Below are 576,716 nucleotides of genomic sequence, written 5' to 3'. Positions count from 1 at the left end.
AATTAAATTTTGTCTCCAGATACAGAAAATTCACATCAGAGAAAGAAAGGAGGGGGTTATATACAGGGGGAATATAATATTCTAAAAGGTCATCTTTTTTAAGCATATTTTTAGGAGAAAAAGAAAGGAAGGAAGGAAGGAAGGAAGGAAGGCAGGCAGGCAGGAAGGAAGGAAGGAAGGAAGGAAGGAAGGAAGAAAGAAAGAAAGAAAGAAAGAAAGAAAGAAAGAAAGAAAGAAAGAAAGAAGGAAAGAAAAAGAAGAAAGAAAGAAAAAGAAAGAAAGAAAGAAAGAAAGAAAGGAAAGAGAGAGAGAGAGAGAGAAAGAAAGAAAGAAAGAAAAAGAAAGAAAGAAAGAAAGAAAGAAAGAAAGAAAGAAAGAAAGAAAGAAAGAAACTGAGGTAACTGTGGTCCAGAAGCAGATGATCCTCTTTCTGACATGTCATCCGAGAGTCGACAGTGGCCTAACACTACGTCACAGGGCCTACATCATTCACTTCACTTCATCTCATCATGTAGGCATTCCATCATTTCACATCATCACGGGAAGAAGGGTGAGTACAGTAAGGGTAAGATACTTTGAGAGAGAGACCACAGTCACGTAACTGTTATGGTGGCATATAGTTACAACCATCTTATTTTATTTTAGTTATTGTTAATTTCTTTTGTGCCTAATTTATAAATTAAACTTTATCATAGGTTATGTATGTATAGGAGAAAAATTATAGAGGATTTATGGGGTTCTGTACAATCTGCAGTTTCAGGCATCCACTGGGGGTTTTGGAACATATTCCTTTTGGATAAGGGAGGAGCTCCTGTACTGAAAATCTCTTTAAACCTCTCCCCCACCAGGAATATCTTGCTTTGTCCTTTTTGCTTTTCCTGCAGTTTCTGACCTCTTCTTACTAACTCTTGACTCTGCCTTTCTTACTGGGTTTTCTCAGGAGCTCCAAGTTTCTCTTCTTTTAACCAGAACAAGTGAGTTCAATCCAGCTTGTGTTTTTAAACTTGCACCCCCAAACCTAAGAAGCTGTTTTATTTATTTTGCCAACATTAGTTCCTAACTCCTCCATGATATAGAGAGTAGACTTGGGCAAGTTCCTTAAACTCTCTCGGTATTTTGGTTTCCTTATCTGTGTAATAGAGATAATAGTAATAATTACCACATGTGTTTATCTTCCTGATTAAACTACTTAATACATGTAAATGGAAACAATGCTAGCAGTTATACGCTTATTCAGTGTTAATCATTGTAATTGCTGTGGTTGTTTGTACCTCCTTGGAAACCTCTATGGTTATACAGACTTTTTTTCTTGCTATTATTATATCCTTCTCTTTCTCCCTCCCTTTCTCTCCCTAACTGCCTTTCCCTCGCCCTTTTTTGCTGTTAAATAAAACTAGTATGGAATCTCACAGAAAATTATAGCTAGAAAAGCTGGGTCGTATCAGAGCAAGAAAACAGCAAGCGATGCATTTTTTTTTTCTTTCTGCTCTTGTAATGACTTTGACCTCTGCTTCTCTCTCTCTCTCTATCTGGTATGCTTTATTAATCTTTTTGCACATGACACATGACACAAACATAATGCCACTCCAAAATAGTGGTCTAGAATCCCAAATCTGTATATCCCTATCTACTCACTTTAGGTATCTGGGAAAGAAAATCTAATTGGCCCATGTTATGTCAAGGGACCACCCCTACTCCAGTTACCTGTTGTTTTTTTTTTTAATTTTTTATTGTTATGTTAATCACCATATATTACATAATTTGTTTTGGTGTAGTGTTCCATGATTCGTTGTTTGTGCATAACACCCAGTGCTCCATGCAGAACGTGCCCTCTTTAATACCCATCACCAGGCTAACCCATCCCCCCACCCCCTCCCCTCTAGAACCCTCAGTTTGTTTTTCAGAGTCCATCATCTCTCCTGGTTCGTCTCCCCCTCTGACTTACTCCCCTTCATTCTTCCTCTCCTGCTATTGAGATGAGTAAGTTCTCTAAACAAAAACAGAACCATTGGCTTCTTTAAAAAACACTCCTTGTACATACTTATGCACCTGGCCTTTAGGAAATGTCTCTTGTTTATCTTGTTGATTGGGAGAATCAGGTATTTGCTTTGTGGTGAATTTCACTCGCTAGCAAATTTTGTTGAAGTAATTCTAGGGTTTATGTTATTAATAAACTTACATATTTCAGTGACTTTAATAAAAAAAATAGATGTGGTTGATGGGGAAGATTGAAAAAGCAATCAAGAATGAAGTAAGTTAATAGAGAATGAGAGGGAAATAAAGGAAAAGATAGAATATTCCAACAGAAGGGGCGCCTGGCTGGCTCAGTCAGTTGAGCGTCCAACTCTTGGTTTCACCTCAGGTCTGATCTCAGGGTCACGGAATTGAGCCCCACGTAGGAATTAGCGCTGGACATGGAAACTGCTTAAGATTCTCTCTCTCCATCTCCCTCTGCCCCTGTGTGGGTTTTCTCTCTCTGTCTCTCAAATAACAGTAGTCCCATCAATTGTTCTCAGTTATCCAAAGAATTATGAGAATGAGAATTATAAACATTTCTTTTTTTATATGTAATTAATCTTAAAAGTAATTTTTAGATAGTATTCAAAACATACATATTTCTTTCTCTTAGCCATATCCAAATTTCTAGGAGTGTGTTTCATTTTACCTATTTGTCTAAATATTTTAGAAATTTCATTTTTCTGAGATTTTATAAATTTCATTTTATTTGAAGCGATCGTGCAACATGACCAGTATTAATTTAGAAAAATTCATTTATAAGGTCTACAACTGAACACAATTTGTTGCAATTCAAGGTACTTAATTTTACAATCCTCTGAATAGTGAGTAGAATAATAACCAGAAGAAATAGGCAGAAGAGAATCTTTAAATATACACGTAAATAATTTTTTAAAATTTTAGTCCCAATTCTTAGTCACGCTTGTTACCTACCAGAAGACAAGCCAGGTCTTAATTATTAGTGTATTGGTAAGAAAAAAAAAAAAAAAACTAAACTAAATAGCAGCAGTGGAATAGGAAAAAAAGTGATTGGCAGCTTCTAGGGCAACAAAACCTTCACTACAGGAAATGAATGCCATTCCGTTTTGATTTTACAAACAAATAGCTTAATTGAAAAATTCTTAGTGTGTTGGAAAACCTGATCTCCTATTACATATTTCTAGTTCCATATACCATTCCTAAAAGATTTATTGATCCAAACCTGGTTAATAATACTGAAGTTCATCTGCCTTCAGAAATGTTTACAGATTCTCAGGGAAGTGGCTTAAATATTGGTTTTTAAACAAATACTTCTGCTCTTCTACATTTTTCTTTTCCAAAGAGACTCCCTGAAATTTTCCAGGGGAATTATCACTTGTTGTGTTGAAAAATATGTGAAAACCAAAGAACTAGTTAACTTGTGTCTAACAAATTTTGGTTAAAATTTATGTTTTACATAAGTTATTTAGCATTAACACTGAAACTGTCCATGGACAAGCAAGTGTTGTGATAAGCAAGTTTGCAAAACAAGTCATATTTGTCTTGCAATAGTCAAAATACTTGTTGTTTGTTCTTCCTTCCCTCTGATGTCAGAATCCAAAATTTCCTAGAGTCCACATGAAGGACTTTCTGATAAATGCCCCACAGTTGACACCTCATCTCTAGCATACTCTTCTCATCAAAATATATCTTACCAGTTTCTTGATGCCACTTTCTCTGCACTCTAAGATTATTTTCTTGTTAAAATATTCTGCTTTTACATTTCTAGAAAAAAAAAAAGAGATAAAAATACGTTAGCCATAGAGTGGTGTATATTCCAGAATCACCGTTTGGTCACCCAAAAGAAATACAAAGCAATTCCATACTTTGTTTAGGACACTTGAAAGACATGGCAGCAAATCCAGCATCATTTATAGCAATAACTTACTATCTTACTTTTCTCTCCTTTTTCCTCATCCACCTCCAATGGGTGAGGCTTTCTTCTTTGGCCACTCCTCCCCATACATACTGTTATCACCTCCCTGTCACTTCCCTCACTCTTAATATTTAACTGATGGTTCTCCTTTCCTCCCCTATTTTGCTTTTCTCTCTCCCCCATGGATACTTTTTCCTAAAAAACTATTCTCAATCTCTTATCTCAATCGAAATTTCCATTGGCTTACAATTCTATTTAGATGACCATATAATCTTTCTCTCTAGACTGGAGTTTGATACTAAATTCTACACTCTGTATTTTAAGTGCATACTTTGGTTGGCTCTGGCATCTGTCCATAAAGTCTCCAGGCTATATTAGTTAAATTATCATTTTCCAAACACCTGTACTTTGACTTCTCCTCTAATAATGACTTGCTAATTTACCTCCTAATAATGACTTGCTAATTTCTATAGTTATAGCTTACTAAAGCTTACATTTGCTCCATCTCTTCCATTGATATATGTACCAATTTATTAAAGTTTTAATCACTGCCACCTACATGTTTATAGTTCCTTCTTAAATCCTCTGTCAGTTTTCACACTCTTACCACTTCAAGTAAGACTCAGAGTGTCTCAGATAGATATTATTACGCACACAGTATTAGCCCACTGAAAACAGAGAGCGAGAGTGAGAGAATTTGCTCATAATAGCCAATTACATTTGAATAATACCAAAATCTTCAGAATATCATTCACTACTCCCATACCAATAATCTCTGTCAACCTGGCCTATTTATGGTATCAAATTTGTCTTTGCTTATAATATTGATATCATTTAGAATGCTCTCTTTATCTTGGTCTTTTAAAATCCTGTCCATTAGTTTAAAATGATTTGAATTGGCAATTACATTATGGAACTTTTTTTTTTAACTCTATCTATTTAGAAAATTTTATCCCAAAAGCATTTTTCAATTTATTTTTTTTACTTTGTGCAATTCATTTAAATTTTATTCCATGACTGCCTGTATGGTTATTAAAGTACTTCTGAAACAAATAATGCAACATATTTTAAGAAAAAAGAAAAAGAAGAAGATAGCAGGAGAGGAAGAATGAAGGGGAGTAAGTCAGAGGGGGAGACGAATCATGAGAGATGATGGACTCTGAAAAACAAACTGAGGGTTCTAGAGGGGAGGAGGGTAGGGGGATGGGTTAGCCTGGTGATGGGTATTAAAGAGGGCACATACTGCATGGAGCACTGGGTGTTATGAACAAACAATGAATCATGGAACACTACATCAAAAACAAATGATGTAATATATGGTGATTAACGTAACAATAAAAAAATTTAAAAAAATAATAAATAGTGCCATTACCAATGCAAGATCTTACTTGGCTCAGTATATTTTTTCTTATTATTATCTCTAAATAGGTGAATGGGAGAGAGGGATATGAGGATTGAACTGATGAGAAGTGTCTGATAACTGTATTCCAGTTACCCCAAATTTCAAAATTCTATTTCATATAATGTTAACAGTTTATTTCACATAAATATAGCACCTAAAACACCTCAACTTATTTATTCTAATATTATGAAACTAAGTATTTAGTTTATGACCTTGGGCAATTTTTCCATATGGATTTTTTATATCATACATCATAAATTTAATAGGAAACAGTACATAAAACCTACAAAATATTTTCCCAGGTAACATTTTAGCTGAAAACATCATATCTTGCTATTGTGCTTTTAGTCTCCAAGAAGCCATAGCTGTAAAATGAGAAAGGAACAATGCTTATTTTGTTGCTTGGTAAGATCAAAATACTGTGAGTTTATGTATACTAATTCGTTGATTTTGCACAGTTGGAATGTAGTTATCTTCAATTTTATGCTAGAAGAACTTGAGTGTGAGAGAGATTAAGTAACTTATTCAATATTACATAGCTTCTAAGAATCCCAAGTGACATCTCTAAGTCTATGATTTTTCACTCTACTGTTGTCTTATCTAGACAAGGGCACTACACATTTTGAAGGTGAATACCTAGTAACAGAATGCAAAGGCTTTTGTTGTTTTAGGTTGTTATTGCTACTGTCTTATACTATAATTATATAAAATTAATTATGGGATTTGGGTAGTTAAAATATCAAGATTTCCATTCATTTACATAATGGATAGCTACTTTGTAGATACTTCCATGTTAGTGGATATGAACTTCTGTTCATTTTTCACTTGATGCCACTGTGGTCAGAAAACACACTCTGTATGACTTTAGTTCTTTAAATGATTGAGATGTGTCTTATGGTCCAGGATATAGTCTGTATTGGGTCAGTTAGATGCTGTTGAATAATGGTATTGCTGAGTTCTCCTATATCCCTGATGATCTTTTTAGTTGTTCTATTGATTATTGAGGGAAGGGTGTTGAATCCTCAAACTCTATTTGTGGATTTCTGTATTTCTCCTCTCAGTTCTATCAGTTTTGCCTCACGTATTTTGGACCTTTATGTTTGATGCATACATGTTTATGATTACTATGACTTCTCTATGGATTGCTCTTTTATCATTATGTAATGTCTCTCGTCATCTCTGGTAAATTTCTTCACTCTTAAGTCTCATTCATCAGATATTAATATGCTGCTTTTACTGTTCTTAAAACTGTACAATGTCAGAGAAGGACAAATACCATATGATTTCACTCATATGTGAAATTTGAGAAACAAAACAGATGACATAGGGGAAGGAAAGGAAAAATAAAATAAGATGAAAACAGAGAGGGAGGCAAACATAAAAGACTCTTCACTATAGAAAACAAACTGAGGGTTGTTCGAGGGGAGGTGGGTGGGAGGATGGGGTGACTTGATGATGGGCATTAAGGAGGGCACTTGATGTAATGAGCACTGGGTGTTATATGCAACTGATGAGTCACTAAATTCTACCCCTGAAACTAATAATACATTATATGTTAACTAAACTGAATTTAAATAAAAATTTTTTTAAAAAAGAAGAGAAAAACTGTACAGTGCAATTGTTTTTCTTATAGAGTATATAACTATCACCATAATCAATTATTAATAATGTATTATATGTAACAATTATTATATTACTATAAATATTAAAATGGAATAGATGCTATACTGATTATAGTAATAAATCATCAACCTCCTCCTCCTCCTCCTCCTCCTCCTCCTCCTCCTCCTCCTCCTCCTCCTCCTCCTTCTTCTTCTTCTTCTTCTTCTTCTTCTTCTTCTTCTTTTCCTTTTTGTAATTAGGGTGGCACCTCTGTATTTCTATCAGTATTCCTCAGCTGGGTGTGGATGACTCATTAGTCTTCTTTGCTGCTGCATACTGTGCTGCTGTCGCCAGAAAATATACTCTCCATGGAGACCAGTGGTCTAATGTCTAATTTTAAGAGGATAAGGGAATGAATACCATATCTTGCTCCTCCCAAAACATCAGCCAAAGGGACTCAGTTACTACAATGAACAACTTCTCAGTCAATATGCTTGAGCCTTGTTATGGGCCACATTGTATCAACATGTGAAGGGACTGATACTTCTGCAAGGGGGTTGAGAGTCCCAAGGATAAGCTGCTATAGATCTCTTAAAAGCAGACCTGGATCCCTCCAAGATGGACTGGGAAGCCTTGGAAGGAGATGGTTGATTGTGAGTCAAGACCTGGAGACTCCCTGCCCCCTTTCCCTGTAGCCACCCAAAGAGTCATGCTAAGAGTTATTGAAGAAGATAAGAAGTGAGAATAGTGACTAGAATCCCGAAACAGGAAAGGAAAAAGGGAGGTTGTTAGGAAAAGACTGCCAGCCTGGAGGGAGAGGCAGAGTCATGTCAGAAGAAAATTCAGATCTGTGTTAGACAGTGGTTTCAATCTGAGCATCTCTGGGTTGTGGGCCTGGTGCTCTTCCACTGCCCCACACTGTTACTTATGGCTCTGTTTCAACAAAAGCCTAATCCTTAGGGTTATAGGGAAAAACACCCATAGTGCCCTCATGGCACAGCAAAGGGGCTAATTCAAACCCAACTTAAGCCGGGTTTGGAGGCCATAAAACATACATTTGTCCCTAACCCTGACAATATTGATTTGAAAACTCTGGGGGGAAAATTTATCAATACGATCAATGTAAAAGCCATCGCCCCTCTTCAAGTATAACCAGTGTGCTGCGCCCCCCCCACCCCCAGGAATTAAAGAAACCTGGTTACAGAGGGAGGACATTAACAACAACAACAACAATAACAAACCACTATCTGTATATGTGTGTATATATATAACTCATCCCAGTATTCAACAAAACCACAAAAGCATGACCCACATCACTCAAGTGGGCATCCACTTGGGAAGGATACCCTAATTCTACAGTCGAGATGATATCCCCCACCCCTGGTCCAGGAGCTCACTACAGGAGAGGAATTCACGCTGCACAGTGAGACCACTGCCGTAGCAATGCTCAAACGCGGCCTCTCCTAAGACTCTGAAATTTTGGACATCGGACATTTGTTTTTCTTCCTTTGGTGTTAGGGATTGTATCATATTTCCTTAGCTCACTGTTTCCTTAGCCATGATAGCTGTTCTCTGTCAAAACATACTACCCTACACTCCCATGTCTGAAAGAAAATCTTATAGAGGTTACTTCTATTTGTGCCATTCTAAAAATGGAGATTACTGCTTTTCTCAGGAGCAAACTGCCTCATATGGGTCCAGGCCTTGACTCTGTGGGAGAGGACCTTCCCAGAGTCTTCTTCTTCTTCTTCTTTTTTTTAAAGATTTTATTTGTTTGACAGAGAGAGACACAGTGAGAGAGGGAACACAAGCAGGGGGAGAGGAGAGGGAGAAGCAGACTCCCTGCTGAGCAGAGAGCCCGATGCAGGTCTCAGTCCCAGGACCCTGGGATCATGACCTGAGCCAAAGGCAGACGCTTAGCGACTGACCCACCCAGGAGCCCCTTCCCAGAGTCTTCTTTCTCTCCCCACCTCAGCTTTTCACCACAGCTTCTGGCACTGCATCTCTGACCATGACCACCACAACTGTCCCTTTCCCCTTGGCTACACCCAAATTTTACATAGACTTTACTAAACTATCAGTTCATACTCTTCAAAAATCTAACTGCTGGACCTGACTCTCTGCCTCAAAGAATACACCAAGATATTGTCACCATGGGAACATAACGTTTTGTAATGCCACCAAGACATTGTTAGAAACCTCAGACATTTCAGATCTGGTTTTCTTGGCTAATGCCATATAAATGGGGAACTTGGTTATGGGCTGAACTATAAGGATTCCTTATGCTTCTGCTTACTGTCTTCCTTTTCACTCTTATAATAAAATATTTTCTAGAAAGATAAGGGCAACTTATGCCCTACTTTCTGGAATCTCTTTTACTATTTGAGCCCCTCGAACAACCCAATAATTGCACTCAGAACTGATGTCAAGACATCAAAGAGTCAGTTGAAATATTGTTTTATTTTGTTTTGTTTTTGAGAACTTGGCGAGGGCCAGGTCAGTTCTTCCTCTTGAGCAACTGATTATGTCCACATCACTAACTCTTCAGTTATTGGGCTCTCATAATTTCAGTCCACCGTGCACCCACCCTAAATGCCCAGGACTTGGGTACCGTAGCTATGTACAGATCCTATTCCCCAGAACTTGTGAAATTATTCAAATTAGATAATCCACAGAGAGCTCACAAAACATACCTAACTCCATCCCATTTACCATATATAAGCTGCCCTCTACAACTTCAGCGTGCTGCTACAGTGACTCCAGGTCCAACCCCCCTGTGTGGCAGCTTTCTCTTGTTTAGAAATATAAGTACCAGACAGTTCTGCTTTCATCAGTGTTATGTACTGCTATCAAAAAAGTCCTTAAATCTTGTAAAACAGTTGTGTATACCTCAAGTCTGATATACTATGCTCTTAATTTTGACTCTTTTATTAAAATCATAAAAATAATAAAAGGTAACCTCTGTGAACATTAGAAAATTCCTTCTTTTATTTACCAGTCATTATTCTTGTCACATAAATTACATGTTTAGGGACACCTGGGTGGTTCAGTTGGTTAAACGTCTGCCTTCGGCTCAGGTCATGATCCCAGGATCCTGGGTTCAAGTCTAGCATGAGGCTCCTTGCTCACTGGCGAGCCTGCCTCTCCCTCTGCCTGCTGCTCCCCCTGCTTATAATCTCTCTCTGACAAATAAATAAATAAAATCTTTAAAAAAAATTACATGTTTAGATTTCTTCATATTTTTGCACATTTACTGCACAAAGTATCAAAGGTATCTGCATTAATATAACAATTAGAACATAGAAAGGGAAATTATGTTTCAGAAATGGAATGTTTCAGATCGTATTTTTCTTTTTCTATGATCTTTCCACTCTAACCATTAAACTATTATATATAGCCTAAAAATCATTATCTATCTGAAGTTGCCACCTAATTAACAATATTACTTTAATTATGAAAGATTATGGAAGTCCACAGATTAAAAGTTAACTCACAAATTTTAGTAAGGGAAATAAATTTGGCATTGAAATTTTTCTTAATTGTTTACAAATTAAACAAAATAGTTAACAAAAAATACTCTATCTGTATGTATTGTATATAGTTCCATATGAGAACTAGTAGAATGAGCAAGAGAGAAAGAATATATAAAACTAAAAAATATGAAACTACAGAATTATATTATCATTGATTTCACTGTCTAATCAAATAAATTAAACTTTCTACGTTTTTTTAAGTTGACACTTAAAATAGGGTGTGCTTCCATTTTTAGAGAGGCAGAGAGATGAGAGAAAACAGCTTAAACCCAGGGAGAAAGTCTCACCCTGTAAATATACACCACAAAAACACTGCAAAGCCCTGAAAATTATAGAGCTTTGGAGGGGCCCAATATTCTGTGTAGTGGGGTTTTAATAGACAGTGAGGCATTCTGGCAGAATGACAATTCCATCGGAATAGTGGCTAAAAAGGCCTCCACTTCCAGTAACATTTTATTTGTAAACTCCTGTCTTTCAGAGTTAAGCAGATGCCGTTTTGTTTAAATTTGACAAAAACAAGCCAAAATTGAAATAGAGAGATGTAGATTTTAACATGTACTATGTTACTTTCTTACAGGAAACTAAAAAAAAAAAAAATCTGATCATTACAGAATATGTTTAAAAATAAAGTTGGATACTTTACAGAATATGTTTAAAAATAAAGTTGGATACTTTAGAGGGAAAATTTAAAAGAAGTAAACAGAAAGAAAGTATCAACTATTGCATCTGTATGTTGATTTAAAGTGTTCTAGTTATGTGCAAAACAGTTTCCTTCATGTCAATACAATTTATTCTGTTACATCAGTATCTTATTAATTTTTCTCTTGAAATATCTCTTTTCCTTCATTTGCTACATATGCCAGATATTTCTAAGTAATATGTACATTTGGGTAAATGAATCTTATTTATATAAAAGTGGTCTAGACCAGAAGAAGCAAGCAAACTACAGCCCTCATGCCAAATCTAACCTGCTGTTTTTGTAAATAAAGTTTTATTGGAACATAGTCATCCCCATTCATTTATGAAATGTCTATAGCTGCTTGCCCATTGTAACAGCCGAGCTGTGTAGTTGTAGCAGAGACTGGACAACAAAGACTAAAATATTTATCTCTGATCCATTACAGAAAAAGTTTGCCAATCCCTGCTCTAGACCAAGTCTGTTCAATAGAATGTTCTGTGATGATAGAAATTTTATATCTGCGCTAATCAAAAAGATAGCTACTAGCCACATTTAGTTATTGAGCAAATATGGCTACAGTGATTTAGGAGTTTAATGTTTTTGATATATTTCTAATGCCCACATTTTATTTTGGCAAATCAACCCTAGTGACTCTGAGAAGTTTCTACCAGTATAAATCTGTGCATATAAAAAACTTTTAGCACTAATACTGAAATGATTATTGGTGCTGCGATGGAAAGCATGTAGTAATTATAACTCTGCTTGTTAATATTAGATTTATCTAGTGAATTTTCTTTATTTCTTTTTCTGAAGACTAATTTATACCTTTCTCTTTCCTCAAACCTCCAAATTGCTGTTCCTTCCTTCACCATATCTCAATTTCAGATCTCACCTTTTAATTCATTGAAAAATAAAATAAAAGGATGGAAGCATCACTATCTTCCACTCTCAAATCTGCAAAACAAGTCTTCCCTCTGCACTCAAATTTTTATATTCCTTCTTGTTACACTCTATATCAGTTCATATAGTTTGTTCATTCATTTTAATCTCTCCAGAACACTCTTATAACAATAACACAGTTTATCTGTTTTACTACTAATATGCATTTTGAATTTTTTTTTATACTAAGCTATGTACATCTAGGTAAGCTGACAAGAGTTTTTCTAAGATACATTCCTAGAAGTGAGATTTCTGTATTGTAGGATTTAGACCCTTTTAAGTTTGCTTGATATTGCCAAAGTGGTCTCCAGAATGACTGTGCCTATTTACATTTCTCCTACCAGTGAATGAGAGTTATTCCCAAACCCTTGCAAAACTTGATATTGTGGCATTTTTAAACAAATTTCAAGGTATAAAATGCTACCCTAGTGTTATCATTTACATTTAAAAAAATTATTAGTAAAAGCAAATGTCTTCCCATCTGTACAGCACTAGTTCTTTCAGCATATCGCATTGCTACATTAAGAATATCTATATGCTTATTGATAACATTTATTCTCTTTCCAATAGTGCCTTATTACAAACACTGCTCTAGTGAAAGTACAGGAATGTCTTACTATCTGTACTTTCACTATCCAAGTATTTGCTATAACTTAGAAACTTTCTATTCCAAAGTCATTATTTTTTTTTAAAGGGGGGCATGCAGAGGGAGAGGGAGAGAGAAATCTCAAGTGGACTCCCCACTGTGCACAGAGCTTTACACAGGCTCAATCTCACCACAGCGAGATCATGACCTGAGCGGAAATCAAGAGTCAGACACTCAACCAACTAAGCCACCCAGGTGTCTCTCTTCCAAAGTCATTATTGAATCAAGAACCTGCACCTTAGTCTGGGATATAGAATGCACTGCAAACATACCCCGGTTGTTTATTAGATGGGATCCAGGTTATGCCTTATGAGTGTTGTTTGAACATATCATGAATCAACACTCATCTTCTCATCACTTTTTTAGAGCGTGTAGCCTTCCCTAGGCCCTAGCGTGAACCTTCCAGTTTCCTGAACTACTTGACACCTTCTCTTCTCTCTTCAAATTGTCAATAACTTTGTCCAGCCTGTAGTCTCAGTAATGACCTTCTTTATAATACCACTGAGAAAAAAGAAGGAAATCTCCAAAATCACTTGCATGTGTACTTATATATTAGGTCTTTTTTTTTCCTGTTCTTATGTACGAAACATCACTGCTGATATTGAAGATCAGTCCCTCCACAGCTTTGTTAGATCTTGTCATTAAACTCCTCAGAGCTTTGTTTCCAAAATCTCCATTTTGTTTCTACTACATAATCAAATTTTCACTCTTTCCTAGATTATTTCCATCAGCATATAGCCATATTCTAAAAAGCTTTCCTGGAACCCACATTCTTCAGTTACCACCCTATTATTGTACTTCTCTATAGCAACACTCTTGGAAGACATTTTCAATTCTCTTTGTCTATTTCCTCAGCTTTCATTCTTTTTTATCTTAATAACTGCATTAATAATCACCAAATTTCCAAGTCATCAGTCCTCATCTTACTTAACTTCTCAGTAGCTATTAATTTCCTTGCATCACCTTGAAATTCTTTCTCCAGTTGGCCCCTAAATTGTATTCCTACTTCATTAGCTACTTTTTCATGATCTTTGTAGCTGACTTCTCCTCTCTGGTATTTCTAAACTATCAGGTGCCTCAGAGCTTACCCTTGGCCCTTCCTTCTGTAATTTCACACACTCCCTACAAAACTTTATCCAGTCTTATGACTTTTAGATACCATCTATCTATTTTTGACTTCCAAATGTGTATCTCCAGGCCTAACTACTTTCTTGATTATGATGACCACTAAATAACATATTGAATTATTAAATTATTATATTGTGCACCTGAACCTAACGTAACACTGTATGTTAGTTATACTTGAATTAAAAAAAAAAAAGTAGAATTTTTTCCCCACATATCACCGCAGTCTGCTTTTTCTCCCCATCTCAGGGGAAGGCATCACCTTTCTCTTGTTGTGTTAGATCAAAGGCCTAGAAGTCATAATTAATTTCTCTTTTCTTCATATCCTATATGCCAACAACAGTTTTTAAAACTATTTAATATGTACAGCGAGATACACACTTTGTCTATCTGCAAAAGCAAGAACAGTGGTTTACAGTATAGGTGCTCATCAAATATCTGTTGATTAATGAATGAAGGCAGCAATAAAATTGTTTTTATGTGAAATATGCAAATCTTTTCTTAAACCATAGTTAGCTTTCAGAACCAAAGGAATGAGGTGTAGCATTGCTTTTATATGCTTATGTAAAAAATGCTCTAGAGATAGTCAATCGAGATTGTGATTATTTATGTTTTAAATTGATATTCCACTGGCATAATGGTTACGTTCTCTACTTCTTCAGGTGTGTTGTTTTTGGCTTTCCTTCTTGGGTGGATTTCCTGATATTGTATGCTATTTCCACATCTTTCAGTCTAAATATATAATTTAAGAAAAATTAGCCATTTGTGGAGAAAAGATAGTCCCTGGTGACGTTCCTGGGTATCTAGCAAAAGAAAAAGGCACACACAATTATCCAAGATGGATTTATAGTACTTCTGACAGCACAGGTTAAACAAATAGTTAAGAAATTCAAAACAGAGCAATTCCAATTCTTCATTAGAACTCTTGAGTTCTGGTGATGAAACATACAGTAGTAGTTAATTATTCTGATTTAGACTATGAACTACTCTAAGCAGTCGTAGGAAGGAAAGGACACTCTACATTGTTATATGAATAAAAAACATACTTTGATGGGTCACAAAATCTTTCAAATATTGAAGTTTGAGCCTTTTAGCTAATCTACACTTGAATAGTATAGTGAGTATCTGTTATTTTTATCTTGCTGGCATCCTTTTCTTTGCTGCTTTTCCTTTGAGAAGGACAGCTCCTTCTTTCTCTGGGTGGAATCTATAATTACCTGGCTTCACTTCCTCAATTTCATTGTACATATGAAAGAAAAAGATCTAATTTCCTTTTTAAATATTGATATAAATCTTGGGAATGGGATGCTATGCACTTTCCTCTGGCATTGCTGAGTGTAAGTATAATCCAAACTATATCTGATGATGGCAAGGAGACAAACTACTTGAGCATGAAACCATCAGAGAGTAAAATTGAGCATAGAGAGGGTACAAAAAAGAGGCATATTTTACAATATTTGATTACATTATTTGTATTCCTGGATCTAGCCATGGCTAAATGATCCCTGAATTTTTATGTTTCTGAGCCAGTATATTCTAGTACTTACTGATTTTTTTGTCACTTGTAACCAAAGTGTCCTTACAAGCACAAGTAAAGATAAGGTTTCTATGTAAATATTTATGTAATTTTTTAATAATTTGTAATTAAAATGTATTAAAGTCATTTTCAAAGTACTCAATATCACTAGAAACAGAAAATATAAGCATTTAGAACATTTGAGTTTTATTTGAAATGGCAACATAGCAAAGTTTTTCCAAAAAATCAACTAATAATTCACAGTCTAAATGTAATTCTCGCATTGCGGATGTACTAAGAAGGGCAGGATTATATTAAGTGATTGGATTGTTAAATGCATGTGATTTTCTTTATTCTGTCACTGTTACTTCTTAGGCTTCTTTCTGCATCCCTTTCTCTTAATTGTTTTTATTACCCTTTAAACTGCGTGTTATTTCATCCACCTATATGATTTCACCCCTGACCAATATGCTGACTTCCAAATTTGTATCTTCTCCCTGATTTTCAAGTTTCTATATTCAACTGTTGCTGGATATTCTTTCTTACAAAAAAAAAAAAGAGAGTATAATTTATTTCTGTTATTTCTTAGTCTCATGTGAAACCATTATTAAAATTACCGGGTAAATATCGAGATAGGAAATATGAGGAAGTAACAGCTTTAAAATCTGTTAGTGTACAAGCTTTGCGCAGTGGCAATATCATAGCCAATGAGGTTTATCTGAGGCACAATTATTGCTAATTAAAATCTGTTAGTGTACAAAATGATATAGCTAAATAGCAAGTCAGAAGAGGCTGAGCATGTACATTAACTCCTTCTCCCCTGGGTCCCTTGCTGATCTACTTATTCTGGATAATTAAATCTAACATTAATGGAACAGGTGTTGGGTGGCATGCCCAACTCATTTCCCACCTTCTCTTCTCAATGCTTTTCTAGTCCTGTAGGGGCCATTTAAATTAACAGCCACCATATTCAAATTCTGGGAGTGGTTATTGATTTCTCCCTTTCCCCAAGTCCTGAGAGCTAATCAAAGAATTTCCCATTTCAGTGTTTCTCCAGTCATTTCTCTGTTCTTCAGCCTGGATCCTACTATCCTCATATTTTGTCTAAAAACTACAGCAGCCTCACATTTAGCACATATCACTTTATGTGTCTGTCTATTCCTCTTGATGAAGAGCAATCTCCCTTATTATTATTATTCAGTGTGGAAGAGGTAAGGGATCTTAAGTCCTTTCAAAATATGACAAATAGCATTTACCAGGTTTTATTTCAATTTTTATTTAAAAGTACCATTGCCTGGCAACTGACCAATGAAACATCTAAGGAATTCATCTAAGTTGTTAATTTTTTTTGTGTATTTTCAGCATCATACCTAGGATTAATAATTTGCTTCATGATCCTCAGCCTTTTATACACTTACTCTTCAACTGATGGCTGTGAGATGGTATTCCTCAGATTCTGTGACTTTGTAACATACTCAAAGTCATGTTTAATCCTCTGGATTATGAGATCTGTAATAAACCTAAATGAATTTGAGCCTTACGTAATTTCAGATTTTAGAACCTGAGTACAAGTTGAGACATTCCCTTTGATGGAGATTTCCTTTCCAAGGTCATCTCCTTTTCCTCATTTCACTCTTTTCTCAAATATCACACCTTCAGAAAGACCCTCCTAAACCATAATTGCAAAATAGCTGTCAGGCGGCTGGGTGGCTCAGTCTGTTAAGCATCTGACTCTTGGTTTCAGCTCAAGTCATGATCTCAGGGTCCTGGGATCAGCCCCACGATGGGCTCCCTGCTCAGCGCAGTCTGCTTGTCCCTCTCCCTCCCACTCTGCTCCTTCTGCTCATGCTGTCTCTCTCAAATAAATAAATAATTAGAAAAACCTAGCTGTCAACGTTCTCTGTGCTGAAAATCTTCTGCAAATTGCTGTGTCTTCTTACCTTATTGTAAGAATTGCATAAAATTATATTTGTTTCATTTCTCCCTCTGTATTGTTCATTTTTTGTTTGCATTATTAATCAGTAAATTTATTTCTGCTTCCCAATTTCAACCATATTATTGAGGTAATCATTTCTCCATTTAATATAAGCATAATATATAAACATAATCATTTTGCCTTTTGCCTTACCATTTTGTTTTCCTTGTTTTTAGCTCAGCATCTTTGGTGATATCCTTCTCTCCCAGTACATTAACTAAGTGTTCTTCCTTTACTTATTCATCTTATTTTTGATGCATTTAATTTTTATGTATCTTTATTAAAATATCTCTTTTCTTACTTTATTTCTTGGCTAAATTGCAGAGGATGTGAAAAAACTATTTCTTGGTTAGTTGTAAGAGAACATTTGTATTTGGGAAAACTGTTTTCTCTTGGTTTCATCTCCTAAATTTAGTCTTATGGGGCAAAAAGGAAAAATATGAACCATCAGTTTCACATCTTAAATTACACTGTCTAAGAATGACAAGTAAAAATACAGCAAAGGATTTGTATAATGGCTGTGGAATGACACCCACAGTCCATTCATTCCTAAACAAAAGCGAACTCTGTATAGTGACTAGAAATGAGCAGGGTACTTTCAAATTATTGGTTAACCACATTAAAGGTGATGAACTGTAAAAACGTAGTCACCAATGTACCACAGTTTACACTGCGTGGACATTGCATCCATCAGTCACTCTTTATGACTGTTGTCATGCTTCCATTTTCTAAATCTCAGGGGAGTTTGAGGTATAGGTGTTGGAAAAACAAGTAAACTCAGGAAACATTTTCTGCTCAAGTTCTTGGTACCTGTCACACTTGTGTACTTTGATTCATGTCAGGATTTAAAAGCAAATCTTAAAATCTGCCAACTATTAAATCTTTCTTGAACTATGATTTTTTGTGTTTGGGTTCATCTATTTCCTAACTAGTAGAAAAATACATATGCCTATTTTAGCCTTTTGAGAGGAAAACATGAAGGTGCTGTGGTATTTGGAATGGATATTTTACAAATTGGAATTCGATTCTAATTTGACTTGGTTTAACACTCTCTCTCTCTCTCTCCCTCTCTCTGGATTTGGAATGAAGCTCTCTTGAAAATTAAGTATTTTTGCGTAGGTGAAGTTGGTTAAGGGCATGGATTCTAGAAAAAATTGCCTGTGTAAAAATCCTTTCTTTGTTCTACTGCCTACTGATTACATGACTTTCAGCAAGCTATGTTGTCTCATTCTTTTTAACTATAAAATGATTATAATGTTGGTACTTAAATAATAGTGTTGTTGAAGGACTTAAATATGTTAAGAGGTGAGAGTAGGGAATGACATATTAGGTGCAATGCAAGTATTTGGTGTTATAATTACTTCTCAGATTTGCATTAGAGAATATTAGCTGTTATTTAGAAAAAAATAAAAGCAAATCAAAATATTGGTGTTGTTTAGGAAAAAAATAAAAGCAAATCAAAACATGTATAAAAGAAAATTAAATCACTCATTTAATATGGTCAATAATTGGGTGGGTAAGGAAGTTTTTAAATTTATACCAGTTGGAAGCCAAAATGAGTTACAGGCTATTAGACCTACTTATGGAATATGCATTTTTATGCAGTTCATAACATTTAAAATATTCCATACAGTTTAAAGTAATTATTCTACAGAAAATGGCATAATTAATATCTACATATTCCCATATTCCTATTTCTCTGCAATTTGGAAGCTTGTCTAAAAATAGAGGTGAATATGCCAATTTGTAAAAATATGATCAAGTAGGACAAAGGATGCCAGCTGACTTGAACTCTTGAAAGGAGATTAGTGGCTCCCTATCTTATAAATAAATTCAAAGTAATATTTGGTTTTGATAGGGGAGGAAATTTCTTGTCTTAATGTTAATTTGTTAAATCAAATATTGGTAATAATACTCAGCAACTGAAATTAAATTTTTTAAATTGTTTTTATTTAAAATACTGAAATCACTTTTTAGAAAGAGCACTATCTTAGAAAGAGATATCTAATATCTCAGGGTACTCTGAAATACCTTTCTCAAATACATATCTTTAACTTAGTGCCTATTGATTTAATTGGAAAATTCTATTAAAAAATGTGTAGTAAATGTTAGAGAATAAACCTGGATCTCAAGAGAGGTTTGTTCTAGGGACACAGTGGAAGATATCTTTACTGTAAAATGCCTGGCAAATCTTGGGAGATTTTAAATATTTCCTTCAATAGTATTACTTTGAACAAAGGAGGGGATCCAAGTTTTGTGGAGCCTAAGGCCTAAACAACCTTGGGATTCTTCTTTAAGAGGAAAAAAAAAAAAAAACAAGGACAAAATTATAAATACAACAGTGGATGCTAAGGGATATCTTGAAGAGAAAAAAAATACAACAAAATATAAATACTTAAAAGCTTCAGGTCTATAAGGATCACATTCATCATCAATAGAATTCATCATAATCAATTATAATTTTTTGTCATTAAAATAGGGATGTTTATTTCAGTTTACAGTATTTTTATTCAATGATGAGATGGTCACGGTTGTTTGGAGGTGTTTCATGAATTTAATAGTATCTTCATCAATGTATTTTATATCTAATTGCCAATAAAATATTTTTCAGATATTTTCATGTATTTCTCTCCTCTTCATTAGATTATCAAAACTCAAATGGCTTGTTTGTTACTTTCTTTTGAAATGAATATCTTCTTAAAGAATTACTACATCTAGTATTATCTTTAAAAAAGTACTTTTATCATTCATCTTTACTACCTTTACTTCATATCTCATTAATATTTCCTCTACATTTTTCTCAGTTCTTCAATAAATAAATTTTAAAATGACAAAAGAAAACAAACTACAAGAAAAAAATGTGACACAAATGACTAAAGTCTTAATGTTAAACTGGAGCCAGTAAGCCTTCACAAAAACACGAATAATATGTGAATTATGAAACCAGTGATATAGTCTCAAACTGACCCTCATTTTTTAGAATCTAAGTTTAAACGTTACTCATTCATGAAGGTTTAGAATAAAGAACTGTTCATTTTAGACTGATTGTATATTTATATGGGTTAGATGATGCAATATTCAATATACTCAACTATTTCATGCCAAAAATTCCTTCATTTTATAAATGTTACTGAAATAAAAATATAATAAAACTCAGATCAAAAAGTAATGCTGCAGTGAAATAAATATTTAACCAGTGAGTAAATTTCATATAGCAACTCCAGGAAAACATAACAAAATGGTTACCTTGAAAAAAAAAGTATAATCTTCATTAAATCCTAAAAGTACCTTCGTTCCCAAATTGAATAGGAAAGAATATTAGCATGCACTGCATCCTCTATAGTCCTCTTTATAACCTAGGTAAACATTAAAAGGTTGATTCTAATCTAAACAGGGAAGTGTTATTTTGAAATGAAGGTTGACGAACATGTTGATAATCCCATTAAACTCAAATGATATAATTAACTTAAATTCAGAAAATTAAAAAGGTTTGTTGGCTCAGGGGAGTTGGTTTTTAAAAATCAGACCTTTCACCTCTATGTTACCATTTTGAATCCAAACCAGATAAAAAGAGACTGAAAATTGCTAACATATGATGTTAAGTGATGGCTTATAGGAAATGGGTTGGTGGTCTCAACCTAATCCCATGGACAGGTATTCACATCATTAAAAAGACCATCAGAGTTTGCAGTAATTTATCTCTTTACATTCAGGCTTAAAAGAAACAAAGGAATTACTTGTAAAAAATCTGTCAAGGGCGAAAAGCAATTGGTTGAAATACATTCAGAAAAAAAAAAGTTTCAAAATAAAACTTATTTTTACAAATGATATCTGAACAATAAAAACTCTAAGATTAATAGTTCAATTATTTTGGTAAATAATCTATACATTTCATAGATCCTTCGGATTTGTCCATATTAGAGGACAATGAGGGAAAACAGATCAAAAGATATTAGAGCAGAATTAACACAAAATTCAGTGCACGTGGGTGTGTGTGCCTGAGAATGAATAGCTTTTCATAAAATGTATTTAAATTTTCTCAAAATATCCAATGTAGAGTTAAATATACTCCTATATCTTTTAAATATAATAATTTTAAGTTCAAGAGAACTATTTTATAATGTTCATCTGTGTGATGAAAACGTTTCACATTCAGTAAACCAAACTCTGTTTCTGTAAATTAAAATAGTCCTGAAATTCAATATAAAATGCACTTGAACTAGGATTTACTTTAAGTCAGTTCAATTAAACTCAAACTACAGAAGCTGAAAATCTTGAACTAGAAACATCCTTCACTATTTCCTCATGCAACTTTCCTTTTTTCCCATTTGACATTTGAATTTCCTTCTTTAATTTGTGGTCATTTATTTTTCCTCTACTTCAATGCATTTAGGAATGGAGAAATTATTTTTCATAAAACATCAAGTTCTATTCTGACGTTGCTTGAGTGAATATTCTTAAATGTATTGCATTGAAAATGTATATCCCAGTCATATCCATCAACGGGTCCTAATTCTGCCTTCTGTGGTGACATCTAAAAAGTATTTTGTCTTTTCCCAAAAATGGTATTTCAAATTGATCCTACCTTTCAGGCATATTCATTTACTGTCTAAAACTACACAGCTAGCAACAGTTAAAGTAGCAATAGAAACTTTGGCTTGCCACCTTCACTAAGTCCTGTGCTTTTAGCCATGATGCTATCCTGCTTTCACACTGCTGATGAGGAGGAGAACAATGGTTTCATGAATGAGAAAGAAATAATTAAACACATGTTGCATAAATACCACTCTGACGACATTTGATAAGGCTTTAAAGGGACAAGGCTTGGACAAATGGCTGTTTACAAAACTGCAGAATATTGGGCAGGACCAGGCATGAGTAATTTACAAATCGCATGACTGGTTGCGTATCTCAGGGTCCAGGAGGGAGAGGAGGTAAACAAACTCCAAAATTCTACTTTATTATATTAAGAGATGTGGCACAATCAGCCAAATAAAGTTCTCAAGAGAAAGTACAGATTGCCCATCTCGGTGGAGGTAAGTTTTCCTTTTAGGCTTCCATTACCTAAGATTGGGGAAAGAGAGGACTTCTTTTTTCAACTTTATTGAGGTGTAACTGACCAACAAAATTGTAAGATATTTAGAGAGTACAGAGTGATAATTGATACACATATACACTGTGAAAGAATGCCCCTCATTGTGTTCATTAACACATCCATCAACTTACATATTTACTCCCTATCTTTTTTTCTTCTTTTTTTGATGAGAACATTTATGTTGTTCTTTCTTTGTGAATTTCAATAATGTAATACAGTGTTATCAATTTTAGTCTTCATGTTCTACATTAGACCCTCAGACCTTATTCATCTTATAACTGAAAGTTTGTACCCTTTTACCAGCCTCTCCTTATTTTCCCACCAGCCATTGCCAACCACTTTTCTACTCTGTTTCTGTGGTTGGCTTTTTCTTTTTCTTTTTTTTTAGATTCACATATAAGTGAGGTATCAGACAGATTGCATTTTAATAAGTCTAAAATTTTAGATAATTGGAATAAGGATTCTAAGATGAAATTCCAAGTGAAATTGAACATATTTTGGTGAATATGTATTTTTTAAAAAATAATTTAATATTCCACCTGTGAAACAACAATGGATTTAACAGTTTTCAATTCTTTCACTAAACAATTCTATTGTAAATATTTGAGTTGTGGCCAGGAATTTCAAATGTGTTAATTACGGAGACTCAAGTTTTTAAAGACTTTAGTGGATCTTTAGAGATGTTATGGAACTTTAAGAAAATGTAAAAATTTAAGAAATTGAGGTCCATAGAGATTGATTCATCCACACATCATAGCTAATAAATGGAAACTCTAGAAATTAAATTCAGAAAGGTAAAGTGGATCAAATCTGAAACATTTTATACCAATGGTTTTATGCCAGTAAGTCACAGATCACAGACGCTTGAGGTTTTCATATAAAACCTCATGTCTGTCAGAGGACTCTCACCCTGCTTTCCTTTGTAATAAATACCCTTAAAAAGATCAAAGCATTTTTGGTACCAAACAACATAATGTAATTGATGGTTTTCTTTATTGAACAAAAAGCCTATATCCATAGGGTCAAAGTTCTGCACTTTAGGAAAGCCTACAACCTGGTACATATGTAACTACTGAGCAGGTCAGTTCATGTGGAAGTTATACTTGACAATAAGCAGGATTCTGCTATTGAAGAAATTTTTTTTCAGTAGGATGTAGGATTTAAAGCTTAAAACCATTTGCATGACACATCAAGATATCATGCTAATGCATACAAGAGCCAGCAGCTATCTCAGATGAGTGAAATGAGCTTGGTAGGTAATAGGGACTGGTGAGGACTGTGGCAAACTAAACAAACCACATCACAGCTCAATTCCTGCCATGTGGAAATGTAAACATAATGTTGCCAGATTTTTGGTTTTCTTTCAAGATCATTTGGAAATTCATGGTTTGGGGTTTTGGCTTTGTTTTAGGTGGGGGAAGGTGGACTAGAAAATATACTGGCTTTGCACCTTAACAACAAATAGACTTCAAAAACATTTTATTAACCCAACAAACTACAACTCTAAATTGCATTTAATCTAGAGTTCTTTAATTTTCTATCTCCATTGTAGCTATATCAAATATTTTTGAGATGATGGAAAATAGTGACAGTGAAAGCAAAGTATGCAGATTTTTTCTCAATTATCTTAAATCCTATGGAAAATTGTGAAAAAACACTAAGCATCTACAAGAAATAGCTATATAAGTAATGCATATTCAGGTCTACTATATGAATATACTCAGTATATGTTATATACTAATGAGATTGAGAAATATTTTGTTTATAAATGCTTTATTTCCATCCATTTGGTTGATATACAAGAACCTGCCAATAGTAATTCATGTCAATAGCACAGCTACTGGGGGAAGGCATCTTCTTGGATGAAATGTGGGGCCTGGGCACAGAGAGCAAGTATCTGTGCTTCCACACTGCTAGTGAACTGCTGTGTCTTGATTAACTGGAGGTAGGTTAAGAGCTGGAGACAGAAAAATAAAACTGAGTTATCTGTCAGGGACAGGAGACAAGATGCTTGGAAACACAGAAATCAGGGTTATATTGTGAAACAGATGCAGCAAAATGAAAGTGAGACTGAACCCTAGTAGCTTATGTCAGATTGCACAAGGCAGATGAGATACAGGGAAGGTCAGAGGGAGGAGGAGGGGCAGAAGAAACTTGGGCTGAGGCTCAGAGACTGAAAGAATTTATAGGCAGATCATCAAAAGACAGCAGAGTATCTGGAAGGCTTGGATACCTGGCAGGATATAGTGGTGAATCCCCCACCAAGTCTGGTTCACATTAAGATGTGTGTTTCAACTTGTACACTTCCATTCTTGGCCAGGCAGGACAACCTGGACCTAGAATAGAGGTGAACACATGGCAATATTTTTATACCTTCTCCTAATGCTAGGTTCTGAAAAACAGACAACAAATCTACAAATAGCAGTAAGGTCAGAGACCAGGGACTGTTTTCTGTCTTTTCACTTTAACTGCTCAGTCCACTTTATTGTCAGTATATTTGATCTCTAAGGACCCTTTTTAACAGACAACACATCTCTTGGTTTTAGTTACGGCATTGAGAAAAGATATGGTTGGAGTCCAGTACATTGAACTGTTTCATGTGTCTTGGTTAAGGACTAATAACTACTTTGAATGAAAACTTTTATTTAACAGAATGATCTGGTTAACATTCTACAATATTGTAGCAAATCTAGTTTCATCATTTTTTGAAGACATTTTATGAACATGTAGTATGTGTCATGTATCATTATTGCATTCTGAAATGAAGAAGCTATGCACGGTCCTAGCCCTCTGAGATTTCAGGTTCAAGAGAGAAACATATCTGCAGACAAATGATCATAATAGCATGATAAAGCACTGTTAATGTAGATATTAACAAATGCTATGGAAATACTGAGGAGCAAGCTGATATTTACCTAAGATTTAGGAAAATATACTGCACTAAAAATAATAATCTTCAAAATCTTCCTATAAATTTCTCTTTTCTCTGCCCACCTGATTATTTGATATTGATGAATTAATTATTGATTGATACTGAATTTTGTTGCAGTAATTTGTTGGGAAGGTCATAATATGGCATTACAAACTGAGTGGCTTCAACTCTGGAAATTTATTTTCATTGTCTCACAGTTCTGGAGGCTAGACTTCTGAGATGAGGGTGTTCCACAGGGCCATGTTCCCTCTGAAGGTACTAGGGAAAGATCTGTTCCAGGCCTCTTTGCTAGATTTTGGTAGTTTCTTGGCTTGTGATAGCATAACTCCGGTCTTTGCATGGTGCTCTCCCTGTATATGTGACTCTGTGTCCAAATTTCTCCTTTTTATAAAGATACCAGTTGTGTTTAATTAGGGTCCCACCATACTCTAGTATGACCTCATCTTAACTAATTACGTCTGCACAATCCTATTTCCTAATAAAGCTACATTTTGAAGTACTAGGCATTACAATTTCTGAATTTGGAGGGGTCAATTCTACCCATAACATTTATCTCAACCTTGTTTATTTGATAAAAGGCCTGAGTTCCCTGCAAAGGTAGGATACTCTGAATCTGAACTTAGATGCTAACATTACCAGATGCATACAGACCCAGGTGTGCTTTCTGTACACTCTGGGCACTTGGGAAATATTGATAATAGGGTCTGCAAGTGACCTGGTGATTTGAATGATTTGTGTAAGAGAAATAGATGATTACAAGGTGTTCTAAGATCTAAGTCTAGAAAAAATTTCCCTACTAACAGCAAAGTTTGTATTGGATTTATACATTTTTTTATAAGGTCATTTTCATATTTTGCTGGAAGTTTTGTATGTTTTTCAGTTATACTAGGAATTGAGCAGATCTTCCATGGTTTCTTGCAAAAGAGAATCTGTGGTAATACAAAACTATTTGGTTAGATGTATTCAATCTGGAAGGAGTAAGAATAGGTTCACCACGGCTCTGTTTGGTTTGTCTGCCAGTAGGTGTTATATTGAAATGGTTAGAAAAGTGAGAGAGACAGATTGTTTTATTTATATAAAGAAGGATAAACTATGGTTACTCTACATAAGTGTTGGTAGATTACCAAAGAGTGATTGGCATATGCTAATAAGAAACCTATGTTTCATTGTGATTGATTTATCATATTAAAATATAGGGCATAAGCTTTGCATTACAGCAGAAGCCTGTTATACAGAACCTGGGAGGGGTCAGGGTTGATAAATAGGAAACTTGTAATTCTCACCACTTGACACAAGTGACACATTTTAAGAGGTGGCATAACCAATACTGAGATTAGTGTGTTGTTAAAAATTGAAGTCATGAAGTTTGTCTCACTGTTGGATAATGAAGTTTGTTGTTGTTGTTTTTTAAAAACAGAATTTGGGTACTTGGTGTTGGTATAGCTTCTGTCATTTCGGACTCATTGGTCTGAGAGTAAAAGATGAGAAATTTAAAATTAGCAGTAGCGATGACATAATCAAATTTGACATTTTCACAGAGAACATTACATCAAAGGAACACCTGTGGATACTCAAATCTTTAAAAGAAAAGTTTAAGAAAAAAGAGAGAGAGAGAGAGAGATTAGCCAGAAGAGAAGAGGTATAGGAAATTAAAATCCAGAGAAACAGCATAGATCCTGCTTAAGGATACACTATTAAGGATTCATGAACACTTGAGGAAAGTAAACTTAAAATGAAAGTAAGATGTTAGGGTTTGGGAAAAATGAAAGGCAAGTGATAAAAGCCTGAAAAAATGACTTTTAAGGATAATGTTTGGAACCAAAAAAAAAAAAAAAGCCAAAGTGATCCCCAAATGCATAATAAAACAACTCCCTTGAGATCAGCATATCAGAAATGCAAAATCCATTGGAGATTGAGTTGATCTATTAGACCACTTTGTTGGGAATGAAGCAATCCAAAGAGACTGCAAAGAATGCAAAGGAATTGAATGGGTGCTTTGTGCCTGGCCTTTCCTCCAGGATGATAAAGAAGTGTCTACCCCGGAGTTACTTTGTACAGAGAAGGAAGGTGAAGAACTGTCAGAGAAATCAAAACAAAGACCTGATTGAAAAAATATGAGAAATTAAGTGACCATAAATCACTAAGTTCAAATGGTCTTCATCTAAAACTTCTGAAGAAGTTAAAGAACGATGTAGCTAAGCTACCACCAAAAATGTATCAACACCTTCCATCAAAGAGGAGGGTGATGAATGCCCATCCATCCCTAAGAATAGTCCAGTGTTACTTGTAAGGTTAGGTTTTAATAAAAACCATGGTGTTGTCTAGAATTATTCATGCCTTAACAAAAAGAGTTTACTTTTTCCCCTGTGGAAAATATATATTTTAACAATTAGTTTAGTGTTTTTGGAGGATATTTCTCCACACATAGGCTTTCTTCCATTTTTATTTTGTTTTGTGTTGGTGGTGGTTGTTTATTTCTGAATGTGTTTCTGTACAAGTTTGCAACCTTGAACATTATTGAACATTACTTACTAGACACACGCTGATGGGTTTCCAAGGAGAGGATTGTAATCCAGTCTGAAATAACTCATGGCAACATTTGTTGGTTGTCAACTTGGTCTGGTTGATAAGCAATAACTTTATTGTTACAACATGTGGTGGGGTTTTAAATACTAAGCACCATGCTGAGAAGAGTACAATAAAACCTGTTTGGCAAACTTGATTACCCAAAGTAATGCATGCATCGACTTTGCTTGAGAATTTTCTCACATATTGGGAGAATTGTTATGTTTAAGTTAGAGCAATTCCATAATGCCCAAATTAACTCAAATTAATAAATGGCTTGTGAACATGTCAGAGTTTCTGGTGACAAATTTAGGGCCTCTCCTTAAAGACCAGGCATTGATTGCACAAGAGACTGCAGCTCTCTGTTTAATTCTTAGCAGGTGGGCACAGGCCAGGCCTTCCCAGCTTGCATCGCCAGTGAACCTCGAACATGACCTCTCTAAGGGAAGGAGGAGAATTCATTCGCCCTGTTTACTTTATACTAAAACTCTTTTTAGATAAAGGCTCCTAACTGTGCAGAATTGTTCTTAGTTAAGAGTGTGAGATGTGTGGCTTGACTGGTGTTTTTGACAGTCTCAGGAACAACTACAAAGCCTGATCACCATACCTAAGGAATAGGTTCATGTGATACACCTATTAAATCAAATGAGCTTCTTAATGGACTTTCCTAAAGAATGTGATATCTAAAAGGCAATTCACTTTGTTTTGCTAAAAGAGATTCAAGGCACACTCTCTTTACTCCCCCATTCTTGGAATTGCCAGTATAAGCCAGGATTATCTCTGTTTCAAAATTATGGCATGGTTCCTTAAAATATACATCTGTCCTCCAAAAGAAAAAAAATAAAACTTAACAAGGATAGAATATTGCATTAGGTGGTGGACAGGAGCACTGGTTCAGAGGATAGTCAGGTATTTGAAGACAGCATTGGATCTCAATCTTTTTTAGATCACTGACAACTTTGAGAGTCTAACAAAAAAAATATGGACACATTCATCAGAAAAATGTACATGGTATACATTTAGCAATGCAATTTCCAGTGGCTCATAGACCTGCCATAGCTGTGTTCAGATTAAGGACCCTGTTCAGATTAAGGACCATGGATCGGTTGATACATTGAGTACAATAAATTACTACTTATAACCCTCATTCTGTACAATGCCCTGTAATCCTCTTTGCTTCAGGGATGTTGCCTAGCCACACTGAAACATGTTGCCTACTTTTTCATCAAATGAAAGTAGAAGATGGTCTACATGTATGAGATGTATTGGAACCATTGTTACATTGATCATTAGGAAAACTAAATCTAACTCCCATTCTAACTGTAATTGCTGTAATGTACAGTTTTCTTAATTCTCTGAGCAATACTTTCTTTATCAATGAATTAAAGAGATTGGATTAGGTTTCCTCTAAGGTCCATTCCTGCTTAGAAAAGATATGACTACCTATATTTTTCAGGAAAAATTTCCTACTCTTATTGACTGCTCACTTAATAATAACAGAAGTCTTCTATCAGTTGAGAAAAATTCAGAAATGGTAGAATTATATGAAATTGGACATCTGGATGTTTAAAAAGAAAAATTTTAAGTTGTTTTTAAATTTATATTTTTACAAGTTTATGTATGTCTCTGTTTATGTCTGCCATTGGATTTTGTCTCTTTTTATTTCCTGTACGTAATCACAACACACACATATGTATATACAATATGTATATTATATGTATAATTTATTTTTGTGTGCATTAGTTTTTGAAATGTTACCTATTACGTGCTTAGTAGCAAATATAGAAAATATATCTTGGAAACTGAGTAAAATTTTCCAAAATTTTATAATTTGATCTTTATGATTTTTAGAAAAAATGAATTTCCTTCTTTTAAATTTATATTTAGTTAAGGAGGCAGAACATCCTGACCAGGAAAAGCCAAGCACTGATTTAAGCTGCCTAGTTCAAATGCTGAGTCTGTCCTCACTAACTCTATGACCTTGAGCCTTCTCCCCTGTAAACTGGCACAGGTAATAATAGTGCCTACTTTGTAGGGTGTTGGCAGAATTAGATGAGAGACGTACATCTTGGTAAAATCTTAGCTCACCAAATGTGGTCTATAAATGTTAACTGTTAAACAAACAAAAAAAGTCACAAAAAATAAAAAAATAAATAAATGTTAGTTATTAATCTACTTGATTTTTTTATTTACCAAAAGATATTTTAAAATGGGGGGTGTAAAACTAAAACTGTATTCACTTTAATTTCTTGGTTCCAAATAATATAAAAACTCCAATATACACATATACTTATGCCTCGGATAAAGAAAGTCCAAATCACTAATCTAAGGGTAGTGTGATCTTCTGGGTGTCAGGAACCTGGGCTCCCTCTGTGTTTTTCTCTAGTATTTTCAGCTTGCAGTTTTTACTACATTGTCCAAGGAGACTTCTCTAGCTCTGACCACCATGTCTGTATTTCTGCCACATGGGAGGAGGAAAGAATGGAGAAGGGTATCTTGCTGTTTTTTTAAGGACATTTCTCCTGCTTGTATCCTATGGGCCACAATGTAATCACAGGCCAGTCTTAGCTGCAGGTTTTATGCTAGGTGTTGTGTGCCTGTCTACACGTTGGGGTTCCAGGGCGTCTGGGTGGCTCAGTCAGTTCAGTATCCGACCCTTGGGTTCAGCTCGAGTCATGATCTCAGGGTCGTGAGATTGAGCCCCCTGTCAGCCTCCCTGCTGGGCACAGAGTCTGCTTGGGATTCTTTCCCTCTTCCTCTCCCCCGTGCTTTGTCCCTCCTCCTATCCCTCCCCTTGCTCGCGTGCTCTCTCTCTCTCTCCAAAATAAATAAATAAAATTTTAAAAATAGACACATCAATAAATAAAATTGGAGTTCCATTAATAAGGAAAAAGACAATGTATATTTGGAAACAATTTAGTGTTTTTGCCACAAAAAAACTAAATAGATTATTTTTAATAACCAAGATTGAACTAAATCCACATAAAATACAATATAGTTACTTCATGGTTTAGTGATAAGTAAGAACAGTCCTTAGTTTCCTCAACAGTCATTAATCCCTCTAATTATTTAATAACGTGAATTTTTTATTACTCCTTCCTCATTATTCCCTGCACTTACTGTATATAACTGAAATATTTCATCTCTTCAGGAAAATTTTCTTGTATCTCTTATCTTATTTATACACTTCTTCCCTGTAATTCGGTATCTTTCACATCATGCTCTAATCTTAGCACTTATGACACTGTAATCATTAGTTACATGCCTATATCCCTTATTAGAATATTCCTTGAGGGCAAACTCTACATCTGACATGTTTTTGTAACCTCAGCCCCTAGCACATTCCTGAAACATGGTACATTCAATCACTGCCTGTTGAAAAAAAATGAGTGGACTATGTGAGGTAATTTATGTGCCGCCACATGTAGAACACTAGTAATTGCTTGATGCACGCAAACTAGAAATCATCTATTAAGTATGCCACGTATATTTGCTTAAGCTACACTAGTAATGTAAGGGCCCTTTGAATTATTACTCTTATCTAATGTAACAAAAAAGATGAGCAGAGTAAAAATATCCCCCTTCCCTCCTCCTCTGCCCATCGGTCAGGAAGTGAGGAATATGAGAAGCCAGAGCCATGATTTCAATTTAGCGTGTGTGAAGACTAATGTCAAAATTCTGGCCCCATCTTTTGTAGCTGAAAGAGTGGACAAACAACTTCTTAGTTTTCAGCTTCTTTCTTATTCTGGACAGACCTGAGAGGTTCACTCTGAAATCATTGGTAAAGGAAAGGTATTGACACTCTTTTGACTTGACAGCCAAAATGAAGTACTGTCCCAGAAAAGAGCAGTTAAAAAAAAATATTTCTTACTCTTCTGGGTTCAAACTGTACTGTTTCTGAGAATGGAGTTTTGTCTTTAGAAGGGGTATGTGTGTGTGTGTGTGTGTGTGTCTTGGTTCTGCCATTACTACTTAGGTAAGTCTTGCCCTGGGTGCATGACATGAATTACCCATAATGTGCTAGAGAACTGAGTTGTCACAGGGACTGCACATCCAGGTCAACTCACTAAACACCGAACACATGACATTGACCGTCTAGTCTCAGGAAACAACATGCACAGAATGGTCTGGTGAAAACTCATGCCATGAACACACTTTTCTCTGCCCATTTACCCTTTTCTTTCTGTTCTTTTGGAGACCTTGAGCTCACATTACAAAACTGTCTCTCTAACGTCTCCCCAGTTTCCACACTCTTCTTTTTTAATTTTTTTTTTCTTTTAGAGCTTTTCCTTCCTCTCAAAACCATGGATCCTTCCTGTGTTGCAGCCCCACCTTACCCACAATCCCTCATCCTCATATGCGTAGTTCAGTCTTTGATGGCTGAACTGTGGGCCAACTTTCTGTCAGTGATGTAGTATTTCCTTTTAGGTGGGATGACGGACATCGCATGTTGCTCCACCATTCTTGTTGTCAGTCTCTTGCAACCTGAAGTACCAGGCCCAGACCTGCTATGGAACTCAGGCTTCACCAGCTCATAATGGCTCTGATGCTTTGATCTTGGAATCTTCCATTTTCCTTTGTTCCTTCCTCCACCACCAGATTTATTTTAAAAGCAAACCTCTTCGTGTCACATACTCATTGACAGTCAGCCCTATTCTGCCCTTCTAAGCTTTTCCTGGACCACAGAGAAGGAAAGCTGGGAATTACATTTCCCCCGCCTCTCTTGCCGGTCCGTTTCTGGTTCAGCTCCAAGAATGAGAAGAACTCATACAAAATTTGGAAGGCAAAGAAGGAGAAGACATTGTCCTCTGACAGTATTTGCAGACTGGGTCATAGGAATAAGTTTACAGCCAACTGGGGATTTGCCAAAAACTTTTCAGGAATCCCCCACCATAGGCAGTCCAGCCACTGGTTCTAGCTTTTTTGTGACTCCTGCACTCCCTGATTTCTTGGAGGGAGTCTTCTCGACTTTCATTTTTCCAGTCTTTCCCCCTTGTATAAGTCTCAATTTTGACTCCATAAAACTTGATCCTTTCAAAAATGCCTAAAATGTCCTTGACATTCCTGAAAAAAAGCCTTGATCCACAACTTGCTTAAGTTAAAAAATGTACAAGTGCTACTTGGACATATCAGAAACGGCAAAGGTAGTACATAGTTTACTAACATTTAGGAAACGCCATTTTGGGAATAGGGAAAATAAACAGGCAAAATTACTTTGGCTGTTGGGTAGATTTCAATGTGGATCAGACTTGAAGAGTTTATCACAATTCATGGACTGTTTGGGGTCTCAACCATCTGATGGCACCTGGAGCATTTCTCTGCTCTAACAAAAGAACAAAAACTCACATGCTTTCAGGGGGCAGCAAGTGGGAAAAATAAATAAAACCAGCAGGATATGACCAATGGAGAATAGCAGTTCTATGACAGTCTAGAGATTGCATACACACTTCTCTTCTTCTGAGGGATGAAGCCACTCCATGGTATCTAATTCTTTCCATGTAGAAATATGGATCCTGGATTTCTAACTTTTTCAATTTATTAGAAGACAAGAATTGAACTTTTTATCCAAAATCTCCAAAATTTAATTATTTGGCAATAAATTAAAAAAAAAAATTTCTGACCATTGTGTTTGCCCCCAAAGTACAGTTTGCCAGCCGTTTCCATAGGCTGACATTTTGTGACCTCTTGTCTAATTCAAATATGGAGAACTGGAGGAAAGGGAAAGGTCCTTAGTCAAAGTCAGTTTATATTAAAAAAGGATTAGGGGGGCGGAGCAAGATGCGGAGGAGTAGGAGACCTGGATTTCATCTGGTCTCAGGAATTCAGCTGAATAGGGATCAAACCATTCTGAACACCTACGAACTCAACAGGAGATCGAAGAAAAGAATAGCAACAACTCTCTGAACAGAAAAGTGATGACTTTCTGGAAGGTAGGACGTGCGGAGAAGTGAATCCGAGGCGATATTCGGGAGGATAGATGACGGGGGAGGGGGCCTCCGTCGGCCGCTTCTGGCAAGTGAGAGAGCCGCGGAGCACAAAATCGGAACTTTTAGAAGTCGGCTCCACTGAGGGACGTCGCTCCAGTGGCTAAGCTGGGGGTGGAAGCCTCGCAAGACAGTGTGGTCTCAGGACCCTCGGGGTCAGAGAGACCGGGGGTGCCTGAGTGTGGCAGAGCTCCCAGTTATTGGAGCAGGGAAGCTGGCTGCAGAGACGGAGCCGAGGTGTGGGCTCTCAGCTCGGGGTTGCCATAAACTGTGATCCACTGCACAGTCGGGCCACTGCTCCTCCAGTAGGGACCCAACAAGCGGCAGATCCGGGCAGACTCCCCTTCCTCCCCCAGGAGGAGCGGCGCGGGAGCACACCGCAGGGATCTGCTGGGTTTGGAGACTCCCCACGGGGTCGGGTGCCAGAGATAGAAACGCTCGGTCACAGGCCGGGTGAGCACAGAGTGCGGCCGGAGACTGGGGAGACGGGAGTGACTGCTTTTCTCTCGGGGCGCACTGAGGAGCGGGGCATCAAGGGCGGGGCAATTCCGCCTCTGGCAAAGACATTTGGGAACCACGGCAACAGGCCCCTCCCCCAGAAGGCCAGCACGAACAGCCAGCCAAGACCAAGTTTACCGATCAATGAGAACGGCAGAACTCCAGCGCTAGGTGAATACTGCACATAGAATTCATGGCTTTTTAACCATGATTCATTAGTCTTTCAAAGTTAATTTTTTTAACTGTTTTCTTTATTTTACTTTTTCTCTTTTTCAACCAACATCTTATCAATCCCTTTTTTAAAAAAAAACATTTCTTTTTTTCATTTTTAGAGTCATATTCTATCCCTTTATAGTAGTTACCCTTATTTTTGGCAGATATATATATGTTGTTCTCTCTTTAAAATTTTGAGAAACAGTTTCTTCTAACATATCAAAATATGCTCTAAATCTCTAGTGTATGGCTTTGTTCTAGTCTCCTGCCTGATCACATTCTCTCCCCCCCCTTTTTTTCTTTCTTTCTTTCCTTTTTTTTTAATCCTCTTCTTTCTTTTTTCAAACATCTTCTTATCAATTCCTTTTTTAAAATTTTTTATATTTTTCATCTTTACAGTCATCTTCCATCCCTTCATTATATCAACCCTTATTTTGTACCTATATAAGTCTTTCTTTCTTTAAAATTTTAGGAGGCACTTTTCTAACAGGCTAAAATACACCCAAAACTAGTATGTCGTACTGATCTATGCACCAGCCTGATCATATTTGATCACATTCTGTTTTTTTCTTTTGTTCTGTTTTTGTTTATTTTTATCTTTTTCTTTTTTTTTTTCCTCTTTCTTTTTTCTTTCTTTCCCTTTCTTTTCCCCTGGTTTCAGGTCTTTTCTGATTTGATTAAAATATATTTTCTGGGGTCATTCATAACCTGTTAGCTTTTTGTTCTCTCATTCATCTGTTATCCTCTGGACAAAATGACAAGATGAAAAAAATCACCTCAACAAAAAGAACAAGAGGTAGTACCATCTGCCAGGGACCTACTCAATAAGGACATTAGTGCAATGTTGGACCTAGAGTTCAGAATCATGACTTTAAAGATACCAGCTGGGCTTAAAAAAGCATGGAAGTTATTAGAGAAACCCTTTCTAGAGAAATAAAAGAACTAAAATCTAACCAAGTCAAAATCAAAAAGGCTATTAATGAGGTGCAATCAAAAATGGGGGCACTAACTGCTAGGATAAATGAGGCAGAAGAGAGAATCAGCGATGTAGAAGACCAAATGATGGAAAATAAAGAAGCTGAGAAAAAGAGAGATAAACAGCTACTGGATCACGAGGGCAGAATTTGAGAGATAAGCGATACGATAAGATGAAACAACATTAGAATAATTGGGATCCCAGAAGAAGAAGAAAGAGAGAGAGGGGCAGAAGGTATATTGGAGCAAATTATAGCAGAGAACTTCCCTAATGTGGGGAAGGAAACGGACATCAAAATCCAGGAGGCAGAGAACCCCTCCCAAAATCAATAAAAATAGGTCAACACCCCAACATCTAATAGTAAAACTTACAAGTCTCAGAGACAAAGAGAAAATCCTGAAAGCAGCTCGGGAGAAGAGATATGTAACCTATAATGGTAGAAACATTAGATTGGCAACAGACCTATCCACAGAGACCTGAAAGGACTGGCATGATATCTTCAGAGCACTAAACGAGAAAAATATGTAGCCAAGAATACTATATCCAGCTAGGCTGTCATTGAAAATAGAAGGAGATATAAAATCTATATAAAAATCTTCCAGGACAAACAAAAACTAAAGGAATTTCCCTCCAAGAAATATTGAAAGGGGTCCTCTAAGCAAAGAAAGAGCCTAAAACCAGCATTGACCAGAAAGGAATACAGACATATACAGTAACAGTCACTTTACAGGCAATACAATGGCACTAAATTCGTATCTTTCAATAGTTACCCTGAATGTAAATGGGCTAAATGCCCCAATCAAAAGACACAGGCTATCAGATTGGATTAAAAAACAAGACCCATCGATATGCTGTCTGCAAGAAACTCATTTTAGACCCAGAGACACCCCCACATTGAAAGTGAAGGGGTGGAAAACCATTTACCATGCTAATGGACACCAAAAGAAAGCTGGGGTGGCAATCCTTATATCAGACAAATTAGATTTTAAATCAAAGACTGTAATAAGAAATGAGGAAGGACACTATATCCTACTTAAAGGGTCTATCCAACAAGAAGATCTAACAATAGTAAATATCTATGCCCCTAACATGGGAGCAGCCAATTTTATAAGGCAATCAATACCAAAAGCAAAAAACACATTGACAACAATACAATAATACTGGGGGACTTTAACAACCCCCTGACTGAAATGGACAGATCATCTAAGCAAAAGATCAACAAGGAAATAAAGACTTTAAATGACACACTGGACCAAATGGTCTTCACAGACATATTCAGAACATTCCATCCCAAAGCAACGGAATACACATTCTTCTCTAGTGCCCATGGAACATTCTCCAGAATTGATCACATCCTAGGTCAAAAATCAGGTCTCAACCAGTACCAAAAGATTGGGATTATTCCCTGCATATTTTCAGACCACAATGCTTTGAAACTAGAACTCAATCACAAGAGGAAAGTCAGCAAGAACTCAAATACATTGAGGTAGCTAAAGAGCATCCTATAAAGAATGAATGGGTCAACCAGGAAATTAAAGAAGAATTAAAAAAATTCATGGAAACCAATGAAAATGAAAACACAACGGTTCAAAATCTTGGAGATGCAGCAAAGGCAGTCCTGAGGGGAAAGTATATAGCAATACAAGCCTTTCTCAAGAAACAAGAAAGGTCTCAAATACACAACCTAACCGTACACCTAAAGGAGCTAGAGAAAAAACAGCAAATAAAGCCTAAATCAAGCAGGAGAAGAGAAATAATCAAGATCAGAGCAGAAATCAATGAAATAGAAACCAAAAGAACAGTAAAACAGATCAACAAAACTAGGAGCTGATTCTTTGAAAGAATTAACAAGATTGATAAACCCCTGGCCAGACTTATCAAAAAGAAAAGAGAAACGACCCAAATCAACAAAATCATGAATGAAAGAGGAGAAATCACAACCAACACCAAAGAAATACAAACAATTATAAGAACGTATTATGAGCAACTCTATGCCAGCAAATTAGATAACCTGGAAGAAATGGATGCACTCCTAGAGATGTATCAACTACCAAAATTGACCCAGGAAGAAATAGAAAACCTGAACAGACCTATAACCACTAAGGAAATTGAAGCAGTCATCAAAAATCTCCCAAGAAACAAAAGCCCAGGGCCAGATGGCTTCCCAGGGGAATTCTACCAAACATTTCAAGAAGAATTAATACCTATTCTCCTGAAACTGTTCCAAAAAATAGAAATGGAAGGAAAACTTCCAAACTCATTTTATGAGACCACCATTACCTTGATCCCAAAACCAGAGAAAGACCCCATCAAAAAGGAGAATTACAGACCAATATCTTTGATGAACATGGACGCAAAAACTCTCACCAAAATCCTAGCCAATAGGATCCAACAGTACATGAAAAGGATTATTCACCATGACCAAGTGGGATTTATCCCTGGGCTGCAAGGTTGGTTCACCATCCACAAATCAATCAACGTGATAGAATACATTAACAAAAGAAAGAAGAAGAATCATATGATCCTCTCAATAGATGCAGAGAAAGCATTTGACAAAGTACAGCATCCTTTCTTGATCAAAACTCTTCAGAGTACAGGGATAGAGGGTACCTACCTCAATATCATGAAAGCCATCTATGAAAAACCTACAGCGAATATCATTCTCAATGGGGAAAAGCTGAGAGCTTTTCCCCTAAGGTCAGGAACGCGGCAGGGATGTCCACTAACACCACTGCTATTCAACATAGTATTAGAAGTCCTAGCCACAGCAATCAGACAACAAAAAGAAATCAAAAGCATCCAAATTGGCAAGGAAGAAGTCAAATTCTCACTCTTTGCAGATGATATGATACTTTATGTGGAAAACCCAAAAGACTCCACCCCAAAACTGCTAGAACTCATACAGGAAATCAGTAAAGTGGCAGGATATAAAATCAATGCACAGAAATCAGTGGCATTCCTATATACCAACAACAAGACAGAAGAGAGACAAATCAAGGAGTCGATCCCATTTACAATTGCACCCAAAACCATAAGATACCTAGGAATAAATCTAACCGAAGAGGCAAGGGATCTGTACTCAGAAAGCTGTAAAATACTCATGAAAGAAACGTTCCATGCTCATGGATTGGAAGAACAAACATTGTGAAGATGTCAATGCTACCTAGAGCAATATACACATTCAATGCAATCCCCATCAAAATACCATCCACTTTTTTCAAAGAAATGGAACCAATAATCCTAAAATTTGTATGGAACCAGAAGAGACCCCGAATACCCAGAGAAATTTTGAAAAAGAAAAGTAAAGCTGGCGGCATCACAATTCCGGACTTCCAGCTCTATTTCAAAGCTGTCATCATCAAGACAGTATGGTACTGGCACAAAAACAGACACATAGATCAGTGGAACAAAATAGAGAGCCCAGAAATGGACCCTCAACTCTATGGTCAACTAATCTTTGACAAAGCAGAAGAGAATGTCCAATGGAAAAAAGACAATCTCTTCCACAAATGGTTTTGGGAAAATTGGACAGCCACATGCAGAAGAATGAAACTGGAGCATTTTCTTACACCACACACAAAAATAGACTCCAAATGGTTGAAAGACCTAAACGTGAGACAGGAGTCCATCAAAATCCTAAAGGAGAACACAGGTAGCAACCTCTTCGACCTCAGCCGCAGCAACGTCTTACTAGAAACTTCACCAAAGGCAAGGGAAGCAAGGGCAAAAATGAACTCTTGGGACTTCATCAAGATAAAAAGCTTTTGCACAGCAAAAGAAACAGTCCACAAAACCAAAAGACAATCGAGAGAATGGGAGAAAATATTTGCAAATGACATATCAGATAAAGGGCTAGTATCCAAAATCTATAAAGAACTTCTCAAACTCAACACCCAAAGAACAAATAATGCAATCAAGAAATGGGCAGAAGACATGAACAGACATTTTTCCAAAGAAGACATCCAAATGGCCAACAGACACATGAAAAACTGCTCAACATCGCTCGGCCTCAGGGAACTCCAAATCAAAACCTCAAATAGATACCACCTCACACCAGTCAGAATGGCTAAAATTAACAAGTCAGGAAATGACAGATGTTGGCAGGGATGTGGAGAAAGGGGAACCCTCCTACACTGTTGGTGGGAATGCAAGCTGGTGCAGCCACTCTGGAAAACAGTATGGAGGTTCCTCAAACAGTTGAACATAGAGCTACCATATGATCCAGCAATTGCTCTACTGGGTATTTACCACAAAGATACAAATGTACGGATCCGAAGGGGTATGTGCACCCCAATGTTTATAGCAGCAATATCTACAATAGCCAAACTGTGGAAATAGCCAAGATGTCCATCGACAGATGAATGGATAAAGAAGATGTGGTTTATATACACAATGGAATGTTATGCAGCCATCAAAAGGAATAAGATCTTACCATTTGCAACGACGTGGATGGAACTGGAGGGTGTTATGCTGAGTGAAATAAGTCAATCAGAGAAAGACATGTATCATATGACCTCACTGATATGAGGAATTCTTAATCTCAGGAAACAAACTGAGTGTTGCTGGAGTGGTGGGAGAGTGGGAGGGTTGGGGTGGCTGGGTGATAGACATTGGGGAGGGTATGTGCTATGGTGAGCGCTGTGAATTGTGCAAGACTGTTGAATCACAGATCTGTACCTCTGAAACAAATAATGCAACATATGTTGAAGAAAAGAAAACGAAGAAGATAGCAGGAGGGGAAGAATGAAGGGGTGTAAGTCGGAGGGGGAGACAAACCATGAGAGACGATGGACTCTGAAAAACAAACTGAGGTTTCTAGAGGGGAGGAGGGTAGGGGGATGGGTTAGCCTGGTGATGGGTATTAAAGAGGGCACATTCTCCGTGGAGCACTGGGTGTTATGCACAAACAATTAATCATGGAACACTACATCAAAAACTAATGATGTAATGTATGGTGATTAACATAACAATAAAAAACTTTAAAAAAAAGCAAATATTAAAGAAATTCACTTTCAAAAATGATGAAAAAAGATAAATATCTCCAAGTTCAAGAAGTTGAAAAGAATTGGATAAAATAATCAGAATTGAATCTGATGGCCTATTGGATTCTAAATCTGGAAGCAGTCAGAAGCTTCTAGAGTCTAACTTCTGTGGAGCAGGAAAGACTGAATGTATTTGGGGTAAATACTGGGAAAAGAGCCAAACTCTGCTGGAAACCAGTTGCCAGAGTGGGGCTTTCCATCCTGCACATAAAGGAGGGAAAAAATATCTGGTATGGGGGCTCTGCCTAGCATGAAGCAATTTGCTTGGGGAGGCACGAGGATACAGAGCCAACCTCCCAACCAGAAACTGAGACAAACTCTCCATGCTTGGATTCCTGGGTTTTGGAACTATTCCCATGGTGTAAATTCCTCATACTTCTAAAATAAGACCTGATTATAGACCAGAGTCCCAGGGACCAGGTAGAAGCAATCCCAATACCACTAAAAAATGAGAGATAGAGAAATAGAGAGAAACAGAGTTTGTGTGAGTGTGCACCTGGAGCTTAAAAAATACCAAAACACTTGAATAAATAGAATTCTACCAAAAAAAAAAAAAAAAACCCCTAAGAACAGCAATAATCACAAGATTTCAGAGGAGACTAAAATAACACAATAGTCTAGACTTATTTAACACCACTACTCTTGGAATCCTCAGAAAATATAACCCAAGGAAAAATAGTCTAGAAATATATTTGAAACAAAATGAAGCAAAATAAAACAAATGTAGGTGAATATAAACAATTTAGAAAACTTGGAAATAAAATATTACTTGTTGAAAGAAAAAGAAATCATAATATATAAAGTCTATGAGGACTCCAAAGGGGTATAGCAAACTGTAACTAAATTGTGCTGAGGAAGTAACACAAAATGAAGCGTAAAAGAGATAAAATATATTAAAGAGTCATAAAAACAGAGATTAAGATGCCTCAATACAAATTTAAAACCAATTTAAGAAAAACAAATACTGGAAATAATACGGAACAAATATTTAATAAGACAATGGCTGAGAAGTTTCCAAAACTGAACATAACATAAATCCATTAAATTAAAAACTAACACCAAGTATTGCTCAGGATAAATAAAAACAAATCCACATTTAGAAAAACAAAAGCAAGGCGCCTGGGTGTCTCAGTCTGTTAAGCGTCTGCTTTTGGCTCAGGTCATGATCTCAGGGTCCTGAGATCGAGTCCCATGTCTGGCTCTCTGCTCAGTGGGGAGTCTGCTTCTCCCTCTGCTCCTGCTCCTGCTTTCTCTCTCTCTCTCTCTCTCTCTCTCTCTCTCTCAAATAAAGAAATAAAATATTTAAACAAAATAGCATCAAGGATAAAGGATAAATATAAAACCTTCAGTTGCACCATAAGTAAAAGACAATTTTTCCTCAGTGGTCTTACAGCAGACTTCTTATCCACAATAATGTCCAGACACAATGGAGTAATATATTAAAAATACTAAGAGACAGATAACTGCCAATGAAAATTTTTTGTATCCTCCTGAACAATTATCCAAATGCAAATGACCACATAAAAGCATTTCTAGATAATCAAGGAATAAGAGATTGTACCATCTTCAAATCATAACATATAAGTCAGAGGGAAGGTAAAATGAGAAGAAATCAATGGGATGCAAAAGCAGTGGTAAGCCCAAAATATTTTAACATGTATTGACTTATTTCATTAACTGCTTCTGCATATAAAATGATACAAAATTTTATTTTTAAGAATATAGAACTAAGTTCTAGAGAATTATGTCAAGGAAGATGGAAGAAATTTAGTGTGCTGGTTAATTAAGATGTACTCAAGCCTTATTTTGTATGGAGAGGTTGGTAGAGATACTGAATGGTCTAAGACGTTGTAAGAAAGACAGTGAGAGATTGAACAGATCAACAGACAGTAACCAGGGCATATATGATGCAAGAGCACAGACCTACATTTCTACAACATTAACGTAGTACCAATTCACAACCTTTCAGCAATTGGCCCAGAATTGTCGTGACTTAATCAGTGACTACCAGTTTCCTATATTTTGTCCACCAACTCAGGGATCCACCAGCAAAAACCAAATATGCCTTCCAAACCATTCACGCAACTCATTTTTAGTCAGATTCTCTTCTAGCTTCCCCATGCGAGCAACCTCTAATCAGAGCATACCTGAAACTTTCGTTTTCATTATAAAACTTTTCCTCTCCACTGCTTGGCTTTAAATCTTGGCCAAAAGCAAATGATGGGGCAATTCCCCTGCTAATACATGCTCTCAGTAAATAGCCTCGCTTTGTTATCATTTGTATTGTTTTGTTTATTTTCCCAAAAGCTAAATATGCACGGCTAAAACCATTAAGGATAACCATTAAAAAAACAGACATAGAAATTATAGGTGGTAAATAAACAAAGTTAAAAAAAAAAGAAAAAGAAGAGGGAGAGCATAGACAGCTTTGTCAAATTAACAAATGTCAAGAAAAGGTAAGTTAGGCCAAAAGAAAATAATTTAAAAATTTAAAAAAGAGCACCAAATAACAATAATAATAACAAGTCAATCTAAATATATCAATAATAGGAGGATTAAATTCATCAATTAAAAGAATACTAGATTGTATAAAATTGTATCCATGTAAAAGACCATAGCCAATATAGAGAGACACACAGATAATAAAGCTATCTAGAAAGTTTGAGATGAATTTTCATGTAAAAGATATATCAAATACTAAATATGTGAAAACAGATAATATTAATCTTATTCACAGAATTAAAAATAATCAAAAGCATTAATTGGAATAGAGACAAGAGTTGCCCAATAACAAAAGCAAAAGTCTGCCAACTTAATAGAAAACTTATGACTGTCCATGCTTTAAATAAAATAACCTTGAAATATACAATGAAAAATTGATAGAAATCTAAAGAAAAATTAACGAAGTCCCCATCATAGTTAGATATTTAAATTATGGGTGGGTAATAGATTATACAAATAGAAATTGATGCATAAAACAAAAACAAAGTTGGGTTAAGTAAGGGGAATGGAATATTTGAACAAAACAAAAGGCTTGATGTAAAAGATACAGAACTATTAAATTATAATACAAATATTATATATAATACATGACATAACAACATAATATGAAATAGAATTAACAAATCCAATACATTTAAAAACTTGAATCAAATAGACAGTGTTCGAAAATATATAGTTACTACCAAAATTATCTTCTGGTGAAAAAATTTGCATAGGCCAGTGAGCTTTTTAAAAGTATACTAATTAGGTAAATGTCTACCCTTCAAAAAGTATCTTAGGCACAGATGATTTTAAAAAGTAATTTTTAGGGCGCCTGGGTGGCTCAGTTGGTTAAGCGACTGCCTTCGGCTCAGGTCATGATCCTGGAGTCCCGGGATCGAGTCCCACATCGGGCTCCCTGCTCAGCAGGGAGTCTGCTTCTCCCTCTGACCCTCTTCCCTCTCGTGCTCTCTATCCCTTATTCTCTCTCTCTCAAATAAATAAAAATAAAAAATAAAAAAAAATAAAGAGTAATTTTTAAATGAAAAAATAAATCATGGCTAACTTCAAGAGGCCATTTCAGATAATAGAAAAATAAGGAAATCTATTATGAAAATTTCATTTAAATGGAATCATACACTATTTGCTTGTGTCTGGCTTCTTTCACATAGCCTAATATTTTAAAGAATCATCCATGTTGTATCATGTAGCAGAACTTCATTTGTTTTCATGTCTGAGTAATATTTAATTGTATGGCTATACTACATTTTGTTTATCCATTCATAGGTTGATGGATGTTTAGGTTGTTTCTGCGTTTGGACAGCCCAAGACATTTATTAAGGCATTTACAAAGGTTATATAAGAAAATGATATTATATACCTATCTCACTTATAACTATAAATAAAAAATCTTAATAAAAGAATTTCAAATGAAATTCAGTAAGGTAATAAAAATATATCTTGATCATGTAGAATTTAATTCTAAGAATACATGCATATACAGCTACATGTCCCCTATCAATACTATACACTGCATTAGAAGGAAAAGATGGTAATCTCAACAATGCAAAGCCTATTTTGTTCAGTCCTTTTAGGGAAGAATTAAGTGAAACAAATCCTTTAGATTTGTTAAAGGGTGCTTGCTAATGACATACAATAAACTTGATACTTAATATGAAAATATATAAATATCTCTATTAAATCATGCTTACTATTTAATCTTATCCTGGAGGTCTTACACAGTGCAGTATAATGAGGAAATAAGAAGTATGAAAATTGGAAAGAATAAATACATTTGGTGTTTCTGTGTACATATTATTTTCTACAAATAAAATACTAAAATAATTTTACTCTTTATAATGAAATTATTAGGAATGATGAGAGAATTCGGTACGGCTTTTGAATATAGGATTCGGTACAAACAAAATTCTGTATACCCCAAGATGTAATAGATTAATATATAGTAGAATATATATATATATACACATATATATACACATTATACATATGTGTAGTGTATATTAGAGAACATACCGTCACAGTAGTTAAAAACAAAAACAAAACAAACAAAAAAACTATAAAGACTAAAGCCATCTAAAGTTGTACAAGGCTTTTATTAAATATATTACATTATAAAATTTTATTACAGTACATTTAAAAACCTTCTAAAATGGAGAAATAATATATATATATATATTTAATCAAAAACCTTGATATTACCAGTAATCTTCTTAAATTTTTCCTAGGATAGTTTCTGTCACAATCCTTTCTGGGGTTTTTATGGACCTTGTCAGGGAAAGACAGAATTTATATGGAAGACTAAATAATCAGGATATCAAATACAGGGTTAAGACATAAGAACTGAAATGACAATGGGTAGGAAAAGATTATTTTTAAAGACACTAAAACAATTTATAAATTTTTCAAAACTGATGATCTCATTTCACTAACATTAATCATTTCTATGAAACAAAAGACACTGTAAAGCAAACTAAAAGTAAAATGAATTTAAAATCACAGACTAGGAGAAAATATTTTCAACATATATTACATACAAAGAATTAATATTCTGAACTTATAAAAACACTTCCCAGAAGTCAATAATAAAAAACATGACCAAAAACAACTCAAAAATAAAATCATTAAATGTTATGAAAGCAAGTCACAAAAGAAAAATAAGGACATCTTTGGGGGCAATAAAAATGGGAAAAAAAGTTGCCTAAGAAACTAACAATCAGTGAGAACAGGTGCAAGGAGACTCCATACACATCAGGAGGATCCGGAGAATGGAATAGCCTTATACGCTGTTAGATGGGGTGAAAACATGCACACTTCTAGGAAGGCAGACATTGGTAATATTTTTCTCCTCTCACAACATATTCAAGAAAATTGGGCAGTATGTTCTAGTCAATAGCAAGTGTCACTAGACTGTTGTGTACTTTCTTATCTCTTGTATTTTTCTGGGTTTGTTTTTTGACCAATATCATTGTAAAATAAAGAAGAAAAACAAAGCAATAAGTGCTACAAAGAAAAAGAAAATGGGTCTGTGAGACAGAGTTACAGAAAAGATACCATTTACATACATTGTTTGGTTAGGACAAGTCCTCTTGAAGGTCCTAGCTTGTAAAACTGAGGTTTAAGAATTTAAATAGTGATTTCCTGAGGCACGGTTGGGAGGAGATCCTACCAGATACAGAAAAGGGCAGATATTAAAGCTCTGAGAAAAGAGGGAGTTAGAACATTTCTAGGGAGAGAAAGAAAGCCAGGTTGGCTTGAGTCAAGTAGATGATGAAATGGACCTGATGAAGGTGATCCTGGCAAGACTATTGGCGTTCTTTACGAGCAGAAGGGAACCAATCAAATGATGGTAAGCAGGGGCATCGTGCCATCAGTTCTGTTTTATGATTTTGTCCTATTTGGAGAAAACTAGATTAAAAGAGTCAAGAAGAAACTAGGAAATACTAAATTGAAGATTGTTGCTATTGCCCATGCAAGAAAGGATGGTAGTGTAGACAGAGGGAAGTGAAACAATTTGAGAAATAGTTTGAACCAGAATCAGCAGGACTTCGTGATAGACAACATGTGGGGGGAGGAGGAGGGTTCTTTGCAGTATGGCTTTCAGACTAGCTCAAGGCCAGTGCTGTTTAGACTACAAAAAGAGCAAAAAGTTAGAGAAGAAACAGGTTAGAGAAAGGGGTGGAAGAATACGGAGAGATCAAGAATTCAGACACCAAAGTGGAGATTTTTAAATGCCCACACAGATACAAAACCAAGCAAGGATCAACCTATATCTTTTAGTCCAATAGAATGCACTGCTGACTTCCGTTTTAGTACTCTTTAAATTGGGTGTGTTTACTTCTTACTTTTAAAAATTGCCTCTTACTTTTCCAAATCATCCTCTTAAAATATTTGAGTGCTTTTATGTATAGCGTTTCAAATAAATTTGATTTTTTATTGAGTTGTAATTTTTTAAATCCACTTATAGAAATTCTAACAATATATATGTTACTAATTGGATATCCTATAAGCTATTGTGAATTTGATTCTTTTGGACAATAATTTGTTACTTATGATAATATACATCTTCATAGGGCTTTGAAAATTTAAGATGTTTTTGTATAGAGAAAAGAGAAAGATTTGTAATTGATGTGTGGCAGCCAAGGGGAAAAATACCATGATGTTTAAAGACCTTTAATCATATGTTTTTTATAACACTTCCATTTGACAATTGATTGATTTTAAATTGAATAATTTGCTCATTTAACATCATGACAAGGGCTCTGAGCCCTAAAAAAATGGATAAAAACAATAACAGTCTTAAAATTAGCTAACATTTCTTGAGGACTTACCATGTGCCAGACATTGTACAAAGCAATTTATAACCCTCCCAATAATCCATATGCTAAGTATTATTATTCCCTTTGAGCAGATGGGGAAATAGAAGCAAAGCAGAAACAATTATATACTTGGAAAATAAAAAATTAAATATCCTTATTAAGATGAGATTATCTGCTGTAGTTATATACGACAGACAGCCAGATCTTTAATGAACCTCAAATTTGGAGGAAAAGTGTCAACTGAGGCAAGCTTCCAAACCTGAATTAGGAAGTGATTATTATCTGGCTCCATATTATTATAAGGGAAATTACATTTTATCCACTATGCTTATTGAATAGTGCCTTTTGATTCAGGGAAAAAAATCTATTTTAAGTGTCATCATGTAGTTTACCATAATCATAGTTTTATTTCCAAAACCCAGACCATCGGTCTTAACTCAAGAGGGTACTAACCATATTAAAACAGTTTAACGTTATTTCAGAAATCTTGCAAAAGAAAATGTGGGGGGAAATATTTAACATGCCTTTGTTCTAAAGGAAGGTTGATTTGTATTTATAGAAGATGCCCACCTTTCAGAGCAGTATATAATTGCCAAACTGTACATTTTTAGCTAATATACTAAAACCAAACTAGATATGTCCTATTGAATAAGTCCATTTCTACTCTATTCATATTAGATACATACTGACAAAAATATCCAGAAGGAAAAAATGGTGATTCTAATATGAATAGCTAAAAACAAAAGAAAAATTAAATGCTGTATTAGTACTTTGGCAAATTACCAAGTCTGTTTCCGTGGGCTTTTTAATAAAAGAATATGGCACTACTTTATCATAGTAAAAGATTACAAGGTTTCATTTTCCTTAGGATATCACAACCTTTTTATTTCAAAGTTTAACCTATAGATTACTGATTATTTACTTCCACTTCATAAAAATCTCCATACACAGAGCACTGTACACAGAGAAGTCAGCATTTTTATCTTTTCTGTGTAAGACTCACTTCAGAATCTAAGTACAGTTTTTTTTTTTTCTGTCAAAGAGAGGTGTGCTTATCAATACAACCATTTTAAATTTGATTTTCTAATAACTACAGTCAGTATCCATGGAGTCTTAAATTCACCATAGTTGTTGTTGCCTTTTTGTTTTTAGTATAAGCTGTATTTTTAAATAAGAAATTACTGACTTATCTTATGTGCAGCAATGCCCAGATAATACAAATATTTCTTGTTAACTTGTTGTTTGGCAACACCCACAAGCTTGATCAGCTTCAATGTGTTGTTGCATCACTATGTATATAAGATACAACTGCTATCCTAAGACTACAGTGCTAGGAACAAAATCGGTGTATTTCCAAATGTAGAAATTCAAACCTCTTCCACCAATAGCATGAATTGAAATGTTTGGTTATCTTCAAACAAATCTTCTGAATTCCTTTTTGGTGGTATGAAGTTTCTACTGTTTTTCTTCCGGGTCTCTTTCAGTCTTCATTTTACCTGTTAGTTTTTACATCTAAATAATTTTTCATTTGCACAAGAAGGGTCTAGAGACCACACAGAGCTAGCATATTTTTCTGCATTGGTATTCCTTTTCATCTTTACCTTGTAGCTCGTATCAAAGCTGTAATTGTTTGCTAGCCAGCAAAATCTAATGGCTCCCTCTGGTCAAAAGCTGTCAACAGCAATCTATCCAGCAGTGGGGGCATTGCCTGAAATAGAAAAGCATCGCATATGGTCCTATTCCTTGGTGAGCTACAAACAAGGAAGGGCTTAACATTTTCAAATACAAAACCATTACTAACTCTACATAGTAAGACCAGGATCCTAACATCATTAATAGATGTATTATTAGAGTCTAGCATATCATTACTAGAGAATATCACTTCTTGATTCATTAATGTCCTATAGGTGAAAGATAAACCAGTCATTTATTCTGCTTTTTTTTTTCACTTTGATTTAGCAATGTGGCAATAAGTCTGTTTCTTAGATGTTAGATCATGATTTATTAGGTGTCCAAAAGTAAACCCGTACTCCACAATGGATAAAGAAAACAGGCCTCAAATGATCAGTCCAGATTTCCTGCTAAGTATAAAGACTGCTAAATTCATTAGGGAATCCAACAAAGAAAAAAACACTACAATATTTAAAAACAAAAATTCTCTAAAGGTTGTAAAGCACTGTTTAGGAAATTCTGAGATGGGTGATTTGTTTCACATTTGTGTTATCACAATGGTATTGTGTAATCCTACGGACACAGTCCAGTATAACGACTCTAAACATCAAACCAACTATTTAGCCTCATGCTGAGTTTCCCATCCAGGCTAATTAGAATTCTTGTCTTCTTAAAACATTTGCACTCATGGCTTTCCAATGGTTTTTCCACTTGTGGCCCAGCCTTTTGGATATTTCTAAATCAGAATGCACTGCATGCTGCTTGCTTTACTTGCCTCTTTATTCCTTCTGTCCTCCACTGGATTGCCAGAATTCTGTTAGTAATTCCTCAGAAGAACCCCAAGAAAGAGTTTCTATTATCTCAGTTTAGAGGCATCCAAATTTAAGCAGACTAAAAACAAAATATTCATCAGGTAATTTTCATATGTTCTGGAGTCCCCTGTAGCTTTATATAATGTATAATATATGATGGAGTGTGTGGATTGTTCTCGAGTTAAAAGTAAAATTTCTCATATACACATAAGCTATATAGGGCTTGAGGTAGTGTTTGAAATATATGTCTAATCTTAATTCATCTGAAAGAATGAATGTCTAGGTATAGGCTTTAGGTAATAAATTGAAGGAGAAAATAGTCTCTGGCCAGGTAGAAGAGGAATTATTACTCATGTTCACATTTAGTATCATGAACAGCAGGATACTATGTAAAAGCAGGAGAGTTGCACAGCCCTGTGGTCCATTACAAGGAACGCATTGGTAAGGTTCAAATATATATAGATAGTTAGATAGAGATATGCATATACATATATATGTATATGGCATGTGTTTGTACTAATTTCTTCCTAATTAAGAAACTTCCATGAATCACTGGTGGGAAATTCATCCCCTACTGTAAATTTTAGACAACTCATCAAATGCTACCTTATCCTTTTATGGAAACCTTCAAAAAATTCCTCAAAGATCATTATAAGCAACGGATGGCAAGTCCTACTGGAACTTGCCAGTGGTTTAATCGCGCTAATACATCCCACAGCTGAACTAAAAAATGGAAGAAGCCCTCAGTCTAAATTCAAACGCATGAGAATGGCTTTGGTTTAGTGAAAGCATGACAACATATTTGTTATTTTGTCTACTTTCCTGACACATAACTCCAAGGTTCAGTGAACTGGTAGTATGTTTTGTTCATTATAACATCTTCAGGCATTTCTAAGATGTCTGGGGTTTGGCAAGCTCCAAAATTAACTTGCCAAGAACATTTTCCATTAGTATTTACACCCATACGTATTTTCAAGGAAACGGTCTGAGTGTTTCTGACTTAATAAGAGCTATTAAATGTACAAATGGCCCCTTCAATACACTATGATAACTTCTTTTCAAGGGAAAAATGAAAAATTAAAAAAAGAATTAATATTTGCCAATGAGCCTCAATTTTAAAAGATTTGAATTTTGTCTAAGCCTTAAATCAAAATATTATTAAATCCTAGAATTGAATCAAAAACATTCTTACCATGCATAACATCTATGCAGTTTTCTATTCATTTTTCCACCTCTGTTTAATTTATCATACCTCACCTAACACCAAAGCGTTTTAAATACTTTGACACGTGTATGTCGATTTACTACCAATGCTTTCTGGATTGCCTTTTACTTTAAGTAATCTAAGTTGGTAGTGATAGTAGTTGTTCATAGAGAAAGGCATAATTCAGCTTGCTAAAACAAATAACAAAAATTAGGTGGAACTGTATAGAGTCTTTCCCTAAACACTAATGTATAACATGTCAAATAATAGTTTATATACAATACATAACAATGTGTAAATATGCATAAACATACTATTGTATTTCGAACACTATAATAAGGCATTAATATCTAGTATATTAAGGCACTAATACCTACTATAATAATACTGAAGACAATATTTACTAAATTATATCGTCTATCTCCTGCTTCATGAGGACTATGTGTCACTGTTGTAATAAGCTAAATGCCAGATCTCTGAAGTTTCTGACCCTTAAACTTGAGAATCTTTTCATGTGGAAGGGGGCTGCTATTTGGATCAAACTATGTTCATCTGAGGAACAGCAGATTTCAACCAACTCAATTTAAGTCTTTTCAGGAGAGAAAACATACAGGTTTCCAGAAGATCAAGGAGAGAAGTGAAGATAGACAATGTTGACATGTTAGCTGCTAAATTCGTTTCTTGAAACTTTTTAGCATCTCTTCTATCAACATTTTTCTTTTATACTTTAAGAAGCACTGTACGTGACTTTTTTATGACCTATGGCCATGCTCTTCAAACTGAGAGGTATTTTCCCCTGGAAAACTTACTTTCTGAGGGAGAAGCAAGTATGAACAGTGTTAAGGAAGTCACTTTCCTGCTCCACTTCTCAACTTTCATGAATACTCTCTGCTAAAATGTGTGTGTCTGAGAACATACTTGTAGTCAATATATTACACTGTTTCCCCCCTTTTATTTTAATTGAAGTATAGTTGGCATACAATATTATATTAGTGTCAGGTACACAACATAGTGATTCAATAATTGTATATATTATGAAATGCTCACGTGATGTGTAGTTACCATCTGTTACCAAAATTATTGCAATATTATTGACTATATACTCCCTATGTGATACTTTACATCTCTATTACTAATCTTAATCCTCTTCACTCATTTTGCCCATTCCCCACAATCTCCCCTCTAGCAACAACCAGTTTGTTTTCTATAATTCTATTTTAGTTTTTGTTTATTTGTTCATTTGTTATGTTTTTTTAGACTCCACATGTAAGTGAAATCATATGGTATTTGATCTGACTGATCTCACTTAGCATAATACCCTCTAGGTCCATCCATGTTTGTCGCAAATGGCAAGATCTCATTATTTTTTATGGCTGAGTAATATTCCATATTCTATGTGCTATTACATGGTTTATGTCTTGTGTGTGTGTGTTGTATGTGTGGTATGTATGGTTATGTGTTGTGAGTGCTCTATGTGTGATGTGTATGCATGATGTATCGATGATGTATGTAGTGTATATGTTCTGTGTGAGCTGTGTATATGTAGGGTGTGTGTTTGGTGTATGTGATGTGTGTGTGGTATAAGCTTGGTATATGTGTACTCTGTGTGGTGTGTGTGTCTTGGTGAGTGTGACTTCTCTGTGCTGTGTATGTGTGTGTGTGGTATGTGTTTGGTGTATGTGTGTTATATGTGGTGCATATGTGTTGTTTAGAGATACAGGTCAGTTGTGTCTGTGGTGTATGTGTGGTGTGGGTGTCAAGAAACATCTTCCTTTCATTAACTTTTAAATGATTTTGAATATATGTATACAAGCACGTGGGAAAAGCCATATGTTTTCATCCATGAAACTACACTATACTTAGAATAACCCTCAAATAACATCTTCCTTTCATTATAATAAAATTATTTTTAAATTATGTGTGTAAGCACTAGGAAAAATGATGTGCTTAACTCCTTGAAATTATACTGTCCTTAAATTACATTTTCTTTTTCCATTCACCTATTGATGGACACTTTTGTTGTTTCATATCTTGGCTATTGTAAATAATGCTGCAATAAACATAGAGTTGTGTGTATCTTTTCAAATATGTGTTTCAATATTCTTTGGGTAAATACCCCCTAGTGGTGTTATTGGATCATATGGTATTTCTACTACTATTCATAGTGGTAGCGCCAGTTTACATTCCCACCAATAGTGCATGAAGGTTCTCTTTTCTCTACATCCTCACCAGCCCTTGTTGTTTTTTATCTTTTTAATACTAGCTGTTTTGATTGGTGTGAGTTGATATCTCACTGTAGTTTTGATTTGCATTTCCCTGATGATTAGTGATGTCATCTTTTCATTTGTCTGTTGACCATCCGTAAATTTCTTTGGACCTAGAAAAGACTCTAGATACCAAAGCAGTCCTGAGAAAGGAGAACAAAGCTGGAGGTATTCCAATCCCAGATTTCAAATTCTATTACAAATCTATAGTAATCAAAACAATATAGTGCTGGCACAAAAATAGGCACATAGGTCAATGGAACAGGATAGGGAGCCCAGAAGTTACAATTAATCTATGACAAATAAGGCAAGGATATACAATGGAGAATAAACAGTCTCTTCAATAAATGGTTCTAGAAAATCTGGACAGCTACATGAAAAAAAAGAGATTGAACTACCTTGTATACCATACATAAAAGTAAACTCAAAATGGATTAACGACCTAAATGTAAGACCTGAAACCATAAAACTCCTAGAAGAAAACTCTTAGACATCAACCTTAGCAACATTTTTCTGGATCTGTCTCAGGGAAGTAAAACAAAAGCAAAAATAAACAATTGGGACTACTACTAGTTTGATAACTAAAAAGTTTTTGCACAGTGAAGGAAGCTATCAACAAAAAAAAGGCAACCTACTGAATGGGAGAAGATATTTGTAAATGACATATCTGATAAGAATTAATATCAAAAATATATAAAGAACTCATACAACTCAACACCACAAAACAAATAATCCAATTTTAAAATGGACAGAGGACCGGAATAGATATTTTCTGCAGATGTTATGCCAGTTCTCTTTTCTGACCCCATCTCCCTCTTCCACTTATTCTCACATATCTTGGATCTCTCCATGGTGCATTTGGCATTATATGTAAAAATCCCCAGTGTCCAAACAAACAGTGAAAAAAAACCATTGCCTAAGAAACCTCCTTTAACTTCAGACACTTATATGAAAACCTAGAAACTTGATAGGTCTTGGTATAGCTTGTTTTTAAACTTCCCAAGAGTTGAAGATGTGGGTGCCTGGGTGGCTCAGATGGTTTAGCGTCTGCCTTCGGCTCAGGTTATGATTCCCAGGGTCCTGGGATCGAGTCCCGCATCAGGCTCCCTGCTCCTTGGGAGCCTGCTTCTCCCTCTGCCTCTCCCTCTCTCTCTCTCTCTCTCTGTCTTTCATGGATAAATAAATAAAATCTTTAAAAAAAAAGTTGAAGATGTGCATGACTTCGATGACTGGGTAACAAATGCTTTTACAATTCAAGTGGTTTCCAGTGTTTGCTTTCAACAAAATTAAAGAAGGACCTAATTGAGTTGTCAGCTAATAAATCATTAAAAGTAATTTGGTTAAAAGATCACAATATAATTTTGGCATACAACACAGAAAAAGTTTAAATAATTGAGTGATATATCTCTGCTAGAATAATTTTCATCTCCATTTATTTATTTTTTTTTAAATATGAAATATGTTGCTTACTGCTGGCATTTGTAACCATGAAAAAGAGGAGTAAATTTGAGGATGAATCCTGGATGATTCTAGAAATAAGTTATATTAATCCATGTCTACATAAATGAATAAAATTTGTTTAATAATTAGCTGCCAAATCTTGGTTGTATTGATTGTGTATTAGTAATAATTCTATAAAACTGAAAACAGTGCTTTCTTTGGCAGCATGTAAACTAAAATTGGAATGATACAGAGGAGATTATGGACTCTGCAAGGAACGCATTCAAATTCATGAAAAACGAATTCATAAAAAACAAACAAAAAAATTGAAAATACATTTTTTAAATCAGAATTTACAATCATCAATTTTTTTAAATTGTTGTTTAATATGGATCTATTCTTCCATTTCCTTTGCTTGGAATAAGGGAATAAGTAAAAAGAGAAAAAAATGTTCGAATGATACATATGTCATTAAAATATCTACTGATGAGGGACCTGGGTGGCTCAGTCAGTAGAATGTCTGTCTCTTGATTTCGTCTCAGGTCATGATCTCTGGGTCCTGAGATCTAGCCTCGTGACGGGCTCTGTGCTGGGCATGGAGACTGCTTAAGATTCTCTTTTCCTCTCCCTCTGCCCCTCCCCCAGTCCCTTACTTTGTTCACTCTATCTCTCTCTCAAAACAAAACAAAACAACAACAAAACAACAACAAAACAACAAAGAAAAAACCCAAAACCAATTAAAATATCTACTGCTGATATGATTTGGGTGAGATAGTTTAGACCCTTGTTTTAATAATGATACAAATAAGTTTTTAAAAGTAGAAGTACATGAAAATACAACATTAAGGATAATTTTGAAAAGAAAATACCTATAACTCTAACAACCTTAACAAACACATTTTCAATTATTTTTGTCCTCTAGTCTGTGTATTATTTTTATAAACTATATCAATCTATTTTAAAGAAACTTAATCCTAATTTTTGTTATTAGACATATCTCAAGGGAAAAATGTACAACAAAGAGATCATTTTTGTAAACAAATGTGGTGGATAATTTTAGCATCATTGAGGGTAGGTCAACCAGATATTATGTAATTTCTGCTGTGATATAATATGAGGTATATAATTTCACCAATGATTATTCTAGTCAAAAATGTCTCATTTGAATCCATCAAGCTTTTGCATTTAACTTACAGTTTACTGAGAATATGGCAGAAAGAGCAGTAAGCTAAAGGACATCCAGAGGAAGCAAGCAGACAAAATCAGAAGGTAGGATGTTCTTTTGGACAAATGTCCCATTCATGTCAACAAATCAGTGTTAATTAAAAACATACCTCATTAATAAAAATCTGAAAATATTCCAAATTGAGGATGCAATGCCAGTGTAAGATAAAAATGACATCTCAAATCAGGGAGGAAAAGATACAACTTGGTAATAAATAAGTTTGTGTAATGAGAGCTACATAGAGAAAATAAATGTAGGTCCAGTCCTCCTATCCTGTGCTGGATAACTTCTAAATGGCTTAGACATTAAAAAAAAAAAAAAATTAAAAGTACTAGAAGAGAACATCAGTGGTAGGTTTAACTAAAAATCCAAAATGGAGAAAATTGTCCATATTAGGACACAATTTATAAACAAAATAATGGAAAATATCAGTAAATTGATAAATTCACCACTGAAAAATAGAAAATGACAAACTGCAAAAAAAGTAATTTGTACAATAGATAAGGGTAATCTGTTAAATCTATTAACATATAAAAACAAACAAAAGTCCCAGTGCTATAGAAAAATGAAAAAAATATTCAGGTAGCTCAAAGAAAACAGGAATAGAAATGCTCTGGAAAATATGGAAAGATGTTCTGCTTTGCTCATAATAAGAAATTGCAAATTAAAACCACCCTGAGATCCCATTTCTCACATATTGTATTGGCTAACATCCAAAAGTTTGGCAATACCCTCTGTGGATGAAAATGAATAAAACATTCTCCTATATTGGTAATGGAAATGTAAAATGTTAAAACCACTTTGGAAGGAAATTTAGTAATTACCAGCAACATTTTTGCATTTGTTTTGTGACCCAGTAATACTACTTCTAAGAACATATCCCAAGATACACTGAGGAAAAATATGAAAAATAAAGTGATGTGTAAGAGGCTATTTATGGTAGCAGTACCTGAAAAATAAAGCCTGGGGAAAAAAACCCAAATGTACATCAGTAAGGGACATGGGTTGGTTAAATACACACAGTAAAGTAAACCAATAGAATTCTAGGCAATACGAATCCTAACACAACAAAAGGAATATGTTTATAAACTACTAAGGATTTTTCTCCAGTGTATATTGTTAAAGAAAGAAAGCTAGATGGAGAGAGTGGTGTAAAATGCTATTGTGTGCTTAAGAAGGGGACAGTATATGCAACCTGTTAAGTATAAATAGGAATACATTAAATACAAGCAACCAGGGGTGCCTGGATGGCACATTGGTTAGACATCCGACTCTGGTTTTGGCTCAGGCTGTGATCTGAGAGTCATGAGATCGAGCCCCGTGTAGGGCTCCGCTCAGTGCAAAGTCCGCTTAAGATTCTCTCTCCCTCTGCGCCTGCTTCTCTCTCTCTCAAATAAATAAATAACTCTTAAAAAATTTTTTACAAGCAAACATATTAACTGTTTGTATATACATATGTATATAGCTTATTGTAAGAGCTGGAAAAATAATTTTGAAATTAGAAAACATACGGATATTTTTGGAAATTAAAGAGAAGAGGATGAAGACGACAGAAATAACAGCTAGACTTCTTGGAATATTCTGTTTCATAGGTTTTTTCCTAGAACCATCTAAATATTCTGCATAACTGTAAAACAAAACATATTTAAAAGGGGAAAAAATAGCATTCCTAAAACCTGAAAGCAAATTGAAACAAATGAAACTATGTATTGAATTGATGGTAACAAATAAAAACAAAACAGAAATAAAAAAACACACCCAAAGTGGAATTAGTCCAAGTGCCTTTAAAACACATTAATTTAACTGGACACCCCTAAGCATATAGAGCAAGGACAAAAGCATTTTTAAAAATAGAACTGTTTTCAGTATATATTTTGTTAGTAGTTAAGGATACTGTTAGTCTCACATATAAATACACACAGTTATTCTCTTTCCTATTTCATAAGTGTTAAATGTTTTGGTTGTAAAAACTTTTGAAACAGGTGGAGGCATAAGCAAATGTGATAGATGAAGTTTTCAAGAACATCGCATAGGGGTGCCTGGGTGGCTCATTTGGTTAAGCGTCTGCCTTCAGCTCAAGTCATGATCCAAGGGTCCTGGGATCAAGTCCCACATCATCATGCCTCTCTCTCTTTCTCTCTCTGTCTTGCATGAATAAGTAAAATCTTAAAAAAAAATCAAGTAGTAGTGAAAAGAAGTTTTAGAGACATCAAAGCCAAAAACAATTCTTAGGTACTGATTGGAACAACTTTAGGTTTAATGAAGATAATTTAAATATAATCTGTGCATTAAAGAGTCAAAAAGTGCAATGGAAATAGAAGAAATGGAGACATAGGTACAATACAGAAATGGTGAAATGAAGACAAATGATGACAAAAAGAGGTCAAAAAAGAGGATGTACTGTAAGATCACATTTAATAAAAAAAAGGTCTTTATCCTTAGAAAAAGTCTGGAAGTATGTTTGGGGTTGGGGGACTGTTCATACTGTTCTTGCTCCCTTTATTTTCTAATTTTCTACACTGGATATTTACTGCCTCAATAAGAACATGTAATCTCATCTAAGAAATAAAACATATATTCATTTTTTCTACCCTTAGGCCATGATCTCAGGGTCCTGGGATCGAGTCCCACATGGGGCTCCCTGCTCAGCGGGCGTCTGCTTCTCCCTCTCCCTCTGTGTGCTTGCTCTCTCTCTCAAATAAATAAATAAATAAATCTTTAAAATCTGAATCTTTAAAACAGGATTACAATTTTTTAAATTATTCCCCATTTCTTTTGTTATATTTGAGAATGTTAATACTCTGTATGTTTTAAAAGAGTCATTTAAATGGAACAGTGTAAATCTAACTAAATTAAAACTAAAGTCTTTATCATTTATTTCTTTACAGATTGAAAGGTCTAACATTTCTCAAACCACTCCTCATTCAAAGACTGATTTTCCTGAAGTTTAGTTTTTCTTCTACCACTCGCCACTTAAAAGCTATACTTGATTTTGGTCATGCAATTTTTCCTAAGGCACACACCTAGTGATTAAAATAGATTTTATTTCTGCCTGTACTTTCTTTACCAAAGAGAAAATACATTTTATTATTTTTTATGTCATTACTGAAAAGTCTTCCATCATTGCTAATTGATTTTTTTCAGTATTTTTATGCAGTTGTTACTATGAAGACATATTCAGGGTTCCAGAACATGCATTATCTTACTAGCCCAACACGGTCAGTTACCATAGTCTATACTCTATATTATAAGCTAAATGACAAAGTATGAGAATAATTGATGGGAATTTTACATGGTCCAGTGATGTAAGTATCAAAACAGGCATGCTTTCTCTGCAGAGAGGGTATGCTTTTCTTTTATACAATTCCTTCTTTCAATATTTTTAGATTACTGTTATTTACTAATTTGCTTTATGCCTATAATTTTTTACCCCTCTCTTTAATAGCCTGCTTCTTGAGTCTTCCCTTCAAATGATAGTCAAAATTGAAAAAAATAGATATATTTATTATAGGTGATACTCATGTCCCCAGAAGTATAATTTTTAGAAGAATTTTAACTACCATTCCTTTGGCAGACTGACAATATAGCTTTAGTCAAGAAGAGTAATAATTCTTTCTTATCCCATTTCTCACCCTGGTAAACAACAGCTCGGTTTTTTTAGGACTGGCAGCATTCATGGTCAGCAGTCGTAACTTCAGCATATGTTACTGGAATGTCATTCTGTTTAGGGCTCCTGCATGTTTGGGAAACTATTAGGTTTGGGTATTGTGATTAAGATGAAGGTCAGTTTGGCCATAACATTTTTATGGAGACTTTGAGAGTACAGGTTTACTACTTACTAAACTGTTCTAAAATGAAGTGTGTATCCTTTATAAGCATCACATCTTAGAAAAAAGTGTGATCCTTATAAAAATAATGCAAGTGATTTTAATAAAGGGGCTACAGAAAAGGGAAGCTATAACCTGCTCCCCCCTTTCACTCTGGTCCCATCTGTTGTAAATGAATAAAGGCACAAATTGGGTTTTATGCTGAACACTTTAAAGTCAGTAGTGGCTTAAGGTTATAAGCAAATGAAAACCAGAAGGAGACTTGGAAGTTCCTCAAACCTATGTGCTTGAAGATACAAGTTTCTACCAGGTGACTATAGTGAGAAAAATGACAAGGATAAAGCTGGCAAGTTCGAGAAAGGATAGTCCCATATTCCCAGTCACTTTGTACTCTGGAGTCAGTTTGTGAAAAGAATCTTCTTGAGTCTGGGCCAAATTAAAACTAGAGGATGTTAGAAAAAAATGTATAAAGTAAATTATTTCACTTAATGACTTCATTCTTTGCTTAAGAAACCTTTCTATGATTTTTGTTGTTAAAATGACCTTTCTTTAGTGAAATGATTATACTTAGAGGTCATATTTTGCTGTTGTTTTTATTTTTCCTTTTAACTCCTTATTTATCCAAAATACATTGTTAGTAACTCTATACAGATTAATAGTTATTTTTGAAATTGTACTGACAAGTGAAATGGAAAAGTAGAAGAACCACAGAACTGGTCCAATTTACTCACATAAAATGCTTTACACAACATGACATCGTGCTCTGGCCATTCTAACATACCCGGTTGAGGAAATAGACTAAGATATGAAATATAAGGCATGAAGGATTGAATGGCTTAGCATTGAGAAACTCAAGAACAGTAAAGGAAATGCATTTAAGGGTACTGTTCCCTCAGCCTGGAAGCCTCTACTTTATAAATCCCCACACTTTTGAAAGGCCTTACTCATTTAATATTTGTCTCCTTTGTTAAGTCTTCTGGGCTACCCCCTTTTAGGCTAAGATCTGCCTCTCTATTTCACCAGAATATCTCCATAGGGAGTACATACTCTTTAAAAACTGCCTGGCTCAAAATGGACATTTATCAACTCAAATGTTAGCTGAGCTGGACGGAGTTTATCTTACTTATTCTGCTTATTTGGCTTTTGATTACAATTGCCATAGGTTTTTCCTATATCTCATCTCATTTGGGAAGAAGAAGCTGGTGCCATGTAGTAATTCTGGGCTTTCTTTGTTTGGCCTGTCTGCCAGGATAGAAGCAGGGCCTCCAAGTTCAGAAGGTGAACTAGCATCAGATTACTAAATTCTGACCTAATGCTTTTTTCCTACTGACTTAGGATAATGAAAAAAAATGCACTCACTTTGTATTATGAAGATTCATGTAGCATCCCAGCCCTTAAAGAAGCTCCTATCAAATACATTGAATGATTTTAACAACTAGAGAGAGAGAAACAGAGAGAGAGAGAGTGCTATAGGACAGAAAAAAGTATTACGTTAAGAACTGACTGGTAGATTCCTATGAGAACGTGTTCTTAGTGTTTAGCAAATTTCCCTAAGGTGTGGAGATAGAAGGAACATCTACAGAAATATTTCCATTTATAATGAATTTGCATCCCAATAAAATAATTTTTGCCGAAACCTTTATTACTGGTAGTTCAAGTAACACAGTGGTTAAGCTCTAAATGCGGCCTTTCTCTCTTCTTTTGGATTCTTGGTATCTTCTTCCTCTCTAGCTCCAGGCCCTCAAGCCATGTTTGCTGATCAGGCCTCTCCCTGCAACCTTCTTTGATGCTCTTTCTTATCTGTGTCTAAATCCAAGACCTCTTGGAAAGTACAGAGGCTGAAAGGCAACATAGTAGTTTTCTCATTTTTTTTTTTTTTAAGAAGGTGATCTTAGCTGTGTTAATCCAGCTCTGATAGGGTGAGACCTTATATTTTCATAATTACTAGGGAGACTTAGTAAAGGAATTTTGTAAGTACATAAATTAATCAAGGAATTAACCTAAATATATAAAGACCAAGTGGAATGAGAATCTGTCTGATATGTTGGGAAGACTTTCTGATTGAGATCAATTTTGGATTAGCACCAGAGGGATGTTGATACAGAATGGGATAGTCCAGAGCTTCGAGGAGTCAGAGAAACACTGGGCCATGTCATCTGCATAAGGAATGGAGTAGGCAATTATGAAGAGCGAGTGGGAACATGGTAGAGTCCATGTAGTGCTTCTCAGCATTCTTTAAATATAATGGCACATAGAAAATAATGTCCACTGTTTGTACTACAACTGGGGTAAATAGAAGAGGATTGTCATGATGGTAAACATCCTCCTTAGACGTCTAAGGGCTCCATTCAACAGCTCCCAGACCTAAATGATGAATGCTTGGATAATCTAAAACCCATTTTTGGTGTATGAGTTGAAAAAAAGTGGATAAACTCCTTTGAGCAGTTTTAACAGATTCTCAAGGTCGACACATCTAGGATTTCATATCCTGGAGAAACCACATTTCTACCTGCAGTATAGCCTTGGATTCCTGTGTTTGCTCCTTAAGAAATGCCTTTACCCAACAGCAAAACACACACTAATGAACTGATGTTTAAAATCAGGACAGAATGCCCTTCTTTAAAAAAAAAGTTATTGCTTTTCAAGTTAAAATTTTAAGCTAAGTTATTAACTTATTAACATAAATTAAATTATCTCAGTCCTATGAAGACAGAAGCACCTGCTTTTGTGATTCTGACAAACTATACATAAAATCATTTCTGAGGATGCCAAATCCTTGGAAAAAAATAAAGCAGAGCAAGGAATTCAAATGTGCCGGGGGTTGGGAAGTTGCTTCCTATTGGAACATCATGACAAGCCCACCTCAAGGTCAGCTGAGCCCCACAATATGTGAAGAAGCCATGTGTCTCTCTGGAAGTTAGTTACTTTCCAGCTCAGGACACGGCAAGCTCTGAAAGCAGAGACAAGTTCGGAATACTTGATGAACAGAAAGAAGGATAATGTGGCTAGCTAGCTCTTAGTGAGATGAGAAACATATGCTGGAGGCATATCACCTACAGGCATAGTAAAATTTTGAGTTTTAGCCCCAACTTCAAAGGTTTGAAATTGGTAAATCATCATGATATGGTTTACATTTTTTGTTTGTTTGTTTTTTAAGTTTTTATTTAAATTCCAGTTAGTTCACATGCAGTATAATATTTATGTCAGGTGTATAATATAGTGATTCAACACTTCCATACATCACCCAGTGCTCGTCACAACAATTGCCCTCCTTCATCCCCATCACCTGCTAAATCCATCCCCACCCCCCTGCCTGCCCACCTTCCCCCTGGTAACCTATGATCTCTGTAGTTAAGAGTGTTTCTTGGTTTGCCTCTCTCTCTTTTTTCTCCTTTGCTCATTTGTTTTGTTACTTAAATTCCACATATGAGTGAAATCATATAGTATTTGTCTTTCAGTGACTGACGTTTTGCCTAGCATAATACTTTCTAGCAACACCCATGTTGCAAATGGCAAGATTTCATTCTTTTTTATGGCTGAGTAATATCCCTATATATATATATATATATATGTATATATATATATATATATGTATATATATATACATACACACACAGGTATGTGTGTGTGTGTGTGTGTGTGTGTGTATACACACCACTTCTTTATCCATGCATCAGTCAAGGGACATTTGGGCTTTTTCCATAATTTGGCTATTGTTAGATAGTCCTGCTATACACATCGTGGTGCATATATCCCCTTGAATTGGTCTTTTTGTATTCTTTAGGTAAATACCTAGTAGTGCAATTGCTGGATTGTGTTCTGTTTTTAACTTTTTTTTCCTTTTTTTTATTGTTATGTTAGTCACCGTACATTACATCATTAGTTTTTGATGTAGTGTTCCATGATTCATTGTTTGCCTATAACATCCAGTGCTCCATGCAGAACGTGGCCTCTTTAATACCCATCACCAGGCTAACCCATCTCCCCACCCACCTCCCCTCTAAAACCCTCAGGTTGTTTCTCAGTGTCCATAGTCTCTCATGGAGAAACTTTTTATTCTGATGTAGTCCCAATAGTTTGTTTTTGCTTTTATTTCCCTAGCCTCAGGAAACATATCTAGAAAAATGTTGCTACAGCCAATGTCAGAGAGATTACTGCCTGTGCCCTCTTTAAGGATTTTTATGTTCTCAGGTCTCACATTTATGTCTTTAATCCATTTCAAGTTTATTTTTGTGTGTGGTGGAACAAAGTGGTACACTTACACTTTCATTCTTTTGCATGTGGCTGTCCAGTTTTCCCAATACCATTTGATGAAGAGACTGTCTTTTTTCCATTGGACATTCTTTCCTGCTTTGTCAAAGATGGGGAGATGTATTGCAGAGAAGCAAGAGTGGAATCTTAGAGACTGATTGGAATACTCTTGTGGCAAATTAGACAAAAAATGTTGGCTTGAAGTGGAATGGTAGTAGTGAAAATGAAACAAATTGACTAAATTCTAGCTATAATTTGGAGAAAGCATCTTCCAGAATCAGAAATTCAAAATTGTTAGAGTCCCAGAGATTATTACATTAACTTACTTCAGAAGAGACTGATATATAAAATCAGAATGCTAAATTTTTAAGAAAGAAGATAGCCTAAATCTAACCTGTCAAAATAGTCTGTCTCTGTATGGGGAAAACAAAACAACTTGGAAAGCAAAAAATATTTACTTGGGTTGAATGGAAGGCAGATTAGTCCTGCATAGACTTTGCCAATATTATCCTTTAATTTTTTTTTTTTTTTAATGATTTAAAGGCACACAAGTCCATTTTGGTGGATGTAAAATATACAATCTGGTCACAATAGTCATCTGTTTATTTGAGAATCATTCTTTCTCTGTTGGAGAACATGTTTCTCTCTGACCCATTTATAATATGAGTCATGATGCCCCAGTAATAGCTCAACTTTCAGAATATAATATTTTCATTATAGACATGCCCCATAGAATATATTCCTGGTTAATATATCCCAGTAGAACACTCCTTGTTTTTAATAAACCTCTAGCTCTCATTTAATATTTTCACCTGAAAATAAAAATTGGGAAAAGTAGTTTTCATGCTCCCCAATAATACATGGTAACCAACAACATTAACAACAAAAAAAGTATTTGGGAAAACTCTTTGGTTATATTTCTTATTTTTTTTTAAGATTTATTTATTTTAGAGAGAGAGAGAGAGCATGAGCAGGAGGGGCAGAGGGAGAGAGAGAGAATCTCAAGCCGACTCTGTGCTGAGCACAGAGCCCTACGTAGGGCTCAGTCTCAGGACCCTGAGATCACCTGACCCGGAACCAAGAGTCAGAGGTTTAACTGACTGCGCCACCCAGGTGCACTTCTTCAGTTACATTTCAAATACAATGGGCAGAACTCAGAATCTCATGTCGATGCCTTAAAGATTACTCTAAATGTCAGTACAGGGAATGTTGCTGGAACCAAGAGTAACCATGTTAATGGAATATAAAGCAACTATTTTTCAAAAACTATATGAATTGCTTAGTGATCAGGAAGTAATGTTTTTGGTTTATATCCTAACATGGAAGTATACTTAGACAAAAAGTGTTTTACTGTGTTACAATTAAAAGATATTGAATGTGAATTTTAGTTTATCATGTGGTTCATTATAGTTTTTCCAATTTAAATAATAGAAAATGGATCCTATAATAGGCAGAACAATAGCTCCCAAATATATAAGGTTCTAATAGCTGGACCCTGTAAATGCCACCTTATTTGTAAAAAAAAAAAAAAAAGGATCTTTGCAAATGTGATTAAGTTAAAGATTTTGAGATGAGGGGATTATCCTGGATTATTTGGGTGGATCCTAAGTGAAATCACATGTATCCTTATAGAAAGGATACAGAAGGAAGTTAGATACACAGGAGAGACAAAGGCTGTGAATGCTGACAGCTCTCAGAAGCCAGAAGAGGCAAGAAACAGATTCTCCCCTAGAGCCTCTGGAGAGATTCAGACTCTGCCAACACCTTGTTTTGGGCCCAGAAATACTGATTCAGGCTTCTAGCCTCCAGAACTGTGAGAGAACAAATTCTGTTGTTTCAGGCCACCCAGTTGGTGGTAATTTGTTATAGCAGCCACAGGAAACTAATACAGGTCCCCAGTCAGCATTTTATAAAGAATCTCTGAATTTTCAGAAATGGATTTCTGATGTTAAGTAAATGATGTGATGTGTGCATTTCCCAGTTTCTTGGATGAAAGCCTACTTTTGAAACACGGTTACCTTTTGTGTACCCTTTATTGTGACAAATTTTAACCACAGTTGCTTGCTCCACATCCAAAAATGAACTGACACTATGCTCTCTCCTGTCACGACCACTTGCTTAAACATTTGATCCAGTGTTTCTCCAGGCTTCTGTTTCTGCTCCTATGCCAGTATCATCTACTACCTAAAACTACCTGGTGGGGGGTAGAGGATGTTGTATATCGAAAGTCAGAGTTTTAAGCTATTTTGAAAGAGAAATCTAGTCACAAAGCACCTATGCCTTGACAGTAATAAAGCACCTGTATTATTGATTATTTTTTGTAAAACCAAAGCATCGATGACGGAGAATAGTCCCATTTTGCTGAAATGTAGAGGAAAAATATAATTTTCAAAAAGCTAAAAACATGATTCTCATACAAATATAGAATGGTTGCATATCAAAAATGTTGTTTGAGTTGCCCCGGGGTGGCTTAGTCATGTAAGCATCCAACTCTTGATTTCAGCTCAGATAATAATCTCAGGGTCATGGGATCTAGCCCAGAATAGGGCTCCATGCTCAGCATGGAGTCTTCTTCTCTCCCTCTGCCCTCCCTCCCCCCCCCCCCCCCCCCGGTTCTCTGTCTCTGTCTCTTTCTCTCTCAGATAAATAAGTCTTTTAAAAAATGTTGAGTCTCAGTGTTTTCACCCTCAGCTCATGGCTGACTTGGATCCTTCTTGGCGCTTGCTGATCTGGAATAGTTCTGAAGCTCAGCTGTCTCCCATCTGGTTTTGGCCTATCCACATGTAACCTCTGCTATTGGCTCCTCTCACTCTGGTCATAATTCATAGAAGTCTCGCTACATTTGAAGTTATCTTTTCTACCTGGTAAAGATCAGCTGTATCTCAAATAAATAAAATTAATTTGTGTTGCTATGGATAGGATTCATCTGCATTGCTTTCAGTTAAGAATCCTTTACAGTGCTATCAATGTTCTACCGGTTAATCTCACCCCACAGAGCTGTAAAACAATCTAATCAATAGAAAGGCACTCCCCTATAGGATCAGATAATCTCTGGAAGGTCACTTAGACAACACCCAGTACTTAATGGAAGGAATACTCAGTAATCTCTTTGGTAAATAGTCGAAGCAGTATTGATTTATTGTGCTGCCATCTCTGATTAAATATTGATTTTGGGTATTACCACTCATTCTTATCATCCCTCCTGGTCTATTTGTTTCTGGCTAATTATGCTTGCTACCCCCATTTTTGGAAGAGATCCAGGATTTTCCTACCTCAAAGTGTGAGCCCAGCCAGAGTATATCTGGATCCAGACAGAGTATATCTCTCCTCACCTCAAATCAGAGATCTGTGGCATTCCTGACAAAAATGAAACTCTTCCAAAGATAATAGACAAGAGGCAAATCCCAACCCTCAGCATTATGGTATGGTCTTTCCCCAGGGACCTGACAAGGCAATTACCATTAGCATGGTAGTCTGAGTAGCATCAGCAGGACAGCAGGGCAGTATGCACAAGGCAGCCCCTTTCTGGGGATGTTAGCATGTGATTCAGTGGCTGTAGAACATTCCATTATCAAGGGAGCCCTTCTGAGTTCCATCTTCATTAGAAAGTGGCAGAGGAAGCCAAGGTGGATATTTTGGATGACAGGAGAGCAGCAGCCAACTCTCCTCAGGTCAGGCAGAATACTACATTGAAATACTATAGGTTAAAAGAAAAAGGCCAGGATATATATATATATATATATATATTATACACTAACAGGAAAAGAATATATTTAATAATAGTTCCCAAAAGAGGTTGCTTTTGCTAGTCAAGTGAATGATTCCCCCAACTAAATCACAGAATCAAAAAGAAAAATAAAATTAGTTTATATATCTTAATGAGTAACAATATTAATATCCAAATTGACATTACCACTTACTTGCTAGGTGATGTTGGGCAAGTTTTGTAATCTTTCTAAGCTTCAGTTGCTTTATCCTTAAAATGGGCATTACTCATAGGATTAGATGGTATACATGAGGTAGATAGAACAGACTCTAGAGTATTGCAAACAAATAATGTTAGTCACTGCTGCTATTACTCCTTCTCCTCCTACTACTACTGTAATAAATATTGTTTTATATTCCCATGGTGTTTATTAGTCACATTTACTGAGATAATGGAATTAATTAAAGAATGAAACCTACTTAAGCCAAGCCAAGCCATTAAAGCATGTTTATCTTATCCAAAATAAGGTGTCAGATGGGGTGCCTTGGTGGCGCTATCAGTTAAGCATCTGACTCTTGGTTTTGGCTCAGGTCATAACTCAGGGTTGTGAGATGGAGCCCTGCGTTGGGCTCCACACTCAGTGCGGGGTCTACTTAAGACTCTCACTCCCTCTCCGTCATCTCTCCCTGCCACTCTCTCTCTAAAATAACTAAATCTTTGGGGAAAAAAAATAAGGTGTCAGAGCTATTAAAAAATGATAAGACTTCATTATACCACAAACAATTAAATGACAAAATTGAAATTTCAATTATAATAATGGAGCTGCCAAATAATTCATGCTTTGGAGGCAACGCTACTAGTACATAAACAAACTCATGTTAAGAAGTCTGTTGAAAACCATACTTGATTTTCTTCTACTGTAAGCACTTACAAAGAAAGCACTTCTCTTGCCTGACGCACAGTACATAATAGATAGCTGTAGAATTAGTTATCTAGGGGCGCCTGGGTGGCTCAGTCGTTAAGCGGCTTCCTTCGGCTCAGGTCATGATCCCGGGGTCCTGGGATCGAGCCCCGCATCGGGCTCCCTGCTCAGCGGGAAGCCTGCTCCTCCCTCTCCCACTCCCCCTGCTTGGGTTCCCTCTCTCGCTGTGTCTCTCTCTGTCAAATAAATAAATAAATAAAATCTTTAAAAAAAAAAAAAAAGAATTAGTTATCTAAATTTCTAGAATACCATAGAAAGAATGATTATTAATGAAAGAAAAAGATTATTTCATTTGTTTTTGATTTTCTTTAAAAATATCTTCAATGTATGTTCTAGTACTGTTATGCGAGGCAGAAAAAAATGTGTCAAGGGAGAAAATAGATGTAAAAATTATTAAAGTAATTAGACCATTTAATAGTTCCAATTAATAATTAGGTAGTATTTGAGATAATTCATCATCTGGCTTCTAACCCATTAGTAATGACCTAGTTTTGTTACTCCCTCTTGCCCTTCTGTTTCATTCACTTTTTTTCCTCACATGGGCTTATGCTTGCAACACTGGCAAAGTATCTTCTTTTCATAATTTTCATGCTACCTACATGGAAAAATTATCTGAATTTGATCACTCATATTTGCCATGTTTTGACATTTAGTACAGAGTTACACCATTTAATTTTTTAAAGATTTCTTTTTTTTCTTTTTCCTTTTCTTTTCTTCCTTTCTTTCTTTCTTTTTTTTTTTTTTGGTTAATGTTTTGAAAGTTTTCTGAGCTCCCACAACTGCCTCTGACTTGCACATGTGTCATTGATTTCATCATAGTAGTTTCAGAATTTTAATTTTTACCTAAATCATTGGAATAGGTAAAAACCCAGAATGAATACACAAATGTGATATGATTTCTTATGTTGATACAACTTTTCAGATTCAATTTGAATTTGAACTTCAGTTGTGTTAACTACTTGCCATTTAAAATGATCCAGACTTGCTTTTTTCCTTTTACCAGGTTCCTAGTGATAAGTAATATTAAGTATGTACCACAGCCAAACTGTACCATTCAAAGCTTGGATAGAACAGATTATCATTGCTTTCTGGAAGAGATTTTCTGGTGGCCTACCCAATAAAGGGGTCTAATTTGTAGTATTCATATTGCTAGGGACTTTATATACATGATTTCTTTTCCATTTTCAAAGTAATTCTCTAAATTATATAACTATGCTTATTTTAGAAATAAGTAATTTCATTGCTATGGCTAAATCTGAATTTAGAGTCTGCGTTGGTTTCACTCCACCAAGATATTCCCTATCATGCAATGAGGAATAAGGAAGTACAAGTAGATCAAAAAGAACATCTGTCAAAAGGCAAATTATTAGGAATATGTGAGTACAGCAAAATACCTACTGGATAATGACTAGTATTATAATTGAGTGGTAATTGATCCAGCAATTTGAATAAAATAAAAATTTAAATAGAATGCCAAACCCCACCAATAATTCCTGCCATGTCTAACCAAAACAGTACCAAGGACAAATATGTTCCCTTAAATCAAATGGTACAAAAAGAGTTACATGTTTGATTCATTCCTTTCTTCATTATTTATACAAGCTTTTCAGTCTTCTGTATAAAAACATCACAATTATAAGCCCTAAAAAAAACAGGTAAACTGGGAGATCCAAATTTTCTTGAAAATCTCAAAAGGATTCAATGCACACACCCACACACACATACCCTTAATTAGTTATACCTTATACTCAGGTTATCCCTGAGTATTTGAAACCTCATCTTTTTGTACATGCTATTAATATCCCCTCTTCCTGAGAAAAATTCAGAGCATCAGTTCATTGAAGTCTCAACTTTAGCATTTATTGAATGAATCATGCTTGCGTGTATTTGGTTACTATGAGTCAATTATACTACATGGTGACTGAAAACTGTTTCCAAACTGCTGTACTGAGAAGCAGAATTTCATTTTGCTTTTGAACACTGTGCTCTTTTCAACTATTTTTCTACATTTGTTTGGAGCTTTTCATAAGCTCATGCATTCATTAGATATATATGTTTATTATGTCTTTATGACGTGCGAGTCATTTATTGTTTTAATGTTCTAGGTGTTGGCAAAATGTTAGTTTAAATATAAATTCTGTTTCTCTAAATTACACAAGGAATATATTTCTTTTTTTAACTTTTTAAAATATTTTTATTTAGTTTCAATTTAGTTAACATATAGCGTATCACTAGTTTCAGGGGTAGAATTTAGTGATTCATCAGTTGCATATAACACCCAGTGCTCATTACATCAAGTGCTCTCCTTAATGCCCATCACCCAGTTACCCCAGCCCCCCACCAACTTCCCTTCCAGCAACCCTTAGTTTGTTCCTTACAGTTAAGAGTCTCTTAAGGAATATATTTCTTAAGATGTTTTAGTCTATATGTAAAATCACCTCAATCCAACAGAAGAAGAGGGCTTGAGTGTGTACCTCATATGCAGTCACATGGGAAGAAAGTTGCCAGAAAACAGGCTTTGGGTCGTATCATTAGATAATGTCAAATTGTGCAGTGGTGAATATAATAAAAAATACAGGAGAAATTGCATATCTAAGCAGGCATCATTGCAAGGTAGAAATGACAGACATAGGAAAAGGCATAAGGGTAATAGCAATATAATAGCATTTATCAGTTCACATTAAGAGGTAGAAATGTTTATATGCAGTTGTTTTGTTTTGTTTTTTAATTTGTATATTGTCCTGAGGGAAATCTGTAAAGAGATTTTATGGGCAAGGTTTCCTCAGTGATGTTCATGAGGGTATCCTCTAAATTTTCAAAGAACGTGATTTAAATAATTTGATTATATTGCAAGAAGCTTACAGCATCTGGTTTAAACTCATCTACCCTGCATAGTAACATGAATAAATGGAGACATTCATCACTACGCACACAACAGAAATTGTGTTCTCCTATTGATATAATTAAATACTCATAGAAGTCTAAATGCATAATAGCTTCCAGACCCTTTGTTTAATGCCAAAAATCAATGGCTCCGCTTCCAATGAACTCGATAGGCATATGTTCCTAGTCAGAACCATTGTGAACCCTCTCCAGTTTCTAAACATTTATTGCTGGTACTGTAATAATAAACATCTTGCATTTATAAAATGTAATGTTGCCTAGAATTTTTCATTTTTCAAGAATGCTGAGCACACTATCTAATGGCTCTCATATGTCCAGTGTGCCCACGAACAATTTGTCTTCTGAGTGCAGTGTTAATCTGACACCTCAAGGACAGACCTGTTTTCAGAGGGACTCAAAGAAAAGCTAGAAACATTCATAGGCTTAATAACTACTGAAAATCCTAGTGAACTGTGGCTGGGATTACTCAGATTTCTGGATCGCATTACTTCTTCATGCCATATTTTGCTTAAATAAGAGTTATTAAAAATGCTAGGAGATTATTTTTTGACTTATTGCCAAATATGTACACTAAACACACATTTAATATATGGGCATATATATAAAATCAAGCTAATGATGACATTTATGGTTCAATTGTTTTGTTTCTCAACTGGCTCAGAGATGGGTGTGTAACAGTAATGTGCTTTCCATTTGTTTAAGCCAGTTGCAAGTGATAACCCCACAGCAGTGATGAAGGAAGCAAATATATTCTTTGGTCATAAACACTGTGGGGCAGAGACAAATCCCACTTTTAAAGACAAAGCCAAGATTTTGATCTCAGGTCAAGGGTAGCACATTAAACATGAAGCTTTTCTGTGTTTTTGTTGTTGTTGTTGTTGTTTTATTTTGTTTTGTTTTGTTTTTTGTTTTTTTATCTATTTCTCAAAAACACACACACACACAAAAAAAATGGGGATTTTTTAATAGTGCTATTCTGTTTGGAGTCAAAAATTAGAAACTCAATCACCATAAAATAATGGAATAAAAGATTGCTTCCTATAAAAAAGTAATAATTGACAGAGAAGAAAAATACTGAACTAAAGCTAGAAACAAGGCAAAGATATTCACACCTGGATCCATAATGTTTGTTTCTCTTAGTTGACATGCATTATTAATCTTAACATTCCCGGGTGGCTTGACTGAGACTTGAATATTCACACCAACACCTTGAATTCAAACAATGTTTTATACAGGTGTGAGGGTGAAATCAAATGAAAATGATATCCATCAGGCCCACATACAAATTTTGCTCATTTCTTTGTCGTGCTTTGTATTTATGAGTAAGGTATTTCCCCACCAAAATTGTGCCTTCACAGTGATTTTTAATGCTCTCTCCATATTTCTTATTCCAAAGAAATACTTAACTCAGAGCTTTGAAATAACAGCAATAGCTCAAATGGAAAAAACAACCATGCCCCTCATCTATGTTGGTCATAACCATTTCCCTTACTGATCTCCTAGGTTATTTTTTTTTTTCTACCCAAAAGCATATAGGGAACAATTATGGCCTGTATTTGATATTCAAAAGGCCAAAAGAATGTTTAAGGTAGAAACCATTTTTCATTTGAGTTTAGTATTTTAGACCACTTGACTTTTTACTTAGATTTTAGCTACCAATATTTCCACTTGGGCTAAAATGATTCACCTAACTTCCAAAGTTCACCTATCTGTTCAAACTCTAATATTGAGAATTTGGTGTTCATACTCTATAGGCTGGGAGTATCTCTAGAACAGAGATCTGGAGTTTGGCATAAGTTCTGTGGTCCCATGATGAGAACAACAATCCTGTCTCCTGCCTCCTTTTTTAAAATTTTTATTGAAAAGAGTTTTATTGAGATGTGATTGACGTATAACATGATACTGGCTTCAGGCATATGACATAATGGTTCAGTATTTGTATATATTGCAAAATGATCACAGCAGTAAGTCTAGTTAACACCCATCACCACAAATAGATACAAATATTTTTCTTGTGATGAGAACCTTTAAGATTTACTTTCTTAGTAACTTTCAGATATACAGTATTATTAACTGTAGTCACCATGGTGTACGTTACATCCATGACTTATTTGTTTTACAACTGGAAGTATGTACCTTTTGATCATCTTCACCCATTGCACACTGCCACCACCCACCCTGCCTTTGGCAACCACCAGTCTGTTCTCTGTATCTATGATTTCGGTCGTTTCTTGTTTGCTTTTTAGATTCCACATATAAGTGAGATCATACAGTATTTGTTTTTCTCTAACTTATTTCACTTAGCAAAATGCCCTCAAGGGCCATCCATGTTGTTGCAAATGGCAGATTTCCTTCTTTGTTTTCCTTTTTTTTCTTCATAGTCTGCCTGTTCCATCACTTTAAAACCACTAACATTATCTCGTGTCTATTAAATAGAACCAACAATGCTGGGCCTGTTTAAAATACAAGGGGAGGGAAAAAGCACCATGCGCCAACCCAGGGTGATAGAAAACCAGCCAGCAGGCTGGCCACAAGGGTGGAGAGGTGGGAGAGGAGGGGGCACTCCTGGACAGGTGGCTGGGTGCCAGGAGGGGTTGGGGGAGAGAAAGAAAGGAGGATAGGAGGGGGGGTGATTGTCCTAATGGAGGGGTGCAAAGGTCACGTCAGGAGAAGAGGTTTGGGGATCAGGGTGGATCAGGGATCTCCCCACCAGGGAGGAGCTTGATACCACTGTCTTTCCCAGGACCTGCCTAGCCTGCATCCCTCTTCAGGACTTGGGGTTCAGATACTTCTCACTCTATACAAGAGAGGGGACTCTTCAAAGGTTCATTTCCAGTTTTTAAATCTTTCAAAAACATCCCCCCCCAAACTAATCTGATTAGCATGACAAAATTGAAGGCGACTCCAAACACAACTTCCTATGTTTAAAAAGGAAACTGTGGTTAATGGAGCAAAACTGAGAAAGAGGTATTCTTTGAGCTAAATATAACTTCAACATTCTTCTCATAGTTTTTTTTTTTTTTTAATCTTGGCAGAAAGTTTTCTAATCAAATGAACAAATCCAGAGTGATGTAAAAGAGCCCATATGAGTAGATGTTTATTCTGAAGAGGTTTTCAATGCTGTGCATGACCTCTTTGCTGAGTTTCTGATTTTATTTATTGCTCTTTACATGCCAAGAACTGCTTACTTAAAGCTACATTTATCTGCAATCTTTCTACTGGCGTCATGCAATCTTTTCTGTTAGTAAAGTGATAAAGGCTGTGGCTTGTGAACACGTATAAATGTTTTTTTTAATTCAACCTTAATACTCAATAGAAGTTAAAACACTTTGCATTTAACTGCCAGCATTCCTCCTCGAAAAAGAGAATTTAGAAAAGAGGTGAAACACTTATACAATACCCTCTATTTATATTTTATAACTGAAGTGTCATCTCTAGTATAGATAGCTGACTATTCTTTAAGTAACAGGTTTAATATCTTTCTAGAAATTCTTATATTCACATACGTATATTTTATAAAAAGTATGATTATACCCCACATTCTATTTTATAATGTTTTATTTGCTTAATATCACAAGAACATCTTGGCATGTAAATAAATACGTACAATATCATTTTAGTGACCAAGTAATACTTTACTGATTATTTAATAGCTGTTCACATTTAAGCTGTTTCCAACTTTCTCCTGTCATGAATAATACTGTGATAAAATCCTTACAGCTATTGCTTTGAATCTCTACCACTCACATAGTTTCTTTATATTCATTCTTAGGTGTAAAAATTCCAAGTCAAAGGGAAATATATATTTTTCCAATGTCCCTAGTAAATAGCATACCAAGTTATGTACATATAGGCAATGTGATTCAGTTTTTCTTTGGAAGGGTGGTTGTTCATCGTATTGGAAAAGGTAAGAGGAGTATTTAAAATTTTATTATGATAGGGGCGCCTGGGTGGCTCAGTCTGTTAGGCACCTGCCTTTGCCTCAAGTCATGGTCCCAGGGTCCTGGAATCGAGCCGCACGATGGGCTCTCTGCTCAGCCAAGAGTCAGCTTCTCCTTCTTCCCCTCACCCCGACTTGTGCTCTTTCTTGCTCTTTCTCAAATAAATAAATAAAATCCTAAGAATATTTATTGTGATAAATTAAAAGTCATAAGGCTGCTAGTATTGAATTAAGTCTACAATTACTTTTTATATATTAAAAGACATTTAAATATTTCTTTTTGTCTACGTGTTCTTTCTCAATCTTCGGACTTAGGTCATAAGCTTTTATATTTAGAAAAGGATGAAATAACTTCAGAGAATTGAAACACATTAAAGAAAAGATATAGTCCTTTGAGAAGAGGTTGGGTATCCTTTATTCAGCCATCTGTATGAAAGTGGCATCTCAGTCTCCAACCACTCAGACTGAATTTTCACTTCTTAACCTCTACAAAGACTGTAAGCTTACCCTAATTATGGATCCTTCAAAAAACTGTGATACTATTTTCCAGAGCTAATATATGACATATAAGATTAACTCCTAAAAATTTAATAATTCTAATGTAAGGCAGTACCTCAAAAGTAATGCAAAGGAATCCTAATCTGTTTTTATAGCAAACTACCTTATAGAAGTCAATCTCCATTTTTCCTTTGCAGCTATTGTGTATAAAGGAAACATTTTAAAAAGTGATGTAAAGGAAACATTTTAAAAAGTGAGTAACTTAAAGTGGAAATGTGTCTCTCTTCCCCAAAAAAAATCATTCTTGCAAGTTGGAGTAAATCCAAGGGCAATGTATATTGCTGAATATGCTTTCCCTATGAATGGGAAAAAACCTGTAGAATGAACACCCTAACAATGATGATAAACAGTCAATAGAACAATAATGTCAACTATTCTACTCTGGTGTTTTCCTATGGCTGTAGAAATTAAATAGTAACAGAACATAAATAGTAGTAAAGCAATATGCAAAGCGTGTTACTTAAAGTACATAATGTTATTCATGGCTTATAGAGAGCAACAGGAAATAAGAATGTTATATAAGTAGAGTAAATGACAAGAATACCATAGTTCCTGATTCTCAGGTTATGCAGGCATTTTTGCATCACCTATATGTAAACAAGGCATTCTCATCTCAAATTCCACACAAACTTCCCCCAAAGAGAGTCCCATCCATTACTGTAGACTTACTGTCTTCAGTTAAATGGCATGAGACCAAGATTCAAGGACAGAATATCTAAGATTGTGGTAGGTAATGTATAGATTTTCCATTAACTTTAGCAAGAATTGCTAGCAAAACTTCAGGTGCTGAAAAGTACTTCAGAAAAACTAATGTCCCTCCTCTTCGATTTTTTTTTTTTTCTAGTAAGGGAGGGAGATAGATTGCTAGAAAGAATTCTTGGCATCTGAATGTTTGAATGTTTGGCAAACTGTCTAGTTCCTTCTTGTCTGTTTCTTTTCTAATTTTGTTGATTTGTTTTTTAAGACATCACTATGTGTGTTCTGCCATTTGATTCAACAGGATGCCAAAACAGATATTGAAAATGACTCAGCAAAATAACAAGTTTGCTCTAAGTTACTATGTTCATATAAGTGATTAATATTATTAATAACCCCAAATGTAGTGCATGGTGACATAGCGAAAGAACTCCTCAGAATTATTGTTCATTTATTTATAGTTACAATATGCTAGGTGGTGTTTGATTATATAAGCATGTTTCTAATTGTGGCCTTAAAACAAGTAAAAAATGAAAGATGTAAGCCACTAATAAAGTCAGTATTTTGGGGACAAATACACATTATTCAGTTTATTTTCCAAAATGTATTCACTTAATTAGGGTTTAACCACATAAAAAGTAACAACAAATATGGTACTGTTCTCTCCAGGTAGTAATTACTAATACCAGTGGAGAACTACTTTATAAAAAATAACAAAGATATTAAGAACAATATTGGGTCTTTTTTCACTGCATGTTCAATGATTCGTGAAATGTCATTATTTTTAATGATGTTGTTAAGCTGGTTCATTTATAAATACACTTTTCTTTCCATTATATTTGCATTCAAAGTCTGTGCTTGCCTATTATACCACTTATGTTGCCTAAATAGAAATTACTTGATGCCTATTCAATTTATTTAGAACTATGATATTCTTCAAGTAGCTTATTTTTTAAAATATTGTGTTGAGAAGGTAAGAATTTAAAAAAATATTTTTTTAAAGATTTTATTTATTTATTTGAGAGAGAGAGAATGAGACAGAGAGCACAAGTGGAAAGAGGGTCAGAGGGAGAAGCAGACTCCCCGCTGAGCGGGGAGCCCAATGTGGGACTCGATCCCAGGACTCCAGGATCATGACCTGAGCCAAAGGCAGTCTCTTAACCAACTGAGCCACCCAGGCGCCCAGAATTTAAAAATTTATTATACTGATATAATATGGTTCACAATTAATTTTGTTTCAGTTCAGTGATGATGAACCATTATAAAGTAATTTAAAATAACACAATATGTGGTGATTATTAGGACTCACACTTAGTACTTTTGTACCTCTTGCTTTAACTAGTAAGGGAAAAAACAAATCTTAAATACCTCAAAGTGACTCCAGGATAAATTAATGTCATGATGAGTTCTCAAAAATCATTAGTATCTTCATTTCCAAGAGAGAAAAAAAGGAAAGACATTAAAATTATGCATTTTTATTTTAATGCCTGAGATGAATGTGATTATCTTTTTACTTATGATAACATTACAGACAAAAACCTATAAATATGTTAGCAGGGAATCATGGCAGAAAAATAAAAGTTCTCAACTCTATCTAATAGTCACCTGTTACAAACCTGCCATGTGCCTACAATATATCAGGTGGAATGGACCAATATAAAACATACATGATATGGCCCTGTTTTCAGTTTTATGGTTTCTGTGTGAGGGAAGAACTTCACACAAAACAAGTATAAAATAAAATAAAAAGTAATGACAGAAAAATTAGCCACCATACCATATGTTTAATATTCTCAGGGAAGTAGCCAAAAAAGAAATATAAAAGCAGTTAGCATATGTGGAGGTTATACACAAATTAAAATTTCTACGTTCCTAATTGTTTAAAAGATTTGTCTAATTCTTGCCTTCTCAATGAAAAATCAAAACATTTACGGGCTGAAATTTTGCACAAAGATTCCAATGTATTAACTTGCTTCTGTAATAGTTAGGACAAGCTTTGCTGCAGTCACAACCAGTTTCTCAAATGATTAATGATACAAACACAGTAGTTTATTCTTTGTCCACATTATGATCTGAAATAGGCATTCCTGATTGGAAGGCTGTCTTTCATGTGGTGATTCAGTGACTCAGGCTCTGCCTTTTCCTAGGACCTTGTCACCTGCCACCTCCAACCAGCCAAAGGGGAAAATCAGAGTAAAGGAACTTAGTAATGTGGCCACATCTACCTTCAAAAAGACTGGGAAAGGTAGTCCAGTCACATGCCTGGCTCTCATTCGTTTATGATGAAAGGGAATAAATGGAATTTGGTGGACAACTAATGGTATTTTTAGCTCTCATTAAAATGTTTGATTGATAAAAACAAGAAAAGTACTGATTTTCTTGACTTTCAGTTTCTGATATTACTGGTATAATTTTGTATTTTCTTTTCATTCTATCTATAAAAAAGCCTATACCTCTTTTCAAGATCATTTTAGTGAGTGTAGCAAGAACTATGTGTTTAATAAAGTGAATAAAGGTGGTTATATAGAGTCCATAGGTTAGTATTTGAATTATTTTTTCATAAGCACTTTGTTAATGAAAAGTATATATAGACTTATACTATAAATCCTCTCTCCAGTTAAAACTTTTCTGATAGAACAATACCTAGTTTTTAATATCAAAATTCCTTAAAATATAACTATATCTCAGTGATATACTTTTCTACTGATGTTTATTGAGAAAAACGTTACATGTATACACTTTACATACATGATATATATATATAATGTTATGTATCATATATGTCACATATATATCATACATCTCCAAACTTAAAGATTTTTATAAAATTATATGGAAGGAAAGTTTCATGTTACATTCCAGATACAACTATAGATTAGCAAAATCACAGGTAGATGGATGTTTGTAAAGTATGTGAGTGCTAATACAGGAGATATGACCATCACATATGGCTAGCATCAAGAGGATCATCACAGGATCACACTTAGTGCCCTTGTGGTCTCTCCTTATATAAATATCCTGAATTTGTTTCCTTGATGTCTATCTTATACTTAGCCAAGATTTTCACCTCATGTTATAAATCGTCTTAAAAGTGTGAGAAAGCTTTAAAGAAAAATGTGGGGAAGTAAATAAAACATATGAGAAGAGTATGTACAAGAGCAGAGAAAATAAAAATAATCTTGTTTGGTAACATAGAACCACTAGAGACTTCAAGAGCATCCCGTGCACTTCAGTCAGTGCTTTGTGTGCTGTAATAACAAGTAATGACAAGAAGAAGCAGAAAGTCAGAGAGCATTTAGGTAGTTATACATATAGCGGGACAAAATATACACCATTTTATTTTGGAAAAGCTTTGGATAAGCCTGGAAAAGGAGATATTAAGCCAGAGTGATCAAGACACTCCGTTCTGGATTATCTCGATTTAGGACAAAGTGAATGACACATTTGGAAAGGTGACAGTGAAGGCTATGATGGAGGATGGTGGGCTATTAAAGGAGCAGACTTTGAATTTTGCTACATATTCAAGCCATACTCCTTATTATAAAAACAGTAGGAAAAGGAGCTGCAGCTGATGGTGAGGGAGATGTCATATTTCTGTTTCACTTACACAAAAAAATTATTAATGAGACTATACCACTGAGCAATTGTTCAGTGTAAAAAAAAAAAAAGTTTTGTTTTGGAGTGCATGCTTTCCTCAGCATTTATCTTGCTTAGAGTAAAAGAAGAAAGCATCTGATTACAAAGCCTTGGAGGGGGCTGACTTAACTGCTCAGGTTTAAATTCAAACCCATTTTACTTTTCATTCTATAAACCTCTATACCCTCAAGAAATGCTCAGAAGAACATCACCAGCTGTCTAATTTTCACATCCACACTGACTGATGAGAAGGTTTTCATAAATTATATACAATTCTAATTGATATGCTTCACAAAGGAGAATATGGCCAAAGAAAATTTCACAAAGAAGGCTTCACATATCGGTGATGCTCCTGCACATCCACAGTGTTCTAACATGGTGACGACATTCAAGGTTTTCCTCCTTCTAACGTTCACTATTTCAACCCTTGCACTAGGTATTACTGCATTTTTATGGACTTTTAAGTTCATTTGCCTATGCAACATGCAGTCTAGGGTATGAATGCCAACCAAGCTTCACCAAAAGACCTTCGGAAAAACTTCTACATAAAAAGGCTTTAGAATTTATTGGCTATAGAGTCACGGCTGAGAGTTTCTCTACAAATGGTGAACGGTATATGCAAGAGATAAATTCTGCAGCTTGTGGTCAATTTCAAAAACTTAGAAAACATGGTTGATGCTAGGGATAGAATTGAATTTGCAATAGCAACTGGCTTGGAGTCAATGAAGAAGATATCAAGACCTTTTAGGGAAATAAGTAACAATAGTATTGAAAGAAGGCCACAGTGATAAAAGCTCGAAAGAGCAGTCAGTGGGGAAAAAAACAAATGAGACATCAACTTAAAGAAGTATAGGTTAAACAACAGTAGACATCATAATTGAATGTATGATGAGTAGCTATTCTTTGAAAATGGTCTGATGTCTCTTATAACACCATTCAAATGTCTTCAGACATAAAAACAAAACAAATGAACAAACAAAAACCAGGAGTGTGAGCGAAGTTCCATTTTGCATTGATTTTAAAATTCCAAAGCCTCTGTTAAATCCTCCCAAAATGTTTCAAGACCTTCTTGTTCAGTAATGCCAACAAGCAGCACAAAAATCATGAAAAATCTGTTATATCCTCTGAGTCTAGTAGTTCACCTGAAATTGTCCCTCTATCATTCCACTCATCCACACTATCATCTTCCACCTGGAGTGAAAATTACTGTTTTACCCCTTTCCCAACTGGAATGATAGTTTATTCCTGGAAATTGCTGTGGAAGAAACTTTGATAGCAAATACCTTAGAAAGTAAGTATGTTCTCTGTTGCAATTACCTAACTCTGCCCTAGTAAAGCGGGGAAAGCATCACTGACAATATGGAAATTAATGGATGTGGCCATGTTGAAATAAAACTTTCCTTAAGAACTCAGGTAACGAGATGGGTTTTATCTGAAAGCTAAAAATTTGCTAAATTCTGTGATCGACAATATCCAAATATGGTCAGCATTACTTCACTTCCTCTATGTGCGTACTGCACCTGATACCAAGAAGTAGACTCCAATCCCCCTCTCCTATAATTGGAGTTGGTTTTAGTAATTCACTTGTAGGTAAGAGAATACAACAAATATAATGTCTTGGGATTTCTGAGTCTGAATTATAAGAAGCCTTACAGCTTCTTCCTGGGCCTTTTAGAATTCTTGCTCTTGTAATGTTTCATGTCTAAAGTGAGCCACTATTCCATGAGAAGTCCATGGAGAGACCACAAGTAGGTGTTCTAGTGAACAGGTCCATCTACCTCCTAGCCAGCAGTAGCATTAACTGCCAGCTATGTGCATAAACAATCTGGAAATCCAGGCCAAGTTCACCTTTTGAGAACTGCCACGACTCCTGTCATTTAACTGCAATCATATGAGAAACCCTAAGCTAAAACTACCCAGCTGAACCCAATGAACTAACAGTATTGTGAATGATAATATCATTATTGTTTTAAGCCACTTGTTAGGCTGTAAGAAATAACCAAAATAATCATGTAGTTTCTTCTTTTTTTAATTGAAGTACAGTTGACACACAATGTTACTTTAACTTCAGATATATAATACAGTGATTCCACAACCTTATATTTCACGTTATGTTCGTGAAAGTGTAGCTACCATCTGTCACCATACAGTGCTATTACAGTACCATGGACTATATTCCCTATGTTGGACCTTTCATTTCATTCCCATGATTTATTCATTCTGTAACTAGAAGCCTATATACCCTCCTCCCCTTCACTCATTTTGCCCATCCCCTCCCAACCCCTGCTCTCTGAAAACCACCCATTTGTACTCTGTATTTATAGCTGTTTCTCTTTTTTTCTTTTTGTTGTTTTGTTGTGTTTTTCAGATTCCACATACAAGTGAAATCATATAATATGTGTCCTTTTCTGTCTGACTTATTTCACATAGGATAATACACTCTAGGTCCAGCCATGTTGTCACAAATGGAAAGATCTCATTCTTTTGTATGGCTGAGTAATATTCCATTTTTTATATATATGCCACTTCTTTATCCATTCTCTTCTTTAAATGTTTGGTAGAGGGGGTGCCTGGGTGGCTCAGATGGTTAAGCATCTGCCTTCGGCTCAGGTCATGATCCCAGGGTCCTGGGACCGAGTCCTGCATCGGGCTGCCTGCTAGGTGGGGAGCCTGCTTCTCCCTCTGCCTCTCTCTCTCTCTCTCTCTCTCTCTGACTCTCATGAATAAATAAATAAAACATTTTAAAAAATTAAATGTTTGGTAGAATTCACCTGTGAAGTCTTCTGGGCCTGAACTTTTGTTTGTTGGGAGGTTTTTTGATTACTGATTCAGTTTCATTGCTGATAATCAGTCTGTTCAAATTTTCTATTTCTTCCCGATTCGGTTTTGATAGGTTATATGTTTCTAGGAATTTAGTCAGTTTTTTAGGTTGTCTAATTTGTTGGCATATAATTTTTCATAATATTCTCTAATAATCCTTTGTATTTCTGTGGTGTTGGTGGTTGTTTCTCCTCTTTCATGTCTGGTTTTATTTGATTCCTCTCTCTCTCTCTCTCTCTCTCTCTCTCTCTTTCTCTGTCTCTCTTTCTCTTTCTCTCATGAGTCTGGCTAAAGGTTTTTTCTTTTTTAAGTAGGCTCCATACCCAGCATGGAGCACAACATGGGGCTTGAACTCATGACCCTGAGTTCAAGACCTGAACTGAGATCAAGAGTTGGCTGCTTGACTGACTGAGCCACCCAGGTGCCCCTTAAAGGTTTATCATTTTTGTTGATCTTTTCAAAGAACCAGCTCCTGGTCTCATTGATTTGTTCTATTGTTTCTTTTTAGTACCTATTTCATTTATTTCTGCTCTAAGCTTTAGTATTTCCTTCCTTCTACTGGTTTTGGATTTTGTCTGTTCTTTTTCTACCTTCCTTAGGTGTTAAGATTAGCTTATTTAAGCTTTTTCTTGCTTCTTGAGGTCGGCCTCTGTTGCTACAGTATTCCATCTTAGAACAGCTTCTGCTGCATCCCAAAGATTTTGAACTGTTTCGTTTTCATTTTCATTTGTCTCCATGTATTTTTTTTTTTATTTCCTCCTTGATTTCTTGGTTGACTCATTTGGTATTTAGCAGCGTGTGATTTAAGCTCCATATATTTGTGTTCCTTCCAGATTTTTTCTTGTGCTTGATTTCTAGTTTCATAGTGTTGTGGTCAGTAAAGATCATGGTATGACTTCAATCTTTCTGAATTTGTTGAGACTTGTTTTATAGCCTAAAATGGGATCTATTCTAGAGAATGCCCCATGTGCATTTGAGAAGAATGTGTATTCTGCTGTTTTAGGATGAAGTGTTCTGAATATATCTGTTAAATCCATCTGATCTGGTGTGTCATTCAAAGCCACCATTTCCTTGTTGATTTTCTGTTTGTATGATCTGTCCATTGATGTAAGTGGGGTGTTAAAGTCCCCTTCTTTTATTGTATTCTTATTGATTACTTCCTGTATGTTTGTTAGTAGTTGCTTCATGTATTTGAGTGCTCCCATGTTGGGTGCATAAATGTTTACAATTGTTATATCTTCCTGTCGGATAGTTCCTTTTATTATTATATTGTGCCCTTCTTTGTTCCCTGTTATAGTCTTTGTTTTAAAGCCTGTTCTGTCCAATATAAGTATTGCTACCCTGGCTTTGTTTTCACTTCCATTTTTATTAAATGCTTTTCCATCCCTTCACTTTTAATCTGTATGTGTTTTAAGTCTGAAATGAGTCTCTTATAGGCAGCATATAAATGCATCTTGCTTTTTTTTTTCATTCTGTCACCCTATGTCTTTTGATTGGAGTATTTATCTATTTACATTCAAAGTAATTATTGATAGGTATGTATTTTTGTGATTTTGTTACCTGTTTTGTGTTTGTTTTGTAGTTCTTCACTGTTCCTTTCACTCTTGCTCTCATCTCTCATGGTTTCCTTTCTTTAGTGATAAACTTGGGTTTTTTTTTTTCTCTTTATTCTTTGCATATCTATTACCAGTTTTTGATTTCTGGTTACGATTAGGTGTATATATAATATCTCATGCGAATAGCAGTCTATATTAAGTTGATGGTTGCTTAAGTTTGAACCTATTCTTTACCCCTCTCCCCCGTTTTAGATATATGGTGTCATAGTTTACATCTTTTTATTTTGTGAATCCCTTGACTGATTTTTATAGATATCTTTAATTTTACTGCTTTTGTGTGTCCTACTTTTCTTACCCCTACTTACGATCTTTCCTTTCCACTCAAAGAGTTCCCTTTAGCATTTCTTGTAGGGCTGGTTTAGTGGTAATGAATTTCTTTAACTTTTGTTTGTCTAGGAAATTCTTTCTCTCTCCTTCTATTCTGAATGATACCCTTGCTGTTTAGAGTGTTCTTGGAAGGAGGTTTTATGTTTGTTTGTGTGTTTGTTTTTTGTTTTTCTTCTAGCACTTCGAATATATCCTGCCACTCCTTTCTGGCCTACAAAGTTTCTGCTGAAAAATCACCCGATAGCCTTATGGAGTTTCCCTTGTAAGTAACTGTTTTGTTTTCTCTTGCTGCTTTTAAAAGTCTCTTTATCACTACTCTTTGCCATTTTAATTATGTGTGTCTTGGTGTGGACCTCCTTAGATTGATTTTGTTGGGGGCTCTCTTTACCTCCTGGATCTGGATTTCTGTCTCCTTCCCCAGATTTGGGAAGTTTTCAGCTATTGTTTCTTCAAATACATTTTCTTCCCCCTTTCCTATCTCTTCTTCCAGGATCCCTATAATGTGAATGTTATTATGCTTGATGGTGTCACTGGGTTCCATAAATCTATTTTCATTTATTATTCTTATTTTTTCTCTCTCATGTTCATTTTCATTTTCCCATCACACTGTCCTCCAGGTCACTGATCCAGCCTTTTACTTTCTCTAGTCTATTATTTATTCCATCTAGTATATTTTTAATTTCAATATTTGAGTTCTTCATCTCTGATTGGTTCTTTTTTTTCTGTTTTTTGTTGTTGTTGTTGTTCTTGTTGTCTTTTTGTTGAGGGTCTTACTGAGGTTTTCCTCTCTTTTTTCAAGTCCAGTGAGTATCTGTATACCCATTACTTTAAATTTTCCATCAGCCATATTACTTATCTCCATTTTGTTTAGCTCTCTTGATGTGCTTTTGTCCTCTTCTTTCATTTGGAACATATTCCTGTGTATCCTCATTTTGTCTAACTCTCTGTGTCTGTTTCTGTGTGTTAGGAAAGTCAGCTATGTCTCCTACTCTTGAAAGTAGTGGCCTTATGAAGAAGAAGTCCTGTAGTGCCCTGCAGTGCAATGCCCCCTGTTCACCAGAACCTGGTGCTTCGTGGGTGTCTCCTATGTGTGTTGTATGCACCCTGCTGTTGTGGCTGAGCCACATTTGCCTTTAGTCCAGTTGTTTGCAATGGCTCTCTTTGCCTGCTGTGGGCAGGATTTGTTCCCTGTGTCGTTAGTAGGCCAGTCTGGGACTACCTTGAGCTTGAGTTGAGTCAGGCCAAGCGTTTGCCAGAGCTGCATAGCACTGAACTGCTGGTTGCTCTCCCAGTGTTGTCCCCTTAGAGGTTTTTGTTGGTGGGTGGGTCCTGCAGTCAAATCAGATGTCTGCCCCCAGCCCACAGAAGTTGAACTGGTGTGTGTGGTTATCTTCCCCTCTTCTCAGGGCAGGAGTCACTCTAGAGTGGTGCTGGACCCTATTGATGCTGCTTGCATGCTGCCAGACTTGTCGCACTGCTTTGGATGGACTCCTGCCAACGACATATTGGAGCATGGGGATTTGAAGGAGAATGTAGGGGCAGGGCGAGTATGGCTGCAAGGTCTATTCTTGTCTACTGGGGGAGGGGACCTGCAGCTGTCCGGGAAAACTCCTGCTGAGAGTGTCTTGGAGGGAGTGGGTCCAAGGAAAGGGGCAGGGACAGGGTGTGTAGCAACCTGGCTGGAGAGTATTGTTTCCCTCAGGTGTCCTTGTATTTAGTCTGTAGGGCAGGGGAGGGAAATGGTGCCAGTGAGCTGTTTTGTTCTTGGAGAAATCTCCCAAAGATCCCTGCCCCTCTAGCACATGCTCTGAGATTAGAAAATAAACTCCTTCCTATATACCCGAGGCATTTTTCAAACTGCTGTTTCCATTTTGTATCTCAGCAGGATGTTTGTTGTGCTGTCTCTTTAAGGGCAGGGATTCAGTTTCCTGTTGCCCCCTGGCTTTCTGAGAGCTGAGCCCACTGACTTTTAAAGTTTCAGTGATTATGAGCCCCAGTGATTATGAGAACTCATGATTAGGCCAAATATTATGGGGATTCATCTTCCCTGTGTGGTTCCCCCATGCCTGAGGTGCCTGGCATGGGGTCTTCTCCCCTCCCCTCTATGTGCCGAAGGCATCCCTCCCTCCTGTGGATAGTATCATGAGTCAGATTGGCTACCAACCATATCTCCTCCTTCCTACCCTCTTGGATCTGGCCTCTTCTCTACATTTAGCTGTGGAGAATCTGTTCTGCTGGTCTTTGGGTTGTTTTCTGTGTTATTTACACTGATGTAGGTGTATTCATGGGACAAGCTGAGCCTAGGATCCTCCTATTCCACTATTTTCCCTAGAAGTCTATCTCTTGACTTTTTGATACTAGTTCTTTTAACAGATGTGAGGTGATATTGTGCTTTTGATTTGCATTTCCCTGATGATTAGTAATGTTGAGCATCTTTTCATATGTCTGTTAACCATCTGTTTGTCTTCTTTGGAAAAAATGTCTATTCAGGTCCTCTGCCCATTTTTGGATTTTGGTGTAGAGTTGTGTAAGTTCTTTATATATTTTAGGGATTAACACCTTATCAGATATATCATTTGCAAATATCTTCCCCCAAATGGTAAGTTGCTTTTTCATTTTGTTCATGTTTCCCTTCACTGTGCCAGAGCTTTTTATTTTGATATAGTTCCAATAGTTTATTTTTCCTTTTGCATCCCTTGCCTGGGGAGATATATCTAGAAAAATGTTAAGTCCATTATCAAAGAGATTACTACTTACATTTTCTTCTAGGATTCTTATGGTTTCAGGTTTCACATGTAGGTCTTTAATCCATTTTGAGTTTATTTTTGTGTATGGAGTAATAAAGTAGTCCAGTTTCATTGTTTTGCATGTAGATGTCCATTTTTCTCAGCACCATTTATTAAAAAGATTGTTTTTCCCCATTGTATATTCTTGCCTCCTTTGTCATGTAGTTTCTTTTTGTGTATTAACATCTGCATTTTTTTCTAAATATATTTAGTACATTTGATAGGCTGAGTCATAACTGAATGCTTGTAAGGTGTGTAAACAATATATTGTATTGCATTCACTGCTTAATTTTTAAACAATCCATATCATTCTTTTGTTCATCAGAAACTGTTTTTAAAACATATCACATTCCTAACATGGTGTTTTGTTACTTATATAGAGTCATTTTAGAAAATCTGTTGAAGATTTGAGGTCACTGTGCAAAACATCATAATTTATCCATTGAAATAATAGAAAATGGGCTTCCAGTAATCAGTAATCATTTCACACAGAACTTCTGATTTGCAGAAGTAAATTGATGACATTAATAGGTACTGCCTAGATAACATATTTTAGTTGTAACTGTGAGTGAGGCAAAGAATATTGAATTTGCTATTATTCAGTCTACAGATATAGCTTTGTTTAAATACCATATTATTTGATATATATGAATAGTTGTGTGAATGACTTCTGGTATGCTTCTGACGAAATTACATCCAATATATTTGAATTAAAAGTATTTGTTTTATTAGATTTGGGTTGAGAAGGAATTTATGTTATGAATATGAGAAAAATCTTTGTATCTTTTTATAATAAGTGACAAATTTGGGAAATATTATTTCCTGAAATGGTTATTTATCTCTTTCAAGCTTAGAGATAAACTAAAGACGTTATCTGTCTATCTATAATAGATAGATAAAAAGCAATCTATTGTAGCTTTCTATAAAAAGCTATCTATAGTTTTCTTTCTGTCAGTTCCTTCTGATCTCATTAGCAGTGAAATGAGAAATAAAACAAAAAAATTTGCACATCATTTGCCTTTTCATAAGGGTTACATTGACCTAGGTTGCTCCCATGTTCACAATTATTCAGATATAAAGATAAAGACAAATATGTGATTTACTGGTAGTAATAATCAACACCCTGATCAAGAACAACACAAAATAAAACCTTGATATCGACCCTAGAGCATCAGGTGTAATACTAATTTAGTGAACACACTTGCTCTTCCCCTGAGCATTGCTTTGACCTAAATATGAACAACTTTCCTTACTCCATTCTAGAGTTCTGAAAAAAACATATGTCAAGGCTTGGCTTGTAAAATCAACGGACACCTCTCTATGCTTGGGCCAAAAATCCCTGAAACAGATCCAGAGAAAGCAACAGTTCTGATGGGAGATTACAATATGTTTGACATTTTATATTTCACTGTGTATAAAAAGCATTCAACTTAAAAAAAAAAAAAAGTGTACCTGTGTTTGAAAAAGTTCAAACACCTAACATAACAGATGTCATATGTATTTGATACACTATAAACAAAAGAAAATACCCCAACATAGTAAACACATAATTTAACATTATCACTAAAAAGTAAACAGACATTTACTATCACATGAAATTTCAAGCTTAATCATCAAATAGAGTCACAAATACTCTAACATATATTTAAATTGGCATATGTATAAAATGTGGAGAAAAATTAAGCCACCTATCAGTTCAAAATATTGGAAGTATTCTATCCTCAGACTCTATTATCACTGAACTTCACAGAGTGTATTTTGGCAGCATTATTGGATTGATGTCCCAAGGGTTGAATTAAAACAAGACTTGCACCATATGTAGACATACAAAATCTTGCTTGTTGGATACTGCCATAAACAATATGCTACAGGCCATCTCAATCTCTTGCTTCTTTCTGTGGGACTCCCAGCGGTAGAACAGTATTTTTCATAAAATAGACTTTCTTCCTAAGTGGCAAGACATAGGAAAGAAATAAATGGAACTGTGATAGAAGCAGATACCAAATCCCAGATACCAGAAGCTATAAGAATGCTATGCCCACAGCACTGAGGCAATGTTTAATTGGGGGAAACTTTATAGGCAACAGGGAAAGGCTCTTTAAAAAGGCTACAACTATGTCTTACGGAATTTCCCTGAACAATGTGACTAGGTGAATTCCTAATTCATACTTCATTGATTCTATTTTTTAGCAGCAAAAAGAGATAAACTGCGAAATTCTAAAATGACTGCCTGATAAACGTTAAAAAATAAGCCCAGAAGTCTGTTCATAGAAAAATATAAACTTAAGATACAATTAGCTATCTGTATGTATCGTCATATAATGAAAAACATCTGGATTAGTTTAATTGCTAGTACAATTGTAGATTGAATTGTCAGAATTAATTAGCTAGTATGCTATAGAGATTTAGTGTGCTGTAAGGAATGAAGTTTGCTAGAGGGGAATTTATCTGCGTCTTATTTACAATGTCAAATATGTTCTTAAGCAGGAAACAGAAAGAAGAAAGTAAAAACAGTCCTTCAACACTGCATATTATCCCCCTGAAACTTGTGTTTGACCACTAACTAATATGTTCTAAGTAAGAGGAAGGGCACAATAAAACTGCTATTTCATTGCTCACAAGACAGATTGTATCACACAGACTAATTTCTTCATTTGAGGTCAGCTGGTATTTATGGTGGTATTTTCAAGATTCTGAATAAGCTATTTTTAATATTACTAGAAAACATTTTCACCCATTTCTGTTAATTTTTTCCTTATAACACATGTATCAGGTACAGAAACACATGAACATTCTAGATCAGATTACATAATTTTTGGGACGCCTGGGTGGCTCAGTCGGTTAAGTGTCTGCCTTCCGCTCAGGTCATGATCCCGGGGAGCCTGCTTCTCCCTCTCCTTCTGCCTGCCATTCTGTCCTTCTTGCTTGTGCTCTCTCTCTCTCTCTCTCTCTCTCTGTCAAATGAATAAATAAAATAAAATAAAAAAACAGATTACATAATTTTTACTAATTTCCAGGTTCTAAGAGTATATTGACTAGAATTCCTGATATCATATCCCCTTCCCATTTTTCCACTTAAAAACTGCTTAATTGATGTTTTATTTATTTTAGACAGGTAAATATATTACTGAAAGATTTTGTATTTTAAAAATGACTTAAAAAATCTTAGATTAATTTAGCCCAGTTTGCAATATTTTTTCATTTTTAAAATAGAAAAAATAATATATAGGTTAGAATTTTGAAGGTACATTGACAAAATATGTATTTTTTTCTTTTAATAGGAAAATGTACCAATGATATATTGTCAGTTGAAGTTCACTTTTGAGAACTTTCAAACAGCTTGTGTATACTTACATGTGGAAAGCTATAGCAACAGGGCAGTAAAATGTTACTGCAGATCACTTGAGACTTAGCAAGAGCCTTTTAACATATTAGGTAACCTCCTGGAAATGTGATTCTATCCTACCTTCTCTGAGTCTAAGATATACTGCAAAGATTCAAATCCCTGGAGATCCATGTGCTGCCATAAACAAAAACCACAATTGTTTTTTGAAACTTGTTCCATCATTCTTGAAGTAAGAGGAAAGATGCATCCTCTCTCTCATATATATATATATACATGGATATTCTCCCTTTCTCTCTCTCCATATTCTCATATATATATGGATATTCTCTCTCTCTCTCTCTCTCATATATATATATATATATATATATATATATATATATTCCATGTGATGGAGTGACATTCTTTGAGTAATATTGGGAAATGTAGTATTAAGGTACTATATGCAGTATGAATCTTTCTACTTAACATGAAAAATCAAAAGGAGTTGCTTGAACTAAATGTGTTCTGTGATAATTTATAACTCAAGTATTGATTCATATTTTTAGAGAAGTATATAAAGTATTTACAGAATACTGCATTGATTAAAAGCATTTGGCTTTGGAATCAGACCAAAAAAATTCAATTTCTACTATCCTATGTTACTGGGGCAAGTTATTTAACTTCCCGGAGACTTAATTAACTCATTTTTATTGTGGAGGTGATATATCATGGGGTTGTTTAACCTTTCAACAGTTAATTACTAAGTACCTACTATGGGCTTAGGCACTCAGCTAGGTTCAACACCACTTGACTGAAAAACAAACAAAAATAATGTTAACAGTGGCACCCGTAGACAAAGGAGAGATGCTGTTCTTGGGACTTACAGAAGAGTATTCCAGAGAGTAGGGGGGATAATGCTAAATAAATTAATATAAAATTGAATATATAATGATGAATTTTTGTAAGTGTTTTTGAAATAGAAACAAGAGGATTCTCTGAAAGAAAAAAACTGGCTGAAGAATGGAATGGGGGTCAAGTGTGCCTCTTGAGATACCACCCCTGCTCCCCTTCTTTACAGTGCTAACCCAGTTGCTGTGGTAGTATGGTTTAAATGTAAGTCAGAACATCAGATTCAGAGCCAATGGTCGGCCACAGTCTGCGGCCCAGTCGCGTGCCTGACCACACCTATGCTTGACCTTCCAAGGTAGGCTGCAGCCATTTGAAACTCCCCGCTGTTTTTTCCTCAAGGGCTTTGGATTTAACACTCCCTCAGCATGTTGTACTCTAGATTTTCACATGACACGTTCTTTCACATTCTTTAGGTCTTCTCTCAGATAGTATTTCCCACAGGCCTTCCCTAAATAACATTTTTAAATTTGCAACCCCCAAGCCCAAATCCACCTGTCGTTCTTAAACTCCTTCCCTTTCTGATTTTTCCCTACAGCTCTGAACTTCTAAGATAACATGAATTTACTTCTTATTTACTGTCTGTCTTCCCACGCAGTTGTAAACTCCATGAGGTCCGAGGTTTTTGTCCATTTTCCTCACTGCTATAGTCCCATTGCCTAAGACGAAGTCTGTAGCATCATAAGCAATCCATAAATATTTCTTGATCTTGGTCTAGTCAGGGAAGATCTGCCTGAAGAAGTGATATTTAAGCAGAGAAATAAATAATGACTAGGAGTAAAAAAACTCTAGGGAAAGGCATTCAAAGAGAAGGGCATTGGGAATAGACAACTTCTGAAGCCAACAGAATCTGAGTCTAGAGAGGAACTGAACGAAGGCTTTTGTGGCTGCAGATTAGGGGAGAGTGGCCTTAGATGCAGCAGGAGAGGTGGAAACAGCTAGCCCACACATAGACTGTCTTCCACTTAATACAGAAATCCCTTCCTTCCTTCCTTCCTTCCTTCCTTCCTTCCTTCCTTCCTCCCTCCCTCCTTCCCTCCCTCTCTTCTTTTTCTTTTTTCTTCTTTTCTTTCTTTCTTTCTTTCTTTCTTTCTTTCTTTCTTTCTTTCTTTCTTTCTACAACTAACTTAAAATTTGGAAGAAAAGAAAAAGAAACAAAAATATTTTATTTTAGCTAACTGAAACAAAGAAAGAGCAAGTGAGGCAGCTGGAAGAGGAAGATGGAGAGGAAGAAAGGAGATGGAAATAAACACTTGTGAGCTCAAGTTTTGAAGGTTACATTCCTAAAATAATGGATATCATGAAGGAAAAGCAGGGGATAGAGAGCAGGAAATAAAGAAAAATAAAGAAAAAGCAAGAAATAAAGAGAATTAGAGAAATGGAGAAAGAATGAAACCAACATTCTGTGCTTACATTTCCTTAATCCCTCTGTTTCCATTTTATCACTAAGACCGCATTTTTTCCACCTTTTTTTAAAATGCTTTTCACCCATTGCAATTTGCTAACTTTCTCTAAGGCTGACTTGATGCAGCCTTTTCTTACTTCCTTTCCTTCATGGTACCATTGTGAACACAGGCCCTCTGCTCCGTCACTCCCAATACCACCCTCCCGAAGGTTCTGACAACTTCTAGCACTCCCCAACTCTTACCTCTCTCTTTGACCCTAATGTCAGTTACCACCTACCTGGTTCCTTTTTTGGATACACTAGCCTAGAACACCCCCCAGTCCCTCACACCTTTGCCTAACTCTCATTCTAAAACTAAGTGGCTGCTGCTTCACCACTAAATCCATAATTTCTATTTTTATTTACAAAATATCTCTGGGTAGCATGAGCATATAATTTATTATACTAACCAAGGGCCACCAACAGAATGGGACACTGGCTGGAACCACAGGCGTGGGCAGAGAATGTCCTGCGTCACAGTTAATTTTAGGGAACATATCCTGGTTAATCTGCTTGCTATCTCTGTTCCTTGGGAATATCATGTCAGGGCTGAAATAGGGCATTTCTAAACAGAGTACTGAGAACAGGAGCAGCAGTGGCTAACATTTATTGGAGCAAGGATTATTTGTCACACGCTGTGCTAAGCACTTGCCTTTATCACACATGCACATAATTGTATTTGTTGATTTCAAGGCCATAGTAGAGAAAGCCAACTGAAACTTCACTTTACATTTTATGTAATGACAAATAAAATAAACCAACTGCTCTATATAATGTATAGGCAAAGGTTTCTCCATTACTGGTTGAAATGTATATATATATATACACACACATATATACATACATACATACATATATATACATACATATATATATGTATGTATATATATATCATTTGAAAAAGAAATTACTTTTTTTTCCTAAGGAAACTCTGCCAATGTTTTATACAACTATAGGAAAAGCTTCCTTATAATAAACAAAACTGTCTCGTGATGTAATTCACTGCAGTCTTTTTGAGACAGTCAATTCTCGTTATCCATGGTAGTTATGTTTGATAAATTCACTGCAAATACTGAATTAATGAATACTGAACCTAGGGGAAATACAGGGTTAGGTGCCTATGAACTTCTGGTCACAAAATTGTCATCAACTGATCAATACATAATCTTGTTTTAGGTGCATTTCTGTTAAAAACACCTTATATAATGTATTTTATTGATTCATTAACATGGAACTCACAGCAAACAGCACTCTAACTTCCTGAACTAAGCTTAACTAACACATGTATTTTCCTCATAAGGCACACAACAGCCTTTTTGAGCTTAGGATCACTAGACAACACTTTGGCATTATGCCCAAGGACCGTTTTAAACAGCAAACTCAACAGCAAAATGGACAAAAATATGAAAAATGTGGCACTGAATAGACCACAAAAACAACACTTAACAGTACAAGAGCTGAAACAAGAAGAAATAAGAAGTGTCACCTTGTGCAACCTCAATGGGAAACATGAACGTCTGAGGTTCAAATTTTTGCTGCTTTGTGCATGTGTGCAAGGACCATGAAAATACCATAATATTGACTTGGCAGTTTCAAATACGTTATAGTGAGTAGACAAATCTGCATATACAGAATCTGCAAATAATGAGGAAGCCACAAATGATGAGGCTTGATTGTGATTTAAATGATGGCACTACCCTGCTTAAAGATCTTGTGATGGCTTTGCGTTACATTTGGAATAAGATAGCCTGCTTAACATGGGCTGCAAGACCCTGCATCATGTCCCTCTATCTACCTTTCTAATTTCTTCCTGTCTACTACACACCCAGCACACTGGTTTTATACATGTTAATGACACCCTCTCAAATCTATTCTTCCAGGTCTAGCTTCTTCCTTAGCTTTGAGCCACAAATTCATATATCCAACTCTGTATTGGAAATCTTGGTTCAGATTCCTAAGGAGAAACTTAAACTTAATACAACCACAGTAGAACTCATGACACTTCCTCCCACTTCTGCTCCTCCCTCATCACAGTTAATGTCTCCACCATTCATGAGAGACTCTGGCCACCTCAGCCATCCTTCTGGCTCTTATTTGTGCCAGCCTTATTTCTACCTCTGAGACGTGGCATTGTTTTGTCCTAGGATAGAACTCTGTTCCTTCCCATGTTTCCAAGGCTGTCTCCGTCTTTACAATCAGATCAAATGCCACATAGTCACTGACCCCTTCCATGACTACTCTTCCCTCTAGATCATTCCATCATATCAACTTGGTTCATTTTCTTCATAGCACTTCTCACTCTCTGGAATTCTTTTATATATTTAAAATAAACTGCCTCATTGCAATGGAATATATTACCCTGTAGGGCAGTGTATTCTTTCGCCTTTACCATCTCATTTCTCTCACTTAGAACAGGCCAAGTACACAGAAGTCCCTCTGGTATGTGTTGCTACCTGGTCTTTTTCTAGGGCATCGCCTGCATAAACACTTTTATACCCCAGAGCCATTGCTGTCACTCTGTCCTAGGTGTGGGCAGGCCAACCATGAATCATTCTCCAGATCTCATCTGAAAATTTCACTTTCTCCATGAAACCTTCCCATACAACCCATTCTAAACTAGTCTTCTTGGAGAAGGGGAAAAAAAAAAAAAGAGAGAGAGAGAGAGAGTGATGCAAAGCATAAGAGATTCTTAAATATAGAGAACAAACTAAGGGTTGCTGGAAGGGAGGTGGGTGGAGGATGGGTATTAAGGAGGGCACTTGTAATGAGCCCAGGATGTTATATTTAAGTGATGAATCACTAAATTCTACTCCTGAAACCAATACTACAGTATGTGTTAAGTAACTAGAATTTAAATTAAAGCTTGAAACAAAAAAATAATAACTAAATAAATAAATAAAGTAGTCTTCTTGCTCACCTCTGGGTGTTGTGGTGCTTGGTATCATATTTCTATTTATATCCCATTTTTACTTGTTTAACATCTATCTTATCCATTAGCACAAGGGTTGGCAAACTGTGGCTCATGGTTCAGCCTGTTGTTTGTTTTGTAAATAAACCTTTACAGGAACATAGCTACACCTGTTTGTTTATGTGTTAACTATGGCCGCTTTTATGCTACAATAGCAGAATTAAGTCCTTGCAACAGAGACCATAGGATATTTAAAGCCTACACGATTTAGTATCTGGACCTTTATAGAAAGTTTGCTGACCCCTGCCTTATATTACAGGCTTTTTTTTTTTTAAGATTTTATTTATCTATTTGAGAGAGAGAGTGAGAGAGAGAGAGAGAGAGCACATGAGAGGGGGGAGGGTCAGAGGGAGAAGCAGACTCCCCGCTGAGCAGGGAGCCTGATGCGGGACTCGATCCTGGGACTCCGGGATCATGACCTGAGCCGAAAGCAGTCGCTCAACCAACTGAGCCACCCAGGCAACTTTTTTTTTTTTTTTTTAATATTACAGGCTTCTTGAGGTCAGTCAGTGATTCTCTTTTAGACACCACTGTATTCCAGATACTTAACATAGTACCATGCATAGTTGGTACTTAGCTATTATTTCTTCAATGAATGTTGAATGATTTAATATTGGAAATAATGTGATTAAAAACTTTTTTCATATTAAAAAATAAACAAAATCTTCCTTTTTAAAGACTTACTTATTTGAGAGAGAGAGAGCGCACATGTGCACACACAAGCTGGCGGGAGGGCAGAGGGAGAGGCAGACAAGCAGACTTTCCCTTTCTGCTGAGCGGGGAACCCTTGCAGGACTCATCCCAGGACCCTGAGATCATGACCTGAGCCGAAATCAAGAGTCAGACATTCAACAGACTGAATCACCCAGGTGCCCCTAAACACAGTCTTTTTTGTGAGTGCAGTTGTTTTTTTCTTCTAAATTGCTTGATTTTAATTATTTGAGTTAGACTTGTTTCCCATTTTTTCCATTTGTTATGCAAATTTAAAGCGACACAGAGAATTCTGTCTAGTAAGTCTCTAACGCTGAAGTAATAAATAAAAAATAGTTCCGTGTGTTTTGGGCCCCTCGATTAAATTCACAGAAAACCCTAGAATGTGGTGAGTTTAGTTCTCCTGTGTCCTGCTGGCATAGAGGTATTGCTCCCCACTCTTTCTTGGCATGGCACCACTGTAGAGAGTATTTCCAATACTATTCCAAATCACCTTTCCTCCCATTATTATAGATACAGTATTGTGTGTCCTTTGAGGTTGGGTCTCCATCTTCTGTTGTACTACCTTGAATGTGACCCATGTGAACTCTGTTCAGTTCATTTCTCACGGCTTTTCTAATGTGCCAAGTTCATTTTGAATACTGAATCTATCTTCTGTGAGTAGCCCTGTCTTTATTCTCTTCAGAAGATTGAACTCATCTACACATTTGATGAGTCTATTCTAGATTCCATTTTCCAGGTCATTGAAAAAACACTTAAGCATCCCTGGAACCAAAGGTGACCCCTTCAAAATATCGCTTGTTATGTCACCCCAGGCTGACACTTATTCATCAGTAATCTTTCTCTGGGTATGGAGGGCCTTTCAGTCCACTGACTATTGTTGGCACAAAGTAACAGAGTAGCAAAAAGTGTTCAGGAAAAGTGTTTTGCTATGGGCTTCACTAAAATCATGCAGAAAAGTGGATGATGTTGTTTAGAAATGGAATCTCTTTTGTAAATGGAGAATTATATTTTTTGTTTGTACAGTCAACTCTGCAGTGTCCCAAGTCTCCTTTATATGTGTATTCTCTGTTCTCTGTGTCTGAGTAATTACCAAGTCCTGTTCATCATACTCTTTCTTGGAATTTTCCTTTTCTCTGAGCCTCAGAGCTCAAGCCATCACTACCTCTAACCAACTTACTGGGAAAAAATTCTTACCTGATAATAATCTTACTTCTAAACTCTTGGTATGCTCGCAGAGGGAAATATCTTATCAAAGATTTTGTTGTTTCATGCTTCCCATTCTAAGGAATTGTTTTTTTTTTTTTTTTTTTTTTTTTTAAAGATTTTATTTATTTATTTGAGAGAGAGAGGGAGAATGAGAGAGAGCACGAGAGGGAAGAGGGTCAGAGGGAGAAGCAGACTCCCCGCCGAGCAGGGAGCCCGATGCGGGACTCGATCCCAGGACTCCAGGATCATGACCTGAGCCGAAGGCAGTTGCTTAACCAACTGAGCCACCCAGGCGCCCCATTCTAAGGAATTGTAAGTGGCTTCTAATTGTCCCTCAAAATAAAATAAACCTCATAATAGGCCATTTAAGGCCTTCTTTCTCCTTGTTAGCTTTTGCTTCCAGTGCGTAAAGCTCAGTTCATGCTTAGTGTCCTGATAAGCAAGCAACATAATCACCAACATTATTTTATAATAACATTTGCTGGTAACAAAATATGCTTTTGTTAGCGGCACTCTTATTTTACAAATCTGTTCATCTTTACCAATGTAATATTCTCATTTACTACCTTTTAAAAGTATTCCTATGAAGAGCAATCTTATTGGCGCTTGTAACTGGCTATATACATTCTTTATAATATTATAATCATCTCTTGATCTTCACTACTGATGAATTTGTGCGTTTGTGAATTCTTATTAATTTATTTGGACCCTTTGGAACAACAACAAAAACAGAGCCTTGAATACAACATATAATTATGCATGGGCTTTACTAACTAAAAATAAAAAGGTAATACTACTGTTAGCATCATTAATAATCAGTACCACTAAGAGAAAAAGAAAGGACACTTAAAGATATTACCTAATATAGTTACAAATTCAGAAAACCAATTAACTAAAAGACAATTTTTTAAAAACTATCAATAATTTAAGTGCAATTTAATTGTCTTTTAAGAATGACATTAATAATATTCAACTTATATTTACCTAACTGCACATAGTAGACTTAAATATAGTAGAAACTTAATAAAAAATTGTTAACTGGAGAACTATTTGTCAGTATAAGTATATATACTCATTTCTAACTCCACTTTGCTATGTTATGTGTGTGTGCAGGGAACTGAGCGAGGAGAGAGAAAAAGGGAAACTTACAACAATGCTGTATTTACATAGCACCCATTAAATACTGAATTTTGGCAATGCAGTGATAGTTTTTTAATTTTTAATTTAGCTAATAATTTAATAATTAATAATAATTATTTAGTTAATAATTGTTAGTACCAAGATTTGTTAATGAGGAAAAGTAGGATACATAAATGTATGCATAGTGATTTCTAAGTTTGAAGAACCACTTTGTTGGAAAAAGTTACTTTCATTTCCTAAGCAACAACAGAAGATAAGACAAAATTTACATGGACTTTGATGCCAAAATATTTAGCATGTACTCAATATTCAGTCAATGTTTAAAGTGCTGAAAATTATAAGAAACGGAATTGTGAGGAAAGACTTGGCAAGAGAAAATGAAAAAGACCAAAACACTCCCTCATATTTGTAGGTAATCGAAGGTGTTGACAAACAACCGATTTTTTAATAATCATGTTATTGGTAAAATAAAGACATGAGGAAACAGATGAGTTTCCTAAAAATCTTATTAGAAACACTTTACTAATTTATGATTGGATCAAAATACATATTATAATAGAGGTTTCATTCTTGATTATTGCTCTACAAAAATCTGGATTTACTAACTAGGTTGCACTGCCCGTACTTTCCCATCACATAAATAAAACGGCATATGTAACATGCCACTGTGAAATGTTAAAGTATTGTAGAATGATTATTTGAACAATGAAAACCAGCTTTCACTCTTCTGATACTTCCTGCCTAAAGGATTTTTAGCATTTGCTTTAGTTTTTTTTTTCTCCAGATTCTTTCAGTGTTCTTTAAAAAGCAATGTCTAAATATGTATAATCAAAATGTGCTGTAGTAAACTTCCACTCAATTATGTGACAAGTTTTAAATCTTGGTGAGAGAAAAACAGTTTCTTTTACATAAGCTTGTGGAAATATTTCTGAAGTATGGCAGTATAGTTAGCCATCTTTTTCTAATACGAGTAAGGTGAAAAAGGAAAGAGCTATCATTCTGAGGGTAGACGTTGCTGGCAAGTCAAGCTAGGATGCATTTGAATGTGTATAATTACTAAATTAGCCCAGATTAAGAGGCAATGTAACATGTTTCTAATGACTTGGAATGTTACCATCTATCTCTATCACCTACCAACTCTGGGACTTTGGGTAAATTATTTAATATCTTGTAGCCTCAGTTTCCTCGTTTATAATATTGAGTAAGAGTAGTAACTAATCCATAGAGTTATTATAAAGAATAAATGAGTAAACACCTGTTAAGTAATGTTATTAATTTCCTAGGGCTGCTATAACAAATTATAATCTAAAAAAAAAAACAAAAATTTTCTCGCAGTTGTGAGAAATTATTTATTTTCTCACAATTCTAGAGGCCAGAAGTCTAAAATTAAGGTGTCGGTAGGATTGGTTCCTTTTGGAGGCTCTGAAGGAGAATCTGTTTCATACCTTTCTCCTAGGTTCTCATGGTTTTCACCACGAAAACCACGTGTCCTTGGGCATGTAAAAACATCACCAATCTTCGCCTCTGTCTTTACATGGCATTTTCCTCTAGGTCTCTCTGTATCCTTTTCTTCTTCTTATAAGAATAACAGTTAGTAGATTTAAGGATGACCCTAAATCCAGGATTATCTCATTTCAAGATCCTTAGCTTAATTACACCTGCAAAGGCAGGACATCCAAATAAATTCACATTCTGAGGTTCCTGGTGAGCATAAACTTTGGGAAGACCCTATTCAACCCATTGCAAGTACTAAGAACAGGGCTGGCACAGAATAAGTACTCTGTCAGTTTATAAGAATGAAAAATTGGAATAAGTAAAATAAAAGCTAGTAAGAAAATGAATATATAAATTATGTGAGTCACATGCTAACCTTTGTAACAGTGATTAAATAATGAGCTCAATCTCTTTGTATTAGCATAAATAAATATGGAAATAATAATGTTGAGTTTTAACAAGTAATCTTCAAAACTCAAGGTGTATTATTAGTGCAAATTAATTTTATTGCATTTTAAAGCTGTACATACCAAATTCTTGATAAGCATTAATTTTGATGACAGAGGAGGACTAGAAGACTGGGAAAAAGAGAGATCAGGGGCCCCTGGGTGGCTCAGTCATTGGGCATCTACCTTCGGCTCGGGTCATGATCCCAGGGTCCTGGGATCCAGCCCTGCATCAGTCTCCCTGCTCAGTGGGAAGCCTGCTTCACTTCTCCCTCTCCCACTCCCCCTGCTTCTGTTCCCTCTCTCACTGTGTCTCTCTCTGTCAAATAAATAAATAAAATCTTTAAAAAAGAGAGAGAGAGAGAACATCAGAGTCTTCAACAACTTCTGTAATAATTACTCTTAAAATATTTTTTCAATTTAATTTACAATAGCATCAAAATAACAAAATACTTGAGAATACAACTAAGAAGGAAGACAAAAGATTTATACACTGAAAACTACAACACATTGCTGAAAGAAATTTTACACCAATAAATGTAAAGATACCCCATGTTTATGGATTGGAAGACAATATTGTTAATATCTAAATACTACTCAAAGACATTATCGATCTAATGTAATCTCTATCAAAATCCTAATGATGTCTTTTGCAGAACTAGAAAAATCAATCCTAAACTTCATATGGACTCTCAAGAGGGTCCAGTAAACCAAAACAATCTTGCAAAGGAACAAAGTTGGTGGTTGCACACTTCCTGCCTTCAAAACTTACTACAAAGTTCCAGTAAATAAAAGTGTATAGTGGCATAACGACAGACATATAGACCAATAGCCCAGAAATAAACCCTTACATATATCATCAAATGATTTTCAACAAGGATGCCAAAATCCCTATTCAATGGGAAAAGTGCAGTGTTTTAGCAAATGGTATTGGGAAAACTGATTACCTATTGTAACGGAATGAAGTTGGACCTTTACCTAACACCATATCCAAAAACTAACCCAAAATGGATCAAAAACCTGGAGTAAGAACTGAATCTATAAAACTTCCACAAAAAAGCATGGGAGAAAAGCTTTATTACATTGATTTCTTGACTATAACACCAAAAGCACAGGCAAGGAGAGAAAAAAAATAGATGAATTAAATCAAAATGTAAAACTTGTGCATCAAAGGACAGAATCATTAAAATGAAAAAATGACCCACGGAATAGAAGAAAGTATTCACAAGTCATATAATACAACCATTCAGCTCACCCCTATGTTACAAAAATACTTGAGTGGAGCATTTTAATAAAGTATCGTGGTAAATATTGTATTCTTCAAAAATATGTGTCCGGTTGTGTAATAGAAATTTTTAACTTTGTTTTGATAGAATTGATCAATACAGTCAAATGAATATCATATAGATGACTTTTGACAAAATCGTAAAATTTTAAAAAATTTAACCTGATCCATATTTGGTTTAATGACAGGCAGATACATATATGTATCTATATGTATTTGTCTATATATATATATATGTGTCTGTATATTAAGACATATCTAATTATTAAAAAGGTCTCACATTATAGAATCCCTGGATAGTATAATGGAAAAAGTAGGTCTAAATTGAGTTTGGAAGTTTATTGACTTGACTGACATAATTTCATTGATTTTGATGCTCCTAATTTGCTTTATTACTTCCTCACTACATAGATCAGCATCGCTTCTTTTTCAGCCATCTCATGGACATAACATCCTGATTCTAATTCATCATTCATTCATTCATTCATTCATTCATCATTGAAGTTAATACTTTACAGAATCCACCTTTAAAATGTTTTTTACCCCAAGTATTTGTTTCTTCAAAATACCATTATTTAATTCAGTTTAAGGAAGAGACTTTTAGTTTCCTAACCAAAGCATGCACCTATCTTTTTCAGCAATAAACTTCTTATTTATATTCTAGGTAGTTAAAATGTCTACCTCAACCTTCCTTACATTTGCGAAGCCAGTATATAAGCAAGGATTGCTGGATAAACCCTTCTGGATTTACCCTTTAAGAGGGGCTGAACAAAAGTATCAGCCCCTTTTACCTTTCCAATCTTCCTTCTGGTCAACACAAAAACAATGACCAGAATTCGAGCAGGAATTTTGGACCTTAAAAATGACATCTATTATTAGTCAAGAATGGCACAGCAGAAAGAAAGATGCTAGATCTCTATTTGAAAAATGATTCTATACAAAACTTGGAAAGCTATTTCTGAATTTCTCTTAGTTGAACAAAGAAGAAACATTGAATAAATATTGATCTTGCTTGTTCCACTAGTGTTTTTTTTTTCCTGTTACTTGTAGAGTTCATTTTTGCTCAACCTCTTCATGCATCTCTAAATAGTTATGAAGTTTTGTTGCTTCTAACTCTGGAATTTCTTTTGAATCCAAATTTTTGTTTGTTTCTTTGTTTGTTTAGTACTTTTATCATTAACTAAATCCATCTGACCATTCTAAAGAATTAAGTTCAGTAAGTTTTCTGTGTTTCTGATAAATACTTTGAGAAATATTAAGATATATAAACATTTAAAAATATTTATGACATCTGTTCTAGACTATGATCGTGGGGTTAGATATCAGAGATCCAGAGAAAGACACTGATTATCCAACCACAAGCTTCTATTCATTCCATTGTATAAATACAGTTCCAGTTCAGTGATCTCATCATACGTAAACTTCACAAATACAGATTGGAATCCCATTTTTTAAAATTGAGGTTTGGGGAAGTTAAATTACTATTAAGTGATGGAATAAGGATTTAAATCAAAGACTTCTTAAATCTCAAACTTTCCAGTGAACCACAAGCACATGGCATGAACAGAGGGGTAGAAATGGGAATGGAATGTAAGGAGGTCTTAGGGTATAGAAGTCTGCAGGGATAGTCCTAAACAGCAAAAACTGATGATCAAATGAGAAATGTAGGTCAGTGCCTGAGTTATTGCAGCAGACTCAAAGGCTGTCTTGCCTTTTTCTAATCCCTTCCAATTAATCTTTCCAAAATATATTTATCATGCCAGACACTTACCAGAAAACTTCCAACAATGTTTCTTTGTTCTATATAATCTTGCCCCTCCCAAACTTTCCCCATGATTCCCCAATTCAAGCCCTTTATTTGATATAGTCTGTTTTTGTCATCATTCCTGAACCACACGATGTCCTTGCATACCTCTGAATTTATGCAACCCATGCTGATCTCTCATTTTTCTGACCTCTTATTAAATTTATTGTCTGTATCATTCTTTTTGATCATAAAATCTCATTTAATTTATTGTGTGTGTATATTTTCACTTCAAGTAGTTTGTAAAATGTCTTGGGGTAAGACACTAGGTCATGCTTTGCTTCTTTATGAAGTCTACATCAGTGATAACTTATAAGTAGCTATCATCTCACGCAGTTTGTAAAGTGTCTTGGGGTAAGACACTAGGTCATGCTTTGCTTCTTTATGAAGTCTACATCAGTGATAACTTATAAGTAGCTATTACTAATTGAGCTGAATTAAAAATTGCCTGACATTATCTTGAAGGATGGTAAAAATAATTTGTTTTATATTTTTAGCATTTGGATTAATTGGCTCACAAATATTCCCCAATTAATTTGCATGTATTCTAGCGTTGGCCTAAGTAAAATTCTAAAGTTGGTAGAACTATTTTTTAGATCTCTTTGCTTTCATTTAAATTCCCCTGTGTCCTCTACCTCCAACCTTTGCCTAATTTTTCCCTCACACAGATCTATCTTTTTCCAGGCATATACTTTTCTGGCTTCACCTCTTCATGGGGATTTATGGTATTAAGACTCTCAACCAACCTGGAGCCTTTTTGAAGGTGTGTGTTCCATTTTTGACACGCCCAAACTATTTATATTCCCCAAGAAAACTTTCTTCTGTAATACAACTGGTCCTTTGAAAGGTATACTATGCTAGCCTTCCAGGGATCGCTAGCTTGTCTTAAACTAATTCAGAGGATAAAGAACAATTTAAGAAAATATTCTAGGTAGCAACTTTTATCTGTCTCCTAGATCATTAACATTTTCACCACAATAAAAATTTTGGTAAGAATGTTCTTGATGTTGGACAGAAGGGCATTTTCAAGAAAATATTTAAGATCTAATAGAGTAAGAAATTGACTAGGGTTGGTAATATTTTGTCTTAGAATTCTATCATGCCTAGTCTCATAAAAAATATTGCTCCTAAGTGTTTGTTGAATTCTTGGTTCTTCACACTCAATTGACAAACCTCTGTATACTTTTTTCAGATCTGCTCATAGAAATATTTCCTCTGCTCTAATTCTATGCATTCTGTCTTACTGATATTTTATCCTGTGCTATTAAAATAGTATGATCAAGTTAATGGAATCCTAATGGTTTAGAATATACACTTTTTTTTTCTGCCAATGCATGATGTATTTTAGAACTGATGACTACACAACAACCAAAAAATAACACTTTTCCCATCTTCTAGAACCGGTGAATTGCAGAAGCACAACTTTCTGTCCCATAAATTCACCTTACATAAAATTGTACCCACCTAAATCACACTAGATAAAAACACTTCTCTGTAGAAGAGACAGTTGATCCCATGCTTTAATGAACTTTGTGTGTTTTATTTATTACATTAACAAGGCCCAATATCGAAATCATGGGGAAGAAAAATGGAAGGATATGGAGTATTTTTGAAGATATTCATACAAAGGGCATTTACATTTAAGAGTTGAAGCAGTTTTTTTCAGAAGTGCTGACTTGCTACCAGGGATCAACACAAGGGGCTCTTATTGCCTTACACTCAAAAGTAAGCAGTTTGGAACTCAAATTATTCACCATTTGGGCTTTTAAATCTTGGCCCAAGTGAAACACATGTTTTTTAAAAAGAATCAAATCTTGAACCAGATAATTTAAAAACACCATGAATTTTGGTTTCAATTACATAGTATCTTAAATATTTGAACAAATACATAAGACAAATATTTATACATTGTTTTTAACAAAATATTTTGATAATGAATTGGAAATGGCAGATCACATTTGGAATTTATTGGAACAATCTGATTAATAACACATCACATCCACATACCATAGCCACAGTGACCATAGTCACTATCAGTAAAACTAAGGGGGATATTGTGTGTAGATAGGATGGTGATAGGTGATAGACCCAATGGAAAGGAGTAGAAATCAGTGACAAGATGGTTTGTGTTGGGAAAATTCTGATTTTTACCTTCCTAAAGGAAAAAACAAACAAACCAGCAAGCATTAGATCATTAGTTCATAAACTAGATAACATTTAGTATCAAAAAGACTCTCTTGAGAATAGGCTTATATGATTGGTTGTGAATAAACCTAGAAATAAATCATAGTAAAATTTATGTTTCTCCATATCTTAACCAAACTTGGTATATAAGTTAGACTGGAAACTCCCCCAGGATATTGTTTCTTGGGATGTTTCCAATATGTCCCATTTTTAGCCAAGATTTAAAAAAAAAAATCACAATTAAAGTATTCTTGGCATTTTATGTAAAACTGGGAAAATGTAGAGTTTTTTTTTTTTTCCAATGAAAATTTTTGAAATCTGAAAATGCTAAAGTTTGGCTGAGGTTCATAAAAGAGATTTCAGATAGTCACAGATAAACTTTAACTTAATTTACTTAAATCCAATTAAAGAAAATTAAGATTGATTGCTCTCTTATATAGTATTTCTACAGGTACATCTGTATTCTCTCAGTAGCATATTTTCTATAACTTGAATGGCAATGTATGCTTGTAATGTCTTTAGGATATCCAAATCTTCACACATACATACACTCTAAAATAACCAGACATTGTTTAAAAAGGCCCTCTCCTTAATGGTGGCTATGTACAAACAGTAGTTGTTAACCATTTAGGTCTCTTCAAGTTGCATTGGCCCCTTGGGTTGCATTTAAATCACAACCTGCTTTTTCTCTACTCTGTGTTTCTTTTTCTTGGTACTCTATCCCCATTTTTGATACCTTATATTTCTCCTTCATCATCTTTCAATACTTTCCTTAAGTGTGTTCCTTGCATGTTAAAGCATATTTATTCTCATTCTCTTATTTTGGGTAGAAATATAGAGAGAACATTTTTGCTAATATTTAGCATGATTGCTATAAACACCCAAAGTCAGAGGACTATAAATATGTATGTCAGTACACTCTGGCATATAGCATAAGACCACGCTGTTATTCAAGACCAGAGTTTTATTTTGTTTATCTTTGGCAAAACTTTTAAATAAATGAAAGTCTCATTATTTAAATAAAATTTTCATGGAAGCATAACTTACTTTGTTTTCAGATTTATTTTCTCTGTCTTTTTGTCTCTAGAAATAAAATGAGAGGGTTTTTTTCTTTCTTTTTCTTTTTTTTTTCCTTATACTGAGTAATATGATTTTACTGCTGAGTAAAAATAAACTTCTATTAGAGGAAGTAAAACATTTATTCATAGGGAAATGGTAAAATATAAAAGGGAGGATAAGAAATTATTACTCAAACAATAGATTTGAACTGATTTAGGGAAACATGTAAAATGAATTAAAAATTCAGAATTTATTTATTAATTGAAATCCTTAGTTTTGGGGGTGCCTGGGTGGCTCAATGGGTTAAGCGTCTGCCTTCGGCTCAGGTCATGATCCCAGGATCATGGGATCGAGCCCTGAGTCAGGCTCCTGCTCAGTGGAGAACCTGCTTCTCCCTTTCCTCCCCACTTGTGCTCTCTGTCACTATCTCTGTCTCTCTCTCAAATAAATAAAATCTTAAAAAAAAAAGAAATCCTTAGTTTTCAGTCCTATCCTTCCTTCTTCCATTGATTTGCTGCAAACCAGTTAGAGATAATAAGAAATATTTGCTGAAGTGATTTAATTATAAGAAATTGTGCCCATGAATTATTTTTAAAATATATGTCCTTTAGCAATTCTTACCATTATTGATCCTTAGAGTCCTTAATGGAACTTTCATCAGTGGGCTGTAAAATATTTCTACTACCTGTTTGGATTCACAAAGCTTGAGTATTTAATTCTAAATTATAACTACCCAGAGAAATAAAAGAAGATATCATTTTCAATTTTTCTATAAAAGAAATCAATGGTAATCATTTTATCTTGTGCAGGACAAAAATTATTTTGCATAGAGTCTGTATGACATGGTGAAGAGTGAAGATTCTAGGGTCAGTCCAATGGAATTGTGCTTCTAAATCATAACAAATATGTGACCAACTCCAGCTCTCCCTCAGATGAGAAAACAATGATAATAATAATAATATTGACCTTATGGTGTCCATGTGGGACTTAAAAGAGATAACACATGTAGGGCTCTTTGCATAGTGTCTGGCATGTAGCAACTGTTCAGTTATCATCATTATTAATAATAGGAGTTGCGCACTATTTAACAAAGGAAGATAGCTCTCAACAACATAGAAAAATCGAACGGTTCTGACTTGTGAAAGTTAATTATATTCATTATGATTACTTATATATTTTGACTGTCAGAGCGGTGACATAGAAAGCCGTGAAGTTTCTGTGGGTTAAGGTGCTTGAGATCATGTGGTATGCAGAAATACGTACAAGACAATTTTTTATTTTACAATTGGCCTCAACCACATTTAAAAAAAAAAATGCCCAATTGCAGAATGTCAATCTCCCTGACAGTGTAAATCTCCTTAAAGCAATTTAATTCAGATTAAAAAGGTAACCATGGCTTATATAGCAGAATGAGGGATCTGTTTCAAATCCATCACATTAACACTATCAATAACCCACGATGACCCATGATTGAGTAGTTTTAATTAAGTTCAGTTGGAGTAGTGGGGGGGGAAAGGTGCTTCATTTACTCCTTCATTAATAGTTAAAGTGAATATTATAAAGATCTCTATAACTTCTGTAGCTTGAACATCTTTCCTTTTTATTGAATTTATTGTTTTTCTTTCTATAGAGTAGTACCATTTGGGGAACTCTGATTCCCAGGAGCTTGAATGCTACCCCACTTCCAGCACTATAAAACAGAGGCCTGCTGTTTTAATCACGCCTCTCTCTCTCTCAATGTTGTTTGCGCCCTGGTACAACCCATCTGCCTTGAATCTAGTGCTCCGCTGGGGCTGCACACATCTGCCAGCCAGACTACCTTCGTACACAATTACTCAATCCACCGTAAGGCTCTTTAATAGGAAACAAGTGTGACAACGGCAAGCCTCCTTTTTTTTTTTTTTTTTTTCCCCTCCTCCTCCCTCTTAAACCACAGAGTCAAATAGCTCTAATAGAGATGAAGCTTGATAGATCCGCCCAGGTGTAGGTGAAATGGTAGAGCCTCAGGGGTAATAGATGCTGTGCTCTCATGCTGAAGTTTAGCACTTTGTCCTGACCGGCTCTCTAGCAGCAGAGTGCGAGGGGCTGCTCCTTGTACAGTTAACAAAGTCGGCACGCTTCTTGCCGCTCACATTTATGCCTAATCCGGAGGGCAACCTGGAGCTAGGTAAGAACAACAGAACAGCCCTTTTACTTCAACGTGTGGACAAAGGACAGCAAATGCAGTAAGTGGAAAATTTCTTCTTCCTTCTTTACTTGGGAATTAATTAAGGATGTTTACTCTCAGCGAATCCTCTAAAGACTGCAAAAGTGAACTAGCAAAAAGCCTGTGTTCATAACCCTGTGGATTTCCTCCGGTTTCGTTTTGCACAGTGCCTTGGCACTGTCACTGAAGCTTAAATACCCTGCAAGTGACTTCCTCATTCAGAAGGTCTCGGAACTAAAATGTGGTGCTAATAATATTGCTAATTCAATCCTGCAGCCTGGCATATTACTATTTCTGGGTGAAACGTCCGTTCTTGCTGTCAGAAATGATGGTAGCAAGTGTTTGGTCACAGTTCTGAGAATAAAAAAAGAATACGTAAGAAGCACATACTTTTCTTGAAAATAGACTGCAACTTTTATGCATAACTGTATTGTTGTATCACCGTTCATTAACGTGCGGAATTTGCTTGCCATTTTTGCTTTACAAATCCATTTTACAGCACAATCTCTTACCAAAGAAAGGATGCTGAAAACTAAAAGCCGTATTAAGTTGTAGCAGTAATGACAATGATAATCAATTTTTAAACAAACAAAACAAAAGGTCATTTGTCTAATAGCATAGGAAAAGATATTAAAGCCAGATGTAGGAAATCTCAACTTTGACTTTTTGGTCTTTCATGCTTGGTTTAAAACAGCCTTCACTTTGCGTTTACTTTGCATTTACAACTTTAGATTCACCATTTAACTATATTTGAACTTCAAGTTCAGATTTGATCTAAATACAGCCCTGTTCCTTGAGCCCCCTACCCTGATTTTTACTTGGCTATGGGGAATCTTTTTACTACTATACCATATATCCTGAATTGTGTTAACAAGCTAACTGTGGTGAACTTTTTTCAGGTGGAATGTCAGCCAATGTGAAAGAATGTGTTTGCTGTTCAAATGTATGATGTTCCATGTAAGAAATAAACACATGGGACATATGCCCTGACAAAGATTCCAGTTATGGTTCCTAAATTCAGTCCATCAGATATCCCCCAAAAATAATCATTTTTAAAGGGGTGTGGTTAAAAACTGTCAGCACGTTATAATAACTATTTATAGTCGTTTGAGGATTTTTTTTAATTTAGGCATTTTTTAAAAATTAGTCTGGAAGGCTTTGTTGTCTCAAAAGACAATGCGCATATATAGGGTACATAGACAGGTAAAATGAGATAAAACACTGTTGCATTGTTTAAATAATTCCCTACTGGCCAGTGTTTTGTTTTTGTTTTCTAACTAGTATAGATGGACATCATTGAAATTGATGGGTTAAAAGCCATGACGGTAGAATCCTGATGACTCCTTTGTGTATATTCAGAAATGATTTAGCTTGGATAAAGTTGCTGCTATGAGAGGTTTAATTAATTACCGCTAGTTAAATATATTTCTTTAAGAATTGCATTTGACATTACTGATGGTGGAGTAAATGCAGTTTAAAAGTCATTCTTCATGAAATACTTTAACCGACAATTGTTGGCATTGAATAGCGGTCAATGTCTACCCCCTACAGGGAGAGAATCTAATTTCACTATGCCTTCCCCAGTACATGAATACCATGGAGTACAGTTCACACATATGAATGCTGTAACCGTGTCAATGACTCCAACAAGTGCCCCTTAATGAAAAGGTCAGGTCTATGATTAATAGGAAGCCTTTTTCAAAGGCTGGACTTCACTTCAGCACTGCCATTAGATTTGTTTCTTCTTGATTTACTTCATTTGCCTTTCAAAGTATAATAAAAATCAAGTGGTGCTGTGCCGCACTTTTTAAATACTTCATGGTTAGTTTTTTGTGATGATAGCACATTGGTTAGTATATTTGGTTCAGTAAACAAATAAGTGAAGAAATTATTCAAGCCAATTATTGATGGCATAGGTTGATGAATGAGAATTTTACACTTTATCCGAATAGTTAAAATAAATGTAGCCTTTGCTTAAATTTCAGTTAACTTAATAAGCTTTAAGAGGCACTGTGGGGGTAAAGATGGAGTGACAGAGGAAGGGTTTGATATTTTACATAAGATTTATTATGCTTAAATGGTAGCTATATGCCAGCAAGTAAATATACACAAGTAACTCATGCAAATAATGATTTTTCACTAATGGTGAAATTCATTTAAGGGTATATAGCTAAGTGGAGATAAAGAGAGTAATTATGTATAGTGATAGTCTCACAGAAGCCATTTAGTCATCTATAATTATAATGGTGGTTTTGTTACAACCATCCCAGTTAAAACTTATGCTGGAAGCATTATGGTTAAGTCCAACTTAAAATTAAAAAAAAAAAAAAACTTTCAACTAGAATTATATTTTGCTAATAAATATCATGTTGAAATTTAAGCAATTTACAAATTACATGGTCCTTAAATAAATTATTTTGTCTTTTCATTCATGTAAATGTTCTGTGTCTTTGTGACTTTATCTGTACATATTTTCAAGTAAGATTGCAATAGGAGTGATTAGTACAAATAATGGTACGTAAATGTAAAATATATGTGCTCTGTTTGTCCATGCAAATTCTCATATGCTTGGAAGAAATTTTTTTAGAACTCACCAGGGCATACAGGGATACTCTCTCTTAAATAATTTGTAATTTTTAAACCTAAATCAACATTTATAGGATTTAATAACTCCATTTTCACTTACAGCAAAGAAACTATATTATATGTCAAGTTAGCAAGTGTGGGTAAAAATACAGTCAAATTTCAATGGCCACTCAAGGAGGAGACAGTGTAGGCAACTATACAATGGGCACAGTGCATCCCAGATGTGCTCCCTCCTTATCCGTGCCCAACAGCTGTGTTTTCCAGGTGCTCTTCTATTCAGGCTTCCATTTTTGCTCTGAATTGGAAGCCAACTACTTCCAGATAGGGGGCTAATGAATAACATTAGTTGGGCACTTGCAAGGAACCAAACACTGCCCTGAGCATTTTGTACCCATGATTTATTTAATCCTTAGAGCCCAATGAAGTAGGTACTATTGCTGTTCCATTTATAAATGTAAAAACAGAGTGGTTGAGGAACTTGAGGAGCGTTGCATGGTTAGTAAATTGTGGAACTTGGATTCAAATTAAATTTGCCTGAAAACAGATAAATCTTCTAAACACTGGAATGCTGCCTCCCTAAAGGGTGACTTCATTATCAATGCAAAGTTGACTTTATTTCTGACCACCTTATTGGAACTACTTGAATTCTGAAAGAGATTCATAAATAGAAATAACTAGAACACCCAGTGAAACAAAGCATAAATGTTAAATGCCAGTAAGTATGAGCACGCTTCAAGTTACCTCATCATTCAGCATGTACAGCCCCTACTACTTTTCAGAGGTTTGATTGCTGGCACAGAAGGGGTTACAGTTATATTGCAGACATTTAGAGAAGAACTGGTCCTTCTACCCTCACTCAGTTGCTAATTTTCCATTCCTATTAAGTCTCTGAGAAGAGTTTGTCATCTGAGGGTATTTCCAACCAAGCCACTGTTGAAGTTAACAGGGGTGACTGTAATCACGATGGCCTCTCAATGAAAGTCACCTCAACACATTCCCACCACTAAGGCAATGAAGAGAATGAGCTATCAGTTATTCACTCTGAAAGATTTTCAGGCCTCAGTTATTCAGTAGGACCATCTGGATTGTTTAAATAGAATGCTAATTGAATTTTCCCTTTGTCTGTGGATATTTTTGTCTTGTAGGCATAGCCTGGAAAACACCTGCTTGAAATACTGCATTTCAAATACAGATTTTCCTAGGAACTGTATCTGTGGTATGTCTTCCTGCTGGAACACTTTTTCCCCAAGACAGGCATTTATCCATATAAGTGAGAATTTTCTTTGTAGAGAAGTCAAAACCAAAATATTTATGATTAAAAAAAAACCCTTCGATTTCATAATAGAACTTTTATCATGATGGGCTTGTGTATCCTCTCCTAGATAAAGACAAGAATATTCAGTTTAAAGGGAGTTTTTTTTTAATTTCTAAAAGCATATCATAATTATTAAGCCAAGACATCCAGTTGCTTTTATACAAACAAGCAGATATATGCATGGCAAATGTAATGAACATGTGGAAATTGTTTCAAATCTTTAGCAACCCAACCCACTTTTTTTTTTAAAGTGGATAGATAAAATGTTTAGCAACCCCAGCCCACTTATTTTTAAGTGGGTAAATATAAATGTTCTTTTAATTCTTATAAATTTTGTGTTGATAAATATATCTGATGAAAATAGTTAAATATATCTGATGAAAATAGTTAAATGTGGTTGGCATTTATAAAACCAGAGACTGTTTTTATGCAAAAGAAGACAGAGAAGAAAATAAGTAATTTTTTTCAAACTAACCTCAAGCTCCTGGAAAAGTTAATCTATAGTGACAGGATCTGAAAGCTCTAAATACCTTGAGGATTGATGATTACTTAAAAAACTTTGGTGAAAGACTTCCTCTATCACTGTCATTACTCAAAGAGATCAACAGCCTAGCTTCTTGAAGTTAATCTTATCCTCATAAATCCTTTTTGAATTATCCAGAAAATATTTCATTTTCATTTGTAGGTTCATCTTCAGTGGGAGAGTCTCCTCACCCCTCACCCTCCCTTTTTTACCTGATTCATCCCAAGCCTTCCACCAGGGCCCCAGTCTACAGTTAATTCTGATGTTGGCTCATACTGGCTTGCCTCCTACTGGCTCATGTTCCAGGGAAATATTGAGGACACTGTAGGCTTAGCTATTGTGCTGATGGACAGTTCCATTCATATCTGGTGGTCAGAACAGTCTCATACACCCAGAAGCCCAAACCAACAGTCAACCACAACTCAACTCATAGTTGGTTCTTCCTTTGTATGGAAGGTTCTCAGTTCCCTACACAAATCAGACTTCTAGCTACCTTGGGTATATTTCTGCAACTAATATTCAAAAGTTCTTCTTTTCTATCCCTGCTTAATATTAAATATTCTCTTCATTTTAGATTTATTAACACCTATAGCCTATTTTGAGCATGATACAAATTTTTAATTTTGTTGTGAAGTACACTTTATCATTGCTGTGTGTTCAGAGTTAAAGTTGCAGGTGCCACAAACTCAAGGTTTCAAAGAGGCATCTAATAGCTGTCAACTTCATTTTGTTTTATTCCTTAATATTGCGCATTCAAATTGAGATGAATAGCAGAGAAGGGTGATTAGTGTTCCATTTGTACCTGTATTAAAAGTTTGAGGTTTGGACCTTGTTTCTGGCCAGATGTGCCGATAAGCATGAATTCCACATGCTACATAATCATTTTCCTGATACACTGTACTTCCAGTTACTCTAGAATTTATTTTCCCTAGATAAACCATATACTATTAATTATGCACATACCTGTTCTTCTATTTGACTGAATTACAAATCTAAAATTCTCCATAAGTAGAGCACTGAATGTGAGGTAAAACACTGGGGTTCAGGTCCTCTTTTTGACAATTATTAGCTCATTTTCATAATGTACTTTCATTTTTTCACTTCAAATATTAGAAGTATATTTTAACATGACCAATTTTGTGACCAAATATTTAATTTATACAAAATGAAAATTTGAGTAAAAGTAGCTTATGTGCAAGCCTTTTCATTTCCTTGAAGATATTAAAGCAAATATATGTGGGTGAATATAGAGAAGAAACATAAATTAACTACTATTATGTCCTGAGGTTTACATTATCTTATTTAATCTTCGTATTGACAGGCAAAGAGATTTGTCATTTGCATTCAATAGGTGAGCAAAGTGTTTTACTTTCTCAATTTTATGAATAACATTAAACTATAAAAATATTTTCAAGTGATACGTGCAATATGATATTTGAAAGAAGCGAATGTGCACAAACATGCCAAGATGCCCAATATGCAGGGTAGGTTGGGACAGAAACTGTTTTTATAATTTTTTTAATTTAATTAACATATAATATTGGTTTCAGAGGTAGAGGTCATTGATTCATCAGTCTTATATAATACCCAGTGCTCATTACATCCCATGCCCTCCTTAATGTCCATCACCCAGTTACCCCATCCTTCCACCCCGCCCCCCCTCCAGCAACCCTCAGTTTGGTTCCTATGATTAAGAGTCTCTTATAGTTTGTCTCCTTCTTTGATTTTGTCTTGTTTTATTTTTTCCTCTCTTCCCCTATGATCCTCTGTTTTGAGAAACTGTTTTTATTATAGTTCCAGTCCTTTGGACTGGAATTTAGAGACTCAAACTATTTCAATACATTATGAACCTCAGGGATGCACATATATACTGTATATATGGTGAATGTCATACCTGACAAAAGCCTTAGTATTGCCATAATATTTTGATTCAAGAAAATACAAGAAATGAGTATGATATCGATGCCACATCTTTCAAGAAGGCATTTTACTTTGGTACCTTTAAGAGAATACAAATGTCACAGATTATTTTGTCATGTAGGAAATGATGTATATTTTATATCAGACCTTGTCTTTACATCATATTTTTAGGTTATTCATTAATTTGTGTTACAATAATGTGATAAATAACTTCTGTGTGTATGTAATTTATGTGTGAAAGCAAATATATGCATGTGTGAATAAATCCTCTATTAGCATGATTTCTATTATATATTCTACAGTAATAACTCAAATAAATAAAAATGATTTTCTTCTGTTTAAGGAACTATTGTCCATAATTTAAAAAACAAATTTTATCACAGATTTTTGCATGCACCAACAGGAAAAAAAATCTATGAATTTAAAATATTTGTTTCCCAGCTTACCTTGGCTGTTTTAGAGTTTTGCATATTTATAGTAATCATTTGCTATTCTCTGCTGCTATAGAAACACTGTATTTTTATATTTAGTCTGTTACTTTAAACGATGACTATGGCTACCAACAGCATTACACAGAGGTCTTGTAAGTGAAATACGAGTTTTTTAAATAATATTATTAACCTTTTTTTATTTGTTCATTTTGGAAATTGTGAACTTTGCTTTTTTATTATAAGACCCAAATGTTTATTTTATGACTTGGTTGTATATTGCCCACTTGGACACTTTTTAGACTCTCCAAAACAACTAGACTCACAAAACTACCGTTGGCTAAAGCTGACACCAGCCTACTTAGAAGGAGATAGAACAAGAAGGGACAATAGACTGCCAGTGGGCAGCAACAGGGGCTCCTCTTGGGGCAGCCCAATAGCTGAGGTGCAGCAGAGATCAAAATGGCACAGGTGGAGAAGACAGCAGCTTAAAAGTGCCCCCTTCCCTGTGGAAACCAGTATCTTTTTTTACAATAGGGGTACAGCTTCTAAAGTCTGTCCAGTGGGCATAGTCACCATAGTCAGAAAACCTGACATTAGGCTTCCTGTCAGGTATCTACCATTCTCCCAGTCCTGATTCAGGGTAGTAGTCAAGGTCATTTTTGCCTCAGGTAAATTTTCCCTAGTCATACCGTTGGCATTCTAATTTTTATCGTATTTCTAAGGAAATAGAGCTTAAACAGTTCATAAAAGATCAAATAGTCATGACAAAGGGGCAGGTGTGTTGTAGTTCTCTATCCACAGGCAGTTAACATGAAGTTTGAGAAGATTCATTTGGGGGGCTGGTGTGGCATATTTCCATTCAGTCTACAAAAGCGGACTGCGCTTACATTTACAGTTGTACTTACTACATGGAGACCTACTGTCATTTGTTGTTTTGATGTTGCTCCCAAAATATTTTAAGCATTTCTGCCCCTCTCTAAGCTTTAAAAACTTTATATACCTGCACACCAACATTTTGAAGGGCTGAAAAAATCTAGATCCATTAATTAAAATTCCCAAGGGGATTTTGTATCCTTTATATGAGATTAGACTAAGGAAGGTTAAGACTGTGTTTTCTAAGACTAAAGCTCAGAATCAATTATGTAACTGCTTAAATGAATAAGACTTCCCATAAGATAAGCCTGGAATTGCTTCCAAAGCTCAGGATGATAGTTCCGGAAGACCACCTTTGACATGAGAACAGGCTAATAGGACCTATCCATGGTATATCACATGTGGCTACAGCAATAATGTTATATGTCAGCATGTCTCTGGGGAAGAAAGTGAATGTGGCAGGAACTCTGGCTTTTCTGGAGGGAAGCAGTGTCGTGGGCAGATGGCTCATTAGGAGTTCCTACCTACTGTGACCACCCAAGTTTAAGGATTGACTCGAGCTATTTTTTCAGAAAGTACTGAGGGCTGGGCAGGTTAAAAGCATTTTGAGTGCATTTACTATTGTGGTTGCCAATCCTAACTACTGGACTTGAAAAGCATTGCTAAGAATTTATAATAGTTCTATTTAAAAAGGTGAACACTAGAAAACTATATGCAATTCAGGTTGAGTCTACTAGTTTACTTTCTAGGAATAGGTATCAGCTCTACAATAATTATAAAATGTATGTGCATTTATATACATAGTCTTATAATGAGTAGAGAATTTACCAAAATTTCAAAGATTGTACTTGCATAAGGTCAAAATTAGTTGTATGACCATGGACAGGTCATTTAATAACACTGCCTCAATATTTTTACCTGAGAACTTTTAAATAATATATGGTATATAGTTTCTTTTATTTCTAATTTAAAATATGTGTATGCATATTATTTCATTTGTGATAATATTAATGAACAGCAGTACATAAAACAGAATTTAAAAAAAATACTTGGGTAAGATAACAATGATGTATCACTCATAAAGATGTATGCTGATATTTTAAAGAATTTTATTTTTTATGATACATTTAAATGACTTAAAGTCAATCTTGACAATTAATAAACTCCTGAGTAATTAAATATCCTCAAGTTATTTGAATATTGAAAAATGAGGACATTGATTCTTTTAGTTAATTTTGCTGGCTTCTGTTAAGTGCTTATCATGAATTAAGGAATTCAAAAGCATTTCTTGCACTTTAAATAGATAATAATTTGCCTTTTTTCTATTCCAGATAATTTTTTATTCTGTCAAACTATAGACACCATAATGAAATGGAGATGATGCAATGTAATTAGCTGAAAATAGTGAACTTAATTTATCTTAAATTATGGGTAATAAAAGAAAAAAATAGGAAACCATATTAAGAATGATATTACTTAAAGAAATAGAAAAACATATTGCAATTATTTCATATCCCATCTTGAAATTAGAGCTATAAATCTTTGGAAAATTTGTCAGAGATATATGAAGTTTCTATTAGATCTTTTTTGTTGTTGTTATATACACTGCATTTCTTATTTAGTAGATAATGAGTTTTAACATCAGCTGGGGCTGGCTCTGTTCATTTGGATGAACAATATATTTAAAGCATTTTTTAATTTCTTTTAACAAAGGCATGTCACAGTTACAAGATCTTTGAAATAATGTGTAGGGTTTAGATTTGATCCCAATCTGTGCTGCAGAAGCCATTAATAATTAAGACACAAGCAAAAGAAGGTAGAGGTAATGCGTATTTGAAAGACTGGTGGGTCACTGAAGATTTAGACTGACCCTAGTGTGTTTTCATTGGTCAACCCCACAATGAAAGGGTGCACCTTTTTCTACTTAGAAGCCTAAAAAACCAGGAAATACAGAGAACAGGACTGACCTTTAGCAAATTTTGAGTGTTACGAACTTTATCTTTGACACCTCCATTCTCTTCACAACGTTTTCAATTCAGGGAGCAATTTCTCTTTCCTTCTCTCAACAGTTGAGTCACCCTCCTGCTCATAGTCTTCATACTGACTTCCGATTACCCCCAAACTTGAACTTCTGCCAACAGCAGAGTGTTGTCAGTTCAGAAAGCTCCATGCTCTTAAATAGTCTTTATTCTCTGGCATTGTCACCCTCTTCCCCAGTAATTCCTAAATCAAAACACTCATTCTTTGGGTGTAGTAATTACTGCTAGGCCCTGGACGGGAAGCCAATTCAGCAAAGACACAGCATGTTGAAAAATACAGTGTGATGGGTATCTTTTAATTACTAGTTTTAACCCTTTGGGGCGTGTTTATATTTTAGTAAGGGCAATCTTTTGATTCGAAAGGTGTTTCTAATGTTACAAGCTTCCAAAAAAAAATTAAAAGAGTTAAGTTTCAGGCCGAGGGCCGAGCTCGCTTCCTTTCCACCTCCGAGCTGAGATCAGTCTGTGGCCACCTCTGACCCAGGAAGGGGCCCCCTGGCCAGCAGTCTCAGTCAGGAGATGAGGATCTGTTACAACTCAGTGTCACTTTCTGCTGTCCGGTCACTTTTGCCTGTTTCATTCTCATGCTTGAAAGATTTTGAAACCAGCCAATGGAAGAACCTTACTGAATGAAAATAATCTTAAGTTTTGAAGTTTACTTTTGATGATTATGTGTTACAAGTCCATTTTTCACCTTCTCTGCCATTCCTGCTGTTCCTCCTTAGCCCCTAACCCCTACATCCTCCATCCCTAGCATACTTTCCTTCTGAAATCAGCTGGAAATTCAGAGGGAGTGAAAAAAGGAAAAAGAGAAATACAAAAAGCCCTGCCTGACTGTTGCTAATTGAGGGAGGGTGAAGCTGCTCCACGTATGGAGTATTGTTCCCAGTGGCTGCTGCCAAGATGAACATTAATCTTGTTTTAGTAAAACTTCATTTATATAATTAATCATGTTGTCATTGGGGGGTTAGTGATGCAGTTTGCCTTGGACAACTGCCGGAGACTTCAGACCCTACACTAGCCTAAACTTTTCTGACTTGCCTAATCCAAGTAAGTTTAAACGGAATTCAAAGTTAGTGTGCTAATGTCATTTTGCTCTGGCTGTTTTTGTGGTTATCGTTGTCCTTGTTTTAAATTGACCTTGAGATTTTACATGTGAAAAAGAAAAGCAATTGGATATTTCTAACCCTTGAACTTCTTCGTGATATGATCGATAAACCGTGGGCATAGTTTTAATGGTCAAACTCCGGCAGAACAGTATGGATAGCACACAGTGTCGTTGGCATAGGTTCACACTGTTTGAGGTTGTGTACTTTTTTAAAGAATGAAATATAGCTCTTTGAAAACCATTAATTTTATGGCGTAATGGAAACATCCTTCCCTAGTCTATGAAATCTTGAGTGAGGCAGGATCTTTTCCTGCCCTGAATTCTGTAACCTGTATTACCTGTGTCATTTTTGATAGCTGCCTGTCCTGAGGCATTTCCATAACCTGCTAGAGGCTAAGCTTCTTGGGCACAGAGACCAGGGCTCCCACTGTCTTTGTGCCACATGGCCGTGACAAAATAGGTGTTCAGTAAATACTTCTTGACTGAGAAATGACAATCCCACCCTGTATATGCAGATTGAGGGGTCTTTAACTTCTGCCTCTATACCCCATTTGCTATTTAATTGGCTATTAGCTGGAGCTGATTGATAGACATGAACACTTTTTTTTTTTAATAAGAGAATTGGCAGCTATGTAAATACAGCACTTAACCTTAAGCACTCAGCCATTAACCTTAATCACTGTCCATTAACCTTAAAGCACCCCAGGTTTCTCCCCTTACAATCCCCCAAAGTAGACCCCACGGAATGCATTCTTCACCATGAAAAAGAATCTTAGTGGAATGTTTTTATTGTTCTGTGAGTGGCTGTAAGAAAAATGTATTTTGAAAGGGAACATTTGACTCTATTTCTTTAGGTAGATACTAATTAATTTTCCAGGTGTTCAAAGAAAGATACAAAATTGGAAAAATTATTTTGAAGAGCATGTTCGGATATATTTGGTAAGGAAAAAACTGAACAATGCTTTTTTAAAGTGCCATTTATAAGGTTGATAATCACGAGTGTGTCGCATATCATTTTCTAATTAACCCCATAAATATATGAAAAATAACCTTTTCCTATAACTGCTGCTAGTCATATTTAATATTAACTCCAGACATGCAGGAACAACTGCTTACTTTAAGAACAGTGACTTCCTGAAATATTTTCTGTCAGAAAATCACAAAGAGAAGGATAAAAGAAATATCCTCTTTTAAATACAACATTTTAGATTTATTCTTGAAATATTCTCACCCATAGATATAACCCATTTTATTGAAATAATAGCACCCAGTTCCATAATCCTTTGTAGGCTACAAAATCTATATTTTCTATTTGGGGGGGTTCACAAAAACTATATAGTAATGTTAATGGAAAGATACAAAATGTCAACCATTAGTTAATGCATTCCAATTTATTGTGTATGTTTTACATCCCAGTTTTGTTTTTACCAAGATCTGCATTCACCACCTAGAGTTGCAGTAAAATAACATTACAAAATTGGAAAAGATTTTGTGTGTAAGTTTATATGCAATTATGTTTTACAACCTCAATCTTTGCGGGGAGAGCAGTAAGTCAATGAAGTTCCCGTTGTATTTTGAACATAATGCATCTTAGGGTGAGGTGGAAAAGAATGTGGGAAGATGGCTGGGGTTTGGGGAGGCAGAAGGAGCACCTTGCTGTAGTCAGGAAAGCAACTTGATACTAATGGACTGATTATTTTTAGATTTGCCAAAGTGCTCAGTTTTGCTCCGAATCCCAGAAGGAACTGACACTAGAAGGTGTGAGCAACTGAGGGTCTCCCTTACAACTGCATTTCAAGGTATATTTTAACAAATGTGAAATCTCCCTGGAAAAACAAATCATTGTAACACGATGACTTCAACTCCAGAAAGATGTTACCTCGACGCTGGCTGGTTAGCTGTTCCCTTGAAATTTTCAGTTACCTAACTGAGGAAGAAGGTGATAATGAGTGGGGGACTTGACAAAAGAGAGTTCAGGCAGAATGAGCTCCACAAAGGCATCAAATCTAATACTAACCTTCTGTCTTGAGATTTAATCAATAGCTTCACAGCAATTACTCTCCATATGCTTAGTTGACTCTCTAAGCACTTCTGTCATTCCTTCATTCATGGCCCCAAGGATGGTCTTGAAGGTACCAGGATACTAAGACTGATACTGATTATCTGTTTCACTTATTATTTAGTATATTCCATACCCTCACATCACTGTATATACAGATGAATAGTTTAGACATGACCATATACACTGACATTCTTTTCACACAAGGTGGGGGAAAATAATTGCAGATTTAACTCAGAATTTGAGCAAATAAATGGAAATAAATTTCTGTCATTCATCTTTGCAGAATGTCTTCTGCAATACATACATTTATGCATTTGAGTAATGTTGCTTAAGGAACCATGTCACTTCAAGAATACTTGAGGTCATTGCTGTTATTGAAACAATGATATAAACATATAAAGGTTGTATTATGATTTATTATTTTATTTTGAAAAAATTTGGCAGGTACTCTTCTATCATGCTTTTTACTTGCAAAGGAACAACTAGGAATAAGACAAGTTTTGGGGTTTTTTTTCCCCCTAAATATAACTGTTAGGTGCTATTATGGAGAACAGGTAATGGAAAACTGATTACAATGTTATCTTAATTTTTTTTTTTACAGAACTTGGCTAGGATAATTAATAATTGTAGCCAGGTCTCCAAGTTACAAGAGGTGGTTATTTAATGATAACACGATTAAGAGCAAAGTAAACCCTATTGCAATTGTACAAGTTAGTGTCTTATGTTAGGTTCTTAGGCAATTTAAAGAGTTTGGACTGCATAAAATTCTTTTCTAATGTTTTTTCATTTTTACTCTTATCAGTTTTTTGGTTATTCACCAGTTTGAATGTTGATACATGTAAAATACAAGATTCTAGTAACTTTATTAAATACTTACATAGCAGAACAATATACTCAGTATTTGTAAAAGAGAATTTTTATCTTTGTTTAGTATTTTTACCTTTTCACTTGGTCACCTAAACGCCTACCATATATTAGACTTTCATGTCACTTATTGAATAAAATAATTTAACTCATCAAATTAAGCGCTGTCAGTCTAATTTAATACAACTGACTTTAAATCCTACTACTCTACTGCATTATTTTGCAGACCCCCACCTGGTTGGTGGCTCCATATTTGGATGGCTGAGACTTATTTAAAAGATTTTTAAACTAACTTTCTTCCCATTATCCCTAGGTTCTAAAGAAATAAAAAAAATTTCATGGGAATCAAAAACTGCTACCATGAATATTGTTTCAAGTGAGAACAGGAATGGGTGTCATAGATTAACTAGGAGTTTTGTAAGTAAATCCCATTCACATCACCTATCAGTTAACAAAATATTTGCTGAGCAGTAATTTACTTAGAAAAGATTGGAGAAAAAAATAAAGAAAATAAGGATACCTCCTACTTCCCAACAAAAGCACTGGGTTGCACATTATGTGAATTTTTTTCTTAAAGGCTGTTCTTGAAATTCATTTCAGTCTTATTTTATCTGTGAAAGAGTTAGGTCAGAGTGTCCAGCCCAACCCAATAAAGTCAGCTGCAACATCTGTATGACTGCAGTTTCTCACTTGATACTTTTTTTCAAATGTTAAGTAGAAAGGAGTTTAAGAAAATGATATCTGTTTCATGTGTTTTTTTTTAACCTTAACACAGCCAGTCAGCACACCACAACTACCCCAAAACCAACACAAGAAACAGCCAACCACTCATCACATTCACACACACTGTCACACCAAATGAACAAACAAACACATAAGCAGACATAAAAGAAACACAAGCCAACTACAAAACCAGAGTCTGCCTTTCTAACATTTCATCATTGCAAGGACATTTCAGATTGAATGTGTCTAGTAAAATACACTTTCACTAGGGAATGTGAGGGGGGCTGTTCCTGCCCCAGCTGCAACACTCCTGGGACCCAGCACGCACTCCTGAGGGCGGGGGTGAGAACCCTGGCGCCTGTAGCCCATCTGAGGCCTTCTGGAAGAAAAATGATGTCACAGATGTTTCACTGTTTCTTCCTCATCCTCTCTGTTTCCTTCTCTTTCCTTGTACCTTTAAAGATTTTCTCCTCCCTCCAATTTCTCTTTGCCTTTTACAACCTCTGTCATCTGTCCAAAGCTCTCGTGTCCCTTAACTAGGCGGGCAATTTTTCTGACCAAATACAAACATTCATTCCCACTGACGCTTTGTATTCTCTCTCAATTTTTACTAGGGATGGACCTTCCTTTTTTCCCAGGGTAGAAGTGAGGGTGTGAGGATCCTCACCTGCATTTGCCCTCTCTAGGGATGCACTGAAGAATACTGGCTATTAATTAACATAATGTGCTTCACACTCTTCAGAGGAAATACACTATATAAATGCCAGAGTCAGAGTTCAGTTCTCCTTTGGGTTCTGGATGTACCAGCTCTCACCCGCCTAATGCGGGGGAGAAAAGTCATATTCCTTTTTATACCTACCTAAAGGATAAAATGTCCAGAGTTAAAGCTCGTACAAGGAGGAATAGGTGTACTAATATCAAAATGTTTCTCTGGAAAAAAAGAGCAGTCCTTGGCATTAACTATTGAATGAGAAAACCCACTCCCCTGGAATTCTATACGATATAAATAGGGAGCAGAATTTCTCACCTGTGCTTCCTGTAGTCCTGTTATTGGGGAACAGCCTACCTTTTTGAGAGGCACAAGCTTTGGGTTCACTTGTCTCAAAGACCAACTTCACCACCCAGGAAGGTCCTGTTCTAGGTGAAGTTCCTATGTGATGCTATTTGTGGCTTACACACAGTAATGTCTCTCATCTGTTGTTTTGTTTTGTTCTGTTTTGTTTTCATTTAAAATATGGGAAGACTGTTTCCTCTGGCAAGGACATTTCAGATTTAGCTCATTTATATTCTCTTATGATAGTATTTTTAATATTAGAGAAATCAGAAGGAAACTTTTTTTTTTCCCCCAGGCCAAGAGCTAGGAAAGTGAGTTAGGATTCTCCCACCTCTAGCCATTGAGACAGACCCCGCGTTGTCACCATGACAGAACATACACAGTCATGTAGAGTTTTGAATTCATCCAGATCTCCAAGATCTGGACCCATGTGTGTCTCGGGGATCTGGGCTCTCCAGCACTAAAGGTATGGAAAATAGAACTATAATTCATTCCTGCCTCAGTGTAGTGTTATTAATTATATTTGTCTGCTTAATTTTTTCTTTTAATGTATATATTTCCACTTTAGACCAATGTTTAAGATAATTCTTACAGTTTGGGGATTCTTCTTTAGGATTGGAAGTTCTCTCCTTAGTTTCTGAACTGTCTGAATGATCAGGTATTTTTATTCAACCATTTTCATGGTAATTAAAACATGTATTACTTTTGACTTAAATACGGAATACTAAGATGTATCCATGGATAGCATTTTAATCTTTCCCCCTTCTTTTATTCTTATAATCACATTCATTTTTAAGTTAAAATTATAGAAGATGATAATGTGATTAAACACAAAGATTAATGTGAAAAACTTCAGAGGGAATAAGAGGAAGGAAACTAATATTTAATAAGTACTTAGGTATCGGGTATTTTTGCCTAAACTATGTATATCTTTGTGTGTGTGTGTGTATGCGTGTGTGCGCACGCATGTGGTTTCCTTTTTTCCCATTAAACCCAAACATACCTCTATGAAGAAAGCAAAACTGGTGGCTCAAAGAGATTGAGTTGTTGAGGTTCGTATCTAGAGTTGGGGAAGAGCTGTGATTCAGACCCAGAGCAGTCTAAAGCCAATTTTGTAACACCAAGTACCCTTGTTACAACCTCTCACCATAATTGGAAATGTTACCAACGGTCACTATATCATTCTAAACTCATGGTGATATTAAAAGCTGTTGTTAATTAATTATATAATTTGCCATTTTGCAGGGAGAGTATTATTTTCCTTCTTGAATGTCAATATTTCATTATGTTTTAAATTTTCCTTTTTCCATTGTTAAAACCTACTGATTTGACTGGTTTTGTGGGCCTGCGTTCCTCTGAAATAATATAGTAAAGTGTGTCATGGTGAAAGTGTAAGAGCAGAATACTGATTTCTGACTGAGTTTACCTCTTACTATATTATATGATTTATCTGGCATATGAATTTGTTTTTAAAAGAGGATTTTATTTAGCTCTAAAATTTTTAAAAGTATTTTATAATCTGAACCCCTGAGTGTCTTATCTGGTATAAATGGGGCTGGGGGGCATGTTTTATCTGAAAAAGTCTAGAGAGTTTGATGGGAAAAAGATATGGATTAAAAGTTAGAATAAATATCAGCGGCTTCCTGACCAGTAAAACTGCAAAGCACTAAAAAGTTTTAACCTATTTCTTGAATAATTAGGCCGTTGAGTAAGCTCTCCTAAGGTCTAAATGTTTACTTTACCTCCTCTGTACCCCAAATCCATATCCCTTCAAAGTCCAAAGACTTCTTCAACATTTCTGTAATTCCTGAAACGTGTTGGAGTGGGGGAATGGGACAGTGCAACTCATGTCTTTCTTTGTAGGCTGTGACTTTAAGCCAACTTTCCCTCAATTCTTGAAAAAAAAATTGCCATTTCTCTTGATTTTACTTACATGGACATATAAGCACATGTGTATATTCATATATGCTTTCCCTTCTATTACAGCCATATATATTAATATTTTATTAGACTGGGCACTCAATTTGAGGTTAAGTAATCCCCAGAGCTATCTGCTGCTATTCATTGAGTTAGTCTCTTAAAACTCTATTAAATTTAGTTAGCAATCGGTGTCAAGTCAGAGCAGTTAATAATAATCCTGAGCATTCACCTAAGCTACTAAGGGAGAAAAAAATCTGAGAGTCAGGTGATTTGGAGGGCCACTATTCCTAGGTGTTGTTCACAATTATAAGTGCCAGATTTTTACCGGAGTCTAAAAAAGGATTTCCCAAGTCAGCCTTAGGTATAAGAGCATGTTTCCCTAGAAACCAGGGGAAAAAAAACATGCCTAGAAGTATGGATGGTTGAGACGGTCTTTTTGCAGCTGGGGGAATTGGGGGTTTTGTTGCACTCTGGCAATTCCAGGTCTAGATTTCATAACACGTTCGTTCCTTCTCCCTCCCATGAGAATAGAAAGCCACTGGGATAGGTTGCTAACACAATTTCTATTTTTATCCCTCAAAAGACTGGAGTTATTGTCCTACAAATCCAAGCTTTGCTTTTTTAACATCACTGTGGATTTCAAGGTCTTTTGATTCTTCCTACAGATATTTCTTCTTTGTGCCATGGAAAAATGAGATACATTGACATTAAGTCACATTTCCAACCTTTTATTAAAAACAAGATACTGAAAAAAAAGTACCTAAACTTCCTCCTTTAGGGATTTTCTTGTATCTCTTTAAAGCTTTCTATATCACTTAATAAGGGAGACATAAATGGGATGAGTCTGAAAAACATTAGCCTTTTAGAATGGTATCATGTTGAGCAGTCACTCTGATTGCTAAAAAGAAATTACTGTTGGGGGAGAAAAAGCACAGTTTAATTTCAGTTCCCCTACAAGGCCACTCATAAGCATTAATAGTTTATGGCTCAGGACAAAAACGAAACATCCCAAAAGATAAGGAAAATGATTGAACCCTAGTTCAATCCTAGTATGATTGAACCCTAGTATCTGGCTTAAAAAAAAAAAGCTGCTTCTTTCATGTGTATTGCTGGTTATGAACTTCAGAGTTTTTGCTGGAATACGTGATTAAAATAGCATAATTCCCCAGTTCAGTCCTCCTACTTGCCTATTGGAAGGGCTGTTAACAGAAGGCCATCTTTCTTTTTTTTTTTCCTTCCTCTCTCTACACTCAATGCTTTCATCCTCACTGTTTGCTAGCCAGTAGAGAATCATAATCCGTTTTTCCCTCTGACCCCAGTAATTTTATATGTAAAATCCAATTATGAGAAAAGGTGTCAAGTGCAGTCTTGAAGGAGAAAGAATTCAAACCTCAGGCAGCCAAATGGGTGAATGGGAAAAAGATTGAGCCTACTTTTATCCCTATGGTACTCTTTTTAGAGCTCACACTAAGGAATATTGCTAAATAAGAAGTGTTAAAAAATTAAAAGATAATTGGAGAATGAGTTCTGGGATTTCTGTGTATAAACTTGCTATATAACATCTATAAGTAAGTATTAGCTGTTACCTTATGCATAAGCCTCAGGTTTTTGACATCACCTGACAGAGTCTTTGTCTCAAATGCATCATGCTTTGTCCTTAAGTTAAACTGCTGGGTCTCAGCATGGTGGGACTCACCCACCAAGGTCCAGACTATATGTTCCCATGTTCTCACCTTCCAGAGCATTTAAAAAAAAATTATTTTGTAACAATATTTCACAACTCTGTCTTCCACTTCTTCAAGGGATCATTTGTGTCTCCTCAAATGCTTTATCACACAGCCTACTTCTAATCTAAAATTAAATATATTTTTGAATAGGAACATACATTTGGCCAAATTAAAGAAAAATAAAAACGAGGTTTTTTTAAGGACATTATTTGCAAGGAAAACACTTTTCCTTATTTAATATTGACCTTGAAACTTCTGATAATGGAAACAATAGAGGATTTATGAACTCCTTATGAAGGATAACAAGTACTTAAGGAAACTTGTAATGATTTTTTTTTCTCTCCTTCCCATTCTTCATTAGGTTAACTAGCGGTAAATTTAATAATTGGTGAATGTTTATACGCTGTGCTAATCTCAGGGTAATAAAAGCTTTTCTACTTTAGTTTTTGTTTAAAATATTTAATATGTTTTTATTTACTTTTACCCCTTTTATTTCATTAACAATTTTTAAAGAAACTAATAGAGATAACCATTATTTCAGATTATGTTTAAGTGTGTATTTTTCTAAAGTCTATATCCTTCATGAATATAACATACTATCAGCATGGTTGGGTAACAAAATTAATTATTGTGATTAGGTGAAATAACTCTTATCCCTTGGTGGTAACAACAGATTTATCACTTAGACACCTCGTTTTACATAAGTAATTAAACCAGTTTATAGAAGGAATCAACTACATGTGAGAAGTTATACAAATCGACCCAAGTTACAGTTATAGTTATTGGAAGAATGCTTTTACTTTTTTTCAAAGGCACTTTTCACGTATACCCCAGTTAGCACATATGGGCAATTATTTAGTTAACAAAAAAAAAAGAAAGAAAGAAATTCTTAATGATCATCAGTTACCATGTAAAAGCACAAAGACGTTCCTTATGTTTTGGGACACAAAAGAAGGAAGTAACACAACCTGCGCTTTATTAATTTTTATCAGATGCAAAGCTTTTTCTAAACTTTAAATCCAACTGAAAGCAGCGGCTGGAAAAATATCATTACACTATACCTTAAGCTACAACAACCAATTTAATGGTGACATTTTATTTCATTCAGATGGTCTGCTCTTTTCTTCTGTTTAAACCAGTAAAGCCTATGGAACTGTATCTGGATGAAATCACTCGAAGGTGAGGGCCCATGACCAAAAACATTCTTTAAAGATTACAGGGTTATAGTCAAACAGGATAGCAGCACTAACAAGATCGAAGGTCTCCCAAAGACAGGAAGTAATATTACATCATTCATAGCCATAACCACACTTGCCCTTTTCGAGAGAAGGATAGAAAATTTATTATTCAAAAATATCAATACATGAAACACGGGCATTACTTTTGAAACACATGTGGTATGCCTTTCAGGTCAGCCTATTTGTATTTTTTTTTAAAGATATAATCACTTCTGTGACCTTACTGGGTCAAAAATTTTTCATAAAAATTCCTTGAATGTTGACCATTTTATTTATTTTTCTTGCAATGAACTGTAAAAAAGAAAAACTCGCCTCTGCTTTTGTTGCATATCAATATTATCACAAACAAAACCTGGAAAGTATGCAAAATTTGACTAAGACTGACCTAGCTTTTTCAAAAATAGGAGTATTTTACTGCAGAGAGATGGATTTAAAAAAAAAAAAAGAAAACAAAAACTACTCTTGATATGAATCCAGTCCTCATAAATCTTTATTAGAAAAACCTTGGAACCCGATTGTTTAAATCTAGCACCAACCTCTGCTGTACATGAAGGTAAATCTCTCTGCCCCTCTCACTAATTTTTACCTTTAAATTATTCTTAACCGGTAACATGTTTTTGTTCATTCATTCACTTATTCATAATTTATACCTTATCTCTGAGAAGGACTTAAAATCAAAGTTATAGGTAGCAGAAAACCATTGACCTAAAGAGTTGATAAAAACAGAGAGAGAGCCATATAAGCTAACAGTGTTACTGTGATATGAGCTTTGTGGCATCTAAGAGCCTAGCAAAGTGCCTTTGTAAATGACCTTGAATGCTGTAAACTAAGCACCTGCTGTGGATGGTAGTTATAACCTTTACATAAGTGAGACAAGTCTTGCCACTTAGGAATGACTCCCAGGTGGTCCTCGCACAGCCTGGTCACATCTGCTAGGCCTTAGAAAGATGCAAGTGAAGGTTCTGCATGCTGGCATTGTGCCACATGACCTTGCTGAAAGTTTTGTGCAAATAAGGACTGCAAAAACTCCCAAGACGTGGAGAAAGAGAGTTTCAAATTAAAATATTGGGTACTTCCAATAAGTAACTTTTCCTCTGCTGCTCTAATTTTCCTTGACTCTTAAGTGAGTTTATTGGACTAGGTCATTTCCAAGGATTTACTCTTCTCTCCCGAATTCAAAACAACTATTTCGTCTCACCAATGGTAGCCTGCATAGAGTCTATCATTTATTCATTAAGCAAACATTTCCCTTAGGTTTTAATGAATAGAATATAGTATCTATCTGCCTTAGGCTCAGAGTTTCAGCAGGAGAGCTGAAATATAAACAGTTTATTAGAACAAGAAATAAAAAAAAAGATGGTATAGTAACACTGCTATTTCCAGGCATGTTGAAGGAAGTGCTTCGGCCTTCTGGTGTGGTCAAGAAAGTAGCTGTTTTGAATAAGAGTTCCATAAGGTAATCACTGTCAAAGAAAGAAAAGGGGAGGCCTTTTCTCTTAGAGAAAATGGCCTGCATGAAGGTGAAAGGTGAAAAAAGGTTGGTAAAGAAAAAGAAGATCGGTGATGTTCGAATGCACGGAAAGTGGAAAATGGCTTAAAAAGTAGATAGAGACCAGAACATAGTAGTTCAGTGCCTAAGGTCATGGACCCAGAGTCCAGTGCCTGGAATCGATTTCTGACTTAGTCATTTATGTGATCTACAACTTAAAAAAACTTTATTTAACTCCTCTTAAGCTCAGTGTCCACAAAGGCAATTAGATTCCTCCTTTAGAGAGGAACAAATTAAGAAGTAAATTAAATAATGCAAACTATAATTGAAACTTCAACAAGACTCCAAAAACTGAAAAATGCAAAATTGCACGTAGATGTGCTGAATCACCACATGCAGATTTTTGAAGGAAATTTCTGAACACTGGTAGTCCTCTGAAACCATTTACAGGCTGAGAGTGAAGAGAGGGTGAAGGGTTTATGAAGAAATTTTATTAAGAAGAATAGTTGCCAACTGGTGGATACCATTTCCACAGGAGAAAGGGGAAAAGTGGTGCCACCTCCATCACCTCGAGCCCAGAGCACTCCAGGAGTGAGGGTCTCAGCTGAGGACATCTGGATGACTCATCAAGGCACTCCAGTGAAAACAGGTTCTAGCATCTTTCAGGTTCAAAGTACCGTCTGGCCCTCCAGTCCGAGGCTGACCTGAGCAGGCAGGTGAAAGATTTGTTGCTAAGTCTGGTGCATCTTAATTCTAAACTGAGGCTGTGTTTTGTGGCTCAAGTGATCAAAGAGGTATCTTTTACCTAAGAAAGGACAGAAAATTCACAGGATTGTCAGAGTTTTCTTCCATAGGTAGGGAAATGTAAACTTCATGAAAAAATGTTTTTGGGGAGCCTGGGTGGCTCAGTTGTTTAAGAGACTGCCTTCGGCTCAGGTCATGATCCTGGAGTCCCTGGATCAAGTCCCGCATGGGGCTCCCTGCTCAGCAGGGAGTCTGCTTCTCCCTCTGACCCTCCCCCATCTCATGTGCTTTCTCTCTCTCTCATTCTGTAATAAATAAATAAAAATCTGTTAAAAAATGTTTTTGAAAGATGGTGGGAGACAAAAATAAAGTTTTAGTTTGAGTGTGTCACAGACTAACTTGCTCCACGTACCAGTTTAACATTAAAGTACCAAAAGGAATGGTTGGGGGCGCACCTGGGTGGCTCAGTCGTTAAGTGTCTGCCTTTGGCTCAGGTCACGATCCCAGAGTCCTGGGATCGAGCCCCGTATCGGGCTCCCTGCTCAGCGGGAAGCCTGCTTCTCCCTCTCCCACTCCCCCTGCTTGTGTTCCCTCTCTCGCTGTCTCTCTGTCAAATAAATAAATAAAATCTTTAAAAAAAAAAAGAAAAGAAAAGGAATGGTTGGTACATAGTGACTGATTAATTTTTTGTAGTGTTAGAAGCTATGCCAAGATATGAAGTATGTCCTGGATAAATTGAAAGCCATTATAAAGAGAGAAAAATGGTCAGGTTTACATAGCAGAAGATAGTTTTGAGCTGAGGTTTGGAGAAGTGTGTTGGGAAAGAGGAAGAAATTAGAGGAGGCTATTTAGGAAGGTACTTAGTATCCTCCAGAAGAAATGTCAATGCTTGTAATGAAAGCAGTAGCCTAAGTGGGTAGAGTAGATATGCTAGATATTTAGGGGTAGAATGTAGGACCAAGGGACATGTATTGAGATGAAAAATATAGGATGTCTTTTCTGGCATTCTTGTTTGGGCAAAAAGAAATAAATGAAGAAGAATCAAGTATTTTATTTATAGTATGTTGAATTTGGGATCTTTCTGAGCATTCCAGAGAAATACATACAGTTAGAAATGATTGTCCATGCTCAGGAGTCAAGGTTGTATTCAAAATTTTTAAAAAATGAAAATTTTGTATATTTTTTTAAAATTTTATTTTATTATGTTTTTTCTTATGTTAGTCACCATACATTACATCATTAGTTTTTGTTGTAATGTTCCATGATTCATTGTTTCTTAAGTAGCAATGGCATAAATAAAAACACCTATAAATAATACCTATAAAAAGGAGGGAAAAAAGTCATTGATAGATCTGCATAATATATCTGAGAGTGGCCTCATAAGTTAGCAATGGTTTTCAATAATTTTTAGCTTAATTTAAATGAAATATTATGAATTGGACATCTAAAACAGAAAAAAAAAGGAGCTATTTAATTGGGGAGAGGGTTATAAGGAGGTCCTTACCTGTATAGTCAACTTTCATCTATTTTGAAGATGCCTACATTCCTACAGAACAGTTAAGACTCCCAGGAATAATTTGAAAATTGCAGATCTTGGATTAATCTTCCCATATTTTATTTGTGTTTTACTGAAGCATAATTGATACACAAAAATTGGACATATTTAATTTAGTTATAATTTGATTAGTTTGTAGTATGCATACACCCATGAAACTATCATTACAGTTCAAGGTAACAAGGATATTCATCATCTCCAAAAGCTTCCTCCTACCTCGTTTTGTTTGTTGGTTTTGTGGTAAGACTACTTAACATGAGATCTACCCTTTTAACAAATTGTTAAGTGTGTAATACTGAGTTGTTAATTATGGGCACTGTGTTTTACAGCAGATATCTAGAACTTATAAATCTTGTATAACTTAAACTTTATACCCATTGAACGACAACCCCCCATTTGCCATTCTCTCACTGCATAATCTTTCCATTTGATATACAAGGAAATGATATTAGGAAAATATAGGTGATTTGTTTAAATGTGCACACAATCTAGACACATTTATTTATGATTATAGAAATCAACAATGGTAGTATCAAAACTTAGGGGTTTATTACCCTTAATCTCTTAGAGCCATACAGTAGATATTTTTTAGAGACAACCTCAGGTCTCTATGCTTACTCCTCACATAGCTCAGGGCCCTGGTGAGACTTAAGAAAAAAACTGTATAATCAGATAGACTTGAAACAACTCTTCCTGCTTCAATCTTCTCTTTTTCTTTATTTTGTTAATAGGAATACATGCTCCTGCTTCAAAAATAAAAAAGAAGTACAGATTATATAATAAAAAGTCTTTCTCATACCTCTATGCTCCAAAAGCAACTAAATGTGACTTTCTCATATCTTTTTATTTAACATTCAACATCTCTGATATCTGTTGTATATAGTCTAATATCCATGCATCAATTACAATGAACTTTATAAAATGAAAAACAGACCATATCACTATTCCCCTTACAGCCTTTTTATGTATTCCTCTGACAATTAGGGGAAAAATGCCAATTTTTTACTGTAGATTTTAAGGTCCAAATGATATATCCCTCCCTACCACTCTTAACGTTATCATACTCCATGCAACCCTTGGTTCACTACATTTGTTCTTAAACCATCAAACATGTCAATGACTTCAGCCATTGTACTGGTCCTCCTTTCTTTCTAGAATGTTCTTTATCTTCTCATGGCAGGCTTTTCATCCTTCAGCAATCAGTCAAAACACCCAAATCTTCAGAGCAACCTTATTTTCTATCTTTCCTCCATTATAACTTCAGTACACAACTTAGAAGAGAAAGATTTAAGTTCTCTTCTGTACTCTGTCCCTCACTTGCTGTATAACCTCAGGTCCATGACTTTCACAGATTTTTTTTTTAAGTTGAAAAATAGGGATAACATTGCTTTATTGTCAGGCTTGTTGTGAGAATTCAATAGGTAGAAACTGTTATATGTGTTAATTTCTGCCTCTCCTTAACTCAAAACAACATTAAGTTAAATTTCTTTTGTTAGAGCTTTAAAGATAAAGAAAACTAGGAATGGAAAGAAAGAGAGAAAGGGAGGAAGGGAGGAAGGGAGAAAGAAAACCAGGAGTGTACCTGAATAGAAAATGATACTGAAGGGAGATTCAAGTTTCTAGATCACCAGCCATGCCCAGGACTTATCATTAATTAATCCATTAACTAGTCATTAATGCTTACTGTATATTGGGTACTGATCTTAGTCCCTGGCAGAATAACAGGGATACATACAATCGATAGAGGAAATAGGAATATAGTTATATTGTAATGCATGTTATTAATATAGTTAAGTGCAATGGGCAATGAGTCTATGCCCACAGTATGGGCACAGACACAGCATGTGTCTTACAGCAGTTCATGGGAACATGAAAGAAAAGAAGGCTTTATATAGGTCAGTTTGATTTGATTCTCAGTTGAACAGGTGCTTAACAAAGAATGAAGGAAAAGTCATCCTAAGCAGAAAATTATTGATGGAACTTCAACACATTTGAACACTGAGGAGAATGTAAAGAGAAGGTTCAGAAGGTCAAGTTTTAAGGAACAAAGGTCAATGGAGTCTAATTCTTCTGAAGTGAAATTGTTTAGAAATTTTTAAGTGGTTATAAGGATTGTAATATGAGGTGCCACTGGTAAGTTTTTCAAAAAGTATTTCCTTAAAGTGGTGCAGGCAGAATGTACATTCAGTGTGTGGAGAAATGAAAGGAGTTAGGACATGGAAAATACAGTTAGGCTGCTGTTTCAAAAAGGTCGATGGTTATTTAAAGGAGAGATGCTGAATGAAATTATAAAGACTAGAATATTGAGGGGAAATTATTAAAATGGAGGAAACTTCAATCTGTAAGAGGACAGGAAAAGATAGTATAGAGAGAATTTTTGAAAATATGGGCAAGCAAAGTCAATAACCTAGGTGGAGGGGCTCTGAAACACTTCTTTTCTGTCTGGAGAGAGATGGAGATGTCAGTTACAATTGGAGAGGTTGTGGGTTGAACATATGCTATACAGACTATGAGGCAGACTCTTTCTCAGCCATTTTTTTTTTTTTTTTTTACTAGAGTCCTCTTGTTTTTTTTAAAACTTTGGGTCCATCCTGATTGTGAGCTATAGAGTGGAGTAGGCATCCATATGTGGTAACTTGTTTCTGCTTTTAAAAGGGTCTTTATTATTACAGACCCACTCAAAGTCTTGAGGAACATGACTAATTAAAAATGCCAGACTGTAAGGAAGAATAAATGTGACTTAAAGGAAACCAGCCAGACAAAAGAACAGACTACAGCTCTTCTAATTTCAAAAATAAGAGTCTCTAATAGTCCTGTTGAGCTAATGTCAGTATCAGTGATCATGGAAAATTAGTCTCTCACATTCTTTCAGGGGTACTTTGGCTTCTTTACATAAAATTCCTTGGGAAGACTCCAGAAGTCACAGTTGCTATATGTAAAATTTTGTCATTTTTTTTCTTGCTTGATTAATATGAACCCCTGAATTATATGCTACACTATAAAATATTATAGCAGCGGTATCCTAAAAATGTAATATAAACTGAAAATCAGGCCATACATCTTTTGTTAATTCCTCAGGCTGCTTTGGTAATAAGGTATATTTTTGTGAGGGGGGGAAAAGACATTCAGTATGTAACACGTCAGTGCTTAATACCACATGGGGAAATGCTTTGTAAATTGTAAGGTGCTAGTCATATATGAGGCATTATCTATTCATGGAGAGAGAGGAATGATTAAGATATATTAGCTATCACCAATACTTTGAAAAAAAGAAGTGGCTTAAGAGATAACTCAGCATCAAAATAAACGTACAAAAAACTGAATATCACAAAATTTTAACAGTATTCCTGAGGCAGTAGAATCTTCGAACCTCTAAATCCTGCTATTGAAACATGGGTCTTTGTGGCCAAGATGGTAAACTTACAAATTGTGAGAGAATTGAACAACCTGGGATTAAGTGAGAAATTAGAATCAAAGAACAAAATGAATTATAAGTTTGTTTTTTATAAACATGAGATGAATTCACTTCCCCTATGTGCTTTAATTTTCTTTTCATTTGAACTGACTCCATCTTAATGGTATTCAAATTAGCTAAACATTAGTAGTTATATATTCTAAAGTAGATTTAACCCTTCTCAGAAAGCCTCTGTTTATTTTGGTCGTAAAAAGTCACTACATAATTTAAAGGAAGGTGGATAAGGCACATTTCTCCATTATTTGTTCATAGCCTATGCTGATTATAATGCACAAAATATTATCTTTCCATGCATAAGTATCCTAAATTATGCATCTAAAGTTTGCCTTATTCAAAAGAAGTGAAGACAGCTGTAAAAAAGAGCTTTCCAAGTATTTGTACATCAAAAATACATATTCATGATGGAAAATTACCCACCAAAAATGTGCTCTTTGCAAGGGGCAACATTATAATTTTGCAAAAGTTAAATCTTGTCGTCTTCTTATGCTGTTATTTTGTTACTCCTGGTGGGACACAGCAGGATATTCATTGGAAATCCTTGAAATTTTCTCTATTTGAATGTTTAAACACACTGAATATAAGAATCACATTTTAAAGGTATAAGTGACTGAAACATAAGGCAGCTCCAGACTGCTCACTAAGAACATTGATCAACATATTTAATCTGCAATTCATTTCACGTCCCATGTATAGAGCGTCATGTGTATTAGATGGCATTTAGAATGAAGTATACTTGAAGCACATTATGCTTTCTTAAATAAGGAAAATGACATATACTCTATGAATTTGGAGGTTATCTTTAGGATGCTAAAATAATTTTATAAAAAGAAAACTATTTTAAAAGTGTAGGAATAAATAAACCCGCTTTCCAACTGCATATCTCGGGGGTTCTCCTGATTTGAAGTTTTGAGTCCATCTTTGCGTATGAGTGTAGGCATTTCAGTGAAGCTTATGTGATTCAGTTTCATATTTTGGTACACTGTGGTGTCAATTGCAAGGAGTCACAAATAACAACTGAAACCAAGATGCTGAAACCCCAGCTCTTCTATTTCCTGCACGGACTTCCTTTGAGATCCGTGGCTTCCTTATTCTTGAATGAGGAAAAAAAATCCTGTCTGTCCTCAGAGCCTTATGTGTCTTAACTTAGATAGCATATAATAAAGCTGTAAAATACTGATCAAATGGGACAGGAGGTTATAATTCAAACTGCTGGTATCCAAGTCAACAAGTCAATAAGTGTACTGGGAACATTGTAAAGTCTCTGAGACTTAAGTTGTGAATAATTATTTAACTCAATTTTACCGAATGATGAGATTTGAGAGGGTAAATGAGTTTATATTCTTTGCTTCATAGCTAGATTTTAGAAAAACAGATATAGAATAGCCAAAAATCACATGACATTCTCCTCAAATTATTATTATTATTATTACTATTTCTTCTCATTTTTATTTTTTCTCAGGATTGATTAGCAAATTATAGCTCCCCATACTTCATAATATTTTTGGAAAAATTCCTGAAAACATAATTTATGACACAAAGATGGTACCATATTACTGGTTCCTGAATCTGTCAAGTCAAAGAAACAAAGCCAAACTTCTGTCCCATTGCTTTATTTGCCTTTCGATCTGCAGGATTAGAAAGTTTAGTGGAAGGGTACATCTGTGATTATAGCACATGCCTTTAAATGAGCTTTAAAAATACTCAGTCAAGAATTCTTAATATTTTGAAAATTAGAATTAATAGTATTGTTGAGTTGAGTTGATGAAACCCTCTCTAATGCCTCTGAAAGCTTATATGTTACAAATATTTACATTTTATTGAGTAAATCATAATTTGAAGAAAATTATATTTCCTTAAGATAATTAAAATGTTCTGAGGAAGTTAGAAAACTTGTATTGGATCCAAAAGTTGTTCAAAGTGTCAAGGAAATCTTTAAGAAATCCGTAATTCAGACCCTGTATTTTTTTAAATTGATTTGTCTCACACTGTTGACTTGAATCATACCTACTTTCTTTCATCTCTACTAGAGTTGATGATATTTATTGTTCACCTGCTACAAAGGTTATTTAAGTTATTTTTTGTTTCTTTTTTTGAAAAACAACTTGAGTTCTTTAGAGAGAACCTTAAAACATTGCAACCCATCATTATTATTTTTCTTTTATGCTAAAGAAATAAAGCATAAATAAAATGTACTGGTCCCCATCCTGTGGAGAATTTGCCCTTTATCAACAGATCCAGTGGGACTCTTTCTTGTTTTCAATAGTTCAGTAGATAAACTATTTCACTACTTGAGACTGTTTAGAAATATGAATATGTTTTTAACTGCAACTTAGTTCACATCTTTCATGACCTTTTCTTACTGATACCACAACTTTATGCAACACAACAATGAGCTACTACATGTTGGAATGTGATGAGTCCTTGGAGGATTTTTATACAGAGCAAGGACAAAATTATGTGTGTGTGTGTGTGTGTGTGTGTGTGTGTATGTGTGTATGTATATATATATATATATATAATTTAATAGATAATTTATATATATATAATTTAAAGGCAGGTACCGAGAGGCTGGTGGTCTTAGATATACACTCAAAATAATTTAGTGAGAGTGGGAGGTGTCAGGTCACTATGTGAAACCTAGAGGATGAATGGCCAGGTGGAGAAGTGGGGTGGGCAATCACAGTATGTAAGTTGAAAAATAATTGCTAGAATATTTTTAAAAAAGCAATCAAAGTTAAAAAGTAAAATGTCAATCTCATTTATTTGTTTCTATCATTTACATAGCAAAAAGAGCTACCCTGACTAGTAACTTTTTTCTCAGAATTAATGGCATCGATATGATAAATGATGAAGTTAAATAAATTTTTTAAATATCCATTTCTTCTCTTTAAAGGGGGACACTAATAAAAGCTGCCGTGCATGTTAAATGAGCAGTTAAGACATGTTGTTTTTACCAAAAGGCTACAGAAGGAAAATCACTCCCTTGGTATAAACATGAGGCATTTCACAACTTAGAATCTTCCTGGGCTTATAACGCTTCTGTGTAGAGAAGATGAAAAGTTACTCATATAATTTACCATCTTTCAACATAGAATTTGATGTAACATCTACACAATTGAAAAGATAGGGAGTGAACACAAAGTCTTTCCTAAGGCTACACTACCACTCAGTGGAAGTACCGGGCCTAAAAGTCAAGTACACTGAGCCCCTGGTCTCGTGCCCAGATGATACCTCTCCCTTCATTTACACACACTAGTGCCCCTTACCTGTGGTGTCATTTTCCTTGGTTTCACTTACCCCCAGACATCCTTGTGGTGGAGTCAGATGATCCTTTTTTTGATGAATTATCAGAAGGTCAGTAGTAGCCTATCGCTTCATCACGATGCTTATGACATTCACCTTACGGCATCTTCTCATGTAGGCACTTTATCACTTCAAGTCACCATAAGAAAAAGGGTGAGCACAGTACAGTAAGGTTGTTTTTAAGAGAGAGATAACATTCACTTAACTTTTATTACAGTATATTGTTATAATTCTTCTAGTTTATTATTAGTTGCTACTCTCTTAGATATGCCTAACTTATAAATTGTCTAGCTCAATTTTTAAGGATTTTATCACAAACATCATTTCAATTCGGATTTCCTATGTATTCAAATAACTTGAAACATTATGAAATGGGCACTATTTTTGGTCTTTCAGAGTTACTAAGAAAGAAAAAAAGACAACTCTTCCTCCTCTAAATATTATATCTTCCACTACTTTCTAATCCATTAACTAGTATCAGCAACTTCCCTAGAGTTTGCTCTGCACTCAGACCTTGAGTATCCGTGATAGAGCAGAGGAGCTACAGACTGACATTTGACAAATGGTCATATATAGCTACATAGATATGGAATTCATTTGTATGTAACTGAACAAGAGTCTGTCCTGTACTTGAGGAGTAACTGACTCAGGAGATGCTGGAAATTTGCCACTTTTCTATTCTCCACCCTTCCTGACACTCCATTCCACACTAGAGATAGCACTATCATGAGATTTGTTCAAGGTACTAGGTGTTCAGTGGCGAATCTCAGATTGAGGCTCATTTATCTTTGATACCAAAATTCCTGTATATTTAGATAAGACACACAAATTGGTATGTGTGGTATCTCAAGGTCTGAGTTTGAGTGTCATGGCCTTATCACTTAATAGTTGACATGAGTCAAGTCACTTTGGGTCCATTTGCCTCAGGTTTTTATCATTAATAGGTATAAGATTTGAATTACAAAATTTTGTAATTGTGCAGGGATTAAATAAGTCTCTTTAATGTACAAATGGGGATCTATTTGTGCATCCCTACAAAGCACTGAAGTGATGTTACAGCTATCAAATGTAAATAAAGCCAAATACATTGTGATTATTTGTGTAGGTTGTATGAAAATAAAATCCAGACTTTCATTTTTCAATTGAAAACTTTATTTAATGCAATGATTTTTAAAAGGCTTTACTATAGTGTACAGTTACATAAATCAATATATCAATGTTTATTAAACACCAAGTATTCATAAAATTCGAATCTTAAATTAGATTCTTAGTTTTACATGGTGGGGTTTTCATCATTTGGTATCTAGCCCATTCCAAGTTAAATGGTTAAGAGATGATGGTGCCTCCTTAGGCATTGGCTTCATCATACTATCGGACAAATAAATGCTCAAAAATTTTAATGAATGACTCCTGTATTAATTTAGGACCCCAAGAGTTCTAAAACCTAGATTTTCTTTGGGCATTTAAGTGGAATAATAGATTATACCGTATTAAAACTTCATTCATCTTCTAGCCCCCAAGTTCTCTTGATTCAAAAAGCCTAGATGTCTGAGTATCTAATTTATTTTTATAGGCATATCTTTATAAGCATAGGGGATCAGAAATAAGAAAGGCAGCTATTTTTTGCTTTTTAAATATTTTCTTTTCCCATAGAAGAATTTAACAAGTTATGAAGTGCATAAAATAATTTTAGAATATCATCCAAAACATCCTTATATTTAGGCATCTCGTTCACAAGTGTTAAATCTACTTTAAGGCCTGAATTGTCAAGGATCACATAAATTGGGTAGCTGCCAAATTTCCATTTCAGTTTATGCTGTGTAGACAGAACATGTATCCATATGACCTGCATGAATCAGCCATTCAGCTGTCTCACAGGCTATTTTAGCTATTGCCTACTGCCAACTAGGTAAGAAAGAAAATTCATTAGCATGAAAGTTAAGGTAATTTTTGGTTATTACATTGGTTAAATTTTTTTCTAGCTCTTCCTTCTTCCGTCTACAAAACAGAACAGGTTTTTACTATTGAAATTTAGAAAAATACAACTCATAACTTTTTAAAAGTTGTTTACAATGATTAATTTGAGGACATTCTTATAATTCAGTTCTAAACTTTACATAAACTTAAGGCTATTCTCTTCAATTATATGCAAATGTATTGATAAGAGACTTGCAACCAAATTGTAAGGAGAAATTGCTCATATTGAAATTTAGAGATTATCTCTCTGGGGGGAAAAGAAAAGTCCTTGAAAGAATGGAGTTTGCTTGCTGTTGCTGTCACTGACTCAGGATTGCTTGACTGAACTTAACATGTAATACATGACAATATTTCTTATACCTTTTAAATTACTGTAGAGTTATAAAAATATTTTATTAATCAAGCATCTATTGAACATTTAGCAGTATTTTTTGAACATTTAGTAGTATTAAATTATCATACATTCTCTCAAATATTTTTGTCCAATATATTTTGTTCAGTAAAATATTTCTGTAAAATATTTTAAAGAGTGATGCTATTAAAGCAAAGAAAATCATGCTATGACATAAATTTTGTACTCTCATTGAATGGAATGTATTCAAATTATTTAACTTATACAGTATTTAAGACAAAAGTAAACACAATTTTATGTAAACTTTCTGTTTGAATTTTAAACATCTTCAGAAAGAAGTATTCATCCCCATCCCATCAAATTTATTTTGAAAATTAAGAAGGAAAGTTCTGATATTTCTAGCATATTCTTGCTGAAAAACTATCTTCCATATTTTAATCAAATTCAACTTTCTGTTAGGAATTAATATGGCACAACATTGTCCCTTAAATTTATTAATATAATCAGTGTGGTAAAATGAGAGGTATTATTGACATGCAAATGTGATACCAGCTAAATTGTTAATATTTATTTGAGATCTTACCTTTAGAGCATTATAGTATCTATATTATAGTTTTAAAAATTATACTAATATTCAGGGTGTTACTAATAACTGTTTTTATTTGGATTACACATGTAGTAACCAGATTTATTAATTTCCACTACTGACATCATATAAAATAAATTTGAGTGTACTTTGTTTGACAGTGGTAAAAAGATTTAAAATTAGAGGGCATTGTTTATATGGTTGAATATTTTCTGAGTTTTGATCTTGCCACCAGATGGCAGGAAAAATCAGAGTCAAATAGTTCTGGTAAGCAGCATGGATAAGGATTTTTTTTTTTTTTTTTGTCATTTTGGGTGTTTTTCTATTGTTGATGCTTTACACAAAGCCCAAGAAAGACATCATAAACATAATGTGGATAGACAATACCTGCTAATTATTGGTAAAAATTTTCTATTTTTTTCAGTATAATCATGCTATAAATAACTTTTAATGTATTCATGCTATCACTAATATCATGAGTTCGAAAATTATAATTAAAGTTATTGTTTTAGGAACATTCAACTTGCCGTAATAATTAGAACTGTCGATCCCTGAACTTCTCTGGGTAAAACAACTGGTCACTCTTCTTCTAAGGGCATAGGTCTTCACTTAAAGAATGGCACGACAGTGAACTGTATGGTCAATGAATACTTAGAAAATAACAAACTCTCACCTCAAAGTTAGTTGCTTTTTGGTCAAGGCCAAGCAAGGACTTATCTGTGGCTGATAAATGTTTTATGAATTCACAGTGTAAATATTTTAAAGTCTTAGTGTAATGACACTTGACATCTTCTATAAATAAACCCCCCACTTAATTATAACACAGAATAAAGGCAGAAAGAGAAAATATTCCCCAAACTGCACTAAGATTTCTACAGTTTTCATATTTTATACATGTACGTTTTTTCCTTTACTTTTTTCAGGAAAAGTTCAAAACCATTAACACTTTGACCGTAAGCAAAAGAAAGAATTGAGGCAAACTTAAAAAAAAAAAGTCAAATAATTGGTGCATGTATATTGTGGATGCATCTTTCATTGCTGTAATGATTGCTTCAGTGCATCTATTTTTTTTTTTTTTTTGATACAGCAGTTTTCTTCTTCTTGATTTAAATTATACTATTGGGCGCCTGGGTGGCTCAGTTGGTTAAGCGACTACCTTCGGCTCAGGTCATGATCCTGGAGTCCCAGGATCGAGTCCAGCGTTGGGCTCCCTGCTCAGCAGGGAGTCTGCTTCTCCCTCTGACCCTCTTCCCTCTCGTGCTATCTGTCTCTCATTCTCTCTCTCTCAAATAAATAAATAAAATCTTTTAAAAAAAGTTTAAATTATACTATAATATCAAGAACAGGCATTGTTTTCTTCCTCTTCTAAAAGAAAAAGTGTAACTAGAATTAAATCATCTAATCAAGTCAAGTTTGATTCATTGATGTGATCTTTTCATAACAACTTTCTTTGGCTTATTAGCAGATGTTCTTTCATGCAACTTTTTTTTTTTTTTGCAAAGAAAGGCAAACAGCTATTCTTGATTACAGATTACTCCTTACTGAGATCTTGTAAATACTGAAAGACTATTTAATACCAGGAGTGTTTCTTTCAGGTGGCTCCATTATATGCCATTTCTTTTTTTTTTTTTTAAAGCTTTTATTTATTTATTTGAGAGAGAGAAAATGAGAGATAGAGAGCACGAGAGCGAAGAGGGTCAGAGGGAGAAGCAGACTCCCCGCTGAGCAGGGAGCCCGATGCGGGACTTGATCCTGGGACTCCAGGATCATGACCTGAGCCGAAGGCAGTTGCTTAACCAACTGAGCCACCCAGGCGCCCCATTATATGCCATTTCTTGACTTTGCACAGAGAGAATGTAGGACGAGGTCTGTGTGAATTAGGACGAGGTCTACTTGTCATTCAAACTGTGAAATAAAGTCTTTATTAACCATAATTTCCTCTGAAACTAGATTCAGAGGATCTCTCTTTCCATGCTTCTTACTGTTTAATTTGCATAACAGCAGGTATTTGATGTGTGTAAAGGTACAACTTTTATTTCTTTCTGAATTCCCTTGTCTTTGATAAAGATGAATCAAAAAATTGGGGAATTATGGACTAGGTTAACATATAAAATTTCAAGCTATCACTGGTAAAGTGACCTGCTACAAATATGTGAGGATGTTACCCTGTGAACTTCCAATATTAACAAGAGGAAAGACTCTGACAGTTTACAAAGATTTACTTCCGAGAAACAGACCCCTGTTTATGTGCACAAATGGCACAGAGAGTGACAAGTGACCCAGGGCACCAAGTTCAGGCAAGTTGTGAAGGAAAAAGAAAAATGACACCGCTGGTCAGTGACAGATGAACTTTGCATCCATCATGCTGCTTCAGGGAAAACAGGTAGGTGAATTGTTGCTGCTGTTTGCTTGGCCGTTTATCAGTAACCCCCATGGAGAGGTGCCAGTGGCAAAATACATAGTTGTCAGTGAGTGTCCTACTACATATTTTGGCTTCTAAAGACTTTTTAAATTAATTCTTAAACTTAACTAATTCTTCTTACTAAATAGTAGCATGACGCTATATTTCATGCTGAGGGTCAATTAAAAAGGAGTCACTAGGTTTAGAAAAGAAGCAGAGCAACCAGATAGAAATCATCATGAAACACCTGGGCCACAAAAACACCAGATTTGTATTATGACTTATGCCACTACATACTATATGAGTGTTCCTGGGAATAGTGTACAAATGCTTTCCAATGGCCACATCATACTGACAAGGTATATGATACCTTTCAGGACTGTTGGATTCAATTCTCCATTAGGGTTCCATGACCTTATTGTCTTCATAAAACAAGTCTTAAACGGCAGATCACTCATCTGGAGTAACATGGAAGTGGTCTATGTCAGAAACTCAAATTATTTTAATTTCCTTTGTATCTTGCCTTAAAATAATCTTGAGTCTACTTGGTAACTGCTTGTTCTGTCTTGCCAAATGTTGAACATTTAAGCTTTATAGAATGATAGAACAAAAGTGTGTTCCTTATATGAATCTTTTATTTGTACTCAGTCTGATTAGTAAAAAGAAGTTAAAGATAGATTTAAATAAGTAAAGAGAAAGATTTTAAAAAACTTTTAAATAGATTTGAAAAATGACAAATTAAATACTACTAAATTAATTTGAGATTATCAGTATGAGAAGAGGAACAGGCATTACAAATTTCATTTATTTGGGGAAAATATAGTGATACTGAATAAGATTAAAAGAAAGACTTTCAACTTCTTCATCAACCTAACTTGTAAGAAGGAAAATTAGAGGGATAATGCATTAAAAAATGAAACTATGTTCCTATTTCCAGTAAGGTGTTCAATGAACATGAACTGAGCATACAACTGGGTCATCCGTGATTTTCAAGCAAGAGTTTTGCCAAGGCAAATATACTGTGAAAAATTTGTTTTAAATTTTCAAATCATACAACTTCATAAAGCAGTACTGGATTTCAGGGATTGTTGAGACTTCCAGTACAAAAAGAACTTAGCTCCTTCTGCATGAAACACTCATTCACATATAAAGCCAATTTCTATCTATTGTCATGCTCTATAAAAATCACAACTCTCACCCTAAGAGTAATCTGAATCTTAAGTTAATGATTTAGTTTCACTTACACAACAATAGTTTAGGGCTATAAGCATCTGTAATCAATTTAAGAGTTATTTGTGATATCTGGGCAAATCTCTTCCTGAATGATTCAAAATTGACAACAGTAACTTTCATTACCCATGGATCTGACTTTAAATCTCACCCAAAGGGGACATTTTGTTTCCCAAAAGGGAAGAAAAAAAAGTTTCTGCCTTGGTCTAGGAGAAATGTTATTTATGTATGTTGCATATATATTTTTTTAACCCAGCAATTCTCCCTCTGAGGATTTATGTTAAGTATATACTCTAATCAGTCAGCAAAAAGATATGTACCAGGGTATTCCTAAAAATATTGTTGGGAATATTGAAAAGCTACAAACAAAACAAATGCTTATCAAGACAAGACTGTTAGAAAAAATTAGAGTAGTCTCATGTAATGGAAGTCTTTCAACTTGTTAAAAAGGAATGTGATTGAATTTACAAAATAAATCTTTCCAAGACAGGTTGCTAGTTAAAAAAGAATCCATTTCGAAGAAGGCATGCAAATGTGACCACAGCAGTGTATATTTAAAGGAAAAAAAGTTATACAAGAATCCCTTCAAAAGCGCTCACTTCAGGGAAGTAAGAAAATATTTGCAGAAGAGACTGTTTTATACCCAATTGTGTGTGTGTGTTATATTATATTTATATATATTATATATAGAGATATTGTTAGAAATTATAAACTATATATATGTGTGTATACATATTTACTATGAAGGTAAGCAAGTATTAACTGCATTTTTATAACTGAACAATTATTCATATAACTAAAACTTACTACTAATGGCGTCTGGGTGGCTCAGTCAGTTAAGCGTCTGACTCTTCATTTCTGCTCAGGTCATGATCTCACGGTTGTGAAATTAAGCCGCCTCTTCGGTGCCATGCTCAGTGCAAAGTACGCTTGTCCCTCTCCCTCTGCCCCTCCCCCTGCCTGCAGTGCGCGCTCTCTCTCTCTCTCTCTCTCTCTCTCTCTCTCAAATAAATAAATAGAAGCTTAAAAAAAAGATGAGCTAATATTTGTGAAACTGTGTAGGAAAATGTCAAGTGCTATATAAAGTTTTACCTGATTCAGGAAATATAATATTAAGACATTTTTTCTGATGATTCCTAATATACATTTCACTGATTCAAAATATCTTTGTTGTATTTTTAGAATTGTTGTATAGGAAATAGCTACCTAAACATCATCTTTTAAATATAACTGAAGCCAGAATGGTTGAAAAAATTAATCATTGCTGTTTTCTCATGACATATAAAATGAATCCCACAGTGCATTAAAGGTTATGTTCCAGATTAAATTTCATGGTCAATCATTAAAATCCCTATCTTTGATAAACTCTAGGCTTCCTTGCCAAACTTTCACTTTTAAGCGTTTGGCAACTATAATTAAAACCAGTTCTCCACCTACTGCATCCCTGAACCCATACAGCTGAACAGTAGGGAAAACCACACCCATGCTGACCGGTCTCTCTTTACACTGGTGGTCATGAACCTCAAGGAAGTCCTTCATGCTGCCTACAAATCACATTACGTTGCATGAGTCATTCACGCTCCTCCTCCCCTAGAACACAGTTTTATCCCTTTTCTAAATTAAACTTTTGATAATGCCTCCCGCATCTTCACTGGTAGCTGATGACCTTGCATTTATTCACTGAGAAGATAGAAGCAATGGAAAGATGACTTCCAAAAGCTTTCACACCCCATCTACCCACCCACCTGTGTGGTGTTATCTCTTTCAACTTCTTGGCCGTCACTGGAGATAAAATTGTCAGCTCTGTCAGCAAAGACCCAACTTTCCAGTTAGGTCTGATCACATCTACTCAAAGAAATCATTCTTTCCTGCCTCTACTCTTTTTTTGACTTTCTCTTTTTATTGGATTTTCTGTGTCAGAATATGGTGTACATTATACTGTTGTTTCTCTGTCTTTAAAGAGAGAGGAAAAAACAAAACAAAACTCAAGACATACTTTCTTCTTGCAGCTGCTGCTCTATTTTTCTATTCCTGTACAGCAAAATTCTTTTTACAAAGAGTAGTCAATACTTGTTTTCTCCATTTCCTTACCCTACTCTGTGTTTAACTTTATCACTGCATATAGGTTTCCCTCCAGCCTGCCCTTTGCTTCCACCCGGGCTCCCCTCCTGGGCAGGGGTGAGGTGTGGGAGCCTACCCATCCCTGTCACAGCTGCGTGATGAGCAGAAACCTTCTCTTCCAGCCCGAGTTTTACTTGGTGTGCTAGATAATTTTATTGTCAACTTGGTCAAGCTGGGCACTACATTACTCAGAATTCACTTCTCCGTATAGTTTTGGTTAGTGTACAACTCTCCAAGTCTTTTTTTTTATTGTTTCATTCCAGTATAATTGACACAAAATATTACATTAGTTTCAGATGTACAACATAGTGATTGAACTTCTCTGTACATTATGCTATGCTTGCCACAATGTAGCTACCATTTGTCACCTTACAATGCTATTATAATATCATTGATTGTAGTCAGTTTCCTATGCTGTATCTTTTATTCCTTGACTTACTCATTCCATAACTGGAAGTCTCTCTCCCATTCCCCTTCACCCATTTTGCCCATGCCCCCACTCCCTACCTCTCTGGCAACCATCAGCTGTTCTCTGCATTTATAGGTCAGATTCTGCTTTTTGTGTATTCATTTGTTTTGTTTTTTAGATTCCATATATGAATGAAGTCATGTAGTATTTGTCTTTCTCAGTCTGACCTATTTCACTCTGCATAATACCCTCTAGGTTCATCCATGTTGTTGCAGATGGCACAATCTCATCCTTTTTGGTGGCTGAGTAATATTCTGGGGTGTGTATATATGTGTGTGTACTACCTCTTTATCCTTTCACGTACTGATGGAAACTTGGATTGCTTCTATATCTTGGCTGTTGTAAATAATGCTTCAATAAATATTGGAGTGCATATATCTTTTCAAATTCATAGTTTTGGTTTCTAAATACCCAGGGGTGAGATTACTGGATCATATGCTATTCTACTTTTAATTTTTTTAAGGAACCTTTATACTGTTTTTTCACAGTTTGTGGACCCATTTACATTCCTACCAACAGAGCAGGAGGGTTCCTTTCTCTCCCCATCCTCACTAAAATTTGTTATTTCTTGGGGCACCTGGGTGGCTCAGTTGGTTAAGCGTCTGTCTGGGCTCAGATCATGATACCAGGGTCCTGGGATTGAGTCCCGCATCGGGCTCCCTGCTCAACGGGGAGCCTGCTTCTCCCTCTCCCGCTGCTACTCCCCTTGCTTGTGTTCTCTCTCTCTCTCTCAAATAAATAAGTAAAATCTTTAAAAAAAAATAAAATTTGTTATTTCTTGTTTTTTTTTTTTAATTTTAGCCATCCCCCCAAATTCTCCCACACCTCTTTGTAGTCAAATCCTTTCTCCACTCTTAGTCCCTGGCAACCACTGATCTATTTTCTGTCCTAATGATTTTGTCTTTTCCAGAATGTCCTAGAATCGTAAAGGTTAATAGAATAATAATAGAATCAATAGAATCATAAAGCATGTATCATTTTGATTCTAGTAACACATTTGAGATTCATCCATGTTATTGCATGTATCAGTAATTTGTTCCTGTTGTGTTAAGCATTTTTCCAATTTATGGGTATAGTTCTGCTAGTTTTTTCTTAATATATTTTGAAATTTTATTATTAGGTACATATACACTTAGGACTGTTAAGTCTTCTTACTAGTTTTTATAATCATGAAATATTCCTCTTTGATAATACTGCTTTTCTTGAAATTTTTGCCGATATTGATCTATCCATTCCGTCCCCCTTATGTTTAATGTTTGTGTGGTATATATTTTCCAATCCTTTGCTTTAGCCTGTCTTTTATATCAAAATATATAATTTTAAAACCCCAGACAGCACAGATATTAAGTGTTCGGTTCAGTGAATTTTGACAATTTTGGCACTTGGGTATGCATGTGTAATAATTGTTCTTAAAAATATACTGCACATTTCCATCACCTTAGGAAATCCAGAAGGTCCACTCAGCCCTCTGTCCTGTTAGTTTTCCCCTCCTCGTCACTCTGACAGAGGCATCTACTTTCTGATTTTAAATTACTATACAGTAGTTCTATCAGGTCTTGGGCATTACATAATGGAATCATATAATACATATTCTTTTGTATCTTGTCTTTTCCTCTCATTATGTTTTTGAGATTTTTACTGTATTTATTTATTCTGTATTTATTCTGCATTTATTTATTTACTTATTTATTCATTCATTCATTCATTTATGCAGTTCTTTATTTTTTCTTTAGTGACATTCTATTTTATGAATATACTACAGTTACTTCTCTTCATTCTCCTGTTGATAGTAATGGGTTATTTCCAGTATAGGACAATCATGAATAAGACTGCTGTGAACATTGTTTTGCAAACCTTTTGGTAGACATATGCTTTCCTTACTCTGGCATAAATATCCAGAAATGAAATGGCTGAGTCATACGGTAAATGTATGTTTATTTTCTTAAGAATACCTAAACACTTTTCTGAAGTATATGTACCATTTTGCATCTTCATTAGAATCATGTTACTTTTGTTTGTTCCCTAGCCTTATCACTATTTGATATTGTCAGCCTTTTAAATTTTAGCCTTTTTGGTGGATGTATAGGAGTATCTCATTGTGGTTTTAATCTGCAGTTCCCTGTGACTTACAGTGTTAAATGTGTGTGTCTTTTATGAAGTGGTTCTTCACATCATTGTCTTTAGTTTATCCCTTCAAGTTATACATATATATAATATACAGTGTATATATAATAGATATATATGATAAGAATATATCATATGATATATATAAGAATATTTTGTCAGATTTGTATTTTAATATTTTCCTCCCATTGTGTGACTTCCTTTCCCCTTATTTTTATATGATATTTTTGATAAACAGAAATTTATAATTTTAATCAAGTTCAGGTTATGAATTTTCTTGATCTTATGGTTGATGTATTTGTGTTCTATCTAAAAATATTTGCTTCTCTCAAATTTGCAACTATCTCCCTGTATTTTCATATTTAATTTTATGGTTATAGCTTATATTTAGTTTTATATTAGATCTTGAATTGTTTTTTTCTACTGGGAGTTAAGGTCATGGTTCATTTTTTGTTTTTATTTTCATATAAATACCTACTTGTTCTAGCATGATTCATTAAATAGACTTTTCCCATTGAACTCTCCCAATGCCTTGGTTGACAATCTATTGAACATATATATGTGAGCCTTATTCTGGGGCTCTCTTTTCTATTCTGTTGATACAGATGTAAATCCTTATACCATTATCGTACTGTCTTGATAACACAAATTTAAGTAAGTCTTTAAATCAGACAGTTTAAATACTTCAAAAGTTCCTCTTTTTTAGATTCCGGTTATCTCTGAATTTCTATATAAGTTTTATAAATAGCTTGCTGATTTCTTCAAAAACTTTTGCTGAGATTTTGATTGAGATTGCATTGAATCTATGGCTCAATTTGATGAGAATGAATATCAAATATCTCAGTTTATTTAGGTTTTCATTAATCTTTTCAGTAGTAGTTGGTATTTCAGTGAAGAAGCCTTGACAACTTTAGTAAATTGGTAAATATTTTTATGTCATTGATGTTATTGTGATATTTTTAAAAAAATTTTGATAACAATTTGAGTTGTTAGCTGTATAAGGAACTTGAATCTATAACGATGGTAACTTTATGTAGAAGTCTACTAGTTCTTTTTGGTAGCTTCCATAGAGTTTTCTACTTATATATCATGTTTTCTATAAATGTTTTTTACTTCTTTTCTATTTTGTATGTTTTCATTATTTTTTGCCTTTTTCTTCAGCTAAAAGTTCAAATATAATGTTGATGGTGAGTGGTCGGTGATGATAATAGTTGATGATGATGATATTGAGTAGATGTGGAATGGTTAAACATCTTTTTCTTGTATTCCTAGTTGTAGAGGATAAATGTTTAATGCTTCACCACTTTTGAAATTAGTAATAGGATTCTCACAGATGGGCTTTTTAAGATTAAGAAACATTGCTTCTCACCATAATATGTTGAAACATTGCTTCTCACCATAATATGTTGAAAGTTTTGACCGATAGTGAGAATTGTATTTTATCAAGTTCTTCAGTCTCTTTTGAGATGATCATAAAATTTTCTTCTTTTATTCTATTAATGTGGGTGAATCGCACCAGTTTATTTTTTTTTATGTTGAACAGTTTTGCATAAGACAGTCGGTCAGTTTGCATAGACCTTTTTTATATGTTGTTACATTAGATTTGCTAATGGCTTTTTTAAGGATGTTTTCTAGACTCACAAGATCTGTCTAGAGGCAATATTATTTCATTCTGTCTTTGTGAGGTTTTATTATCAGGTATACTGCTCTCCTGAAATGAATTTGACTATGGTCCTTTATTTTGTGAAAGTATTTGTATAAGATAGTTATTATTTCTTCCTTCAATGTTTGAAAAATTCACTGGCATATCCATCTGGGTCTTGAGTTTTCTTTGTGGGAGGAATTTTATAATGGATTCAATTACTTTATTTAGATAAAGCTATTGAGATTTTTCCATTTCTTCTTTTGTTAGTTTTGGTAAGTTACGCTTTATAAGAAATTCACCTATTTCATCTAAGTTGTGAAATATATTAGCATAATGATGTTCAGTAAATCACCTTATAATCCTTTTAATGTCTGCGTGATTTATAACAATGCCTTTTCTTTCATTCCTGTTATTCATAATTTGTGATTTTTCTCCCTTTTTCATGACCAGTCTAGCTAGAGGTTTAACAGTTTTGTTAACTTTATTAATTTATTGCTTCAGACTTTGTTGATTTGTCATTTTTCACTTCACTGATTTTTCCTCTTATTTTTGTTATTTTCTCTCTTCTAGATAATTAGGTTATAACTTACTCTTCTTTGTCTACCTTCCTAAGATGACAGCTTAGGAAAAGTGATTTCACTTAGGAAAGTGATTTCTCACCCTTCTTTATATCTATGAATATCATTCAAAGCTCTGCTTTAACTATATTCTACATATCTTGATATGTTGATATCTTGATTATCCGGATCAGGAGTTTGGGAAGTGTTTTGCTGGGCTGTTCTGGGTCACGTTTTTCATACAGTCAGATGATGTCTGAAGTTAGCACAGTGGAATGCTGAAGCTACTGGGTTAGGCAGATCGTCCTGCCTCCTTTTCTTTCCGTAGTCTCTGAGCCTCGGAAACCTTGAATGGTTTCTCCACCTGAGTTAGTTTAGAATTGCTTGTGGTATGATGACCTCAAGACATTCAGTCTGCTTACTGGTAGCTCAGGACTCCAAAGGCAAGTGTCCCAAGAACACCAGGTAGAAGCTATACCACTCTTAATCACCTAGCCTTAAATGACACATAGTGATACTCCAGCATCCTCACGAGCCTGCCAAGATTCAAGGATGGAAGAATACATGTCACCTTTTGATTACAGAAGGGGTGGCAATACACTTCTCTTCTTACATTTTAAGAAGAGACTGCCAGATGGGAGGTACTGTAGTTATGTTGGAAAAATACAACCAGCTATATCATCTTTGACCCATGGGTGTGTATTACTTTTTAACAAAATACATTTTTACTTATTTCTTTCTGCCCTCTGCTCCAAATGTAATTATTAAGAATATTTGTTTACTTCTTTATTCTTTTACCAAGTAGTGTCTAGCACATGGTAGGTACTCCTAAATATTTGAATATATAAATAAATGCATTGATTCTGTCTCCTGTATTATGAATTTACTAATTGCATTTTTCTAACCTGGAGATACTTATTTTTAAATTTTCAATGTTTAAAGGTAAATGTACTCTGGGCTCAGTAATCCAGTATGAATTCCATTTGCTTTTCTTTTTTTTTTTTTTTTTGTATTTTATGATACTTAGAGCATTGTTAACATTGTCAGAAATCTTCACATGCACATCATCTTACCCATTTTTTGGTGTTTATAGATTTAATTCCTTTTCCACTTTCCAACAGTTAGTAATTCCACAAGCAAGCTTTTTATAGCTTTAATCTAAATCTTCTTTGTGGGTGGCTAACCTTTGGCAGTACTGTTTGAAAGTCTCATCCGAACTATCTATTTTCGTGGCTCTGTTTTAATATCAGACATGATCCAGAAATTTTCATAGCACACATATTTGTTCTGTCAAAATAAAATAATCAGGACTGCTGCCTTGCTTATGCTCAGTAAAAACACTGTAAATAAAACCAGCGCTGTAGTCAGTAATCTAAAATAACAAAATAGTTTTACTTCTTAAAATACTCAAGAGTTAAGGCAGGCATGAAAGTAAGGTAAAATTTATTCAAGTGGGCACATGAACTGTCACTTGCCCTAGGCCTTCCATGTTCTCCTGTACTTTCTGTATCCTTTTCACTGAGAATTGCCCATGGGTTTAGAACAAAAGAAGGGGAAGGTAGAGGGAGATGTTATGTATATATTCTCCCTCTCTAATTTCTGACCTATGTTCTAAGAGCTACAAACAGGGAAGAGAAAAGCCATTTGTTATTGTCTTACTTTTAGGTCTTTAAATCACAACAACCCGAGACAGGTACAGGTGGTTAATGTTCCTTATTCTAAGTTCATGCTAGATCCAGCAGAGAAGTCAATGAATGTAGAAATTATTTAACTCTCTGACTCTAAATAGTTAGTTTTCTCACCTATATTAAAAATAAGCCTTTTTTCACCCTTTTTTTTATAAGCTTTTTAATAGGGACTACAGAAGGAAAATTACCAGTGAACGAGTGGGTTCTCTCTGCCTTCTTAGTGTTCACCTTCTCACTGAAGCTCTTTTATATTATTACCACTGTGTCATCCTGCTCAGGTCCCTCTTATATAACAGTTTCTGGGGAACACCCGCTTTCTTTAGTTTCTTCTGTACAGTTGACACATATTGATACTTTCAGAACGTTGCTTTAATACATATTTAGAAAGAGTAAACTATATTAATAAAGAAGTGCCAATGAAATCTGTATTAAGCTGAAATAAAAAGGAAGCTTTAACAAAATATTTTATTACAATATACAGAATATGGGTCTTCAAGGCCTGAGAAACCTAAAGTAATAGTCATTACCTTGCTGACATACTGTGATCTCTCAAACACTTGACTGTTTCTATGTGGTGGATGCCATCTTATGAACTACCACACAAAAGCTGTATTCAGGGAATACATCCCCTGTCCTTACTCAGATGGTGGGGGGTGGGAAATGCTCTTGCTATACAATTATAGGTTTGAAAGGCACGACTTTCCAGTGGTTTCCTGGCCATCTGTGATGATATACATAATGAAGTAGCTCATACTTCAAGTTAGTCCCAACATCTTGCTTAGGGAAAAGTTATTTGACCCATTACAGCTCCATGAACCAATGTAATTTTAACTACATGACAACCATAATTACTGTGGCACACCCATTATAATTATAGGCCTCGTCTTCTATGGATGCCATCAGAACACATTAGTATGATGCCTTGAAGTTGTGAAAAAAGCCAATTGAATTGTTTGAACCTAACATACAATGTTGCAGGGCCATCTTATTCTATTTTTTATTTTGTTTTATACATACAGACACATACATAAAGTTATATCTAACACACTATAGAATTCTTGAGTACAGTATTTATATCCACTTCATTTTGGTCTTCCTATTTTATGTCCACAACAGACAGAAGTTGATACGTATTTGTTGACTGCTGAAAGAATAGCACTTAACCTCCTTTTGATTAACAAAGAATGCTCCGTGGTCTGTGGTCTTTGGAAGTCTCTGAGAATATATAATGCTTACATATTTTTTCTAGCCCTTTTCAGGAGGGATTGCTTGATTTACAAAGACTTTATCCCATTATTCATCTGTGTAGGCATCAACTTTTATTTCCTTTAATTTTTTAAAATTAGCTTTTTAAAAATCAGCTAAGGTTATTAGGGGAGCAGTTAATGTCCATTGGCCTGAGGAAACACCAATAGTAGACTGGCGTATAATTATAGAGAAATTAATTTTGAAAAGTAGCATATGAGAACTGATTATAGTAAATACTTTGGTAGATTCATATATTACAGTCCTTTGATGTTCTGTATGCTTTTTTCTATCAATCTGATTCCTGCACATTTCAGGATACTTTTGTATTGGCATTCCTCTTTGAAAATATTGTCTATCTGGAATACTTTGTTCTTATGTATCATAATGTAACATCCACTGTAGAGAAAAAACTTTTCTTTAATGCTTTTCTTTAAAGTAGCTTTCCTCTTTTATTAAAAAAAAAATCAGAGCTAGAAATAGAAAATTAGTGCTATAAAAGCATCAGATTAATTTTGAAATTAAATTTGTAAAGTTTTTAAATGAAATATGTTCTACCATTGAAAAGGAAAAACAGTATCTGGTCTTAGGAGCATATTACATAAGACTATCTTAATTACGATATCGGTTTAAGTAATAGACTGCAAACTTGAAAGAAACATGCAAAGGAGAATGGACAAAGTAGGGAGTTACTTTGAATACTAGCAATAAAATGTAATTACTAGCTCAAATGACACAAAATCCCATCTACCATTTCTGTCTACTTCAGTTCATCCTGTTATTCCTTTTTTATTGCAGCTGGTCTTCCAGGAAAGATTGGCCACTTAAGCTTACTTTCCTTTGATTTACCATATATCACTCTTTGTTTGGTCCCTTTGGGAATCACCTCAACCATCCAGAGAGCCTATTGTAAAACCTCTTGTGATCTTTTATTCTGAAGGATGATAAATAAAAGCACATAGAACTGAGAAGCTGTTTTAGATGACAGTCACAGGGATTCTGCTTTGTCTGGGTTCCTGTCATGAAACTGAATTACTGGTACTTACCCAACATAAAGACAGTTTAAAACTGTTTGGAGAAGTCAAATGAAAAAACTTGTGGATAAATAAACAATTTTCTCTTTCAGAATAAGTAATTTTTCCATTGTTTCCACATACAATTTAATATTTAGCCCCTCAAAAGGACATAGAATAAGTAGATAAAGGAAACTATGGCTTAAGTTCAGTCATGAATGTATTAATTTTTGCCCCATTTGCATAAGAGAAGCATTCTAAAACAATTTGCACTCTGATCGATTACTAAAACACATATCTTGTCACTTCTATGTTAAAACATTGAATGGTTCCCATCATTACTAAGCTTTGTCCAAACTTACACGGCATCTAGGAATCTCGCTCCTTTCTCTACTTAGAAAACTATTCATTGTTCAGTGTGCAATTACAACTATACCTCATCTTGTATAATCTGCTCTGACTTCTCCAGGGAGAGGCCATCACTTTCTCCTCTGTGTCATTCTGCAAGTAGTTCTATCAGTTTACCTATTATGATGTATTATAAGTGTTTCCTTATGTAGATTTCTCTCCTGCTCAACTGGAAGCCCTTTGAAGGCAGAGTACTTAAGTCTTTAAATCTTTATATCAATGAATTCTGCTTAAATTGAATTTTACAATATTCCCTTCTGTTATTAATTACAGAAGCTGGCTTCATCTATTATTCCATATTGTAAATTAAATTTTTAGGCTGGTTTTATTATGTTTCTATCATCAAATTTAGGTAGCCTTGGCATTCAAGCTCTGCTTTTTAATTTTTTGTAACTTCTTTGGAACATATTCCATTTTTCTTCTACCCATTAGCCTAAGTAAATAAGAACAAAGTGCTTTCTTCATTGAATTCCATTCAAATTCAATGATTTCTGACTCGAAAAGGAGTGTAAGCTTTATGAAGACTAGTTAGATTTTAAACTTGGCAAAATATGACTTCTTAGTTCAAAGAAGAAAACCTTTAAAAAACAGACCCATAAGACTCTGTGAACATCAAACAGGACATAAAACATCATTTGATGACTCAGGTGTCAGTAAATCATAATTATGGAAACTAGATTTCCTCTCAAGTGGTCATGGGCAGAAAAGGCAAGTTTAAATACACTTAGTTTTCCTCCACACACAAACTTAAAATCATTAAAAAAACATGTATTTTCCCCAAATGTCCTCTAATTAGGGCTGTCCTTTGTGTAAAATATTTAGGGCAGCTAGATGGTTAAGAGAAATTATTTCTCTAAATATCTGTGCCTAGTGCTATTAATGCTAAATTCCATTATATTATTTGAGTCTGGGATAATGATAATGAATCATATTTGAAATATTTAAGGCTTCTAAAGCCTCATACAGCATAAAGATCTTGAAAATATTATACAACTTTGTTGTTTGTTTCTTTGCCAAAAGTAAATATTGACTTTAACACAGTAAAACACACACATGTGTACACACACACACACTCTCACCGTCTTCTGTGTATGTGTGGATAGGGAAGAAAATTTGAAAGTCTTTGAGACAAATGATTTCTACCTTGAACCTGCATCATCCCCTAACACTTGGCCCTCCCAGCCAAGTTGTTTCTCATGTATCCATTCCATGAACCCTATTTGTTTAATAAATCATCAAATACAGGGCCAGATTACTTGTTATGTAGGAAAGGTTAGAATTCCTTATTTTTCACATCAGTCTGATTGAATAATTATAATCTACCTAATTTGAGAAACATATGCCTAAACTGATCGCTTTATATCTTTATAAGGACAAATGGAATTTGTAATCATTTAAAAATTTGTTCTATAAAATTTTAGCTATCTTTATTCTTAAACAATCATGTTTGTCTAGAAAATTTACTATCTGTTCTTTTAGCATTATATAAACAGACCTGTACCTCTGAAACAAGTAATATATTATATGTTAAAAAAAAAAAAAGATAGTAGGAAGGGAAAAATGAAGGGGGGAAATCGGAGGGGGAGATGAACCATGAGAGACTATGGACTCTGAGAAACAAACTGAGGGTTCTAGAGGGGAGGGGCGTGGGGGGATGGGTTAGCCTGGTGATGGGTATTAAAGAGGGCACGTACTGAATTGAGCACTGGGTGTTTTACGCAAACAATGAATCATGGAACACTACACTACTACAAAAACTAATGATGTATGGTGATTAACGTAACATAAAAACAAAAAAAAAGAGAGTTTCATAGTTCTTACACAAAATGTCTCCTTGCTTGGAAAGTATGTTTTTTAGTTAACTATGTTGTTTGGATAATATATATGTCAGAATTTCCTTTTAATTATTTTTTTAAAGATTTTATTTATTTGAGAGAGAGAGAATGAGAGATAGAGAGCACGAGAGGGAAGAGGGTCAGAGGGAGAAGCAGACTCCCCGCTGAGCAGGGAGCCCAGATGTGGGACTCGATCCCAGGTCTCCAGGATCATGACCTGAGCCGAAGGCAGTGGCCCAACCAACTGAGCCACCCAGGCACCCCTCCTTTTAATTATTTTAAAGTATTTAGAAGTATTTATCTGAAAAGGTAGATTAGTTCTAGAAGGTATTAAATTTTAAATATCAAAAGCTAATACAATGAGTATAATGTTTTAAGCTTCTCTTTACTAATAGTCAAGAAGGGAAATAATGTTAGAGCTCATTAGGAGATATTTAAATTAGATTTGTAAGAATCCTATGATTTTATGAGTTACGTTCGGAGAAGAGACCAAGGAGTGTTGTGAGAATTTTCTTCTTTTAAATTGTAAAAATACACACACACACACACACACGCGCGCGCGCGCACACACACACACACACGCACACACACACACAATGTGCTTTACAAAAAGGCAGAATAGCTGATTGAATATTTAAGTCTCTCCTAATTTTATAACTACATAATTAGGGCAGTGTTAGGTTTATTTGCTCATTTCTTAGATGTAATAAAAATTACATAATACTGATTGTGGTCCATTGACCAGACCAATCATAAAATACTTAGTGAGGGCCAGTCATGAACCTGATATTTTTTAGGAACTAAATATACAGTAGTAAACAAAATGAATAAAACGTTTCCTCTCAAAGAGCTTATATTCATTTGCAGAAACAAAGACATTGAACATAGATGGATGATGGGTGGTTGGATAGGTAGATAGATAGACAGACCTACAAATATTTAAACTGCTATGACAAAAAGTAAAGGTATAAGAAAGAAATTGAAGTAGGAGATCTCTGGGGAGCAATGTAATTCTTTTTTACAGTGTGGCTAAAGAACAACTCTTCAGCAAAGTGACCTCCATGAGGTAGGGAGATTCAAGGTTACATTCAGGGGTTGTATTTATGCTGAAAGAATAGCAAATACAAAGGCCTTAAGCAGAAATATGCTTGGAGTTTTTAAGAAACAGCAAAGAAATCAAGGTGGCTATGGAGGAAGATGGATAGGAAGTGTGTTTGAGGATGTGTCAGAGACCACATAGTGACAAATTCATCTCCAAGTCCAATACCTTTGAGTCTTTCCATAGTACTCTTATAGCACTGAGACCACAGACATGGCTCTCCTTTCATCCTGGACTTATTTAAAAGAGTTTTGTTTTTTACAGTTGTGTGTATTATGTTATAATGAATTGAAATGCTACAATGATTACTATAATCTACTGGAAAGGCAGGTTTACTATTTTATTCAGCAGTGTAATATCAGAATCTGTTAAAATAGTTTTCATTAGATGGTCAATACACATCTTTTCTTAGTGAATGAGTGAATAATTCAAATCCCTTCTTGCAATGAGAGGTAGCATAACGTGGTTAGAGCACAGACGGGGATTTAGACTGACCAGGTTTGAACGCAGTCTCTTTAGATTCGTATTTCTCTGCATACCATAGAGATTACAATGAATATCCTAAGTTTATAACAGTGTAGTTTTCATTGATACCAAAGTAGCGTACAAAACTCTGCTCCTGTATGGTTCTGCTCCTCCCTTTTATTTTGGTGGCACAAACTGTAAATTTATATATTGCATGCCCAATAATAGCTTTATAATTGTTTTTATGCATTTGTCTTTTAAATCACAGAAAAGTAAAAAGTGGAGTTACAAATCAAAATTTCAGTAACTACTTCAATGTTTTTACCTATAAACTAATTTGAATTAAGTTATTATATTCCTCACATCTAAGTTGATGCCTGGGAATAACTGATTATTAATACAAATATAGAATGAAAAATTGAAAAACCATGCTATTTTTTTAAATTAGTAACTTGTTACTATAATTGACATTGTTTAAACGTAGGCAATAAAAATGTTTTCCAGGGTATTAAGTTAAATTACTATACAATTAAAATTTTTAACAGAAATTTTTGTGAGATTAAGTTTATAGTTGAAATAAAATAAAGTTTTATAAAGGAAACATAAACTAGTCATAGAATTTTTGATGGAAGGGACTAAATTTATAACCCATCTGTATCTCTTTATTTTTTTAGGAACTTTCAAGTGAATATTCCTGTTTTCTGTCATGTAAGTAAACATTTTATTCAATAATATTCATCAATTTAAAAATCCAAAAGGTTTTCATGACCTTATGAATTCTAGATCAAACAGCATCATAGCTATCTATATTTATCATAAATTTATAGTTTATAGTGGAGTCTGCAATGAGTACAGAGCATCTGAAACAGGTTTGAACTGTTTATTTGCAATAAAGCAGAGCACTACTAAATCACAGTGTAAGTACAGTACTTTTTATTCATGTTGGGAGTGGAGTTTCTCTGAGCCAGAGTTAAATATCTATTTATAAAACAGCCAAATTTAAAAGAAATTTAGCACAGAGCCAAAATGTGAAAGTACTTTAGCCAGTTACAGTAATCAAGCAAATTAGGGTTTTTCAAAGGATTGTGCCTTAAAAATTGCAGGTACCATGGGGTCCTTAATGAAAAAGCCAGGAACTGAATTTTATTTCTCCTTGGAACAGAATCTTTCTTCTAATTAGTCTGTTATATTAGAGCTGTGGCTCCATGTGGATTAAAAATAGTTGAATAGCCTCTGCATCATGTTCCCCTGTGAAAGTTTGTTTTTACTCTGAAGCCATTTTTCCAAATATTGTTTTAAATTATACCTGTCCATTTTCAAAGAAAAGGGGAAAAAACCTTAAGAACATTGCATTTTTCTGAATCCCTGGTTCCTATAATTTCTCCAATCTGGTATCAAACTGAAGGTTATTAGTCTAATTGAGATAGCTCTTATCTTATTTTAAACCCAAAATTCCATGTTTGACAGATTTTTTCAACTTCAGATCTTCACATTTACAGAGTAAATGAATGTGACTATAACTTCCTTTTAGAAATGCTGATTGGCAAAGGGTGACCATGAATAAAAAGAGCTCATAAATGTCCGGCCAATTACAAAAGATATCAAAGATTTTCATAAGTCAGTACAAGCAAGCCTAGTTTACATGGACGTACTTTTGAGGTCTTGTGGAATTAGGACCACATTATGCTTTAAAGAAATCCTAGGAGTTTAGTTAACCAAATGGAGACCACTGGTATAATTACTAAAGATATGTAAAATATAGAATATGAAATTAAATTAGATAGCATATGTTGAGTATTGAGTATTAAATATATGCTAGGTAATTTGGATACCACATCCCTATCATAGAGGTGAGAAAAGTGAGCACAGTATATATTTACATATACCCAGCTTATAAGTAGCAATTTTGATGTTTAAAACCTGCTAAAAAAAACTCTTGAGAACTTGAGAGCCTACGCTCCAAATTATACTGCCTTCAATGACTAGAAAACCAGGGCATGTATACAAGCAAACTGATCTCATCTTAAAATTTAAATAAGAAAAATGCCAAAACAAGCCAAATATTTCATTCTTCATGTCTGCAAACATTTATTTTTAAAAATGCCAACCTACAGAGAAGTTGGAAAATAATCAAAATTAGCACCTATGTAACATATCAGCTAGATTTATCGGGTATTAACCATTTTGCCACATTAGCTTTCTGCCATTGCCAAGCAGTATTTTTCTCTGAATCATTTGAAAGTAACTGTAGACATTTTGAAACACAATCCCAAAATATCTCAGCATGTATATTCTCAAAGGTAGGATATTTTCCTACTTAAATAGCAATTCTTTATCACACCCAAGAACCTTAAACTTGATTTCACAATGTCAAAAACAGTCTGAAACTTGTTAACAGACAAAAGATTGCTGAGTTTCCTTTGGTACACTCAGTGGTACGAGATGGTAAATTTTCTATCAGCTGATCTATTTTATACCACCTATGCTTTATAAAATAGAATAAGTTAACTTACAGATTTTTGTCTGTACAGATGCACATGACTTCTGTCTATTGAAAAAGATAACCGTGACACCTATAGTTTATTGCCCTTGTTTTGTATCTAACCCAGCAATGTGATCTTAATAATCTTTCATTAATTTGCCTATAGAAACTTAGCTCCTCATTTAATCTGTGGCCTAACTTTAAGAGTTTACTGGTTCCTCGCTAATTGATGAGCTAGATAAAATCTTTGACATACATATTTATATTTGTGTCATGTTTTTAACTTCTTAAAAATTATACTTTAATAGTAATCTTCTCTAACATAAGTCCTTATTCAAATTTCTCCAAGTGCTTCAAGAGTATTCTTTATAGTTCTTTATTTGTTTGATTATTTTGACCCATGGTTTGGTTAAGTATACTGTATTAAAATTATTTTACATGCCCCTCTAGTTTCCTTTAATGTGGAAGAACAGTCCCTCCATTTCACCTTTTTTTGTTGTTGTTTTTTATGATATTGACCTTTATTTTTCTTTTAAGTATGCAAGATAATTATGTTCTAGAATGTTCCACCCAAAAGATTTGCCTGAATGTTTAGTCATGATTAAAATCAGGTTAAATTTTGACAAGAATACTGTAGGTGATACTGTGTACTTCCTATTATATGAAACTCACATAATGGCAATGGGCCTTTTTTTTTTAATATGCTAAGTTTAATCATGTGGTTAAAAGGATTTCCAGGATTTCACTGGGTAACCATAGTTGATGGATAACTAGTAACTTGGTTAGTGGGATTTCTCCATTGTAAAGTTACATTTTATTGCATGTATTTATCAAGCTATCTGTGGGTGTTATTTTGGGACTATATACAGACCCTATTCCCCAACAATATTTTAGCCAGTGACTTAGCATGTTCTGAGGATTCTTGCTTGGACCAATTATTACACTGGTATTTGCAGAGTTAATTATTTTATTTTAAAACGTCAGTGTGTATGGGTGCTGGAAATGGTTAAAGGAGCTCAGAATTGGAGTCAAGAGATAAATGTACAGAAGTTCATATACATGTGCATATCTTTCAAATTTCAAAGAATGGTGAACATTTGATTATAAACCTATTTTTGAAAATGGGCTAATAATGCAGGGGCTAAGCCATAAATATGATTGTAAGACTCAATAAAGTATCATTTGATAAAGCTATCAAGAGTTTATAATGAGGCAATATGTGTGACCATAAGCCTAATTTTCCCCATCTGCTATAATTGGAATAATAATAACTACTTAAGGGGCGCCTGGGTGGCTCAGTCAGTTAAGCGTCTGCCTTCGGCTCAGGTCATGATCCCAGGGTCCTGGGATAGAGCCCCGCATCGGGCTCCCTGCAGAGCAGGGAGCCTGCTTCTCCCTCTCCCTCTGCCTCTTCCCCTCCTTGTGTTCCCTCTCTCGCTCTCTCACTCTCTCTTAAATAAATAAATAAAATCTTAAAAAATATATAATACCTCCTTCATAAGACTGTTTTGAGAATTGAGATATTACAGGTAAAGCATAGATCATATTTACTAGCATGTAACAATGATTTTGAAATGTTAGTTATTTTTACTGGACTACATTGTCTTAACCATCATGTGATTTTGTATGTTTAATTTTTTTAAATAACTAATATAAAACAAAGGAATAGATGGAATAAAATCTAGGCTGCTTTCAGATCTTTCTTCCCTATATGCACTGTTTCATTTGGTGGATTTGTTTTCTACTATGTGTTCGGTTTCTTACCTTAAATCCTTTGTTCCTTTTTTTAAATGGCCCACATAAAATCTTTAGAGAAGACTTTCGTTCTTAAAAATTTCATTTAGAGACGATGCAGCAATGGCAACATTACTCTACATATATGGTTATACATTCTGTGATGTCATAAATGTGGCAGGTATAAACAATAAGTACCTAAATGGAAGTCAGTAGTAGTGAGAAAGAAATATAAGAGTAATGATTTCAGGGGTACCTGGGTGGCTCAGTTGGTTAAGTGTCCAACTCTTGATTTCAGCTCAGGTCATGATCTCGGGGTCATGAGATCAAGCCCCGTGTGGGGTTCCATGCTTAGCAGAGAATCTGCTCATGACTCTCTCTCTCCCTCTCCCCCACCCACACTCTCTCTCAAATAAATAAATCTTTAAAACAAAGAGTAATGATTTTAGGAGCATGTATAGAAAATTAAATAAATAAGAATTATTAAAATATTTCACGTTTGTAAAACGTGGTATTTCGTTTGGAGGTTAGAAAAGCAGTTTTTTATTCTTTATATTTGTCTTGAAAAAAAAAGTACTTGATAGTCAGAAATGGAAGTTTGCTTTGTGCACTGAAAATGTAACTGCATGCGCTTTGTGTGTGTGTGTGTGTGTGTGTGTGTGTGTGTGTTGGGAGAAAGCTGTATAACGTCTTTACTAAGAACAGTGTTTTTAAATGTAAACAAGCTTCCTTAAACTTTGAATCATCCCTCTCTGGGTCACTATAGCCTGAGGAAGTGTCATTGCATAAAGTATCTCAACCATAGGGTTTGCTTCTGTTTATATTTTGAGTTAAAATGGAAGAAGTCATGGAAATAGTTTAGGAACTTTAAAAATCCTTCATAGACAAATAAAAAGGCTTGCTTTAAAATAACTGACCCAGTCTAATCTTTACACCACTTAGAGCACAACTACAAAGATGGCTCATCAGGAAAGGCTAAAGGGAATATGCTGATGTTTCTTTGTAAAGGATCTAGCTCTTGTTTTATTTGCCTCTTACTTTGAACCATTTCTATATCAAAGTCATGTCTAGTAATGAAAGAGCTTTGGGGGGATTTCTGACTGACAGGTACCATTACTAATAAATTGCCTCAGAATGTAAAAATGTGACCCCTCAGGTGGTTCAACCACATTGTTTGCAAACTGTGACTAAGTATCGAATTCCAGCTTTTCTCCTAAGCACGCACCATGGAACAATACAGTTGTACTCTTTAGTGCTTTGGCACTGATTGTGTAGGTCATAATTAGGGATTCAGCTGGGGATGAATGGAGAAGAATGTGGTTGTGCAATTGGCTGTAACCAATCTGACCCTGCTTGATCCTTACTCCTGGACAACCTGTGACCCCCTGTAGCCTCTTGCAGGATCCATGTACGCGGTTAGCACTACCCCTCCCCACCAACCTTTTCATCAGTAGGCTTTTCAAGCCATTACTTTGCTTTGTAGCCTTATCGAGGCGTATGTTCTGAGTGATGATAAATAGCATTTAGGAGTTCAAAGTTTGCCCGACACAGTAAAAAAAGTCACAATGGGTTTCTTAAGAAAGAAGGCAAGAAATGTTGTTGAACTTTATAGAAATCATGCATTTTAAAAATAAGCACATATTTGACTTAGGGAAGAACCACAAGAGAATGGAGAAATGGGGAGAGAGATACAAGGTGCCTATTTTATAGAATCTATTATATTGCTAGGATTCAATTTCACAGATTTTACTGAATCCATCAAGATCCCGTTTACAGGTGGTCCATGACCTTTTGTTGAAAGAAGGAAGAAAACAAACCTGAATCTAAAATATTGTCTTTCTTAATCCAGCTCTTTGTTGTTTGCACAAAAAAAAAAAATCAGAAAATTTCTCAATATCTATAGGAAAAAACAAGATTTTTCAATGGAATTTTTACGTATCCTTTAAAATGTAAAAAGTTTAATAAATTTGAGCCCATTTACTTTTCCCACCTGTTTTGTTATAAAAGTAGAATCAAGGATATATCATACACACATGTCAATATTTTAAGAAATACTGTTAATGTTAGTAGTCTATTTTTTCAAATAGGCTTAATACGAAAGACCAATTTGGCTGTACTTTGGAAGCACCATAATGGAAATAACAGAACAGAGAGTCAATGATTCATAGTAATTAGGGAGCAAGGGAGATCTAGCATTCTAATATCCCTGCAAGATAAATTATTTCTGACGATTAGATGTCTGATTACATCCCACTCAAGTTTATGCTCCAGTAACAGTGCTTTGTGCTTTATCCCTTAAATATGTTTAGTTGTTAAAATAGAAGTGCATAACCGCAATCACCTTACAATATTATAAAAAAATCCAAGTAGACCCCTACCATTTTTTTCCCCTATTCCTATTCCTATTCCAGAGATCAAGTATCACATAAGGAAGATGGCTGTCTCTACACCTCTACTGATGTTTCTGAGATACAGTTAACTTTTTCTCCTAAACACACACTTACACAGACACACACAAATGCACATGCATGCAAACATTTTTTGATATACTGACTTACTTCAAGTCTATAACCTTCTCTTAAATCTTAAGATTTGAGAGCCATGAAAAGTTATACCCTCTAAGAAAAGCTAGGAGAAATTCCATTTGGTAGTTGCCACTGTGTCAATATAAAGCTATTTTTTGAGCTGCAGATATCCTGGGAAAATAGTCAAATGGCTTTTAAGAGACCAAGTGTGAAGAAACAAATACTTTTGAATGCTTTAAAGGCATGGGGTTAAATGCTCCCCCAAGCAATTTGCCATTTCCGTGTTAATTCAGTTTGTAGAAACATATAATTAGAAACTCTAATACCTGCATTTTTCTTCCCTTTATGAGAAAAACATGTGCTAGTGCACAGAGCAATGGATACACTGGGAAGGGAACCCTTTGTAGGGTGGCTTTATATCTCCTGCTGAAAAGCCGCAACTACGTTTCCAGCAGAAAACAAAGCAAAATAACACTTTATTCCTTTATTGGAAACTAGCACCCCTCCTTAAAACTAAAATTGGTGCTTTCATGTAGCATTAGTTATTTTCTTCTTTACAGGTGTTGAACAAAGTAGCCTGGGGAGTATGCAATCTGGGCTGGGAATTAAATCCAGGTTGCTTGCTTAACAGCATAATGCATTACCATATAGGCACTGGTTGACATTAAAAGAATGCCTTTTATCTTGAAAATTACAAAAGAAAAATGCCCTCTGATGAATAACTACAATCACTGCTTGTAAAGAAAAAATATGGTGTGTGTAGTTATATGTATATACACATGCACACACACACATATATAATATATAGTATGCACGCGTGTTAGGGAATAAAAATATAATGATTCATGTGAATTTGTGTTTTCCCTTAAATAGCAAACAATTGGTCATATAATACAAAAAAGATAACATTAGTTTTATTGTCACTGATTCTTATGGGAGGCTAAAGTAGTATTTAACAGTCATTGTATTCATTTATTTTGGCTTTCCCAGTGTGAAAATTGTCTTTAAAATCAATTTATTATATAATTAATGCTACTCCCTAATGTGATCTGTATTATTCTTTCCAAACACAAAAAAATTTTTGAGAGAAAAGTATAATATTTATATTTCTTTAATGATATTAAAACTCCTGTATTTTATACCTTATAACCAAAGAAACTTGGGATCCGGTGTATGATTCTCTGAGAAATAAAATTCTTACCTAATTGTAGTAGTTTCTCTCTAAATTCATTTTTTCAAAGATGCCAGTTTCCACAAATTATATTCCATTTTATAATTTTTTTCACCTAACTTATTTGGTCCAAGAATGCCAGTGATTCAGAAAATATATTTGCCTTCTTTTTCTCATTTGGGAACAGTTAAATCCAGCACACACAAAAATAGATTTTTTTTCTTCTAATTCAAGAAGAATTTAAACAATAGGTGTTTTCTATCCATGGGTAAGCAAATGAGTTCCACGGAAGAGAACAATCTTCTGACCATGAATTTCAAGTAAATGCTAAGTTGAATGTTAATAATGCCACAATCACTACCCCTCAAAGTTTTGATTTAAAAACATTTGGACCTGGGGCGCTTGGGTGGTGCAGTTGGTTAAGGGTCCGATTCTTGGTTTCATCTCAGATCGTGATCTCAGGGGTTCGTGAGATCTAGCAGGTGTCAGGCTCCAGGCTCAGCAGGAAGTCTTGAGATTCTCTCTCCCTCTACCTCTCCTGCTCATGCGCACTCTCTCTCTCTCTCTCTAAAAATAAGTAAATAAATCTTTAATAAAAATAAAAACATTTGGACAGTTGTAAAATGCCAAGGAAGTAACATGAAAGGGTCTGATGTGAAAGGTGCCCTTGGGATTTGTGTGGCGTGGCAGACCCAGGATGACAGAATTTAGAGGGATGCAGGAGTAAAACAGTTCATTGGACTGTCAGGCAACTGTGATTTTAAAGTAAGGAACTGAGAAAGGAGGGAGATGTGCCTGAAATGTGTGGTACCTCTGAAATAGAGAGAAAACATTTTTCCAAGAAGTGAGTTGTCAGAAATGTCATAGGCCACAGTGATGTTAATCAGGACAAAAAGTGAGAAAAAGGTACCAGATTTATTTATGTTAAATGAAACAGTATAAAGCCCTTGTTATAGGTTCTGGGACATGGTAGGCACATAATAAATAGTAGCTATTATTACTTTCAATAAGGAGGGATGGGATGAAAGCCTAAAAGACTGGATAGATAGGAAAGTTGAGGAAGTGGCTGGATTAAACATGCTTGAAAGTTGAGAGACAGGAATTGAAAATGAATTTGCAGTCAACCATGTCTTTTGGTTGTTTTGTTAGTTTGCTCATTTTTACTTTCCAAATAACTAGGCTAGGCTACCATAGTGCCAAACACTAGGTAGTCATCTGAAAAAGTAAATTGAATAAGACATGAGTCAGCTAGCCTAGTGTTTGGCATACAAAAATGCAAAGAGGGAACAATCGTTTTGTTTACCATATGCCATGCCCAGTTTCATAAGCTTTGCATGATTTATCTCACTTAATTATCACAAAACCTCATGGGCTAAGTGCCACTCTACCAGAGATGGCCTATCATTCCAATATGTAGATTTACATATAAGGAAATGAAACTCCATAAGGACTTTCTCAGTGTTACTCACCTAGAGGGTTTTGTCTGACTCCTCTCCACAACGCCACATTATGTGTCCAACGCATGCTGTGCCCATGGTACCTATGAAATAAAAAGGAAAGAAATTCATGGAGAGTACTCTGGCAAAATTACAGTAATTTCAGAAAAGTGCTAGAAGTTTCAATGAAAAAGAAACTCTCAATAAGTGTTTATTGAGCAGTTGACATACTTTTCACACACTTCATTTTTCTGTATACTATACATTTAATTGGAACTAGACAATTTAAGTAACAAGATAAAGGTAGATTATTATTTGATATTACAAGCGTATAGAAATGCTGTGGCTTTGTATCATTTTGAATTTCTGGCCTGGTGTTTTAGTATGCCTTTAAAAACTTTCATTACAAACTTGGAAATGTAAATCAGTATTTTGAAATCTCAAACAATAACCATATTTTTGTGTTTTTTTTTTTTTTGCAAAAGAATATATATGTCATATTGTCATTTATATAACTAACTGGACACAGAGCATGAAATCCTACACCTTTTGTTACCTTATGTTGGACAATGATATAAAGGTGTCATCAAAATCATCAATGAAGGCATGATCAAAAATTAACACATGCTACTTATTTATTAACTCCTAGTATCCTGCTAAGAATTTTGACCTTATTTCATACCTGATGAAGTAAATAATGCCTTGACAAGGAAACAGAGGATTAAAGTATGGGTCCCAGATAACCTCTCTAAGGCAAGAAAATAAAATAAAGAATATAAACATAGAAAAGAGAGAAATAAAACTTTTATTATGTTTTTATGATTTCTTCTTACATGTCAAACATTCAAACAGGAATGCTTTCTAGCTACGGATACTTCAGCCTTTGAAAGTTTCCTTAATGAGAGTCAGTTGGTAGGTTAATTTCTTCACATTTTGTTTTCCTGAAAACAATTTTTTTTTCACTTGCTTCTTGAAGGAAAGTAGTTCTAGGTATAGAATTTTAAGTTAAACAGTTACTTTCTTTCAATACTGAAAATATTAGGACAGTGCCTCCAACTTCCGTTGTTGCTGTTGAGTCTATTGCCGTTCCTTTACAAAGGGCATATCTTTTCTCTCTTGCCATTTCTAATATTTTTTGTCTTTAATGTTCTATTACTATTTTATATGATTGTAATTACTGGTCTAGGACTACTATACATTGTATTGCTGTATCTTTCTCATAAGGTTTTTTCATTAACGCTTTGTAATTTCTTACTCTTCCAGAATAAAAAGTTGGATGTCTTTCATTTATAGATTTATATTTATAACTTCATAATTATATCTAAAAATTCATGATTATATTTTTCTTTTCAAATATTGCCTTTTACCTATTTTTCTTTTTACTCTGGAATTTCAGTTAGACATATATCAGCCTTCTTCAATTCATCTTCTATGTCTCATACCACTGGTTGATATTTTAACTCCCAAATGCCTCATCAATATTTTCTTTAGTTTTATTTTCCAGTTCTTCCTTCCACCTGGATGTGCTGAATTTTTCACTTGACTTTCTTCATCTCTAAAACTTTGATTAGATTCTTTTTTAAATTTCCACAGACATAAAGTCTCTTGATGCTCACTCAGATTTTCAAACTTACTTTTTTCCCTGAAATTTATAAAGTATGCTTGTTTAAATTTCTGTCTTATACATCTACTACACGGTATCTCCACAAGTATACTTGTACTAGTTTTCACTTGTAGGTACATTTCTCCCCTTGGCTTTTATCTGTGTCTATGAGTTCTGAATTGAAGTTAAGATTCTTTAGTGTAGGTTTTGCATTTACCTCTGTCAGTTGCTTGGGGGTTCACCCCACCAAATAAATTGTGTAAAGTTGAGGAGAAAATCTACATGAAGACCAGATTATGGTTATGAATTCCCAAAGGACATTTTTCCCCTTCACACAACACCAGGGACATAAGGAAGTTTATTTACTGTCCCTTTTGCTGTGGGTTTATTGCAGGTGCCATCTCTCAGGAACCTTGGATTCTGGAGCAATCTCCCACCATTTACTGTACTTTAAGGCATACCTAAGGCTTTGTCTTGCATCTTGTGGACCCTGAACAGCCATCAAAATGGACACTTAACATACCCTGGATTTGGTGCATCATTGTAAGGTTAAAAACTGGCATTTAAGTGCACCTAGGTCCTAGGGTTCCACTTTTATTGTTTTTGAGCCTCTACAGATTTTTACATTTACTTTATCAAAAGACATTTAAAAAGATACTTGTTACATTTTATATACTTTCATTTGTTTTCATTGAGAGATCCATTTGCAGTTTTGTCTGCTAATTGCTACCAATAAAAATTCTATTTGTGCTCTTTTCAAAACTCTGATTACATATGCTTTCTTTTATTATATGTCAATGTTGCTTTTCTATATTTTAAAGGTGTAGGTTTTAGTTTTTAAGTTTTTTATTTGTTGCTTCAGTCACCTGTCAGCTTTCATTCTGATTCTGAGGCTTTTGTTAGAACTGATACAAAAGACAAATTAATGTTGAGGTAACATATTCATGAAGTCAGCTTCTAGAATTCTATAGAAAACTGGTATCCTATGAATTATAACACAGAAATAACATCCCAGTTTTACCTGAACTTTTCATTAAAGATTGGCAAATAAATGCACAGAGTGCTGTGACCTGTTGATTCCATATTAAAATCTTTCTTAACATGAAACAGTCTAGAATTTCCTGATTTCCCAAATTGCATGGTAAATATAGGGGTAAGACTGAGTTAATAATCTCTCACTACTTAATCAGTTAAAAATGTTTCAAACTGTAAGGAACAACAACAACAAAAAAACTGTAAGAAGTGGAAAAAAAAAAAAAGGATCAACACTGTCTTCACAATATAATGGCATTTGTTTATTTGAAAAGATGCCTAGAGGTAGATTTCATGTTTCATGGATCATCCAGCAAGTAAATAATACAACAAACAAAACTATTTTCTGATTCTTAGTATGTTGACTATTTGTCCTAATTATTCTTGTGTCTTGGCTACAGATGGTTTCCATAGCTCAAGGAATCACAGTTGCAAGGCAGAAACAAAGGGCAAGGAGTGCTACCAGCCAGTTATTTTCTTCTGCCTGTTTCTTTTCAGCAAATTGTTTTTCAAACAAGACCCCAGTAAAATTATTTTTAGGTTGCTTTAGTCAGACATGGGCCACATGACTATTTCTGGCTTCACAAAAACTAGAAGAATGAGAATCTTTTGGGAGTTGACAAGGGGGAAGAAGTTGGGGGTTGGAAGGTGGGATGCAAACTAATGGTATCTATCATAGTTCCACCAATGGCTATTCAACATCCATACCCATTTTACATGGGAGATATTCACCTCCCTCACAAAGGAAACCACCCCAAAGGCTCATCCATTTATTGCATATGGCACTTTTTCTATAATACCCAAGTGATATGCATTACTCTCTGCCTTTATATGTGACTACTCATGGTCTAGAGATTCTTAGTTAAAGCAGAAGGCATTTGCCTTTAACACACACACAACAGACAGTTGTGGAGAAGAAATGCGATACCTTAATTATTCATTTTAAATGTGAACAATTGGAGGGGTGCCAGGCTGGCTCAGTCGGTAGAGCATAGGACTCTTGACCTTGGGGTCGTGAGTTCGAGCCTGATGTTGGGCATTGAGATTCCTTAAAAAAATTTATTAAATGTGAACAATTGGAAACACACATCAGTTGCTGTTGAAATCATGTGTCTTACCCTGTTGGATAGCAAAGGCAGGAAATCCTATCCTGGCAGTGAAGTAAGCTTCCTGATTAGCCGATCACTCTGTCCTCATTTCTGTTCCAAAACCTTTAGATCTATTACTGAGAGAGGAGCTTTTCTTTTTGTTTTCCTTTCCCTCCACATCTGAATTGAATGTTGGGGAAGATGTTCCTCCTGGAGGAGCCACTGTGTTAGCATCCTTCTCTCCTTTGATGATAGTTTGGAGCCCCAGAGATTTCCACAGATGTTTCCAAGCCAGATAGATTATTTTATTAGTGGCATATTTCCCTCAAGTTTTGGTTCTAATCTGTTTGCTTTTAATCAATTCCATGCTTCTGTCACTGTGGTCAAAATTAATTGTTTAAACATAATCTTGAAACTATGATAGAGTAGGCATAGCTTGCCCTTGAGTTTCTACTAGAGGGTTTTGTCCCCTTGCAGAGAGGTACTGGGAAGAGTCTGAGGCACCTCCTTACCGTATCTCCCAGTAAGACTGATGTGCATGCCTGCTGGCACTTACACCAGCTTCAAGTAGGCAAACAGAAGTTGGCTTTTCTAACCCTGTCAAGCTCCAAATTATGAGAGTGAACTCTCAGGCCAGATTGCCAGCCACAGGCAGATTGCCTGGCTTCAAAGAGTAACTAAACACAGGCCAGCATCCTGAGTTTTAACTACTCATCCCACCAATAGTTCAGCCCCTGCTAGCACACTGTCTCCATCCCAGAGTGGTTCAAACAACAGTTTGAGCAAAAGTTTCACCAAATCTTCGCAAGAGTGTCTAAAAGTCAGGAGTATCTAAAAATCAGGTTTCTGGTTCTTCATCCTCTTACCCACAATACCACCTTTAGAGGCTCAGGCATCAACCCACTTTTGTGGCTCTGTTTAAGATAAATTTTGGCACTCACTGATGGCTTAGAAACCTTAGATGACGCAATACCTCTGCATTAGAATGTCTATCTACTTAATTGTTATCTTAACTGTCACACGTGCTGAGTCAAGTAGCACCTCAGGGAGAAAAGGGAGAAAACAACAGAAAACTGGAGAGCGTTCTTACAAGCTGTATTTGTGACCAGAAAGACCATTTTTTATTTCTAGGAGTAAAGGAGTTAATACTCCAGACATCACTGAAATTGACCCAGCAGTTGGTTCCCAGCTGTTACAATGATAATAATTCTTGAATACCACCAGCTTTTTTCAGTTAGCTCGATATATGAAAAGTATCAATAAAAAAATCTTGTTCTGTCAGACGTGCAAGAGGGTTCCTACCACAATGGCATTGGGACTGGAAGGAGCTGTACAAGTTTCAGTGTTACTTCCAAGACAATCAGTGGCTGTACTTGGCCTTATAAATGTAAGGTGTCTCAGGAACACTCTAGCCTATGTAAGTGTTATATTTATATTTTGCTTTATGCAGATAATACTTGTGGCTGTTACTTTGGTACAAAATAATCGTGATAACCTGAGTTTAATATGTCAACAGAGAGAATAGGATGAACAAAAAGGGTTAGGAAATCACCTGTGTCTTTTTCATCTCACCTCACATAGGCAGTGTCCAGTTATATCAATTACTGAGTGTCCTTGAATGTATTTTAAATATTTCCTCTCTTTCTTTCTCTTTCCATCTCTCTCTTTTGGTTTAAAAGTTTTTGTATGCCTACAGTTATATCAGTTCTGTTTAAAGCATAAACATTCCTTCATCCTGATCCCATACAAGTTTATTAACATTTTTAAAAAATACTGTTGTTGGCATATGGCAACAGGAAAATAGGTGGAATACAGTTTCATTCAAGCACGCGCAATTTTTTTTCTTTACCATGGTGACTAAAGTTTCTAAGTAGAATTACTTAGCTAAACAATGGATCTTAGGTTATGCATAGGAAAGGTATCTCCAATCTGTATTCAGCAGGTATGTTTAGGATCTCTGTACAGTTTTATTAAATTTGACATATTAATGTTGCCAAGACTTTGGAGATTTGTGAATTGTTTTCTTACCAGCCTGGGCTAGACTACTCAGAGGCCAGGTGTGCACCGTTGAGTTACACAATTACATACTTGAAAATCAAAAGGGGGAAATGAAACCATAAAAGCTGCAGAGACAGGAAAGCCAAATGCACTCTCAGGGCGCATCATTACATACTTGAGACTAGCAAAATAGGCCTTTCTTCTGTAAACAGTGGGTAGAAAAATCAGAGAGCACATCACATTGGCACGTGGGGAGAGACACAGAGAGATTAGATTCACTTCAGCAATTTTCTACCAGAGTGGAGCACTTCCAACATAACTGGAAAGTCAAAGCCAAGATAAGCTTTGATCCTTTGTTATCTCATCAAGAAAACTTATGCAGTGTGTTTTTTCTTCACTTGATTTGGTGTTTGACAGACAGAAAGTAGCTTTCTTTGCAGAGAACTTCACCACCAATGTGTCTAATCCCCACAACGTGAAACATAGAATCGGGGACCTGAGTCTTACTTCTTTCTCCTCATAATATCTCCTTTTTGTAAAGTGTTCCTTGTTCCTTCTTCCTTTGTAATTATAAAGAGTGATTTTGATTTTGGTACCTCAGATTGCTATCCATGATCCTAACAGTAAGGAAATACTCCAATTAACTTTCATACTTTTATTTTCCTAATCATATTAATGAAGCTTTGTGTCTATATAAACCTTGGGGGAAGAGAAGAAATTGGGAAGTTTTCTTTGGATGATAAGATGGCACTTCAGGGAAAGTCCTGGGCCTCTTATCAGAAGCTAAATGTTCCTCAGATGCTATATCCCTCTAATAACCTACTGGCTACCAGAAACTTATGTATGTTTCTCTTATTTGTGCCTCCATTCCTGGGGATTAGTCTAGTTTCAGCACATAGAGAAGAAATGAAAGAATATTCAGTTTTACTTCATATTTCCTATTATATAAAGTTGGAGAAAGAAATGGTAAGAATTCTATGGTTTGGTTATCTGGATATAGAGGTGGCTGTATAAAATTAAGATATTGAAAATTAAGCCAAAGAAATTTTCTAGAATCCTTTTCATGATAGTTTTAAGCATAATTGACAGTACACTCAACCTTTGGCCTAAAAACATGAAAGAAAATGTGCTAAAAACAGTACAGATTCAGGAGGAATTGTCTTTTAATTCTTTTAGTCTTCAAAAGGCACACAACAATTTCCACCCCTTTTTAAAGAGAAGTATAGAAGCAGTAAGGTTATGGTTACTTAACTACCAACTTCCCTGAAAACATCTAAATCCAAGACAGCTTAAGAACCAGGTAAATGTTTTGGAAAAGCTTTTTAAGCTCAGGTTTCTTACATGAGCTAAGAACCCACCTGTCAACTAAGAGCCTTTTCCAGAGACATTGAAATTCAAATGTTTTGAGATCAGGAAAAGTCTGTTCATTGATATTTGTTGGAGGTGGTGGTGGTGGTGGTAGGTTTTTGTTTTTGGGGGGTTTTTGTCCTGGTGTAGAGTAAAGGTATCCTCTACCACAAGAAAATCCTTTAACATAGGAAATGAATTGAGTTCTATCTTCTATCTGTGTTTACCCTGATTCATTTAATGAGGTTATTTCCATTGTGCACAGGTGATAAACTTATCTCACGTGGTTTTTATACAACAGCCTGGAATAGCGAGCCCTGAAGAGCAACATCTAATGGTATCATTAAAATGATCGTAAACATGCCTGTTATGGCAGATGTGAGCTTTCTTTTCTGTTGATATACATTCAAATTGTTTGGTAAGATCAAACAAACAGACTTTTAATATGTCAGACGTGTCTACATTCTAGCAGGTTCTGTTTTTAAAGAGATCTGTTTCTTTAGAAGTTAAGAAGGCTATAAAAGAGCCAGACTCGAAATCAGATTCAAAGTCAAAACTCATTTTCTCTGATTAGAGCAGAATTCTCTGTATCTGTATCATTTGGTCAACAGTTTCCAAGGAAAAGAGATCAAGCAGAATAATATCGCAGGTATTAAAATAAAATGGTGGAGGCGAGTATGTCTTTTAATTAACATCAGTTAGGCTTTGGCCAAAACAAAATTAAATATTTTCAGTCATTAAATTTACTCTGTCTTTCTCCTAACCCTTTTAACCTCTTCATGACCATCCTTTTCCGCAGTTTATTAGTTTTCTTAGAATAGCGTCTCATGGGTTCTAATTTTCAGATCACTTTTAAAATTAATTCTAGGAAAGCTGGTTAAGTTTGAAGTTCTCAAGCAAAAACGTGGCTTTATTTTTTTCTAGCAACAGAAGAATTAGGTATCTCTGGCAAGTTCCACTAATGTGATTTTTAAATATTAGCAGAAACTTGTAGATTAAATATCTATAGTGTGTGTGTGTATATATATATATATATTATTTGTATGGAAGTGGAAAAATCACAACTAGTGTTTCCCAATTAAAGCTAATAATCATCAATTATTTCATAGGTGTATGAAGTACATCTGGTATTTTATACAGATTATCTCATTTAACCTCTCTAGGCCCAAAATCACAAGAGCTAATAAATGCGGATTGTCTAAAAAGAAAAAAAAAACCCACACTCTTAACCATTAGAATACCTGTTTTTTTTTTTTTTCTTTTTCCATTTGAGATAGTGTTAGCTACAGAAACTTCTATTTTATTATTTATTTTTTAAAAGATTTTATTTACGGGCGCCTGGGTGGCTCAGTTGGTTAAGCGACTGCCTTCGGCTCAGGTCATGATCCTGGAGTCCCGGGATCGGGTCCCGCATCGGGCTCCCTGCTCGGCAGGGAGTCTGCTTCTCCCTCTGACCCTCTCCCCTCTCATGCTGTCTCTCTATCTCATTCTCTCTCTCAAATAAATAAATAAAATCTTTAAAAAAAAATAAAAAAAATTAAAAGATTTTATTTACTTATTCATTTGAGAGAGAGCGCATGAGCAGGGGGAGGGGCGGAGGGAAAGGGAGAGAGGGAATCCCAAGCAGCTTCCATGCCCAGCAGTGTTCAGCCACATGCGGGGTTCGGTCTCACAACCCTGAGATCACAACCTGAGCCAAAAACAAGAGTTGGACACGTAACCCACTGAGCCACCCAGGTGCTCCCAGCCCAGAAACTTCTATTTTAAAATAGGTAAATACAATGTTATTTCTCCACAATGGGGTTGGGGTAGTTTCCTCTCTTGTGGCCGAGTGCGAAATTTCACCAGTAGTCCATTTTCTCCCCTACATTTATGTGTACTCTTATACTTATTTTGAACCACAAGACTCTTTTGGAGAATAACATATGAGAAGATATATCATGCAACTCATTTCTGGGCTAAAATTGTGAAAATCTCAGGCACCACTCTCCAGTCTCTCTCTTCCTCTGTTGAGTACCTTGTAGTCCTTGTATTGTGGACCCCAAACATCGAAACAGCGTGGATTACTGATTTGCTTCCAGGAGAGCAATACCCACAGAATTGCTCAAATACGTATTGGATTCAGAATGAAGCAGAAATCAGCCTTTGCTTTCCTGACCACTGAGATGTAGGCATTGTTTGTTCCTATCTAATCTGTCCTATGTATAGTGTCTGTCTTAAGTAGCCGATGTTGGTTATTGTAGAAATTGGTGCCAAAAGTGAGATAATGTCTAAAAAACCCTAATTATCAGCCCACCAATTCAGTGATGGGCGAGCAGAGGGAGAACTGATAGAGGCTTTTGAAAGATGGAGATTCCTTTCATATAATTGCAAAACACTGGGTTGATGTGAGCAGCAGCTCGTGTACCTAACAAAGTTGTGACTCTGTTTTGAAAGTGGGATGTTAATACTGTGTACGATTTGCTATTAACTCTGTTTGCCAAGGCATAAAAGAAATAAATGGACTCAGACGAGAATTGGCTACTTTGCAAGCAGAAGTGGAAGAGGTAGTGAGACTCTAATACAGAGCCTTCCAGTGCTGGTAAAGCAATTACTTCATGATCGTAATAAGTGATGAGTGCAAAAGTCTTTATAGATACATTTCTGGTAGTAAATGTCCAACTGATTAAATTGCCTCAAAGCAAAAAACAAGAATGTGTCACTCAATAATTTGGTAAAATGACTCAAGACAAAGAACAGATTAAGAGTGTGGCTTTGCTCAGAAATTCAAACAGCTTCTGTGTAATCCTGTTATATACAGAGAATGAATAATGGAATGAAAGAGTAGAAATGTACAAGATAGAAAAGAACAGGGTATGTTCTAGATGCATAGAGAAGATTGGAATTAAAATCTACTGGGTATTTGTAAATTCTACTGGTAAAGAAATTATGAGTTTGGATTCCCAGCCCCAAATAAAAAGACTTTTACAGACTTGAAATGACTCTAAGTTCCCAAACTTTCTTTGAAGAGGAAGCTGGCTGGGGAAGCTCCTCAGACTCCATATAGAGGATATTCCCCCAGACCCATTTCTGATGGGAATGGGAAAGGCAAAGCATCCTTAAAGATGAAGCTAGGAGGCACAGAAAACAGTGGACTCTCTGGATGCTCCCAGAAAGAATCTAAACCCGATGGAGGAACATTCCTCAGTCCCCAACCCCAGTTTAGGACCACTAACAATGCCTGCTCACAGGGACCAAATATCTATGACTAGTGACTGCTTTGTGTCTTGTCCTTTCTTAAACAGTGTCTATTCTGTTTCAGTTCTGCCACTATCATTATTAATATTAATATTATTATTATTGAGTCTTCATGTATGTGTATGTACATGTGCAAAGAGGCTCCCTTAAGTTGTCTTTTTAGTTTATAAGTTTCAATCAAAAGTAGTGACGTCTGAACCTGATACAGAGATTCTCACCTATCAGCCAGAGGTCTGGGTGAGCTGGAAGCAAAGACTGGATTGGACCTGTGAGTTACCTCACTTGGAAAGCAGTTGAGTGTATTTGTTTCTAGATTAGTGGGAACAATGGTATTGGCTGACAGAGATGGTCCTTAAATAATACTCCCCACATATTCCATTATTCTTCTACATTTTCTTGCTCCAGAGGTTAGGTGGAGCCAAGAACTAGTCTTCATCAGTGAAAGGTGAATAGAAGTGACACATTTATCTTTCAAGCTATAATACTTTTGCTTTGATTTTCTAATCTCCTTCTTTCCCTAACTTGGCAACAACAAAGACTTGTGTTGAGATAATGATTGAAGCAGCCCGGATCACAGGGTTGCTGTACAAAGGATAATGGCCTTAGGATGTTATGGGGATCCACAGGGCCCTTGTGGGAATGAGAAATGAACTTTCATTTGTTAAGCTTCAGATATATATTTTTTCAGATATATATATATATAATATATATATATATATTTACTGCCATATAACCTCACCTTTCTTAACTAAACACGACTATTGCCACATGTAATGTAAATCATAGAGAGACATACTGTTTTTTAGTTTCAGACTGAAAAAAAGTTTAATATTTTTAACAGATTTATATTTGTTCACTTTTATTCTTACATATTTTAATTATGAAATAGATCTCTCTTCTCCTCCTCTGAAGTCATGAACCTGGAATTATTTTCTTTGATTAGAATTCTGGAATACAGAGGCCTAAAATAAAATTTAACACTTAATAACAAATAAAAATGGTGTGAAACCTGAAGAAGACAATTATCTTTCATTTCCCAATGTCACAGAAAAGTGATCTCTGCCCTAACATCTTAGCAAAAATAAATGGAACAAGGAACCAATGAGTTATTTAAAGGACTCATTAACTTTCATATGATCCTATTTGTAATTGAGACTGTTGTGTCCTATGAGTACCCTCCAAGAAATGATTAATGAAGTTTCCAAACATTCTAAATTGACTGACATAGAAGGGAGTGAGGCTGTTCTTTAGCCAAACCTCTGTGAGGTCCAGGCACAAAAGGGGACTTAGCTTTTAAATTATTCATGATAGTGTCTAATACTAAGATTTTTTAAATGTTACTGTTTTTCTTAAAGTTTAAAGAGCTTGTTAAACTAGGTCAGTAAAGAGGTAAATTTATCAAAGCTTTCTCTCTAAATTGATCAAATTTAAAGCAGGTTTAGATATAAAATCTTTTACTCTCACTCATAGTAGCAACTGTCCACGAATGTACAGATAAGCACGGGAATAATTAACTTACTAGATATTTTCCATGTGTTTTGTTCTATGTACTAGTTAATGATACTATAAAAGATTGAATGGCAGTCTTTTGTGTTGATCTCACTGTTGTGTTGATCACAGTGTAAGGCTCATTTGAATATATTATAATTAGGCCTCTAGTTAGGTTAAGTAATAGGTCCTGAGAACTAGAATTATCTGCATCAGTGATTAAATTCTTCCTTTGAGTAGGGTAAATTTGCTATCACTGTAATATTAAAGTAAAATGTTAAAAGCTAATTTAAAAAATATTAATATAGCAGTGTATAATTGGAAGTGAACTATATTTTTTTTCATATTTTCTGTACTTTCGAAGTTTTCTTGTAGGTAAAGATAACAACAGTCCTTACATCTTATCTTTATAACCAATAATCCCCTTTTGAATTTTCCATCTAGTAAAGTATAAAAATTGGTTATGCTGTGGGAATATTCAATTAAATTTTATCCCACCTATTTAATATTTTCTAGCAGAAAAGTGCATTGACCTAATATACTTGGATTGTTCATATTTTTTCAATTTCTTAAGTATGTAATAACTTGAATTTTTCCAGTTCATTATTCAAATTACTAATTGTCTACGTAGAAAAGGGTTTTTTTTTCAGTTTTATTGAGAAATAATTAATATACATCGCTGTAAAAGTTTAAGGCATACAGAATGTTGGTTTGATTTACATATATTGTAAAATGATTACCACAATCAGTTCAGCTAACATCCTTCTACTCATATAGATATAAGTTTAAAGAAAAGGGAAAGGAATTTCTCCTCCTGATGAGAACTCTTAGGATTTAATCTGTTAACAACTTTCCTGTTTATCATGCAACAGTGTTAACTCTAGTCATCACATTGTACATTATGTCCCTAGTACTTATTTATCTTACAACTGGATGTTCGTACCTTTTGGCCACTTTCCTCCAATTCCCTTTACTGCTACTCTCCTCATCTGGTAACCATAAGTCTGATCTCTTTCTATGAATTCTTTTTTTTTTTAATTCCATATATGCGCAAGATCATAGTATTTGTCTTCTCTCTCTTTATTTCACTTAGCATAATGCCTTCATTGACCATCCATGTTGTTGCAAATGGTAGAATTTCCTCATATTTTATCACTGAATAATGTTTTTTGTATGTGTGTATATGTGTATGTGTATACCACAACTTCTTTATCCATTTATTTAAAGTGATGTAATCTTGATTATTCAAGTACTATATAAGCCTCATAACTGGCTTTTTATCTGCATCTCCCCAGTTCTTGTTTGTTTAGCAGATATACCTAAACAATTTTCCTAAAATATCAATTAAGTCTTGAACTTTCTTACTCATGCTGTGTTACCCCACTAAAGCAAAATTCCCTGACCAACATTTAAGACCCTGCATAGAATAACCTCAAAATATCCAATCAACTGTATTTGCAAATAAGATTCAAATTTTAACTTTTGCTTGTTAGGGATATCTTCTTACTCTTCTCTGTCAGAATTTGGGCTTGAACAAGAAAAAGAGGGGCCATCCCATCCTGGACAGGGCTGGTTTTGCAGACCCCAGAATATAGGACAATGAGCCCAAGTGTAGATTAGGAGAAGATCAAAGAGTGGAATTGTGTCAAGCAGGTGTGACCAGGGGAATAGGAGAGGATGGTAGACAGAAATTGAATACTTTTAGTAATTTGTTGAACATGGAAGTTTTTGTGTGTTTTGAGGTCTAAATGAATGTCAGAGGGAACTATCTGGATTAAACTGTTTTGCAGGAGATATCCATGCCCCTTCTTAAGAGGATCATGGTGACTTGAGACAACACAAGAGCAGTCTACCTATTGCCCCCCTATAAATAGCTACTACCAAGGTCATTGCATATTATTACATGGATGAAGTAGGGGTTCCATGATGGAATATTCTTATGAAAATGGGCTTAAGTTCTGTAGGTTAACATCATGACTGACTTGAAGAAAATCAGAAAATGATTAAAATTGAGATTTTTTTTTTCTCTCCATCCTGAGAGAAATTAGAATCATCCTCTGTTTATTGAGAAGAGCTTAGCCCAGTGTAAAGTTTAAGGAACAGCACTTTAAAGTTAGAAAACTTTGGGGCACCTGGCTGACTCAGTCAGTTAAGTGTCTGCCTTCGGCTCAGGTCATGATCCTAAGATCCTGGGATCGAGCCCCCTGTCGGACTATGCTTCATGGGCAGCCTGCTTCTTCCTCTCTCTCTGCCCTACTGTTCCACCTGCTTGTGCACTCTCTCTCTCTCTCTCTCTCTCTCTGCCAAATAAATACTTTAAAAATAAATAAATAAATAAAGTTAGAAAACTTTAAGAAATGATGAGAGAGATTATCCCATCTTATGCCCAAAATGTGACAGGAAAATAACGGCTCCCCAAAATGTCCACACATCCTAATCCTCAGAACCTATGAATATGTTACCTTACTTGGAAAAAGAGATTTTGCTGATTTTATTAAGGTTAAGGGCCTTGAGATGGGAAGATCATCCTGGATCGAAGTCAATCTAATTACGTGAGTTCTTTAAAAGCAGGGGACCTTTCCTGTAGTCAGAGAGAGGTGGCCACAGGAGAAGGATTCATTTCCCTGTGACTCCTTCTGAAATGTAGGACTCTTTATGCAAGAACCAGAGAGAGGCCTTCAGATGCAGGAGAAGTCAAGGTAACAGATTCTCCCCTAGGGCATCCAATGAGGAACTCAGCCCTGCTGACGCCAGGTAGCAGGCTTCTGACCTATAGAACTGGAAGATAAATTTGTGTTGTTTTCAGCTACTAAATTTTTGTTAATTCTTCATGGCAGGAGCAGAAAACTAATACCCATGCTGAATCCATTCCGTTTTCCTGAATTTGTTCATGATCTTCATCAGAGTGGTCTCACCCTTCCACTGTGCATCCAAAGTGCAGTCATAAATTCAGAGCTTAGGTAAACCTTCCGCTTCTCTGAACAGTCCTCTGCTGTCACTCTGATTTCCACTCCTGAACCACAGTACCTGTAGCCCATACCCTACAATACAACCCGCCATCACCGTCTGAAGATTTTGTCCCTTTCACTCTTGCCACCAGCCTAGATTGTAAACATACCACACATATGATTTACCTTTTTGTGTGTCTATCAGAGCGCCTGGAACAATGTTCATTTTGATTGCTGAAAAATCAGGTGGGTCAAGAAAATGATTATTTTTCAATCTTTTCCTTTAAATTTACTCTGTCATTTTTATGATCTTTTGTGATAAAGCAAATAATTGAAATACATTGCAGAAGATCACTTCCGTTTCTTTGGGAATATATGTTGAATTCAGCATTCTGAATTCACACAAAACCGGCCATGGAATTCCTCATATTGCCTTAAAGTTTGTTAAAACAATTTTTCCAAATTCTACTATGCTAAACTCATTCACTCTGAAATCCTACATTTCATTTACATTTTTAACATTTGAATCAAAATAACCACAAATTAGTTGCCAAACAAATCTGTTTTTAGCAATTGTGTGTGAGTCATGGGGCCAGTGTTTTTGCCTTACTTGTTACAAATTGTTTCTAATTGGAAAGTACTGTCAGCAGTAAAATATGAAGAGAAAAGCCACCAATACTTTGAAGTTTATTGGTTACAAATATTGGATGGGTTTTCTCATATTAATCTTGATGAGCATGGAGTTTAGTTGTTTTTTTTTTTTTTTCTCCCCTCCTTCGGTTTTGTCACCTCATTCTAGTTATGGAATAGCCTGGTGATTTGAGGGATATTTTTCAAAACCAGACCACTTCCTCAAGTAGAAGCTTTGTTCTTATAAATAGATACAATTGTATTCATATGTTTGGTAGATGAATCCAGTGGTGTTCGTGTTGAACAGAATCTCTCTTGAGTAGTTTTCTCAATTCTGTGGAATTTCACTCTTGAATTTGATCAATGGTGACAATTCAATCTGAAAAATAATTTTTCATGATGACAGTATTTTTTCCCATAAACATACTTCGTCTTGCATGCATGTACTTAACTGTGTTAGACAAGTTTTGGAGATGTTCACCATAGAGTTATAAATTAACTGCATGAGTTATAACTCATGTTATAACTCATCACTATTATAAAACCTAAAGTTTCCTCCAATTTATTAGAACTTAGTACAAATGCATGAAAACATAGTCATGGATTTTAATTTTCAGAATTCATAAGGATGAAGAAATTAAACAAATAGAGGCCTTTCCAATTTACATTTTGAGGTTTTTTTTTTTTATTAAGATTTTATTTATTTGAGAAAGAGCGAGAGCTGAGGGAGGGGCAGAGGGAGAAGAAGAGACTGTCGAGCAGACTCCGTGTGGAGCCCAGAGCAGGATGGGAGGCCTGAGCCGAAACCAAGAGTCAGACGCTCCACCAACTGAGCCACCCAGGTGCCCCTACATTTTGAGTTTTTAGTTAAGTTTACTGTAAGTCATAGAAAAATGTATTTTTTTAAAAGATTTTATTTATTTATTTGACAGAGAGAGACACAGTGAGAGAGGGAACACAAACAGGGGGAGTGGGAGAGGGAGAAGCAGGCTTCCGGCGGAGCAGGGAACCCAATGCGGGGCTCGATCTCAGGACCCTGGGATCATGACCTGACCCAAAGGCAGACGCTTAATGACTGAGCCACCCAGGCGCCCCAAGAAAAATGTATTTATGTCTAAATTTGCTGCATATGTATTTTTTAGTTTCTTTGTAAAATGAAACTTAAGATTGCTTTTGAATATCAATAAAATTAGATTGTAAATATTATAAACAACTCCTTTTACCAAAAATATTAGAAAATTAGATTTTATTTGGCACTGCCTGCGATGAAGTATATCATCTGCACTCATTACTGTGTCAGACTGAAATTACCATCATTGGGAAGTTCCCAAGGAGAGGAACCCTCTCCTGGCTGTGGGGGAGGGCTTTGGGGTGGGTGGTCAGATGAGCCTGAGGGGACCTGTATAAATTATATTCCCTGAGGAATCATTACCTCTTACTGGTAACATGGCTACACTCCGATAAATGCCTTTTGATTAGTAGTAGCTGGAGGAGATTCATCACAAACACGAGGCTCCTCCCAATGGGACAAAAGCATTGTCAAGTCACAGCTGAAGTGCAGTTAGTTCCCACTTTGGATGGAAACTTTTCCTACTGCCCTGAGATGTCTTCACATGTCACAGGGTTCTGTCTCTGAGGATGAATAGCAGAGACCAGGGCTAAAAATACCGCACCAGGTTGGGAGGTGGATTAAGTGAAGTAATGCCCCGAAGTGCTCTGTGAAGCTCTGATAATGAGGAAGTTTTCACTGAATGGAAGCTGTCATTGCATATGGTTAGTAGAAGGATGAGCAAATTATCATTGTGAACAATAGAACAATTGTCATACTTAATGTCCTTAATAATGTTACTTTTCTCCTGAAATTGCCCATTTTAAAGTACCAGTCCACGTTTCAAACACTTAACATCCCCCCCGCCCAGGAGTGCAGACAATGAACCCTAGGGCATATGGCCCAGCAAATGCTGTCAGAGTGGTCAGTCCAGCTGCATCTCCCTCACAAACACAAGTAAAGCTCTCTGATTCCCCATATGCTGGCAGTCACGTACTCTAAAAACAATGAATCCCACCAAAGATACCTAGTATCAAATGGCTGGAGAAATACCTTTTAGCGATTCATAGGCCAGGGATGTTATTGGGAGCTTGCTTTTTTTCAGTTTTTACATGTAAGTCTAACACTCCTAAATATATTTGAAATGGTTTATTGTGATTTTTTCTGATAATGACAATTCTAAAGATTATTTTAGCCAAATAATAAAGAAATGCAGATAAACATAAAATAATAAAAATAAGCTAAATGCCTATATATCAGAGACAGTTTTAAACATTCTCTTGTATATGTGTATGCACATGTACACACACACACACACACACAAACACGCACACACACCATGTCCCACAGTCAGGACCATATTAAATGCTATTTTGTAATTTCCCTTTAACAACATATTAAAGGAAATATACATATTGGCATTGAATGTGTATATGTGTATAAATTATAATGTATACACACATGCATATACTATGTATATATACAGAAACAAATATTACATATACACACAATGTTCATAAATATATGTGCATTAAATATGTATGTGGTTAATATATATACATTTTAATAGATGCATAGTGTTCATATTCTTTTTTTTTTTAATAGAAAGAGAGGGTGAAAGAGCATGTGTGTGTGGTGGGGGAGGGGCCGAGGGAGAAGGAGGGAGTGAATCTTAAGCAGGCTCCATGCCCAGTGCAGAGCCCCACATACGGCTTGATCTTACATCCCTGAGATCATGACGTGAGCTGAAATCAGGAGTCGGATGCTTAAACAACTGAGCCACTGGGTGCTCCTATAGTGTTCTTATTCTATAATTTACTTAAATATTCCTTTCTTGAATAATGTGTGCTTTCCCTTCCCATGGTTATTAGCAGTGCTGCATTGCACTTTCTTGTGTAAATGTCTTTGTACACATATTTATTGCTCTTCTTTGGATGAATTCCTTGAAATAGAATGGTTGGACAAAGAACGTACACGTTAAGGTTTTGAGTACATGATGCCCTTCACAAATCTGTTACTGATTTTTGTTACAATGACAATGTAGAGTCTTACAGTTGGTATGAGTTTCATTCTCTATTCCCACTTTTTTCCTCCTCCTGGCTACTGCTCAGAACATGCTCCTGAGATCCATTACTTTCCTAGCAATTCACATCAGGCCATCCTGACCGTGCTTTCTCAGTAATTCTTCGCTGGACTCTTTCTTCAACTTTGGAGACTCTCTTGCTGAACTTCTTCATTCCTTAAGCCAATGTCATCTCATGCATATTTACAATAATTACTTTTTAAAAGATAGTATATAGAAAATAAGAATAAACACTACAACATTAATGAATGTAATTTAAACTTTCTTTGTAAATAATGCTCATTTTTATTTGCCACATGGTAGGCTAAGTGCTGTATATGCATTACATGAACTATTAAATACTCAGAAAATCTTAATTACTTTCCAAGGATCAATAGCCAATGAATAGCATGTTTGGGCTTATATCCACAACTGTATGATTATAATTCTTCTCTCTTTCTCTCTCTGTCTTGTTTTTATTGTGGTAAGAGCACTTAACATGATATCTATCCTCTTAACAAATTTTAAGTGTATAATAAGTTATTGTTGACTATATATATATATATATATATATATATATATATGCAATGATGTAAAGAAGGTCTATAGAGCTTATTTTCTAACTTAATGGAAACTGTATGCCTATTGATTAATAACTCCCCATTTCTCCCTCCCATTAACCCCTGGTAACCATCATTCCAACATTTGATTTTATGAGCGATTCTACTCTCTTAGCCACCATGATATACTGTCTGCATTTGGAGATTCAGAAACAAATTTAGGTCCTTGCCAGCACTTCAAAGGCATGATTCTGGAAATTAATTTTACTGATAAATTACTTTGTAATGAAATATAAATTCAGGTCAGAGTAGGTCTAAGTTGGTCTTATATTATTTTTGAGCAAATAATAATGTTATTGAATTCCATGATAAAAGGTTACTGTTGATATTTTTTCCTTGTAAAGATTGCAGACATTCTATGAGAGATACCTAGTTTAAAATAATATTCACGTAATTATGATGGAATCAGAATTTAGGCAAGCTTGTAAGAAACTAATTTCTGTACTTATTTGACAGACTATTCTCTTCAGTGTGCATTGAATAACTGTTATGGCACAATAAAGCACTGCAGATGCACTGTCTTAAAACAACCATCAACTTGGTCAGCTCAGGTTTATCTAAAGTAAGCTTCTCTAGCTTTTTGCAGGTTGTCTGGGTTATTACACGTGGTCTGGGCTCAGTTGAAGCAGCTTATCCAGGACACTTCTGTCCACATATTTATTATCCTTCTGAGACTAGTGGGTTAGCCCAGGCATAACCTTCTTATGTCAATGTCAGGAGCACCAGAGAGAAAATAAAAACACATAACATTTCCTACGCTAGCAATTGGTGCATTGTTAACTCTGCCTCATTCTATTGGCCAAAACAAATCTCATGACCAAACTCATAGCCAGAGGATGAAAATAAATCAGTCCACTTTGTGGGAAGAACTGCAAAGTCACATGGAAAAAAGCATGAGGCTAAGAAGGGAGGGAGGATGGGGGGCCACTAAATGCAAACTACCAAGACAGTTGCTTTTAATTTGAAAGTGTATTCTAGTTCCAAACTGAAATATCAACATACTCTTAACCATTTGATCGTGGGATAGAATGGCTTTCTGATTTCCTGAAGGATGGAGGAGTTGCTGCAGACTTCTTGGTTTGGGTCAGGTGTTTTCTTTCCATGAAATGATATTGCTCATGTTCTTTAAGAACCTCTTGTGCGTCTCTCTGGGTTTAGTTTTCAGCACCAAAACCTCTCTGTGAGTGACTCATTAAATTAGTCACCGCTGTATCCACCCACTCAACCTCATGCTACAGCCTCCAGATCTGTGGCTGCTGTGTCTGTAGAATCCAGAATTCTTGTTCAACTGGTGCCAAAAAATCAAGTCTTAATGTTTAAGAAGAACATTTGAGAGTAATTGTCTGTAAGAAAAATAACTTGATTGCTGGGGAACCTGATCCTAAGGTGACTATTACTCACTCACAGTGAGTTAAGCGGAAATTGGAGGAGGGAAGCATAGCCCAGGAGTATGACTGAAGATAGAAAGCCGGAAATGTCGAAAGCAGCTGAGGAGGTGAACATCGTTCATCTAAAAAGATAAGGCAGCTGAACAGAGTGAGAAGACATGAGCCAAATTTACACACACAAATAGTGGAAATAATCTCTGGGTATCCAGTTTGGGAAGAAGTGAGGGAGTTAATAGTCCTATGAGTGGCTTGTGATGAGAGCACAAAGTGATTCCTGAGAGAGATCAGTAATGTTTCCAAGGTGTCATGGAAGAGTTCCCTGGCCTTAGGAGAGAGATATTTTTGTTTTTTGTTTTTGTTTTTTTTTTGAATACCAGTTTGCCAAGAATGTTCTGGTTTTGGTCAAGATTCAAAACTTAAAAAAAAAAATTGCTTGCTTGCTTGCTTTCCTTTTCAGACTATTTTAAAACACAATTGGGGGCAGGGGCGCCTGGGTGGCTGAGTCAGTTAAGTATCTGACTCTTGATTTCAGCTCAGGTCATAATCTCAGGGTTCTGGGATCAAGCCCTGCATCAGACTCTGCACTCAGCATGGAGTCTGCTTGTCTCTCTCTCTCTCTCTCTCTCTCTGCTCCTCCTCCCCACCTCTCTGTCTCTAAAATAAATAAATAAATAAATAAATAAATAAATAAATAAATAAATAAATAAAATCTTTAAAACACAATTGGGGCACCTGGCTGGTGGAGCATGTGGCTCTTGATCTTGGGTTCATGAGTTCGAGCCCCTCGGGCATAGACACTACTTAGAAAAATGAATAAATAAAAAATAAAAACATATGTTTAAAAATAAATAAACAAAACATAGTCAATGGGACAATAATTGAAGTAACAAAGGGAACTGGGAAGTATTCCCAGAAAAGAGGCCCTTTAGCATGTAAAAGGGAGGAAACACTGTTTCTATATGGTATATGACTCTGCTTTGTGATTCATTCTGAGTAGAACCTAAAGCAGTTTTAAGGAAATTATCAATATCTTTACATTCTTATAGCCAAAGTGTTCAAAATAATAATTACCTAAAAGCAAAGTGAAAAATCCAATCAACTGTCTACTCATGTTTCCAAATTCAAATATATAGAATGTTGTTTCTTAATTTCTGTGAGAAATACAGCTTGTTTTGATATAAGTAATTCAATATCTATAATATTTGTTTCAATATTTTATTTTCTTAAGTATTATAATTTTACAGTACAATCTCAATAATTAAGACCTAAATAACTCATCCAATTTCACATGAAAATGTATACTTTTGCTTCATAGAAATACTTTTTTTAAAAAATCAAAGTATTCTGTTTCCGGGTAGAAACTAAATTATTACAAATTCTGGATATTATTAATGAAACTTTAAATTCCACTTGTTCTAAATGTCTCACCTGTCTGCCTCTCCCATATTACCTACTGTAGATACAAGTCTGAGACATGTTACACATTATCCAGTAGTAACCATTAACATGCTATCACATGGGTATATCTGATAATGTAACAAGTTGCTGAAGGAATAAGACAATAGATGAAGTATTACTGGAAAGAGGTTTTACCAATATTTACTTATACAATCGGATGTATGGTTCTCCTGTGAAAATGGCAAAAAAGTGGAATCCATAAGATAGATGTTTCTGGGCACGTATGCCTGTCTGCATACATGTGTCTGTGTGCATGTGTGCATATGTATGTGCAAGAACACACATGTGTGTATAACAAGACACAGGCACATATAACCTGTATGTACACATATATGTATATATGTTAAGTAAGTTACATATATGTTATCTATCCACACATCATTTACGTATATATGTGTGTATGTATAATGTATCTATCATCTGTACCCCTTTTCTATTTGGGTAGGTAGAGCCATCCATTGCTTTTGTTGTCATGGAGAACCCTGGAGCCCTGGGAAGTTCTACCTCTGTCTGGGAGCATTCTGTATTAGCTTGCAGTTTATGTAATCATCTTTGTATGCCCTCTCATCTTTTGTTACTAAAGAAATGTCTTATCTTACAACTTCATCTCTATGAATTTCAGTTTCCTCTCCCTGCAAAATATATATTGTAAAAATAATTTTGAGATGTAAATAAAATAATGTATATTAAGATGGGCCACTGTTTACAATTACAAACTGAAATGGCAGAATTGAGAAAATAAAGGAACTAGGGTTGACCCCTGGCTAAAATAGGAGTTCAACAGAGCAGCCAAGGTGGTTGGTATGTTTTACATTTTTTTTATTTGCTTTAAAATCTAGCTATTTGAAATTTGCTAGAGATTATAATTCATCTATAATTTCCATAGATATTCCATATTTTATTTAAAGAGGTATCTGTTAAACGGTGTAATTATGGAGAGAAACCTATGTATTAATAATATAAGGTATTAGCCTACATGTATGTACATTCCTAATTCTCTAACGATGCTCTGGAACTCTGGAGCATGCATACCACAGTGTGGTGATGAAGTATATGAATTGTAGTTTGCATATGTTACCACACTCAGTCCTCAGACATTCTTAAACACAACTTTCACTATTTCAGGCTCATACTCAAAACTTGCCATGTCTTCCTTTGCCTGCAGTATAAATTACTTACTAGTTCCTTAGATTGCCATTGCGGGTTCTCAAGAGTCTGGCCACCACCCACATTTCTGATGTTATCTCATACTTCTGTCCAATAAGATTCTGTGCTTCAGTACACTGGTCTATTCATACCACTCACGATTCCACAGTCAGCATCTCACCTTTATTTTTGCAGGTTTTTTTTTCCCCCCACCTGGGATGACTTCCCACCTGGACCAAAGATTATGCATCCTAATCCTTTAAATAACAGGTCTCTTATGGTGTTTGGGGATCATCCTAGCCCATGATTATCCAACTGATAATCAGAAAAAGTCATCTGAAAAAGTAATACCTATATTACTAATTTTTGCTAGTTAGAAAATTATTAATTTACTAATTAGTAATAAAATTTGATATTGTTTTCTCTTAGTAAAGGTAGAATTAAGTGACTAATATAATGATTGTTATATAAAGGACTATTAGGTTGGTAAGCTGTAAACTTTTATAAAGTAATAAACTATTTGCTGAGTTATTTTGTTATTCTTTTACCGCACGTGTATGTATTTGCAACTTATAGAAAATGAAAAACAATGTTAGATGACTAGTAAAACATCATATTATTACTTGAGGAATGTAGTATTATAATTTCTTATAACCACAAGTGCCACATCATATTCTCTGAATAACAGGAACTCAGGAAAAAAGCTTTTGCTTTTGAATGACTTACAGTTGGTAGTGACCTATACCTGAGTAGCTTTCCTCTACAAATATAAGGTACCATCTCTCAGTACTCCTACCTCTCATTCTTCGGTCCAGTAGCCATCATCTCTTACCTCAGCTGGACTCACTGCTTTCACTTTTGCCTTTACACTGTAGTCTCCCCACAGCAGCCAGAACAGGTGTTTAAATATCAATATGACAGGTGGGTAATTAAGGAGGCACGTGTTGTGATGAGCACTGGGTGTTATATGCAACTAATGAATTGTTGAACACTACATCAAAAACTAATGATGTACTATATGTTGGCTAACTGAACACAATAAAAAAAAATCAATATGATAATATAATTTCATTGACAAACACTCCAGTGGCACTCTTGCATAGTTTAAAATAAAATTTCAGCTCCTTACTTATGACCTTCACGTTGCCTCAGCCTATCTCTGACCAATCCACCTGAACAGAGCCGGCTTCCTCACTGCTCCTGGAACATGACAAGGAATGTTCCATTACAGATACCAGCATTTCTCCTTCCTCCTTCTCATTTCACATCCCCACATCCTTAGAGAAGCCTTCCCTGACCAGCCTAAAGGAAATAATCCCCATCATTCAATATCTACTCACACTGCTTTATTTGTCATTATGACACTTACGACTACCTAACACTGTATTTCTTGGCCATCTGTTCATTATCTGTTGCTACTTAAAAGAATGGTGTATTTTTGAGTGTAGAGTCTTTGTTTTGTTCACCTTTTTATTCACAGGATCTGGATTACCATCCAGCATATGCTATATGTTCAGTTAATCTATTTTAAATAAATGAATTAGTATTTTCAAATACCTAGGTTAGAAACACACACATGTCCTTTCTAGTTTGCAGAGTTAGGGTATTAAATATGGTATTTCATAAGAAGACTGCCTGCTCTAAGCATCCAGAGATGAGGCTTTTCTTTTGTCCCAGGTCTGTAGCTTCTTTGTAAGTCTCATAAACACTGTGCATCTCAGTGTCTCTTCATGAAACAGTGACAAATATTACTTGCCTTTGTTCTTATCATTTGGTGTCATGAAGCTGATGAACAAAGTACTTTAAATATCAAAAGTCATTTGCAACAGCACATTATTAATTTCTGGGCCTGACTAAAAATGATTCTTCTCCTTGATTCCAAGGAAAGATTATAATGTACATTTGGTAAAAATCCCCTAAAAATAAGTCTATATGGAACACAGGATATTAAAATGCATTCTTCTTAAAAAAGTTCCCAGACATACTAAACTTGTAAAATGTCTGGCTCTGAGCTGGTTTGAGGTTTTGTTTGGACTCCAAATATAGGTTTGTGTATTTTATATGTCCATCTCTGTAATTATTGATTTCCCATTGGGATGCAGTCTTGGCAAAGTGAGGTTATTGTTTTCAGTGAGAACAACAATACTGTAATTCTAAATGTGATAAATTAACATTGTATTCTGATGATAACTTCAGTTTCAGGGCTGGATACATACTTGAAGGAAAATCTAAAGACACATCAGTGAGATAAAATGCAGTAACTTTGTAGACACAAATACAGAGAGAAAAAGAGAGAAAGAATACACAAAAATACAACACACACATACACACTGGCTATATAATAACTGAGGTAAGATCAATATAAAACAACAGCAGCAAGAAAGTAAACAAACAAAAATGAACACCTTACCTAAATTTTTAACAATTTCTAAAAAATACCCCCATAATTAACATATATTCTTAGTAGCAAGTGCTTCTTTTATAAACATTTGACTACATCTCTGAGAAAAGATTGGATTCAGTGTCTTGAGAAATAAAAAAAAAAAAATCTCCCAATATAAAATCCATGGATTTTTATTTTATAACAGGATTGTGAAAGTATTGTGTAACTCTGAGATGCTGCCAAAAACAAACAAAAAAAGGCCATACAATTAATAAATCCAAATACAAACTCTGACCTACTGCTGTGATATTTCAGTGTTCTATAAAATAACTGCCTTGGCTGTAAAATGATTTTTGAACTCCTAATCCTCATCACAAAGATAGATAAACATGCTTTGACACAATTCATCTACAAAAGACAATGATTTAATTCCATAAGTAAGTTTAACATATAAGTCACCTTCTGTTGGGTTGTAAAAAAACAAAACAAAACAAAACAATATTACATATAATGGAAAAATACTGGATTCTAATCAGAAGCTCACTGTTTTCGTGAGTGAGGTTCACAAAAAATACAATAAATGAACTTTCATTGTGTTCCTGAAGTTGTAAAGAGAAAATAGACTCTTTGAGGCTTACACTATATTTAAAAAATATTTTGGATTGTTAACTATAAGCTTAAATATTTTGTTATTTGTTTAATTTTTCATACTACCTACAGCATTACATTTTGCTCCCTTATTTACTGGACTAAACCATAATGTCTGAGAGAGCATTCATTCTGCCTTAGTTATGTTTTTATTTTCATTGCTTTCCATAGGGTATGTGTAAAATTACTACATACTTATTGAATATATTACACGAAGGTCCAACATTTTACAAACCCAAGATTTCTTAGAGATCCCTTTAAACAAACATGATTGCAGATTTAACTAAGGGAAATTGAATGGCTCCCAAAGAATTAAGTCAATCTCTTTAGCCTAATCTCTTCTTTCATACTTGGATTTCAGCCTACATTGACAACCTGACTTCTCTCAACCTCTTTATAGGTAGGTCTACTCTATTCCAAATGTATCTCTTGCTTTCCCATCTGCATGTTTCTGTTCCACTTTTAACTGTCTGGAATGCTGTTTCTCTCCCACAGGTCTTACCAAAAAGCTTAGACTCTTGTGAAACCTTAATTCAAATCCAGTCTTCTCTCTCTGAAATAACTGGAATAGCTGGAGGTAGCTAGACTAGATCACCATCTTTTTGGAACATCTGTAGCAAATCTGCCTTTTGAATGTCCACAGAAATTTTTAGCAAAACTGCTGTTTCACTGTTCTATTATAAGAAGGTGTGTTTCATTTATGCACATAACTCTTTAGATATATTTTAAGAATTCTCAAAGACATAAACACACATTATATAGATTATTTTGGAGAGTTCACGGGTTTAGTTTAAGAACACTTCTTTTTAAAAAACAATTCTACATAACCTAAAATAAAACAACTAGCATTTATCGGCCTGTTTCTTTAGTTGGAAAATTCAATAATTAGACTACATTATGGAGATATCCCCATAACTGATCATTTCACACATAACCTCTACATTGATTTATTTTTAGAAAATGTCTTTTTTTTTATTTTTTATTAACATATAATGTATTATTTTTTCAGGGGTACAGGTCTGTGATTCATCATAGAAAATGTCTTTTACCTCCCGTCCACCCCTAGTTCCTAGACGGATTTTCCTGTCAAGTGCTTTATATATCCTGTGTAGACAGGGTCTGAACAGGGAGAAATTGAGAGCAGGGTTAGTAGATGTATTTATTTCATAGTTACTGTTAAGACCTTGGACATACTACACAAGCTCTCAGGATCTCAGTTTGCTCAAAAACTAAACTTGGAATGATATGAGCCTACTTTATAAGTTTTGTGGGGGGTTTTCTTGGGTTTTTTTGAATATTAAATGATTTACATGTAAATTGTTTAGATATCAGCCTGCTTAAGAACTGTAAGTTTCTGCCATCATTAAATGAGTGCACAATGACAAATCCTACATAACCAAATAAATGAATTTTTATCATTTTTATGGTTAGTTTTGGTTAACAGTTTACCTGTTGGTATGCCTGTTATCTTAAAATATCCTAGAAAATGACATGTGGATTTGCACTGAACAGAAAGGCCTTTTCTCAGTTGTTTGTGGATGAACTCAGTGAATCTCTGGAGGGAGCCTGAAGTAATTCTGCCTTGGAGCGCTCATCTATCAAGGCAGAAAGAATATATGCTCCCTGGTTTTGCTTGCTTGAAGCATGGTTTTACCCTACAGAGTCATACAAGGTGAAGTAGGAATTGGACACCAAGGATGCGTTTTCCACTGTGCTAGTTTTCTCAGAAACTTAATTGATTAGAGAAGAAATCTACTGTGTTAGTAAATAAATATTGATCATGCCATCATAATTTACTATATTAATATCACACTTTTGTACCACTCACTACTCTTAAAATCGTTTATTTAGCACCTGTTTCTCCACTAGACTGTCAGATTTATAAAAGGATGGTATATTTTTGCTTTACTCAAAACTATGTTCCGTGGGCCTACTTCAGGTCTGTGGTATCTCTGAGGTTCTTAATAATTGTATAATAAAGCAAATTTTCATTACTGGAGTACTGCAATATACTACTCTGGCTGGCTATTTGTTAAATTTGATCATAGTGTACAGTGAAATCAATAATTAAGGGATATGTAGGTCTTTGATACATAATAAGGGCAGGAATCTTTGAATTTTTTTAAAATAAAGATTTGTCTGTGATGGCTTCAATGCAAGCTTTCAAAAGGCAGTGGAAAAGCCTTCATTTTTTTCCCCTAATAAATATAATATTCAAATGAATTAGTTGAACAGTGGTATCCCTTATTGCTAGTTTAAATTTTTATAACCACGTTTTATAACCATGTTACAATTATTCAAATGTAAATTATAATATAATTTAAATGTTGTAAAATTATCTTATCCAAGATAAAATATTTCACATATGAGCTAAATTAATGATACTGATCACAGGTTTGTTATCTCTTCACAATTTCTCCAAATTAACTTATTATACCCTTACAGAAGTGTTACCTTATGATGTTTATATGGATCTCACTATGAGAGCAGTGTCTGGTTCTGGTTATTAAAAAAATAGGTTAAATATATAATTCATTTAGGAAAAACTTCAATGAAGTTGTTCCTGAAGGGAAAAATATACAAGATGTGAATATGATCAATAATAAGGGATAACCAGAAGTCAGCTTTGACGTGTAGTCCCCAATGTGAATAAGCATATCCATGAACAAATAACAGAGTATGAGGCATAGTCAGCTATAGTTGGGAAAGAAGAGTCTTTAAAGTGAGGGACTGCTTTAGGGAATACTTTTTGGAGATTAAGAGATAAAAGTTTGAAGCCCAGATTCACCACTTAAGTTCTGGGACTTGGACCAAGTTACTTAAATTCTCTCCATCTCTTTTTCAAGTAGAAAACTGGCATCATTGTAATAAGTGGAGAGAGCACAAACCCAGTGTCCTCAGACTTGGACTCTTCTGAACCATAAAGGCACCAAAAGAGTAATCTTTTTCTGGTTCCAAACTCTAAATATGTATGGGACTCCCTTCTAAACATGAGTGTTTCAAGAAAGTGGGTAAAACAATCATCTCTCTAGCTTCTGGGCTACAGGAGACTCTGGCACGTAGGATCCTTCCTCGGCATGTCATTCCCTTTCCTGTGGCACAGATCCCACCTAAACACTCCTCAGTTCTCGCTGCAGGGATGAACTCACTCTTTCACCTCTATCTCTACTCCTAATTGTATTTATATAACTGTATTTTTTTTTTTTAATTCCCTTTGTAGTGTCATCACTGGGAGGTAATGGTAAGTCAGGATACCATCGCTGGCCAGGAGTAGAGTTAGTGCATAGCACAGCTTGGATCAGAACTGAGTGGTGGGGGTGGGAGGGATGGGGTGGCTGGGTGATGAACACTGGGGAGGGTAGGTGCTATGGTGAGCGCTGTGAATTGTGTAAGACTGATGAATCACAGACCTGTACCTCTGAAACAAATAATACGTTATATGTTAAAAAAAAAATAGCAGGAAGGGAAAAATGAAGCGGGGGAAATCGGAGGGGGAGATGAACCATGAGAGACGATGGACTCTGAGAAACAAACTGAGGGTTCTAGAGGGGAGGGGGGTGGGGGGATGGGTTAGCCTGGTGATGGGTATTAAAGAGGGCACGTTCTGTGTGGAGCACTGGGTGTTACACACAAATAATGAATCCTGGAACACTGCATCAGAAACTAATAATGTAATGTATGGTGATTAACATAACATAATAATAAAAAAATTAAATTAAAAAAAGAATGGTCATTTTATTTGTTCCAAGGCATTCTGTGTTCTTAACTTTTTAACTGCCCTCATTCTTGTGGTTTAAAGAATGCAAACAATTCCACAACTCCACCTCGTTTTTTTTTCCTCCTTGTTCTCTGTTGTTTTTTTTTTTCTTTTTCCCCCTCCCTCCTCAATGTCTCTCTATGTCCTCAGGGCCTGCCTGACCTGAACTCTTATTCAGATTTTACCACTTTCAGTTCCAGAAGTTATTCCTGATTCTTTTTTCCTTCTCTTCTATATTAAATTTTGCCTCTCATCCATAATTATTACTCTAAAAACAAAAACAATAGCATAGTAATGTTCATAGAAAATTGATTTTTGCTATTTGGAAAGATAATAAATATTTAGGTTCTCATGTCACATAACAAAATACATCTTGGATGATAAAACACTTCGTTTTTTTAATGCCATAAAACAATATACTTTTAAAATTTGGTAGCTAACATAATTAAATGTAAAAAAGCCAAGTGATTAAAATACTAGAAAAAATAAATAAATGTAGCTTAAATCCAAAATGGTGATGAATTGCTAAGCTTAAATGACAAGAAGATATTGTAAAGAAAGAATTAATACTTGATAATACAAAACTGAACATTTGTATTTGAAAAAAAATTGTTTTAAATATTTATCTGTTTAGCCAATGTTGTGTGCAAACTATAAATTAAGATTTTGGGGGAATATGACAAAGGATTATGTTAACATAAAAATTTACTGATTTCAGAAACGTATGCTTTTTAAAAATTACTGAGGACAGTAAAAGGTTTTGTTTATATCTATCAATATGTACTGTAATAGAAATTAAAACACAGACATTGAAAAATATGTATCCATTACTTCATCTAAAATTATAATAAACTAATCACATGTTAACACATATACATATTTTAATGAAAAAATATTTCTAAAACAAAATAGTGAGAATGTAGCATTGCTTTGTATTTTTGTACATTTCCTTAATATCTGGCTTTGTAGCTGGATTCTCATATCTGCATCTTTATTCAATCTGTGGTGATAGCACCCATCTGTAGACTCTGGAAGACTGCACCGTATGCTCATCAAAAAATGAGAGTGAAAGAGGTAGATTATAGCTCATGTTATTCTGAAAGTAGTTTTGACCTTGCAGGGCCCCTTAAAAGTTGCTGAGGATCACATTCTGTAGATCTGTGCAGTCTGTAGATTGCACTCTGAGAACCATTGTCCTGAACCAATCAGGGCCGTACCAGGAGTTGGGATTAATATCAATGTCACAAAAGCAGCATGGTTGCTGTGTAATTAAGCAGGACTGGACTGGGTATGAAAGTAACAGTCACCAAGTTCCCCGAACTCTAAAGTTTAGTTACATAGCCATCCAAATTAGGTTAATTACATTGGCTAAATGGAAAATGTTTACATTTTTAAAATTGAATATAAAAAGATACAAAATTATATGTTTAAAGTGATCCATTAAAATATCTACAGACACCTTTTAAAAATTACTGGAGTTAGGTCTAAATAATGCTGTTAAAACTTTTTTTTTTTTTTTTAAAGAACCGGGGAAAAACTGGAAGAAAATGCTCCTCAGAATTATTAGCGACTACCTTTGGGACATGGACGTGTATTTCCAAATGCCCAACAGTGCAAAGAGTGAGAATCCAGTCTTCATCTCCTGGCTATTATGGAATTTTAGGCCCCTGAACTGTTTTCTCTCAGGGTTCCTGTTTCTCTCACTTAATGAATCAATTCTTTGTTGGTTAGAATTAGGTCCAGAGTAGTCATTTCCCAAATAATTCATTTCCTTTATCTTTGATGGATGGAATTTTCAATAAGGTGTGTCAGGAACTTGTCAGATGATGTGACTTTGCTGAAAGAGAATTTCAGCAGATGTGTATAGACTGACTCTCCCATTGCTACTTTGTTTGGCTTCTGAGGCAGCTCGGTGATCTGTGTCAGGTCACGTCATCCATTTCCTTCCTCCGGCTGTTGCTCAGTGGTACACTCCCACACTGCTGTTTAGTTTGTAATGTTCCCATTTTTTTCATCATCTATTTGATGTACAGCCTGTTTCCCTACCTAGATTAATGAATGAGCATTTCTTTTGGGCAGGCACAGTGCAGGGCTCTCTCTGCCTGCTCATTCCCTCGGGGAGCCCACACTTCGGGACTGGGTTTTCAGAGTGCTTCCCTGACACTTGGTAGGTTTCCATAGCAGGCTCTGCGGACAGACTGATTGCTTCTGAAGAAACATACATGAAGCAAATCTGTGCACGTATATAAAGTTTGAATAAAGGAATTCATTTGATTTTTCACACACGGCAGTCTCATGATATTCTTAATTGTCGTATTCTTAAAATGTGTTCAGGTACTACTGAGCTGGTTTGCTTGTCTCAGCCAACATTCTTTTATGCTGTAGTTTGTTTCAGTTAACCCATTTTTTTATACTCGGACAATTTATGTTTGCTGTTTGCACTGCATTTTTATCTTGTCTCACATTTTTATGTGCATCCCTAATGTAAAAAAAAAATGCATAAGTATAATCAGATATAGTTGATGGAAATGTAAAATTACGCATGTAATTTTAAGTTACATGTAAGTATATAAATACTAATCATTAACAGAATTCTATTATAAATATAAAAAGGGATTCCATATGTACTGGGTACATGAACCTTCAAAGGGTGTGAACTTTTCTGAGAAGCTGTACCTGAAAGGTGAGACTAGGAAGAACAATGAGGATGATCTCACAGCAATATATTTGCTCTTGGTCACCATCAAATTTGTTATTATGCAACTCTGTCAAATAACATCCTGGATCTTTCTGATATTTTCATGACAAATGCTCAAAAATGCCTACCAGTACTGTTGATGGGCCTATAAAAGCCTGGAATAATGACGAGAAAGTTAACATTTGTTAAGCATTTATTACACGGTTGGCATTGAGAATTCTCTAATTCTCCCAACACCACTGTGAAGTAGGCACTATTATTATTATTATTATTATTGCCCTCTCATAAATATGATAACTGAGTCTTGGCGGAATTAAATAACTTATTCAAGGCTATCCAGGTCTTTAGTGGTGAGGGAAGGACATTTATCTCAGAGATTCTCCTCAGACAGCCCATTCTTAATCATTAAATATATCATGTAAAACTACACAAACATTACTAAAAAACAAGAGAACAAGCAAAGCAAACAAAAACAAATGAAAGCTAAACTATTTTCAAGAATATATAAAACTGGCATAGAAATATAAGAAGGGAGGGGTCCCTGGGTGGTGCAGTTGGTTAAGCGGCTGCCTTAGGCTTAGGTCATGATTTCTGGTTCCTGGGATCAAGCCCCTCATGGAGCTCCACACTCAGCAGGGAGTCTGCTTCTCCCTCTCCCTCTGCCCCTCCCCTGGTCATTCTCTCTCTCTCTCTCTTTCTTTCTCTCTCCCTCTCAAATAAATAAATAAAATCTTTAAAGAAAAAGAAAAGAGAAATGGAAGAAGGGCGAGCCTAGAGCCAAGCTCACCTTCTAATTGTCTCCTGTGAAATTTTTGCATAGTAAGAATGAAGAACACAGCCCTCCCTCAAGTCCTTCAGTTAATGTCTCAGGCCTAACCCTGAAGATGCTTCTTTGACTCTTTAATGATGTCATTTTATCCACATGATTTAGCAGTAGGAATTTTTCTTGGGATTCTCCTTGCTCAGTGCACTTTTCCAGAAGGCTTAGCTTCCTACTGTATGTCATGAGATTCATCATTATTGGGGCATTGTTAGTTAGTGACTCTCCCTATTTTATATGAATTCTTCTCCCTAATGATGCCTATTTATTCTTTTTCTTTGAATATAGACTATTGCTTCATATTTAAAAGACCTAATTCCTATGCTTAGTAAGGATAGGTGTATTTATTTGAATATATGCCTAGCTCCTTTGCTCTAGTGTAGAATTTCCCCCACTGTACTGTAGCTCTTCATATTTTAAACATTTTTCTGTTTTGTTATTTTTATTTGCCCCTGCCTATCATTTAGGAATGTTATAATTGCTAGTTTCTATTTTACATCATGTCTCCCAATCAATATAGATATTTTTTTTCCAAGTTGTGAAAGTTTCTCAAGTCCATTGACCTATACTCCTGTGAGACAAACTCTGTCAGCACTCTGTGAGAGCACGCTCCTGATTAGTCGTCCCTCCTCTGGATCATAATCTCCAATAGACCTCACAGCCCCTGTGGTTCTCCTTGGTGGGCTACTTCAGAAATTGTGAAAAACAGCTTATTTCTTTCCAGGATCTAGTCATTCCAAACTCCAAAAAGCCCCTGCTTGTATTTTAGGGTGTTTTCTTTTTTTTTCACTAGTTTCTGATATCCACAGGAACCAATTAACACTAATTAACACTAGCCTTTGAAAGTCAATTCGTTTTACACCACCCAAAAATTGGAGCACAGGATCTCTAAGAATTATACAAAATTAATTAAGCCCATCTTCTATGGAAAAAATAAATTGGCCAAATCTAGGAAGTTTTCTTGTAGGAGATGTGAGATCTTACATTTTCTTCCTGCCTCTGTGGCTTGACCAACCTGCCAAGAAAGGAAATTACGTTGTTTTTCTCTTTATAAAACTAACCCATGTTCTCTGTGATGATTAAATACATTTCTTTCTAATTAACTTCCTGGTTAATTTCTTACATTGGTTGTGGAAGTTTCCAAAAGTTCCATGTCTTTTCCACCATCTTCGTTGCTGGCTAGTAGCATATGTACTGATACAGTATCACAAAAATCTCTTTTGCCTTTCCTGACATTGTTATGTACAGTGATAGCTCTTCTGTGTTGTTTACCCTCCCTTTCATCCTTTCCTCCTTCAGTCCTGTGATAGATGGCACATTTGTTTACCTGATGTCCTCTCGTCTCAGAATTTACTGTCAATTACATTTGATGTGGGAAAGAAGGAAGACAACCCAGTTCTAATTTTGTTTTGAACAATTTAATTTCACTCCTTTACTGCTGGATACATGACAACCAAACTAGAATACCCTGTTTTGCCTCATTCCTATATTGTTCCCATTCTGCCTTACCAAAGTGTTATAGCAAAAGTTAAGTATACTTGCATAGTTTAAACGGACTGTTGAAAACTCTCCCTCACAGTAAAATTTGTACTAAGCATATGAAGTTACAGACCATTTTCAAGTTGAAAGACAAAATACAGAAAAAAAACCCATATTAGACTTCTAATTCCTGATAACAAAAGTTTTAAAAGGTAATTTATAGCTGTACATTTTTAGAATTCAGGGTCAGTTTTAGTTCGTGATCGCCGAATCTTTAAAGGGTTATTTAAACTTGTGGACTGTTTTTTTTAAAGATTTATTTATTTTTAGAGAGAGAGCTCATGCATGAGGAGGGGGGCAGAAGGAGACAAACAGACTCCCCGCTGAGCAGGAAGCCCACTGAGGGGCTTGATCCCAGGATCAACCTGACTTGAAATCAAGAGTTGGATGCTTAACCTACTGAGCCATCCAGGTGCCCCTGAAGAGTGACTTTTTTTTTTTTTTAACTTTTAAAATAACGTGCATACCTGGACTTTTAGAACCTATCCCTTTTCCAACATCATAAAAAACTTAAATATCATTGTGCAGACTTAACAGAAATAAATATTTTATTGTTTTGAAACTGTTTCATAATAAAATAATTCTATTATTTATATATACTTAAATTGAGGATATTTCAAAAATCAAAATAAATAAAGCAATCAGACTGAATGACCCAAAGGAAATCCTCTTATAGTCAGACTTTTTAGCAGGTGCAAAACTTATTTTATATGAAAAAAAAAAACAGACTTTTCAAACTGCATATTTTTCTCATTAAAATGCATGTTGTAAAGGTCTTGATTTCACAGTGATTTAGTTTTACTTTATGGAATTCAATTTGCATTCACTTAATAGGCTTCTACTAAATCACCAGTTATAATTAAAAAGCATATTTCAGAAACTTTTATGTTTAAAGATGTATTTATGATTACCTTGTAGGATCCAAGCCATTTTCTTATAATATAGGCTAGGTTAAAAATTAGAGTTCTGTTTATACTCTTGGAATTAGGCTAAACTCAAACAAATAAGGTCTGATTTTGAAATCAATTATATATATTGGAAGAAGTAAAATTAGTTAGCATTGAGGTACAGTAAATAAATAGCTATCTTATCACTAAATTATCTTTTTAAATGGCAAGTTAAACTCATTATATTGCATAGACTGTAACATCAATACGACCCAAATCCTTACCCAGTTTTAAAACACTGAAATAAATTTCAAAAGAAAAGCATATTTTTAATATTTAAAAATCTATGTCATTTATTGTGCACAGTGGGTAAAGAAGATCTGTAAAACATAATGCATGGATGGGAAATATTGCAAAGATTTGTATAGCATTGCCATTTCTTGTTAAAGCCATTTCTGGAGACTTTAAGCTATTTCCTTTCATTCCAGGATATTTCCATTTATTTCCATTTATAGCACTCATTATACAGGCCATGAGTACTTCAGACCAACCAGGTTTTTCATTCACGTTTTATTGACCAGGGAATATACATTAAGAAATTACATTCTCAAGCACTTACAAATTGGTCTTTTAGTCCTGGTCTTTTTGTTTAAAACACTTTAACTTGGACTTTATATTTTTTAGCTTTCTTCAATTTCCTCTTTAGTTTCGTCTAGATTTAGCAGACAGAAAGTTTTCCAAATGGAAACAATATAATGTGAACCCTTGATCAGATTTTTAAAAATACAGAAAATACCAAAAAAAAAAAAAAAAAGACATGATGACACTGAGAAATTGTGGTGAGAATAATTTAAGAGTTAGTCATTGACTTGATAAATTAAGGCTTTTTAGAAAATATTTATGCTGTTTTTGGTTATCTAAATATTACAGAATCAACCTATATAAATGTGGTATATATCTATATCTGAATATAGGTTAAATTTCTAGTTAATTGAATGAACGAAATCATTTTATCCTACAAAATGGGTAAGAAATTGAACAGAGCCAAGGACTTCAAAAGCGACTTTGTTTTTGTTATTTTTAAGTTGTGAAACACTGGAGGTTTGTTTTCTGGTCAAAACAGTTGTTTCTACTCTCATATTATAGACATTCTAATTTAGGGAATTCCATTCGGTGTACTTAATTTCCCTGAGAATCTTAACTGGACATGATCTGTGTTGTCCTCAGCCAGTCATGAAGGTCTGGTATGCAGATGCTATGTTTTATTCTAATGAAGTTTCAGTGGTAGATAAACTGATTTCATGACTTGGTTGGAAGGATAAAATTTGCTATGACAAAAAGAACAGTAAAGCCATATTTTCATATCACTTTTGGAGAAATGACCTGAATTTAGTGATTCTAAGTTATTTTTATCCCCTCCATTTCCCTAGAATATATCAACTATGCATCTATTTGTTTCTTGTGGTGGTGCATACATAACATATTGACTCAGAAAATATGACATTTGTAAAGAATCATATCTAAAAGGGCCAGCATCAAATTCTTTCTTGGACAAAATTGAAAAAAAAAAAAATGATCTACTTGAAAGAGTAGTTTCCCCCCTCCTGCCCCAAAGGCAGAAAAATCCCAGCAGCATTGTTTTGTCTCTATCAGTGTTTGGCAGGATAAAACCTATTGTGCAGATGATTTAACATTCATTTACTGTAACTTAACTGTATGTTTTTTTTGTTGTTATTTTAGAAAAATCCATTAAAAGAAACTCTATCCAAAGTACTGGCAATTTAATGCAGGGAAGGGGGAGATACAGGGAAAGGATTAGAAAGGGGAGTAAAATAGAAATTGAATGGGTGAAATAATGGTACAGATATCTTCTTATAGTTAATAGTAAAATCTATTTTAAAATGCTATATCTCTCATATAAAAAAGGAAATAAGAAATGGTTTGTTTAATAAGAAAGTAAGTTCAAAGCCATCTTACCACTTAAGGAACTACCATGAGTTCAGCTGAACACAAATCCTTGCTCTAAGTTTTCTGAGCTGTGTAGATCAAGTAAGGAGTAAGCAATGACTTCATACAGAGGGAAATACATTGCCAATGGTCTTTAGTATATCCTTTTATGTCCAAGAACTCTCTGGATTTATTATGTCATTGTAAGTTTTTCTTTAAATTTTAAATGTTTATAATATCATTTTGATGAAATTTTATTTTCAGCTAGAACATGGTGACATTTTTATTTCTCTATTTTTTCAGAGCATTAAGCTTATAGCATATGACTTGAGAGTAAGCATTAGTGTGTTGAGATAACATATGTTCTCAATAGGTAACTGACACATAAAAGAAGAAAAATGTGATTTAATGAAGCAATTTCAGAATTTGTAACTTAACATGTGGTTTGAGAAGAGGATAAAATCAATAAACAATGTGGACCTGAAAGCTCACAGACAGAACTACTTCTTAGGTTAGATTCCATGTTTTATGACATTTTAATGTTGTGATCACTGAAGCTTTCTTATTCTCTCCTAAAAATATGCTATGGAAAAAAAGCAGCATTTCAGAATTTGATGTCCATTCTATAAATAGCATATCAGGTCAGTTTCTCTTCTAATAGGACAAAGAAAATGAAACACTTTCCCCCCATATTTTATATTAATTCACTCATCTATGTTGAACTATGTTCAACATCTGAATTTTTATATCCACTATATAATATATGTTATGTAGGATCACAGAAATATATTACGTATCTGGAAAATATATGAAGAAATAATTTATCTCATAGAGAAGAGTCTCTTATGTTAAAACTTGTTTCTAGATCACTTTTCTTTTTTTATTTCAGGATATTCTGAGAACTGGTACAATTGATGACCAAACTTCTAAAACACTTCTATTACATTACTAAAGAAAGAAGGATGTGTGTGTGTAGTACATATTTGTTACAGATTAATCTGATGCTTGTCCTTACCAATCCAAACTTTCTTACCCATTAGCTTCCCATAAGTGACATATCAGTCTCCCATATTTGATCTCAATAAATATTTGTGGATATAATGAATATAAATGAATAATGTAGCTGTCTGACTCCAGCCTGTTTATTTTCTGATAGTCTCAGAGGTTTTTCGGGATGCAATAGCATACTGTTACAGAAATGTGTCAGCCCCCACCCCTACCCCCACTCCCACCCCCAAAACTATAGTCATGTTACATAACCATGTCTTTGAGACATCCACATTTGGTCTTGGCCCTTAGAATGCTGCCAGCCACTTCTTGCCTTATTATAGAAAGGGGTTTACTTTAAGAATGTAGTTGAATTTTTGAGGTTCTATTTATAACTTCTGGAATAAGGAGGCAAAAGTTATCCTGCTGGGTCATATTAAAGATCAGAAAACTCTCAATTTCTAATGTAGTATTTGAGAAAATAAACTGAGAATTTGGGAAACCATTTTTCAGAGGCCTTTCCAAGCTGTGGTATTACTAGAGGAAGCCAAACAAGGCTCTTGGTCTGTGTGTGAATGGGGAAGTGGACATTATGTGTGGGAAGGATGGGAGCGAGTTTTGAAGGCCATCTAAATCATTAGGAATGTTGACTTATCTTTATATAAGTGCTGTGAATAAGTGTTCACCTTATACATGCTTCTAATCCTGACTATCTAAAAAAATACTTTCTAATATGTTACTTTAAGGTATGTGTGTGTCTTTTTGTGAAAGAGAGAGGGGGAGAGAGAGAGAGAGATTGTGTGCACACATATGCTTGCACACATGCTCTCCTGAATTCATGTAACTTTTTCTTTATACCACTAATATTCTGTCTTGAAAATAATCTGCCTTCCACAGAAGCTCCAACATTTACACAACCCATCTGCACTCTCTTTTCAATCACTAACAATTCTTCAAGGACACCAAGTGTCATGATAGATCAAGTTGACAGCATTTCAAAGGTTCTTGAATTTTTTTGGCAACAATAAATGAGAGATAAAGACAACTGAGTATTGCAAGTTATAAAAATAAAATAACCATGGTAATTAAGGAATTAGGTGCTTGATGGCACAGTTGTGCTCTGAATCATTCTTTAGTTACTAAGCAGCATTATTAATGATGCTTTCTAAGAATTCTAAATTTAGACTTTAATATGGTAGAGCAGCCACTGTATTTTAAACAAGATAGATGAAAAATAAAGGTGACTATATCCATTGTTATATGTTTAATATGGAGGAAATACAGAATGCAGAGACCCCAGTAACAATGTCTGGGCTAGTGTAACTGAGGTCATTAGTTTATGATGTTCATGGTGTGCATGTCCAATCACAAAGAATATATTTTTCCCAGTTTTAAGGAAATGAAGTTACCAAACACATAAAACTTCTGTAGAATTAAATGTATATTTTAAATGTATTGATTGCTTTCAGTGGAAAGTTACTGCTTTATGTATTTTTAAAAGGAACCTACTATGTCAGTCCCCACTCCCTGCAAAGTGCTTGGTCAGGCCCTCTTATACATCAGGCACTATAAGAAGTTCTTGGCAAGTACATTTGGGCATAGTGAAGGAGATGATGTGGTATGAACAAGGACTGTGTGAATGAAAAGGGGAAATATGGGTTGATATGTGGAACATTTAATGATCAATGCAGTAGGGATTGACACAGATTAACAGAAAGGTCAGGGAAATACATGGATGTGCAACGTAAATAACAAAAAGATGTCAAGGTTAAATTGTAGGTTTCTGCCTTGTGCGACAGAACAGATGTAACGGTGAAATAGGGAACACTGGAGTTGGTCAACTGGGGGTAGATTCAGGGCAATAAGAGTGGTACTTCCTATTAGGATGTATTGATACACCACAGAGATGTCAGGAAGGCAGACAGAGATACAAATGTGGAGCTCCAAGGAACGGTCTGGACTGGAGATAGCATGTTAAGAAACCTCTGAACAGTTATTTATTCAAGTCATAGATACATATGAGAATGCCTGGAGATTGCAGTGAAAATAGAAAAGAAGACTTGGGACAAAGTCTAGGAAGAAGTATCAATAAAGTCCAATGCTGTTATGATACTAGGTAAGGTCAGGTGTGGAAATCCATTATCAGGATTATTAATATGGGAACCACGGGTAAACAAAAATATATTGCTCTGGTGGAGCCAGAAGAGGGACAGAGGGACAATTTTCCTCTAGCCACAGTGTCCGTCCAGGCGACGTATGCTCTGCAGCCAATGTCTTCCTCCCTCTTTGTCTCCTCTGTTCACTTATTCAGGAAAACCTTCTCTGACCTTACTGCCTACTTCAACTCTCCACATTATATGCATATAGGGCAATTTATCATTCTTCAATTTATTTGAGTGTGTTTTTTAAACTAATACTGGTTTCCTTTCCTAGAATTTAATCTTCATGAGAGCAGGACCATGCATAGTTGTACAGTCCATTTGAATCCCTAGCATCTAGCATATTTTGGAATATTGTAAGCGTTTAAAAATATTTGTTGAGAAAAAGACGAGAGATAGGAAGGAAAGACAGAAGTGGTGGAGGGAGGAAAAAAGGAAGAATGGAAGCTATAAGGAATAAATGAAGAAGAGGCCGGAGGAATAATCAGCTCCCAGAAAAATATTGAGTAGATCATATATAATTCTGATAGGGGGAAAAATATTACCTCAAAACTTAAGTACAAAACCCATGGATTTAAGTGAACAACTCTTAACTATATAACTTGATTAATTATACGACATGATATATACACAGACATGCACAAGAACACGAACATGCACACACAGAGAACCACCACTAAGATAATTATACAGGGTTCCTTCATGCCAGTTTCCAGACAGTAGTCTCCCAGGTAAAACCACCATTCTTTATCAGTATAGAAATTTTTCCTTTTTTTTTTTTTTGAAATTCATATAAAATGGAAATATAAAACAGGTAACTTTGTAGTCTGGCTTTTACCCAGCATTATAACTATGAGATTCATTTTGATATTTTGATGATTTGATGAAAGTAATCAAAATATACCTACAGAAATTTTAAATTATCATTTTTAAAGAAATGATTTCATTAGCCAAGGAGGAAGACAGAAAGCCCAGGTAATGGTGAGTGAATTTGCATTTTGTAATCCATGTGGAAAAACTGATCTTAACTTTGAATACATGTTAACAGATATTTAGTATTTTCTCTTGTGTATAATAGTCCCACAAAACTACCCCTCTTAAATAAAAATTCTGTAAATTTTATTTATTTCTCTCATAATTAGTACTAAAGCGTTAAGACTTTAGCAAAGCCATGTTAATGTTTTTTGTGGTGAAATTTAACTTGAACAATATTTCTTGTTGACTTTTTAAAAATAGATTTTATTTAGGGTCATCTTAGGTTCACAGAAAAATGAAGTGGGAAGTGCAGAGTTCCCCTATTTGTCCTACTCTGCACCCATTCAGTCTCCCCTGCTGTCGGCATCCACATGAATTTTGCAATCAGCATTATCGAGGTCTACTCTAAGTTTAAGTGTAAATTTGATGAGGTTTCTTTTTAAGATTTTATTATTTATTTGACAGAGAGAAAGAGAGAGCACAAGCAGGGGGAGGGGCAGAGGGAGAAGCAGACCCCCCACGGAGCAGAAAACCTGATAACGGGGCTAAATCTATTCTATTGTGGCTGGCTTTTTTTACTTAGAAAATGCTTCTAAGAATCATTCTTGGTGTTGCATGTCTCTTTTCCTTTTCCTATTACTAAGTAGTTTTCCATTGCATGGATACACTAAGATTTATTGATCTAATCACCTGTTAGTGGAAACTTGTCTTTTACTTTTTGCCTATTAAGAATAAATCTATGAGTTTTGAATACACAGCTTTGGGTAATTGTATGTTTTCATTTCTTTTTTTGGGTAAATACCTAGCACTTAGACGATTAGGTTGTATGGTAAAGTGATGTTTTAACTTTATGAGAAACCACTAACCTGTTTTCTAAAGTAGCTGTACAATTTTACATTCTTACAAATAACTCATGCAAATTCTAACTCCTCATTCATACTTGGTGTTATCAGTATTTTTGGTGGTAGCCATTAAATAAAGTATGTAGTGGTATCTCATTGTATTGAGGTCATCTATATATATATATATATATATATATATATATGTCTGTATGTATATATGTCTGTATCTCTATCTATAAATACATAATATGCCTTTCCTTAATGACTAATGATGCTGCGAGCTTCTTTTTTTGTGCTTATTTGCCATTTGTATTTATTTATACTTCGGTAAAATCTCTATGCATATATTACCTATATTACTTAGAGTTGTTTATCTTATTATTTTTGAGTTGTTTAGTTCTTTATGTATTCTGGATACAAGTTCTTTTTCAGATATGTTTTGAAGATATTTTCTCCCAGTGTGTTCTTTGCCTTTTAGTTTTCTTAATAGTGTCTTTCAAAGAGCAGAGGTTCTTAATTTTAAGTAAATCTAAAGATTCTACTTGATGCTTCATGTCCTACAAGTTCTTTCCACTATGCATGATGGAAGCATAAACTATGATCCTTTAGCTCCAGACATTTTTCTGCCTATTTATTATTTTCTCCTTCCTTTGGTAGTCTACTCTCACACATGAGTAGATCAGTAGTAAGCTAAAGACTTGGAGACTCCTCTGCAGATATATTGAGGTTTCTCTCTTCCTCTGTGTAGGTTTCCCCTCTCCAGGACTCCGACCGGCAAAATCTAACTGCCTTGGCCTTTCAGAACTTGGCTCTCTGTATCAACTCAGTAAGAGTCTTGTTCTATGCATGGGTCTTCTCCCTGTCTGCATGCTGGAGTCTATATATACTGCTCCTGAGCAATAAGTTGATGTAATTGCAGGGCTTACTTTGATAATTGCCTTTTCTCGGAGGGACCACAGTCCTGCACTGCAGTGTCTTCAAACCACTATTCTATTTATTTTGTGTGTGTGTGTTTTTTAATTGTTTAAAGCAGAAGGGTAAATCTGTCCCCTGTTATTCCACATTGTCTGGAAACATGAATCTTTATCTTCCATAATATTGGAAGTACTGTAAAAAAAAATCCGTATTGAGTGGATTGACAAATATTTCCATTTGAGAAAATGCAATGCCAAGAATATCCATATTCTAATATATTCTAAGGAGTCCTTTGCTATTAATGAGTTCATAGATTGCTTCCTTCTTTAAATAATTTCAATGGGAAGATCCTTAATTTTCTATTTATATCCTGAGTGACTCCTACTCTCATGACTCACGTTGTTATTTTTTTTTTATTGACATCTCCACTTAGCTCTTCTCATACCCACATCAGCTACCTCTCAATGCCAAATTATCGTCACCAGACAAGTGTTTCCTTAGGGAATCGGTATTTGGCAGAGGATGAGGTAGTATTCAATAATTAGTCTAGAGTATTTAGTTTGAGTAAGGCTGAATTAAATTACTTTTAAGTATCCTAGTGACTTACCTTACTTAAAGGCAATTTTATTCAGTCATAGGCAATTTAACCAATCAAACTTCATTAATTTTCCATATTGTCTGCCATAGAAGTCTTCCTAAAAATGACAGTGGTTCTTATAATCCCCCTGCTTACAGACCTTCCAGTGTTTTTTATTACCTGGGGGAAGCTGAAAGTCTTACACATGGTATCCGACACCCCTTATGATGTAACTACAGTTTATAATTCCAGTTTTGTCTCACTCTACTTCTATTCCTCAAGAGTAGTATAATCTAGTGGTTAAGGTTATAGGCTCTAGAAGTCAGATGTTTCAGTGTTTTAGCTATTCATTCGTGCAAAATTTACTAAAATACCCTAATCCTCAGTTTGTGTACGTATATAAATGAATTTAGGTAGTCACATCACATCCTTATGACAATTAAATGAGAACGTACATTTCAAGTCATATAATACATGATGTCTGACACTTGGTAAGTGCTCATTAAGCACTTGTTATTTTTATTATCTATTAACAGTTAGCTACTTAGAGTTTCAAAAAACATACTAAGCACAATCATGAGGCCATAATTTTGCTCATATAATTCCCACTGTGCATAGAGTTTTTTGTTATTCTTGTTTCTGCTAAAATTCTTGGCGTCATTCAAGGTCTGCTTCAAAACCAGAAATTATCTAGAATTTCTTGCTCGCTTTTGACAGGCAGAATTACTGTTTTCTTCCTTTGTACCCTCATAACTGAATGCTCACTCCCCAATTGTAAGAATTATATTAGTAACTAATTATTACCATGTTTGCCAACCTACTAGATTGTGCGTTCATTTAAGAGATGTGGAAAGTTTACAATTGAGATAAGTCTATTGAGGAATATTAAATTGTGTGTTTCTACACACACATAATACATACATAAATGTGTCCAAGACTTTCTTTATGCCTGTAATTGAATGTACCTTATTTGCCCTGAAATGTTTATGTAGTTGAAAAACAGAATTCGAAGGCCTGTACTCTTTCTGAGTTTGTAAAAGTTTCTTAATTTTTCATTTAATTCATTCAAACAAACAAGGTACTTGTGTTCATGGCATTCACAGTGTAGATTTTAAATAACTTACATATTCCAAAGAAAAGAAAAAAAGTTTCTGTAGTAGCAAAGATTAGGTGAGTCTGACTTGAGAGTTTGGGAAAGGCTTCCTTGAGGTAGTAAATCATAAGAGGACGTGTGAAGAAGAGTAGAAATTAATTTGGGAGTGAAAGGCAGGAAATGCATCTTGAATAAAGATTCTAAGGTGTGAGGGGCATAAAATTCTGGAGTTATATTTCTATGTTTAAATCCTTAAAGGAGAGACGATCTGGAGTGTGTAGATAACATGATCAGAATTGTAATTTTAAAAATCACTTTAGTGGCAAGCATTGTGCAGACCACGTTGAAGGGCAGTTAGAGTTGATAGAAGAAGGAAGATAGTCCAGTCATCCAAGTTTGAGATGCTAGGCGCATGGATGGATGCTGTCAGTAGAGAGGGAAAGAAGGAGACTATAAGGAACTAATCAGAATGCATTACCTTCAGGACCTGCTGATATAATGAATGTGGGATGAGGAAGAAGAAAGAATGACTCCTAGGTTCAAGGGAGCTAGATTCAAGAAATAGTGTAAGAATTATCAGAATGTTGGCAACCTGATTTATACTTTTTGATTCAGAAGAAATGATCTCTAATGACTTAGAATTTAAGTGGTATTTTCTAAGAAAGCAAGAGGCCTAATTTTGCCTTGAAGTAGTTTTTGAAGCTTGATAAAACAAGCATATTTGAAAGCAATATTTAAATCTCTAATATTGCATACTTAGGAATTGCTTAATAAATGGATGAATATATTCACTGAATGAATATATTACAGTTAGAGACAAGATCATGTTAACTACAGGGAGCATGGAGTATATGTGCTTACCATAAGATTGATACTGTGGCAATTCATGTCTATGTGAAGTGAAATGGAGACTTTACTTATGAGGTGATTCCGAAATCAGGTTCAAAGGCCTATTTTTTCAAGATCCTTTTATTCTTTTGAAATTGCTTCACTTCCCTGTTTTACTTTGTACATGGAGATATAACCATCACAAAGGTTAAGAAATTTTGACTCTCATAAGAGTTCTAATTTCCCCTTTACATTACAAAATATTTTATAGAAGATATTTTAAAAGCAAATTTGACTAGTTTTTATACATCATTCGGCTGTCAGTAAAATATTGAAATCTTTACTCTAAACGTATATATGTTTGTATATATATGTATATATGTGTGTGTTTATATATATACATAAATATATATATACACACTGTATATATGAATGATTGTGATACATTTTCATCAGAAATACAGACAATTATAAATTTATTAATATTCTAGTTGACCTGACATAAATATTCCTAATATATGTTTCTGTGTATCCTTCTAAATCCATCTAGATAAATCCATGTTGAATTTAATGTAATTCTATGGTTTGCAAACAATGTCCCAGCTAGCATATATCTTTGCTAGAGTTAATAAATGTCCTTCAATCACAAATGTTATTCTCAGTCAAGGAACAGGAGATCTCCCTGGATTATTAATACATTTTAACATATTTTTTTAAGTATCTATCTAGGAAAATACCATTTTCTCAAATTTTCTCTTAAGTACAGTGTGAATTCATAGCTTATAATTATATTCATATAAATATTCAATTAGTCACTTAAATGATTTACTTTAAAAATCTGATGTCCAGGAATTATAGAAATATATTAAGAAAATATTTCTTTTCTTTGTAAGATTTAAATAATCTGAAAATAAATATCATTATCACATCATGGTAATTTTTGAAAATATGTTTCCTGGACAAAATTTAAATCTGTTGATTTTTCTTTCTAAAATGAATTTTTGGGGGGCGTCTGCCTGGCTCAGTTGGTAGAGCATGCAACTCTTGATTTTGGGGTTATGGGTTCAAGCCCCATGTTGGGTGCAGAGATTACTTAAAAATAAAATCTAAAATAAATAAAGAGATAGATAAAGTGATTTTTTAAGTCCTCCCTCCTTTTTATTTCTCTCACAGAAATGACTTCAAATATCCTAAGTGAATATTTGAGTCTTAGAATTATTTCTTTCCCCAATTTAAGGCATGTGGTAAAATGATTCTTCTATGGAAGTTGAAACTTTTTTCAGGAATACTAGCATTAATAAGTGCTTTAAAGATGCTTTCAGTGAAAATGGTCATGTTAAGGTTTTGAAACTGCTGTTTAAATTGAGAAAATAAAACACTCTTTTTTTTAAAAAAGATTTTATTTATTTATTTGAGAGAGAGAGAATGAGAGATAGCACGAGAGGGAAGAGGGTCAGAGGGAGAAGCAGACTCCCCGCTGAGCAGGGAGCCCGATGCGGGACTCCAGGATCATGACCTGAGCCGAAGGCAGTCGCTTAACCAACTGAGCCACCCAGGCGCCCGAAAATAAAACACTCTTCACACCTACTTCACAACATCCTTCTCTTTGTTGTACTTATCAAAGAAAGACCAAAATTTAAGCAAAGTCTCAGAATATTTTGCCATGTTAGCTGTAAGAATGGACCCAAATGCTCCAATCAAAATAACCACCCTTACAATCTTCAATTCCATACCTCATGTGCTCAGAGCCACAACTATGGGGCAAGGTTTTTCAAACATTCTTTAAGTTGCCATACCCTTTCCACAGTTCTTGCCAAAGTTCTACACAGTAGGAACTGTGAAAATGCATGCCAGACCCTCCCGTTCCTCATATAGCCTCTACGAGCGGCAAACCCTTCAGTTTCAGGTGCAGCTGCCTTACACAGTTATTGAAAGGACCGACAAAGGCAGATACACAGATTACATATATTCAATAACTTTAGAGCAATCATAAGAATATGTGGTTATATTAAGGCCATTAGACAAGAGGGAAATTGCACCAGCACTCGCTAACTGACCTTGCAGGGAGAGTCTGATCTCCCTGATTGTCCCTCCATCAGTAGCCAAATCATTTACTTATGTTACGGTTATATATTCTTTCAACACACAAACCCACACCAAATAGAGTGCCATAACATTGGTTCAGTTTGTGCCTGCCCTCTGATTTGTAACTTTCCGAGGGAGCACCATGTGAACAGTTAATTCCTGAAAAGTCTAAAGCAGTCTCTGGCACCAAATTACTACTAGGGACCCAATATATGTGATATATATACCAACATGGAAAATGGAACCTACCACAGACATCTGAGCCATACCCTATAAAAACAAAGAACAAATTCATCTGATAGAAATAACTTAAAACATATTTTTCTCCTAATTTTCAAAAACTAGCTTCGACCCTGCAGTTTTCTTGTTCTTAAATATTAAGTTCAGTTAATACTTTATCTTTTTATTTCCTTTTCAAGAATGTTAGAAAACTGGACATTTTTGAATTGCTCTTATATGTTTTCAGCTTATAACTAACTTTATTTAGTTGAATGTACACTGTCAGGAAGGTCCATGTGAAGAGAGAAACTGGCATTTTTATTGTAGATGTGGGCAAGTAAATTCCCATCTCTGCCATTTTAGTGCCCTTATTTATATTCATTTATGCCCAATCTCTGTGCTGAAACTTCCCATTTCTTCAAATATCCATCATGAGAGGCAAAGGAATAATTCCGTAGTTAGAAATAGTGAAGTCTAAGAGTAACTTAAATGTGAGATGAGGCTAAAATGTGTTTAAACTCATGGGTATCATAGTTTCAATGTATAAGATACAAAGAATGTTAGCATTTTTTAAAATTTTTTTATTGTTATGTTAATCACAATATATTACATCATTAGTTTTTGATGTAGTGTTCCATGATTCATTGTTTGTGCATAACACCCAGTGCTCCACGCAGAATGCGCCCTCTTTAATACCCATCACCAGGCTAACCCATCCCCCTACCCTCCTCCCCTCTAGAACCCTCAGTTTGTTTTTCAGAGTCCATCATCTCTCATGGTTCCTCTCCCCCTGTGACTTACTCCCCTTCATTCTTCCCCTCCTGCTATCTTCTTCTTTTTCTTTTTTCTTAACATATTTTGCATTATTTGTTTCAGAAGTACAGATCTGTGATTCAACAGTCTTGCACAATTCACAGTGCTCACCATAGCACATACACTACCCAGTGTCTATCACCCAGCCACCCCATCCCTCCCACCCCCGACCACTCCAGCAACACTCAGTTTGTTTCCTGAGATTAAGAATTCCTCATATCAGTGAGGTCATATGATACATGTCTTTCTCTGATTGACTTATTTCACTCAGCATAACACCCTCCAGTTCCATCCACGTCGTTGCAAATGGCAAGATCTCATTCCTTTTGATGGCTGCATAATATTCCATTGTGTATATAGACCACATCTTCTTTATCCATTCATCTGTCGATGGACATCTTGGCTCTTTCCATAGTTTGGCTATTGTGGACATTGCTGCTATAAACATTGGGGTGCACGTACCCCTTCAGATCCCTACATTTGTATCTTTATGGTAAATACCCAGTAGTGCAATTGCTGGATCGTATGGTAGCTCTATTTTCAACTGTTTGAGGAACCTCCATACTGTTTTCCAGAGGGGTTGCACCAGCTTGCATTCCCACCAACAGTGTAGGAGGGTTCCCCTTTCTCCGCATCCCCGCCAACATCTGTCATTTCCTGACTTGTTAATTTTAGCCATTCTGACTGGTGTGAGGTGGTATCTCATTGAGGTTTTGATTTGGAGTTCCCTGATGCTGAGCGATGCTGAGCACTTTTTCATGTGTCTGTTGGCCATTTGGATGTCTTCTTTGAAAAAATGTCTGTTCATGTCTTCCGCCCATTTCTTGATTGGATTATTTGTTCTTTGGCTGTTGAGTTTGAGAAGTTCTTTATAGATTTTGGATACTAGCCCTTTATCTGATATGTCATTTGCAAATATTTTCTCCCATTCTGTCGGTTGTCTTTTGGTTTTGTGGACTGTTTCTTTTGCTGTGCAAAAGCTTTTTATCTTGATGAAATCCCAATAGGTCATTTTTGCCCTTGCTTCCCTTGCCTTTGGCGATGTTTCTAGGAAGAAGTTGCTGCGGCTGAGGTCGAAGAGGTTGCTACCTGTGTTCTCCTTTAGGATTTTGATGGACTCACGTTAGCATTTTAATGATCAGTTCCAATGACCTGTTCTAATGCAAAAGAGGCACAATATTAAAGTCTGGGGGCGGAGAACATAATTCTAAATAATTATTCCATTTATGGTTTAACTTTCTCGTCCACCTAAATTTTACTTACAGCTAAAATGAACAGATTCATGTCACTATATCTTTCTGAATGGATGTCTTTTACTCTGTTGTGCTCTATGTAAGCACTTAATTTTCATTTACATCATCTTTACTTAATCACTTACCCACCATTGGGATATGTAGAGCATTTTCCACTGTTTCCATATATATATATCAAACATTGTGATGAACATCTTTGTAAATAGAGCTTTTGTTAGATCTTTGGAAAGATTCAGGATCCCTCAATAGTAGGTTCATCATTCGACTTCTGTTTGAAATGTCTGAGATCTCATTCCTTCCTGAAATTCTTTGATGGGAAACATCACTTGCTAGACTGTTTTGTGTGCTTTTTTGTTGTTTCTCCTTTGAAAGTGCTTCGGGTGCTACATGTAGATCAGGATGAACATGTGCCAACCCTCCTTCCCCTCACTAAATGTAGTGAGAAGTATGACCTCAACCCCTCAACCCCCACCTGCACAGACATTTAAGGATCTAGGGAGATTCTTTATTAAGGAATTTCCAATGATCAAGAATATCAGCTTGCTTCATTCAGATCTCAACACAATGATACTTCCTTCCAAAGCCTTTATATATATTTTTTAAAGATTTTTTTTATTTGTCAGAGAAACACAGAGAGAGAGAGAGCACAAGCAGGGGGGCAGCAGGCACAGAGGGAAAAGCAGGCTCCCCACTGAGCAGGGAGCCCAATGAGGGGCTCAATCCCAGGACCCTGGGATCATGACCTGAGCTGAAGGCAGACGTTTACCTGACTGAGCCACCCAGGCGTCCTGCCTTTTTATATTAAATTGAATTCGAATCCATTCCTTGGTGAACTTTACTCTTGAGTTAATTATGACTCAGTGTTCCTCAGCCGTACTCATCTTCTATGACTTAGGATATGGTTTTGAAACCTTGCCAGCTGAGTGGGGCTTGGTAGGGCCCACAGCGGCGTACTGCCCAACTAGCATTTGGGGCAATAAAATGAAAGAAACTTGTCTTCTTTGAGTATGCTTTCTTTGTTTTCTCTTGAAATGCCTGTTTTAAGGGGAAATACAGACATGGGCATGGGTCTGTGTGTGTGTGTGTGTGTTTGCACACACATGTGTCAACAAAAATGTGCTAGGTTCAATAAAACATAGTTTCAGTATTTTTCTTAACAGCCATTTTGGAATTTAATCATATTTGGTATAAAAATAATGCGTTAAATTGGATAACAATAAAAATAACTAAAATTTATCAATGCTAACTATGTGCCAGTCACCTTCAGTTTCTTTAGGTTAACCCACATATCAGTGCTAGGAAGTGGCATGATTTCATCCTCTTTTGTAAGTGCGTTAACTGACCTAAGAAGTGTTAAGTTACTTGTCCTAGGTCACCTGGTGAGCCAGAATTAAAACTCAGGAAGTCTGCATAACTGTCCTGGTTTCTAACCACAGCACTGATCCAACTCTATGGTGAAGATAGCTTTATGTCTAGAGAAAGTATTGGCATAACATAGGTAACAAATGTGCTAGTTTTAGAAGTTTTATTTCAGTTAGGCTTCCCTAAGTTAGGTTTAGAAGGTAAAGAAAATAACTGTGATGGGAAATAATTTTTTTCATATTTTAATGTGGGCAGACTATTTTACAAGACTGCAAGCCACACTACTTAGTAAATGTGTATGTGTGTGTGTGTGTGTATGGACACATATATAATGGTAACATTTATCATCTTTCATAGGCCTACTTGGGGATGTTTCTGTCTAATGCATTCTCCTAGTGGAACCCCTGGTTTGTGTGCTTGTATAGATGACAAGGCCTTCTTGGCATTCTGGTTCCTCCTCCTTGGGCACATTTCTCCCACAGGCTCATAGAACACTGTCCTACTGTATGTAGATAAAATGGAGGTTGTGAAATGCAGTTCATGTTTTCATTCTTGCTTTGACTGAACATCTGCTCACCCAAGACCAGCTTTTTTTAGTTCCATCTACTCATTACTATGGTTACCATGGTATATACTCTATTTTAGGCCTCTATCTATTGGCGTGTGGCCATTCTCTTTGGGAAGAGAAAAGAAAAAGTTTTCCAGAGCCAAACTGGCCTTCTATTCAGTAAATATGGTAATTTCTGCCTATGCTAAGTTTCCTTCCCTCCCCTTTCCTTTTATGTTTGGTGTTCTTCTGTTTGGAAAGGATCTTTCCATCCAGCTTTTTTGTGTGGATTTAACTACACATTTTCTACTTAATTACTCCCTCTGTTTTGAAAAGTTTCCCCTTAATTGCACTCATATAGGGTTTGTTTCTATAGTTATTGTGGTATTTAAATGTGACAGTTGCTTGCTTATATTCTTCTAAATATGGTATCTAAGAAGAAAAAGCTCTGATATTTCTTGAAGATCATGCTGTTAGTAGATTTTAGCCACACTATAGACGTGTGCTGTCCAATAGGATAGATAGCCAATAGCCTTATGTGTAGATTGAATTATTGAATTAGCTACTCTGAGTTGAGTTTTGCAGATTTTGAAGACTTAGTAGAAAAAAGAATATAAAATACCTTAATAATTTTTTTATTGATTACATGAAATAATATTTTGTTATAATAAGTAAAATGAAATAAATTAATTTCACTTCTTTATAACTTTTTAAAAATGTAACTGCTAGGAAATTTAAATTAAATATGTGGTTCACATTGTATTTTAATTAGATTTTGCTGCTTTACAGCACTTCTGAAAGTTGAGATGTCAGTAAGCAAAAAATAATAATTAGTATATTCATTATTTGGGGTCATATTTGCATTCTTATTGTCAGCTATAATAATTTATTTGCTTAAATGTATGTCTCCATAGTTCATAAATGCCTGTCATTTAAAGGTAATGTATTTGAATTACCTAAGAAATATGAATCACATAATCTTTACCTTCCATCAAAGACTAACCAGCGTGTGTGTGTGTGTGTGTGTGTGTGTGTGTGTGTGTGTGTAAGAGATAGATTATGTATAATATAGATTACATATAATATATAAGTAATCCGGTGGAATTAAATATATATGCAGTTTTTCAGTTGAGCTAATAAATTGTTATCCTTCACAACTATAACCTGTATTTGCCAATGTAAAAACTTTTTAGCAGAGAGTAAACCTTCACAGTCAAAATATACATGCAAGAGATATGAGAAATAAAGGTATAAAACTCATGCATGTTTTTATGAAAGGGGAGTGGCTCATGATCATATTAAATCAATTAAAATTATGTACAAATATAAGCATATCTATTTTATAAGCCTATTACCCCAGGTTCTACATGCACTCAATATTAGTAACAAGTTTATAGTGGGGGGGAAAGAAAGAATTACTAGGGAATCCTAGGAATTTAGAAAATTTCTTCTCCACATCTTACATCTCTATGGAATAGACCCAAAATATTCCAAATAACTGATGTTTCTAAGGGTGGGTTTGAGTCAGTAAGGATATCTTAAAGTATTTATAGTAGCAATTATATACCCAATATCAGAAATCGGTAACACGTTTTTAAAAAATTGTCACCAAAATAATTAAAAATATAATAAACATTGTTATTTTAAACCATTTATTCTTTTTTTAAAGATTTTATTCATTTATTTGAGAGAGAGAGAGAAAGAGAGAATGAGCGGGGGGAAGGGGCAGAGGGAGAAGCAGACTCCCCACTGAGCAGGGAGCCCTGGCATGGGGCTCAATCCCAGGACGCTGAGATCATGACCTGAGCCGAAGGCAGATGCTTAACCAACTGAGCGACCTAGGTGCACCCATAAACCATTTATTCTAATTTAATTTTTTATCTTATTTAATTTTAATTGTATTATTTTATTATAAACCAGTTATAAATTATAGTTTTCTTGAAAATTTTCTTATCCATAAAACATCATTTCAGGTGGAAAATATATTAAATTTTCTCTTTATTAAAATACTTCCAGAACTGGAACAAACAGTCCTAAAATATGTATGGAACCACAAAAGACCTCAAATAGCCAAAGCAATCTTGAAAAAGAAAAACAAAACTGGAGGCATCACAATTCCAGATTTCAAGTTAACTTATAAAGCAGTAATAATTAAAACAGTATGGTACTGGCATAAAAATAGACACATAGATCAATAGAACAGAACAAAAAACCCAGAAATAAACTTACAATTATATGGTCAATTAATCTTTGACAAAGGAGGAATGAACATACAATGGAAAAAAGACAGTCTCTTTAACAAATGATGTTGGGAAAACTGGACAGCCACATGCAAAAGAATGAAACTGGTCCACTTTCTTTCACCATACATGAAAATAAACTCAAAATGGATTAAAGACCTAAATATGAGACCTGAAACCATATAAATCCTTGAAGATGGCAAAGGCAGTAATCTTTCTAACACTGGCCATAGCAGCATTTTTCTAGATATGTCTCCTAAGTCAAGGAAATAAAAGCAAAAATAAACTATTGGTATTATATTAAAATAAAAAGTTTCTGCACAGCAAAGGAAACAACCAACAAAACCCAAAGGCAACCTACTGAATAGGAGAAGATATTTGCAAATGACATATCTGCGAAAGGGTTAGTATCCAAAATATACAAAGAACCTGATACAACTCAATGCCCAAAAAACAAATAATCCAATTAAGAATGGACAGAAGACCCCAATAGACATTTCTCCAAAAAAGACATACAGATGGTCAGCAGGCACATGAAAAGATGCTCAACATCACTCATCATCAGGAAATGCAAATCAAAACTGCAGTGTGATATCACCCTATCTATACCTGTTAGAATGGCTAAAATCAAAAACACAAGAAACAACAAATGTTGATGAGGATGTAGAGAAAAAGGAACCCTCTTTTGAATGTTGATGGGAATGCAAATTGGTACAGCCATTGTGGAAAACAGTATGGAGGGATATATGCACCCCTGTGTTTATTGCAGCATTATTTACAATAGCCAAACTATGGAGGCAGCCCAAGTGTCCACTGACAGATAAATGGACACAGGAGGTGTGGTGTGTATATATATATATATATATATATATATATATATATATATATATATATACACAATGGAATATTATTCAGCCACAAAAAAGAATGCAGTCTTGCCATTTGCAACAACATGGATGGAGATAGAGAGTATAATGCTGAGCAAAATAAGTCAGTCAGAAACAGACAAATACCATACGATTTCACTAATATATGGAATTTAAGAAACAAAATAAACAAGCAAAGGAAAAAAAGAGACAAACCAAGAAAGACCCTTAACTATCAAGAACAAACTGATGGTTACCAGAGAGGAGGTGGGTGGAAGGATGGGGGAAATAGGGGCAGGAATTAAAGAGTGACTTATCAGGCGCCTGGTGGCTCAGTGGGTTAAACAACTGCCTTCGGCTCAGGTCATGATCCTGGAGTCCGGGGATCGAGTCCCTCATCGGGCTCCCTGCTCAGCGGGGAGTCTGCTTATCCCTCTGACCCTCCCCCCTCTCATGCTCTCTCTCTCTCTCTCTCTCTCTCTCTCTCTCTCTCAGTCTCTCTCTCAAATAAATAAATAAAAACCTTTAAAAAAATAAAATAGTGACTTATGATGGAAAAAAGAAAAGAAAAATATATATAATAAATGATTTCAAAAAGTAAAATAAATAAAATACTTGCAATGTTACCCTTATATATCTATCATACAATATACATTTATAAAATAAAATTTAGAGAATAGTAAATGTATAAATAGCAAACAAATTAGCATTTCCAAAATATTACTCTTCAAGAAAAATTGATCCAGGCATTTGGAATCATTTAGAGTAGAATTAAAGTAGTAGTGATTTAAGTTTAGTCTTTGATTGCTGCCTTTTAGTTAATTAACTTTTAAGAAGAAACTATTGCTTTTGGCATTTAGTCAAATGTAAGGAAAGACAGGCATGGATATTTACTGGGTTTTTTTTTTAGTACAGTTGGTGGACTTTAGGTTTAAACCCAAATATGTTAAATAGAGGAGATGATGCAGTCCAGAAACTGAAAATTACATCTTTTCAGTACATTAAGTTTAAATTTCTGGAAATGGAACACAATGTAATATGGGAAATTTGAAAGTTATTTCGCTTTAAGGTTTAAAAATAACTTCCTTGATGCCCCAAGGCCTAGAGTTCACTTAAATTATAACAGATACTTAGTCTCTGTATATATAAGCATATGTTTTGGATAAAAGTCACAAACTGAAAACAAAAGAAAAAAGCGTCACTGCTCATAGGCATTATGACTTTGAAAAATTTCGTCTGCCTAAAGCATTTCAAATTAGCACACTGACCAAACTGTCTTCTGACTTTCTGGCCTTGGAGCTATGATTTCTTCATCTGGCTTTTTCTTTGGAAGGTGGGTATATCATGGCAAGCAGGAAGAGTCTGAAAATTTGAAATAGTAATGAGCATTCTTTTGTAACTTTCTGTTAATTAGAAGCAACTGACTTCATTGTTTTATTTCGTTTTAAAAATTTCTCCTGTAAGTGCTGAGGATTTTGATAAAGAGGCAAAAGAGGAGCATAGGCAGCATGGAGTCAGTGTTGTGGAAAATGTGAAACAGCATCATTTTAAAATTGGAGTGTTATTAGAGTTGAATATTGGCCAATAGAGAGTTGTGTCCTTATGTTGCATTTTTACAATCTGATGCAAGTGTGAACACCAGATTAGTGGTAATCAAGGAAGGTTGTAAACGTGTTTGTGATGAAGATCTTGATAGTAGCTTCCATTGAAAATTTTGGAGGATTGTAATTTTATAAGATATTTCTTAAATTGGCACTCACATAGAATAAGTAGGAACTATTGTTGTTTTTCTGATTTTATATAAGAAATGCTCCGTCAAAGCTAAAATTTTTTTAAAGATTTTATTTATTTATTTGAAAGAGAGAGAGAGAGCAAGAACACAAGCAGGGGAAGCCTCAGGCAGAGGGAGACGGAGAAGCAGGCTCTCCGCTGAGCAGGGAGCCCGATGCAGGACTCGATCCCAGGACCCTGAGATCATGACCTGAGCCGAAGGCAGACCCTTAATGACTGAGCCACCCAGGTGCCCCAAAGCTAAATTTTTGTCTCAAAAATGGCATTATTTATGATAACTAAAGGACTGATGAACTGACTCTCTAATCAAGGTCCAAATCAGTGTTCAAAGCAGCAGTCTTAGATTGAATTATGACTTTTTAAAAATGTGAGATTATATTATTTCTTTATCTTAAAAAATAAAGTAATTCATAACCATATTATGTTAAGTCATTGCATTGATAGCATGCTTTCAGTGAGTAGAAGCATTTAAAAGTAACCTATTTGGGTGTATCAAACTTAATAAAGTTACTCAATCTTTAAATATACTCAAGAACTGTAAATATTTATTCTGCAGTAAGAGCTAATATGTATTGATCGTTTTATGTATTTTTTCTTCTACAATTTTTTTCTATGAAACATGGATCTCTCTATCTGTATCTCAAAGTATATCTACACCTGTTTCATTAATAGAGCATATCAAAATAGACATATATTTCAACTTATCAGTGCCTTAGATTGTCACAGCCATGTGTTAAGGTTATGTTCTTTTAATTATACTGAATTGCTGCTGAGAAACCAGATTAGTTTCTTTCTATTGACAGTTTTAGTTGATCTCTTTTTAATTTTAGCTTGTAGTTTGAATGTTGGCTCCCAGTTTGGCCCAGGATCTAATGTGCTTAGTTTAGGAATCAGTAAGACTTGAACTTGCCTTGGGACGCCTGGGTGGCTCAGTCAGTTAAGCATCTGCCTTTGGCTCAGGTCATGATCTCAGGGTCCTGGGATCAAGTCCCACATTAGGCTCCTTGCTCAGTGGGAGCCTGCTTCTCCCTCTGCCTGCCACTCCCCCTGCTTGTGCTCTCTCTCTCTCTCCTTCTGACAAATAAATAAATAAAATATTAAAAAAAAAAAAAAGACTTGAAATTGTCTAGACATTTACATATCCACAGACTACTATCTAGGACAACCTAGCCTAGAATTAAGCACATCTCTTGATCTAATATGGCTATTATGAAAAAAAAAAAAAAGGACGTATATTACATTGCCCTGAATAAGTATTCATAATTATTTAGAATGGCATTGATCACATTCTAATGTGCAGCAAATATAGTGTTATTTTTTTTTCCTGGAAATGAGTCATGAAGACTTAGAATTTGGGGTTTATTTGTAATATCCTGATAAAACTTCTGCTGTGAACCACTAGTTAGCCTCATAAGGCCACACCGATACTCATAGTAGCACATTGCACAATTCAGTGACCTATGTAGTGTTTGCATCCTTTGTTGGAACTCTTTCTGACAGAGTAAAGGGGTAATGAGTAATGGTAAAAACAAGTCGCTCAGTGAAAAAAGAACACAACTAAATCCTGCTTATGATAATTTTGTGACTAAACTAAACTGATAATGCTAGAAGTCAGACTTTTCATTTATTCACTTTTTTGCTTCTCTCAGTTCATTCATGCAAATGATATTGTTCACAATGTGCCAGAACATTTCGTCAATAACAGGGAAATACCTCATTGCCAGTAGGGTTGAACAGGCTCTCATCCACATTCCTATTTTATTTCAGCACATTGAACTTCCCTTTCTTCCATTTCTCCTTTTTCTGCCACTAAAGGAGCATGCGTGCACACACACAGTCTTCATTCTCTCTTATTACTTGCCAGCTGTAAGGCTAAAATGCCAAGCTCGAAAATGTGTTGTTGTTGTTGTTGTTTTTTCCCAGACAGCCGCAACAGCAACATCTGGATCTCTGCAACTTTAATCTTGGCTGGTTTCCTTCTTTCCTTCCTGGCCTTCCAGGCACCTGTGGACATCCTGCGCATACACAATGACATCAAACCATACTCGGAAATCTGATTCTCTTGGTATAATGAACAATGATTAGTTAGAAGCATATAAAACCACAAACTGTGAGTAATAAAGAACAAGTTCCATGCATTGTAGATAAGGAGCAATGAAAACCTAACTTAAAAATTAAGTGAATTTAAAACAGTTAATGAAAACTAGAGTCACCTGAATCTTTTATTTTCAAACTTTATTATAAAATTGTGGGCTGGATTAAAGGCAGATATGCCCCTTTTGTCCAAAGGGGAGGGCCCTTGTCATAAAATATTAAGCCTTGATTTTAAGCTAAAAGAACATTGGAGGGAAGCCAAAAAGCTCTTCCAAATACCCCTAGCAAATTTCTTAATCATCTTAGATACTTCTGGGTTTTTCTGATACCTCCAAGTTCCTGATGTCTTTTTTGAACTCCTAACGGAATGACTGCAAAGTGGGATTTGGAGATTACTCAGAAAAGCAATCAACAGTTAAAGAAAAAAAACCATGTCTGTCACAGGTATTGACTGCTTGAAACTCCATTCTACATAGGTCATGGCATTCAAATATGAAACCTGAGATAGTCTTTGATCTGCAAAACCTAACAGTGTATGATTCTGGTCTTTCTTTTCATGGCATGGACTCATCAGTTTATGTTTTAAATGCCTTGGCTAACTACCTTCAGATTTGAATATCAAAGAGACAGGTGTAGGACAAAATCCATACCCCTACTTTTGACACTCTTTGATTTAATAAAATCCAAACCATTCTTATGTCAGAGTAAAAAGGAGGGACCACTGTAGTTGTTAGCATGAGTTCATGGAAGATTTGGGTAGAAAACTGTGCTTGTCAGATTCTAATATAACCAGTCATTTAAGTGTGCAAAAAACAAATCTAATGTCCCACGTAACATGGGGGGGAAAGTGGTAGGATATAAGTAGTATGATCAATGGCAGATGACTATTTTGGCTAGTAAAGGAAAAATAAATTAGGTAATATCCTTTCAGTGATAAAACACATGAAAGGGTGCATATCTTTCCCTTCACCTGCTCGCAAACTCTGTCACTGTCTTCAGAATGTGTGTGCTTACAATATTCACCTAAACTGATCGTCTTCATTGGAAACCAGATTAGTAGATTTTATTACTTTAATGCATACAATGTTTTGTTGTCTATTGTCTTCATTAGTTTTTTAATTACTTCAAAGTTTTGCTGTTAGTATCCCTAATTGTTAAGTAGGTACATTTAAAAATCACTTATCCCACCCATACTCTTGATTTTTTGACATATTTAAGAGATTATTGTCATCCTCACTTTGTGAATTATGCTTTAAATATATTTAAGATTATGACTTAATTCACATTAATATATTTTTAAGACTCATTTTTAATTCCCAATTAAGTGTATTTTTAATGGACCAGTCACAAAAATGAGCAGTAGAATGTATATTCAGGGCATAAAACATTTATTCCTGCTTAATATTAATCAGTGATATCATAAATAAGTTGAATATACTTGGTTTTGTGTTATTTTTAATTGAGTTGCTTCTTAAAAGTGTTTTCTATATCTTCTCTTTATTCTTATCCATTAGGTAAGTATGTGGGGCATCTGATATTAATCGTTATGTTTGGCCCTAAATCCCTATAATTGAATAAATCATATATTGGAGTCCATCAATTAAACCAGCAAATGCAAGCCTTAAATTTGCCAGAAAATTAATATTATAAAATTCTTGTAGAGTAGGACATAATTAATTTAAAGTTCACAAAGGTCCCTGTGAAGGCACAAAGAGAAGTGCAAACGTACTATAAAATAACAACTTTTGGAATTATTCACTGTATTCTCTCTTCTTTTTCACTGAAGCATGTTATATACTGTTGATTTTAATAATTGTTGTTTAGAGAAATATAGGGGAACAGTATATTTATAGGGGTTTGGTAGAAAAACCACGGCCCTCATCTTATTTCAGATTCTCATTGTTTTTCACTTGGATTATTACAATAGTTACCTGCTCTGATTTCAGTCCCTCTTCCAGGTTTCTGGGAACATGTTCTTTCTAAAATCCCACAATGTTCATGTTTCTCCTCTGATTAAAATCTTCCTAAAATCTTCTGCCATGACAACCTCTCAAACCTCATCTTTTGCCTACTTGTTTCATTAAAATGTATGTTTTGAAACATACAACTGCACATAATTCTTTGAATATTCAGTGTTTTACTGTCTCCATGACTTTATGATACTGTCAGTTCTGCCTGGAATGTCCTTATTGTTTGATCTAACCTTGATTTGCTCCATCGCCACGTGCCTGGCACAATCCAATCAAAAATCCCAGGTTAAAATGATTTCCTTCAGGAAATCTTCTGTGAATCTGAGTTAGTATTCACCCCATATTACCTCTGTATCTTCAGTTTAGTTACATTTTTGCACTCCTTTTCCTAATGAATTTTTGTCCCTAATGAATGAATTGTCCCTCATTTGAGATTTTGTGATGCTTCAAAGCTGGAACCACATGTTATTTACACATGCATTTCCTGTGTCTAACAGAGTGCGTACAGGCTTAGCAAATATTTATTGAATGAGCAAAGGAAAGAAGTGAGTGGGTCAAAATGAACAGAAGTCAGTACAATAAAGAATATTTTTATTCTCTATAAACTTGCCAAAGGTTGTTGAAATAGAGCAGGTATAATTAATTCCATGTGGATGAGGGTCTATCTCATCAGGAGAGAAACCTTTAGATATTATGTGTAGCAAGCAATGTTGTGTTTATCACATGTAAACTTATACTGAAAATTACCATCGAGTTCCTCTCTCTCTCTCTCTCTCCCTCTTTCCCCCCTTTGCTTTCTCTTTTCTCTCTTCTAAGAACTAAGCATTTATTATATGCCAGAAACTTCTCTAGGACATGGTGTTAAAGGGGTCATTAATGTTTATTTATGGTTACCAAACTCTCTTGCGACAGTGCAAATGAGTTTTTGAAGTGTAAAGATGGGGACACTAAAATATTTTTTTTCCACATAGACTGCCATAAAAAATAACTGGCCTCTATTATTGCCAATGCTTGTTCGCTTGACTCATTTCTAGTTCTCTGAGTAATGTTCCTAAAGATTATACTGGCTCTTTTATTTCTTTATAATTTACAAAAAATACTTATTTGTGAAAAGGGAATTAGGTGAAATCCAATAAAAACAGACTACAGAAAAGAATGGAGTCACCCATACGTTGAAAGTTTAATTCATAAAACTCAAAACTAATCTATCAACCATCATCCCAACAAAGTAGAAAGTTTAAAATTTAAAAATTTAAAAATAAATTATCTTTGTGTTATATTTATTTTGTTGTAAATGTAAGCAAATATTATGTTGTTCCCATTAATCCAGTTTTGAATTTTATCACAGGCTAAATGACCTTGCAAAAAGGAAATCAACCTTGAGGGTTATCCATTCATCAAACAGACCTCTTTACCAAGCTGCTTTTCTATATTGAAGTTTGCCCCATTTGCATGCTTTTAGGCTTGAAATCTGTGATTAAGTGCTACATTCTTTACATTAGCTAGTGATGGTGAAAGTGATGAAACTGGGTCTAGTTCAAAACAATGCTACTTTGAAAAAATAAACTCATATTTATAAAATGGCAGTTATAATGTATAAATGGTGATTTTACAGATTTTAAAAAGATCTCTTACACAGAATTATTCTAATAGATCTTACAGGATTCAAGAATAGTTTTGCTTACCCTCACATTTTCTCTGTTAGCAATTGTGCGTGCTCTTCGACACTACCTTAACTCTCTGTGAAGGATTCTAGTAAATTCTTGGCACACACTGCTCCGCTTCCTTTGCTTTTCTTTCTCCCTCAGTCCCTTTCTCTTTCCTTCCCTCCCTCAGTGCATCAGGACTACTACATTTAAGTGGTTGCCTTGCCTGATTATTCCAGCCCAAACTGACCCACTTGCTTCCTAACTGCGGTTAAATGCACCTAATCGCTTAGAATTAAGTTATATTATGAATTTTATTGTGAAAAATAGGGTGGAATTCTCTCATTTATAAATGTGCACCTAACTGGAAATAATGTATATCTGCTGAGGGCAGAGATCAACTCCTAACCAGATTTTGCACATTTCAGCCTGGCTATCGCTTTTTAAATGCGTCTGTATTACTGTGCCTATAACAGCCTCTAAAACTTTTTTTATAAAACAAAGATTAAAATCTTATGCCAGGGGGCGCCTGGGTGGCTCAGATGGTTAAGCGTCTGCCTTTGGCTCAGGTCATGATCCCAGGGTCCTGGGATTGAGTCCCGCATCAGGCTCCCTGCTCCTTGGGAGCCTGCTTCTCCCTCTGCCTCTCTCTCTCTCTGTCTCTCATTAATAAATAAATAAAATCATAAAAAATAAAATAAAATAAAATCTTATGCCAGGGGCGCCTGGGTGGCTCAGTTGTTAAGCATCTGCCTTCGGCTCAGGTCATGATCTCCAGGTCCTGGGATCGAGCCCCACATTGGGCTCCCTGCTCCGCGGGAGGCCTGCTTCTCCCTCTCCTACTCCCTCTGCTTGTGTTCCCTCTCTCGCTGCGTCTCTCTCTGTCAAATAAATAAATAAAGTCTTTAAAAAAGAAAAATCTTATGCCATATACATTTTTTCAAAATGGAATAAAAAAGAATCAAGTAATATACATGAATACATTTCATAGACACATACCATTCATACATCCCATTTTCACAAGGAAATTTTACAAAATAGAAATGAATTACTCTCTATTTTTCTACTAACTATAGAGTGACTGTGGTTTGCCTATGGGTTTTACTTATATATCCTAAGCTGAAGTAAGTCAAAAGCAAAGGATTCAAGAACATATTTGTGGTTCATAAAACACTTAAATTTAGTTTATAATGTTTTTCCTTTAATTATAGAATTGGCCAATTTAGAATTTTGCTGAAAACCTTTATTTGACCATTACCCCTATGAATGGTCTTGCATAGGCAACCACCACCTTTCCTCTGACCGAGTGTAAAAGCTGTCTCGATAATCTCCGTGCTTGCACACGCACTTTCCACATTCCCTGCTCTGTCGAGTCGCAGAGGGTCCTTTGAGAATACTCTCCCCCATATCACTCCTCTGTTCCACACTTTCCATTTACTTACAAGGCTCACCATGGCCTGTCGAGTCCTTCAAAGCTCACAGGGCTCTTTGTGCTGTTCTCTCCTACCTCTGACTTCATCCCTCACCATGCCCCTCATTCAGGCCACGAGAGCCACACGTGCGTCCTTGCTGTTCCTGAAATACTTCCACCAGTGTATTTGGAACCTCTGCTGCCTCAGACTTTTCTCACAGACATTTTGTGGCTGGCTTTCTCCCTTAATTCAGATCTCTGCAAATGTGTCCTTATTAGAGAGGGTCTCCATGGCCTTCCATTCTAAAACAACACCTCTTGCCACTCTTTCTCTCCTTTGCCCCACTTTGATAGTTTGTGGGGGTTTTGTATTATAATTTACTACTTCATTTATTTATTGTCTGTCGCCTCCCCCTAGAATATGAGCTTCATAAGGGCAAGGACTTTGTGAGGCGCCTGGATGGCTCAGTCCCTAGAGCATCAGACTCTTGGTTTTGGCTCAGGTCACGAATTTAGAGCCCTGGGATTGAGCCCCTATGTGGGCTCTGTGCCCAGCTGGGAGTCTGCTGGAGAGTCTCTCTTGCTTTTCCCTCAGCCCCTCCTCCTGCTCACATGGGTTCTCCTTCTCTCAAATAAATAAATCTTAAAAAAAGAAAAAAAAAAGGACTTGCTTGTCCATGATCTCAACTCCAAAGTCTAGATGTGTGTGTGTGTGTGTGTGTGTGTGTGTATATATATATATATATATATATATACACACACACATATATATACGTATATATATTAATGTATACACACACACATTCTCCTTAGTTATAGTCTATAGACCTATTATAAAAATAAATATAAATTGCCTATGAAGCATTTATTATATTAGCTATACTATTCCTTTTCATATGCTTTATTATGCAGTGAATGTCTTTTTTTCTTTCCACTCAAATATAAGCTCTTTGAAGGAAGGGGTTGATTACATCTGCTTAATTTTAGTCGTTGTTACAATACTGAGTACATGCCTTATACATTTTATCAAACAATAAATGTGTATTGAATGTAGAAAGAACATTATTTTTGACATTACCTTTCCCATTGATAATTATAATATAGTCAGGGTTATAGTGAATCTTTTTACCATTTTCACTGATTTTGCAGTCCATTTAGCTAGACATATTTTGATATATACTTTCTTTTTCGTAAAAATAGGTAATGATTTTAAGACCATACACTTTCTGATAAATTTCACTCTCTTTGTAAAAAGAAGTTCTAGTGGGTCCTGGCTGGCTTAATAGGTAGAGCATGCGACTCTTGATCTTAGGGTTGTGAGTTCAAGCCCCACGTTGGGAGTAGAGAGTACTTAAAAATAAAATCTTTAAAAAAAAGAAGAAGAAGAAGAAGAAGAAGAGGAAGAAGAAGAAGGAGGGAGGAGGAAAGAAGAAGTAAAAAAGTTCAGGAATAATTTTTGAAATTTCCCGTTAGATATTTTTTAAAATGACATATTTTGTTATCTGGAATTCTGATTTGGTAAAATATGATTGCCAATGTATAAATAATCATCATTTTGCTCTTTATCTGTCAGCCAAAAACAACATTTGCTTTGTTTCAACCATATGTTCTTTTCTTTTTGCTCTATGACAGTCTTGTTTTTGTTCATTCATTGGACCTGGCAGATAACTATAAGGGTTTGAATTCCAAAGCCAATTCAGCATTAACTTTATATCCATGACCAATGTCAAATCTGAACTCTATCTAAGAATTGTTGAGTAATCCCACATTAATCTTCTCTGTGTACCAGCTCTGACTAGCACTAATGAACAAAGTTTGATTGGAAACCCCAGTAGAATACTATCATCCTAGAGAGTTTTGTAGGAAACCACCCTATGGATTTATCCCACCCACCTAAGTCAGGCTGCTGTGGCTCAACAATATTTGAAAAGTCTTCAAACACCCTGTAATTAAAGAAATCCTTGACTCATGGTGCCAGGAATGTAAGTGGGTTCCACGGTTATGCTGGTAAAATACTAGTTCTCCAAGTCATTTTTATTTCTTTACACATTTTGCCATTGTGTTGATTTATCATTTTTCAAAATAGTTAGGAAGGGTAATACATAATTAAAAACTTTTTAAAAATGTATTTCAAATCACACTTAAAAGCTGAAATGCACTACTCTGTTGAAGAGAATAAACAGACATGCATGATTTTAAAGTCATATTTAAAATAAAAATATTTGACATAAATATTTTTATTGTGCAGATGTTGTGCTATAACAAAGAAAAATTCATAGGATATTACTTTTTGTCTGTTATAATACCAAAGAAATTAAATGTTGAATTAAAAAGTAAAATCCTTAGTCTGTGTTGTATAAACCCTGAATGATGGTAATCAACCATGATGCGTGACTAAGGCGCACATCTGTCCATATGATTTATGACAGAATATAATCAGAGAATAAGCTCTCCATTTTTTAAAGAACTATAGTTCATTGTAAGAAGCAGTCATGTGTATATAGAAGCATAGAAGTATTTTTCATTTATACTATTTCTGTAGGGTTCTTTCCACTTTTCTCTCCAAATTTACTCTTTTTTACACATTGCATGCTACAAGTACCCCCTTGTGAACTTCCACTCAGGAAATGACATGATTTCTTCTCATCAGAGAAATATTTTCTTTTTAAGAAGTGAATAGTACTTATATTCTGCTTTAGCTGAAGGTGGTCTGTGATACTTGGCATGCTTGATTATGTAATGATTAATACCAAAAGAACATGTACATTAAAAGCCTTGCTAAAAGGAATATTAGTAAGCTTTGGCTTCCATACTGCAGTGAATTGTATCTTCAGAGGAGGGACTCGAGCTCTCATGAGTATTGGATATATTTGATTGGCATAAACATTACAGTATAGAGAAAAAGGCACAATTAGTTTAATGCCTATCTATTGTTAGCCAGTCTTCAGAGATCGTTTAAAAAAGAATCTTATCCTTGTTGTTACTTAAGTACTTGTAATGCATTTAATTATATTCAGTAATTGATGACATTCATTTAAAGATTTGTTTAATCTTGACTACAGGCTGAAAAGCAGTGTATTATTATTTCCTTCACTTTACAAGTTAGGGGGGCAGGCTAGAGTTGTAGTCATTTGCCAAAAGGTCGCCCAGCAAGTGAAATGGTGGAGTCAAGTTTCCGGTCTTGGCGGTGTGACTCTGTCGACCATGGTCATAACTGCTGTGCTCCCTGCCTGTTAGGAATGGAGTCCCTCTTCTCAAATGCAGTCTCCTTGAGGAAGCCCCTAGTGAGTTTAAAGGTGACTGATGTGATTTCTCATTGCTTTAAATCCTCAAAGACTGTTTTGTATCTTTCTTAAATTATGCATATTTTCCTTGAATACAGTTAAAATGATGATGATGTGAGATAGTAACTATCTTTTATTGAGGTTTACTTTTGAGAAGTATTTGTTCTACAAGTGTTGACTCATTTCTTGTCACAACACCACGATGAAGTAGGTACGATTACTATCCACATTCTACGTATGACTAAAGTCACACAACTAATTATTTACAGAGTGACAGTTTGAACCCAGTCTGATCCCAGATAATGTGTCTTAAAAGTTACTGTCTTGTCATTACTGCTGGATTGTACAGTGGAGAAAGATGGTGCTTTACTTAGACTCTAAAGCACTTTTATAAAGTAGTACGCCAACATTGTAATTTTACTCGTAATTATCCCCCATCTTGTGTCAGAAAACGTGTAAATGTAACTTATGGGAAAAAACTTAGGAAAAACATATAAGAAAGAGTACTTTTATTAATTAATAAATATTTGTGATAAGAAATATGTAACCCTAACATAACCGAAATATAAAAGTAAAGACGAGCTGAAAGTGGAATGATCAAATTAGACTGGCCTTATAAACTATCTATCCTCCTCCATAGATTGCATCCAGACCTCTTGGTTTTATCTAGGCAGACTAAAATTTAGGAAAATGTAATTGTAATCAAATTGTCATTATCAAATAAAAGCCCTCGTTACTAAGGTCAACAATGAAGAATAAAATTCAGCTAAATACATATTTGACAAACATTAGGTAATTTACCAGGATTAATGGCCACGTGTATTTAGTATACCTGTGGTATAGACCTTTCCGTATGTCTTATCATTTAATCTTCACAATAATCCTGAATGGCAATTGTAATCATACTCTTTTTGCAGGAGGAAAAATGGAGGCACAGAAATTAAGTAACCTGCACTGGGGAGCACAGCGTGTAAATTGTAAAAGTCTATGTGATTTCAAATTTCTTACTTTCTTACGATACTTCACCCTGCATAACACAAGTAAATAATTGTATATAGTTTATCTTTTTACTGTGAACTATAGATGCTCTGTGCCCAGGTCTTAATTTATACTTAACTGGGTGACAAAAGGAGAGGTCAGTGCCATTAAATGAAAAAATTAATGTTATAGTTCCCCTAAAATGAGAGGCATAGCACACCATGCAATACCAGGTAAGGAACACCAGGTTTTGGTCAGGGGATAGAAGCAGGAGCAAGGAGAGAACCGTAAGCCTTTAATGGGGTTTCTACAGGAAAGGCAGTGTAAGGCAGAGACACAGTTTAGGATTGGATAGTTTGTACAATCCCAGCAGGCTTTTTGCGATAGGGGTAGTCCCTAGGGGTCTGGTATCTGGCCCTGGGTTCATTTAGAGCAAGGGAAATACGGGCTTTATCTGTGAGTTAGATAAGAAGGTAAGTGGAGATACAGCTTTGGATCTACAGTTATTGCACATGAAAAATATATTTCAGATAAATTCTATACTACCCCCAAGAATAAGCTACCCTGGGAATCTCAGTCTCTCCCCAGGTCTGTAAGGCCCCCAAGAGATGTCAAAACATTATAAGATACAGAAAGTTAAATATAGACATTTAATTTAAATATATATTTATATTATATATAAGTAAATATATAATATATATTTCATATATTATATATAAATAAATATACACATAATACAGTTACCATGACCATAATTAATGTACTTCTAAATTGTGTAATAGCTTTCCCTTTCATACAGAAAATTACTTAATAAAGATTCCTGTACTGTTCATTTTTGCAAATGGAATTGTATTTCCCTTTTAATTTTTATAAATAATTCTATACAACCAAGCACATGCATTTAATAATATAAGTAGTTGATACTAGCAATATGAAATTTACAATTTTGCTAGCAATACAAAACAATTTTTTCATTTGTTTAATATACTTTTAGAAATTCTCACGGGGCACCTGGGTGGCTCAGTCGGTTAAGCGTCTGTCTTCGGCTCAGATCATGATCCCAGGGTTCTGGGATCGAGCCCCATGTGGGGCTCCCTGCTCAGCTGGGAGCCTGCTTCTCCCTCCCTCTTCTGCTCCTACACCCTGTTTGTGCTCTCTCTTGTGCACTTTCTCTCTCAAGTAAATAAATAAAACCTTAAAAAAAAAAAAAGAATTTCTGCTTGGGTTGGTGCGCCTGGGTGGTACAGTTGGTTAGCCATCCAACTCTTGGTTTTGGCTCAGGTCATGATCTCAGGGTCATGAGATCCAGATCCCCATAGGGGTCCACGCTCAGTGCAGAGTCTGCTTGGCTTTCTCCCTCCTTCTCCCTCTGCCCACCCCCACTCTCTCTCTCTATATATAAAATAAATAAATAAATCTAAAAAAAAAAAATTCTGCTTAGAAGGAATTCCTGCTAAAACTTAGCAACTTTTTTAGTGTAATAGAAGGAACATACCATTTTTACTGTATACAGAGAGAGTAAGCACAAAATCTGAAGAATCCTTTCTTAGGAATCTTTTTTCATGAAGTTAAGGAAATGTTTATGTCAGTGTCTGTCTTTGACATCGTCTGCTTCTTTACTTGCTACCCCCTTCCAGCTCATTGCCTTTCTAATTACTGTACCTCAGAAAAAACAATTACATTTGTATTTTTTTACAAAAATTGCCAAGCACTTCATCAGGGCTTGGCGTGAGTAAGCCAAGCACTCTGTGGCCTATCTACCTTTCCAGCTTCCCTTCTCCCACTAAATGTCCCTGGTCAAAAAATTGATGCTAAAAGGCCACCAGAGCCTAAGAACTGTGTCTTAGTATCAGGTTCAATAATCTTTTCAAATCAATTCTGTCACTGAATATCCATGTTCATGGAGTTTTCTCTCCCTCGACATTCATATAAAGTGAATTAAAAATAACTCCCTGAAATGTTGTCAGAATTGACATTATATAAAGTGCTTTAAAAAGGCTTTGAGTTATAATAAATGCCCAATAATAGCAGTTACTGCTATCTTGAACTCTGGGATTTGGTGGCTGATGCATGTTGAATTGCTATACTAATCAGCATCTGTGTAGTAGATAAGGAAAACTGAAATCCTGTGAAATGAGGCTTAATGTTTTATTCAACCTTGTTTATTTGCATTATCTGGTGAGTATATAACATTACTGATGATCATTTACATAAATATAGTTAAGAAATACATTCCCAAGAGCATACCTACATAATACAGTGATGATGTCTAAGGGATTAGATCTCAAGCAGGTTGGTTTAGTTGATATCTGAGTGGTGGTATAGTATTCTAGCACACAATTCACATACAGGTGTGATAAAGGTGACTATATAAAAAATATTATTGAGCAATGCAGTGGTACATGAAAGTCATTTTATGCCACTGACCCATTTGTTCTATTCTACGTATGTTATTGAGCACAAAAAGAACTCTATTTACACAATAAAAGATAAAGATAGAGCTTTTAATGATTTCTTTATTTAAACTACATTTCAAAATTGTGATGACATCATTTTTATTAACAATTAGTTGGTGATTATCAATTTGGTATTAACATTTAATAGCTAAAGAAAGCACAGGACTAAACATGGAAAAGCCATATTTCTATTTTTTAAATGATACCAGTATTTAAAAACATACCGATTTCATACTAAATGCCCAGGAATTATGTATCATTCATTTTAATGGATGAGGAAAAGGAGACTCAGATCTGACCTAAAAGCCATTTGATGGACGATTTGTTTTGCTCATTTCATCATTCATGCTTTGTTTCTTTTACTGTATAAAAATGTAGCTGATAGCTCCAAACCAATTGTTTTCTAGGAAACAAATATATCTTTTCAAATGATAGTTATTTCAAAGCTTAATTAGAAAGGAGGCATTTTTATGACAATTTTGCAGTTTCAGGAGTTCCTGAAGTAGTTGCATTTTCATGGAGTTTGTCCTAAGAAATGCTGTCCACCAGAGAACAGTTATTTCAGTTAAATAATTTATTGGCAACTCAGCGACCATAGTAACTGATGAAATATGTTGAGACAAGGAGAAGTCAAGTATAGTGAATGTGAAATGTACTGCGAATTTTAGAATAGGTAGAGCATATGCCAGGAAAAATGAAGAGTAATACCTATAAAATAATGATTATATTTGTTATTAATAGTTTTAAGCTGAAAAAAATAGTGATATTTAGGGAAAGAGCAGTTGTGTCAAAATAGAAATTAAAACTAAAAGAGCCACACTATGCCAAAAAAAAAATTATTAGCCTATTACTTTTCACACCTAGAAAGGATGAGATGTCACTGACTACATAATATCATGGGTTACTATCAATCATACAGCCTGTATATAATTTTCTATACACAGCACACTTGTCCCTAGAAAATCAGAGTAAAACTTAGGAAATTAAGTGAAATGGGAGAAGAAGTAAAAGTGCACTCTTAGCTTGACTGTTTTCACAGTTACCATCAGTGACCCAGTTTTGTTTTGTCTTTTTCCCCCTCCAAGGAAAGAATCTATACATTATTTCCACAAGTTTTGTATAAAAGTCCCTCAAGGCTACATGCAACTAATGCTTCTTTGGGACAAATGTAGCCTGAGGGATGGAAAGAATTTTTTGGGTCCAAAAGCTGAATCTTTCATTAATATGGAGAAGTGTCCTATTAGGATGATGGGTACCCACTAATAGGAGAACTTCCTAATGTGTGAAAAAAAAAATTTTTTTTTTTTTTTGGTATCATGAGCTTTGTACCGGGTGTACTGGTTTATTTGGAGCCCGCTACTTGTGAAAGCTTCACCTTTTCCATTTTTAGAAAATGTGAGTCTGTAAAAAGGTCTTTGACAAACTGCAGATCCTGCAGAGTTTAATCAGCTTGATTGTGGGCACCCCACTGCTCTTCTTGTCTCGTATTTTATCTGACCACTAGCAGTTTGGAAAAATTTTCTTCTATTGGATTATAGTTTTAAAAGAAAGTGAAAGAATGTGATTTGTGAAGATTAAAAATCTGCTTTATAAAAAATCATCAGCAAGTCCTAGGAAAGAAGACTCACAGGAGCTCTGAAATGGTAATTCATGCTCTCTCTCTGTTTCTCAGTGTTTCCAAGTAGTGTACTTTTAATCTTTAATGAGAGATATGATACAGCATCAGTGTACTCTCTGTGATGCAAGAGCAAAGGAGTTTTTGGTATGTGACTTAGTAGATTTTTAGTTTGTGCACCTGCATTCTGTATGTTATGAAATAGGTCCTTTTCTCAGCCCCAGGATTTTAAATTATTATTATTTGAAAATATTAGCTGATTTGCTTCCAAATAGTTCTTCATATCAGTGCCTATTTTGCTTTTAATGTTAAGTTAAAAATGGTACATATGACTTAAGGCAGTGATCTTTCTAAGTAAAACAGTTTTATCTCAATTTCTCTCAAATGAAAATGACAGAAAAATATGAGACAGTGGTAAAAAGCATGTTTAGTTTGAAAACAGGGAACACTTTTTAAATTAAATAACAAAAGACACAAGTAAATGAAGTTAGAGGAAAAGGACCCAAACTTTAAAAAGTGAAAAGAAAAAAAAAATTAGTACCACAAAAATACTAAGACGAAGTAATCTCTACAATTTTAACCAATGTATATATTAATTTTAATGCATATATTTAAATTGGGCAAATTTATAATGAAAAGCAATAGCATCAGAATATCTTATATAAAGATTTTATATCAAGATTTAGTATTAGAGTAAGGTATTTGAATATAATTCAAAAAATAAGTTTTTGTAAATTTCTTTGAAGGAATTCTTAACCATAAACCTGAAACATTTGCTAAATTTCATTATTTATAACAAAAATATGTAATTGATTGCTTTTATCAGTATTGTATGGTCATTTTTTATATTATTGTGTCACATTAAAAACAAAATGGAGAGAAACTTTGTTGGCTAGAGATTGCTTACGTAATTGTTTAGGAAGGCAATAAACTACAAGACTGGTCGTAACAGAGAGAATTTAGATAATTTCTCATTATTTGTTTGTATCTATGATTTTATGACCTAATGACTATAGCTGATATTTCAAAAAACAGAGTTCAAACTTGTATGTATTATTTTTGTGCCAATCATCAAAGAATAGAAAGTGTGTAGACTTTCAGATCTTGTGATCTTTTCTCCATGGGGCTTGTGTCTCTAGTGGTAATGTCATCAATAAAACCAAGGTCTTCTAAAGTGAAAAATATCTGAAGGATACAGTTCATGTTCTCTCCAGCCTAAAGGTTTCCATTTGCATATTCTACCTGCGCAGTGAGCTGACAAATTTACCAATTACATTTATGTATCTTTGAATTTCAACTTGATATGAGGGGTGCCTGGGTGGCTCAGTCGTTTAAGCGTCTGCCTTTGGCTCAGGTCATGATCCCAGGGTCCTGGGATCGAGCCCCGCATCGGGCTCCCTCCTCGGCGGGAAGCCTGCTTTTCCCTCTCCCACTCCCCCTGCTTGTGTTCCCTCTCTTGCTGTGTTTCTCTGTCAAAAAAAATAAATAAAATATTCAACTTGATATGATGCTTTAGAATCTTTGCAGTATTATTTTGATAAGGTTAATTACCCATTTGGAAATGAATGGCTTACTGACCCAATCCTCCCAGCTAGCACAGTTGGTGGAAAATTATTCACCACAGAGAACTTCTCCAGATAATAATCTTTTCAGTAAGTTATTTACTTATTCCTCATATTTCTACAGTACTGTGAAAGACTTATTATGAGATTGAAACAAATCAAACTACTTTCCATTAGTGTTGCATTGTTCTTTTTATATCCAGAGAAAACCAGATTTTAGTCAGAAAAATGGCTTTCTGACTAAATCTCGCCTGCCATTTCCCTGGAATTTCTCCCGCTGTACTAAGACAGGGCATCAAATGAGTCCTTTCTACAGCTGTCATTGCTTGGCTGAGCAAAAGCGCCTGTCATCTCTGACATGCTGTTTTCTCTGCACCTCTGGCTTCTGGGCACTTTTGATTGTGGTGTTCAATCAGTGAGGCTACACTAAGTTGTGCTACAGTAACAGATGGTCTCAACATCTAGGTGTCTTTATAATAATGAAGTTTATATATTGCACATGTTGTATGTCCTTCCTGGGGCAGTTAAGGCTCTGCTCCAATCTTCTAAAATGAAGAAGCAGATCTATCTGAGACCTACTAATCTCAGAGCGGAAGGAAAAGAGCAAGGCAAGAAACATGAGCTGGATTTTGAAGCTTCTGCTCAGATGTGGCACATTTATTTGCAGTCACATGTCATTGCCCAAAGCAAGTCATATGACTATGTAAAAAGTCACTGGTGCTGGAAGTCTAATCTTCCTGCAGGGACTGGCCCAATGGGGAGCAGCAAGACTCATCTTGACAACAATACAATCTACCCAAAGTCTGGTCACAAATATTCACTTCCCTCTGTTACATAAAATTCCATCTCATCACAGTGTCTGACTCAAAATCTAGAACCAGATGAAGATCTTAATCTGAAGAACTAGGAACTAAAAAAACCATTTATCTACTTTATCCCCCTGCCCAACCACACACACACACACACACCCCTTCTAATACACTGTAGTGGAACAGCAAGATACTTTTAATCAAAAAGGAGATAAAGTGAATTACAAAGCAGTCACCATGTCGATCATAGCAAATTTGAAATGATAGTGGGCATGATCCTTTCCTGTTTCTGGAAATTTCCTGGAATGTTCCCTGATTGTTCCCCAGTTCTAAAGTCGGCCAGTAATTGCCTAGCCTGTTATTCTCAATCATTCTTAGCTCTATCCTCTGACAGATCTTTTACATTATTCTTCCTCCTTGATATTATCTGAAATGGGCATTGTAGAATATGCCGCCCGGCAGGCTAAGCAGCTTTCTTAGTCTGATCTTGCTGCCAGTAGAAATTTGGGAATCCTAAAGTTTACTTTAAATCTTGAACACTCACATTCTCTTTTATTCCAGGCTGATAACTCATTTGGCAGCACAACTTTCTCGAAACATAGTGAGCTTTTATTTATAGTATCTTATTTTATTCACAACCATGCACCAATAGCCTCATCCATGATTTTTTCTCTAAACTCAGGTACCTTGTGTTTTTGGCTTCTAAAAGACTTGGACCCTTTTTCATTCTATCTTCTCTGAGTCATTTCATCCAAAGGAAAGTATTTACTGGCTGCTACCTTAATCAGTACAGAGACACCCTTGATTTGCTCTTTGCTAAGGTGCTGAGTTACAATTAGTTTTTCTAACTCAAAGCTTTCCACAATTTTCTCTTTTACTAATTGGAGATAAGAAACAGTTTCATCTTTCAATGCCGCAGGCCTATAGATTCCAGTTTCTCTCTGTTCCTGTTGACTGTGTCTACCAACTGGCCAGTACCAACTAAGTCTGAGCATAACTTGAAGCCACAGCTCATTTAGAGCATTGTTTGCTTCCCAAGCGTTAGAATTTTGCAGTTTTACCAAATGTTTCTCCACTGCGCTACATGGGTTGCCATCTTTCCAACCTCCAGAAAAAAATTGCTTACTACCTACTGCTTGACCTCAGGGCTGATCTATAATTTATTGTCACTGTAATACTTTACTTTTAAGCACCAAATTTCATATCAATTAGCACAGACTAAGTTTATGCTCAGGTAATTAATGGCTCTACAATAAGAATAAAGATTTTTCTTTATTATTCACATGATAATTATTTTGTGTGATGATTTCAGTTCTGCTTCATTATTTTGTACCCAGACTCAGGAACTAGCGTATATCCCCAGGAAAAAAAGTGATGACCAAACCATGTTGTGGCCCCTACAGCTTCTGCTCAGAAGTAGACCATGTCACTTTTACTCACACTTTATTTTCCAAAGCAAGTTAACATTGCTCACTCTTAAGTCAAAGGAGTGGGAAGTATGATCTTCCTGATATGGAAGGAAGGACACAGTAGGGCAGGGTTGTAAATATTTTGACAATATGTAATCTTAAACATTAGTCTTAGAAGAGACATAGCTTGAAAGTACATAGAATTTGAAGTTATATGACTAAGGCCTGCTACTTATTGAGTATACTAACATGCCAGTTGCTTGACATTTTTGGATAATTGTTGTTTTTCTAATGGAGCTAATAATGCTGATGCTGCTTATAAATATTTGGCTTGATATTACTAAGATTAGTGTAATATAGATATCTGTTTCACATATATAATATTAGATACTCACTGGGGAAAAAATAGAGTGCCATGTAATATGCAGTTTACAAGATACCTAAATATATGTTTGTAATTTTTATTTCCCTCATGTTTCCAAGAAAGTAAGCCATAGATTTATGTCAGTCTCTTCCAAATTAGAATTTTACCTCTTGATCTAATTACAAAACTAGATATATTCACTGAGTAAAGCCTGAGGGGTTTTTGTAGACAGGACACTATCAAAAAAATCTTGGGACATGGGCCAGGTCTACAATGAAATTAGAAGCTATGGGAGACACACTTGAAGGATAGAAAAGTTGGATGTTATATTTGTAAAAAAAAAAAAAAAAAAAAAGGATCTCTCTTCACTCATCGGCTTTTACCTGTGAACATTGCCTACACTGCTAGACCTTTCTACCAAAAGCCTACTCAACAAGCACAGTTTTACCTATTAAGTGTAAAAAGGAATATGGTACCATTCAACTTAGGAGGAAAGAAAAAAAAACAGTTTCTTAACAGGTAATTAAAGGATGAAAGCCTATTGTTAAAATGTTTGAGACAACAGAAAAGGACAATAAGGAATTAATTTGATTTATTCTCAAATAACTGAATTGCACAATAAATAGCTTGAGACTTGTAGACTTATAGTTTCATTATTCCTATAATTAGTACTGTTTTACTATCAAAATTAGATTCTTTTGATATTGAGGGCAAAAGAATTTCAGGAAAAAAAACTTTAAAAGTATATCATGGCTGATATTATCAAGAAAACAATGATAAATAACAGTGTGTGATTTAATTAGAGTCAAGTGGTCACTGTGGTTGAAAACATCTGATATTTTATTTGCGAAGTTTTGAAAAGAAAAATGCTAAATTTACATCGCAAATAACTTTAGAAAAGAGATGTTGCAAACATCGGGAAGCTTCAAAAAATATTTGTACCAATAATGTTTATAACTATGATTAAGAAATTGTAGATTCAAAGTCTTCTAACAAATCATAGATATTCAGGATAAGAAAGTCTACATATTTAGAATAAGTGATCACATATATTCAGAAGGAAATAGGCATTCCAAAAATTTTGTTGGTACTAAGCTCTTGGGTGATTCAAGCTTAAAGTCTAATTAAAATGTAACAAAGTATATACAAATCAGTTAAAGATTCTCCAAGGTGTATATATGTGCGCTGTGTGTTTGTGTGTGAAACACATGCGTGCATATGCTTATTTGTTGTGCATATGTTAGGCATAATAGCAGATATTTTCTAAATTGCATATGAATGTACATAATGCATATATATGAGATATGTATAAATGAAAATTTACAAGATAGCATTATTAACGTGTGTCTATTCAAGCATTTAAGCTATAGCTGATTAGTTCTATAATAGTTCATAAAATTTTTGTTCATTTTTAAAGGGGAAACTTGTTTTCTATTTTTGTGATTGTAATTTTTAAAATTGTAATTTTTAAAAGCCTTCAGAAATTATCTTTTATCATTGGAGTGTTCTTCACGACCTTTTAATGACCTAAAACTATCCTAAGAAAGGTGTCCAGGCTGATTTAAAGTCTGCTAAAAAAGAAACTGGCAATTTATTTCAGACAACAATTGTCCTGACGGGTCTTAAAGTAAGGAATTAATTGCCTATTTGTATATACTTTCTACTCTCACTGAAACATAAAAATGATGTTTTTAGTTTCATGTCTCTACTCTAAATTCGGGACAGTCAATGACAGTTTAGGGTGTAGAAATTGCTTGCTTACAACATAGATACCATGCAAATATTTTAATTAAATTGTATTTATTTTCAGCCTATGTCAGAACCAGTCTGAGATTGCATGATACGGGCCTGTTTTAGGTCTTTTGAAACCCTAGGTGTCCTTATTTGTTTTGGTGTTTCAAATACATTAAATAGCATTTCAAATATATTAAATCTACTTTTTGTCTTACATTAAACACTTTTGTTTGTTTATATTAAAAATTTGACAGAACTTTATAAATTTGCCCTTTCCTTATTATCTTCTGGGATTTTTTCAATAATTATTATGCATCTTGAGGGATAATTGCAGAGTAATTAAGAGTGATTAACGGTAAAAAATCTTAATTATAAGAAGCTTCAACTTAATAATTAAGGTTGAGAGGTTAAGTTTAACAGGCATTTAGTTTCATATCCCTTAATATCTGATTTGCATCTTTTTTCATATTCTAGAAGCCATATTAATTTTTTACAACCTAAATATTTTTCCAGGACCTTGAAAAGTATATGTTTGATCCCTGAGCAATTTTCTCTAGTGCCTAGTGAGATTCTGCCCCAGATGTATGTACTCGAAATCTTGACTATGCATCTTTAATCCTCTGTTTCCAGACTTGGAGTCCTGAACACCCCTGTAGTCTAATTTGGATTCTCACCCCTAAGCTTTCTGAGCATTCAGTACTTGGGACCATCATCATATTCATTGCATTGTACTCTAGTCATTAATTTAGTTGTCTGATTCTCAGTAACATAAAAGAAGGAGATGAGAACACATTCATTCATTTACTCAAATATATACAGTCATTCAAATACATACATCCACTAAAAATACATATTCATTATATATATTTAAATGCTACTCTCTGCCAGGCTTTGTTCTATTCACTAAGGATGTAATGGTAAATAAAAATCAAGTCCCCACTCACTAGAGGTTATATTTTAACTGCACACCTAATTTAATTTTGCACCTAAAACATTGCCTAACATATTGGATATAGCTAATAACTATTTTTAAATGCATAAATAAATAAATAAGGAAATTGTGCAATTAAACGTAAGAAGGAAGTTATTTAAATTTCCACACTGTAATACAATTTAAGTATTCAGGACAAAACATATCTTCAAGTTATTTGAAATATAATACATCTACTAATGCAAATAAAAATCAATTGGAATTCTGCATTGTAAATGAAATTAAACCTCAGTTGATTAGTTTTTAATTTATTCATATGTTTTTCCCAAATGGCCTCATCCCCCCATCCTCTCACAAGAGACAAAGAGAAGGAGAGACAAAGGAAGGCGGAGGGTTGAGAAAGAGAGAGCAAGAGAGAATGAGCTTAAATTTGGAATGAACTTCTCTAAAAATCTTAATGACAATTTTAAGTCTTTCCAATCAATTTGCTATGTTATTTTTAAAGAAAATGACCAATGTAGGTTTCAGTTCAGCTAACTCCTAGTAAATCATTGTTCAATGAAAATAAGTGGAGCAGAAAGTAGAATGTTGCACTTGTTCTTAGTACATCCCTGTAGGAACTGGCAGACATCAGATTTGTCAGAGTCACAACTCCTTTAGAGTTTCCAGGAGAACACCGGGATCAAAGAAAATAAATAGGTAAGATAAAGACTTACACTTTATTTGCAATAGGAGTTTCCCATTTAAGATTCACTTGTTACTATCATTTTAGAACAAGTTAAAAGTATGCTGGTTAGGAATCTTTACCTGACACTAATGGAACCACCTTTGACAGATTTTTTTGTTGAAAAATTATATAGTATGAATTGAAAAAAAGAACTGTCAGGTTGGATCAGATATTCTGTATCTGCAGGTGCCTCTTTGGCTCATATAATGTTCCCAATGATAGGTGGAAAAACTCATCTGTGCCAGAAGATTCTCTACATTATCGAAGAAGATGCATATTTTCATTCTGTCAAATGAGTGTATTTTAATCATAGTTATAACTACTGAATTAACCAATATTCCAAGTGTTAGTTTTTTTTTCCCAACGTGATGGTTCCATTTGATCAATTGCATATAGAGATAAGTGAAGTAGTAAAACTTCCATTGTGTAAATAAGCTGTTTTAATTAAGTTATCCACAGCATTTTTTCCCCAGTATTTTGATTCGGCCAATGTTTTATTGTTAACTAGAGAACTGTGTTCATGGCATAGATTTTACCAATGTTTGTAGTATCTTTTCCTATCAGCTCCAGTTTGTTTATAGTTATAACCATATTATATTTTGCTTCTCCACCTCCCTCTTATCATTTCTTTCTCACTCATTACTCACAGATTTTATTGCTATTTCTGGAACAATCTATGTACAGTCTTGCCTCAGGATCTTTGTATTTATTACTTCTTTGGTCTTAAATATGCCTTCCTGAGTTATCCACCCCGTTTCTTCCTTCAGACTTCAGGTAAAATGTCCACCAACTCAGAGAGGACTTACCTGACCATTCCAAGCAAATTAATAGTCAACCACTTTTGATCCTCTTATTTTATAGCACTTACTATCACCTGACATCATGTTATGTATTTGTATATTGTTTGGTTTATGGTTTATATACAATTTAAGTGTTTCAAGGCCAGGCACATCAATTATGCTGCCTAAAATAGTGCCTGGCACATAGTGAATAATAAATATTTAATGAATTAATAATACATATTTACATGGGTTATAAACAATTAGACCAGTTAAGGTTTATGAAGCTGCTTATGAAATAGTTAGAACATTCATATCAGGATAAAAGAAAATTCAAACATATAAAAAATGGAAGCCCTTATATTTGGAATAAAACTTCCCTTTTTTAGGCTTCCAACCACAGAAGTCAGAAGGAGATCAGAATGCTGAAGTGTTCTGATCTGCCCCTCTGCAGGCCTTTAGGTCTTCATGTGCAGGAGATTCAACCAAAGATAGGAGTGAGGCCATCACTGGAAGGGCATAGAGATCGCCAGTGTGCTCAGAGTAAGTTGACCTCTTACTGGCCATAGGATGCTTTCTGTGTAAGTCAAAAGGAAGCCCACACATCGTGTACGTTCCTCTTCTACAGGCCACCACTATTGTGGGTCAAGGGGGAACCCGTTCCAGCCTAAAGATGTCCATCAGAAGTCAAGAAAAATTCACACATCCTTTGCTGGGTCAGAGAGTACTATCATCAAGCGTCAAATAGTTATCCTGAAGCCCTGAACACCCCTGACAAGACCTCACAACCATCCCCCTTTCCCCATTGACACTATAGACTGTCTTGGGAAAATTAGGATTTGATTTCTCATGCCTGCTCTCTCATTTTATGTCGGTGGCTAAAAGGAACCCAAAACTTCCAAGGCATTCCTGATTCCCAAGTCTCTAATATTCATCTCGATTCCTCTCTGCCTCCTGATACCCTTTCACCATGCTGCTCTTTTGAACTCACCAACAAAGGCCCTTTATCTTCAACCACTTTTATGTAATTTCCCCTTTTCTTCTCTCTAAATGAAGCCTGATTCTTCTTTGATGACCCTTCTTCTCATGCCAGCCTCTGAGAGATGGCTAGTTCCCTACCACACCACTTACATCACTGAGATTGGAGGTGAGGTGATGTTCTCTTGCTCTTCGGTGTCACTTCCAAAACAGTCTCCTTCCTCCTCCCTAAAACCTCCTCCCTGTGATCTCATGGCATTAGCGGATACCAGCTGCTACTCCTCTTTATAGAAGTCTTTTACCAACCTCTGGTTGCTTCCTCTCTTCTGTTAAGATTTTAGTTTTAGCTTACTGCCTCTCTCTCCAACATCTTTCTTGTCATACAGTATGATAATTTCAATACCCACGTAGACTTCCAAAACACTAGTCTCTCAGTTACTTAACTCCTCTCCCCCAAAGATCTTGTTTTCCACCCTATCACTGTCTTGAAATAATTTCACTATCACGTGATACATGTGTCCAAGGAATATTTAACATGGTATTGACATTGGAGTTTCAGTGTTTACATTTACACTTGGGGTAATAGATTATGTGTTTACTTACTTATATAAACCTAGCATAAATTCTTTGCTTAAATCAACTCTTAAAGTTTTCCCTAATCCTATTGGATTGTAAGGGATCCAACAAAAATATGCTGTATAAATGCATATAGGATAATATAGTCTATGTTTCTCAAAAATATAAGTAATCTAGAAATATTCTGCATTTCTCACAAAATGTATGGTGAAAAAGCAGGAGTGGATGTAACTGTGAGAGAAATACTACTTCAAATTGTAGTTTCTATGACTTAAATAAGATCAAAATTGTTTAATAAGGTTAGTACTTAGCCAGTGAATCTCTATTGCATACTTTTTTTTGTTTTGACCAATTTGTGTATTTTCTCATTGAGATATTTTTAAGTCTCTGGCCCAGATTTGAGTGGTCTTTATTTTGTTTTCTAAATTATTTTCATTATTCAAATGTGAAATACTATATGATTACTGACAAAGCATCTGTTTTAGTAAGATAAAATTATTCAAAGGATGTTTTTATTTCATATTTTGAGAGATGTAATTATTTAAAATTTCTACTTACTTTTCATATGTGGTATAATTTCCTTATTCGGTGAGGAAAAAAGCTTTTGTTAAAGTAAAATCCAGTTACTTGCTAACAGTGCCATGAAATTACTGCTTAGCTTGGTTGTCAGTGTGAGCCTTTCATCATTAGTAGTGAAAAATGTTAATGACATCATAGCATTATGGACAAATCAATAGAGCGTGTTAGAGTTTCAACTAATTCTCAAATAAATCAGTTATTCTTTACCAGAGTCAGAGCCTAAATAATGAATAATTTCAAAGTACCTCAAATCCAATTAGCGATTACAAATCGTAATTTGGTTAAAGGAGGCAGAGTGAAATGTTTATCAAATTCAATGTCTACCTCCCATAATGCCTTTTTCCTTCCTACATTACATTTTCCTATGCAACCTTTAGAAGACGTTTATACTGATTTTTAATTTAGTGGAGCACCTATTAAGTGATTGCTAATTGTTTGAATTATATTGGAATTCTAAGAATGAATTTGTTTATTTTTGTAGGGTACTTAAAGTGTCCAGAAACTTAAAATAACCAATTGGACTGAACAAATGTACCTCAGGCATTAAGAATTTTTCCAGAAGGAGGTAAGAGATCTTAAAATATGCACACATTTGCATGTTAATGAGTTTTGGTGAAAATATAGATATACTAGTATATTTCTTTGGTGTGTAATTTAGAGGATAATTTTTTTAAAAATAAGGGCACTTTCTGTTTTTACTTAAATAATCTTTTATTCTGTGGAATGACTTGGATATATGAGATTGCTGTAACATTTCAAAAAGAAAATGGTTTGTAGGGAAGCCACATTGCCACTTCAAAATGTCAAGATCTGGATCGCTACTATTTTGCTTTTTTTCTTTTTCTTTTTTAATCTTTATATATAGGACTTAGACTGGGTTTGCCATGTTCCCCAAGAGCCACAGAGCAAAGATAGCTGATGTGTGGGCAGATTGCCATCAAGAAAGATCCTTTGGCTAGCCTGCCCCTTCTACATTTCCTGGACCACATATGGTTACCATCAACTAGAATCCATTCAAAGGCTTGAGTGCCAAGCACAGAAGGAGGAGTCAGTTTTTAATGTGTTACATTATCTTAATTTTGACCTAAGATGTGAGACTGAAATATTACCCTTAGTGTAAAATACATTTAGAAATCTGAATGTATACATATTACTTTTTTTTTTTAACCCTCTTTAACTATAAATGTTCCTCAAGCTTCATTTCATTGTAAGTACAAAGAAAATGTAGCTGCGTTAGGCTTACCATCACACTTTATTATATATATTGCTACCAGGAGGAATTGCTATTAGAAGAAATGAATAAAGGAATTAAAACATATATTTTAAGATCTAGGACTAGTGCATGGGAACTGTAAGAAAAAAAACCCTAAATCTAAATATTATTTCCCTTATAAGTGTTTGAGTTGAATAAAATTCATTTATTAATTTTATTTCACTAAAACTAAGGAAGTACAAATTTTATTAAGTCCTTGGGATTTAATTAAATGATTATTTCTATTTAATGTGAACAAATGCTTTTTCCTCAGTTTTGCATAATTAGTATCAAGAAAACTAAGATTTTTAAGAATTTTAAGGAAATTACAGTTGCTATATGGAAGCATCACTTATGCAAAACATTTATCATGTAAGGAAAATTTTAGTGATATGAGATGAACATTGAAGCTGTTAAAGTTAATACCAAATCATTATGGATTTTTAATTTTTTATGGCACATCTCATATCTTTCTTTTTAAATTTAAATTCAGTTAGCCAACATATAGTACCTCATTAGTTTTTGATGTACATCATTAGTGTTCAATGATTCATTAGTTGTGTAGCACCCAGTGCTCATCAGATCACATGCCTTCCTTAATGCCCATCACCCAGTTACCCCATCCCTCTACCCCCCCTCCCTTCTGCAACTCTCAGTTTGTTTCCCGGAGTCCAGAGTCTCTCATGGTTCGTCTCTCTGATTTCTTCCCATTCAGTTTTCCCTCCCTTCCCCTATGATCCTCTGTGCTATGCCTTATATTCCACATGTGAGTGAAACCATATGGTAATTGACTTTTCACTTAGCATAACCCCCCCCCAAGTTCCATCCATGTCAATGCAAATATTAGATATTCATCCTTTCTGATGGCTGAGTAACTTTCCATTGTGTATATGAACTACATCTTCTTTATCCATTCATCTGTTGAAAGACATCTCAGTTCCTTCCATAGTTTGGCTATTGCAGACATTGGTGCTATGAACATTGGAGTGAATGTGCCCCTTCTTTTTACTACATCTGTATCTTTGGGGTAAATACCCAGTAGTGCAATTGCTGGGTCATAGGGTAGCTCTATTTTTATTCTTGAGGAAACTCCATACTGTTTTCCGGAGTGGCTGTACCAGCTTGTATTCCCACCAACAGTGTAAGAGGGTTCCCCTTTCTCCACATCCTCAGCAACATTTGTTGTTCCCTGTCTTGTTAATTTTAGCCATTCTAACTAGTGTAAGGTGGTATCTCATTGTGGTTTTGATTTGTATTTCTCTGATGGCAAGTGAGCACATCTCATATCTTTAGTACTGGTAGGTCAATAAAGACTCCAAAATATGACTTTTGTATTGCCAGTTCTCTATATGTATACATATATTATACATGCATATAAACATATCTATACATATGTACAAATATTCATTATTGGGTTAGATTAATTTTTAGCCTTCACAGTACCAGTTTCCTGGATGCTAATTTTCATTAGTGCATCCTGTGCAAAAATACTAAACATTGCTTTCTTCTTCAGCAAATAAGAACCTTCTAATTTTCCAATTACAGTGATCTCATAGGGCACCAATAAAGGAGGAAAAATTCACAAAATGCATTTCTTGGATACTAATTAAAATCTGCTCCAAATTTATGGAGGCCAAAGTCAGACATAGTGTATACTTGAAGATCAAGCGAGTTTTTCAAAATTAATTTATAAACACATCAACAGTCCAAATGGATGAGTCTTAAAAATTATTGAATATAATTAACAATGTACACGTGGGATTGAAGTAAGATAGTAATTAGTAGTCAACTAATGCATTTTTATTAAAGTCCAAGTAGCAAATTCAACTAAAATCTGATGAAATTTACTTCCAGGTATTGCATCTAATGGAACTATTTGCAGAATTAAACTTTTGATTCTAGGCTTTGAGTAATACAAATGTAAACTGGGGTTGATAAAGATTGGTTTGTTGGAAAATGTGATCTGGTCATCCCAAACTGGAGGACTTGAGACTTTTTTTTTTAAATGTCCATTTCATTGACAAGGTTATTCTATCCCTTACTTTCTCCCTTTTTTTTAACAGAAGTAACCTAAATGAGAATTATTGGCATGTCAAATGTATAATCAAATATTTAATGTAAATGATTATTTAAAAAGAGTCAATAAACAATATATTTATTTTGTTTGTCCTGCTAATCCTATTGTTTAATGGCTTACTTGCTAAGAGAATGCCAATGTAGCAAGATCCAAGACATTTTTTTCTTTCCTGAATCTGAAAATTGTTTTGCAATTATTGATTATTCCCTTGACACAGCTCCATATATGTTTAATTCTGTAATAAATTCTATAATAAATTCTAAATTGAAAAATACAGATACTTTACTAGTAAGCTTGTGACAAAGATTTCAAGCATTAAAAAAAAATAGAACGCAGCTAAAGGAAACTGTAGTTAAGAAAAGGATGTATTAATTTGGAAGAGAGGAAAATGAGATAACATTCCACATTAACTAAAAAGGAAAATTGAAAATGTATGGATGAAAAGGTAGAAAACAATGTAAATCAAAATGCTAAAAATATCAAGAGTATTATATATATAATTTGTTTTTCCACTTGAGATTCAGTCAATATGACTATTGAATAACTTTGATATGTTTTTAGAGAGGCTGTCTCATACAGTAGAATAAAATGACACTCCAGACTCATATAGTTCTGGAATTTCAAGCTGAATCACTTTGTGACCTTGAGAATTTAATTTTCTTATTTAATTTATTTAATTTAATCTCATTTCATTAATTAACTAAATCATATTTAATTTTCTCATTTATACATTGAGACTACTTTTTACTTACCTACTTTTACTTGCTTATAATTTTTACAAATTTTGAAGAATTTTGTGATTTTTTAAATTACATTTTGAAGTGTATGGTATAGTTTTCTCTTTGAATACTTTCAAACTACTTTTTATTCATTTTATTTTTCAAAAGTGTTCTGCTCTTTTTCTGGTTGTTTAACTCTTATTTTTCTACTCTAGATTATAAACTTTTCAAGATTAAAAATATTTTTTCTTATTTATGCCTGCCCCTGCCCATCAGTTTGAGAGATAGACTTTATTTAGTGAGTGACTAAAGGAAAGAATAAGAACTTTTTTATATAGACATGTTGCTGCTGAATTGAATTAAGCTGAAACCATTTAAAACATTTAAATACTCTTTTAAAAAGTCACTATTTAGAAGATAGACTTTTTTTTCCAAATGAAAAATCCTTTTGACTCAATATACCCACCTATAAATTTAGCTTGTTTAATTTTATTTCTAAATAAGGTCTCTTAGCTTATAACATAATAATATCTTATTCTGCTTTAACCACTTCTAAGTTTTTTCAAGGAATTAGAATGTATTTTCTTTATCATAGATTTTCCTAGCTATCTTTCAAAGAAAGAGAGAAAGGTAGATAGCTCAGATGTGTAAGAAAATCATTCTGGAACTGAGCTCCCATTCAATAATAGTAACAAGAAACCATAGTGATCTGCTTAACTAGCAAGCCCTCATCTCCTCACCTTGGCTAAGATGATAGTGACCACAGGGTCAGAAGGTGTGCTTAGCGGCGTGGCCTCACACCTGAGAAAAATCTAACCCTTGCCTAACCTCCTCTGTATCTAGTGAGGGTGGGATCGGTGTGGCCATGAGTAGGGCAGAAGTGTTACCAACTCCTGAAAAATTTCATTGTTTGTATGTTTGTACAAATTCTCTATCTGATTCAGATGGAATCATTTATTTATTTTTCTTTTCTTTTTTTTTTTTTTTAGAATTTATTTATTTATTTATTTGAGAGAGAGAGAATGAGAGATAGAGAGCACGAGAGGGAAGAGGGTCACAGGGGGAAGCAGACTCCCTGCTGAGCAGAGAGCCCGATGTGGGACTCGATCCCGGGACTCCAGGATCACGACCCGAGCCGAAGGCAGTCGCTTAATCAACTGAGCCACCCAGGCGCCCTATTTATTTTTCTAGCTAATAATTCCTTCTTCATACTGTTCTTTTTCTTCTTCTTCTTCTACCTTTGATAATTTGTGCTAAATGTTTTTAGGTCCACAGAACTTCTGAGCCAGAAGAGTTTTAAGAAATCATTTCATTGTTTACATAAGGAAACTAAGGCCAAGATAAATCTAATACAAGTTACAGACACCAGGAACCCAAGCTCCAAACTCTAATTTTAGAGTTCGTTCTTTTATTTCGTAATATCTTGTTCCCAAGATACTCTTTTTGCTGCACTTTCTTTCTTACTCATTTTAGGATTATCTGTTGACAGTTTCTATTATTTATCAGCATTGTCTTCAACTGAAATTTGTAACTTATATAGACAAAATAAAGAGGTGACATCCTCTTCTTCCACAAAGACAAGCCTGTCAGTAGGTAAAAATAATTGAGCAAGGAAGATTGGGTAATAAGAGAAACACGTACATAATACACTACCTCAGGGAACAGCCCTGTTCAGGGAATGACATTTTATGGCTGGCTAAATATATATTGAGATATACACACACACACACACACACACACACACACACGCACACACACACACATACATGAAAGGCAAAACAGTGCATAGAACTTTTGTCTTGGTTAAATTCATTGGGATGTGTAGCTTCTTCGGGAGAAACCTCTGAATTTATTTTTCCTTACTAACTTTATTGAGGGATAAATTAGTAATATAAACTCCATATAAACTCCATCTGTTTTAAAGGGCTCAATTCTATGAGTTTTGACAGTGGTATATACCCATGAAACCACGACCAGAAGCAAGAAACAGAATATTTCTATCACCCCAACAAGATTCTTTATGACCCTTTACTTTTTTCATACTCTGCACTAGCTTGCATTTTATATAAATGGAATCATGTAAGTATGTATTTTTGAGTATTTTTTTCACTTAGCATAATGATATAGAGATTTATTTATGTATTTGTTTGTATCAGTAGTTCATTTCTTTTTATTGCTGAATAGTATTCCACTGAGGCTATACTACATTTGTTTATTCATTCGCTCTTTGATGGATAGTTAGTTGTTTCTTTTGACTTTTGTGGATTAATTCTCTATGAGCATTTGTGTACAAGTCATTGTGTGGATATATGTTTTCATTTCTCTTGGAAAAACGTAGAACTGGAATATCAGGATCTTTGGTAGGTGTATGCTTAACTTTTAAGAAATGACAAACAGTTTTCCCAAGTGGTTGCACCATTTGGCATTCACCAGAGCAGTGTATGAGAATTCCTGTTGTTCTGCATCAGAGGTCTTCAAACTATAGCTCTTGAGCCAAATCGGCTTTATTTGTAAATAAAGTTGTATTGGAACACAGCCACACTCTTGTTATGAATGAGGTGCTTCATGCTACAAAAGCAGACTTAAGTAATTGTGACAGAAACCATATGGACCTCAAAGCTTAAAATACGTACTTTCTGGCCCTTTAAAACAAAAAAGTTTGCTGATCCCTGCTCTGAATCCTTGCAAAATTTCTTGTTGTCAGTCTTTCTTAATTTTAGCCATTTTAATGTATATGTGATGGTATTTCAGTGGGATTTAATTTGCATTTCCCTGATGACTAATGATATTGAGCATCTTTTAATTTGTGTATTTGCCATCTGTATATCTTCTTCTCTGAATTATCCATTGAAATATTTTGCTCTATTTTTTTAACTGGCCATTTCTCTTATTAGCTTTCAGTTGTAAGATCACTTTATATATTCTGGATACAAATTCTTTAGTAGATAGATATGTTTTATGAATATTTTCTCCCATGCAATGGCTTTCATTTTCATATTCTTAAGTTTCTTTTGAATAGCAAAAAAATTTTAATATTGATAAAATACAATATATCATTTTTTATCATTTGTACTGTTGGGTACTAAGAAACCTTTGCTTATCCCAGTTTAAATTTTTTTTCTCCAATATTTCTCCAGTATTTTCTTCTAAGAGTTTTATTGTTTTAGTTTTTGAAGGAAGGACTATGATCTATTTTAAGTCACTTTTTGCACATAATGAGAGATGTTGAGATAAATCTTTTTTTTTTTTTTCCATGTCAGTGTCTAATTGTTCTAGCATCCTTTGTTGAAAGGTCATTTCTTTCCATTGCCTTACCTTAGGAACTTCGTCCAAGATTAATAGCCTACGTCTGAACTAATTGTTTCCATTGAACTGTAACTACTTTTGCCAATGACATACCATCTTGATTTTCGTAGATTTACACTGTCTTGAAATTGGTGACTTGTATAAGATGACCAATTCAGCTGTATTTTAAAATTTCTTTGGTATTCCTAGGTTGTTTGCTCTCCCATATGACTCCTCTATCCACTCCCTCACACATACAGAAAGCCTCTTAAAAATTTATTGGGATTCTGTTGATTCTGTAAATCAATTTATGTTTCTTTAGATATCTTATTATTACTGATATTTAATTCGATTCTACTGTGTTCAGAGAACATACTCTGATATCAATCATTTAAAATCTACTGCGAGTTATTTTAAGACCCACCATATGTGCTTCATTGTGTTCTTTATATCCACTATGTTTTTACTGATTTATTTTTGTCTAGATGTTCTAATAAAATCCATCCCTATGGTTATGTAATTAAAAGTTTTTTCCTTTAATTCTGTCAGTTATTGTTTCTTATACTTTGTGGTACTTTTGTTAATTCATACACATTTATGCTTTGTATGTCTTCCTACTGAATTGACCCTCTTATCATTAGGTACCATTTATTTTTATCTTTGATAATACTGTTGGCTTAATGTCTATTTTAGATGATTTTAAAATAGCCACTGCAAGTATTTTTATGCGTAATATTTGTGTCTGTTCATTTTCAAGTCGTCTGTTAGAGCTGCAGTTGAGCATTTAATGCATTCTGATTTCTGTTCCTTTGTAATGTTTATTCCCCCAACCCCACCAAGAAAAGAAAAACTCTTAGGATTCTACTTTTATCCCTGATATTCTGAAATAGAGTTATGTTATGCCTTTTAGGATTTGTTTTATTTTGTCATCATTGCAGTATGCACTAAGAAGACCCTTTTAATCTTAAGACTTATGCCCTTCCAGTTATGGGAAATATTATTGATATATGGATATAGATATAGAAATACCTACATCTAAATTTAGATGGATATGTAGATATATCTCTATATATGAAATATATGTCAAGATTTGTATAGCTATATGTATATGTGATATATATTATATTATCATATTATATATATATTTCTATATAGTACATGTGATACATATTATATTTTTTTCTCCAATATTTCTGTAATATTCTCCAATATATATATATATCACATATACATATATAGAGAAATTTATATATAAATTTCTTCCCTGAGTTTCCTGTCTTCCCATTATGTTACTCCTAAAAATCTGATTTTTGGCTGCTTTAACTGATCCATTATTTTCCTTTACTTCTATTCTTCCATCCCATGTTTTTGCTGTTTTGTTTTGTGGAAATTTTTCTTGACTTTGTTTTCCAACCCTTGTACTGAAGTTCTTATTTCAGTTATGATAGTTGTAATTTCTAGGAGCCCTGTCTGATTCTGTTTCATTTTCTTATAGTCTTGTTTGTTTTTCATGTCTCTTGATTTTTTGTATTCAAGCATAATTAACATACAGTGTTATATCAGTTTTAAGTATACAATATAATGATTCAAAAATTCGATATATTGCTCAGTGCTCACCACAGTAAGTGTACTCTTAACCCCCTTCACCTGTGCCACCCATCTCCTGACCCACCTCTCCTCTGGCAACCAACAGTTTGTGCTCTATATTTGGATCCTTTTTTGTTTGTTTGTTTTTCCCTTTTTTCCTTGTTTATTTATTTCTTAAATTCCATATATGAATGAAATCATGTTACTTGTCTTTCTCTGACTGATTTATTTTTTAAATATTTAGCATTCTACCCTCTAGAACTGCCCATGTTGTTGCAAATGGCAAGATGTCACTCTTTTTTATGGCTGAGTAATATTGCATTGCGTATATATACCACATCTTCCTTACCCATTCCTCTATGGATGGATGGATACTTGAGTTGCTTCCATATCTTGGCTATTGTAAATAATGCTGCAGTAAACATAGGGGTGCACATGTCTTTTTAAACTAGTGTTTTCTTTTCTTTTCTTTTTTGGTAAATACCCAGTAGTAAAAATACTGGTTCATAGGGTAAATCTATTTTTAACTTTTTGAGGAGGCTTTATACTGTTTTTCACAGTGGTCATACCAATTTATATTCCCACCAACAGTGCACAAGTGTTCCTTTTTCTTCACATCCTCACCAACCATTGCTATTTCCTATGTTTTTGATTTTAGCCATTCTGAAAGGTGTGAAGTGATATTTCATTGTTGTTTTGATTTGTATTTCCTTGATGATTAGTGATGTTGAGAATTTTTTCATGAGTCTGTTGGCCATCTGTATGTCTTCTCTGGGAAAAATGTCTATATATGTCCTCTGCCCATTTTTTTTTAAGATTTAACTTATCTATTTTAGTTAGAGAGACAGTGTGCGTGGGAGGCAGGGGCAGAGGGAGAGGGAGAGAGAAACCCAAGCAGACTCTATGCTGAGTGCAGAGTCAACGTGGGGCTCAATCTCACAACCCAGAGATCAGACCTGAGTCAAAACCAAGAGCCAAACACTTAACTTACAGTACCACCCAAGTGCCCTGTCTCTGCCCATTTTTTAATTGAATTATTTGATTTTGGGTGTTATAGTGTATAAATTCTTTCTATATTTTGGATATCAACCCCTTATTGGTTACATCATTTGCAAATATCTTCTCCCATTTAGTAAGTTGTCTTTTTGCTTTATGTATGGCTTTCTTCACTGTACAAAAGCTTTTTTTTTTTTTTCGGTGTAGTCCCAGTAGGTTACTTTTACTTTTGTTTCCCTTGCCAAAGGAGACGTATCTAGAAAAATGTTTCTAAAGTTGATGTCAAAGAGATTACTGCCTGTTTTCTCTAGGAATTTTATGGTTTCAGGTCTTACACTTAGGTCCATAATCTATTTTGAGTTTATTCTTGTGTATAATATGAGACAGTGGTCCAGTCTCATTCTTTTGCTTGTAGCTCTGCAGTTTTCCCAATACCATTTGTCAAAGAGACTGTCTTTGCCATTGTATGTTCTTATCTCCTCTGTTGTAAATTAATTGACCATAATAGCATGGGTTTATTTCTGGATTCTCTGTTCTGTTCTGTTGATCTATGTGTCATTTTTTGTGCCAGTACCATACTGTTTTGGTTATTATGGCTTTGTAGTGGATCTTTGAAATCTGGGATTGTGATACCTCCAGCTTTGTTCTTCTTTCTCAAGATTATTTTCATTATTCAGTTTCTTTTGTGGTTCCATACAAATTTTGGGATTATTTGGTCTAGTTCTGTGAAAAATGCTGTTAATATTTGATAGGGATTACATTAAATCTGTAGATTGCTTTGGATGGTATGAACATCTTAACAATATCGATTCTCCCAATCCATGAGCATGAAGAATCTATCCATTTATTTGTGTTATCTTCACTTTCTTTCATCAGTGCTTTGTAGTTTTTATAGTATAGGTCTCATCTGCTTGGTTAAGTTTATTCCTAGGTATTTTATTCTTTTTTGGTGTAGTTGTAAATGGGATTGTGTTCTTAATTTCCCTTTCTACTACTTCATTATTAGAGTATAGAAATACAACAGATTTCTGTATATTTATTTGGTATCCTGCAACTGCACTGAATTCATTAATCAGTTCTAGCAGTTTTTTTGGTGGAGTATTTCGGGTTTTCTGTATATAGTATTATGTCATCTGCAAATTGTGAAAGTTTTACTTCACCAATTTGGATGTCTTATTTTTTGTTTTTGTTTTGTGTGTGTGTGTGTGTGTGTGTGTGTGTGTGTGTTTGTTTTTGTTTTTTGCCTGATTACTGTGACTAGGACTTCCAGTGCTATGTTGAATAAAAGTTGTGAGAGTGGATGGGGGGTGCCTGAGTGGCTCAGTTGGTTAAGCATCTGCCTTTGGCTCAGGTCATGATCTCAGGGTTCTAGGATCAAGCCCCACATCGAGCTCCCTCCTCAGCGGGAGTCTGTCTGTCTGTGTCTCTCTCTCCCTCTCTCTGCCCCTCCCCCTGCTTGTGCTCTCTTTCTCTCAAATAAATAAATAAAATCTTTAAAAAAAAAAGTTGTGAGAGTGCCTTTCCTTGTCTTATTTCCTGATCACAGAGGTAAAGCACTCAGGTTTTCACTACTGAGGATGATGTTAGCTGTGAGTTTTTCATATATGGCCTTTATGTTGTGGTATATTCCCTCTAAACCTATTTTGTTGAGAGTTTTTATCATAAATGCATGTTCTATTTTCTCAAATGTTTTTTCTGCATCTATTGAAGTGATTATTTGTTTTTTGTCCTTTCTCTTGTTAATGAGGTGTATGACACTGATTGACTTGAAAATATGAATCATCCTTGCATCCCTGGAATAAATCCCACTTTGATCCCATGGTGAATGATTTTTTTTTAAATATTGTTAGATTTGTTTTGCTAATATTTTGTTGAGAATTTTTGCATTTATGTTTATCACAGACATTGACCTATAGTTTTCTTTTTCTGTAGTATCTTTATCTGGTTTTGATATCAGGGTAATGGTGGCTTCATATAATGAATTTGGAAGTTTTCCTTTCTCTTCTCTTTCTTGCAATAGTTTGAGAAGACTAGATGTTAACTCTTATTTAAATGTTTGGTAAAATTCACTTGTGAGGCCATCTGGTTCTGGATTTTTGTTTGTTGGGGTTTTTTTAAATTACTGATTCCATTTCATTCCTCGTAATCAGTCTGTTCAGATTTTCTGTTCCTTTCCTGATTCAGTTTTGGAAGGTTATATGTCTCTAGGAATTTGTTCATTTCTTCTAGGTCTTCCAATTTGTTGGCATATAATTTTTTATAGTATTTTCTTACAATCTTTTGTAATACTGTGGTGTCAGTTATTTCTCCTCTTTCATTTCTGCTTTTTTTTTTTTTTTTTTTTAGTTCTCTCCCCTTCTCTCTCCTTCTACATCGGCTAAAGGTTTATCAATTTTGCTAATCTTTTGAAAAAACCCCAGCTACTGGTTTCATTGATCTATCCTATTGTTTTTTACAATCTCTATTTCACTTATTTCTGCTCTAATCTTCATTATTTCCTTCATTCTGCTGGCTGTGGGTTTTGCTTCTCCTTTTCTCCTAGCTTCTTTAGGTGTAAGGTTAGAATGTTTGTTTGAAATTTTGTTTGCTTCTTTTTTTTTTTTTTTTTTTTTTTTTTTTTGAGGTAGGCCTGTATTGCTGTAGTGTTTCCTCTTAGAACAGCTTTTGCAGCATCCCAAAGATTTCGGAATGTTGTGTTATCATCTTCATTTGTCTCTATGTATTTTTTTGATTTCCTCTTTGATTTCTTGGTTGATCCATACATTGTTTAGTAGCATGTTATTTAACCTCCATGTATTTCTGTTCTTTCCAGATTTTTCTTGTGACTGACTTCTAGTTTTATACCATTGTGGCCAGAAAAGATGCATGATGATTTCAGTCTTTTGAATCTGTTGAGACTTGTTTTATGGCGTATTCTGGATAATTTTCCATTTGTACTTGAAAGAATGTATATTCTGCTGTCTTGGGATGGAATGTTGTGAATATATCTGTTAGATCCATCTGGTCCAGTGTATCATTTAAAGCCTCTGTTTCATTGTTGATTTTCTGTTTGCTTGTTTGTTTTTAAAAGAATAAATATCTGTCTTATTCATGAAGAATATTCATTATCGTTTTGACATGTTCTTCATTTCCTTCATTGTCTTTGTTTTCTCCAAGTTCTTTCATTGGTGATTTTAGGGTTTTGTTGTAGTTTTGTTGTTGCTCTTCTTCATTCGTGGTGATAGCTTTCTTCATGAGGCAGATAATTCTGGACTGTACACTGGTGTATGGGTGAGATATCAAACCATTTTTGGATATGAGCTAAGGTTGGGGTCGGAAGGATTAGAGAACATTTGGTGGACCATTAGACTGCACTTTATATTGGCCAGTAAACAAATCAGTCTTTTCACAATGGGCCATCAAACAACAACATATGGAAGAAATGTGTCCTTTTTCGAGGTCTGTGTAGTTTCTGTAATAGTTGACAGAGGGGAAGTACCTACTGATTGCTGATATTTGGGTGTAGGGTGGGGGAAAGTTGGTCTTGAAGTCTTCTTCTAATAAGGCATGCTATTAGTGCTCATTGTCTCAGGTTCCTCAGGGTCAGTGGGCTTGCTTGCCCTGAGAAGCTCTCTGACTCCCCTCTGCCATGTTAAATAAGGTTATGTGAATTCTTACCCCAAAATTCCTTAAAGTCTTATATTGCTACCACCACTTTTATCAGTCTCATGGTCATAGTGGATGAATACATTTTGTTTGGTTGTTACAATTCTTTTATTATATCTTTACTGGGGTTAAGGTAGGGAGAAGAGGTGAATTTGTTTGTATGTTTAATCTTTCTCATTTAATTAGAATTCACATTATATTCTTAACAAATAATCAGATATTTTTAAAAATAGATTTACTTGACTTAAATATTATTATGGATGATAGTAATGTGTGTTCAGAGGTTTTATAGGCAGAAAAAATCATCTGAGTTTCTCAGGAACAGAGATCTAGACCAGTGATTAATCAGTCTTCCCTCCTTTGTGGCCATATTTTGTGGATCATTTATTACTTTTTGGCACTTTTACCATAGGAAGAGAAGGAAACTCACATCTATCCATTTGAATATATGCTAAGAATTTTTACTTAGAGGTTTGGTAGAGGAAGAATTGGAAATTATTGGCTAAAATTATGCTTTGAGATTATATGCGGATTTCATTGCTCATGTTATTTTTGTACTCCTATTACCATAGATAATTGACTATAATTTAAGTGGGAGTATAGACTGAAATATATTTGCAGCTCATCTGGGTTTCATCAAAATTATATCCCTATTGGGCCACAACTGGACTTTGAAACAACTTATGTCTGGAAGTGCTACCCATAGTCATCAGGGATTTGCCTGAGGTCTGAGACAGTCGCTATGGAATCTGTCCTACTCCACTCTTCTTTACTGAAACCATAAGCGACAGCAGTTAGCCAAAGCTGAAAATAACAAAAGGTGAAGAAATAAGCAGAAAGAAGAAGAGTATTAACTCTTGCACTTGTAGACTGTTGTACGTAGATCCATGTAAGTTAGTTATTATAAATGGAATTTCTGGAACAAGTTATTTTAATCTACACTACACAAATTGAGACACAGGTTCTCATGTTTTGGGGGACTTTTAACCCACATCATTCTAAATATGTGGTCACAAGTTTGTTTGAACTTTCTTTGTTAAGGACAATTTTCTTTTGTTTCTAAAATAGTGAAGTTAAAAAAAAAAATTCAGACCAAACCATAGAATTATTTTTTAATCAGAAGAGCATGAGTTCAGATAAAATTTCCTAACAGTCTGTGTTTTAAGTAGTACTTTCTAAGATATTTTTAAAATCTCAAAAAACGGTATCAAATGGTATTCAGAAAGCCATCTTAGTGAATAGTGCATCAAAACTGACATGACTTGAAGTTGTGTTGAAGCTGTAAATACATTGTCGTATTGCCATATTGTGATTTATTTGAGAGGGAGGGGGATTTAGTGAAAGTGTGTAAAAAAAGATAGCATTTAAGCATTTTTTCACTTAACAGCTTTTTTTTTTATTTGTCTGTGTTTTAGAGAGGGGGATAGAGGGAGAGGAAGAGCAGAGGGAGAGGGAGAAAGAATCTTAAGCAGGCTCCATGCCTGACATGGGGCTTGATCTCACAACCCTGAGATCGTGACCTGAGCCAAAATCAAGAGTCAGATGCTTAACCCATTGAGCCACCCAGGTTCCCCTCACTTAACATTTTGTAGAGTCTTTTTACTGACTATACTAAATTATCCTTGGATATTGATTAAAAAGTTATCAAGAGGGATATGGAGATACCAAGATGAATAAAGTAAAAGCATGTATAATAATACAGATTCTAGGGATATGTAGAATGTACTTATTCATATCAATAGAAAAATCTATTGCAGTTCTATAATCATTTGAGACCGCCCTAAATTTCTATCAAGCAATCAAGAAGTCTTTTTGCACAATGACTACTCTAACTTGCTATATGACTGCCAGTCTGAGAGCAAATGGACACTTATATTTTGATTACTAGATAATATGCAAAACATATCCATCCTTTATCATGAATCTCATCCAATTTCTAAACTAGGAGATAAATGTGTTGCTTGAATTCATAATTCAAAAAGAGGGTATACATGTCAAGGTGGCCATTTTGAAGAAACTACATAAAATGGTTTTGTTGGCCTGCCAAAATTACTAATTTCAATCTCATCACTCATCCAGCTAACTCCGTATAAACCTTCATGTCTCGGCTCAATATTAATTCCACAAAAAAAGCCTTCATATTTTATAGTACTTGTCACAGTTATAATTTCTTGTTCAATCTCTGTCTTCTATAAATTATACTTTTTATTAAGTTGGGGATTGTGTTTCTACTTGCTAGTTTATTCACTCATATTTGCTCAATTAATATAGTGATCATTTGATTTGTTAAGCTTACATTTAAATATTATATATTTTGCTTAATTATTTTTATGGCTTCTTGCCATTTCCAATAATATATGAGAATATTAACTATGAAAGTAGCTTTGACTTGTGCATTTATGGACATGTTTGTTGTCAGACCCAACCATGGTAATGGTTATCATATCTCAACCTTTTGCAAAATTAGCCTCAACGTGTTGGTTGATTTATTTTCAAAATCATAGTAAGAATCCTTGATTATAACTGAGAGTTAAGTGCAACCAAGAAGTGGTAAACTATATATATATATATATATATACATATACACACACACACACCCACACACACATATATACACACACATAGGTATGTGTAAACTATATATATGTATAGTTATGTAAATATATATAGTGTGTGTATATATATATATATACATATATATATATATATAGCTTATGACTTTGGATTGTGTATCAGGGGACATAATTACAAATTTATTTACTTTCTAGTTGTTTTGCTTTACCAAAGAGAGCAAAGTTAATTCAGGAAGAGATTTTAAAGATCATTCTGCACGACTTATTTAGGTATAAGAATTAAAGAAATGAAAAAGGCAAAACCGTTTGTCCCAAACAGAGTCAATAGAAAGCATAGGTATAGAAATCAAATTTTTGAAAGCTATAAAGACAGTTCTTCTACTGCCAACGTGTGGGCTTCATTTCAGTTATTTCCCGCCTTAAAATTTGTATTCTTTTAAAAAGTTTTGCCTTAGGCAAAAAATAAATTATAGCTTCCATGTTTTGTGAATGAAGTAAATGTTTACCTCTACAGCCTGGTGACTTAGTGCCAGAATATCCAACAACAAGAGCAAACCTAATGTCACTCATTTAACAACAAAATGAGACTGTCAGCATTTTTATTAATGTCTATTTTGAATCAAGAGACCATTGTCTCATAGAAATATTCTAGACCAATTGCTAGTCTAGACTGTGAAACTAGATGGAGGTGCCTTGTAAATTAAATCCTTTCGTATCCCACAGGCTGAGATCGTGCACATCTGAGATGTGTTAGCTGAAATTCCATGCAATCCTCAATTGCCAAGTTTGGATAGAATGACCATAACACTAAAAGTAAGAAAACTAAGAAAAATTAACATTAAAAAATGTATATTATACAAAGTGTTACAGATAGCAGTGAGAAGAGAAAGGCCTCTAGCATTCTTTACTCCCAGATTTAAACTTGAAGAGGAACTGTTCTTAGCTCTAGGGAGGAACTACAAAGGTAGGGAAAAGAGTTATAAACCCGAGCAACCAAAATTGAAAAAAATCAGAGAGACAAATACTGTATGATATCATTAATATGTGGAATCTAAAAAAGCTGAAACAGAGTAGAATGATGGTTGCCAGGACCTTGAGGGTGTAGGAAATGGGGGGATTTTGATTAAAGAGTACAGAATTCCAGTTATAAGAATAATAAGTTCTGGGGACCTAACGTACAGCATGGTGACTAGAGTTAACAATACTGTATTGCTACTGTACTTGAAAGTTGCTAAGAAAGTAGATCTCAAATGTTCAACACACACACAAACACAAATATTGATTATATGAGGTGATGGATGTGTTAACTAACTTAATTGTGGTAATCATTTAGTAATACATACATATGTCAAATCATCATGTTGTACACCTTCAACTTACACAGTGTTATATGTCAATTATATCTCAATAAAGCTAGAAAAAAAAAGACTAAGCAACGAATTAATTCAGAGGTATTTTCTGAACAGCTTTCTGTTGAAAACACATGCATACAAGATGTGATTCCTTCCCTCAAGTATCCATCAGTTTAACTGAAGTTGTATTTTTGTCACCATTTTACCAGCTTAACATTCACTTCCTGAATATTTAGAGTATTCCAGGTATTGTGATAAATTATTGGGAAAGAGGAATAAAAATAAATGCCCTACAATCACAGGAATGTCATCATGGGAGCAATATCGTAAAAAGTTCAATAAAATATGGTAAGTGCTAAGATGGCAGCATGCCCACTTCTCGGTCTTCACTTGGCTTTCACATAATTCCCATGAGAAGACTATAGGAATTTAATTTATTTAATTATGTTGATAAATATAGACAACCTAATATGAAACTGACCAAAGCATATAAATAGGAAATTACAACAGACCAAGCTATAATGTACAGCAAACATATGAAAGGATGCTGAAGGCTAGTAGTAGGCAACTGCCAACTGCACCAGTAGGGAGATAACAGTTTTCTTCCATCAGGTTGGTGAAAACTGAAAGGAGGAAATCTAGTCAGTGTTTTTGAGGGTGCCAGCAAATGGGCACACTCCTTGCTGGAGGGTTGCCAAATGGCCATGAATTCATGAAAACTAAAGAAATATCTACTAAAATAAAAACACATATACAGCTGAACTTTGGACAATGTAGAATTTAAATATTCACGTATAATTTTTGACTCCCCCAAAATAACTATTACTAGCCTACTGTTAAGCTAAATGCCAATAACATAAACAGTCATGCAATACATATTTTGTATGTTTTATATATTATATAATGTAGTCTTACAATAAAATAGACTAGAGAAAGGAAAATGTTAAGAAAATCATAAGGAAAAGAAAATACATTTATGGTACTGTATGTATATTTATTGAGAAAAAGATTTGTGTATGCGTGGACCCACACAGTTCAAATCCAAGGGCCAACTGTATTTTACTTTTATTTTTTTAACTGTATTTTAATAAAATAACAACTAACCAAAAAATAAGACAAAGTAACAAGGACAAGAATAAAAACCCCTTGATGAGTATCTAAATGGGGAAAAATAATGTGGTTTTAATCTATGCTATTGAATATTACACTTTTAACAGCACAGGTCAGGTGTTTCCATTTGACTGGCGGCTATTCATGATGTTTGTTTCATGAAAAAAAAACATTTTTGCTAGGCAATATTTATATTGCTACTGTTTTTTTAAACATAACATAAAACTCAGTCTGTATGATATTTAGGTATATATGTTTTCATCAATGTGAATGAAGATGTGGAAGGAGCTACTGTTGACCTCAGAAACCTGGGGCGTGAGGAAGAGAGTTTATACAAGTAATTTAATTTTAGGGACACTTGGGTGGTACAGTCAGTTAAGCATCAGACTCCTGGTTTTGGCTCAGGTCCTGAGATTGAGCCCTGCATTGGGCTCTACACTCAGCATGGAATCTGCTTGAGATTCTCTCTCCCTCTCCCCCTCCGCCCGTCTCATTCATGCTCTCTCACTCTTTCTCTCTCAAATAAATAAATCTTTTTAAAGGAATTTAATATAAAATTTTCCCCTTACATAGCTTCTTATATTTCTACTAGTTGAGGCAAACACATGTCGATTTTGTTTTCCAAATATTAATTACAACAAAACATATAGATATTCTGGAAAATAATGAGATGAATGTGTTGGCAGGATTTCTTTTCCTTTGGTGCCCATGGTTCCTGGTCACACTGCTTTGAAGAATGAAGAGGTAGACCAGACAAAGAGTTGTGGGCAACAAAGCAAAGTTTATTGAGTGATAGTAAAGTTATTGAGTTTTAGTACAAAGCTCCTCAAGAGGGAAGGGACCCAAGAGGGTTGCCACTGGAGTTTCTAAGTCTAGGGTTTTTATGGGCTGGTTGGTGGGCTGTTTTAATCTAATTAATCCTCCATGCGCCTGTCATCCAGGCAGGCTTTTGTCATCTATCTATCACAATAAAAGGGTGGAGGGATCCTTCCAGGGTGGTGTAAAATCCTTTTAAGGTTGGTTTCCTCTGAGAGTGGGGCCCGTTCTCCCTGTCTGCCTTTCTTCCAATTATCCTTCATCAAATGCAATTGAAATATTTTCTAGATTATTAATTGTAAGTTGTAGGCCTGTGGCTTTTTCCCATATGTGTGTACAGGTAATCAAGAAATTGATATTACTCTTAAAATTAAGCTATTTTAAGCCAAAATAAAATTGTATAGATATCATCAATTTGTGAATTCGTTTGTTAGCTTTTATCCTACCGACTAGTAGGTAGATTGGAGTGGGTAGTATCGTCTTACTTTACAAATACTTGCCCTCGTCCATACACCAAATATAAGAAACACTATTGATTGATGTTCAGAAGGAGGTCCTGACATATTTAAATAAATCAAAATTCAGCTGTGAGAGAGCAAGTCCAACCCCTTTGAGAAGATATTCTTTCAGAAAACCCAAGTACTGCTAACTTGGCTCTGAATCATGTCAATCCATTGCACAGGGCGCCGTGGATAACGCAGCTAGGATGAGGCTTCATAGCAATGACTGGTCCAGATGTTTGAATTCTGATTATGTTCGAGATGGAAACATTCAAAAATATGTGCTTTAATTATAGACATGGAAATAATTATTTCTCTGCCTCATCCATCACCCTGCCAAGGCTAAGATTTTTGTAACTACTGCTTTGTCCAATGCATTTGTAAACAGACATTCCACAATTTTGCTAGAACTGTTTTCAAATTACTACTTGTTTATAATTTGCTTCAGGAAATATGTAAATCAACATTCCCATACATACATTAGAACATTAGAACATTAATATATTCACCAATTAGGGCTCTCCTAGTTGATCCACATGAAAACCTTTCAGAGAACCAAGCAGGATATTTTTCACAATATAAATAACACAAAATCGATACAAAATGTGGACTTTTAGACTATAGCTAACGGACTTTGAATGTTAGGACTCCTTCTAATTTTCCGACAGAAAAAGATACAAGTCATCACTTTTGTACTTTTTTTTATTTACACATTCTTGCAACCACCAAGTGTTACCTTCTGTGATAACGTGTGATGAGGAGAAATCAGGAATAGGTTTTGGTTGATTCTACTTTGTGTGTTTTATGCCTCCTACATATTTTTACATGATACTGCCTTCAATTAAGTAAACTCTTGAGCATTGCCTCCATTTTCAGAATAACGGGCCTCCCCAGAAAGTTTTAAATTTTATCTACTCAGTGATTAAACTGGACCCAGCATTTTCAATAAGAAATAGCTGCATATCGTAGTGATGGACTTTAAAAAAAAAAAAATCAGGCATCGATATACCACAATCTGACTAAATTATTTAAAATAAATTCACAAAATTAGCCATAATTTATAGCATCAATTTTTTAAACGAAATCTTAAACCATGTATCCTACTAGCACATATTTTCCTTTCCCATTGTACCTTCCAAATAAGTACTGACAATTAGGCAGCACTTAACATTTATCATGCTTATCTTTGCAGCTGCAGTGGCACGAAAGGTGACTAAGAATGGCAAGAAGAGTTTTTTGTAAAGAGTTTAAAATAAAGGGAAATAACGATTGATTTCCCTTTGCTTGTTGAGTGGTTGGAGGTAGATAAGCGGATTTGTAGTGAGGTCATCAGTCACAATTGGATAGTAATTTGAAAATGGATTAGCTTAGAAGTAGCAATTTCTGCTCCATGGGTTTTAGTGAAAAAGTCTGCCTAATTCTGTAAGAGACCTCATAAACTGGCAGAGATCAATGCCTACCTAATGTGCCATTATGCACTGGGCACACTTCAGTGATTACAGCACAGCTGTGGCTGGGTTTTGCCTGATATTTCTTTAGCACTTGCACCACAGGTGCCCCACATGATTATTTTGCCCAAAGGAATAAACTCTTTAGGGAATTAAAATGGACGAGAGGCTTTTCTTCCTAAGAAGCTTTTCACTTTTAAACTAAGGAATGACCAGTGTCACATGTCAGTAATGCCCGCCCTGTAACAAAGACTAAACAACACAAGAGAAGGAAATTATCCTCTATTATGTGTCTGGATGGCACATTCTTACATTTAAAATTTTATAGCCTAAGACTGCCTACCTGCCTTTGTAACTTGAGAGAATATTATGTAAGTTCCGGGTTGGAAAGGTTCGATGTTTTAAAGATTAAGAGTTTCATCTTCAAGCGTAAGAGCTAGCATTAACTGATTTTTTTAAAGATTTTTTATTTTTATTTTTATTCATTTGAGACACAGAGGTACAGAGAGAGAGAGAGAACATGAGCAGGGGTAGAAGCAGAGGAAGGGGGAGAAGCAGGCCCCCCCGAGCAGGGAGGCCGACTCGGGGCCCGATCCCAGGACCCCAGGATCATGACCCGAGCCGAAGGCAGATGCTTAACCATCTGAGCCACCCAGCATTAACTAATTTTTAAAGTCCTTTAGCTTTTCTTCTAGGCCATGCCAATTAGTTGGCAATGAAGAATAAAAAGAAATTCACTCAAATGAATTTACAACAGATTTTAATACTAGATCCTCTGCCAGTAATCCTTAGATTCTTATCCTCCCTGAATTTCTTCACTGGTTGTTAGCAAATATTACTGAGGGAAGGTAAAATAATTTGAATTGCAAATCTGTAGAGTATAAATAAATTCCACTTTATAGCTTAAACAAATAATATTTAACATCTAAATAATAGTATTATTTATCTGGAAATTTTTATTTTGTAGCTCTTTAAATTTGACATGATATGTAATGAGGTGGTAGGAACAGTATTTCAGGGTAATGCAACACAAGGAAGGGAATTTGTCGACGATAATTTATGATGAATGCTTTGGCCCTAGTCTGAGCAGTATCTGGCATATGGTCTAAAACCTTCAGAGTCTTTTGTTTTGATGTAAGATAGATGATGTGTTTGTAGTTAATAACAAATTTATCAGCAATATTACATTTCAGTCCGCTGCCTGACCTGTTCTGGAGAAAAGGAAAAAACAAGGCTATGATTGGCCAAACAATACTGTTTAAGATTTTAGGGGCAAAGTAAAGGGTTTCTTGTCTCAAATTATTCTTCAATCTCCTCATGCAAAAATCCTTTCAGGAAAGGACAATTTATCTAACCTACAGTTGGATGTTCATCTCCAAATGAAATATTCCCAATAGAGGCAGCATATTACCTTGAAGAAGTTTAGTTCATGTAACAAGGATGGTGTTAGTCCCATTTAATACTTCCAAAGAATTAGTATGTTCAGACTTCATAGGAATAATTAATTTTGGGGGGGGGCGCCTGGGTGGCTCAGTCGGTTAAGCGACTGCCTTCGGCTCAGGTCACGATCCCGGAGTCCCGGGATCGAGTCCTGCATTGGGCTCCCTGCTCAGCGGAGAGTCTGCTTCTCCCTCCGAACCTCCCCCCTCTCGTGCTCTCTCTCCTTCTCATTCTCTCTCTCAAATAAATACATAAGAAACAATAATAATTAATTTTTTTTAAAAGGGACTTAATTCAGAAGAGAACTGTTTCCATGGTGGGGGACTCGTCATGCCATTTGGAAAAAGAAATGCACACATACACACGCTGGGAGAATTGGGGAAAAGAGGCAATTCGAAGGCTGTCCCACGAAAGGAAGATGAAGTCGGCTGAGTGAATCCACCAGGGAGTAGTCACTATGCTCTGTGGTCCTCAGAAACAATCTAGAGGAATATAAAGAATAACTTTTTAGCTTATAGAAGCCTCTCAAAGTGGAATGAGCTGTCTTGAAGTTATTACAAAGGATAACTCTTCTCTGAGGTTACTTGAGCTTATATATTAATATCACCATTATATTATATATTATATGTAAACATCAGTATATAATATTGTAGAATAATATATAATGTACTATATATTATATATATATACAAATTTTGATAGTAAATTTTAAAAAGGATAAAGATGGAAAGATCCATTGCCTAAAGTATAGGAAAACTAGACTCCACATTGCGTTTTTGTATGGAGGGGGTGATGATGCTCAAAGAAAGATACTGGAATACAGAAGGTAAATTTTTCTTTCCTTCCCATTTTTCTAAACCCAGCATTGATTGTCATTATCATTTTCATTGTCATGAGTTTAATAAAATTAATTGAAATAATCAGATTAAATTATCTCTCTCTCTGTCTTATAAGAACCTTCTATTCACAATAAACCACAAAGGCTCAAGCTGAAACTGCAGATATTATGGTAAATCTGTTCCAAAACAAGAACATTTGTAATCCTTGGTCTAGGAGTTTACACAATGGCACACTGGATAGAATACTGAAGGTACACGTTTTTCTAAACTTACCTCCATGTAATACACATAACCATAAATGTGAAAAAAAATGTGTTGGGCCTACTTCTCAAGGTATATAAATACATAAATGAGGACTAAAATAAACAAATGGAAGAAACTGTAAAGTTTTAGTTAAGATTAAGATTTGCATTCTTTGACAAGAGCTTCTGTTGGAAAGCTGACTGAGATGACAGTTTCTCACAATCCATCTTCTAATCAGAAATGTTTCTGAAAGACACATTCTTTTGAAATTGTCAAAAAATGAAAAAGAGGGCGCCTGGGTGGCTCAGTTGGTTAAGCGACTGCCTTCGGCTCAGGTCATGATCCTGGAGTCCCGGGATCGAGTCCCGCATCGGGCTCCCCGCTGAGTGGGGAGTCTGCTTCTCCCTCTGAACCTCTTCCCTCTCATGCTCTCTATCTCTCATTCTCTCTCTCTCAAATAAATAAATAAAATCTTAAAAAAAAAAAAAAAAAATGAAAAAGAAATACTTCACATTTGAATCAAATGGAATATACCTTAAAAAAAATAACGTCAGTGTTACAGGCAGGCTGTGTCCAAGGACCCAGGGATGTCCCACAGCACCACCCAAGACAGTCCTTGGCTTTGAGCAGGACAGAAATCAAATGCTAGCCAGAGAACGTGAAAGCAGAGTTGATTGAATAGCATGAGTGACAAATGTGTCACTCTGGGAGTGTCTGGGAGTGTTTGGGAGACTCAGAAAGGAAAGGAGAAGTGAGTCTCTCCATGGCTTGGGGCTAGGGGTTTATATTGGAAAGGGAAAGGGGTCAAGGATGTGTTCCTTCAGGAATCCAGTATAGGGTACAATGAAAGGCCAGTGACAGGTGAATAATGGATTTTATTTAATAAGTTATGGAAGATAGGGGGTATTGATACCAAATTTTGTTTGAAGCGAACATCCTAAAACATTTTTGGGATCCAGCTCTTCCTAGGTGTTATCAGGGGCTTGGGGTCTTAGGACAAAACTAAGACAATGATGAACTTTCTTGCTTCCTCCTTGGAGTGAAACATAACTTCTTCGGATTTTACTCAAATGCAAGGTAAAATACAGAACACGAGTAAGAAGGGCCTAGCGCAAAAACAGCGGAAATGGAGCCTTTCCAAAATAGCATCCCTTCAGCTTCCCCATGTCATTAATAACCACAACACATAGAGTAGGTCGTGGATTTTCAGAAACCAAATAGACTGGGAAAATGCAGTGAAGAACATGAAGGACGCAGGCCTGGTGGAAGAGGAGTGCTTTTATAGTGATCTCTTTGACAGAATGAATTTTAAAATGATAAGAGGGGAAAAAAGAGAGAGAGAGAAAACGCAACAACAACAATAACAAAAATAAAATAAGAGAATAGTAAAAGAAAAGCGAGATAATGATACATTGGGAAACCAAAATAGATGATCTTTTTCAGCTTTAAAGACACTATGATTCTAGGGCTTTAGATGATTTGGAATGAAAAAGTAAGAAACCATGGCAAGTTTAGTTATCTATACTAGGTTAGAGTAATAAAAACTTCACAGAGTTTTTATTTTCATTGGAAAGATTAAAAAATAATGACTCGTGAGAATTTAGATGGAGCAGTACATTGAATGGTACCTGGTATATAATCAGGGCCGCTCACTTTTTTAAATGGAATTAGCCCATTAGTTTCAGTATGTGCTGAGTTAAGCACTTAAGGAATTTCTTTGCTCTGTGAATTATTTAGAAAATAAATATATTTTCTAAAAACTGTGTAAGTATGGCTACATCATGTGATTATATTTGTTTAGATGTTGAATATAGATTATTGATGATATGAATGGCATCAAATACTGTGATCCTTGGAAATACATAATCAGTGCATTCTTAAATAGTGCGAATGTAGTTCCTTGCATTTAAAAAGTGAGATATAAAACATAGTCAGGATCCTAAGTCAGTAGTACACAGCATTAAAGCATGTGGGCTCTGGAGCAGAGGAGGGGGGTTTCAAAAGTTGCCTGTCTGTGAATTCTGGCAATATCCTTGAGTTCTGCCTTTTATTTTGATAAATTTGCTCGAATTCTCTAAGCCGTGTTTCTATAAAATGGAAAGAAACAATAGTTCCTGTATCACAGAACTATTCTCAAAGGTAAATGTAATGAAGGATTAAAGGGTTTTTTTTTTTCCCATGAAATGTTAGCTATCATTATCTAATAAAAATAAGGATTCTATCAAACTAAAGGTAGTGAATTGGAGCTCTTTGAATACTGTTTTCTTTTTTCCTTTCCTAGAGGCTCCTATGTGTTATTTATTCTTTAATCGGGGTCTATTGTTTTAGATAAAACTCAGCAATTCTTGAATTTTTTTTTAAACAGAAGGTATTATATATCAAAATGGAATTCTAAGGCCTCTCCATTCTTTATCTGCATTACTTTCTGTTTTACGTTCCTTTGCTCTCTTGTACTGAATGCAGTGAGACTTCAAGATGTGAATGAAAGAGTTTGCCTTGGATACAGGTCAAACCAAAGCCAGCCCTGCTACATGGAGGTGCCTTATATATATTTCCTCTTTCCTCCCTTAGAGTAAAAAATCCACTGTTCTGCATCTTTTTAGCTGAGGTGGGTGGGGGGAGGGAAAGAGGTGAATTAAATGTTTTTAACTAAATTTAACATTCCAAAACTTCAACAGCACTCGAATCATTGTAATGTATGCATATTTATTGAGGGCAATGCTGTTGCTAATGTGAACAGTTATTTTTTTTCTCTTCCAAGAAGTTCTCTGTTACCAAAGAAAAAATTCCTTTATAGGCAACTTCTGTTGTGAGAACCATCTTGTCAGTTAAAAGCAAAACAAAACATTCAGTAAAATTCTCAGAAAAAAATAAAGATTTTTATGCTAACATTTATATTTGTGACTTAATATTATTGGCATCACCAGCCTTTACATCTTAATATTTAGTTAAAAAGAAAAATAATAACTTTCCTGTTAAATGAATTGGGTTTATTATTTCTTGCCATAACCACATATTTTAGTAATTCAACTGTGTGCATGAATGTTTGTGTGCAAGAATATGCACATATTTTTTTCGTAGATACTTTTGTTATACCTGTATTGCTTTCATTTCCTGGAAAAGCCTTTAGTAGAGCATAAAGTCAGAATTCTTTATGCCTTTTGTTTAATATCTTCCCATAGGTTTTCAGGCACCTGCTATTTTGTCTTCTGTATTTAAACAGTAAAGGAAGTTTGATTTTCTTCTCTGAAGCCACCTGGGAACTGTAGATAAACAGCATAAGTAAAATGGGGTGGGGGGGATTAGAATGCCACAACCACAACAGAAATAATAAAGCTTTGGTTACAACTCTCAAAACTTAAAAGAGTACAGGAGAATAACAGAATATGCCCCACCAAGCACACATTGAGACCTGCTGTTTTCCCTGTTGGTGTCACATGGCTTTGATTTTCATCTAATTGCAAGAAAACACAAACATTGGCAAAAGCTTTACTGGATGTTTGGTGACCCCACTGTGTTAAATAGGAATTGAATTTGAGTGCGTAAAGAAAGCCTATATATGTTTGTTCGGCTTTTATTCCCACAAACTTAATAGGCCCGTCGGTCAGAAAAAAAAAAAAATCATCTAGAAAATTGGAAAAAGTTTTGCTAGTGAGATTTAAAAATAAGCACATTCTCCTACCTCATGACCTTTGTTATTTATAACTTTGAAAAAGTCATTCCCTTCATAGGATACAATGATTAAAGGGGATTAAACAGCATTCCGTTTGAATTGCTCAATACTCTACAAAATAGGCCACTCAAATTGAAGGCCTAGAGTTGTTTTTAGGTGTGAGGAAATGAAGCACTTTACCCTCCTAAGGCTGACCATCTATTTACCTAGCTCTGTCTGCTCTCACCCCAAAATTGTGTAGGTAAAGTCTAATGATCTTAGTTGCTGGTATTTTGTTAACTAGGATAGATTTAGGACTGTATCTGATGTTTTGCCTATGTTTTAACACCTCAAAGTCCACTTTTCAGATTGTTCCTGAATCATAATACTTGGGGGAAGAAAGGAAAATGTAGTACTTGCTAGTCTTTGGCAATCAGGAGAACCAGGTTAAATATTTCCCTCGTAGATGGTCCCTTTGCTGTTCCTACTAACCACAGTCCGCTGGGAGAAACAGATACACATAGCACTTACTTTAGAAGAGAATATAGGTGTTGAAATTTCACTTCAATTTAGACTTTACTATAAATTCAGCCTGATACATTCATTTAGAAATACCAACACACAGTTTAACACATGTGTGTATCTGTGTTTGCGTGGATTGCATCAGTGGTCAGCATGTGTTCATTGGCATACCGATTCTAGAATGGTATCATCTTGGGTATTCTGAGAACAAAGATTTAAGTGTTCAAGTAGGTTAGGAAGCCAGACTACCCAATACAACCCATGACCTTGACACTCTGAAGCACAGTCATGTACATGCACACCCATACATAATTTTTGAACATTAACAATCCGTATTAACCTTCTGCATAACTTACATCATTTTAATATTTAATTTACATAATTTTATTCACTTTTTTCCAAAATTTATTTTGTCATAATACTTTATTTTTTAAAAGAGAGAGAGCACAACTGCTACTATATAGAAAGACAAATATTTATCCTCTAGGAAAGCCTGGTTCAAGGTTATCTAACGAGTGAAGAAGGCAGCACAAAAGAATGAGAGTAGAGGTTTCCAACATTAAGGAAGGAAGATGACAGAAGTTGTTTTAGGATTGGAAAGACTTAATTATGTTTGTTAGTAGATGGAGGAGAAAGTCAATAGAGATAGCATGAAATTTCAACAAGTTTTGAGGTTGAGAAAAAAAGATCACAAAGATGATTATAAAAATATCCATTTAATCACTAACATAAAAAGGAGTTTGCTTAAAAAGCTTTTGGAGAGGGAGCTTTTCTGGAGATTTGAGAAATAATATGGTGATTTTAAGGAGAATGGAAGTGCTTTGTAACAGCCACAAGAAGAAATGCAACAAGGAGTCCTCTAGAAAATTAGGGGTTAAAAAAAAGATTTGTAAACTAGCTTTGAGAGTCCAGCAGTGGTTTTAAAATGTGAATTTACTTTGAAGCTAATTGAAAATGGTGGATTTATTCCAGAAAAAGATGATAAGTAGATGTGCATGAGGGTGTTGATTTGTGTCACCTTTGGTAATGTAGGCCTGGGGCAGTCAAGAGCCCAGACAATTTTGAATGTTATGGAAAAGAGCATTTGAAATGGATGGTCAAAAAATTATACTTTAATATAGATTCTGGGGAGCAGCCTAATGGCCACTTCTCTGTTCTTTTAATTATCCATTAAGATATGAAAGAAAAAGAAAATGTCATGGAAGGAAAAGAAAAGAGGGAGGCAAACCACAAGACACTTTTAACTACAGAGAATAAACGGAGAGTTGCTGGAGGGGAGGTGGGCGGGGAATGGGTATTAGGGAGGGCACTTGTGATGAGCACTGGATGTTATGTAAGTGATGAATCGCTAAATTCTATTCCTGAAACCAATATTACACTATATGTTAACTAACTAGAATTTAAAAAACATGAAACAAACAAAAATGTCACAACACTATCAAAAAGCACCGTAATAATGACAGTGAACATTTACTGAGTTCTTATCATGTCAGCCAAACATACTCAGTCGTATGTAGTGACTCTTTGAAAATATTTTCTTGTAATCTATAAATTATCCTCATTTTTCAGCTGAAGAAACTAAGGTGAGAAGTTAAGTAAAATCCTGACTCTTTTATAGGTAATCAACAAGAGTTGGAATTTGAACCTACTAAATGTGGCTACAAAGGCTGTTCTATTAAACATATTGTTTAATGATAAAGCTTATGAGAGAGTGATAATAATTTTAAGTTGGATCAAATTGAGAAAAATATGGTTCGAATGTGAGAAACCCAGGCTTCTGTTGATGAACTAAACTATTTTCCCCTGTTTTCTTGGAGGGAGGTGTAGGATGTTCCTATCCGGTCCTACGCGGATGATGCCCACTTAATTATTCACACACTAACTCCAGATCTTAACTGACTTCCACACAGCTGCCCTGACTCCCCAGGAGGAGCAATGGATCATGCCCAGCAGTCTCCCCAGACTGCCCCCTACTTGCTTCAAGTGCTCACCCTAGGGCTAGCTTTCTTCCCTTTTAGCACCCCAGACTTCTTCTATTGATGATCGTTATACCAATCTCGCCCGTCTCCATCCAACTCTTCCAGTAATGGAGAAGAAGGGAAAAGAGAATTTAATCCTTGTTTCAGAATTGAGTTATCCAAGAAATAAAACTTTAAACAATCGGAGACAATGACAGTGGTTTTATAAATGCTTTTGGAAAACTTAGGAGCAATCACTGGCAAATTTTAAACACAGTATGCATCTTCTTACATACAAGTGAATTTAAGATCAAATTGAACATAACCCATATAACAAGAATAAAAGAGATGTCAAGGATGCACAGGATTCAAGAAAAGAAGAAAGAAGCGTATGAGTTATAATCATCAAGTGGGAAAATTCCATCTTAAAAAGATACATTCTCTTATTTGGGGTAAAAAGAAAAAAAATAAACTCAGTGATATGCTGTTTGAAAGATGAAATGCCTAAAATGTGGTATTATAGAAATCTGTAAATTTTTTTAAAGATTTACTTATTTATTTGAGAGAGAGAGAGGGAGAGCAAGCAGGGAGAGGGGCAGAGGGAGAGGGAGAGACTAGCAAGCAGACTCTTTGCTGAGCGGGGAGATCCCAAGACCCATGAGACCATGACCTGAGCCAAACTAAGAGTCAGATGCTCAGCTGATTGAACCACCCAGGTGCCCCTGGAAATTTGAAAATTTTAACAGAAAAATTAAAAGCCAGATAATGGGTGAAACTCTCCCTGGTGATTAAAATGAGAACAAAAATGACAGTGCAATTTTAATATTTCTGTATAGACACTTCAGTGAAAAAGAAGATTAAATAGGACAAAGTTACTTTTACATTGATAAAAAAATACATAGTTCACAATCTGGACATACTGTAACTTTTATCTCTGGTATTCATTGCAGTGGTATAGTGATCTTTTATAATAAGCTTCCTCCCACCAAAGAGCTCATATCTGAGCTCAAGAGACACTGTGATCTGTGCTGGTAGAGGTGTATACAGAATGCTATGGAAAATATATAGTGAAGAATATCTAAATAGATTGGGAGATCAGACGATATTGACATGATTTTTATTAGGAATAAGCTACATAAATTTGAGGTTACTTATCTGCACAAGAAAGGGAAAAATATAATCATCAGGAGTGAGTATGCAGCAGGCCAACATCACATATTCTCTGTGAGCACACTGGCTTCAAATTCTGATACATTTGACTACCTGCAAAAAATGTTTATTACCTTCTATTATTTAAAAAAAAAAAAAAACCTCATTACTTTGCTCTGCTTTGTTTTGCTTTCATCTTTTTAGTAAAACTAATTTTATTTAAAAAAACCTCAAATTTACCAAAAAATTGCAAAATTTCGACAAAGAACAGCTACATGCCCTTCACCCACCGTTCACTTTTGACAATTGCACAGTCAGTGATCATGACTGAATCCAGTCCAGCTTGGGCCCTTGTACCCAAGGGTCATGTCACTCTCATCTCCTTCCATGAGGGCAGGTCCTCATTTTTCCCTTGACTTTCACAACCTTGACATTTTTGAAGATATATAAGGCATTTTGTAGAATGTTCCTCAATGCAGGACTGTCTAGTGTTTCTTCAAGATTATACCTAATTTATGCATTTGGGCCAGGAATGCACAGACATGATGTCTTATCCTTGTTGTATCCTATCTATGAGCATATGATATTGATGTGTCCCATTTTGTGTGGTGTTAAATTTGGTACTTGATTAAGGTGGCCACTGCCAGGTTTCTCCGCTAGAAAGGTACATTTATTTCGTTCTTTGTAATCAGTAAGTATTTTGCAGAAAGATGTTTTGAAACTAAATGAATATTCTTTTCCTCATCCCACTTCTCTCATTAATTTTAGAAACATTTGATATTTCTTGCCTGTAGTTTTACTCTGGTCATTATTGATGATTATTTGCTAATATTATTCATACCAATGCATTTATTAGTTGGTATTCTACTGTAAGGAAGATATTTATCTTTTCTCGCTTCATTTATTCATTTGCTTCTATCAGTGTAAACCAATGGATGCCAATTTTATTCCGTGTATTAGAATCATTTTTATAATTGTCCACAGTTGACCAGTGAGAGTTCTTTTAGCTAGATCCTTAATCATTTTGAATATCCAGATCATTCTTTAAGTACTTCATTACTATTTGAGACAACACAATGTTCTAGGACTTTCTCTGCTGCAGCTCAGAAATTAGCCATTTCTTCAAGGAGCCCTGGTGCCTTTCAATGGAAAATAGTGTGTGGAAACCAAGATCTGAGTGCTAGATGTAATTCTTGTTATTGGGGTTTTGCTACTCATAGGCCCTCTCAATGGACTGAAAGAACTAGGAAGTACAGATATTCACACACACGCATGCACATACACAGCTTCCCATCGACCTCTGTATCTATATTTATACCTATATATTAAACCATGACTTCATGTTAATAGATTCAAATATTTTAAGACTTCCTTTTTTTTCAGAAAAATTTTAGATTCATGGCAAAATTGAAGGGAAGGTACAGAGATCTCTCATGTACCTCCCACCCCCACACAGACACAGCCTCTCCCGTTATCAGCATCCCCACCAGAGTGTAACATTTGTTACCAAGTTGATAGCTGAGTCACTGAGATCATGCCTTTGGTGTTTTGTCTAAAACGTCATCATCACACCCAAGGTCATCTAGGTTTTCTCCTATGTTGTTTTTTAGGTGTTTATACACTACATTTTACATTTAAGTCTGCGATCCATTTTCAGTTAATTTTTGTTAATAGGGTAAAATCTGCTCTAGATTTATCTTTTTGCATGTGGATGTCCAGTTGATCCAGCCCCATTTATTGAAAAGTAATCTTTTCTTCATTGTATTGCCTTTTCTTCTTTGTCAAAGTGAGTTGACTATATCTAAGGAGGGGGTCTATTTCTGGGGTATCTGTTCTGTTTCATCCATCTATTTGTCTATTATTTTACTTAATACTGCACTGTCTTGATTACTGTGCTTTATATAGCCCTGAAGTCAGGTAATGCCAGGCCTCCATCTTTGTTATTCTCTTTCAATATTTTATTGGCTTTCCTGGGTCCGTTGTCTCTCCATGTAAACTTAGACTCGGCTTGTCAAGATCCATAAAATAAGTTGCTAGGATCTTGATTGGGATTCCACTGAATTTATAGATCAACCAACATCCTGACAATATCAAATCTACTCATCCATGAACATAAAATATTTCTCTGTTTATTTAGTTCTTCTTTGATTTAATTCATCTGAGTTTTGTTGTTATCCTCATATAGATCTAGTACATATTTCATTAGATTTATATCTAAGTATTTCACTTCATTTAAGTGATATTGTGCTTAATTTCAAGTTCTACTTGTTCATTCATATAGGGGAATGAGATTGACTTTTGTTTCTTAACCTTGTATCCTGCAACCTTGCTCTAATAACTTCTTAGTTCCAGGAGTTTTCTTATTGATTTTTTTTGGATTTTCTATACAGACAAAGCTTTGAGTTTCTCACTACTGAATATGATGTTCACTGTACGTTTTTTATACATATTCTTTATTAAGTTGAGGAAGGCCCCCAACTATCCCTAATTTACTGAGAATTTTTATTATGAATGGATGTTGGATTTTAGCAAATGCTTTTTCTGCATCTACTGATGCAATCGTGTTGTTTTTCTTCTTTAGCCTGTTGATGTAATGGATTACATTAATTGATTTTTGAATGTTGAATCAGCCTTGCATACCTGTGATAAATCTCACTTGATTGTGGTGTGTAATTCACTTTATACCTTGTTGGATTTGATTTACTAATATTTTGTTGAAGATTTTTGCATCTATGTTCATGAGAAATGTTGATCTGTAATATTCTTTACTTGTAATTCTTTGTCTAGTTTGGTAACAAGGAAATGCTGGACTCATAAAATGAGTTAGGAAGTATTTCTTCTGCTTCTATCCTGTGAAAAAGATTATAGAAAATTGATATAATTTTTTCCTTAAACACTTGGTAGAATTCATGCCTGAATCCATTTGGGCCTGATGCTTTCTGCTTTGGGAGGTTATTAGCTATTGATTAAATTTCCTTAATATGGGTCAATTCATATAGAACTTTTCTTCTTATATGAGTTTTGGTAAATTATTATCTTTTGGTAAATTATTATCTATTATTATTATAAATGGGAATTGGCCCATTTCATCTAGTTTATAAAACCGGTGGGCATACAGTTGTTCATGGTATTTCATTATTATCCTTTTCATGTCCATAAGATCTATAAATAGATTCATTTTTAATCTATTATCAGCTGTGACTGTACACTGACTTTGGACTGAAATGGGAGAGAGGGAAGAACAAAAGAAAGAAGAGAATTAAAAAGCTTTGTGTTGCTAATTTTTTTCAAGGCTTTATCCATCATCTCCAAATACTCATTGACTTTTAAAAATAGAAGGATGTCATTTTTCCAGTCCCCTCATTTTACACCTGAAGTAATTGAGGTGGAGGGAAATGATACTACTTGACATTAGGTAAATATAAAGCCATAAGTTTTACCCACAACATGAAGGTGGTCTAATGCCTTACCTACCAAGCATTATTTTACATTTAGTTACTAAAAAGGAAGTGAAATGACTAAGACTTAACCAATTAGATTTCATATTTATTGAGGGATTGCTATAAACTGGGCACTATTTCATGATTTGAATCTTTCAATCTTTTCAACAAAAACATGCCATAGTAATTAAAAATCCCTTTTAATAATGAGAAGTCCGGTATTCAAGAAGACTAAATGAATTGCTTGAAGTCTAATATAATCATTAAGTATGGCTCAAATTTTGCTGAATTGATTTTAAATCTGCTGAGCTTGACAGTACCTTATTACATAAGATATTTATAATAACAGAAGGAAGGCTAGAGTGAACCATGCCAAATGGCAATCAAATTAAAATAAGCATTGATTTTTAAAATTAGATTGTGGAAGTGACTGATGTTCAAAATTTTTACCATCTTAATTTTGAAATAGTGAATCCACTTAAAAATTGGTTTATTCAGTACCTATATGCTGGAAATTGTGCTTTTAGTGGAAGATATGGTGATTAAATTGTACCATCAAAGACTTAGTTAACAATCTGTAGTTGGGAAAACATATAGTTAATAAGAGTTTTAATACAGTATATATTAAATATACCATTAGGAAATGGTTTTTGTGAAATACATACAAGTCACTATAGAAGTGCAGATTAAGAAGCCAGCAAGTACCCTCAAAAAAAAGAGAGAGAGAGGGATATGAGAGATAAAAGGAATTTTCCTTTTTGAGATAAGAGTTAGAGATAATTTGTTCACTGAAGCTGGGCCATATCTACCCTTTTCCCTGCTCTCCCCCCATTACCTACTAGTTTTGCCTGGTTCACTGTAGATGCTCAATAAATATTTATCAGATAAACAAATGAAAGAATAAATTTTGGGTGAACACTAAATAACATCATGTAGCTGAAACTTAGGGCATGGAATGGGGAGTGGCAAAAGGCAAATCTGGAAATATTAATTGAGGCATATTATTAATGAGTGTTTTCACTATCACTTTATATAATCAGGACACTGTTCTGTGACCTTGAGCGCAGCATCCGAAGAAAATATAATGTGAGACACACAAATAATTTTGGAGTTTCTAATAGTCATATTAAAAATTATTAATACATCCATACTTGATATTAAATACCATTTATATATCATTAGGGTCAAAATTATTATTTCATGTCATCAATATTAAAATTATTAATGAAATATTTTACATTCCTTTTCATACTGCCATTGAAATCTGGTGTGTATTTTATATTTACAGTCAATCTCAACTTAGATTAGTTATATTTTAAATGTTCAACAGTCACATGTGCCTGGTGATTACTGTGTTAAACAGAGTCTAAGTCTAGGGGTCTTGCAACTAAAAGTGTGGTCCTTCGACCAGCAACACTTGAGAAGCTAGAAATATAGAATCTTTTGCCATACTCCAGATCCACTCAATGAAAATCTGTATTTTCCCCAGAACTTCAGGTAGTCGTATGTACCTGACAGTTGACAAAGCACTGGTCTAGATAAGCTTTAATATTAGGTATGTGCATCCCAAGCAGTACAAAAGATACACACTACTGGAATTCAGAAAGATTAGAACTATTATTTATATTTGTCTTAAAACTACGAAGTAAATAAAGCTTTATGTATATGTAATATTATATTCACATTGGTGCTTTTATTTTGTCCAAATATCAGATTGTCTGACGTTATTAATACCTGGTAACCTGAGGTAAAAGTTTGAAGTGTCTGTCATCAATACCTGGTAGGTGGATTGGATTTATGGATTTTATTATTTATTATGTTTCCTGACAATAATTAAGCTAACAGAATAGAGACTATAAAATATTTTTGCAAATTCATTTTTGCAAATAAAAGAAAACAAAACTAAAAGTGACAGAGCTAATCCTTTTAATTCTTACAGAAAGTCTTCCTCGGTCTTAATTCTAAGAAAAAAAAAATAATGATGATATAATCAGACTTACTAAGCAGTAAGGTGAAACCCCTAAAATCAAAATATCTACTTGAAAGATAGATTAATATTCCCATAGTTAATGGTGAATTTAGCCCCCAGTGTATATTGTACTTTGAGATATTACCTAATAATAGTATAAAGCCAGTATAATTAGTAAGACATTTGAAATATTTTTAATTTAATCTTCTTTGTTAGACATTTCCTCCATTCAGCTTTGCCTCGGGGAGTTCCAATTTACAACACTTGTCTTAATATAATTATTAATAGCACACCCTTTTGTTCTTAAAAGAGACCCTGTTTGGAAAATAAATCATTTGGTCACCCTGTTTATCACATGAACATAAAATTTCTCTTTTGGGTGTTTCATAATGTATGTAATGTATAAGTACAGTACATGTATACAATTTTAAGATGAATGACCATATATTCTGGTAAAACAAAAATTTTTTTTTTCCGTTATGTTGGAGATCACACAGTGAAGACCTGACTTGTGAAATACTGGAATGTTTCCCAGGTTCACTCTTAGCCCCATGCTTAATTATTCCCGGCAGCCCCTTTCAGGCTGGGAATATGTGCTCCCTCTCATACTGATGCAAAGTGACAGTCTAAGCAGAACTGTGTATTTTTCTCTCCTCTCTCTCCTCTCTCTGCTCCCTAATTGTGGGAAGAGGGGGAAATAATTGTTAGGAATTTCAGAGACCTTCCCTGCATTGCACATTGTTTACTGACCGAAGGAAAGGCAGAACCAAGAGGAGGAAGCCACTTAACCAAGCTGAGTAAGTGGCCTGGAGAGCCTTGAAGGCAAATCGGAAACTGCAAAGTGGATCATCCACGTAGGTTTGCCTGGGACAAGTTAAACATACTCTGGAAGTCTATATGAAGGAAATAAAACTTACATAGTTGTTCTTTGCCATTTTATGTAAATATACTATTATTTTTTTTAATTAAGCCGAAGAGAATTAAGATTAACAAACTTTGGAGAATGAGTGATGAAATGTGAGTGGCCCACAGAATGAGACGGGTATGGACTTTTGGGGAGGGGTCAACTGAACCAGCAATTGAATGCCCCTGTGGAAATCAAAGAAACTTAAGGTTATCTGTCAAACATGACTCTTCATATAGGAGAAAAAATGTGAAGCAGGACACAAAGCCTACCAAACATAGCAGACATTTGGCAGGGAATGCTGTCAACAACTTAAATTGCAGGTGTGTATATTCTACTTAGAGAATGTCCAATCATATGCAATTGCTCTCTCAACGTCCGCAGCCCTGCCTACAACAGATTCTGGTATTTTTCACATAATGATGGTTTAGATGGGGGAAACTTTTCCCAAAAGGTAGTCTTTGGAACACTGATTTCCCAGTATGCCAGGGGAAAAGATACCACTCTCAAGTAAATGTAGGACAACTTTCACACTTTATTACTGTCCTAAAATTCACATTGCACATTCACATACTTAATGGTCTTAGAATTTCTTATAGTAGCCAAATTTGTTGTTTGACTTTCTTTATTTCACCATTACTTCAGCATCTTAAATTTCAGAAACTTTACTGTGAGTAACAACTATTAATATTCCAGGAAACTAATCTCCCACAGAAAACGTTTTGGAAATTGCCAGGATGGAGGAATATTGCTGAGATACTACTGTTTCTAGGATGCTGTTGGCCTTGATATGAATACCTAAGTTTAAAGAAAAGCAAAGATAGTATTAAGAAGCATTTTTTGAAATTTTAGGTGAATTTACATTTCCCTTGCTCAGTTATTTGAACCTTTCCCTGTGTCTGAAATAGCAGTGTTATTTTCACTCCTACATTAATGCATTGGCAAAAGACCTGGTTAACAAAGAACCTGACAAATAACATTGAGATATTCTCAAATATGAAATCTGTGATTCTAGGATGGACATATAGATCTATCTATCATCTATCTATGAATTTTAACCATACTGCATATTTCTGAAATGAGATAGACATGCACTCAGAAGTACAATTTTGAAAATCATCACTGTTGCCATTTGGATGATATACTATACTGTTGGAAAGTAACTGCCTTTACATTTCAGCTCATGATTATTATTTATTTCTTAAGGTGAAAAAAAAAAAGCTGGGCTAGAAAAATAGAAAATTCCCTGAAGAGTTTCTTGTTGGTACCTAGGGACTAAATAGTATAAGTTTTCCAGATGCTCAGAGATAATGGTGTAATCTGACCTGCCTGTACTATGGTTAACTTGGTAGAAGTGTGGGAAAATATCTTTCAGCACCGGACTTTATAATCTAGTCTCATTTACAATCAATATGAATGATACAACTTGAAGAGTAAAATAAAGCCAATAAATAGTATTGGTGAAGGAAAATGATATTTAAAAATGTCCCAAGATGTTATTACCAATACAGTTTTATTCTGTTGCCTACTTCCTTAAACCAAGTTCTTTTAGCCAAAGTCACTTAACATATTTGAATTGAATAATAATATATTTACTCTATTACTGTTATTTCTCAGCTGAGTTTAGTATTAATTGCTGACAATAATGGATATAAACAGCCCATTATATAATTATAAGTGATTATAAATTATTGAGTTAACAAACTAGTATAAAGTGACAAGCATCTAAAATATTAGGTCTTTAGTTATTGCAAAAAAATTTCAAATTCCATAAAATCGAGAACAGGTACATGTGAAATTATCTCAAATATGTCTGGCTTTCTTTTCACAAGTTCTAAATTTTCTTTGTTTTTTTGCTTTTTATGTGATCAATTATAATGGCCCAGTAGACATAAGCTATGATATAACTTTCCCGAGATAATTGAATGTTTTATTTTAGTTATTATAGTCATAAATTCCATCAGTTATCCAAGCTGCAACAGCCAAGGTGCCAGACACTCTGGGTTTATCTTTCAACAGAACAGACATGGTATTTGCCTTAAAAAAGGTTATAAATTGGTGAGAAAGACAATGACAGGCAAACACACTGTGTTTAGTAGTTGAAAGGAATCCTGATGTTATACACATTATTTCCTCACATCAAAGACAAAGGTTGCATTATGAGAAGCATGTTATTATAATCAAAATATTTGCATCTTTGGTAGTGTGTGTGTTCCTGAATTTCTGAGGATAGTTCTTCTGGCTGGATTTCAGTGAGACATAACCTTTGAAGAGTGCTGCCAGATTTGAGCCCATTTCACCAGGCCCTTCTGTATCTTCCATGATTATGGTTAAAGGTGAGGGCCATCGTTGTGAAACAAAGGATAGTCAGTGCTTGTGGAAGTTTCTGCCCAATTACCTGGACATTTGGCAAAATGAGTCTCTAATAATACTCAAAAACCAAATAGAACTTCTTTATAAGTCTGATGATCTGATTTTTTCCTTTATTCACATTGATGTTTCTATTCAAGATTTAGTGAATGTGACTGTCCGGAAGTATTAATTTTGACTAGGGTTGAAATTGCTGAACCAGTTCTGTTTTGTGGGTCCATATCTTAGTAGCTTCAAATACACAATATGTATCTGTGTCTTTGAAATTAGCGCACTTCAGAGGAGGTAACTAAAAAGTACGCAAAGAAAGAGAAAGAGGAAAGAGGAAATCAGGATGAGATTAGGAGAAAAGATGATATTGTCTGCAATATATAGTCCCTATGTATGTCTTATGAAAGATAATGATTCTTCAGTTTGTCCCATGATAGCAAATTGCTTCAGAAGTATGAATAAATAGTACAGAAATTGGGTCCTGGTCATATGACAAATACCAACCTATTCACCAGGTGAACCAGCTACCCAGGGATTAAGAGAAGTAATCTACTTGAAAGTTCCATTTTATAGAAATTGCTCTGTGGCTAGAACTCACAAAACACAATTTCTGTCTATGAATTGTGCTTCTTTTTATTTATATTTTTTAAAAACTTTAATTAGTAGGTATTTTAAAATTTAATATTTGCAGTGTCTCTTATTCCTTTTTCCCCTAAAACACACACACACACACACACACCCCACAATCTTAATGTATCCCTGAGATTTACCAATCAGGAAAGCAAAACAAATCAATAAAAGATTGATGTATAGAAGAACAGAAAAAAAGAAAGATTGTGGCTCAAGCCAATGAACAGCAAACTAGATCCTAAAGAACAAAGCCCTTCAGACTTGCTGGGAGGAAACAGGGGAGTGGAATTTAGCTCTCAGATTTGTCATCTTCCCTTGGTTCACTCTTCCCCTGCATTCACTCTCACGGGCAGGTCAAACAAAGGTCTGGTATGTGGTATACGCTGCAGCGAGTCTATAAGGCACACAGCTGTTTCTATTTGGTACACAGGTGTTTCAGTCTTTATTTTCCATCATGCCAAGAGCAAATTTTTAATGGAAAATCATTCACAGAAATTTCTGTACCTGGTTCACAGAATTAAGCCCACCCAGGAGGAAAAGTAAAACAAGACTCAGTGCCACCTCGATTCTCATGACCAACCAGACAAGCAGGTAAATCATTTGAGAAGATTTCCAAGCTTAATCCTTTGAAAACTGATCTTACCTCAGGGGGATACCAAATCATATTCTCCATCTAAATATTCCTGCTTCAAGCTATACTTGCTCAACAAGTTTTGTAGGAGAGAAAAATGTTTTTTGCCTTGAAACAATGTGAATTCATCCTAAAAAAAATGCTTTATCCTTATTTTCAGCAGTTAAATGATGCTTCTTTTAAAAAGTTACTTTTTATTATAAAATAATTACTACAACCTGTTTATATATTCTATGGAAGTTGATAGACAAAAGCATGCATATTTCTAAAGACATTAAAGTCACTATTTTAGCCAAAAGTTATTTCTGCCACAGAGTCAAATCTGTGCCCTGTGCAAACCTAAATAATAATTAATAATAATAAATAATAATATAATGTTTATCTCATTAACTCACAATAAATTGCATTTATTTTAGGCTAACATAGAACATGTTACAGAGGCAAGATGTTTGACTTGAGAGATAGGTGACCCCGATTTTAATCTGTGCTCTGCCATCAATTAGCTGTTTTTTTTTTTTAAATGTAATTCCCTTAACCTCTCTTGATTTAAATTCAATTATCCTTAAAATTGGAGAATTTGACTATATTATCTCTTAGGTCCCTGGAAGCTCTAAAATCTCTATGATGCTAAAAGGCCAAACTCAAATAATTCCCATCTCCATCAGTTCATATGCCTGTATCTGGCCCAGTTTTGATCAAGGTTTATATGAACTAATGACATGGATATTGTGTCCAAGGATAAACTACTTCAAAGCTATGTTTCACTTCTTAGGTTTTCTTAACGTATATTTTTATTTTATGTTTTAACATATATTTTTTAAAGTTATATATCAAATAATTAGCATTTTAATTCCAACAATTAAACCAAATCAGATATATCAGGAACAGAGTGTTCTAGCTCTGTAGGACGATAAATACTGCTAAATAATCTGGTATGTATATATATATATATGTTTGTATATATATAATTTTTTTTTGGCCAGTTGACAATTTCAGACTATTTATTGATCCAGGATACCAGAAGGAAGGAGAATTTCCAAAGAGAAAGAGAGAGAATGGGAAGGGAAGGAAGGGGACAGATGCAGAGGGGAGAGGAAGTAAGGGAGAGGAAAAGAAGAAAGGAAGGAAGGAAGGAAGGAAGGAAGGAGTGAGCAAAGAGCAGTGAGTAAGAAAAGCCTGCTACTAGTTGTACAGTAAGATTCATTTTGTTCACAGGAGGAGTCCCTCTGAGGTTGCCAATGATCAGCCATATGTAGCAAATTAGAACCGTTTGTTTTCCTTGAGGTGGCATTGCAATTCTCAAGAGTGGTGTGGATACACTGATGGGTCATGATTAGTTGGAGGTGAATTTCAAGTAATTCGATCTTTGTTAAAGGAGCAAACTTTGCAAATGATTTTCTTTAAAGTAAATCAGAACACATTTAGGTTAAGCCTATAAAAATAACCCTTTTACTTCTATTCTGACATTCTGTCTTGAGAGGAAAGAAAAAGTATAGTAATAGAGGGCTGTAAATTGTTCACAACTCTGATAGTAAGTGCCTGTCTAGCTGAGAAAGTCAAGGAAACCCTTTGGATGAAAATTACATAAACTGAACTCAATTTAGCCTAAGAAAAGAGGTAGAATACTGGGAAGGAGATGGAGAGAGGTTTGCCTCAGACTTTATTGAAGCAGGCACTCAAATAGTCCACTGAGCCTTCCTATCTCATTTGGACCTAAAACTGTCTGGGCTTCATTCCCTTACTCAGGGAGACCATTCCATTTCAAACTGGAAGTGGGAGAGCAAACATCACAATACACACACACACGCTATATGTCTATATGTGTATGTGTGCAAATGCTGAGTATTTTCTTTACACATATTACATATTATATTAATTATATTCCCTTTCCTGTTTATATGTGTGTATAAATGTTATATGTTTTAACATTATATAATTATATTTTTTTAAAATTATACAAATGTTATATATTTGAATATATATACATATATAGGTATGTATATGAATATGTGTGTCTGTTGAATATATATACATACGTGTGTGTGTGTGTGTGTGTGTGTGTGTGTGTGTGTGTGTGTGTGTGTGTAGATATTATATATCTATCTCCTGGGGAAGGACTCCGTTTCCCTCAGGTAGTTTGGTTGGTAGTTTGGAACTTCCACCTTAAAGACAAATCACCGTGGCCATAGGGACCTGGTTCTGTATCTAGAGGGCCAAATTGCAATGACATGCAGCTTCACCAGAATAAACAGGTTGCTAATATGGAAAGCGTGTCTAAAAGCAGTGGTTCTCTGCTGTATTGCGTGCAGAAAACTTCTTTTTTCTTTAAATTTTTTTATTGTTATGTTAATCACCATATATTACATTCTTAGTTTGTGATGTAGTGTTCCATGATTCATTGTTTGGGCATAACACCCAGTGCTCCATGCAATACGTGCCTTCTTAATACTCATCACCAGGCTAACCCATCCCCCCAACACCCTCCCCTCTAGAACCCTCAGTTTGTTTTTCAGAGTCAATCGTCTCTCATGGTACGTCTCCCCCTCTGATTTCCCCCCCTTCATTCTTCCCTCCTGCTATCTTCTTTTTTGTTGTTTTTCTTAACATATTTTGCATTATTTGTTTCAGAGGAACAGATCTGTGATTCAACAGTCCTGCACAATTCACAGCGCTCACCATAGCACATTCCCTATCCAATGTCTATCAACCAGCCACCCCATCCCTCCCACCCCCCACCACTCCAGCAACCCTCAGTTTGTTTCCTGAGATTAAGCATTCCTCATATTAGTGAGGTCATATGGTACATGTCTTTATCTGATTGACTTATTTCGTTCATCATAACACCCTCCAGTATATCCACGTCATTGCAAATGGCAAGATCTCATTCCTTTTGATGGCTGCATAATATTCCATTGTATATACACCACTTCTTCTTTATCCATTCATCTGTCGATGGACATCTTGGCTCTTTCCACAGTTTGGCTATTGTGGACATTGCTGCTATAAACATCAGGGTGCACATACCCCTTCAGATCCCTACATTTGTATCTTTGGGGTAAATACGCAGTAGTGCAATGGCTGGATCGTATGGTAGCTCTATTTTCAACTGTTTGAGGAACCTCCATACTGTTTTCCAGAGTGGTTGCACCAGCTTGCATTCCCACCAACAGTGTAGGAGGGTTCCCCTTTCTCCGCATCCCCGCCAACATCTGTCGTTTCCTGACTTGTTAATTTTAGCCATTCTGACTGGTGTGAGGTGGTTTCTCATTGAGGTTTTGATTTGGATTTCCCTGATGCCGAGCGATGCTGAGCACTTTTTCATGTGTCTGTTGGCCATTTGGATGTCTTCTTTCGAAAAATGTCTGTTCATGTCTTCTGCTCATTTCTTGATTGGATTATTTGTTCTTTGGGTGTTGAGTTTGAGAAGTTCTTTATAGATTTTGGATACGAGCCCTTTATCTGATATGTAATTTGCAAATATCTTCTCCCATCCTGTCAGTTGTCTTTTGGTTTTGTGGACTGTTTCTTTTGCTGTGCAAAAGCTTTTTATCTTGATGAAATCCCAATAGGTCATTTTTGCCCTTTCTTCCCTTGCCTTTGACGATGTTTCTAGGAAGAAATTGCTGCGGCTGAGGTTGAAGAGGTTGCTGCCTGTGTTCTCCTTTAGGATTCTGATGGACTCCTGTCTGACATTTAGGTCTTTCAACCATTTGGAGTCTATTTTTGTGTGTGGTGTAAGGAAATGGTCCAGTTTCATTCTTCTGCATGTGGCTGTCCAATTTTCCCAGCACCATTTGTTGAAGAGACTGTCTTTTTTCTGTTGGACATTCTTTCCTGCCTCTTGACCATAGAGTTTATGAGTTGACCATAGAGTTGAGGGTCCATTTCTGGGCTCTCTATTCTGTTCCATTGATCTATGTGTCTATTTTTGCACAAGTACCATACTGTCTTGATTATGACAGCTTTGTAATAGAGCTTGAAGTCTGGAATTGTGATGCTGCCAGCTTTGCTTCTCTTTTTCAACATTCCTCTGGCTTTTTGGGGTCTTTTTTGGTTCCATAAAAATTTTAGGATTATTTGTTCCATTTCTTTGAAAAACGTGGATGGTATTTTGATGGGGATTGCATTGAATGTGTAGATTGCTCTAGGTAACACTGACATCTTCACAATATTTGTTCTTCCAATCCATGAGCATGGAACGTTTTTCCATTTCTTTGTGTCTTCCTCAATTTCTTTCATGAGTATTTTATAGTTTTCTGAGTGCAGATCCTTTGCCTCTTTGGTTAGATTTATTCCCAGGTATCTTATGGTTTTTGGTGCAATTGGAAATGGGATAGACTCCTTGATTTCTCTCTCTTCTGTATTGTTGTTGGTGTTTAGGAATGCCACTGAATTCTGTGCATTGATTTTATATCCTGCCACTTTACTGATTTCCTGTATGAGCTCCAGCAGTTTTGGGGTGGAGTCTTTTGGGTTTTCCACATAAAGTATCATCATCTGCAAAGAGTGAGAATTTGACTTCTTCCTTGCCAATTTGGATGCTTTTGATTTCTTTTTGTTGTCTGATTGCTGTGGCTAGGACTTCTAATACTATGTTGAATAGCACTGGTGATAGTGGACATCCCTGCCGCGTTCCTGACCTTAGGGGAAAAGCTCTCAGCTTTTCCCCATTGAGAATGATATTCGCTGTAGGTTTTTCATAGATGGCTTTTATGATATTGAGGTAGGTACCCTCTATCGCTATACTCTGAAGAGTTTTGATCAAGAAAGGATGCTGTACTTTGTCAAATGCTTTCTCTGCATCTATTGAGAGGATCATATGATTCTTCTTCTTTCTTTTGTTAATGTATTCTATCACGTTGATTGATTTGCGGATGTTGAACCAACCTTGCAGCCCAGGGATAAATCCCACTTGGTCATGGTCAATAATCCTTTAACGTACTGTTGGATCCTATTGACTAGTATTCTGGTGAGAATTTTTGCATCCATGTTCATCAAGGATATTGGTCTGTAATTCTCCTTTTTGATGGGGTCTTTGATTTTGGGATCAAGGTAATGGTGGTCTCATAAAATGAGTTTGGAAGTTTTCCTTTCAGTTCTATTTTTTGGAACAGTTTCAGGAGAATAGGTATTAATTCTTCTTGAAATGTTTGGTAGAATTCCCCTGGGAAGCCATCTGGCCCCGGGCTTTTGTTTGTTGGGAGATTTTTGATGACTGCTTCAATTTCCTTAGTGGTTATAGATCTGTTCAGGTTTTCTGTTTCTTCATGGTTCAGTTTTGGTAGTTGATACATCTCTAGGAATGCATCCATTTCTTCCAGGTTATCTATTTGCTGGCATATAGTTGCTCATAATATGTTCTTATAATTGTATTTCTTTGGTGTGGTTGTGATCTCTCCTCTTTCATTCACGATTTTGTTGATTTGGGTCATTTCTCTTTTCTTTTTCATAAGTCTGGCCAGGGGTTTATCAATCTTGTTAATTCTTTCAAAGAACTAGCTCCTAGTTTTGTTGGTCTGTTCCACTGTTCTTTTGGGTTTCTATTTCATTGATTTCTGCTCTGATCTTTATTATTTCTCTTCTCCTGCTGGGTTTAGGCTTTATTTGCTGTTTTTTCTCTAGCTCCTTTAGGTGTAGGGTTAGGTTGTGTATTTGAGACCTTTCTTGTTTCTTTTTTTTTTTTTTTTAAGATTTTATTTATTTATTTGACAGAGAGAGAGACAGCGAGAGAGGGAACACAAGCTAGGGGAAGCAGGAGAGGGAGAAGCAGGCTTCCCGCTGAGCAGGGAGCCTAATGCGGGGCTCGATCCCAGGACCCTGGGATCATGACCTGAGCCGAAGGCAGATGCTTAACGGACTGAGCCACCCAGGCACCCCGAGACCTTTCTTGTTTCTTGAGAAAGGCTTGTATTGCCATATACTTTCCTCTTAGGACTGCCTTTGCTCCATCCCAAAGATTTTGAACAGTTGTGTTTTCATTTTCATTGGTTTCCATGATTTTTTTTAATTCTTCTTTAATTTCCTGGTTGACCCATTCATTCTTTAGTAGGATGCTCTTTAGCCTCCATGTATTTGAGTTCTTTCTGACTTTCCTCTTGTGATTGAGTTCTAGTTTCAAAGCATTGTGGTCTGAAAATATTCAGGGAATAATCCCAATCTTTTGGTACCGGTTGAGACCTGATTTGTGACCTAAGATATGATCTGTTCTGGAGAATGTTCCATGGGCACTAGAGAAGAACGTGTATTCCGTTGCTTTGGGATGGAATCTTCTGAATATGTCTGTGAAGTCCATTTGGTCTAGTGTGTCATTTAAAGTCTTTATTTCCTTGTTGATCTTTTGCTTAGATGATCTGTCCCATTTCAGTCAGGGGGGTGTTAAAGTCCCCCACTATTATTGTATTGTTGTCAGTATGTTTCTTTGCTTTTGTTATTAATTGGCTTATATATTTGGCTGCTCCCATGTTAGGGGCATAGATATTTACAATTGTTAGATCTTCTTGTTGGTTAGACCTTTTATGTAGGATATAGGGTCCTTCCTCATCTCTTATTACAGTCTGTGGTTTAAAATCTAATTTGTCTGATATAAGGATTGCCACCCCAGCTTTCTTTTGGTGTCCATTAGCATGGTAAATGGTTTTCCACCCCTTCACTTTCAATCTGGGTGTGTCTTTGGGTCTAAAATGAATCTCTTGCAGACAGCATGTCAATGGGTCTTGTTTTTTAATCCAATCTGATAGCCTGTGTCTTTTGATTGGGGCAATTAGCCCATTTACATTCAGGGCAACTATTGAAAGATATGAATTTAGTGCCATTGAATCGCCTGTAAGGTGACTGTTACTATATATTTTCTGTGTTCCTTTCTGGTCTATGCTGCTTTTAGGCTCTCTCTTTGCTTAGAGGACCCCTTTAAATATTTCTTGGAGAGCTGGTTTCGTGTTTGCAAATTCCTTTAGTTTTTGTTTGTCCTGGAAGGTTTTTATCCCTCCTTCTACTTTCAATGACAGCCTGGCTGGATATAGTATTCTTGGCTGCATATTTTTCTCGTTTAGTGCTCTGAAGATATCATGCCAGTCCTTTCTGGCCTGCCAGGTCTCTGTGGATAAGTCTGTTGCCAATCTAATGTTTCTACCATTATAGGTTACATAGATCTTCTCCCGAGCTGCTTTCAGGATTTTCCCTTTGTCTCTGAGACTCGTAAGTTTTACTATTAGATGTCGGGGTGTTGACCTATTTTTATTGATTTTGAGTGGGGTTCTCTGTGCCTCCTGGATTTGATGCCTGTTTCCTTCCCCACATTAGGGAAGTTCTCTGTTATAATTTGCTCCAATATACCTTCTGCCCCTCTCTCTCTTTCTTCTTCTTCTGGGATCCCAATTATTCTAATGTTTTTTCATCTTATGGTATCACTTATGTCTCGATTTCTGCCCTCGTGGTCCAGTAGTTTTTTATCTCTCTTTTTCTCAGCGTCTTTATTTTCCATCATTTGGTCTTCTATATCACTGATTCTCTCTTCTGCCTCATTTATCCTAGCCGTTAGTGCCCCCATTTTTGATTGAGTGCAGAAAAATTTTTATCTAATTAATTCAGTTATTCTTTTCAATAACATCTAAAGAACAGAAACAAAGTAAGAGTTACCTAGCCACCATTTCCATTTTTAAAGCTGCCCTAATGCAATTCAAATACACTTTGCATATTTATTGTTTAAAAGAATCAGACAGGTTACAAACAAAAAATAGAAATTAATACACCAATCAGGCTGTTAACTGTGAGAAATATAAACAAACACTTAATATGATTTAAAAATGGAAAAAGTCCTCCCTGCCCTAAAATTACAACTTGGCATTTCCTAACTGTGACTAAAAAACAATGACGATTTAATATTGTTAAATAGTCCTTGTGAGTGTGTTTGAGTGTGTGTGTGTGTATGTATGTTAAGCAATATTTGGTGACTTTATTAAATATTTTAGACATTTTAAATGACCACTGAATCACTTTTATTTTAGCTTTGAGTTCCACACTGTTTTGTACAGACATAGTCATGAGCTAAAGATTATCTTGTTAATTGTGACATTATAATGTCTTTATTTTTATTAGGAATTACAAGTAGAGGTATTTGTGTTTTCAAGCATAGGTCTATGTTATGTAGGAATATTTAGAAGAAAAATTCCATTTTTAAAGACCCAGGAACTATTGCTAAAAAATAACAGCCACTTTGTTGGCTTAAGTACAGGATTTAGTTTATTACTGTTTTCTGACAAATTTACTCAGTGTTAGGGAAAACACTAGGTTCTGGGAATTTAGAAAATCTATATAGTGATCTCTATCATTAAGAAGCTGATAATCACACATTTGTGTTTGTAACGTGCACATATGTAGGAACGTTGAATAGAGATAAGAGAGTTTAAAAATATATTTTAAAACAATATACTTAATAATGTATTTTAAAATTTGGCATCATACCTTTTGCTAAAATTGGTGAAATCAATTTGACAAAAATTTTTATCCAATATCCTGAAAATTAAATTAAGGAATATGAAATGACTTTCATAAATTTGACTGTATCTCACTTATAATCTTTGTCATTTCTATGTGTATGATAAACATTCTGTAACTGTGATTTGATGGACACATCAATGATTAGGTAATGTTTATATTTAAGGTTGTAAATATTCTCAGTAAGCTATTGTATATAATATTCACATCATTTCGGAAACATTCTAGCAAGTCCTCTGGTGACCAAACCTCAGCTAATTCATCATCCCTATTTTCTCACTCACCAGCTAAAGCAATTTCCTTCCATTTGGATGCCAGTTGGCACTTCAAGTTTCTTTTCAATTATGTTTTTAATTTTCTTGAGTCGTATTTGGCCTCCCATTTCAGTCCAATTTTAGGCAGTACCTCTTTCTTACTGGATACTCATAAGTCATTCTTGTGTTTGTTTTTTTTTATGTATTTCTTCTTAACTCAAAAATATAAATTCCCCAAATTTTCCAGAGACTAATGATTTCATATTCCATAGTAACAGGCTCACACTAAAGCTGTTTAATTTTGAAGTCACTTTTTCATATCCATTCTCACTCATGCTCTGTAATGCCAGAATGGCCTCTTGCTTTCCCTGCTACTGCAGTACTACCATAAAATTTCCTAAAACACCACTTTGACCTATCCAAAAGGTTAGTGGACCCTCATTTCTTACTAAATTATGTTCTAATTCCTAGTCTAACATTCAAGAAAAAGCATTCATGCTGAGAGTCTAACAATTTTCTAGCGATGTATTTATTATTTATTATATGTAGCTTATATATCAGTTATATCTCCTGTGCTTTAAAACATATCATGAGCTTCATCCAAGCAAGATTGCTTGCTCATAAGGAAGCAAAGTAGTCAGAGTTTGGGGCAGAGAGGAAATTGGGGAGTTGGAGGGCTGAGATCTATCACTGGCTTAGTATACTAGGATAAGCTGAATAGTGCAGACAGAGAGGTATGTGAAGGGGAGTTTCAAATAGTCGGGCAGGTATGGTGACATGGTGGAACATGAATATTTAGTTCTGGTTCATTCAAAATATTTGTTAACAAAGTTGTGTAGCCCTCGGAATACCCAAAGAAGAGAAAAAAACATAGTTACAATTCTGAGATTTGGTTCAGAGGTCTTTTTCTTATATTCACAGAAAAAGAAGCATAAGCCAGAGCAAAAGCAATAGCTCAGAGAATATGTACATGAGCTTCGGAATCAAATAAATATGAGTAGATGAGATTATAAACTTAGCTTTGTTGTTTACTAGCCCTCATACCTGGGGTAGTTTTTAATTTTTTAAGCCCTAGTTACAGTTTTGAAAATTTCAGGGGCACCTGGCTGGCTCAGTGAGTACAGCATGTGACTCTTGCTCTCAGGGCTGTGAGTTCAAGCCTCATGTTGGGTGTGTAGCCTATTTTTTAAAAAATAAACAAATAAATAAAAATAAAGTTTGGAAAACAAAACTCAAGTAGAAATCTTGGGGGTTCTCAATAGGTTCAGGCATCTGCAGAAACTTGGGTGGCTAGGAAAATGAGTCAGTAGGCTGATGACTACGGTAGGAACTCAAAATAGAGGCCACATGAGAAACCTGTGCAGAAAATTGGGAGAGTTGTTTGAACTTCAACTCCTACGAATCTGGAAGCAAACTAGCCAACATTAACATAGGATGACCCAGGAAAACTTACCAGAGACAATGACTTGGTATCTAAATTTCCACTGAAGAGCAAAACAGTGCCCTGGCTCAAGTCAGCCTCAATCAGTCTCAAGAAGAGCTCCCAAGCCCTCTCCCCTCCAAATTAAAAACTGGGTTTTGTTTTTTTAGGCATGAATGTGGCTCATTCTTATGATGAATAGTGCTCTAGGGTACTAGAGTCCTGTATGGTTATGATGAGCATCTCAGATCTATGTACATGAATGCATTTTATCTGAACCACATGGATCCACAATTCGGTTAGAAATCTAATGAAAATATGTTATCTTAATATATCTGGTATCCCTGAATTTATTGCTGTTACAGGAGCCAGAACAAAACCACAGGAGTAATTTTTCTTATAGAATTTTGGCTCTTCTACTGCCATCCTTAGCCAGAAGCACAATGCCTAAGTAGTCAGCAAAGTTAAAGAGAACAGGGGAAAGAGTAATCTACATTGTTGTAGGCCTCCCAAGTAGTTTGCTTCAGGTTACTATTTATTTTTCTCAAATATTTACATTCTCTTGTAACACATTCTGGAATCATCATGTTGAATTGTCTAAAGTATTCCATCTATGTGAAGAACTGAGAAGATACTTGTAAACCTGTACTGGCAGGAAAATGGACTAATGAAGATCTAAGATATTCGTTATCTGGTTGAAACAAAAAATACAGACTGAATTAGTACAAGAAAAAGAAAAAATAACATAATGTCATAAATAGTAGTGGAGGCTCAATCATCCATGTCTCTCTTTGGTGGAAGTAGTGATAATGCTGACTCATTTATAATTTGTTTGCAACTTTTATTTAAAGAGAAGTTACTTTTTTTCATTTCAAATTCTTTTCTTTTCTTTTTTAATTTATTTTATTGTGTTATGTAAATCACAATACATTACATCATTAGTTTTCAGTGTAGTGCTCCATGATTCATTGTTTGTGATGGGTATTAAAGAGGGCACGTACTGGATGGAGCACTAGGTGTTACCCTTTATGCTATGTTTTACATCTAACAGTTTCAGGTGTGCCAGCATAGATTTTTATTTCCATCACTCAAATGTCAATTCTAATGCTATAAAGAAAAAGTGCACTAATTGTTGGTACAGTTTATATGGGGATGCATTATTTCCTTTCAGGACCAAAAAACATGATTATGATTATCATGTGTATCTAATATGTGCTCTCTTTTTAATGAACACTGGAGGGATGTAGGATAAATTTCTGGCTTTCAAATACTGTAAAATCTGATGCAGGAAATAATGAGCTTGAGCCTCATTTCTAGAGATAACTATTAAATCCAGTGTGTGTGTGTGTGTGTGTGTGTGTGTCGAGAGAGCAAGCAGTAACCGCAGACACTTATGTAGCCTTGACAATGTGCCAGATATGTTATAAATACTTTATATATATAAACTAATTTAATCCTCACAAAAAACTATGTGTTAGGTACTTTTACGGAACGAATTTCATAGACACAGAGGGACATATAGTATAAAATACTCCAATAAAGGAAGTGAAATGTAAGACAAAATCAAGCTAAGAAAAAGATACCACATGTCCTGTTGCCAACATCAAAATTATAGGCCTTACAAGTTTGGGTTTTTCTAGTTCTGAGGCAAGAACTCCTAACCTTGTGCTCTGCACTACCTACAGTATTACCAAGTAATACTGAGACTTCCAGACCTTAAGTTTGCCTGCCTGCACATACCTGGTTGTGGTCCACAAGGTTACAAAAGAGTACAATTCCATACATATGCATTTAATGAAACGTCTTTTAGAATTTGGAGATACCATAAAGAAATTGAGTCAGTGGGAAAATATATTGTCCAAGGGCTAATAAAGAGGGAAGTTACTATAAGTAAATGAAAAAGTTCCATTTGCTAGGTTCTATTTATTTTAATTATGCCAAATTTGAAAAGACCCATAAATGTATAATTTGTACCCAATATTATAGCTTCTTAAAGACAACTCCTTCAACTTCCTCCACAGATAAACCATGTTTTCTTCTTTCTGCGGATCATCCATGAGATATCTATTCTGTCTGGAAGCTTGACTCTGAATAAGCCATAGTAGAGTTTCTGCAAGCTCTTAGTCTATAATTTGTGAAATACTCCTCTGGCCTGTAAGGCTGATGGATCATGGATAGGAGAAAAATTATTTAGATGTTTACCACACATTGGGCCAGTCTACCCAGGATTGGTGAATTAAAATTGGTTTAAGTGTAAGTCTTTCTAGTGGTTATATTTGTAAAAAAGTTGTTTTATCACCCATGTCTATAGGTAAATTTATAGATATAGCTGTAGTTGTGGATGTAGATTTCCTTAGCTCTTACTCTCATGAAAAGTAATTTAATGCAAAACAGTTACCATCTTTTTAAAGGTCGTATATGTTTCATTGAACGTATACAGTAGTATGATTATATATTGAAAATAGGGCAATCCTGAAAAGAGTAATTATGTAAAAGGTGTACTTGATATGGTTTCTCAATTGACATAAAGCAATAATGTGATCAAGTAGCATTAAATTTAGTAGCATTAAATTTACTCCAGTGAAAGTGTGCAAAGTTCTCCAGGGTAGGGTCAAATGTACATAACCTTGCTTTTACAGATGCTCTTGGTTCAAAGGATCCTGCATATCTGTTAAAAGAAGATCTCCTCTCTTAAAAGAAGATAACAATGATCACTTAAATGAATGACTGTGAGGATTATCAATAATATTAGTAGTATATTGCTATACCTTTTGGCGTGTCTGGTACAGATTACTTTTTAAACAGATGTTTAAATATTATTATTATTATGGAGAGAATTATATGTTATTTATCTTGTTCTCCCATGATGCTTGTAAAGGTATGCTAAGCTTCAAAGTTTCAGTCATTCTCATATCATTTTATTCATTTATTCATTCATTTATTCACTTGTTCACTTAATATGTATTTATTGACTACCAAGCAAATGTTAGTCCGCATTTTAATTGTTGTAGATGCAACGAAGTATAGAAAATATCTGAAAAAAATTTAGGCAGATGATCATATAGAGCGTCAAGAACTCTTGCTATGCATGTTGGTATCCTTAGTGAGCCTTGATCTAGACAGCCCCCTCACACCAGAAACAGCAGGACGCCTTGCCCTCCTTTCAAGGTTTGTTATACTTCCTCGGGCTTCACTTCCTTTTTGACTGGACTAATGTCCCACTTCTTCACTTACGGCTGCTTTTAATGTCTTCTCCTAATTCCTAAGGACTCCTAAATGTCCTCCTTTATGGCATCTCCGTCTCCTCCTGAGTAACATTTGACCTTAGGAAAGGAAAGATACCAATTCTTTCCCAGCACCATAAATAGTCCTGTTTTCATTTCTAAAATAAATACCTAGGATTTATTGCAGGAAAAATTAAATAATAATTGTTTATTTTTATGCTCTTCTTTTTTTTCTCAGTAGCATATCTAGGTCACACTTTCCCCAAACCCCTCATCAGATCCTTTCCCACCCCTCCCCCAACACACACATGTGCAAATATATATATAGATATAGATATAGATATATAGATATAGATATAGATATATATAAGATATATATATCTATATCTTGCATCCTTTTCATTGAGAGGTCGGTCTTGCACAGGAAACCAATTCCTGTTTTCCCAATCCTTTCCCACCCCTCCCCCCAACACACACATGTGCAAATATATATATATATATATATATATATATCTTACATCCTTTTCATTGAGAGGTCAGTCTTGCACAGGGAACCAATTCCTGTTTTCAGAATGAGAGGGTGGAGTAGAAAATTTTCTCATGTCCTTGGTGGTAATTTATCCTAAAGGCGATATCCAAATCGAGGACATAAAAAACAAACTCTTTAAGAATAGACAAGTGACACAGAATCAGTAGAAAAATATTCTCTATACCCTATCATCGTAGTATAAACTGAGTGAAGAAGTTGTTCTTAATCATCATTGATTAGTTAGGAATACAATGTGGTTTTTGAATGTTCCGAGGCTTTATTTTAATGTTCTTGGGAAAACTAATTCATATGAACATAAGTAAAATACAGATATCTCAATATTGAAGTTGTTCAAATGTCCTGGTCTCTAAAACTTCAGATCATCCTAAGATATCCTATTTCTTTGCCAGAACTTCAGTTTCTTGGTCACAGAAACCAGTTTTGTGCAACAAGGGAAATAGATGGCAAAGCCACAGCTCAGAAAAGAAAAAATAATCATCCCTTCTGGTTTATATAATCCTTAGAGTTTTGCTTTTAGAATAAGACTAGTTTCCTATAGCAATACCTTAAAAAGAAGAATGAGGTTTTGTGGTTGGAATCTATGACTAGAAGTGAGGAATACTAGGTTATAATTTTGGTTGCACCATTTATTCATTGTCTCTGAGAGTGGTGAAGTAGCATTGATTAATAAATAAATATAGGCAGTCTGTTTCTAGGACTCTGTGAAAAAGCACACTAGGCAAATATTCATTGTCACCAGAAATATTTAAAATATGATTATTCAAATATCAGATGGCAAAATAAATGAAACATAGGAAAGATTTATTTTCACCAGTCTGAAAATATGTAAAATCATGCAGAAACCAAGAGTGATTGTCTCAGTTTTTTTTTTCTTTCACAAGGCTGAGAGAATGATATTGAAAAGGGTAGCATTATCTCCTCAAAATACAGTATATAAATCTTGCTTTGGATTAGTATGTCACATTTTCTCTTTCCCTTGAACTTTTACATGGTGGAAAAGAATTCCTCAAGAGTTCAGCAGAAACATCACTTTACCAAACATCTATCTATGAATACCGTTGTGCACAGGAAGTGAGGTGAATTTAATAAAATAGTCACAACTAGCCAATGGCAGCATCTGACCTTTGGAAATAGAAGCTTTTGGAAATCAGAACACTGGTTTGGGAACCTGGAATTCTCATCCGCCCACTGACCCCCCAAGAAGGGACAGCCTAGTAAATGAAGTGCTGGAGGTGAATCTAGATGGTGAAGGAGGTAGACTCGGTCATGCTCTGACCCTGTGTAAGCAAGAACTGTCAGAAGAAAGAGAAGGAGGCTTTGAACACAAAGACTTGACCTCAAAGCTTAAAGTGAGAGGTGGTTCTCTCTTGTGTCAGGTAAATCATGAATATTTGCAATTGCTTTTGAGTTATCACAGAAGAGGTGCAAACATGAGAAGTGAAATGCCATTCTACTTAATATATCCAAAATAGGACAAGAAATCTTTATCATATTTTATCTGATTTTTATCCGCATGTTTTTCTTTCATTGGTTTATTGAGTTATTTGGGTCATGACATTCATTCCATCTAAACCATTTTCTTCACATTTGGAATATAAACACACCAATTTTTTCTACATATAAGCGCTAGCAAAAATTAGCGTCTTTATAAAATGTTGTTCTGGGTCTTTATTGCTGTTCAGTTTCATTTACGGAGAGCCAATGCACACACACTGTTGATGAATCAGATCAGGGAAAAATCACAGCAGGCATTGTTTAGTTTCCCTGCGAGGATTACTGTTACAGAGTAGGTACACATTCTTGTCCCAAAACAAATGATTTGAGTATTCTGCCAGTGCCTATATGTTTATGCATCTTAATACTTTAAATGTTACCTGATTACACTCTATGAAATTCTAATTCTATACCAAGGAAAATTAAAGGTAATAGAGGTCTAAGTTTCAGAATCCATTATGGCCCCAGATCCCTAATGTCCTGAGGGAAAGATGTAAGTTTTAAAACAGGTAGCATGGTAAACTGGCTTTACAGTAGATTTGAACTGCAGATGGGTTACTTGTTACAAGTTCAAAGAACTCCAGTAGAGACCAAAATAAAAAAAAAAAAAATTAAAGTGTCCAGCCTGTTTTTGATGAGTGTTTGACATTTATTACTTCCTTTGGCTTTTTCTTTTCCCTTAAAAAAAATGTTGTGTGATTTAAAAGGACCAAACCTCTGGCTGTGATAGAGTCAGAAATTAAGTTAGTCAGAAAATGATATTCCCTTGTCACCACCATTTGATTCATGGAAAATCATGGAGACACTGTCTTTCCCCAAATGATTTTTGACAGTTTTCTAAATCTCCCTTTCAACTATCTTAGCCATCTCGGTCTGGAAGACCTATGCCATGGGAAAACTCAGAGGGGGAAAAAAGAAAAGCAAAAATGTAATATATTACCTTTTTAGATTTCAGTTTTTTCAGCATCCATTTCTGCTTCACCAGCAAAGAGAAAAGTTATCAAATAGTCAAACTGGAAGAGGTACTGTCTGGCCCAGCACAACTGAGTTTCTGTCCAGAGAGAAAAGTCATTATAGGGTTCAGAATACTTTTTATTTATGTCTCATAAACAAGGTTAAAAATAACACCAAAAAAGGATGTTAACCATATGCCATCTTGCAGTTTGTGACTAAAGGGGATAAAGTTACCAAAGTTCCCTCAAGCCCTTTGAACTTGAGAGCCAGTGTGCCTTTTCTGTTCCATTGTACAATATGATAAACAGTAACCCCTTCATTGCTATTCTAGAGTGTGTGGTAGGCTCCCTTTGTTCAGCAAACACAGTATAGCACATCATTTTTATTACTGCAGTTAACCAGAAAACTTCAAAGAGAGGCTTATATTCACTAGGCTTTTGTTTTCCTTATTTGCCCCTTAAAAAATTCTTTTAGATAAAATCATAATTGAAAAATCATAGGCTAAAGAATGTGCAAAGGATCCTCGGGTATCCGAGCAGTGGTCAATTATAAAGACTTTTACCAGGGTTTTAAGAATGTATTTCATCCTTCAAAAATAAACAAGTTAAAGATAGATCATTACTTTCAGGTAACAATATAATTTTTAGTATTACAAGACATATAATATAGCTACATTTACTACCTTCATTTCACAAAATCACATACCATTTATAGACATCTAAATATGGCAGAACAACATTCTTCAAGCTACCTGAACACATCATTTCTTGTTAAAAAGAGAGTCACATTCATAGATTTTTCTCTATATTGTGCATGTATTTAAGCAAATAAAAGGACTGCAAGTGTGCAAAACCAATTGTACAGAGACTTGAGTTGGGATGTGATGTTGCCCTCTTCACATGATCATTGTCACCTCGTCACCCACACTGTTTTCTCAAAGCTCCAAATGCTAATTGCATGTTGTGTTTTATTCTTGTGCTTTGCGAAAAGATTTTAAATCTCCAGATACTCAATAAAGCTGAAAAAAAAAAATGATAGAAGCAGGATTGTTTCATCTGCCATCACAGTAAAAAGGACATTACAGTTTTAAAAGTTTTGCCTATATTACCCGTTGGCAATTGTTTAAATCTCAGAAAACATGTTGCAGAATGTTTCTCTTCTTATTTTTGGATGTGACTTTGGTATGGCTGCCAATCTCTAGGCATCCTTCCTCTTTCTCTTTAGCAATATTGGTTCTCATACTGAAACTGATGATGACTGTGACCTCAGAATAAAATTATAGGAGTTTTGCAATCAATGGAAATAATACAGCAAGAACACAGGGGAGATCAACCTCTGAAGTTTTCTAGGTTACACCAGAGAGAAGGGATGATGTAGACTCCAGAGATAATCACCAAAGACTGTAAATTTGAATACTTCTTTAGGTCTCAAGTTTCAACAGAGTTCTCGTGGCATAGCAGATGTGTTTCTGTGCATTTCTGGTTGAAATTCCACAATCTTTGTGAGAGGGTCAAGGTTCAGTGTTGAAGAGGAGCCTGGCCATGAGGGAGTATTGCCTGTGGATGAAGGTAGCCATGGAAACCGGTGGAGACAGGAGTAAGCTTTCCAAAAATCTTAATTCTTTATGCCTCAGTTTAGTCAGGTATAATGTGGGGGTAAAAGAATAGCAGCCTTCCGGAGTGGTTGTGAAGGTAGCAGAGATAATATATATGTAGCTATTAAAGGAAGGTCTACATGATGGTAAGTGTTCTAAAATATTGATTGTTATTTCTATTTGCTTTATTATTTTTCACCTTTGAGCCAAGGCCTGCCCATGCCAGGTCCTTAGTGTTCCTGGGTACTTCACTCCATGATGATCTACTTTCAAGTTAAAGCTTTGGAGCCTCATCTTAATTCAATCTACCTTTCACTTTGCCATGGTCTCCAGTCAAAAATAGAACTCAACAAGACATGCAGCTTTCATAGAGGAAGTCCTTGTCAAATTTTACTTCATTAAAATGTGAAGAAGGCCATTAGAAATAATGCTGTCATGAACCTCTTATAAATGCCTTTTCGTACATATGCGTAGGCCAAGAGACACGGTCATGGTGGCGGCAAAAATAGACAAAACTAACCCATGATGATAAAAACCAGGTTGGCAATTACGTCTCTAGATGGGTAGCTAATGACTGGCAGGCAGCAGAGGCAAGCTGCCGGGATACTGGATATCTTTTATATCTGGATTGGGTGGTGGTTACATGTTATGTCCATTTTATAACGATTTGTCATCTGGCACTTAAAATATGTACACTTTACAATTGTCCAACTAAAATAGAAGTGTTCTAAAAATGTTTGAAGTAGAGATATCTAGAAGTATGTAAGGATTTTCGTGAAATGCATATTATTTAAAATTCACGCTGGATTATTATGGGTCATTGCCCTCTGGATTCAATTCTCAGGAAAGTCCCTAAGCCACTGCACCTCAACTCTTAGGAACAAGTCCTTCTAATTTTTGGCCATGCACTAGGCTTTGTCTCCCTTCATTCTTTTTCCTAGTTAGTTTCATTGATTTTTAAATCATTTCCTGTTATTTACTGAAAGTTTTAGCACCCAATTTAGGTCATTTTTTTCCCGTCCAAATCTTATTGCTATCTTATGCAAATTCAATGTCTTTGTTTTTGCTCAGCTGACAACCTGCCCTCTCAGTTCCTTGGGCTCATCTCCATTTGTCTCAGCCTCAGTGACTAAGTTCCTTACTCACATATGGGCCTTGTCATCACCATGAGGGGTTTGGAATAAAAGATTGAGACGACTAAGTCTATCACAGCCTCCTTCGTTTGGGCACTCTCATTCAGCGATTCCCAGTAGAGCAGTTCAGTTCTTTGTCTCATTCCCACATGCAAAGAGCCCCGATGATTCTATTTTCTCAATGGTTACCATGTTTCCATTTCTTGACAATCTTCCTTGTTTAACTTATCATTCACTATCAAGATAACACCTCATTCCTCTGGGCCAGTTCATCTCCCCTGCTTCTTTCTGCTAAACCCCAGTCTTGGATCATTTGAACCGCCTGTCATCTCCAAGCTTCCACTGGAAACTGCTAGAGAAGATCACAAAATGATGTAAGTTGGCAACAGTACACACTCATGATGACCAGCACCAAACAGGCTGTGATTCTGCCCCGTGGTTCTTAGTTTTCCTCATCACCTGTTTCTGCCTTTCTCCTCAGCAGTCATTTCAAAATGTACTTATCTTTCTTACTTGCAGCCTTTCCCTCCCTCTCAGAGATAATTTAGCCACCTACCACAGTGGGAAAATTATAGCCATCAAATGAGAACCATATCAACTTTCTGCCACTCAATGGATAAATATAAGGGTCTCATCACTTGTAATTTTCTTATTCCGTGACACAGAATTATTCCTTGACACAGCTGCAAAGGTTTTCTTCCTCCTGTTCAACTTCTGTCCTGGACCACATTCTCTCTTCTTGCAGCTCTCCCTCTGCCTTCACTCCTGTAGCCTTCTATAGGCTACTTAACTTCTATACCAGACGGTTCCTAACATGATTTTACAATTCTCTTCCATCTAAAACTTCCCTCTAGCCCTCACATCCCACCAGCTACCACTCCCCCTTTTCTCTGCTTCCTTTCACAGCTAAATATGCTACTATATGTAGGTACCTACATACATGTATTTATATATATGAACACATATGATACATACTCAATACATGCATTATATATCTATATCTAACTATAATGTAAATATACATACACACACATATAATACCTAGGTTGTACACCTGTACCTGTTTTGCATACTTTTTTGTCTCTGCAAAAATTAGCTCATCAAAGTTACAAATAACTAGGTGATAACTAGGTCACTTAATCTAATAGACACTTTGCAAACCTTATCATAGATTTTGTTTTTTTTGGACTTTCTCTCCACTAAATTAGAAACTCTGTGAGGGCTGGGGTTCAATCTGTCCTCCTAATCTTGTATCTCCATACCCCGCAATAGTAGCTCCTCAGTAAATATTTACTGTATAATTTAACTAATGCTATAAAAAGTCTTAAAAGTCTACTCTTGGGCGCCTGGGTGGCTCTGTCGGTTAAACGTCTGCCTTCGGCTCAGGTCATGATCCCAGGGTCCTGGGACCAAGTCCCACATTGGGCTCCCTGCTCAGCAGGGAGTCTGCTTCTCCCTCTGCCTCTGCCAGCCACTCTGCCTGCTTGTGCTCGCTCTATCTCTCTGTCAAATAAATAAAATCTTTAAAAAAAAAAGAAGTTTACTCTTTACCAGAACTTGCATTTAGCCTCTGTAGAAAGCATCTGTTACTGAAGCACAAAGGAAATATTTACTAAAGCTTTCAGAGCCAAGATCTCTTATTCAACTTTATCTAAGTTCACACTTTTGGCATTTTAAAATAAATTGATGAGTTTATATAATGCAATTTCTCTAAATGGGTAGGAGAGTAAAATAATGTATTTTATATCATCCAACATGTCTTGATTCTTCATTGTATAACAGAGACTTTTAATGTTTGTCATCCAGAATTACTATGCGAGAACTTGTTTTTCTAATATATATATATATATATATATATATATATATATATATATATATATGGGAAAATTTGGTTTTCATAAAAGATAAATATTCTTCAAGAACAAAGGAAATATCTTAGGTAAGCAGTACTTTTCTGGCAGGTTCATAATTTATGATGAGACTTCACTTTCAACAATGGATCTTAAATGTTTGCCCCATTTTGTTGTATATGCTACAGCAGACTCAATATCACATCTGGGGAAAAAAACAAAAACAAAAGCCTCATTCCTCCTGCGTTATTCTGTGGTTTGCCTTTTTATGGAGGCCAGTATTCTTCTATTTGTGTCAATGGTTTTTCCATATTTTATCCCTCATAACTGATTATCCGGCCTACTTCCCCATGGATGACTATATTATCTGATACTCTATCTTAGCAGCACCAAAGAATCACCGTCCACCAGGTAATAGTCAAGTGATCTAATGTTGATTGTACTCCTGCTCAGTACATACCAAAACCCTCCAGAGAGCAGTGACATTGGGGATGGAGCATTTGCTTTCCATCCGCTCTAAAGGCACTCCATAAGAGTCTATTCTTGGATTGACCTGAATGTTCAAACAGTTGTGTATCATTTTGACCCCTAATAGAATTACTTTTCTCGAATTATAGAATGTTATTTTTAAAAGCCATATTATTTTCAAGGTTTTATTTATTGTAAGAATATGTGACATCAAATTTCTCAGGACCCTAAGAAGAAATTTCTCCAGTTGTGGTACCAGGAATAACTATAGGATATGTTCTCTGCAATTGGTTTATCTTATTGTGTGGACCTTGAATCACATTCTTGAACTTCATTGTCTAACTAGCAGCTCAAAGGGAGACAAGAAGGTCTGAGCTCTTGTTCTAGGTTAATCAGAGGAGAGCTCCTAATCCTTGAAAGAATTCTGTAGATTCAGTGACCCAAGGATTCATACTAATTGCTCTCAGGATACAACAAACTGCTTTTGCTGCTCAGGGGAAGCTCAGTATGTGGTGAGGCTAGATGAGTCATGTAATAATAAGTTTTGTGTAAAGAGTACTGGGGCGGTCACTAGATGTGTAGCATGGTTTGTGCGGGACCTCTGCTCCATGGATAGCCTTTCAAGCTATAAAGAAATATAGTTTTCTTGAGTCAGCCTTCTGGCTCAAAAACAGTCTCCCTGTCTTCACTTAAGCATAGATGTCCTCACTTAGGGATAAATGAGAACACGCTGCTTATCCTGGAGTCAGTTCTTCTGACCATGTGTATCGGCGTCAAGTCCTCCTGTCCACTTGGAAGCAGACTCTTGGCTCCTGATCATGTAAATCAGTCCTCCTGGCTTCTAACCTGCTGTTTCTCAGTCAGAAATTCCAACCCAGCTGCTCTCCTGATGACTTACCAAAACATAGCACCTTGGATCAGGAAATGATGCTTTCCATTTTAACCAGTGCTCCTGAAAACCCAACGCACCAGAACATTGATAGAATTAAAGACTGCATAGAATAAAGAAATGAATAGTGTTATTAAACCTTGAGTTTATTGCAATTTAACAAGCATTCCCCTTGTTGCATAAATGGCTTATAAAAGGCATGAGTTATATTTGAACTTATTTTTACTGTGAAATTTTTATGATAAGAAAAACCCTACAGCTCTATGAGTTTTATTACTACTGCCTCATCTACAGTTAATAAGGAATATTTAACTCTTCAGGAGATTATCTCCATTCTGGACATGGGCTTTTTTTTTTTTTTGCCAAATTGAACAGAAAACGAAAGTAAGAATCAAATATTCCATAATTGACAATAAGAGGTGATTCCTGATAGATTTTGTAGGAAGTGATGAAATCAGGATAAAATACTATAACTGGAATTTTTCCTTTATCCCATATTTTTAAAATAACCTATTGTTATAGGTAGCCATTGGAGAAAGTTTCCACTACTTAGAAATAGTGAACTGTCAACTTACACTGAATTGTAGAAACAGATTAAAATGAAAATGTAAAGTGCCAAGCTTGTTTTAGAGTTAAAAAAAAAAAAAACAACCCTATTGGCCTATGGCCAAAATATTTGCCTCCCAAATGTCATCTTTAGAACAATTTTTTAAACCCTCTGTGATTGCCTATCCCTCCTCTCAACTCCCAGCAGGCTAAAGCCGACTCACATAGTCCCACACAGATGTCGACAGAGAAACTGCTCATTATCAATCAACGAACACAAACAAGTTGAAGACTGCTCCGTTCCCCCTGTTAAAGGTAAAGAAGCTTAAAGCCCCTAAAGAGTTTATTATTCTGAGCCTGAGATCGTCAAAGTCATTTGATTTTGACCTGCACAGTAGCCACAAAGGTTAAATTGAGGTTAAGTTTCCCAAACAAAATGGAAGCAATTAAACAGTTAAATAATGTTGCTTTATTTTTGTTTGTTTTTAACCCAGAGGCCAAAAAAAGTATTAATGTAATCAAAATGAAAATTTTTGTATACTTCTAAGGAACGCAAGTGATACATAAGAACTTGCCCTTTATGCTTAACTGTATGTTTTTACACACTATTTTTTTTTCACTAAAAGTAACACAGGAAGAATATCTATATATCCAGCCAGTAACTGATAGTAAGGTTTCCCTCTTTGCAATCGGATGTCTAAGGACTTTTGAAGTCTATCATTTTCCATTAGGCAGTAAAAAAAATCAGCTTTGTTGAAATGGAATATTAATATTAATATTACTTATATGTTTGTTTGAATATGGTCAGTTAGAAAGAAAACAGAGGCAAACAAGCTGGATGTAGCTATTTTCCTTCTCTTGAAACATTATGCTAGCATAACCTACTTTATTTTTATTTTATACAAATCATCTTCCCATTCATTATCTCACCCGACTTTTAAAATAACTTTATAAGGTAGAGGGACATTTGACAAATAAAACAAACAAACAAAAAGATTACATGACTTGGAAAAAACCACATATTTAGTAAGAGTTGGAGCCAGACTCTAGTTTACTGCTGATTTCATACATTACATTACATCAAACCTGGAATCATGCCTCTTTAAGTATCACGGAGTATTTGGTTATCTCTAATAAAAAATTTTTTTTTGATGGTATTCTTAAAGAATAACTTTTTAGCACTATAAACAATAGTTGACATACTATTTACTGAATCTTGTGTGTCTGCAAAAATATCTTAACCCACTACCATGGAGAAGGGGAGACCTGGATGTGTTGACTGCATCTGCATATGTTGGCAAAAAGTTTTAAAAAAACTTGGACTGTGACCAATGTAAGTCTTCTTACTAAATTCCTTTTCCAGCTTGATCTTAATGGCTATTCTAAAAACAAATACTCCCCTACCTTAAATTAATCTAAAAGAGTTTTAGGTAGAGGGGTTAATAAAAGCAGAAGGGTCCATTTGAAGAATGGCCCCTTCAGAGATTCTCTAGATACTTGACAACCTACAGATACAATAGCTAGAGGGGAGGGGCTCCTTTGAGGAAGCAGAGGACTGGCGTCCAACAAAATCTAGAGAAGCACTGTATTCCTATGAAACAGGAAAACACTGAGTGGCATAAAATATCATACATCACCTGCCAAGTATAGACACACCCAGGTTTCCTGTTTCACATGAGGTTAGAGCTTGGATCACAGATGTCCAGCCATGTCATGAGGGAAGGACCAGTCACTCTGAGGAGCAGTTCTTTTTTGTTGTTGTTCTTTGAAGCCCTACACTCCCTTATAGTGGGGACACTGGCCTATTAAAGGTCTTAAGGAACCTTTTATAGTGTCTCCTAGGTAGAGATTGTCCCAACATACACTGTGTCATTAAAACAAAACAAAACAAAAGACATCAAAGAGTGGGGATTTTTTTTTAGGTGGCGTATGTCAAAAAAACTTTTAGCACTATAAACTTCATCGATGCGCTGTTTATTGAAACATGTGTCTGAAAAAAAATATGTTAACTCTTAAAGATAACTGGGCTAAGGAAGGCAGGTTTTATCTTTAGGCAGAATAAGGAGAGACCAATTCTAGAGGAACCTAAATGTATATCTGCTGACTTTCCAGAAAAGACAAATGAACACTCCGTTTAGGGTAAAATGGTTGTTTGACCACATGCCACAACCTCCCAGCAAAAGGTTACGTGTCTCGTCGTTCCCTTTTGTTGTCAAGTATCGGCTTGCTGGAGCGTGCAGCATATACACATGTGTGATACAGAAAGTAGGTGTACTTCTTAACGTGTCAGAATGGTGTGGTCAAATATTTGAACTGTTTTTTAATTCCATACCAATAATTTTCCCGCAGATAAAAGATTAGCCAATTTTTTAAAGGATAGCCTAGAAATTATTTAAAGAGAAAGCAAAGTATCGGAGAGATGAAAATGGACAAGAGAAAAACTAGGATTAGTTGTATCTGTTAAGGGCTAGTTATGTCTGTTGCTTACTGGAAAGGAGACCACAAATTCCAGTTTCCCTTCTAAAGTGATAAAAGTGGGTAGAATGTATGGTTATTTATTTACTTACGGGAGAGTGACAAGAGAATGACTGCTTTATGCTATGTAACACAAAGCAGAAAGTCGCTCAATGGCATTTCTTCTTCTAACCATAAAGAGCCTACTTAGTCAATTTGTGTAGATGTAATCCAGAAGATAAATAACGCGTGAAGGATTTTGAAGAAATAATTTACACTCAACACATACTTTACTTCTAAACACTGAGTAAGTCAACATCTGTAGTTTTTTTAAGTTCTTGTAAGATTGACACTTTCTGAGCAGCGGTATTTTCTTCTAGACAGCTCCCTAGTCATAGTAGTGGTGGTGGTAGATACGGCAATCATGAATTTGGTGGCTCGCTGAGTTTATTCAAGGAATGAATGTTGGAGGCAGAACAGATATTTATTCAATATCTTATAGGTATTTCCCTTAGCATCTTCCTTTGTTAACTTGCCAGTTAAAATGTTTGTTATAGATTAGAAATTGTTATCATTCTTTATTGATTTACCTCTTCCTAACCAAAGGTTGTTGTTTTGACACTTATTTTGTTCAAAAATTGGATAATTTGTTTCCCAGTTACAAATGTTACACACCAACCTTGAGATATCTGTAAATTCTGGAATCAGAAGGAGAGCTACTTTTTTATATAGTTATTTTTTCCATTTTTCTAAAATTTAAAATATGATGGATCAGAAACAAATATGTCAAGAGGTTAATGTTGGTTTAATCTTGATGGTGAGATCTGAGTGCGTGCTATATATATTTTATTCTGTAGTTAAGATGTTTAAAAAAAATTTAAAGCCCCAAAAACTTCTTTGTGGAACCACCAGAGATCAAAAATAAGAAAGCTAATTGAGCTACATAGCTACTATTTAGAATTAATTACTTTCAAAATTTGAGAATGAGTCCTTTTAGGTTTACTTTTTAAGTATACATTCTCATAAATTTTGTTGGTTTGTTTTACTTTCCACAATTTTTTTTCATTTAGTCTACAATTTGACATTTTAGGTTTTGTTAAGCATTCATATTTCACCAAATCTTGCCACCCACAGAATTTGTGATATATTAATTATTCTTAAAATAATACTATCATTGTATTGCATTGTGTCATTTACAGTGATTATAGATCTATTCTTTTATTAGTAGATGTTTTCAGTCATTTTTCTGCTGAAAATAGCACTATGATAAACAACCTTATATAAACCATTTTGATAACTTCCTTAAGACTATTTTTTAAATAAAATACACACTTACAGCTCTTATACACATATACATATAAAGCTGTTTTCTAGGAAGGTATAATTCCTCTTCTGAGATGAGTATGCTAGTGTACTTAATTTATAATACCCTCCTCTAAAGTGAAAAAAAACAAATAGGGTGTGGGATTTTTGTCATTCAGGGGCAAAAAAGATTAGCTCACTTTTATTTGCATTTATTTGATTGCTTTTCAAGTTGAACGTTAAATATATTTGTGTATTATATGGTCCCTTGAGCTTTTTGTTTTAGAAATGGCCCTGTTATAATCAGGGCTTAGTGTTTTGGTTTTTTTATACATATATATTGGAATTATTAATCTTGTGTTATATTTAGAATAAAACAATATTACTAGTTTGTATTTTCTTTTATTTCTGGCATAAGTAAGTTTAAGATTTTATGTAGTCAAGTGTTTTGTTTGCTTGTTTGTTTTTTCACCATTTTTCCATTGCTTTTGTGCTTACAAGGTCCTATTAAGTTCCTAGGATTGGACTAATCCATGACCATAAACTTGGTATCTTAAAATCATCAGAATTTATTCTCTGGCAATTCTGGAAGCCAGAAGTACAACATCTGCATCACTGGGTCAAAATCACGATGAACAGGCCACTGTCCTTCTAGAGGCTTCAGAGGAGAGAATCCATTCCTTGCCTCTTCCAGTTTTGGAGCTAATTTCCTTGGCCCATGGCTGCCTTAAAGGCAGCAGTGTAGAATTGCAGTATTTCCCTACCTTTACCTTCACATGACCATCTACCTTCTGAGTGTTTGTGTCTTATCTCCTTCTGCCTCCCCTTGTAAGTTATAGAAAAAATAGCTTTTCTACCATATTGTATCAAACCTGAATATTAACTTGGAGATGGCACATGTTTTTGAACCTCTTTTTTTTTAAATCAGAGTTGTCTTTACCTAGACTCATAATGATAGAAGTAGTGATTATGTATGAATCTCTACTATGCATGAAAGCAACTATATTGAAGGATGGCCTCCAAAGATGATTGAAGTCAGTAATGTGGTTCTGTCCTTAATTCTAACTCCTCAGATTTAGTGCCTCAGATCTCATTATATTCCCCAAATACGTAAAAAATACTCTAACCACAGTTGTTTTCTTTTATGATCCAATTCTTAAACTATAAAAAGAAATTGCTACCTATAAAATATAATTGGTATTGCATTTTTAGTCAGAAAGATAACCAGATGCTTTAAAAAATGAATTCTTTATACAAGATTCTCAAAACTTATTTCCTCAAATAACAGCTTTATATTGTAAAAATATCACTTATTACCCATGTTTTTCATTTTTCTTTGATATTTGAGTGTAAAATGAGTATGCAAGATGGCTACATAAAATGGATTACGTACAAAGTGTTTAATGGATGCAGTTGCCTATAGGCAAGGGATTTATTTACAAAGAATTTTTGCTCCATTTTCTAAGATAAAACATTTAACATTTCATAAATTGAAAAAGATTTTTCTGAGAATTAATTTTTTTTAAGTAGATACCTCATAAACTATTAATAGTTTTTGTTGTTTTACCTAAAGAAAATATGCATAGTTGCACAATCATGGAATCTTGCAGACTACCCTGAAATTTAAACTATCTTTAAATTGAAAAAATAGTTTTATTTTAGTATTACCATTATAATCTATTTTTCTTGGTCTACATTCTTAAAGTTCTTGGATTTGAAACATGGCTTTAAATCATTATAGTTTCCACAGGTGCAGTTAAAGAAGAGAGATGTTCATATATGCACTTATCCAAATAAGATTGTATATGGAGTAAAATATTTAAAATTCTTTTGGAAAATAGAGCCATGATAGAAAAACTTCCCATCTCTATTTTTACTTACAAAAAATTAAGTAAATTATTTAATATTATGTATGAATGATCACCAGTAATCTATTCATAAGCTACAATTCTCCCTTTTTCTTTAAACCAAGGAATTTGAGGCCGTTGACTGAAATACATAAATGCAAATTAAATGGAGAGAGGGATAAAAATGTTTAAGTTTGAAGTGGTTAATAATATGTATTTGATTCTACAGTTGTTTGCTTTGAATAGGATGCTGAACATGACAATTTAACAAATGTGTGAGGTAGAGGTATTATTACAAAGTCAACCAGTTTAAAAATTACAAGACATTAACTGGTATATTAATAAGTACTGATATACATATATAGATTGGCAAATAGATAAATGGTACATAGAAAGATATAGATATCGAGGTGCCTGGGTGGCTCACTGCCTTCAGCTCAGGTCATGACCCCAGGGTCCTGGGATCGAGCCCCGCATCAGGCTCCCTGCTCCGCCAGAAGCCTGCTTCTCCCTCTCCCACACCCCCGCTTGTGTTCCCTCTCACGCTGTGTCTCTCTCTCTCTCTGTCAAATAAATAAATAAAATCTTTAAAAAAAAAAGAAAGATATAGATATCTACAAATTAATACACTGATATATATCAATGACTACGGATGTATAAGCCAAAATGGAAAGTGTACTTACGCTGTTGTCCAATCCAATAGTGTATTTTTAGCCTAGCACAATTTGTTCTATATTTGTTAATTTTCCCCAGTGTAATCTCTTGTTAAAGAGGAAAATAATGCTTGCTTATCCTTCCCCGCAGTTGAGTTATTCAGTCTATACCTATTAAACTGTTGAGAAAACCAAGATGGAATGATAATAATTGACTTGTCTTTTGTCATATAGCCAGTTATGGGTGACAGAAAGCTGGAACCCTAATTTCTTGCCATTTAGGCAGTTAGTAAGTAGTAGCCCAGTTTTAAAACCTGTACTACTTGGCTGAGTATGCTGCCTTTATTAGTAGCATGGCTACTTTAGTAATTTTTTTCTTTTTAAAAAGATTTTATTTATTTATTTATTTTTTAGAGAGCAGGGAGGGAGTGGGGAGGGGCAGAGGGAGAGAGAGAGAGAGAATCTTAAGCAGGCACCACACCCAGAGTGGAGCCCCATGTGGGGCTTGATCTCACAACCCTGAGATCATGACCTGAGCCGAAATCAAGAGCCAGATGCTTAACCAACTGAACCACTTGGGTGCCCCTAAAGATTTTATTTTTAAGTAATCTCTATACCCAACACGAGGCTCAAACTCACAACCCCAAGATCAAGAGTCACATGCTCTTGCAAATGAGCCAGCTGGTCACCCCAACAGCGTGGCTACTTTAAGCCAGATTACATATCACTGCATCTTAAGCCCTTTCACCAGCTTATTTTCCTTGTCCCCTAAGTACAGACATTTTCTAGGTCCCATGGTCAGAGTGCACTTCTTTCAGCCTACATATTCTCCACTAATCTACTTCCCTCCCACAATTTTACATATCGTCCTTACTCAGTGATTCTCAAATTATTATCTAAATATCAAAGTTACACACTTGGCAGCCTGCCGTTTACTCCATAAAATAAGGCTGAAGTTATCTCAGACTCCACAGGGGTAGATGAGAATTTATTAATTTCCCTTCCAAATTTGTATTCTCCCATGCCTGTGATTTTAAATGCATCACTACCCTCTCCTTTGCTTAGATTTACAACTCCAGACTTGAACTTCCTCTTCTTGGTGCCTCATAGCTAGTCACCATACCTGCATTGATTATGTGCGTATCACATATTTGTTAGTGGGTGAATGAAGTAAGGTTTTAGATGAAGTGCTATCTCCTTCTCACTCCCAGTTCTACCGGTCTATTTTGGACATTAATCCAAAATAGCCTCCTAAGAGAGATTTCTAACTCTCTTTTCCTTTAGTCATACAGACGTCAGTGTTAAGTTGCTAAAATTCTGATTATGATGGTCTCCCTTTGCACAACAGAAAGGACATTACCAATAAATTAGTTTGCCACTCCAGGCCCTTCCTCCAGGATGTCATTTCAACCTTCCCTTGAAACCATTTCTCGTTCACAATTACACTGATCTTCCCAATACTCTATTAGCCACAAATGAATAGCCACATTCTCCTAAAATTTTTCTATCTCTGACATTAATTTGACCAAGACAAGGAGTTTGGCATTCATCTGGAATACAGGTAGTTATTAATTTTGCACTATTCCCTTGATTGTCATGCTCCAAAGTCTATGCCTTTGGTCACTATGGTGTGTTATAGTTAAATTGCACCGAGACCCATATACAATCAATTCATAGAAACATGCTTTAGGAATGCTTTTTTAAAAAGTTCCATGGCAATGCATATGAGAGTGAGAATCATTGCTGACTGTAATGCTATCAGAAAACTCATCCATAAAAAGAAGACAATAGTCACAGTCCACTAGATGGACAAATAGCAAGATTGTATGGGAGGAAATGAGGAAGCCAGACTCCTTTGAGAGCTGTCCAAGAATAAAGCATCAGTGTGTTTGATGGTAAGATCATTAGTAATTGAGCTTTACAAGAACACTCTTAGTAGAATAGTTGGAGTCAGAAAATTAATTCTATTTTGTTTAGAGACAAAAGAGAAATGAGAAATTAAAACAGTTATATCTAACTAGTTTCCTCAAAATTAATGTAGTTTAACTGTGTTATTTTTCTTATAATAATATATATTCATACAGGGATTTTAAGTTATACTGAAAAGCATAAAGAAGTAAATTCATATAGAAAAAAGTATCAAAAAAAGTACCAACATGCAAAATTCCAACAAAAGAATCATTAACTATTTAGCAGACATTTTCCCAAACTTGTGTGTAGTTACTCATATTCAACACAAGAAACATATATGTATGATTACATGTAATATTAGCTATATATACATGTATGTAATTGCATGTAATTTTCCAGTTTGTAATATTTCATTTCACTCAGTAATATCACAAAGCTCTTGCCATATTAGTTAATATAAAATGTATTTCATGGCTGCATGCTATTCCATTATAGCTATATAAAATAATTTAATACATTCCCTATATGCAAATAAAAACATGTATTTGTACACTTGTCTGACAATTGTCTTGGGATAAATACAAATAATGTTTCAATGAATATAAATGCCCCTCCAAAATGTTTCCATGAAGCTGCACTCTAAGCAAGTTGAAGTAAAGGTTTTCCCATATACCAAGTAGAGACTAACAGGACAGCAAAACAATATTAGGATATTAACTGATATTAATTAGCATTTGTTTATAATAGATACAATTACCCTGGTTACTTGACCCTTTTCAGCAATGCTCAGCACTTAGGAAAAAAAAAATGGAAAAGATTATTCTAGATTTGAAATTGAAATGGCACACATGGCAGGTAGAAGGTCAGATTGAGTAAGAAACACATCTATAGGTATGTGAAATTAATGATGTAACTGCCAGCTATCTAATCTAAAAGGGGTAAGAGCTCAGTGAGAGCTGAGGGGGGGTGAGCTGGAGGAGACACAGCTCCTAAGAACAGGAGATGTTTGTGTGAAGACATGTATGTGTATGTCTTTATACAAAAAAGTAGAGGACTTTGGAATTGAAGAGGTCTAGGTCATATGAGGGGATGGTTAAAAAGCATATTAACTTGAGTGTTAAGAACCTAGAGAAGGGTGATCAAAGAATGTTGTGATACCAGTAGGCATAAGTCAATGGAGAAAAGAAAAGAGCCGATAAAGACAAATAAATGGGAAGAAGACATTACAACTGAATGGCACGAGATCAAAAATGGAGCAGGTATTGATAAAAACAGGGTGATGGTTTCAATATAGAAAGGAGTGAGGAAAACACTGGCACCTCTTTATTCATTCATGGCTAAAAGTGTGGGGGAGGATCTCAGGATAGGTAGCATTATCAAGTTTAGGTCAGGTTTTGGTTGAAGCGAGGAAATGGAGACAGCATTCTAGAAAAAGTTTAGATAGTAGGATTTTTTTTAAATTTGCTAAATGATCTAGAATGTAAACAGAAGCAAATCCAATTTAGAAGGGTCCAGAGAATGAAAACACTATGGCTTGATTGCCACTACAACGCCCCCCCCAAATCAATGTATTTACTTTTTGTCTGGCTTTTTATTGATCTCTTATGCTTCATTATGGCTATGAGGTCACCATTAAAAGAAACAAATGAACTAGCAAGACACATAACTTCGGTTCTATAATACTTTATTAAATTAGACTGTTGTTTTTTGGTTTTTTTTTTTTAGTACAGAGCATCTAACATATTCACATGATACCCATAATATTTTAAATTTATTATTAATTACATATATCTTATGCATTTGAACAGACACTAAAGGCTAAGTTCCTACCAAGGCCTTGAGCTTCACTAAATTCACTGTTGTGTCTTGCCTGGCAGAATTTGCCAGACAAAAGACCAGTTCACTTAGAAAATATAGCAAAGGTATTATTCTTTAAATATTTAACTTCTTGGGATACCTGGTGGCTCAGTCAGTTAAACGTCTGCCTTCAGCTCAGGTCATGATCCCAGGGTCCTGGATCACGCCCCACATTGGGCTCCCTGCTCAGTGGGAAGCCTGCTTCTCCCTCTCTCTCTACTCTCTCTCTCTGCTCCTCCCCCCACTCGTGCGCGCGCTCGCACGCTCTCTCTCTCTCTCTCTCTCAAATAAATAAAATCTTTAAAAAATATTTAACTTCTTGCCTCAGTATAATGTAAGTAATTCTGAAAGAAAATAGGAAGAAAATCTACTTTGCTTATGACAGGTGTTTAGAGAATGAGACAGCATTATGATGTTACTGAATATATATCATTGTGGTCTTGAAGTCTTCTCAAGGCTTTTAGATGTTTTAGGCTCAGTTTTATCATCTAAATACAGATATCCCCATTAACGTAAATCATATTTACTGACAAAAAAAGCAATTTTCATTTTTTGTCATGTGCAGTGATTGCATACTTGTGAATTTGTCTATGAAATTTTACCACACAGAATAACCTGTAGTAGCTAGTCTATATACATTTAATCCTTACAACAACCTTATGAAGTAAATACTGTCTTCTTCTTTTTTTTTTCCACCGAGGGAAAATAAAGACAGAGAAGTTGCAAATGAGTAGCAAAACTGCCACACCCATTACAGATGTAGCTTTGAGTTTTCAAACATGTTTAAAAGCATTTCTGCTTGGCTGGAGTATTCACCAGAAGCATAATTTTACCCAAGAGAATCAATGTATGCAAGAAAAGTTTTGTTCTTGACCAATAAATGTATTAACACTACAGAGAATAGATTAAACTGAAGAAAATACTGTATGTTTGGGAAATTCCCTGTTAACCTGACTTTTATCTTTGGTCAGACCAAGGTTTTAGGTCAGCAAATGGGAAAGTCCACAAAGTTACTGAAATAACTTGAAAAAGGAGTAGAACAACTCCAAGAGCAGTTCTACCTTAATCGCTTGTCATTTTTCTGTTTAAAACAATATTTTTCATTTAATTAATTCTTGGTTACTCAGTACATACTAAGAAGGGACTTGATAATATCAAAAGCCACAGAAGCTGTTCTAAGGAAAGAGCTGACGGTTGGCTCAGACTCCTGGAAAGAATCTGAGGTGGTGCTGAGCTAGGAAAGCACCTAGGACAGCAAAGACGATTAGATGTCTGTGTTTATAAAGCATTCTTTTGCATTTAAAGAGGACTTGGAGGCATTTCAAGGAAATGGATGAAAATACAAACAAGTGAGTTTGTAGGAAAATTAGAAGAAAGAAACTGGGAGGAAAACTTGTCTCAGACAAGTTCTGAGAGATTGAATTCAGTGTTACTCTAGTGCTGAGGTTCACATAAAGAAAAGAACACATCAGAGAAGAACAATGAAGAAAGGGTTGCATTGCCCTAACTGACAAAGGAATGGTTGTTGGGCACGTGCTTGCCACTTTTGGTGTTCATGTCTTCTATATCTTTACTGATTGCCGCGTGCGTGTCTCTGAACCAACAATATGTCACTGGGAGATGTGTTCAGATCTGTTACTCTGGACATGGACTTTTACATTTCTCATTGGAAAAGTGGGTATTTTCACTTTCTATATTTTGAAACTATGCTTCTAGTTGCAGGCGAATTTTAAAATATTCCATCTATTGAGCTGAATATTTTGTCATATTTGGTGAACTCTTTATTTAAGTGGTGCTTTTGATTTTTTTTTATTTTGTCAGATATTAAGGCATCAGCTTTCTTTTAATTTAGTATTTAATTTAATGATCATCTTACTGTATATATATATATATATATACACACATATATATATCTTTGCATCCTTTTGTTTTCAACACTCTTCTGTTTTTGTTTTTCTTCTGTTCTAAGAACCAAGGCTAAGAATTTCATTATATCCCCTGTAGGGGGCTATTGTCCTACCCACCTTAGTCTTGGCTTTATCTCCTGCCCCTACCCCCAGTCAATTAAAATGTATGTTCCTGCCTTAGAAAGGATAGGCTGATGTCCCCAGGGTGTTCTTTTGTCTCACAGAATTCAAACTTCCCAGTCTTTTCTGGCCTCAGAGGTATCTCATTTTTCCCATGACTTTATTTATCTATCTATCTATCTATCTATCTATCTATCTATCTATCTATCTATTTATAGCTTTGCCACATTGGTAGCTTCCCTATAGATATCTGGTATTACCATGTTAACTAGCCTTTACATAGTATAATAAAGCTCTCCTTAAAAAGTAGATGGGGAAGATATAATCTCATCCTATTTTAGAGTTTTAGGATGCTGTTACCACCTTGTTTATTATTCCTACTCCCAGAAAAGCTCTCATCTAAGAGTTTCTCTTCCTTCTGTTTATCCTGATGGTGATTCACTGTCTCTCTATCAAACCTCATGGATTCTTATTCCTAGCCTACATTATATACCATCATGACATTGCCATCTATTTCCCATATTCATACTCTGTAGGTAGACACCTAATTTATTGGCTGTTTACTATGGTACAGGCCCTGTGCTTGGTTGGAACTGAGGTATTAAGGTAACTAAGACACATTTGCTGTAGTCAAGGCCAAAGTATAGTTTGGAAAATAATATGTGAAAATGAGCCATTCCAGTACAGTGAAATACATGCAAATAAATATATGTGAATGCATCAAGGTTGGTGTGATTCACTGTGTTTGTGAGACTCGGAAAGGCCTAAGAGAAGTATCAGGTGAAGAGATTTTTAAAACATGATTGGGGCTTCTCAGTCAGAACCAGAGTAGCAAGCAATCCAGTGACAATAATTACATTATGCATATATACTTCATTGAGATATGATAAGATTTTAGATAAATTGTAAATACACTTTGTAATAACTGGGACATGCAGCTAACAGAGAGATGTTAGAAGATAAAATTAGAAATACTGACAAGAGCCAGATTATTAAAAGTCTTTTTTAGAACAGCAAGGAAAGAGAAAGCATTGAAAGACTTTATGTAAGATAATAATGTCAATAGTTTTCTTTTCCTTTTTTTTAAGATTTTTATTTATTTAATCAGAGAGAGAGAGAGAGCACAAGCAGGTGGAGCGGCAGGCAGAGGGAAAAGCAGGCTTCCTGTGAGCAAGGAGCCCAATGCGGGATTCAATCCCAGGACCCTGGGATCATTACCTGAGCCAAAGGCAGACGCTTAACCGACTGGGCCCCCTAGGCATTCCAATAGTTTTATTTTAAATTAGGTAACTGTGTAATCAAGATGACAAGTTTTGAGGTTGTTGTAAAATTGTAAGCAAGAGCAGTTGAGGGGCACCTAGGTGGTGCAGTCAATTAGTGTCCAACTCTTGGTGTCGGCTCAGTTCGTGATCTCATGGTCGTGAGATTGAGCCCTGTGTTGGGCTCCACACTCAGTCTGGAGTCTGCTTGAGATTCTTTTTCTCCCTCTCCCTCTGCCCTGCTTCTGTGCGTACTCTCTGTCTTTCTTTCCAATAAATAAATAGATCATTAAAAAAAGAGAGAGAAGTTGAGACACCAAACCAAGGCAATGACAGTAGGGATAAGAGAAGAGCCAGATAAGACACAGTTAGAGAGTAAAATCAGAAGAACATGGTGATTGATTAGGTAAAAATACTGGGAGAGGCAGGAGCTAAGTAAGGTAAGTGAAAGGACATGATTGATGTTGGCACTTCAAGATTATTATTTGAATTGGAGAAAAGTATAAATGAAAGAGAAGTGCTTTACTTGGGATAATAATGAATTTAAATTTGCCCCTGTTGAAGTTGAGCTCCATAGAGAATGTATATGTGGATGTGTCTCCAAAGCAGATAGAAATATGAATTTTGCAATTTGGAAGAGAGTTATTAGTCAGAGATACTGATTTGGAAAATATCAGAATATCCATAATCGTTGAAGCTATGATAATGAGATAAAATACCATTTTCAGAAATGGTTAGACTGAAAAGTGAAGAGGCTCAGGGGTAAAACTTTGATAAAGAGTGAGGATACAAAGAGGTGATCCAGTCAACAAAACTGATGGGGGAGGGAAGGGCAGGTCATAGACCTATGAAGTAAGAGTTCAGTGAGAGTTCTAGGATGGAAAACAAAGGAGGGGAAATTTCAAGTAGGAATTTCAGTTGATCAAGAGTGTGAGAGATAAAGAAGATGTGGTACATATAGACCATGGACTATTTATTACTCAGCCATGAAAAAGAATAAAAGCTTGCCATTTGTGACAACATGGATGGACCTAGAAGGTATGCTAAGTGAAGTAAGTGAGACAGAGAAAGACAAATTTCATACGATTTCACTTATATGTGGAATCTAAACAAAACAAAACAAAACAGAACAAATGAAAAGAACAGACAAACAGACTCTTAAATACAGAGAACAAACTGGTGGTTTCCAGAGGGGAGGGGGGCTGGGTGAAAGAGGTGAAGGGGATTAAGAGGTACAAATGTCCAGTTATAAAATAAGTCACAGAGATGAAAAGTACAGCACAGGGGATGTAGTCAATAATATTGTATTAACATTGTATGGTGACAGATGGTGACCACACTTACTTACCATGGTGAGCAGTGAATAATGTATAGATTTGTGGAATCACTATGTTGTACATCTGAAACTAACTTAACATTGTATGTCAACTGTACTTTATATATTTCTGTAAAAAGAATGTTAAAAGCCAGAGATTTGAAATAAGATAATAACTGGATAATTAGGAGATCTTGATGCCCTACTTAGGGCATTCTGTCCACTACAGAGAACTGAGTAAAGAGTGAGGGTAAGATTGGAGATTGTCCCAGTTGACTCCTCTTCTGAGAAAGTTGGCTATAAGGAGAAATGGAGAATGGTTCATAGCAAGAGGGGAGTGTGGAGAATGGGGAAGTTGTTCTGTACTGCCTTTGTTTTTCTTTTTCTTTTCATAAGATCAGAAAACTGAGCATATTTGTTGACTGGGAAAAAAAGAACCAAAGAAAGGTGAGAGAGAAGGGAGATAACAGAGAAAGGAGTTGACGTGAGTTCATTTTATGGGTATACTTTAGGGACCAGAGACCAAGGGTTTTATATGTAGAACTCAAGGTAAAATTTCATTATTTTGTCTCAGTGCTATAGGAAACCTTTAATGAAGTACTATCATTGATATAATCCTAGAACTATAGGACTTGAAGACATTAAAAAATTATAAGGGGCCACAAGTCTCCATTATGATAGTCAGCAGAAAGCAAGAAATATTTTAAAGAGAATCCATCTGGGAAATCACATTCTGCTGATTGATATGCTACACTTAATCAGCAACAGAAGATTAAATTGGATTGCGAAGGAAACTGGAATAAAAAAATGGTACGTTTATGAGAGTTTAGTAACTGCTATTTCACTAACTCTATGTACAAAAGGAAAACTACTCGTAGGGAGTATTTTCATGAGTTACATTTGTGATTTTAGTAATATTAAACTTAAAAAATGCTTTACAGTTGTCCATGGCCAAGAAATATCTGAATTATTTGGCTTTATTATTGAGTGAAAATGCTCCCACACAAAAGGAAATTAGAAAAAATATAACTTTTTTTTGCCAAATTTAATACAGAATTTTAACGCAACTTTGTAACGATCTCCATGTTTGACCAGCCATTTTTTAGTATGAGTCCCTGTGCTGCTGGTTAAAGACAACACCCAAAAAAGTGATATGAAAGACAATGTACAAAAGTAAGTTACATACAACACGTGTACTCTATCGTAAGAGTCAGTCCTGGAAGAAATAGCTGGCACCCTCAAAATAGGTAATTTGAGAAAAGTTTAATAAAGGGACAATTTACAAAGGTGTGGGCACGGTGTAGGGAAATCACAAAGGATAGTGCTGTATTCTAAGCCTTGTTCAACAGAAGATGCTACTACCAACCAGAGGACTGAGGGAGGGAGGGAGAAGGTGGAAGCATTTACAGAACATGGAAGAAAAGAGAGTTAGCATGCAGCCAGCTCATGAAATCCTTGAAGGAGATCTCAAGGGAAATAAATACGGGAACTTCCTCTCCATCCCTTTCTTCACTCATTCTGTTCTCATGCTGGTAACCTCCATTGGCAAATCCCAAATAAAAACCAAAAGATACAAAAGCCAGTTGATTGAGTTTAGACCTATACTGTTGAACTCCCCTAGGCACAAAAACGAAAAGATTAAAGATAGAGGATTCAGAGGGACAAATAGAAGATATCTAGCACATAGGTAGTTTATTTCTAACATGAACAAAGATATAGCATTTTACTAAAAAAAGAAAGATTCTTACTAACCCTAATAAATGCTAAGTAAGTAATTAAAGAATATCAGGCCAGGGCACCTGGGTGGCTCAGTCATTAAGCGTCTGCCTTCGGCTCCGGTCATGATCCCAGGGTCCTGGGATCGAGCTCCGCATCGGGCTCTCTGCTCGGCGGGAAGCCTGCTTCTCCCTCTCCCACTCCCCCTGCTTGTGTTCCCTCTCTCGCTGTGTCTCTCCCTGTCAAATAAATAAATAAAATCTTTTTTTAAAAAAAGAATATCAGGTCAATGGGGTATCCTTGCAGCCTTTTCAAGGTCCCCAATTTTAACCAGTGGTCCAGCACTGGTTAAAATTATTTCTGTTTCCTCTCTGGTGAGATGTTCACTGTACTCCACAGTTCCCAATCCACATGATTCAGGCATTTACTCCGGGCCTAAGCAGCTCATGCTAGCCCATTGTACTCTGGCTTTTTCATCACCTTATTTTAGAGCACATCTTAGCTGCCATATTTCTGCATCCCACCAATGTCAGCTATATCTTGCTTTCCATACAAGTAGAAAAGTTCTAATCAAAGTATTACAGGGGCATTTTTATGTTTTAAATGAGTTTTTCTCTGTCTCATTATCTGTTCACTTTTCTTACCAATGTCTTGCAAGCTTTCACCTACTACCTCCCACACACGCACACACACAGAGACATCACCTGCTAGCCCCGGTAGCTAAGAAAGAGGAAATTACTCAGCCATGAGAATTTCAAGGTGGCCAGAGGGGCAAATTTCTACAGTCTGGTAGTGGAATTACTTTGCTTAAGCAGGGTTTTTTGATTCCATGCAATTCGTATCACACAGGTGATCCTAGTCAGTAAAGAAATAATCCACTCCCCTAGACATCAGAACTAATACTTTTAAATAGAATACATATGAGGATGCTTATGCAGAATTATTGGAAAAACATTCATGACTATGGGAGTCCTGTTTTCAAGAGTAAGATTAATCTAATAATAAAGTGGCTTTGATTTACCAGAGTTCAAGAAAATAAACTGAGAAGATGGATAGAATGACTTTTCCGGTCAGCTGTTTCATTTAAATCCATTTTTTTCAACAATCACGCAAGACATACTTATTTAAACATGCATACATTTTTTAGTTTTGCTGTTGTTTCAAGAAAGGAGATGCCAAAGAAATGCTTGTTGTATCCAAGTTAGTATCACAAATCTTGCCTGCCTTGAAATTGAAAATATTCTAATGACCTCTTTCATCTCTCTTGACAAAGACTTCATACAGCAACCATTTATATATTTTTTCTGTTCTGTTGAATCTTCTTTAAAATATATAAATACATATATCCCAAATATATATATATCCCAAATAATATATATATATATCTCCCAACTGAACAGAGAACACTGGTTTTCTGCCAAAACCTGTCTAAATTGTAACCTATGCAGTTCATTTTAGAACACTCATTTATCATTCACAAATTAACCTTGTACAGGAGAGCTGCTCTCATTTCCATTGCATTTCTGTCCTACGAAGAATGAAACTCAAGCATTAAACAAATAATAAGAGTTGAATCTGGGAGGCATATTTAATGCAAAGAGGATTTTTAATGGCATCTCTATAATTATAGACATTAATAACTGACTATAAATCTTCATTTCCCAAAAGCCACAGTTATTAAGAATAGAATGATAATTTGTACTAGATGTTTTTAAGAACCTTATGCCAAAATCACATTGCTTTCTTTTAGCTGCAACTATTGGTTTTTGGGGAGTGGGAATCAGATGTTTATTATGGAACATAGCTCTGAAATACTATGCGGAATGATTTTAAGTGTTTGGCTCTTTACTTTTTAATTGGAATATGATATTACCACCACGGTACTGGCTATAAATCATTGCCCAACTTTGGTGTGGGGGGCACTTTAAAAATCACACCCATCTTAAATAATAATAATATTTCAAAAAAGCTGGGTGACTCTAGTAGGCAATAAGCCACACTGTAAAAGTTATAGATGGATTTTTAGTGCATGAACACTTACTCTTGTAAGATATGCCTTGTAACTTTATTGCAGACAAATTTTTGAAGTGCTTTGAAAATTCTATGGAACATTTGCAAGTCTGGTTCTCCCAGCCCCTGTTTTTTTGTAAAGCTTTATGGGCTCGGCTTGTACATTTAAAGACATTTTCTTTAAAGACTTTCTTATAGGGAAGTCCATGGCAAAATGTGTGATTTCTGACACCTTTCCTGTTCCCAACAGCACCATTCTCAATTTATGTTCCCTGTCCTGAATCCTGTTCCCTAAGGATAGAGACAGCAGAATGTCTCATTTAATAATTCATTTCTGATTTGCCACCCCTTGAATACTGAACACTCTTACATATTTGGAGAGATATCATTTCACCCTTAGACTCACTTCAAGGTGATTTACTCTTTCCAAATGCTCTTGCACAATTAAAATCTACCTTATATACAGTATGTATATTGAAACTGAATGAGAAGATACATTTCTATATGGCTTTCAGTCATGCTCTCGGGAAATTTACCACCCAGCCAACTAATAAATAATAATGTTTAAACTTGGCATCCACAACTGTTTAAGTGCTTCTCAGAAATTAGCTCATTCATCTTCATGCGGCTGCTTGTAAAGAAGACAGCAAGTTATCTTATTCTTCCCACTCCTCTATTATACCACTCCAGGGGCCTAGAATTCTATACTATTGTGCCCACGACCTGCAGGGCAGGTTCCTTGGGTGTTTCCCAAAGAGTAGAGCCCACAGGGCTTGAGTGTCTCTGTGTTTCCTCCCCTGATAGGACCAGGGAGTTCACACCAGCCCTCAGATTTCTGTTTCACTGGTGAAGCACATGATTGGTGCAGGCAAAGGCGCTGAGTCATTGAAACTGATCTCTCTGGTTCATAAACAGGGCCTCACTTCTCGTAAAGGAAGCCCTGGCAACCTCTTCTGCATTCATTCTTTGCTGGTTGTAAAAAGGATATTCCGCTAATGGTAGAACAACAGACCTTTAGAATCTGCTCCGCTACCGTCTTATGGGGCTCAAAAGGAATAAACTTGCACTTCCAAATAGATAAGTTTGTTTAAGAATTTTTAATTTCTTACCACAACTCTGAATGTGTTATTCTTGGTTCCCAGAAGAAAAACCTGTGGTGTATCAAGATCAAGCACAGTGTGTGAGATATGCTGAAAGGTTTAATTACGTGCTGTTCTATTATACAGAGCTATGACCACAACCAGATCTCCTGATCATGGTTCATTGCTCTAATTTAGAGTCTGCATGATGCTTTTCTAGAATTATATGTCAGTCTGAAACTGCAAATGACAAGATATAGAAGTTGCTGATTGACTATAAATCAGAAAAATAAATTAGAATTTTTCAAGCACAATCAAATATTTTAAAATATTTCCCCTTTGTCCTACAAGACTTCTGTTCTCATTCTTCCTCATTCTTCTTTTCCCCAGTTTTCTTCCTTCTAATGACTTAGACTCCAGTACATAGACCTGAGTAGAATATAAAGCAGGCTCAACTTATTTTCATAATAGGAACTGGACTATTACTTTATTACATGCAGTATTGATGGCTCACAATCCCCAAACAGTTGCAGATTCAAGGGGAAACCAATGACTCAATTAACTTCTACTTGAGTAGTTACCAGCTGTTGGGAAAAGGTCTGTGTACTAAGGGAGGCATCATTCAATTGGAGAGTGACAAATGAATAAGCATGAAGTCACATCCACCTCCCAGTGAGTGATGTGACAACAAATATTATTTATTTCATTAGTGGTACTTGAAAGAGTGCTCAAGGTGTCCTAAATCTCTCTTTCTTTCTCTTTCTCTCTCTCTCGGTACTCACACAGGCTAAGAAAAAACTAGACTGGAATGGCCTCTGTCTTGTTTAATGGATTGTGTATAGTTCATAACGTATATTTTCATGGGAATGTTTTAGCTTTGTGTCAATGCTCATTCATCATGGTGTTGTTTGTTTTTTAAAACCTAAATAGAGCAAAAGATTAAGTGACCTTTTACTCTCTCGTATATTTACCATACAATTTCTTATAAATAATTAAATCTGGAGAATTTGAGGGGTTGTAAAAAACACCTAAAATTCCTTTGTGTCACACAGAAAATACAGTTAGTATGGCAATATTTGAAATTTTTTCTTGATTTTTCTATAATGTACAAAGTAGAAATCTTTGTAGAACTCATATCTTTTGAGTTAAATCTTCAGCTAGAAAAATATATGAATAATTGATTTAAGGGAATCACCTATCTCATAGGTCACTTTTATGTTTTCTATCCTTCAGTATAAACTGGTCACCTTTAAATTAATGTTAAAAATAGAACATGAAGAACAGAAAGTAAATATTGTCTTCAAGGGGAAAATGCAAAAGAAAATTATAATGCATTTTATTTATGTTTAACATTTGAAAAATGTAGTTGTGGTAAAATATTCTATTATCCCCCTTTTAATTTGTGACATATTTCTATAGAAGCCTTTTAAGATATTTCGTGGCTGTGTACTTTTATTCACATATTGGTTCTCATTTTTGGCAAGATTTCGTTCTGTAATTAACCTTATATATACCTGGATACTTATTTCAATAGAAGCATGTAATACAAGTCCCAGGTTGTTTACTGGAGAACCCTGCAACTGGGTTCAGTTAAGATAAGATTTCTATTTTATTTCCAAACTATGATATCATCTTATCTTTCCTAAAGTTCATGATATCTGAAATTCTCTAGATGTCATGTTAATTTTATTATCTTTATTCCCCATATTGGTTTCATATGTTGAAGCCTTAGCTTTTCACATAGATAGAAAGTATTCCCCTTCAGAGCCTGTGTCATGTGCTTTTTAAAATCCCCGTTCTACTGGCTAACCCTTGCATATAGAGACACACTGTATATTGAGTTGAATTTTGAAACCTAAGTAACTTAAATTTTATGTGTTGGTGATGCCATTATCTGTAATCTCATTAAGTAAGCTTACTTTTCTCTAAAATATGGAAGAATTGTGATATTTGGGAACATTTTTGGTAGGATGTGAGCTCCATCAGGGTTAACCTCTGTATTAATCACAAAGAGACAGTTTCCAGAGTAATGCAACACATTGGGCAAGTATACACACACAGACACACACATCCCTAAGCATAGAAAGGTGGCAAACCAGTTGTAATACTCTGATAGTTTTTCTTCCTATCCCATTTCTGAAAATGTTCAGTGAAGCTTGTTGTGACCACAGCAGTGTCCCTATTGTCAGCATTCCTTCTCCTCTCCCCTGTCTTCAGTTCTCAGCCTTTCAATGAACGTATAAAATCTCTTCTCAGTCTACACCTGCTTCCTGCGTTGCCGAGATGAAGGAGTCTGCTATAAATATAAAATATTTGTTGCATGATGTGTCAAAATTCTGTTAGGGTAAGAAGATGTTCTAGTTAGAACCATTTTCAACTAATGTGGTGTGTGTCTGTGGCAGAAGAGCCATCTGAGAAACTTATTGAAAAAGATTATGCCTCATACCGTTGGACCCTGAATCCGAGAGTTCAGAGTGACTTCCTGTATATTTGTACGTTGAACAAGCTCCCCCTGTCATACCAACGCACGGCCAGTTGTGAGAACCATTGCCCTAGCACAGGTGTCACACATGGTAGGTATTATGTGCGTAAAGGATGATTTAATGGGCAAATGAATGAGGCCAAAAAATATCAATTTAGAACCAATAAACCTTTCTATACTGAAACTAAATATAATGCATTTTTGAAAAATACCTGATGACTATGTGAAATTTGTACATATATTCTTTGGGAAAATCTATCCCATGCTCACAGTTAATACTAAGTTTTGAAACAAAAATAAAACTAATTCCTTGTAGGTTGCTTTGTCAGCAGCTGTCATTTCCAAGCCTCTCAGTTGTGCCAAATTGCTAAAGGCAGTATGAGATTTTAATTGTTTGGGGTTTTTTTCTGCCGTCTTTTGTGCTCATTATGTTACAACTGATGGACTGTCCTGCTTGAATCTTCTGATGTGTCCAGTCCTACATATTTTATTTTGTTGTGTATAAGAAAGGTTTTGGTGGCCTGGTTTGCATCTAGGTGTTTGTCATTGGTGATCTGCCCTTCTACTTTATTTGTAAATATAAGAAGATGGAAATACGATGTGATATTCATGGTTTAGAGGCTATGGTAAGTATAAAACTTGAAAACAAACTCCCTTTACACATCTCTGTTTAATTTTTGTTTGATTGTTTTATCACTGAAGAGCATAGAACCTAAATATCAGAAACAGTGATAACTTAAAAATAAAAACTTAGTGGGAGCCTGGGTGGCTCAGTTGGTTAAGCGACTGCCTTCAGCTCAGGTCATGATCCCGGAGTCCCGGGATCGAGTCCCGCATCGGGCTCCCTGCTCGGCGAGGAGCCTGCTTCTCCCTCTGACCCTCCCCCGTCTCATGTACTCTCTCTCTCTCATTCTCGCTCTCTCAAATAAATAAATCTAAAAATAAAATAATAAAAAATAATAAAAACTTAGTTTTTATTTTTAAATATAAATTTTGTTATCTTGAATTTTGACAGGAAGGACTAGATTGTATAGTAAGTAATACCCTAGAGAATCATATCGTCATGGCAGAGCTTAATGGTATTGGTATATATGAGAAGCCAAGCTTCCAGAGGAAGTGCCATGGCTAGTTCCCCAAGTACTTTTGGGGGGAATTATGGTTGCCATGCTTAGACCTTCCATGGCATCTCTATACATTTCAACATCCATTCAGAAAAGTTCATACTTTTCATGTTATACTGAGGACTAGTTTTAGGGACCTCTGTCAGACCTCTTTACTTCCTCTTCCTTGCTAGGCCCTGCATAATCAATTCATCTTATTAGGGAGTGAGGTAAGAATCTAGAATCCTTAGAGGCAACAAAAAACAATTATCGTAACATCTTTACCCAAAGTCCTTTTGCTTTTCACTAAGATAATCTTAATCAGGTACCACCCTCACTGGTTTATCAATCTTCTGTTAGTGATGTGGAGCCATTCCTAGAACCCAAAGGGAAAGAATTATGTACATTCAGACTCTGTAAGTGGAGCATTGAGTGCTTTCTGTGTCCTCTATACCAACTTTTTTATAAATAGTTCCTTTGTAAGTAAGCCCTATTCAAAATATCTTATTTTGCATGCATCATCAATTTGTTGTTGGGATCCCAAGACAGGAAACCATGACATAAACAGAATTGAAGATAGGTGAGCCCAGAGTAATATGACAGGGAGGTTAGCTATAAAATATAATTTTGCTTCGCCACTTAGAGTCGATTCGTCCAAGTTACGAAAAATTAAAGGAACAAGTCATAGGAAAGTAAGATCATACCAAATGTCACAATTATATTACTATATACTATTTAAATCTCTAAATATCACCGATGCCTCATTTCTTTTTTTTTTTTTTGCCTTATGTCTTTTTTGAGAAATTACATTAAGAAATTAAATTCATCCCCATTATTTAATGATGGCCGACTGAACAGTGTAAACTCAAATCAATGATTTCATGAAGGCCACAAAATAATTAACAGTTTTGGAGTTTTCAATACTCAGTTTGATACTTCTAAAAATATCTAGGAGTTAAAAAGTATTGTCTCAAATTTATAAAGTGTTAAATGACTCTGCTTAAAGTTAAGCAGTTTTTTTGGACAATTTTGTCTCTGGTATACACCATTTTGTATGTGAAAGCAAGAGAACTAGTGATTACTTGCTAATGATCCTTAACCTATCTGAAGGCAGAAGGCATGATCATATATCCACATAATAGATTTTGCCAGGTCTAAGTTCTAATTGTCTTCATTTAGCTCTCTAGATTGAAGTAATAGCTACAACTTAGTTGTTGGGACACAACTCTTTTTTTATGGTAAAGCATCTTTAATTTTCTACTCATTTCTTCGAATGTACATCTAGGAATCATGCCATAAGTGTTCCAAACTATGGGAATTTTGAATGGAAAGAATTTAAAAATAGGCTTTATTTGAGAACTATAAAATGATCCTTGTGTAGGCTAAGATGGGCCAGTATCAGTATATTAGTCATTTTAGGCTGAAAAATGATGCTGTAATAAAAAACCTAAAATCTTAAAAGACTTACATCTTGTTCATTTTATACCTTTCTGTGAGCTGCCTCAATCTCTGTTCCGAGTCTTCTTCCCTTGGGTTACAAGTGAAGGAGCAGCCTTATCAAAGACAGGGTTGAGGGAAAGGTGGTGGAACCAGAGGATGGTTCTCACAGCTTCTTATCAGAAGCTGCAGCAGGATTGCTCATTTTGCATTGGCCAAACCAAATCAAATGACTAAGCCGAATTTCAGCGGGGTAGGGAATTATAATCTTGCCATGGGGAGAGGCAGCTCATGATTAGAAACCATACCTCAGTTTACTTTTTGAAAATATTTTTTCCTCATGGTATCCCGAAATACACAGTTTATCTAAAAGTCTGTCATAAAACCCAACATTTAAGAAAAATGTTTTCCAAATAAAATTATATTAAATTATATATAGAATGACACCTGGACTTTTTTATGTAAATGTGAAAGTCACTTAATTAACATTGTGTGAGAAAAATGTTTTTTTCCTAATCTGATATAAGGAAAGAGCTTTCTTATATTTCTCAACTTCATGAATATATATACACCTGTCTGAACTTATTTTAATGATGAGCTACCTTTATCGCTATGTATTAACACTCTGGGATAAAAGCAGAAATCTGACACATTGCTCTTCTAAAATGTGCAATTATTATTATAGCACGGCACAAGTATCCTTTTTTTTTTTTAAGATTTATTTATCTATTTATTTGACAGAGAGAGACACAGCAAGATACAGAACGCAAGCAGGGGGAGTGGGAGGGAGAAGCAGGCTTCCTGCTGAGCAGGGAGCCCGAGGCGGGGCTCGATCCCAGGACCCTGGGATCATGACCTGAGCCAAAGGCAGAAGCTTAATGACTGAGCCACCCAGGCGCCCCAGGGCACAAGTATCCATAACAACAAAAACAACATGCATAAATGGAGGCAGTAACTTCAATTAAAATTATATAAGTACTTCAGAATAAGGATTAGCATAAATTTGCCTGTAAACAACATTTTCCTGTTTTAGAGATAAAACCAAAATTATATCATATGAATTTATAGAAAAGCATCATATTTTCATCATTCACATTTCTCTAAGATTAAATTTAAATTTCTTTTTGAGGTCTTTCCATCAAGAAAATTTACTCTATAAAAATCATATTTTCTTCATCTTCCATCATCATTAAATACATATTCATAATCATTTAAATATTCCTTTATTATTAACCACTGCAGGGTTTTCTATAAAATCCTCAGCAAATGCCCAAAAGTCCTTTATAAAAATAACTTTTAAAATATTTTTAGTATTTTTAATTTTAGGCTATTTGTGTAGCACATGTGAATGGGAAATATTTTGAAGTAATTTCTATAGTAGTAACTGACTATTGGTAGGTATGGAAGTTAGAGGTTCCATTCAAAATAGTAAAATTAGGTGTGACTTTATTCATCTCTCTCTTCTTACTTGCAAGAGGAATGGGTGCCTAAAAAGGATAAAGGACAGAAGCTTAGCTTAGAAGCTCACAGGGGAAGATATTTTGAAAAAGAGATTTTAAAACCTTGGGTCCTTTGACTTCTTCCTTATTCCCTCCATCCCTCCCTTCTCTGCCTCCCTTCTTATCTGCTCCTCCCTCTCTCCCTCTTCTTTTTAAAATGTAACCCATTTAAACACCATAGTACGTGGTACAGCTAGCAAGCAATATTAAACATAAAATTTAGAATGGGAGCTGAATTTTTACACACTTGATTTTTTACAAGCATGTTCATTACCGTAAAAATAGGCCTGCAATTTAGAAATAATAACTTTGTTTCCTTTTAATGATAGGAGACAAAGCACATATCAACGCATCAACAACATATATTTGAGAGTGCACTTTTTATTGCTAATTTCTCCTAATCTGGAAATATTTTGGTATTTTTAAATTAGTAGAGAGGAGGAAATTATAGTACAAATGAGTTAATTAATTTTTGCTTGAAATACTTATGAATGAAATCTAAATTCTTGTCTATCAAATAGAGGCATTCGTTTCATTGAATCGAGTATTGGTTTGAGGAGAATATGGAATACACACTGAAAACACATTATAGCTGTGCCAATCTTTTTGCAGTTATTTTGAATAGTTGGCTATTTGCCCCATTTGACAGTTTGTGAACATGGTGAATAATTTAGCATTCATACCACTGCTGTTTTGGCACAATTAACATGAGTCGCATATCCACTCTATTCAAACCGATTGCAGTATGGGGGTGAAGAGGATCATTGCCTTCATGTTCATTTCTTTGTATTCTGCTTTTCTAAAAATGGCTTGCAAGACAATGCTAAATAAAAACCACTGAAGACCACTTGTGTAATGACCTAAAAGCCAGTGAGGACATCCCTTTTTATTACATTCCTGATACCAATTTAGATCTGGTATCTAATTTTAGAATTTTCTTGGAGAGCCTGTCAACTGGACGCCCATGTATTCCAAGCATGTGCAAAATATTTATGGACCTCTGTGCAAAGCCAAAGACTGCCATGTCATTATGTATATTATCGTCCATTTGTCATTCTCCCTAACATGACTCAGACCCAATGACTATTACACAATTTCTCTCTTATTCTCAGCGGCGTAACTTGAATTTAGTCTTCTGTCGTGCTGTTTTAATATGACCGAAAAAAATCAGTTATGATTTAAGCTTGAGAAGGGGTCAGGTTTGGACAAAATACTTTAAAAATATATTTACCATAGATTCTTTTTTTTTTGCAGTTTTTTTAAAATTTTTATTGTTATGTTAATCACCATACATTGCATCTTTACCATAGATTCTTAGTATCTCAATACAAACAGCTACTTTCCCAACTGCTCTTTTATCTTATAAGAATGTCTGAAAGGTAGATTGTGTTTTACTGCTAGAGGAACCTCTTTTAAATACAGAATAAAAAAGGATCATCATTCGTATTTGTTCAGTGAATGTGTATTAATGTTTAGTAGCTCATCTCTAAGTTTAATAATAATATTTTTTTAAAACCTGACACCACGGTCTTCTCTTAGCCCTATTGTAAAAGATTGCATGTTTTCTACATGGCATAGAGAAACATATTTGTTTCAGACTGAATGAAAAATAAATCCTTTAGTTTTCCGCAGTTGTACTTCTGGACATGGGAAGAATTCATTCACTGAGGGGGCACCTGGGTGCCTCAGTCGGTTAAGGGTGGGACTCTTGATTTCAGCTCAGGTCATGATCTCAGGGGCATGAGATGGAGCCCTGCATCAAGCTCAGCTCTGGGTGTGGAGCCTGTTTAGGATTCTCTCTCTCCCTCTCCCTCTGCCTCTCCCCCAACATCTCCCCATCCTGCCCAACCCCCCACTCACACTCGTTCATGCTCTCTCAAAAAAGATTTTTTTTAATTTAAGAAAAAATCATTCATTCATTCAGTAAAGATTTAGTTACACCTACCATTCAGGTACTATCTCAGGTGCAAGGGATATAGAAGCAAACAGACTAGGCATGGAGAATACTTTCTAAAGGGGGAAGACAAACAGAACCTACATAAGTAAAATATATAATTTGTCCAATGAAAATTACGGCTATGAATTAAAATAGATCAGAGTTAGGGAACAGAAATAAGGGTTACAGTTTTAAAATGGATGCTCAGGGCAAATGCAGCCTCATTGAGAATGTAACCTGGGAGTAGATCCCTGAAGAAGCTGAGGGAAAAAACAACAAACTATCTGGGGGAAGAGCATGCTAGGCATAGGGTACAGCAACTCTTGGCTTTTGATAATTGGCATTCAAGAATGCAGAGCTTAGAGGAACTCTTATAAGATGAGAAGCTGAATTTTATAAAATTCAGCAATTCCCTGTGTGCATAAAGTTGGAGTAAAATGTTCTCTCATTATCATTCCAGTTTGTGAGTGTAAGATTCTATCATTTTAATAAATGTATTTGGAAAAACGTCACTGCTGGTAGCACATTTGTCTAGTTTCACAATGCAGTTGAATTTTTTTAAAAGGTCCTTTTTATTTCTGATATCACGATTGTGTTATCTGACACGATATACCAATATAAGTCCAAATGAATTGTAACTACATTAAGTACCATATGAGCTCTTGGTCACATGTCAAATTTTTAATTTGCCCAGGGCTCAGTTTCATCATCAGTCATATGGGAAAAACTTTCGTCTTGTGGAGGATTAAAGATATCACATGCGAGTATGTCTAGTTTGGCGTCTCGCTTACTGTGAGAAATCAAAAACTGATGCATATTTTACAGTGGAATCAATCAGACTGTTTATTATTAAAGTGCAAGAAGAAACTTAAGTGTCACAAAACAGGTATTGTTCATATTTTCATGACAATCATATGCCTTACAAATGGAGTGCTTGGACCCAATAAAGGGCAGGCAGTAACATACTTCAGTGTTGAAGGGCATCCTGTTGAGGGCATAGCCTACTGCATCTATTTTCATGATTTTCGTGTGTTGGGACCACCTCCCCTTTTCAGAAGATGAAAGTGCAGGAGAGATTTAAGTGCTGTGCACTGCCACGAGTTGGCTGTGGCTCTTTCTTCCTGGTGCCTCCATGTCTGTCCTCGCTCCTAGTGATTTGCACACCTCAGTTCAATCTATTTGTGTCCTGGGAGTTATGTGATATTTTAGAGGTGATTTTCCATCATGACTCCAGGGCACTGGGTTAATTTAATGTTGGCTTCATAGGGCTCTGTTTCATTTCCCAACTTTTCAGATTCTGCCTGGAGCCCTTATTCTAGCCACCTCGTGCCATCAGTAGAAATGTTACCACCAATTCTGTAATTACCTTGACTATCCAGAAAGTGAAATATTTAAAATCCAGAGTGATTTCTCCTTCTCCCCTTTATTCTGCCGTTTTCACCAAAAATGTCTGCCTTCTTCCATCCTTCAGTCATACATTTCAGCTTTCAAAAAAAGCCTTAGTTGAGTACCTAGTGTGTGCTTACTGCTTAGTGTACAAGACAAAGAAGGTATAACTTTTCCCTGTGAAGAAAGGAAGGAAGGTGATCCTTACACAAATCATTACAACATATTTTGAGATTCCATTGTAGTCACTAAGAGCAGAGCATGTCAGGAATCCAGAAACGGGCACAGGCAACTGTGTAGTTTTAGGGAAGGGTTCAAAAACAAGACGGCATTTGAGATGGGTCATGAAGGATGGGAAGGGGATTTGATCACTAGAATATCTTGGGGTTTCTTATAAAAAGAAGCAGGTTTTGCTAGTTGTTATATCAAACACCCCTCTACAATTCTCATGCCTATACTCACACTGTAAGCTTTCCATACCTCAGATATAATTGGTATTCCTTTATCTGCGCCTGCCACTCTTAACACATTTCTTAGGAAATTTGTTTAGGGAAAATGAGCCATAAGGGCAGCACACACAAAAAGTGTGCTATTATAATATTAGAAGAGAATTCCATAAAGTCAGTTCAATTAGATTACAATCTCAAGTGGTTGTCAGTGCAGCTAAATGTCCTGTAAGAAAACCGCTCCTGATATTTGTATTAATTGTATCAGACCCAGGGTTATACAGTGAAACAATAAAGTGCTTAAAGATAAGCATAATAAATTAACAATGCCTTTCACACAGAATTAAATTCTATTATGTCTCTTTCCTCAAAACTAAGTGTACGGGGGGAAAAGGAAATAATTGATAAAAGGAGAAACTCATAGAAAGTGTATCTTTAACTAAAATAATACCATCCAAAAATTATGTTCTTCTTCAAATAATACATGCATGAGTTTGTGTGGGAGGGAAAAGGGACCTTCAAAAGGAATGAAGAAAAAGTGAAATAAAACGCTGACCAAATGCTTTATTGCTATTATGTATATGGTTGTTAGTTGTACTTCTTATTTTAATAGCACTTAAAGGGGACTTTAGTAAACAGATATACACATGGACATACATGCATGTTTATAACAGAACAGAATGAGAACGCGCAAAAAAAGAAAGGCAAAGGTTCTCTCCAGAAACTAGAAAGTAGAAAAGGCTGGTTTCTTCATGTGAGCATTAAATGTCATTTTAATCTTCTCATCAGCAAAGGCTAAGAGGAAATATGTTTCTATTGAATGATAAGAACGAGTATATCACTTCTTTATTAGAGAAAAACTTCTTTTGGCACTAAATTCTGGGAGGAATTTATTATGTGTGTTATTTGAGATGTTGATTAGTATAATGAACAGTGGTTTTGCAGACATTGGAAGAGTATAGTTCGTAAGATCATTCATTTTATCAGTCTACAGTAAAAGCTAAGGGCATAATATTACACTGTGGATCAGTGAGTCAATTTCTATGTGAAACCTGCTCTTGAAACCTGTTTTTACACTTGGGGGAAAAACGCAGAAATAAATGAAATCATTTGGGAGAAAGGAGATTTAACTTCCCCAGTGTGGTGATGGTGAAGGAAAATTGTGTGTTCTCAGTAGTTTCCATCTTCTGAGTAGATGTTTCAATATTTGTTGTGAATTCAAAATTCTAGGATGGTAAGAGTTTTTGAATCTCATTTCATATTTGAGAGAAAGGGAGACAGCTAGTTAGCCAAAATCAGCTAATTACTAGTTACTTATTTCTCTTGTAGTTGGTCTTCCCCAAATCCACTGCAATTCAGATTCTGTTCCTCCCACCAACTCTGTTCTGGCCTAGGGCAGGGCTGATTTTCATCCTACCGCATCCCTCTCTCACATTTGGCTGACCTTTTTTTTTTTTTAATATTTTATTTATTTATTTGAGAGAGAGAGCACAAGCAGAGGGGGAGGATAAAGGAGAGGGAGAAGCAGACTCCCCGCTGGGCAGGGAACCTGCTGCAGAGGTTCAATCCCAGGACCTGAGATCATGCCCTGAGTGGAAGGCAGACACTTAACTGTCTGAGCCACCCAGGCGCCCTTGGCTGACCTTCTTAAAAGTTTCTAGCTGGATGTCCTTCCCTGGTTATTTGTCTCATTTTCCTGTTTGGGGTTCTCCTCCTTTGCCTGTTCCTTACTGCCATCCAAGTTCTGTCCTCAGCCAACTTTTTCTCTCTACATTGATCCTGACCTCCACATATATTTACCACGCTGGTTTTGTGTACATAAAACAATCTTCTTAAGACCAACAGGTTCACAATTGAACCCCCTTGTCTTTCCTCAGGCATATCCGTTGTTCTTCTCTTACTTGAATCAGTTAATGGCTCTATCCGTCTGTTCCATGGTCATGGCAACTATTGTAAATAATCATATTATTTATAATATTGTAAGAACAGCATACGAATTGTAAAATCCCACTTTTCCATTCTTTTCTTTATCAAACCTTCGCCCAGGACTAGTATGCCTCCTTTATATTTACCTGATTGACTTCTGTCTCCTATCCATAATCTACTGCCCTGATTCGGTGCCTTGTCACCTCTGGTGTAGACTGTTATAACAGAAACCTACCTGGCTTTTCTACCTTCCTGCTTGTTGCTGGTAATTACCTCCTCATATTGCAACCAGGCTCTTTATCTAAAAAGCAAATCTATCTATAGCTTTCTTCTCTTTAAAGTCTTTCTGTGTCTTGTCATCACCTATATTAGAATCTCAAGCATGACTCTATTGACCCTTTTTGATTTGGCCCCTGCCGATTTCTCCTCCCTCTCCTCTTTGCAATTTACACCCTGTTAATGGTAGAATTGCTCCCATTTCCTACACTCACACATGCTCTCTCCTGTTATGTGACTTTGTACTTTGGCTGAAGCCCTGACACGACCTCCTCATCTTTCTTCACCTGCTCTCACTCATCATTTAAGGGCCCAGCTCAGGCACCATCTCCCACAGAAAGCCTCTGTAAAATCCTCGTTGGGCTAAATGCCTATCCTCTGTACTATGGGAACAATTAGCATGTGTTTTCTTTTCATGTCACTTTCCTTTTACTGGAATGGGACCTCTTCAGAGGCAGAAATCAACAATTTTTGTCTTTCCTGCAGCAACTAGTTCAGTACCTGGAAATGAATGATAAAGATCCATTGAAATAAGTTGAATAAAAATTATCATCGATAGTGCTGTTGCCCCTTCCTACCAAATGCATATCTCAATGTAACCAAAATGAGAGAAAGGTAAATTGAACATGTGCATTTTGGTCTCTGTTCACCCTTTTGGAGGAAGAAATTTAACTTTTCTTCCCCAAATGGTAGGAATAATAAACACTCTCTAGAAACTTCTTTAGCCAAACTTTTCTGCATCATACCAACTACATTTAACATTAGAACCATGGACTTGACCTTCACCCCACATTTCTACTTCAGGGACTTAGAATAGAAGGTATATTATAAATATATTTGATTTAATAGATTAATATTTTGATATTGGGGCTATTGTAAATATTTCAAATATTTTAACAATAGTAGTATATAATATTTTTTACATTCTCATCCCCAAATGAAATTACAATTTTAAATGGAGCAATATGAATCATTAAATTCTGACTTCTAACTAAAATAATTAAATACTGTTAATATTTGTAAATGATAGATGTCACACTATGGTTTGGAAATACACTTTAGAATACAATATCTTAGGCAGTAGAAGGAACCAAAGGTGGAGTCTATCCAGTCCAGCTAACTCATTTATAAAGAAGGATATTGAAACCCCAAAAGAAATTCATTATCTAATAACACATAATTGGTTAGTAGCCAAGCTGGAAATAGGACTCATGTTGAATTTCTCTCATCAGTGGTACTGCCTGCCTCCTTACTTATTATTTAGAAATATAACCCATGTATTTGGATCAAATATGAGACAGCACCCACCTATTGCTTCCAACATACATACCCCACCACGTGGAGTAGTTAAATAATGTAATCTTTTTGTTGTTGTCACTCTTACTTGGACCACTGAGAAACATGAAAGGCTCATCTCTGAAATTAATAGAATCAGTAAGTTGTTACAGAACATCCATCTCTGCTTTGCAATTTTATTACAGATTTTTTTCACAGTATGTGTAACAAAATGGAGATCTATCCAAGAAACATAACATAAAACACTCAGAAGAAAAAGAAATTTAAAGTGCAAATATTAGTAACAAAGAAAATAATTTTCTTGATATTTAAAATGTAATCAATGTATGTAGGTCACTAGCCCATCACTTGTAAAACAGCATAGTATTTAGATGTTGAACATTATTTTTAGAGAACTGAATATACACAGTATCCATTTCTTGTAATGAGACTCAGGTGATAGTATTTACCTTTAGACCCATTTACAATGCACTAATCAGAAACTTGCAGTTTTCTATAACCTAAGAGTCTGATTTCTGGAAATAGCCTTTATCACTTTTTCCAAGGCTGAAATCTGAGAGTAATTCTTCAGAATAAGGAAGTGGGTCAAAGCCCACTGTTCCACTTGTTTTAAGATGCCAGAAATCACACGACTTTGTACTATTTGAGAAAGAAGAAAGATATTTTATTACATATCATTGAAAACTATGTCAAACTAGCTAAATACTTTAAAATGACAAGAGTAATTATCTTTTGTCTATGTTTTAAAATTTATAACTAAATGGCATCTAGGAGATTGTTGGTGTAATATTTCTATACGTTAACATTGCCGCTTCAACTCAATTGTAGAACTTCGTGGTAGGAAATCTGTTCATTTGTTTTTGAATTCTTACAATCTTTGCACAGTCCCTGGAACAGAAGTTCAATAAATGTTTGTTGAATCACATTTAATGTGTGTATATATATGTGTTCGTGTACCGGTACGTGTATACATATGTATATGTGTATGTACATATATGTGCATGCATATAAAAATACATAGGACTAAAATGTTTTATAATCTGTGGAGAAAAGATATTCACTTAATTCAAACCCCCTCACTATCTTACTGTTTTAAGGTCCTTGTTACTTATACAGTCTTATTCTCTCATTGCAGTATTGTTTCAATGTAGAGCGTTTGAAGGGAAACCTGCCTACCTCACCAACAGCCCCAAAAACCTCTGGGGAAAAGGGTGACACATTTTTCCCACACCTACTTACACAGGAAGAAGACTTACTCCTTAAATGTTATAACACCTGATATTTAGCTTATAGGTCAGAGAACTGGGCAAAACGAAAGCCATTTCTGTCAAACCTATACCTAATGAAATTCTATTATTTAAGGATATTTCATCACCTTACTACAAAATACTTTTCTACATATCCCAAATGAGAACACAGTAATTTCTTCAGTTAAATACAGTTTTTAAAACAGTAATTTTTGCTTTTTTTTTCTTTTTTAAATAAGGAAATGGTCATTGACCAATTTTTTTTTCTTAATCCTGAGATTTGTTTTTCACACCAGTCTTCACGGGCTCAGGAATACATGAAATTCTGACTCTGTTTTTGATAGAATGGGCAGAGTTCTTCTGAAGACCTTCAGATTTCTTTCAATGCCTGTTTTTGCTGTTCATCTGAAAATAACAGTTTTGACAGCCAGCTTTGTCTCTGCTACCAATCCCATCCTGCATCTCCATGACAATAGTCAGGAAGTCATTCACTTACATTTATGGGGGGCCCATTGTGTGAAAGGAATTGCACTAGGAACTTAAGAGGAAACACTCCATATGAGCCTCACCATTGAAATGTCCTGTAATTAAAGTGGTATTAAAGACAAATATATTCATGATATGTGCACTTCACTGACAGAATGAATATATATAAATATGCCCAAAACACAACACATACATATAAAGGTTTAGTTCATAATGCAGCACAGTGGGTGTTGTGGTGACTACAGTTAAGATAAATTATTTTGCAAGACTTTGTAGAGAATTTATTATAAAGAGGGGACTAACCAAATTACAGATAGAAGAAACTAGGAAGGGAATACTTACTATAATATTATGTTTACTCTAATATTACACCTGGAAAAAGATCTCTTACCCATTTTTTAAAACATCCAGTCACTCATTTTCACAGTTGACAGAAAGGACGATAGAAAGTATCGCAAAGCCTATTTAATGAAAACACACAAAGAAACAGAAAAAGAATAGCAATCAAGGAAAACCTTTAGAGTAAATAAAAGGCCATCTTCGTTTGTGCAATGAACTAAGTTTTTAAAATTCACGATGTGCAATTGCTGGCTGATTTCTATTTTTGGATACTTTCAAAGTGTAAATGTATTGTGGAGATACTAGCATTTCAATAAATCAGAATGAGAAGAAAGCTGTAGTGTCAATCATGTAATTTTTATGAAATTATTCTGAAATGGTATGAGGCAAAGGAAACATGATCTAGCTGCTGGGGTGGCAAACAGCCCGCCACTGTTAGATAGCTCAAGTGGTACATCCTGCATCTTGTTAAATGTAACTCAATCCAGTCTATTTCAGCAGAAGGGTCTTTATTTTCATCCTGGCACTCCAGTCTTAAAGTAGAGTAAAGCTTAAGTTTGTTGAAAGCTATGACATGATTATTCCTATAAAATAATTAATGACATTTGAACTACTTTCTGATAGACTCAATTTAGTGGGAGACTAAGCGGCTCTCCACATTTATTGAATTCACTTTTGAAAACGCTGTTAACTACCCCGGAAACAACAGCATTTCTGAGGGAGTCCAACAGCATGGACTTTTAAAATTCAGTGTAGGTTTATAAAACACGATTCTTTCTTTAAATTCTGCTTCACCTATCCCTCTATTATGGCTGGTAACGTCTAGAAAGTTTTGCCATGGACTGATACTTAGGTGAAAATAGAAACTGTAATTCTATTCAGATTGTCGCGACTGTATTTTTATACTTTGCTATGTTTTAACTTCTGGCAATTATTAAGAAAAAATAAATATGAAAATGTACTTATTTTGTAAATTAAGATATCCATAACTTATTTCTGAATCTAAATGGTGTTTGGTGGGTATCGGTGTACAGACCTGAGAAATTCTTCAAAGATCGTTGTGTAGTGTTACTCGTTGCCGCATCTTTGCCAGTGTATTTTAACAGTGATAATAAAGGTAAAAGGGAAATGTTCCTGTTGAAACTATTATAGTAAAACATTCCATTAGGATGGAAAATTTACTTATTTACCAGCCAATCAAGATTCCCTAGTGTTCTGAAAACAGCATGAAAGAAAACTCTTGAGCAGTTAAAATACTAAAGAGTGCTATTGACCTGTGAGACGTAATGACTTAAAATATAAATAGTAGCAGGAGATATTCCCATAATAGTTATACAGGTGTTTCACCTGATGACCTAAACTTCTCTGCTTCCCAAATTTAAGTATGACACTTATCTGGGAAAATAATTTGCTCTGAAACATAAATACTCACTAACGTACGAAGCTTGCAACTTAGGTTATTAAAATTCACTTGCGTGTTGAGGATTTAGTGCCCGTAGTGGGTCCTCTTCTAATTTAAGGCTTGATTTACCATAAAAGATACAATTCTTTCCATACCGTGCAAACTGTGAAAGGTGGAGGATCTCAAATAAACATCTGGCCAAGTGAGTCACCAACAATTTGTTAAGAGGTGAAATGCTGTTCTCCTTCAGTCTGCAGCTGCCTACAGTTGCTGGGCTGATTAGCAAAGGCGACCTCATGCTTGTCAAAGTCATGGTTTCTTACTACCGCTTTCTCTACTCTTCATATTCTAATTTAGATATCTTGTTCTCTGTGGTCAAACCTGCTGCACTTGATATGTAAATTTGGTGCATTTAAAATCTAACATGCAATACTTACAGGACAACTTTTCAAACCCTAAAATTAACAGCAGCCGAGCTCCTCCATTCTTCTTTTTCATCTAAAATATGTGGTGTCTACTGCAGGGATTCTGAAGGGGTCTTTTCTTTCTCCAAGAGGGCATTTTAGAATCACTGTTTTCTTTCTCAGCAATATCGACATGATGCGCTGGCTCATCCTCATTTTCAATTCTGATGCCCGGAGGTTGGGCCAAACCCTGTGACCACAGAGGCTGGCTCCCTTGGGTGTGGATGCAGAAACTTGGCCTAGGAACCCTGACTTCCCGGATGTGCTTGCATTGGGCAATGCCAAATGTGGTATCGGATTTGATCTTAACAGGCTTTGGTAAGAGGGGGATGATCAACTTCATTTCTAGACAAAGAAACTAAAATTTCACTTGTATTGCTACAAATTGTGGTCTTGTGCTTTGAACCTACATATCCTGTCTCATATAATACATGAATTTTCACAGTCGTGGTGGCTTTCTTTCTGGGAGTTTTATAACCACCATTCTTAATTTTTAAAATGAAAAAAAATAAGAACTTATTGCCTGCCATTTGGATACACTATACATTAGGAAACCCTGTTAGAATGCTTATTTCAAACCGTATTAGCAACGTACTATCATCATTTGAAGGCTAAGGAAATCTGAAGAGAGGTCTCTAATCTGGGAAGAAATACGTAGCTGCATAATAATAATAATAATAACAAAAACAATAAAACAATGACACTTCCCATGCTTTGAAGGAGGAGCCAAAGATTCTCTCTTTCATGGTCTGTAATATCATTACATTAGCAGCATTTTTTAAAAAAAGATTTTATTTATTTATTTGAGAGAGAGAGAGTGAGAGAGAGTGCATGAGAGGGGGTAGGGTTAGAGGGAGAAGCAGATTCCCCATTGAGCAGGGAGTCCAATGTGGGACTCGATCCCAGGACTCCAGGATCATGACCTGAGCCAAAGGCAGTCATTTAACCAACTGAGCCACCCAGGTGCCCTACATTAGCAGTATTTTAAATGAGCAAATTAGAACTCTCTGTAATGCTACTGTCTACACTCCGATACATGCTTAATATCAGAGCATGGAAAACTAGTGCAATTATATCTGCAAATAAATTATTTCTACCAGACTATTTATTAAAGTTGTGAGATTTCTGGGCCACAATATTTTCACTACCTAGGATATTTTTCCTCTTACACTTTAATGAATTAATTAATTCACTAATTAATAGGTTAAACTTTGTGCTGAATGCTATGCTGAGCACTGAAAATAAATTTTTAAAATTTCTGTTCCTTTTTGAGATTAGAGTGTACTGAAGAACCTTATAAAGTAGTAAGAGCTATAATAGATAGATGCACACAACATCATAGACTCACAGAAGAGACAGCTCCCGGAATACTCATAAAACAATGTGAAAAAACATGCAAGACCTTTTCTTTTCTTTCTTTCTTTTTTTTAAGCGATCTTTTATCCTGAGTCCCTAATGCAAAATGCTCATATAGGCAGATTAACTTTAGGGGAATACAATAGCCTATAATCATAAGTAATCCAACAAAATATGTAGACAATCTGTCATCAGCTAGGGTCTTCCACAATAACAGAGAAGATAGTATATGAGGAATGAAAACAGGTACAGGATTTGATGAAAAGAAAATAGTAGTCTACCTCTGAAACTCATAATACATTATATACTAATTAATTGAATTTAAATTAAAAAAAAAAGTAAAACAAATTTTAAAAACTAAAAAGTTAATAAAATAAAGAAAGAAATTAGCAGTAGAGCTATATTTTAAATAAATAAATAAAGCCCTCTAGGCAAAATAGGCACAGAAAGCTTTGCAGACAGTTTTTATGCTTTGTGGTAGAAAGTTACCAAAAAATAAAATATAAACTGGCGCTCCTTACTCGGAATACATCTCCCTGTTCTCAAAAAACTTGGAATTTGTTTTGCAAGTCACAATGATTGACACCTACGTGATTCTCAAAATTTTGTTGAATGAATGGGTAAATATGAAATAAATAATGCAAGAAATATGGTAAGTAAAATATTTTCACAGGTAACTGGATTTGAGAGTAAAGAAAGAGTCTATTTACAATCGCATCTCTGGAACCATGTGAGGTTTGCCGGGTTCCACGTGGTGGCAAATGCCTTCAAACTCGTGTTGACAGCCCAAGGAATAGATTAGCATGTTGAGCTTGATTCATTCAAATTTAGTTTTCTTATTTCTCTAAACATTTTTATTTTGGCTTAACAGAATCGAAATAGGTTTCACAACATCATTAAATCTGTAGTAATTATTTAATATGTCAAAATGAGATCGACAAACACCAAACCATCTGATTCTATCAAAACCAAAAAATCAAATGCCATTTGATTCAAAGTTACCCTGAAGAGAAATGCACTCACTTATTATTAAAAGCTGTAAGTTCAAAAAAAATTTTATGCCTCAAATAGAGTTTTATAATATTCACTCTGTTAGGTATTTGGGGGTCTTTGCTCTAAATTACCAAAGCCATGGATCAACTCTTAAGAAACCAGCATGGGAATCATCACATTATCATTTAAATCCTCAAGTCAAACCATTTTCAACTTGGATCTGTAATTTAAGAAGAGTCAAGGTTGGGCATATTGGGTGTTATTTCTCTTCTCATCGATGCAGCAGGCATGAGAAAATGAATTTATGTTGATTGATTTTCAAAGAGATTTATTGTATGGATGGGCCCTGAGGAAAAATGGGGAAGATCTGAATTTTCTTCATAAATCATTTATTAATAATAATAATAATAAATTGTTAGCTGATAAACAAGACATTTCCTAATCTCTCCCATAAGGTGACAGGTGCTCTTATAGCCAACACAGTGAAATGAAACCTGGCATATGATTCTAACCCCAACCCCATGCCACAAAGGAGAAAATAGGGGTGCATAGACTGGACCAAATGATATTTAACACTTGAGACAGTAGAGAAAAGGGAAGAAAATAATTGAGGTCTTTTCTTCCTAACTCTTGCAATTTGGAGAAATCTGTGCCCTTGCAAACCAGAATGCACTGTAGATTTTGAGTCACCATCCACCAGACAGTTGGGTTTGCCATTATAATAAACCGTTTTAAAGGCCTTTAATTCTAGGTTTCAGCATTTCTGCTCTCCATCGTTATCAGTTGCAAACTCTTTTAAAAACATTTTTAAAAAGGGGGGGAGGGGAAAGCCTGTGCCTAGAATATAGAGATTTTAGGAAACTTAACATCTGAGGTGAAACAGTGGGTAACAAAAGGTAACTATATGCATCTGCTTTGCTTGAGTCAGATGTAAAGTAATCCTTGAAACACCCCTACATAGTTTCTTCATCTTGTTTATTTAATACAGATCTGCCTATTTATTTATTCGGTGAGAAGGTATGTGATATGCCTTTAACTGAAAGCCAAATAATTAATAACTTCATATTCTGAAACACTCAACAGCCAACCTGCTCGTTTCATTTGTATTCCACGGACGCCTCATTTTTTCCTCTTCACTGCCTGGCCTGTACTGATCAGTATTAACAATGGGATTTTTGTCTCACTTGAAAACTTTCTTGTTCCATTTGAGTTGAGGTGGAGACACTCACTTTAAAAAAAAAAAAGGCAAAAAAAAGCAGGTATTTTGATATTTTCATTGTTTTGTTATTTCAATATGTTAATATTCAGGGACACTGCATTCACTTATCAGATAATCTGATAAAGAAGCTGTAAGTGATGACAAGCTCCTTAAGGAGATGGTGGAAAAGAAAAACTCCCATTTTTAAAACATTTTAAAATGTAGAAAAATACGATGGCTTTAAGACATCAAAAGAAGAGAGACTGGAAAAATAATCCTTCATGTTCCTAATAACTGGATTTTAGCCACTTCCGGCAGCTCTGATTCTAACCATAAACAAAATGTTAATGCATCCCTTTTTGTCACTCTTTTCCATCCCCCGCTTAAACTTGGTAACCCAATAAAACTCACCTACTCAGCCCCACAATTCAGATTCTCAAAGAAAGGGAATCTACCATCTCACCTTACCATTCAAGAACTTCCGCTATAATTTCTGATACCCTTAATTGTCTAAAACTTTTATTAAAATCTGCAGCCACAAATAATGTGACTGGCCAGATTCTGATCTCCTGCATTCATCTAACATTTATCACTTCAGTTCATTTGAAAAACAAGGAGTCTTTTGAGTTCCCTAATATTTACCTTAAAGTATCATGAACATTGTGTCACAAGGGAAAACACAAAACAGTTTTGTTTTGTTTTGTTTTTTTCCCAGGCTGTTAGAAAATCATCCCAGAGGAGGGATGAGCTTATTTTCCTGAAATCTCCATTTATGGGGGTGGGGAGGGCAGGGGGAGAGAGGGGTGTGGGCAGGGGCGTTAAAGAGCAAAGGAAGAGTTAATGCTTCCCTAGAGAGTGAGTTCCCTTTGCCTTTTACCAATTCCTCCTCTCAACTCATGCTTTCACATGTTGCTTATACTAAAAGCATTCACAAGGGTCAGATTCTGAAAAGTTTAACTTAATTTCTTAAGTATTGCTTTTAACCTGCCACCCCCAGCTCCCAGTGACTACTACAGTAGTTCTCAAATCTATCATTTTTGGCTAGAACATATAATGCATCAACTATTTAGTTTGCCCAATTAATAAGATGTCTTCTGATCTTCTAAAGAATGTTTTCACCCACGCAATTCTTTTTTAGAAAAAGAAAAGGTTTCAAATTCCCTGTACCAGAAAAATCCTCATTAAAAATGAATTTCCAACATGAGATGTCAGAACAAGGACAAATGTTCGACTACGACATTTGCTATAATTCTGTTGATCACAGGCCTTTCTCATACAGCAATGAAGCATCCCTTGAAGAAAAAAAAAAGTAAGAAATAGCAGATGTTAGATGGAAACTAATATCAGGGTTTTTTTTGTTTTGTTGTTTGTTTGTTTTTACATGACTCAGTTGAATAACACCTTGGAGAGTATATCGAAAATTTATCTGTTTTTAGTACTGGTTAACCAACTCATTCTAAAATTCTGAACCCAGTTATTTCTCCTAAAGAGGTCATCTACTTCTGTCAGAAGCACATAGTTTGGGAGCAGTGCTCTATTCAACCACAATAAAACAGGGGTGGAGTGGGATTACAGGGAGAGGCAAGTGTGTTTACCAAAGTACACCATAACTTCAGGTATATTTAATGCACTAAATTTTTAAATACCTCCAAATTATATTTCTCCTTATATTCTTCTATGCACAAATATAGGAAGAGTTTTCTCCTACCACTCACCTCACAGTAAGATCCAGGGTATCTATAACCTGAGGAAGTACTTGGAATACCATCTCACAAGTTAGAACAATCATTTCTGCTCTTAAATTACAATGTTGGTCGCTATCCCAATTTGTTTCATAATAAATAAAATTCAGACAGCAGGCATTAAAAAAAATATCACATTGGTTTTATTCAATATATGCAAAGGTCAAAAATTCCATTTCAACGGAGAAAGGCTTTAATATGTATCTTCTCTGACTATACAGGTCTTTGGGGAAAAACAAAACTTAACCAACCTGATGGGAAGTTGGAAGTGTTGTTTCTCTAGAAAATCAAGCACACCACCCAGAAAACTGTCACTCTCACTCGAAAGTCTTTGTAACCCATCTCAATATGGAGTGGGGTGAGGTTAAAAACTGCTGATTTATATGACAGAAATGTATATAACAGCCTGATCATCGTAGTAAGCACCTGCTCAAATTTGACTCTGTAGTAGGAGTTAATCACATCTGAAAAGTTGAAATTTAAACAGATATTAGGGATTCACCTGCAAGTAAAGTTAATTATAGTACATGATATAGACTGTTGAGTTAGAGAATCATGGAATGAGAGACTACTTGGAGAAAAAAGCAAAATAAAATTTTTCATTTATGCCTTAAATAAAATTTAATGTTAAAGGTCAGTATAATATTTCTGACTTTTAAAGAGTAGTAAATGATGCGCTAAAATCAATGGCTAAGGTAACAAACAGGGCAGACTTACTCATGCCAGAGCTTTGGCCACAGACTGTCAGAATAGGGAATGATGTTCCTTGGGGGGGGTGAATCAAAATTTCCATTTCACCCAGATTTTGAAAAGTTCTGATAAACACCCACCCAGATCCACCCCTACCTTGTTTCTACCTCAGCTGAGAAATATGTTTAACCTTCCTTATCCTTTATGTGTTTGGGGGTATAAGAAAGAAGTTGAAAACAACTTTGACGAAAGTCAACGACTTCGAAAGAGGTAGAAATATAGATTCCAAATACTTTTGTATTTTTCACGCATGCAGTTTTTCTTTTCTTTTCTTTTAAAGTACAGTTAAAATATCTATGGCATGGCTACACTTTTCTATTATTTTATAATTTAATCAGTCTAGCACAGTTATGCTTACCCAAAGAATTTACTGTAAAGTAAAAAAATCATACTTTTAAATAAAAAGTCCACAGATAAGCAAATGTGAAGGTGAATTTATCAAGCTTTCAAACATTTGAAAAGACACAAAGACGATAAAAAATTCAGAGGGTAAGAAAAATATCAAACAGATAAATAATGAAAGTGGGTTTTTTTTAATTATGTGTGTGTTTCTAAACATGGGGTGTCTGTGCTACCAAATTCCAGACTTCAACATTAATTTAAACTACTTGTTTTACGAAATTAAGTAACTCTGTCCTGATTTTGTGGTTCAAAATCCAGATTGAATGTCTTTCCTCCCCATGGATTCAATTCTGATCCTCTTTTATCTGAATTTTACCTACAACCTTTCATTTTTTCCTGGAACACATCAGAATGTTTCAGAATTAGACATTACGCAAGTGAAATGGATACATTTCTAAATTTGCTTATCCTGTTTAGTTTTGACAAATATAAACTTGTTCCTCTACCCTAGGTCCTGGGAGCTAGAGAAAAAAATAAATATTTAAAGGCATTTAAAATATATATTAATGAAAGTGGTGCAACTATTTAAACTAATTATATGTGATATTTCAAAAGGATAATTCATTAGTCCAATCTTCTAAGTAATCCCAAAGTAACATGAATTCCTCTGTAGAATAAACGTCTATAGAGAGTAATCCATGGAAGACAGACAAGCCTCTTGTCGTTTGTAGCCTTAATCCATTGCCTAGAGCATGAAAAGTGCTCAGGATAACAAGTGTGGGAATCAGTAAAATCAACATTATTTTTGGATTTTATTTTCTTAACAATACTGACTGATCAATGGGCTTGCCGAAACTGACAAATACAATACGGTCAGTTTGATGAATCAATCTAGTGAAGTAGAGAGAATCCCTCCACCCCATCCCCCACTCTCCCTCCTTTAAATCCTCTTCCTCCTACACACACACACACACACACACACACACACACACACACACGCACACACGAAGAGAGACAGAGACAGAAGAGAGACGGACGGACAGAGAGAGGGAGGGGTGAGGGAGATGCTTTTTCCTGATTGGTCTGTAGACATTAAGTCATGAAAGCTGTAGTGGTGATGCTTAGATCTTTTTCCATAAGAATACTAAGCCACTTTCAGTAAGTGTTTACATTTGTAATTGGGAGACTCACCCTCTTGTTTCAGTTGAGAAATTTCCAAACTATTGAAGTAGGGGTCTCTCTTCTGTATTTCAATTGTGTGTGTTGTATGGGGGGCGGGGAGGGCAGAGAGAGTTGAGGAGTAAAGAGGGAAAAGTCCTGTCCTATTAACTTCTATATATCCCAACCCCCCAAATCCTATAAGGATATCAGCTTTGGGGAAAATCAAAAGAAAAATAGAAGAGGAAATTGAAACACCTCAGACAAAATGTGTATTTAGGAAAGAACTAATAGTGTCTTCTATGACTGCCTGAACACACACATTCATGTGCACAGAAAATTTAGTAACCCTTCACCAGGTCATGAAGACACAGAGATAACTCTCTTTACATTGGTCCTTGACACTCAGCAGGGACTTTTGTGAACTTTGTCATCTTCCTCTGCCCTTTAAACCAAAACTAGGGAAGTGGCTTTAATTAATGAGATGTGTGATGCATTACAAATGTTAGCCAGGGCATTCCAGAAGCTGGAAAACCATAGATGTTTTTAAATTCTGAGTATCCCTTTGAGTTGTAATTTATAATTCTCAGTGGACCTATATTTGTCTTGAACTGATTGTTGAAATGGGCTTTACTAGGAATTTCTTCACTGAAATTGCAGTGGGGCGGGGGAAGGGGGGAGTTGAGCCAAGGGGGTTTGTTGGGAAGAGGGAATGATCTCTAACAAGGCTTTAAAACCTTCACTGGTTAAAGTTATAGTGGTGAAAAAGATACACATATAGACACATATGCATATGTATATAGATACACATACATACACACATATAACACACAAGTTCAAAGGAACTATATCATGAGTGTTAGTTGTAAATTTTGTAAGGTAGCAGAATTCAGATTTTTTTAATCAAAATTGCACCTAAAAATGGCTATAAAACAACGCGTGCCTTGGGAAGTAAATTTATAGCTCCATGCCTTTCAGAGAGGCACGCTGGAGGGTTCTGCTCCCGGCTCTAATCTCTATGAGATGTTTTTTGCATGTGTTGTGTGACAGGAGGGAAGGGGAGTGGGTTGAGCTCGCCTGTTCTCCCATTGTCAGCCAGTCTAGTGAGTGTTGGGAAAACCTGTCTGTGAGATCTTGTGTCATCTCTCCCTACATGTGTACAGGAAAAGTCCGCGCTGCTCACGGTTCCTCTCTCTCTCTCTCTCTCTCTCTCTCTCTCTCTCTCTCTCTCTCTCTCTCTCTCTCTTTCTCTGTTTCCCTTTCATTCTGCTTCCCCGGAGCCGAATGAAGCAGAGAGCAGGATTAGAGTCCGCCACCGGCTATCAGAAGAGCCTAGATAAAAGGAACTGCTTCTTAAGCACCACTGCTGCAGCCCTTGTTAATTTTTTTTTTTTTTTTCTTTCCACACAACAGTTGTGCCTCATTATCCGGTGCCTGGCTCGATTTTTTTTTTTTTTTTTTTTTTGAGGGTTTGAAGTTTCTGTGCTTCAGTGACTATTACAGAAGAAGAGGTGTTAGTGTTGCCGTGAGGTCTTGATTGTCTGCATTTATGAATGAAACTGACCTAAATCACCTGTTACCTCCAGTTTCCAGATTGTTTGAACTTCTCTGGCCGCACAATACGGGAGGGAAGGCTGAAGCAGCATAAGGACCTACAGCGTCTGCAGCATGGGCTGGTTCGCTAGGATTGTCTGTCTTTTCTGGGGAGTATTACTTACAGCGAGAGCGAACTATCAAAATGGGAAGAACAATGTACCAAGGCTGAAATTATCCTACAAAGGTAAATCTTTATTTTTCTTTTATTTCGGCCAGCTTTGTAATGACCCCTGCCCCCCCCCACCCTGCCCCAACCTTTTCATTCCTTGAACTCCCTCCCAACCCAAACCGTAAAACCTTGAGTTTAACCTGGGAAACCTACGTGATTGTGTGTATCTTTCTGAGATGATTTAAACACTTTTTTATAAAAGCATGTCTCCTGTTTGATATATGACAATTTAAATGCAAACAAAGAACATTTAATCACATTTGCAGAGAAGAGCTGAATGCCTGGTAAATGCTGAGCTGTATATGTGATCATATGTTCTGTTAATTTTTCTGACTCTACTTCTATTAAAATATCTTTAAAAAAATTGCTATTGCAAAAATAGTCTCTTTGTAGATGGGAATGCTTCACCTATAGTAATTGTTACGATAAATTGTATTTTCTTAGTTTTAGGCACTAAATGGTTAATCGTCATCATGAATATTCAGTTTGTTCAAATCTGACAATCAGATGCTTAACATAAGCAGTAGATCATGGTTTGCCAAGAGAATATAAACTGGAGGGAACAGACTAGTTTTTCCACAGTGTGTTATGATTGTACAAAAGACTGTGTATTTGGCTAATTGGTGTAAAGCTAAAGCCTTTGAAATATAAATTTATTTAATTTCATATGTACTTTAGTGAGAACTGAAGAGACATTACTTTCTGGTTGTACAGCTTAGTTGTGTGAACTTCTTTTCAAAAAGAGTATAAATTTAAGAAAGGAAAAAAGCTTTATCACATGGTTGCTAGTACTTTATTTGGTCACAGTTTAATGCATATGCTTGGTTTTTAATGAGGACTTCAAAGAAAATATTTGTTCTATATTTGTTTAGACAGATTTTATAGATAGATGTATCAAATAATGCTAACATAGATTGAAAATTATATATATATAAAACTTTTAATGAAAGACAGTGTTTATATAACTGAGCTATTAGTAAAAATGGAGTTGGAGATTAAAATGCTTTAACTCAAGTACTTTTACTCCCTAAGGTGTTGCTTTCTTATGAGTCTCAGATTTCGGGAATTGGGGGTGGGGCAGTGGGAAGCTTCAATTGTATTCTGTTTTCAGCCTATAATGTGAAAGAAAGTCATTAAATCTGTCTGTAGAGATGTCTGTCTACTGCACACTGCTTTTATGCCAGAAACATATTCTTTAATTTTCACATGATGGGGAACATCTCTTTCTGAATGCTCTAGTGTGAATGAGGACCACAAATAGGAAAGAGAGATGTAATTTTCACACTTTGGATTAGGAAATTCAACACCTATTAAATGTGTTTATTTGGAATTAATACTTGCTAGATAAAATACATTGGGTTGAAAGATATATTTATTTTTCCTATAATAGTTTCCTAGTGATTAAAGTGGAAATGGATTTAAAACATTAGCAAACAGAGTTGCAATTGTACTTATCATACAAGATTTTAAAAAATTATATAGCCTCTATTAAATATTTAATTAAATCTCTATTATATCTCTAGTAACTGTCTTTAAATTATTTTTATAGTATATGATATCATGGCATCTGTATTTTCCTCAGTTTTTGCTTTCCATTTTCATTCTTGAAGAGAATGACATCAAATAATACTTAGGTTGATGGTCAATTTTATCCAAGTTTATATGCCTTATGAGTAAGTTTCACATGCAACTTTACTTCTTGAAGATGAGAATGGCTGTATGTTATAATTTTAGAGTAACAAATTTGAAGCATGAAACACACTTTAAAAATCTACTAGATTTGGGGACACTTGTTTAAATGCTAAATAAATTGTAAAATAAATAAGAATTGAGAATTATATTTATTTTGCAAGAATTTTATTTCCATGGTAATAGATTACTCTTCATTATAGAAGAGGTGCCATTCCTTTCTATATACTAAACAGATAACATTTAATTAGAATAGTCCTTTGATATGTGTACAGGCTTTAAACTTGTCTTGTGTATATTGACAATATGTATATATTGGACACTGTCTTTATCAACTCCTTTTAGCAATGGCATCCATTAGAATTATTCTTTTTTTTTTTTTTTAATCACAAACTGCCCCACACCTACATAACAATTCTATTGAAATACCTAGGGCTTAGCAATTTGGTAAAATAAACTGTGAAATGAACAAGAAGAAGAAGAAGAAAAGGAATGGCCCAAGCAATTTTTCTTCTGTCATTTTATTGGTCTGTCATTACCTTTTTGTCTCTACATGTTTTGCCAAAGCAAATGCCTGGTAGCCAATTATCAGTACTTTGTTTCTAAAGTATAATAGAGATTTTTTTTTTTAGGCTACTTCTTTTTCCTCCTTAATTAGATGTCAAACACGGTTAAAACATCCACTGCTTTGCCCTTAAAAATATTCCAGCATGATTCATGAAGAGTTAAATCCCTGCCAACCCTAATTTCCCATGGTCACTTGTTTTCAAAGATCCACCATTAACTCTCTCATTGCTCAGTTGCTAAGACGAAGTTTCAGGCAATCACTGTGCTTACTTTCTACTTGTCATCTTGCCTAGTAGGAAATGAAAGAGATTTGATATGTTAAATGAGAAAGAAAAAGAAGGGAGCCTTTGTAGTGGATGTACATATATATCTAATAAGGTACCTCTTTACTTTCTAGGAAAAAAGGATTGAATAGATGTGTTCAGGACCATCTGGAGAAGTGATAATATTAGAAAAATGGGGTATGCTGGCTTTTCCTCTGAACCAATCTGATTTAGAATCCTTGTGGGGGAAGCAAATGTGAGAACTCTGTAAATCTCAGCAGTCACATACAAATTATCCTCAAGAAACATTCTCTCAGAGATACTTTTGCCTTCCTGAAGTATATGTAATAGAGCTAAATGTTAAAATGTTTCTTTTTAAAATTGATGCATAACTGTTTATTTCGCCTACAAAACTAGTCAGATTTCACTTTTCTCATGAAAAACCAGACTATCATATAATCTTCCTTTTGGAATGTGTGGTACAATGAAGACTTCAGAAAAACCTATGGAAATCACAAGGAAATAAATTAGGTTTGGGGTTTTAAACAAATGACAAATGTTCCATCACTCAGTGTAATGAGCTTTTCCAGGACACTGTGTGCTTCAGTTTTAGTAGAAATCAAAGACACATGCAAGTCTGAATGTGATGGTGATCATGTGAATCCAAAGGTTAAATCGATGTCTTTAACTTTACTTTCACAGGGAGAATTTAGTAAATAGCCCTTAAATGAATGTTTTAAAGGCCTTCTTTTCATACTTTGTAAAGCTTTTCTTTCCCCTCAGAGTCTAATTATTATAACAATGAGATTATCAGTTAAATCAAAATTCTCACACATATCTTTCTGATAATAGAATATAATATTTAATTAAAAATTATGAAATAAAAATTACAAAAGCTTTTTTTCCATTGCTCAGTACATTATGATCACTTCAAAGTTCATTACTACGAATAATGATTTACTAATTAAACTTGGTGACTTTTCAGGATTTTTCTTTACTTCTACCAGAGCACACAGATACACACATACAAACATATATATGTGTACATACATGAATATCTGGGTATATTTGAATGACAAAACTTTATGTTAATGTTTTATAGCTGAGAAAAAGTAATCTTGGCAACCTACAGGTTGTGAAATTTATGGCCACTTTACAACAATTTTGTTACTGGTTTACAATAATTTTCATATTTTAAATTATTTATTTACTTATTTATTTTAGAGTGGGCATGATCTTTTGGGTCCCATGAAAAGTCCTCTTGGATATCTTAAGTATTCACATGCTTCTATAGGATGGAATATGTCTTATACTGACAATCTCCTCATAGCTAAAAAGAAAAGCGTCTATGAAAGGTAGAGGAATAATATATATATATATATATATATATGTATATATATATATATTCACACACACCCACACAGAGCAAAGAAGTTATAAATTCATTGCAGTATCTTTTCTCCTATAGGCACCGCATGTTTGACATCAGGTCTCTGACTTACCGATCCTTATTTAACATGGCCTTTTCTTCTCAAATTCTGTTAACTTTAAAAATCATATTTTGATTCTGAAATCTTCAGTTTAAGCACACTAGAAACTAGAAATTTTTATTCACCTACTCAACAAATATATTCTGGCAAAATAATGAAAAATAAAATAAAACAAGATGCTCAGTCCCACATCTTGTGATCCAATCCTGGTCAGATCAAATGTGGGCTAGTGAAAATCTCCAATTTGTGGCTTCTCTGATTAAAGATGCCAACCAGATTGGCCTTTGAAATAATAATTTATACAGTGTAGACGTTAGCAAGCAGGAAAATAATTGAGACCACAAAACCATGCCATGTAAAATTCTAACCCACCAAATTTTGATAATGATATTCAGTCATTACTAGCTTAAAGAAACCTGAATACTGAAGAGATAATTTTTCCAATTCTAACTTTATGTTGTTATTTCTCTTCATATAAATCATTTCCAAGACTCCACTCTTGACAATGATATAAAATACATGAATATTTAGGCAATTAAATAGATGTATAGATCTGTCATAACTACTTTCTCCTTGTTTTCTTACTTTCAATTATCACATATAAATCAAACAACATAATTAAAAAAAGTTACGATTTTTGCTGAATTACATTTAAATTCTATATTCTAAACATTAATGCAAATGAAAGCTCTTTCAAGAATAAATTTAATTAAAATTAATTAATATGATTGCATATATTCCTAGTAAGGAAATAAAAGTAAACTTTTGGTTGCAGAGCATAATCTATTTGTACTTAGTGTGAATGTATAATTGTACTTCAGATATGTGCTTTAAGTAACATAAAATTATCATGAACTTAAGTCGGCAATAAGAAATTTTGTGACTTACCTTCCTATTCCAGTTTTTCTCATTTAAGCTTCAGTGACACACCTACATGTCACAGTCCAAAAGTCAAAATGTCACACCTTTACATGTTTGGGAGAATTTTATATCTAAAGCCAGGACTATGCTAAATAGAATTTGTATTTCAATTGTTGTGAAACCTTCCAGAAACCAGTACTAAACTAAATTTTTAATCAGTCATTATCTCACAGCATTCATTTTCAAAGTCATGATATTATATCACAGAGAGTTACATATTAATTGATTAAGACATTGCACTTATCAAACCTTTATGAAAAAAAATTATGATAAAATTTGATTCATTAGGGCAAAGTTATTGGCAAAATCTCCAAAACCCATGACAGTGTCTAAGTTTAGTGCATGCAGTGAAAGCTTATTTTAAAAAGACCAGCAGCTGTAAACATGAATTAGGACAAGTGTGAGTCTTGGGATAGATCTTACCCCTCATGACTTCTAAGGTGCTATTTAAAGGGATTATCATGATTTGCAGTTCTATGCTTCCACTAATAGGTGGCACTAGCAATTTGTGACAGCCCTTTCATTAGTTTGGAAATGGGCAGGCTGCTAGGATAAATATACACAGAGTAATGTGTAGAGGCCAAGTTTGGAAAAACTGGCAGAAGAGTCAGGAGATGTAACATGCACAGTGCAGAAGCATTAGTTAAAATGCAGTTTGCTTAAGGTTTTGATGTGCTCCGTGCATACATTTATTGGTACATTTGGACCCTAGAAAAGTAAATGGTTATAAATAAATAAACAAACAAAAAAATTTTTAACTTAAATACGACTTTACAAGTGAAATTGATCTGTAGAATGTAAAACAAAATAATGAGTGAAATAGTAGTACCAATCAGAATGATGGAAGGACAGCTTCGTGTGTCTGTATGTATATTAAATATTTTATATATGCTCATATATATACACTCATTTCTATTTTTTTAAGTCTGAATCATAAAATGTCCTTAACAGAAATGATGCAGCCTGCCTGTGACACATTATTGCCATTGTAACTGGAGAGTAGCTAATTGAGACGGTAAAATGTTTAGTAAATCACATTCGATATATTTTTAAAAAGTGACTCCTTGTGATTTGTAGGTTGTTTTAAATTATTATCATAATTAAACATAGGGAAGAATCAATAAATTTTATCTGACACAAATACGTCTGAATGTCTCCAGTTACTATCTCCTTCTATTGCCAAGACATAAACATCAGTATAAATAGGAATTCACACACTATTTCCAAACAGTAACAAAGCTGGACTCTGTCAAACCCAGGATAAGAAAATATACAATTTACATACACTTAAATTAGGGAATGAAGATAAGCAAAAATAAAATGCTGTTGATAAATATGGAGAATAATTGAATCTTAGAACTTTCTACAAGCTTAGGGTAAAACTTAAAGAGACAACAAATTTAGGGAATCTTGTCATCTCTTAAATGAGTCATTAAACCTGGGTTTCCAGGTTCTCTTTGCTTGGAGAGATATGACGTGGGAAGCAATGTTGACCAAATCTCACAGTAACTCACTCTGTTGCCGATATCATAAACATGTCTTTTGATAAAATATAGCACCACCCACTTGAGTCTTCATCGGCGAACTAAACGGAGTTTAGGATTATTGAATATGTCAAATGACTTCTTTGGTTTGTAAAATTACTTAAAAGGATCATCTCTGTTGTGCCAGACAGTGAGGTTCTCAAGGCTAGATCTATTCTTTTTCATCGTTAGCCTCTAAATGGCTAATGTGACTTGTTGAGTCATTCTGGGCTTCATTTGACACACCTTGTTTTTTTAAACGCAGATGCCTCTATATAAGTGAGTACAAAAAGAATGCACGTGTGTAATAAATCAATTCATTGTATGTGAATTGTACACTGTAATGTAGGGAAAGTAAGCTTAGTGCTAGACCCTAGAGGAGGAGGCTCTCAGTTGAGGCACTTAGAAGCGCACAAAGGGTATGGGAGCAGTGTGGTCTCCACAAACAGTACCTCCTCTGAACCAAGCCTGTTTCCGGACTGAATCACAAAGTATCTGGCTATCTTTACTTGCCTGCAAGTAAGACGTGGAGAATATATAACGATACATACATCTTGGAAGATCTTAGGAACCAGGTGGAGGAATTGTGTCTTGTCTTTGAAGGAACACCCTGATTTTTTTTTTTCATTATCATGTCTCGATGCATTTAGCCAGAAAAGAAAGTGAGGGAGGCTATTCTAGAACCAGATAGTGACTAAAGATAAAATGTCTCATCGTCCTTCTCTTTGTTTCCAAACCTTTGTGTAAAACAAATCAGTTCTACCAAAGTTGGAAGTACAATCATTTAAAAAAATTGAAAGTGACTATGTTTCATTGTTAATGCTTTTGAGAGAATCCTGGCTTTGCTCTCCACAGCTTGCTAAGATGCCTTCCTTGTTTCCTCTTATCTTTGACTCAACTAATTTGCTTAGTCCACTTATAGGTCTGGAATTGATGTTTAGAATATACATTGATTTACAGTGCTTGATGTTAAATTCTTATAAAATATGTTGGTCTTGGGGCAAAGTAGAGGTATCCACAGGAAAGGACAAAAGTACTACCAAGAGTGCTGTGTGTACAAATCAGAGCTATTAAGTGACATTAAAAAGTAATTAAGGTCTCATCCCAGCCCTTAAGGAATATATTTGGGGAAAGCCAAAACAAGGTTGTTTATAAGTGAGATCAGATCAAAACTAGACAAGTACTTGGGAATTTTCATCACATATGTTAGAAATTTTAGTTTTTTTATCTTCAAATTTGAAGTTTCAAGAGAATAAACTCAGCTCTGCTGTGATCAGCCTTTAAATGGACCTAGATTTTCATCAGCTATGCAAATTTCAATTATTTACAAATTTCATTATTATAATTAATACCTATTTTTTATTTGTATTCTCTGTGTAAAACACACACAGACACATATGGCATGTGACCATTTCTTCATGGACAAGTAGGTTCTTGGGTACAGTGAATATAGTAGAACTTCTGAGGAAGGCAATATCGCATCTCCCTAAACATGTCAGTGGACTTTTAAAAATAGGCTGCAAGGAAGGTGGACCTCAATAGACAAGAAGAATGTGAGAAGGCAGACGTAGAGAAAGTGGTAATTACCACTATCGAAAACTATTTCTTTGTGATTTGTTTTTCCTTTCTGGAAGACAGTATATTTTTACATAGCTTAAAAAATAGTATAGTTATGTAATTTTTCTGCATTCAAATGTGATACGGAAACAAATCTGTCCTTTAACAAGGGAACTGAAAGCTGCAGTGTAACAGGCTTGGAACATCATGGAGTTAATCTGCAGTTGTCTAGGTTTGACTGAAAATGAGATCAAGAGGGACAAGTGGTACATACTTGTAAGGACTTTCCACGATGGTCGCAATGGTCATTTGGGCTCATCCGCCTCTCCTTTGGGATTTGTCTATAAAATACATTGACCAGGTTTCTTTCAAACCAATGGAAGAAAGAAAAGAAAGTTGAGTTGATTATCCAGTGTAGAAAACATTGTAAGTATAGCTCCTTTCAGATTATAAAACATACTGGATTAGAATGCAGTTTTCTTCTTGTTTTCCTATTTCCTATTGTTTTCTGCTTTATTATTTCCTTAACCAATCCTCCAACAATTTGTGAAAAAAAGCAGTTGCTATTTTTATAAATCATGTTTGTTTTTAATATGAAAACACTTAAGTCACCTATATGAGGAGTATCAGGTTTTAAAGTCCCTTTAACTGTGTATTTCTGTTATGTACCATCTTTAACTGCTAAGTTATATACTGCATATATTTTAATTTGCTTAGCACTCCGTTTATCATTCTGGATGTTCCTCGAGTTCACTTAGGAAAACATTGGTTTCAAAAAGCAGCCTAGCAAAATTTTGGGACATTTCATAATAGATTAGGCAAAGTTGTTGGTTCGTGGTCACTTCTGGAAATTTGATCATAATAGTGTAACTGTACTTGCAAAATTACATATAGATGAAGAACTACATAAATCAATGTGTTTATATGTAGTACGTGTGTGTGTATTCATAACAAATACAAGAAAAGTTACATTCAAGTCATTATTTTTCTAAGACACTTTATGTTTAATTGTGATTTGTGGAAAGCGGAATGCTGAGAAATAGTGAAGAAAGGATCTCTCCCATTGCTTGATATCAGGTCTTGGGTAGTTCAGGATTGGCTATGATCTTCTGTCCTTTAATGTTTGACCTTCCCAGTGCATCTTCTACAGTACAATGCCGCTGGCTAGCGGAGTTCTCTGTCTTCTCTAAGGCAACCCTACTCGAAGACGCTGCCAACGTGCCTCTCTCAGTGGCCTTTCGATTGAGCGTTCCCAGCATGTTGGCTCCAGGCCATGGTGTTTAGTATCTTGCTTCCACTGGAATGCACACAGTATTTCTACTCTCGAGTCCTTCCACCTCCAGAGTGCAGGGTGTGAGCAGGACACAGATTCCCCCAATATAATAGCATTCCATCTTTCCAGATTTTAAATATGTTATCTTGTTTTAACTGATTCTGGCCGTCCGCCTCCCCCATCCTCCATCCCCATCTTTGCCCTAGAAATAGTCTTCATCCAGTACCTTCTTGTCTTATCCAAATAAATCTCATTAAAGCCTCTCCTTTTGAAACAAAATTCTGTTAAGTTCCCCCTGGGAATATGGAAAAATTTCTAGGCCTCAAAAATTAAAAGCCCTTATCTCTCTCTCGGGAAGAGGTTTAGAACTTCTTATTTTTATCAGGTGGATCTCCAGAAGAGCAAACAAAATGACCATTTCTTAATTAGGTAATCTTGCCACTTTAAATTTTCAGTCAATTGCCTCCCTCTATATGCATGTACCTAACAATCTAAACTAGACATTGTGCCTGGTACAGGGAGTGTGCTTCCCATAATTTTAGTCCAACTGCCTCAGCTTTACACGTATAAAAATAAGCTGATTAAAGGACAAAATAACCTCCTTGATCCTTGAGATGTAGAAATGTTGCCCAAGTGATGACCCAGAAGGAGAAAGCTCACCCAACCAGAAATTCTTCACCCAGGGAGCTCTTCCCCATCTGCCCACGCTCCTGCCTACTTTCCCGGACACTACAAACTCTGGGGAGGGGCTGAGCCAGCTGGGGTCTTTGACATTTACCTCTTCCACGTGTTAAAGGCTGCGGAATATCTACACCTGGATCTCTCATGGGGAACTCCAACTCAGCTTGTTCCAAACTGCAACCACTGACCTTTCTACAAACGTGTTTGTCCTCCATATTCCCAGTTTCAGAGAATGCTGTCATTTTGTCACAGTTGTCCAGACCAGAAGCATCTTTGCCTATTCTCGCTGGCCCAACCCATATCTAACTAGATGTCCTGGGGATTCTGTCTCTTGAGTCATTCAAATCTGTCCTGCTCTCTCTTCCAGGTTAAGTCAGATCCTTATCATTACTTGCCCTACAATGGCAACAGCCACCTTTAATTATTGTCTCTTCTTTCCATCATTACTGGCTACAATTCTTTCTGAAATTCAAATCTACTTATGCCTTTCCTTTGTTTTAAAGCTTTACTGATTAAAGTCCAAACTCCGGAGCTTGACCTAAAAGGATGATTAACTTAAAGGAGTCTAGGGCATAGAGGGAACTAATTGGAGGTCTTGGAGTTGTTCACGTATGAGGAAATTAATCCCCACGTAAGGATCACGATAATGAAAATGAGAGACGAAGGCTGAAGATGAGACATATTGAAAGTAAAGGAACATTAGATTTGGTAAATGACTGTGTATGAGGAGGATCTGGAGAATTCAAGAGCAATAAGTTTTTAAATTTCTGCAACTAGGAGTGTGATGCAACAATTGGTAGTAACTGGAAAGTGAAACTCTCCACATTGCAGCCCGAACCATGCCTCCACCTGGTTCCAACTTTTCCACGTCACATTTGTAAACTTTCTTTCCTGGGTTCACATCTTCCCAGCCTTAGTTCTTTACTGATGCCGTTCTCACCAATAAACATTGACGTTGGTATCTCCTTTCCTAAGGCTTTTGAAGAGGCAGAGAAGTATAACGTAGCATGTGGCAACTATCCTGAAGAAACTTAACCACTTGGAACGGGAGAAGACCCAGATTGTTGGATTTTTAACATCATCCTCTTCTTTATCCATTTTCTTCTTTTTTAAGATTTTTTTTTTCAAGTAATCTCTACCTCCAACGTGGGGCTCAAACTTACAAACCCAAGATCAAGAGTCCGCTCTACCGACTGAGCCAGCCAGGTGTTTTTTCTATTCTCAGTCAAGTACAGAGTCTTGGACGTGATAGTGCCTCATTAAATTCCTGAAGTGGTTGAAGGAGTAAGTGAGGAGGTGACATATAATCATTCCAGGTGAGAGGGCTAAGGAGCAGAGATGAGACCCCATGTACAACAGATCTGAGTATAAGACATAGCCCATTATAGAAGGTGAAATATGGGAGGAAAAGTAATTTATGGCTACAGAGGTGTTTTAAATATGGAGGAATGGTGGAAAATTTTGAAATGGGTTAGAAAATGCACACTTCAGATTTGAACAATAGATGATGAAGCCCTTTAATGTTTGTAAATGAGTGGTATGTGCAAAGCAATGCTTTAGGAATCCAGAAACCTGGTAGCTAGCCTTCAGTTCTGAGTTAATGAGGCATCAGCTGAGATGCTGAAGCAAGATTCTAAAACAAATGGCTACAGTTCAATTTGGGCCTCATATAATGACCTTGTTCTGCTGGGGTACAGAGACTCCATATGTAGGCATGTAGCTCTGCCTTATCTACATAGAGCAATACATTTTCACACGCCCAGAAAAATGCAAGTTGTATTTAAGAAAAACTGCAGATATTTGTGCTTTCATCTAAAATCTTAAAGTCCAACAGTCTAGCATCTTTTAGGATACAGCCATCTACCTGAAATATTCTATTGCATATTAATTCCTTTCAATTGTCTTAGATTTATGGCAGAACACACATTTAGGGCTTCTGGTGAGGTATTGTGCATGCATCTTATTCTGTTACAATGTCACTATTTGGGCAAAGCAAGATATGAAGGGTGGCCCTTTTGTTTTCAGGTTACTATATTATGTGGGCTCATCCTTCTTTAATAGATTTTTTTTTCTCCTGGACTGGCGTACAGGGATTCACTCCTTTGCATTTGATTCTAACTAGACAGAATTGGAAGCTGTGCTCAAACAAAGCAACTACTCCTAAGACTCCAATTCCCTGTTAGGCTCTGACACACTGGCCCAGAGCCATGGAGTTTCTTGCTTTCACTGTGTGTTCTTCATGTTCAATAGAGTCTCAGCCTTCTTTTGCTTCCCGAGGTGCCTATTCAGAACAGAATTAAGGTTCCCTTGGCACATTCTAACAGAGCACACATCCTCTCTCTATCATTCAACCTCCCAATCCAGACAGCTTCTTGAGAAAGATCTCTAGCATAAGAACAAAATGGGACCAAGTGACTAGAAAAAGTTTTTCTTGCATGCCTGAAATCACTTAGCAAGGCAGAGTAGAGTCAGTGTCTATTTTGTTCAATGTTGTTTCATCAGAAATAAGATTAATACTTGTCTCATTGGCATTGCTTTTTAGCTGTCAAATTAGAGGAAACTGGCTAGCCTCTGACAGTATTTCTGTCCACAGCTTTATAAATATTAGCACATTCGTTTTGAAAGAATCTATTTTGACTCTTTTAGGCAGATGCCATATAAGGAAGTGAAATTAGCGATGCTGTAGTAATTTGTTTCTTTAATACAAATCTCAGTCTCTAAGACTGAGGCGTATCACATGTAACACACACTATGGATCTCATTCTCCCGAATGGATTCTCCATTGTACATATTATACCAGCTTTTCAAACAATTGATTTTTCTAAGAGAAACAAAAGATAGAGGTAATAGCCGAATGTCTCTTGTGTGCCCCACCTGAACAGCCAGATTTATTGCCTTTTCATGTTTCCAAAAGAATAAAATTTCCCATTCTTGGAGTGTGCAAAATGAATTCCAACATTCCATTCTTGGAATGTGCAAAATAAACATATCCGATGAAATATATTATCTTTATTTAGTGTTATTGAATAGGAAGTCATGCTGTGTTTACAGTGTTGAAGCCCTTGCTTGTTGGCCTATTGAAAATTAGTGGCTTTTTCTAACTTAGCTACTAGAACAAAGATTTCAGAAGGACAAGAGGAATCTTAGCATGGTGAAGAGAGCATTGAATTGACTCTGGCATTTTTTAGGTGTTAGGATGTGGGCATGTTATTAGCTTTAGTAGCCTCGGGTTGCTCTTCCCTAAAGTGGGAGAATAGCTACTTTATGGTAGCTGGTAGCTGGTATCGTGATAATAACAATACATTGTGATTTGCTCAATCACGGTCTCGTACATAGAAGGTTGTAGATCACCGTGTTTTGCTCTTTGGTATGGGTATGCATGCAGGTGTTCTCTGTTACGTTTTTTGTGAGTTCAATTAATAATAATAATACAAAGAAATTCACAACTGTTATATTTGTAGTGCACTTATTTCAAAGACTTGTAAAATAGTCTGAATGTAAAAACCATGAGGTTTGTCAATGTCAGCTGGGCAGGGCACATTTGAGGAGGCTTTGTTAAAGGCTGGTGTTGAAAGTAAACAATTGATGAAAAAGCAGCCGAGTCTAACATTAGGCCTTTCAGTCCTGCATGGGTGAAGCTAAACGTCTTGATGTTGACCTATTGCCTGACCAAGCTTCAGGTGTAACTTCAGCGGAATCTGTATGAGTGTATACATAAAGCTAGTAGTGAGGATGCAGGCAGGTCTCTGGCTATGAATACTTCCTGAGCCAGGCTGAGCAAGGAAGCACCTGTTTCTTAGGGAAAGGGTTGTCTGCCTCTCACAGACTGTAAGTTCCAAGTCATGTTTTCAACATGAACCAAAGTCAGCCATTTAATATTCAGTAAAAATAACCAGGAAATGACTAGTTTTATTTGCTCCCATACTTACAGCATATCCTCTTAAATGGTGTAATGGTTGCCTTGAATGTTATTTTGTTATGACTTAGTCCATGAAGACACAACATCCTTCATGACAACTTGAAGAGTATTGAATTCACATAGGAATTAACACAATATTTCTATTTAATATGTCCCTGAGTCTGAATGAAACACTGTAGATATAAAGTCTGGGGCTTTCTGACCAATTCTATAACCACCTGTGATTGCAAATAACCCATTTGCAGGAAAGGGGATATTTGGTCATCAGGAAAATAAACTTGCCGCCTGAAGCCAGTAAATAGAATGAAGAACATGTTGAGAGTAACTTAAAGGGGCTTTTGTCTAACAGAAGACACTTGGAAGCCAGACTAGGAAAGCTAGACGTCCTTAAGAAAGGAGGTGACACTAACCGCATTTGGCTTTTAAAGATTTTTCTGGAAGGCAGAATTCTTTTGGAAAACACTTTATGCACCAGCATGAATAAATTTCTGTGGTACTCTAGACAAAGATGAATTTTATTTCATTGTGGCTTTCACCATATTACAATGCTCATAAACTATTTTACCTTATGCCAGACATGTGGAAGCAATCAGTATATGTAAATGATATGTGAAGGTGAGGTATAGTCTTAGCTTAAAAACTTAGACTGTCTCTGGTTATAAATTATAACCACATCACAAAGAGCAACTTGCCTTTTAATAGTAACATAAATGTAAAAATAATCAGTGATGAATTCTAAGTGTTCTCTTAGTAAAGTACAATAAATGTGAAATACAGTGTTACTTTGTGCCGTTACATTATTTCTAGGACACAATATTCAAAGGCAAATATTTTTTACCTTAAGTAATTGTTAATATGTAAGTAGCTGTGGTAAGACATAATTATGTCAGTCTGTCTCTGAGAAACTTTTGCCTACGGTTGCATTTTATTTATTTAGTTTTTACTTCTTCATTCAGATGTAATTGACATACAACGGTAATTGGTTTCAGGTATACAATATAATGATTCAATATTTGTATATGTTGCAAAATGATCACCACAGTAAGTGTAGTTAACATCCTTCACCATACATAGGTACAGATTTTTTTTTTTGAAGAGAACTTTTAAGATTGACTCTTAGCAACTTTCAGAACTTTCCGTTTTCTTAGTGTAGTTACCATGTGTAGATTACAGTTGGCTACAGTTATTCTTTATTAAAATAAATGCCTTCTCTCTTTTCTATGAGCATGGTATCAATGTGTTTTTTTGCCTAGAATGTATTCTTTCTACTCATATACATTTGAGTGTATGTATATATGTGTACATATGCTTCAGAACATATCATACGTTTTGAACATATAAAACTGAATCAAATCTCCTTGACAAAGAAATGGATATAATAAAAATAAATATTTACTTTTATTTAAATTCAAAATAACAAAATTCTTAGTCTCAATATGATGATGCTATGCCTCTTTAAAATATTTCTACCATTTACTATATATAAAGCCACACATGAAAATAACACAGATTCAAAGTAGTGTTACTAGATGCAAACACACACACACACACACACACACACACACACACACACACACACACACACTAGTGGTAGGAAAGAAAATAAGGCAAAATGAAATAAACCAAAGACAACTTTGAAACATTTTCTTATTATCTTTGCGATGGAAAAAAAAGTACAAGGTCATATTTTGTTACACTGAAATCAGGTCTCTTTTGCTCCCAATTTGCTCATAATAAAACAAACAAAAATAAGCATAATTCTACTCATCCTAAGATATTTACCTGAGGAAACCAAGAAACAAATCATTACACTAGGTATCTCAATAAATTTCAGCAATATTTGGAACAAAGAAAGTCCAAACCTTGGCTCATCCTGCCACCCTGCATTCAGTTGGCACGTTCTGGCCAGGACCTATGAGAAACTAGGACGGAGATAAAGAACAGTCCCTGTGCAGAACTACCTCACCCTCTCTTATCAATCCAGACTAACTACGATTTAGTGTGCCATTGGGCTAATTTTTTTTTAATATAAAGTTTTCACAAATAGAATTCATTCTACAGCATGCTACACAAATGCCAGCTGCCATCCGGGGTTAAATGCATACAGCGACAGTAGAGGATTGTAAGGAGAAGGAGAATGACCAGGAATGGAGGAGCTAAGCAGAGACACCCTGACTTGGTGTACTGGATGTGAAAAGTGTTGGAAGAGAGACAAATCTTTCCACTTGGGGTGTGTGTGTGTGTGTGTGTGTGTGTGTGTGTGTGTGTGTGTGTGTTTTGTTGTTGTTGCTGTGGTTTGGGCTCAAGTGTAACTCTGATTTGTCCAGGTGTACATTTCCATATTATCGTGCTCTTGCTTCTTTAAATATTGCTCGCTTTCTCATCAGAAAATGTTCTTTAAAAACTTCTAAATTCATTTTGAATGAACAAAAAGTTAATAAGCATAGGGCGCCTGGGTGGCTCAGTTGGTTAAGCGACTGCCTTCGGCTCAGGTCATGATCCTGGAGTCCTGGGATCGAGTCCCGCATCGGGCTCCCTGCTCGGCGGGGAGTCTGCTTCTCCCTCTGACCCTCTTCCCTCTCATACTCTCTATCTCTCATTCTCTCTCTCTCTCAAATAAATAAATAAATAAAAATCTTAAAAAAAAGTTAATAAGAATAACTATACATCAACCACTGTCATGATTACTAGGAATAGAAAAACACATAAGATTACTCCGTTTTCTTAAAAACATTACAACACAGTGTTTGACAAATTATAGTACCCAATGATGAGTCAGTTTGGTCCATCATTTATATGTAAAACAAATGCTACGATGTTTAGAGGTGACAGTGGTTTGTTAATTATGCTATGGTATGCTACTGAGAATGAGGAAAATATGTTTTACAGGGAGTAAGAATTAAAGTGGATTACAAGAGCATGGAAAATTTTGCACAGAAGAGCAGGGAAGGCCTTTCTGGTAGAAACAGTCTGGACGCATGGGGCATTAGTGTGTACAACTTATTTATGAAACAACAAAATTAATTTAATCTTAGATGGAAAGCAATGTTACATAGTGAGTCAGTGGAAGCCAACTCAGAAAATCTAAAAATGTCAGTGATCGATGATTCTCTATAATATTTGATCATTACCATAATATCTACTAATATAATATGTAATGAAGTACACTGTAATTTATGGCATATGTAGATAAAGATGGCCTGCATTCTACCCCCAAGGAGCTCATATTTAGTATATTTAGTGGAGAAGTTAAGCAAGTATGTCAAAATGCAAATTATGGGGCAAATGTGCGAAGAATAACATATCCCAACTTTTTTCAAGAAAGTAAAATATCACAGAGAAGCGAGGGATCAGGAAAGTCTTTATGTGGGGAAGAAACGAGGTGGGCATCAGAGAGCCTTTTGGCATGCATGGAAGAGAGACGAAGAATGGAGAACATTCTAGGTAATGGGAATAAATTAACAACAAAAGGAGAGAAAGTGTCGAGGACATTTCATGAAATATTTAACCATTTTAGTTTGCCTAGGCATATTTAAGAAAATCATATGAGGTAAGTTCAGGTACTAATTGAATAACCATGAGCGGTTAACTTGACTTCTCTGACCACACAATGCATACCACAAAAGAGGTATTCAATAACTGTCGGTTCTTTTATACTTCAGTTTCCAATGGAAGTGATTAAATAACTCATAAAAATTGTCATCATCATTAATTTTAATTGATGTATTTGAGTGCATTATAGGTACATGGCACTGAGCCCAGAACCACACTCTAGTTGGAATCGGTAGAACATTGTAGTTAAGAGCATGGTTTTGGTAATCAGATGTGAGCTCAAATCTGACATATTGTGTGGGTGATCCTGGATAATATGCGTCACTAAAACTCAATGATTATTTGTGAGATGGGGATACTAAAAGATCTACCCTTTTAGGTGGTTGTGTAGATTACATGAGGCTTGGAAGGTAACTTTTTAAAATGTATTGTGGGGGAGGGGCACCTGGGTGGCTCAGTCTATTAAGCATGTGACTCTTGGTTTTGTCTCTGGTCATGATCTCAGGGTTCTGAGCCCTGCGTCAATCGCTCTGTGCTCAGCTCAGAATCTGCTTGAGATTCTTTCCCCCTCCCTCCCCCTCCCCCCTGTTCTCTCCCCTGCTCGAAACCCCACTCAAGAGCTCTGTCTTTCTCAAATATAGCTAAATCTAAATAAATAAATAAATAAATAAATAAATAAATAAATAAATAAATAATAAATACATACATGTATCATGGAGGATACACATGGAACACTAAGCAAAGTGGTTGGCATGGTGAGTGTCTAGTAAGTATTAGACATTAATAGAAAATACAAGGATGGCTCGCAGTATGAGATAGGTCAAGTGGTGAAAGTTCAGAATAGATAATAAGTGTAATGGAGAAGCAAAAGCAGTATTCTTCAGGAAGGAGTGAGATAAGAGCTGAGGATTGAAGGAAGGGTACAAGTGAGGTAAGTCAAGAGTTGAGATAATGGTGGGATCACTTAAGTAAATACATAAGTATATTTTGAGGGAAAGAGACAGTTTGTTTGACTGCCTTTTCCCTCTGTTGTGCTAACCAGGGGGGGTGAATAAATCATTTCAGCCAATATGGCTCCACTTGATGATGTAGATATTCTAATTATTGTGTCTGACTTTCTATTATTCTCCCTCTCTTCTGAGAAGATTGATGAGCAGTGACTAGGCTGAGATGTATTAACACAAGAGAGAGTTGAAAGAGCAAAGCGACTGGTATTCCCAGAGTTGCGCGTTACTGTGATCTACCCAGAACTTTTTCAAGGCTAACTGAAGGGGAGAGGAGTGAATCAACTCAGAAGAGTGGAATCTAGGAGAAGAAGTTATTGCTGTGAGACAGGACTGGGGAAGGGGAAACTTTACTTAAAAATACACTGGTTCACACTTTAGTTTTTCTTATATCTCTCATCCATGTGAGATGGAAAACTCTAACTTAAAAATTATTTAAATTCATAAATGATATTGAGTTGTATAATAAGAGTAACTAAATGGGGGTGTTTTATTTTTTTTTTTGCTGTTTTATTATTTATTTATTTATTTTTATTAACATATAATGTATTATTTGTTTCAAGGGTACAGGTCTGTGATTCATCAGTCTTGTACAATTCACAGCGCTCACCATAGCACATACCCTCCCCAGTGTCCATCACCCAGCCACCCCTTCCCTCCTACCCGCCTCCACTCCAGCAACCCTCAGTTTGTTTCCTGAGATTAAGAGTCTCTTATGCTTTGTCCCCCTCTCTGGTTTCATCTTGTTTAATTTTTTCCTCTTTTCCCCTATGATCCTCTGTCTTGTTTCTCAAATTCCTCATATCAGTGAGATCATATGATACTTGTCTTTCTCTGATTGACTTAATTCGCTTAACATAATACCTTCTAGTTCCAACCACGTCATTGCAAATGGCAAGATTTCGGGTTTTTTGATGGCTGCATAATATTCCATTGTATATAAATACACCATATCTTCTTTATCTATTCGTGTGTCGATGGACATCCCAGGCTCTTTCCGTAGTTTGGTTATTGGGGACATTGCTGCTATGAACATTGGGGTATAGGTGTCCCTTCAGATCACTACATTTTTATCTTTGGGGTAAATACCCAGTAGTACAATTGCTGGGTCATAGGGTAGCTCTATTTTCAACTTTTTGAGGAACCTCCATACTGTTTTCCAGAGTGGCTGCACCAGCTTGCATTTCCACCAATAGTGTAGGAGGGTTCAAAGGGGGTGTTTTCTGAATATACTTTATGAAAAGTGAACATAATAGATACCATGCATGGAATGCATAAAAATTATTATTACCAAATGATGACATGCTCCCATAATCTTGTTATATTTCATTTGTTGTTGAAATTGTGGCTAACAATATGTAGTTCCTTTTAGCTCAGGACAAGAACAGACAATTATGGGCAGATGCTATAGGTAAAAGACTAAGATGTGATATCATAGTCATTTAGAAGAATAAAATACATGGTCTATCAAGGATATCCAAACACAGGGAACCTATATGTAGGTTGTGTATCATAATGTGCCTTCTGATACATCATGAATCAAAACATGCTTTCTGAAGCATAACAGCCACATACAGTAAAGTCTCTGTGTTGTATTCCCTACATTTCTCTCATCTGATACCACACATCTAAAGGCATTCCATTGGGTTATAGCTCTATTTTTTTTTTGACTATTTTCACTTGAAAGACTCGTACAGAAGAATAAGCTTTATTTGAATGAACTTGCCTCATGATGTCCCTTTAACTTTTTGAAGTGGCATTTTCCTAACTTTTTTCCTGGGTATTCCTATTCATATGGGCCTATTCCAGAAATTTCTTCAAGAAACTTGATAGCACCATTGAAGTGTCCAGTTTTATGGCTCAAGACTAGACATTATTATGTAACAATGAAAGAAGGCTTAGATGGGGCCATTTTTCTTTTTTAAATTTCCAGACCCAGTTATCTTCCCTGCTGAAATTGAGCATTGCATCCTCTAAAATTAATGCATTTTACTGAGAAAGATGGCTCCAGACTGAATTATCTGAATTATTTGCTAAAGTTAATCAATCCTTGCTTTCAGTTCACAAACTAACATTGTCAATCGCTAGGAAATGTGAGCGAATGTGGAATACTAGGAATTGCTCTGTCAGATTTGAAAATTCTGTGAAACGCTTAAAGAAATACTTAAACATTCTGAAACTCTACTCTTGAGTGTTAGATGCTAAGCGTCGGATGATCAGATCAGTTGGTTTACAAATACTGATTTTTCTACTGTTGTCCTTGGGGAAATGTGCTCATTTTTAAGCCACTGTTCCAGACTCTTATGGACATGAATCTGACACCCTAGTGCTTTGCCCTGCTATCTTTTGTAAATAAATACCCTCATACATCTTAGAAGATAATAGATGTGGGTTTTTTTTTTTCTTTTTGATAGGTATACATCAAACTCATGGCGTGTTTTCCATTAAATACAGGAAAAGAGAGCCATTTGTGGTAGAAATCCCAATAGAAAACATATTTACACCCCTCTGATCTCTATTCCAGTCTGGATAATAATTTTTTGACTTAGCTGCTCCTTTTTTTCAAAGTTCTTACCAGTCACACTAATTGGGACCTTTATTTAAATTGCTTCAGCAATTTACAACATACCACAGAATAACCTCTTAATCTGTACTTTATACCAAGATTTGTATCTACTGAAATTTAAGAACTGCATCCTAAATAATTTATAAATTCGAGGAAATAAGGTAGTGCATATATTAAAAAGGGAGCAACTAAGTAGAAAGAATTATTCTTAGAAAAAATATTGAGAGTTTTAATCAGAATTCCATATCTAGGCTGTCACAGATTTACCTTTCCCATGCCAAATAAAGTGATAGGAGTGCTGTGAAAATTTAATGCTTGTTAGTGTTGGTGAATCACTATGACCATAAATAAAAACTGCTATAAAACTTCAGAGCATTCTTTAGTGGGGCAGGCAAGGTTCACATAGAGTCTGTTCCTTTGCCTACTTCCAGACATGTAAGATTCATATATCAAGCTTTCAATAGTACATGCATCCACCTGATAAAATGTTTATCTGATTGCTTTATTCAAAACGATGGATGTAATAATATAGGAAAAAAAAGTAAAAAGACTGCTCTAGGTTTCCAATCAAAGCATTTGCCGGCTGTCATTTAAATAACCAAAACCATTTATCTGTTTATTTCATGCTCTGCCCTTAAGTCATCCAGATGACTCCAAAAGAAGGGAATTGAATATGTTCTCAAGAAAATTCCAGTTTTCAACCCTAGAATCAGGGTCCCAAATAACACCGAATACTGATTACTAAACTTGCCCATGTACCTCTGAGTGGTGAACGCTTGTGACTCAAAAGCAAAGGAAAGCAGATACTAGGGATAATCATCTGACATAGGTAGAACAGTGAGGTGCTGGCTTGCTATTCCTTTTTACTGAGGATGATTGATATTCCCCAATGTTGATGTATACAGATGTTTGAATAAGGTTAGCAATAAAACAGTTGCTTTTAAAGTTACATTAAAAAACTTCTGTGTTTCTATTACAGTAAATGATGGAGATGATAAAAAAAATCAACAATCACATTTAATGAATATTTATTATTAGCCAGAAATAGTGCTAAGATTTTTCTGTAAACTGTCTCATGTAATTATTACAACCATTCTAGGCAGTAGACATGTCCCATCCTTTTATGGATGAAGAAACCAAAGCCCAAAGTAGAACAAGTCAGAGAACTTGAAAGGAAAAAGAGGTTTTAGAATTATTTTTTAATTGTTGGAAGAACACTTAACATGAAATCTATCCTCTTAATAAACTTTTAAACGTACATTACTGTTGACTGTAGATGCAATGTTGTACACTAGATGTCTACAGCTTATTCATCTTGCTTAACTGAAACATTATGCTTGATGATTACTAACCTCCCAATCCCCTCCCACCACCCCCTGGTAACCACCATTCCACTCTCTGATTCTATGAATTTGTCTATTTTAGATACCTCACATAAGTGAAATCATCACTTTTAATCACTGCTCTCCATTGAAAAAGATCTGATTCCAAGTGACTGGAAGAAATCACTGTTTAAAGCCTACAACTATGCAATTTTACATACTCATTACAGAGAAAAGAATGGCTTTAAAAATTAATTACAAAATCACAGACTTCTAAATTCTTGATATAATTATTGCTATGGGGTTTGAGGTGCGAAACATTCAGAGACTGACTATTGCATTTCCAAGAATTAAAACAGAGATTATTTATCTATTCCTAACTTGAGACTCATACTAATAACTAAAATCTTTGGGAAATTTTTTTTTTCTCTAAGCAATGGGCCACATAAAGAAATGAACAATTAGGACCTACAAGATTAGATCTTTATTTATTCTATATCTTTACTTAGAAAATGTCATGGTTTTCCATAAAATCTTTCACCAGTTTTTGAAGTGAATCAGTATGTGTAGTTTTCCAGCAGTGCATGGCTAATCGTATGCCATTACATAATTACATAATTAAGTTTACCGAAATAAAAAAAGTAATATATAAAAAGTAATTTTTACAAAAGCAAACTGCTTCATTCTGTTTTGTTGATGCTTAAGATGTTTGAGCATACAAACCATTATTATAGACATTAAGAAAATTTTATGCAACACCCAAGTGAAACTTCTGTAATATGGCTGGTTGAGGCTGAAATAATGCAAAACCTCTGTGTTCCACAGGATTTACTCTCTAAACCATAAATCCCTTCCTAACATCCAAACATTACCCCAGCTTCGCTGGCAAATTGGACCTGGTTCACATAAATTCCTAAGTTCTGGGAAACTTTTTGACAAATGAATGAAATCAGAGACTAGAGTCGATTGTCACATTCTATTGCAGATGCTTTATTGGAGGCATTACTTCACAGCATAAATGAAATGGGCAGTCTTTATGAAATGTTAAGAGGCTCATCAATCTTTCAAGAAGAAAGAGAAAAACTGTGTTTAGATAATGTGGCTGTTCTAGTTTTACAGTAAGTGATGAGTTCTTCTGTTCAGGGATAAGGGCAATTTGGCAACTATGAACATCACAGGTTATATTTTAGTTTTTAATTCAGCTCTTTCACTTAAAAAATGTTTTGAGAGGTGCCCAGATGAACAATTGGAATACTTCATTATACTTACCTTGACTGTCACAAACTTACAAATAATTATGCATTATCTTGTATTTCTCGACCTTAGGACTTGATTTATGTTTCATATTTATGCTTGTGAATTTTACATACATATATTTCTTTACAGACTGGGTCTCTCCCATTGGGTGTGCCAACTTCAACATATGTAACTTGACTTCCTGTCCACTTGAGTTCATCAGGTCCCCTTCTCAGACTCCTCTTGTTCTCTACCACTCAGTGTATGGCACCATCATTTATGCAGCTTAGCAGAGAACTTGTCATGCTGAGTTTCTCCATTATATTAGATGTATTTGAATCCATCTTTCTAATAAATAAATAGCATCTTGTATAAGTGTTTTTAAAAATAGTTTGGATGGTTCAGTGGAAGGCTCTTACTGTTTGTTTGGTTGGTTGATTGGCTTTGTAATTAGTAATGAAACCTGAAAACACGATGTGAAAAAAATACCCTGAATACCTTAAGCAGAGAGAAACTGAGGATGTGGATAATAACTAAGATGTTAAATAATAACTCTACTTTTGCTTCAAAGAATAATTGCTTGTCCCTAAACTTTGCCTCTGAACTATAGCCATAAAGTGTTGGAAAAAACAAAAACTTACCCTTTATTTTGTGATAGGGACACAAAAGAACTCAGAATTTAGTCATTAAATTAATATTTTTCCCAAAGTCTTCCAGGTACAGACATCAGGAATGTGTATCTCAGGTTAACAGACATACTTTCTCAGGTAAATGGACTTATGTTTCTTTCTATAACTTAGATACTCCCCAAAACAAAAATAAAAGAGATTGAATCAGGGGTCAGGAAATTACAGCCTGTCGAATAAACAGCCTGCTGCCTGTTTTTGTATAGCTTGCAAGCTAGGAAGTGTCTTGTATATTTAAAAGATTGGAAGCAAAGTCAAAACAAGAATAATAGTTGTAATGTAAAATTATTTGAAGATCAAACGTCAGTTCCATAAAAATGAAGTTGTGAGTTTTGTCGGTAAAAAGAAAAAGTGGAAATGTGTTGTACCCTCTTGTTCTAGAAGTACCCACACAAAATCCTCAGTGTTGCCTCTTGGTCTGCAGTGCCAAAGATAGTTACTATACGACCCTTGACAGTAAAAGGTTTCTGATCAATGAACTCAGTGAGACTTGGAAATGATCAAGCTATTTATTTTTTGCCTTTTATAGGTTAAAAGTCAATTTGATCCCAAAGACCGACAGTGTGGAGACGTACGAAATGAATGTATTGGTTGGTTGGTTCACAAAAATAGACAAATTCTGATGCAAAACTTAAAAAGAATGTATTTAAGATTTGAGAAAGTATAGTGAAATCTTGCTTTTGATCATTGAGCTTTCTTCCTTTACGACTGAACTTATAAGTTAACAGTTGCTCTTTCTCTTTTGACTGTTGAAGCAACTTAATATGACTTATATTGTTATCCTCATGGTACAGCAAATTCAGAAAACTCAAAATAATTATGTTCCTGTGTAAGCAGAGTAACATATAAGGTTTAGTAAAAACATATTTAAAGTATTAAGCATTAAAATAATTTGGTCCTCTCTTAATGGGATACTTTTTTCTTATATAAATTGTTCATTTAAAGCGTAAGAAGTCTATTTTCTTCATTAATAGTTTTGTTTATTTTTTGTTCCATTTTTTTTTTTTTTTTACAAATCCTACATGTAACTACTACTTAGCTGGTCAAGATGTTATTTATCTAGACTTACATGATAAAACAATAAAAAACAACTGAAAGGAATGCCAAAATCAACATGAAATTAATTGGCCGTATTATGGTAAATTGATAACCTTCTGTTACTATTTTGAAAAGAATGAATTTTTCTAGTGATTTTGTCGGTTTGAATGTAGAACACTCTCTAATCTTTGTCAGGACAAAGGTGTTAATTTACATATTTACATTCAATTTACATATATAGAAAAGCTTGACTTATTTTAAGATAGTGTAAATCTCTGTCAGTGAGTTAAGTGCAAATCTCCTTCCATTCTCCGTCCCAAACAAGGAAATACAATTTATGTTTCATTAAACTAACAGCAGAAAGCAATCTTTCCCCTTCATGTGATGTGACATTTTAACACTGATGGTCACAACTTGAAACTGAACTCTACGCTCATTTTTGTTGAAAAATTTGTATTGTTTCAGAATAGGTGGTGGTATATGTTGATTTTGTACCCTAATTGAAATAACTATTCAGGAGACTGGAGCACCATTCTTTATAATTCAGTGTGATAGTGTATTCCATCACCCAGCAGCTCAATTTCTTTCTTCTACCATCTGTTCTTTCTTTCTTTCCTCTCTGCCAAAAATCGATAGAACTCAATGAGCAAAATTGAGCTGTTCTGTAACCCAACCATATTGGGATTATTTTGTTCACAATACATTGACCTAGTTCTTACACTGGTCCAGTTTAATTAGGTAAGCCCTCTGTTTATAAAAATGCACATTTACTAAACTGTAAACATTAAATGAGTGTTATAAAAGCAGCCAAAATGTTATTGTTTCAACAGTCAAGATTTTAAGATGGCAACACTTGGCAAACATTAAGCCACACGCTGTCTGTTTTCAGCTTGGAAATCTCTTTATGCAGCAAGAGCTTTTCATGAGAATCAATTGTACACATCCAAGGAGATTGGATAATTAAATTTTTAAATGCAAAGAAGTCTGAAAATATTATCAAAGATTTTACATATATATGTATGTCTCTAAAGGCAAGTCTATCACAATATTCACAAAATCCTAGAATAATTTTCAGTTGCGCTGTTCCATTTGAAAACGCTATATAAAGTTTTTTGCGCACATATCAAATATCTCAGATGATTGTCACAAATAAATATACAGCAAATAGAAAAAAATGTAATGGCATTTTCTAACAGTCCAAAATCGTCACAATGTTTGCTGTTGTGCAACCTTATTAGCATAAAAAAATAGCAAAAACCCTATAAATTCCATTTAAAAATTCACTGCAAGTTTTAACAACTGAAGAAATTACAGTAGTCACACTGTATTTACCCTTTAATTTTGTGTACTTCTTATATTACAAAAAGTCACTTACATTTTTTAAGTGAAATGATAGGCTTTTATAATTAGGAAGATGGGCAAAATGTAGAACAATGCATATATAAAAATGCTTTATCATCACAAGAGAGTGAGTCGTTGTAACTTGGAGTACCAAGATGTGCTCGCCTTCCATAACTTATGTCAAGGCTGTGCTAACAAAGCTGTTTGCCCCTGATGTCTCATTCATCTTTGCAACTTGAAGACTGAAATTGCAGTGTGCTTGGTGACACTTAACATTTGTCATTTTCTTTCTTTCCATTTTTCTTTTTAAAGCATTTTTTACTTTTCTTGCTAGAGCTCTCTTAGTAGAAGGCACTTTATTTTTAGATAAAAGTAACCTGGAAGAAAAATAGCGTTAGGTCTTAATATCTGTTAAATATGAAGCCATTTAATAAGACAAGTGATACCTTCTTTACTAAAAAGCTTTAAAGCTTAGGAATTGTTGTCGCTTATGATCAGTTTTAACAAATAACATCTCATTTTTAAAATTGATTTCATCTTTATTATGTGCATTAATAACAGCATTACACCCTGTGATCACATTATTTAATGTTACTTCCCAAGAAAGTGTCATTCTTTCTGGGATTGATTGATTGTGGCTATTCATTGTGACCTAACAGAAAAAAGATGGCATTTTGTTTTTTAGAGCAAAGAAGAAAATTCTGAAAAAAAAAATTTTTTTTGAATCGTTTTGAATCTCTTTATGAATCTTAGCGATAAAATCATAACTCCTATTTAAAAAGCAGAAACTCATTAAAATTAATTTTAAATCCTTCACGACCACTTACATTTTGTTCAGTAAGCAAGGTTTACAGTAAAGAGCTTTTATATAGATACATAAATTATAATGATTATCTAGAATGCCCAAATTTTAACATGGTCAACCAGTGATATTACATATCCTGTAGGCCAACTTATTAATTTTGTTAACCATAAAATTGAAGCCTAAGATAATTCATTGCTTTCATTCTTAAAGATTTGTGGCAGAGATAGGGCCCACGGCTTGCATTCACATAAAGTTTTTTGGCCATTTTATGATGCTCCATTGTTTTCAACAGGTAATGTAAGTAATGGAGAAACTTAATGCTCCTATTTTCTTCTCCATATTTGTATATAATAGGAATGTTATTTACATTTTACAATAGTGTTATTTTCAGTGCTAGCTTCGGCAGCACATATACTAAAATAATGTTATTTTCATCACAATACTTAATGTACTGGGGGACAATGTAGAGTTCTCACCACTGAGTAGACTTTCAAATCACCTGCTGAGACTGAGAAACAATGAACTAGGGACACTTGACTTCAGTGTTAGCATCAATTATATTAGCTTCAACTTTTTTTAAAGCTTGTCAGGTTTGAGATCACTGGTCTAGTGGTATATAGTTCAATACAAGTTTGAACCCTCAAGAAAATAAAGTCATATATTACAGCCAAGTAGCAAATAAGCTTAAATTGTTAGCTGATAAATTTAGATAATGAAGATAATCGTAAAAATGTATGTTAAAAGGTTAACTCAAATGACAGAAAGACTCATATATGTTGTAAACTAGTAGGTATTATGGTAGTATCCGAATTGGTTCCCATCAAATTCTAAAATAAGATTCTATTCTACTAATCTTCTAATTTGTTTATGAAATGGTATAAAATGGCTTTAAAAAGTACATAATTTCCATAATTCCATAGCCATCATTCATTTCCCTCCGGGTTTAGAAAAATGTGATACTCCTATTTGAAGCATGCATTAATTTCTTCTGGCAGGTAAATTTGTAGAAAGTCTCTTTCGTTCCTTTTACTACTTCCTTGTGTATTTGTAATACTGTTATTTTATTAATGAAAGCAACCGACGCCACGGAAGCTTTGCTGGAAAGCGTTAGAAATCAAAGCAGAGATCTCTGCACATATGGTCTGCAAACAGAACAAGTGAGTTTGTAAAAACACCATACACTAAATTAGTAAAAAGAGAGAGGCTATACATGTTAATTTAGTTTGAATTTTTGCACAAGTCTTTTGAATATAAGGAAAAACAATCCAGGAGACACATTATTTTGTCTTACCCCCTCTTCGTTTATGTTTCATTCTCTTTTTCAGAAGCAGTGTTCTCTAATTAAAAATCAGTCTGAAACATGGAATTCCAGAATTTTTTTTCCAGTTAAAAATGAATTATCCTTGACCTTTAACCATGGTGCCTTCGTTTCTGTTAGGTACTACCTCACTTACTGAGTGCGATATGGTTGTATAATCTATGGGAATTAAAAGAGTAAATATTGTCAAACAAAAACAACTGGACCTGTCACCTATTTTTTCCTAATAATTTAGAGCAATTGTTTTTGCCTATGGCCCACTTCTCTATTTCATTTCCTGCTTCAAAACATTGCAGTTGTTACTGGAATGTTTTTCAGAATTAAGCCATTTCTACAAATTATCTCAGTATCGATAGTTCTTTTTTTGTTTGTTTCTTCCATTTGTATTTAGAAATGGATATTAGGGTAACTTTTCTTTTAATCTCTTGGAGTGATGTGAAGCCTGAACTAGGAAATGGAGACACTGGGAATTCTCAAACTGTGTATCTAAATGACATAGAAAAAATTGTGCCAGATGACTGTCATTTCTCCCTGTCTGATTCTGTTAACACTGTTTACAAATTGTCTATAGTCTACTCCCCACCTCAAAGTTTCTACCTTTTCATGGCTTTTATTGTCTCAGGTTCTTCTTACAACCTTCCCTCTGTGTCTGGTTGCTTGCCATATTCAATTCTCCATTTCTCTAGTATTCAAAACCCGTAAGACAGTAAATTTAATCTTTTCAGTTAGGATTCAATAACAAAATATTTCTACTGAAGAAAGTTATTGTACCAGACGATGTCAGAGACTTATAGAGTACGGACTTTGGCTAAGGCAGATATCTCTGAACCATTAAGTTGTGGTTGCATAATACAAAACATGGCAGCAAACTACTATTCCTTTTATTCAGAGGGATGCTGTGGATATGGTGGACACTCAGAGTTTTGCTGGCTTCAGTCCATATTTACCTGCCACCTGGACACCCCAACCACATGTCCCATAGGTAGCTTGAGGAACATACCTGTCCTTTCTGGAGCAAAATCTTGAGTAGTTCTCCTCCCCTTCTAATTTTTTTCCCCCAGTCAGTAATTCCCCTTCATCTTCTGGAGAAATTCTTTATTTCCGACCAAGTCTTATAAGATGTATTATGTTTTTAAATCTGCCTGTCTTTTGATTATCCCGTCATTCTGCTCTGTCAGTCACAGCCATAATCCAGAAAATCTAAATTATTTTTGCAGTATTTATTTATTTGGCAAATATTTATTGAATACTCACTATATGATAAGCATTATTCTACGCACTGGGGACACAGTGATAAACAAAATAGACAGATAAAAGTCCACAAAATACATCATCCATTATTAACTCAAAACTGCTGTTACTTATCTCTTCCATCTTAACTTACCACTTCTCACTTTCTGTATTTTATAAATCCAATATCACATATACTCTTGTTTACTACAAATATAGTCATAAATAAATAAATAAATAAAAATTTTGTACAAAGCATATGAATCCTAGAAAAAGTTTGGACAATTTAGAATTAAAATGCAGTTTCAACAATTTGTGTGGTCTTTGACAAGTTACTTTATCAGTAATATTCATTCTTTGCTTACCTAGGAAATGAACTTTATTGGTCCTTGCAGAGTACTTAGAAGTTGAGCTTCTAAAGGACTTACCAGCAATTGTATTAATTAATCACTTGTATTTTCTTGACTTCGTTGTACAACTCCTAACGCAAGATCCCAGCCTCCGTGTAGCTCTCTTCCCAAGTACGTATGCGAGTTCCCAGAGCCTGTCTCATTGCATTTTCAATAATAAATCTAATTCAGCTGGCATGAACTGTCAACCAAATAATGCTGTTAGTTAGCTGTGCACCTGCATTCTCCTGGGCCTTGTAGCACTAGGTGATACAGACACAGCTCTGCTAAGCCACCAAGAAGCGAGACCTTTTCTGGAACTCCTCAGCAAGGTGTTACCTCTAAGATCTTGAGGTGCACCAAGCTCTTTGGTTGTTTGTCAGTAAGTGGAAAGTAATGGTTTCCTCCCAGTTCCGCTATAGAAGGAGCAAAGCTTCTGTCCATAATTTGAAAAGTGCTTTAAATAAAATACATCTCTCAATTTTTCCTTAAACTTCTCTTTAAAAAACAACAACAGAAAACAAGCCAGTCCAGAAGCATATGGGCCAAAAGACAAATTGAATGACAACTTGCTATACTTAAAAGCATCCCCCAATTTTTATCCCTGAAATTTGTTATGAAATATCTCCCTTGTCCCTCTCTTCCCAGGTCCTAAAACAAATGAGGGAGTCCCCAGTTCCTGAAACTGAGCCAAGTCTGGATCTCATATTTGGCTCCAGCTGGGCACTCTGCTTTACTTCCCTGTCCACACCGACATTTGTAAGATCCTACTAGCTTGTACATATGGGGTTAACTCCACTAGTCACTCACAGATAATAACAGCATCTAATTGTTTCTATGGTTTCTATTTTTATTAGAGAAAAATGGACTTAATAATTGACATTTCAGAGCACACTTTATGCACACAGGTGCTTCTGCCCCATAATGTAGAAATGTCATTACAATATTATGTTTATAGTATTTAGTAGGAATGACATGAAGCTGAATATTCTTGCTCTTTCGGTAACATGAAACTCAAAATATAAACATTTTATTCCAAGTAAATCCAATACGACCTTATGTTAAGTACTGTATACTTAAGCAGGCTAAACTCTCAGGATGGGAATTAGGGTCAGGATTAAAATTAGTACAAAGCCAAGCAGTTTTTGAATATATTGTGGCTATTTTTAATGATAAGCTTGTATCAGTGCACTGGCAAATGAAGTATTAACAGCATCAAGTGAATTTAAATATTGCTTCTTCCAGGATATTTAAGAAATAGAATATATTCATATCTGCTCACCTGACAATTGGTTTGTCAACATTTTAAATATCTATTTGCTTTTGATTTCAAGTGAAATCAATATGCAAAAGTATTTTACTTGTGAATGAGTGTGCTTGTCCTGCACTGCTCTGGACCAGTTCCAAAGTCAGACCATAGAAATCTAGCAGTTCTCTCCATAAATCAAGGTATTGCTATGATCTCCAAAGCAGAAAAAAAATATATACAGTATAGAATGAAATCATTTCATACATCACTTCAAACCACCTAGTTCATGGACTTGCCAACTACTTTTATAGTTGAGCAGAGTAAAAACCTTCTAACGTTGGTTTTCTTAAGGCGGACGAGCCAGCACTCCTGGTGTCCCATGAGTGTGTTTGGGATGATTTGCGCTATAGGCAGTGTTTGTACTGTAAAGACCATGTGCTCACATTTTGATCTCCGAATTGATTTTTTTAAAAAAATCCTTTAATAAAAGAAGCATTCTCTTCTCACGCCCAGGAACAGCCTTGTGTCTTAATTCTGCTGAATAATTCTGTCGGAGCCAGCAGAACGTGGCCTGTGGTAACTTTAAATTCGGATAGCTTCGGCCCTTGCTAGCGCTGAGGGTTTACCCATGTTTCTTTACTTCTCTGAAGAGCAGTCCTCCCTTCTGTAAATTGAAATAACTCTACCTACCTCATAAAGTTATTGTAAGAATGATGGATATCAAAGGTGTAAAGGGCACCTGCCATAGGGTAGAACTAAATAAATGCTCATGTTTTTTCTTTTACTCCACAAAATGGTCTATAGTAAAAATATTTCAATACCAATAGATGGTGCGATTTTGTTAGTGAGAATAACCGTGGAATCACTATACTCAAGTGTATACTTTTACTGTACGGTTACAGTACCTCAGATTTTATTAAGACATCATAGCTACCTTTTATGGTTTAAAAGCCATGAATTATTTCAGAAATAAATATGGATCATAAATCAATCATATTTTGAGGATCAACTTACGATCTTTATGCCTGTTGTTATTCCTGCCAGTGTGAAAATCGATGCTTCTATTGTGGGACTTTTGTTCTCTTGGTTTCGATGTTTCTTCTCTGGCTTTCTAACAGCAAAATGTCCAAAATATGAAATTCACTGTATTAAGCCCATTAGAACATAATTGTCCACACCCAGCTTGTACATAAGTAATTACCTAAAGCAAGTGGTTATGAAGGGTATTTTCAGTCCTCAAATTACTAGAACCATTAATGCTTAGATTGCATTAAGAGCTAAAAAAGCCTAACTGTATTTTTTGACAGTTTATTCTGTGGTTGAATTATAGGATCACTAAGTAACACACTTCTCAAACTGCAAATTGCCTTAATGTTGAATGCTTTTCTCTAACTGGTGTGAAGAGGTGGTATTCTAATTTTATTTCCTCCACAATTACTATGTCAGCTCCTTTGGAAATACAGCAAGGATAGACTGATGGAGCTTTATTGTAGGAGTTGTGCATCTAAAATGTTTTACTATTTAATTGGATTTATGTGTATTATTTCCTAAGGAAAAATACATTTGTAAAGATGAGTGCTTCCAAAAAAAAAAGTCACCCTATTTCTTTTAAATTACTGTAAAAGGAAAAAAGTAGTGTGGAAGAGGTGAGGGTTTTTTGTTTTGTTTTATTTGTTTTAATTTGCTGCTTCTGTAAGGTTTAGCAATCTTGAATGGACTGGGTATTTCTGTGGGTATAGAAACAGTCCTTCAATATCACCATAACTGTATCAAGCACTAAAATATCAATTAGAATTTTGTGAATATTGTACCTTTAAGACCTTGGTGAACAATTTGAAGTGGCTATTCACTGTGCTCAGTGGCAGATTTTTCTAAAGAGTTTTTGTAAACAGGGGAAATTGGGCAAAAGATAAAAACAAAAAAAAAAGATAATTCTGTTCTTTGAAAAGAAAAAACTGGGAAAAAAGCAAAATATTTTGAGCTGATGATAATGCAAAAAATCACCGCTTACCAGATCCAGCAAGTCAAATGAGGCTTGCTTATTAAATTACAAACTCTTACAGAGGCCAACTTTAAAAATTAGCCCAAAAATTTTCTTCAATTTAGGATTGAATTATGACCTATTATACAAATTTTGGAATTACTTGTCATCTACAAAAACTAACGTGCAGTTTCCTTCTTTGCTGTCATCTTGTAGAATCATTATATTCTTTAGAAAACATAGTGTTAAAAATTCTAGAAAAACAAACATAATTCAGGGCATCATAGCAATATGCAATGATCAATGAAAGAACAATCAGCAATGGAATTTTACTCAATACTTTTTTTTTTAAAGATTTTATTTATTTGAGAGAAAGAGTACACAGGTTGGGGGAGGGGGCAGAAGGAAAGAGAAAAGCAGACTCCCCACTGAGCAGGGAACCTGTTATGGAGGTTCAACCCCAGGACCCTGAGATTATGACCTGAGCAGAAGGCAGATGCTTAACCAGCTGAGCCACACAGGCACCCCCCTCAATATTTTTTTTATTCACAATTTATTCAATCAATATTTTTTGAATCCCTACGGTGTGCTAGGCACTGTTATGCAGAGGAGGTACAAGGAAGCACAGACATGTGGTTTTACCCAAATGACATTTATAATCTAGTTATGGGAAGGGATAGTAGAAAAAAAAATTACAGCCAAAAATAAATATATGGAGTTCAACCCTGTGATAAACGCTATGAAACATAGGATATCATGAGAAAATCTAACAGTGGGATCTATTTTGGATTGTCACATCAGGGAAGCTATCACTGAAGCAGTGACATTTAAGTTGAAATGTAAGTTTCAAGGGGCACCTGGGTCACTCAGTCAGTTATGCATCTGCCTTTGGCTCAGGTCATGATCCCAGGGTCCTGGGATCTAGCCCCGAGTGGAGCCCTGTGTCAGGCTCCCTGCTCAGTGGCGAGTCTGCTTCTCCCTCTCCCTCTGCCTCTCTCCCCTGCTCATGCTCTCTCTGCCTCAAATGAATAAATGAAAGAAAGAAAGAAAGAAAGAAAGAAAGAAAGAAAGAAAGAAAGAAAGAAAGAAAGAAAGAAAGAAAGAAAGAAAGAAAAAGAAAGAAAGGAAGGAAGGAAGGAAGGAAGGAAGGAAGGAAGGAAGGAAGGAAGGAAGGAAGGAAGGAAAGGAAGGAAGGAGAGAGAGAGAGAGAGAGAGAGAGAGAGAAAGAAAGAAAGAAAGAAAGAAAGAAAGAAAGAAAGAAAGAAAGAAAGAAAGAAAAGAAAGAAAGAAAGAAAGATATAATGTTCAAGTTAATCAAGTGGAGAGGGAGAGGATTGCAAGGTCCAGACCAAAGTCATAGGCGAAAGACCCCAAACAGAAAAGAACTATAGATCTAAGTATGGTGAAGATGAAAGGAATTGATAAGATACTGACCCTATTATGGTAGGGACTGAAGCAGAGGGAATACATAATATGATAACATTTTGAGAGGATCCCGCTAATTATTCTGTGCCCAATACATTGAATGGTGTAGTTGAATTTATTTAGAATTATGTTGCATTAGTCCAGGTAAGAGGATAATATCTCAACCTGGATTGTTAGTGGTGGCAATTGAAAAGTGTCTATGAGTTTGAGATGTATTTTAGGGGTGGAATTAACTGTGACTTCCTAAATTTGGTTAATTGCAACAACTGTGCACTTTTCTATCAATTTTCCTATAGTTAAAATCTCTACGGTTATCTTAGTCAGAACATGAAAATTGCTTGAACCAGTTATGTGCTCTGGTTCTTGAGAAAAGACAGCTAGTGCTGTTTTCACACACACACACACACACACACACACACACACACACACACACACTCCATTAAAGTAAGCAAGCATGCAAAATTCACCTTTTGACTCTTTCCTAGCGGATCTGCTCTACAGAGTCCCCCTTAACCTTGTTAGTTACTAGTCAATGTGTGGTCATCAACAAACCTTGAACATGAATTCTCAGACTAGCATTCAACAGGTTCTCAACTTAAGGCTTTTAAGATCCCTGCAGATGTTATTCCTCTTTCAATGATGAAGTATGGTATTTCAAGGGATGTAGACATTTTTCAGTAAGGAAAACAGTTAATAGCTAATAGTTATACCTGCATTTGTGCAGGTAAACAAACAAATTGTAAAATACTGTTATGAGCATTTTGGAGAAGTAGAGATACTGGTGTGAAGGAAAAATAGATTTTAATACTCAAAAGAATGTTAATAATTAGCATCCTTTCTCATGCCATTCAAAAGAGTACATTTTCTGCCTATGAAAATATTCCAGATAATGTTAAAATTGCATTAAGCATTCAATCACTTGCTTGGTATATACTAAGCTTGAAAATTACAATGCTGATTACTGATTTTGGTGGGGGGATATAAAGAAAAAATACAGGATTCTATACATGTATTTTAAGGCAGTGCAAGCATGCAGATTGAACATTTCAAGTCTGGTTAGCCACCTTTAGGTGAAAAGGTTAGTTACAAGTAAGGATTAGGTCTTGATATTGTTATACAGGGTCCCTTTAACAAAAGAAATTGAGCCGTTCTTGAAAGGATTAACATTTTATGGGCCAGGATGGAGGACTATGACTTTCATTCAAATAAATATATAAGGAAAAAATCCTATAGCTAAAACACACAGCTGGCGAAAAACATCATATTCCCACATACATTTCATGTCTTTTTGACATGTGTATCTTCACTGTATACAGACTTACATGCATACAAACTTTCCCACAGAAACATGCCACATACGTAGAATTGGAATGTGTATTTTACAAATAATCCCTTCACAGACAATTCAGGCAATAAATACTAAGCAAAGTAATAAAACTATCTTTTCCTGTGGCTCACTCAATTATGCAACATTAATCTAAATAATTTTTTCTAATAGATTATTTTACAAATACTCTTAAGTCATAGAATGACCCAAGAATGCTATCATAGCTCTAACAATAGCATTTTAAGGGTCACACTTTAAGAGGTTTGTGATTACCTGTCAGGAGAGAAAGTTTGGAAAGAGTACTTTTCTGCTATAAGGCTCACAGATGGAGACTTTAAACTTGAATTGAATCCAAATAACTGAGTAGTCATGATACTTTGGTCAACTCAGGAAATATAAACCCCATTATTTCTTTTTTCCCCCTGACGCCTCATGTAAATACTGGCAACCATTGACTCCAGTGGATGATATGAAAAAAAAAAAAATGAAAAATAAAACCCATAATAAAAGGTCTTGTTATAATTTACAAAATTCCAATTGGAAAGGATTGTCTAGAAACCTTAAAAAGTTGGAGTCATTATAATGTCTTCAGAAAGAAAAGGCTTTAAAGATATTTAGACATTACATCATTCTTTTTCTTTTTAAGTTAGCCTGAGAAATATTTAGAAGCAGGTATTTTACATGTGGTGTTACAGAGGCAAGGAAATTCATAGACTCTTGCCAGTAGCTCCATCATAAATCAGATGTAGACTTAATATGGTATTCAGAACAAAAAGTGAGCTTTCTGAATCTTCCTTAACCCTAGAGTTAAACTGGATCTATTTGGAAGTAATTATGTTGCTTCAGTATCAGAAAAATATTATTAATATAACTTTAACGAAATCTCAGATCTCATCAGCAAATAGAATAGACACTTTAAACACTTTTCTTGGATAAATTAAAGTGGAAATATATTTAAAACATTTTGACCTCAGTCTTCTTCATCTTCCCATATATAATTAAAATAAGCTAATTAGCATACAGAAGCAAGTGTTAAAGCTGAGAAGACTGCGTTTGGTAACTTCTTAAGGGCATATTTGATATAAGTTGACACAATTTCTAATCTTCTACCCAAGAGAAATTCCCAAAGTGGAAAAGATGGCCTATTTGAGGTCAAGTGTTTTTGTCAAGTTGTTTGGGAAGAACAAGGCACACCTGCCCAAAACGCATCAACCTCTTGAAATATAGAAGCTGTGGACTAGGAAGGTATAGAGTTGATGAAAGCTAAAACACATTCAAATTCTTCCAGAAACTTTGGAGTAACTTAAAAAAAAATCTATGAAAATCTAATGGGACTTGAGCACATTTGAGTCTAATTAAAAGAGACACTATTTTATGTAGTCCTGGATATGCTGATCCAACCACAGGAAGAATCCTGCATAATGAAAATCTTGCATGGGAAAGAGTGTTGATAGATAGGTCTTGAGTTGGAAGTATGAGGTCACTGGTTTATATCCTGATGAGAAAGCCTGGACATATTCCATGAAAAACAGCTGCTTTCGTAAAATGTAATGTCTTGCACACAAATGGAATTAAACTAGCTACTGTCATTTTTAGGGATTCCACAAGTCTCAAAGAGAGGTGGACATTTGGACTCAATGCTGCTTCAGCATGAAAATATAATTTTCCTTGACATAAATCAATAACGGAAGAAAATACATTGCAGTCAGAGTACATACTTTAGGACTTGAATTATTTACATTTATTGAGACTTGTTTTATGGCTTAGAATATGGACTGTGTTTTGTATTTACTTGAAATGGCTGTATATTGTATTCTTTATTGGAGGTATTTACAATTGTCAACTAGGTCAAGAAGGTTGATGATCTGTATCCTTTATGCATCTTCATTGTATACATGTATATTTGGAAGGGTGGTCTATCAATTTGAAGAGGATTGTTGAGATCTCTGAATATAAAAGTGGATTTGCCCATTTCTCTGTATAGTTCTATCAATTTTTACTTCATGTATTTGGAAGCCTTTTCATCAGGTGAATAAACATTTCCAACTGTTACGTCCGTTTAAAAATAAATAAATAGATAAATAAATAAATAAATAAATAAAGGGGCAGGTTCCCCCCCCACCCCCGTCAGCCCTTGTAGAACTTTGGAGATCTCGCGAGATTTGGCTTTCTTCGGGAAATAGCTAGGTTGGGCTTGATTCATTTGTTTTTTGAGACTGTTGCGAGAACGGTTTCATCTCACCTGTCTTACCCGGCCTGCCTCCTCGTTTTTGTTTTGTTTTTTTAATTGCTGGCCGGTCTTACTATTTTAACGAGGAATAATTTAAAAAAAACCCAAAACACTGCCCATCCCGCAATTTTCGCTCCTTAATAGTTGTTTCCTACAGCAGAGATGACCCAGTCAGAGAGACCCTGGCTGTTTCCTGGTAGGTAATTCACCCTCCCCGTCTGTACCCGTGGGGGAGGGGTGTGGGCGCTTGTGCTCTGTCTCCCTGCACCCGCAGACCTGGCAGCTGGTCTGGTGGACTCGGGAGTCACCGGACCGTAAAGCCACTGCAGAGAGCTGAGGGAAATGTGCAGGTTGCCCTCAGGCCCCGTTGTGGATATTCTGCCCTGGGACAGCCAGCAGGTGCTCAAAAAGTGGGATTTGGAAGCCCCTTTCTGAGCAGTCTTCGCTGGAGATTTTGTGCACCAAATCCTCCCGTGCCAGGGGCAACCTGTACTTAACGAGCATTTCAGGGTAGCCAGCTAGTACCTCCATATAAATGATAGGGAATATGGGTGGGGATCCCAGAATTTGGTCTAGGTCTGGAAGGGTTGATGACAAGAGCAGGGCAGTGAATAGCGTCCTCAATGTGAGTTCTAGGCCTGACTGGTCCACTGCTTGGCTTTGAGACCTGGGTATTGCCCTCTTTGCACTGGGGCTTGGCTATCAGACCATGCTGCTCACAAGGCTTACTTACCCCACCATGCTGGCAGGGATGTTCCTTATCCTTCAGAAGGGCCTGCCTGCTTGGCTGGCATGAGGATTCTGAATGCGCTATCAGTTAGCCATGTCAGCTGAGAGTGCAGGAGGGAGGAATGACAGCAAGTGTGCTAAAAAGTTGTCCTCTCCCATCTCAGTGCTAGTCAAGCCTGGTTCAACTCACTTAGCAAAGCATTGTAAGAGAGGGATGTCCTCTGATGGCCAGCACACAGCCCTGTGGCTACAGCCTTGTCAAGTGCCATGAAGACGCAGCCAGCCTCAGCGCACCGGACCAGTTGCCCTCATTCACTGGACCAGCTCTGGGAAGGCTCCTTGCTCTCACCAAGACAGGTGGACACACTCTCAGTCCCAAGGCCTGTATACATCAGAGTCACGATGTATCCGTGTGTAAATCTGATACATATTACAATATATACAATGGTTATATAGTATATACTGTCTCACAAGAAAGACTTGGCCACAAATGTACAGATACTGATACATTTTAAAACCAGGAAAAAAGGGACACCTGGGTGGCTCAGTTGGTTAAGCGACTGCCTTCGGCTCAGGTCATGATCCTGGAGTCCCGGGATAGAGTCCCACATCGGGCTCCCTGCTCAACGGGGAGTCTGTTTCTCCCTCTGACCCTCCCCTCTCATGTGCGCTCTCTCTCACTCATTCTCTCTTTCTCAAATAAATAAAAAAATCTTAAAAAAATAAAAAAATATATTAAAAAAAACAGAAAAAAGAAAACTCTTGAAACTTACAGAAAACAAAGTGACTTATATTTTATTTTTCAGTTCTAGGCATATGATTGCCATTCTAGGAAACTATCCAATTTTTTTATTCAGACAATGCCTATTAATCAGTTTTAGCTGAATTAGATATTAAATATTTGTTACACCAATTTTATAAACTTTCTCAGTTTCTATTTACCTTGTATAATTTTTCTTTAGTTTGGAAATTTATATTAAAAATAAGTTAAAATCATACTAAGGAATCTATCAAAAACATGTGGCATCATTATTACAACACTGTTACCTGCCAAAAATACAAAAAATTAAAGGCAACACTAGAGCACAAAGAAAGGAATTGGTCTGCATTCGTTTTTCAGAATAATTAGCCTAGAAAATGTCTATCATTGAAAAATAATTCCCACCAAACTATTTTCCAGTTTAATATCCCAGTATTTATTAGTAAGTTGTATTTATAGTAATCAAAGACTGCCATTAATATGATAGTATCTCTCTAAATATTTCTTGAAAAAGGAGTGCTTATATATAAAAAGACTATCATACAGGGTTGAGAAATATCGAATTTAATAAAGTTTCCAAAGGCAAATTTCCTCACAGCTAGACCTCCAAAAGGATTTAAGGCCTTAATTTGAAGTATAATATAATGATATATGCAGTATTCTCTCAAACTCAGCTTCCCATGGAATACTTGATTCCGTGGAGCATCAAAGGAAATTAGTGTTTTATGGAACACACCAGTGTTCATTCAATCAATATGTGTGTTTGCTTTCATTAGGCAAAGAACTAGCTTTAGCAGTTCTTAATATATAGATAGTGGCATATAAATGTCACAGAAAATATTTTCTAGCATTTGTTTGGGATATTGAAGCTATTATACCTATATGCTTATTCAATTTTCTGTTTACCAACTATAAGAAATACTGTAGAAAGTAGGGAGAGAAGAAGAGGCTGTATAATTAAAATTAGATTTCACTAAAGCAATATTTTCAACCTCAAATAGTTTATGTACATTAAAGGGGAAGTTCATGGTAGTATTGTTTAATTAACAAAACAAAAATACGTTTAATAAAAGGTTGGCCATAAAAATAGTGTAAGGCCAAGTACAAGAATCCATTTAAGCATATAGATTAAAAAGTGCATCTTTTTATCTTTTATACATTTATCCTTTGGTAAGAAAATATGCATTTTTATCCCTATTTTGTTGCCCTCACATGATTATAAAGTAAGAGTTCTAAGGTCAGTGATAACTCTGCTGCAGTGTATATGAAATCAATGTGTGTATTTTTTTCTGAATGTTACAAATCAACTACTGATAGTTCAAAAGCTCTCTCTTTCTTTGATGTCTACAAAGATGATAACCAACTGTATGTATGTGGATGATGTGCCTTTCCTGATAGACCATCTTTTGACTTCATGCCTGTTGGTAATTGGTACTTTTGCAATAAGAGCATTTTCAACTACCTGAATCAAGACTTTCATTGCAGTATCACTTACTGGTTCCTGACAGCTAATGAAGTGGCAAAGCAGGGCTGATAAACTCCAGAGCCTATCAAGAGGGTTGAGTGTAACATTTTTTAGATTCTGATTTACTAAATGAGGTGGAAGTCATTAAGTTCATCAAACAAACTCAGCTATGAACTTTTAAACTAATTTCTTGAGTTTTTAAAGTAGAAGTAATTTCTTCCCTTTGAGCGATTAGAAATGATAAAACAACAGTTATAATTGGGAAAGCTAGAAATTTTTTTGATTTTGTAATTCTAGTTTCTACCACTTTTTGAGTCTTATCAGTACGAAGAAACAAATTCCTGTTTTAGATAATTGCCTTAAGAGAAAATATAAAATTAAAATAAATATGTAAAATCTCAGACATCTTATTAAAGATGTATTGCCACTTTGGGACACAGCAAAATACAAAGTCTGAGCTTTCAAAGCAAGTTTCATGAGGTGGGAGTACATATAGGTCACTGTTTTCATGACAATTTATTGATTTGAAGAGAAATTTAAAAAATAAATACCTATTTTTGAAGAAATGTTCCAATTTTAAAGATAAAAAATTATTTTCAATTATTTAATCCAAAACTTAGTAATAACAGTAATATTATTACAAAATGATTGGCAGAGATAATCTCCTTTTAACTATTTTCATTCCAAATAAAAAGTATCAGGAAAATGAAAGAATTCAGAAATTGGTGACCTTAGATAATATTATATGACTCTTCACATTGAACTGCATTGAGGGTTTCATTAGAATTTAATAGCACTAACACTTTTTCTTCCCCTGACTCGAGGCAAGTTTTACCTCTGTTATTCTCTATGTTCAAACTAATGGGAGAGTCTCATTTTAAATGTATGTTAAGTCAGAGATTAAAAGGAGATCATTTTTCACTCTAAGCAATGTTTATTATTTATCATTCATTCTAATACTTTTATTAGTGTTTTGGCTTGGGGTTTTTTTGTTGTTTTATAAGAAGGAAATGATAACATTTTTGATGAAGTATAGAAGGAAGTTTAATAAGAAATTGACTTATGCTGCTTTCTTTGCCAATTCTAGAAGAGATAAATCTCGTTCTGAATTAGACTTTTGTTCTTGTGGGGATAAATGTCTGTGTGTCCTGCACTGGTCTAGAGAATGCTTAGTGTCTGCTCTCCTTTCAGCCCAGAAATGTGCTTAATTTTAATGCGCCCAGGGAAAGCAAGGATTTTCAACAAACATTCTGGATTCTTAGCTTCATCCTAGGGAATCACTTAAACCAAACCTGGCTCACATTAGCTTTAATTTCAGTCCCAGAACATCTGTAAACATGACCCAATCTTAGAATACACTTAGAGCAGAATATGTTTGGAAAAGAAAATTGAACAATTTCAACTTGTCTCATTTTCTATATGATAAAATTCTTAAATTATTATTTTTGTACCAGGTAAATTTTAGAACTAATACCGTGCAATATTTTTTTTTGCAAGAAAAGAAAGCTTTTGGGCAGAGCAGAATATAGGAACACTTAATTTTCCCAAATTATCTATATAATAACCCATCTCCCCCTTTCCTTTGTGTATGTAGAAAAATTATAAAATGTCAATGAATTCTTATGAACCTACTTTATTAGAACATCTGACTTCCTCTGCTTAATAAATTCTGAAATGTGTCCATTCCAAAACTAAAGACATTATTAGGGGAAACGTGTTTATCGTGTGTCATCATAAATACGATATTATTGTCACTAAGATTAGAAGGGACTCAGAACACATTGTATGGTTTCATCTAGAGATCTTTTGAGTTCATTGGTTTTCAACACCCTTCTCTCCCATCTCTCTTCCACCCCTCTACAGGGAAATCTGATTCAAACAAAATCCTTTTATGGGCAAGCCAGAAGCCTTCATAATCAAAATGTATCTATTCTGTTAAAGGAGTGGGACATGCCTAGGTATGCCATATGAATACCCTCCCTATTTCCCTCACCCCCCCCAATAAAGACAATAAAATAAGCTCTCAGGTGAGCAACTTCTACTCCTTTAGCTGAAAAACTCAAATTGTTTGCTGTGACACCCAGACACCAAGCAATTTAGAGAATGAAGAGACTAGAAGTGGTAAGGGGAGCAGGATAAATTATGGGTAACCTAACCCACATGCACTGTTACATGCTCATAAACATGTTCATTTTATCCAATCAGAAATCCATCTACTCATTCATTTGATAAACATATTGTAAATACCTTTTGTCAACCAAATCTAGGGTTTAGGTAATTTCTACCACCAGCCCCACACACCTGCTTCTCTGATTTGGTTATGTGATTGATCTTTGAGAATGTCCATATGATCTCCTGGACTTCCTTTTGACCTTCTCTCTCTTCCAACTCTAAGAAATAGATTCTTATCTCTTTCAAAAAGGGACACCCATGAACACTAAAATAAGTATGTTCTCCAGAATGTTCACACTTGCATGTATCAGTTTTCATCCATGAATAAAGAAGGCTTCTTTCCTCCCATAAATATATCTTGGGGTGGAAATGATGGAAAAGTACTGATGAGCTATTCAGTTTCTTTCTTGTGTAAAAGCTCATTTGCTCAGCATTAGAAAAATTCAAATAAATCATTCTTAAGCAGTTTAAAAAAACTTTTAGTGAGCATATATAACAGATAACAGGTAACAAGTGGTTCATAGCTATTTAATTCTCCAAATTTGAATATTTTCCACAGTTTTGTTACTGGAAAAATGAACTATACAATTTGTAAATATCAGAAAACATTTGCTTCCTTATAGGTATGTGGAATATGATGGTTATTTAAAGAACACACTGAAATATATGCTATGGTACATGTAAATAATTGACCAGGAATGCCTGAAAAATTAGACTTTCAATTGTATTAGTTAGATAAGCCTCCTTTTTGTTTTCTTTAACTTTGTTAATGGTAATACACTGCTTGCTTCTCACAGGCATTTAATGAACACTGGCTGGTAATAGAAACCTGCCTGTAGAGGAACCTTATAAATAATTAGGACATAAAGACAGAATCAAAAACAAAGTTTCAGTCTCTGGATTACAAGCCTATCACTCAACGCCCTAAATTAAAACAGTGTGAATTATAAAAGAAGGATCTACACTTGGAAATTTTTACTAATCATCTTGCACAGAAATGAGTAATCAATTGTAATGCATAGTTATATTAATCACTTTTATTCACATTAAAACATTTAGTTGCTTTATGTAATACATTTAAATTCATTTTTATTTTTCCAAGAAGTAAAAATTATGCATTATGTATGTATCATGCATTAGTTTTTTTGTAAATTGTTAGCAACTTTTATATTTTGACTATATAGTTGTACAAAAACTTACCAAGGATCAGGCAGCAAAAAATTAGGAGAAAAATTAGTCATAGTTTTTCTAGAGATTTATTAAGAAAGAACATTAAACTAAGAGCCAGGAGTATTTAATATAAACATGACCTCTGCAACTGTTCATTGTAAAGTCATTTATGCTTTTTTGTAAATGGAAGTAATCAGACTTCATAGTCTAAAGATTTTTTTTAGATATCAAATTCAGTAAGTAAGTATATGGTTAACCATTTCTTCTACAGATAATTAAACTCACATGGCACTGTGCTAAACTTTATATCTAAGAAGACTAAAGCACATATCCATGCAAATGAGTGGCATGCAATTAAAACATTAGTGTATGTTGTGATCAGAGTGGATGGGACATCGGAAGAGGGAGTAATACCTGCTAATTCTCAAGGCCTTCCTTGGGGGAATGGCTTATAACTGTACCTTGAAGCAGGAGAACAGGGAAAATAAACTTGAAGCAAGGGGCAGGGGGCAGACCAGGTTTAGGGAAAAGTAAATGTGCCATTTCTGATAGAATTGCGGAAACTTATAGAGGCAGGCATAAAATAAGGTAGCAAAGGAAAATTAGGGACTATGCCTTTATTAGGGACCCTGGGCTAAGGTCACAATGGTCGGTGCAGGTACTTTAAAAGCATTGCATTTTTGAAATATGCTCTGGTCAATTTGTATGGTGATGCCTTGAAGAATATACTGAAGTTGAGAGAAATTGAAGATAGGGAACCAGTTAAACTATTGCATTTGCAGTACTTTTTATGTTTGATGTTACTAGTTAAACAAAACTCTGAAAACTTGATTTCTGGTTTTGATACGTGGTTATTGTATGTAAAATGACCATAATTGTTCTTACCATTTAGAATTTTAAAAACTAGCCATTTTATTATAATTTTATAGCCAGGTTGTAAGTAATTTAGGGTTTAGATGGCATAATTTTATTAGTCATTTGAATGGAACATAAAACTAATTAGAAAAGCTAGAATATAATCTGAAATGCAATATATATTGCTATATTTGCTTTTTTAATAGATTCTTGTTATTTATTTTACCTGAGTTTTTGTTGCACTTTAAAAACATAAGCTGTTTTAAGTAATATTTATTGAGACACTTGTTTCTTTGTGCCAGTAATCCATATAAGCCAGGAAAAGATTCTAGAACTAGAAATACAAAAATAAGCAACAGAATATTTTAACTCTAGAAAGGGAGCTTAAGAGATAAAGCAGCGATTAATCTACATTTGTACATGGCACTGCATTTTACAAAGGAAAGCATGATATACTGTCCTTAGAAGATTGGGGGAGACTTGACCTAGATCCTGAAAGGTGAGTAGATTTCCCTATGCACGTGAGGATGGAAATTGTAGAGCACGTAGGCTGTGGTAACTATAGATAGAATACAGTTGAGTTAATTGAAAATAATCCTCTGTGAGTATGTGGTTAGAAGAGAACGTTAAATACAGGTATTAGTTGTGGTGGTGGTGGTGATGCCACCTTTGTACTTTCACATATTCCAATAAATTGATAGCCATATAGATTTGTAGAGTTTGTTCCCGCAATAAAGCATTTGAGGATGAAATTTTATGATTTGCTAACCTTTCGATTACTAATTCTATCCTACCTGGAATATATGAAGGTATGTGCCAGATTTCAGCATTCTATCTGAAAATGTTTCATGCTTTTGCTATATTGGATATATTCTCTTAAAAATTTGTGGTTTGATATTTCTCTCTTCCTCTATTCATTTAAGATGGATATTTTTCTCTATTTTATTATTTTCTTTTCCTCTTTTTCCCATGAGATTCAAAGGAAAGGGATAGAGTAAAAATGCCTTTTTCTCAACATCAACAGAAGATTATTCTGGAGGTAGTACTAACATGGTTTGTTGGTGTAAACCTATAGAGGGAGTTCTGTTAGAAGATGATTATAATCAAAGAAATTATGATGAATTATGACAGTGACATTGATGAATTATGACAGTAACAATGAGGATGTAAACAAAAAAAAAGTACACAAGAAATTATTACAGTGTTAAACAGAACTGAAGTGGTGGAATGGATCTGTGGATGATGAAGAGGCTCCGTCTGGTTCATGGTCCTTTGGATCAGTGATACCTGCAACCAATTTTAAAACATACAGAAAGGTGATCATGTCAGTAATGGAGAGAAGAAAAGGGAATGAGTTCTGTTCAAGTCACGCAAACTCTGAGGTGTTCGTGCATTATCTGAATAGAGGTTTCTGATAAGCCTTTTTGTGGCTTTAAGAGGGAAATCTGTCTTGGAAGATAAACATTTAAGACATGTAAAATACTGCTAGTGACAAAAGAAACACTAGTAGAAAAGATTACCCATGGAGTTATTACTATGCAAAAAAGTTCAAGTACAGAGCATTTAAAATAATATAAAGATTTAAGACATAGGATGGGGTAAGAGGAAAAGAACCCGGGCTCTGGTGTCAGATGGGAGTGGCTATCTTGACTTTATACCACGCTAGCTTTGTGACCTAGGATATTCCCAATATCTCTCTGAGTAACTTTCCTCATGAGAAAAAATGGGAATGAGAACTGTCACCTCACAGCATTGTTGTTGTGGGAGACTAAGGAATATACCTAGAAATCATTCAGCTGGTCAAAGGCTTACAAAGTCTTACACATTTTTTTAAGGCCAGGTTTAATTGTCAAGCACTTTCTCCAAGGATTATCTACTTCTCCTTGAGGCATTAATTTCTCCCTCCTGTTAACTTTCTTAGCTCTTACTATTTTCGCTGTTGTTCATTTGGTTTTTGCTTCTCTGAGGGCATTTGTCTAACTTCCATGAAGGTTTAATTAATCTTTATATTCCACATACTTCTTAGCCAATGCCTATGTGACACATATGTTAGACATATATGTTACACATGTATAAGGACTGGATATATGTTGAGCTAGATTAGTCTGTGAGGAAGTAACTTTCCACACATACTTTTCACATTATAAAAAGTGAAAAACAGATTAATATCATAGATCGGCCTGCTCTTGATGTTTTACAAGCATATTTGAGGAAAAATATACTGCCCTTCCCTGACAATGTGGTTCATTGTGTGGCATCTAGCAGCATGGAAGCTGGGCTTAAGCTGGTAATGGACCTTTACTTGTCTGAAGCTCAAATGTGGGCACCTCGTACCTTGATCAGGGAGTCTGTCCAAGTCAAGACGCTGATTATTCACGTCATCTACAAATAAGCATCTGGCAGAGAAGAGTCCTGGCATAAATTCAATGTGTTGGGAGACATTAGAGATCAGACTATTAGTAAATATAAAGAAAAGAGTTGAAAGAACTTGGAGAAATGCTCCAGGCAAAGGTGGTGGGATTGTGTTTTATAGAGTTGTGTGACCTCTGGCATGGTCTGAGAAAGTAGTTAAGGTAAAAGTTACCCTCAGATCAGGATGTATAAATTTGGTACATATTTTGAGTGTTTACTGATACTAAAATTAGAAGATAGATTTTTCTAAGTATATTTGAGTAATACCTACCAAACTTTGTAAATTGAGAGAATATACTCATCATCACTAAATAAATAAAAGCATATAGACACCCACTAATATTGATTCTGTCTATGTAATAGCAAGATGCACTGGCTAGAAATGCTAGGAATAGAGTTATCATTGATAGTTTATCTTGGAGGAGTAGTTGCCAAATAGAAGTCTGTGGAAAGTTACTACCCTTCTCTGTAACAGTTTTAAAATCAAGTCCTTGGAGGGGCGCCTGGGTGGCTCAGTTGGTTGAGGGTCCGACCCTTGATTTCTGCTGAGGTCATGATCTTGGGGTCCTGGGGTAGAGCCCTGCCTCTGGCTCCATCAGCAGGGAGTCTGCTTCTCTCCCCATGCCCCTCTCCCTGGTCTTGCCCTCTCTCTGAAATAAAAAATAAATCTTAAAAAAAATAAAATAAGTCCTTGCTGGAATAAAAACAAAATCATAAAAATAAGATAAATTTTTCTACAATATAAATTTATTCATATCTAAGGATTATCTTTTGTGTGTTTTTTTCTTCCTCCTCTTTTTATTACTTTAATAAAATGCCTCCTTTTTTGTATGACATGATAGTCAATAGTACTTGTTTCTGTTGTTTTTATAATGCAACAAAAAGTGGCCAATTTTCATTTTAGCTCCTGTTTTGCTTTGGAAATATTTTTGGTTTATGAAATTTTAAAAGTAATCTAGGAAGCACTGAAATGTGGGATCCAAAACTTTGGACTTTAATGAACTTTCCAATATTTACAAAATCTGGATGTAGTCATCATTTAGTCAAAATATTTGACTTCATGTAGATCCAGCTTTGACTTCTTGAAATGGGATCTTTGGTCTATGAAAGGCTGAAGTTCAAGTCATGGAAAAAGGGCATAAGTCTAAAGCCATGAATGAATATAGGCAATTAATTTGAATCCAGCAACTGGTATGGTCCTATTACCTTTCATGCTATAAAATTTAGAGGAGGGGTAAGAAAAGAGAGAAAAGAGAGAGTGAATGAGAAATGTAATGGAAGTCAGAAATATGAAGAACATTGTGGCTATTGTTTGGATTTGAAGGTCAAGCAGTTCTTCATCCTACTATAAAAATGTCTAACTCTGGGCGGTCTTGCATTCTAGAAATTTGTATTCATTTCATTGCCTTTTGAGAATCTGACCCAGACCCGGTTATTGTAATATAATCATCTGTAGAAATCTATTTTTATCCTAAAGATAATCAGACCACAGGAACATTTCAGCTTTATTGTGTAGAGATAAGTAGTCATGTATGATATTGATATAAATTCTCCCATCTTTTTTTCTTTTCATGTATTAAAATAAATATATAAGAAGAACATCAGTTCATAAAATAATTTTTCAATATCTTAAGTAATGTACTGATAGTGATTACTAACAACGTTTTTTTCTTTATTCAAATAAAGCTACATTAGAGATTATGATGAATTCAGGAAAAAAGGCAGATCTGAAAATTTATAAATAGGTAGAATGAAAATTAGAATTGACTCATTAGGAAAGATCATGATTCTTCTTCCCTAATTAGTTGGTGGGATACTCTGATTAAAGAACATCAATTATAATTTCATTTCATCTTTTGCTTGTGTTATTAAATTAAAAAGAAATATATGAAATGGACTTTATAATAATTGTCCTGAATTTTATAAGGCTGTTTTTTGGAATTGTATCATAAGAGAGTGTAATCTATTTATAATTGATCACTATGCTGCTTGAGGTTATATGAAATGATTTTCCCATTCAGAACATCTATACACTTAACGCTTAGTGTCTACATTATCTTATAATGGTGATAATAGCACTTATTGAGCACAAACTATTTGATTCACTCTATGATCAGTATATCTTCCATTTTGTCATTAAACAGATCATAGACACTAAGTTGTTTGGTGAATCTTGAATAAACAGAATGTTTGTTTAATCACCTTTCAAATTTTAGAATAAAAATTTCATTAGAGTGCTTGTCTGAAATGGCACTTTTGATTACAATCATAACTACTTCTCTTTACGTTTGACACAGATGTAGAGGTTAGAAGTAATGTCTCAACCAGAAAAAATCTGAATTATCACCCAAAAAGAATTACAAGCTTTAGCCTGCTAAGATTCATCATAGTCAAATTGGTTCTGTAGAGATTTAGATTGTTCTTTAATGTTTGTTGTTATTTGTCTAAATATGAATATAGCAAGATGTGAAAAGGTAGTGAAATATTAAACATCTCACTATTTTGAATATTTATTTTAGTTCCAATTCTAACTTATGTCATGGTAAGAATTATAAAACAGATGCTGTGAAAAGAAACTCCTAAAATTCTGGAGGAGTGGAGTCGAGGTTGAAGTTGTTTAATATCAAAATTATAGCTGAATGTGTCTACATATAGGAAAAACGAAATAACAAAATTAAATAAGGAAACACAATATTAGAGAATATGAGATCTATCTAGATTTAGAGAAAGGGTCTCTGATTTTAGGTATTTTTTTCCCTGGAAAGTGGTGAGATAACCTTAGCTTAGCAATCTGGAATTTGCTGTGACTCAGTACCATGAGGGTCTCGAAAAGTCTTTTCTCAGCTATAAAGAAATATAAAGTTCCTGGTAGGGAGGAACATCTAAAGAAATTGGAATAAAAAGGAATGATTAGGCAAAATCAAGTGTATTTGAAAGTGATGGAAAACACAGCTGCTAATCCATACTCCAGGAAAATATTGCCTTTTTGTTTAATGAAATGATCCAGCAGTAACACTTTTTTAAAGTATGGTTTGTTTCCATTGTGATGTCATATGTAAACCACTCAAGACTTTTCTCTTAAGTTGTGTCTGTCGAGGAACCAGTGATTTTCCCTGAACAAATTTACAAAATTTAATCTGTAACATATTTTTCAATTGGGTGAATATTTTCATTGTTTAGAATTAAAATATAGATAGGCATTACATTTATTATTTAAAATTTAGGTTACAGAAGTTGGCAAGCAAAAAGAATATTTCACTGTTCTTAAAATGACATTTATAATTAATATTAATGTAAATCAAAAAGCATATTGCTCTTCTTATTTATCCCTTCACCATGCAAAATTATAGTCATTAACAAGTTAACATATTTGGTAGAAAAGTAATTTTTCAGTATGCTCCATCTGGACCTTAGTTTCCTACTTCTGGTCAAGAATATTGAACATATATTTACCTCTACTTATTCACACAGGTGATTGTGTGCTTAACTATGCAAACTGTTGTTCTAGGTGTTTTACATGAATTATCTAACTTCACCTTCATAATAGCTCTTAGAAGATATATTGTTAACCCCATCTTCCAAAAACTGAGGCCCAGTTAGCATAAGGAATTCCTCCTAGTTTGCATGACTAGTAAGTACTGTGGTGATGCTTGTGTTCTGACCTATAACTGGATGACTCTATGTTCTGTAGATATAGTAGTTGTCTTCCTATAACTTCCACTTGATGCTTAGAGCGCCCTTATGTAGTATGTGTGTTTCCAGTTAAAATCTACCTTTGTGTCTTTTAAGGGATCTTCCTATTGATTAATATTTATATAATTGTCTTGGTTTAGACTCAGCCGACTGTTTTTTCAGTTTGCCTAGCTCTCTATGTATTTGGCTTCTTTTGTATTAGGGTAGAATTGTTACAGATTTTAGAATTGGAAGGAATGTTGGAGGGCAGCTTCTTCTCTATTTGATAATTATTATCTCTTTGAACGGCCATTCAATCAGTCAATGAACATACCCAGTAATGTAGCCCCTGCTTCTCGTAGCAGCCCTTTCCGACCTCAGCGCAGGGTACCTGAAATTTCGGTCTTTACTGACTCTCTGTAGCATTGATTATTTGCAGTTATTTGGACACTGGCAAGGGGATGAGATTTAAATTCAGATATGTAGTGAATTCTGTTTTTTCTCTTTGGAGACTAATAGCTCTCATTTATCTCAGATATAACTCATATGAATGAAATCCCTTCCTTCCTTCCTTCCTTTTTTTTTTTTTTTTTTTTTTTTGGTGCAGGTGGAGGGTAGGATAAGGTTAGCCCAGTATTCTACTGTTTTTCATGAATGAATTAGAAAATCATCTTTTAATAATTTGTTAACAATTCTTGTATTTTTGTGTATTAGATGAATGGATAGATAAATCAATAGGTAGAAGTAGACATTCAATTTAATATTTACTGACTGGTAATAAGGAAAAGAAACCATGTGAGTTATGGATAGTGAGCTATTAATTCTATTATTTCCTGATGTGAGGGAATGTTAATGCTGGTAAATAAGTCATTTATATGAATGATTGACAGTGTGATACAAGCAATAAGAGTAATTTAAGCAAAATGTTATAAAGAAATTATTTCTATGAGAATTTCTTGGAGCTTACATTTGAACTAGCCTTAAGAATGGATATTTTTTTGTCAAGGTGATATATAGTTGTAGATGTCAGAAACAATGGCAGCAAAGGCTAAAAAGTGGACATATGCAGAGCATGTTTTCCTTTAGGATATAGGACATGAGGGAGGAGTCTTGGGTTAGGGTCTCAAATGGTAGTGACCTGGTCTTTAATGCTAAGTTAAGGAATTTGAACTTTATCCTCCACTGAAATAACATTTTTGGTAATATGGAGAGGGCAGTAGGAGAAATTGATAAAGCAGGGAAATTTGTCAAAGGGTTAATAACCTGGGGTCATGGCAGGGACAGAGGAAGGGTCTGCATTGCTGCTTCCTGTCCTTGGAAAACACATTCTATATTTTGTGGATGTTGATGAAAGGGTTCTACTCTGTGTGCTTTGGAAAAATCTGAATCATTGATTCAGGACACAGTTTTGGAGAATCCTCAACATTTCTATCCCATGGAAGGGGGTTTGTGGTGGCATATATACATAATTTTTATTGAAGTAGATAAAGAAAACCTCTTTGGTGATTATCGACAACTGCCTTTCTAAAGCAAGAGTGGACTTACAATTAATGTTATTTTTTTTTTGAAAATATTTTTCTCACTTAGGTGTAGGTCTAAAAGTTCAGTATTTGCCTCTTTACAGCAAAAGCAAATAAAAGAATGCTAACAAACTGAAAAATTGAAGTCAGATAGTAAAATTCATATAACATGTTTTCAGAAAAACCTAACTTGGTTTCTCTATATACGTCAGTTACAAAATATTATAGAAGATTTAGATGGTAGAGTTAATGATTTAGTGGTCAAAAAAACATGTAAAAATTCCTCAATGAAAAGAAGCCTCAGGGGTGCCTGGGTGGCTCAGTCGGTTAAGTATCTGTCTTCAGCTCAGGTCATGATCTCAGGGTCCTGGGATGGAGCCCCACATTGGGCTTCTGGCTCAGCAGGGAGTCTGCTTCTCCCTGTCCCTCTGCCTCTCCCCCTGCTCATGCTCTCTCTCTCTCTATCTCAAATGAATTTAAAAAAAAAAATCTAAAAAAAAAAAAGAAGCCCTGAAACAACTAGGAGTTTAAACAATGTTTCCCCCATACTACCTCTGCTCTGTTGGCCCCTATGCTTATCCTTCTAGATAATGACTTGGAACAAATGAAACCCCTTAAAAAGTCTTTGTAAAATTAAAGACATTTTGTGTACAGTATTGAGCATTTCATTCTATCATTACATGCAAAGAGATTCCATCAGATCAGTTGTGTGGATGAGGTATTTCTATCCCTTTCTTTTGAAGGAATGTGTGGTCTTGAGTATGAAACCAGCAAACTAATGAGTATGATTTCCATTTCAATGAAATGTAAAAAAAAAAAAAAAAAAAGCTCCTGTATATTTCTTAGTACCATCATTAAGAAAAACCACCATTTAGTAACTACAGCAGGAAGTAGTTAGATTGCCATGTACCAATAGCCCATGCTCATGTAGAACCTCACATTAACACCCAATGTCTTGCTTTGTTACCTTGCAGAAATGTTGGAATCCAACAATGTGATCACTTTCAGTGGCTTGGCCAACAGCTCCAGTTATCATACTTTCCTTTTGGATGAGGAACGGAGTAGGCTGTATGTTGGAGCAAAGGATCACATATTTTCATTCAACCTGGTTAATATCAAGGATTTTCAAAAGGTATCTTTATTCTAATATATACATTGTAGTTCTTTTAAAACATCTCAACCTATTTTACAGTTAAATTTCTAGCTATTTAACAGTGTGACAACTGGAAAAAATTGTTAAAATTATTTTATCTTTTCAGATGCAAGTAAAAGTAATGCATTGATTTGATTATCACAAATAATGGATGCAGTAAACCATAAAAATCATCAAGGAAGAAATCATAGTATTTTCAATGATCATTATAACTTCAGCTTATCCTTCCATAGGATAAGCTGCAATTTTTGCTGCATAAAACTAAATATCTGAACCATTATAGATATATATCATAATTAATGTCATATGTGAAATGATGTGTATATTATGTATGTATAAATTTATACATCTCTCTATATTGCCAGCAAATTCAGAGTTCACCAACATTATACACATGCCTAATCTGGTGTGTCACCTGTTTTTGTAAATAATGTTTATTGGAACACAGACACTTTCATTCATTTACATATTGTCTATATTTGCTTTCATTCAACAATGGCAGAATTGAATAGTTTTGATAGAGGTCATCTGGCTCACAGAGCCTAAAATATTTACTATCTGGCCTTTTGAACACAGTTTGCCAAAACCTCATCTGGAAGATCAGTTTTCTGTGTCAAAGTTTTTACAAATGTGGTCATTTAGACACTAGAAGTCTATTGGTTTTATCCTTACTCTTTATAGTGTTTCTGGCTTATTTAATTAATAAGCTATACCGTTTGGAAAAATAAACATAGATTGAAAAATTAGTGGAAATTATGCTGCTGAGTCCATATGCTGTATTCAAAGTCAGACATTTTTTTCACAGTTAATCTTTCTAGTCATAATTCTCTGAGGGACAACGATCTTTTATGCAGTAGCTTTTGTAAGAGTGCTAGTATGACTTTTTTTTAGGGTACATTCACATCAGTTTTTATGTATGTTAGTTTGCTTCTTAACATTTAGGGCTTTAGAGTGGTGTTCCTCAACTTCTGACAAACTTCAACAGATTGGACAATAAATTTTAAAAAGTAACTGAATTCTATAAATAGCTTTTGTTCTGGTTGAAGAATATTGCTTTAAAGATCAAATGAAGATGAAATTCAGAACTGATTCATATCTTGCATAGAGTATACCACTGAACCTAAGGCTTTCACTTTCCTATTACTTAAACACTAAAATTCTGACTGTGCATAAAGACTTAATTCATTATGTATATCATATAAAACAGCAGTGCCCTTACTCATATACTTTGGGAACAATATATGGCATTTAAAAATCACCTTTGATATTTCTTTTTCTGATTTTTCAATCTATTTGATTTTTAAGTCTTCTCAGATCATAGCAATATCCCTAAGGTTATGTATTGCCTAAGAAAACTGATTATCCATTTGTTTTCCTTAAATGACAAAGGTATTTACCTTAGAGTCCTTTGAAAGGGTCATAAAATAAGCAGGTTTTGTTGTTTAGTGAAAAGAAGTCATCCTTTTTATATAATGAATGAAAAATCTAAGAAGACTAAGAAAAATTTGATACTTTCAAATTTCAGTGTTTATAATACTTTTATTATTTTGTAAAATTCATATATATGAATATAAATATATATGCATGTATCTGTGTGTCTGTAGATAATATGTGAGCACATAACACCTCAGAATATATATTTAATGTTTAGCATTATTCTCTAAATAATAAAATAATAAAGATTTTTAATTTAAATAGTTCATTCTAAAATTGAAAAGATCTAATTATCATATGAGACAACCTACTGTTTTATAGATGAGGAAAATCCCAGAGCCATTTGTATGCTCAGGATATAATCACAGTATCTTCTACCAACTAGATTTGTAGACTTGAAGTAGTGAATTAATTAAAGTTAGGTGACTTGCACAATGTCATAGTGTTGTTATAGCTCCTGCTCTTGAGGTTAAAATCATTATTCTAGTGGAAGACATATTTCTAATTATAAAGCATCTCATGCCAAACATAATATTTAATTATACCACACTGTCTATAGGAGCAAATGCAGTTTACTTAAGAATTCACATATATTTGTCTATTAATATTCTTTTTAACCTATATATGATGTTATTCAACATTTTCTGATGCCCCTACTCTTGTGATAAATTTTATAGGGGTCACAGTAGGATATCATAAATAATTCTTGAGGGACTTACTAATATTAAAGATAAGATTTTGATCATATAGATGTATAGTAGGCCAATCCTTATTAGAGACAATACATTCTCAGATTTGGAAGGACCGTGAAAAGATTCTAGGCCTTGATAAAAGGGTGCCATTTCTTTAAGACATAAATGCTTCCTTACTAAATAATGAGTAAGAGGGGCTGCCATGAATAGAAGCATAGAGGCATGAAAAAAAGAAAGTGTAATATAGATCATGAAGCCCTTTCAATATGAGAATAAGAAATTTAGTCATTGTTAGTTAATTGAGAAATTCTTGAGCAAAGAAGACAAAATATCAACAGGTTAACAAATGTAACTGAAAAGTTAGGAATTATTCTTTGTGGAAATGGTTACTGTTGGAAATGACAATTAAATACATATATTTTTATATAAAATAAATATATATATATTTATTCCAGTGACTTACAGTTCTCCTCATTAAATTGCTTTCCAAAATAGCATTTTATATGCTAAATTTGTTTTACTCAGCCAGATTTTTAAGCTTTATTTATTTATATATTTTTACTCTGGAACTCTAGGAAGTTGAGAGTTCATACTCCTCTGAGTATGAGAGAATTAATCATAAATGTCATCAAAATTATTTTCATTAACATTTGACATAAGAGAAAAATGACAAAATGAAGCCCATGCTATCTTAACACCCAACAGTCAAGAGCTACGAAACCATGATAAAAAAGCTTGCCTTTTTGAATTAAGAATTATATGTTTTAATAATCTGTAAGTTTTGTGTAATGTAACTGGCAAGCTTAATATGAAAGTCAATAAATCTTAGCCCTACTATGTATTAGTATTATTGTATCTTAAATAAAACTTATATTTTAGCCTCCTATTGTAAACTTTAAGAATAGATCACTTGGGCTCTCCACAGCCAATGTAAAGATAGGGCTGTGGAACCTGTGGAATTAACTACCCAGCATTCGGCTGTAGGAATTCACAAGTCGGGGTATTGTAAATTGTAGGGACATGCATTTACCATTCTTACATTGTTTTGTATTATGTGATTACTATATAAGAACTTTGTGGAACAGGTCAAAGGATATTTTTAATTTACATACACAGATGTACATGAAAGGAAAAGCACATGAAAAAGAAAAGAATACATAAACTGAAAGCTTCAAATGGTAAAAATGAACGCGTATCCAGAACTTTCTAGGGCTTTTGTAATTGTGACATGGACCTGAAATGCATTTGTTAGGCCATCCTAGGTTATTTCAGTATGTCCTACGTTCTTGCTTATAAATGTGTTGTATTTTGTTTTTTGATTCTCTAGATTGAATATCACAGCCCTTGCACAAGTTCATGACCATTTATATTGAATTATCAAGAGGTTCCCAAATAAGTGATGATCAGTCATTTTGAAACTAAAAGCTATCTATCTAGCAGATATGAATGATTGCCACCATGTCTGGATTTTTTTTTTTAACATATGACATTTTTTTTTTTCTGAAATTAACTTACTGGAAGAGAAAGATGAATTAAAAAAAAAAACATCAAATTGTTCTGCCGCAATATAGATAGGAGTCTTTTGAATTGCCTGGGGAACTGAAAAATTTTATATTAAAATTTAGATGAGGATATTTGCATTAATATTATGAAGGAAAATAATCCACAGTCCTCTAAACCATCAATAAAGTCTTGTCTTCTCTACCGCTGTCACTGTACTCATACAATATAGGAACCTTTCAAATTTAGCAGAAATGTTACCAGAGGATGAAAGTGAAGTATTAGGGATGAAAACACAATTGTTTTTCAGTTAGTCTAAGTTTTTCTAACAATGGCGAAGCTTTTAGAGCTATCTATTTGCTTTTTCATTTCCTTCTTTATCTCCAGAAAGTATACAGTGCTACTCTTACCCACTGTCCTGTCAAAAAAAAAAAAAAGATTCCTATCTAAGATGGGGTTTTCTAAACCATATCAGTGGCTCATTCTAGGGTGTCATGCTGAGATTTGAATTAGGGAATAGGATCCAGGGTACCAAGTGTTCAAATTTCACGATCACTATTTCATGGTAAAGACAGATTCATTTAGAAGAATGTAAGCCACATTTTATATTTATTTCTACCTCTCTTCCCTAGTTCTTCACATCCTCCCAACCTGCCTGACAGTTACCTTCTCTGCACACTGCTTAGCTCTATTGACTACATAAATTCTGTGTTGCTTAACTTTCATATACAGCAAAGTCTGATGGGCAGACAGAGATTGAATGATTTAAGTTCATACCAGTTAACTGATGCCACTGCAAAGTCTAAGCTGAAAAGTCCCTGCCACATAATATTTTATGGAACTTTCTTTATCTAAGTTGCCCCAACTTGGTGTAACAGTCTGTAATGTTGAGAACTTAGAGAACTTAAGACATAAAGTTATGTCTTTCTCTGCCCTTAGATTGTGTGGCCAGTATCTTATACCCGAAGGGACGAATGCAAGTGGGCTGGAAAAGATATCCTGGTAAGTAGCGATCTACTAAATCATCTCAGTAATTGCATAAATAATCTATTACTCCGTCATTATTTTTATTCAGTATTGTATTAAATAAACACCATGCTTTACCTGAGTACTTAATCACTTTTTAGAAACAAAAGAATATTTAATTTCGGATGTTGACATTTTTATTTAAAGAAAAGTGGGTAAGAGTAACAACATGCCTAAATAAAGCAAAAATATGTTCCCTTTGAGGATTTATATAAATGTAAATGATAATTAACAAAAGCAATTTTGCAGCATATGTATTTGTATTCAGTAAGTCACCTTCTTTGTACAAATTGGTTTTCGTATGTTAATTCTTCTTGAATTCCTTTTGGATGATACGAAATTTTTCTACTTCTGAGTCACGATTAAATTACCACTCCTTCCTTTCCATTCCATTCTTTTTTTTTCCTTTCCTTTCTCCTTCCTTCCTCCCTTCCTTCCACCTTCTTTCCTCCTTCCCTTTCTTCCTTCCTTCCTTCCTTCTTTCCTTTCATGCTCTGGTTTCTTAAATAAATATGGATTGAGTAATGACCATGTAACAGACATTGTCCTGGGTGCTATGGAACAAAAGGGAATGGTAAACAATCCGTACAGTGGTTTTACCATTGTAAAAAGATAGAGGCCATTTTTCCTGAAGTAAACTTTGTCAGTAAAATTAAGTGGGTCGCTGTTTGAGGTATAGCCAAGTATTTGCACAAATCATAAAAAGCAGTTATAATCATTTAAATCAATAAAGTAAAATGAATTACAGGATTGAAAACATACATAATTTATATTATTTTATGTCTTACATATTTTTGGATGTCTAAAACACAAGAAAAAAATCTAAATGTTTTGTGTATGTATTGGCATTTAGAAGAAATTTATCTTAGGTACTTAAAAACATACGTTAATGTGTATGTATATATATGTAGATATGTAGATATTTTCAAGGGACAATTTGATTGATTGGTAGCAGCTGCCCAAGATGATGTATATATTTAGAATGATTTAGAGGTGGAATCTGAGTTCATGGGGAAACAAATGCCTCAATCTGGTAGCAGTGTTGGCAACAGGTAAAGGAAGGTAGTTAAAGGAGCACAAAGTACAGATATTCCCCATCCCTGATTAATTATATATTAGCAAACGTGGGAAATTTCATCCTTGAAAATTTCATTTTAAATACAGTGTTGGTGAGTTACATTACACCTTCATAGTACGATCAACATTTTTCTGATTATGTGAAAGTGGACCCCCAAAAAAGTATATTCTATCAAATATTAAGCCATCCCAAATTGATGCATATGTTAGGACTATTGGAAAGGAGTAAATAGAACAATGAAGTAGGAGTCCAGAGAAGTCAGGAATTTTATGTTGATAACCCCAATGACTCATTAACTGTACTTATGCAAGTACTTTTTAAAAAAATTTTTTATTGTTATGTTAATCACCATACATTACATCATTAGTTTTGGATGTAGTGTTCCATGATTCACTGTTTGTGCATAACACCCCGTGCTCCACGCAGAACGTGCCCTCCTTAATACCCATCACCAGGCTGACCCATCCCCCCCCACCCTGTACTTATGCAAGTACTTTAACTTTTGGAGTACTTTATTATTTTATCCATTACATGAGACATTACATATTTTACAATTGTGACAAACAAGATTAATAGTTTTTGTGAAAATTATTTAAAAGAAGAAAATACTTCACAAGTATAAGACAAAACACATAACTGAATACACCAAAAATTGTTAACGTCAGAATGCCATGGTTACCATTTCTAATGAAAACGTCATTAATGTAATTAATTTGGTCCTCTTGAAAGATCATGACCACTGTAGTGTTACACTATTCTGAATTCAATTCAGTTAGAAAATTAAAGATAATGCGATACTGATCTAACAAAAATATCTGGATTTTATAATAAGCACTGTGGCCAAGTACAGAGCATATTTGATTTAATGATTGAATCAGCTCATTCAGTTGCTAAGATAGTAGATAATCTGTGGGGCGCCTGGGTGGCTCAGTTGTCGGGCGTCTGCCTCTGGCTCAGGCCCTGATCCCAGCGCTTCTCTCTCTCCCACTCCCCCTGCTTATGTTCCCTCTCTCTGCTGTCTCTCTCTCTCTGTCAAATACATAAATAAAATCTTAAAAAAAAAAAAAGATAGTAGATAATCTTTTGTGTTTGTGGTTTCCAAAATTCACCTCAGTGCATTTCCCTCATATTTTATGGCTCCGCCCTGCCCTTCCCTCCTCTCCCCGCCCACTCTGGTATCAGGACGAAACAGAGGGATTCTGGTGTTAGCCAAGATGCACTGAGTTCAGCAGCTGCAGGAAAGTCATGAGCGGCATAGTGCTATATGGGTAACCCTAATTGTGACCTCGGAGGTTTCCTCCCTGAGAAGGGCAACTTTAGTTTATTATCCAGGCTTATTGAAAATGCTTATGGGGTTTAAAGAACTAAATTAAAAAGAATTAAGACAAGTAGAGTTTGCTAAGTCTGATACAAGGTATTAATGGCGCCTGATCATTTCATACTGCCTTGTAGTAAACATTCTGACAACTTAAAAATCATGTCACATACATTATGGTAGAGATAGGTAATTATGTGAGTGTTGAGAGATGTAAATTTTTGAAGGTTTTTAATGGTATGGCAATATTAGCCATACTAATCTTTTCAAAAAGTGAGCTAATTAATGTAACATGATAAAATGTTTGTTTGGTTATTTGGTTATTACTTTACATTCTTTTGAATTAAATCAATTGCTGTATATTTTGTTTTCTCTTTGTTAGCACTTACTTAATGAAAGAAAAACACAACAGTTTTCATGTATTTTGGTTCAAAAATGTATTTTTCCTATAGCTCCAACTAAACACCACTATAAAATATATTCAATCAGTAAAATATATATTTCCTACTATTTTTTTGGTAACCCATCTTATTCCTTTAATAGTGCTTTTCATTGACCTATTCAAAATATATTTTATGCATTTCAAATGCATTTTATTAAAATTTATTTTCTTTCCAGGTACCCTCATTTATGTACTTCAATTTACATATCTATTTTATTTAAATAAAATGCATGCCATTTATTCATTATTTTGGACTTCAATATACAGTGCATTTTTTCCATTTCTTTCTTAACATGTGATTTTAGAAAATAGCAATTAGTTGACTTCCTGGATAGCATTAATATTTTTACTGATAATTCCTTAACCACTTAGAAAGAAAGACTAAGGATAAGGAGTTTTTAAGAATTTTCATTCAATATCATTGATTTTTATAGTGACACATAGATAGTTTGATAAAACTGCACTGTATCTTAAGTAAATAATAGCTGTGACATGTGGACAGTAATTCCTTTCAAAGAGCCCTTGTGATGCTGAAAACCACAAGAATGAGGCTTGAGTAGTTTTTGCAGCCATCAGGACTCCAAGATAGAATTGTAACCAAAATAGAAACTGACCTGAACATTTATAGAAAGGTAAACTAGTGACCTCCTTGAGTGTACGCTATGGTTTCTAGAATCTGAGTTTGCTGTTTCCCTCTGGCTTTAGTGTTTTTTTAAGAAGTCCTCTAGAAATAAAGCTCCTGTATTTTGTTAAAAGGTTTTATTCATTTAATAGAGCGTGCGAGTGAGAGAGCACAAGCATGGGGAGCATCAGAGGGAGAGGGAGAAACAAACTCCCTTCTGAGCTGGGAGCGAGCCCAACGTGGGACTCCATCCCAGGCCCTGAGATCATGACCTGAGCCAAAGACAGACGCTTAACTGACTGAGCCACCTCGGTGCTCCAATAAAGCTAATTTCAAACCTTCCTGGAGGAGGTGCTGTCTTCTCAGTACTAGATTCAGATGCAAAAGTACAATAGGGAAAGTAAGGCAAAGACAGTGACTAATTTTATATATTTTGAAAGTGGATCAGTCTTAAGTCTGGTAAAGATGGTTAAGACGGCCCAGCCACCTGGGAAGTCAGGATACACCCCTAGATTGAACCTACATAGTTCCTGTCCATCCATATTTCCTTAGCCTGCATAGTTCACCGAATGTAGCTTCATACAAAAAATTGAGCCCCTTCCCATTCTCCCAAGCAGCTAGAAAGATACAGACCATCATTTCTTATGGCTCAGTTTTGTATCGAACACATATGTTAAATCAGCAGCTGGAATTCAAGCAGCGATTCCACAAAGATGGACTTTGTGGTAAAGAGGGAATCTGCAACCTGGGAGACATTTATATTTCCTTTCTTTTCACATGTATGTGTAGATGGAGGGAGAAAGAGAATATAAATGGGCCTTAGGCTGCTGATAATGACTTCTGACAACATCATTAATCTGTGTTTATTTTTTCCCTTTGTGGAAGTGAATATACCAGATATATACTAATATGCTTTCTTGGTGTAGTAGGTTCTACACTTTTGTATTGTTGTGGCGTTTCTATATTAGGGGGGTTAAGTGCTTGTGAACTTCTCCATTGTTGTAACTTGAGAGTTGTAATTTGAAAAAAAAATTATATATAATATTATTGGACAGAGTCCCTGAACAAGGAGATAAATGCAATCCAGATATCTCTATTCTGACTTCTATTATTCACCTTAACTTTCATTTTTGATATTTTTCTGGTCCTTAAAATCCACTTTGTTATTCACAATAACATTTCTATTGAGGGATTAACTTCCTTGACCCTGTTTTGCAAATGAAAACTGAATACATGCTAAGCTGGTAAAAGAATCTGTTTCGAATCAATAGCTCTCTGTATCTTCTTTGTTTATCCTACTAAACCATCTCTCTTTGCACTAAGTTTCAATAAAACCAAATGGCAACCGTATGACTGTTAGAAATATTTTGAACATCACTGGAAATCAAAATTTCAACCATCTGAGATGAACAAAAAAAAGCAGATTCTCATAACATTGCTATTGTTGGATACATTTCAAAGCGTATTGTCATGCACCTGAATTTTGGGACATTTTTGCAATTCTTGAGGGATTTATTTTTATATTTTTGTCCTTAGTTGTTATTCATTTTTAATGCTATGATGTATTATAACATGTCTATCAAATTTATCATGGCTCAAATTGCAGGGCCTTAGCAACACAGTTTTTTGCCAAGTGAATGCAATGGAGAATTTGAAGCCACACATGCATCTTAAGTTTCAGTACAGTCCAAAATGCACATTAATCCTTGAACTTCGTTTACTTTTTCAAAGGCCAAAGTTGGTATCAACTTTATTTTATTTTTATTTTGTTTTAGGGACTTCAAGTCATGTTAAAATTTTTTTAAATGATAGTTGAATTACCCCCTAATTCTACAGATACCTCAGGGCTTCATTAAACCTCAAAACCTTGATGTATAACTGTTGGGAGACAAGTTTTCATGGGTCTTTCACACAATTCTGCACATCTGATGAATAGAGGCACTGACTGCCTATTTTGCAGAAAATCTTAAAGGATATTTATACAGTGAAGAAATCTGGAAGGTAGTGTCTCTCTCTTAAAAGGCTGGTTTGCAAGCCTTGAGAAATATAGTGTCTCGCTTGGGACAAAGGGCAGGGTATGTTTACTGTCCAGTACAATAAACTAACATCTCCCTCAAAATGTAATGACCAGCATGCTTGTGGCTATTATAAAACATTCAGGTTCCCTTAACCCAGGGCTACCCTGCTATAATGCGGCTCGCTGCATGTGTGGGTTGTCACCTGGCCCTCTTCATCCTGCCCACTGGGAATTGGAGCTTGGGGGACTGGCATAAGAAATGCTGATTCTAAGACTGTTTTTATTTTTTGTGGGCAATAATGTTCTTTGTCTCTGATTCAGGGGCCACCTAACTTCTGCCAGCATCCATGAAATTATTTGAGTAACTTGTTATCTTATAGGTTAGACAAAATCACAGACCCTTTATAGTTCTTGACAACATTGGTTATAATTTTTGTGGATGTTTTAGATGATGAAAGACTATGGTCACTGTGTTCATTTTTAAATATGATTCCTATGATGAAATTTGATGACACTTCAGGTGTACAGACTACTGATTTTTGATGAAAGCCAGTACAAATCTTATAAAAGCCACAGAAATGAGCATAGACTTTCATGCACACGTACATATGTATGTTTACTTCTGCTTGGGGGTCAATATCAGGGAAACTAAGCAAAATGATTACAATTTAAATTCAGCATTCAGAAGTAGTAATAATAATAATAATTATAATGGTCACTTGTGGTGAGCATAGTATAACATATAGAGTTGTCTAATTACTATGTTATTTTACACCTGAAACTAATGTAGCATTGAAGCATCAACTACACTTCAATAAAAAAAAGACAAATATCCACATAAGTGGACTAAAAATATATACATATTTATATGTATATATATTTTTACATGTATATATATAGCAGCTAATGCTTAATGGGAGCTTACTATATATACCAGCTATTGTTCTAAATTCATTACTTTTATTAGCTAATTTATGTAACTTGTATTTGGTTATAAGATACATATTTCCTTTCAAAGTAACTGAAGAACCAGTTTTGTATTTTAGGCAGAAGATACATGGAAAATGCAGCTTTGTCATGCAAGTTTTTTTAGAAACTAGATTTTATTCATATTTTGAATTAATATGTTTTCTAATATGGCAAAATAAGATGATAATTGTATTTGAATTTCCATGAACCAAGTCTCATATATATAAATTTAGGGTTTTTTTTTTAATCTTTTAGATTCAGGATTAAAATTTAAATGTACTTGCAAAGTAAGGCTAGCACTTAAAATAGAGACAGTATATAAAAACTTTCAGAGGGTTTGGGGATTTTAGATTGCGTTGTTTTTTTGTTTTTGTTTTTTAACTGGAAATTTTAATTGTATCCTTCAGTGGTTGAAATGAAATTGAAATAGTTGACATTGGTTGACAAACTATTACGTAGATTTGATTAGACACTGTATATCAACCAGGTATCAGTGTACATACTTTCAGAGTAGAGTAAGCGTTTTTTACTTTGTAAGGTTCATTAGAATGATTTGGACAGTTCCTCTGGGGTTTTGGCCAATGACTTCTAACTACATAGAAGTAGAACTGCATAGCAGGTGTTCCCAGTCAAACTGACATGTAGTTTCTAATAGTCATCATTGGTATTCTGCTTCTTCCTGCACTTAAACATCTTCAGGAATGGATTTCTACTCATCTCTGAGGGCATGTTGACCATCATATCATAGATTTAACATGAACTCTGGGATTATTTTTCTTGAATATGCTCTGTCTCAAGGCAAATAGGCTGTGGTCAACATTTGACTATTTTTCTTCGATTTGGTCATGTAGCAATAAAAATCACCCTTATGTCTGTAGGCCATCACAAAACTTCCTAAAGTTCTATTTATATCATTTAATTTTTATATGTTTCTTTTTACCACATTTTTAAGAGTGGTAAGGAAAACAGGATGCAAAATTATAATATCTAAAATTTTGACACTATTTCAGGAGACTGAGAATCTTAAATTTTGTTTTTAGCCTTTATGCATTCAGAGCAGAACATTCTTGGAGATTGTCATAATTACATTCAAATTGAGTGCTCAACATACTAAATATATTGTATTCTCTATACCCTATGCTATATAGATGTGTGCTTATACGTGTGTGTGTGCATGTGTGTGAATCAAAATATTTTTTTTAGATTTGTGTTTGAAGTGATGCCAAAATTAATATAACTTATTGGTTCTAAATCTTAATATGCATTTTAAAAAGAGGAACCATTCACATTTAGAAACAAATACAACGATCAACTAATAATTTGTGTTTTTCTTTTTAAATGGATCAAATCCGTGTTCCCCTTATATAACGTATCACAGTGAGCTGTTTTATGGTAGTAAGATACCTCGTTTTATAAGTTAGGGTTTGATCAGAGACAAGAACTTGTATGAGTGATGTTGAAAAGGATTTTATTACAGGGATTTGACCTTATACAGTTGTGGAAGATGGTGAGAAATCTGTGGATTTCTGGAATCTATTGCCTCTGAGTTGAGTAACGGTCCTGAAGTTGTTGTAAGTCACAGGCTTGGCATTAGGAAAGAAAAGCTCCCATGAAGTGGAAGAGCAAGGAAAGACTGAACCCCACAAAGATAAACTGGGACCCACAAAGACAAACTGGAATCAGTGTCTGTTTCACAACCTCCAGCTTTGATGACTTGGCTGACCTACAGAAGCAGCTGGTGTTTTTTGCTATGAAGCTACACAAGTTCCAGGACGAGGCCTTACAGAAGCTAACAAATAAGATCTGGTACAAGGTGAAGGAGCTGCAGGCCCAGATGCTGCCCCATGCTAACAAGGTGGCTGGCCAGCATATCAGAACAACTTTAAGAATTTTATGGTTGCAGTTCAACTTCTGCCTTCTACATCTCGTGCAGATTTCTTTTATGGCCAATCTTAACTAGTTTATGGGAAAGAGAATTCTAGGAAATGTAGTTCCAACTTATCTAAGTTGACACGGTATAGTTCCGCCAAAACTATTAAACAATTGCTGTATTTGCCTTGTGACTGACAGTGATTTATGCCATCTACCACTTTGATGAAAAGAGTGATTATAATTTATAGTCCTCCACTTGGAAGACTGGAATTTCATGAAAATTCTAATGAACAAAATATAATTTCCCTTTGTAATAAAAATGGATACAGATTAATATTCAATACCAATTCTATTAAATCCACCTCTCCTTACATCAAGTATGGTCTTAAACTCTGTTATCTGTCCTTAAAAGGAAGAAACAATTCATTATAGAGTTCTCACTGAAGTCATCCCACACAATAGTGAATGGTGAGAGAGCTAAGCAAACGTGGAAATATTCAAATCAAATAAACAGATGATTTCTTATTTTAAGAATAAGGTAACAGCTACTGATTGATTAATAAGTAGTAAGGCAATATGTTAAGTACTTTAGACTACTCTGTCGTTAATCCCAGTTTTAGTTGAGGGGGACTGAGACTCAGAGATCCTAAATAAGTTTGCTTTTTTTTTTAAGCTTTTATTTATTTATTTGAGAGAGAGAGAGAGAGAGAGAGAGCACAAGAGGGGTTAGGGTCAGAGGGAGAAGCAGACTCTGCCAAGCAGGGAGCCCAATGCGGAACTCAGTCCCGGGACTCCAGGATCATGACCTGAGCTGAAGGCAGTCGCTTAACTAACTGAGCCACCCAGGCGCCCCTAAATAACTTTCTGATAGCCACATAGCAAATGAAAAATGTTGCCTGAATAATTTTAACCCATGTCTGACTAAACTTTTAAAGCATCAGATTAATACCTCCATGTTATTTCTGTTTGGTTATTATTATTTCATTAATTTTGCTCTATATGTTTTTTCTTAAGTGTATTTATTTATTTAAGTGATAGAGATCACCCAACATGGGGCTCAGGCTCATAATCCTTAGATCATGAATTGCGTACTCTTCTGAATGAGCCAACCAGGTGCCCCTATATGTTTTTCTTAAATTCTCTGAGAATATCTTTTCAAATATAAATACCTATCTTAGAAAAACTAACATTTTTATAAAATATTAATAAACAGATTTTAAAATTTGAAAGTTCCAAATTTTCATTGTATTCAGAGATTATTTATAAAATTAATAGATGTAATACCTATGCACACATATCTATTTATGTGTGTATATACATACATATTGTTATATTGATTATATATTATTTATGAATTATTATAAATGGCCAAGGAGTTTCCATTTATTAGAGACGATATGTTAAGAGAACATTTTATATTATTAACGATGTAATAGCATTTAGTACTTTGGACATTAAGTATTACAACCAAAAAATTTCTCACTTTTCATATGAGAAAAGGCAGAGGGTAGAAGACAGGTATATGTGAATGAAATCAAGCATTCCTCTAAAATCTGGATTTCATTTTTATTTCTCCTTCCTCATAGCTGTATCTCATACGTGATTAAAGATGCAGTTCATCTCCTTATTTGAGTATTAAAGTCTATTATGATAAAGCATATATGTTAGAATTAAATATGCCTATAAGTCTATCCACAATAAATCTCTTTAGATTGTAATTCTACCTACTTGGTGTAAATCATGGACTTAGTTGCTTTAAGGCATAAGCACTAAGTACTCAACACGTTGCATAAAATTGGAAACCACATACTATCATTGAAATCAGAATAGGGATTTTTGACTACTTGAATAGTTCTCTTGGTGTGGCAGGAAAATATTTAGGTTGGTTTCACGTAATATTTTACAATTGTATGCATTCATTTGAATATAAGATGAAGAAAGGTCATGCTAAGTACATATTATGGACCACTCACAATCAAATAACTCCAATGAATGGTGCAAATGTGATAATTAGATTGATAGCACAATATGAAAGAAAATATAGGCTAAAATGTGGCTATCATCAGTTTCTCTGTCCCATATGGAATCTCAAAGTGAAAGTGCTTAAAACTCCTTTAAATGGTGGAAGAGAATCGTACCGGGCAACTTTTGCTAATACCATGTTCTATATGTGGTTCCTATTTGTATGGTCCTTTTGACCAAGTTTGAAGGTTTCAAGTAATTTGAAAGGAAAATGTTTATAGAATCTTAATCAGTATTTCTAGAACTTCAAACAAATAGTCAATCCTGAGGTGAAAAATCAGTCAAATGGGGTCACCCAACTCAAATGAGCTTTGAAATAAAATGATTTGGGAGCCCTTTGTAGGAGTCTTCATTTAGTCTGTCACATCATTCAAGCCACTTTAAAATTTCTTTTTGACTAACCATAAGTTTTAAAGATGTTATAGCTCAATTAATATGAATAGGCTCACAAACTTAAATAGCAGTGAAATAACGCCAATTTTGTTGTCCTAGTTGAATCATTAAAATTCTCTGGGGGCGCCTGGGTGGCTCAGTCACTTAAGCTTCGGATTCTTGATTTCGGCTCAGGTCATGATAATGGAGCCCCGTGACTGGCTCAGCGCTGAGCGTGGATCCTGCTTAAGATTCTCTCTCCCCTCTGCCTGCCTTCCCCCCCGCCCCACCAGCTTGCACACACATTTTCTCTTTTTAAAAAAAAAAAATTCCCTGAAATCGAAACAAAACAAAGCATTAAGGTGGGAGGTCAATTGGTTTTATTATTCTGTTGTTCTTCTTAATAGTGAAGATGAAAACAGGGGTACCTGGGTGGCTTAGTCGATTGGGCATCAGACTCTTGATTTCAGATTGGATCATGATTTCAGGGTTGTGAGATTGAGCCCCGAGTCCTGCTGGAACTCAGCAAGGGGTCTGCTTGAGCTCCTGTCCCTCCCCCCCAAACCCCCCCACTTGCATGCTCACTCTCTCTCTCTCTCTCTGAAATAAATAAAATAAATCTTAAAAAAAAAAAAAAGCGAAGGTGAAAATGTCTCCTAAAATGGACAGAGCAGGCTACTCACCATACCATAAGGTAGATGAAATACCAGGTCACAAATTCAACATTAGATGGCTATTAATATAATTAGAACACAGTTAAATCTTAGTTTTATTAGATATGCCTCTTTGAAGAAGAGATATCTAACATCCTTTAATGAACGCTAAGGTATTAGGAAGACATGATTATGGATGTTCTGGTCACAGCTATAATAGCACAGTGTTAAAAGAAGAAAAGACAAAACATTATTGCTAGATAAGTATGAAACAGCTTAAATAGAGAGAGGGATGAAGTGAGTGACAGGAACAATCTCACGGATTAATGTTTTGGCACGAAGATTCTAGTATTCAGCCAGCTTGCCGAATAAATTGACCAGAGAAAAAGAAAGTCAACAGATTAACTTCGGGAATTAAGCTTATTAATGGATTTTCATGAAGAAATGTATCCACCCATCATGATAGGAAAAGGATTCCTTTGCTTTCCCAGATGGTAGATTATACATTAAAATATTTCTACATAAACTACTGAGGGGATAGAGACTTTTTTCTTTTAAATGAATGTTCACTAACCTGAGGCAATGCTATACTATACCCATTCATTTTGGGCAGATTTTTATTTGAACCAGAACAGGTTGTTTGATTTAATCACGAACTGAATATATTTCAACAGAAATTGTTCATCTTCACAGCCTTCTCTCCTCTTTTATTTAGAGTAACATTTCACTGCTCCATCCATAATTTAAGAACATGCAAGGAGGTAATTGGAATTGGAGGTAAATTACATTCTTTTGTAGAAAGTATAATTATTGGAAGTTAGTTAAAAACACCTCAGTTCTGTTTTAATTTTCATGCATGGAGCAGTTGTTTTGACAGATGGATGGACTTTATTTTTGTAACCGTCCAGGAAAAGTCTGCGTAACATAGTCTAATCAGTGCTACATATTTGTAATGTTTGTTTTTGAATCACAGTGCATTTGGCTCCTATATCTTTTTTCTGGGGGTAGACATTTTCTTTCTGATTTATTTTTCCAGGCTAATATCTCTTTTGTGTAATTCCTCTATCAATTTGATCTGAAAGCACTAGAAACCTTTAAAAAGTAAGTGCGAATGGTTTGTCACTAGGGATGATGAATCATTGTGCCTCAGGTGTGGCCTTGGGGTTTACTGGTTTATTACTGCCTTTGCTTTTACTCCTAGGCAAAGTTAACAATTTATAATGCTGTGGGTCTGGAGTACATTTCAGTAAAATAAGAGGTCAGTATGGTTGCCTGACTCTCAGGAAGCCAACTTGTTGCTAAACTTGTCTGTGTATATCAACTAAAGTTCCAAAAAGGATCAAGGTTTGAAAAATGAATTCATTTTGAACTGATTACATTTTCTTTATTGCGTTGTAAATCCGCCGGTGCTGAGCAAAGCAGTGCAGTAGTTTAATGCCAAAAAGTACATTACATTCTAAGTTTTAAGAATCGTCACGGTTCAAGAAAAGGTCAGAATCACTCTTCTTCTGTCTCCCTAGAACAGAAATGTGTGAAGTGTGTTTCCTTTTTCTGCCACGCTTCCTTCTTTTTTAGAGGAATGTCCAGGCTGCTTTCAAATAAAATGAATATCCTGTTTTGGAACATTCAAAAAACAAAACAACAACAACACACACACAACACACACACACACACACACACACACACACACACACACACACACACACACACACACACACACACACACACACACACACACACACAAACCCTTGCAGCAACAAGCTAGAGAATGAAGGCAAATGAATGACAGAATTGTTACTCTTTTATGTGGGTTTTCTGTTTTAAAGAACAATCCTTACTAACAATGCCTCTTTCAAGTTTTTGGTTCTTCTCTGTCCAGTACTTTTAATTCACTGTTTCTTTGCAGCTGTTTTTTAACCAATTTTGGTGAAAGTATTTCATTCAATTTCTTTGTTTCATTTCAAATGTCGTAACCTACTCTGCAAACCTAAGAAATTTCTCCCCATTCTATTTGCATCAGCCTTCACTTCAAAATAATATTGAGCTAGCCCCTGGGCATGGCAACAATACAACCTGTTTGCCAACTAGGAGAGTTCATTGGGGGAAATGAACAGGATCATTCCAGGCCTTAGGCCAATAGGGTGGGTCTACTCCATTTGTAGCACAGATCTGTTATCAGTATTCTCAGTAGAACCCTTAGCCAGGTATTAACAGCTATGGTCCCATGACTGTTTTTTCCCAGCAGCTCTGTAGAGGGATAGCTGTCATACTATAGTGATGCTTCTTTGACAATTAATGGGAAACAAAATTATGGTATGCAGTGTACTCAATTCCATACTTTTCAAGAACCTTGAGTTTTTTTTTTTGTTTTTTTTTAAGATTTTATTTATTTGACAAAGAGAGATAGCGAGAGCAGGAACACAAGCAGGGGGAGTGGGAGAGGGAGAAGCAGACTTCCCGCGGAGCAGGGAGCCCGATGTGGGACTCGATCCCAGGACCCTGGGATCATGACCTGAGCCGAAGGCAGACGCTTAACGACTGAGCCACCCAGGCGCCCAAGAACCTTGAGTTTTTAATTAGTAATTATTGCTAATCAATTGCCCAATCTATAAGAGATATGAACTCACAAATTCTATGATCTTAGGATTCATAACACTTGCAGAGATGACATGAGTCTTCGTGTGTGTTCACCAGTATCCATGCTTATAAAATATCTCCTCTTTTTTATTGTGGAGGACTAGGGTCTATTCTCCCATTTCTAGGATGCTAGTAGGTATTACTAATGGGATTAGAGAATTTGAATTTGTATTCAAAATTGCATGCATATCTTTAAAGGCATGGCAGGCAAACTGAAACCCTGTTCTTCTCTAAAATGAACAAGACATCCATCTGGTTCTGCCACTATTATTTATTAGAATATTCGTTTGCTTACCAATATATACACAGCCAGTTTCTTGGCTTCAACATATGGTGCCGGAACTGGTTATTTATAATCATGACTGCTATAATACTGAGTCCACAATTAGGGACGGCTGTCTTTATGTAAAAGTAGAGTATGTGGCCACCTCCATGTTTCAAAAAAGGGGGCGCTGTAAAACATTTTCCTGAAAATGACTTCTTTGCAAATGACTGAATATTCTTTAAAGTACAAATAAATCCTTTGGGTAAGACTCATGAATGCCTCATTTGTAAATGAGTTTATCAGATGTTTCCCTCTCCACAACCTCTTTCCTCTGCCTAGACATTCATGCCCTAGCCTCTTGGGAGGAGAGAAACTGTTAGAGAATGGGAGTTTGTTGTTGAGAGTCTTGGAAGGTAGGTTTTATCTGTTTCATCTCAGACGTAGCTTTTAAATACGAGTAAGATCTATATACTCTTCAAGTTAGGAAATTTTTCTTCATAGCAACTTGCAAAATTAATTGATTTCAGAGCTTAGTTTTAGATGTTAAAATGCTTTACCAGACAAGAGAGTCTGGATCGAAGTGGCAAAACAGTGGTAGAAATTAGATGTTTATTTTAGTTACTTCTCTAAACTAGTCAGCCTGTGTTAAGAAAGTAATGAGGAGTTATAACTAGGAAGTTACATATTTTACCTTAAATTGGTCTACTTCACCTTTGGAACAGTATATTTGTAGAACATCCATAGGTTTCATCCCAGAAAAATCAGAGATGATGGAAAGCAATTATTTGAATTTAAATAACAATTATTCTGCTCTAGTTTGGTTGTCTGCTCCTTATTTTCTGGGGGCATAGAGGTAAAACCAAAATTATCAGCTGCAGACACAGAATATAAAGGTTATGTGGAAAATATACTTACATTATTGTAACACCTCAGTTATAAACTCTAAGTGACTATGAAAGTCCAAATGTGTTCTGAACTTTCACTTGAAAAGTCACATGTCACAGAGAGTGAATTTGGGAGTGTTGTACACTTAGAGGTGCTGGGATCAACTCAGCCTTCAATTAGTTTGCCAGCCTTCCTTGCAATATAGTCTGCTTTTCATCTTTGCCTGCATTTCTAGTTACATATTTGGTTCTTATTTCCAAATGTTTGTAGGCAAAAATATAAAATTAGTGAGGACAGCCTATGATCAATAACAAAATAATTTTCAATGAAGTTTTTATTATTTAGCATGTGAATATACATTTGACTCTTTTCAAAGTGGATATTATGTATTCCGTGATGAACTCATATTTTCTATTCATATGTATTCAATTTTTAATATTTGTTATATGGTTAATAGACCATATCATTTTATTTGAAGCTGTTTTGACAGTTTGGGTTTTTCTTTTCATTTTTTTTTTCTTTTTACAATATTGATAGAGATTCATCTGTTTAAAAATATTTTGCAAAAATTGAGTCTTCCCTGCTCTGGAGTATTTGGGCAATAAGATTATCAGTTTATATTCTGATTATCTAATTTTCTCCCCCAGATCTTTTATCAACAGGGACAAAAGGCTGAAATTCCTGTTCACAGAAAAACAGTTTCTTTCACAGGACCTACAGATAGAATAAATAGAAAGAATATAAATAGCTCTGTCCATTTTGTTTTCTTTCTTTCCAAATGTTAATTTAAATTCTACTGAGTTAACTGCCTATTTTATTTTTAAGTGATCTTTTATTCAGAAAAGAAAATGGCAGGTATGTCTAAATGTCTATAAAGAATAGTAAGATATGACCAGAATATCCTCTTACAACTAACTGTTCTTTACCTGGGGGATTCATGGCTCACTGGGCAGGTGATCCATGCAGGGGTTCAGGATGTCCATGAAACTACTGAAAATATTTGTTAATTATACCCACTCTTTCCACCTACAGACATTCTATACTCTAACATCTTCTCTATCTCATATAAATATATCCACATTGTCTTTGAGGCTGAAGTGACATTTTCAAGAGGAGGCAGCTTTACCTTCTTAGGCTCTATAGAGCTTACCAATAAGCAGAACTGAAGTTCAAAGTCATCTGCCCATCACTATTGGTTATTAATGATGTTTAAAATTCATGTTTAACAGAAAGGTGTTTTATCTTTTTGTTTTTTTAAATTAAACTTACAGCTGATTTTTGCAAAGTAATTTCACCAATGTATTCTTTAAATATCTTTAATTAACCATGTAATTTTCTGTTCCCCTAATCTCTAGAAAAGTCACCTGTAGTTATTGATGATCTATACCTTTATTCCACTTTTGTATAAATAAATTGCAATTGTTCATAAGTGAACAATGATGGAAGAGAATATTTTATTAGCCCCCCAAAGAATGTCTTTATTTTAGTTCATTTAATAATATGAACAAACAATAGAAAAATATGCCCTAAAAATGTGAAAAGGACACAAAAGAAATCTGTTCAAGCATGCCTAGCACTCTCGAGGATCCCTCAGTCATGCTGACTGCTAGAACTCACTGGTTTTCCTTTTGTTTTACAGAAAGAATGTGCTAATTTCATCAAGGTGCTTAAGGCTTATAATCAGACTCACTTGTACGCCTGTGGAACAGGGGCTTTTCATCCAATTTGCACCTACATTGAAATTGGACATCATCCTGAGGTAAAGCTGGCTTTTTAAACAAATGGTATATTTGTGTCCGTGACCCCTTCCTATTCAGATGCTCCATTACTAGTTTCTTCAGCTCATTTAGCTTCTGGTTTGCTATTCAGTGGGATCTACTTCAAATTCAGATGCTGTTATTAATTTTAATCTGTGAATGCACAAAGAATGAGACCATCACTCAGCAATAACTATGGAACAGGAAGAAGGAAGGAAGCAAGCATTTGCTTTCGCCCTGGATTAGAGTCCAGTCCATTTTGCATGTGCAGCAGATGTCAGCAGGCTGAATGTGTACTGTTTTCTCCTTCATTTGTATATTGCCAGTTCTCCCCTCCATTTCCATCCCCAGCCAGAAGCGTCTGCCACCCCAGTTGTTTTCTTCTGCCTAGGGATTAGGGCACAATGATAGGATCTCATGTTTGACCTAAATTATTCACATTTGTGTTTTTGCTTTGTTTCTGTATTCTGAGCTATAATTTTAGCAGCATGGAAAAGAAAAAGAAATGTTTCTTTAATTTGTTGTACATAAAAGATGTTTTAGTGAGGAAATTAAAGTTAGGTAAATTGAAGTAAAACTAGAGATTAGGGAAATATTTAAAGGAAAACTTAAAGAGTATTGAAAGCAGTTCCATACTGCTTTACCAGTATACCAGTAGCATACCAGTAGCCTTCAATTATCAGCTCTTTTGTAATTTCTTGGTACAAAATGCCAAGAGGAACAAAAACATTCATGTGAGAAAATCATTTGTGACAGAATTTTCTTTCAAATTGGAATTCGGAAATACTCAGCAAATAAAGGATTTGTTCCCCAAATATTTCTGAAATCCTAAAGATAAAAGATAATTTACCTGTTAGCCACTTCTTTATAGATTCTCTCCCTAAATTTTCTTAAGGTATCCCAAAGTTACGCAAAAATGTTCTTTCAACTGAAAGGCTTAGAAATCAAAACGGTTTGTGCTTTATCTTCTTTGTATAAGGAGACACCTTAAAGACTATGTGGTTTCTAGACTAAACACAAATATTATTATTTTACTGATGATCCTGGAAAGATTAAAACACTTCCCCAAGGTCTCACCAGTGCAGGCATTTGCTTCTCATCAGCCTCTTTCCCCCAGTGCATCCTTCCTCCTCTCTGATACAAGCATGTATAGTATACTTGCTGAAATACCTAAGAGTCTTAAGTAAAAACTAACTTTAAGGAAAAGCAGTTCTACTTAAATTACTTGTTTCATACTGATGAAATTAGAAATAATTTCCTTCACATGGCCCAGGAGACTTTGTATGCTTAACTTTTTTAACACCTCCTGGATAAATCTCTCCCTCTTTGCTTCCTTCTCAGCTCTTCCTATAGTCAGGCACTCCCAAAATTAGGCCTGGGGTAATGGCCACACTATTCTGTATTCAGGAGAAAGCTCTAGAGAACTTCTTTCACATCATATTGAACTTTTTTCCAGTCTGTCAGGGATCATGCTGTACAGGGCAATGGAATCAGGAGAGCTGAGCTCCTAGCACAGGTTAATAGAAAAGACACGGGCTGTGGAGTCACAGCTGGCTTCTGTGTTCTACAACTTACTAGCTTTGGAGCCCTGGAAAAATTCCTTAATTTCTCTGAGACTCTGTCTCATGATATATAAAACAAAACTGAAAAGAACTTCTTTGATCTTCAGTGTCCATATATTGTAAATGAGAGGTTGACTCCAACTGCCTTCCAACCCTCCTAGTAAGGGCGTGACCCACTGACATTTTTTGTTATAGAAACTCAAGGAGTTCTAATCCCATCATTGTTAAAGGCGTCCTATGTCCCAGAGTGCTGGGCTTTTGTCTGACCTCAGTTGGGACTAGATGCTTGATCTGGAACAAGCTACTATTTTCTTTGTGTCTCTGTTTATATATGGCTTTTGTGAGAGTTTAACATTGTCTAATAGGTAGTAGGTACTGAAAAAACATCAATTACCATTTTTCAAATATAAATCTGCATCTCAGACTGTTGCTGTCTTTCATGTTAGTAAGTGCCACCTTGTACCTCACTTTATCAGATATTATAAATTACTGCACTGGGCTCTCATTTTTACCAGGTGATTCTTGCAATTATCCTAATTCCCTTCATTTTAAAATTTGAAGCTTAGATGATCTTGATGGCCATTTAAATTAAGATACCATATCTTGTTCTTGTATTTTTATCATTTTCCCCCAAATATTTTTTTAAATCTTTTGGAAGTTGCTATTTAGTAGAGTTCACAGCATATTTCCTTTATAAATCATCAACTGTTCATTGCTCCCTTTATGGGTAGGCAGGGGAAAGGAGAGTATAGGTTCTGGAGCCAGGTCCCAGGAAATGGAGGAGGCCGTTTCTTCCATTGAAATAAATAAATAAAGCTTCCTTTCTAATCTCCTTTGAGATAGGATTACTGGGATGCAAATATTTTCCTGAGATTCTGAAACTCAGAACTTTTGAGAGAGGTCCTCCTTCAGAAGCTCAATGATCTTGATTTGCATGGCAGCTATATATTGGGAAATACTGTTCCAGACTCTTTAGGAGGTCAGAGGGAAGATGATTATGCAGTCATCTGTGGGAATATGGGACAGTCTAGACAGTCAATCTAGGAAATTCTGGAAAAGATATTATCAAGATAGCTGTCTAGACAACATAAAATTTAATTTTCAAATGCTTAAGGTGCCTTAAGAGAGAAATTTAAAATCCTACCCTTGGATTTAGACAGTTAATGCTGTTTGTGAAGTTGAGAAGAAGAGAGAAAGTGTGTTTCATGCCCTTAGGAAAAGAATGACAGCAATGGAAAGACTGGAAGAGGAAGATAAAACATAGTGAACAGAACTGAGACTAGGATTGTTGGATTTGCTGTCATGAAGTTTGAAACTTTTACTTACCCGAATGGCTTTTCATATAGAACAGGACATATCTTTGTCCTATATTCTAGTTTATAAGTAGCACGAATACTTCGCTGTTACCTGCCTCACACTACATAAAATAATAGTATCCTTTTTAAACCTGTGTCCTGCCTTTGCATATTATAATTTTATCACACACAAAAAAGACATTTTGCTTTTCACTTTTATCATGGCCTTTGGAGACATTTTTAACATTCAGTTTTCTCTTTGCAGTGTTCTTTCTTTAAAATAACTCATTATCTTACGTTGGGTTCCCCAAATTGTTGAAACTCATTGTTAGAAAATGATACTATGGACTTACCATTTCAGATGACTGAATGCCACAGAAGTAAAGACATCACTTTTGAGGCAAATCAAGACTCCTTTTATCATTTAATAGCCACAGATCTTGTAGGAGGAAATTAACAGTTCCTTTAAACAATGATAAACAGTTTGCAAAAAAAAAAAAAAGAGAGAGAGAGAGAAAACCCTTGCTTAGTCTTCCAGTTATGATGATAGACCTTAATTTAGCCTCCTAGCATTTTCATAGCAATATTTATACTTCTGAATACTGTATTCCAAAATCTACTCTTGCCATGTAGTAAATGTCTTCTGACCACACACAGTATGTCATTGATTACTGTATTAAACAGATTTTCTGTTTCCTGTAGTACAATTGGGAATTGGTAGGCCTATTAATTAACTCCAGTTCTATAAGATGTGTGTCAATCAATTCTTGGGTATCTGCCAATGGTACTTGACACTGCAGATAACTGCCAGTGAGGTCACATACTTTATACACATGTGTGTGTTTATCATAAAAATGCACGCAGAGTTCACGGAAGGAATGATTCAGAGCTCAAGTACAGATGAGTTTTGAGTTTAAGCTCTCCGCATCCATGTCATTCAAATGAAAAGTGTAAGTCATCCTTACGAGACAGAATATTCCCAAATGGCTTATAGTATATGGTATTTCCCCTTCAAATTTACATCTGTTAATAAAAAAAAGTGTATGAATTTAGGAGGAGTATAGGTTTTCAAAAAAGTCTCTGGATGTTTTCTCAAATTCCAAATGGGCCTTTTCTATATACTGGGCAGGAAATCTAAAGAAAGATGGACCCAGATGAGAGCTGGAAAATTATTAACTCTGTAAATACTCTCATAATGTCATGATCTCAATTTATGATAGAACCAAAGGGACGTTAAGAAATTCAGTGACGCTTAATGGCTATCTCCAAGGTCATTTCTACAATGACAACCAGTATATCTAGATATAAAATAAAATGTTTTGTCTGGTTCTCCCCTTCCACCAAGAATAAGGCTTTGCTTTTATGCAAAATTTTGAATCAAATGCTCTTAGTTATAATCTCCAAGGCCAAAATGGTATTTAAGTGGTAGTTAGTGCTCTGTTGACTAATTTATACATCTAATCTAACCTTCTCTGATTGAGTTATCTCTCTCAATGCAGTATGCTATTTACCCCAACAGAGCCCAAGTTTATTTCTAAGAGGAAATACTAAAGTTGAGAAATTTAGATATCTTGGTAAAACAATGAGGAGTTACTTTGGGCAGGTTACATCTTTCCATCTTTCTTAGGTCATACATTGGAGTCTGAATTTACTTTGTAGTTGGCTAACCTAGGTGGGAAAAGTCAGGATTCCTTGGAAATTTCTTCTTGGATACTCAATATTTCCACCAGAGGCAGCGTGTTCCTCATTTGCACTCCCGACTGAGAAAAATATGGTTAGAACAGGTCCACATTGGTTTCTAGGTTTCTCTTTCCTAATCTTTCAATGCTTGGATAACACTGGAAGGTAGACCTGTACAAGTTACCATTCTGAATAAACAGTACCACCATTTATATTGCAAATTAAATTTTAAAACACTCTGATGTTTGTACTTGAGGAAAAGCATCATAGTTCATAGATTCGGAGTGAACTTAACAGCTTAGCAGTATATTTTTCATGAACTGTTAACATTCTAAACTCTAAATATTAGCGATAAGACAGTTTTTCAAAAGTAATAGAACTAGTAGCTAAGTGAGGTAGTAGGCAGAACTAAGTTATGATTAGAAACAAGACTAGAAAAGAAAAAAAAGTTCACAAATGGTACAAAAAAAGAAAGAGTGAGAGAGTGCCAGAAATTCCCCCTACCCTATTTAAGATGTTTCTAATCACCATTTTATTTTTTGATTTGTTTGCTCTAAATATTTGATATGAAAATACCTTAGTTATGATATTAATATTATTTTACCCTCTACCATTTATTTGGTTCAGTTGTAAAAAGTTTTTTTTTTCCCCCTCACAGTATTTCACTACATTTTAGTCCTAAGAACAATGCCAGATAAAAATGGAAATGTTAGCATTCAATTCTTAACTTGTATGGGGTATTTAGTTTCATGTTTTATCAGATCTGGTTCACCTATTGCCAGAAAAATAATTTGGACAAAATTAAACAGTTTTCTAAAGGCCACCCATATTGATGCAATGACATCATTATCAGTTACTTATTAAAAGTTTTTATTATGTATAGTACTCAGTTTTTGAATGGCATCTTCGTTCACAATCGGTATAGATACAAGGACTGACTCATATACAGCATATTAATCAAAATATTTTTCTTCTCATGAACTCTCAATAGGTAGTTTGGATCAAAGACCTTACATTTACTGGATCTAGCCTATCACTGGAGGTGTATACTACCCGTTACTCTTTCTCCGTTTTATGCCTTTTTTTATTGATTCCTCTGCACTCATTCTTCATATAATCTATTTCAAGAGGAAATTTCTATCCATAAAAACTTTAATTTGTTTGTTACCAATATTACATTTTACAGGAAGCACACAGAGGAGGAGGAGTAGTAGTACTAAATCCCATTGTCTGCTCACCTCCTTGGTCCATTTTTATCTTCTGCTCCATTCTCCTTCCTCCACTATGACCCTTTCTTTGCCCTTGAATTCTGGTTGTGTGTTTTTCTTCCTTTATCTCTTTGTCTCCTTGCATAAATTATTTTCTTTGGGACCAAACTTTAAGACAGTGGAAATAACAGGTTGGATATATAGGGGAGAAAGGTGTTAGTTTGTTGTATTTGAAACTTAAGAAAAATAGCAGCATCGACTTAGGTGAATTTCCACAGATCAGAATATATTTGCCTTCTCTTGCATTGTGTTTCAAATGGGCATCAACAAGTTATCTTGTGGATTTGTTGCAGATGGTTCACTCTGATGATAATCTGAAAAAATAATATAAGTACATTCTAAATTATTTGGATAACTACCTCACAATCATGTAAAACGTTAAGATGTTAGTTTCTTTGTTTGCTGGAGGATCATGATCACGTGAGTTCCAAGAACACTCCTTTAATTTTCTTGGGCTAATGAGAAAGAAACAAAGGTTGACTTGATATGCAAATGATGTATTCCTGCCAAGAATAGGCCAAAGTAAGGGCAGAGTGGGCTGTGTGAAGGAAGTTTTTGCTGTGGTTGAAATAGAGAAAAGTGGTTAGAAAATTAAATCATTCCAGAGCACAGAGGAGGGTTGAACTACTAGGCCCAAAGACTGTAGCTTCTGGACACTAGAACTATGTTCATATTGCAAGAAGGTATTTACTTTTTAGAATACACAACATCACTATCACATTGCATTACTATTGCTAATTTTAATTGTATTTGTTTTCTAGTTTTGTTGGTATTTAATTTTAATCATGAAGAACATAAATTCTACAAATTTACTTACTGTTAGAAAATACATGATGGAAGGTAACTGACAGCATACTATGAAGATACCTTGTGGTAGGTTTTAAGCAGATAGCGTTCCCTGTTCCCAGTGTTCACATCTGAGGACACTCTACTTGCCCTAGTGTAATGTCCCCTGGTCTAGGGCTCCTCATGGTTCTCAGCTGCTCTAGACGTAACATATGTGGTCAATTTGGACAGGATGAGAGCTAGGGAAGTAGAAGAGTAACAAAGGCTGGTGATGAGACTCAGCGTGAGGTGATGAGAATAGCACTGAGGTGAAAAGGAAAGATATAATGAGAAAACCAGAACTTCTGGAATACAAGTTTTATTGATTAAATAGATTTGAGGGTATACTAGGAAATAATGGGGGCTTATCATTTATATCTTGGGTTCTTTAGAATTGTAGCTGCAGTTCTGCTCACTTGCTATAATCAATGCCCAAGTGATCTTGGGAGCAATTTGTATTCAGATGACTGATTCAATAGAGATAAAACTGACTTTAATAAAAATATAGGAAACATTTTTCCTAAGCAAAATCCTACTAGTAATGGTGAGGAATGTAAGTACAAATGTCTACCCCCAAAGAGCTAATATATATGTAAATATCTAACTTCAACATAGGTGAAAACATCAGTAATAATAACAGTTATATGGCCAACAGCAGTTATTGAGCAATAAAAATATGGCCTGGGATGGCTGCTTTGAATGTGTTCCTGAATCATTCAGTCTTCACAAAATCTGATAAGCTAGGTACTCTTAGATTCTCATTGTACTGTTGAGAAAGTTAAGGTTTTCATGGGTATTTTGGAATGTACCTGAGGCAAGCATCCTATTCAGTGGTTTGTGTCTAAATCCACAACCTTCTCTTCTAAAAGGAAGTTCCAAAAACATGCAGTGGGAGAGAAGGGATAAAGTCATTAATTCTAATGTAAGGGATTAAATGCGGGACTTTTGTGTTGTATTTACTATATTTCAAAAATAACGTGTGCCTTGTTTCAGTAAGGTGCTGACTGTAAATAAGGGGACTTCATGAAGTTAACATAGGTGTTCACATTTTAGCTGGATTTAGAAAAATGGGTGAAGTATTGATGGATGTGGAAGACAGTAAAGACTAGAAGGACAGAAGAAAAGGACAAGGTAATAAATGGGGAAATGGCAAATATCCCAATATGCAGAGTATAGTGATTTCAAAAAAGGAGGCTGGAAAATTAGGATCAACCTGAGTTTGTGGAAGTTGGTCAAGAGCAATATAAATTTTAAGAAAAGACTATTATTATTGCCATGATTGGTTTTGGAACGTATTTTTGTGTAAACATATTTTTGGTGTAAAGGTAAATGGGTGGGGGTACAGGGTGGTGAATGGACATCTAGATGTGTCCATTTTGAGACTGTGGCAAACCCTGAGTAGTGTGACATGATGAGAGCCTGAAACAATACTGACTGAAAGATACTGAATGATATTTAAAATTCTCATTGGAAAACAAAAATAAAAATAATATCCAAAGCTCATAAGCCACTAGGTGAAATACAGTTGAGAGGAGGACAATGTTTAAATGCTCTAATGAAAAAATGGTTTCCCAGTTCTTAGGTAGGTATGTTTTGTAGCACATTGTGGTTCATGCACACTCAATTTTCACTTCTAAGTCTACAAATAAGCTAAATTTATGTTGTGCATAAGTTTAAAACTGCCAACTCTCATATGCAAACTTATGTGAATTTCTCACCCGTAGTGTATCACAAAGGCATGATTTCTCCAAGCTTGTAAATCCAGAGAATGCTATTTTGTGTAATGCATATGTGAAAGCAATTCAAACACACTTTGTTTAAAAAATAAAAATAAAAGACAACAAAAAACAGCTAACAGAAGGAAATAAGATATATAGTACTTAGAAACAGTGATTTTAATGAAAAATCCAGGCTTTATTTTTAATTCCATTATTACATTGTAGTTTATACCCTTTCTGTGAAATTTTTATGAAAATTATATACCTGATTTATCCTTTGTTATTCTGTTCATTTTCTTTCCTGCTATAACTACTCCCCATGATTTCTTCATTATGTTTATTACTATTAATGGCTGTCATTATTGGATTGCTTGATGGCTTTATCAATATTATGGTATTTGATTTTCACAGCTCTGTGATGGAAGTGTTATCTCCATTTTTCAATTTAGAAAACCAAGTTTCAGGGTCGTTCAACAGCATACCTATATCATCACACAACTAGTAAATCTGTTGTCACAACCATCATAACATGTGGCTTTTCTGGTGACATAAATCTTATGTACCGCTTATATCTTATTGGAATGATGCTATGCCTTTTTTGTTTGTTTTAGTTCTTTTATTGTCATAAGAATACTTAACACAAGATCTAGTCTCCTGGTACCTTTGTAAATACATGATTCAGTTATTGTTAACGGTAGGCACAATGTTGTAGAGATCATCTCTGAAATTTAGTCATCTCGCATAACTGAAAGTTACTACTCATTGAGCAGCAACTCCCCATTTCCCCTCCTCACAGCCCCTGGCAACCACCGTTCTACTCTGTTTCTGTGACTTTGACTATTTTAGATTCCTCATTTAAGTGGAATCCTAGAGCATTTGTCATTCTGTGATGGCTTATTTTACTTAGCATAATATCCTTCAGATTAATTCCAGCATTATTCACAGTAGCTAAGATATAGAAACAACGTAAATATCCATCAGCAGATGAAAGGATAAAGAAAAGGTGGTCTATACATACAACAGAATATTATTAAGCCTTAAAAAAAGAAAGAATGTCAGCTGTATTCAACAATCTGTACTATGTGTTCATTAATACTCCAGGTTAGACACTCTCAAAATATTGAATTTCAAGTAAAATGAATTACAACTTGCATTATTAGGAATGTTCTTGAAAGAAGCATTAAGTTCTTTGTATTAAAAATATGACAATGCCTGTCAAGTTGGTAAAATTTGATGGCAGTGGCAAATACGTGGAGTCCTTTAAAGGATATGGTAGTACTATAATCAGGGAGTCATGTTTCAGTGAAAGAAGTACTAGATAGCTCACAGAGACACTTTCTGTTTCTACTAATTCTCTATAACCTAGATATTGAGCAAAGATAAGCAAAACATACCTACTTGTGCTTCCACTCAGACACACAGGGGAGTGGTAATATGTTTTATAATCCAGGAGAGTTGTAATTCTTTTTTACCCAAAAGGGAAACTCAGAATCTGTAGCATTAATGGCAATATATTTTAAGTAGGGTGCTTAAAATACAAAAAAATAAAAATGAGATTTTCATCTCTCATTTAAAGATAGCAGTGAGACATGTCCTTTTACTTTTTCTTAATATTTTGATTATGTACTATTTCAAGAACATTGAAAAGTCTGGATGCTGATATATTTAGAATTCTAGATTCTCTAATAAACAGAAAATATGTAATTTTATGTGGCATACAAATTATCAAATAACAGAAGACTGTCAGTCATTATTCCATGTTTCTTGATATAAGTGGGCCTTATCAAGCTATTTCTGCCTATGAGGATATTGAAATATTAATGTATTTTTAAAAAGCTACATTTGTTACTCAAATTTAATTTTGTATTTAAGAGTATTTAGAAATTCCAGCTGGAACAAATGCATTTAGAGAAATGTATATGTATAAGAAGGGACATCCTTTAATCATTGCCTAAAAAATGGAAAGGCCTTAAAATTGTATTTAACACAATTATTGGTATCTTTGCATACTTTGCTATTATACATTGGTAATTTAAATCTATTCCTGTATAAGGGATAGAAACTGGTATCAGTGCCTCATTGCAGCTTTGAGATTTATACATTTACATGCAGGAAATATATTGTTTCAAATTGTCAGGCATCAAACTGTATAGAATGACTACTTTCCATTTTTATTTTATTTTTATTTTCCAATCTGACATTTTAATTCAATTTTGCATCTTTGGTCACTGAAAGCAATCTCAGGAATTGCTGATGGTTAAAAAGAGAGTCTAATGGGATCTAAAATCAATTCACAGGTCTGTCACTGGTTCATTGTGTGACTTTTGCTGCCACTAAAGTGACAGTAAATTGGTGTCGTCCAAATTTTCACACCTCAAGATTTCTCTTGTGATAAAAAAATACTTACCTAATATGCATTATGCATATTCACTTAAGAAAATTGGTTAGTGATCAAGTACAGAGCTAGCTTCTATTTCAGCAAGTTACCTCACTTGAGATGATCACGAAGCTTTCTACAGAGGCTAAATGTCTGAATCTCTCTAATGTTGCAAATGGGGTTTTGTATACATGCCAGGGTTCAAGCTCCTTTTAAGTGCTTTCATCCTGGCAAACTTTTCTTCTTTTGATTTACATTTTGTTGGCATTTAATAGCTGTCTTACCTCATATTTAAATTACTTAACCTGGAAAGGATGGATGTTTAGTGCCCCACATTTACTTGCCCTTTGCTGGCCTAAATCTTGGAGGCAAATAAGATTTGCAGGAACGAATACCTTTTCCTTGTCTTATGTCATGCTAGATAGCAATTCTAGGTAATGCCTTGACACTACATCAAAGTTTTGCTAATAACAATATGGAATTTTTAAAAAATTCTGCCTAAAATTGCACAGTCTCTTAGACATATGTAAAAATCTCTTTTTTTCCTAGAATAAGATGTAATAACTTATCTGACAGATGACTGGGAAAGATTATGTAAATGACAAGCAAAATATAACCATTTTTACAGCACAAATGTCCAGACAACTAGAAGTGTACTGACATACCCTTGTTTAGAAAGTGTGTCAGGGGCAATCAGTAGTTTCCAAAGTTTTGATTAAAATGAACTTTGGGATAAAATGAAAAAGCCAAATGAAATGATGTGTTTGCTGTATGAATGACAAAAAATTGAATCACATTTACTTTTCCACCTTGCACTTATCAAAGTCTGAAACTTTACTAATCTCCTAAGACAGAAATGAAAAGTATTTTTCAGCTATGCTGCTAAGAAAAATATTTTGATCTGGAAGATTTTAGTACAAAAAATTAAGTTGGAAAACTTGATGTCTACATAACCGCTTCAGGCCAGTAATGTACTGAACACAAAACTCAGCAATATCTGATATCTCACTTAAAAAAAACTTATGACGAAAAAAACTTATGTCCAGAATTAAACTGTGACCACAATTTCCATAAAATTCTTGCTCAGAGTACATGTTTATAAAATATTATAGCTTACCGTTGCCATCTACCTCTTCTAATTTCTGTCCTTCATTTTATAATAGAGGAAATTCGGACTCAGATTGCTTAAGTAGTATTCTAAAAGCCTATGGCCACTTCGTGGTAAAAGCTGACCTGAAACTCAGTTCTCCTGACAGCTAATTCAGAGTCCTTTCCATTTTACTACATTGCCTTCACTCTCACTGTCGAGCATGTAAAAAAACATGAAAGACAGAATTTTCCATGTATGTCAAGCTATTTGTGAGGGTTTTTTTCCCCCTAAAATTCAAAATAATGGGAATAAGTAACCTTAGATAATTATTTTTTAAAAAACATAGTTATCTTTTACTTTCTTTACGAGTTTGTGGCCTGATTATAAACAATATATAATTTCAGAGAAAAATCACATGCTTTTTTTTACAAAGTAATATTTACTTATTAAAAATGAGTCAGTTGCCTCTTCAAAATAGGTAAAATTTGAATGTTGTTTTAGTACTTTATACTATTTCCCTTTATTCTCAAAAAGTAGCTGAATTTAAGATGATTTCTATTAGTTGAAGCAGTCAACACATACCAAATATTATCAAAGAAAATAATTGAAAACATTAGGAAAGCAACTGGAACACAAGCATCATGCAAAATTTCACCCACACGCCTCTGCATACAATGGACAGGAATGACTAAACGCTTTGATCTTTCCTGGATAACATGAAAGGGTAAAAGGGAAAAAAAGCAACATCTGTTAGAAAAAAAAATTTTAATGAACAGGGTGGAGACTAGTTGAGTGTTGACATAAAACATGAGAGAAGAAAAAGATAAAATGCAGAAACAAAGTTATTTATAGTCACAGACCTCGAAAGGTCTAAAGAGATAAAGTCGGATTTAGAAAAAAGATAACTAAAATAAATGCAGTTTGATTTGTATGTAAAGTATGTATAATTCCTATAGTGAGTTCTCTACAATTGTTGTCAATAGGAAATATATATGTAATGTTGTGTATCTCTATATATGACTTTTATATAAAACTATGCATAATATATATTATATGTATGTGTGTATTTCTATCCATAGGGATAGAAATACCTTAGACAAAATTGTGAGGGTGTAATATAAGGAATATAAGTCAATTTAGATTGCCTGAACATATATTTATAAATAGAGGCTTTAGTTTATTTTCTATTTAACATAAGGAAATAACTGCCTGGTATGGGAAAAATGATTATTTTGAAACAGATCTGTTCTATATACAGGTGGCATTTGCCTGGGCATTGTCCATCATTCAATGATTATCGCAAATATCGAAAGCAAAGACGTTTTATCAATACTTTATAAATTTGTGGGATTTTCAGGTTTATGAGTTTTTGTATCCCAAAGGGTGTTGTTGTTACTGGTGGTTTTTCTTTTTAGAATTGGCATCATATTATGCTGTTATAAGTATAGATTCCACTACCATGTAACTTGGTATTTTTAAGGATTCTGGATGATACAACAGCTGTTACCAACCTTGTATCCGGTGGGTGACATGAACGTCTATGACATCCTCTCATATATGCATAAGAATATTCTGGAATACAAGTGGGTAAAATAATGACATTAGAGCCTTAACCTTAGTTCGACATTAATTCTTAAAAAATAGTAACAATAACTACTGAAAGTGAATCATGGGCGAAAATGGCAAGAAATCATAATCTTAGATGTAATGAGAAAGGAAATGAAAAAAGATTTTTTTTTTTGACGATTTTATTTATTTATTTGACAGAGAGAGAGAGCACAAGTAGGCAGAGCTGTAGTCACAGGGAGAGGGAGACGCAAGCTCCCCGCTGAGCAGGGAATCCAATGCGGGCTTTCCATCCCAGGACCCTGGGATCATGACCTGAGCTGAAGGCAGACGCTTAGCTGACTGAGCCACCCGGGCATCCCAGAAAAGATCTTTGCCTTTTACAGGTCATGCCTGTATATAATAGACTGAGCTGACTTTTCTGCTCGACACCAGATAAGAGATGTAAAGGTCACCATGACATATGGTTTCCTTTGATGAAATAACACTCTTACTTCACTTCTTCCTCTCTTCCTCTGCTTGGCCTGTCCAATCAGGTTTCCACACTGAAGCCAGAGCAGGCTTCTTAGAGAGCAAGTGGTAGCTTTCTAAGACATTTTCTTGCTTTCTTTTAATCCTAGCAGTTAGGGAAATCTGCTTTTTGGTCTTGGTCCTTCCAACCTCTGCTTGTTTGGGCCACTGTCCCCTTAACTCCTCCTGACACTCTGGAGTTTCTGGTTTTCTTTCAGTTCTTTTACATTCCCAGTCTCTCTTCTTCTAGTTCTTTGTGCTTATTGTTTCTATTTCCTGGATGGATCTTTCCCCTGATACTTACTTTAATAAATCCATCTGATCTTTCTGATCTCAACTCAAGCATTACTTCCTAGTTTACCTCCCTTCTCTTGTATTATAGATAATACTATATATACTCTCACAGCAGCACAAGTGAGGAGGCAGACAGGTAAATAGATACATATATTATGATACATCTGTAATAGGGATTAGAGAATTTGTCTGAAATAGGATATATATTTGCAGGTAGGATTCACATCATAAACTCCAAACTGTGATGGATCATTTCTTTATCTCTCAAGAGTTAATTATTCTTGTAGTTTTCCTGGGCAAAAAGCCACAGGGTATAAATTAGAATGAGAAATAAAAATCCTCAGCTAGTAAGAACCCTTGAATAACACCAGATAGTCTCTTTAAAAAAAAATTTGTGGGTACTCCATATTTCAGTATGGGTCATTTTATACATTTGACATATATCACCCCCTTTATGTTAGGAATAATCCATACTCATTAACATTAAACTATGCTGAAATTAACACTTGATTTTTTTTGGATGGTATGGTTGTTTAATTCCTTATATGCATAAGCCCTTAGTAGAGGACAGTTTTAATTAAAATTTTCACAATAACAGGGGCACCTGGGTGGCGCAGTTAGTTAAGCGTCCGACTCTTGGTTTCAGCTCACGTCATGATCTCAGGGTCCTGAGATTGAGCTCCATGTCAGGCTTTCTGCTCAGCAGGGAGTCTGCTGGAGATCCTCTCTTTCCCACTCTCCCTCTCTCAAATAAATAAATAAATCTTTAAAAATTTTTTCACAATAACATTTACACAGATCTGCAATTGAAAGTTATGCAGCTGATAGAGCCTTTATGTAGCAATTCAGGAAAGAAGTAGTTGGAGGATATACATGGCCAAACTTAAAGGAAGGATGAAAAGAAGGAAGGAGGGGAGTCAAAAAGGGAAGGTAGGAGGGAGGAAGGGAAGGAAGGTTGAAGAAATACACATCAGAATACACTTTGATAAAACAGGTAGGGCTAATGATGAATGTACTGCCCAATAACGGTAGCAACAACAACAATAATAATGTATCTTTTAATTTTTGTTTTGGGCCCTTTGTTCAAAATGAGTAGAAATTCCTTGTACTTCAATCCTTTTGAGTATTGACACTTAAAGATTTTTTTGGTTGATCTCACTTGTAACATAACATCTATGTTAAAGTCTACATTTCGCTCCTGGAGACTAATACACAGGAAGCAATAAATATAAATAAGCAATGTGATGTTCAGCAGCAGCTTTTTTCCTGACAGGGTAGGGAAGTGGGAGTTTTAAGGTGAGAGGGCAAGGAGACAAGTTAGAAGGCAAAGACAGAAATATGTACACACTACAAAAGATAATAACTGAAGGTAGCATTAGGAGAAAAGTATGCACCATTGTTTGAGTTTCGAATTAAAGCTCTCTGAGGATAAAGGCAGATTTTATTTGGGTAAAAGAATTGCCTTTCATCTTCCCCCAGCAGGATTTAATTGGCAGGAGATGACACAACCTGCTTAACAATCAGGTATTTCAGAGGTTGAGCAGTTTGACAAGGAGCAGGTTTTTCTCAACTCTCCTTAAATGCCTTTTTTTTCCCTCTGTGTGAGCAGCATGTATTTGGCATGTATGAAACATTAGGTCACTAATACTCTCAGAGAGTAGACGATGGATTCTAGAATTCAGACTTTAGAATTTAGCAGAATGTACAGAGTTATGTAAAAATGCCACGTTCGTGTCTGTGACTGGGAAGAAATATGACCTTGTAATATTATGGCATTTAATTTTGTATATAACTTACTGATTTATATTCTAGATAAAGCATCTCCGAATTCTGTAATGCTTGACATGTTAGAAAAAGAGCATCGAAAAAGAACATCATAATCAAAATCACTGCATGTTTTTGACTAGAAATGACTGAAATAAGCTCTTTGCTTATGAGCTATTAATAAGTGGATACATTAGTAGATATTCATTGTGAGAAAAGTTTGAAGATAGTGCCTGAAACATGGAGTCAGAGTAAAGCAATTTTCCCCAAGCCTGACTGAGTTTTTATTTATTTATTTTTTATTATTTTTTTTATGGGGAAAACTTTTTTTATTTTTAATTTTTTTTAATTTTACTTTATTTTATTGTGTTATGTTAGTCACCATACAATACATCATTAGTTTTTGATGTATTGAGTTTTAGAAACCACTTTGGATTAAACACAGTGTTAGCTAGAAGAAGATTTAATTATGTTATTTTACTTCAAAGAGATACTGTGATTGTATGTGTTTCACCTAGTAAAGTTTTCTGCTGAATAGATTCTGAATTGTGACACTAAATACTCCTCATTCGGATTCTTACCCCTCCTTTTCCCCCTAGCACTCCAGATGATAAGGTTTATGATTTTAGTTTGGAGTTTTTCTCTTCTGATTAGATGTGAAATATAAAATATTTTGTGTAAGGGCATATTCTTTTTATCAATCTACACACTTTTCTACAGCAAGCCATGTGACACATGTTAGTTGATAATATTTATTAATTTGGTTAAGTGAATAATCACCAGTGTCAGCATAGTTATTATAACTTTTAAAAATACCAATTTTAAATGTTCTTGTTTTTAATAGAAAAAAAACCCTTAATTAATATTTTGTTCCACTTTGATTTCTTTGCTTCTAGGTATAAGCTTAAATGCCATTTTACATTTGTTTGTTCAACTCTGTGTCTTATGTTTCCTTTTCCTTGCATTTGGGTTCACTCTTTTCTCCTTGCAGAGTAAACATGCCATTGCCATGTGGTAGACTTTTCCAGCACATATTTAGGCAAATTATCTGCAAATACTATGTTACTTGCCTATTGTTTAAGGAGCAAACATTAAATAATACATTTTCAGAAATGAAAAAGAGGGCATCTCATGATTCAGCAGCCATTAGCACTCTGTCAAATTCCTACATTTTTATTAAATATACATGTTTATTTTTTTTCCTAACAGATACCTGAACTTTGTACCTGAACTTCCATGGTTTTACTTACAAAGTTCTTAGCAAGAACTATAGGCACTTACACCTCCAGTGAAATTTAAAATATAAAAAGGATCTTTTGTAATATTTGTATTATTTTATTACTCAGTGAATATATGGAAACAAACTTCAGATCTTTCAAATATTCACAAGCACAATTTCTTTAGTTTATTTTCTATAATAGGACAGACCTAACTTCAGATCTTTCATAATATAATAATAATGAGATTTTCAAATATATTGACCTAAGAATGTTTTAAATGTCTTACTTGTTTGGTGTCTATGTATCTGTTAGATTATTCAAATTAAAAATCAATTTTGCCTCATCTGTATATATCATAACCTTTAAAACTGAGTTTCATAGCATAAAAGATTTCCTTTCTAGTTAATAAGTTTAGCTGCTTAAAGTAATATGTAGTATACTTAAACCGTAAGTTGTTTGTGTGTGTATAAAATAGCTTTATGTATATATGTGTATATATAACCTATATAGATTGTATATAAACACACACACACTCTTCTTTGGAGCTGCGTAATTATAAAAGAAGCACTCAATTTGTAAAATGAGCCTTGTAAAGAATTTACCATAAGAAGTGCTAGTGACTGCTTTGAAGGAATGGCTATATTTTTATTAGATGTTTTGGTAATTTGAAATAATATAACTTTATGTGATTTAAATATGTATCATTTTAGTCAAGTACCTGAAGGTTACAGACTTTTACATGTCTATCTTCAAAACTACAATTGCACTGAAATCAGTGGTTTTTTTAACTTTTTCTATTTTATCTATGAAACAATATTTGCAGAAGAATTGACTGTCAGTAAGGATCTGATTTATTTTTAAAAATCGCAAAATTTGTACCAGTTATACTAATGGTAATATATGTAACACGGACTCTTCTGCAAGTGGAATCCCAAACTAAGCTGAACTGAGATCTTGAGATTTCTGTTCCTATTTAAGGAGAAGTGTTTAACACTGCTCTGAAAACATGCTGCAAAGTGGTGCTTGAGATGAGTGTTTACATATAATTTTTCACCAAATGGCATTTTTTCCCAAGTAGCTCTAAATTGACTCATCATTGAGTCTTAGGAGAATTATTACTTCGGTGCTGATTTTACTCTTAGTATAAGCTCAGAAAAGTTAAGCAAATAACTTTAAAAACCCCTTTCCCTTGTTTCAAATTCTGAAAAAAAATAGTAGCATAAAAGAACATTCAAAGCAACAATAAAGACTTCTTACTAACAAAGGGATAATTATGTCTAATTTATTTTTGAATTCTCAAACTAATATTTCATATCATAATGGTTTTCCTTTTGTTGGACACTAGGTTGAGAAAAATAAATAGGATCATGCATTTCATGCCATTTTTAAAAATATGCCAAATTTTATAGTCAAAGAATAATAAAATATTCTGCCGTCTTTAAAATGTGAAATGTGTCTTTATAATCAATCAACGTACAATGCAAACAGAGTACCATTTGTGCCATATTATGGTAGTTGTAAATAAAATTGAACTGCAAATGAAATCTTGCCTTAGGTAACTTAGAATTTTACTTAGAGACATAAATCTAAGTCAACAAACATTTTCAACAAATACTTCTTTTTGTGCTCATTTTATGATGATACTAACATTATGGTATGGGGTTTTCTGCTTCCAAAGCTACATGGGCATTTGGGGAAGAAATCATATGTAACATAAAGCAATGGCCATTTATAATACGGTTATGTAGAAAGTACCACAGAAGCACCTGTTTTGGAATACCCAGTTTTGCCTCAGAGTATTTAAGCTTGTTCCAAAGCAGTTAAGACAGGAATAGCATCATTTCCACAAATGGGAGTAACACTGAGGCACAAAGGAATAAAAGTAAAATGTGATGCAAAAACATGGAGGAAATCCAGCGATAGTAAAAGAATGTAATAATGGAGTAGGTTTTCAGAGAACAAAAGTCAATGGGAATGAAGTGTTTGGTAAGGGTTTCAAGAGGATAGTAATAACAGCAGTAACAATAAAACAACGACAATAAACTATTTTTCAGTTATTTCTGAACACTTTTCTGTATAACTTCTGTTTATGCCTTATATTTCCGCTTAGATGTCCGCTCTGGGAAGCCTTGTCTGGCTACCTCATTCCTAAGGTTAAATCACCTAAGTTAAATCACCATCATGTTTCACATATGATATTTTTCTTCAGAAATACACATGGAAACTACATGAATGTTGCATATGTATTTGTTTAATATCTGTCTTCCCTACAAAACTGTAAGTGACAGAGGACTGATAGTCTTATTCAGTCCTGCAACTACAACCCCAAGCATGGGGTAGGATCATTAAGAATATGGTAAAAATTAATGATTACATGTTCAAACACTATGCCAACCAGTTAACTTATTTCATTGCTACAGTAGTCTAAATAGGCAGATGGGATTTTTTTTGTATTCTATAAATGAGAAAACTGGGAATTAGAGCGGTTAAATAAGCAATGCAAAATCATACACCTAGGGAATCCCAGAGTCACAATTTGAATTCAGGTCTTTAAAACTACTAATCTCTTTAATACAGTAACTGTATGAAGCTACTTGAAAGTGAATTCTGATAATGACCTGAAAGGGTTTGGATAAATGCATAGAGCAAAGTAAATATTTTCACTAAAAGAAAAACAAAGACATGAAATTAATGCCAAATGTACTATTTTCATTGGATAGTGAAGAGAACATGCTCAGTAAACCATTTTGCATATTAGAAAATAGAAAAAAAAATAAGTTGGGCATTAGGATTAGGCCAAATTAGGAATCTTGAAAGTTATATATTTGAAAAAGGAAGAGTTACTCAGGATTGTTGAGTAGGAAGTTAATATGATGAAAACAGGTTTTAGAGAATTTTAAATTGCTAGTGGAGTATGTGATAAAGTGATTGGTAAAACGGGATAGAGCATCAAAGAAGTCCTTTAGGAAGCAAAGCAGAAATCTGGTGTTGATATAATCACAGCCATGTTTGCATGGTGAACGTAGAAGAAAAGAAGTATTAAGAGTTTCTTTGGTAGAAGGATAAAAAAGATTTGATAATTGATAGATAATAAAGAATAAATGAAACTGATAAGCCAAGGGTATGTTCTGGGCTTTGAACATGTGTGAGAAATAATGGTGATTTCAGTGTTAAGATTTGGAGCATAATTAGGAGAATTAACTTGATTATAGGATCCTAGTCTTAAGAAAAAGGTGCAGTGCTTGGTTTCCATTGTGTAGAGGTTATGGTTTAGAAGAGACATCCAAGCAGTGTGTCCCTTAGGCAAGTACTAAGCAGAAAGAGAAAAGAAGTGTAAACAAGGAAGTCATGACTTTGAAGTTCTGAGTAATAGTTAAGGAGAAATAAAATGCAAGAAAGCCCAAGACTTGGCCTTAGCAAAAACACTTTTGGTGAAGCAGGGGGAGAAGTGATGAAGAAACAGGAAATGGAGATAGGGATGGAACACACACAGAATTGAGTCAGAAGAGAAAATCATCCCTTCAAATAGGTACTCAGAATTTCCATGTTCAATGAAAATACCAAGGAAGGACAGAAATGACACACACACACACAAAAAGCCTTGGGAAAACCCCAGGGGAGTTAGAACAAGAAAGTCGTCAGTGTTTTCTAATAAGGCCTTTCAAGTAGAAGAATGGAAAAGGAATTCAGGGGGAAAAAAAGGGTTAATGTGGAAGGAATAATTGAGGGAAAGGGTTAAGTATAAATTGAGTTATATGTGAAATACACATATAACTGTGAAAGGAATACAATTCAAGGGAGTGTAGGTCAGCAGGAAAAGCAAACTGTGCAACTGGCTAAAGTTATCTTTATGTGTTTAAAATATATTTCCCAATTAATCCTAAGAAAAAAACCCGAGACTTATCTTTGTTTCTCAGGTCTATCATTTGCTCCACAGGCCCCTGGTTATCATTTTGAACATATGAAGAAACAAGTTAAGACAGCTTGTGGTAGAGCAAGATTAGAAATAATGGTTCCTTGTTCCCAGGGTATTTTCTCAGCACACAAACCACATCTTTTTTAGCTGTGGATTTTTAAAATCATAATGTTTCATGTAGCAACAAACCTACTATCTTCTATTATACCACCTTGGCTGTGCATATAATTATTGTAAATTCCAGCTCTGTTAATTATTAGTTGTACCCCTTGGAGCACAAGCAGTGTCCTTAACTTTCAAACGAATAAAATAATCTCTACTGCTTAGCACGCTTGTGAGGAATATAAATATAATATGAAAATAACAATAAACATAATAGAGTTTCTATGTTATTGTCACATATGAGAAAACAGCTTTAGGGAGGTGAAAGTCAGAGTCACACAACTACAAAGCAGCAGAGCCCAGACTCAAGCCAGGTGCTCCAATTCCACAGACTGCGCAGGTGCCCAGCACAGGACCTAGTGTCTTCCTGTGCTCTTAACTGAGGCTGCCGTGGTTTAATCCTGGTACCAGAGACAGAGCCGGCAAAAGGAAGAGTGGTCGTAGTGTCCCAGCACCAGCAGCAGGTTTTACACCATTGCTGTTTACCCTCTGGTTCTGTGAAGGGATCCCACAGGTTGCCTCCAGAGAATTTATAATAGCGATAGGGATAGGAAAACAGGAAAAACAGCATGGCTAGGTCCTCTTCCCTGATCCTGTGTGGCACCTGTCTTTGGAAATTGAAGCAATTACACTGTGCCAAACAATGGCAAAAAACAAGAACAAAAATTACGTAGAAGGCAGGCAGTCCAGGTTAACCATACATTTGAGGTTCTGTTGTATTTCTGTGTTCCGCAACACTGGACGTGTCAAAGTTTCTTACAACCAGCCATGTCTTCCTGATCACGCATTCATATGCATCTTCTCCATTTTGCCTCCTTTGTTCTCAAAAGTGCAAGGCGGATACAAAAATATTAAGGGAGAGTGATGATTTATTATTCAAAAGGTAAAAAGGTACAAAAAATTAGTAATACAACAGGTTGCTTAAGATGAAATTAATTTTATCATATAAATAGTTCAGAAGATGTCTTCCATGTTTTGTAATTGTTTGTCCTCTCTTAAATGTTGCTTTTATCTGCAAGAAGATTTCAGAATTACACAACATCCAGTTGTTCTATGGTTCATAGCTTTTGCACATGATTCAAGCTATTCCTCAACTTAGTTCCTATCATATTTTCTCCTTTCTTGATTTTGCGGCTGTTTTTAATTTCCATCTGTATTTACTCACTGTCCTCATCCCAGCCCACCAGTTACTTTTTCCCCCCAGAACAGTGTCTAAGATTTTATGGTCAGGTTCAAAGCGCTGTGTAATATGATATCCTCCTACGTCTATGTTCTCATTTCCTACAGCACCCCCTCTCATCCTCCCTTTGCTCCTCCTAAACTTCAAATACAGTCCATTGATGCAGCTAGCCAAAAAATATCTCATTCCAAATGTAGCGTCCTCCCTTACTAATATAGGCATATCTTTATTCTTTATTCTTAATATCCCTTGAGAATCCCATATTGTCAGGCATCGCATTACATAGGCATTTTCAGGCTTCAGCATACTGTAACTTTACTTTTCCTAATGGCATTATCGTTGACAACGTATAATGACTGTGAATAACAGCTTACACGTAGATTTTCAGAATATTGGACAGTGTATATCTATAAAGACAAAAGTAATTCACTTACTTGTATGTAAGTGATGAATCACTAAATTCTAACATTACTAATGTTACACTAATATTAATAATAAAGTAATATTATACTGTATGTTAATTAACTGGCATTTAAATTAAAAACTTGAAACTACAAAAAAATAAAAAGTAAGAATTCACTGGCTGTCAAGAACAGATCCCTACCTTATTTTGCTCATGTTTAGAAATTTTGACTTAAGCATTAGGATATTTGAGGTAAATGGATGTTGTGGCTTTTTATTACTCAACTGGAGAGCTGCCTGATTTTTAATTTTTCCTTATGTGTATGTACTACATTGGCTTTAGCAAAATATGAGTGTCTTCAAGTAGAGGGAGCTAGATTTCTCATACATACCATATCTGGGAGCAAGAATTTATTTATTTTTTTTTATTTTATTTATTTATTTTTTAAGATTTTATTTATTTATTTGACAGAGAGAGACAGCCAGAGAGGGAACACAAGCAGGGGGAGTGGGAGAGGGAGAAGCAGGCTTCCCACGGAGCAGGGAGCCCGATGCGGGTCTCGATCCCAGGACCCTGGGACCATGACCTGAGCCGAAGGCAGACGCTTAACGACTGAGCCACCCAGGCGCCCCGGGGGAGCAAGAATTTAAATGACAGGAGACTAAACTTGAATTCCTAATTTTTTTTTTTTTTAAGACCACAACATTAAGTAGCTCTCTAAAGAAAGTGTTTTCCCTACTTGGGGAAGACTTTTTATAATACTACATAGAGCAACAACATTTATATTGCTAACCATTTAGTAATCTAAATGAATTTTGCCCCCCATCCTTATTATTTCAAATTAGTTATGAGACCTTCTAAACAGAATGGGTGTAGGGGATTATTTTATGATTTATGGAAAACTGGAATAATCAGAGCATGCCATCAGTGGTTTCACCTACATTTTTATACATTCTCAACTCTCTAAACCCAACTATCCAGAGAGCTGACTGATCTTCTTGTTTTCAAATGTTTTTGAGTGAAAATTTATAACGCGACATGTACAGAATTACAATTCATTAGTTAGACCTGATTTTCCTGCTATATAATTTCATTATCCTAATTTTAAAATTGCTTTCAAATGAAGTGTATGTATAATTTTAGTTGATAACTACTTAGTCATTTATTTAAAAAATGAGTAGTAATTTCGGAGGCTATTTGGGAAAAACAGCCACGTAGTCATTTTTGTGGTTTTTACAATCAGTTTTTTTAAAGCATTATTATGAAAATAAATAACAGAGATTTGAAAGAAGTAAAGAAGTAGAGAACTGTAGCAAAACCGTAAGTAATTATACAAAATTAAACCAGATTCAAAAATCAAGCCAATGAACATATAACAGCTGAAATTTCATTGACCTGGTTGGTGCTTCTGAGCCTACCACACACCCACCACTTGTGTGATCACTGATGCTCAGCCAAGCAGAAATCTAGACTTGAAGCAGGTCAACAAAACTAAACATAATTATAATGGCACTTGAGATGTAGCTTGTATAAAGAATAATGCCTTTACAGAATTAGCTATGGATTTAGGAATAAATGTTGTAACTAATCCTCCAAAGGTTACCATGGAAAGAGGCAGGATTATTTGCTGGAAAAGATTCTAAAGCTGAGATACTGAATTACTTATTCTCTCTGAACTTTAGTGATTTTATTGATTTTGATGGACTATGTCAAATAGTAATTTTAATAAATCTAAACTACCTAGAAGTCCTGGTTATCCTTTACTTGAGTCAGTCATTATTTTGGTTTTATTTACATTTATTATATGCAATTTTTTTAAAAATATGGACATTTTTAAAGCTAGATGGTCTTATTATTTAGTTAGTTGTATTTGTATTTAATTATTAATCATATTAATAAGTATATATTACAAATCATCTCTCATAAGTTGCTCATAATTTAATGCCCTTTAATATAGATTTAAAGATAGAAAATATTATTTATCAGAAATTGATTTATTTGCCAAAATAATTTAAGTGATCATTTTTCAAATTTGGACCTCCTTTGCATTTTGACAATCTATGTTTTAAAAATCTTTGTACTTCTTTGAAGAGGTGTCCAACTGTTCAATTCTTATATCAGATTTTGAGGATAAAAACTATGTTTTTATTATAACTTTGATGGCACAGCAATGAATAGCACTAGCAGTTGGCATTATATGTTATTTAAATGATCCTGTAAAATTTGGACAACATTTGACTGTGTACTAATGTAGGTATAGAATACTGATCTGAGAGCATGACACCTGCAATGTTTTAGTAATGCCAGAAACTCAAAATGTAGTTTTTCTATCCATGTGGAGATTTTAGACTGCTTAAATTTTTTGTGAGTTAGAAATAATAACAGATTCATACAGGTATTCCTTGAGCTTAAAACTAATAGCATTATAAACTTTGCCTAGATTTGCAATGTTCAAGATGCTTTTAGATTTTCTTCGTCATCCTTTGAAAAGGACCTCAGGACTAAATTTTTACAAGGTAATGTAATAGTACCTTTTCTTTTTAAATTATGCAAGGTCATAAAGATGACTAAAAGAAAATATATTTCTGTTGCAAATACAATTGCTTTATTTAGAGTTACAGGATTCTTCAGTGATTATAATAATATTAAGAATTACATAAATTCCTCAGGATTTACCACTCCACAATATACTCACTGCCTTTTTCATTATCTTTCCCGTTCTTTTGTTATCATTTTGATCTCTTTCCACTTCCTGCCGCTTATCCTTGTTATTCAGCTTTGCAACTAGAATGCAGCTCAAATAAATAGTTCACCATTTGAAAATGAATTAAATGTATATAATACAGTCTGCTCTTTCAAAAGCATTACTTCTTGCCTCTGAGTGTGCTAGCACACAGCAGTAGCATGGATAATGAAGCTGATGATAACATACTGGTAAAGGGAGCAGAATTAAAGCAAAACTGCAAAGCAAACCAAAAAGCTACCCCAAAGGTATAATCTTTTTTTTTTTTTTAAGTAATTTTCTTCTGGGCACCTGGTGGCTCAGTTGGTTAAGCGTCTGCCTTTGGCTCAGGTCATGATCCCAGGGTCCTAGGATCGAGTCCCGCCATCAGGTTTCCTGTTCTGCAGGGAGCCTGCTTCTCCCTCTGCCTCTCTCTGTCTCTGTCTCTCATGAATAAATAAATAAAATCATTTTTTTTAAAGTATTTTTCTTCTGCCACCATGAGGTAGGTCATCATTAATCCTATTCATCATAGTGTTAGAAACAAGTAAAAAAAGGAAGAAGGCAGAAGAAAATAGGATGCTTTAGTCAATATTATAATTTTTAAAAAGTCTGTTTTCTTAACCTTTAACATACATTTTAGTCTGTGGGTATCTGTATCTTAAAATACTTGTGAACCTACTATCATACTTAAGATTTTAAAATATATAATATTAAGTTGTACACGTTTATATGTAACATATATATGAGGTCAAATATACAGAATACATACATATGTATGTATATGTACGTATGTGTATGTGTATTTATAATTATAATGCATAGATAGACCTAATCAGTAGTCCAACATAACTTTTTTATATTTGCCTTTTTTATTCCAATTTTTCTATTAGCATACATATTTATTTAGGGGCCTTCTGATTGTAATTATGTGTATTACCCATCAACATTGATCAAACATAGACTTGGGTAGATAATAACAGTTTTGTTTTTTTGTTTTTTAATCCACCAGTGCCTAGACAGAGCACAGTTTTGCTAAATTTTTCTTTTCTTTTATTCCCACATCTATCCAATGTTCAAGTTGAGCCATTCTTCTAAGTATGCCACATATATATCATGTGCATTCTTTATTCAACTTATTTAAACTATCTCTTCATTTTGAAATTGCATAACACAAAATAGGTAGGAATAGATGTCATAACTTAAAGTAATTAATTTTTACTACTCTCAATTTTTATGTGTTAATACTCTCCCTACCCCTAAAACTTTAAATTTTGTAATGACAGGGAATAAAGTACATTTTTTAAGAAAAATAAATGGCCATGAATAAGCTGAGCAAGATATTGAGCTTTCAACTACTCTTTTTTCAAATTTTATTTTATTATGTTATGTTAATCACCGTACATTACATCATTAGTTTTTGATGAAGTGTTCCGTGATTCGTTGTTTGCGTATAACACCCAGTGCTCCATTCAATACGTGCCCTCCTTAATACCCATCACCAGGCTAACCCATCCCCCCAGCCCCCTCCTCTCTAGAACCCTCAGTTTGTTTCTCAGAGTCCATAGTCTCTCATGGTTCGTCTTCCCCTCCAATTCCCCCCCTTCATTTTTCCCTTCCTACTCTCTTCTTCTTTTTTTTTTTTTAACATATAATGTATTATTTGTTTCAGAGGTTACAGGTCTTAAAATTATTTATAGTAAAGATTTATTGTTTTGTCTAATTAAAAATGTCATTTAGAATGATATAAATTTCAGTCCATGTGAATGGTAATTTTAGATGTACAGTTTAATTTTCAACATCAAACATTCTAATTAATCCAAATAAAAATGCTTGATTTATTCCAGATTATATAATTATGATTGTTTATTTGATAACAAAGAAATCTGGCTTAGGCAGAAACTGACTTCTACCAGTTAGATTCATTTATAAATAATTAAGACTTTTACTGTAATAGATTAGAAATAATGACCCAAAAGTCAACTCAACATATGATATAGAATGTCTCTACGGTCATTATTTTGAAAGCAAAAGAAGTCACCCAATGGCTGGGTACTTCTGTAAGGACTGCTGTGCCTGTATTTTTCAGTAGTTAACTATACACTCTTAAAGTTCAACTCTTAAGGATTCTGGATAATTAATTTAGATATAAATATTTGGAACAGTCCATTTTTTAAATAAAAGAGACATTGTGAAGAGTGGTATTTACATATATATATATATATATATACATATATAGATCAACTTAATTATATGAAAAGAATGAGCAAAAAACTATGGAAATTTATGATGCTGTGACAATTAGAGTTTCACGTCACTTTGAAGTCCCCATTAACTTCTGTTTAACCATGATTAATTGCTAAACCTTATAGTGTTCCATCATGAGATATCTGAGCATGAGCACATTCCTTCTGAGGATTTTGTCATATGAAGTAAATCTGAAAAATGGGGACTAGTAGGTATAGATGCAGTGTATTTTTGGTGATTCAGGTAAGTTATAATACTTTATAGGGGTTGCAAACTCAAATGCCTATGGTGACCATACAGGTGACATAAAAAGATGAAGAAGGAAACACAAAACTGTAGGGAAGAGTGGAATGGATTGTCCCATGAAAAGTCCTAAGTCTCATGAAAAGGCATTCAAATTCAAGATTTCAAAACCTTGTGCCAGCAAATAAAGCATGTCTCTGGGCCACATTCAGTCCATGCGCTGTCAGTTTGAAGATTTGCTTAGATAGTAAGATACAGAGACCCTGTAGAGACCCTGTTTTTTTAAATATATGAGCTACATGATTATTGCATAAAATATGAAGAAAGAGAAAAACAATATAAATAGAAAAAATATGCAAATAACATAAGCTAGAGACTTAATATTATAATGAATTTCCTTCAGTTTTTTTCATGCATCTTCTTACATGATTATTGCATTATTGCTTCAGTAATGTTTTCATAGGTATTAATTTTAGGTATTATAATTGATAGACACATCTATTATAATGCCTGTATTATAGTCAATTATGTAGGCATGACATAATTTACCACCCCTTTCTTACTGGTATTTAATTTTTTTTTTCAGTATTCTAAATTACATGATGAACTTTATCTTGTTTTAATTTTTTCCTTTTTTTTCTTTGCATTTGTATATATTTCCAAAAGTAAAGTAATCAAGTGTGTGGATATTTTTGAGGCTCTTTCTAATTCCCAAATTATTCTCTAAAACTTCTATTCTCACAAAGAATTTATAGTAAGTATTCTCTCCTACAATACCTCTGCCAAAATAATAAATATTTAAATATTTCCTAATTTGCGAAACAAAAACCATATATTTACATCATATGATTATGACAGTACTTAAATGACCAAGTTTCACTTAAACATATCTTGGTATAAATAAAATGTTACTTCTATTGGCCTAATTATTTCCCAGATAGTATCTATGAAACAATCTTGAAATGTAAAGAATCCATATGAGTAGATGTCAATACTTCTTACAGTACATATGTTTCTTTCTATTGGCATATTTACATTTAAGTTGATAAAAATTCCCAGTGGTATCTAATCACAGATGTGACAAACATATTTGTAAAAGCAACTGTTAAAAAGGTAATAGCTATACTTTCATAATTTAGGATTAAAAAAGTCTGGTGCTTTATGAAATGATAAGATAGCAAATAAAAATGTAATTATGCTTTGAACATAGAAGACTTAACATGCACATGGAAAGAAAGATCAAGTTAATTCTTCTACTATTTTAGTTTTGGGGGGGCCAATGATTTGCTCTTTGGTTGAACTTACTTTATCAGGTCTTACTGGGGTAAAACACTGTAGAGTAAATTGTTCATGTTCTGGAATTTCTCATTCTAACCAAGATAGAATTTTTCCTTTCATTGTTACATACCTTGGGAGTTAACAAGCATTTGTAGCTGAATAATTATACTATGACAGGTATGTGTTATCTGCATAAACTCAAATTAAGCTCCTATTAAAAACATAATCTGCATGAAGTATGAACACATATGCTTTCTGTTTTCCTTGGTTTATATCATTAATTTTAATGATGACAGAAAGCAGATGAATTATGTCACTGTTTGAGGAACCCAGATAAATTCAGGTTCCTTAAATTTAGAAGGCAAATCCTATTTAATCCAGCTGTAAGGACTGTATATTGTTATGAGGATAAAGTGATACTACTTTTTCACAAACTTGGGAACAAAGCAATTTCATTTACTTTTTTTAAATAAGGTTAGAAATATGTTAATTCCTTCTACTTGTCTTTACTATATTAATAGTATAATGCAAGGGCTATATTAAATACAGTTTTATCTGTCATGATCACTTCCGTTTAGACTAATTCAAGGCCTAACGTGTGAACTACAGGGAATGCAAAGTTCGGTTAAGAGGTATTACTATGACAGCATTTTATGTATGATGTGTGTTCATGAAGTAACATGGTTGTGCAAATCAAGTACAAAAAAATAGGTTTTTATAATTTCTCCAGCTATTCTTGATTTTAGAAATTGGCTACCTGGCTTGATACATACTAGCAGTGTGACATTAGGCAAGTCACTTTTTCTCTTTGTTACTCCATCTACAAAATTAGGATAATCACACTATGTATTTCAAGGGGTATTGTGAGGGTAAAAAGTAATACCTCCAAAGCACTTAGGAGACTGTGCTTGCCTAATAGTTGCTTAACAGATATTAGCTATTGTTATCATCGAAAATGAGTTATCAACATGCTATCATAGCAAAGATACATCATTCATAATATATTTATGATAATTAAAATTATAATTAACTAGATTTCTGTATGGTTTAAATATCTCTCTGTTAAAACACAGTATATTTTATTTAATCCTTGAGGCAAATCTGTGGATTATTTCCATTTCATAGATTAGAATATTGGCACTTCACAAAAATCAGTAATTGGCACAATGAGTCATAACATCTAGGTTTCATAATCCATAAACAATATTTTATCACATCTACCTTAAAATACAAATGACAGGAATTTTCTGGATCACAGTAAAGCCATATGATCTCTGGAGACCAATTTCAGAGGTAAGATTTCTGCTCTACTAACACAATGCTTGAGCAGGTATAGACATTGAAATCAGTGGGGCCAGGAGCCAACCATCCCTACTTAGGTTTAACCTGTAGATGAACTTAATGGAAATGTCTGCACTGACGATGTTATCCGTCTTTCTGTTTTGGAACCTAAGAATTTCTCAGGAACAGAAATTATATTCAATAAAAAAGTCTTATATATCTAGAGAATGATCATAGATCATGAATATTAAACTGGGCAATATTTTATGTAACTGACATTTTTATTATTTAATAGATAAAATTTATTTTTGTTATAACAGTTATATAGTTGATTTTGTAGCTTTACTTGCTGAGGAAAATTCCCTTTCTAGGGTGTATATGTAAAAAAAGTAGTGGTAGTTATTGAGTAAGTATAATAATAATTACTATTGACTAAATATTTTAGCATCAAATGACTACATTTTGGCTTTAAAACCAAATATTATAGTTCTTATACATCGAAAACTACTCAAATCAAGGGGCGCCTGGGTGGTTTAGTCAGTTAAAGTCTGACTCTTGATTTCAGCTCAGATCATGATCTCAGAGTTGTGAGATCAAGCCCCACGTTGGGCTCCGCGCTGGGCATGTAGCCTGCTCAAGATTCTTTCCTTCTCCTTCTCTCTTTCCCCTTTGCTACCACATGTACTCTGTCTCAAAAAGAAAAAGAAAACTCAAAACACTTAATATGAAAAGAAGGCATTGTTGGTATACTCAGACTTAAAAGTCCTTATAGGTAAATCCTTTTCTTGAACTTATCTTTCACTGAGGTTTTTTTGTTTGTTTTCTTTTGTTTTATATCCCATTAATAGTCATTTATTTGCAGTGATGTTTTATTTTATTTTATTGCAGAGAAAGATAAAATTCTAATATGATATAATATAGCTGAAGTCATAGTTAAATCTAAGGCAGGACTAATACATTTTAATCAGTGCAGCAAAATTATATTTGCTTTATTCATATAACATTCAGTAACAGAGACCAGGGCTACATTTCTTTTGTATCTTCTATAATGTACATTGTTAAGTAACTCTTTCTGACAGTTTTTATGAAGTTTATTATTTGTAATTGGTCTTATATTCTTTCCAGGAGACAAGAACTTTTAATAGGTCTCAACTTTGAAATCACTGTGGAAAATAAGGAGGTTCAAACAGGCCAGGAAACTAAGTTTGAATGATTAGAATAGCAGAAGGATTGGGACTGAAGTTCAGAAGCTGAATTTATAAAAATAAATGAATTCCTAGTAACAGTATATGGAGAATGAAACGGAAAATGGGTTTTAAAAATCTGGATATCCCTGCATATGCTCAAGGAGGGGAGACAAAGAGCCAGAAGCAAATGTCCAAGTTCAGAGTGATAGGATAATAGAATCACACCATGTTAGAAATAGAAAGGTCTTTATAAAATAACTGATTTGGAAACTCTGAACATGACTACCACATAAAGTCAATAATCCCTAAAGACTGCTTATAAAACATGTATATGCTTAGCTTCAGTTTTCTTGAGGAAATAATCCATAGCTTTGCTGGAAAATGAAAGGGATTCTGTTGCAAAAGAAGTTTAAAAAATGTGAGCTACAAAGAAGCTTGACCAAATAACTTGACCAAGACACCAACATACAGCGTATAAAAATTCTTTAAATCGCTGTAATGTGTAAAAGAACCAAATGCTCCCCTCCCCCGACAATGGCAACAGTTCTTTTCCTGCCACCAGGCATGTATGTCTCTACATCATCCTACACATCACTGTCAGATTCATCATAATATTGCACCTCTTTGATGCTATTGTTCTCCAGCTAAAATTATCACTGTGTCACTGACACCTTCTGAATACACATTAAAGTGCTTATTTTGGCACAGAAAACTTTCCACAGTTGATTCCAAATGTATTTTTTAGCCTTATCTCTTAATGTATGTATGTATTCTTCATTGTCTAAATTCAACTTTGTTATTTATCAAATATGAATTTATTTGTGAGGGGATTTTATTCATGCTGTTTCCCCCAGATAGAATAATCTGCCTCACTGCTTCCTCTGCCCTCTCTCTATGAGCTTCTCTGACCCTCTGCAACCACAACCAGTGCACACACATACACACATACATGCTCATAGATACACTCATCCCTCACCAAAATACATCTTTTAAGTGTCAAATCAAATAAAGCCTTTTTTTTCCTATGCTGAAACAGAAAATTAACCCCATTTTGAACTCGTGTGGCTTCCAGTTTCTACTGTTTTAGGGTACCTCTCACATACTCTGTGTGGCAAACCCAATTTTTTTAAGTATAGTGGTTAAAAACATGGATTTGGAAAGAGTTCTGTTATCAAATTCTTTTTACGCCACTAATCAGCTTTATGACTTTGAATATTATATGTAAATGTCTCAGTTTCTCGTCTCATCTCATTCTCATCTCAAAGCTGGCATAATAATAGTTAGAGGTATTTGAAGATTAAAGTGAAATAATATACTTGAAGCACTAGGACATCATTAACCTTAGTATATGTTCATTGTTAAGTGAAATAACCACTAAATAGCATTATAAGCATATAATATTGTAGGTATATAACGTATACATGTATATAGTGTAAGGTATATAATGTGCTGTTGTTACATATTTTTTATTTCTTGTACCTCCACATTTCAAATATAATTCTTAATCACAGATCACCATGTATTTATCATATTAATGCTTCATAAAACTTTCTAAAATAGATGAAATACCAGTAAGAAATTATGTATTTTCTAAGTAGAAAAATTACATTTGGCAAGCCCAAATAGCTCTTCTAGTTTGCTTTTCCATTTGCCTGTATCGAGGAGCTCCTACACATAAGTTCTGTTGAGTACAAAATGGTGAAGTGGAATGGTTACACTGGAATGATAGGATACACAGCAGAGAGATTACATTGGTCAGAAAGATTTTTAAAGTTCTGCAAAGGAACATTCTGGTAAATTTACCTTCAATGAAGTTGCCTCTAAATAAGAGGGGTAGTTCTTATTAATAAGGCACAATGAAAATTATTAAAGAGGAACAGGGATGTAAAAACGAAAGGACTGTATGGTTATACTCTGTCACTAGGTTTTATTTTTTTATCATTTATGTAAGAGTAAACCCATACTTGAAGGGTATAACAAGTATCAATAATAAAAAGTAACGCAATAACACGAAAAAGTTAAAGGATATGATTTTTCCTAGAGCTTACTTTAAAACTTGCTTTAATATTTGAATTGTATAGTCTGCCTCTACCACACAGTTGGGCTCATCTGGGTCATATCCTTAAAGCCCCTAGAGTCCAGGGCTTATGTCCTTTCTTTTCTTGTGACATAGTTTTTCTATAAGGCCTCTTTCACTCAGTCACACACTCATTCATTTATTCTCTCATTCTTTCACTGAGCTTTAACTCAATTCTATTTTAGTATTTGAAAAAATACATAGCGAATAATTTTTTCCTTCAACTCAAAATAATTTAATAGGGGAAAAAAGAACATATGCATCATAGAATATCAAAGTTGAAGGTAACAAATGACACTAAAGGAGTATGACTAGAATGCTATGCAAGTTCCAGGGAGAAATTATTTTTTCTGCTGGGGAAAATCAATGAACATTTGATGGATCGCATATCATGACCTAAACTTTAAGTAATGAGTAGAATGTGTACCTGCATGGATTAAAGAAAAGTGATTCAAATGGAAGAAGAATGACATACAGGACTATTTGGGACATGTATTTATTCATCTGTACTGACTGCCATTAAAAGGTACTTAGTATAATCCTGGTTAATAAACATAAAAAACTAGTGTTTTTAATTAGTATAATCCCTACTTGTAGATTTTATGGACTTTTTTTTTTCTTTTTTTTTTACTATGACTGTGGTGTGATGACAAGTCTTCTTTCCTTGGAGGCCTTCCTAATTTCCAACTTTATTCTTTGCTGTTATGGGAATGGGATTCAGGATCTAGAGCTGCATTGTCCAGTAGAGCTTCTGTGACAATGGGAATGTTTGCACCTATGCAGTCCTGTATTCACAAGCCTCATGTGACTGTTGGGAACTTGAAATATAGCTAGTGTAACTGAGGAGTGGAATTTTTAGTTTTAATTAATTAAATAGCCGCATGTGGCTCATGGTTATAATATTGCACAACATAGATCTAGTCACCTTTTTAGGAAAAGTAAATTCCAGATGAATTTGATCCACAAAAACATCTCCTTTGGGCAAAATACAGTATGCCATAGTATTTCCTGTGAGATCCTGTTAAATCCCGTCTTTGCTGAAGCCAATATAGTCATTGCCTGTGTAGTATTGTTAATTAGGATATGCACAAAGGAAGCTAATAAATTATATCTGCAGGAATCTCTTAAGACTTCTCCTAGGAAGAGGCGTTTTAATTTACTCTTAAAGGAAGTTCACCCTGGGGTTGAGGGCTGAGGGTAGGTGAGGGGGGGAAGGAAGAGGTTTCAAACAGAGATGAGAAAAAGCATAGTGTGACCAGGGAATACTTGATTATTCAATATAACTGGCAAACAAGGTGTGTCTTGTGAAGAGCAAGAGAGGAGAAAGAGCAATTTGAAAAAAATAGAAAAATACGTTTTTAAATACTGTCCATGTATTGGCTTGACTTAATCTTATTTTGTTTCCCACCCAAAATGGTCATTCTATCATATATATGTAGGATTTTCTTTTTTTTTCTTTCTTTTTACAAACATCGTTTATGTTTTAATCATTAAATAAAACAACTGAAATCACAATTTTGTTGCCTAAATTTATGACTTGGGGAAGATTGAGTTTTAGGAAATTTATTGCCATGATGTCACCAATGGTTTATAATTTATAAGACTTTGGATTAGACATTAGCACAGTTATTATTTCCTCTAATGCCTTACCTCACCACAGTCTAATAACATTCAGGAAATCCAAAAGACAAAGGAGAAAGAGTGGTCTTGAAAGCTAAAAATAGTTGCTGAAAACTGATGCAATCATGTAATAAAATATGGCCCAATAACTTATATGATATGCTCATAGTATCTGCTAAAGCAATTAGAATCCATGCAACTAGATTTTTGTTCATGGATTTCTAAAAATGAAAATTACTTCAGCCCAAGTAAGACATATAAAGCTATGAAGTTTAATTGTGTACATTGGTCTTAGGATCTCTGGTCTTATTACTTGCACATGTAATCTATTTAACACTCTTAAAACAGAAAATCATTGAGTAGCAATCAGATTTCAAAAGGCCTCTAAGCCCAGCCAGAAGGTTGTCTATGTGATATGTTACATATGACAACAATAGGATGTTATTATTCAGTTACATTAACACACTGTTTTGTGTTGTTTACAATGGGTTAATATCTTTACACATCTAATAGGTCTCTTTCACAAGATAACAAAAGTAGCAATGTAGGTGTTTCTTTATATCAATCACATTGAATTTATCAGACATATTAAAAGGATAGTCTGTTTTAGTTGAGAAATTTTACACATACTATAATTAGTGATATTTTTCAGGAAAGCTTTTGAACTAGACTGTGGTCTGGCTATAGGTTAAGAAAAATTTTCAGTGCATCTAGGAAGTCTGTGGTATTTAGATATATTTTAAACTCCCATCCTAATTTCCAATGATGAAAACACAGGCATGCATTTCCACTGTGGCACAAGAGATACCAATCAGTATAGGAAAGAATGATTTTACTGTGGCAACTATAAACAATGGAAAAATGAAATTAATGGATTTTTTTTTAGAACATACTTTCAGAAGGATTTAGGAATTGCCTGAGGCCCAGAATTAATAAAAGAGCCAGGGATGATCGTTCTGTTTGATATCAACACCTTTGTACCTGATTACTGTATGTAATGGGTATAAATTTTATATTATAAACATTCATATGTAAGAAATGTCTTTTACGTCCCTATTCAGGAATCAAATTATGTTTATTCCAGGCTCCCTTGTCAGTAGGCTGGAAAGGAAATTCAGTGTTTTACCCTTTAATAGAGTCGTATAAGAATATAGAATTACCCAGAAATTTGGGTAAGAGTTACATTTAAAGGAAAAAGGGGAAACGGAAAGGCCGGCTTTGAACACATTATCTGACACCATGACAAAGGGTAGTTTTTCGTCTTCTCTTGAACCATAACTGACATGCTTAACCTCTCTGCTATGAAGTTTAATCCTTGACCTTGTAAATCAAGTATTAAACATGAGGTTGGAAGAACTTCTTATCTACCTTGGCATTGTCTTATTAACTTGGACACATGTTCCGAGACATCAAGTGTCTCATATTTTGATGGGTACCTCTTATATCTTTTGTCAGTTTTGTAAAATGTCTTATAAAGACAAGAAATTTGTAATAATATTTATAACAATATTTTCAACCACATCATGACTTCTCTCTGCTGCTTCCTTATTATGAGAAATAATCACATATACAAATTTTAAGAACATTTTCTGTGATTTGTAGCAATAGAGTGTATATCTTTTACTGAGCATATTTCTTTTGGATTATTACCTAATTTTTATCAAAATATATCTAAGTAATACTTAAGGGATTCTTCTGTATTTTTTCTTGGCATATGTCAAGTTTCGTATTATCATTTTAATATTCAAGTGCCTATGATAAATTTGTATTTGTAAACAGGTTTATAATCTGGTTACTTACATAACTGTCTTAAAGTAATATTTCTTTCAGATTATGCTGGGAGGAGTTTACAATAATGATAACAATACATGTCAGATTTTCATATTCTTCTGTTATAGGGGTTATGAGAGCAGTATTAAAGTAAAAATAGTGTTCATTTTTTTATTTTGCTGCTTTAAAAATGCTTTATTACAGTTCTTTAATCCTTATAATAAACATGGGAGGTTAAATATCCCATTGGCATTGACTTTTAGAGACCTGCGGCTCAGAGAGATTAATTGGTGACCAAAGAACCAGAGCTAATCCTTAGCCCAAATGGGCCTGACTTCTGAGTCACTGCCCTTCCCACTACAAATTAGCACAGTTCTGAGAAACCTCATAAATTTCTGTGCTCTGTAAATTTCAGAACTGAGCTGAAGGACCATCATTGCCAGGGGATAGCTAATTACCAATACAGAATCATTGCGAGGAAAGGATAAAATCAGTAATTCTCACTCACAGTAATAAAGATGGAGAATGCTTTTGGTTTGCTTCCTTTTGCACTCTTCCCTAACTCAAATGAATTTTAAGAGTCATAATTTGAACCTCTGCCATTAGCTCCATCAGAAATATTAAATGTTAAATAAAGTGATCCTTATTGGCCATCAAATGAACACCCTTTATTTTTCTAAGGAGGTAGAAAATACTTCGTGGGAATAGTAGAGAAATTGCCAAAAACCTATTTTATTTCAGTCTCTGGACAAGTTAATGTGCTACTGGAAAAAGCATATATATTCTGACCTAATTAATTCCCAGAGAATTTGGTTCTAAAAAGAGTGCTTAGAAATTACCCCTCTCCCCAATTTACTCCACTGTCACATAGACATTTCAGTAGCTTGATGCATACTGAGAACAGGGTCTCAGTCATGAGTTAGTTACTTCCTTCTTAAGGCTTTTGCTGCAGAGCTTTCTGGAATACTTTCTACCTTGGTACTTGTCAGATGTTCACTCCAGTTCCTGGGTACTTGAGCCTCAGCTGAGCAGATGTTCCACTGAGAAAAATGTGTCACCTCTGTGCTGGTGTTCTGATGACACTACCTCTAGGCACACCTCCGCTAACATCTGGTTTGATATTTCACACTTACGGAAAGTGAGGAAGATAGTTTCAGTTATCTTCCACCTTCTCATGTGAGTAATTTAAAAATGCTTGAGAAGCATATAAACAGAAAAGTTGTAGGAATGATAGAATGGGGGAAGTGAATGCTATGCTGTTTAGCATTTCCTTCTGGAAGGTACAAATGGAAAAATAAGATGTGTATTTTGTTCTAGATCTAATATAGTGGATTGCTCTTTTTTTCCTCTATGTGAAGGAAGAAAGAGTCATTTAAATTTAAAATTCTCTCCTTTCAAGAGCCATTATGGTTGTGCTTCGCATACCTATGTGATAAGATGATCACTCTATTCTTATCAGGACATGTTTTATTCCTTAGAGTTCATTTATACATTATTACTTATAACATGCTAAATGTTACTAAAAATCACTGAACTAAGTAGATATTTGGCTAGTAATAGTTGGTTTTCATCCACTTAAGTTATTTTGCCATCTCTAAAGTTTACCAAATAATACCCCTTGATGGTGGACATGAGTACTCAACTTCTCTCTGATTAACAGGTATGTTAACATTGTTCCTCTTATAAATAAATTCGGTCCTTCTTTTTCTTTTCTACAGGATAACATTTTTAAGCTGGAGGACTCACATTTTGAAAATGGCCGTGGGAAGAGTCCATATGACCCTAAACTGCTGACGGCATCTCTTTTAATAGGTGCGTAGTCAACAATCAGTTAAACAGTGAATTTTCTATAGATAATAACCAGATTGCATGTTCTTTTTTATATACCAAGACTTTCCGTTATTAATCACAAACTATTTTAGGAGGATGTCAGTTGAGATATTTTCAAATATTTTGAAAAAGAAGAAAAAACACTAAATGCTGCTTTGATTTTTACAGTCTAGTCTGCGATTCTTTTTAATCAAAATGGCTTAATAACTGTCTTTAAAATTGCCTGCTCAATCAGTATACATCCCCACTAGAACTTTAAAATTTATATTCTGAGAGAAAATGGTTTTGGTTTTCATTTTATGAAAGAGGTGTTTCCAGGGGGAATTTTGACAAGTCAGGAGGAAAGAATGAAATTCAGTCTATCTTGTTCATTGTCGTTAGAAGATTTGTCACACTCTCAACATTTGGACAACTTAATCAGCACAATCAATTTTAATGGCCGTACAATGGGTAGAGACCCTATTGTGTTACCTTGAGTTAATGAAGGACCTCTGTATTCATCTTTTTTTTTTAACTTCTTTTTTTAATGTAGCAAAACATTTAATATATTTCCTTTACACATTCCTCTAACCATCTTCTTTTCTGGTTCTTCTTCTTTTCCTTCAACAATATAGCTGGGTAGAGAATGCTTAGTCATAGTTCTAAAGGATGGAAATAGGAAGATAGAAGTAAGCAGAAGAAGGAGAAAGCTTTAGTCTGTATTGAAAGTTAAAGAATTGTTTCCACATACTTTTAATCACCTTTAGACTATGTTAAATAAACATACAAACAAAAAGTGATACATCATTAAACAATTATTCTTTTTTTCTTTTAACTTTTGGGCATACCAACAACCAAAAGCACAAAAGATTCTGAGTCATTACCCTGTTCCAGAATATATTTTTCTGTATGATCATGTAGAAATTATATAACTTTTGTTTCCTTTTCTTCTTTTTTCCCCTTTTCTAGAAAATATAGAAAGTAATTATTTGATAATAAAAATAGTAGTGAAACTTATCAAATATAAAATTTCTAATTGAATTTTGAATGAGAAATCTAGATTTTTTAAAAAGGAAATATAGGTTATTATTTGATGGTGTTCTAAGTTCAGTTTTGCCAGTCTTTTGTTTTTAAAAATAACTTTTTTTCTACTTAACAAAATAAACTGTGATCACATTGACTACAGCGTTAAGTATGAAGATATATTTTTTCCAGTATTCTCTAGTGTTTTCTTTACCACTGCATTTCACTGATCTCTTTTCTATTAAGGATAAGAACATTACAACATGAATTATCTCCTCTATTGCTTTTCAGATGTAGACAATTTCAGTCCATTTGATCCATTTATGGAGCATTTTAACAAAAGTTTAAGGCCTGAAGGAATGCAGCAAATGTAGCACACTTACAATTTTCCTATTCACAGATGGCCGAGTGATTACATGTGGATGACTTCCTTAAGTGCACACACAGAAATGTGGAAGTTGTCTTAAACAAAGGGGAGGAGTTCTGCCTTGCTCAAACTTGCAGCCTGTACTTATTTAAATTGCATACTGAAAAAAAAAAGATATTCCTCAAAAAGCGGTATGTTAAATTGTGCCTAAAGCAGCTTTAATTTGTGGTATGTTTCTCAGTGGGGATTTGCTTGATTATTTATTTTAATATTCCATTGAGAAAGGATGATGACAAGTAAGTATTACGTAGTTCATATGGTATGCCACCACACGAAGTCCACAAAGAATATGAAACTCCACAGTTTGGGTTTTATATTAGAACTTCTTTGAAAAAGCTGTATAAGTTTGTGAAAAGGAAAAGAGAATGAGGGAAGTTTCATGAGTCAAGAAGAGGATGTGTGGCTAAAAAAAACAAAAAAACAAAAAACGAGTTTTTAAATGCAAGTCCAGACTTTACCTCTCCCTCTCCAATCCGTAAAATAATCGAGTAACTTTCAGAGGTGTTTGGTGCTTCTTGACAAGGGAAATTATTCAAGCCAACATAAATTATTTTCTGAGTCAGCTGAATAGCAAGATACAGAAAAATGAACAGGCCATCCTAGACCTTGTAAAATCCCTCAAAATATCTGCAACATCATTTTAATTCAAGAACTGTGACTTTGTTACCTGCTTTCTTTATAACTATGCTATAAATTCTTCCTCACATAGTACATTTAATTCCCTTTGTTGGGTTTTTCTTGTCATTTTCTCTTGTGCTTCTTTAAAAAGCATTTGATGGAGTTTTTTTCAACATAAATATTTTCTATAGCGCTTCCCAAACTTTTACATACAAAGGTAACACCTGTCTCTGAAATATATAGATTATACATTGTATATTAGAGAATGGCTGTTGGGAAAGCCTATCTGCCCAAGAGATTTTGCATGTATTCTCCTCATTTCAGACATACATTTTCAAGGTAGTTCTGAGCTGTTTCCTTCCCCAGTACTGGGAAATAAAATTTCATGTTTGACTCAAACCACCTATAAACTGGTTAAATGAGTCTTGACAGCAGATACTTTATTAAGTATATCATTAGTCCCTTATTAAGTCCCTTCTTAAGTAGTCCCTTATTAAGCAGTTTCAGCCACTAATAAGCTTTCAATCCAGATGACAGCTTAAAAATTATTTTATGAAATTTATCAAGGGTTAGTTTTGAAAATGCCATAGTTTTTTTTATCATTAATGTTTTTAACAGTCTTTGCTTTTTAGAGCAGTTTTAGGTTCACAGTAAAATTAAGAAGATATCAGAGATATTACATATACCCCCCCATACCCACTTATATAGGCTTCCTCACTATCCACTTCCTCCAATAGAAGGGTACCTTTGTTACAAGTGATGAACCAACACTGATATAAGGAGGGCACTAGGAGTACTGGGTGTTATATGTAAGTGATGAATCACTAAATTCTACTCCTGAAATTAATAGTACACTTTATGTTAACTAACTGGAATTTAAACAAAATGCCATGGGTTTTTAAGCTGATGACCACAGAAAATATGGATTCTTTCTTGAGCAATGCATAGCTACTAAATTAAGTCTCCAAATCCTACAACATGTCCTAAGTTTTTAGAGGACTATCAGGGAAGGGAGGGAAAACTGGGAAGAAATCAGAGAGGGAGAAAAACCATGAGAGACTCTTAACTCTGGGAAACAAACAGAGGGGAGGGGGGTGGGGGAATGGGGTAACCGGGTGATGGGTATTAAGGAGGGCACGTGATGTGACGAGCACTGGGTGTTATACGCAGCTGATGAACTGTTGAACACTACATCTGAAACTAATAATGTACTATGTGTTGGTTAGTTGAATTTAAATTAAAAAAATTTTTAAATAAATCTCCTTAGTAATTTTTCAAATCTCCCTTAATAAAAATCATTTTGTCTATATGAAATTATCCCACTATTTATTTTTAAGTATGTCTTGTTTCATCCACCTGTAAATATTTTAATTTTAATGACTTCGTTCAAAAATTCTTTATTTAAAAAAAGCAGTTTCTCCCTTATTCAGAATAAATGGCAGGTGTGGACACAAGAATAAAATGTTGTATTTTCCACACTAATTGTCATCTCACATTTTCATGACGAGAAAGGAGTAGTCAACTTGAAAGTATTTTTATTTCCTCATTGTATTCTTCCTCAGGCATTGTGGTGCTAATAATTTAGAAATAACCTATCATTAAGTAATATTATTGAAATCTATTTCGGGGGTCTAGGACTTTTAAATATGGTCTATTTCCCCAAGATAGAATTCTACCTTGCCTCAGGAAAGAATAAATTTTACATTAGAATATGCCCTTACTTGGTATTAGATCAAATGAGGTACTCCCTAAATTAATTAACTATAACTGAGAATATTATTTGAACCTCCCTAAACCTCAGTTTCTTTATACGTAAAATGGCATGGCCATGCTATTCCACTAGTTTGTTGTGAGAGTTAAAGAAGACAATTTAATAACGTATCACATTTGGTTACCTACATATTTCTGGAATGTATGTAGAAGTGGAAACCCAAAAAATAATAATACTGGTTGCTATAAAGGAGTCTGAGAAATTTGGTACCTTATAAATTTTATATTTTTAATTTTGTGCCATGTGTACATATAAACTCAAAAAAGGTTAGTTTAAAAGGAAAACATAAGTAACAAGGCTAGCATATTATATATTTTTTAAATTTTTTTATTGTTATGTTAATCACCATACATTACAAATCATTAGTTTTTGATGTAGTATTCCATGATTCATTGTTTGTGCGTAACACCCAGTGCTCCACGCAGAACGTGCCCTCGTTAATACCCATCACCAGGCTAACCCATCCCCCCACCCCCCTCCCCTCTAGAACATTCAGTTTGTTTTTCAGAGTCCGTCGTCTCTCCTGGTTTGTCTCCCCCTCCGATTACCCCCCTTCATTCTTCCCTTCCTGCTATCTTCTTCTTTTTTTTTTTCTTAACATGTATTACATTATTTCTTTCAGAGGTACAGATCTGTGATTCAACAGTCTTGAACAATTCACAGCGCTCACCATAGCACATACCCTCCCCAATGTCTATCAACCAGCCACCCCATCCCTCCCACCCCACCCCCACTCCAGCAACCCTCAGTTTGTTTCTTGAGATTAAGAATTCCTCATATCGGTGAGGTCATATGATACATGTCTTTGTCTGATTGACTTATTTCACTCAGCATAACACCCTCCAGTTCCATCCATGTCGTTGCAAATGGCAAGATCTCATTCCTTTTGATGGCTGCATAATATTCCATTGTGTATATAGACCATCTCTTCTTTATCCATTCATCTGTCGATGGACGTCTTGGCTCTATCCACAGTTTGGCTATTGTGGACATTGCTGCTATAAACATCAGGGTGCACGTACCCCTTCAGATCCCTATATTTGTATCTTTGGGATAAATACCCAGTAGTGCAATTGCTGGATCGTATGGTGGCTCTATTTTCAACTTTTTGAGGAACCTCCATACTGTTTTACAGAGTAGCTGCACCAGCTTGCATTCCTACCAACAGTGTAGGAGGGTTCCCCTTTCTCCGCATCCCCGCCAAAATCTGTCATTTCCTGACTTGTTAATTTTAGCCATTCTGACTGGTGTGAGGTGGTATCTCATTGAGTTTTGATTTGGATTTCCCTGATGCCAAGTGATGATGAGCACTTTTTCATGTGTCTGTTGGCCATTTGGATGGCTTCTTTGGAAGAATGTCTGTTCCTGTCTTCTGCCCATTTCTTGATTGCATTATTTGTTCTTTGGGTGTTGAGTTTGAGAAGTTCTTTATAGATTTTGGATACTAGCCCTTTATCTGATATGTCATTTGCAAATATCTTCTCCCATTCTGTCAGATGTCCTTTGGTTTTGGTGACTGTTTCTTTTGCTGTGCAAAAGCTTTTTATCTTGATGAAGTTCCAAGAGTTCATTTTTGCCCTTGTTCCCCTTGCCTTTGGCAATGTTTCTAGGAAGCAGTTGCTGCAACTGAGGTCGAAGAGGTTGCTGCCTGTATTCTCCTTTAGGATTTTGTTGGATTCCTGTCTCACATTTAGGTCTTTAAAGCATTTTGAGTCTATTTTTGTGTGTGGTGTAAGGAAATGGTCCAGTTTCATTCTTCTGCATGTGGCTGTCCAATTTTCCCAACACCATTTGTTGAAGAGACTGTCTTTTTTCCATTGGATATTCTTTCCTGCTTTGTCAAAGATTAGTTGACCATAGAGTTGAGGGTCCATTTCTGGGCTCTCGATTCTGTTCCACTGATCTATGTGTCTGTTTTTGTGCCAGTACCATACTGTCTTGATGATAACAGCTTTGTAACAGAGCCGGAAGTCCGGAATTATGATGCCGCCAGCTTTGCTTCTCTTTTTCAACATTCCTCTGGCTATTCAGGGTCTTTTCTGGTTCCATACAAATTTTAAGAATATTTGTTCCATGTCTTTGAAAAAAGTGGATGGTATTTTGATGGGGATTGCATTGAACGTGTAGATTGCTCTAGGTAGCATTGACATCGTCACAATATTTGTTCCTCCAATCCATGAGCATGGAACATTTTTCCATTTCTTTGTGTCTTCCTCAATTTCTTTCAGGAGTATTTTATAGTTTTCTGAGTACAGATCCTTTGCCTCTTTGGTTAGATTTATTCCTAGGTATCTTATGGTTTTGGGTGCAATTGTAAATGGGATCGACTCCTTGATTTGTCTCTCTTCTGTCTTGTTATTGGTGTATAGGAATGCCACTGATTTCTGTGCATTGATTTTATATCCTGCCACTTTACTGATTTCCTGTATGAGTTCTAGCAGTTTTGGGGTGGAGTGTTTTGGGTTTTCCACATAAAGTATCATATCATCTGCAAAGAGTGATAGTTTGACTTCCTCCTTGCCGATTTGGATACCTTTGATTTCTTTTTGTTCTCTGATTGCTGTGGCTAGGACTTCTAATACTATGTTGAATAGCAGTGGTGACCTTAGGGGGAAAGCTCTCAATTTTTCCCCATTGAGAATGATATTCACTTTTGGTTTTTCATAGATGGCTTTTATGATATTGAGGTATGTACCCTTTATCCCTATACTCTGAAGAGTTTTGATCAAGAAAGGATGCTGTACTTTGTCAAATGCTTTTTCTGCATCTATTGAGAGGATCATATGATTCTTGTTCTTTCTTTTGTTAATGTATTGTATCACGTTGATTGATTTGTGAATGTTGAACCAACCTTGCAGGCCAGGGATAAATCCCACTTGGTTGTGGTGAATAATCCTTTTAATGTACTGTTGGATCCTATTGCCTAGTATTTTGGTGAGAATTTTTGCATCCATGTTCATCAAGGATATTGGTCTGTAATTCTCCTTTTTGATGGAGTCTTTGGTTTTGGGATCAAGGTAATGGTGGCCTCATAAAATGATTTTGGAAGTTTTCCTTTCATTTCTATTTTTTGGAACAGTTTCAGGAGAATAGGTATTAATTCTTCTTTAATGTTTGGTAGAATTCCCCTGGGAAACCATCTGGCCCTGGGCTTTTGTTTGTTGGGAGATTTTTGATGACTGCTTCAATTTCCTTAGTGGTTATAGGTCTGTTCAGGTTTCTTCATGGTTCAGTTTTGGTAGTTGATACATCTCTAGGAATGCATCCATTTCTTCCAGGTTATCTAATTTGCTGGCATATGGTTGCTCATAATATGTTCTTCTAATTGTTCCTATTTCTTTTGTTTTTGTTGATTTTGTTGATTTGGGTCATTTCTCTTTTCTTTTGGATAAGTCTGGCCAGGGGTTTATCAATCTTGTTCATTCTTTCAAAGAACCAGCTCCTAGTTTTGTTGGTCTGTTCTACTGTTCTTTTGGTTTCTATTTCATTGATTTCTGCTCTGATCTTTATTATTTCTCTTCTCCTGCTGGGTTTAGGCTTTATTTGCTGTTTTTTTCTCTAGCTGCTTTAGGTGTAGGGTTAGGTTGTGTACTTGAGACCTTTCTTGTTTCTTGAGAAAGGCTTGTATTGCTATATACTTTCCTCTTAGGACTGCCTTTGCTGTATCCCAAAGATTTTGAACAGTTGTGTTTTCATTTTCATTAGTTTCCATGAATTTTTTTAATTCTTCTTTAATATCCTGGTTGACCCATTCATTCTTTAATAGGATGCTCTTTAGCTACCTCAATGTATTTGAGTTCTTTCCGACTTTCCTCTTGTGATTGAGTTCTAGTTTCAAAGCACTGTGGTCTGAAAATATGCAGGGAATAATCCCCATCTATTGGTACTGGTTAAGACCTCATTTGTGACCTAAGATGTGATCTTTTCTGGAGAATGTTCCATGGGAACTAGAGAAGAATGTGTATTCCATTGCTTTGGGATGGAACGTTCTGAATATGTCTGTGAAGTCCATTTGGTCCAGTGTGTCATTTAAAGTCTTTATTTCCTTGTTGATCTTTTGCTTGGATGATCTGTCCATTTCAGTCAGGGGGGTGTTAAAAGTCCCCCACTATTATTGTATTGTTGTCAATGTGTTTCTTTGCTTTTGTTATTAATTGCCTTATATAATTGGCTGCTCCCATGTTAGGGGCATAGATATTTACAATTGTTAGATCTTCTTGTTGGATAGACCCTTTAAGTGGGATATAGTGTCCTTCCTCATCTCTTATTACAGTCTTTGGTTTAAAATCTAATTTGTCTAAGGATTGCCACCCCAGCTTTCTTTTGGTGTCCATTAGCATGGTAAATCGTTTTCCATCCCCTCACTTTCAATGTGGGGGTGTCTTTGGGTCTAAAATGAGTCTCCTGCAGACATCATTTCGATGGGTCTTGTTTTTTAATCCAATCTGATAGCCTGTGTCTTTTGATTGGGGCATTTAGCCCATTTACATTCAGGGTAAGTATTGAAAGATATGAATGTGGGGCCATTGTATTGCCTGTAAGGTGACTGTTACTGTATATTGTCTGTGTTCCTTTTTGGTCTATGTTGCTTTTAGGCTCTCTCTTTGCTTAGAGGACCCCTTTCAATATTTCTTGGAGGGCTGGTTTTGTGTTTGCAAATTCCTTTAGTTTTTGTTGGTCCTGGAAGCTTTTTATCTCTCCTTCAATTTTCAATGACAGCCTAGCTGGATATAGTATTCTTGGCTGCATATTTTTCTCGTTTAGTGCTCTGAAGATCTCATGCCAGTCCTTTCTGGCCTGCCAGGTCTCTGTGGATAGGTCTGTTGCCAGTCTAATGTTTCTACCATTGTAGGTTACAGATCTCTTGTCCCAAGCTGCTTTCAGGATTTTCTCTTTGTCTCTGAGACTCTTAAGTTTTACTATTAGATGTCGGGGTGTTGACCTATTTATTGGATTTGAGAGGGGTTCTCTGTGCCTCCTGGATTTTGATGCCTGTCTCCTTTTGCAAATTAGGGAAGTTTTCTGCTATAATTTGCTCCAATATACCTTCTCCCCCTCTCTTTCTTTCTTCTTCTGCTGAGATCCCAATTATTCCAATGTTGTTTTGTCTTATCGTATCGCTTATCTCTCGAGTTCTGCCCTTGTTATCCAGTAATTGTTTATCTCTCTTTTTCTCAGCGTCTTTATTTTCCATCATTTGTTCTTCTACATCACTGATTATCTCTTCTGCCTTATTTATCCTAGCAGTTAGCAGCCCCATATTTTATTGCACCTCATTAATAGCCTTTTTGATTTCGACTTGGTTAGATTTTAGTTCTTTTATTTCTCCAGAAAGGGTTTCTCTAATAATTTCCATGCTTTTTTCAAATCCAGCTAGTATCTTTAAAATCATAATTCTGAACTGTAGGTCCAACATCGTACTAATGTCCATATTGAGTAGGTCCCTGGCAGTCGGTACTACCTCTTGTTCTTTTTGTTGAGGTGATTTTTTCCATCTTGTCATTTTGTCCAGAGGAGAATAGATGAATGAGAGAACAAAATGCTACCAGGGTAACAACGTCCCCAGAAAATATACTCTCAACAAATCAGAAAAGACCTGAAACTGGGGGAAAAGAAAGGGAAAGAAAGAAAAAAGAAAAAGAAAAAAAAGAAAAAGAGAAAAACAAACAAAAACAGAACAAAACAAAACAAAAAAAACAGAATATGATCACATATGATCAGGCTGGTGCATAGATCAGTGCCACACACTAGATTTTGGGTGTATTTTGGTCTGTTAGAAGAAAGTGCCTCCCAGAATTTTAAAGAAAGAAAAACTTATATATGTACAAAAATAAGGGTTGATACGATGAAGGGATGGAATATGACTGTAAAGATGAAAATTATAAAAAAATTTATAAAAGGAATTGATAAGGGGTTGTTTGAAAAAAGAAAGAAGAGGTTTAAAAAAAGGGGAGAGAATGTAATCAGGCAGGAGACTAGAACAAAGCCATACACTTTGGGGTATATTTTGATCTCTTAGAAGAAACTGTATCTCAAAATTTTAAAGAGAGAACAACTTGTATATATATGCCAAAAATAAGGGTAACTACTCTGAAGGGATAGAATATGACTCTAAAAATGAAAAATAAATTTTTTTTTAAAAAAAGAGATTGATAAGATGTGGGTTGAAAATGGGAAAAAGAAGAATTCAAAAAAAAGAAAAAGACAGTTTAAAAAATTTACTTTGAAAGACTAAAGAATCATGGTAAAAAAGCCATGAATTCTCTGTGCAGTATTCCCCTAGCGCTGGAGTTCTGCCGATCTCATTGATTGGTAAACTTGGTCTTGGCTGGCTGTTCTTGCTGATCTTCCGGGGGAGGGCCCTGTTGCCATGGTTCCCAAATGTCTTTGCCGGAGGCGGAATTGCCCCCCCACCCTGCCGTTCTGGGCTAAGTAACCTGCTTGGGTTTGCTCTGGGGAGATTCTGTTCCCTGCAAGCTTCTGGAACAGCTTTGGAGGATGAGAGTGCAAATGGCAGCCTCCCAATCTCCGCCCGGAGGAGCCGAGAACTTGGGCCCTGCTCCTCAGTGCGCCCCCAGAGAAGAGCAGTCAGTCACTCCCGTCTCCCCGGTCTCCGGCCGCAGTCCGTGCTCTCCCAGCCTGTGACCGAGCGTTTCTATCTCTGGCTCCCGACCCCGTGTGGAGTCTCCAAACCCAGCAGATCCCCGGGGTGCGCTCCCGCGCCGCTCCTCCCAGCGGAGGAAGGGGAGTCTCCCCGGATCTGCCGCTTGTTGGGTCCCTGCTGGAGGAGCAGTGGCCCGACTGGGCTGCGGATCACAGTTTATGGCAACCCCGAGCTGAGAGCCTGCGCCTTGGCTCCGTCTCTGCAGCCGGCTTCCCCGCTCCGATACCTGGGAGCTCTGCCGCACTCAGGCACCCCCGGTCTTTCTGTGACCCTGAGGGTCCTGAGACCACACTGTTCCACGAGGGTTCCACCCCCCGCTTAGCCACTGGAGCGACGTCCCTCAGCGGAGCCGACTTCTAAAAGTTCCGATTTTGTGCTCTGCGGCTCTAGCACTTGCCAGAAGCGGCCGACGGTGGCCCCCTTCCCGCCGTCTATCCTCCCGAATATCGCCTCATATTCACTTCTCCGCACGTCCTACCTTCCAGTAAGTGGTCACTTTTCTGTTCAGAGAGTTGTTGCTATTCTTTTCTTCCATCTCCTGTTGAGTTCGTAGGTGTTCCAAATGGTTTGATCCCTATCCAGCTGAATTCCTGAGAGCAGATGAAATCCAGGTTTCCTATTCCTCTGCCATCTTGCTCCACCCCAGCTAGCGTATTATATTTATTGGCACAGAGGAGATGCTCAATAGATGTAAAAATGTAAAATTATTCCCTTACCCTTCCATTATCAAGAAATGGATTTCATCCATGCCCTGAGTGCATGCGTTTGTGTGTGTGTGTGTGTGTGTGTGTAATCTGTGTGCAAGAGAGAGACATAAATTCATTTTTCCTGTTTCTAGTTACTCTGCTACTCTGTGAGTGGAATTTACTTAAGGTGTTAACAACATAATGGCTTGTCCTTAGGTTTGTTTGATTTTTGCTCAACATCCATGTCACACGTTACACCTGTGTTAGTAATGGTGTGATTTCATCAGGAAACGTTTTTTTCACCTTCTACTTCTCACCACACCCTTCTTGGGAATTGTAATCCAATACATTAACTGATCTAAGCCACATTTTTACTTCATTTTGAGCTGTGAACATAAAGTGCAGAAGTACATATGAACTTTTGTTTTTAACACATACTTCTCAGGTAATTCTGCCGTGGTGGAAATGCAGTTCACTAAACATTTTGTTCATCTCAGTAAAAAATGTTTTCCATAGAGACAGTTTGGAAATCTTACAGTTAGGAAAGAATGGCAGAGTACTCGAATAACAACTTTCATATTTGACAATTTTTAGATTGTTAGTTACATCTGTCAGCACTAATTTTTCTTAGTCTGGTGTATTATTTTTGAGGCATCAAAGTTGCTCTATGGTGTCTTTTGTAGAGAGACTAAAAACTTTGTTGGACAGAGTATCCACAACCACTTTTTGATGTATATAACAATTCCTTGAGTATATTTATTGTACCATCAATTTAATAAAATTGGACAAATATATTTTCTTTTGCTAGTAGCTTAGTACATATGGAAAACCTAAAAGTGTGCATTTTAACCACAATGCTATTTGAATCATTGTAGGATAACATTTACCTAATACACTATTTCAGATTTTCAAGAAGACTTATATTAAGGGTCAGAAAACTGGAAAATTAGCACTATGCCCAAGAATCAACATATAATTTGATAACTTCATAAATGACCTAGAAACTACAAGAGAAGTTTGGCAAGTAGACTTTTTGGTTAAACATGTTCTCCAAAAATAAGCCAACTGAGATATAGTAAATTTCTTATACTCCCTTATCAGTAGATCATTTTATATAGCCACAGAATGTACTGAGTCTTTAATCCATGGTGGAAATGCACAAGTATATTAAATAAAATATATTCTAAGTTGACTGTTACTTATTTGCTTATGACAATGCAAAAGTATCACCTATGCATTTGGGTGAAATAATAAATACGTCCTACAGTTTCTGTGGAGCATTCATCCCTGATAAGAATCCTATAGACATCTCATCTCAGCAGAAGATCTGATTTAAGGCCCATATAAAAAACAGTTACTGGTGTTGTGCATTGACAATATGAGAATGTACCCTTCCTGACCACTTAATCGTCTGGTGCCCTTATAGCTCACTAAAATCACGTTGGCTCTTGCTAAAAATAATATTCAGGTGGGAGGGAATTTCCTATGTCTAGAGGCAACCGGTGCCTGAACTGCAAACTTCCTTTGGTGTCTAAGTCAGCTCTTTAATTCTGTTTTCAGTAATAAATTGATCAATAGCTCTCCTACTGAAGAACTCTCTGCTTTCTCTACCTACTTATCTGTTGTCAAAAGAAAAACAGTATCAGTCTTTCTGCCTTTGCCTTCATTTATATTTTTGCCTTGCTTATGTGGGAGTGGATAAAAAATGTAAGTTATAAAACAAGTATATAAATTAATAAGAGAAACAAATACCTATACATATCCAAATAATGGTTTCTTTTGGTGGTGGTTTGTTACTTCAGCTCTCCCCTGAATAGAGTTTACATGTAATAGTGAATGTAATTATGGATTTTACTCACACTAAAGCAAGCCAAAAAAAAAACCCAAAAATGATTGGGTGAAATAGGGAAAGGGACTAAATCTACTAATTTCCAGTTATATAGTAAAATAAGTCATGGAGATGTAAAAAAAAATAATAATATTATGCCATTCTTTACTCTTCCATTTCTTGATTATACCTCCTGTTGGGCATGTTCTATCTGACTACACTCTGATATGAAATTGTTCAGTTTTTCTCTTTTTCATGGTTCTCTTTTCACCTTTCCTGATTTTCATAACCTAACATGTGGTTGAGAGGGCAATGAGGTTCAACTAATAATTTAATACTTTTGATTTTCCGAGCTAAAGAGGACACAAGGCATCCTATGGCAGGTGTGGCAACATTAAAATATTTGAAATTAATATGAACATTTTAGGCTACTTTTACAACACATTTTTAACTAATGCCCTCTTAGTCACACAGGTCAAGAAAATAATTTACCTGAAGTTTAAAAATCCATTACATCTATTTATAAATTATTTGTAAAAAGATAAAATATCAACCTTAATAAAAGTGTTATAGTGATTGAAAATAAGTTAAAATTAAGGAGACAGTAGGCATTTACATATTTCAGAGCATCTTTGAAACTTATAGATAGCTTATTCATAGCATTTTTGTGCTTTTAGAATAGGTTTATTTTTTTACCTTGTGGGCAGATAAAATATTAATGCAGCATATTCTGATGAGAGCAGGTCAGATTTGAACTTGATATTTAATTAGGTGAAGAGAACACAGGATGCTTTTGAATCCCAGAGATACCATATAGACAATTTTGAACGTAATAGAGTACCATTCACTTACCTAGTAATTTGTACTTAATATACTGTCAGACTGTCATTTTTACTTGTCTTGATTCACAACAATCCAAAATAAATGATCACTATCTTAAAACTCATCTGTAAGAAAAGTTATCTTTTTATTAATATTTCAAGCTAAACCTTGGAGTTGTGCAGTGATTTACTCTGCTTAGCTCTTCTCCATTGCCTTGGATGTTCTCCAAAGGTGGGTGCATTCAGACCTATCAGAGAACCACAGGTTCTACCAAAGGAATTGATTTGAGTCGGACCACTGAGAACATCTGTTTTCATTATAAAGCCTTTATTTGTAAGTGAGAATTGAGAGTGTGAACAAAGAATATCACATGAGAAATCAGATTAACAAGATTTCCCCAAAGGCATTTATACTTGAAGATGCACAGGAAGTTTTTTCAGTTTATTTAATAAATATGAAAATCCTTTGGAAATGTTAGTGTTATACAAATGTTTAAGTTCTAATTTACTCTTATTTTGTGATTATTTTTCAAATCAGTGAATGCAGAAACATTAACTTATTCAAATGATCAACAAGATAATATTAAGTGTACTATAATTATGGTAGATTATTTAAAGAAAATTTTATATTTTTTTGTTGTTTCATTTTGCTGATAATTCACTAGAGGTAAGCAGGCAATAATGTGTTTCCTGGATGAAATAATGGGAGGTGCTTTCTGTTTTAAGGAAAGAAAATACAATTTTTACAACCTTCAGTTTATTAAAAGCTGGTAGGGTTTAATGTGAAAGGACTGGGATGAAACAGGCCTGAGTTTGAACTTTCATCCTTACTTTCCTAGGCATTAGCTGAGCAGCCTTGGGTTTCTTGAACTGGAAAATAGGGATAACATTTACATCATGGGGTTGTTGACAGAACTAAATGAGATCACTTGAAATTGTCAAGCCACTGTCTAGCTGCCCAGCAAACACAGAATGGTATTCAGTAAATATTATGAGTCAAAAAACACAACAGAATCTTGAACTGTGTCAGTCAAAATTTCCTCCTGTTCACACTTTCTTTTAAAATTTTTTTTATTGTATTTATTTAAGTAAAGTCTCTACACCCAACACTGGGGCTTGAACTCATGACCCTGAAATCAAGAGTCATATGCTCTTCTGACTGAGCCAGCCAGGTGCCAGACATATTTCTTTTATATCTGAGACTACATGACAAACTTGTTTTTAGACTATGTGATAACTTATACTAAGTTAGAACACTTCTCCCACTTGATATATTCAAAAATAAAAAGCAAGAAAACAATTTTGAGGAGGAAAATATTCGTCCTTTCTAACGTATTGCAAAATCTTATTCATTCAGTTATCACTAAAAAGGAAATATATTGAAATTTTCATTTCTATTAAAATAAGAACTATAAGCAATATTTCATGGTGGTATCTTACCCTAATAAATAAGGATTTAGAAGTGCAGTTGCTTTACACATACAAAAATGTGATGGGCACCTGGGTAGCTCAGATGGTTAAACATCTGCCTTTGGCTCAGGTCATGATCCCAGGGTCCTGGGATCGAGCCCCGCATCGGGCTCCCTGCTTAGTGGGGAGCCTGCTTCTCCCTCTGCCTCTCTCTCTCTGTCTCTTATGAATAAATAAATAAAATCTTTGAAAAAAAGTGATGAATATAGTATGCGTTTTTTCCTTTTTTCTCATGTCATAGTAGAAAAGAATAAATGTTATGTTTTAGTAATGTCCCCTGAACCATATTTTACTCCATTTTTCGAAGTTCCTACTTAATGAGGAGTCAGATACTTAGTCAGTGAGTGATCATTTACTAAAATACTCATTTCAACAAAGACATAGGATAAAAATAAGTAACTGCCTAATGATGCAGAGAGCATTTCTCTTTTCTTTTTAGCAGGGTCTTTACATGAAACTTTTGTGTGTTTTGTTTTTCTTTCCTTAATTGAATTAAAGGATGCATATGTGGTTTTATTTTGTCACAACACAGATGGAGAATTATACTCCGGGACTGCGGCTGATTTTATGGGGCGAGATTTTGCAATCTTCAGAACTCTCGGGCACCACCACCCAATTAGGACGGAGCAGCATGATTCCAGGTGGCTCAATGGTAGGTGGTGGGGGCCAGAGCCCAGGCATGTTATGTAACATGGGTAACTGTACTTGTCAGTGGAGAACTTTCCTGTGACTTGAGATTTAGTGTGCAGTTAAACTCATGGTGGTGACTTCATCACTGTGGGTGTGAGAAAATAGGGGAAGAAGAGAAAAGCGAGATTAAAAATTCAGGAAAATAGTTGCTCCGTGCCAAAATTGAAGTTTCTCAGTAGTGAACTGTGTAAAGAAAGAGATCTGGGCTGGAGCTGCGGAAAGGAGGCAGTGGAAACAGATAAGATGACTTAGCAGTCTTGTCTTACCTAGACACCACAACAAATCTCGTGATGTGTTGTTTTCCTCCACACCTCTCATACTGCCCTGAGAGCATCATACACGTTCTTGAGCGTTTAAACAAATTGTAATGCTAATAACATGACATCGAAAGTGTTTTCAGAATTTCAGAGAACTTTTATTTCCTTTGATTCTCTTTTAATCTTCCTAATATCTTCTCTCAGTTTGTATAGGTGAGAAAATTAAGACTAATGTTTTATCTAAGATTATCTCTAATCCAGTGGTGGAAGATTTGTAACAAGAACACAGTTTCTTGAACTTTAGGCACTGACTTGAACTTGATCAAGTTTTTTAGATTTTTTTAGTATATAAGTAAATTTAATAGAGGAGAAAATGTTCAAAATGTGTATGCCTAAAATAAATAAATAAATGACATTTTTATTCATATTTTGAACTAAATAATCCTAATCTATTCTTCTCTGTAGAGTTTGTTTTTTTATTATTCACTTTCACATTTATCACAGATTTTTGTGATGGCCCCCACAATATTATCATGTTTTTTATTATTAAATAACTATCTCCATGTATATCTGTCTTCAGTCTTATAAAATAAAGCTGCCCAGACCTTAATCTCCCATCCATGAACTTCTTCCTGGTTTCCTAGAGTTCATGGATGAGCTCCATGAACCTATGGAGCGCATGGGTTATAGTCCATCTGTGTTCTCAGTAAGATGTTTGAATATCTCATTCTTTGAATTTCTACCGCACCTATTTTTCCTGCCCTTTTGGGGTACCCAAAATTCCTTTTATCACCTCTCTCATTGGTTCATTAGAGAAAAATCACACTTCTGTGAATTTCACTGAAACTTCAGGAGACCATGAGAGTTGTCTGTGATAATTTTTGTTCTGATATATCTCATACTTTAAAGTGACTATTCAAAACATAAAACATACCTCAAATTACCTCAGTCAGCATCTCTTCCCTGTAGCATTTCTGATCATCCTATTATTTTTTATGTATTAGTATGAATGGTGTGCCTCTTACCTTCCACACTGCCTTTGCTCTTAATTGTATTGATGTTTTTTTCATAAATTTACCCAATGTACATTTCTTTTGCTGTCTTTCTCTCTCCTTCCCTGATTTCTTCCCTCTGACCTGAAAACTTGCTCATCTGTTCTATCCAAATTCTTCCTTTAATCCTGGTATGATGTAAAGTCCCTGTGTGTCTAAGTCCATAGTCTGGTTAGGATCTTGTTTCCTCAACATTTTCACCACCGTTAGCCACCTTAAACCTGAGTTTGAACCCAGGGAGCTGCTTCTTCCTAAGGCCACTAATAACTTTCTATACCTTTCAATCAGTCTGTCCATTTGGATGCTATCTCTTGCAATATTTCTCACTATTAAATAGCCCTTTCTCTTTAAAGTGTCACTTCTATTAGCTTCCCTCATTTCTTGCCCTGCCAAGTTTCCAGTAAGTTTGACATCACTTCCCCATTGTTTGTATCATAAATGCAGATGATGCCTAAGATCATTCATAATTGAGTACAAACACTGTTGTAATCAAAAGGGTCTGGACATAGAATCAAATATCCATGCTAGGGGTTTCAGGAGGAATAGTGGGTGACCATATGAAAAATCAGAGGATTCAGCAAGGGAAAAAAAAGATGCTGAGATCACCATAAGAGCATGTGTGCAAAACTATAAAAGAGCCAAATTCCAACAAAATCCCAGAGAACAATTTTAGAATATCCACTGTCAATTATTAAACTTTGTGTGGAGTCAAAATTAGTGGGGAAAAAACTCTTTCAAAATTGTTATCTGGTCTATTCTTAAACTGAAATATTTATGTAGGAAGGAAAAATGTTTTTTATTCAGCAAGAAGGAGACTTCTATCTACTAAGAACTCTAAAGGGCATGCAGGCTTTCCCTGTCCATGCAAAAGAAAATCCAAGAAGATGGAATAACATAAAGGAGAATATAGTATCCATTTCATTTTTATGGCCTTGGAGGAAAAAAGTCATCAAGTTAAAGCTGCTTTTGTGTTGCACACTTACATGTTGACAGCTGAGTCTGAAGAATTTACACTGTGGGAAAGCAGTCATTGTCCACAGCTCTGTACTTCATCTTGCAAATGTGTAGTTCATTTGAGAATTCAGTTATCAGTCTCTCAGCACTAAACGTGAGAACTGATTTTACCAAATTAGCACAAAGGTTACATTTGACAGGGTGCAGAAACCAGTACTGCTGCAACATGGAGGATGCAGACACATTTGAGATAGAACCAAGGGACTGTGTGAATTGCAAGCCTCTTGAAATTAAATGCCATTCCAGAATAAAATTGGAAACATAATGTTTACATATTCATGCGTAAAATAAATGAGTTTGAGGCATCAGCATAGACTACACAATCATTTGTGCTGCCAGAGGTAATAAATACTTGCAGTGTACTTTTGAAAGGTCTTTGGGGCTATTAAAATTAATTTTGGCACAGGAGTTACTTTTCTCAAATCAGTTCAAACCTGTTCAGTTATTTTGGATGAATCAGTTGGCCTATTTTAGGTGACTTTTAATTTTTATTCCTGCTAAAGAAAAAAACAAAAACAAATGCCTAGAATTAGATCTTAAAATATCTTGATATTTTTCATGGAATTTCACTATTTTCATAATCACTAAAATTTACATCAGTCAATGTTCAACTTTAGTTTCATTTTAACAGAAAAAATTAGGAATGAGTAACAATTTTAGATGAAGAAACAGAAGAGAGATGGAATCTATTGACTTTTACATAACTGCTTTTTAAAAAAGAATTTTTTAAATTAGCCTGAAGGTTAAGGTTACTAGGTGTTAGAACATCTTTTGATTTCAGAAAATGTGCTCGTATGTGTTTGACATGATGTGCCCAAATTCACTGTTTTTCTTGTGCATTATAAATTCTCTCAATATTATATCATTTTAACTTCATTTAAACTTCAATTCCAATTTCAGCTTACTAACTGTGAAAATTAGGTACAGTTGTTCTCTGTATATTCATAGTAAGGAAAAAATAAGTTTATGCTTCTGTTATAATAATGATTTCTTAACATTTAGTATGTAAACACTACTACTTAGTTTTTATATGTGGTAGCCATTCATTAGAGCAGATGGATGGCTAACCTACATTTATTTTTCTTTTTGATGGACACTATTTCCAATATTATTTATGTCTTGGACTAATGCTGGGATGCAATGTGATATGGAAGACTTGACTTTACTTTTAATGGGATTATAATACTACTTTACTTTTGACTTTACTTTTAATGGGATTATAATACTAGTTACCTCTTGTAGAAAACTGACCACATAATAATGGTGTAAAAAGTGCTAAATGAATGACTGGCATATAGTAAGCACTTAATAATTGTGAATTTTCTCTGTATCCTTTATCCCACTTCCATTGGGTGGAGCATGATTAGGAAGCTTTGTCAGACTCATTCTGTGAGTGATTATATTTGAGTCAGGGTGAAAGGGCAGTCAGAGTCAGGTTTAATATATAAAACCACATGGAACCTTGAGAGAGCCAAGGCCCAGTGAACACAAACAGACCTAATTACAGTGCCCAGAGTGTGAGGCCTTCCCACTCATTTCAGGAAGACCTGTTTTCTTTTAGTGGAATTTCCTAAAAGGATCGTGCCTGTGGATAGACCAACCCACTTGCTTTTTTCTGTAATTGAAATGGTATGCAAGTCATCATTCCACTTCCTCTCACTTGTAACACTCATACCAGGATGGCTTGCCCTCGTTGGAATCAGCATAGCTTCCTCTGCGGTCATGTACTAGGATATTTCATGTTCTCTAAAGATTCAAGTTTCTCCACAAGACATTTTTTTGAAAATAGAACCAAGCAATGTGACCACAAATAATCTATGAGAGCACAAATTAATAGTGCATAGTACATAATCTGAAATCACTTATACAAGTCTTTTGGTGCTCTATTTTAATTCTACCATCTTCAAAGGCATAAACTGCCAGAGTATCCAATTGGAAATTTTTATAAGTAAAATGAATTATCTAGCTTTGCATAATGTCAGACTTCTTAATGATGCCAGTCTGAATTATTTCTCTGGCTTAAGTACGTCAATATTATTTTGCCGACCTTGGGAGAAAAAGCCCTCAGGATGCCTTATTTTATGGTTATATGAACAGATGAGTATCATAGAAGTTGAGTTACCATTCAGTTAAAACTAACAACAGCAACCATAAATGTCCTCTTGGTTTTCATAGCGTATGAAGGAGCAACAGGAATACTGTCTTTTTTTTAACTAATTGCATCTCCTATGAATTATACTCTGTATTCATTAAACATCCTGAGGCATCAATGTAAAGAGTCACAAATAAATATGATAATATTTTTGGTTATTTTTGCTGAAATTATCCTGAAACATAGATGTGTAATAGTTCAAAACAATCTGTACCTAAACACAACCGAATAGTTATCTGAGGTTTTTTCCCACAGGAATCTATTGCCCAGAAAAATTTTCATACTGAAATATAATGCATACCCCCCAGAAGTAATCTTTTAAAAAAAAAATACACAGCATGAAATTAGTCTACTCTCCAGATGATGATAAATTTAATAAACCTCACTAAATATGCTTTTTCTTTTCATAAGGAGCACTAAGTTACCAAAATGTATTTGGTCTCTTTTTCTGAGGACCTATTTTCTCTGTCATATTTTGTCTAAAGAACATAATCACTTTTAACTGATTTTGCTTGAAATTACATTGCACTAATGAAAAAAATGAATAAAACTTTGGAGTAAAAGTTAACTCATTAGTGGCAATGCTTAGAAGATGATTTTAGTTTTTTCAGGCCTCCGAGACAGTGTACCTGAATACAGTTGTTAGGATATGCTATGTTAACTGTTTTCGGTGATGAGCTAAAAAGTACAACATATTAGCCAAAACTTTGAACCACTTATATCAGAATTTATCATTGAAAGGTGAAAGTAGAACTATATAACATTTAAGGGAATTATTACATTTATTTTAGAGAATCCCACTTTTTAAATTAAAATTGATGAAAATATAGAAAAATGAGACAATATCCTGGAAAATTCTTTAAATTAAAGCCAGCTCTCTATTTCTTCTGGTTTTTAACATTTTTCTCTCTAGTCTTACCATCAATTTAATGAATAGAGAGCCTGTCTATACCAATTTCCTCTTCTAGACTCACTACATTCAAAGCTCACTGGGCCTCAATAGGGATTTACTGCTGACTGGGTAATCTGGGTTCATGTGTGCAGTGACATCAAGCAAGAGATTTACCCGAAGAAGTGGATGCCATGACAATGCATGTAACCATGGTGTGACCGGCCTCTCTGACATGGCTCTCAAAAGCTTTCCCTCTGTGAAAACAGAAGCCTGTTTGCAAATTAATTAGTTTCTGGCGGCAGCTTGATTGTTGACCCAGAGTTTGTAGAGTGGAAAAACAATCAGATTAGTGTGCTCAGGGTAAAAGACCAGTGTGCAGTTGCGTGTGGCTTGCTCAACTATTGAAACTATGAATGGACTGAAACAAATTCTTTTCTGAGAAGCCTAGGCAGAGGTTAAGTGTGATGAGCCTAGAGCTCCCCAACAGCAGGGCTGGGGAATTAAAGGATTTTAGCCAGATAAAGCTGAATGACGGCAAGCAAGGCCGTTGAATTTTAATGGCATGGATAGTTTTTTTGGGGGAAAAAAAAAACAACAAAACAAAATACTTCTTACCTTCTAATCACTCTGAGGGGGAAGAATAAGTTTGCAATATTATTAAATGTCCACTTGACACAAATACTTCCAGAGTGGTAGATTTCAGAAGCTTTCAGACTGGAAGGTTTTAATTATAATGTCTCAAAAGCTATTATGATAATATTAAAATGGGAAAAAGTTACAAAGTAACCTGCCTTTTCATGTAGATAAAATGTCTGTCCATTTATATATCCTAACTGTTTTCTGAAGTGTAATCTTCACATGGCTAATAAAATTAAATCTGAATTAAGGAGAAATGTTGATTCCTGAGAATATGTATTATGCTGTTTATTTTTATAAGTATCCAATCAGATAATCATGCCAAGAAACGAAGTCTGCAGGTTTAGGACAAAAAGAAATCCTACGTGCAGTTTTTGATGATAAAAATTTGTCTCAGTCAATAAATTATTGTTTACAATTTATTTTGTAAGATTACCTAACACAATAAGCCATGTATACTCTTTCTTTTCAGATACCATTGTCAGATGTCTCCCTAATAACAGCTCTGATGGCTATCACAGTACTTCCCCGTTCAAAAATCGTTTATGTCTCTCAATTTACAAGTGAATTGAATCCAGATTTTGCTGTCTGTCAAGTCCTTTATCATCTAATCCTAAACAACTTCTCCAATATTAAACACTAACACACTCAAATCGAATAGAGTTGATTGTCCTCAAATTTACTATCTTTTTCATTTAACCATACCACTCTCTGGATCAATTTTAATCTTTCCACCTTTGAATCTCAAGAGCACGTAGGTGCTTGCTCATATTTATCATGGGGCCTACCACTTTGCCTTACACTCTAGGAAATACCAAGTAAGAAATTCTTGAATGAATCTGCTTTGGAGGCTCTGGAGTCACATTGCTTGAGTTGGTATCCCAGGTCCTTCCATCTACTACCTACACAACATTGGAGGCAATTCACTTATTTTCATCACCCCTTTATGATTTATAAAACACAGTTGATACCAATATATTGTTTTTCTGAGGAAGCACGAGACAGCCCATGTAAGTTAATAAGAACAGTGTCATAATACGCTCCATGCTCGCGACAGCTGTGGTTGCCGCCGTTGCCGTTTGCAGACAGGCTACAAACAGTACATACGGCACATTTGGCAGATTCATACACTGAACCTACCTGAAGGTGGTTTGCCTTTTTAAATCTGTTCTCAGGCTATTGTGTTTTAATTGATTGTTGTCATGGGGCACTTAGTACATCAAGAACATATAAAATATTTAGCTTTAGTATTAAAATAGCAAATAAAATTTTAGTCAAAATAAGCTTAACAAAATTAGCAGAAGAAATAATGAAGTGATAAACCAAGTTTTTCCAAGTGTTAACTTAGCTCTAATAAGTGCAGTAGTCATCACTTATATAAAGAAACCATTAGGTTAATTCTTTATTAAAGTTTTTCCAATATAATTAAGGAGACATTGACTGCTTTGCTGACTTCAGGGAAAATCATTTATCCTGCTCTGTCACAGTTTAGCTTTAAATTTTTTCATGTGTGGACATCATCTATACCCCTTAAGATAGTGGCTAAAAGTGTGGAGTCTGTGGAGCCTGACTGCTTGAGTTGGACACGAGCTGACAACTGTAGATAGCTAGTAGGAGATTTCTGTACTTCATGTTCCCTTTTTTTGAAATGTAAATAATATTTTCTCCTCTGTTCAGTAGTTAGGATTATGTATGAGTAAATTCATATAAAGCTTTTGCAAAAGTGACCACTGTTATCAAAACCAGACAAAACAAGGGGTGCCTTGGTGGCTCAGATGGTTAAGATCTGCCTTCAGCTCAGGCCATGATCCCAGGGTCCTGGGATTGAGCCCTGCATTGGGCTCCCTGCTCGGCAGGAAGCCTGCTTCTCCCTCTCCCTCTGCCCCTGCTTGCGTTCCCTCTCTCGCTGTGTCTCTCTCTGTCAAATAAGTAAATAAAATCTTAAAAAACAAAAAGATAAAACAATTCAGTTGATGTTAACTGGCTTTATAATGTTATGTATGAATTTTAAGGAATGGAACAATAAGATACCTAAATATGTCAGGTCGCTAAAAATGTAGTAGAGTGCACAATCTCTCACTTAACAGCCACATGTTTCTAGGAAAGCAATGAAAGTGGCTGAAAGACAAGAATGAAATGACGATGTGGAGTGATGATGACATATGCCCTTAGACTGAGTATGTACATACAGGATTTCTTACACAGACCTAATGATGTCTGTACATTTTGATGGAAGTAACCTACCACTCCTTTGCTTCCAAAAAAAAAAAAAAAGTATTTCTTAAACTTAATCACACTGTTACTTACACATGAAAGAGAGGCATTATAATGCTCTAAACTTCATATATCAACTAAATATAAATTACAAAATGTTATCCAGAAAAAGGCTCTTTAAAATGTTTTCCCAATAATATTAATAAGGAGAATTTAAGTATGTTTAGATGCTCTTTAAAAGAACATCTTCAAGGGGCTCCTGGATGGTGCATTCAGTTAAGTGTTCAACTCTTGGTTTTGGCTCAGGTCGTGATCTCAGAGTTCTGAGATCGAGTCCTGCAACCAGCTCCACACTCAGCGTGGAGTCTGCTTGAGATTCTCTTCCTCCTTCTCCTTCCCCTTCTGCCCCTCCCCACCCCCCCACCCTCCCTCACTTCTCTCTCTCTCCTCACTCTCTAAAATAAATAAAATCTTAAAAAAGAGAGCATTTTTAAGTTATAATTGTTTATGTCACTATATACACAAACTAGATTTAAGAAACTAGACAAGAAAAAATCAAAGCCCCTTCACCTCCCACCCCTACCTCCTACATTCTGCTCTCATCATTCTCTCAGTTTCCTATAGCACTTTTGGATCATCACATAAATTCTGTATGTTAAGCTGTATACCACTATCCATGTGGTACTATATATATAGATAGATAGATAGATAGATAGATTCAAAAATAAAGATACACACTTGAAAACTAATTGCAATTCATTAGTAATAATTTATAAATTAATATAACTTTTATTTAATAGAAATGTAGTTTCTAGTATTTTGCTCAATGATTTGCTATATTATAACTGTTTTTGGATTTAATGTAAGCTGACAATGTAAGGGACCCATCAAAAATGTGTCTCTTCAATATGTTTATAAATTTGTCTAATTTCACATAAATCTCTTTTGCTCATTTAATTGCTAATAAAAAGATACCAGGGTTTCACTTTCAAAGAGACTACCCCACTTATACATTTATAAAATCCTAGCATGAGTGTATATGGGAAATAGGTGACAGCAGATTTAGCTTTCCCTTTGGGATCCACATGCCTCTTCCATTTAGCATACAATAGGATTAAGTTACAGCCAGTATAGAATAGGTTTTCAGTTTATACATTATCTTATGACCCACTTATAATTTAGTGAACTTTTAGTATCTGTGATCCTGAAAGTAAATAATGCCAAGGCTGGTATCCAACTGATAACTGCCACTTAATTGCTTAATATCCATAGAGTCAGTTGTTTATCAAATATGTTTTCTAAACACATTTAAGAATAAATGAACAAGTTGTACAAATGTTTTGCAGGACAAAAGCAATCTTGTAAGTCACATGAAAATAAATGAATTTTGAAGATAGGCAACAGTAACACATGGATTATCATCAAACGTCACTCATTTGGGGGTGAATTAAAGGGAAAGAAACTAGTTATACTGAAAATTCATATTATAGGATTTGGACTTACAGGGCTAAGCTGAACCGACAAGGTATAGGACACCTTTCATCAATTACTTTCATGTGTTTTCAGTAATCATATTAAATATTTTGATTGAGGAGAAATTATTGAAGTAGTGGGATAATGCTGTTTGCCATAAAAAAACTAATGACTGCCCTTCCTGTTATGTCATTGCTGTTGAATTCCTTTAAATAAAAGGAGAAAAATCACATTCCTTCATAGTTACCAAGGTAAATATAGCCAACTCTGATCAGCCAATCAGTGCCCAAATGAAGAAAATTATAGTGAGATTGCCTTTGAAAGACCTTGAGATAATTGTATGTTAATGAATCTTAAAATGTGAACTAATTTTCCATATTTTATCCAAGCTGAAACTATTTTTATTTCCTTCCTTCTTCATTAATTTCTGAGTGAGAGCAATTGAAAAGACTGGCTGGAACTAGGAACACGGTAGCATGAAATAGAAAAATAATGGCAAACTGTTAACAGGTCCAGCTTTGATGCTGTGCAGTGCAGAAGTCATTGGGTAGTGATACAGCAAAGACAGCACCCAAGGAGGTAGCCATGTTATGAAGATTTACAGAATCTTTACTAAAATTTATTAGCATTTTAATTTTGTTACCTTGATTTTGTAAAAATGTGTTGTGACTCCACTTAGCAGTACTGCCTGTAAGCCACTCATGAATTCCCAAACTCTTCATCCTTGGAAGGATCATAGTTATTAATGGTTGTTACTAGTATGTTCATAAAGAATGTTCTGGTAATAGCAAAATGAAACTTCTAATAAACTTTTTTTAAAATTTTATTTTATTTTATTATGTTAATCAGCATACGTTACGATTTTGGTTTTTGATGTAGTGTTCCATGATTCATTGTTTGCCTGTAACACCCAGTGCTCCGTTCAGTACATGCCCTCTTTAATTAAAAAAACGTTTTTTTCAAAAACAAATCTGTCCACTGGATAGAGCCTGCAAAGAAAGCAAAAGGGGAAGGAGAAATAAAGGGAAAAAAGAGAAATTCCTAATGGTAAATAATAACTTCCTGATTAGTTCTGTCTCCATCCCTCAACCATAAGAAACAACATCTATCACGCTAATAAAGTTTATAATACACAAACCAAAATAGAAATACCCCTGAAACTGTACCATAAAATCTTTCCAACAAAGGTCTGTCCCTGAAGTTTGTAATGTAAGTTAGATGTGATACATACTAAAGAATTTTTTTCATAGTTCTAAGCATTGCAAAATGTTAGTAGAATGTATAGTAATCCCTGAAAATACTCAGATTGCCATTTTATTTCTTAATATATGATGATCGGCAAAAACAATTAAGATACTATGTAATATGATAAAGGTAAAATAGCTACATTTCAATGGGAAGTTAAGAGATCACTTTTAGGCAGAGATTAAACCAATTTAATAGCTGTTTATTTTTACAAAATAAAATGTATTTTCTGTTTTTAATGAGTATTTTTAGTCTCCCCAAGTCTAGTCCCTTTTCATCTCAGTGAACAGTATTTCCATTTCTCTGTACATAACTCAAGTTCATCACTCATCCCAGTTACTGACATACAATGCTATTCTCTCCTTCTCCCCTGCAGTTCTATTCTAAATCCTCCTAGATTAACGATAATAGCACAGTGCATAGCTAGCTACCAACATATTACTCTGGGTAACTTCCATTTTCTGCATGCATTAAGCACTCTCTAGGTACCAAGAGCTGTTATAAGAAACAGAGCTGAGTAAGAGCAATCCCTGTCCTCCAGGGTAATACTTACAGAACTTTTTATAAGTGCAAAACCCTAAAAGTGGGATCAGATGCATGTATTTCCAAGATGTCTTAATATTATAAAACCATTGTTTAAAGGGAGGAAGTACTATCCATTTTTCTTTCAAGGAAACAGAAATTTTTTATTCAGTTGATTTTCAGACTTTCATTCAGTATCAAAGCCACTGACTGAGGCTTTCACTATGAAATGATAGCAACATGTAACAATTTATGAGGGAGGCTATCTTTTGTCCGTACACCTACCGTCTTCTCTTAGAGACTGTGTGTATAAGAGAGTTCCAACAAATTAAGAAATTGGAAACCCTTTTAATTTTTAAGGAAAAAGAATACAAATCTGTTGGAATCAGAAAAAAACTGTAGATAATATGACATAGGTTTTAATAATATGTTATTTTTAATGTCAGTTATTCCTAATTATAAAGACATACAGATGGCCAACAGACACATGAAAAGACGCTCAGTATCACTAATCACCAGGGAATTATAAATCAAAACTACAGCGAGATACCGCCTCACACCTGTCAGAATGGTTAAAATCAACAACACGAGAAACAACAGGTGTTGGTGAGGATGTGGAGAAAGGGGAACCCTCTTACACTGTTGGTGGGTATGCAAACTGGTGCAGCCACTCTGGAAAATAGTAGGAGTTGCCTCCAAAACTTAAAAATAGAACTACCATATGATCCAGCATAAGTACTATTAGGTATTTGCCCAAAGAATACAAAAATACTAATTCAAAGGGCTAGATGTACCCCCAATGTTTATAGCAGCATTATCTACAATAGCCAAATTATGGAACCAGCCCAAGTGTCCATCAACTGATGAATGGATTAGGAAGGTGGGGGTATATATATATACATATTTCTTGTTACGTGGTCTAAGAAATATATTCTAATAATATGTAATTATATAGGACTCAGAATATTGTTCAGATAATGGTTTCTATGTATTTTTTAATAGTTATTTCATTTGAAATTGGAGGTCCACCAGAAAGTAGAACTAATTTCAATTGAATCCATATTAAAGACATTAGAAATCATTTCTTACTGCTACTAAAATAAAATGGCTAACCCTGTACTTATTAAAAAATAAGTTGGAAGTTCTTGATTAGGTATCTGTAGAAACAACTTTATATTAGTACTCAAAATACGTAATCATTCTTTAAGCAGAAACAACTGGAAAGGGTTGCAAAAACAAAAAACAAAAAAGGTAAGAATAGTGTTAATAGAGTACCTGCACTGAGCAAAAAGTGAAAATTGATTTAAGCATCAGAAGCAATTTTAAATTGGATCCACCACACTGTAGATGCTGTGACATTGTTATTACACTGAATATTAAAAAGTTTTAATAATAATTAAGGCAATAATTTGAAAAATTGATGTCCTTACATAAGGAAATAATTGAAATAATCTTGAACAGTTAAAATCCTGTACTTGCATAGTAATTTATGCTTTTCACAGTGCTTCCTGTAAGACTACTTCATCCTCCTCAAAACCCTGTGAAATAGAAAACTGCAAGTAATAAATTTAAGCAACTTACAAGAGGATAGTAGTAACCTGCTGTTGAGACTAGACCCATGTCTTCTGAACTCTCAGCTCTGTTCTCTGACATGTTCATTATAGTATTTACCATTTTAAACTTTGTGTATTTCTGTTCTTTGCTAAAGATTTTACACACAGGAGATGTTTATCAAGTTAGAGACTGGGAAAATACAGGCGCATCCATTTTTAAAAAGCAAAGATTTGCCAGGGTTAAAGGATTTTATCCTATAATGGTTCATAGAATGAATTGTTATTTATGCATAGCTTTAATCACTGAAGTCTTGTTGGTATATACTTTTGTTGCTAAGAGTTTGGCCCTTGGACAAGCCAGCATATACATCTCTGCGAGCTCGTTAGAAAAGCAAAATCTCAGAGCCTACCCAGACCCTCTGAATCAGAATCTGCCCTCTATCAAGATCCTACATTAAAATTTGAGAAGGACTAGACTAAAACATATTACAAAATATATTACATCTTTGACTGTTAAAGAGACAGACATAATGGTTTTCTTCCAGTCTACCTGGGTAGACTATTTTACATCTCAGCTTAAATTGACAGCACACAAGAATGTGTATGTGTGCTTGTGTGTATTCTCTGGTTAGATTAAATTACTGCTCCTGATGTGGTCTAATCTAAATTCTCCAATTCCTCTAATCAGCCTTCTGAAATTAGTGGCTTTTGCTTTCATTTAAACCGGGGAGATATAAGTACTAGACACATATGTCCTTTGAACAGGTTGGCTGGAATTTCAAGCACCAATCACTGATAAGAACTTTATGCAAGGCTAGTAGGACCTACCTTACCCTGCTTGAATCCATTCTGCTGAGACAGTATCCGATTAATGCAACTGGTAGCACGTTTACCATAGCCCATAAAATCTCCCACAACTACATGTCTTGCTAAATGTTGAGAATTAAAAAAAAAAATTGTGGTAGAGGTGGTGACTTTTAGGGTTCAGTGAAGCCCCAAATAGTTAAAAAAAAAAATTGTTTCCAAAACAGTTATTATAAATGAACTGTCTTTCACTACAGCTGGACTAGTACTAATAACATTTTATTTTAAATAATAAAACAGATTGGTAAATAGCAACATAGAATTTAAAACATGTGATAACTATTATTTTCCTTTAAATATCTTTTTGTCAAAGATCCAGTAAATAAAAATTGGGTAGATTTTTAGTGCAAAGAAACAATAAAACCCAAATACAAAACCAAAAATTATACATTTATGTTATAGCTTTAAATTTTGTATTGCAACCTAAAATGTTAAATTATAGGGGTGTGGTATGATTTTATATATATATATATATATATATATATATGTAGTGTGTGTGTATATATATTTGATTTTGTATATTACATATATTTATATATATAAATATATGATTTTATCATAAAATATGATCTTAGATATAATAGAACCCTTCTGATTAAAAAACAACTTTCCAAATTTCATATAAATATAACTAACAACTTTTTCACTGTTTAGTTCACATAGATGCATCCTAAAAACAAAACTAAAAATAAGGGAAGTTGTTTTGTTAAAATAACAATAATTGTTTGTTTTCAATACAGTGTGATTAGGAAAGTACAAAAAAAATAGTAACTAATGTAAAATTTGAATTTTTTTTCTTAAGGGATAAGATCTTGCAAATTAAACAGGATGCATAATAAGAGTTGTTTTCTGCAAATTCTAATTACTTTGAAATTATGCTATAAATTATCTTCTTTTCTGCCTTGAATTTCCTTTCCTATATAATTAAACATTTTCAAGAATCAAAACTATTATTGTCTCTTAAGAACAAAAGCCATAGAAACTGCTAATTATATCACAGTTGAACATGTTTTTCTTCTTTGAAGAGATCCTGAATTTCCAGATTTTTGAGAACACTGACCAGAGTATGATAGAAATGCTGAAGGTCTGCTAGTGTTGCAATCAGGATAATTAGTTTCTACCTATAATAGCATTCATGTTATTAAAATGTTGCCAAGGTCTGTATCAAGTAAAAATTGACCTAAATCTTCTCTGGTCCCTAAATCATTATATTATTTTAAGAATCAGGCCACATTCTTACAGAATTTTTCTTTTCCCTAGACCCCCAGGGCCTAATCAGAGGCAACTCACAGGAAACGCCCCCTGTCAATGACGTCCTTGAATGAGGGCTCGAATTATTACCATATCCCAGGAAATGGGCAGATATCAAAAAGGACATTTTCCCATTTCACTTATAAAATTGACTTTATTTCAAAGAGTAAAAAAGTTTTGTGAGATCACATATTGAGAAATTTTTTGACAAAGTAAATTTTATGATTATATGAAAATTGGCTTTTTCTCTGAATAAAACTGTTACTGGAATTCATAAATTCCAGTTTTGCCATCTGTAGATTCTGAAGTACTTTTCAGTGAAAAAAAAAAAACCAGAAATTTTGTTTACACCTAAGTTTTAAGATAGTTTAATTGAAAAAACTTAAATTGGTATTATATATTTGTTTTTGTTTTTACATTAGTGGGTTTGTTCGTTTGTTTTGGACCAAAATTTCAATCTGTCAGTTTAACTTTGGATCATGTATAAAAATGTGTGTGAGAAAGTTATATGAAACCTTTAAGAAATGTCTCAGAACGTGGACAAAGATAAAAAGGTTTTCAAGGCATTCAAGTCATATGGTGCCTATGGTATTGCTAATAACAACATTGGACAAAAAGGAAAACTAGAAACAAAAACATTATGACTCTCCAAATACTCCAAATAAATGTATGAAATCAATTCTAGTATTACAAGGATGATTTAATAATAGGAAATCTTTTAAATCATTACCTTAATATTTTATTTTATTTTATTAAGATTTTATTTATTTATTTGACAGAGAGAGCGAGAGCAGGAACAAGCAGGGGGAGTGGGAGAGGGAGAAGCAGGCTTCCTGCTGAGCAGGGAGCCCGATGTGAGACTCCATCCCAGGACCCTGAGATCATGACCTGAGCCGAAGGCAGACGCTTAATGACTGAGCCACCCAGGTGCCCCGACCTTAATATTTTAAAAATAGGATATATGCTTTATCTTGTTTAATGTTGAAAAATAAGGTAAATCAAATGACTTTTTCTGATTAATTAAAATATGTTAGCTCGGAGTAAAAGAAAATGTTCTTAACATAATAAGAAAAAGTTGGATCCCAATTAAAGTTCTTAATGCACAGAAACACTATTAATTTAGGTAATAAGGTTGTTATAATTATTTTTTAATAATAAACTCTATTTTTTAGAGCAGTTTTAGTTAGGTTTGAAGCAAACTTAAGTGAGAGGTACAGAGATTCCCATGTAACCCTACTCCCACACATGCATAGCTTCCCTCATTATCTACATCCCCCTATCAGAGTGATACATTTGTTACAGTTGGAAAACCTACACATTATAACCTATACATCATCGCCCAAAGTCCATAGTTTACATTAGGGTTCGCTCTTCATGTTATCCATTCTGTGGGTTTGGAAAAGTGTATATAATGACATGCATCCACCGTTCTAGTGCCATACAGAGAAGTTTCACTAATTTAAAAATCCTCTGTGCTCAGCCTGTTTGTTCTCCCTACTCCCTAAACTCCTGGCAATGTCCCCTCTTCTTACTGTCCCCATAGTTTTGTTCTTTCCAAAATGTCAAGTAGTTGGAAACATACAGTATGTAACATTTTTAGATTGGCTTCTTTTGCTTACTAATATGCATTTAAGTTTCCTCTATGTCTTTTAATGGCTTTACAGCTCATTTATAACTTTGAATAATATTATGTTGTCTGGATGCAAAATAGTTTATCCACTCACCTACTGAAGCACATCTTCGTGGCTACCAACTTTTGGCAATTTTGAATAAAACTGCTATAAACATCTATGTGGAGGATTTTGTGTGGATATAACTTTTCAGTTCCTGTGGGTCAACCAAGGAGCGTGATTACTAGGCCATATGGTAACATTATGTTTAGTTTTGTAAAAACAACAACAACAAAAACCACACCAAATTATCTTCCAAAGTGGCTGTACCATTTGGACTTCCCACCAGCATTGAATGGGAGAGTTCCTGTCGCTCCATATCCTCACCAGTGTTTGACATTGTCAGCATTATGGATTTTGACCATTCCAGTAGGTATATACTGGTATCTTGTTTTAATTTGTAGTTTCCTAATGACATGATGTGGAGCATCCCCCCAGGCACCCCAAAATGCATCTTTAAAGTATATAGTTTTTCTTATTTCAAATGTTACCAATGACTGAGCTAAGACTATGGATTGGAGAAAGAGTTGAAAGGAGATACTGTTATGTTTTTCTTTCTTCTCAGAGGGACGTAAATCATACCTGTACTATATCTCTTTGGTGTGGTGACTTTTTTTTAGTTTCTTGCTTAAGCACTGAAACTTCTAAAAAATAAATCACCCACACATAAATGCACTTGTTTCATCTCATTTAATAAAGCAGAGTAAGCACACTGTCTAAAAAATTTGATGAACTTTCTGGCAAAGAGAAGAAAATATGCTCTAATTTAGAATGAGGTGAGTCAGGAATTCCATTTCTTGAACCATTACCAATTTTCTCTTTAAGAGAAAGTTTTAGTGTGAAGTCATTCAGTAAGATCGTATAAATTATTTGTTATCATGGAGCACTGACTTCTCTAAATAGAAAGTCCTGTTTTCTTTGGATGTAGAAAATGAAAGTTTGCTGCCTTGGTTTTCTTCATCTAAGTTTGAAATTTATTTTTATTTTGTAGTATATGCAAAATATTGTAATTACTTTATGACCATGGACTTCATTGATAACATGATTTTGTATTTAGAGAGCAGAGTTTATATAATGCATATTCCATTTAATTTCATGTTGAAATCTCCTCAAATGAAAAAATACTAAAGGACAATTGTCTTTTTTTTCCAAACCTTTTTAATTTTATAGAATTTTACTGGGAGGGGCACCTGGGTGGCTCAGTTGGTTAAGCGACTGCCTTCGGCCCAGGTCATGATCCTGGAGTCCCAGGATCGAGTCCCACATTTGGCTCCCTGCTCAGCAGGGAGTCTGTTTCTCCCTCTGACCCTCTTCCCTCTCGTGCTCTCTATCTCTCATTCTCTTTTTCAAATAAATAAATAAAATCTTTAAAAAAAAAAGAATTTTATTGGGAAAAATTCTGTATTAAGTCCTTGCTGTCTTTAAATGTAATGAAAATTAATATCCAGATTATTACCTGCAAGAACATGTATATTGTGTGTGTGTGGTGGGTGTATGCATGTGTGTAGCCATTATGAGGTAATAAAAAAAATACTGGAGATTATTTCCTCTGTGAATTTCCATCTGATCTTCTCAAAATACAAATTATCTAATCTAATCATAAGTAGTTTATACTTAACATAATTCAAAGACATAATAAATGTAAATGTTCAAAGGACAGTTTATGATGATGGATGAGTGCATTCATGGTATGAATTTATTTAGGATCTAATACAAGGAAGCATCTATAAATATTGCAACTTCCTGCAGTTAAGAGGGACTAAATAGTAAAAAATTATGGAAATGCCTAAAAACATTATAGTTTAGGTAACTAGATTAAATCTTAAAGACATCAAAATATTTCTAATTCATATTTAACATGATAAAACACAGACCTCTAAACCACTGTACATAGTGTACTTGTAAATAACAAGACATCATATGCAACTCCCAAAATCTGCAGTGGAAAAGGTCACTATAATATATAGTGAAAAAGATGCATGATTATATCATTCCCACATTGAAATATTGAACAATTGCTGGTTTTATAATCCATCAATAAAAAAGACCACATATTTACAAGATAAGGGGGTGGAAACATCATATTTTGATAGATAATTAACAAATCATTAAATAATAATAAAAAATAGGAGCATCTGGGTGGCTCAGTCAGTTGAACATATGACTCTTGGTTTCAGCTTAGGTCTTGCTCTCAGGGTCATGAGATGGAGCCCTGAATCTGGCTCTGTGCTGAGGCAAGGGGTGGGGGTCGGTGGGGGGGGGTCTGCTTGAGATTCTCTCCCTCTCCCTTTGTCCCTCCCCCCACTCATACGCACATTCAAGGTGCTTTCTCTCTCTAAAATAAATCTTTCAAAATCAATAAATAAGAAAATAGTCATATGAACTGATATATCTATTTAGTAAAATTAGATTACTATTTCAGTCACTCCTTAAAAACTACTTTGTACTAAGTATTATGTTCCTGTAATTTGAGAAATTCAGAAAAACAATTAATTGTAAGATACATGATAAATCAATCAGCAAAAAAGAAAAAAAGGCACAAAATATATTTTCCTAAAAACACATACATACACACACACACACACACCCAAATATTACTAATTTACTTTCCAAATATAATTCTACAACATGTGGATAATCATATTATAAAAATCTTCCTCTTTGAATAGATGAGGTTAAAGACCATAATATTTAAGTAAAAAGAACATACATGCTGTCCAGATATAGAAAACTAACCATACATTGAAGATTTTACTATACCAAATTTACATCTCACAAAAATCTAAGTTATGCTTGGAGCTCAAGCTCAGTTATATTTGAATTTCTTGATTTTGCTGCAGTGTGAGTTTAAGACTGATCTGTAAAAATAAGTATTAGTGTAAAAAAAAAGTAAACTATTTTATTCACCATCCATAACAATTATTTAATTATTTTATTTTTTTTTTACTTTCTTAATTTTATTTTAATCCTTATATGTACCTAATCCTTACATGTACCTAAGTTAGGAAAAAAATACTACTTTTTAAAAGCTTTCAGGAGGCAGAGAAGTATTTTTTCAATTATTTTTCTATGAAAAATTTCAAATACAAGAGATTGGGATAATTAACAGTATATAGTTCTGGTCGTTGTTCTCCACCTAGATTCTGCAAATTTTCAATTTATAATTTATTACATATCTATCTATCCATCTATTCCTCTTCATCCATCAGCCATCTTTTTTTTATGAATTCAAAGTAGATTACAGACATCAGAACACCTTTCTTATATGATTAACAATGATATGTGTTCAGTATTTGTTTATGGATATTTTCTATTCAGATAGAATTTACATACAATGAAGTACACTAATCTTAAGTGTACTATTCACTGACAATTTGACATGATAAATGTCTGCAACCCAAATGCCTATCAAGGTATGGAACACTCCAGAAAGTTTTCTCATGTGCTTTCCCAGTGAGTCCCCATACCCTTGCCCCCCAGAGGAACCCACTGTGCTGAATTTTCCACAGTAGATTATTCTAGAATAAAATAGAATAGAAATTCCTATAAATGAATTTATACAATATGTACTCTCTTATTGTAATGTTTTTGAAGTCCATCATGTCACTACATGTATCAGTAATTTGTTCTTTTTTATTTCTGAGTAGTATTTAATTGTATGGATATGCCACACTGTGTTATTTGTTTTCCTAGTGATAGGCACCTGGGCTCAATGAAGCTGCTATAAACATTCTTGTTCAAATCTTGCTGTGGACATACGCTTTCATTTCTCTCAATTAAATAACTGGCAATGGAATGGCTAAATCATAGGGTAGGTATATATTTGGTTTAAAAAAAAAAAAAGCCATACCATTTTACACTCCTACCAAAAACTGTATAAAGGAGGATGTTAAATAATTGATTGGTGTAAACAATTGGTGAAGTCACTCTTGGCATTATGTGAAAGAAACAATTGTAGGAAGGTGAGACTGATAACAAGAAACTCAAAAAACTATTTAAAGGGTGGAAAAAAATTAAGGGCCTAAATTAAGACATGAAGGATAGAGATAGATATTGGAGAAGTTTAAGAGAGATAGAAATAAAACTTGATGATTGATAAAATATCAATGTAGAGGAAGAAGTCAAGACTAATCCCAGGCTTCTGTGTTGAGTGACTCCAACAAATAAGGTAGCATTGAGGAAGATGAGATTCTAGGAGGAGCAAGTGTGGAAATGGTGGAGATAGTTATTTTGAAGAACTAAATACTCAATGCTAGTAAAGTTCATCAAAAGTCAGCCAAAAATTGTCACACACACAGAAGAATATCTATAAACTGGGGAGTCAAATTGATTAAGATAACCAAAACCAATTTTACGGCAAAGGGTAAGAGGCAGTAACCATTGAGTGGTATATTTTTGAGTATTTCTTTTTCTTTTTCATATTCTTTCATTTAACAGATAAAATAACATTTAATTATCTTATAATGGTTATACACAACTATATATTCTTTCTTAAACTTAATGTAATTAAAAACAACAATAATTTAACTGGTGCAAAGGTGATGAGCATGCTTCATGGTATAAATTAATTTGTTGACACAGAACACAAGGAAAGACCTGTAAATATCACAGCACACCAAGTTTTGTGTGGCTATGAGGATAGCTATTCAAGTCCCAGCATTGAGAGTAAAACTTCCTTTTGAATCTTTTAAACCATGTCTTTATCTAAGTCAGTATAGAGAATAATGTCACTGCTGCTCTTCTTAGTTTCTGACTCATTTTGGTCCTCTTCATTTGGCTATCTGATGTGAAAAAAAGCAGCTCTTGATTTGCTCTTTGTTTTTGCCCTGCAGCTTCCACTCCTGTTTTTTGTTTTGTTTTTTTTTTAAAGGTACTTGTTTTTTGTTGACTTCAATTATATGTTTTTTTTCTGGTGAACAGCACATGGCTAAACAGTGAAGCTAAGGTAACCAACCATGAGATAACAAAAGGACAGTCATATTTTACAGTAGCGTGTTGTGTCTTAACTCTGTTAGGTCATTTGGTCTTTATAACATCTCCATATTCTCCATATTCTTACCTTAGGATGACAGCTTGAGACACAGATAAGTCAAATAATTTGCCCACAGTCACACAGTAAGTAGCAGAACTGAGGTGAATACTGAACAGCCCCTTAACTGCTGTACGGTTTGACTGCCATCCTCCATGTGAAGGCAGTTTACCAAGTGTAAGACAGTTATATAAATAGAATAGTGTTCAGTTGAAATCAAGATAGCAAGTATCTTAAAGTGTAATATACTATCCTATGAGGGGATTTGAAGATGAATGACAAAATCCTGTCTAAAAAGAACTTAGTGAAGAAAGATGGTGTATCACTGTGAGGAATAATCTAGAGCAGGTGGGAAGCTGTAACTACTCTAACTGAAATTTAAACAAAATGTTATGGAAACCCACAAGACAAATTTCTACCTGAAGAACTTAAAGTATTTTTGGAAGGTATTGAAAAAGGTGTTGAAAAATTGGCATGATTCCTCATAGAGAATTCACATAAGTGAAGTCATTTAAGATGAAAGTTCTGGAAATCCAGAGTAGTGAGATAGAAAGGTACAGGGGAAAATGCAGTGGCGGCTGATCCTAGAATTATATATGGGGGATAGGTAGCAAAGACCTGAATGCCTTATTTTGCGAGAGAGAGAGAGAGAGAGAGAGAGAGAGAGAAAGGAGAGGGAGAGAGAGAATCCTAAGCAGGCTCCATGCTCAGTGCAGAGCCGATTCGGGGCTCCATCTCTGAGATCATGACCTGATCCAAAATCACGAGTAAGACACTTAGCTGACTAAGCCACCCAGGTGCCCCTATCTTGAATGCCTTCTAAAGGAGTCTAAATTTAATTGTTTAGCTAATAAACAACCATCAATAAAACTGAGCATATGAAGTGTCGATTGGGAAGAATGATTTGAAGCAGGAGGGTCTTTTAAGAAGACAGAGCAATACTTTAGGAGAGAGATGAGAGAGCTTAAATTAGGACAAAAGTAAGGGGAAAAAATACAGTCAAAAATGTATTAGGGATAGAATTGATCAGAAAAGCCGACCTGGTAGATACAGGAGATGAAACCGAAAAGTTAAAAATGGAAAAACATTTTCTCTTTGACTGCAGGGTTGAATGAGGGCAACTAAAAGGTAATTAACTTGGTTTGACATACAGAGGTGGAGGCACCGCACTCCGCAGTGATGTTTGTGATCACTGCATGGGTTTCTTCTTCTAGGCCCAGTATCCCAAAGTCTTTCCACATCCTCTTCATTAATTTAGTTTCAGTTAAGAAAACTTGTGGAGTTTTTTTGGTTATGACCACTTAGTTTAAATAGCCTTATTTTGTGGTGGTAAAGAGCTGCAAGGTTTTCCACCAATTTTTTATTGGTGTTAAATGCTGATCTCTTTATTGATAGTAAACAACCAAATAGTGTATATGCAGCTTAGAAACATATTGCAAAATACATAGGTGTTAAATACTTGTGGTGACGTGATAAAGTAGGAAGAACTCAGCTCTTGTTCATGTCCTGGCCTTCCCAGTAACTAGTATGCACTTTGGGCATTTGCTGGGTCTTAACGTCAGTGTTTCTTTCTGGGACGGGTGTGGATCAGAATAATGTATAAAAAGCATAAGGAAGGGCACAGTAAATGGTACTAATATCTTCCCTTACCATCCGTGCTCATCTTCCATTCTAACCACCCCTCCTGTATATCCCCATGTGACTCATCTTGAACCATTCTTTGGGTTAAACTACCCCAAGGGCTGTTCATAGTTTCCCAGCCAGCTAAGCATCAAAAGTTTTTCCAGGCCTGTTCCTTGGCAGCTAGAGGTTTTTCTATTCCACAGCCAAAAATGATATATCCATTCTGCTTAAGTTGTTAGCGAAGAATGTGAGATGACCTTAGGCTGCATTCTCTGCATTCCCAATGTGCTGGAAGTTCCCATTCACAGTCTTTTCATTCTTTGGGGCTTTTTTTTTTCCCCCCTTTATGTTGCAGCAAAGCTGAAAGGGGAAGAAACCAGTCACTATGACCGCCACCCGGGTGAGTTGGCTGTCATCTGGTGATGAGTTTTCCCTATCAACAATTGCCCTGCTAGCTAGCTTGTAAGTATTTTGTAGCCTGAGGCTGTGACATTGGAACTATTTTTTTAAATTGTAAAAATACAGTTTTAAAATTTACATGATTTACAATTTGCCTTTGTTCTTCTCAGTGCTCTTTAATAGGCTTATAGCTCCTTTATCAGCTGGCTTCTGATTCAACTTGCTTTCATTAGCAATCTAAGTTTCTATTACCATTAACATTTAAACATGTATTTGTAGAGGATATTTCACAAAGTTTTATAAATGGTGTTATAAAGTAATAGCAGCTAGCAACTTTGAAAGCCTATGATACACTGACATAGATAAGTGGGTAGGTAGGTAGAAAGAAATAGAACATCGATTCATCTATCGATACATAGATAGACAAACGTACAGATGTAGATATATTCTCTAATGTAATTCTCCCAGCACCCCTCGAGATGGGTGCTTTTTGACATATAAGGAAACTGAGGCTAGTTGACATTAATTTTTGAAAGTTAGATATCTAGTGGTTATGAGAAGCCAGATTTCTACCCAGTTTTATTTGAGTCCTATCATAGAATAGTTTTTTTTTAAATATTTATTTGAGGGTGTGTGTGCATGTGCGTGTGTGCATGCAAGCCTGTGCATGAGCTGGGGGGAGGGGCAAAGGGAGAAAGAGAATCTCAAGCAGACTCCATGCTGAGCGCAGAGCCCCATGTGGGGCTTGATTTCATGACCCTGAGATCATGACCTGAGCTGAAATCAATAGTCCATTGCTTAGCAGACTAAGCCACGCAGGCGTCCCCGGATAGTTTTTATATATGCAGTGAAGGGAGAATTTGTTTCTTTTTATACTGGTAATTGAATGTATATTTAGCAAGGACTTTCCTTCATGAATGGTCAGAATGTCAGTGGAGCTGCCTTTCAGATATGAAGAAAATAAAAGTATGTATGTATATTTTGTAAACTATATCGATTTTTAAACCTTCCTTTTCCTCTCATAGATGGTGTCACAGTTGATTCAGAGGGGAGGAGGGGTAATTTGGGTTGTTTTCCTGCAGTGGGTTTATGCTCCTATTCTGCTCTGGAACTTTCTATCACACTTAACAAGAGGCCTATTTCATGGTGTGAAACTAGTCCTTGGGGCACCTGTATAAGAGAGTTTGTAAGCATTTATTCCATCCTCCATCCAAATGAACTATGTATAATTTATGTCCTAAAAAGCCAATATCTGTTCTAACTTAGACACCCAAAAATCTCAATTAATCATCCTGTTAATTCATTTTCAAAACAAAACCATATATTTCTACAATTTTAGTTGTGTGTTCTTATTCTCTGGTGGCTTTTTGGTGGAAAGGATAGGTCCAGCCAAAGACTGGTCAAAATGTTTCTGTACCAGAGATTTAGATTGAGCCTAATGCTGAGAGCCCCAAAATGTGTTCATTATTTAAATAAGCTCAAGCTGCCAAATGAATCATAAAGGCAGCCGGGCGTCCTGTGCCAAGGTGTCATTTTCATTAAGTGTGAGATTGCACCTGAAGGACAGTTTAATTTGCAGGTGCTAAAAATATTTCGACAGAGTGATACTGTTACAAGTGGCAGGTGGTGCCCAAACGTGAATTTTGCAAGAAATGCCATCTGTGGGATGAGGTGTGGAAGAATGTCAAGGGGGTGGTAGAGGAGATAAAGGGGGGAAGGAAAAGAGAGGTGTATTTACCTAGCGTTTATTGCTATTGTCATGACTAAAGATTCTGTGCTTCACATGATAGCATTGGCCCAAGATGAGTACATATGATTATTTGTTCAGCTTCTATCGTGTGCTCAGGGCATTGCAGAAGTACCACAGTACCTGTAAAGACAAAGTTTCTTCCCCAAAGGCATACCACTTAAACTACCCAGATGAGAGAATCCTTTCTAACTCTATTTACCTTCCATAGTGTTTACATTGCAGTTTCGTGCTGGCAAGATTAATGCACTTTGATCCTGCTTAAGTGGATTTTGCCACTTTCTTTTGATGTTCAGCTTTTAGTACACATCCACATAGATTCCCTGCTTCATACTGTAAGAAATATTTTCAATTGTACAAGCTCAAAGATTTTGTTAAATCATTGTCTCTTGTGATTTTGTGAACTTTGCAGAGTAGAAAACATTGAAATGTGGAAAGCTGTCTAGAGACATTATAATTGTTTACATTATTAAAAGATCTGTATATGTGTGTCTGTTAGTTCAGTGAACTTGGCCACATTGAAATCAGGAACTTGTACCTAGAGACTAGAAATAGACATTCTCTACTTTTTTTTTTTTTTAAAGATTTTATTTATTTATTTGAGAGAGAGAGAACGAGAGATAGAGAGCATGAGAGGGAAGAGGGTCAGAGGGAGAAGCAGACTCCCTGCCGAGCAGGGAGCCCGATGTGGGACTCGATCCCGGGACTCCAGGATCATGACCCGAGCCGAAGGCAGTCGCTTTACCAACTGAGCCACCCAGGCGCCCCTGACATTCTCTACTTTAATGGGATACAGAACACAGACTTAAAAAGCAAAAGTAACTAGTGGGTTTGAGTTTCTCATTTCTGCCTGCCATTTGATGATAGTAACTAGAAGTAGAAAAGCTTCCTTTGTGAATACCATGAACTTTCTTTGGTTCTCAAGGAGAACTAATAAAGTAGGTCAGTATGAATGAATTTGGGTAAAAGTTTTCCATGGGGAGCTTTTGATGACAAGGCAAGTTATTGAATTGCTTGTAGCTTTTCAGGACAGTGGTAATCTATGACCTCCTACATATGCATTGTTTTTAGCTTCATAAAATGGAGAGGCATATTTTCTGTTATTTTAACCCTTTTGGTAGAATCTAGTTTTGAAAAATTGCAAACATCATTAATTTTTCTGTGCTAACACAAAAGGATGTGATCACAAACAGAAAAGTTTCTCCCATGTTAAAAGAACAATTCTGAAATTTCAGAAGAACATTTTGAAAACCTGCTATTGTGTAATAACTCTTAGAAATAGTTACAATTTAAAGAAGCATGTCTGAACATTTCTTTAACTGGGAACCTACACATTGTTGGGTTGGGGCTACGATGAGTTCTGTTCTTCCCGATAGCTTTAACAAACTGTCAAAAATGAAGAAAATGTGACTCTTTCTTCTAAAACACACACACATACACACTTACATAGTTTAGGAAATTCATTTATTAATCTATTCACTCTTTTAGGAACCATGTTCTGTTTCAGAAATTATGCTTAGCCTGGAAGAAATAATTAGGAAAAAATAGGGAGATCAGCTCACAAGAAGAGAGAGGAAAGAAAACAAGTGATTAAAGTAGAGATTTCTGGATTCTAACTGAGGAATATGCACCAGGTGCCAGGGAATGGTTTGTGTGTTAAAAGGCGATAGACAGTACAAGATGATTTGGAAAAGGTGAGGCCAGAGGCGGGGAAAACAGAATGAAAAGTGACTGCCAGGAGAGAAGAGATAAGAGCCTACATTTGCGTAGTTGTAGTGAGACAGATTCAGAATGCTTAGGGAAATACTTTGTTATATATAGAAGCTGAAAGCAAGGGAGGGAGAGATAGAGGACAAATGCCTGTCATAACAAATGTGAAAAGGAAGATAATAGAAAAAAGAATTAAATGTTATAAAAGAGATAAAAAGCAAACTTCCTTTCATGTGACGTGAACTAAATGCCTATGAAGAGAGTAGATTGGGGGAGCACTGGGTGGTATGCACAAACAGTGAATCATGGAACACTACATCCAAAACTAATGATGTAATGCATGGTGATTAACATTACATAATAAAAATAAATAAATAGGAAAAAAGATAGTAGACTGGGTGTTTTCTTGAATGATAAGCAGATTCACTAAGGTATGAAAGAGGGAAACGGTGGTCAGTTCTGCTAGAAATATAAGTCAGAGTTAGTTTGTGGATACCACTGATTGCCCTTAGTTTGTTTTTCGTATTAGAGACACTGCAAATAGTGTAATTGACAAAGATTTCCCATTTTCCTCTTATTCTAGAAGGCTTGGAGCCAAAACTGTGGGCCATCTCAAATATGTGTGTTGATGAACGTAGCATCTACGTTTAGAGTAGTTACTGGCTCCTAGTAACATTGGCCTACTGTCCTTTCAGCTTGCCACATCTTAGCTTATGCTACTTTGTCATATCCCATGACACCTAAAATCTGTTCTGGAAATTATGTGGTATAAATGCATTAGCCTTTTTTTTTTTCTTTCTGTAGCACTGTATGGATGGCTTAGAAGAAATAGATAATACGTGTAGAAGACCAATTAGATGATTCCAAAACTGTAACTGTAAAGTAAAAAAACATGAATCATACAAGCAACATTAAGACTATAAAACAGGGAAAGAAGTGGCAATAATAGCAGGAATAAGTTTGATAATAAACTGGGAGGGCAAAACAGAAGTCCTGCAGGAAGTGGAAGCAATTTAAGATAAAATAATATTTTATATGTGGGTGTTGATGTTGACATTAACCAAAATAGAAAGGTAGGAGCAGAAGCAGTTCTAAAAGAAAAGTGGCTAAGTTCCTTGCTAGTTGTGGTGAATTAAAATGGCAGTGAGGTACTTATGTAGCAAATTTGAGCCAGAAGTTTAAAATGCAGACTTGGATCTCGAGGAAAATAAAGGCTGATATAGTTTGAAGATACCTGAAGCTCTAAGAGTAAATCAATTCCCAAAGAAAAAATCCTAAAAATGTAACAAAATTAAGAATGTTGAAATAGTGGAAGAAACACTAGGAGATGACTTCATTTATAGGAGTGGAGGGCAAAGGAAGGGTGCTCAAAAAGACAGGAATTTAGGAAGCATCTATATTTGGGGTTTTAGGAAAAAGGTAAGGGAAGTCATAGAGGAAATAGTGAAGGCTAGATAATGAACAATTAGGGTTCAAAGTCGTAGAAGCCACATACCAGAGAAACAATGAAAACTTTAGGAAGAGCATGAAGATTCTATTGTGCCAGTGGCTGAAGACAACCAAAAGAGGATGAGCGTCCAATTCTGTTTGTTGATTTGATGGTTTCTGTTGATTATCAGTAGAACGCTCTCAGTAGTGAAATGCCAAAAGCCAGATAGTAAAGAGTTGAGAAGTGATTGGTAAAGAGGGCAGGGAGTATGGGCACTCTCTCAAGTCCCAGGGCTTGGTGGGTGCAAGAAAAACAATAAATGCTACAGTATAGAGTGGCAATGGAAGTTTTTTGTTTTCTTTTGTTAGGGTAAAAAGATTTTAAAAATAAATATTTGACACAGAACCACTAAAAAGGGAAAGACTGAGAATCCCAAGAAGAATCGACTTCTTCCCTTCATTTTGCAACTCCCCAGTTGCTAGATTTCTTCCTGTTTTCATCACTTGTCTCGTTGCGTTAGATTCTGTCTTCTTTTCTCTTTGTACTCTATAGCCTACTGTCAATTTAGAATAACTTCAACTCCAGTCCCCATTTCTTTCCTGAACTTTTGTATTCCTTGGCCTGTGGGACAAATTCACAAGCATCTCACTTTAAAAGATGCATGAAACCGAGCTCATCTTCCTTCCCCGCTCTCATATCTATCCTTTCTCAGGTGTTCCTATCACGGTAAATGATTCCTATCCAACCAACTTTTAAATCAGACATTTCTTTAATATTTCCATGATTTTTCTCACTACTCCCTACATTCAACATCTCCTCAATGAACGCAATCCATCGATTCCGCTTTCACATAACCCTTGCATACGACACCTTTTCTGTCATACTGGTTCAAATCACTATCACTTCTCACCAGCCTCCAGAGTGATTTCATGCCTTCTTTCTTGCCTCGCTATATGTTTTTTCTGTAGCAGTCACAGTGATCTTAAAATAGGAATCTGATAATGTTACTACTAAGTTTAAAATACTTCAGTGGTTTCGCTCATAGCCATTAGGACAATATGCTCCTGAACAACACTTCCTTCTTATTCTGGCCTCTGCTTAACTTTCTGTCCTCATCTTTGACCACCTGTCTCTTCATTGACTGCTCTCTGTGTGCACAACATTGTGGTTTCTCTGACCTTGCACGTGTTCCTTCTACCTGGGACCGTCTTGGTTATTCTTCATGTCTTGGGTTACAGGTCATATCTTCTGAGAAAAACTTCTCCTACTTCCTTTAAGGCAAGATAAATTTTCCCATTTCCAACTGCATTTTTTTCAAACTCTTTCTTTTGTTCTTTTTGTGCATTTTAATAATCACTTTAGTTGTTGGTATTCCTTTACAGGCAGAAAACATTTCATCATAATATCAGCTAATGTTCCACAATCCAGAGCGTAGAGTAAGCATCCAGGAAAGATTTCATGGGTGAAAATATAGATGGTGCGCGATTGCGTGAAGAATAGAGGTTGTTATTGGAGCAGTATTCTGTGCTCCAATTCTATTGGATTGAGAGCAAATAGAGGCCTTAGACTTAGAAATGAGGAGAGATCATTTTTCCACAGAAAGAAAGAAAAGAAAAATTGGGGGTCGGGGTGAAGAAAGGAAAAAGAGAGAGTTCTCATTAAATGGTTTTGGTTCTATCTGTATAGCAAGTAAGTCCCTCTTTGGAGAGTGAAGAGAGAGATGGTGCATTAGTTGACTTGAAGACAATCAGAATGATTTTAAAGAGTTGCTTTTAATAAATCTCTAGTAAGCCACTAAGAGTAAATAAAATAATTCCTTAGCAACACTAGGATTCTTGGTTAGGATAAATAGCCTGAGTTAATGAATAGCACATCCATTTACTATGATTATATGATTTTCATCATCCTTGCTTAGGTGTAGGAACACAGGGGGGAAAGTTCTGGGGTTTTGTAAGGCAGGTGCAGTAGAGGTTCAGGACGCCGAGAGGTTTGAGGATAACAGAGAAAGCCATTAGAATGATTGATTAGAAGTTTTGGATTGGATAAAAATTCACCAGAGAGGAGAGGAATAGACCGAGAAATTAGGAGGAATGGTAAGAGGACAAAATGTACTAAGGAAGGGGAAGGTGAAATTTGAGGGACTGAAGAGGTAGAAAACGTATAGTGAGAAGAGTTTTTGACCCTAGAGAAGATTTTCTAAATTTGAAATAGTAGAATGAATCCTTTTAAATTTTTGAAAGAGATTAACTAGAGACCTATTTTATTTTGAAATAGGAATGAATGTTTTTCCAAGTAGAGAACAAATCCTCAAGTTCTTAAGACAAATTTCATTAGATTGACATTGTTTTCCTTTGATATTCTTTTTTTATTATAATAAATTTCTCTTTTTTTCTATGTATAATTTATGTTTTGGCTGTTTCTGAAGCTTTGTCAAGCTTAATTCACCTACAAAGTCCTCCATGCCTATAGTATCAGATATTGAAGGAGAGACTATGATCGCAGGCCCTTTCAACAATGAATGTGCTTGATAACTTGATTGAATTATTTCCCACTAGAGTCCCCACTTGTGAAATGATAATTTTCTTCACATATTTTAGAGAGGGAAACATGATGTTTGATAATTCTGTCATGCCCAGACACCAGGCTAAGAGAATATCTGTACATGTCAACTATTGTTTGCTTTCTTGTCATTTTTGTGCTTCTCATATGACTTTTGCTAGATTATAACTTTCTGAGAACAAGGGATATATATTATTCATTTTCTTTTCTACAGTGTCTTGTGTGTATTTGTGAGAAAATAAAATAGCTGGATTTAATTTCTTGAAAGTCTTTAAGTTATGCAAGTATTAGTGTGAACAGCTACACTAATTTGGGAGGTAATATTAGACGAACTTCTCCTTCATTGCTCTAGTTTTAAAGAAGAAGAATGTATGATTTTTTATTCTAATTCTATAGCTGAAGTATAATGAGATCTCCAAATTTAGCATGGGATTAAGCCTTCCTTTCACTATTATAATAATGACATAATATATTACATTTGTTAACATTTTAGAAAGTTGTTTCACATGCATTATTTAAGTTTAAAATATTTGTTTTGATCTGAACTATTTATGATAGACAAAATGAATAGAATCCAATTTGAAATAACTCAGTTTGAAATAAACCCAGTGGGAAAATTAGTCATCTCAGATCTGAGAGGTAAAAGCCTTGCCGAAAGGTCACAAAAGTTGCAAGTGACTGAACTGAATTCTTTGACATGTAATGGTTCGTGTTATATACGTGCAAACATAAACACACACACAACGCTGCACTTCTAGGAGCCTAATTTCATCAGTGAGGTATGAATTCTTTTATTTGTAACATACCAGTTCCTACCATGTCACATTATTCTGCTCATCACTCCTCGTAAGACACAAGCACATATATGCAAACATATTTATGTATATGAACAAGTAGAAATTTATGAAGAAAAACAAGCTTTGCAACAATTATTCAGATTAAAGTAGTGTATTATTTTATGTATCTTATAAAAGTGAGTCCAGCTTTTAAGTTGTTTCCCCGCTCTATGCCACTGGCACACTGAACTTTAAATATGAATAGGTAATAAATCGTGTGTTTTACCTTACTTACAGAGTCTGTATAATTTGCCCGAGTAGGATAGTGGAGTGCAGCCCGAAGGGCATAGTCCCAGAGCAAATGTTAGGAGAAAGTTACAAGCATAGTACATGTGATAACGATGATTATACACAGGTGTAAAGATTAGGACTAAATAACATGGATAAAGCTAGTTTCAGGGTTCTGACCCCTTCCCTGGTATCTCAGGTATGGTACTGACCTATGTGTGCATATTTCATTCCTAACTTAATAACTTAATACACCATGGGAGTAAAGGTAGATTATTGTAAGAATTTAAATACCTGCAATGTCCTAAGTGCTTTCAGCGAGATGAACTCAGCTTCTTAGTATACTACATCTTCAAGCCAGTGAAGCTCTCACGTTCTTTTATATGTTTGTATGACTCACAACCACATCAACCCAGGTATTTACAAAGTTTTGTTTTTTAAATGAGGCTCTGAACATTGCTACTATACCTTCTGCATAATCTAGCCAATCTTGTGGTTTTTCTTTTTTCTCTCTTTCCCTCCTTGCACAGATATTCTCTGAATGACCACTGTGTTTTGACCTTTAGGACCATAACAACAAACAAAACGTGCCAAGTCCTTGTTCTCTTGGAATTTATATTCCACTGGAGTGGGGAGAGAGACAGACAATAAATAAGATTAGAGAGAAAGAACGATCAAGAAATCACAGGTGTTTAATAGTGTTAGGAAGAAAAATAATGCATGAAAATTAATAACCAAAAGTAAGGATTTCAGTGCTTTAAATAGGGTAGTTAATAAAGATCTGTCTGAAAATGCAATATTTAAACAAAGACCTGAGTAAAGGTAGGAATCCAGTCATTATAATATATGAGGGCAGAGAATTACACAGGGAGGAAAATCGGAGGCAGGACTGAGAGTACTCGACTTGTTTGAAAACCAGGAAGGAAGTGGTAGGGCTGGCTAGGAGTAAGTTAGGTAAGGAGGGGGAGGTAGAATAAAAGGCTTATGAGGTACCAGGGACTAGATCATAAATGGGATCTGGTCAGAGGGAAGATTTTCTATTTTCTACTTATTGTGAGTGATTTGGAAAGACGTAGGAGGGTTTAGAGAGGCAAGTGACATATTGGAGGTTCACTTCTGACTGTTGTGCGAAGGATTGGTGAGGTAGAAACAAGGAGACTGCTAGGAGTCTGGGAAAGACTGGTCGTAGAGGATGCAGTAAGAAAAGGTGAAGGATGTGCCCATGGGTAGAATGTGGGTTGTGAGAGACGGGAAGGACCGAAGGGTGGCTCCAGATTACCAAGGTGGCTTGAGTACCTAGTAAATAATGTTGCCATTTACCAGAATGGAGAGGACTTGGTTTTTGTTATTGTTTTATGTGGATCTCTCTTCCCTCCCATCCAGTCTTTGCTGGAAACTAGAACAGACCAGTTTGAACTTTGATTTAAACTATTTTATGCTTAGAAGGAAGAATGGCACTGATGATGGCAATAAGCAATATTTGATAGCACTTTCAGTTTGCACAATCTTTTAATAGCCAGTCATGCATTTTCACTATGTGGTCACTGAGGATTTCCGCACCTACTCCTAACTTTCCAAAAGAGAACTAAAGAATTTTTTTTTTTTCAGCATAAGGTGATTCGTAACGTACTTTAAAATACATAAAGAACAGTTCACATGTACGGAAAACTGTGAACTAAGGAAAGATCAGTTCCTGAAATATGTCAAAAGGAAGTGAAGAGAAAGTGAAAATGGACTGTAATGAATGGAATTATTTATCTAACTGTGAATTAATATATATGCTGTCATTTGTCTCTCAGATCCAAGGTTCATTAGTGCCCACCTCATTCCAGAAAGTGACAACCCTGAAGATGACAAAGTATATTTTTTCTTCCGTGAAAATGCGATAGATGGAGAACACACTGGAAAAGCCACCCACGCCAGAATAGGTCAGATATGCAAGGTGAGGTAAAGAAAACAACAGTTGAGGAGGATTTCAGTGTCCAGTCACGGTTTTCTCTCTTTCCTTTCCACCCGTGTGCAAGTACAATGAAAAATGTGGCTCAAAATCTTGACTGATCACTATCAATATTTAATGGTAAAGAATGATTGGAAACATAGTTGCTCGTGAGTAAACATGTAGGTAGAGGCTGTGACACATTATTTCATATTTACATTAAACGAGCTTTGAAGTTCTGAAGAAATACAATTTTTTTTCATGTTACGTAGGCGGACATACTTTTTTGTATTCTCAGACGCAGCACAGTTTCCTACAATGGAAAAAGTTTAACTTTTGAATGGACATTTGTTGTTGAATAGCTAAAGCATCAATGTAAGAGAGTAAAGCATTAAAGCTTGATTTTATAAATTGATTATAGCACCCTATATTCATAGATACAGACACAGATAAAATTGTGAAGTGCTGAACTTTCAGGTAATTCATTTACTGTGTGACCGAAATTGGATATGATATAAATTATAATGTTAGATATATAGAATAAAAATTGCTCAATAAGTGTTTATGGATTAATTAGTGTGAAGATACGATAGCAGTACCATTCTTTCCTGCTACACTGTATAGTGCAGGATGTATACACAGTATGAAAAAAGCCAACTGCTATTATATTCAAGCACCTTTCATCTCAAGAAAATCACAAAGCCAGAACCGATAAATGTCTTCAGTGGAATTTTCTTTTTTCAAGAAAATAGGAAATTTTTGAAAATCTCTATTGGAGGGGTTGGTTAGCATCTTTCCTTCCGTAGTCATGATCTAATTATTCATCTCTGGTATATTAAGTTACTGGAAAATTAAAAGTTTTAGTCATCTGGGAACATATAAAAATATGTGAAATATATGAGGATCTGTTCTCCAAGAAAATATAAATCATATTTAAAGGCACTATTTATGAGAGTTAAAAAAAACTTTATAGTGTATAGAATTATATAAACAAAATATAAATCATTATTATGTTTTTGAAGGAATACTCATCTTCCTTCAAACATATGCACATAAATATTATTTTAAAAGACCTTAAATTACCAGTAAATACATACTATCATAATAGAATTTATTGCTACACTAAGTAAAAATTTTGTTTCATTATCAGTGAGGAGGTAAATGAATTTCCTATATTAAGGTTTATGCAAATAGTTTTTCAATGTGCTGTTTGTAAAGTCAAAATTTTTTCGGCTGTTTAACTTATAAAATTTTTGGTGCTGATATGCTTTTGTTTGGGATCTATTTTCAGTGTGGGTTAGACGGTATGCATTTATTCTTCTAGTCACTAAATACTCATTAAGTGTATTATGTGCCAGTATGTTCATTGTATGTAAGTCATTCTTTGCATAAGTTTGAGTGAATAGCTTTGACCAACAATATAATAAAACATAGTTACTTGGATCTATAAGAGATTTACTTTTATTTTGAGAAATAAAGAAATTGTATATCTGTCTCAAGATAGGAAGATAAGAGAAATATTTGAAATTTTCATTCACATGCGCATTTCCTAAAACCAGTGTTCTCTCCTTTCAGAATGATTTCGGGGGCCACAGAAGTCTGGTGAATAAGTGGACAACATTCCTCAAAGCTCGTCTGATTTGCTCAGTGCCGGGTCCAAATGGCATTGACACTCATTTTGATGAATTGCGTAAGTTGCCGATGATGTTGTACAGAGAGTATCTGTTCAGACTTTGTCATAACCACCAAAGTGCAACTTTTCCTAATTTTGTTTTCAAACAGAGGATGTATTCCTAATGAATTCTAAAGATCCTAAGAATCCAATTGTATATGGAGTGTTTACAACTTCCAGGTAAAGAATATTTTACTGTCTTATTAACATAGAAACTTCATGTCCTTTAGGTGCTTTGCAAGTATTCATAATTTTTGAAAATATATTTTTGAAAGAACAGTGTTGGCTTAACCTCTGAGCAGTTGTAGATTCTTGGATGGTTAAAATAAGTTATGACTTAAATAGTTGTTTAAAAAATAAATTTTAGCAGAGAGTATCATCACTATAAATAGGATGAAAAAATGTGTCATGTCCTATGTATAGTTTTGACTTTAGCATCTGAGTGAAATGTAGATTGTTCTGAAAAGCAGAAATCTGAGTTTTGGTCGGAGTCAGTAGAGCTGTAAACTGCAGGTGAAACACTTCTTCCTCCCCTCTCCCTTCTCTTCCTGTCCTTCCTCCCTCACTCTCCCCCTTCCCTTTCTCCTCACCCTCCTCCTTTCTCCATGACCCATATTCCCAAGGCTCTTGCTGTCAGTCAAGTAGCAGTTATCTCCTGCCTATCACATTCAGTATGAAATTTATATTACCTGGAGTTGTTAAAATTAAACAGACATTAATCCATGTCTTCTGCTTCCTCATTACTTAGTACAGTGGTTCTCAGACATCCACCTGATCATCCATTAGAGTTGCCCAGGGAGTATGCTGTGCCCCGCCCCCAGAGTTCCTGAATCAGTAGGAATAAGATGGGGCCTAAGTATTTGCTATTCCATTATGAAAATATCATTAGTAAATTCTATAAATACTTACTGAAGTTTTCTATGTGTCAGGTACCGTGCAATATGTAATTGATGTTACAGAAAAGCAACCGGGCATCTTTCTTCCCTCACGCAGCTTGTACTCTACCCGACATTGTCTGTGTGGAAAAGTTTCCCGTCATAAACTCTTGTAAACACATGTTTTTCATTTAGTATGATTTATATGTAATTTTCTGTGCTGAAAGATTGGTTAAAAGATAAGCATTCCATATTGTAAGTGTGCACAACTGTTTTATATCTTTGTATAAGTGCATCTCTCAAGCTGTATTTATATAAGTACAGTAAAATGGAAAATTGTGGCAGCTTATGGCAAACTTCCGGTTTGTTTCAGGTACCTGATTTTTGTCAAGTAAAATGATGGGGGTAATTGCTATAATGCTCCACTCTGAGTAGGATGTAACAGCTACTAACTTAAAACAGTTTTCTGAGTTAGGAAGAGATTGTTTTAAATGCCTTCACCCAAATCAGACTCTGTTACTGGCTGTAATGCTTTTGGTGGTTTGGGAGTTAAAAATAATATAGTGTGACACATCATTTGACATTAACTGTTCATTTTCTGTACCAGTTTCAGCTTATAAAATGACTTCTTAAACATTCTTTGCTTGCTTAAGTTCTCTGGTTTCAGTAATCATGCTTGAGGCTTAACATATTACAAAGTTTATATTTTTAATTCTATGTGATATCGAAATTAAATGTTACTTTTTAGAAGATCGTGTATATGTGCTTTCCCACCAGAGTTTATGGATATGAATGTGTATCTTCCTATCATATGCTGTCTATACATGATATAAATATATGTGCTATGAGTACTAATGATGGTTTCTTCTATGCCTTCTATTTTTGAGCCATCATAATTTGTTCTCTTGTATATTGTTAAAAGATATACACATGACTGAAAAAGATCCCAAATATTATTTGAGATTGAACTTATGTTTAAGTTTTGATAATTGATATCTGATATTTAAGAACTTAGAACAACATAAAAACAGTTGTCTTACCACTGTATAAGGATGCAAATCTGTTTTTTCTTTTTCTGCCTCCCTTTTTTAGCAACATCTTCAAGGGGTCAGCAGTGTGTATGTATAGCATGAGTGATGTGAGAAGGGTGTTCCTTGGTCCATATGCTCACAGGGATGGCCCCAACTATCAGTGGGTGCCTTATCAAGGAAGAGTCCCCTACCCACGACCAGGAACTGTAAGTGGCCTAGGTGTTTAAAGTATTATTTATTTATTTGTTTGTATATTAATTTATTTATTTTTATCTCTATACCCAATGTGGGGCTTGAACTCACAACCCCGAGATTAAGAGTTGCATGCTCCTCCAAATGCGCCAGCCAGGTCACCCCTGCCTTTTTTAAAAAATTGTTTTTTATGTATTTATGTCCTAGGTGTTTAAAATACCAAAGGAATAAATTTCTGCTGAAGGTTAAAAAAAAGCAGCTACAAACAGGTATTAACATAGATAATGTAAAACAAAGGTGCCAAGACTATAAACGATGGCAAAGTAAGGATTTTTTATGATATTGTGGAATTCTACATTTAAAAACATGTTTTTTACAGACATCAGTGGTTAAGTTCGGTGCTTACCAGTTATCAATAACCATAATTTTTGAGAAGTAGAAACTGAATGGGTAGCCTTATTTATTTTCTTTTCTGAAAATGGCCTTCATGGAGAGTTGAAACAGGATAATCGGAACTTGTTCTTCCTAGTTATAATGAAGGCTTCAAGGATTGCCCATTAAATAGGAGGAAGAAAAGTTTTAAATCAGTATTATTTTCCCATGGGAATGGGACACATCTCTCAAGTAGGTAAAGAAGATATGCCAGAAAATCTCATAGAGAGAGCAGGGCCTGGGTATTTTAACAGACACTGTCTACTCTTGCTGACCTCTTTTTTCCCTCCAGCAGCCTTGGGGCACATTCAGGCTTAAAAAAAAAAAAAAGGAGAGAACTCAAAATAAAACCAGCTTTGAATCTGCAATTTAAAGTAGGGAGAAAAAAAGAAAGAAAAAAAACAAAAACAAAGACTTCAATATGGCAGAATATGAGTGAAGTTATCAATGATGGCAGAGGCCGTAGCATACCTGGACTGAACATCCGCTTAAGTGCAATATTTCTAATCCTAAGAATCTCCAAGGAAAGGGGCGCCTGGGTGGCTCAGTTGTTAAGCGTCTGCCTTCAGCTCAGGTCATGATCCCAGGGTCCTGGGATCGAGCCCCGCATCGGGCTCCCTGCTCAGCGGGGAGCCTGCTTCTCCCTCTCCCACTCCCCCTGCTTGTGTTCCCTCTCTTGCTGTGCCTCTCTCTGTCAAATAAATAAAATCCTTAAAAAAAAGAAATATTGATTATATGAAGTCAAATGGGTTTTATAAAAAGCACAAGGTATTTACTCCATTTCTTAATGGCAAACTGCTTTTACTTTGTTGGTGATGAGTTTTATATCCCTCTGGCTCTTTGTATCTCTATGGCTCATTAATGAGAGCGTATTCTCAATATAACTCTTTGTAGTTTCACTTCAAACTTGGTGGAATTCCTTAACTGTGCTGGATATTGTACTGCTATTAGAGATACAGAGATTTTGATCTGAATATGTATACGGTGTGTTTGCAGTTAATGATAGACATTAGAAATTATTGTATGTCAGACCCTATTCTAAGAGATTTATATTTGTATATATATTATATTCAGTAGCCCAACTATTGCTATTGTTTCCTTTTCACAAATGGGGACTCTGAGGCAAGGAGAGGAACCAGGATTCAGTTCAGGCAGTTTGGTTCTAGAGCCTGTGTTCTCGCTCATTACTCATAGAGAGTTGTTAAAACATGGGAAATTAAGTCAGCGATATGCACCAACTATTAAAGACTGGAAGCAGAGAGTGATGTCTAATCTAGGAATTAGGAAAGGGCTGCCAGAAGGACAAAACACCTAACTCCATGAATAAAATTCACTTGAACGAGTTCATTAATTCAAAAAAGTAGCATCTGAGAATAGTCATTTTGTCAGCACTAGTGGAGAGAAACATACTAAGTGAAACATATTACATTAAATAAGTAATTTTATAATTTACTTAAAAATTCCTTAAATCCTTTAACTGTTGTATTAGTGTATTATTATTGCATGTGTCTCTTTCTATATACAACATACATATATAATCAGAGATAGATACTCTTCCCATTTCAAAACAAGTTTATTTATTTCATTTTCCATGAATTATTAATGACCTGTATCAAGGTAACTGCAAAGACGATTGATTCCGCATCCTAAGTCTCATGTAAGACCAAGAACTTCTCTTAATTACAGTTCAGTTCCCAAGCTGTTACATTAAATGGCAGAAAGTTACATAGGTATAAGACAAAATGCAGGAGACTGGGGATGGACGTCCAGTGCTTGCACCACATAATTAAATGCAGTGAAAAGAGACAGTGAAATCTGAATTTTCTCATTTTTGTTTTATTGCCTTATGGGGAGTGTTTTATATCCAGAAGTGACATTATGCCAGTGTAGCACAGTGCATCCTTTCCGCTTCTCTGTAGCCACCATCTCTTCATCTGGGTCCGCTCTGATTGGCCAGTCTCAGGGCCATGCAGATTGTTAAACACTAGTAATAACACATTTCTTTAAAATTAATTATAAATGAGATAGTACTGTTGGTACTTTTAGTGGTGCTTTTTCAGGGTTATGTTAGAAACAAAGCAATAAAGAATAGTTCATATTGTCTTTTAGTTTGACAAGAGCATTTGTATTTTAGCATGATGCCATAGGGGGGAAAAATGTATCCAAGAAAATTATTCTGAGATTCTCTAATATGAGTATTAATTGGATTTAGTTGTAACATATTCCATTTCTCACTTCAAATACTTGACCATACTGGTAAAATATATGGTGTTGCCACTAGCAGAGGCATTAGTCTCCCGTACACTGAATTCATTAGATGGGTTTGTAGTTTTTGGTCAGAAATGGTGACATAACTAAATCCTATTGAGACTTAAGAGATGTTTAGGAAATGTATGCTATATATTATATCTAATAATATTAATAACATTATGTTTTAGTTTATCAGTTACTTAATTTTAAAGAAATAATGACAGGTTTAGATTTAGTTTATGACCATTGAGGTCATAAATTATTACATAATTTATAATTCTATTTACGGTATTTTAATCAAAAGATATTCTCTTTATCTTAATAGTGTCCCAGTAAAACATTTGGTGGATTTGACTCTACAAAAGACCTTCCTGATGATGTTATAACATTTGCAAGGAGTCATCCAGCTATGTACAATCCGGTGTTTCCTATTAATAACCGCCCGATAATGATCAAAACAGATGTAAATTATCAATTTACACAAATTGTAGTAGATCGAGTGGATGCAGAAGATGGCCAATATGATGTTATGTTTATTGGAACAGGTAAATGTTTTAATTTTAGCTCTAAATTTCCTTTCAGAACATTGTTTGACTGAGTGTGCTAAGAACTTAAGGAAGTTTTCATAGTCACTGTCAAGATATAGTTAACCTCTAATAAACGACTAAAAAACCTGAACATCTACCATGACAGTGTGTTACTGAAAAAAGTAACAAGCTGGTGTATCATGATTTGAGCCAAATCTCCTTTTTAATCAAAAGTTCATAGATGCAGTCAGGTAAAGCTAATGATTAGGTAAACAATCAGTGTCTATGATTGAATCATAACTCTTTTCTAGCCATTGGCTTTTTAGAACAAAGATGTATTGCTCATACCATGGTAAAATTCCCAAGACATTCAATAATGTTTCTGGACTGTACTGATGCAGAATTATCTGAACTTTAAAATTATCACAGGATGCAAATCTTCTAGCAAATAAATTTTGGCTAGTGTTTTTGCCATACAATGAAAGAAAACAAAACAAAACAAAAACTTCATCAAAGGAACAACAAAATGGACCTAAAGAACCATCAGATACATTTTAGTTCCATTTCTATAGAAATTTAACAACACATTTTTACTTACTCCATGATTACCAACAAACTTTTTACAGGTATATTTTCAGAATGAATCCCATTGCTATTATGATATATTCTCCCCCTACTCTCTTCGTTAATACTATTTTGAAAGCACCAGTTACAAAACTGAAACTTGCTAGTTAGGGTCAGATTCCAAGGCAATAAATTCCTAGTCTCCATTAGCATTGTTAACTGACATAAATCAATGAGAAGCAAAGTGACTGCTCTGCTGAAACCTGGTATAAGAGCATGTATTTTCCCTTGGTGAGAAACAGAATAAAGCTGAATTAACTACAGGGGAATGGCAGTTGTGGGGTAAGTGCTTTAAAGATTTAAAGTTTTATAAGGAAATTGTGAAATACTTGTTATCAGGTGTAACAATGTCAGAGTCTGAGCAATACAGTGCAGTCTACTTTTATGAGTGAGAAAAGTTATCAAATATAAGAGTCCCATTGAGACTCAGAGTTTGATAAAAATTAATGAATCGTAAGTATCAACCTCTGGTTATATAAATCTTCAGAAATTACGAGATGATAGGATTTGTATTCAATTAATGTCAAAATATAATTAGATCTATCTACAGAGTAATTAAGTTTATTCAGTAATGTCACACTTACCTTTTTTTTTCACCTCTGGCCTAAACATGTTGAGAAGTCCCTCACTCGTTGTGCAACAGAGGCTTGCATTGGGCTCTTTGACCAAAGAAATCCAGTCATGAGCTTTTAATTCCTCTTGGACACAAGCTGTCCTTAAAGGAACCAGTTTCATGAGTACGTTGAATGTCTGAAGATGTGGATGCCTATCGGTCAGTACAGACCAGGGTCATCTGTCAGCAAAGTAAATTGATTACAGTAATTTTATCTTTTAACTGAATTGCACATCATAGTATATTGATCCTAGTTGAGTAATCTGATTCAATCTGTGTGAAATTGTTTGAAATACTACTCGGTAAAACTAGATCTGGAACACAGATAAAGTTATGTTTGGATACTGGAAACCCATCAGAGGCACTGAGTAGATTAACCTGATTTACCTTTAATCTTTGGTGTCATGAGTAGTCTAAAGTCCTATAAACATGGAAGTAACCTCTTAACAGAGGGTGTTTTTTTTTTCCCCACTTTACAAAGGACACACTAGCAAATTTTCTTTCTTTTTTTCACTAGCAACTTTTCTTGATCTCCCAAAGCACATCATATTGATGCCCTGAAAATGGTTATTAGTGGTTATTCAGTGAATACATTAAATCATTTTTCTGATGTATGATTTTCTTTTCAAATAATGAGTCAGTTGAACTGGATTGAAATGAGCCAGTTGAAGCTAAAAATAATTGATCAGCTGATCAGAACTGCAATGTTGAAATGTTGAAGAGTCCATTTTTTTTTTTATTTTAATAAGATCCCGTTCTTCATTCTGTCAAGAAATAGGAACATGCCTGTAAATACTGGAAAAATAGTGTCCTCTTAACACAATTTAGAGTAAAAGCAACAGCTCTTTTCCTTAACACATTTTCTCTCTTTTCACAGTGAGAATTAGGATAAACAGTGCTTTAAATCTCTATACAGTGTATCCAATTTATGATTTATGCTCCTGAATTTTAAATTTCTTTAGTACTCTAAAATTGATTATTCAAGACATTAATCAAACCAATTTGTTAACCAAACCTGCTTAACCATTATTGAAAAACCACAGGACAAGTAATCCAAGGTGTTTATTTTGGGAAATCAAGTTATTGTCATTCATCACTTAATGGTCATTGAGCTGTCTTTAAGGGCCTATAAGTACTAAAGGCTTCCAGGCACAGGAGGATGAGCAGGAAGCCTCGGAAGCTCTGACTACTTGTGTTGCTTGACAACATTCCTTGCATTTTGCATCTGCATTAAGTCTTCACATGCAGTCCCTGATTTCACAGCAAAAGTGGAAAAACCTGTCATATCAAATTGGTATTATCTTTTTTTCTTTAGGTTTTTTTTTTCCCCGAGATACCTGACAATGAAGATTAAAAAAATTGTTAAACACAATAATTCAACCTAGTGATTAGTATATATATTTTTTTAATATTGAAAGTTCAGGATAGAGCCATCTTCCAAGCTTCATATATTTCTAAAAACTCGATTGTTTTTATTCCACGGCTATGTTCATAGTTTATCTACTTGCATGAAATGCATTTGAATATATATTTTACTACTGATATAACAAAAAAGTAAAAGGAAGACTGAGGTCAAATGTTCTTTCTGGTCAGATACTGATTCCATTCATTAACACTATCCTTTGTTCAGACCTGTTTACATTGTGTTCTCCCCCTCCACTTTCTTTCAAAGATGTTGGGACGGTTCTTAAAGTAGTTTCAATTCCTAAAGAGACTTGGCATGATTTAGAAGAAGTTCTGCTGGAAGAAATGACAGTTTTTCGGGTGAGTGCTGCTTAATTTCAAGTGTCAACAAGTTCACTTGTATGTCTTTCCCCCAGGACAGCTGTGCACTGAACTTGGTATGGACAAGGAGTCTAGCATACCCTTCTAATTAGCTTGTCAATTAGAAAGCCAGACACTAGTCAAAATAAACCTTGAAACTTTCAATGCTAGTTAAATCTAAAAATGTAAAGAAATAAATTCTTGGCTCATATTTTGTTTTCTCAATAATAAAATATATGATTTACATTTTATATTATTTATATAAGTTACCTCAATTAATAAACTCATGTTGCTCCCCACCCCCAAATCTCCTCTTTTCGTGCATTATGATATAACTGGGATGAGAGGTAATTTCCATGAATGTATTAAAGGAAAACTATCATTCAGAATGACAGGAAAATGAAAGACATTTCAGTCATTTTTTAGCTTATTCATGAATTAAACGTTTTATCATATTTTCTTAAATCATTTGTTAGCAAAAAAAAATTGAGGTTTTTATACCACTAGTGCCAAATATGTTATGTGTTCCTAGTCTACACACTTAAGAAATGTATAGATACATTATATGTTAAAAAAAGAAGATAGTAGGAAGGGCAAAATGAAAAGTGGGAAATCGGAGGGGGAGCGAACCATGAGAGACTATGGGCTCTTAGAAACAAACTGAGGCTTCTGGGGGGGGGGGTTGGGTTAGCTTGGTGATGGGTATTAAAAAAGGCATGTACTGAATGGAGCACTGGGTGTTATATGCAAACAATGAATCATGGAACACTACATCAAAAACTAATGATGTGTAATGTATGATGATTAATGTAACATAAAAAAAAAAAAAGAAATGTATAGATATTTGTTCCTTTGTCCAGAATCACAGATGGCCCAGGTAAATTTGTATAGTATTGGGGGTAGAGGCAGCAGGATATGGGTTGAAGTGAGAGAGGAGAACCAAAGTAATATAACATATACCACAATGTCTGTTGTTTCTTTTAGATAGCCAGCTAATAGGAAGAGTTCCAATTGAAGCACACCTTGATATGAATTATTTATGAGATATGACAGGGAAATAGATGCCTGTAAAAGGTGTTACTTCAATTTTTATTAAAAGAATAGTGCAAACGTATGAGGCATTTACAACAGCAAAATAAACTGGAATTAGAATAGGCAGAAAATGAGAAAACATTGGATCTAATCTCATAACTCAGAATTATCTCATTTTAGTCCCCAGGTGTTCCAGATACTTTATCTGTAAGCTGCTGGATTAAGTTTTTCAGTTGATTAAATATTTTAATTGGGAGCAGAGACTTCCTAAGACTTTTTTTAGCCCCATATTTCTGGACCACTTTTTTTTAACCCAGTTGAGTTCTTGCCCACTATTCAGGAATATTTTGAAGAAAAAAATGAAGTAGAAAATGGCAAGCTCCTAATATATACTCACGATTAAAATTATGATTAGCACTGAAACAGATAACTGGTCATTCAGATATCTTGTAATAACAGCTAAACAGTGTTCTGGTGGAAAGAGCTTAGGCTCTTCCATCACATTTACATAGCATTTCTTTTTGGAACACTTATATGGTCTCTTTGAGCTTCACCATCAGTGAAACAGCAAGTGTAATATCTACTTCACAAGGAAGCTAGAAAAATTAGAGACACTTACATAAAACGTCTAGGACAGTGCCATGTACTATGCTCAAAATTTTATTAATACAGTTTTATTTATTTAGGTTAGCTACACTGAAAGTAAACCACATTTCCAGTGGAGTTTTCTGTTAATCCTTGGTTTAAGTCTTCAAAATAATAAAAATCCTCATAATTCTATTCTAATTTTTTTTAAATTATGTACTTTGGCCTTATCTTATGTCTAGTATAGAGTAATAACTAATCACTATTGTTCACTAAGTCCCGTATCAGTATTTATACATTGACACGTTAGCCTGCAAATTCAAAAATACAACTATCCAAATGGACTTTGTTAACAATATAGAGTCCATCTAGATTTAGCAAACAAATCACGGGGACTGAGGGATGAAAAAGTAAATTGGTGTCTTGTGTTCATTGTTGTGTCTCCAGACCCTAAAATGTTTTCAACCAACATCTATTAAATGAGTGAAGATATCAGTATTGATGAACAAATGAAATATGAGAAATCAAAGAGTTTATGGTCTTCCTCAGGGGAGGCCATACTTCAAGTGAGGTACCAGAATATGTGGAAAACAAACTGGGAACAGCAACAAATTATCCTGCTGATTATATCCCACAGTAATCTCTAGTGGAAAGAAAAAAAATTACCAACTCTATCTGTTTAGAAATTTATATTGCTACCACTGTTGCAAGTGAAGTTACAGGAGATATTGAAATATTATGTTAACTTAAAAATGTCTTAATTATCTCCAGACTCTCTTACTTTTATATTTGTCATGTTCCCGTTGTGTATTTCCCTTCAGTTGTTGTATATTTAATTCCCTGTGTCTCTAGGATTTTAAGTTTGTATTTCACACCTTATCTATGTTCTTTAGTACGTTAATAAAAATTCTAGCTTAAAAAGATATAAATTTAAGCTATTCATCTATTAAATGACTTAAAATCTTGAGAGGTTGAGAGCCAACAATCTCGCAAGTGAAATATATAATATCTATTAGATTTTGTTAATATTTTGCAGTTTCCAGAGAAATACACAGCTGAATTAAGCCTGTGACAACTATTGGAATGACATTTTTTGTGGTTTTTAAGATATCATGAGAAAGGTTATTGATCATTCTCTAACAATTACATATAAACAGGTAATATTATGCCGGTAGAGAAGTGATTTTTTTGTGAATTTACACTTTTGTAGAAAGATTGTTTGCAACCTGGGACACATCTCATTCCATAGATAAATGTTCCGGTTTTCTCCCATATTCTCTGCTATGCATTATTGTCATTATTATTTCTTTGGCACTCAAGTAGACAAAACGTATTTGGGCAGAGTTTAGAGAAATATTTACTTTTAACATTCTATTCTATCAGGCAGAGTTCATACATATATTGTGGTCTAGCAATTGGAATATTTCACTGTCAAACTTTGTTTAATTTTGTAGTGGGAGGGGAAAAAAACACAACACATTAAAGCAATTTCTATATACAGTGAAACAAGCAGAGAAATGTTACTGTTTCTATATTTCTATTTAAGCCTTGCATGTCATTCCATTTAACATAAAATAAAATTAAAAAGTGTTAACCTGAGTGTAACAATATTTTGACAAAGTAAATAGACAAGGAACAGATTTAGAGTCATAGTAGTATCTGATACTCTTGGAGTTTAATGTCAACCAACATGTTAATTTTACTGAAATATCATTCCAGGAGACCATGTTCATTATGTGTCCTTGCTAGGCTGAATAACCAAACTTCATATAAAAGCCTGAATTAAAGCCAGTACTATGTCCATTGCCATCTTGAGGTTGGTTTTAGGAAAACACCCTGGCTAATCACAGAACATTCCAGTGGTTTCAGTTACATCCAAGAGACTTTTTTTATTCTGGGTGAAATCAAATCCCACTCAGAGTATAGAAAGAAAAATATTCCTCAGTAAAAAAAAATTCCATTTTAGAATAAAATTTTAATAGGTAATAAGAGGTGAAATAAAATTGGCATTGGTATAGGAAATGCTTTTAAATTGCCATTAAATATTCAAAATGGTACTGAAATGGTATTGAAGTACTAAGACACAAACCTAATTCCAAGTATTACTTGTAATCATAAATCTGTATTTGGATCATATTTACTAGTGATTCTGAACACTTGATTAAAAGTCAGTTGAGCCTCAGTTTCTTAATTTCTTAAATTTTAAAGCTTTTTACAAATTAATTTTACTAGTAAATTAATATTAGTAGTAAGGTATTACTACCTTACTGTGGGATCTTCTTTCCAGTCCAAGGAAGATTTTACTTTTGAGACAGTGGAGTGTTATATCAAGTTGCCGTGCATTTAGTACCATGGGTTTTATTTATAGTCCTATTGACTGCAAAGGATTGCAAGGCAGTTACATTGATAACGCATGCATTTTAAACTCAATTTATGCAATATTCCATGAACAGCTGAGCTAACAAATGAAAGAGTTTAATTTTCATTCAAATGTAAAACATAATTGATGCTTTCCAAAACCTAGTCTATTAACTCCTTCTAAAGGAGTGTCCACGTGCTTAGCATCCAGGGAGTTATGTCACATTCTCCTGGGATCAGCAGGTTGAAAAGCTCTGCAAGCACGAAAGTTTAATAAGGACTGGATTAAAATATCTGGAAAAAAATACGGTAAATTAGAGTCATAGAAAATCTTGAAAAGATGCTAAGTTTTTAATTTCATTTTTTAGTTGAACACCAATTAACTTTGCAATTGAAACCAGTTTCATGAAAAAATGCTTATGAAGCTACATCTGTTTTAAATGGAAGTCATATTCACCACCAGCTATTTCTCAGAAAAAAATATAGCTTATTTAAATGGATGTCATCTTAATATATTGTCTATTAAAATTCAACGGCAGGCAGCAAATAGCACAGCCTATTCCAAACTGTTACTAATTTCCTGGTCGAAAAAATAAATAATTTTCTTTTAATTAAGAAATTCTAGGATCTAAGTTTAAGACTGTTGAAATCAGGGGCACCTGGGTGGCTCAGTCGATTGAGCGTCTGCCTTCGGCTCAGGTCATGATCCCAGGGTCCTGGGATCCAGCCCCACATTGGGCTGCTTGCTCAGCAGGGAGCCTGCTTCTCCCTCTCCCTCTACCTGCCGCTCCCCCCTGCTTGTGAGCTCTCTCTCTCTCTCTAACAAATAAACAAATAAAATCTTAAAGAAAAAGAGTTCTGAGGCATAATGAAATTTAATAGAGAGGAAGCAGTCAAAAGACATGAGTAGTCAGTCATACCATAGAAAACAAAGAAGTCCAGTAATAATAGTATAGACTGAAAGTATTCATTCACCAATGAACAGTTCACTAGTGATTTCTGCTTCTGAGATTCATAGGCAACCTCTCCAGAGGAGGGGCTAGCCTCAGTGGGCTGAGGAATGAATGGCACTGAATGGGACATGAACAAGTAAAGACAGTGAGTATAGAATCCTTAGATTATTTTCAAAGGAATTTCAGCTGAACTGAAAAGATTAAGGAAAGACCTTTTTAAAAGATGGCTGCCTATATCTCAGACAAATTAATTGGAAGAAACAGAATTCAATGGGGAAAGTGGAAGAGATAGGAAAGAAAAGGAGACATTGGTGGAGCATTCATTCATCTTTCATTCATTCATTCATTTAACAGATTTTATTGAGAACTTATAAGTACCAGAAACAATCCCAGGTGCTAGGAATATAGCAGTGACTGAAACAGCCAAACATTCCTTTTCTAAATTAGAGGGTGTGTGTTGGGGGGGGAGGGGGTGACTTATGGGGACAAACAAGAAAGAAAAAAATATGAGATGCCTTTGCTGCCCCTCCTTACATCCTGCCAGCCTTACCTCCATCCAACACAGCCTCACTCTGTGCCCCAGGACTTCTCTGACAGCAGGCAAAAGGTCAGGAGTCCCAGCTGGAGGTGTGGGAGATTTAACACTCCTGTGGGCATCCAGTGAGTAATGGAATGAATAAATACTTTTCTTGGTACAAACTTCAGTGGACAATTTTGAGAGTCACTGTCTACTGTCTTCAGATTTTCTCTCAGTGGTGACTTCATAACACATCTTTTTTTTTACTTTTTCTCCTTCCTTTCAATCCTTCATTCCTCACTCGTGCTCCCTACCTGCAGATAAGAACTTACTTCAGACACTGCTTTGGGGTATAAGGGGAAACTCACAAGACACAAAATAAATGTTATATTTATATCACATATATGTTATATATATCATATATGTCCATTAATGCAATATGTATGTGTATATTTCCAGATAGTGATAAGCACTAGAGAGAAAAACTAAAGCAAGTAAAAGATATGGGGGTTGTGTGTGTGTAAGAGAGAGAGAAGGAGACAAAGAGAGACAAAGATTTGAGTAAACACTACGTGCCAAGCACATTTGTAAAGTACTTTGCCTTTATGAACTCATTTAATCTTTTCATCAATCCTACAGGGAAGATGCCATCATACTTATTTTTCAGATAAGAAAACTGAATTACAGAGACGTTACATACCTCACCTACTATCACACTTGTGTCCAGGTTTACATTTGAATCTATGCAGTTTGGCTTCAGAATCCAACTCTTCACACTTGGTTCAGGGCTCAGCTTTAGTCACCTACACAGTGAGGCCTTTTAAGATTATTCTTCCCACCTAAGCCTCTTTCTCATCAGCCATCTCTGAAACCCTCAAGCAGTCTCCTTCTTAATACTTAGTATGTCTCTGATGAAAGATACAAGGAGCAGAGTTCAGTGAAAGTAAATCCGAGAGAATATAAGCTAATGTGTTCAGGTGAATAGCCTTTTGGTGGTCTAAGTTAATCAAAGAATGTTATTTATTTATTCAAACTATATGTGCTCATGATAGGCTTCAGCAGAACACTCATCAAAATATATTGGTGGTTATTACTTCCCTAGTTACTGTCTCTAGATAGCCTGTTGATAGAAATTGAAGAGACCATGTACTCTGCCTCTGGCAAAAATGTGTAGTGTAGGCCTTTGCACATTAAACAGTCATTTTGATAATAATAAAGTGATCTCATCCTACCCTGAGCTCTCAGTCCTTCACAGCTGGAAACTAGCCTAATACTATCGACTTGTCACTGGTGTTATTAGGAGCTGGCCTGGCACTCATAGGCCAGTGTTCTCCATTGGAGCGTACAAATTCTCACAGAACACCAGCGTCAGACAAGGCTACTCTGTGACCATGATGAATCAAGAAAAAAGCAAGACCATTCTATAATCCTGTCTGAAAACAGACAAGACCATAAACATTGTCCCAACCACCAAAAAAATGACCAATATCCCCCTATCCTGCCTATATGAGTAATGGCTCCTTCTTTACCAAATATTGCTTTAGCCTCATCTGCTCTTCCCCCCTCCTAAATAAGATGTATGAAGAGACCTAATCATAGAATTACCTCTGTTTTCTTCGACATCCCATGCAGAGCAAACACCACTTCCTTGGACCCTCCCTCAAATCAACTAACATAGGCCCAAAACATATGTGTTCTTTCCAAGACTCTTTTGCTGGGCAGTCCCATAGTCTCCCTTAACTGCAATGAGCAATAACCCAACTTGATCAACTACAAATATGTATGTCTTTGACTGGAAGACATTAATATCCTCCTATTGTCTGTTCCACATATTTAATACTCATGTATGCAGCTTCCATCATGTATCTTATTTCCCAATTATATTGCTTCTTGTAGTCACTGAAGTTAACTCTCTGAAAGCTTATGTTGGTGTTCTGTGTTAATTAATATTAATGACTGACTTTTCTAATTGACCAAACAGTTCACATTTTCTTCTTCTTCTTTAGGAGCCAACTGCTATTTCAGCAATGGAGCTTTCCACCAAGCAGGTACTATCATTATGTATTACAGTCAATATTCTATATTTTGTTAATTTTGTGTTTCAATTAGATAAACATATCTGTGATTCATCAAGTTTTACAGATTTATTAACAGTAGTTCCCGAAAAGAAAGAGAAAAGAAAGAACATTCTCACAGTAAGGTAGTAGAATGAAAATTAAAGATCCTTTTCATTGCCCCATGTTTTTGACCAATCTTACATTCCTGTAAATATATTTCTGAGATCATTGTTGGTTGTAAATTTTCATTTATAGCGTTTCTTTTTTTGGGTCATTGTAATATTTTGCTCAGTAATTATTTTCATCTGTCCTTAAAAATAGCATTGGTGGATATTTGAGAATATAAATAAGTTTATCACTTAATTTAATTTGCATGAATAAACAACGTATATTTTATAAGCTAATAAAATTATGCACTGGGCTGTATATGTTTGGAGGATCTTGACTCAAAAGTTAATTTTACTTTTTCAGTAGTATTGTGTACTAGAGAAAACATTTAGCTTGGCTACATATTAAAGGAAAACAGCAAAACAGTCACTGCCAAATGATAAATTACTAAACTCCATGAATTCAAACGTTAAGGGCAGCATGTTTATAGTCTTTGCATTCACATTGAATGAATGCTTTGGCAAGACACTTAAGAAACACAAATGACTCCTAAATGTTAAATTATATGTACAAAACAAATATAATTTTAACTTCTAATAAATTATCTTTTCCCCATAAATGTTACATAGCCTTTCTATCCAGTGTATCAGTGGAAACTGAAAAAAATAAATAAATAAAAACTGAGTTGAAATTAAGTATTAAATAACCTAGCAGAAAAAGCCAGAATGGAGTAGGAAGCCCTTCACTGACTGTTCCAAAAACTTATATATAAAATTGCTAAATATGAAAATCATTTGGCTAATCTTATTCCTGAATTGTTTACATGTTTTATCTCTGACCATGCATTAGCCCTTGTACAAGACACTAAAATACTGTGCCAGTAAAACTCAGTGTATATCCTTTCCACACTTACATATCAAAATAGATTGATAATCTCCAAGATATTTAGAGAAAGTCAGAGTGCAGATATTATTGACCCTGATACGGTTATCTTACACTTCAGAAGTATGTGTTCACCTGTTCTTGTAATCTAAAAATTGTCAAATGTTGGCAAGGAAATCCGGGGATTTCCAGAATGGAAGATAGACTGGGATATTCTTTCCTTTAATGATTTTTTAAATTATTTATTTATTTTCTGCTTGGTTTCATTGCCAATCTTAATTACGTTACTTATAGTTTTATAAAATATTTCTTTTTGTTTAAATATTTTTAAGTACTTTAAGAATTGCCTGTTAAATGCAACACATTTCACCAAAAAAAAAAAAACACCCAAAATACCAAAAACAGTTCATCAATTTAAAATACCATGACACAAGAAAAGTATTCCTAGTCTTCGTTTTCTATTACTGGAAGTTTGATTTCATTCAGATCTGAATCAGTTTTACTAATGCTTATGGAAATTTTAAAAGTGAGGCAGTAGTTTCAAGAGGGACAAGCAGTGTTGCAACTAATTTTCTGGATAAATGGACTCATCGCCTGCTTATGACCCGAAACTTGTTAAGGAGGATAGTGAGAAAGCCTGTGGTGATGTTAAATTGGGCAGAAAAAGCACATCAGGTTACTTGCTAGGGACTGGATTATGCTCAATGGTGCCTGCAAGCCTCCCCTATATTTCATTTAGATAGCATAATTAGTTTTGCAATTCTTTAATAGTACTGCAGAATAATTGTAAGACGAAAACTAGACTTGAGTTGTATTTAATTTGGGGCATTTTATCACACTTTAAGTTTTCGTGGCAGTAATTTTGGATGCCTATTTTTGGTTTTTAATTCCCATGTTTATTTCCCTGGTTTTCTCCTAAAGGGATATGATAGATTTAGATGCTACTATTTAGATAATAAGTCCTTCCCAACTCAAAAGTCATAGTCTTAAAAATTTGTAAGTGTGAATTTTGCTTATGCTTCTTAAGTTACTGGCCAATCCTAGAGACCCTTTGATTTGGTATGACCAACTTGATCAGTAGCTTTTTAAATAGTTCTGACCACAATACAGGGTTCCACAAGTCCATATTCACCAATGCCAACCATGCTTGTGGATATGGCTACCCCACTTTAACTAATTTGTTTAAGCATCACATGTTGGGCACCTGGGTGCTTCAGTCAGTTAAGCGTCTGCCTTCAGCTCAGGTCATGATCCTGGGGTCCTGGGATCAAGTCCCGCATTGGGCTCCCTGCTCAGTGGGGACTCTGCTTCTCCCTCTGACCCTCACTCCCTCAATTTGTGCTCTCCCTCTCTCTCTCTCTCTCTGAAAAATAAATAAAAATTTTAAAAAGATGTCAAATTTATTTCATTTTTTATTGCACTGTGATTGCCTGCTTTCAATATAATCTAAGCTTTTTCTTTTTTTTTTTTAATAAGATGATTTTGGAAGAGAGAAAGGATGGGGGGAAGTTCCTTCCATTAGTTAAGTTCTTTATTAATATTTTTCAAATCATGGTTGACTGTTATCACATTCTGGTTCTGTGGATGCTTCAAGAGAAGTACAAATCAACCTAATTTTCTCTCAACCAAAAGCTTATTAACAATACTCATTTCTTCCTCTCAAGGACTTCAACTACTGCTTTTTAGTTTGCAATGGTTTGTAGGATCTTTTGGTTCATAATAAAAGATGAATATATTAAGAGGTTGAGCATCCATAGAATATGTTCTACGTACTGCTATACTAGAATATTGATACAAGTAGTCTTCACTACTGAAATGGAATAAGCAATATGTATCAGAGTAACAGTTATCAGGGTAACTGTTTTAACAGTGGTTTAGTTTTTATTGTATTATGTTTTCTCCCTTATTTCCCTTTCTTTTATATGTTAGCTGATTAGCTTTAAGCACAGAATTATCTGTATAAGCACTTTTTATAACCTCATTAATTTCATAGATTCTAATAGATATATCAATCTTCATTCAATTTATGTTTGTTTATATATGTAGCTCATCTTTGAAAGTTATTTGTAAATGTAATTTTAATTATACCCATTGCTGTCAAGCAATTTGTAATATTAAAAGAGCACACCATGTTTCAAAGACTAGCTTTTCTATAACTTCTTTTTCATTTATGTAGTAGGAAAATTAAAATACACTTTTGAGGTCTTTTCCATGTGTACTGTTACATGGTTCGGTATTTATACAACTTTCATTTAAGGTTTACTATAGTCATTCAGTCCTTTAGTACCAGAAAAGGGAGCTATGACACTAATTACAGCAAAATGTGGAGAAATCACAAAATAGTTTTATTTGTATTTTATCCTGTATTTGAATGTATTTGCAACATTGCTCAAATGCTACATTGGCTAAACTATGTAAAAGGCATTTTTAAAACTGTACTGAAATCCTGGATTAGTTGCTGCCACAAAGTTTTTCCCCCATACTCTGCCTCATTTGGTAATTGCAAATTCATTGAGCATTATGGCATTATTGAATGTTTTATCTGAATGCATACTTTCAAGACCTAGTTAAACACTTATTTTGTGAGTAAAGAAGTAAAGTCTTAGAAAAATTAGGGGAATGGCTCAAGATGACACAGAGAATTAATATAGGGTAGGATCTAGAATCCAGGCACCTTAATGGTCAACATAGCACTTTCTCAACAATGGCCAAGCTTTGTGTTCAAGTCTACTGAGCCAGCCAGAGTGTACTTGACTCCCCATTTGATGATCTTTTGAATGAAAAACAATTTAGTAGTTTTGTTTAAAGTAATCTTCCTGGACGTAGCGCAAGGACAAGATAGTTGATGTTGAGCAAAATTTACAAATGCAAGCACCAAAATTTTCCCGTTCCTTCTTATAGCAGGGCAAACTACATCACAGGCAATGATATAGGGCACCTATGAGTCAAAAGCAAATGATCCGTGCCTCAAAACCAAGAGAATACATGGCAATGTAGATTTGCTGATTAATCAAAATTACAAACAGCAGAGAAGTAAAAAAAAAAAAAAAAGCAAGCTTTCTAAGAACAAAAACCTGAAGGTTTGAAAATTATATTTCTCAGTGTTTCCTATCTTTTATTTAAATTTTTACCTTTATTGAGCTATAACTGTTATATAACCATTACTGTCTTCCCTTGGTTTTATACTTTAAAATACACTTGTTTTAGTCAAATATTTAGATTTTGCTCTTGGTCTTTTTAAATGGTCATATGATCTGCCAGGCTTTTGACCAAACTGCCAATAATGGGATTTTTTTTTTAAACCCACTAGTATAAAAAAGTAAACTTTTTTAAGAGAAAAGGTTTTAAAAAACAGGGTTGTTCTGTCCTGACAGTAAACTCTTTCCACAGCAACAGCTATATATCGGTTCCACCACGGGGGTCGCTCAGCTCCCGTTACACCGCTGTGATATTTATGGGAAAGCCTGTGCAGAGTGCTGCCTCGCCCGAGACCCTTACTGTGCCTGGGATGGCTCTTCATGCTCTCGCTATTTTCCCACTGCAAAGAGGTAGGAGAAATACTAGAAATAAATACAAATGTTTGCTATTTATCTTACTTGATTCTGTTTTTAAACAGCTTTCTTCATATAAGTACATCACCTTTTTCTGATGAGTGGTTTAGAGGGGTTTGGGTTTTTTTTTCCTTTCTCTTAACTAGATGAAACAATCGGAAAAACATGTATAATTATAGTTGGGTACCAAATATAATGGAACAAATGGTTTTAATAAATTACTGAGGGAAATCTAAAACATTACAATAATGTCCTTGAATGTTTACACTCAGAAATTATAACTTTTCCAACTTCATTTTACACAGGGGAAGAAATGAGGGCCAAAGCCACAGACAAAGTCAGAAGTAGAATCTAAACTGGGCCTTGTGCCTTTTGACCAAAATGCTCTTCTCTCCAAAAATGCTCTTCTTTTTCTATCCAGCAACATTCTGTCCTGGTTTTAAACTTTAATAAGGTAATTTATGTCCTTGGATGAGTGGAAAATTTGCAAAGAAAGTAATTTATTTACTTTTAGAGTCTTAGACAGTATACAAGGACTCAATTATAAAAAGTCAAGAAAATTTGTTTCTAGTTTTGAAGATAACTACATTTTTTGTATAATACTGACTAACTAGCATCAAATTATATCTTTATTGACCCAAAATATATATTTGACCCGCCAAACTTAAAGACCACTGTATTACCATAGTATCATCTTGTGTTTGTAGTGTTTGAACTTGAAATATAAAACCACATAATAAAATACCTATTTATTAATCTTTGTATATGTATTACACAAATATTTTCAGCATATTCTTAATACTTAAAAGCATCTTTTTTGGACATGCTTAAATGAAAGTTGCTAAGATATGCCTAGAAGTTAGCTAAAGTAATATGTTTAGATAAAACATAGCTCTAAGTTGCTGTCTAGGAGATTGAGGGCATTAGGAACAGGCATTTGATTATTTGATACAGTACTGTGTGGGTGTACTGTTATCCTTCAGGGAACTCTTAGACACATCCTAAAAGTTGTATACAAACTGGGTTTACTTTCGCTTTAAAAAATAAAAACACTTTCTAGTCTGACAAAATATTCACCTCAGCATATTCCCTACTGCTCACGTATAGCTACTTCTCTCTCTAGATATTTACCAGTATTTCAGAAACAAGCAATGAAAGATGAGAATAATATACAGTATCTTGCTAATATAAACCCAAAGATTAACAGTATACACATCAACCTATTGAAACATAAAATAGAAATCAGAGTTATCAAGGTCCACTGCATTTTAGGAGCAATAAAGTTTGTTTTATTTTTTACTCTGGTTAATGTTTTACAAGAAGCTGTGATGTGGATTTTTTTTCATTGCTAGTAAGCTGTGTTCTACATTTGGATCATTTAAAATGTTTTGAAAAACTTCTGGGAGAAAGGAATAATCCCAATGTCTACCTAAATCTTTTGATTACATGCTTCGGATCACATTGGCTGTAGAGTTAAATCGTGTACAACTTAAATTTTTCATATATAATCAGTCCATATAGGTTAAAACAGTTATCTTGTTAATAGTAAATGTAAGTGTAGTAGTAGCTAATTCCGTCTAATAAAAGCAATTTTCTTAAGCCTTCAACATTCAGAATTGAAATGACGTGTTTGTATTCTTTCATATACGAACTGATTTTGCTAGAAGTTTAAATCTGAGAAAAGTTTAGTGTGCAGATAATGTGTTACTGAATAAAGAAACCATGGGTAGTTTAATAAATAGCAAGATGCAGTTTTTATAGCAATAAAATTAAGTTATTTAAGGTTGAACTTTTATGGTTCTTCCTATCGCTTAGATCTAGGTGCTTTTAATAGTGAAAAACATGAAATTCATGTTTGAATTAAAAGTGAGTATCATTTCCTTTCACGTGAAAGTATATGACATTACCTAATTTAGCAATAATTCATTCAAATTTTAAGCTTTTTTAACAAGAAGATAAAAATAAGATCATAACTACATCTTTAATAACTTAAAAACTGTATGTCATATATTTGAAATATTTATTGCATACCTATAATGCCAGATTGAAGGAATTATCATTAACACATTTTTGTTGTGCCTTGAAGATTTTACTTAATCCAGGTTCATGTGTCTTTGTAAAGGATGTTTAGAGGCAGGCCTCACAATTTATATATTCTTTGCGATGGCTTTTTTCAAAAGCTTAAATGGCAGTAAAAAATGCCTTCCCAAATGCTTTGTGGTTCGTGTTTCACAAGTTCCCTTGTTGGCTCAATTTTGAAATGTGCAACATCTGTTTGATAGTCTCACCAATTCTACAAATAGAACTCTATAAATACTTTAGTCTTCTAAATTTATGAATACAGTAACAATTTCCATGTTTGCAAATCTCAATGGCCTTTGTGAGAACTCTTTTCAGGGATGATAACTAACTTTGCAGCAAAACAATATTCGTTAACGTTGACACAGAAAGCAGTTGAGCACGTGTCCCCAATCTTTTTGATTCTGTTATATGTAGCCAATCTCCATTTTTAGCCTCTTTCTCAGACTCCACATCCTGCTCACGCTCGAAATGGCTAGAGACAACCTCCTTCTTCCCCGTCAACCACTAACAGAGTGTGGAAAGAAGACACCCAGAATGTGTTACAACTAACATGTTCTGAGCAGCAGTCTGTAGGAGAAATCTATTTAGATTTTTATAGCAAATTTGGCTTTTCTCTTAGAGGTGAGTCCTTCTCTCTCACCTTCCTCTGACAAGAGGCACTCTTGCTCCACAATATTTGTTACCGTGCTTCTCCTTTTATTCATTTCACAGGTAAATCAGTCTGCAGTCTTAGCCATAGGATTATGAAAGAAATGTTTTATTTAAAAAGGCTGATATAGCAACCAAAAACAAAAATTTAAAAGTAACTCAAAAGTAGATTTCATAGGGACGCCTGGGTGGCTCAATCGATTAAGCATCTGCCTTCAGCTCAGGTCATGGTCCCAGGGTCCTGGGATCGAGCCCCGCAGGGGGCTCCGTGCTCAGCAGGGAGTCTGCTTCTCCTTCTCCCTCAGCCTGTCCCCACCGGTTATGCTTACTGTCTCTCTGACAAATCAATAAATAAAATCTTAAAAAAAAAAGATTTCATAGAATTAATACTTTTAAATTTAACAAAAGTCTATTTAAGGAATTGTATATAAGTATTAAGAGAAAGAAAACAGTCATGTGAATTTTAATTTTCAAGCTCACTCTCTCGTTAGTGATCAGAAAAAAAGTTTAATTTGGGTTATTGAAGAAATGGGTTGCTATTCTATATTTTGTGCATTTTCCTCAGAATTTAAGATGTTAAGAATTTTAGAGTTCCTAGATGTTAGATTCTTACTGATTGGCATCCAGTTGCACATAAACCATGATTCTGTTATAACTTTGAAAGACTTTTCTGCATTATTAGTACATTTGTATACTGTTTCCCATTTTGATCGCCTGGAGACTGCTCCTACAGGTGTAATGAGCTGCTTTAAAAAATTTCTTTAGTCAGATATAGATGCATCTCTTCCTGTAAGCTCCTGGTGTCTTTGGTTTTTGATTCTTCTTAATTCTTGTGACAAATTCCCAAGATGGAATAAGGATGCAATAATACCTTTTAAATGTAATTGTTTTAGACGCACAAGACGACAAGATATAAGAAATGGAGACCCGCTGACTCACTGTTCAGACTTACAACACCATGGTAAGTTACAACGCTTTCAACCTGCTTTACCAGGGTAAATCATAAGCAGTAGTGTGTACCCACACATGTACATGCAGGGCACTCAGCAGTGCCGGAATACTTGAGGAGATGCACTGAAGATAAAGGAAATCTAGAAGAAAGAAGATTCTAAAGAATACTGAGCGATGAATTTTATTTTATTATTGCAGTTATCATAAATTCAAGTTTTAGATTGTTACAAGGCTTAAATTTCAATTTTCTCATATTACCAAAAAGAAACCAGGTTTAAGTACATGCTTTCGTATATAGTAGCAACTTGAGAGCAATAGGTAACAGAAATATTCATTTAAATATATTAAAGAAGAAAATGTAGCCTTAAAATAGGCCATACAAATTATTATGCTGATGATGCAGACCTATTGTATTGTTATTTGGTATCCTAGTCAAATAGAAGATAATTCCAGTATCTTCACATTGATTTACTAGTAGGATATTCCCTTGAACTGGGGATTTGGATTGTTTCATTTTATGCTTCCTAAAAGATGTCAAGTCCTAATTAATGTCCAGCATTTAATGCTGGAATATCAACCAAACGTCCTTTAAAATGTGGTAAAATTGTAGTATAGCTCACTGCCCCCCCCATTTCAATCCTTTATAAAAACAATAATGAGGCTGTGCTTCCCTCTGCTGGGAAAACTTATCAATGACATCACTGTTAACGAACAATTCATAGTTAAAAATAGCTGAAATATAAAATGTAAATATTTTACATGTAATTGAACATAATTACCCTATTAACTTTTTTAGTGTCTTTTACGTTGATCTTAAAGGTAGGTCTGATAGTTTTATCAGTGAACTTGGATTTGATTCACTACTTCTGTGTATATAATATTCACATTTCATGAATGTTAAGAAAGAAAACACACAGCATAAATAACACCGCAACATGCATTCCAAAACCTAGCTACCTTCTGAAGGTTGGATCCCCCTCTTGTGTATCCTATACGTGCTGGTATCTGATTCCTGAATACTCACAGGGTTGTCTGGGTGGTGCCAATACCAGGAGATAGGTACCCACAAATTGAGCCTATATTTGGGGTCCATTTTGCTTGCACAATTTCTTGCCAAGGACTTTACTGTCTGTTACTGTTCTCATTATAAAGAAAAAGTATACCACTAAACTGGAGCAAATGTTGTGATTTTTTTGTTCTTGTACAGATAGGGTACATTATTGACATATTCTTAAATTTTTCAAATGGTGTATTTCAGTTGGACAACAGAACATTAACTAGTCTTGCATTAAATCTATGTCATGTAAAAATATTGAATTATGATCAGCACCCTTTAAGCAATGCAGTATTATGAAATTTAATTTGTCATATTAAAGAATCTTTTGCTTAGATATGGAGAAGCTAATGATAATAACTGCAAGTAAAAGAAACAGCAATGTAACTGAGCTCATTTCTGATCAGACTTCAATCTCCGTATCAACATAGACTTTATTTTGCTCACTCTTATATTTCTAGTGTTACAACAGATGCAATATCTTGAATATTATAGATACTTAATAAACTTTTATTGAATAAATAATCTAAATATTTGAAGTTATAGCACAGCTCCTTACCTTATTGTTTTTGGTTTTCAGTAGAGATTTGCTTCTTATTTATTGTTAAAATGACTTAAGTCACACACTGCTATTAATACCACCATATTTAAAAATAAATCTTTCTTAAGAAACATCATTATTGACCAATCAATTAACTAATAAAAAATGATTATACACTACTACACGTAGGATACTCTGCTATGTTTTAAAGATTGCTGGAGAATTACTGATAGATACATCCATTTGTTGAATAATCCAGTTCCTTCATGGACCCCATTTGGTATTTTTTCACAATGATACATATGCTGGAATATATTATTCATACATATACATATATTCATACATATAATTCAAAGAAAAACTGACCAAAGGCATATTTTTTTTTAAAGTGAGACTGTGTATAAATAAATGTTGACTGTTGGATGAATGGCCTTTGGAAAGTGCTTCAGATTTTAAAGTTCTATTTTGATGAAGTTAGAGTGATGAAAGCTTCTAAAAATTGAGAATATAGAATTGCTTAGCTATAGAAAATAAAGTGAACATGAATCATTTTTTCTCTTGATACTTCAGTCAAAATACTATAGGAAAGAAAGGCAATTGCTGTGGTTCAGTGTTACTGGATGTGTGTGTGTGTGTGTGTGTGTGTGTGTGTGTGTGTGTGTGTGTGTGTGTAAACAATGCTACCTAGATGCATGTGATATATGGGAGGAAATGGTAAAATAGTCCAAGAAGTTCAGCAGAAATAAAACATTCCCTTTTTGAAGGCCTCTTTATTCCTTGTCTGCTTGTATTACTAATTAACCAAACATAAAAACCGTATACCATAGATTAGGGTAAATTTCAAATGTTTGGAAACTAAGTCAGGCATTCCCATAGGGCCAAGCTGAGTCTTACCATTAGGAACCAGTGAATTATCTTAGAATAGGTGATGTCTATTTTTGAAAGCAAAATGGGCAAAAACCCAGAGCCACGCCCTGTTAAATCATGTATGTTGTCTTGCTAGTGTCACATCTCACACTGAATAAAATATATGTGCTCATGTGGAAACATACAAAGATATGAGATGTTTTCCCAGAAAGCTGCTAAGCAACTTGAAGCCAAATTATACACTTCAGAACAATCAGTTCCAGCTGTAATGGTAAACATATTCTGTAACACTCTATATTTTACATATCCTGAGGTTTTAATAGAGAGACTATATAAAATAACTCGGCATTAAGGTGGAAGAAATTTCACTCTCGATGAAACCTTTAACACTCACTCAGCTCTTTGCTCCCTCTTGTGTAGAGGCAGCACTAATGGTGAGCGGGCCTAGCTGTCACATCGAAAACTCCAGCTCCCCTTAATCTGGCACACTCTCTTCCATCATTGGTGGCTAGCTATTCACCTAGGGAAATTTTAGTATAAAACCCTACATGTGTATGTGCTGGCAGATCTTCTTGCCTTCTCGCTCACACCTCATACAGAATGCTAAAGAGAAACTTCAGGTTGTTTCCATTATTTTCCCTTCCCTAAAATACCTTACGCACAAAATTGGAGCTTGTCTGACTTTGCCTCCAAGAGCATGAGTGGCTGAGTCAACTTACCATCCCCCCCTTCTTTACTAAACAAAATAAGTTGTATTATGATCTCCGTGCCCAGAAAGGAACAAACCATAAATAACAACATTTAAAAAGATTAACATCATCTTAGAGTTTTGAATCTTTGAAATATTTTATGTCCTAACTTTAGTTCAGTACCATCATTGAATTTTGCTTCGTGATAGTTCTCTTGGCTCCTCTACATACATGCATTTCTCTTCTAACATCCCACAGTAAAACATCCACAGAATTCAATCTTCTTAATTATCTCTGCAACTGGCTCCTCTCAATTTATGTCTTGGTTGGCATCAGCAATGTTCCAAAATTTCATAAAATATCTTTGGCAGTGTCATCTTTGTGGTCTGCAGAGCTGTAAATTTAGTATTGTGTAGCAATGCTAATCTGGTCGGTGTTTTAGCTTATTTTATACCCATAGAAATTCCAACTGAATCTGAGCATTTAGCCCCAAGAGAAGCCTCAAAGTTTGATAGATGAGCATGATGTCAGCCCTAAAAAAAACCTAACTTTAATAAATTACCAAATTGTATCAAGTCTAAGATATCACTGAATATAAGATGCACCATTTTTTAAGGACTGCTGAGAAAGGAAAAACTGCCCAAGATGAATAATGTACTAGTGATGCCAGCATCAAGCCAGCTTACAGTGTTTCAGTATTAGTGCAAAGAAGAAATAAACTCCCATGAAAAAGACAGCAAGGATATTTGCCTGTTTCACCTGTACTCATGGGTGGTAGAAAAGGGGCGAAACCACTTCTTGAATCACAGGGTGATACAAATATTTACTTTCTGAATTCACACCAACAGTGTGGACCAAATACCTCAGACAAGACTAACTTGAAGAGGTATCAGGTTAGGAGAGTCACATCTGTCTGGCAAAAGTAAAAACAAACTCTTTCCAGAAGAAAGCAACTTGAACTCAGGTCAAGAACAACTGTAAGACATACTGTATTATCAGAGATGTTAAAATATACAAAGTGTACATTCTAGAATGAAATTATTACAGTATTATCCTCTGTAATTAGGCAAATCCAATTATTCATAGTATAGGTGTGTGAGACATGCACACACACACCACCTGAATAAGAAGAGGTTTGAAATATCTTGTACTATCATTGTTCCTTATTCAAGTTTTTAAGTATGTCATAAGAGATCACCCAACTGTTTATACACCCATAATTTAACTGTTGTAAATGTAAAGTTTTTAAAGCATGCTGTATTTTTTAAGTTCCAAAAATAAGGGAAACATATTAAAATACAAGATGGTATTTTCATTATTGTTTATGGAAGGTTTCTGCTTCAGTAAATGGGTGTTTTCCATCATCTATCATATCTCTTGGGAAGAAGTAAATTAAACTCCATGTTTCCTGATGTTTAAATGTAAAAGTTCCTATGGTAATTTTACTCTGCCATATAGAGTATATGTGCTTTCTTGGTAAAACATGTGCTATAAAATCATGAAAATAAAACATATGAGATATTCAATATAGAATAAATAAATAAGGTAGTAGGTATCTTCATATTGGTTATGCTTTTTACATAATTGAATTTTAGTCTGCCTTTTACTATGAAGCACTGCAGCCTCCCACACACAAAGGTATCAAGCATAAAAGTAAATGCAATTATTCAAGCGGCTTTATTGTTAACTTCATAACATATCAATTTCATTTCCATATTTTAAATTAATAAATTTCTAAAAATTAAGATACTAGTGACCACCTCTAATACAATAATTACCGATGAATAGTAAAATTAAAATACCCAGGTCATATCGATCTGCTTGTTTATCCATCTATCTATCTATATGCCAACAAGAACATTTTAAACTAACATCCGTAGGCATCTGTGTATTCAAGAAAGATAGGAAACTACTTGAATTGTAAAATTTTAAGTGCTATATTCTGTTTGGTAATTATTTCCCAGCACCAGAGACAGTCTTAATTTGGGAAATAAAATGAAGTAGTTTAAAATCTGATATTTTAGCAAGTTGATAAATCATAAGTTTAAATTTTCTCTAAGGTTTCATAATTGAGTCTTTTTTTGTACTTGACAGATGCATTAAGCACATGGACTTTAATACATACATATGCATGCATGCAAACTCACATTCAGCTAGTTAGTAAACTAGTTGGCACAAGCATCATACAAAACACTGGAGAAATATTGTACTAAGCATTATATCGATAAACAAACAGGATCCCTGTTATATAGCTTAGTATATACTGTAGAATTTGTTTTCAGTGTATTCTAATATATGAGATTATTACATCAATTGTTAGCCATCTTAATAATCTGGTCCAAAAATATACAAGAACGTTAGGAATGAATGAAATTTTTTGTCTTTAGTTTTATTTATTTTTAGGTATTTTATATCTTCCCAAGACTTATTGATTCATTCATAAAATGCCTTTTTAGCTACTGCTACTTAAAGGGGGATTATTCCTTCATTTGAAGCCAAATTAGATTCTTTTCTATTGATAAATTACCATTTATATTTCTAGAGAAAAACATCTAGAATCTGGTAAGGAAAATCTAATGATGTTTATACTTAAGAAATGCATTTTTGCAGGCTTCTATGTCACCGAGAGCTTGTGGGCAACATTTCCTTTTTTCCTTAGTTTGATCTTTAAGTTATTGAGAAAAAAATTTACAATGTAAAATATTAAAATTACAATTCTAAAATTACAATTACAATTACAAATAAAGTTATAAAATGTGATGAAAACAACTGGAATTAGATTTCTCTTTATGTAGTTCAACAACTAACACTATTTGTTAAATATTTAAAATAATTCGCAACCATTTTCCCCTACCCTAAATTAACTTTTACTATTATATTCATTATTTATGAAGTTCAACTTTAAAATAACTTTCAGGGGGAGAACATCAAAAATGATAACAGAAATTAAATAGTTGAATAAAAACGTGGTTTACTACCCCACCCAACTCTGAATAAATAGCGTGGTTTACTACCCCACCCACTATCTCTATCTTTTCTCCATGATATCACATTCTTACATTATTAACATTTCAATCCTGGGAGACATTTATGGGGTTAAAATGGAGAGTGAAATAAATGGAAAGCTGAAATGTGATACCTTCTGTTTCTGCTGTATTGGAAGAGAATCAAATACTAAATAAGGCCTTTAGCAACATGATATTCCTGGCCAAATGATGGATATCATGACTTTTTGTTGTTGCAAAAGGAAGCAATTTATTTAACTTCTTTCTTTCCTCCCATTCTTTCTGGTTTATTAGCCTCATTTCATTTCCATAAATTATCCCACTAAAGGAGGAAATGATTAATTGAAGATTGCTTCCTTAAAAACATTATTTCTTGTCATTAACAACTGCGACATATTGTAAAATTGTGTTATGCAAACACACTGTGGTACTTTTAAAATAATTTTAATGTTTGTTGCTCTCAATTATTTTGCTCTAACTATTCAGTTCAACTCATGAGAATTCATTATGCCAATTTAACAACTAACTCTACCCTTCTTGTCTACTGGTAATTTTCATGACAAAAGTCTATATTCAAAACAGTTGCTTTCTAAGTGCGAAATGTATTTTAAAATAGATTAAAATGAGATTGCTTTCTTTCTGGAAATCTACAGAATTACTCATTGGCGTGGACATCCTTTAGACTTATAGGTGTCCCTGGAGATGGGAGAATGTATTCAGATGATTTCTGTAATCTTTTTCTCTTCTTATTATCCCATATTTGGATATTTTGATTTTGGAGTATACTTGATTAGTTAATCTTCTCCCACCATATCTCAAATCAACTCTTGTAACAATATAAAACAACAAATTTAGAAGATTTGAAATGTTTACATTTGCCAGTGTGGTTTAATAGCATATTCTGTCATAATCAAGGCTATAAACCCTAAGCCCTTTTTAACTGATTAAACATTTAACCATTCCTTTTATGTAATTAGGATAACTCTGTATCTGAGGATATCAAAGTTACATGAGATTTCAGCTTTTAAATGCAGAGTAAATAGTTACCTGGACTTTCCATTCAGCAAACATCAGCCAAGGGTTTATGACTGCCTAGTGCCAGGATTATAAAAGGGAGGAAGACAACCAGTTTAATAAATAATCATAACAAATAAGACTACATGTGTTCTAAAACTATATGTAAAAAGATTTTTAGGAAGCATAGAAGAGGAAATAGTTTATTTGATGGTGGTCAGGGAGTAGGATTGATGTTAGGAAGCAGTTCATAATTTGTCTTACTGTGGATTCTCAGTAAAGGATTTTAAGTTTTGAATTAACAGTTGAAGCTATCACCAAAATGGCAGTAACAATAATAGCATCTCACATATTTATCACTGTTTCTGTATTCAGGCATCATACTATTATTTTTATGTAGGTATATTTTAACAAGAAAAAAGATACTAAAAAGGGTTATAAAAATTCTGTGTTGCCCAAAATTGCTAGATGACCAGTAATATATTTCAGATGATGTGTAATTATTTGACTAAAAAAAAAAGGATAAGATAAAGATAGCAATTATGTCACACGGACAAAGCAGGTATACTGACAGAACAAAACCAGGCACACAGGAAGAACATAGTTACCATGAAGTTCTAAGGATAGAACGTAAATTTGGCTAGTGAGTTTTTTTGGCCAGTGGTGAGGGGAAAAAAAACTGATCAACAGATGAACCACAAAGTTAATTCTTAAAAAAAATAAATCAGTTATTCAGGGCACATGGCCGGCTCAGTCAGTAAAGCATGTGACTCTTGATCTCAGGGTTGTGAGTTCAAGCCTCATGTTGGGTGTGGAGCCTACTTAAAAAAACAAAACAAAACAAAAATTTTTTTTCAAGAGAATCTCAATAATTCCTAAAACTAACACCAGAAAAAAAAAAAAAATCTCCCAAGGTGAACATCAAGAAAATACTGCAAGGCAGTAGACACCATACTGGACAACATTGTGACATAAACACAGTGAGCACATCCATAGAGTATTCCTTCTGGACTTCTTCAACATAGATCAGAAGGACCCCACCCAGCACAATTCACAAAAATCAGTTCTATTATGAGAATAAGCCAATGTGTTCCATGTAAACTGCTCTAGATCAATTAGTTTAATCCAGAGGGAGATTCTAGATTATACTTACCCTGAATATGCAAGATTTCCTATCCCTCAGGAAATCTGTAATCCACGATGTTTTCTCAGTTGAGGTTTTGATTTATATTGGATAATTGTAAGTTCACTCTGAAAAATACTTAGAATATAGCTCTACAATGCTACCATTTCAATGCAGAGCTGTTTGCTTTAATAAAGTCAAAATGATTGTTTGACATCCTAAGAAAAAAAATTGAAAATCTAGTAAGACGAGAATCAAAATATTGTTCCTGTTTATGTTTTTTTTTTTTTTTTTTTAAAGATAGAAACAGAGACAAAGTTTAGGGGGTGGAGGAAATGAAGGCAGGAGAAAGAGAACCACATTATTACCGGAATTCTAATGTTTCCTGTGTTGTACATTTACTCCAGCAGTTGAGGTAGAAGGATCAGGAAAGGGAATGGATATTATTGAGTGCCTTCTAATCATTCTAAAAATATTTATTGGGTATCTGTTTATAAGGTTTCAAGTATAGGGAAATCAACTTAGGCTTATAGGTTGTTGTATCTGAGCACCCAAATATATGAATGCTTACCTGAGGCCAATTTAAATGGAAAGTCTGGCCCTAGGTTAAAAATTGCTGATGATAGAAACATTCTACTGCAGAAGAATTAATAGAAACTACTGTATTCAGTGGAAATTTAGTTTTTGCAATTATTACTGATGGCAGCAAAACCTAACAAAACATAAAATAAGAGAATTTCAAACCAAAGAAGGACAGTAGTACCTATGCATACTGACTATGATTGATAGTTAATATGGCAGAACTTGTAACTTCATTGCTTCCTAACTAGAATACTTTGTTTTGCTTTTTTATTTGGACAAAAGAGAGAAAGAAAGGCCAACTTAAAGGGGGAATGAGTACTTAACGGTGTTGGTGAGAGTAGTTATCAAGGCAAAGTAAAGACACCTGGACAATGAACTAAATTCTCCAGTTGTAGTTCTTATTCAGGTGAAAAAGTACCTGAATGTCATGTTTCTTGAAGAACTCCATGAACTATTGCTATATTAAACTAAAAACAACCTGGTATAAATTCTTGATTAAATCAAATACCATCCTATATTAGATTGTACTATAAGTAGCAGATGAAGTGGTTTCTTAAATATAAGAAAATATTTACTATTAAGAGAACTTTTGGATGCCTGGGTGGCTCAGTCAGTTAAGCGTCTGACTCCTGATTTTGTTCAGGTCATGATCTCAGGGTCTGAGCTTTGAGCCTGGTGCATCGGGCGTCAGGCTGTGCCCTGGGCATGGAGCCTGCTTAAGATTCTCTCTCTCTCTCTTCCCCTTTTCCCGCACTCGCTCTCTCTCAAAAAAAAAAAAAAAAAATGAGAGAACTTTTTTTATTTTACTTTTTATACACTGGGAAACAGTTCCTGTCACCACAGGAGACCTTGAGAAACTAAAAACTGAGCAGGTTTCCCAGGATTAGAAGAGAGCTTAACAGAAAACTCTCTATAGAACAGATAGAATGATTAAATTAATTCGGAAGAAGACGACTTTGTGAATTTTTGAAAATGCACCTAATTGATTTTACATTTATATTAAACTATATTAAGCTTTCTTACTATACAAGGTACATTGCTCTTCCTTACTATGTGTCAACTAATGAACCAAAGGATTTAAACAGAGCTCTGTGTTTGCAAGGAAGAACTTACGTCTTAAGATTTTTACAGATATCTATGGTAACTTAGATTAGGTGAGAGACCAGTCAGTTATTATCATAAAGTCCTATAAGAAAAGTAGTCCTGGATAAGCCAGAAGATACTGGTGGCTCATCATGTTGTTTGCTTCTAAATCCAATGGATTTTTTACTGTTATCATGCTGTCATGTCTTATGATTCATTAATATGTAGAGATTGCATGAAAAGTCTCTGCCTAAAAGTTAAAGGATTTTTTTAATTAAAACTTTTTTTAAACTTTATTTTATTGGAGTAAGAACACTTAATATGAGATGCACCCTCTTAAGTTTTTAAGTGCACAATACGCTATTGTACACTATAGCACACCATTGTACAGCAGATCTCAAGATCTTACGCATCTTGCATAACTGAAACGTCACACCCATTGACTGGCACCTACCCATTTCCCTTTCCCCCCGGTTCCTGGCAACCACCATTCTAACATCAGAGTTTGACTGTTTTAGATATTTTATATAAGTGAGATCATCATACAGACTTGTTTTGTAACTGGCCTATTTCACTTAGTTTTCCCTAAGGTTCGTCTGTGTTGCTACCTATTGCAGACTTCCTTCTCCTTCTTTGTTTTTTTTTTTTTTTAAATGCTGAATAACATTCCAAGTAGAAGTATTTCTAAATCAAAGTTCAGGCTGCATAGCAAATAGGGAAAAAAATATATCCACTGACCTCTGTGACAAGGTATTCTAAATATGGTACCACAGGAGATTTTCCAGCGCCCATTAGGCAGAGAGATTCAATCCACCTCTATCCAGGGAAGCAGATATCTTGCAAACTAGCATGGCAACATGTGTCAGATCTATTCATTCAATGATACACTAATAATTTCAGAGGGAACATAAAAACACTATCATATTCAATGTAGATATTGACATACAAAGATTTATCTCCAATATAAAAAAAATGTGACTTGGAATCAGTTAAATGTTGTTCCTTTACATTTCAGTCGTTTCCTTTTTCCAGGGTATTGACTTGTTAAATAAGAAGGGACAGATACTTCCCAACCTTAGAAGAGTTTCATTTCACAGTTTAGGGTGATAGAAATAAAAGCACTGAGATTGACCTCCCTGGAGATAGCAAATGGCGGCAGAATGTCGACCTTGCAGGGTGAGAATAAGAGATGGTGGACATAAACTGTATACAGGGATTAGGTAGAAGCAGGGTTTTGGAAAGCTTTAAACCTAGTGAGAGCAAATAATATTGTCTGTGACAGACAAAAGTCCTCAGTCGATTAGAATGAGAGTAAAATTGTCAAAGTGATGCCAAAATAGGCAGAGGGGGACATTTTTTCTTTTTAATTAAAAATCTAGCTGAGTTTGAAGTAGAGAGCAAAAATTTTTCATCTGTCTATACTGTCAGCCCTCCATGCATGTGAAAATATATTTATTATTTTCTAAATTAAGTTAATGAGTTCCAGATTGTACAGGATGTCATAATGGAAACAGGATTATACAAGATAATAAGGAGGTTTTTTTTTTTCTCTCTAAATGAGTTTTACCTAGACTCCCTGTGTCCTACTTTTGATCTTAACTGTGTTTCATTTACCACATTTAAGGAGGTTACATAAAGGGTAAAATAATAGAAACTTAATCAGGAAACAGGTTTTCTTATTGCTACATTTTATTATATACTCTTGCCATATTCTTTAACCTCATTCTTGAAAATAATAAAAGATGTATCACTTTAAAATAAGGACAATTGAAACCACATTGCTTTATAGTTGTGCATCTTTCTTCTGAGCCATCTCAAACATTTCACACCAATTGATCTTCAGAACAACCTTGTAGATTATTTAAGGGTTATTGGTGGGGAATATAAACTTCCTGAATTCTACCTTCTGTAAAATACTAGACAAATATTAATGGCTGGTGAATTTAATTTTACAGATGAAAAATAAACATTAAGAGGCAAAATAATTTCTCAGAAACAGATTCTTGTTTCCAAAAGTTCAAATAACTTTTCTGCTAGAGAATAGTACAATATGAACTGGCCCCATTAGTCAGAGCATAGAGTTTTACAGTTAAAAATAATTTCTTGGAAAGTATTATCCTGGCATATAAAGATGTATAGTTAAAATGCACACATGACTGGTTCTGTTAATGTAATGCTATTTTCTGGTAGACAAATCTCTGCATATGCTTTATATAACTTATACCAAAATAATTAGTCTATTTAGGCAGGCACTTGAGTTCTGAAACCTTACGTCCATGACATTTCTGCCATCCTAAATCAATTTGGAAAAGACTCCCAACTTGGCAACAGATTTATCTTCTGAATTTCCAAATAAATACTTTGGAAAGTTGAGTTTACTTCTCTAACGTTTCCTCATTTCATTTCCTCATCACCGGCCAGATAATCACCATAGCCACAGCCTTGAAGAAAGAATCATCTATGGAGTAGAAAATAGTAGCACGTTCCTGGAATGCAGTCCAAAATCACAGCGAGCTCTAGTCTATTGGCAATTCCAGAGGCGAAATGAAGAGCGAAAAGAAGAGGTATAGGAATGAAATTGACTGGATTATTTCTGTCTAACATATAATGTTAAGTGACCCCAGCATGGTTGACTTGAGGGTGAAAAAATATAGAATCTTCATCTTTTTCTTAACCCATCAATAGTCCACTCATTAAACAAGCATTCACCGAAGGCTGATCATAAGACAGGCTTTGCGTTAGGAGCTGGAGAAACAAAAGTGAACTGATAAGAATTTTGTCCCAGAAGCCATTTGGGGATCTATTTGAGAATCTTCTTTTTCCCTGTAGTTACCTACAAAGCAATTTGTTATCTATATTTGTGTACCAAAGAAAAAAATCAGATCCTCTACTAATTTTAACTTTTGTTCAATTAATTCTGCTATCCAAACATGTTTTCTTTTCTCTATTAACTTCCTCCTCAAATGGGGAGGGAAGGTTTAGGGACGGGAGTAGGAGATTTAGGACAGAGGGTCTGGGGTCCATCCCAGTGTGAACTCTGATATGAACTATGCATGTAGCATCAGAGACAGATCTTCCTCCTCCATGTATTCATTTATTCCTGAGTAAAATTAGAGAAATGTACACAGAAAATCTCAATACTCTGAGCCTTTAATGCTTTTTAAAAGTATTAAATAAGGGTAACTAACCAGATTGTGGAGGTGATTTGTAAATGAATTCTGGGCAGATAATTTTCCAAACATAATCTGAATATAAAGTTTAAGATCCTCCATTATCTTTTTTGACATTTGAAGTGTCTTTAGATATGTAATCACATCATACAAATGTCAGAGTTGATTTAGACAGTTTTATACCCTCTCAGCTTAGGCTTTCATAGTTGTCTGCTGTAAACTGTATTCAAATAAAAGTGAGATTAGATATATTCAAGAGCTTATCTTCATATTTATGTCACATCTAAGACTTGGAAAGTGAATAAATAATTATTAAGCATGTAATTATGCTGTTTTCTGATAATCATGGTTCTGTAGTTCCAAGATTTACTGTTAACTTTCTCCCATATTTATATACCTTCTTTCAAGTTTATAAAATAAAGTATATCTTTGTCCTTTCATTATCTTGAATATTTTAAATTATTATAATGACAAATTCTATTAAGACAGTAGACAACCAGTATGCATTTGCAATGCATCTTTAAAGTGATTTACAGAAATTTCTCTTTTTTTCTGATGGAGAACTGCTATGCTAGACATTTTATTAACTGGTTTAAAGTGTACCTCAACACATAATCTAAATTTTTACTGAGACAGAGTCCCAGAACTTCTATTTCTTTAAATATGTATATTTTTGCTACCATTTCTCTTCTGCTAGATCAGAGTGGATGATCATATCATCAGGACAGAACAAGGCCTTCTACTGCGTAGCCTACAACGGAAGGATTCAGGCAATTACCTCTGCCATGCCGTGGAACATGGATTCATGCAGACTCTTCTTAAAGTGACCCTGGAAGTCATTGACACGGAGCATTTGGAAGAACTTCTTCACAAAGATGATGATGGAGATGGCTCTAAGACCAAAGAAATATCCAACAGCATGACACCTAGCCAGAAAGTCTGGTACAGAGACTTCATGCAGCTCATCAACCACCCCAACCTGAACACAATGGATGAGTTCTGTGAACAAGTGTGGAAAAGGGACAGAAAACAGCGTCGGCAAAGGCCAGGACATACCCAAGGGAACAGTAACAAATGGAAGCACTTACAGGAAAATAAGAAAGGTAGGAACAGGCGGACCCACGAATTTGAGAGGGCACCCAGGAGTGTCTGAGCTGCATTACCTCTAGAAACCTCAAACGTGTAGAACCTTGCCTAGACAATAACTGGAAAAAATGCAATATACATGAACTCTTTTCATGGCATTATGTGGATGTTTACAATGGTGGAAAATGCAACTGAGTTCCTCCAATTATAAATTAAGTCCATGAGTAACTTTGCTAACAGACTTTCCTCCTAATACCGACACCTAATAGAGGTCACGTGAACGCAGATGTTCACTTTAGCAGACTTAAGTGTTTCCTATGAGATTTCATTGTACAGGTTTCACTTTCTTCTTTGCCTGAGAAATAAAAATGTCATTTGCCATATTGCCATCTACAGAAGAAAAACTGCATCAGCAAAGCCATTTTATTGAACTGCAAGTTTAAAACAAACTGCATGGATTTATGAAGCTGATGAATATTCCAAAATATAGTTGGATTCAAGGATATTTTTTGTCTACCAGCACTCATGTTTATATGTACTGGAGGAGTAAAATGATACTGAATAAATGGTCTGTGGAAATATAAAAAACATAAACCATCCATCATCCAGAAGAAAAATGGAATACACTGATCTACTACTGATGTCTTCTTTCAGCTTTGATCTAAAGATGTATTTTATTAAAACTATAATTTAAATGTACCATGACAAATATACAGTAAAAATTAGCTCTTTTCTAAGCTAGAGTAGGTTTTTGTCTTCGAGTTACTGTGCTATATAGTTTTTGTTTTAAAAACTCCAGTCGCGTGCTGCTTTTTTCCGACATTGTGTTTTTAGTTCTGTAAGAGGGATAGCCGATAGTGTTCAAGAAACACATAAACATCATTTACTGTTGATTCCTAAAGCCTGCATATAAACTATGCTTTATTTCTCTGAGGAATTCAAACATATAATACCTCCCCCTTCTTTAAGTATTATCAAAAAATAATTTTAACTTGCATAATGTTCCTAGAAAAAACAGAGCTTTTAACCAGCAAAATCAGAAGCAGCAAATTGACTTGTTAAATGCCTTGTGTTGTACCTAATGGATCAATAAGGAGAAAAGGAACTGCATATTTCACGAAAATAATAAGCATTGTTTAAATATAACAGTAACAGAAAATCTCTTAATTCTGTGCTTGAAAACTTGCATGATATTTGAGACATAAACTCTCATGATTCCTTTAGGAATTACGTCTGTGTCACTTAATTTTTTTTGAAAAAAGATCAGTAATAGAACAATTTCTTAAAAGCAAATTTCCCAGCTCTGTTTACATCTGTATCAGCTGTCTTTTATCTCATCTTGTTTAAAATAATTATCTGTCTAAGGAACACATGATTCGTTTCATGTTGATGGGAGCAACTTTTATACAAACTGTTTTCCAGGACACAGCTCACACTTAAAACATGTCAAGCTTTTTGTTTCCTGCAATAACTTATAAAATAAGGTAAAAGATGATCAATAAAGGACTTGCCTTTTTCCTTGTCCTGACATGATTCCTTGAGAATCATTGACTTCAAGGTGGATAAGACCTTCAGCATTATGATAGTTTTCTCTTGCACTGCACTCACCTTTCCAGGAATCCCTCCCTAGATCCTTCATCATGCACAAAAATGCAAAGGAAGCATCTTCTTGCTAATTAATGAAAGCAGCATTGAAATTCTAACTCTAGCTGTCTTGGGATTCTAATTAACTCAGCATTAATTTCCCACCTCAGACTACAATGAATTTTTTTTTTAATTCTCAGCTGAAATATTTCACAGATGGAAGCTGATGTTTCAATTTTAGTGATTTGAATAAACAATTTGTTAATGCCTATTTCAAATGAAAACCTAAAAATAGTCTACATTCAATTTTAGGCTCCATTGATGAATACAGTGTTACTTTTAGAAATACATCCTTAAATGGTATTTGAATTTTAAATTATTTGAAGGACATATTTCTGTAGAGAAAACAAATGTTTGAAATACTAATCAAAGAACAAAGAGTACTCCAAAAATAGGTAATTGTTTTATTTTCATCGAGTATCTTAACTGTGCTGAAATTTGGTGTTTCATTTCCTTCGAAGTTTGCAGCTGAAACATTTATTTGCAGTAACAGAAATATCTTAATTCTTATTAGTCCTCAAAACTAATAGATTTGAAGGGATAGATTATATGATAACTTTAGGGATGCCTTCCAATATCTGAATGCATTTTGTTTAGCATTATGAGGAACCCAGAGAAAGGAAGTCTAGACTTCAATTAAAAGAAACAAAACAAGCGAATCTACTGGCATGTCTTTATAAACCATCAGGTCTAAGTTTTCAAAGAAAATTATAGATATAACTTGCAGGTAGATAACGCTTATTACAGTCATAGTCTGCCAATGTGTATTGAGGGGGACAGTTGCACGAAAAATAATTAACGTCCCATTTAATTTAGTTTTAATAGACTTTGGCATATGCATGTATCATCAGGGTTGAACCTTTATTAAGAGGCTCATGTGACCAGAAGCAAGTTCTGACAGCAATCTTAAGATTGGAAAAAGCTACATTGCAGCAGAGAAATTCTGGCCCAGTTGAAATCCAATGTAAAATGTAAATGCATGTAAAGGCACACTCAATGCTACTTTTATGTATGATTTAGTGATTTTCAGTGGTATGTGTTTAATATTTTTGCTACCTTCACATTAGGCAAAAGAGATGTAAATAATTTTGAAAAGATGAGGAAGGACAGTAAACTGCAACTTTATGTAGGTACTCCATTTCAGTGTGTTCAACATCATCCTAAAATGCGAGATTTCCCCATACAGGTGACAAGGGGGTTTATGTGCTATTTAAGGGCAGAGGCTGTGTGCCCATTCAATAAGCATGTTTTTTGCCAGGTAGTAAATATGTTCCATATCTGTATTTATCACTGCATTTCAGATGGGAACTAGAAAACTGGAGAGACAAATGTAATGAAACTGCTGCTGTAAATTATTCCTGTTAGCATGTACTCAGTTGCTAAATACACATTTCTTCAAAATATTTGAATTCAGATGTCTTTACTGTTCCCTGTAGCATATGGTGTCAAGGAACATAAGCTTAGAAAATGCTGAGAACCAGAGTCAGGTTGCTACATAACAGGTTTCTTCATTCTAGTCATCTGTAAACTGAATTCTGTATTTATGGGGATGATGTGCATTTTGATGCCCTTTAAGTTAAATGTTATTTTTGTCATGCCTAAAAAAGGAAATGTAGGGATGAAATTCTATAAAGTGTTATTATCATGATCAGTTTGGTTTCCTTCAGAGTCTGCAAAGATGCCAACAATTACTCAAATGGCCTATCCTTAAAGTTATAAGGAAGCATTTTATTAATATGAAGTGATGAGTATAAGATTTTGAAATCTTTATTTTATGAATTCACTTTTAAAACACAGCTTGCATTCAAACTTTAATGGAAATCATCCAATTTGATGGCCTCAAAGACAAACTTAACAAACAGGATTCAACATCATCTTACCGTGTTACAATGTGTTAGATATAAACTGCCCTAATGCCAAAGGCATCCAGGCTTTTTATTTTAACTTTGTAATAATTATTCAAAGTCATTGTTAATGTTTGCAAAATATGTTTCCATAAAAAAGAAAACATTATTTTTCCCAAAGTTTGCAGAAGCCTGTTAGTTTATCTGATTTCTAACAATCTTTTATACTAGTTAACTAAAGAAACACAGTTTTTTAAAGTTCGTATACTACGAGAACTATAAATGAAGAGAGAATGAAGCCACAGAAATGGTATGGCCATTTTCACAGTCAACCTGACCAAAGAAAACAGCTTGGTTTTTACTTTAACCATGCAAACACACACAGGCAAAGGTAGAGGTACCAAATCGAACCCAGTGAAACAAAAAGGTGATTTGGAATATAAAGAAATTGGGCTTCTAGACACTTGGAACTTTAGAACAAGACTCCTACCTGTTCAATTAAATTATATTGATAGATCTTGTCTATCTCTTATATGCCAGGCGCTGGTAAGTGATGAGGATAGTAAAACAACTTACCATGATCTTATTTGGCAAATCTTTCCTGTTTCTTCCATCTCTAGATGAAACTAACCACCTTCTCTGCACTAAATCTGTGCCTTGTATATACTTTTTTATTGCCACACTTATCACAAAGGTATAATTTCTTTGTTTACACCCCCATCCCTTTCTAGACTGTAAGCTCCTTGAGAGCAGGGTTTGTATCTAATTTATCTGAACCTCCCCACCACCAACCCCCCCCGCCCCGTACCTAGCATGGTGGCTGGTGCAGGAGAAGCTCAATAAATCATTGTTGGAAAGAATTGGGTTATAATGTGATGAATGTCACATGCAAACGCAAGATAAAAGTGCTATGGGATCCAAGAGGAAGGAATAAATTTAAAGAGATCATGGAAAGCTTCAGAGCATAAGTGACATGCAATCTAGGAATTGCAATATAAGATAAATTTGCCCAGATGAAGTAAAAAGGGCAATCTGGGCAGAAAAAAAAAATTAGGTGAATGGAGGAGAGGTGTGAAAAAATGCTTTTATTGTGAGAACAGGTATTCCAAATAGAGTATGGGGTTCATAAAGAAAAGTAAACTGTCCCACTACTATGAGTCAAAATGGTGTAGTTGTTTGATTTTTCCTGGACTTTGGCTTATTGCCCTCTATTTGTACCCAACATTCTCATCCCTGGCAATTAGTATCATTCATTCTGCGGCTTTCTACCCCCTACCCCTTTTTGCTCTCCCTCCCTAACTTCCCTCTTAAATGTTGACCTCTTTTATCTTTACTTAGCTGGAGTCATAGCACTTGACATTTTCAAACTAATCTTTATGCCAAAATCTCCTTTCTAGTTCAACCAACCTTGCTTTTGTGCCATTTGGAAGTCAGAGGAACAGCTGGGAGATGATAGCTTTGTCAGGCTGCTCTTACACAGTTAGAAATGAAAGCTGCCCTTATATGTCACCTGCCTTCAGCATTGCCCCCCTTATCTAGTGTTAGACCACTCAGACAGAGGTCCAACATTGCCTAGCTGATTAAGAGGGTGGCCCACAAACAAGATTTCATCAAAGATGGCTTTAAAATATGAAGCCCGAGTTTATTCAATGAATACCCTAGATGGAGTATTTATGGCTAAACAGTGATGCAGGTGAGGTTGGAGTACATAGTTGACAGGCAAAGACTTCTAAGTAAAAAAAGGAAAAGAAAAAAATTAAGAAAATGAGGGGCTTAGCTGCATCTTGAAATTGTTAACCGAACACCACCATTATATTAAACTGTCAAGTTTTTTTTCTCACATAACAAAAAAAATGTATTTTATTTCTCTTAATCTAAACATTATACTTACAGACACATTGTTATATAGTACCTAAACAAAAGTTTTCATAAATGTGTTTAAGTCATCCCAATTTGGGTAATTCTGAAGTCTCAACTTCATCCTTTCTTTGTAAATCTCACTGAAGCATTAGACCTCAAGTAAATACAAAAAAAAAAAAAAAAAATCCCTGTCATTTGTGTAGCTCAGTTCTTAACGTTTTGATTGTTTTGTTGATGACTAATTCCAGAGAGGCTTAAACTGTTTTAGGCAAAGTTGTATGTCTAAAATCAAACAGCTTTTCCACTTTAGGAATTTTTTTTATTATACCTCAGTTTTTAGGAAGTTTGCATCCTTGACTTTCAATAAAAGAATGACACTTTCAGTAGTCTTCAAATATTTTTGTTTTCTCATTCACTGTTTTAAATTGCCGATAAATGTCAACAAATGAATATATGCCTCTATATACCTTTTGGTAAATTCTACTTGAATTTACATACTGACTAAAAATGGTAAAATATGCTTCAAATTTGCATTTTGGCATTTACTAACTTCAGAAATATTGCTTATTCTCTTCTATGCATTACTTTTGAC

The 576,716-nt window shown here is 34.9% G+C and overlaps 1 protein-coding gene, 2 long non-coding RNA genes and 1 pseudogene across 5 annotated transcripts; 2 read left to right on the top strand and 2 right to left on the bottom strand.

Annotated features, from left to right (window-relative positions):
• Positions 1–16,030: 16,030 nt before the first annotated feature.
• Positions 16,031–16,217, top strand: LOC113912131 (annotated as a pseudogene).
• A 7,985-nt stretch (positions 16,218–24,202) lies between these two features.
• On the bottom strand, positions 24,203–32,409 carry LOC113911869. Its single transcript, XR_003516610.1, has 3 exons — positions 32,257–32,409; positions 24,656–24,758; positions 24,203–24,379 (listed from the first exon to the last, which is right to left on the bottom strand). It is a non-coding gene; the product is annotated as an uncharacterized LOC113911869 (long non-coding RNA).
• A 77,541-nt stretch (positions 32,410–109,950) lies between these two features.
• Positions 109,951–573,823, top strand: SEMA3A (semaphorin 3A). 3 transcript variants are annotated; one of them, XM_027574766.2, is made up of 21 exons: positions 109,951–110,315; positions 114,028–114,098; positions 163,135–163,168; positions 255,516–255,599; positions 365,279–365,472; positions 419,769–419,926; positions 424,513–424,575; positions 441,388–441,507; positions 480,479–480,572; positions 496,410–496,529; positions 530,722–530,864; positions 532,434–532,548; positions 532,641–532,710; positions 534,498–534,642; positions 537,636–537,855; positions 540,747–540,838; positions 548,290–548,331; positions 552,721–552,878; positions 556,505–556,572; positions 568,942–569,084; positions 570,388–573,823. In XM_027574766.2, the coding sequence occupies exons 5-21, from the start codon at positions 365,361–365,363 to the stop codon at positions 570,841–570,843; spliced, it is 2,319 nt and encodes a 772-aa protein (XP_027430567.1). In that variant the 5' UTR covers positions 109,951–110,315; positions 114,028–114,098; positions 163,135–163,168; positions 255,516–255,599; positions 365,279–365,360; the 3' UTR covers positions 570,844–573,823. The 3 variants fall into 3 exon arrangements, with proteins under 3 accessions (XP_027430567.1, XP_027430566.1, XP_027430568.1); XM_027574765.2 differs by lacking the exons at positions 109,951–110,315; positions 114,028–114,098; positions 163,135–163,168; positions 255,516–255,599 and having other exon boundaries at positions 364,981–365,472; XM_027574767.2 differs by lacking the exons at positions 109,951–110,315; positions 114,028–114,098; positions 163,135–163,168; positions 255,516–255,599; positions 424,513–424,575 and having other exon boundaries at positions 364,981–365,472.
• LOC113911871 lies at positions 132,655–166,809 on the bottom strand. Its single transcript, XR_003516612.1, has 3 exons — positions 166,707–166,809; positions 141,240–141,374; positions 132,655–132,973 (listed from the first exon to the last, which is right to left on the bottom strand). It is a non-coding gene; the product is annotated as an uncharacterized LOC113911871 (long non-coding RNA).
• Positions 573,824–576,716: the final 2,893 nt, after the last annotated feature.

Source organism: Zalophus californianus, chromosome 12 (genome assembly GCF_009762305.2).
Source record: "Zalophus californianus isolate mZalCal1 chromosome 12, mZalCal1.pri.v2, whole genome shotgun sequence".
Lineage (NCBI taxonomy): Eukaryota > Metazoa > Chordata > Mammalia > Carnivora > Otariidae > Zalophus > Zalophus californianus.
The sequence above is the reverse complement of the archived record's forward strand: the minus strand, read 5'-3'. Positions and strand labels throughout refer to the sequence as shown.

Excerpts from the sequence above, each read along its gene's own strand:
- SEMA3A (XM_027574766.2), top strand. The coding sequence starts at position 365,361 with ATGGGCTGGTTCGCTAGGATTGTCTGTCTTTTCTGGGGAGTATTACTT. Across the intron at positions 424,576-441,387 it reads GGGCTGGAAAAGATATCCTG|AAAGAATGTGCTAATTTCAT; the intron begins GTAAGTAGCGAT and ends TTTGTTTTACAG. Across the intron at positions 480,573-496,409 it reads GACGGCATCTCTTTTAATAG|ATGGAGAATTATACTCCGGG; the intron begins GTGCGTAGTCAA and ends GTCACAACACAG.